This window comes from Mesoplodon bidens (genome assembly GCF_964165515.1).
Source record: "Mesoplodon bidens genome assembly, contig: HAP1_SCAFFOLD_39, whole genome shotgun sequence".
NCBI lineage: Eukaryota > Metazoa > Chordata > Mammalia > Artiodactyla > Ziphiidae > Mesoplodon > Mesoplodon bidens.
Genome location: NW_027671923.1, coordinates 2,831,710 through 3,408,425, shown reverse-complemented (window position 1 = coordinate 3,408,425; position 576,716 = coordinate 2,831,710).

Here is a 576,716-nt window from a genome sequence, read left to right as displayed (position 1 = left end):
TGTTTTATTTTTAAAAATTTTGAAATTTAATTTTATATATTTTTTTATACAGCAGGTTATTCTTAGTTATCTATTTCATGCATATACATGTATACAGGTCAATCCCAATCTCCCAACTCATCCCACCAACACCACCCCATGGCTTCCCACACTTGGTGTCCATACGTTTGTTCTCTACCTCTGTCTCTATTTCTGCCCTGCAATCTACTTCATTTGTACCATTTTTCTAGGTTCCACATATATGCATTAATATAGAATATTTGTTTTTCTCTTTCTGACTTACTTCCCTCTGTATGACAGTCTCTAGATCCATCGACTTCTCTACAAATGACCCAGTTTCATTCCCTTTTATGGCTCAGTAATATTCCATTTTATATATGTACCACATCTTTATCCATTCGTCTGTCCGTGGGCATTTACGTTGCTTCCATTACCTGGCTATTGTAAATAGTGCTGCAATGAACATTGTGGTGAATGTTTCTTTGTGATTTATGGTTTTCTCTGGGTATATGCCCAGAAGTGGGATTGCTGGATCCTATGGTAATTTTCTTTTTAGTTTTTTAAAGGAACCTCCATACTGTTCTCCATAAGGACTGTATCAATTTACATGCCCACCAATAGCGGAAGAGGGTTCCGTTTGTCCACACCCTCCCCAGAATTTGTTGTTTGTAGATTTTCTGATGATCCCGATTCTAACAGGAGTGAGGTCATACCTCATTGTAGTTTTGATTTGCATTTCTCTAATAATTAGTGATGTTGAGCAGCTTTTCATGTGCGTCTTGGCCATCTCTGTGTCTTCTTGGAAGAAACGTCTATTTAGATCTTCTGCCCATTTTTGTATTGGGTTGTTTGTTTTATTAATATTAAGCTGCATGAGCTGTTTATATATATTGGAGATTAAACCTTTGTCCATTGATTCTTTTGCGAACGTTTTCGCCCATTCTGAGGGTTGCCTTTTTCCATTCCCGTTTTTTTAACCAAGAAAGAAAGAAAGCAAAAGAAGCAGAACACTAATGTGCGTAAAATATGCCTCTTGAAACTGTCATTTTGAAATATGGACGTCTTTTGAATTTTTTGGTCGATATATGACCCCAGGATTTGTTTTCAGGGCAGGTGTCATTTACAGGCCTGTCATGATTTTGAATATCCACTGACCATTAGCGCTGGGATGAAATCTGCTGTTGTGTGAAACGGCCACAAGGTGCAAGCAGTTCTCCCTTACCAAATCTGGTTACTAGGGCAGCAGAGCCTCAATGGAATTCATGTTCTAGATTGGAATTTAGAACGGAATGGGCCAGGAGAAACCCCTTCAAGTTTGTCTCACTAATTCTTGTTCGTGTTTTGAATTTATTTTTTTTTATTTTTTTATTACAGCAAGTTTGATTACAACGTTTGGCTTGTTTTTGGTGTGCAAGATGTGTTTCTTTTACACATATACATATGTCTGTTCCTCCTGGGATCCTTTTCCCATGTACGTTATGACAGAATGTTGAGTAGTCTTCTCTTGGTATTCCGTAGGTCTTTGGTGATTATATATTTCACCTGTGTTTGTATCTGTCTTTTAACCCCAATATCGTAATGAATCCAATCCTCACACCTTTCCATTGGTGAACCATAAGTTTGTTTAATGAATCTGTGATTGCCCTTCTCCATGGAAATATCTGCCCTGGTATCAATTTTTAGGTAACACCTATAAGTGATATCATACGATATGTGTCTTTCAGTTTCTGACTTACTACACGTCACGTGATTACCTCTAGACTCATCTACGGTGCTGCAAATGGCATTGTGTCCTTTTTTTCCTTGGGTAATATTCTGTCTTAGCGAGGTCCATTTTCTGCAATGTGATTCCCTGAGGGCTGAGTATTAGCTGACTTGGGCAGACTGACCCTGCCGGCAAGCCCTCCCCAGGTTTGCCTGGGATGAGGTCAATATAAACAGCACTCCAGGCAGCAATAGCCCCTGCAGCTGTGCCTGACTCCATATTCTCTGCCCCGTCAGCAGTCTCGGGGCTGTGCTGGTGGGAGGGTGTGAGGGTCCACGGCTTTGTGGGTGGCCCGGTGTGAGTGGGGCTCTGCTGGACTTTCTGCAGGAGTTGCCAGGCTGCCACCTGTAAAGAAGAGGATATGTCACCCATAACTTCCACTGGAAATTCTCTCCGGGCTGAGGTGAGGAAGGAAAAAAAGGAGTGGGGGCCGGGAAAGGAGGGGTATCTCAGGCAGGGCAATGGAAAGCTTCCAGAAGAGCGCCCGGGGCCAGGACCATCCTGGCTGGCCTGCAGGCACCAAGTTGGCCAGCGTGCTGTCGCTGGTGTGGCTCCATGGCCCTTCCTCTAGGCTTTCAAGCCCTTGTACATATTCAGGTGTTTTACCTGGGAAGGATGTGAACAGTTCAGCAGCAGCTGGCCTGGGGCTCAGCTCACCTTTATTCAGAGATGCCTCGGCATGGTCTCCCATCTTTGCAATGAGGACGCTCCTTGCGTGGGGGTTCGGTGCTAGCTGGATGGGAGATGGTTCCACACCTCTGACCAATTTCAGAAATGTTTACCGCTGGAGCAAGTGCCCTGATAGGGTTTTCCTCTGTATAACTGGTGGGTTCAGGTTTTTTTTCGTTTATGGTTCAAGTTAGAGTTTATTCCTCTTTTAAGTATTTATAGATATAAGCATGGAAATAATTCATTCCTATAAATACATGTGTGGGAAGAGAAGAACTTTTTTCTGTTTTATTTTTAAATTTTATCTTTTAAAATTTAGAAATTTAATTTTATTTATTTTTTATACAGCAGGTTATTATCAGTTATGTATTTTATGCCTATACATGTATACAGGGCAATCCAAATCTCCCAACTCATCCCACTACCACCACCCCATGGCTTCCCACACTTGGTGTCCATACGTTTGTTCTCTACCTCTGTGTCTCTATTTCTTCCCTGCAAACCAGTTCATCTGTACCATCTTTTAGGTTCCACATATATGCGTTAATATACAATATTTGTTTTCCTCTTTCTGACTTACTTCATTCTATATGACAGTCTCTAGATCCATCGATATCTCTACAAATGACCCAGTTTCATTCCTTTTTATGGCCGAGTAATATTCCATTTTATATATGTACCCCATCTTTATCCATTCATCTGTCTGTGGGCATTTAGGTTGCTTCCATTACCTGTCTATTGTAAATAGTGCTGCAATGAACATTGTGGTGAATGTGCCTTTTTGATTTATGGTTTTCTCTGGGTATATGCCCAGAAGTGGGATTGCTGGATCAGATGGTAATTCTATTTCTAGTTTTTTAAAGGAAACTCCATACTGTTCTCCATAGTGACTGTATCAATTTACATTCCCACCAATAGCGGAAGAGGGCTCCTTTTTTCCAGACACTCCCCAGAATTTGTTGTTTGTAGATTTTCTGATGATGCCGATTCTAACAGGTGTGAGGTGATACCTCATTGTAGTTTTGATTTGCATTTCTCTAATAATTAGTGCTCTTGAGCAGCTTTTCATGTGCGTCTTGGCCATCTCTGTGTCTTCTTTGAAGGAACGTCTCTTTAGAACTTCTGCCCATTTTTGTATTGGGTTGTTTGTTTTTTTAATATTAAGCTGCATGAGCTGTTTATATATATTGGAGATTAAACCTTTGTCCATTGATTCGTTTGCAACGATTTTCGCCCAGTCTGAGGGATGCCTTTTTCCATTCCCGTCTTTTTAACCAAAGAAGAAAGAAAGACAAAGAAGCAGAACACTAATGTGCATAAAATATGCCTTTGGAAACGGTCGTTTTGAAATATGGACGTCCTTTGAATTTTTTGGTCGATATGTGACCCCAGGATTTGTTTTCAGGGCAGGTGTCATTTACAGGCCTGCAATGATTTTGAATATCAACTGTCCATTAGCACTGGGATTAAAGCTGCTGTTGTGTGAAACGGCCACAAGGTGGCAGCAGTTCTCCCTTACCAAATCTGGTTACTAGGGCAGCAGAGCCTCAATGGAAGTCGTGTTCTAGATTGGAATTTAGAATGGAATGTGCCAGGAGAAAGCCCCTCAAGTTTGTCTCCCTAATTCTTGTTCGTATTTTTAATTTAAATTTTTATTTTTTATTACAGCAAGTTTGATTAAAATGTTTGGCTTACTGTAGGTGTCGAAGATGTGGTGCTTTTACACATATACAGATGTCTGTTCTTCCTGGGATCCTTTTCCCAGGGACGTTATGACAGAATGTTGAGTAGTCTTCTCTTGGTATTCTGTAGGTCTTTGGTGATTATATATGTCACCTGTGTTTGTATATGTCTGTTAACCCCGATATCGTAATGAAACCAATCCTCACACCTTTCCATTGGTGAACCATAAGTGTGGTTAATGAATCTGTGATTGCCCTTCTCCGTGGAAATATCTGCCCTGGTATCCATTTTAAGGTAACACCTATAGGTGATATGATATGATATGTGTCTTTCACTTTCTGACTTACTACAAGTCACGTGATTACCTCTAGACTCATCTACGGTGCTGCAAATGGCATTGTGTCCTTATTTTCCTTGGCTTCTATTCTGCCTTAGCGAGGTCCATTTTCAACAATGTGATTCCCTGAGGGTTGTGGATTAGCTGACCTGGGCAGCCTTACCCTGCCGGCCGGCCCTCCCCAGGTGTGCCTGGTTGAGGTCAATATAAACAGCGCTCCAGGCAGCAATAGCACCTGAAGCTGTGCCTGACTCCATATTCTCTGCCCCGTCAGCAGTCTCGGGGCTGAGTTTGTGGGAGGGAATGAGGGGCCACAGCTTTGTTGGTGGCCCGGTGTGAGTGGGGCACTGCTGGCCTTTCTGCAGGAGTTGCCAGGCTGCCACCTGTAAAGAAGAGGATGTGTCACCCATACCTTCCGCTGGAATTTCTCTCCGGACAGAGGTGAGGAAGGAAAAAAGCAGTGGGGGCCGGGACAGGAGGGGTATCACAGGCAGGACAATGGAAAGCTTCCGGAAGAGTACCCGGGGCCAGGACCACCCTGGCTGGCCTGCAGGCACCAAGTTGGCCTGCGTGCTGTCGCTAGTGTGGCTCCTCGGCCCTTCCTCTAGGCTTTCAAGCCCTTGTACATATTCAGGTGTTTTACCTGGGAAGGCTGGGAACAGTTCAGCAGCAGCTGGCCTGGGGCTCAGCTCACCTTTATTCAGAGATGCCTCGGCACGGTCTCCCAGCTTTGCAATGAGGACACTCCTTGCGTGGGGGGTGGGTGCTAGCTGGATGGGAGATGATTCCACACCTCTGACCAATTTCAGAATTGTTTACCGCTGGAGCAAGTGCCCTGATAGGGTTTTCCTCTGTATAACTGGTGGGTTCAGGTTTTTTTCGTTTATGGTTCAAGTTAGATTTTATTCCTCTTTTATGTATTTATAGATATAAGCATGGAAATAATTCATTCCTATAAATATATGTGTGTGAAGGGAAGAACTTTTTTCTGTTTTATTTTTAAATTTTATTTTTTAAAATTTTGAAATTTAATTTTATTTACTTTTTTATACAGCAGGTTATTATCAGTTATGTATTTTATGCATATACATGTATACAGGTCCATCCCAATCTCCCAACTCATCCCACCACCACCACCCCATGGCTTCCCACACTTGGTGTCCATACGTTTGTTCTCTACCTCTGTGTCTCTATTTCTTCCCTGCAAACCAGTTCATCTGTACCATCTTTTAGGTTCCACATATATGCATTAATATACAATATTTGTTTTCTTCTTTCTGACTTACTTCATTCTATATGACAGTCTCTAGATCCATCGATGTCTCTACAAATGACCCAGTTTCATTCCTTTTTATGGCCGAGTAATATTCCATTTTATATATGTACCCCATCTTTATCCATTCATCTGTCTGTGAGCATTTAGGTTGCTTCCATTACCTGGCTATTTTAAATAGTGCTGTAATGAACATTGTGGTGAATGTGCCTTTTTGATTTATGGTTTTCTCTGGGTATATGCCCAGAAGTGGGATTGCTGGATCGGATGGTAATTCTATTTCTAGTTTTTTAAAGGAAACTCCATACTGTTCTCCATAGTGACGGTATCAATTTACATTCCCACCAGTAGTGGAAGAGGGCTCCTTTTTCCACACCCTCCCCAGAATTTGTTGTTTGTAGATTTTCTGATGATGACGATCCTAACAGGTGTGAGGTGATACCTCATTGTAGTTTTGATTTGCATTTCTCTAATAATTAGTGCTCTTGAGCAGCTTTTCATGTGCGTCTTGGCCATCTCTGTGTCTTCTTTGAAGAAACGTCTCTTTAGAACTTCTGCCCATTTTTGTATTGGGTTGTTTGTTTTTTTAATATTAAGCTGCATGAGCTGTTTATATATATCGGAGATTAAACCTTTGTCCATTGATTCGTTTGCAACGATTTTCGCCCAGTCTGAGGGATGCCTTTTTCCATTCCCGTCTTTTTAACCAAAGAAGAAAGAAAGACAAAGAAGCAGAACACTAATGTGCATAAAATATGCCTTTTGAAACGGTCGTTTTGAAATATGGACGTCCTTTGAATTTTTTGGTCGATATGTGACCCCAGGATTTGTTTTCAGGGCAGGTGTCATTTACAGGCCTGCAATGATTTTGAATATCAACTGACCATTAGCGCTGGGATTAAAGCTGCTGTTGTGTGAAACGGCCACAAGGTGGCAGCAGTTCTCCCTTACCAAATCTGGTTACTAGGGCAGCAGAGCCTCAATGGAAGTCGTGTTCTAGATTGGAATTTAGAATGGAATGTGCCAGGAGAAAGCCCCTCATGTTTGTCTCCCTACTTCTTGTTCTTATTTTTAATTTAAATTTTTATTTTTTATTACAGCAAGTTTGATTACAATGTTTGGCTTATTGTAGGTGTCGAAGATGTGGTTCTTTTACACATATACAGATGTCTGTTCTTCCTGGGATCCTTTTCCCAGGGACGTTATGACAGAATGTTGAGTAGTCTTCTCTTGGTATTCCGTAGGTCTTTGGTAATTATATATGTCACCTGTGTTTGTACATGTATGTTAACCCCGATATCGTAAAGAAACCAATCCTCACACCTTTCCATTGGTGAACCATAAGTGTGTTTAATGAATCTGTGATTGCCCTTCTCCGTGGAAATATCTGCCCTGGTATCCATTTTTAGGTAACACCTATAAGTGATATGATATGATATGTGTCTTTCACTTTCTGAGTAACTACAAGTCACGTGATTTCCTCTAGACTCATCTACGGTGCTGCAAATGGCATTGTGTCCTTATTTCCGTGGCTTCTATTCTGCCTTAGCGAGGTCCATTTTCAACAATGTGATTCCCTGAGGGTTGTGGATTAGCTGACCTGGGCAGCCTTACCCTGCCGGCCGGCCCTCCCCAGGTGTGCCTGGTTGAGGTCAATATAAACAGCGCTCCAGGCAGCAATAGCCCCTGAAGCTGTGCCTGACTCCATATTCTCTGCCCCGTCAGCAGTCTCGGGGCTGAGCTGGTGGGAGGGAATGAGGGGCCACAGCTGTGTTGTTGGCCCGGTGTGAGTGGGGCACTGCTGGCCTTTCTGCAGGAGTTGCCAGGCTGCCACCTGTAAAGAAGAGGATGTGTCACCCATACCTTCCGCTGGAATTACTCTCCGGACAGAGTTGAGGAAGGAAAAAAGCAGTGGGGGCCGGGACAGGAGGGGTATCACAGGCAGGACAATGGAAAGCTTCCGGAAGAGTACCCGGGGCCAGGACCACCCTGGCTGTCCTGCAGGCACCAAGTTGGCCTGCGTGCTGTCGCTAGTGTGGCTCCACGGCCCTTCCTCTAGGCTTTCAAGCCCTTGTACATATTCAGGTGTTTTACCTGGGAAGGGTGGGAACAGATCAGCAGCAGCTGGCCTGGGGCTCAGCTCACCTTTATTCAGAGATTTCTCGGCACGGTCTCCCAGCTTTGCAATGAGGACGCTCCTTGCGTGTGGGGTGGGTGCTAGCTGGATGGGAGATGATTCCACACCTCTGACCAATTTCAGAATTGTTTACCGCTGGAGCAAGTGCCCTGATAGGGTTTTCCTCTGTATAACTGGTGGGTTCAGGTTTTTTTTCGTTTATGGTTCAAGTTAGATTTTATTCCTCTTTTATGTATTTATAGATATAAGCATGGAAATAATTCATTCCTATAAATACATGTGTGTGAAGGGAAGAACATTTTTCTGTTTTATTTTTAAATTTTATTTTTTAAAATTTTGAAATTTAATTTTATTTACTTTTTTATACAGCAGGTTATTATCAGTTATGTATTTTATGCATATACATGTATACAGGTCAATCCCAATCTCCCAACTCATCCCACCACCACCACCCCATGGCTTCCCACACTTGGTGTCCATACGTTTGTTCTCTACCTCTGTGTCTCTATATCTTCCCTGCAAACCAGTTCATCTGTACCATCTTTTAGGTTCCACATATATGCATTAATATACAATATTTGGTTTCCTCTTTCTGACTTACTTCATTCTGTATGACAGTCTCTAGATCCATCGATGTCTCTACAAATGACCCAGTTTCATTCCTTTTTATGGCCGAGTAATATTCCATTTTATATATGTACCCCATCTTTATCCATTCATCTGTCTGTGGGCATTTAGGTTGCTTCCATTACCTGGCTATTTTAAATAGTGCTGCAATGAATATTGTGGTGAATGTGCCTTTTTGATTTAGGGTTTTCTCTTGGTATATGCCCAGAAGTGGGATTGCTGGATTGGATGGTAATTCTATTTCTAGTTTTTTAAAGGAAACTCCATACTGTTCTCCATAGTGACTGTATCAATTTACATTCCCACCAATAGTGGAAGAGGGCTCCTTTTGTCCACACCCTCCCCAGAATTTGTTGTTTGTAGATTTTCTGATGATGCCGATCCTAACTGGTGTGAGGTGATACCTCATTGTAGTTTTGATTTGCATTTCTGTAATAATTAGTGCTCTTGAGCAGCTTTTCATGTGTGTCTTGGCCGTCTCTGTGTCTTCTTTGAAGAAACGTCTCTTTAGAACTTCTGCCCAGTTTTGTATTGGGTTGTTTGTTTTTTTAATATTAAGCTGCATGAGCTGTTTATATATATTGGAGATTAAACCTTTGTCCATTGATTCGTTTGCAACGATTTTCGCCCAGTCTGAGGGATGCCTTTTTCCATTCCCGTCTTTTTAACCAAAGAAGAAAGAAAGACAAAGAAGCAGAACACTAATGTGCATAAAATATGCCTTTTGAAACGGTCGTTTTGAAATATGGACGTCCTTTGAATTTTTTGGTCGATATGTGACCCCAGGATTTGTTTTCAGGGCAGGTGTCATTTACAGGCCTGCAATGATTTTGAATATCAACTGACCATTAGCGCTGGGATTAAAGCTGCTGTTGTGTGAAACGGCCACAAGGCGGCAGCAGTTCTCCCTTACCAAATCTGGTTACTAGGGCAGCAGAGCCTCAATGGAAGTCGTGTTCTAGATTGGAATTTAGAATGGAATGTGCCAGGAGAAAGCCCCTCAAGTTTGTCTCCCTACTTCTTGTTCGTATTTTTAATTTAAATTTTTATTTTTTATTACAGCAAGTTTGATTACAATGTTTGGCTTATTGTAGGTGTCGAAGATGTGGTTCTTTTACACATATACAGATGTCTGTTCTTCCTGGGATCCTTTTCCCAGGGACGTTATGACAGAATGTTGAGTAGTCTTCTCTTGGTATTCCGTAGGCCTTTGGTGATTATATATGTCACCTGTGTTTGTATATGTCTGTTAACCCCGATATCGTAATGAAACCAATCCTCACACCTTTCCATTGGTGAACCATAAGTGTGTTTAATGAATCTGTGATTGCCCTTCTCCGTGGAAATATCTGCCCTGGTATCCATTTTTAGGTAACACCTATAAGTGATATGATATGATATGTGTCTTTCACTTTCTGAGTAACTACAAGTCACGTGATTACCTCTAGACTCATCTACGGTGCTGCAAATGGCATTGTGTCCTTATTTCCTTGGCTTCTATTCTGCCTTAGCGAGGTCCATTTTCAACAATGTGATTCCCTGAGGGTTGTGGATTAGCTGACCTGGGCAGCCTTACCCTGCCGGCCGGCCCTCCCCAGGTGTGCCTGGTTGTGGTCAATATAAACAGCGCTCCAGGCAGCAATAGCCCCTGAAGCTGTGCCTGACTCCATATTCTCTGCCCCGTCAGCAGTCTCGGGGCTGAGCTGGTGGGAGGGAATGAGGGGCCACAGCTTTGTTGGTGGCCCGGTGTGAGTGGGGCACTGCTGGCCTTTCTGCAGGAGTTGCCAGGCTGCCACCTGTAAAGAAGAGGATGTGTCACCCATACCTTCCGCTGGAATTTCTCTCAGGACAGAGGTGAGGAAGGTAAAAATCAGTGGGGGCTGGGACAGGAGGGGTATCACAGGCAGGACAATGGAAAGCTTCCGGAAGAGTACCCGGGGCCAGGACCACCCTGGCTGGCCTGCAGGCACCAAGTTGGCCTGCGTGCTGTCGCTAGTGTGGCTCCACGGCCCTTCCTCTAGGCTTTCAAGCCCTTGTACATATTCAGGTGTTTTACCTGGGAAGGGTGGGAACAGTTCAGCAGCAGCTGGCCAGGGGTTCAGCTCACCTTTATTCAGAGATGCCTCGGCACGGTCTCCCAGCTTTGCAATGAGGACGCTCCTTGCGTCGGGGGTGGGTGCTAGCTGGATGGGAGATGATTCCACACCTCTGACCAATTTCAGAATTGTTTACCGCTGGAGCAAGTGCCCTGATAGGGTTTTCCTCTGTATAACTGGTGGGTTCAGGTTTTTTTTCGTTTATGGTTCAAGTTAGATTTTATTCCTCTTTTATGTATTTATAGATATAAGCATGGAAATAATTCATTCCTATAAATATATGAGTGTGAAGGGAAGAACTTTTTTCTGTTTTATTTTTAAATTTTATTTTTTAAAATTTTGAAATTTAATTTTATTTAATTTTTTATACAGCAGGTTATTATCAGTTATGTATTTTATGCATATACATGTATACAGGTCCATCCCAATCTCCCAACTCATCCCACCACCACCACCCCATGGCTTCCCACACTTGGTGTCCATACGTTTGTTCTCTACCTCTGTGTCTCTATTTCTTCCCTGCAAACCAGTTCATCTGTACCATCTTTTAGGTTCCACATATATGCATTAATATACAATATTTGATTTACTCTTTCTGACTTACTTCATTCTATATGACAGTCTCTTGATCCATCGATGTCTCTACAAATGACCCAGTTTCATTCCTTTTTATGGCCGAGTAATATTCCATTTTATATATGTACCCCATCTTTATCCATTCATCTGTCTGTGGGCATTTAGGTTGCTTCCATTACCTGGCTATTTTAAATAGTGCTGCAATGAACATTGTGGTGAATGTGCCTTTTTGATTTAGGGTTTTCTCTGGGTATATGCCCAGAAGTGGGATTGCTGGATCAGATGGTAATTCTATTTCTAGTTTTTTAAAGGAAACTCCATAGTGTTCTCCATAGTGACGGTATCAATTTACATTCCCACCGATAGTGGAAGAGGGCTCCTTTTGTCCACACCCTCCCCAGAATTTGTTGTTTGTAGATTTTCTGATGATGCCGATCCTAACAGGTGTGAGGTGATACCTCATTGTAGTTTTGATTTGCATTTCTCTAATAATTAGTGCTCTTGAGCAGCTTTTCATGTGCGTCTTGGCCATCTCTGTGTCTTCTTTGAAGAAACGTCTCTTTAGAACTTCTGCCCATTTTTGTATTGGGTTGTTTGTTTTTTTAATATTAAGCTGCATGAGCTGTTTATATATATCGGAGATTAAACCTTTGTCCATTGATTCGTTTGCAACGATTTTCGCCCAGTCTGAGGGATGCCTTTTTCCATTCCCGTCTTTTTAACCAAAGAAGAAAGAAAGACAAAGAAGCAGAACACTAATGTGCATAAAATATGCCTTTTGAAACGGTCGTTTTGAAATATGGACGTCCTTTGAATTTTTTGGTCGATATGTGACCCCAGGATTTGTTTTCAGGGCAGGTGTCATTTACAGGCCTGCAATGATTTTGAATATCAACTGACCATTAGCGCTGGGATTAAAGCTGCTGTTGTGTGAAACGGCCACAAGGTGGCAGCAGTTCTCCCTTACCAAATCTGGTTACTAGGGCAGCAGAGCCTCAATGGAAGTCGTGTTCTAGATTGGAATTTAGAATGGAATGTGCCAGGAGAAAGCCCCTCATGTTTGTCTCCCTACTTCTTGTTCTTATTTTTAATTTAAATTTTTATTTTTTATTACAGCAAGTTTGATTACAATGTTTGGCTTATTGTAGGTGTCGAAGATGTGGTTCTTTTACACATATACAGATGTCTGTTCTTCCTGGGATCCTTTTCCCAGGGACGTTATGACAGAATGTTGAGTAGTCTTCTCTTGGTATTCCGTAGGTCTTTGGTGATTATATATGTCACCTGTGTTTGTATATGTCTGTTAACCCCGATATCGTAAAGAAACCAATCCTCACACCTTTCCATTGGTGAACCATAAGTTTGTTTAATGAATCTGTGATTGCCCTTCTCCGTGGAAATATCTGCCCTGGTATCCATTTTTAGGTAACACCTATAAGTGATATGATATGATATGTGTCTTTCACTTTCTGACTTACTACAATCACGTGATTTCCTCTAGACTCATCTACGGTGCTGCAAATGGCATTGTGTCCTTATTTTCCTTGGCTTGTATTCTGCCTTAGCGAGGTCCATTTTCAACAATGTGATTCCCTGAGGGTTGTGGATTAGCTGACCTGGGAAGCCTTACCCTGCCGGCCGGCCCTCCCCAGGTGTGCCTGGTTGAGGTCAATATAAACAGCGCTCCAGGCATCAATAGCCCCTGAAGCTGTGCCTGACTCCATATTCTCTGCCCCGTCAGCAGTCTCGGGGCTGAGCTGGTGGGAGGGAATGAGGGGCCACAGCTGTGTTGTTGGGCCGGTGTGAGTGGGGCACTGCTGGCCTTTCTGCAGGAGTTGCCAGGCTGCCACCTGTAAAGAAGAGGATGTGTCACCCATACCTTCCGCTGGAATGACTCTCCGGACAGAGGTGAGGAAGGAAAAAAGCAGTGGGGGCCGGGACAGGAGGGGTATCACAGGCAGGACAATGGAAAGCTTCCGGAAGAGTACCCGGGGCCAGGACCACCCTGGCTGGCCTGCAGGCACCAAGTTGGCCTGCGTGCTGTCGCTAGTGTGGCTCCACGGCCCTTCCTCTAGGCTTTCAAGCCCTTGTACATATTCAGGTGTTTTACCTGGGAAGGGTGGGAACAGATCAGCAGCAGCTGGCCTGGGGCTCAGCTCACCTTTATTCAGAGATTTCTCGGCACGGTCTCCCAGCTTTGCAATGAGGACGCTCCTTGCGTGTGGGGTGGGTGCTACCTGGATGGGAGATGATTCCACACCTCTGACCAATTTCAGAATTGTTTACCGCTGGAGCAAGTGCCCTGATAGGGTTTTCCTCTGTATAACTGGTGGGTTCAGGTTTTTTTTCGTTTATGGTTCAAGTTAGATTTTATTCCTCTTTTATGTATTTATATATATAAGCATGGAAATAATTCATTCCTATAAATACATGTGTGTGAAGGGAAGAACATTTTTCTGTTTTATTTTTAAATTTTATTTTTTAAAATTTTGAAATTTAATTTTATTTACTTTTTTATACAGCAGGTTATTATCAGTTATGTATTTTATGCATATACATGTATACAGGTCAATCCCAATCTCCCAACTCATCCCACCACCACCACCCCATGGCTTCCCACACTTGGTGTCCATACGTTTGTTCTCTACCTCTGTGTCTCTATATCTTCCCTGCAAACCAGTTCATCTGTACCATCTTTTAGGTTCCACATATATGCATTAATATACAATATTTGTTTTCCTCTTTCTGACTTACTTCATTCTGTATGACAGTCTCTAGATCCATCGATGTCTCTACAAATGACCCAGTTTCATTCCTTTTTATGGCCGAGTAATATTCCATTTTATATATGTACCCCATCTTTATCCATTCATCTGTCTGTGGGCATTTAGGTTGCTTCCATTACCTGGCTATTTTAAATAGTGCTGCAATGAACATTGTGGTGAATGTGCCTTTTTGATTTAGGGTTTTCTCTGGGTATATGCCCAGAAGTGGGATTGCTGGATTGGATGGTAATTCTATTTCTAGTTTTTTAAAGGAAACTCCATACTGTTCTCCATAGTGACTGTATCAATTTACATTCCCACCAATAGTGGAAGAGGGCTCCTTTTGTCCACACCCTCCCCAGAATTTGTTGTTTGTAGATTTTCTGATGATGGCGATCCTAACAGGTGTGAGGTGATACCTCATTGTAGTTTTGATTTGCATTTCTGTAATAATTAGTGCTCTTGAGCAGCTTTTCATGTGTGTCTTGGCCGTCTCTGTGTCTTCTTTGAAGAAACGTCTCTTTAGAACTTCTGCCCATTTTTGTATTGGGTTGTTTGTTTTTTTAATATTAAGCTGCATGAGCTGTTTATATATATTGGAGATTAAACCTTTGTCCATTGATTCGTTTGCAACGATTTTCGCCCAGTCTGAGGGATGCCTTTTTCCATTCCCGTCTTTTTAACCAAAGAAGAAAGAAAGACAAAGTAGCAGAACACTAATGTGCATAAAATATGCCTTTTGAAACGGTCGTTTTGAAATATGGACGTCCTTTGAATTTTTTGGTCGATATGTGACCCCAGGATTTGTTTTCAGGGCAGGTGTCATTTACAGGACTGCAATGATTTTGTATATCAACTGACCATTAGCGCTGGGATTAAAGCTGCTGTTGTGTGAAACGGCCACAAGGTGGCAGCAGTTCTCCCTTATTAAATCTGGTTACTAGGGCAGCAGAGACTCAATGGAAGTCATGTTCTAGATTGGAATTTAGAATGGGATGTGCCATGAGAAAGCCCCTCAAGTTTGTCTCCCTACTTCTTGATCGTATTTTTAATTTAAATTTTTATTTTTTATTACAGCAAGTTTGATTAGAATGTTTGGTTTATTGTAGGTGTCGAAGATGTGGTTCTTTTACACATATACAGATGTCTGTTCTTCCTGGGATCCTTTTCCCAGGGACGTTATGACAGAATGTTGAGTAGTCTTCTCTAGGTATTCCGTAGGCCTTTGGTGATTATATATGTCACCTGTGTTTGTATATGTCTGTTAACCGCGATATCGTAATGAAACCAATCCTCACACCTTTCCATTGGTGAACCATAAGTGTGTTTAATGAAACTGTGATTGCCCTTCTCCATGGAAATATCTGCCCTGGTATCCGTTTTTAGGTAACACCTATAAGTGATATGATATGATATGTGTCTTTCACTTTCTGACTTACTACAAGTCACGTGATTACCTCTAGACTCATCTACGGTGCTGCAAATGGCATTGTGTCCTTATTTTCCTTGGCTTCTATTCTGCCTTAGCGAGGTCCATTTTCAACAATGTGATTCCCTGAGGGTTGTGGATTAGCTGACCTGGGCTGCCTTACCCTGCCGGCCGGCCCTCCCCAGGTGTGCCTGGTTGAGGTCAATATAAACAGCGCTCCAGGCAGCAATAGCCCCTGAAGCTGTGCCTGACTCCATATTCTCTGCCCCGTCAGCCGTCTCGGGGCTGAGCTGTTGGGAGGGAATGAGGGGCCACAGCTTTGTTGGTGGCCCGGTGTGAGTGGGGCACTGCTGGCCTTTCTGCAGGAGTTGCCAGGCTGCCACCTGTAAAGAAGAGGATGTGTCACCCATACCTTCCGCTGGAATTTCTCTCCGGACAGAGGTGAGGAAGGAAAAAAGCAGTGGGGGCCGGGACAGGAGGGGTATCACAGGCAGGACAATGGAAAGCTTCCGGAAGAGTACCCGGGGCCAGGACCACCCTGGCTGGCCTGCAGGCACCAAGTTGGCCTGCGTGCTGTCGCTAGTGTGGCTCCACGGCCCTTCCTCTAGGCTTTCAAGCCCTTGTACATATTCAGGTGTTTTACCTGGGAAGGGTGGGAACAGTTCAGCAGCAGCTGGCCTGGGGCTCAGCTCACCTTTATTCAGAGATGCCTCGGCATGGTCTCCCAGCTTTGCAATGAGGATGCTCAATGCGTGGGGGGTGGGTGCTAGCTGGATGGGAGATGATTCCACACCTCTGACCAATTTCAGAATTGTTTACCGCTGGAGCAAGTGCCCTGATAGGGTTTTCCTCTGTATAACTGGTGGGTTCAGGTTTTTTTTCGTTTATGGTTCAAGTTAGATTTTATTCCTCTTTTATGTATTTATAGATATAAGCATGGAAATAATTCATTCCTATAAATACATGTGTGTGAAGGGAAGAACTTTTTTCTGTTTTATTTTTAAATTTTATTTTTTAAAATTTTGAAATTTAATTTTATTTACTTTTTTATACAGCAGGTTATTATCAGTTATGTATTTTATGCATATACATGTATACAGGTCCATCACAATCTCCCAACTCATCCCACCACCACCACCCCATGGCTTCCCACACTTGGTGTCCATACGTTTGTTCTCTACCTCTGTGTCTCTATTTCTTCCCTGCAAACCAGTTCATCTGTACCATCTTTTAGGTTCCACATATATGCATTAATATACAATATTTGTTTTCCTCTTTCTGAGTTACTTCATTCTATATGACAGTCTCTAGATCCATCGATGTCTCTACAAATGACCCAGTTTCATTCCTTTTTATGGCCGAGTAATATTCCATTTTATTTATGTACCCCCTCTTTATCCATTCATCTGTCTGTGGGCATTTAAGTTGCTTACATTACCTGGCTATTTTAAATAGTGCTGCAGTGAACATTGTGGTGAATGTGCCTTTTTGATTTATGGTTTTCTCTGGGTATATGCCCAGAAGTGGGATTGCTGGATCAGATGGTAATACTATTTCTAGTTTTTTAAGGGAAACTCCATAGTGTTCTCCATAGTGACTGTATCAATTTACATTCCCACCAATAGTGGAAGAGGGCTCCTTTGGTCCACACCCTCCCCAGAATTTGTTGTTTGTAGATTTTCAGATGATGCCGATTCTAACAGGTGTGAGGTGATACCTCATTGTAGTTTTGATTTGAATTTCTCTAATAATTAGTGCTGTTGAGCAGCTTTTCATGTGCGTCTTGGCCATCTCTGTGTCTTCTTTGAAGAAACGTCTGTTTAGAACTTCTGCCCATTTTTGTATTGGGTTGTTTGTTTTTTTAATATTAAGCTACATGAGCTGTTTATATATATTGGAGATTAAACCTTTGTCCATTGATACTTTTGCGAACGTTTTCGCCCATTCTGAGGGTTGGCTTTTTCCATTCCCGTCTTTTTAACCAAAAAAGAAAGAAAGACAAAGAAGCAGAACACTAATGTGCATAAAATATGCCTTTTGAAACGGTCGTTTTGAAATATGGACGTCCTTTGAATTTTTTGGTCGATATGTGACCCCAGGATTTGTTTTCAGGGCAGGTGTCATTTACAGGCCTGCAATGATTTTGAATATCAACTGACCATTAGCGCTGGGATTAAAGCTGCTGTTGTGTGAAACGGCCACAAGGCGGCAGCAGTTCTCCCTTACCAAATCTGGTTACTAGGGCAGCAGAGCCTCAATGGAAGTCGTGTTCTAGATTGGAATTTAGAATGGAATGTGCCAGGAGAAAGCCCCTCAAGTTTGTCTCCCTACTTCTTGTTCGTATTTTTAATTTAAATTTTTATTTTTTATTACAGCAAGTTTGATTACAATGTTTGGCTTATTGTAGGTGTCGAAGATGTGGTTCTTTTACACATATACAGATGTCTGTTCTTCCTGGGATCCTTTTCCCAGGGACGTTATGACAGAATGTTGAGTAGTCTTCTCTTGGTATTCCGTAGGCCTTTGGTGATTATATATGTCACCTGTGTTTGTATATGTCTGTTAACCCCGATATCGTAATGAAACCAATCCTCACACCTTTCCATTGGTGAACCATAAGTGTGTTTAATGAATCTGTGATTGCCCTTCTCCGTGGAAATATCTGCCCTGGTATCCATTTTTAGGTAACACCTATAAGTGATATGATATGATATGTGTCTTTCACTTTCTGAGTAACTACAAGTCACGTGATTACCTCTAGACTCATCTACGGTGCTGCAAATGGCATTGTGTCCTTATTTCCTTGGCTTCTATTCTGCCTTAGCGAGGTCCATTTTCAACAATGTGATTCCCTGAGGGTTGTGGATTAGCTGACCTGGGAAGCCTTACCCTGCCGGAAGGCCCTCCCCAGGTGTGCCTGGTTGTGGTCAATATAAACAGCGCTCCAGGCAGCAATAGCCCCTGAAGCTGTGCCTGACTCCATATTCTCTGCCCCGTCAGCAGTCTCGGGGCTGAGCTCGTGGGAGGGAATGAGGGGCCACAGCTTTGTTGGTGGCCCGGTGTGAGTGGGGCACTGCTGGCCTTTCTGCAGGAGTTGCCAGGCTGCCACCTGTAAAGAAGAGGATGTGTCACCCATACCTTCCGCTGGAATTTCTCTCAGGACAGAGGTGAGGAAGGTAAAAAGCAGTGGGGGCTGGGACAGGAGGGGTATCACAGGCAGGACAATGGAAAGCTTCCGGAAGAGTACCCGGGGCCAGGACCACCCTGGCTGGCCTGCAGGCACCAAGTTGGCCTGCGTACTGTCGCTAGTGTGGCTCCACGGCCCTTCCTCTAGGCTTCCAAGCCCTTGTACATATTCAGGTGTTTTACCTGGGAAGGGTGGGAACAGTTCAGCAGCAGCTGGCCTGGGGTTCAGCTCACCTTTATTCAGAAATGCGTCGGCACGGTCTCCCAGCTTTGCAATGAGGACGCTCCTTGCGTGGGGGGTGGGTGCTAGCTGGATGGGAGATGATTCCACACCTCTGACCAATTTCAGAATTGTTTACCGCTGGAGCAAGTGCCCTGATAGGGTTTTCCTCTGTATAACTGGTGGGTTCAGGTTTTTTTTCGTTTATGGTTCAAGTTAGATTTTATTCCTCTTTTATGTATTTATAGATATAAGCATGGAAATAATTCATTCCTATAAATACATGTGTGTGAAGGGAAGAACATTTTTCTGTTTTATTTTTAAATTTTATTTTTTAAAATTTTGAAATTTAATTTTATTTACTTTTTTATACAGCAGGTTATTATCAGTTATGTATTTTATGCATATACATGTATACAGGTCAATCCCAATCTCCCAACTCATCCCACCACCACCACCCCATGGCTTCCCACACTTGGTGTCCATACGTTTGTTCTCTACCTCTGTGTCTCTATATCTTCCCTGCAAACCAGTTCATCTGTACCATCTTTTAGGTTCCACATATATGCATTAATATACAATATTTGTTTTCCTCTTTCTGACTTACTTCATTCTGTATGACAGTCTCTAGATCCATCGATGTCTCTACAAATGACCCAGTTTCATTCCTTTTTATGGCCGAGTAATATTCCATTTTATATATGTACCCCATCTTTATCCATTCATCTGTCTGTGGGCATTTAGGTTGCTTCCATTACCTGGCTATTTTAAATAGTGCTGCAATGAACATTGTGGTGAATGTGCCTTTTTGATTTAGGGTTTTCTCTGGGTATATGCCCAGAAGTGGGATTGCTGGATTGGATGGTAATTCTATTTCTAGTTTTTTAAAGGAAACTCCATACTGTTCTCCATAGTGACTGTATCAATTTACATTCCCACCAATAGTGGAAGAGGGCTCCTTTTGTCCACACCCTCCCCAGAATTTGTTGTTTGTAGATTTTCTGATGATGGCGATCCTAACAGGTGTGAGGTGATACCTCATTGTAGTTTTGATTTGCATTTCTGTAATAATTAGTGCTCTTGAGCAGCTTTTCATGTGTGTCTTGGCCGTCTCTGTGTCTTCTTTGAAGAAACGTCTCTTTAGAACTTCTGCCCATTTTTGTATTGGGTTGTTTGTTTTTTTAATATTAAGCTGCATGAGCTGTTTATATATATTGGAGATTAAACCTTTGTCCATTGATTCGTTTGCAACGATTTTCGCCCAGTCTGAGGGATGCCTTTTTCCATTCCCGTCTTTTTAACCAAAGAAGAAAGAAAGACAAAGTAGCAGAACACTAATGTGCATAAAATATGCCTTTTGAAACGGTCGTTTTGAAATATGGACGTCCTTTGAATTTTTTGGTCGATATGTGACCCCAGGATTTGTTTTCAGGGCAGGTGTCATTTACAGGACTGCAATGATTTTGTATATCAACTGACCATTAGCGCTGGGATTAAAGCTGCTGTTGTGTGAAACGGCCACAAGGTGGCAGCAGTTCTCCCTTATTAAATCTGGTTACTAGGGCAGCAGAGACTCAATGGAAGTCATGTTCTAGATTGGAATTTAGAATGGGATGTGCCATGAGAAAGCCCCTCAAGTTTGTCTCCCTACTTCTTGATCGTATTTTTAATTTAAATTTTTATTTTTTATTACAGCAAGTTTGATTACAATGTTTGGTTTATTGTAGGTGTCGAAGATGTGGTTCTTTTACACATATACAGATGTCTGTTCTTCCTGGGATCCTTTTCCCAGGGACGTTATGACAGAATGTTGAGTAGTCTTCTCTAGGTATTCCGTAGGCCTTTGGTGATTATATATGTCACCTGTGTTTGTATATGTCTGTTAACCGCGATATCGTAATGAAACCAATCCTCACACCTTTCCATTGGTGAACCATAAGTGTGTTTAATGAAACTGTGATTGCCCTTCTCCATGGAAATATCTGCCCTGGTATCCGTTTTTAGGTAACACCTATAAGTGATATGATATGATATGTGTCTTTCACTTTCTGACTTACTACAAGTCACGTGATTACCTCTAGACTCATCTACGGTGCTGCAAATGGCATTGTGTCCTTATTTTCCTTGGCTTCTATTCTGCCTTAGCGAGGTCCATTTTCAACAATGTGATTCCCTGAGGGTTGTGGATTAGCTGACCTGGGCTGCCTTACCCTGCCGGCCGGCCCTCCCCAGGTGTGCCTGGTTGAGGTCAATATAAACAGCGCTCCAGGCAGCAATAGCCCCTGAAGCTGTGCCTGACTCCATATTCTCTGCCCCGTCAGCCGTCTCGGGGCTGAGCTGTTGGGAGGGAATGAGGGGCCACAGCTTTGTTGGTGGCCCGGTGTGAGTGGGGCACTGCTGGCCTTTCTGCAGGAGTTGCCAGGCTGCCACCTGTAAAGAAGAGGATGTGTCACCCATACCTTCCGCTGGAATTTCTCTCCGGACAGAGGTGAGGAAGGAAAAAAGCAGTGGGGGCCGGGACAGGAGGGGTATCACAGGCAGGACAATGGAAAGCTTCCGGAAGAGTACCCGGGGCCAGGACCACCCTGGCTGGCCTGCAGGCACCAAGTTGGCCTGCGTGCTGTCGCTAGTGTGGCTCCACGGCCCTTCCTCTAGGCTTTCAAGCCCTTGTACATATTCAGGTGTTTTACCTGGGAAGGGTGGGAACAGTTCAGCAGCAGCTGGCCTGGGGCTCAGCTCACCTTTATTCAGAGATGCCTCGGCATGGTCTCCCAGCTTTGCAATGAGGATGCTCAATGCGTGGGGGGTGGGTGCTAGCTGGATGGGAGATGATTCCACACCTCTGACCAATTTCAGAATTGTTTACCGCTGGAGCAAGTGCCCTGATAGGGTTTTCCTCTGTATAACTGGTGGGTTCAGGTTTTTTTTCGTTTATGGTTCAAGTTAGATTTTATTCCTCTTTTATGTATTTATAGATATAAGCATGGAAATAATTCATTCCTATAAATACATGTGTGTGAAGGGAAGAACTTTTTTCTGTTTTATTTTTAAATTTTATTTTTTAAAATTTTGAAATTTAATTTTATTTACTTTTTTATACAGCAGGTTATTATCAGTTATGTATTTTATGCATATACATGTATACAGGTCCATCACAATCTCCCAACTCATCCCACCACCACCACCCCATGGCTTCCCACACTTGGTGTCCATACGTTTGTTCTCTACCTCTGTGTCTCTATTTCTTCCCTGCAAACCAGTTCATCTGTACCATCTTTTAGGTTCCACATATATGCATTAATATACAATATTTGTTTTCCTCTTTCTGAGTTACTTCATTCTATATGACAGTCTCTAGATCCATCGATGTCTCTACAAATGACCCAGTTTCATTCCTTTTTATGGCCGAGTAATATTCCATTTTATTTATGTACCCCCTCTTTATCCATTCATCTGTCTGTGGGCATTTAAGTTGCTTACATTACCTGGCTATTTTAAATAGTGCTGCAGTGAACATTGTGGTGAATGTGCCTTTTTGATTTATGGTTTTCTCTGGGTATATGCCCAGAAGTGGGATTGCTGGATCAGATGGTAATACTATTTCTAGTTTTTTAAGGGAAACTCCATAGTGTTCTCCATAGTGACTGTATCAATTTACATTCCCACCAATAGTGGAAGAGGGCTCCTTTGGTCCACACCCTCCCCAGAATTTGTTGTTTGTAGATTTTCAGATGATGCCGATTCTAACAGGTGTGAGGTGATACCTCATTGTAGTTTTGATTTGAATTTCTCTAATAATTAGTGCTGTTGAGCAGCTTTTCATGTGCGTCTTGGCCATCTCTGTGTCTTCTTTGAAGAAACGTCTGTTTAGAACTTCTGCCCATTTTTGTATTGGGTTGTTTGTTTTTTTAATATTAAGCTACATGAGCTGTTTATATATATTGGAGATTAAACCTTTGTCCATTGATACTTTTGCGAACGTTTTCGCCCATTCTGAGGGTTGGCTTTTTCCATTCCCGTCTTTTTAACCAAAAAAGAAAGAAAGACAAAGAAGCAGAACACTAATGTGCATAAAATATGCCTTTTGAAACGGTCGTTTTGAAATATGGACGTCCTTTGAATTTTTTGGTCGATATGTGACCCCAGGATTTGTTTTCAGGGCAGGTGTCATTTACAGGCCTGCAATGATTTTGAATATCAACTGACCATTAGCGCTGGGATTAAAGCTGCTGTTGTGTGAAACGGCCACAAGGCGGCAGCAGTTCTCCCTTACCAAATCTGGTTACTAGGGCAGCAGAGCCTCAATGGAAGTCGTGTTCTAGATTGGAATTTAGAATGGAATGTGCCAGGAGAAAGCCCCTCAAGTTTGTCTCCCTACTTCTTGTTCGTATTTTTAATTTAAATTTTTATTTTTTATTACAGCAAGTTTGATTACAATGTTTGGCTTATTGTAGGTGTCGAAGATGTGGTTCTTTTACACATATACAGATGTCTGTTCTTCCTGGGATCCTTTTCCCAGGGACGTTATGACAGAATGTTGAGTAGTCTTCTCTTGGTATTCCGTAGGCCTTTGGTGATTATATATGTCACCTGTGTTTGTATATGTCTGTTAACCCCGATATCGTAATGAAACCAATCCTCACACCTTTCCATTGGTGAACCATAAGTGTGTTTAATGAATCTGTGATTGCCCTTCTCCGTGGAAATATCTGCCCTGGTATCCATTTTTAGGTAACACCTATAAGTGATATGATATGATATGTGTCTTTCACTTTCTGAGTAACTACAAGTCACGTGATTACCTCTAGACTCATCTACGGTGCTGCAAATGGCATTGTGTCCTTATTTCCTTGGCTTCTATTCTGCCTTAGCGAGGTCCATTTTCAACAATGTGATTCCCTGAGGGTTGTGGATTAGCTGACCTGGGAAGCCTTACCCTGCCGGAAGGCCCTCCCCAGGTGTGCCTGGTTGTGGTCAATATAAACAGCGCTCCAGGCAGCAATAGCCCCTGAAGCTGTGCCTGACTCCATATTCTCTGCCCCGTCAGCAGTCTCGGGGCTGAGCTCGTGGGAGGGAATGAGGGGCCACAGCTTTGTTGGTGGCCCGGTGTGAGTGGGGCACTGCTGGCCTTTCTGCAGGAGTTGCCAGGCTGCCACCTGTAAAGAAGAGGATGTGTCACCCATACCTTCCGCTGGAATTTCTCTCAGGACAGAGGTGAGGAAGGTAAAAAGCAGTGGGGGCTGGGACAGGAGGGGTATCACAGGCAGGACAATGGAAAGCTTCCGGAAGAGTACCCGGGGCCAGGACCACCCTGGCTGGCCTGCAGGCACCAAGTTGGCCTGCGTACTGTCGCTAGTGTGGCTCCACGGCCCTTCCTCTAGGCTTTCAAGCCCTTGTACATATTCAGGTGTTTTACCTGGGAAGGGTGGGAACAGTTCAGCAGCAGCTGGCCTGGGGTTCAGCTCACCTTTATTCAGAGATGCGTCGGCACGGTCTCCCAGCTTTGCAATGAGGACGCTCCTTGCGTGGGGGGTGGGTGCTAGCTGGATGGGAGATGATTCCACACCTCTGACCAATTTCAGAATTGTTTACCGCTGGAGCAAGTGCCCTGATAGGGTTTTCCTCTGTATAATTGGTGGGTTCAGGTTTTTTTTCGTTTATGGTTCAAGTTAGATTTTATTCCTCTTTTATGTATTTATAGATATAAGCATGGAAATAATTCATTCCTATAAATATATGTGTGTGAAGGGAAGAACTTTTTTCTGTTTTATTTTTAAATTTTATTTTTTAAAATTTTGAAATTTAATTTTATTTACTTTTTTATACAGCAGGTTATTATCAGTTATGTATTTTATGCATATACATGTATACAGGTCCATCCCAATCTCCCAACTCATCCCACCACCACCACCCCATGGCTTCCCACACTTGGTGTCCATACGTTTGTTCTCTACCTCTGTGTCTCTATTTCTTCCCTGCAAACCAGTTCATCTGTACCATCTTTTAGGTTCCACATATATGCATTAATATACAATATTTGATTTACTCTTTCTGACTTACTTCATTCTATATGACAGTCTCTTGATCCATCGATGTCTCTACAAATGACCCAGTTTCATTCCTTTTTATGGCCGAGTAATATTCCATTTTATATATGTACCCCATCTTTATCCATTCATCTGTCTGTGGGCATTTAGGTTGCTTCCATTACCTGGCTATTTTAAATAGTGCTGCAATGAACATTGTGGTGAATGTGCCTTTTTGATTTAGGGTTTTCTCTGGGTATATGCCCAGAAGTGGGATTGCTGGATTGGATGGTAATTCTATTTCTAGTTTTTTAAAGGAAACTCCATACTGTTCTCCATAGTGACTGTATCAATTTACATTCCCACCAATAGTGGAAGAGGGCTCCTTTTGTCCACACCCTCCCCAGAATTTGTTGTTTGTAGATTTTCTGATGATGGCGATCCTAACAGGTGTGAGGTGATACCTCATTGTAGTTTTGATTTGCATTTCTGTAATAATTAGTGCTCTTGAGCAGCTTTTCATGTGTGTCTTGGCCATCTCTGTGTCTTCTTTGAAGAAACGTCTCGTTAGAACTTCTGCCCAGTTTTGTATTGGGTTGTTTGTTTTTTTAATATTAAGCTGCATGAGCTGTTTATATATATTGGAGATTAAACCTTTGTCCATTGATTCGTTTGCAACGATTTTCGCCCAGTCTGAGGGATGCCTTTTTCCATTCCCGTCTTTTTAACCAAAGAAGAAAGAAAGACAAAGAAGCAGAACACTAATGTGCATAAAATATGCCTTTTGAAACGGTCGTTTTGAAATATGGACGTCCTTTGAATTTTTTGGTCGATATGTGACCCCAGGATTTGTTTTCAGGGCAGGTGTCATTTACAGGCCTGCAATGATTTTGAATATCAACTGACCATTAGCGCTGGGATTAAAGCTGCTGTTGTGTGAAACGGCCACAAGGCGGCAGCAGTTCTCCCTTACCAAATCTGGTTACTAGGGCAGCAGAGCCTCAATGGAAGTCGTGTTCTAGATTGGAATTTAGAATGGAATGTGCCAGGAGAAAGCCCCTCAAGTTTGTCTCCCTACTTCTTGTTCGTATTTTTAATTTAAATTTTTATTTTTTATTACAGCAAGTTTGATTACAATGTTTGGCTTATTGTAGGTGTCGAAGATGTGGTTCTTTTACACATATACAGATGTCTGTTCTTCCTGGGATCCTTTTCCCAGGGACGTTATGACAGAATGTTGAGTAGTCTTCTCTTGGTATTCCGTAGGCCTTTGGTGATTATATATGTCACCTGTGTTTGTATATGTCTGTTAACCCCGATATCGTAATGAAACCAATCCTCACACCTTTCCATTGGTGAACCATAAGTGTGTTTAATGAATCTGTGATTGCCCTTCTCCGTGGAAATATCTGCCCTGGTATCCATTTTTAGGTAACACCTATAAGTGATATGATATGATATGTGTCTTTCACTTTCTGAGTAACTACAAGTCACGTGATTACCTCTAGACTCATCTACGGTGCTGCAAATGGCATTGTGTCCTTATTTCCTTGGCTTCTATTCTGCCTTAGCGAGGTCCATTTTCAACAATGTGATTCCCTGAGGGTTGTGGATTAGCTGACCTGGGCAGCCTTACCCTGCCGGCCGGCCCTCCCCAGGTGTGCCTGGTTGTGGTCAATATAAACAGCGCTCCAGGCAGCAATAGCCCCTGAAGCTGTGCCTGACTCCATATTCTCTGCCCCGTCAGCAGTCTCGGGGCTTAGCTGGTGGGAGGGAATGAGGGGCCACAGCTTTGTTGGTGGCCCGGTGTGAGTGGGGCACTGCTGGCCTTTCTGCAGGAGTTGCCAGGCTGCCACCTGTAAAGAAGAGGATGTGTCACCCATACCTTCCGCTGGAATTTCTCTCAGGACAGAGGTGAGGAAGGTAAAAATCAGTGGGGGCTGGGACAGGAGGGGTATCACAGGCAGGACAATGGAAAGCTTCCGGAAGAGTACCCGGGGCCAGGACCACCCTGGCTGGCCTGCAGGCACCAAGTTGGCCTGCGTGCTGTCGCTAGTGTGGCTCCACGGCCCTTCCTCTAGGCTTTCAAGCCCTTGTACATATTCAGGTGTTTTACCTGGGAAGGGTGGGAACAGTTCAGCAGCAGCTGGCCAGGGGTTCAGCTCACCTTTATTCAGAGATGCCTCGGCACGGTCTCCCAGCTTTGCAATGAGGACGCTCCTTGCGTGGGGGGTGGGTGCTAGCTGGATGGGAGATGATTCCACACCTCTGACCAATTTCAGAATTGTTTACCGCTGGAGCAAGTGCCCTGATAGGGTTTTCCTCTGTATAACTGGTGGGTTCAGGTTTTTTTTCGTTTATGGTTCAAGTTAGATTTTATTCCTCTTTTATGTATTTATAGATATAAGCATGGAAATAATTCATTCCTATAAATATATGTGTGTGAAGGGAAGAACTTTTTTCTGTTTTATTTTTAAATTTTATTTTTTAAAATTTTGAAATTTAATTTTATTTAATTTTTTATACAGCAGGTTATTATCAGTTATGTATTTTATGCATATACATGTATACAGGTCCATCCCAATCTCCCAACTCATCCCACCACCACCACCCCATGGCTTCCCACACTTGGTGTCCATACGTTTGTTCTCTACCTCTGTGTCTCTATTTCTTCCCTGCAAACCAGTTCATCTGTACCATCTTTTAGGTTCCACATATATGCATTAATATACAATATTTGATTTACTCTTTCTGACTTACTTCATTCTATATGACAGTCTCTTGATCCATCGATGTCTCTACAAATGACCCAGTTTCATTCCTTTTTATGGCCGAGTAATATTCCATTTTATATATGTACCCCATCTTTATCCATTCATCTGTCTGTGGGCATTTAGGTTGCTTCCATTACCTGGCTATTTTAAATAGTGCTGCAATGAACATTGTGGTGAATGTGCCTTTTTGATTTATGGTTTTCTCTGGGTATATGCCCAGAAGTGGGATTGCTGGATCAGATGGTAATTCTATTTCTAGTTTTTTAAAGGAAACTCCATACTGTTCTCCACAGTGACGGTATCAATTTACATTCCCACCGATAGTGGAAGAGGGCTCCTTTTGTCCACACCCTCCCCAGAATTTGTTGTTTGTAGATTTTCTGATGATGCCGATCCTAACAGGTGTGAGGTGATACCTCATTGTAGTTTTGATTTGCATTTCTCTAATAATTAGTGCTGTTGAGCAGCTTTTCATGTGCGTCTTGGCCATCTCTGTGTCTTCTTTGAAGAAACGTCTCTTTAGAACTTCTGCCCATTTTTGTATTGGGTTGTTTGTTTTTTTAATATTAAGCTGCATGAGCTGTTTATATATATCGGAGATTAAACCTTTGTCCATTGATTCGTTTGCAACGATTTTCGCCCAGTCTGAGGGATGCCTTTTTCCATTCCCGTCTTTTTAACCAAAGAAGAAAGAAAGACAAAGAAGCAGAACACTAGTGTGCATAAAATATGCCTTTTGAAACGGTCGTTTTGAAATATGGACGTCCTTTGAATTTTTTGGTCGATATGTGACCCCAGGATTTGTTTTCAGGGCAGGTGTCATTTACAGGCCTGCAATGATTTTGAATATCAACTGACCATTAGCGCTGGGATTAAAGCTGCTGTTGTGTGAAACGGCCACAAGGTGGCAGCAGTTCTCCCTTACCAAATCTGGTTACTAGGGCAGCAGAGCCTCAATGGAAGTCGTGTTCTATATTGGAATTTAGAATGGAATGTGCCAGGAGAAAGCCCCTCATGTTTGTCTCCCTACTTCTTGTTCTTATTTTTAATTTAAATTTTTATTTTTTATTACAGCAAGTTTGATTAGAATGTTTGGCTTATTGTAGGTGTCGAAGATGTGGTTCTTTTACACATATACAGATGTCTGTTCTTCCTGGGATCCTTTTCCCAGGGACGTTATGACAGAATGTTGAGTAGTCTTCTCTTGGTATTCCGTAGGCCTTTGGTGATTATATATGTCACCTGTGTTTGTATATGTCTGTTAACCGCGATATCGTAATGAAACCAATCCTCACACCTTTCCATTGGTGAACCATAAGTGTGTTTAATGAAACTGTGATTGCCCTTCTCCATGGAAATATCTGCCCTGGTATCCGTTTTTAGGTAACACCTATAAGTGATATGATATGATATGTGTCTTTCACTTTCTGACTTACTACAAGTCACGTGATTACCTCTAGACTCATCTACGGTGCTGCAAAAGCCATTGTGTCCTTATTTTCCTTGGCTTCTATTCTGCCTTAGCGAGGTCCATTTTCAACAATGTGATTCCCTGAGGGTTGTGGATTAGCTGACCTGGGCAGCCTTACCCTGCCGGCCGGCCCTCCCCAGGTGTGCCTGGTTGAGGTCAATATAAACAGCGCTCCAGGCAGCAATAGCCCCTGAAGCTGTGCCTGACTCCATATTCTCTGCCCCGTCAGCAGTCTCGGGGCTGAGCTGGTGGGAGGGAATGAGGGGCCACAGCTTTGTTGGTGGCCCGGTGTGAGTGGGGCACTGCTGGCCTTTCTGCAGGAGTTGCCAGGCTGCCACCTGTAAAGAAGAGGATGTGTCACCCATACCTTCCGCTGGAATTTCTCTCCGGACAGAGGTGAGGAAGGAAAAAAGCAGTGGGGGCCGGGACAGGAGGGGTATCACAGGCAGGACAATGGAAAGCTTCCGGAAGAGTACCCGGGGCCAGGACCACCCTGGCTGGCCTGCAGGCACCAAGTTGGCCTGCGTGCTGTCGCTAGTGTGGCTCCACGGCCCTTCCTCTAGGCTTTCAAGCCCTTGTACATATTCAGGTGTTTTACCTGGGAAGGGTGGGAACAGTTCAGCAGCAGCTGGCCTGGGGCTCAGCTCACCTTTATTCAGAGATGCCTCGGCATGGTCTCCCAGCTTTGCAATGAGGATGCTCAATGCGTGGGGGGTGGGTGCTAGCTGGATGGGAGATGATTCCACACCTCTGACCAATTTCAGAATTGTTTACCGCTGGAGCAAGTGCCCTGATAGGGTTTTCCTCTGTATAACTGGTGGGTTCAGGTTTTTTTTCGTTTATGGTTCAAGTTAGATTTTATTCCTCTTTTATGTATTTATAGATATAAGCATGGAAATAATTCATTCCTATAAATACATGTGTGTGAAGGGAAGAACTTTTTTCTGTTTTATTTTTAAATTTTATTTTTTAAAATTTTGAAATTTAATTTTATTTACTTTTTTATACAGCAGGTTATTATCAGTTATGTATTTTATGCATATACATGTATACAGGTCCATCACAATCTCCCAACTCATCCCACCACCACCACCCCATGGCTTCCCACACTTGGTGTCCATACGTTTGTTCTCTACCTCTGTGTCTCTATTTCTTCCCTGCAAACCAGTTCATCTGTACCATCTTTTAGGTTCCACATATATGCATTAATATACAATATTTGTTTTCCTCTTTCTGAGTTACTTCATTCTATATGACAGTCTCTAGATCCATCGATGTCTCTACAAATGACCCAGTTTCATTCCTTTTTATGGCCGAGTAATATTCCATTTTATTTATGTACCCCCTCTTTATCCATTCATCTGTCTGTGGGCATTTAAGTTGCTTACATTACCTGGCTATTTTAAATAGTGCTGCAGTGAACATTGTGGTGAATGTGCCTTTTTGATTTATGGTTTTCTCTGGGTATATGCCCAGAAGTGGGATTGCTGGATCAGATGGTAATACTATTTCTAGTTTTTTAAGGGAAACTCCATAGTGTTCTCCATAGTGACTGTATCAATTTACATTCCCACCAATAGTGGAAGAGGGCTCCTTTGGTCCACACCCTCCCCAGAATTTGTTGTTTGTAGATTTTCAGATGATGCCGATTCTAACAGGTGTGAGGTGATACCTCATTGTAGTTTTGATTTGAATTTCTCTAATAATTAGTGCTGTTGAGCAGCTTTTCATGTGCGTCTTGGCCATCTCTGTGTCTTCTTTGAAGAAACGTCTGTTTAGAACTTCTGCCCATTTTTGTATTGGGTTGTTTGTTTTTTTAATATTAAGCTACATGAGCTGTTTATATATATTGGAGATTAAACCTTTGTCCATTGATACTTTTGCGAACGTTTTCGCCCATTCTGAGGGTTGGCTTTTTCCATTCCCGTCTTTTTAACCAAAAAAGAAAGAAAGACAAAGAAGCAGAACACTAATGTGCATAAAATATGCCTTTTGAAACGGTCGTTTTGAAATATGGACGTCCTTTGAATTTTTTGGTCGATATGTGACCCCAGGATTTGTTTTCAGGGCAGGTGTCATTTACAGGCCTGCAATGATTTTGAATATCAACTGACCATTAGCGCTGGGATTAAAGCTGCTGTTGTGTGAAACGGCCACAAGGCGGCAGCAGTTCTCCCTTACCAAATCTGGTTACTAGGGCAGCAGAGCCTCAATGGAAGTCGTGTTCTAGATTGGAATTTAGAATGGAATGTGCCAGGAGAAAGCCCCTCAAGTTTGTCTCCCTACTTCTTGTTCGTATTTTTAATTTAAATTTTTATTTTTTATTACAGCAAGTTTGATTACAATGTTTGGCTTATTGTAGGTGTCGAAGATGTGGTTCTTTTACACATATACAGATGTCTGTTCTTCCTGGGATCCTTTTCCCAGGGACGTTATGACAGAATGTTGAGTAGTCTTCTCTTGGTATTCCGTAGGCCTTTGGTGATTATATATGTCACCTGTGTTTGTATATGTCTGTTAACCCCGATATCGTAATGAAACCAATCCTCACACCTTTCCATTGGTGAACCATAAGTGTGTTTAATGAATCTGTGATTGCCCTTCTCCGTGGAAATATCTGCCCTGGTATCCATTTTTAGGTAACACCTATAAGTGATATGATATGATATGTGTCTTTCACTTTCTGAGTAACTACAAGTCACGTGATTACCTCTAGACTCATCTACGGTGCTGCAAATGGCATTGTGTCCTTATTTCCTTGGCTTCTATTCTGCCTTAGCGAGGTCCATTTTCAACAATGTGATTCCCTGAGGGTTGTGGATTAGCTGACCTGGGAAGCCTTACCCTGCCGGAAGGCCCTCCCCAGGTGTGCCTGGTTGTGGTCAATATAAACAGCGCTCCAGGCAGCAATAGCCCCTGAAGCTGTGCCTGACTCCATATTCTCTGCCCCGTCAGCAGTCTCGGGGCTGAGCTCGTGGGAGGGAATGAGGGGCCACAGCTTTGTTGGTGGCCCGGTGTGAGTGGGGCACTGCTGGCCTTTCTGCAGGAGTTGCCAGGCTGCCACCTGTAAAGAAGAGGATGTGTCACCCATACCTTCCGCTGGAATTTCTCTCAGGACAGAGGTGAGGAAGGTAAAAAGCAGTGGGGGCTGGGACAGGAGGGGTATCACAGGCAGGACAATGGAAAGCTTCCGGAAGAGTACCCGGGGCCAGGACCACCCTGGCTGGCCTGCAGGCACCAAGTTGGCCTGCGTGCTGTCGCTAGTGTGGCTCCACGGCCCTTCCTCTAGGCTTTCAAGCCCTTGTACATATTCAGGTGTTTTACCTGGGAAGGGTGGGAACAGTTCAGCAGCAGCTGGCCTGGGGTTCAGCTCACCTTTATTCAGAGATGCGTCGGCACGGTCTCCCAGCTTTGCAATGAGGACGCTCCTTGCGTGGGGGGTGGGTGCTAGCTGGATGGGAGATGATTCCACACCTCTGACCAATTTCAGAATTGTTTACCGCTGGAGCAAGTGCCCTGATAGGGTTTTCCTCTGTATAACTGGTGGGTTCAGGTTTTTTTTCGTTTATGGTTCAAGTTAGATTTTATTCCTCTTTTATGTATTTATAGATATAAGCATGGAAATAATTCATTCCTATAAATATATGTGTGTGAAGGGAAGAACTTTTTTCTGTTTTATTTTTAAATTTTATTTTTTAAAATTTTGAAATTTAATTTTATTTACTTTTTTATACAGCAGGTTATTATCAGTTATGTATTTTATGCATATACATGTATACAGGTCCATCCCAATCTCCCAACTCATCCCACCACCACCACCCCATGGCTTCCCACACTTGGTGTCCATACGTTTGTTCTCTACCTCTGTGTCTCTATTTCTTCCCTGCAAACCAGTTCATCTGTACCATCTTTTAGGTTCCACATATATGCATTAATATACAATATTTGATTTACTCTTTCTGACTTACTTCATTCTATATGACAGTCTCTTGATCCATCGATGTCTCTACAAATGACCCAGTTTCATTCCTTTTTATGGCCGAGTAATATTCCATTTTATATATGTACCCCATCTTTATCCATTCATCTGTCTGTGGGCATTTAGGTTGCTTCCATTACCTGGCTATTTTAAATAGTGCTGCAATGAACATTGTGGTGAATGTGCCTTTTTGATTTAGGGTTTTCTCTGGGTATATGCCCAGAAGTGGGATTGCTGGATTGGATGGTAATTCTATTTCTAGTTTTTTAAAGGAAACTCCATACTGTTCTCCATAGTGACTGTATCAATTTACATTCCCACCAATAGTGGAAGAGGGCTCCTTTTGTCCACACCCTCCCCAGAATTTGTTGTTTGTAGATTTTCTGATGATGGCGATCCTAACAGGTGTGAGGTGATACCTCATTGTAGTTTTGATTTGCATTTCTGTAATAATTAGTGCTCTTGAGCAGCTTTTCATGTGTGTCTTGGCCATCTCTGTGTCTTCTTTGAAGAAACGTCTTGTTAGAACTTCTGCCCAGTTTTGTATTGGGTTGTTTGTTTTTTTAATATTAAGCTGCATGAGCTGTTTATATATATTGGAGATTAAACCTTTGTCCATTGATTCGTTTGCAACGATTTTCGCCCAGTCTGAGGGATGCCTTTTTCCATTCCCGTCTTTTTAACCAAAGAAGAAAGAAAGACAAAGAAGCAGAACACTAATGTGCATAAAATATGCCTTTTGAAACGGTCGTTTTGAAATATGGACGTCCTTTGAATTTTTTGGTCGATATGTGACCCCAGGATTTGTTTTCAGGGCAGGTGTCATTTACAGGCCTGCAATGATTTTGAATATCAACTGACCATTAGCGCTGGGATTAAAGCTGCTGTTGTGTGAAACGGCCACAAGGCGGCAGCAGTTCTCCCTTACCAAATCTGGTTACTAGGGCAGCAGAGCCTCAATGGAAGTCGTGTTCTAGATTGGAATTTAGAATGGAATGTGCCAGGAGCAAGCCCCTCAAGTTTGTCTCCCTACTTCTTGTTCGTATTTTTAATTTAAATTTTTATTTTTTATTACAGCAAGTTTGATTACAATGTTTGGCTTATTGTAGGTGTCGAAGATGTGGTTCTTTTACACATATACAGATGTCTGTTCTTCCTGGGATCCTTTTCCCAGGGACGTTATGACAGAATGTTGAGTAGTCTTCTCTTGGTATTCCGTAGGCCTTTGGTGATTATATATGTCACCTGTGTTTGTATATGTCTGTTAACCCCGATATCGTAATGAAACCAATCCTCACACCTTTCCATTGGTGAACCATAAGTTTGTTTAATGAATCTGTGATTGCCCTTCTCCGTGGAAATATCTGCCCTGGTATCCATTTTTAGGTAACACCTATAAGTGATATGATATGATATGTGTCTTTCACTTTCTGAGTAACTACAAGTCACGTGATTACCTCTAGACTCATCTACGGTGCTGCAAATGGCATTGTGTCCTTATTTCCTTGGCTTCTATTCTGCCTTAGCGAGGTCCATTTTCAACAATGTGATTCCCTGAGGGTTGTGGATTAGCTGACCTGGGCAGCCTTACCCTGCCGGCCGGCCCTCCCCAGGTGTGCCTGGTTGTGGTCAATATAAACAGCGCTCCAGGCAGCAATAGCCCCTGAAGCTGTGCCTGACTCCATATTCTCTGCCCCGTCAGCAGTCTCGGGGCTGAGCTGGTGGGAGGGAATGAGGGGCCACAGCTTTGTTGGTGGCCCGGTGTGAGTGGGGCACTGCTGGCCTTTCTGCAGGAGTTGCCAGGCTGCCACCTGTAAAGAAGAGGATGTGTCACCCATACCTTCCGCTGGAATTTCTCTCAGGACAGAGGTGAGGAAGGTAAAAATCAGTGGGGGCTGGGACAGGAGGGGTATCACAGGCAGGACAATGGAAAGCTTCCGGAAGAGTACCCGGGGCCAGGACCACCCTGGCTGGCCTGCAGGCACCAAGTTGGCCTGCGTGCTGTCGCTAGTGTGGCTCCACGGCCCTTCCTCTAGGCTTTCAAGCCCTTGTACATATTCAGGTGTTTTACCTGGGAAGGGTGGGAACAGTTCAGCAGCAGCTGGCCAGGGGTTCAGCTCACCTTTATTCAGAGATGCCTCGGCACGGTCTCCCAGCTTTGCAATGAGGACGCTCCTTGCGTGGGGGGTGGGTGCTAGCTGGATGGGAGATGATTCCACACCTCTGACCAATTTCAGAATTGTTTACCGCTGGAGCAAGTGCCCTGATAGGGTTTTCCTCTGTATAACTGGTGGGTTCAGGTTTTTTTTCGTTTATGGTTCAAGTTAGATTTTATTCCTCTTTTATGTATTTATAGATATAAGCATGGAAATAATTCATTCCTATAAATATATGTGTGTGAAGGGAAGAACTTTTTTCTGTTTTATTTTTAAATTTTATTTTTTAAAATTTTGAAATTTAATTTTATTTACTTTTTTATACAGCAGGTTATTATCAGTTATGTATTTTATGCATATACATGTATACAGGTCCATCCCAATCTCCCAACTCATCCCACCACCACCACCCCATGGCTTCCCACACTTGGTGTCCATACGTTTGTTCTCTACCTCTGTGTCTCTATTTCTTCCCTGCAAACCAGTTCATCTGTACCATCTTTTAGGTTCCACATATATGCATTAATATACAATATTTGATTTACTCTTTCTGACTTACTTCATTCTATATGACAGTCTCTTGATCCATCGATGTCTCTACAAATGACCCAGTTTCATTCCTTTTTATGGCCGAGTAATATTCCATTTTATATATGTACCCCATCTTTATCCATTCATCTGTCTGTGGGCATTTAGGTTGCTTCCATTACCTGGCTATTTTAAATAGTGCTGCAATGAACATTGTGGTGAATGTGCCTTTTTGATTTATGGTTTTCTCTGGGTATATGCCCAGAAGTGGGATTGCTGGATCAGATGGTAATTCTATTTCTAGTTTTTTAAAGGAAACTCCATACTGTTCTCCATAGTGACGGTATCAATTTACATTCCCACCGATAGTGGAAGAGGGCTCCTTTTGTCCACACCCTCCCCAGAATTTGTTGTTTGTAGATTTTCTGATGATGCCGATCCTAACAGGTGTGAGGTGATACCTCATTGTAGTTTTGATTTGCATTTCTCTAATAATTAGTGCTCTTGAGCAGCTTTTCATGTGCGTCTTGGCCATCTCTGTGTCTTCTTTGAAGAAACGTCTCTTTAGAACTTCTGCCCATTTTTGTATTGGGTTGTTTGTTTTTTTAATATTAAGCTGCATGAGCTGTTTATATATATCGGAGATTAAACCTTTGTCCATTGATACGTTTGCAACGATTTTCGCCCAGTCTTAGGGATGCCTTTTTCCATTCCCGTCTTTTTAACCAAAGAAGAAAGAAAGACAAAGAAGCAGAACACTAATGTGCATAAAATATGCCTTTTGAAACGGTCGTTTTGAAATATGGACGTCCTTTGAATTTTTTGGTCGATATGTGACCCCAGGATTTGTTTTCAGGGCAGGTGTCATTTACAGGCCTGCAATGATTTTGAATATCAACTGACCATTAGCGCTGGGATTAAAGCTGCTGTTGTGTGAAACGGCCACAAGGCGGCAGCAGTTCTCCCTTACCAAATCTGGTTACTAGGGCAGCAGAGCCTCAATGGAAGTCGTGTTCTATATTGGAATTTAGAATGGAATGTGCCAGGAGAAAGCCCCTCATGTTTGTCTCCCTACTTCTTGTTCTTATTTTTAATTTAAATTTTTATTTTTTATTACAGCAAGTTTGATTAGAATGTTTGGCTTATTGTAGGTGTCGAAGATGTGGTTCTTTTACACATATACAGATGTCTGTTCTTCCTGGGATCCTTTTCCCAGGGACGTTATGACAGAATGTTGAGTAGTCTTCTCTTGGTATTCCGTAGGCCTTTGGTGATTATATATGTCACCTGTGTTTGTATATGTCTGTTAACCGCGATATCGTAATGAAACCAATCCTCACACCTTTCCATTGGTGAACCATAAGTGTGTTTAATGAAACTGTGATTGCCCTTCTCCATGGAAATATCTGCCCTGGTATCCGTTTTTAGGTAACACCTATAAGTGATATGATATGATATGTGTCTTTCACTTTCTGACTTACTACAAGTCACGTGATTACCTCTAGACTCATCTACGGTGCTGCAAATGCCATTGTGTCCTTATTTTCCTTGGCTTCTATTCTGCCTTAGCGAGGTCCATTTTCAACAATGTGATTCCCTGAGGGTTGTGGATTAGCTGACCTGGGCAGCCTTACCCTGCCGGCCGGCCCTCCCCAGGTGTGCCTGGTTGAGGTCAATATAAACAGCGCTCCAGGCAGCAATAGCCCCTGAAGCTGTGCCTGACTCCATATTCTCTGCCCCGTCAGCATCTCGGGGCTGAGCTGGTGGGAGGGAATGAGGGGCCACAGCTTTGTTGGTGGCCCGGTGTGAGTGGGGCACTGCTGGCCTTTCTGCAGGAGTTGCCAGGCTGCCACCTGTAAAGAAGAGGATGTGTCACCCATACCTTCCGCTGGAATTTCTCTCCGGACAGAGGTGAGGAAGGAAAAAAGCAGTGGGGGCCGGGACAGGAGGGGTATCACAGGCAGGACAATGGAAAGCTTCCGGAAGAGTACCCGGGGCCAGGACCACCCTGGCTGGCCTGCAGGCACCAAGTTGGCCTGCGTGCTGTCGCTAGTGTGGCTCCACGGCCCTTCCTCTAGGCTTTCAAGCCCTTGTACATATTCAGGTGTTTTACCTGGGAAGGGTGGGAACAGTTCAGCAGCAGCTGGCCTGGGGCTCAGCTCACCTTTATTCAGAGATGCCTCGGCATGGTCTCCCAGCTTTGCAATGAGGATGCTCAATGCGTGGGGGGTGGGTGCTAGCTGGATGGGAGATGATTCCACACCTCTGACCAATTTCAGAATTGTTTACCGCTGGAGCAAGTGCCCTGATAGGGTTTTCCTCTGTATAACTGGTGGGTTCAGGTTTTTTTTCGTTTATGGTTCAAGTTAGATTTTATTCCTCTTTTATGTATTTATAGATATAAGCATGGAAATAATTCATTCTTATAAATACATGTGTGTGAAGGGAAGAACTTTTTTCTGTTTTATTTTTAAATTTTATTTTTAAAATTTTGAAATTTAATTTTATTTACTTTTTTATACAGCAGGTTATTATCAGTTATGTATTTTATGCATATACATGTATACAGGTCCATCCCAATCTCCCAAATCATCCCACCACCACCACCCCATGGCTTCCCACACTTGGTGTCCATACGTTTGTTCTCTACCTCTGTGTCTCTATTTCTTCCCTGCAAACCAGTTCATCTGTACCATCTTTTAGGTTCCACATATATGCATTAATATACAATATTTGTTTTCCTCTTTCTGAGTTACTTCATTCTATATGACAGTCTCTAGATCCATCGATGTCTCTACAAATGACCCAGTTTCATTCCTTTTTATGGCCGAGTAATATTCCATTTTATTTATGTACCCCCTCTTTATCCATTCATCTGTCTGTGGGCATTTAAGTTGCTTACATTACCTGGCTATTTTAAATAGTGCTGCAGTGAACATTGTGGTGAATGTGCCTTTTTGATTTATGGTTTTCTCTGGGTATATGCCCAGAAGTGGGATTGCTGGATCAGATGGTAATACTATTTCTAGTTTTTTAAGGGAAACTCCATAGTGTTCTCCATAGTGACTGTATCAATTTACATTCCCACCAATAGTGGAAGAGGGCTCCTTTGGTCCACACCCTCCCCAGAATTTGTTGTTTGTAGATTTTCAGATGATGCCGATTCTAACAGGTGTGAGGTGATACCTCATTGTAGTTTTGATTTGAATTTCTCTAATAATTAGTGCTGTTGAGCAGCTTTTCATGTGCGTCTTGGCCATCTCTGTGTCTTCTTTGAAGAAACGTCTGTTTAGAACTTCTGCCCATTTTTGTATTGGGTTGTTTGTTTTTTTAATATTAAGCTACATGAGCTGTTTATATATATTGGAGATTAAACCTTTGTCCATTGATACTTTTGCGAACGTTTTCGCCCATTCTGAGGGTTGGCTTTTTCCATTCCCGTCTTTTTAACCAAAAGAGAAAGAAAGACAAAGAAGCAGAATACTAATGTGCATAAAATATGCCTTTTGAAACGGTCGTTTTGAAATATGGACGTCCTTTGAATTTTTTGGTCGATATGTGACCCCAGGATTTGTTTTCAGGGCAGGTGTCATTTACAGGCCTGCAATGTTTTTGAATATCAACTGACCATTAGCGCTGGGATTAAAGCTGCTGTTGTGTGAAACGGCCACAAGGCGGCAGCAGTTCTCCCTTACCAAATCTGGTTACTAGGGCAGCAGAGCCTCAATGGAAGTCGTGTTCTAGATTGGAATTTAGAATGGAATGTGCCAGGAGAAAGCCCCTCAAGTTTGTCTCCCTACTTCTTGTTCGTATTTTTGATTTAAATTTTTATTTTTTATTACAGCAAGTTTGATTACAATGTTTGGCTTATTGTAGGTGTCGAAGATGTGGTTCTTTTACACATATACAAATGTCTGTTCTTCCTGGGATCCTTTTCCCAGGGACGTTATGACAGAATGTTGAGTAGTCTTCTCTTGGTATTCCGTAGGCCTTTGGTGATTATATATGTCACCTGTGTTTGTATATGTCTGTTAACCCCGATATCGTAATGAAACCAATCCTCACACTTTTCCATTGGTGAACCATAAGTTTGTTTAATGAATCTGTGATTGCCCTTCTCCGTGGAAATATCTGCCCTGGTATCCATTTTTAGGTAACACCTATAAGTGATATGATATGATATGTGTCTTTCACTTTCTGAGTAACTACAAGTCACGTGATTACCTCTAGACTCATCTACGGTGCTGCAAATTGCATTGTGTCCTTTTTTCCTTGGCTTCTATTCTGCCTTAGCGAGGTCCATTTTCAACAATGTGATTCCCTGAGGGTTGTGGATTAGCTGACCTGGGAAGCCTTACCCTGCCGGCCGGCCCTCCCCAGGTGTGCCTGGTTGTGGTCAATATAAACAGCGCTCCAGGCAGCAATAGCCCCTGAAGCTGTGCCTGACTCCATATTCTCTGCCCCGTCAGCAGTCTCGGGGCTGAGCTGGTGGGAGGGAATGAGGGGCCACAGCTTTGTTGGTGGCCCGGTGTGAGTGGGGCACTGCTGGCCTTTCTGCAGGAGTTGCCAGGCTGCCACCTGTAAAGAAGAGGATGTGTCACCCATACCTTCCGCTGGAATTTCTCTCAGGACAGAGGTGAGGAAGGTAAAAAGCAGTGGGGGCTGGGACAGGAGGGGTATCACAGGCAGGACAATGGAAAGCTTCCGGAAGAGTACCCGGGGCCAGGACCACCCTGGCTGGCCTGCAGGCACCAAGTTGGCCTGCGTGCTGTCGCTAGTGTGGCTCCACGGCCCTTCCTCTAGGCTTTCAAGCCATTGTACATATTCAGGTGTTTTACCTGGGAAGGGTGGGAACAGTTCAGCAGCAGCTGGCCTGGGGTTCAGCTCACCTTTATTCAGAGATGCGTCGGCACGGTCTCCCAGCTTTGCAATGAGGACGCTCCTTGCGTGGGGGGTGGGTGCTAGCTGGATGGGAGATGATTCCACACCTCTGACCAATTTCAGAATTGTTTACCGCTGGAGCAAGTGCCCTGATAGGGTTTTCCTCTGTATAACTGGTGGGTTCAGGTTTTTTTTCGTTTATGGTTCAAGTTAGATTTTATTCCTCTTTTATGTATTTATAGATATAAGCATGGAAATAATTCATTCCTATAAATATATGTGTGTGAAGGGAAGAACTTTTTTCTGTTTTATTTTTAAATTTTATTTTTTAAAATTTTGAAATTTAATTTTATTTACTTTTTTATACAGCAGGTTATTATCAGTTATGTATTTTATGCATATACATGTATACAGGTCCATCCCAATCTCCCAACTCATCCCACCACCACCACCCCATGGCTTCCCACACTTGGTGTCCATACGTTTGTTCTCTACCTCTGTGTCTCTATTTCTTCCCTGCAAACCAGTTCATCTGTACCATCTTTTAGGTTCCACATATATGCATTAATATACAATATTTGATTTACTCTTTCTGACTTACTTCATTCTATATGACAGTCTCTTGATCCATCGATGTCTCTACAAATGACCCAGTTTCATTCCTTTTTATGGCCGAGTAATATTCCATTTTATATATGTACCCCATCTTTATCCATTCATCTGTCTGTGGGCATTTAGGTTGCTTCCATTACCTGGCTATTTTAAATAGTGCTGCAATGAACATTGTGGTGAATGTGCCTTTTTGATTTAGGGTTTTCTCTGGGTATATGCCCAGAAGTGGGATTGCTGGATTGGATGGTAATTCTATTTCTAGTTTTTTAAAGGAAACTCCATACTGTTCTCCATAGTGACTGTATCAATTTACATTCCCACCAATAGTGGAAGAGGGCTCCTTTTGTCCACACCCTCCCCAGAATTTGTTGTTTGTAGATTTTCTGATGATGGCGATCCTAACAGGTGTGAGGTGATACCTCATTGTAGTTTTGATTTGCATTTCTCTAATAATTAGTGCTGTTGAGCAGCTTTTCATGTGCGTCTTGGCCATCTCTGTGTCTTCTTTGAAGAAACGTCTCTTTAGAACTTCTGCCCATTTTTGTATTGGGTTGTTTGTTTTTTTAATATTAAGCTACATGAGCTGTTTATATATATTGGAGATTAAACCTTTGTCCATTGATACTTTTGCGAACGTTTTCGCCCATTCTGAGGGTTGGCTTTTTCCATTCCCGTCTTTTTAACCAAAAAAGAAAGAAAGACAAAGAAGCAGAACACTAATGTGCATAAAATATGCCTTTTGAAAAGGTCGTTTTGAAATATGGACGTCCTTTGAATTTTTTGGTCGATATGTGACCCCAGGATTTGTTTTCAGGGCAGGTGTCATTTACAGGCCTGCAATGATTTTGAATATCAACTGACCATTAGCGCTGGGATTAAAGCTGCTGTTGTGTGAAACGGCCACAAGGCGGCAGCAGTTCTCCCTTACCAAATCTGGTTACTAAGGCAGCAGAGCCTCAATGGAAGTCGTGTTCTAGATTGGAATTTAGAATGGAATGTGCCAGGAGAAAGCCCCTCAAGTTTGTCTCCCTACTTCTTGTTCGTATTTTTAATTTAAATTTTTATTTTTTATTACAGCAAGTTTGATTACAATGTTTGGCTTATTGTAGGTGTCGAAGATGTGGTTCTTTTACACATATACAGATGTCTGTTCTTCCTGGGATCCTTTTCCCAGGGACGTTATGACAGAATGTTGAGTAGTCTTCTCTTGGTATTCCGTAGGCCTTTGGTGATTATATATGTCACCTGTGTTTGTATATGTCTGTTAACCCCGATATCGTAATGAAACCAATCCTCACACCTTTCCATTGGTGAACCATAAGTTTGTTTAATGAATCTGTGATTGCCCTTCTCCGTGGAAATATCTGCCCTGGTATCCATTTTTAGGTAACACCTATAAGTGATATGATATGATATGTGTCTTTCACTTTCTGAGTAACTACAAGTCACGTGATTACCTCTAGACTCATCTACGGTGCTGCAAATGGCATTGTGTCCTTATTTCCTTGGCTTCTATTCTGCCTTAGCGAGGTCCATTTTCAACAATGTGATTCCCTGAGGGTTGTGGATTAGCTGACCTGGGCAGCTTTACCCTGCCGGCCGGCCCTCCCCAGGTGTGCCTGGTTGTGGTCAATATAAACAGCGCTCCAGGCAGCAATAGCCCCTGAAGCTGTGCCTGACTCCATATTCTCTGCCCCGTCAGCAGTCTCGGGGCTGAGCTGGTGGGAGGGAATGAGGGGCCACAGCTTTGTTGGTGGCCCGGTGTGAGTGGGGCACTGCTGGCCTTTCTGCAGGAGTTGCCAGGCTGCCACCTGTAAAGAAGAGGATGTGTCACCCATACCTTCCGCTGGAATTTCTCTCAGGACAGAGGTGAGGAAGGTAAAAAGCAGTGGGGGCTGGGACAGGAGGGGTATCACAGGCAGGACAATGGAAAGCTTCCGGAAGAGTACCCGGGGCCAGGACCACCCTGGCTGGGCTGCAGGCACCAAGTTGGCCTGCGTGCTGTCGCTAGTGTGGCTCCACGGCCCTTCCTCTAGGCTTTCAAGCCCTTGTACATATTCAGGTGTTTTACCTGGGAAGGGTGGGAACAGTTCAGCAGCAGCTGGCCTGGGGTTCAGCTCACCTTTATTCAGAGATGCCTCGGCACGGTCTCCCAGCTTTGCAATGAGGACGCTCCTTGCGTGGGGGGTGGGTGATAGCTGGATGGGAGATGATTCCACACCTCTGACCAATTTCAGAATTGTTTACCGCTGGAGCAAGTGCCCTGATAGGGTTTTCCTCTGTATAACTGGTGGGTTCAGGTTTTTTTTCGTTTATGGTTCAAGTTAGATTTTATTCCTCTTTTATGTATTTATAGATATAAGCATGGAAATAATTCATTCCTATAAATACATGTGTGTGAAGGGAAGAACTTTTTTCTGTTTTATTTTTAAATTTTATTTTTTAAAATTTTGAAATTTAATTTTATTTACTTTTTTATACAGCAGGTTATTATCAGTTATGTATTTTATGCATATACATGTATACAGGTCCATCCCAATCTCCCAACTCATCCCACCACCACCACCCCATGGCTTCCCACACTTGGTGTCCATACGTTTGTTCTCTACCTCTGTGTCTCTATTTCTTCCCTGCAAACCAGTTCATCTGTACCATCTTTTAGGTTCCACATATATGCATTAATATACAATATTTGATTTACTCTTTCTGACTTACTTCATTCTATATGACAGTCTCTTGATCCATCGATGTCTCTACAAATGACCCAGTTTCATTCCTTTTTATGGCCGAGTAATATTCCATTTTATATATGTACCCCATCTTTATCCATTCATCTGTCTCTGGGCATTTAGGTTGCTTCCATTACCTGGCTATTTTAAATAGTGCTGCAATGAACATTGTGGTGAATGTGCCTTTTTGATTTATGGTTTTCTCTGGGTATATGCCCAGAAGTGGGATTGCTGGATCAGATGGTAATTCTATTTCTAGTTTTTTAAAGGAAACTCCATAGTGTTCTCTATAGTGACGGTATCAATTTACATTCCCACCGATAGTGGAAGAGGGCTCCTTTTGTCCACACCCTCCCCAGAATTTGTTGTTTGTAGATTTTCTGATGATGCCGATCCTAACAGGTGTGAGGTGATACCTCATTGTAGTTTTGATTTGCATTTCTCTAATAATTAGTGCTCTTGAGCAGCTTTTCATGTGCGTCTTGGCCATCTCTGTGTCTTCTTTGAAGAAACGTCTCTTTAGAACTTCTGCCCATTTTTGTATTGGGTTGTTTGTTTTTTTAATATTAAGCTGCATGAGCTGTTTATATATATCGGAGATTAAACCTTTGTCCATTGATTCGTTTGCAACGATTTTCGCCCAGTCTGAGGGATGCCTTTTTCCATTCCCGTCTTTTTAACCAAAGAAGAAAGAAAGACAAAGAAGCAGAACACTAATGTGCATAAAATATGCCTTTTGAAACGGTCGTTTTGAAATATGGACGTCCTTTGAATTTTTTGGTCGATATGTGACCCCAGGATTTGTTTTCAGGGCAGGTGTCATTTACAGGCCTGCAATGATTTTGAATATCAACTGACCATTAGCGCTGGGATTAAAGCTGCTGTTGTGTGAAACGGCCACAAGGTGGCAGCAGTTCTCCCTTACCAAATCTGGTTACTAGGGCAGTAGAGCCTCAATGGAAGTCGTGTTCTAGATTGGAATTTAGAATGGAATGTGCCAGGAGAAAGCCCCTCATGTTTGTCTCCCTACTTCTTGTTCTTATTTTTAATTTAAATTTTTATTTTTTATTACAGCAAGTTTGATTAGAATGTTTGGTTTATTGTAGGTGTCGAAGATGTGGTTCTTTTACACATATACAGATGTCTGTTCTTCCTGGGATCCTTTTCCCAGGGACGTTATGACAGAATGTTGAGTAGTCTTCTCTAGGTATTCCGTAGGCCTTTGGTGATTATATATGTCACCTGTGTTTGTATATGTCTGTTAACCGCGATATCGTAATGAAACCAATCCTCACACCTTTCCATTGGTGAACCATAAGTGTGTTTAATGAAACTGTGATTGCCCTTCTCCATGGAAATATCTGCCCTGGTATCCGTTTTTAGGTAACACCTATAAGTGATATGATATGATATGTGTCTTTCACTTTCTGACTTACTACAAGTCACGTGATTACCTCTAGACTCATCTACGGTGCTGCAAATGGCATTGTGTCCTTATTTTCCTTGGCTTCTATTCTGCCTTAGCGAGGTCCATTTTCAACAATGTGATTCCCTGAGGGTTGTGGATTAGCTGACCTGGGCTGCCTTACCCTGCCGGCCGGCCCTCCCCAGGTGTGCCTGGTTGAGGTCAATATAAACAGCGCTCCAGGCAGCAATAGCCCCTGAAGCTGTGCCTGACTCCATATTCTCTGCCCCGTCAGCCGTCTCGGGGCTGAGCTGTTGGGAGGGAATGAGGGGCCACAGCTTTGTTGGTGGCCCGGTGTGAGTGGGGCACTGCTGGCCTTTCTGCAGGAGTTGCCAGGCTGCCACCTGTAAAGAAGAGGATGTGTCACCCATACCTTCCGCTGGAATTTCTCTCCGGACAGAGGTGAGGAAGGAAAAAAGCAGTGGGGGCCGGGACAGGAGGGGTATCACAGGCAGGACAATGGAAAGCTTCCGGAAGAGTACCCGGGGCCAGGACCACCCTGGCTGGCCTGCAGGCACCAAGTTGGCCTGCGTGCTGTCGCTAGTGTGGCTCCACGGCCCTTCCTCTAGGCTTTCAAGCCCTTGTACATATTCAGGTGTTTTACCTGGGAAGGGTGGGAACAGTTCAGCAGCAGCTGGCCTGGGGCTCAGCTCACCTTTATTCAGAGATGCCTCGGCATGGTCTCCCAGCTTTGCAATGAGGATGCTCAATGCGTGGGGGGTGGGTGCTAGCTGGATGGGAGATGATTCCACACCTCTGACCAATTTCAGAATTGTTTACCGCTGGAGCAAGTGCCCTGATAGGGTTTTCCTCTGTATAACTGGTGGGTTCAGGTTTTTTTTCGTTTATGGTTCAAGTTAGATTTTATTCCTCTTTTATGTATTTATAGATATAAGCATGGAAATAATTCATTCCTATAAATACATGTGTGTGAAGGGAAGAACTTTTTTCTGTTTTATTTTTAAATTTTATTTTTTAAAATTTTGAAATTTAATTTTATTTACTTTTTTATACAGCAGGTTATTATCAGTTATGTATTTTATGCATATACATGTATACAGGTCCATCACAATCTCCCAACTCATCCCACCACCACCACCCCATGGCTTCCCACACTTGGTGTCCATACGTTTGTTCTCTACCTCTGTGTCTCTATTTCTTCCCTGCAAACCAGTTCATCTGTACCATCTTTTAGGTTCCACATATATGCATTAATATACAATATTTGTTTTCCTCTTTCTGAGTTACTTCATTCTATATGACAGTCTCTAGATCCATCGATGTCTCTACAAATGACCCAGTTTCATTCCTTTTTATGGCCGAGTAATATTCCATTTTATTTATGTACCCCCTCTTTATCCATTCATCTGTCTGTGGGCATTTAAGTTGCTTACATTACCTGGCTATTTTAAATAGTGCTGCAGTGAACATTGTGGTGAATGTGCCTTTTTGATTTATGGTTTTCTCTGGGTATATGCCCAGAAGTGGGATTGCTGGATCAGATGGTAATACTATTTCTAGTTTTTTAAGGGAAACTCCATAGTGTTCTCCATAGTGACTGTATCAATTTACATTCCCACCAATAGTGGAAGAGGGCTCCTTTGGTCCACACCCTCCCCAGAATTTGTTGTTTGTAGATTTTCAGATGATGCCGATTCTAACAGGTGTGAGGTGATACCTCATTGTAGTTTTGATTTGAATTTCTCTAATAATTAGTGCTGTTGAGCAGCTTTTCATGTGCGTCTTGGCCATCTCTGTGTCTTCTTTGAAGAAACGTCTGTTTAGAACTTCTGCCCATTTTTGTATTGGGTTGTTTGTTTTTTTAATATTAAGCTACATGAGCTGTTTATATATATTGGAGATTAAACCTTTGTCCATTGATACTTTTGCGAACGTTTTCGCCCATTCTGAGGGTTGGCTTTTTCCATTCCCGTCTTTTTAACCAAAAAAGAAAGAAAGACAAAGAAGCAGAACACTAATGTGCATAAAATATGCCTTTTGAAACGGTCGTTTTGAAATATGGACGTCCTTTGAATTTTTTGGTCGATATGTGACCCCAGGATTTGTTTTCAGGGCAGGTGTCATTTACAGGCCTGCAATGATTTTGAATATCAACTGACCATTAGCGCTGGGATTAAAGCTGCTGTTGTGTGAAACGGCCACAAGGCGGCAGCAGTTCTCCCTTACCAAATCTGGTTACTAGGGCGGCAGAGCCTCAATGGAAGTCGTGTTCTAGATTGGAATTTAGAATGGAATGTGCCAGGAGAAAGCCCCTCAAGTTTGTCTCCCTACTTCTTGTTCGTATTTTTAATTTAAATTTTTATTTTTTATTACAGCAAGTTTGATTACAATGTTTGGCTTATTGTAGGTGTCGAAGATGTGGTTCTTTTACACATATACAGATGTCTGTTCTTCCTGGGATCCTTTTCCCAGGGACGTTATGACAGAATGTTGAGTAGTCTTCTCTTGGTATTCCGTAGGCCTTTGGTGATTATATATGTCACCTGTGTTTGTATATGTCTGTTAACCCCGATATCGTAATGAAACCAATCCTCACACCTTTCCATTGGTGAACCATAAGTGTGTTTAATGAATCTGTGATTGCCCTTCTCCGTGGAAATATCTGCCCTGGTATCCATTTTTAGGTAACACCTATAAGTGATATGATATGATATGTGTCTTTCACTTTCTGAGTAACTACAAGTCACGTGATTACCTCTAGACTCATCTACGGTGCTGCAAATGGCATTGTGTCCTTATTTCCTTGGCTTCTATTCTGCCTTAGCGAGGTCCATTTTCAACAATGTGATTCCCTGAGGGTTGTGGATTAGCTGACCTGGGAAGCCTTACCCTGCCGGAAGGCCCTCCCCAGGTGTGCCTGGTTGTGGTCAATATAAACAGCGCTCCAGGCAGCAATAGCCCCTGAAGCTGTGCCTGACTCCATATTCTCTGCCCCGTCAGCAGTCTCGGGGCTGAGCTCGTGGGAGGGAATGAGGGGCCACAGCTTTGTTGGTGGCCCGGTGTGAGTGGGGCACTGCTGGCCTTTCTGCAGGAGTTGCCAGGCTGCCACCTGTAAAGAAGAGGATGTGTCACCCATACCTTCCGCTGGAATTTCTCTCAGGACAGAGGTGAGGAAGGTAAAAAGCAGTGGGGGCTGGGACAGGAGGGGTATCACAGGCAGGACAATGGAAAGCTTCCGGAAGAGTACCCGGGGCCAGGACCACCCTGGCTGGCCTGCAGGCACCAAGTTGGCCTGCGTGCTGTCGCTAGTGTGGCTCCACGGCCCTTCCTCTAGGCTTTCAAGCCCTTGTACATATTCAGGTGTTTTACCTGGGAAGGGTGGGAACAGTTCAGCAGCAGCTGGCCTGGGGTTCAGCTCACCTTTATTCAGAGATGCGTCGGCACGGTCTCCCAGCTTTGCAATGAGGACGCTCCTTGCGTGGGGGGTGGGTGCTAGCTGGATGGGAGATGATTCCACACCTCTGACCAATTTCAGAATTGTTTACCGCTGGAGCAAGTGCCCTGATAGGGTTTTCCTCTGTATAACTGGTGGGTTCAGGTTTTTTTTCGTTTATGGTTCAAGTTAGATTTTATTCCTCTTTTATGTATTTATAGATATAAGCATGGAAATAATTCATTCCTATAAATATATGAGTGTGAAGGGAAGAACTTTTTTCTGTTTTATTTTTAAATTTTATTTTTTAAAATTTTGAAATTTAATTTTATTTAATTTTTTATACAGCAGGTTATTATCAGTTATGTATTTTATGCATATACATGTATACAGGTCCATCCCAATCTCCCAACTCATCCCACCACCACCACCCCATGGCTTCCCACACTTGGTGTCCATACGTTTGTTCTCTACCTCTGTGTCTCTATTTCTTCCCTGCAAACCAGTTCATCTGTACCATCTTTTAGGTTCCACATATATGCATTAATATACAATATTTGATTTACTCTTTCTGACTTACTTCATTCTATATGACAGTCTCTTGATCCATCGATGTCTCTACAAATGACCCAGTTTCATTCCTTTTTATGGCCGAGTAATATTCCATTTTATATATGTACCCCATCTTTATCCATTCATCTGTCTGTGGGCATTTAGGTTGCTTCCATTACCTGGCTATTTTAAATAGTGCTGCAATGAACATTGTGGTGAATGTGCCTTTTTGATTTAGGGTTTTCTCTGGGTATATGCCCAGAAGTGGGATTGCTGGATTGGATGGTAATTCTATTTCTAGTTTTTTAAAGGAAACTCCATACTGTTCTCCATAGTGACTGTATCAATTTACATTCCCACCAATAGTGGAAGAGGGCTCCTTTTGTCCACACCCTCCCCAGAATTTGTTGTTTGTAGATTTTCTGATGATGCCGATCCTAACAGGTGTGAGGTGATACCTCATTGTAGTTTTGATTTGCATTTCTGTAATAATTAGTGCTCTTGAGCAGCTTTTCATGTGTGTCTTGGCCATCTCTGTGTCTTCTTTGAAGAAACGTCTCGTTAGAACTTCTGCCCAGTTTTGTATTGGGTTGTTTGTTTTTTTAATATTAAGCTGCATGAGCTGTTTATATATATTGGAGATTAAACCTTTGTCCATTGATTCGTTTGCAACGATTTTCGCCCAGTCTGAGGGATGCCTTTTTCCATTCCCGTCTTTTTAACCAAAGAAGAAAGAAAGACAAAGAAGCAGAACACTAATGTGCATAAAATATGCCTTTTGAAACGGTCGTTTTGAAATATGGACGTCCTTTGAATTTTTTGGTCGATATGTGACCCCAGGATTTGTTTTCAGGGCAGGTGTCATTTACAGGCCTGCAATGATTTTGAATATCAACTGACCATTAGCGCTGGGATTAAAGCTGCTGTTGTGTGAAACGGCCACAAGGCGGCAGCAGTTCTCCCTTACCAAATCTGGTTACTAGGGCAGCAGAGCCTCAATGGAAGTCGTGTTCTAGATTGGAATTTAGAATGGAATGTGCCAGGAGAAAGCCCCTCAAGTTTGTCTCCCTACTTCTTGTTCGTATTTTTAATTTAAATTTTTATTTTTTATTACAGCAAGTTTGATTACAATGTTTGGCTTATTGTAGGTGTCGAAGATGTGGTTCTTTTACACATATACAGATGTCTGTTCTTCCTGGGATCCTTTTCCCAGGGACGTTATGACAGAATGTTGAGTAGTCTTCTCTTGGTATTCCGTAGGCCTTTGGTGATTATATATGTCACCTGTGTTTGTATATGTCTGTTAACCCCGATATCGTAATGAAACCAATCCTCACACCTTTCCATTGGTGAACCATAAGTGTGTTTAATGAATCTGTGATTGCCCTTCTCCGTGGAAATATCTGCCCTGGTATCCATTTTTAGGTAACACCTATAAGTGATATGATATGATATGTGTCTTTCACTTTCTGAGTAACTACAAGTCACGTGATTACCTCTAGACTCATCTACGGTGCTGCAAATGGCATTGTGTCCTTATTTCCTTGGCTTCTATTCTGCCTTAGCGAGGTCCATTTTCAACAATGTGATTCCCTGAGGGTTGTGGATTAGCTGACCTGGGCAGCCTTACCCTGCCGGCCGGCCCTCCCCAGGTGTGCCTGGTTGTGGTCAATATAAACAGCGCTCCAGGCAGCAATAGCCCCTGAAGCTGTGCCTGACTCCATATTCTCTGCCCCGTCAGCAGTCTCGGGGCTGAGCTGGTGGGAGGGAATGAGGGGCCACAGCTTTGTTGGTGGCCCGGTGTGAGTGGGGCACTGCTGGCCTTTCTGCAGGAGTTGCCAGGCTGCCACCTGTAAAGAAGAGGATGTGTCACCCATACCTTCCGCTGGAATTTCTCTCAGGACAGAGGTGAGGAAGGTAAAAATCAGTGGGGGCTGGGACAGGAGGGGTATCACAGGCAGGACAATGGAAAGCTTCCGGAAGAGTACCCGGGGCCAGGACCACCCTGGCTGGCCTGCAGGCACCAAGTTGGCCTGCGTGCTGTCGCTAGTGTGGCTCCACGGCCCTTCCTCTAGGCTTTCAAGCCCTTGTACATATTCAGGTGTTTTACCTGGGAAGGGTGGGAACAGTTCAGCAGCAGCTGGCCAGGGGTTCAGCTCACCTTTATTCAGAGATGCCTCGGCACGGTCTCCCAGCTTTGCAATGAGGACGCTCCTTGCGTGGGGGGTGGGTGCTAGCTGGATGGGAGATGATTCCACACCTCTGACCAATTTCAGAATTGTTTACCGCTGGAGCAAGTGCCCTGATAGGGTTTTCCTCTGTATAACTGGTGGGTTCAGGTTTTTTTTCGTTTATGGTTCAAGTTAGATTTTATTCCTCTTTTATGTATTTATAGATATAAGCATGGAAATAATTCATTCCTATAAATATATGTGTGTGAAGGGAAGAACTTTTTTCTGTTTTATTTTTAAATTTTATTTTTTAAAATTTTGAAATTTAATTTTATTTACTTTTTTATACAGCAGGTTATTATCAGTTATGTATTTTATGCATATACATGTATACAGGTCCATCCCAATCTCCCAACTCATCCCACCACCACCACCCCATGGCTTCCCACACTTGGTGTCCATACGTTTGTTCTCTACCTCTGTGTCTCTATTTCTTCCCTGCAAACCAGTTCATCTGTACCATCTTTTAGGTTCCACATATATGCATTAATATACAATATTTGATTTACTCTTTCTGACTTACTTCATTCTATATGACAGTCTCTTGATCCATCGATGTCTCTACAAATGACCCAGTTTCATTCCTTTTTATGGCCGAGTAATATTCCATTTTATATATGTACCCCATCTTTATCCATTCATCTGTCTGTGGGCATTTAGGTTGCTTCCATTACCTGGCTATTTTAAATAGTGCTGCAATGAACATTGTGGTGAATGTGCCTTTTTGATTTATGGTTTTCTCTGGGTATATGCCCAGAAGTGGGATTGCTGGATCAGATGGTAATTCTATTTCTAGTTTTTTAAAGGAAACTCCATACTGTTCTCCATAGTGACGGTATCAATTTACATTCCCACCGATAGTGGAAGAGGGCTCCTTTTGTCCACACCCTCCCCAGAATTTGTTGTTTGTAGATTTTCTGATGATGCCGATCCTAACAGGTGTGAGGTGATACCTCATTGTAGTTTTGATTTGCATTTCTCTAATAATTAGTGCTCTTGAGCAGCTTTTCATGTGCGTCTTGGCCATCTCTGTGTCTTCTTTGAAGAAACGTCTCTTTAGAACTTCTGCCCATTTTTGTATTGGGTTGTTTGTTTTTTTAATATTAAGCTGCATGAGCTGTTTATATATATCGGAGATTAAACCTTTGTCCATTGATTCGTTTGCAACGATTTTCGCCCAGTCTGAGGGATGCCTTTTTCCATTCCCGTCTTTTTAACCAAAGAAGAAAGAAAGACAAAGAAGCAGAACACTAGTGTGCATAAAATATGCCTTTTGAAACGGTCGTTTTGAAATATGGACGTCCTTTGAATTTTTTGGTCGATATGTGACCCCAGGATTTGTTTTCAGGGCAGGTGTCATTTACAGGCCTGCAATGATTTTGAATATCAACTGACCATTAGCGCTGGGATTAAAGCTGCTGTTGTGTGAAACGGCCACAAGGTGGCAGCAGTTCTCCCTTACCAAATCTGGTTACTAGGGCAGCAGAGCCTCAATGGAAGTCGTGTTCTATATTGGAATTTAGAATGGAATGTGCCAGGAGAAAGCCCCTCATGTTTGTCTCCCTACTTCTTGTTCTTATTTTAATTTAAATTTTTATTTTTTATTACAGCAAGTTTGATTAGAATGTTTGGCTTATTGTAGGTGTCGAAGATGTGGTTCTTTTACACATATACAGATGTCTGTTCTTCCTGGGATCCTTTTCCCAGGGACGTTATGACAGAATGTTGAGTAGTCTTCTCTTGGTATTCCGTAGGCCTTTGGTGATTATATATGTCACCTGTGTTTGTATATGTCTGTTAACCGCGATATCGTAATGAAACCAATCCTCACACCTTTCCATTGGTGAACCATAAGTGTGTTTAATGAAACTGTGATTGCCCTTCTCCATGGAAATATCTGCCCTGGTATCCGTTTTTAGGTAACACCTATAAGTGATATGATATGATATGTGTCTTTCACTTTCTGACTTACTACAAGTCACGTGATTACCTCTAGACTCATCTACGGTGCTGCAAAAGCCATTGTGTCCTTATTTTCCTTGGCTTCTATTCTGCCTTAGCGAGGTCCATTTTCAACAATGTGATTCCCTGAGGGTTGTGGATTAGCTGACCTGGGCAGCCTTACCCTGCCGGCCGGCCCTCCCCAGGTGTGCCTGGTTGAGGTCAATATAAACAGCGCTCCAGGCAGCAATAGCCCCTGAAGCTGTGCCTGACTCCATATTCTCTGCCCCGTCAGCAGTCTCGGGGCTGAGCTGGTGGGAGGGAATGAGGGGCCACAGCTTTGTTGGTGGCCCGGTGTGAGTGGGGCACTGCTGGCCTTTCTGCAGGAGTTGCCAGGCTGCCACCTGTAAAGAAGAGGATGTGTCACCCATACCTTCCGCTGGAATTTCTCTCCGGACAGAGGTGAGGAAGGAAAAAAGCAGTGGGGGCCGGGACAGGAGGGGTATCACAGGCAGGACAATGGAAAGCTTCCGGAAGAGTACCCGGGGCCAGGACCACCCTGGCTGGCCTGCAGGCACCAAGTTGGCCTGCGTGCTGTCGCTAGTGTGGCTCCACGGCCCTTCCTCTAGGCTTTCAAGCCCTTGTACATATTCAGGTGTTTTACCTGGGAAGGGTGGGAACAGTTCAGCAGCAGCTGGCCTGGGGCTCAGCTCACCTTTATTCAGAGATGCCTCGGCATGGTCTCCCAGCTTTGCAATGAGGATGCTCAATGCGTGGGGGGTGGGTGCTAGCTGGATGGGAGATGATTCCACACCTCTGACCAATTTCAGAATTGTTTACCGCTGGAGCAAGTGCCCTGATAGGGTTTTCCTCTGTATAACTGGTGGGTTCAGGTTTTTTTTCGTTTATGGTTCAAGTTAGATTTTATTCCTCTTTTATGTATTTATAGATATAAGCATGGAAATAATTCATTCCTATAAATACATGTGTGTGAAGGGAAGAACTTTTTTCTGTTTTATTTTTAAATTTTATTTTTTAAAATTTTGAAATTTAATTTTATTTACTTTTTTATACAGCAGGTTATTATCAGTTATGTATTTTATGCATATACATGTATACAGGTCCATCACAATCTCCCAACTCATCCCACCACCACCACCCCATGGCTTCCCACACTTGGTGTCCATACGTTTGTTCTCTACCTCTGTGTCTCTATTGCTTCCCTGCAAACCAGTTCATCTGTACCATCTTTTAGGTTCCACATATATGCATTAATATACAATATTTGTTTTCCTCTTTCTGAGTTACTTCATTCTATATGACAGTCTCTAGATCCATCGATGTCTCTACAAATGACCCAGTTTCATTCCTTTTTATGGCCGAGTAATATTCCATTTTATTTATGTACCCCCTCTTTATCCATTCATCTGTCTGTGGGCATTTAAGTTGCTTACATTACCTGGCTATTTTAAATAGTGCTGCAGTGAACATTGTGGTGAATGTGCCTTTTTGATTTATGGTTTTCTCTGGGTATATGCCCAGAAGTGGGATTGCTGGATCAGATGGTAATACTATTTCTAGTTTTTTAAGGGAAACTCCATAGTGTTCTCCATAGTGACTGTATCAATTTACATTCCCACCAATAGTGGAAGAGGGCTCCTTTGGTCCACACCCTCCCCAGAATTTGTTGTTTGTAGATTTTCAGATGATGCCGATTCTAACAGGTGTGAGGTGATACCTCATTGTAGTTTTGATTTGAATTTCTCTAATAATTAGTGCTGTTGAGCAGCTTTTCATGTGCGTCTTGGCCATCTCTGTGTCTTCTTTGAAGAAACGTCTGTTTAGAACTTCTGCCCATTTTTGTATTGGGTTGTTTGTTTTTTTAATATTAAGCTACATGAGCTGTTTATATATATTGGAGATTAAACCTTTGTCCATTGATACTTTTGCGAACGTTTTCGCCCATTCTGAGGGTTGGCTTTTTCCATTCCCGTTTTTTAACCAAAAGAGAAAGAAAGACAAAGAAGCAGAACACTAATGTGCATAAAATATGCCTTTTGAAACGGTCGTTTTGAAATATGGACGTCCTTTGAATTTTTTGGTCGATATGTGACCCCAGGATTTGTTTTCAGGGCAGGTGTCATTTACAGGCCTGCAATGATTTTGAATATCAACTGACCATTAGCGCTGGGATTAAAGCTGCTGTTGTGTGAAACGGCCACAAGGCGGCAGCAGTTCTCCCTTACCAAATCTGGTTACTAGGGCAGCAGAGCCTCAATGGAAGTCGTGTTCTAGATTGGAATTTAGAATGGAATGTGCCAGGAGAAAGCCCCTCAAGTTTGTCTCCCTACTTCTTGTTCGTATTTTTAATTTAAATTTTTATTTTTTATTACAGCAAGTTTGATTACAATGTTTGGCTTATTGTAGGTGTCGAAGATGTGGTTCTTTTACACATATACAGATGTCTGTTCTTCCTGGGATCCTTTTCCCAGGGACGTTATGACAGAATGTTGAGTAGTCTTCTCTTGGTATTCCGTAGGCCTTTGGTGATTATATATGTCACCTGTGTTTGTATATGTCTGTTAACCCCGATATCGTAATGAAACCAATCCTCACACCTTTCCATTGGTGAACCATAAGTGTGTTTAATGAATCTGTGATTGCCCTTCTCCGTGGAAATATCTGCCCTGGTATCCATTTTTAGGTAACACCTATAAGTGATATGATATGATATGTGTCTTTCACTTTCTGAGTAACTACAAGTCACGTGATTACCTCTAGACTCATCTACGGTGCTGCAAATGGCATTGTGTCCTTATTTCCTTGGCTTCTATTCTGCCTTAGCGAGGTCCATTTTCAACAATGTGATTCCCTGAGGGTTGTGGATTAGCTGACCTGGGAAGCCTTACCCTGCCGGAAGGCCCTCCCCAGGTGTGCCTGGTTGTGGTCAATATAAACAGCGCTCCAGGCAGCAATAGCCCCTGAAGCTGTGCCTGACTCCATATTCTCTGCCCCGTCAGCAGTCTCGGGGCTGAGCTCGTGGGAGGGAATGAGGGGCCACAGCTTTGTTGGTGGCCCGGTGTGAGTGGGGCACTGCTGGCCTTTCTGCAGGAGTTGCCAGGCTGCCACCTGTAAAGAAGAGGATGTGTCACCCATACCTTCCGCTGGAATTTCTCTCAGGACAGAGGTGAGGAAGGTAAAAAGCAGTGGGGGCTGGGACAGGAGGGGTATCACAGGCAGGACAATGGAAAGCTTCCGGAAGAGTACCCGGGGCCAGGACCACCCTGGCTGGCCTGCAGGCACCAAGTTGGCCTGCGTGCTGTCGCTAGTGTGGCTCCACGGCCCTTCCTCTAGGCTTTCAAGCCCTTGTACATATTCAGGTGTTTTACCTGGGAAGGGTGGGAACAGTTCAGCAGCAGCTGGCCTGGGGTTCAGCTCACCTTTATTCAGAGATGCGTCGGCACGGTCTCCCAGCTTTGCAATGAGGACGCTCCTTGCGTGGGGGGTGGGTGCTAGCTGGATGGGAGATGATTCCACACCTCTGACCAATTTCAGAATTGTTTACCGCTGGAGCAAGTGCCCTGATAGGGTTTTCCTCTGTATAACTGGTGGGTTCAGGTTTTTTTTCGTTTATGGTTCAAGTTAGATTTTATTCCTCTTTTATGTATTTATAGATATAAGCATGGAAATAATTCATTCCTATAAATATATGTGTGTGAAGGGAAGAACTTTTTTCTGTTTTATTTTTAAATTTTATTTTTTAAAATTTTGAAATTTAATTTTATTTACTTTTTTATACAGCAGGTTATTATCAGTTATGTATTTTATGCATATACATGTATACAGGTCCATCCCAATCTCCCAACTCATCCCACCACCACCACCCCATGGCTTCCCACACTTGGTGTCCATACGTTTGTTCTCTACCTCTGTGTCTCTATTTCTTCCCTGCAAACCAGTTCATCTGTACCATCTTTTAGGTTCCACATATATGCATTAATATACAATATTTGATTTACTCTTTCTGACTTACTTCATTCTATATGACAGTCTCTTGATCCATCGATGTCTCTACAAATGACCCAGTTTCATTCCTTTTTATGGCCGAGTAATATTCCATTTTATATATGTACCCCATCTTTATCCATTCATCTGTCTGTGGGCATTTAGGTTGCTTCCATTACCTGGCTATTTTAAATAGTGCTGCAATGAACATTGTGGTGAATGTGCCTTTTTGATTTAGGGTTTTCTCTGGGTATATGCCCAGAAGTGGGATTGCTGGATTGGATGGTAATTCTATTTCTAGTTTTTTAAAGGAAACTCCATACTGTTCTCCATAGTGACTGTATCAATTTACATTCCCACCAATAGTGGAAGAGGGCTCCTTTTGTCCACACCCTCCCCAGAATTTGTTGTTTGTAGATTTTCTGATGATGGCGATCCTAACAGGTGTGAGGTGATACCTCATTGTAGTTTTGATTTGCATTTCTGTAATAATTAGTGCTCTTGAGCAGCTTTTCATGTGTGTCTTGGCCATCTCTGTGTCTTCTTTGAAGAAACGTCTTGTTAGAACTTCTGCCCAGTTTTGTATTGGGTTGTTTGTTTTTTTAATATTAAGCTGCATGAGCTGTTTATATATATTGGAGATTAAACCTTTGTCCATTGATTCGTTTGCAACGATTTTCGCCCAGTCTGAGGGATGCCTTTTTCCATTCCCGTCTTTTTAACCAAAGAAGAAAGAAAGACAAAGAAGCAGAACACTAATGTGCATAAAATATGCCTTTTGAAACGGTCGTTTTGAAATATGGACGTCCTTTGAATTTTTTGGTCGATATGTGACCCCAGGATTTGTTTTCAGGGCAGGTGTCATTTACAGGCCTGCAATGATTTTGAATATCAACTGACCATTAGCGCTGGGATTAAAGCTGCTGTTGTGTGAAACGGCCACAAGGCGGCAGCAGTTCTCCCTTACCAAATCTGGTTACTAGGGCAGCAGAGCCTCAATGGAAGTCGTGTTCTAGATTGGAATTTAGAATGGAATGTGCCAGGAGCAAGCCCCTCAAGTTTGTCTCCCTACTTCTTGTTCGTATTTTTAATTTAAATTTTTATTTTTTATTACAGCAAGTTTGATTACAATGTTTGGCTTATTGTAGGTGTCGAAGATGTGGTTCTTTTACACATATACAGATGTCTGTTCTTCCTGGGATCCTTTTCCCAGGGACGTTATGACAGAATGTTGAGTAGTCTTCTCTTGGTATTCCGTAGGCCTTTGGTGATTATATATGTCACCTGTGTTTGTATATGTCTGTTAACCCCGATATCGTAATGAAACCAATCCTCACACCTTTCCATTGGTGAACCATAAGTTTGTTTAATGAATCTGTGATTGCCCTTCTCCGTGGAAATATCTGCCCTGGTATCCATTTTTAGGTAACACCTATAAGTGATATGATATGATATGTGTCTTTCACTTTCTGAGTAACTACAAGTCACGTGATTACCTCTAGACTCATCTACGGTGCTGCAAATGGCATTGTGTCCTTATTTCCTTGGCTTCTATTCTGCCTTAGCGAGGTCCATTTTCAACAATGTGATTCCCTGAGGGTTGTGGATTAGCTGACCTGGGCAGCCTTACCCTGCCGGCCGGCCCTCCCCAGGTGTGCCTGGTTGTGGTCAATATAAACAGCGCTCCAGGCAGCAATAGCCCCTGAAGCTGTGCCTGACTCCATATTCTCTGCCCCGTCAGCAGTCTCGGGGCTGAGCTGGTGGGAGGGAATGAGGGGCCACAGCTTTGTTGGTGGCCCGGTGTGAGTGGGGCACTGCTGGCCTTTCTGCAGGAGTTGCCAGGCTGCCACCTGTAAAGAAGAGGATGTGTCACCCATACCTTCCGCTGGAATTTCTCTCAGGACAGAGGTGAGGAAGGTAAAAATCAGTGGGGGCTGGGACAGGAGGGGTATCACAGGCAGGACAATGGAAAGCTTCCGGAAGAGTACCCGGGGCCAGGACCACCCTGGCTGGCCTGCAGGCACCAAGTTGGCCTGCGTGCTGTCGCTAGTGTGGCTCCACGGCCCTTCCTCTAGGCTTTCAAGCCCTTGTACATATTCAGGTGTTTTACCTGGGAAGGGTGGGAACAGTTCAGCAGCAGCTGGCCAGGGGTTCAGCTCACCTTTATTCAGAGATGCCTCGGCACGGTCTCCCAGCTTTGCAATGAGGACGCTCCTTGCGTGGGGGGTGGGTGCTAGCTGGATGGGAGATGATTCCACACCTCTGACCAATTTCAGAATTGTTTACCGCTGGAGCAAGTGCCCTGATAGGGTTTTCCTCTGTATAACTGGTGGGTTCAGGTTTTTTTTCGTTTATGGTTCAAGTTAGATTTTATTCCTCTTTTATGTATTTATAGATATAAGCATGGAAATAATTCATTCCTATAAATATATGTGTGTGAAGGGAAGAACTTTTTTCTGTTTTATTTTTAAATTTTATTTTTTAAAATTTTGAAATTTAATTTTATTTACTTTTTTATACAGCAGGTTATTATCAGTTATGTATTTTATGCATATACATGTATACAGGTCCATCCCAATCTCCCAACTCATCCCACCACCACCACCCCATGGCTTCCCACACTTGGTGTCCATACGTTTGTTCTCTACCTCTGTGTCTCTATTTCTTCCCTGCAAACCAGTTCATCTGTACCATCTTTTAGGTTCCACATATATGCATTAATATACAATATTTGATTTACTCTTTCTGACTTACTTCATTCTATATGACAGTCTCTTGATCCATCGATGTCTCTACAAATGACCCAGTTTCATTCCTTTTTATGGCCGAGTAATATTCCATTTTATATATGTACCCCATCTTTATCCATTCATCTGTCTGTGGGCATTTAGGTTGCTTCCATTACCTGGCTATTTTAAATAGTGCTGCAATGAACATTGTGGTGAATGTGCCTTTTTGATTTATGGTTTTCTCTGGGTATATGCCCAGAAGTGGGATTGCTGGATCAGATGGTAATTCTATTTCTAGTTTTTTAAAGGAAACTCCATACTGTTCTCCATAGTGACGGTATCAATTTACATTCCCACCGATAGTGGAAGAGGGCTCCTTTTGTCCACACCCTCCCCAGAATTTGTTGTTTGTAGATTTTCTGATGATGCCGATCCTAACAGGTGTGAGGTGATACCTCATTGTAGTTTTGATTTGCATTTCTCTAATAATTAGTGCTCTTGAGCAGCTTTTCATGTGCGTCTTGGCCATCTCTGTGTCTTCTTTGAAGAAACGTCTCTTTAGAACTTCTGCCCATTTTTGTATTGGGTTGTTTGTTTTTTTAATATTAAGCTGCATGAGCTGTTTATATATATCGGAGATTAAACCTTTGTCCATTGATACGTTTGCAACGATTTTCGCCCAGTCTTAGGGATGCCTTTTTCCATTCCCGTCTTTTTAACCAAAGAAGAAAGAAAGACAAAGAAGCAGAACACTAATGTGCATAAAATATGCCTTTTGAAACGGTCGTTTTGAAATATGGACGTCCTTTGAATTTTTTGGTCGATATGTGACCCCAGGATTTGTTTTCAGGGCAGGTGTCATTTACAGGCCTGCAATGATTTTGAATATCAACTGACCATTAGCGCTGGGATTAAAGCTGCTGTTGTGTGAAACGGCCACAAGGCGGCAGCAGTTCTCCCTTACCAAATCTGGTTACTAGGGCAGCAGAGCCTCAATGGAAGTCGTGTTCTATATTGGAATTTAGAATGGAATGTGCCAGGAGAAAGCCCCTCATGTTTGTCTCCCTACTTCTTGTTCTTATTTTTAATTTAAATTTTTATTTTTTATTACAGCAAGTTTGATTAGAATGTTTGGCTTATTGTAGGTGTCGAAGATGTGGTTCTTTTACACATATACAGATGTCTGTTCTTCCTGGGATCCTTTTCCCAGGGACGTTATGACAGAATGTTGAGTAGTCTTCTCTTGGTATTCCGTAGGCCTTTGGTGATTATATATGTCACCTGTGTTTGTATATGTCTGTTAACCGCGATATCGTAATGAAACCAATCCTCACACCTTTCCATTGGTGAACCATAAGTGTGTTTAATGAAACTGTGATTGCCCTTCTCCATGGAAATATCTGCCCTGGTATCCGTTTTTAGGTAACACCTATAAGTGATATGATATGATATGTGTCTTTCACTTTCTGACTTACTACAAGTCACGTGATTACCTCTAGACTCATCTACGGTGCTGCAAAAGCCATTGTGTCCTTATTTTCCTTGGCTTCTATTCTGCCTTAGCGAGGTCCATTTTCAACAATGTGATTCCCTGAGGGTTGTGGATTAGCTGACCTGGGCAGCCTTACCCTGCCGGCCGGCCCTCCCCAGGTGTGCCTGGTTGAGGTCAATATAAACAGCGCTCCAGGCAGCAATAGCCCCTGAAGCTGTGCCTGACTCCATATTCTCTGCCCCGTCAGCAGTCTCGGGGCTGAGCTGGTGGGAGGGAATGAGGGGCCACAGCTTTGTTGGTGGCCCGGTGTGAGTGGGGCACTGCTGGCCTTTCTGCAGGAGTTGCCAGGCTGCCACCTGTAAAGAAGAGGATGTGTCACCCATACCTTCCGCTGGAATTTCTCTCCGGACAGAGGTGAGGAAGGAAAAAAGCAGTGGGGGCCGGGACAGGAGGGGTATCACAGGCAGGACAATGGAAAGCTTCCGGAAGAGTACCCGGGGCCAGGACCACCCTGGCTGGCCTGCAGGCACCAAGTTGGCCTGCGTGCTGTCGCTAGTGTGGCTCCACGGCCCTTCCTCTAGGCTTTCAAGCCCTTGTACATATTCAGGTGTTTTACCTGGGAAGGGTGGGAACAGTTCAGCAGCAGCTGGCCTGGGGCTCAGCTCACCTTTATTCAGAGATGCCTCGGCATGGTCTCCCAGCTTTGCAATGAGGATGCTCAATGCGTGGGGGGTGGGTGCTAGCTGGATGGGAGATGATTCCACACCTCTGACCAATTTCAGAATTGTTTACCGCTGGAGCAAGTGCCCTGATAGGGTTTTCCTCTGTATAACTGGTGGGTTCAGGTTTTTTTTCGTTTATGGTTCAAGTTAGATTTTATTCCTCTTTTATGTATTTATAGATATAAGCATGGAAATAATTCATTCTTATAAATACATGTGTGTGAAGGGAAGAACTTTTTTCTGTTTTATTTTTAAATTTTATTTTTAAAATTTTGAAATTTAATTTTATTTACTTTTTTATACAGCAGGTTATTATCAGTTATGTATTTTATGCATATACATGTATACAGGTCCATCCCAATCTCCCAAATCATCCCACCACCACCACCCCATGGCTTCCCACACTTGGTGTCCATACGTTTGTTCTCTACCTCTGTGTCTCTATTTCTTCCCTGCAAACCAGTTCATCTGTACCATCCTTTAGGTTCCACATATATGCATTAATATACAATATTTGTTTTCCTCTTTCTGAGTTACTTCATTCTATATGACAGTCTCTAGATCCATCGATGTCTCTACAAATGACCCAGTTTCATTCCTTTTTATGGCCGAGTAATATTCCATTTTATTTATGTACCCCCTCTTTATCCATTCATCTGTCTGTGGGCATTTAAGTTGCTTACATTACCTGGCTATTTTAAATAGTGCTGCAGTGAACATTGTGGTGAATGTGCCTTTTTGATTTATGGTTTTCTCTGGGTATATGCCCAGAAGTGGGATTGCTGGATCAGATGGTAATACTATTTCTAGTTTTTTAAGGGAAACTCCATAGTGTTCTCCATAGTGACTGTATCAATTTACATTCCCACCAATAGTGGAAGAGGGCTCCTTTGGTCCACACCCTCCCCAGAATTTGTTGTTTGTAGATTTTCAGATGATGCCGATTCTAACAGGTGTGAGGTGATACCTCATTGTAGTTTTGATTTGAATTTCTCTAATAATTAGTGCTGTTGAGCAGCTTTTCATGTGCGTCTTGGCCATCTCTGTGTCTTCTTTGAAGAAACGTCTGTTTAGAACTTCTGCCCATTTTTGTATTGGGTTGTTTGTTTTTTTAATATTAAGCTACATGAGCTGTTTATATATATTGGAGATTAAACCTTTGTCCATTGATACTTTTGCGAACGTTTTCGCCCATTCTGAGGGTTGGCTTTTTCCATTCCCGTCTTTTTAACCAAAAGAGAAAGAAAGACAAAGAAGCAGAATACTAATGTGCATAAAATATGCCTTTTGAAACGGTCGTTTTGAAATATGGACGTCCTTTGAATTTTTTGGTCGATATGTGACCCCAGGATTTGTTTTCAGGGCAGGTGTCATTTACAGGCCTGCAATGTTTTTGAATATCAACTGACCATTAGCGCTGGGATTAAAGCTGCTGTTGTGTGAAACGGCCACAAGGCGGCAGCAGTTCTCCCTTACCAAATCTGGTTACTAGGGCAGCAGAGCCTCAATGGAAGTCGTGTTCTAGATTGGAATTTAGAATGGAATGTGCCAGGAGAAAGCCCCTCAAGTTTGTCTCCCTACTTCTTGTTCGTATTTTTAATTTAAATTTTTATTTTTTATTACAGCAAGTTTGATTACAATGTTTGGCTTATTGTAGGTGTCGAAGATGTGGTTCTTTTACACATATACAAATGTCTGTTCTTCCTGGGATCCTTTTCCCAGGGACGTTATGACAGAATGTTGAGTAGTCTTCTCTTGGTATTCCGTAGGCCTTTGGTGATTATATATGTCACCTGTGTTTGTATATGTCTGTTAATCCCGATATCGTAATGAAACCAATCCTCACACTTTTCCATTGGTGAACCATAAGTTTGTTTAATGAATCTGTGATTGCCCTTCTCCGTGGAAATATCTGCCCTGGTATCCATTTTTAGGTAACACCTATAAGTGATATGATATGATATGTGTCTTTCACTTTCTGAGTAACTACAAGTCACGTGATTACCTCTAGACTCATCTACGGTGCTGCAAATTGCATTGTGTCCTTTTTTCCTTGGCTTCTATTCTGCCTTAGCGAGGTCCATTTTCAACAATGTGATTCCCTGAGGGTTGTGGATTAGCTGACCTGGGAAGCCTTACCCTGCCGGCCGGCCCTCCCCAGGTGTGCCTGGTTGTGGTCAATATAAACAGCGCTCCAGGCAGCAATAGCCCCTGAAGCTGTGCCTGACTCCATATTCTCTGCCCCGTCAGCAGTCTCGGGGCTGAGCTGGTGGGAGGGAATGAGGGGCCACAGCTTTGTTGGTGGCCCGGTGTGAGTGGGGCACTGCTGGCCTTTCTGCAGGAGTTGCCAGGCTGCCACCTGTAAAGAAGAGGATGTGTCACCCATACCTTCCGCTGGAATTTCTCTCAGGACAGAGGTGAGGAAGGTAAAAAGCAGTGGGGGCTGGGACAGGAGGGGTATCACAGGCAGGACAATGGAAAGCTTCCGGAAGAGTACCCGGGGCCAGGACCACCCTGGCTGGCCTGCAGGCACCAAGTTGGCCTGCGTGCTGTCGCTAGTGTGGCTCCACGGCCCTTCCTCTAGGCTTTCAAGCCATTGTACATATTCAGGTGTTTTACCTGGGAAGGGTGGGAACAGTTCAGCAGCAGCTGGCCTGGGGTTCAGCTCACCTTTATTCAGAGATGCGTCGGCACGGTCTCCCAGCTTTGCAATGAGGACGCTCCTTGCGTGGGGGGTGGGTGCTAGCTGGATGGGAGATGATTCCACACCTCTGACCAATTTCAGAATTGTTTACCGCTGGAGCAAGTGCCCTGATAGGGTTTTCCTCTGTATAACTGGTGGGTTCAGGTTTTTTTTCGTTTATGGTTCAAGTTAGATTTTATTCCTCTTTTATGTATTTATAGATATAAGCATGGAAATAATTCATTCCTATAAATATATGTGTGTGAAGGGAAGAACTTTTTTCTGTTTTATTTTTAAATTTTATTTTTTAAAATTTTGAAATTTAATTTTATTTACTTTTTTATACAGCAGGTTATTATCAGTTATGTATTTTATGCATATACATGTATACAGGTCCATCCCAATCTCCCAACTCATCCCACCACCACCACCCCATGGCTTCCCACACTTGGTGTCCATACGTTTGTTCTCTACCTCTGTGTCTCTATTTCTTCCCTGCAAACCAGTTCATCTGTACCATCTTTTAGGTTCCACATATATGCATTAATATACAATATTTGATTTACTCTTTCTGACTTACTTCATTCTATATGACAGTCTCTTGATCCATCGATGTCTCTACAAATGACCCAGTTTCATTCCTTTTTATGGCCGAGTAATATTCCATTTTATATATGTACCCCATCTTTATCCATTCATCTGTCTGTGGGCATTTAGGTTGCTTCCATTACCTGGCTATTTTAAATAGTGCTGCAATGAACATTGTGGTGAATGTGCCTTTTTGATTTAGGGTTTTCTCTGGGTATATGCCCAGAAGTGGGATTGCTGGATTGGATGGTAATTCTATTTCTAGTTTTTTAAAGGAAACTCCATACTGTTCTCCATAGTGACTGTATCAATTTACATTCCCACCAGTAGTGGAAGAGGGCTCCTTTTGTCCACACCCTCCCCAGAATTTGTTGTTTGTAGATTTTCTGATGATGGCGATCCTAACAGGTGTGAGGTGATACCTCATTGTAGTTTTGATTTGCATTTCTCTAATAATTAGTGCTGTTGAGCAGCTTTTCATGTGCGTCTTGGCCATCTCTGTGTCTTCTTTGAAGAAACGTCTCTTTAGAACTTCTGCCCATTTTTGTATTGGGTTGTTTGTTTTTTTAATATTAAGCTACATGAGCTGTTTATATATATTGGAGATTAAACCTTTGTCCATTGATACTTTTGCGAACGTTTTCGCCCATTCTGAGGGTTGGCTTTTTCCATTCCCGTCTTTTTAACCAAAAAAGAAAGAAAGACAAAGAAGCAGAACACTAATGTGCATAAAATATGCCTTTTGAAAAGGTCGTTTTGAAATATGGACGTCCTTTGAATTTTTTGGTCGATATGTGACCCCAGGATTTGTTTTCAGGGCAGGTGTCATTTACAGGCCTGCAATGATTTTGAATATCAACTGACCATTAGCGCTGGGATTAAAGCTGCTGTTGTGTGAAACGGCCACAAGGCGGCAGCAGTTCTCCCTTACCAAATCTGGTTACTAAGGCAGCAGAGCCTCAATGGAAGTCGTGTTCTAGATTGGAATTTAGAATGGAATGTGCCAGGAGAAAGCCCCTCAAGTTTGTCTCCCTACTTCTTGTTCGTATTTTTAATTTAAATTTTTATTTTTTATTACAGCAAGTTTGATTACAATGTTTGGCTTATTGTAGGTGTCGAAGATGTGGTTCTTTTACACATATACAGATGTCTGTTCTTCCTGGGATCCTTTTCCCAGGGACGTTATGACAGAATGTTGAGTAGTCTTCTCTTGGTATTCCGTAGGCCTTTGGTGATTATATATGTCACCTGTGTTTGTATATGTCTGTTAACCCCGATATCGTAATGAAACCAATCCTCACACCTTTCCATTGGTGAACCATAAGTTTGTTTAATGAATCTGTGATTGCCCTTCTCCGTGGAAATATCTGCCCTGGTATCCATTTTTAGGTAACACCTATAAGTGATATGATATGATATGTGTCTTTCACTTTCTGAGTAACTACAAGTCACGTGATTACCTCTAGACTCATCTACGGTGCTGCAAATGGCATTGTGTCCTTATTTCCTTGGCTTCTATTCTGCCTTAGCGAGGTCCATTTTCAACAATGTGATTCCCTGAGGGTTGTGGATTAGCTGACCTGGGCAGCTTTACCCTGCCGGCCGGCCCTCCCCAGGTGTGCCTGGTTGTGGTCAATATAAACAGCGCTCCAGGCAGCAATAGCCCCTGAAGCTGTGCCTGACTCCATATTCTCTGCCCCGTCAGCAGTCTCGGGGCTGAGCTGGTGGGAGGGAATGAGGGGCCACAGCTTTGTTGGTGGCCCGGTGTGAGTGGGGCACTGCTGGCCTTTCTGCAGGAGTTGCCAGGCTGCCACCTGTAAAGAAGAGGATGTGTCACCCATACCTTCCGCTGGAATTTCTCTCAGGACAGAGGTGAGGAAGGTAAAAAGCAGTGGGGGCTGGGACAGGAGGGGTATCACAGGCAGGACAATGGAAAGCTTCCGGAAGAGTACCCGGGGCCAGGACCACCCTGGCTGGGCTGCAGGCACCAAGTTGGCCTGCGTGCTGTCGCTAGTGTGGCTCCACGGCCCTTCCTCTAGGCTTTCAAGCCCTTGTACATATTCAGGTGTTTTACCTGGGAAGGGTGGGAACAGTTCAGCAGCAGCTGGCCTGGGGTTCAGCTCACCTTTATTCAGAGATGCCTCGGCACGGTCTCCCAGCTTTGCAATGAGGACGCTCTTTGCGTGGGGCGTGGGTGCTAGCTGGATGGGAGATGATTCCACACCTCTGACCAATTTCAGAATTGTTTACCGCTGGAGCAAGTGCCCTGATAGGGTTTTCCTCTGTATAACTGGTGGGTTCAGGTTTTTTTTCGTTTATGGTTCAAGTTAGATTTTATTCCTCTTTTATGTATTTATAGATATAAGCATGGAAATAATTCATTCCTATAAATACATGTGTGTGAAGGGAAGAACTTTTTTCTGTTTTATTTTTAAATTTTATTTTTTAAAATTTTGAAATTTAATTTTATTTACTTTTTTATACAGCAGGTTATTATCAGTTATGTATTTTATGCATATACATGTATACAGGTCCATCCCAATCTCCCAACTCATCCCACCACCACCACCCCATGGCTTCCCACACTTGGTGTCCATACGTTTGTTCTCTACCTCTGTGTCTCTATTTCTTCCCTGCAAACCAGTTCATCTGTACCATCTTTTAGGTTCCACATATATGCATTAATATACAATATTTGATTTCCTCTTTCTGACTTACTTCATTCTATATGACAGTCTCTTGATCCATCGATGTCTCTACAAATGACCCAGTTTCATTCCTTTTTATGGCCGAGTAATATTCCATTTTATATATGTACCACATCTTTATCCATTCATCTGTCTCTGGGCATTTAGGTTGCTTCCATTACCTGGCTATTTTAAATAGTGCTGCAATGAACATTGTGGTGAATGTGCCTTTTTGATTTATGGTTTTCTCTGGGTATATGCCCAGAAGTGGGATTGCTGGATCAGATGGTAATTCTATTTCTAGTTTTTTAAAGGAAACTCCATAGTGTTCTCTATAGTGACGGTATCAATTTACATTCCCACCGATAGTGGAAGAGGGCTCCTTTTGTCCACACCCTCCCCAGAATTTGTTGTTTGTAGATTTTCTGATGATGCCGATCCTAACAGGTGTGAGGTGATACCTCATTGTAGTTTTGATTTGCATTTCTGTAATAATTAGTGCTCTTGAGCAGCTTTTCATGTGCGTCTTGGCCATCTCTGTGTCTTCTTTGAAGAAACGTCTCTTTAGAACTTCTGCCCATTTTTGTATTGGGTTGTTTGTTTTTTTAATATTAAGCTGCATGAGCTGTTTATATATATCGGAGATTAAACCTTTGTCCATTGATTCGTTTGCAACGATTTTCGCCCAGTCTGAGGGATGCCTTTTTCCATTCCCGTCTTTTTAACCAAAGAAGAAAGAAAGACAAAGAAGCAGAACACTAATGTGCATAAAATATGCCTTTTGAAACGGTCGTTTTGAAATATGGACGTCCTTTGAATTTTTTGGTCGATATGTGACCCCAGGATTTGTTTTCAGGGCAGGTGTCATTTACAGGCCTGCAATGATTTTGAATATCAACTGACCATTAGCGCTGGGATTAAAGCTGCTGTTGTGTGAAACGGCCACAAGGTGGCAGCAGTTCTCCCTTACCAAATCTGGTTACTAGGGCAGTAGAGCCTCAATGGAAGTCGTGTTCTAGATTGGAATTTAGAATGGAATGTGCCAGGAGAAAGCCCCTCATGTTTGTCTCCCTACTTCTTGTTCTTATTTTTAATTTAAATTTTTATTTTTTATTACAGCAAGTTTGATTACAATGTTTGGCTTATTGTAGGTGTCGAAGATGTGGTTCTTTTACACATATACAGATGTCTGTTCTTCCTGGGATCCTTTTCCCAGGGACGTTATGACAGAATGTTGAGTAGTCTTCTCTTGGTATTCCGTAGGTCTTTGGTGATTATATATGTCACCTGTGTTTGTATATGTCTGTTAACCCCGATATCGTAAAGAAACCAATCCTCACACCTTTCCATTGGTGAACCATAAGTTTGTTTAATGAATCTGTGATTGCCCTTCTCCGTGGAAAAATCTGCCCTGGTATCCATTTTTAGGTAACACCTATAAGTGATATGATATGATATGTGTCTTTCACTTTCTGACTTACTACAATCACGTGATTTCCTCTAGACTCATCTACGGGGCTGCAAATGGCATTGTGTCCTTATTTTCCTTGGCTTGTATTCTGCCTTAGCGAGGTCCATTTTCAACAATGTGATTCCCTGAGGGTTGTGGATTAGCTGACCTGGGAAGCCTTACCCTGCCGGCCGGCCCTCCCCAGGTGTGCCTGGTTGAGGTCAATATAAACAGCGCTCCAGGCAGCAATAGCCCCTGAAGCTGTGCCTGACTCCATATTCTCTGCCCCGTCAGCAGTGTTGGGGCTGAGCTGGTGGGAGGGAATGAGGGGCCACAGCTTTGTTGGTGGCCCGGTGTGAGTGGGGCACTGCTGGCCTTTCTGCAGGAGTTGCCAGGCTGCCACCTGTAAAGAAGAGGATGTGTCACCCATACCTTCCGCTGGAATGACTCTCCGGACAGAGGTGAGGAAGGAAAAAAGCAGTGGGGGCCGGGACAGGAGGGGTATCACAGGCAGGACAATGGAAAGCTTCCGGAAGAGTACCCGGGGCCAGGACCACCCTGGCTGGCCTGCAGGCACCAAGTTGGCCTGCGTGCTGTTGCTAGTGTGGCTCCACGGCCCTTCCTCTAGGCTTTCAAGCCCTTGTACATATTCAGGTGTTTTACCTGGGAAGGGTGGGAACAGATCAGCAGCAGCTGGCCTGGGGCTCAGCTCACCTTTATTCAGAGATTTCTCGGCACGGTCTCCCAGCTTTGCAATGAGGACGCCCCTTGCGTGTGGGGTGGGTGCTACCTGGATGGGAGATGATTCCACACATCTGACCAATTTCAGAATTGTTTACCGCTGGAGCAAGTGCCCTGATAGGGTTTTCCTCTGTATAACTGGTGGGTTCAGGTTTTTTTTCGTTTATGGTTCAACTTAGATTTTATTCCTCTTTTATGTATTTATAGATATAAGCATGGAAATAATTCATTCCTATAAATACATGTGTGTGAAGGGAAGAACATTTTTCTGTTTTATTTTTAAATTTTATTTTTTAAAATTTTGAAATTTAATTTTATTTACTTTTTTATACAGCAGGTTATTATCAGTTATGTAGTTTATGCATATACATGTATACAGGTCAATCCCAATCTCCCAACTCATCCCACCACCACCACCCCATGGCTTCCCAATCTTGGTGTCCATACGTTTGTTCTCTACCTCTGTGTCTCTATATCTTCCCTGCAAACCAGTTCATCTGTACCATCTTTTAGGTTCCACATATATGCATTAATATACAATATTTGTTTTCCTCTTTCTGACTTACTTCATTCTGTATGACAGTCTCTAGATCCATCGATGTCTCTACAAATGACCCAGTTTCATTCCTTTTTATGGCCGAGTAATATTCCATTTTATATATGTACCCCATCTTTATCCATTCATCTGTCTGTGGGCATTTAGGTTGCTTCCATTACCTGGCTATTTTAAATAGTGCTGCAATGAACATTGTGGTGAATGTGCCTTTTTGATTTAGGGTTTTCTCTGGGTATATGCCCAGAAGTGGGATTGCTGGATTGGATGGTAATTCTATTTCTAGTTTTTTAAAGGAAACTCCATACTGTTCTCCATAGTGACTGTATCAATTTACATTCCCACCAATAGTGGAAGAGGGCTCCTTTTGTCCACACCCTCCCCAGAATTTGTTGTTTGTAGATTTTCTGATGATGGCGATCCTAACAGGTGTGAGGTGATACCTCATTGTAGTTTTGATTTGCATTTCTGTAATAATTAGTGCTCTTGAGCAGCTTTTCATGTGTGTCTTGGCCGTCTCGCTGTCTTCTTTGAAGAAACGTCTCTTTAGAACTTCTGCCCATTTTTGTATTGGGTTGTTTGTTTTTTTAATATTAAGCTGCATGAGCTGTTTATATATATTGGAGATTAAACCTTTGTCCATTGATTCGTTTGCAACGATTTTCGCCCAGTCTGAGGGATGCATTTTTCCATTCCCGTCTTTTTAACCAAAGAAGAAAGAAAGACAAAGTAGCAGAACACTAATGTGCATAAAATATGCCTTTTGAAACGGTCGTTTTGAAATATGGACGTCCTTTGAATTTTTTGGTCGATATGTGACCCCAGGATTTGTTTTCAGGGCAGGTGTCATTTACAGGACTGCAATGATTTTGCATATCAACTGACCATTAGCGCTGGGATTAAAGCTGCTGTTGTGTGAAACGGCCACAAGGTGGCAGCAGTTCTCCCTTATTAAATCTGGTTACTAGGGCAGCAGAGACTCAATGGAAGTCATGTTCTAGATTGGAATTTAGAATGGGATGTGCCATGAGAAAGCCCCTCAAGTTTGTCTCCCTACTTCTTGTTCGTATTTTTAATTTAAATTTTTATTTTTTATTACAGCAAGTTTGATTACAATGTTTGGTTTATTGTAGGTGTCGAAGATGTGGTTCTTTTACACATATACAGATGTCTGTTCTTCCTGGGATCCTTTTCCCAGGGACGTTATGACAGAATGTTGAGTAGTCTTCTCTTGGTATTCCGTAGGTCTTTGGTGATTATATATGTCACCTGTGTTTGTATATGTCTGTTAACCGCGATATCGTAATGAAACCAATCCTCACACCTTTCCATTGGTGAACCATAAGTGTGTTTAATGAAACTGTGATTGCCCTTCTCCATGGAAATATCTGCCCTGGTATCCGTTTTTAGGTAACACCTATAAGTGATATGATATGATATGTGTCTTTCACTCTCTGACTTACTACAAGTCACGTGATTACCTCTAGACTCATCTACGGTGCTGCAAATGGCATTGTGTCCTTATTTTCCTTGGCTTCTATTCTGCCTTAGCGAGGTCCATTTTCAACAATGTGATTCCCTGAGGGTTGTGGATTAGCTGACCTGGGCAGCCTTACCCTGCCGGCCGGCCCTCCCCAGGTGTGCCTGGTTGAGGTCAATATAAACAGCGCTCCAGGCAGCAATAGCCCCTGAAGCTGTGCCTGACTCCATATTCTCTGCCCCGTCAGCAGTCTCGGGGCTGAGCTGTTGGGAGGGAATGAGGGGCCACAGCTTTGTTGGTGGCCCGGTGTGAGTGGGGCACTGCTGGCCTTTCTGCAGGAGTTGCCAGGCTGCCACCTGTAAAGAAGAGGATGTGTCACCCATACCTTCCGCTGGAATTTCTCTCCGGACAGAGGTGAGGAAGGAAAAAAGCAGTGGGGGCCGGGACAGGAGGGGTATCACAGGCAGGACAATGGAAAGCTTCCGGAAGAGTACCCGGGGCCAGGACCACCCTGGCTGGCCTGCAGGCACCAAGTTGGCCTGCGTGCTGTCGCTAGTGTGGCTCCACGGCCCTTCCTCTAGGCTTTCAAGCCCTTGTACATATTCAGGTGTTTTACCTGGGAAGGGTGGGAACAGTTCAGCAGCAGCTGGCCTGGGGCTCAGCTCACCTTTATTCAGAGATGCCTCGGCATGGTCTCCCAGCTTTGCAATGAGGATGCTCAATGCGTGGGGGGTGGGTGCTAGCTGGATGTGAGATGATTCCACACCTCTGACCAATTTCAGAATTGTTTACCGCTGGAGCAAGTGCCCTGATAGGGTTTTCCTCTGTATAACTGGTGGGTTCAGGTTTTTTTTCGTTTATGGTTCAAGTTAGATTTTATTCCTCTTTTATGTATTTATAGATATAAGCATGGAAATAATTCATTCCTATAAATACATGTGTGTAAAGGGAAGAACTTTTTTCTGTTTTATTTTTAAATTTTATTTTTTAAAATTTTGAAATTTAATTTTATTTACTTTTTTATACAGCAGGTTATTATCAGTTATGTATTTTATGCATATACATGTATACAGGTCAATCCCAATCTCCCAACTCATCCCACCACCACCACCCCATGGCTTCCCACACTTGGTGTCCATACGTTTGTTCTCTACCTCTGTGTCTCTATTTCTTCCCTGCAAACCAGTTCATCTGTAGCATCTTTTAGGTTCCACATATATGCATTAATATACAATATTTGTTTTCCTCTTCCTGAGTTACTTCATTCTATATGACAGTCTCTAGATCCATCGATGTCTCTACAAATGACCCAGTTTCATTCCTTTTTATGGCCGAGTAATATTCCATTTTATTTATGTACCCCCTCTTTATCCATTCATCTGTCTGTGGGCATTTAAGTTGCTTACATTACCTGGCTATTTTAAATAGTGCTGCAGTGAACATTGTGGTGAATGTGCCTTTTTGATTTATGGTTTTCTCTGGGTATATGCCCAGAAGTGGGATTGCTGGATCAGATGGTAATACTATTTCTAGTTTTTTAAGGGAAACTCCATAGTGTTCTCCATAGTGACTGTATCAATTTACATTCCCACCAATAGTGGAAGAGGGCTCCTTTGGTCCACACCCTCCCCAGAATTTGTTGTTTGTAGATTTTCAGATGATGCCGATTCTAACAGGTGTGAGGTGATACCTCATTGTAGTTTTGATTTGAATTTCTCTAATAATTAGTGCTGTTGAGCAGCTTTTCATGTGCGTCTTGGCCATCTCTGTGTCTTCTTTGAAGAAACGTCTCTTTAGAACTTCTGCCCATTTTTGTATTGGGTTGTTTGTTTTTTTAATATTAAGCTACATGAGCTGTTTATATATATTGGAGATTAAACCTTTGTCCATTGATACTTTTGCGATCGTTTTCGCCCATTCTGAGGGTTGGCTTTTTCCATTCCCGTCTTTTTAACCAAAAAAGAAAGAAAGACAAAGAAGCAGAACACTAATGTGCATAAAATATGCCTTTTGAAACGGTCGTTTTGAAATATGGACGTCCTTTGAATTTTTTGGTCGATATGTGACCCCAGGATTTGTTTTCAGGGCAGGTGTCATTTACAGGCCTGCAATAATTTTGAATATCAACTGACCATTAGCGCTGGGATTAAAGCTGCTGTTGTGTGAAACGGCCACAAGGCGGCAGCAGTTCTCCCTTACCAAATCTGGTTACTAGGGCAGCAGAGCCTCAATGGAAGTCGTGTTCTAGATTGGAATTTAGAATGGAATGTGCCAGGAGAAAGCCCCTCAAGTTTGTCTCCCTACTTCTTGTTCGTATTTTTAATTTAAATTTTTATTTTTTATTACAGCAAGTTTGATTACAATGTTTGGCTTATTGTAGGTGTCGAAGATGTGGTTCTTTTACACATATACAGATGTCTGTTCTTCCTGGGATCCTTTTCCCAGGGACGTTATGACAGAATGTTGAGTAGTCTTCTCTTGGTATTCCGTAGGCCTTTGGTGATTATATATGTCACCTGTGTTTGTATATGTCTGTTAACCCCGATATCGTAATGAAACCAATCCTCACACCTTTCCATTGGTGAACCATAAGTTTGTTTAATGAATCTGTGATTGCCCTTCTCCGTGGAAATATCTGCCCTGGTATCCATTTTTAGGTAACACCTATAAGTGATATGATATGATATGTGTCTTTCACTTTCTGAGTAACTACAAGTCACGTGATTACCTCTAGACTCATCTACGGTGCTGCAAATGGCATTGTGTCCTTATTTCCTTGGCTTCTATTCTGCCTTAGCGAGGTCCATTTTCAACAATGTGATTCCCTGAGGGTTGTGGATTAGCTGACCTGGGAAGCCTTACCCTGCTGGCCGTCCCTCCCCAGGTGTGCCTGGTTGTGGTCAATATAAACAGCGCTCCAGGCAGCAATAGCCCCTGAAGCTGTGCCTGACTCCATATTCTCTGCCCCGTCAGCAGTCTCGGGGCTGAGCTGGTGGGAGGGAATGAGGGGCCACAGCTTTGTTGGTGGCCCGGTGTGAGTGGGGCACTGCTGGCCTTTCTGAAGGAGTTGCCAGGCTGCCACATGTAAAGAAGAGGATGTGTCACCCATACCTTCCGCTGGAATTTCTCTCAGGACAGAGGTGAGGAAGGTAAAAAGCAGTGGGGGCTGGGACAGGAGGGGTATCACAGGCAGGACAATGGAAAGCTTCCGGAAGAGTACCCGGGGCCAGGACCACCCTGGCTGGCCTGCAGGCACCAAGTTGGCCTGCGTGCTGTCGCTAGTGTGGCTCCACGGCCCTTCCTCTAGGCTTTCAAGCCCTTGTACATATTCAGGTGTTTTACCTGGGAAGGGTGGGAACAGTTCAGCAGCAGCTGGCCTGGGGTTCAGGTCACCTTTATTCAGAGATGCCTCGGCACGGTCTCCCAGCTTTGCAATGAGGACGCTCCTTGCATGGGGGGTGGGTGCCAGCTGGATGGGAGATGATTCCACACCTCTGACCAATTTCAGAATTGTTTACCGCTGGAGCAAGTGCCCTGATAGGGTTTTCCTCTGTATAACTGGTGGGTTCAGGTTTTTTTTCGTTTATGGTTCAAGTTAGATTTTATTCCTCTTTTATGTATTTATAGATATAAGCATGGAAATAATTCATTCCTATAAATACATGTGTGTGAAGGGAAGAACTTTTTTCTGTTTTATTTTTAAATTTTATTTTTTAAAATTTTGAAATTTAATTTTATTTACTTTTTTATACAGCAGGTTATTATCAGTTATGTATTTTATGCATATACATGTATACAGGTCCATCCCAATCTCCCAACTCATCCCACCACCACCACCCCATGGCTTCCCACACTTGGTGTCCATACGTTTGTTCTCTACCTCTGTGTCTCTATTTCTTCCCTGCAAACCAGTTCATCTGTACCATCTTTTAGGTTCCACATATATGCATTAATATACAATATTTGATTTCCTCTTTCTGACTTACTTCATTCTATATGACAGTCTCTTGATCCATCGATGTCTCTACAAATGACCCAGTTTCATTCCTTTTTATGGCCGAGTAATATTCCATTTTATATATGTACCACATCTTTATCCATTCATCTGTCTCTGGGCATTTAGGTTGCTTCCATTACCTGGCTATTTTAAATAGTGCTGCAATGAACATTGTGGTGAATGTGCCTTTTTGATTTATGGTTTTCTCTGGGTATATGCCCAGAAGTGGGATTGCTGGATCAGATGGTAATTCTATTTCTAGTTTTTTAAAGGAAACTCCATAGTGTTCTCCATAGTGACGGTATCAATTTACATTCCCACCGATAGTGGAAGAGGGCTCCTTTTGTCCACACCCTCCCCAGAATTTGTTGTTTGTAGATTTTCTGATGATGCCGATCCTAACAGGTGTGAGGTGATACCTCATTGTAGTTTTGATTTGCATTTCTCTAATAATTAGTGCTCTTGAGCAGCTTTTCATGTGCGTCTTGGCGATCTCTGTGTCTTCTTTGAAGAAACGTCTCTTTAGAACTTCTGCCCATTTTTGTATTGGGTTGTTTGTTTTTTTAATATTAAGCTGCATGAGCTGTTTATATATATCGGAGATTAAACCTTTGTCCATTGATTCGTTTGCAACGATTTTCGCCCAGTCTGAGGGATGCCTTTTTCCATTCCCGTCTTTTTAACCAAAGAAGAAAGAAAGACAAAGAAGCAGAACACTAATGTGCATAAAATATGCCTTTTGAAACGGTCGTTTTGAAATATGGACGTCCTTTGAATTTTTTGGTCGATATGTGACCCCAGGATTTGTTTTCAGGGCAGGTGTCATTTACAGGCCTGCAATGATTTTGAATATCAACTGACCATTAGCGCTGGGATTAAAGCTGCTGTTGTGTGAAACGGCCACAAGGTGGCAGCAGTTCTCCCTTACCAAATCTGGTTACTAGGGCAGTAGAGCCTCAATGGAAGTCGTGTTCTAGATTGGAATTTAGAATGGAATGTGCCAGGAGAAAGCCCCTCATGTTTGTCTCCCTACTTCTTGTTCTTATTTTTAATTTAAATTTTTATTTTTTATTACAGCAAGTTTGATTACAATGTTTGGCTTATTGTAGGTGTCGAAGATGTGGTTCTTTTACACATATACAGATGTCTGTTCTTCCTGGGATCCTTTTCCCAGGGACGTTATGACAGAATGTTGAGTAGTCTTCTCTTGGTATTCCGTAGGTCTTTGGTGATTATATATGTCACCTGTGTTTGTATATGTCTGTTAACCCCGATATCGTAAAGAAACCAATCCTCACACCTTTCCATTGGTGAACCATAAGTTTGTTTAATGAATCTGTGATTGCCCTTCTCCGTGGAAAAATCTGCCCTGGTATCCATTTTTAGGTAACACCTATAAGTGATATGATATGATATGTGTCTTTCACTTTCTGACTTACTACAATCACGTGATTTCCTCTAGACTCATCTACGGGGCTGCAAATGGCATTGTGTCCTTATTTTCCTTGGCTTGTATTCTGCCTTAGCGAGGTCCATTTTCAACAATGTGATTCCCTGAGGGTTGTGGATTAGCTGACCTGGGAAGCCTTACCCTGCCGGCCGGCCCTCCCCAGGTGTGCCTGGTTGAGGTCAATATAAACAGCGCTCCAGGCAGCAATAGCCCCTGAAGCTGTGCCTGACTCCATATTCTCTGCCCCGTCAGCAGTGTTGGGGCTGAGCTGGTGGGAGGGAATGAGGGGCCACAGCTTTGTTGGTGGCCCGGTGTGAGTGGGGCACTGCTGGCCTTTCTGCAGGAGTTGCCAGGCTGCCACCTGTAAAGAAGAGGATGTGTCACCCATACCTTCCGCTGGAATGACTCTCCGGACAGAGGTGAGGAAGGAAAAAAGCAGTGGGAGCCGGGACAGGAGGGGTATCACAGGCAGGACAATGGAAAGCTTCCGGAAGAGTACCCGGGGCCAGGACCACCCTGGCTGGCCTGCAGGCACCAAGTTGGCCTGCGGGCTGTTGCTAGTGTGGCTCCACGGCCCTTCCTCTAGGCTTTCAAGCCCTTGTACATATTCAGGTGTTTTACCTGGGAAGGGTGGGAACAGATCAGCAGCAGCTGGCCTGGGGCTCAGCTCACCTTTATTCAGAGATTTCTCGGCACGGTCTCCCAGCTTTGCAATGAGGACGCCCCTTGCGTGTGGGGTGGGTGCTACCTGGATGGGAGATGATTCCACACCTCTGACCAATTTCAGAATTGTTTACCGCTGGAGCAAGTGCCCTGATAGGGTTTTCCTCTGTATAACTGGTGGGTTCAGGTTTTTTTTCGTTTATGGTTCAAGTTAGATTTTATTCCTCTTTTATGTATTTATAGATATAAGCATGGAAATAATTCATTCCTATAAATACATGTGTGTGAAGGGAAGAACTTTTTTCTGTTTTATTTTTAAATTTTATTTTTTAAAATTTTGAAATTTAATTTTATTTACTTTTTTATACAGCAGGTTATTATCAGTTATGTATTTTATGCATATACATGTATACAGGTCAATCCCAATCTCCCAACTCATCCCACCACCACCACCCCATGGCTTCCCACACTTGGTGTCCATACGTTTGTTCTCTACCTCTGTGTCTCTATTTCTTCCCTGCAAACCAGTTCATCTGTACCATCTTTTAGGTTCCACATATATGCATTAATATACAATATTTGTTTTCCTCTTTCTGAGTTACTTCATTCTATATGACAGTCTCTAGATCCATCGATGTCTCTACAAATGACCCAGTTTCATTCCTTTTTATGGCCGAGTAATATTCCATTTTATTTATGTACCCCCTCTTTATCCATTCATCTGTCTGTGGGCATTTAAGTTGCTTACATTACCTGGCTATTTTAAATAGTGCTGCAGTGAACATTGTGGTGAATATGCCTTTTTGATTTATGGTTTTCTCTGGGTATATGCCCAGAAGTGGGATTGCTGGATCAGATGTTAATTCTATTTCTAGTTTTTTAAAGGAAACTCCATACTGTTCTCCATAGTGACTGTATCAATTTACATTCCCACCAATAGTGGAAGAGGGCTCCTTTTGTCCACACCCTCCCCAGAATTTGTTGTTTGTAGATTTTCAGATGATGCCGATTCTAACAGGTGTGAGGTGATACCTCATTGTAGTTTTGATTTGAATTTCTCTAATAATTAGTGCTGTTGAGCAGCTTTTCATGTGCGTCTTGGCCATCTCTGTGTCTTCTTTGAAGAAACGTCTCTTTAGAACTTCTGCCCATTTTTGTATTGGGTTGTTTGTTTTTTTAATATTAAGCTACATGAGCTGTTTATATATATTGGAGATTAAACCTTTGTCCATTGATACTTTTGCGAACGTTTTCGCCCATTCTGAGGGTTTGCTTTTTCCATTCCCGTCTTTTTAACCAAAAAAGAAAGAAAGACAAAGAAGCAGAACACTAATGTGCATAAAATATGCCTTTTGAAACGGTCGTTTTGAAATATGGACGTCCTTTGAATTTTTTGGTCGATATGTGACCCCAGGATTTGTTTTCAGGGCAGGTGTCATTTACAGGCCTGCAATGATTTTGAATATCAACTGACCATTAGCGCTGGGATTAAAGCTGCTGTTGTGTGAAACGGCCACAAGGTGGCAGCAGTTCTCCCTTACCAAATCTGGTTACTAGGGCAGCAGAGCCTCAATGGAAGTCGTGTTCTAGATTGGAATTTAGAATGGAATGTGCCAGGAGAAAGCCCGTCAAGTTTGTCTCCCTACTTCTTGTTCTTATTTTTAATTTAAATTTTTATTTTTTATTACAGCAAGTTTGATTACAATGTTTGGCTTATTGTAGGTGTCGAAGATGTGGTTCTTTTACACATATACAGATGTCTGTTCTTCCTGGGATCCTTTTCCCAGGGACGTTATGACAGAATGTTGAGTAGTCTTCTCTTGGTATTCCGTAGGTCTTTGGTGATTATATATGTCACCTGTGTTTGTATATGTCTGTTAACCGCGATATCGTAATGAAACCAATCCTCACACCTTTCCATTGGTGAACCATAAGTGTGTTTAATGAAACTGTGATTGCCCTTCTCCATGGAAATATCTGCCCTGGTATCCGTTTTTAGGTAACACCTATAAGTGATATGATATGATATGTGTCTTTCACTTTCTGACTTACTACAAGTCACGTGATTACCTCTAGACTCATCTACGGTGCTGCAAATGGCATTGTGTCCTTATTTTCCTTGGCTTCTATTCTGCCTTAGCGAGGTCCATTTTCAACAATGTGATTCCCTGAGGGTTGTGGATTAGCTGACCTGGGCAGCCTTACCCTGCCGGCCGGCCCTCCCCAGGTGTGCCTGGTTGAGGTCAATATAAACAGCGCTCCAGGCAGCAATAGCCCCTGAAGCTGTGCCTGACTCCATATTCTCTGCCCCGTCAGCAGTCTCGGTGCTGAGCTGGTGGGAGGGAATGAGGGGCCACAGCTTTGTTGGTGGCCCGGTGTGAGTGGGGCACTGCTGGCCTTTCTGCAGGAGTTGCCAGGCTGCCACCTGTAAAGAAGAGGATGTGTCACACATACCTTCCGCTGGAATTTCTCTCCGGACAGAGGTGAGGAAGGAAAAAAGCAGTGGGGACCGGGACAGGAGGGGTATCACAGGCAGGACAATGGAAAGCTTCCGGAAGAGTACCCGGGGCCAGGACCACCCTGGCTGGCCTGCAGGCACCAAGTTGGCCTGCGTGCTGTCGCTAGTGTGGCTCCACGGCCCTTCCTCTAGGCTTTCAAGCCCTTGTACATATTCAGGTGTTTTACCTGGGAAGGGTGGGAACAGTTCAGCAGCAGCTGGCCTGGGGCTCAGCTCACCTTTATTCAGAGATGCCTCGGCATGGTCTCCCAGCTTTGCAATGAGGATGCTCAATGCGTGGGGGGTGGGTGCTAGCTGGATGGGAGATGATTCCACACCTCTGACCAATTTCAGAATTGTTTACCGCTGGAGCAAGTGCCCTGATAGGGTTTTCCTCTGTATAACTGGTGGGTTCAGGTTTTTTTTCGTTTATGGTTCAAGTTAGATTTTATTCCTCTTTTATGTATTTATAGATATAAGCATGGAAATAATTCATTCCTATAAATACATGTGTGTGAAGGGAAGAACTTTTTTCTGTTTTATTTTTAAATTTTATTTTTTAAAATTTTGAAATTTAATTTTATTTACTTTTTTATACAGCAGGTTATTATCAGTTATGTATTTTATGCATATGCATGTATACAGGTCAATCCCAATCTCCCAACTCATCCCACCACAACCAACCCATGGCATCCCACACTTGGTGTCCATACGTTTGTTCTCTACCTCTGTGTCTCTATTTCTTCCCTGCAAACCAGTTCATCTGTACCATCTTTTAGGTTCCACATATAAGCATTAATATACAATATTTGATTTCCTCTTTCTGACTTACTTCATTCTATATGACAGTCTCTTGATCCATCGATGTCTCTACAAATGACCCAGTTTCATTCCTTTTTATGGCCGAGTAATATTCCATTTTATATATGTACCACATCTTTATCCATTCATCTGTCTGTGGGCATTTAGGTTGCTTCCATTACCTGGCTATTTTAAATAGTGCTGCAATGAACATTGTGGTGAATGTGCCTTTTTGATTTATGGTTTTCTCTGGGTATATGCCCAGAAGTGGGATTGCTGGATCAGATGGTAATTCTATTTCTAGTTTTTTAAAGGAAACTCCATAGTGTTCTCCATAGTGACTGTATCAATTTACATTCCCACCGATAGTGGAAGAGGGCTCCTTTTGTCCACACCCTCCCCAGAATTTGTTGTTTGTAGATTTTCTGATGATGCCGATCCTAACAGGTGTGAGGTGATACCTCATTGTAGTTTTGATTTGCATTTCTCTAATAATTAGTGCTCTTGAGCAGCTTTTCATGTGCGTCTTGGCCATCTCTGTGTCTTCTTTGAAGAAACGTCTCTTTAGAACTTCTGCCCATTTTTGTATTGGGTTGTTTGTTTTTTTAATATTAAGCTGCATGAGCTGTTTATATATATCGGAGATTAAACCTTTGTCCATTGATTCGTTTGCAACGATTTTCGCCCAGTCTGAGGGATGCCCTTTTCCATTCCCGTCTTTTTAACCAAAGAAGAAAGAAAGACAAAGAAGCAGAACACTAATGTGCATAAAATATGCCTTTTGAAACGGTCGTTTTGAAATATGGACGTCCTTTGAATTTTTTGGTCGATATGTGACCCCAGGATTTGTTTTCAGGGCAGGTGTCATTTACAGGCCAGCAATGATTTTGAATATCAACTGACCATTAGCGCTGGGATTAAAGCTGCTGTTGTGTGAAACGGCCACAAGGTGGCAGCAGTTCTCCCTTACCAAATCTGGTTACTAGGGCAGCAGAGCCTCAATGGAAGTCGTGTTCTAGATTGGAATTTAGAATGGAATGTGCCAGGAGAAAGCCCCTCATGTTTGTCTCCCTACTTCTTGTTCTTATTTTTAATTTAAATTTTTATTTTTTATTACAGCAAGTTTGATTACAATGTTTGGCTTATTGTAGGTGTCGAAGATGTGGTTCTTTTACACATATACAGATGTCTGTTCTTCCTGGGATCCTTTTCCCAGGGACGTTATGACAGAATGTTGAGTAGTCTTCTCTTGGTATTCCGTAGGTCTTTGGTAATTATATATGTCACCTGTGTTTGTACATGTCTGTTAACCCCGATATCGTAAAGAAACCAATCCTCACACCTTTCCATTGGTGAACCATAAGTTTGTTTAATGAATCTGTGATTGCCCTTCTCCGTGGAAATATCTGCCCTGGTATCCATTTTTAGGTAACACTTATAAGTGATATGATATGATATGTGTCTTTCACTTTCTGACTTACTACAATCACGTGATTTCCTCTAGACTCATCTACGGTGCTGCAAATGGCATTGTGTCCTTATTTTCCTTGGCTTGTATTCTGCCTTAGCGAGGTCCATTTTCAACAATGTGATTCCCTGAGGGCTGTGGATTAGCTGACCTGGGCAGCCTTACCCTGCCGGCCGGCCCTCCCCAGGTGTGCCTGGTTGAGGTCAATATAAACAGCGCTCCAGGCAGCAATAGCCCCTGAAGCTGTGCCTGACTCCATATTCTCTGCCCCGTCAGCAGTCTCGGGGCTGAGCTGGTGGGAGGGAATGAGGGGCCACAGCTTTGTTGGTGGCCCGGTGTGAGTGGGGCACTGCTGGCCTTTCTGCAGGAGTTGCCAGGCTGCCACCTGTAAAGAAGAGGATGTGTCACCCATACCTTCCGCTGGAATTTCTCTCCGGACAGAGGTGAGGAAGGAAAAAAGCAGTGGGGGCCGGGACAGGAGGGGTATCACAGGCAGGACAATGGAAAGCTTCCGGAAGAGTACCCGGGGCCAGGACCACCCTGGCTGGCCTGCAGGCACCAAGTTGGCCTGCGTGCTGTCGCTAGTGTGGCTCCACGGCCCTTCCTCTAGGCTTTCAAGCCCTTGTACATATTCAGGTGTTTTACCTGGGAAGGGTGGGAACAGATCAGCAGCAGCTTCCCTGGGGCTCAGCTCACCTTTATTCAGAGATTTCTCGGCACGGTCTCCCAGCTTTGCAATGAGGACGCTCCTTGCGTGTGGGGTGGGTGCTATCTGGATGGGAGATGATTCCACACCTCTGACCAATTTCAGAATTGTTTACCGCTGGAGCAAGTGCCCTGATAGGGTTTTCCTCTGTATAACTGGTGGGTTCAGGTTTTTTTTCGTTTATGGTTCAACTTAGATTTTATTCCTCTTTTATGTATTTATAGATATAAGCATGGAAATAATTCATTCCTATAAATACATGTGTGTGAACGGAAGAACATTTTTCTGTTTTATTTTTAAATTTTATTTTTTAAAATTTTGAAATTTAATTTTATTTACTTTTTTATACAGCAGGTTATTATCAGTTATGTATTTTATGCATATACATGTATACAGGTCAATCCCAATCTCCCAACTCATCCCACCACCACCACCCCATGGCTTCCCACACTTGGTGTCCATACGTTTGTTCTCTACCTCTGTGTCTCTATATCTTCCCTGCAAACCAGTTCATCTGTACCATCTTTTAGGTTCCACATATATGCATTAATATACAATATTTGTTTTCCTCTTTCTGACTTACTTCATTCTGTATGACAGTCTCTAGATCCATCGATGTCTCTACAAATGACCCAGTTTCATTCCTTTTTATGGCCGAGTAATATTCCATTTTATATATGTACCCCATCTTTATCCATTCATCTGTCTGTGGGCATTTAGGTTGCTTCCATTACCTGGCTATTTTAAATAGTGCTGCAATGAACATTGTGGTGAATGTGCCTTTTTGATTTATGGTTTTCTCTGGGTATATGCCCAGAAGTGGGATTGCTGGATCAGATGGTAATTCTATTTCTAGTTTTTTAAAGGAAACTCCATAGTGTTCTCCATAGTGACGGTATCAATTTACATTCCCACCGATAGTGGAAGAGGGCTCCTTTTGTCCAAACCCTCCCCAGAATTTGTTGTTTGTAGATTTTCTGATGATGCCGATCCTAACAGGTGTGAGGTGATACCTCATTGTAGTTTTGATTTGCATTTCTCTAATAATTAGTGCTCTTGAGCAGCTTTTCATGTGCGTCTTGGCCATCTCTGTGTCTTCTTTGGAGAAACGTCTCTTTAGAACTTCTGCCCATTTTTGTATTGGGTTGTTTGTTTTTTTAATATTAAGCTGCATGAGCTGTTTATATATATCGGAGATTAAACCTTTGTCCATTGATTCGTTTGCAACGATTTTCGCCCAGTCTGAGGGATGCCCTTTTCCATTCCCGTCTTTTTAACCAAAGAAGAAAGAAAGACAAAGAAGCAGAACACTAATGTGCATAAAATATGCCTTTTGAAACGGTCGTTTTGAAATATGGACGTCCTTTGAATTTTTTGGTCGATATGTGACCCCAGGATTTGTTTTCAGGGCAGGTGTCATTTACAGGCCTGCAATGATTTTGAATATCAACTGACCATTAGCGCTGGGATTAAAGCTGCTGTTGTGTGAAACGGCCACAAGGTGGCAGCAGTTCTCCCTTACCAAATCTGGTTACTAGGGCAGCAGAGCCTCAATGGAAGTCGTGTTCTAGATTGGAATTTAGAATGGAATGTGCCAGGAGAAAGCCCCTCATGTTTGTCTCCCTACTTCTTGTTCTTATTTTTAATTTAAATTTTTATTTTTTATTACAGCAAGTTTGATTACAATGTTTGGCTTATTGTAGGTGTCGAAGATGTGGTTCTTTTACACATATACAGATGTCTGTTCTTCCTGGGATCCTTTTCCCAGGGACGTTATGACAGAATGTTGAGTAGTCTTCTCTTGGTATTCCGTAGGTCTTTGGTAATTATATATGTCACCTGTGTTTGTACATGTCTGTTAACCCCGATATCGTAAAGAAACCAATCCTCACACCTTTCCATTGGTGAACCATAAGTTTGTTTAATGAATCTGTGATTGCCCTTCTCCGTGGAAATATCTGCCCTGGTATCCATTTTTAGGTAACACCTATAAGTGATATGATATGATATGTGTCTTTCACTTTCTGACTTACTACAATCACGTGATTTCCTCTAGACTCATCTACGGTGCTGCAAATGGCATTGTGTCCTTATTTTCCTTGGCTTGTATTCTGCCTTAGCGAGGTCCATTTTCAACAATGTGATTCCCTGAGGGTTGTGGATTAGCTGACCTGGGCAGCCTTACCCTGCCGGCCGGCCCTCCCCAGGTGTGCCTGGTTGAGGTCAATATAAACAGCGCTCCAGGCAGCAATAGCCCCTGAAGCTGTGCCTGACTCCATATTCTCTGCCCCGTCAGCAGTCTCGGGGCTGAGCTGGTGGGAGGGAATGAGGGGCCACAGCTTTGTTGGTGGCCCGGTGTGAGTGGGGCACTGCTGGCCTTTCTGCAGGAGTTGCCAGGCTGCCACCTGTAAAGAAGAGGATGTGTCACCCATACCTTCCGCTGGAATTTCTCTCCGGACAGAGGTGAGGAAGGAAAAAAGCAGTGGGGGCCGGGACAGGAGGGGTATCACAGGCAGGACAATGGAAAGCTTCCGGAAGAGTACCCGGGGCCAGGACCACCCTGGCTGGCCTGCAGGCACCAAGTTGGCCTGCGTGCTGTCGCTAGTGTGGCTCCACGGCCCTTCCTCTAGGCTTTCAAGCCCTTGTACATATTCAGGTGTTTTACCTGGGAAGGGTGGGAACAGATCAGCAGCAGCTTCCCTGGGGCTCAGCTCACCTTTATTCAGAGATTTCTCGGCACGGTCTCCCAGCTTTGCAATGAGGACGCTCCTTGCGTGTGGGGTGGGTGCTACCTGGATGGTAGATGATTCCACACCTCTGACCAATTTCAGAATTGTTTACCGCTGGAGCAAGTGCCCTGATAGGGTTTTCCTCTGTATAACTGGTGGGTTCAGGTTTTTTTTCATTTATGGTTCAACTTGATTTTATTCCTCTTTTATGTATTTATAGATATAAGCATGGAAATAATTCATTCCTATAAATACATGTGTGTGAACGGAAGAACATTTTTCTGTTTTATTTTTAAATTTTATTTTTTAAAATTTTGAAATTTAATTTTATTTACTTTTTTATACAGCAGGTTATTATCAGTTATGTATTTTATGCATATACATGTATACAGGTCAATCCCAATCTCCCAACTCATCCCACCACCACCACCCCATGGCTTCCCACACTTGGTGTCCATACGTTTGTTCTCTACCTCTGTGTCTCTATATCTTCCCTGCAAACCAGTTCATCTGTACCATCTTTTAGGTTCCACATATATGCATTAATATACAATATTTGTTTTCCTCTTTCTGACTTACTTCATTCTGTATGACAGTCTCTAGATCCATCGATGTCTCTACAAATGACCCAGTTTCATTCCTTTTTATGGCCGAGTAATATTCCATTTTATATATGTACCCCATCTTTATCCATTCATCTGTCTGTGGGCATTTAGGTTGCTTCCATTACCTGGCTATTTTAAATAGTGCTGCAATGAACATTGTGGTGAATGTGCCTTTTTGATTTATGGTTTTCTCTGGGTATATGCCCAGAAGTGGGATTGCTGGATCAGATGTTAATTCTATTTCTAGTTTTTTAAAGGAAACTCCATACTGTTCTCCATAGTGACTGTATCAATTTACATTCCCACCAATAGTGGAAGAGGGCTCCTTTTGTCCACACCCTCCCCAGAATTTGTTGTTTGTAGATTTTCTGATGATGGCGATCCTAACAGGTGTGAGGTGATACCTCATTGTAGTTTTGATTTGCATTTCTGTAATAATTAGTGCTCTTGAGCAGCTTTTCATGTGTGTCTTGGCCATCTCTGTGTCTTCTTTGAAGAAACGTCTCTTTAGAACTTCTGCCCATTTTTGTATTGGGTTGTTTGTTTTTTTAATATTAAGCTGCATGAGCTGTTTATATATATTGGAGATTAAACCTTTGTCCATTGATTCGTTTGTAATGATTTTCGCCCAGTCTGAGGGATGCCTTTTTCCATTCCCGTCTTTTTAACCAAAGAAGAAAGAAAGACAAAGTAGCAGAACACTAATGTGCATAAAATATGCCTTTTGAAACGGTCGTTTTGAAATATGGACGTCCTTTGAATTTTTTGGTCGATATGTGACCCCAGGATTTGTTTTCAGGGCAGGTGTCATTTACAGGACTGCAATGATTTTGTATATCAACTGACCATTAGCGCTGGGATGAAAGCTGCTGTTGTGTGAAAGGGCCACAAGGTGGCAGCAGTTCTCCCTTATTAAATCTGGTTACTAGGGCAGCAGAGACTCAATGGAAGTCATGTTCTAGATTGGAATTTAGAATGGGATGTGCCATGAGAAAGCCCCTCAAGTTTGTCTCCCTACTTCTTGTTCGTATTTTTAATTTAAATTTTTATTTTTTATTACAGCAAGTTTGATTACAATGTTTGGTTTATTGTAGGTGTCGAAGATGTGGTTCTTTTACACATATACAGATGTCTGTTCTTCCTGGGATCCTTTTCCCAGGGACGTTATGACAGAATGTTGAGTAGTCTTCTCTTGGTATTCCGTAGGTCTTTGGTGATTATATATGTCACCTGTGTTTGTATATGTCTGTTAACCGCGATATCGTAATGAAACCAATCCTCACACCTTTCCATTGGTGAACCATAAGTGTGTTTAATGAAACTGTGATTGCCCTTCTCCATGGAAATATCTGCCCTGGTATCCGTTTTTAGGTAACACCTATAAGTGATATGATATGATATGTGTCTTTCACTCTCTGACTTACTACAAGTCACGTGATTACCTCTAGACTCATCTACGGTGCTGCAAATGGCATTGTGTCCTTATTTTCCATGGCTTGTATTCTGCCTTAGCGAGGTCCATTTTCAACAATGTGATTCCCTGAGGGTTGTGGATTAGCTGACCTGGGCAGCCTTACCCTGCCGGCCGGCCCTCCCCAAGTGTGCCTGGTTGAGGTCAATATAAACAGCGCTCCAGGCAGCAATAGCCCCTGAAGCTGTGCCTGACTCCATATTCTCTGGCCCGTCAGCAGTCTCGGGGCTGAGCTGTTGGGAGGGAATGAGGGGCCACAGCTTTGTTGGTGGCCCGGTGTGAGTGGGGCACTGCTGGCCTTTCTGCAGGAGTTGCCAGGCTGCCACCTGTAAAGAAGAGGATGTGTCACCCATACCTTCCGCTGGAATGACTCTCCGGACAGAGGTGAGGAAGGAAAAAAGAAGTGGGGGCCGGGACAGGAGGGGTATCACAGGCAGGACAATGGAAAGCTTCCGGAAGAGTACCCGGGGCCAGGACCACCCTGGCTGGCCTGCAGGCACCAAGTTGGCCTGCGTGCTGTCGCTAGTGTGGCTCCACGGCCCTTCCTCTAGGCTTTCAAGCCCTTGTACATATTCAGGTGTTTTACCTGGGAAGGGTGGGAACAGTTCAGCAGCAGCTGGCCTGGGGCTCAGCTCACCTTTATTCAGAGATGCCTCGGCATGGTCTCCCAGCTTTGCAATGAGGATGCTCAATGCGTGGGGGGTGGGTGCTAGCTGGATGGGAGATGATTCCACACCTCTGACCAATTTCAGAATTGTTTACCGCTGGAGCAAGTGCCCTGATAGGGTTTTCCTCTGTATAACTGGTGGGTTCAGGTTTTTTTTCGTTTATGGTTCAAGTTAGATTTTATTCCTCTTTTATGTATTTATAGATATAAGCATGGAAATAATTCATTCCTATAAATACATGTGTGTGAAGGGAAGAACTTTTTTCTGTTTTATTTTTAAATTTTATTTTTTAAAATTTTGAAATTTAATTTTATTTACTTTTTTATACAGCAGGTTATTATCAGTTATGTATTTTATGCATATACATGTATACAGGTCCATCCCAATCTCCCAACTCATCCCACCACCACCACCCCATGGCTTCCCACACTTGGTGTCCATATGTTTGTTCTGTACCTCTGTGTCTCTATTTCTTCCCTGCAAACCCGTTCATCTGTACCATCTTTTAGGTTCCACATATATGCATTAATATACAATATTTGATTTCCTCTTTCTGACTTACTTCATTCTATATGACAGTCTCTTGATCCATCGATGTCTCTACAAATGACCCAGTTTCATTCCTTTTTATGGCCGAGTAATATTCCATTTTATATATGTACCACATCTTTATCCATTCATCTGTCTCTGGGCATTTAGGTTGCTTCCATTACCTGGCTATTTTAAATAGTGCTGCAATGAACATTGTGGTGAATGTGCCTTTTTGATTTATGGTTTTCTCTGGGTATATGCCCAGAAGTGGGATTGCTGGATCAGATGGTAATTCTATTTCTAGTTTTTTAAAGGAAACTCCATAGTGTTCTCCATAGTGACGGTATCAATTTACATTCCCACCGATAGTGGAAGAGGGCTCCTTTTGTCCACACCCTCCCCAGAATTTGTTGTTTGTAGATTTTCTGATGATGCCGATCCTAACAGGTGTGAGATGATACCTCATTGTAGTTTTGATTTGCATTTCTCTAATAATTAGTGCTCTTGAGCAGCTTTTCATGTGCGTCTTGGCCATCTCTGTGTCTTCTTTGAAGAAACGTCTCTTTAGAACTTCTGCCCATTTTTGTATTGGGTTGTTTGTTTTTTTAATATTAAGCTGCATGAGCTGTTTATATATATCGGAGATTAAACCTTTGTCCATTGATTCGTTTGCAACGATTTTCGCCCAGTCTGAGGGATGTCTTTTTCCATTCCCGTCTTTTTAACCAAAGAAGAAAGAAAGACAAAGAAGCAGAACACTAATGTGCATAAAATATGCCTTTTGAAACGGTCGTTTTGAAATATGGACGTCCTTTGAATTTTTTGGTCGATATGTGACCCCAGGATTTGTTTTCAGGGCAGGTGTCATTTACAGGCCTGCAATGATTTTGAATATCAACTGACCATTAGCGCTGGGATTAAAGCTGCTGTTGTGTGAAACGGCCACAAGGTGGCAGCAGTTCTCCCTTACCAAATCTGGTTACTAGGTCAGCAGAGCCTCAATGGAAGTCGTGTTCTAGATTGGAATTTAGAATGGAATGTGCCAGGAGAAAGCCCCTCAAGTTTGTCTCCCTACTTCTTGTTCTTATTTTTAATTTAAATTTTTATTTTTTATTACAGCAAGTTTGATTACAATGTTTGGCTTATTGTAGGTGTCGAAGATGTGGTTCTTTTACACATATACAGATGTCTGTTCTTCCTGGGATCCTTTTCCCAGGGACGTTATGACAGAATGTTGAGTAGTCTTCTCTTGGTATTCCGTAGGTCTTCGGTGATTATATATGTCACCTGTGTTTGTATATGTCTGTTAACCCCGATATCGTAAAGAAAGCAATCCTCACACCATTCCATTGGTGAACCATAAGTTTGTTTAATGAATCTGTGATTGCCCTTCTCCGTGGAAATATCTGCCCTGGTATCCATTTTTAGGTAACTCCTATAAGTGATATGATATGATATGTGTCTTTCACTTTCTGACTTACAACAATCACGTGATTTCCTCTAGACTCATCTACGGTGCGGCAAATGGCATTGTGTCCTTATTTTCCTTGGCTTGTATTCTGCCTTAGCGAGGTCCATTTTCAACTATGTGATTCCCTGAGGGTTGTGGATTAGCTGACCTGGGAAGCCTTACCCTGCCGGCCGGCCCTCCCCAGGTGTGCCTGGTTGAGGTCAATATAAACAGCGCTCCAGGCAGCAATAGCCCCTGAAGCTGTGCCTGACTCCATATTCTCTGCCCCGTCAGCAGTCTCGGTGCTGAGCTGGTGGGAGGGAATGAGGGGCCACAGCTTTGTTGGTGGCCCGGTGTGAGTGGGGCACTGCTGGCCTTTCTGCAGGAGTTGCCAGGCTGCCACCTGTAAAGAAGAGGATGTGTCACCCATACCTTCCGCTGGAATTTCTCTCCGGACAGAGGTGACGAAGGAAAAAAGCAGTGGGGGCCGGGACAGGAGGGGTATCACAGGCAGGACAATGGAAAGCTTCCGGAAGAGTACCCGGGGCCAGGACCACCCTGGCTGGCCTGCAGGCACCAAGTTGGCCTGCGTGCTGTCGCTAGTGTGGCTCCACGGCCCTTCCTCTAGGCTTTCAAGCCCTTGTACATATTCAGGTGTTTTACCTGGGATGGGTGGGAACAGTTCAGCAGCAGCTGGCCTGGGGCTCAGCTCACCTTTATTCAGAGATTTCTCGGCACGGTCTCCCAGCTTTGCAATGAGGACGCTCCTTGCGTGTGGGGTGGGTGCTACCTGGATGGGAGATGATTCCACACCTCTGACCAATTTCAGAATTGTTTACCGCTGGAGCAAGTGCCCTGATAGGGTTTTCCTCTGTATAACTGGTGGGTTCAGGTTTTTTTTCGTTTATGGTTCAACTTAGATTTTATTCCTCTTTTATGTATTTATAGATATAAGCATGGAAATAATTCATTCCTATAAATACATGTGTGTGAAGGGAAGAACATTTTTCTGTTTTATTTTTAAATTTTATTTTTTAAAATTTTGAAATTTAATTTTATTTACTTTTTTATACAGCAGGTTATTATCAGTTATGTATTTTATGCATATACATGTATACAGGTCAATCCCAATCTCCCAACTCATCCCACCACCACCACCCCATGGCTTCCCACACTTGGTGTCCATACGTTTGTTCTCTACCTCTGTGTCTCTATATCTTCCCTGCAAACCAGTTCATCTGTACCATCTTTTAGGTTCCACATATATGCATTAATATACAATATTTGTTTTCCTCTTTCTGACTTACTTCATTCTGTATGACAGTCTCTAGATCCATCGATGTCTCTACAAATGACCCAGTTTCATTCCTTTTTATGGCCGAGTAATATTCCATTTTATATATGTACCCCATCTTTATCCATTCATCTGTCTGTGGGCATTTAGGTTGCTTCCATTACCTGGCTATTTTAAATAGTGCTGCAATGAACATTGTGGTGAATGTGCCTTTTTGATTTAGGGTTTTCTCTGGGTATATGCCCAGAAGTGGGATTGCTGGATTGGATGGTAATTCTATTTCTAGTTTTTTAAAGGAAACTCCATACTGTTCTCCATAGTGACTGTATCAATTTACATTCCCACCAATAGTGGAAGAGGGCTCCTTTTGTCCACACCCTCCCCAGAATTTGTTGTTTGTAGATTTTCTGATGATGGCGATCCTAACAGGTGTGAGGTGATACCTCATTGTAGTTTTGATTTGCATTTCTGTAATAATTAGTGCTCTTGAGCAGCTTTTCATGTGTGTCTTTGCCGTCTCTGTGTCTTCTTTGAAGAAACGTCTCTTTAGAACTTCTGCCCATTTTTGTATTGGGTTGTTTGTTTTTTTAATATTAAGCTGCATGAGCTGTTTATATATATTGGAGATTAAACCTTTGTCCATTGATTCGTTTGCAACGATTTTCGCCCAGTCTGAGGGATGCCTTTTTCCATTCCCGTCTTTTTAACCAAAGAAGAAAGAAAGACAAAGTAGCAGAACACTAATGTGCATAAAATATGCCTTTTGAAACGGTCGTTTTGAAATATGGACGTCCTTTGAATTTTTTGGTCGATATGTGACCCCAGGATTTGTTTTCAGGGCAGGTGTCATTTACAGGACTGCAATGATTTTGTATATCAACTGACCATTAGCGCTGGGATTAAAGCTGCTGTTGTGTGAAACGGCCACAAGGTGGCAGCAGTCCTCCCTTACCAAATCTGGTTACTAGGGAAGCAGAGCCTCAATGGAAGTCGTGTTATAGATTGGAATTTAGAATGGAATGTGCCAGGAGAAAGCCCCTCAAGTTTGTCTCCCTACTTCTTGTTCGTATTTTTAATTTAAATTTTTATTTTTTATTACAGCAAGTTTGATTACAATGTTTGGCTTATTGTAGGTGTCGAAGATGTGGTTCTTTTACACATATACAGATGTCTGTTCTTCCTGGGATCCTTTTCCCAGGGACGTTATGACAGAATGTTGAGTCGTCTTCTCAAGGTATTCCGTAGGTCTTTGGTGATTATATATGTCACCTGTGATTGTATATGTCTCTTAACCCCGATATCGTAATGAAACCAATCCTCACACCTTTCTATTGGTGAACCATAAGTGTGTTTAATGAATCTGTGATTGCCCTGCTCCGTGGAAATATCTGCCCTGGTATCCATTTTTAGATAACACCTCTAAGTGATATGATATGATATGTGTCTTTCACTTTCTGACTTACTACAAGTCACGTGATTACCTCTAGACTCATCTACGGTGCTGCAAATGGCATTGTGTTCTTATTTACCTTGGCTTCTATTCTGCCTTAGCGAGGTCCATTTTCAACAATGTGATTCCCTGAGGGTTGTGGATTAGCTGACTTGGCAGCTTTACCCTGCCGGCCGGCCCTCCCCAGGTGTGCCTGGTTGAGCTCAATATAAACAGCGCTCCAGGCAGCAATAGCCCCTGAAGCGGTGCCTGACTCCATATTCTCTGCCCCGTCAGCAGTCTCGGGGCTGAGCTGGTGGGAGGGAACGAGGGGCCACAGCTTTGTTGGTGGCCCGGTGTGAGTGGGGCACTGCTGGCCTTTCTGCAGGAGTTGCCAGGCTGCCACCTGTAAAGAAGAGGATGTGTCACCCATACCTTCCGCTGAAATTTCTCTCAGGACAGAGGTGAGGAAGGTAAAAAGCAGTGGGGGCCGGGACAGGAGGGTTATCACAGGCAGGACAATGGAAAGCTTCCGGAAGAGTACCCGGGCCAGGACCACCCTGGCTGGCCTGCAGGCACCAAGTTGGCCTGCGTGCTGTCACTAGTGTGGCTCCACGGCCCTTCCTCTTGGCTTTCAAGCCCTTGTACATATTCAGGTGTTCTACCTGGGAAGGGTGGGAACAGTTCAGCAGCAGCTGGCCTGGGGTTCAGCTCACCTTTATTCAGAGATGCCTCGGCACGGTCTCCCAGCTTTGCAATGAGGACGCTCCTTGCGTGGGGGCTGGGTGCTAGCTGGATGGGAGATGATTCCACACCTCTGACCAATTTCAGAATTGTTTACCGCTGGAGCAAGTTCCGTGATAGGGTTTTCCTCTGTATAACTGGTGGGTTCAGGTTTTTTTTCGTTTATGGTTCAAGTTAGATTTTATTCCTCTTTTATGTATTTATAGATATAAGCATGGAAATAATTCATTCCTATAAATACATGTGTGTGAAGGGAAGAACTTTTTTCTGTTTTATTTTTAAATTTTATTTTTTAAAATTTTGAAATTTAATTTTATTTACTTTTTTATACAGCAGGTTATTATCAGTTATGTATTTTATGCATATACATGTATACAGGTCAATCCCAATCTCCCAACTCAGCCCACCAACACCACCCCATAGCTTCCCACTCTTGGTGTCCATACGTTTGTTCTCTACCTCTGTGTCTCTATTTCTTCCCTGCAAACCAGTTCATCTGTACCATCTTTTAGGTTCCACATATATGCATTAATATACAATATTTGTTTTCCTCTTTCTGAGTTACTTCATTCTATATGACAGTCTCTAGATCCATCGATGTCTCTACAAATGACCCAGTTTCATTCCTTTTTATGGCCGAGTAATATTCCATTTTATATATGTACCCCATCTTTATCCATTCATCTGTCTGTTTGCATTTAGGTTGCTTCCATTACCTGTCTATTTTAAATAGTGCTGCAATGAACATTGTGGTGAATGTGCCTTTTTGATTTATGGTTTTCTCTGGGTATTTGCCCAGAAGTGGGATTGCTGGATCAGATGGTAATTCTATTTCTAGTTTTTTAAAGGAAACCCCATACTGTTCTCCATAGTGACTGTATCAATTTACATTCCCACAAATAGTAGAAGAGGGCTCATTTTGTCCACACACTCCCCAGAATTTGTTGTTTGTAGATTTTCTGATGATGCCGATTCTAACAGGTGTGAGGTGATACCTCATTGTAGTTTTGATTTGCATTTCTCTAATAATTAGTGCTCTTGAGCAGCTTTTCTTGTGCGTCTTGGCCATCTCTGTGTCTTCTTTGAAGAAACATCTCTTTAGAACTTCTGCCCATTTTTGTATTGGGTTGTTTGTTTTTTTAATATTAAGCTGCATGAGCTGTTTATATATATTGGAGATTAAACTTTGTCCATTGATTGGTTTGCAACGATTTTCGCCCAGTCTGAGGGATGCCTTTTTCCATTCCCGTCTTTTTAACCAAAAAAGAAAGAAAGACAAAGAAGCAGAACACTAATGTGCATAAAATATGCCTTTTGAAACGGTCGTTTTGAAATATGGACGTCCCTTGAATTTTTTGGTCCATACGTGCCCCCAGGATTTGTTTTCATGGCAGGTGTCATTTACAGGCCTGCAATGATTTTGAATATCAACTGACCATTAGCGCTGGGATTAAAGCTGCTGTTGTGTGAAACGGCCACAAGGTGGCAGCAGTTCTCCCTTACCAAATATGGTTACTAGGGCAGCAGAGCCTCAATGGAAGTCGTGTTTAGATTGGAATTTAGAATGGAATGTGCCAGGAGAAAGCCCCTCAAGTTTGTCTCCCTACTTCTTGTTCGTATTTTTAATTTATATTTTTATTTTTTATTACAGCAAGTTTGATTACAATGTTTGGCTTATTGTAGGTGTCGAAGATGTAGTTCTTTTACAAATATACAGATGTCTGTTCTTCCTGGGATCCTTTTCCCAGGGACGTTATGACAGAATGCTGAGTAGTCTTCTCTTGGTATTCCGTAGGTCTTTGGTGATTATATATGTCACCTGTGTTTGTATATGTCTGCTAACCGCGATATCGTAATGAAACCAATCCTCACACCTTTCCATTGGTGATCCATAAGTTTGTTTAATGAAACTGTGATTGCCCTTCTCCGTGGAAATATCTGCCCTGGTATCCATTTTTAGGTAAACCTATAAGTGATATGATATGATATGTGTCTTTCACTTTTTGACTTACTACAAGTCACGTGATTACCTCTAGACTCATCTACGGTGCTGCAAATGGCATTGTGTCCTTATTTTCCTTGGCTTCTATTCTGCCTTAGCGAGGTCCATTTTCAACAATGTGATTCCCTGAGGGTTGTGGATTAGCTGACCTGGGCAGCCTTACCCTGCCGGCCGGCCCTCCACAGGTGTGCCTGGTTGAGGTCAATATAAACAGCACTCCAGGCAGCAATAGCCCCTGAAGCTGTGCCTGACTCCATATTCTCTGCCCCGTCAGCAGTCTCGGGGCTGAGCTGGTGGGAGGGAATGAGGGGCCACAGCTTTGTTAGTGGCCCGGTGTGAGTGGGGCACTGCTGGCATTTCTGCAGGAGTTGCCAGGCTGCCACCTGTAAAGAAGAGGATGTGTCACCCATACCTTCCGCTGGAATTTCTCTCCGGACAGAGGTGAGGAAGGAAAAAAGCAGTGGGCCCGGGACAGGAGGGGTATCACAGGCAGGACAATGGAAAGCTTCCGGAAGAGTACGCGGGTACAGGACCACCCTGGCTGGCCTGCAGGCACCAAGTTGGCCTGCGTGCTGTCGCTAGTGTGGCTCCACGGCCCTTCCTCTAGGCTTTCAAGCCCTTGTACATATTCAGGTGTTTTACCTGGGAAGGGTGGGAACAGTTCAGCAGCAGCTGGCCTGGGGCTCAGCTCACCTTTATTCAGAGATGCCTCGGCACGGTCTCCCAGCTTTGCAATGAGGACACTCCTTGCGTTGGGGGTGGGAGCTAGCTGGATGGGAGATGCTTCCACACCTCTGACCAATTTCAGAATTGTTTACCGCTGGAGCAAGTGCCCTGATAGTGTTTTCCTCTGTATAACTGGTGGGTTCAGGTTTTTTTTCGTTTATGGTTCAACTTAGATTTTATTCCTCTTTTATGTATTTATAGATATAAGCATGGAAATAATTCATTCCTATAAATACATGTGTGTGAAGGGAAGAACTTTTTTCTGTTTTATTTTTAAATTTTATTTTTTAAAATATGGAATTTAATTTTATTTACTTTTTATACAGCAGGTTATTATCAGTTATGAATTTTATGCATATACATGTATACAGGTCAATCCCAATCTCCCAACTCATCCCACCACCACCACCCCATGGCTTCCCCCACTTGGTGTCCATACGTTTGTTCTCTACCTCTGTGTCTCTATTTCTTCCCTGCAAACCAGTTCATCTGTACCATCTTTTAGGTTCCACATATATGCATTAATATACAATATTTGTTTTCCTCTTTCTGACATACTTCATTCTGTATGACAGTCTCTAGATCCATCGATGTCTCTACAAATGACCCAGTTTCATTCCTTTTTATGGCCGAGTAATATTCCATTTTATATATGTACCCCATCTTTATCCATTCATCTGTCTGTGGGCATTTAGGTTGCTTCCATTACCTGGCTATTTTAAATAGTGCTGCAAAGAACATTGTGGTGAATGTGCCTTTTTGATTTATGGTTTTCTCTGGGTATATGCCCAGAAGTGGGATTGCTGGATCAGATGTTAATTCTATTTCTAGTTTTTTAAAGGAAACTCCATAGTGTTCTCCATAGTGACTGTATCAATTTACATTCCCACCAATAGTGGAAGAGGGCTCCTTTTGTCCACACCCTCCCCAGAATATGTTGTTTGTAGATTTTCTGATGATGCCGATCGTAACAGGTGTGAGGTGATACCTCATTGTAGTTTTGGTTTGCATTTCTCTAATAATTAGTGCTCTTGAGCAGCTTTTCACGTGCGTCTTGGCCATCTCTGTGTCTTCTTTGAAGAAACGTCTCTTTAGAACTTCTGCCCATTTTTGTATTGGGTTGTTTGTTTTTTTAATATTAAGCTGAATGAGCTGTTTATATATATTGGAGATTAAACCTTTGTCCATTGATTCGTTTGCAACGATTTTCGCCCAGTCTGAGGGATGCCTTTTTCCATTCCCGTCTTTTTAACCAAAAAAGAAAGAAAGACAAAGAAGCAGAACACTAATGTGCATAAAATATGCCTTTTGAAACGGTCGTTTTGAAATATGTACGTCCTTTGAATTTTTTGGTCGATATGTGACCCCAGGATTTGTTTTCACGGCAGGTGTCATTTACAGGCCTGCAATGATTTTGAATATCAACTGACCATTAGCGCTGGGATTAAACTGCTGTTGTGTGAAACGGCCACAAGGTGGCAGCAGTTCTCCCTTACCAAATCTGGTTACTAGGGCAGCAGAGCCTCAATGGAAGTCGTGTTCTAGATTGGAATTTAGAATGGAATGTGCCAGGAGAAAGCCCCTCAAGTTTGTCTCCCTACTTCTTGTTCGTATTTTTAATTTAAATTTTTATTTTCTATTACAGCAAGTTTGATTACAATGTTTGGCTTATTGTAGGTATCGAAGATGTGGTTCTTTTACACATATACAGATGTCTGTTCTTCCTGGGATCCTTTTCCCAGGGACGTTATGACAGAATGTTGAGTAGTCTTCTCTTGGTATTCCGTAGGTCTTTGGTGATTATATATGTCACCTGTGATTGTATATGTCTATTAACCCCGATATCGTAATGAAACCAATCCTCACACCTTTCCATTGGTGAACCATAAGTTTGTTTATTGAATCTGTGATTGCCCTTCTCCGTGGAAATATGTGCCCTGGTATCCATTTTTAGGTAACACCTATAAGTGATATGATATGTGTCTTTCACTTTCTGACTTACTACAAGTCACGTGGTTATCTCTAGACTCATCTACGGTGCTGCAAATGGCATTGTGTCCTTATTTTCCTTGGCTTCTATTCTGCCTTAGCGAGGTCCATTTTCAACAATGTGATTCCCTGAGGGTTCTGGATTAGCTGACCTGGGCAGCCTTACCCTGCCGGCCGGCCCTCCCCAGGTGTGCCTGGTTGAGGTCAATATAAACAGCGCTCCAGGCAGCAATAGCCCCTGAAGCTGTGCCTGACTCCATATTCTCTGCCCCGTCAGCAGTCTCGGGGCTGAGCTGGTGGGAGGGAATGAGGGGCCACAGCTTTGTTGGTGGCCCGGTGTGAGTGGGGAACTGCTGGCCTTCCTGCAGGAGTTGCCACGCTGCCACCTGTAAAGAAGAGGATGTGTCACCCATACCTTCTGCTGGAATTTCTCTCCGGACAGAGGTGAGGAAGGAAAAAAGCAGTGGGGGCCGGGACAGGAGGGGTATCTCTGGCAGGACAATGGAAAGCTTCTGGAATAGCGCACGGGGCCAGGACCACACTGGCTGGCCTGCAGGCACCAAGTTGGCCTGCGTGCTGTCGCTAGTGTGGCTCCACGGCCCTTCCTCTAGGCTTTCAAGCCCTTGTACATATTCAGGTGTTTTACCTGGGAAGGGTGGGAACAGTTCAGCAGCAGCTGGCCTGGGGCTCAGCTCACCTTTATTAAGAGATGCCTCGGCACGTTCTCCCAGCTTTGCAATGAGGACGCTCCTTGCGTGGGGGGTGGGTGCTAGCTGGATGGGAGACGATTCCACACCTCTGACCAATTTCAGAATTGTTTACCGCTGGAGCAAGTGCCCTGATAGGGTTTTCCTCTGTATAAATGGTGGGTTCAGGTTTTTTTTCGTTTATGGTTCAACTTAGATTTTATTCCTCTTTTATGTATTTACAGATATAATCATGGAAATAATTCATTCCTATAAATACATGTGTGTGAAGGGAAGAACTTTTTTCTGTTTTATTTTTAAATTTTATTTTTTAAAATTTTGAAATTTAATTTTATTTACTTTTTTATACAGCAGGTTATTATCAGTTATGTATTTTATGCATATACATGTATACAGGTCAATCCCAATCTCCCAACTCATCCCACCACCACCACCCCATGGCTTCCCCCACTTGGTGTCCATACGTTTGTTCTCTACCTCTGTGTCTCTATTTCTTCCCTGCAAACCAGTTCATCTGTAGCATCTTTTAGGTTCCACATATATGCATTAATATACAATATTTGTTTTCCTCTTTCTGACTTACTTCATTCTGTATGACAGTCTCTAGATCCATCGATGTCTCTACAAATGACCCAGTTTCATTCCTTTTTATGGCCGAGTAATATTCCATTTTATATATGTACCCCATCTTTATCCATTCATCTGTCTGTGGGCATTTAGGTTGCTTCCATTACCTGGCTATTTTAAATAGTGCTGCAATGAACATTGTGGTGAATGTGCCTTTTTGATTTATGTTTTCTCTGGGTATATGCCCAGAAGTGGGATTGCTGGATCGGATGGTAATTCTATTTCTAGTTTTTTAAAGGAAACTCCATACTGTTATCCATAGTGACGGTATCAATTTACATTCCCACCCATAGTGGAAGAGGGCTCCTTTTGTCCACACCCTCCCCAGAATTTGTTGTTTGTAGATTTTCTGATGATGCCGATCCTAACAGGTGTGAGGTGATACCTCATTGTAGTTTTGATTTGCATTTCTCTAATAATTAGTGCTCTTGAGCAGCTTTTCATGTGCGTCTTGGCCATCTCTGTGTCTTCTTTGAAGAAACGTCTCTTTAGAACTTCTGCCCATTTTTGTATTGGGTTGTTTGTTTTTTTAATATTAAGCTGCATGAGCTGTTTATATATATTGGAGATTAAACCTTTGTCCATTGATTCGTTTGCAACGATTTTCGCCCAGTCTGAGGGATGCCTTTTTCCACTCCCGTCTTTTTAACCAAAAAAGAAAGAAAGACAAAGAAGCAGAACACTAATGTGCATAAAATATGCCTTTTGAAACGGTCGTTTTGAAATATGGACGTCCTTTGAATTTTTTGGTCGATATGTGACCCCAGGATTTGTTTTCAGGGCAGGTGTCATTTACAGGCCTGCAATGATTTTGAAAATCAACTGACCATTAGCGCTGGGATTAAAGCTGCTGTTGTGTGAAACGGCCACAAGGTGACAGCAGTTCTCCCTTACCGAATCTGGTTACCAGGGCAGCAGAGCCTCAATGGAAGTCGTGTTCTAGATTGGAATTTAGAATGGAATGTGCCAGGAGAAAGCCCCTCAAGTTTGTCTCCCTACTTCTTGTTCGTATTTTTAATTTAAATTTTTATTTTTTATTACAGCAAGTTTGATTACAATGTTTGGCTTATTGTAGGTGTCGAAGATGTGGTTCTTTTACACATATACAGATGTCTGTTCTTCCTGGGATCCTTTTCCCAGGGACGTTATGACAGAATGTTGAGTAGTCTTCTCATGGTATTCCGTAGGTCTTTGGTGATTATATATGTCACCTGTGTTTGTATATGTCTGTTAACCCCGATATCGTAATGAAACCAATCCTCACACCTTTCCATTGGTGAACCATAAGTTTGTTCACTGAATCTGTGATTGCTCTTCTCCGTGGAAATATCTGCCCTGGTATCCATTTTTAGATAACACCTATAAGTGATATGATATGATATGTGTCTTTCACTTTCTGACTTACTACAAGTCACGTGATTACATCTAGACTCATCTACGGTGCTGCAAATGGCATTGTGTTCTTATTTTCCTTGGCTTCTATTCTGCCTCAGTGAGGTCCATTTTCAACAATGTGATTCCCTGTGGGTTGTGGATTAGCTGACCTGGGCAGCCTTACCCTGCCGGCCGGCCCTCCCCAGGTGTGCCTGGTTGAGGTCAATATAAACAGCGCTCCAGGCAGCAATAGCCCCTGAAGCTGTGCCTGACTCCATATTCTCTGCCCCGTCAGCAGTCTCGGGGCTGAGCTGGTGGGAGGGAATGAGGGGCCACAGCTTTGTTGGCGGTCCGGTGTGAGTGGGGCACTGCTGGCCTTTCTGCAGGAGTTGCCAGGCTGCCACCTGTAAAGAAGAGGATGTGACACCCATACATTCCGCTGGAATTTCTCTCCGGACAGAGGTGAGGAAGGAAGAAAGCAGTGGGGGCCGGGACAGGAGGGGTATCACAGGCAGGACAATGGAAAGCTTCCGGAAGAGTACCCGGGGCCAGGACCACCCTGCCTGGCCTGCAGGCACCAAGTTGGCCTGCGTGCTGTTGCTAGTGTGGCTCCACGGCCCTTCCGCTAGGCTTTCAAGCCCTTGTACTTATTCAGGTGTTTTACCTGGGAAGGGTGGGAACAGTTCAGCAGCAGCTGGCCTGGGGCTCAGCTCACCTTTATTCAGAGATGCCTCGGAACGGTCTCCCAGCTTTGTAATGAGGACGCACCTTGCGTGAGGGGTGGGTGCTAGCTGGATGGGAGATGATTCCACACCTCTGACCAATTTCAGAATTGTTTACCGCTGGAGCAAGTACCCTGATAGGGTTTTCCTCTGTATAACTGGTGGGTTCAGGTTTTTTTTTCGTTTATGGTTCAAGTTAGAGTTTATTCCTCTTTTATGTAGTTATAGATATAAGCATGGAAATAATTCATTCCTATAAATACATGTGTGTGAAGGGAAGAACATTTTTCTGCTTTATTTTTAAATTTTATTTTATAAAATTTTGAAATTTAATTTTATTTAATTTTTTATACAGCAGGTTATTATTATTTATATATTTTATGCATATACATGTATACAGGTCTATCCCAATCTCCCAACTCATCCCACCACCACCACCCCATGCCTTCCCACACTTGGTGTCCATACGTTTGTTCTCCACCTCTGTGTCTTTATTTCTTCCCTGCAAACCAGTTCATCTGTACCAAATTTTAGGTTCCACATATATGCATTAATATACAATATTTGTTTTCCTCTATCTCACTTACTTCATTCTGTATGACAGTCTCTAGATCCATCGATGTCTCTACAAATGACCCAGTTTCATTCCTTTTTATGGCCGAGTAATATTCCATTTTATATACGTACCCCATCTTTATTCATTCATCTGTCTGTGGGCATTTACGTTGCTTCCATTACCTGGCTATTTTAAATAGTGCTGCAATGAACATTGTGGTGAATGTGCCTTTTTGATTTATGGTTTTCTCTGGGTATATGCCCAGAAGTGGGATTGCTGGATCAGATGGTAATTCTATTTCTAGTTTTTTAAAGGAAACTCCATAGTGTTCTCCATAGTGACTGTATCAATTTACATTCCCACCAATAGTGGAAGAGGGCTCCTTTTGTCCACACCCTCCACAGAATATGTTGTTTGTAGATTTTCTGATGATGCCGATCCTAACAGGTGTGAGGTGATACCTCATTGTAGTTTTGATTTGCATTTCTCTAATAATTAGTGCTCTTGAGCAGCTTTTCATGTGCGTCTGGGCCATCTCTGTGTCTTCTTTGAAGAAACGTCTCTTTAGAACTTCTGCCCATTTTTGTATTGGGTTGTTTGTTTTTTTAATATTAAGGTGCATGAGCTGTTTATATATATTGGAGATTAAACCTTTGTCCATTGATTCGTTTGCAACGATTTTCGCCCAGTCTGAGGGATGCCTTTTTCCATTCCCGTCTTTTTAACCAAAAAAGAAAGAAAGACAAAGAAGCAGAACACTAATGTGCATAAAATATGCCTTTTGAAACGGTCGTTTTGAAATATGGACGTCCTTTGAATTTTTTGGTCGATATGTGACCCCAGGATTTGTTTTCAGGGCAGGTGTCATTTACAGGCCTGCAATGATTTTGAATATCAACTGACCATTAGCGCTGGGATTAAAGCTGCTGTTGTGTGAAGCGGCCACAAGGTGTCAGCAGTTCTCCCTTACCGAATCTGGTTACCAGGGCAGCAGAGCCTCAATGGAAGTCGTGTTCTAGATTGGAATTTAGAATGGAATGTGCCAGGAGAAAGCCCCTCAAGTTTGTCTCCCTACTTCTTGTTCGTATTTTTAATTTAAATTTTTATTTTTTATTACAGCAAGTTTGATTACAATGTTTGGCTTATTGTAGGTGTCGAAGATGTGGTTCTTTTACACATATACAGATGTCTGTTCTTCCTGGGATCCTTTTCCCAGGGACGTTATGACAGAATGTTGAGTAGTCTTCTCATGGTATTCCGTAGGTCTTTGGTGATTATATATGTCACCTGTGTTTGTATATGTCTGTTAACCCCGATATCGTAATGAAACCAATCCTCACACCTTTCCATTGGTGAACCATAAGTGTGTTCAATGAATCTGTGATTGCTCTTCTCCGTGGAAATATCTGCCCTGGTATCCATTTTTAGATAACACCTATAAGTGATATGATATGATATGTGTCTTTCACTTTCTGACTTACTACAAGTCACGTGATTACATCTAGACTCATCTACGGTGCTGCAAATGGCAATGTGTTCTTATTTTCCTTGGCTTCTATTCTGCCTTAGCGAGGTCCATTTTCAACAATGTGATTCCCTGAGGGTTGTGGATTAGCTGACCTGGGCAGCCTTACCCTGCCGGCCGGCCCTCCCCAGGTGTGCCGGGTTGAGGTCAATATAAACAGCGCTCCAGGCAGCAATAGCCCCTGAAGCTGTGCCTGACTCCATATTCTCTGCCCCGTCAGCAGTCTCGGGGCTGAGCTTGTGGGAGGGAATGAGGGGCCACAGCTTTGCTGGCGGCCCGGTGTGAGTGGGGCACAGCTGGCCTTTCTGCAGGAGTTGCCAGGCTGCCACCTGTAAAGAAGAGGATGTGTCACCCATACCTTCTGCTGGAATTTCTCTCCGGACAGAGGTGAGGAAGGAAAACAGCAGTGGGGGCCGGGACAGGAGGGGTATCACAGGCAGGACAATGGAAAGCTTCCGGAAGAGTACCCGGGGCCAGGACCACCCTGGCTGGCCTGCAGGCACCAAGTTGGCCTGCGTGCTGTCGCTAGTGTGGCTCCACGGCCCTTCCTCTAGGCTTTCAAGCCCTTGTACATATTCAGGTGTTTTACCTGGGAAGGGTGGGAACAGTTCAGCAGCAGCTGGCCTGGGGCTCAGCTCACCTTTATTCAGAGATGCCTCGGCACGGTCTCCCAGCTTTGCAATGAGGACGCTCCTTGCGTTGGGGGTGGGTGCTAGCTGGATGGGAGATGATTCCACACCTCTGACCAATTTCAGAATTGTTTACCGCTGGAGAAAGTGCCCTGATAGGGTTTTCCTCTGTATAACTGGTGGGTTCAGGTTTTTTTTCGTTTATGGTTCAAGTTAGATTTTCTTCCTCTTTTATGTATTTATAGATATAAGCATGGAAATAATTCATTCCTATAAATACATGTGTGTGAAGGGAAGAACTTTTTTCTGTTTTATTTTTAAATTTTATTTTTTAAAATTTTGAAATTTAATTTTATTTACTTTTTTATACAGCAGGTTATTATCAGCTATGTATTTTATGCATATAAATGTATACAGGTCAATCCCAATCTCCCAAGTCATCCCACCACCACCACCCCATGGCTTCCCACACTTGGTGTCCATACGTTTGTTCTCTACCTCTGTGTCTCTATATCTTCCCTGCAAACCAGTTCATCTGTACCATCTTTTAGGTTCCACATATATGCATTAATATACAATATTTGTTTTCCTCTTTCTGACTTACTTCATTCTGTATGACAGTCTCTAGATCCATCGATGTCTCTACAAATGACCCAGTTTCATTCCTTTTTATGGCCGAGTAATATTCCATTTTATATATGTACCCCATCTTTATCCATTCATCTGTCTGTGGGCATTTAGGTTGCTTCCATTACCTGGCTATTTTAAATAGTGCTGCAATGAACATTGTGGTGAATGTGCCTTTTTGATTTATGGTTTTCTGTTGGTATATGCCCAGAAGTGGGATTGCTGGATCAGATGGTAATTCTATTTCTAGTTTTTTAAAGGAAACTCCATAGTGTTCTCCATAGTGACGGTATCAATTTACATTCCCACCAATAGTGGAAGAGGGCTCCTTTTGTCCACACCCTCCCCAGAATTTGTTGTTTGTAGATTTTCTGATGATGCCGATCCTAACAGGTGTGAGGTGATACCTCATTGTAGTTTTGATTTGCATTTCTCTAATAATTAGTGCTCTTGAGCAGCTTTTCATGTGCATCTTGGCCATCTCTGTGTCTTCTTTGAAGAAACGTCTCTTTAGAACTTCTGCCCATTTTTGTATTGGGTTGTTTGTTTTTTTAATATTAAGCTGCATGAGCTGTTTATATATATTGGAGATTAAACCTTTGTCCATTGATTCGTTTGCAACGATTTTCGCCCAGTCTGAGGGATGCCTTTTTCCACTCCCGTCTTTTTAACCAAAAAAGAAAGAAAGACAAAGAAGCAGAACACTAATGTGCATAAAATATGCCTTTTGAAACGGTCGTTTTGAAATATGGACGTCCTTTGAATTTTTTGGTCGATATGTGACCCCAGGATTTGTTTTCAGGGCAGGTGTCATTTACAGGCCTGCAATGATTTTGAAAATCAACTGACCATTAGCGCTGGGATTAAAGCTGCTGTTGTGTGAAACGGCCACAAGGTGGCAGCAGTTCTCCCTTACCGAATCTGGTTACCAGGGCAGCAGAGCCTCAATGGAAGTCGTGTTCTAGATTGGAATTTAGAATGGAATGTGCCAGGAGAAAGCCCCTCAAGTTTGTCTCCCTACTTCTTGTTCGTATTTTTAATTTAAATTTTTATTTTTTATTACAGCAAGTTTGATTACAATGTTTGGCTTATTGTAGGTGTCGAAGATGTGGTTCTTTTACACATATACAGATGTCTGTTCTTCCTGGGATCCTTTTCCCAGGGACGTTATGACAGAATGTTGAGTAGTCTTCTCTTGGTATTCCGTAGGTGTTTGGTGATTATATATGTCACCTGTGTTTGTATATGTCTGTTAACCCCGATATGGTAATGAAACCAATCCTCACACCTTTCCATTGGTGAACCATAAGTGTGTTTAATGAATCTGTGATTGCCCTTCTCCGTGGAAATATCTGACCTGGTATCCATTTTTAGGTAACACCTATAAGTGATATGATATGATATGTGTCTTTCACTTTCTGACTTACTACAAGTCACGTGATTACCTCTAGTCTCATGTACGGTGCTGCAAATGGCATTGTGTCCTTATTTTCCTTGGCTTCTATTCTGCCTTAGCGAGGTCCATTTTCAACAATATGATTCCCTGAGGGTTGTGGATTAGCTGACCTGGGCAACCTTACCCTGCCGGCCGGCCCACCCCAGGTGTGCCTGGTTGAGGTCAATATAAACAGCGCTCCAGGCAGCAATAGCCCCTGAAGCTGTGCCTGACTCCATATTCTCTGCCCCGTCAGCAGTCTCGGGGCTGAGCTGGTGGGAGGGAATGAGGGGCCAAAGCTTTGTTGGTGGCCCGTTCTGAGTGGGGCACTGCTGGCCTTTCTGCAGGAGTTGCCAGGCTGCCACCTGTAAAGAAGAGGATGTGTCAACCATACCTTCCGCTGGAATTTCTCTCTGGACAGAGCTGAGGAAGGAAAAAAGCAGTGGGGGCCGGGACAGGAGGGGTATCACAGGCAGGATAATGGAAAGCTTCCGGAAGAGTACCGGGGGCCAGGAACACCCTGGCTGGCATGCAGGCACCAAGTTGGCCTGCGTGCTGTCGCTAGTGTGGCTCCACGGCCCTTCCTCTAGGCTTTCAAGCCCTTGTACATATTCAGGTGTTTTACCTGGGAAGGGTGGGAACAGTTCAGCAGCAGCTGGCCTGGGGCTCAGCTCAACTTTATTCAGAGATGCCTCGGCACAGTCTCCCAGCTTTGCAATGAGGACGCTCCATGCGTGGGGGTGGGTGCTAGCTGGATGGGAGATCATTCCACACCTCTGACCAATTTCAGAATTGTTTACCGCTGGAGCAAGTGCCCTGATAGGGTTTTCCTCTGTATAACTGGTGGGTTCATGTTTTTTTTCGTTTATGGTTCAAGTTAGATTTTATTCCTCTTTTATGTATTTATAGATATAAGCATGGAAATAATTCATTCCTATAAATACATGTGTGTGAAGGGAAGAACTTTTTTCTGTTTTATTTTTAAATTTTATTTTTTAAAATATGGAATTTAATTTTATTTACTTTTTTATACAGCAGGTTATTATCAGTTATGTATTTTGTGCATATACATGTATACAGGTCAATCCCAATCTCCCAACTCATCCCACCACCACCGCCCCATGGCTTCCCACACTTGGTGTCCACACGTTTGTTCTCTACCTCTGTGTCTCCATTTCTTCCCTGCAAACCAGTTCATCTGTACCATCTTTTAGGTTCCACATATATGCATTAATATACAATATTTGATTTTTTCTTTCTGACTTACTTCATTCTATATGACAGTCTCTAGATCCATCGATGTCTCTACAAATGACCCAGCTTCATTCCTTTTTATGGCCGAGTAATATTCCATTTTATATATGTACCCCATCTTTATCCATTCATCTGTCTGTGGGCATTTACGTTGCTTCCATTACCTGGCTATTTTAAATAGTGCTGCAATGAACATTGTGGTGAATGTGCCTTTTTGATTTATGGTATTCTCTGGGTATATGCCCAGAAGTGGGATTGCTGGATCAGATGTTAATTCTATTTCTAGTTTTTTAAAGGAAACTCCATAGTGTTCTCCATAGTGACTGTATCAATTTACATTCCCACCAATAGTGGAAGAGGGCTCCTTTTGTCCACACCCTCCCCAGAATTTGTTGTTTGTAGATTTTCTGATGATGCCGATCCTAACAGGTGTGAGGTGATACCTCATTGTAGTTTTGATTTGCATTTCTCTAATAATTAGTGCTCTTGAGCAGCTTTTCATGTGCGTCTTGGCCATCTCTGTGTCTTCTTTGAAGAAACGTCTCTTTAGAACTTCTGCCCATTTTTGTATTGGGTTGTTTGTTTTTTTAATATTAAGGTGCATGAGCTGTTTATATATATTGGAGATTAAACCTTTGTCCATTGATTCGTTTGCATCGATTTTTGCCCAGTCTGAGGGATGCCTTATTCCATTCCCGTCTTTTTAACCAAAAAAGAAAGAAAGACAAAGGAGCAGAACACTAATGTGCATAAAATATGCCTTTTGAAACGGTCGTTTTGAAATATGGACGTCCTTTGAATTTTTTGGTCGATATGTGACCCCAGGAGTTGTTTTCAGGGCAGGTGTCATTTACAGGCCTGCAATGATTTTGAATATCAACTGACCATTAGCGCTGGGATTAAAGCTGCTGTTGTGTGAAACGGCCACAAGGTGGCAGCAGTTCTCCCTTACCAAATTTGGTTATTAGGGCAGCAGAGCCTCAATGGAAGTCGTGTTCTAGATTGGAATTTAGAATAGAATGTGCCAGGAGAAAGCCCCTCAAGTTTGTCTCCCTACTTCTTGTTCGTATTTTTAATTTAAATTTTTATTTTTTATTACAGCAAGTTTGATTACAATGTTTGGCTTATTGTAGGTGTCGAAGATGTGGTTCTTTTACACATATACAGATGTCTGTTCTTCCTGGGATCCTTTTCCCAGGGACGTTATGACAGAATGTTGAGTAGTCTTCTCTTGGTATTCCGTAGGTCTTTGGTGATTATATATGTCACCTGTGTTTGTATATGTCTGTTAACCCAGATATCGTAAAGAAACCAATCCTCACACCTTTCCATTGGTGAACCATAAGTTTGTTTAATGAATCTGTGATTGCCCTTCTCCGTGGAAATATCTGCCCTGGTATCCATTTTTAGGTAACACCTATAAGTGATATGATATGATATGTGTCTTTCACTTTCTGACTTACTACAAGTCACGTGATTACCTCTAGACTCATCTACGGTGCTGCAAACGGCATTGTGTCCTTATTTTCCTTGGCTTCTATTCTGCGTTAGCGAGGTCCATTTTCAACAATGTGATTCCCTGAGGGTTCTGGATTAGCTGACCTGGGCAGCCTTACCCTGCCGGCCGGCCCTCCCCAGGTGTGCCTGGTTGAGGTCAATATAAACAGCGTTCCAGGCAGAAATAGCCCCTGAAGATGTGCCTGACTCCATATTCTCTGCCCCGTCAGCAGTCTCGGGGCTGAGCTGGTGCGAGGGAATGAGGGGCCACAGCTTTGTTGGTGGCCCGGTGTGAGTGGGGCACTGCTGGCCTTTCTGCAGGAGTTGCCAGGCTGCCACCTGTAAAGAAGAGGATGTGTCACCCATACCTTCCGCTGGAATTTCTCTCCGGACAGAGGTGAGGAAGGAAAAAAGCAGTGGGGGCCGGGACAGGAGGGGTATCTCAGGCAGGACAATGGAAAGCTTCCGGAATAGCGCACGGGGCCAGGACCACCCTGGCTGGCCTGCAGGCACCAAGTTGGCCTGTGTGCTGTCGCTAGTGTGGCTCCATGGCCCTTCCTCTAGGCTTTCAAGCCCTTGTACATATTCAGGTGTTTTACCTGGGAAGGGTGGGAACAGTTCAGCAGCAGCTGGCCTGGGGCTCAGCTCACCTTTATTCAGAGATGCCTCGGCACGGTCTCCCAGCTTTGCAATGAGGATGCTCAATGCGTGGGGGGTGGGTGCTACCTGGATGGGAGATGATTCCACACCTCTGACCAATTTCAGAATTGTTTACCGCTGGAGAAAGTGCCCTGATAGGGTTTTCCTCTGTATAACTGGTGGGTTCAGGTTTTTTTTCGTTTATGGTTCAAGTTAGATTTTATTCCTCTTTTATGTATTTATAGATATAAGCATGGAAATAATTCATTCCTATAAATACATGTGTGTGAAGGGAAGAACTTTTTTCTGTTTTATTTTTAAATTTTATTTTTTAAAATTTTGAAATTTAATTTTATTTACTTTTTTATACAGCAGGTTATTATCAGTTATGTATTTTATGCATATACATGTATACAGGTCAATCCCAATCTCCCAACTCATCCCACCACCACCACCCCATGGCTTCCCACACTTGGTGTCCATACGTTTGTTCTCTACCTCTGTGTCTCTATTTCTTCCCTGCAAACCAGTTCATCTGTACCATCTTTTAGGTTCCACATATATGCATTAATATACAATATTTGATTTCCTCTTTCTGACTTACTTCATTCTATATGACAGTCTCTAGATCCATCGATGTCTCTACAAATGACCCAGTTTCATTCCTTTTTATGGCCGAGTAATATTCCATTTTATATATGTATCCCATCTTTATCCATTCATCTGTCTGTGGGCATTTAGGTTGCTTCCATTACCTGGCTATTTTAAATAGTGCTGCAATGAACATTGTGGTGAATGTGCCTTTTTGATTTATGGTTTTCTCTGGGTATATGCCCAGAAGTGGGATTGCTGGATCAGATGGTAATTCTATTTCTAGGTTTTTAAAGGAAACTCCATAGTGTTCTCCATAGTGACTGTATCAATTTACATTCCCACCAATAGTGGAAGAGGGCTCCTTTTGTCCACACCCTCCCCAGAATTTGTTGTTTGTAGATTTTCTGATGATGCCGATCCTAACAGGTGTGAGGTGATACCTCATTGTAGTTTTGATTTGCATTTCTCTAATAATTAGTGCTCTTGAGCAGCTTTTCATGTGCGTCTTGGCCATCTCTGTGTCTTCTTTGAAGAAACGTCTCTTTAGAACTTCTGCCCATTTTTGTATTGGGTTGTTTGTTTTTTTAATATTAAGCTGCATGAGCTGTTTATATATATTGGAGATTAAACCTTTGTCCATTGATTCGTTTGCAACGATTTTCGCCCAGTCTGAGGGATGCCTTTTTCCACTCCCGTCTTTTTAACCAAAAAAGAAAGAAAGACAAAGAAGCAGAACACTAATGAGCATAAAATATGCCTTTTGAAACCGTCGTTTTGAAATATGGATGTCCTTTGAATTTTTTGGTCGATATGTGACCCCAGGATTTGTTTTCAGGGCAGGTGTCATTTACGGGCCTGCAATGATTTTGAATATCAACTGACCATTAGCGCTGGGATTAAAGCTGCTGTTGTGTGAAACGGCCACAAGGTGGCAGCAGTTCTCCCTTACCAAATCTGGTTACTAGGGCAGCAGAGCCTCAATGGAAGTCGTGTTCTAGATTGGAATTTTGAATGGAATGTGCCAGGAGAAAGCCCCTCAAGTTTGTCTCCCTACTTCTTGTTCGTATTTTTAATTTAAATTTTTATTTTTTATTACAGCAAGTTTGATTACAATGTTTGGCTTATTGTAGGTGTCGAAGATGTGGTTCTTTTACACATATACAGATGTCTGTTCTTCCTGGGATCCTTTTCCCAGGGACGTTATGACAGAATGTTGAGTAGTCTTCTCTTGGTATTCCATAGGTCTTTGGTGATTATATATGTCACCTGTGTTTGTATATGTCTGTTAACCCAGATATCGTAAAGAAACCAATCCTCACACCTTTCCATTGGTGAACCATAAGTTTGTTTAGTGAATCTGTGATTGCCCTTCTCCGTGGAAATATCTGCCCTGGTATCCTTTTTTTGGTAACACCTATAAGTGATATGATATGATATGTGTCTTTCACTTTCTGACTTACTACAAGTCACGTGATTTCCTCTAGACTCATCTACGGTGCTGCAAATGGCATTGTGTCCTTATTTTCCTTGGCTTCTATTCTGCCTTAGCGAGGTCCATTTTCAACAAAGTGATTCCCTGAGGGTTGTGGATTAGCTGACCTGGGCAGCCTTACCCTGCCGGCCGGCCCTCCCCAGGTGTGCCTGGTTGAGGTCAATATAAACAGCGCTCCAGGCAGCAATAGCCCCTGAAGCTGTGCCTGACTCCATATTCTCTGCCCCGTCAGCAGTCTCGGGGCTGAGCTGGTGGGAGGGAATGAGGGGCCACAGCTTTGTTGGTGGCCCGGTGTGAGTGGGGCACTGCTGGCCTTTCTGCAGGAGTTGCCAGGCTGCAACCTGTAAAGAAGAGGATGTGTCACCCATACCTTCCGCTGGAATTTCTCTCCGGACAGAGGTGAGGAAGGAAAAAAGCAGTGGGGGCCGGGACAGGAGGGGTATCACAGGCAGGACAATGGAAAGCTTCCGGAAGAGTACCCGGGGCCAGGACCACCCTGGCTGGCCTGCAGGCACCAAGTTGGCCTGCGTGCTGTCGCTAGTGTGGCTCCACGGCCCTTCCTCTAGGCTTTCAAGCCCTTGTACATATTCAGGTGTTTTACCTGGGAAGGGTGGGAACAGTTCAGCAGCAGCTGGCCTGGGGCTCAGCTCACCTTTATTCAGAGATGCCTCGGCACGGTCTCCAAGCTTTGCAATGAGGATGCTCAATGCGTGGGGGGTGGGTGCTACCTGGATGGGAGATGATTCCACACCTCTGACCAATTTCAGATTTGTTTACCGCTGGAGAAAGTGCCCTGATAGGTTTTTCCTCTGTATAACTGGTGGGTTCAGGTTTTTTTTCGTTTATGGTTGAAGTTAGATTTTATTCCTCTTTTATGTATTTATAGATATAAGCATGGAAATAATTCATTCCTATAAATACATGTGTGTGAAGGGAAGAACTTTTTTCTCTTTTATTTTTAAATTTTATTTTTTAAAATTTTGAAATTTAATTTTATTTACTTTTTTATACAGCAGGTTATTATCAGTTATGTATTTTATGCATATACATGTATACAGGTCAATCCCAATCTCCCAACTCATCCCACCACCACCACCCCATGGCTTCCCACACTTGGTGTCCATACGTTTGTTCTCCACCTCTGTGTCTTTATTTCTTCCCTGCAAACCAGTTCATCTGTACCAAATTTTAGGTTCCACATATATGCATTAATATACAATATTTGTTTTCCTCTTTCTCACTTACTTCATTCTGTATGACAGTCTCTAGATCCATCGATGTCTCTACAAATGACCCAGTTTCATTTCTTTTTATGGCTGAGTAATATTCCATTTTATATACGTACCCCATCTTTATTCATTCATCTGTCTGTGGGCATTTAGGTTGCTTCCATTACCTGGCTATTTTAAATAGTGCTGCAATGAACATTGTGGTGAATGTGCCTTTTTGATTTATGGTTTTCTCTGGGTATATGCCCAGAAGTGGGATTGCTGGATCAGATGTTAATTCTATTTCTAGTTTTTTAAAGGAAACTCCATAGTGTTCTCCATAGTGACTGTATCAATTTACATTTCCACCAATAGGGGAAGAGGGCTCCTTTAGTCCACACCCTCCACAGAATATGTTGTTTGTAGATTTTCTGATGATGCCGATCCTAACAGGTGTGAGGTGATACCTCATTGTAGTTTTGATTTGCATTTCTCTAATAATTAGTGCTCTTGAGCAGCTTTTCATGTGCATCTTGGCCATCTCTGTGTCTTCTTTGAAGAAACGTCTCTTTAGAACTTCTGCCCATTTTTGTATTGGGTTGTTTGTTTTTTTAATATTAAGCTGCATGAGCTGTTTATATATATTGGGGATTAAACCTTTGTCCATTGATTCGTTTGCAACGATTTTCGCCCAGTCTGAGGGATGCCTTTTTCCATTCCCGTCTTTTTAACCAAAAAAGAAAGAAAGACAAAGAAGCAGAACACTAATGTGCATAAAATATGCCTTTTGAAACGGTCGTTTTGAAATATGGACGTCCTTTGAATTTTTTGGTCGATATGTGACCCCAGGATTTGTTTTCAGGGCAGGTGTCATTTACAGGCCTGCAAAGATTTTGAATATCAACTGACCATTAGCGCTGGGATTAAAGCTGCTGTTGTGTGAAACGGCCACAAGGTGGCAGCAGTTCTCCCTTACCAAATCTGGTTACTAGGGCAGCAGAGCCTCAATGGAAGTCGTGTTCTAGATTGGAATTTAGAATGGAATGTGCCAGGAGAAAGCCCCTCAAGTTTGTCTCCCTACTTCTTGTTCGTATTTTTAATTTAAATTTTTATTTTCTATTACAGCAAGTTTGATTACAATGTTTGGCTTATTGTAGGTGTCGAAGATGTGGTTCTTTTACACATATACAGATGTCTGTTCTTCCTGGGATCCTTTTCCCAGGGACGTTATGACAGAATGTTGAGTAGTCTTCTCTTTGTATTCCGTAGGTCTTTGGTGATTATATATGTCACCTGTGTTTGTATATGTCTGTTAACCCCGATATCGTAATGAAACCAATCCTCACACCTTTCCATTGGTGAACCATAAGTGAGATTAATGAATCTGTGATTGCCCTTCTCCGTGGAAATATCTGCCCTGGTATCCATTTTTAGATAACACCTATAAGTGATATGATATGATATGTGTCTTTCACTTTCTGACTTACTACAAGTCACGTGATTACCTCTAGACTCATCTACGGTGCTGCAAATGGCATTGTGTTCTTATTTTCCTTGGCTTCTATTCTGCCTTAGCGAGGTCCGTTTTCAACAATGTGATTCCCTGAGGGTTGTGGATTAGCTGACCTGGGCAGCCTTACCCTGCCGGCCGGCCCTCCCCAGGTGTGCCTGGTTGAGGTCAATATAAACAGCGCTCCAGGCAGCAATAGCCCCTGAAGCTGTGCCTGACTCCATATTCTCTGCCCCGTCAGCAGTCTCGGGGCTGAGCTGGTGGGAGGGAATGAGGGGCCACAGCTTTGTTGTTGGCCCGGTGTGAGTGGGGCACTGCTGGCATTTCTGCAGGAGTTGCCAGGCTGCCACCACCTGTAAAGAAGAGGATGTGTCACCCATACCTTCCGCTGGAATTTCTCTCCGGACAGAGGTGAGGAAGGAAAAAAGCAGTGGGGGCCGGGACAGAAGGGTTATCTCAGGCAGGACAATGGAAAGCTTCCGGAAGAGTACCCGGGGCCAGGACCACCCTGGCTGTCCTGCAGGCACCAAGTTGGCCTGCGTGCTGTCGCTAGTGTGGCTCCACGGCCCTTCGTCTAGGCTTTCAAGCCCTTGTACATATTCAGGTGTTTTACCTGGGAAGGGTGGGAACAGTTCAGCAGCAGCTGGCTTGGGGCTCAGCTCACCTTTATTCAGAGATGCCTCGGCACGGTCTCCCAGCTTTGCAATGAGGACGCTCCTTGCGTGGGGTTGGGTGCTTGCTGGATGGGAGATGATTCCACACCTCTGACCAATTTCAGAATTGTTTACCCCTGGAGCAAGTGCCCTGATAGGGTTTTCCTCTGTATAACTGGTGGGTTCAGGTTTTTTTTCGTTTATGGTTCAAGTTAGATTTTATTCCTCTTTTATGTATTTATAGATATAAGCATGGAAATAATTCATTCCTATAAATACATGTGTGTGAAGGGAAGAACTTTTTTCTGTTTTATTTTTAAATTTTATTTTTTAAAATTTTGAAATTTAATTTTATTTACTTTTTTATACAGCAGGTTATTATCAGTTATGTATTTTATGCATATACATGTATACAGGTCAATCCCAATCTCCCAACACATCCCACCACCACCACCCCATGGCTTCCCACACTTGGTGTCCATACGTTTGTTCTCTACTTCTGCGTCTCTATTTCTTCCCTGCAAACCAGTTCATCTGTACCATCTTTTAGGTTCCACATATAAGCATTAATATACAATATTTGATTTCCTCTTTCTGACTTACTTCAGTCTATATGACAGTCTCTAGATCCATCGATGTCTCTACAAATGACCCAGTTTCATTCCTTTTTATGGCCGAGTAATATTCCATTTTATATATGTACCCCATCTTTATCCATTCATCTGTCTGTGGGCATTTAGGTTGCTTCCATTACCTGGCTATTTTAAATAGTGCTGCAATGAACATTGTGGTGAATGTGCCTTTTTGATTTATGGTTTTCTCTGGGTATATGCCCAGAAGTGGGATTGCTGGATCGGATGGTAATTCTATTTCTAGTTTTTTAAAGGAAACTCCATACTGTTCTCCATAGTGACGGTATCAATTTACATTCCCACCAATAGTGGAAGAGGGCTCCTTTTGTCCACACCCTCCCCAGAATTTGTTGTTTGTAGATTTTCTGATGATGCCGATCCTAACAGGTGTGAGGTGATACCTCATTGTAGTTTTGATTTGCATTTCTCTAATAATTAGTGCTCTTGAGCAGCTTTTCATGTGCGTCTTGGCCATCTCTGTGTCTTCTTTGAAGAAACGTCTCTTTAGAACTTCAGCCCATTTTTGTATTGGGTTGTTTGTTTTTTTAATATTAAGCTGCATGAGCTGTTTATATATATTGGAGATTAAACCTTTGTCCATTGATTCGTTTGCAACGATTTTCGCCGAGTGTGAGGGATGCCTTTTTCCATTCCCGTCTTTTTAACCAAAGCAGAAAGAAAGACAAAGAAGCAGAACACTAATGTGCATAAAATATGCCTTTTGAAACGGTCGTTTTGAAATATGGACGTCATTTGAATTTTTTGGTCGATATGTGACCCCAGGATTTGTTTTCAGGGCAGGTGTCATTTACAGGCCTGCAATGATTTTGAATATCCACTGACCATTAGCGCTGGGATTAAAGCTGCTGTTGTGTGAAACGGCCACAAGGTGGCAGCAGTTCTCCCTTACGAAATTTGGTTATTAGGGCAGCAGAGCCTCAATGGAAGTCGTGTTCTAGATTGGAATTTAGAATGGAATGTGCCAGGAGAAAGCCCCTCAAGTTTGTCTCCCTACTTCTTGTTCGTATTTTTAATTTAAATTTTTATTTTTTATTACAGCAAGTTTGATTACAATGTTTGGCTTATTGTAGGTGTCGAAGATGTGGTTCTTTTACACATATAGAGATGTCTGTTCTTCCTGGGATCCTTTTCCCAGGGACGTTATGACAGAATGTTGAGTAGTCTTCTCTTGGTATTCCATAGGTCTTTGGTGATTATATATGTCACCTGTGTTTGTATATGTCTGTTAACCCAGATATCGTAAAGAAACCAATCCTCACACCTTTCCATTGGTGAACCATAAGTTTGTTTAATGAATCTGTGATTGCCCTTCTCCGTGGAAATATCTGCCCTGGTATCCATTTTTAGGTAACACCTATAAGTGATATGATATGATATGTGTCTTTCACTTTCTGACTTACTACAAGTCACGTGATTACCTCTAGACTCATCTACGGTGCTGCAAACGGCATTGTGTCCTTATTTTCCTTGGCTTCTATTCTGCCTTAGCGAGGTCCATTTTCAAAAATGTGATTCCGTGAGGGTTGTGGATTAGCTGACCTGGGCAGCCTTACCCTGCCGGCCGGCCCTCCCCAGGTGTGCGTGGTTGAGCTCAATATAAACAGCGCTCCAGGCAGCAATAGCCCCTGAAGCTGTGCCTGACTCCATATTCTCTGCCCCGTCAGCAGTCTCGGGGCTGAGCTGGTGGGAGGGAATGAGGGGCCACAGCTTTGTTGGCGGCCATGTGTGAGTGGGGCACTGCTGGCCTTTCTGCATGAGTTGCCAGGCAGCCACCTGTAAAGAAGAGGATGTGTCACCCATACCTTCCGCTGGAATTTCTCTCCGGACAGAGGTGAGGAAGGAAAAAAGCAGTGGGGGCCGGGACAGGAGGGGTATCACAGGCAGGACAATGGAAAGCTTCCGGAAGAGTACCCAGGGCCAGGACCACCCTGGCTGGCCTGCAGGCACCAAGTTGGCCTGCGTGCTGTCGCTAGTGTGGCTCCACGGCCCTTCCTCTAGGCTTTCAAGCCCTTGTACATATTCAGGTGTTTTACCTGGGAAGGGTGGGAACAGTTCAGCAGCAGCTGGCTTGGGGCTCAGGTCACCTTTATTCAGAGATGCCTCGGCACGGTCTCCCAGCTTTGCAATGAGGACGCTCCTTGCGTTGGGGGTGGGTGCTAGCTGGATGGGAGATGATTCCACACCTCTGACCAATTTCAGAATTGTTTACCGCTGGAGCAAGTGCCCTGATAGGGTCTTCCTCTGTATAACTGGTGGGTTCAGGTTTTTTTTCGTTTATGGTTCAAGTTAGATTTTATTCCTCTTTTATGTATTTATAGATATAAGCATGGAAATAATTCATTCCTATAAATACATGTGTGTGAAGGGAAGAACTTTTTTCTCTTTTATTTTTAAATTTTATTTTTTAAAATTTTGAAATTTAATTTTATTTACTTTTTTATACAGCAGGTTATTATCAGTTATGTATTTTATGCATATACATGTATACAGGTCTATCCCAATCTCGCAACTCATCCCACCACCACCACCCCATGGCTTCCCCCACTTGGTGTCCATACGTTTGTTATCTACCTCTGTCTCTATTTCTGCCCTTCAAACTAGTTCATTTGTACCATTTTTCTAGGTTCCACATATATGCATTAATATACAATATTTTTTTTCTCTTTCTGACTTACTTCACTCTGTATGACAGTCTCTAGATCCATCGACTTCTCTACAAAGGACCCAGTTTCATTCCTTTTTATGGCTCAGTAATATTCCATTTTATATATGTACCACATCTTTATCCATTCGTCTGTCTGTGGGCATTTAGGTTGCTTCCATTACCTGGCTATTGTAAATAGTGCTGCAATGAACATTGTGGTGAATGTGTCTTTGTGATTTATGGTTTTCTCTGGGTATATGCCCAGAAGTGGGATTGCTGGATCCTATGGTAATTCTCTTTTTAGTTTTTTAAAGGAACCTCCATACTGTTCTCCATAGTGACTGTATCAATTTACATGCCCACCAATAGCGGAAGAGGGTTCCTTTTGTCCACACCGTCCCCAGAATTTGTTGTTTGTAGATTTTCTGATGATCCCGATTCTAACAGGAGTGAGGTCATACCTCATTGTAGTTTTGATTTGCATTTCTCTAATAATTAGTGATGTTGAGCAGCTTTTCATGTGCGTCTTGGCCATCTCTGTGTCTTCTTGGAAGAAACGTCTATTTAGATCTTCTGCCCATTTTTGTATTGGGTTGTTTGTTTTATTAATATTAAGCTGCATGAGCTGTTTATATATATTGGAGATTAAACCTTTGTCCATTGATTCTTTTGCGAACGTGTTCGCCCATTCTGAGGGTTGCCTTTTTCCATTCCCGTTTCTTTAACCAAGAAAGAAAGAAAGCAAAAGAAGCAGAACACTAATGTGCGTAAAATATGCCTCTTGAAACTGTCATTTTGAAATATGGACGTCTTTTGAATTTTTTGGTCGATATATGACCCCAGGATTTGTTTTCAGGGCAGGTGTCATTTCCAGGCCTCTAATGATTTTGAATATCCACTGACCATTAGCGCTGGGATGAAAGCTGCTGTTGTGTGAAACGGCCACAAGGTGGCAGCAGTTCTCCCTTACCAAATCTGGTTACTAGGGCAGCAGAGCCTCAATGGAATTCACGTTCTAGATTGGAATTTAGAACGGAATGGGCCAGGAGAAAGCCCCTCAAGTTTGTCTCACTACTTCTTGTTTGTGTTTTGAATTTAATTTTTTTATTTTTTATAACAGCAAGTTTGATTACAACGTTTGGGTTGTTTTTGGTGTGCAAGATGTGTTTCTTTTAAACATATACATATGTCTGTTCTTCCTGGGATCCTTTTCCCATGTACGTTATGACAGAATGTTGAGTAGTCTTCTCTTGGTGTTCCATAAGTCTTTGGTGATTATATATTTCACCTGTGTTTGTATCTGTCTGTTAACCCCAATATCGTAATGAATCCAATCCTCACACCTTTCCATTGGTGAACCATAAGTTTGTTTAATGAATCTGTGATTGCCCTTCTCCACGGAAATATCTGCCCTGGTATTAATTTTTAGGTAACACCTATAAGTGATATCATACGATATGTGTCTTTCACTTTCTGACTTACTACAAGTCACGTGATTACCTCTAGACTCATCTACGGTGCTGCAAAAGGCATTGTGTCCTTTTTTTCCTTGGCTAATATTCTGTCTTAGCGAGGTCCATTTTCTGCAATGTGATTCCCTGCGGGCTGAGGATTAGCTGACCTGGGCAGCCTGACCCTGCCGGCAAGCCCTCCCCAGGTGTGCCTGGGTTGAGGTCAATATAAACAGCACTCCAGGCAGCAATAGCCCCTGCAGCTGTGCCTGACTCCATATTCTCTGCCCCGTCAGCGGTCTTGGGGCTGTGCTGGTGGGAGGGTGTGAGGGTCCACGGCTTTGTGGGTGGCACAGTGTGAGTGGGGCTCTGCTGGACTTTCTGCAGGAGTTGCCAGGCTGCCACCTGTAAAGAAGAGGATGTGTCACCCATAACTTCCACTGGAATTTCTCTCCGGGCTGAGGTGAGGAAGGAAAAAAAGGTGTGGGGCCCGGGACAGGAGGGGTATCTCAGGCAGGGAAATGGAAAGGTTCCAGAAGAGCGCCCGGGGCCAGGACCATCCTGGCTGGCCTGCATGCACCAGGTTGGCCAGCGTGCTGTCGCTGGTGTGGCTCCACGGCCCTTCCTCTAGGTTTTGAGGCCCTTGTACATATTCAGGTGTTTTACCTGGGAAGGGAGGGAAAATTTCAACAGCAGCTGGCCTGGGGCTCAGCTCACGTTTACTCACAGAGGTCTCGGCACGGTCCCCCAGGTTTGCGATGAGGACGCTCCTTGCATGGGGGGGCGGGGCTGCTGGCTGTATGAGAGATGATTCCCCACCTCTGACCAATTTCAGAATTGTTTACCGCTGGAGCAAGTGCCTTTGTAGGGTTATCCTCTGTATAACTGTTAGGTTCCGTTTATTTTTTTTTTTTGGTTCGAGATAGATTTTATTCCTCTTTTATGTATTTATTGATATAAGCATGGAAATAATTCATTCATATAAATACATCTGTGTGAATGGAAGAACTTTTTTCTGTTTTATTTTTAAATTTTATTTTTAAAAATTTTGAAATTTAATTTTATTTATTTTTTTATACAGCAGGTTATTCTTAGTTATCTATTTCATGCATATACATGTATACAGGTCAATCCCAAGCTCCCAACTCATCCCACGACCACCACCCCATGGCTTCCCCCACTTGGTGTCCATACGTTTGTTCTCTACCTCTGTCTCTCTTTCTGCCCTGCAAACTAGTTCATTTGTACCATTTTTCTAGGTTCCACATATATGCATTAATATACAATATTTGTTTTTCTCTTTCTGACTTACTTCCCTCTGTATGACAGTCTCTAGATCCATCGACTTCTCTACAAATGACCCAGTTTCATTCCTTTTTATGGCTCAGTAATATTCCATTTTATATATGTACCACATCTTTATCCATTCGTCTGTCTGTGGGCATTTAGGTTGCTTCCATTACCTGGCTATTGTAAATAGTGCTGCAATGAACATTGTGGTGAATGTGTCTTTGTGATGTATGGTTTTCTCTGGGTATATGCCCAGAAGTGGGATTGCTGGATCCTATGGTAATTCTCTTTTTAGTTTTTTAAAGGAACCTCCATACTGTTCTCCATAGTGACTGTATCAATTTACATGCCCACCAATAGCGGAAGAGGGTTCCCTTTGTCCACACCCTCCCCAGAATTTGTTGTTTGTAGATTTTCTGATGATCCCGATTCTAACAGGAGTGAGGTCATACCTCATTGTAGTTTTGATTTGCATTTCTCTAATAATTAGTGATGTTGAGCAGCTTTTCATGTGCGTCTTGGCCATCTCTGTGTCTTCTTGGAAGAAACGTCTATTTAGATCTTCTGCCCATTTTTGTATTGGGTTGTTTGTTTTATTAATATTAAGCTGCATGAGCTGTTTATATATATTGGAGATTAAACCTTTGTCCATTGATTCTTTTGCGAACGTGTTCGCCCATTCTGAGGGTTGCCTTTTTCCATTCCAATTTTTTTAACCAAGAAAGAAAGAAAGTAAAGAAGCAGAACACTAATGTGCGTAAAATATGCCTCTTGAAACTGTCATTTTGAAATATGGACGTCTTTTGAATTTTTTGGTCGATATATGACCCCAGGATTTGTTTTCAGGGCAGGTGTCATTTACAGCCCTCTAATGATTTTGAATATCCACTGACCATTAGCGCTGGGATTAAATCTTCTGTTGTGTGAAACGGCCACAAGGTGGCAGCAGTTCTCCCTTACCAAATCTGGTTACTATGGCAGCAGAGCCTCAATGGAATTCACGTCCTAGTTTGGAATTTAGAACGGAATGTGCCAGGAGAAAGCCCCTCAAGTTTGTCTCACTACTTCTTGTTTGTGTTTTGAATTTAATTTTTTTATTTTTTATTACAGCAAGTTTGATTACAACATATGGCTTGTTTTTGGTGTGCAAGATGTGTTTCTTTTACACTTATACATATGTCTGTTCTTCCTGGGATCCTTTTCCCATGTACGTTATGACAGAATGTTGAGTTGTCTTCTCTTGGTATTCCGTAGGTCTTTGGTGATTATATATTTCACCTGTGTTTGTATCTGTCCGTTAACCCCAATATCGTAATGAATCCAATCCTCACACCTTTCCATTGGTGAACCATAAGTTTGTTTAATGAATCTGTGATTGCCCTTCTCCACGGAAATATCTGCCCTGGTATCAATTTTTAGGTAACACCTGTAAGTGATATCATACGATATGTGTCTTTCACTTTCTGACTTACTACAAGTCACGTGATTACCTCTAGACTCATCTACGGTGCAGCAAATGGCATTGTGTCCTTTTATTCCTTGGCTAATATTCTGTCTTAGCGAGGTCCATTTTCTGCAATGTGATTCCCTGAGAGCTGAGGATTAGCTGACCTGGGCAGCCTGACCCTGCTGGCAAGCCCTCCCCAGGTGTGCCTGGGTTGAGGTCAATATAAACAGCACTCCAGGCAGCAATAGCCCCAGCAGCTGTGCCTGACTCCATATTCTCTGCCCCGTCAGCAGTCTCGGGGCTGTGCTGGTGGGAGGGTGTGAGGGTCCACAGCTTTGTGGGTGGCCCGGTGTGAGTGGGGCTCTGCTGGACTTTCTGCAGGAGTTGCCAGGCTGCCACCTGTAAAGAAGAGGATGTGTCACCCATAACTTCCACTGGAATTTCTCTCCGGGCTGAGGTGAGGAAGGAAAAAAAGGAGTGGGGGCCGGGACAGGAGGGGTATCTCAGGCAGGGAAATGGAAAGCTTCCAGAAGAGCGCCCGGGGCCAGGACCATCCTGGCTGGCCTTCAGGCTCCAAGTTGGCCAGCGTGCTGTCGCTGGTGTGGCTCCATGGCCCTTCCTCTAGGTTTTCAAGCACTTGTACATATTCAGGTATTTTACCTGGGAAGGGAGGGAAAATTTCAACAGCAGCTGGCCTGGGGCTCAGCTCACGTTTACTCACAGAGGCCTCGGCACTGTCCCCCAGCTTTTCGATGAGGACGCTCCTTGCGTGGGGGGGCGGGGCTGCTGGCTGTATGAGAGATGATTCCCCACCTCTGACCAATTTCAGAATTGTTTACCGCTGGAGCAGGTGCCTTGGTAGGGATTTATTCTGTATAACTGTTAGGTTCCGGTTTTTTTTTTTTTTGGTTCGAGTTAGATTTTATTCCTCTTTTATGTATTTATTGATATAAGCATGGAAATAATTCATTCATATAAATACATCTGTGTGAATGGAAGAACTTTTTCCTGTTTTATTTTTAAATTTTATTTTTAAAAATTTTGAAATTTAATTTTATTTTTTTATACAGCAGGTTATTCTTAGTTATCTATTTCATGCATATACATGTATACAGGTCAATCCCAAGCTCCCAACTCATCCCACCACCACCACCCCATGGCTTCCCCCACTTGGTGTCCATACGTTTGTTCTCTACCTCTGTCTCTATTTCTGCCCTGCAAACTAGTTGATTTGTACAATTTTTCTAGGTTCCACATATATGCATTAATATACAATATTTGTTTTTCTCTTTCTGACTTACTTCCCTCTGTATGACAGTCTCTAGATCCATCGACTTCCCTACAAATGAGCCAGTTTCATTCCTTTTTATGGCTCAGTAATATTCCATTTTATATATGTACCACATCTTTATCCATTCGTCTGTCTGTGGGCATTTAGGTTGCTTCCATTACCTGGCTATTGTAAATAGTGCTGCAATGAACATTGTGGTGAATGTGTCGTTGTGATGTATGGTTTTCTCTGGGTATATGCCCAGAAGTGGGATTGCTGGATCCTATGGTAATTCTCTTTTTAGTTTTTTAAAGGAACCTCCATACTCTTCTCCATAGTGACTGTATCAATTTACATGCCCACCAATAGCGGAAGAGGGTTCCTTTTGTCCACACCGTCCCCAGAATTTGTTGTTTGTAGATTTTCTGATGATCCCGATTCTAACAGGAGTGAGGTCATACCTCATTGTAGTTTTGATTTGCATTTCTCTAATAATTAGTGATGTTGAGCAGCTTTTCATGTGCGTCTTGGCCATCTCTGTGTCTTCTTGGAAGAAACGTCTATTTAGATCTTCTGCCCATTTTTGTATTGGGTTGTTTGTTTTATTAATATTAAGCTGCATGAGCTGTTTATATATATTGGAGATTAAACCTTTGTCCATTGATTCTTTTGCGAATGTGTTCGCCCATTCTGAGGGTTGCCTTTTTCCATTCCCGTTTTTTTAACCAAGAAAGAAAGAAAGCAAAAGAAGCAGAACACTAATGTGCGTAAAATATGCCTCTTGAAACTGTCATTTTGAAATATGGACGTCTTTTGAATTTTTTGGTCGATATATGACCCCAGGATTTGTTTTCAGGGCAGGTGTCATTTACAGGCCTGTCATGATTTTGAATATCCACTGACCATTAGCGCTGGGATGAAAGCTGCTGTTGTGTGAAACGGCCACAAGGTGGCAGCAGTTCTCCCTTACCAAATCTGGTTACTAGGGCAGCAGAGCTTCAATGGAATACAAGTTCTAGATTGGAATTTAGAACGGAATGGGCCAGGAGAAAGCCCCTCAAGTTTGTCTCACTACTTCTTGTTCGTGTTTTGAATTTAATTTTTTTATTTTTTATTACAGCAAGTTTGATTACAACGTTTGGCTTGTTTTTGGTGTGCAAGATGTGTTTCTTTTACACATATACATATGTCTGTTCTTCCTGGGATCCTTTTCCCATGTACGTTATGACAGAATGTTGAGTAGTCTTCTCTTGGTGTTCCATAAGTCTTTGGTGATTATATATTTCACCTGTGTTTCTATCTGTCTGTTAACCCCAATATCGTAATGAATCCAATCCTCACACCTTTCCATTGGTGAACCATAAGTTTGTTAAATGAATCTGTGATTGCCCTTCTCCACGGAAATATCTGCCCTGGTATCAATTTTTAGGTAACACCTATAAGTGATATCATACGATATGTGTCTTTCACTTTCTGACTTACAACAAGTCACGTGATTACCTCTAGACTCATCTACGGTGCTGCAAATGGCATTGTGTCCTTTTTTTCCTTGGCTAATATTCTGTCTTAGCGAGGTCCATTTTCTGCAATGTGATTCCCTGAGGGCTGAGGATTAGCTGACCTGGGCAGCCTGACCCTGCTGGCAAGCCCTCCCCAGGTGTGCCTGGGTTGAAGTCAATATAAACAGCACTCCAGGCAGCAATAGCCCCAGCAGCTGTGCCTGACTCCATATTCTCTGCCCCGTCAGCAGTCTCGGGGCTGTTCTGGTGGGAGGGTGTGAGGGTCCACGGCTTTGTGGGTGGCCCGATGTGAGTGGGGCTCTGCTGGACTTTCTGCAGGAGTTGCCAGGCTGCCACATGTAAAGAAGAGGATGTGTCACCCATAACTTCCACTGGAATTTCTCTCCGGGCTGAGGTGAGGAAGGAAAAAAAGGAGTGGGGGCCGGGACAGGAGGGGTATCTCAGGCAGGGAAATGGAAAGCTTCCAGAAGAGCGCCCGGGGCTAGGACCATCCTGGCTGGCCTTCAGGCACCAAGTTGGCCAGCGTGCTGTTGCTGTTGTGGCTCCATGGCCCTTCCTCTAGGTTTTCAAGCCCTTGTACATATTCAGGTGTTTTACTTGGGAAGGGAGGGAAAATTTCAACAGCAGCTGGCCTGGGGCTCAGCTCACGTTTACTCACAGAGGCCTCGGCACGGTCCCCCAGCTTTGTGATGAGGACGCTCCTTGCGTGGGGGGCGGGGCTGCTGGCTGTATGAGAGATGATTCCCCACCTCTGACCAATTTCAGAATTGTTTACCGCTGGAGCAAGTGCCTTGGTAGGGTTTTCCTCTGCATAACTGTTAGGTTCCGTTTTTTTTTTTTTTGGTTTGAGTTAGATTTTATTCCTCTTTTATGTGTATATTGATATAAGCATGGAAATAATTCATTCATATAAATACATCTGTGTGAATGGAAGAACTTTTTTCTGTTTTATTTTTAAATTTTATTTTTAAAAATTTTGAAATTTAATTTTATTTATTTTTTTATACAGCAGGTTATTCTTAGTTATCTATTTCATGCATATACATGTATACAGGTCAATCCCAAGCTCCCAACTCATCCCACCACCACCACCCCATGGCTTCCCCCACTTGGTGTCCATACGTTTGTTCTCTACCTCTGTCTCTATTTCTGCCCTGCAAACTAGTTGATTTGTACAATTTTTCTAGGTTCCACATATATGCATTAATATACAATATTTGTTTTTCTCTTTCTGACTTACTTCCCTCTGTATGACAGTCTCTAGATGCATCGACTTCTCTACAAATGACCTAATTTCATTCCTTTTTATGGCTCAGTAATATTCCATTTTATATATGTACCACATCTTTATCCATTCGTCTGTCTGTGGGCATTTAGGTTGCTTCCATTACCTGGCTATTGTAAATAGTGCTGCAATGAACATTGTGGTGAAGGTGTCTTTGTGATTTATGGTTTTCTATGGGTATATGCCCAGAAGTGGGATTGATGGATCCTATGGTAATTCTCTTTTTAGTTTTTTAAAGGAACCTCCATACTGTTCTCCATAGTGACTGTATCAATTTACATGCCCACCAATAGCGGAAGAGGGTTCCTTTTGTCCACACCGTCCCCAGAATTTGTTGTTTGTAGATTTTCTGATGATCCCGATTCTAACAGGAGTGAGGTCATACCTCATTGTAGTTTTGATTTGCATTTCTCTAATAATTAGTGATGTTGAGCAGCTTTTCATGTGCGTCTTGGCCATCTCTGTGTCTTCTTGGAAGAAACGTCTATTTAGATCTTCTGCCCATTTTTGTATTGGGTTGTTTGTTTTATTAATATTAAGCTGCATGAGCTGTTTATATATATTGGAGATTAAACCTTTGTCCATTGATTCTTTTGCGAACGTGTTCGCCCATTCTGAGGGTTGCCTTTTTCCATTCCCGTTTTTTTAACCAAGAAAGAAAGAAAGCAAAAGAAGCAGAACACTAATGTGCGTAAAATATGCCTCTTGAAACTGTCATTTTGAAATATGGACGTCTTTTGAATTTTTTGGTCGATATATGACCCCAGGATTTGTTTTCAGGGCAGGTGTCATTTACAGGCCTGTCATGATTTTGAACATCCACTGACCATTAGCGCTGGGATGAAAGCTGCTGTTGTGTGAAACGGCCACAAGGTGGCAGCAGTTCTCCCTTACCAAATCTGGTTACTATGGCAGCAGAGCCTCAATGGAATACAAGTTGTAGATTGGAATTTAGAACGGAATGGGCCAGGAGAAAGCCCCTCAAGTTTGTCTCACTACTTCTTGTTCGTGTTTTGAATTTAATTTTTTTATTTTTTATTACAGCAAGTTTCATTACAACGTTTGGCTTGTTTTTGGTGTGCAAGATGTGTTTCTTTTACACATATACATATGTCTGTTCTTCCTGGGATCCTTTTCCCATGTACGTTATGACAGAATGTTGAGTAGTCTTCTCTTGGTGTTCCATAAGTCTTTGGTGATTATATATTTCACCTGTGTTTGTATCTGTCTGTTAACCCCAATATCGTAATGAATCCAATCCTCACACCTTTCCATTGGTGAACCATAAGTTTGTTAAATGAATCTGTGATTGCCCTTCTCCACGGAAATATCTGCCCTGGTATCAATTTTTAGGTAACACCTATAAGTGATATCATACGATATGTGTCTTTCAGTTTCTGACTTACAACAAGTCACGTGATTACCTCTAGACTCATCTACGGTGCTGCAAATGGCATTGTGTCCTTTTTTTCCTTGGCTAATATTCTGTCTTAGCGAGGTCCATTTTCTGCAATGTGATTCCCTGAGGGCTGAGGATTAGCTGACCTGGGCAGCCTGACCCTGCTGGCAAGCCCTCCCCAGGTGTGCCTGGGTTGAGGTCAATATAAACAGCACTCCAGGCAGCAATAGCCCCAGCAGCTGTGCCTGACTCCATATTCTCTGCCCCGTCAGCAGTCTCGGGGCTGTTCTGGTGGGAGGGTGTGAGGGTCCACGGCTTTGTGGGTGGCCCGGTGTGAGTGGGGCTCTGCTGGACTTTCTGCAGGAGTTGCCAGGCTGCCACCTGTAAAGAAGAGGATGTGTCACCCATAACTTCCACTGGAATTTCTCTCCGGGCTGAGGTGAGGAAGGAAAAAAAGGATTGGGGGCCGGGACAGGAGGGGTATCTCAGGCAGGGAAATGGAAAGCTTCCAGAAGAGCGCCCGGGGCTAGGACCATCCTGGCTGGCCTTCAGGCACCAAGTTGGCCAGCGTGCTATTGCTGGTGTGGCTCCATGGCCCTTCCTCTAGGTTTTCAAGCACTTGTACATATTCAGGTGTTTTACCTGGGAAGGGAGGGAAAATTTCAACAGCAGCTGTCCTGGGGCTCAGCTCACGTTTACTCACAGAGGCCTCGGCACGGTCCCCCAGCTTTGTGATGAGGACGCTCCTTGCGTGGGGGGCGGGGCTGCTGGCTGTATGAGAGATGATTCCCCACCTCTGACCAATTTCAGAATTGTTTACCGCTGGAGCAAGTGCCTTGGTAGGGTTTTCCTCTGCATAACTGTTAGGTTCCGTTTTTTTTTTTTTTGGTTCGAGTTAGATTTTATTCCTCTTTTATGTATATGTTGATATAAGCATGGAAATAATTAATTCATATAAATACATCTGTGTGAATGGAAGAACTTTTTTCTGTTTTATTTTTAAATTTTATTTTTAAAAATTTTGAAATTTAATTTTATTTATTTTTTTATACAGCAGGTTATTCTTTGTTATCTATTTCATGCATATACATGTATACAGGTCAATCCCAATCTCCCAACTCATCCCACCACCACCACCCCATGGCTTCCCCCACTTGGTGTCCATACGTTTGTTCTCTACCTCTGTCTCTATTTCTGCCCTGCAAACTAGTTCATTTGTACCATTTTTCTAGGTTCCACATATATGCATTAATATACAATATTTGTTTTTCTCTTTCTGACTTACTTCCCTCTGTATGACAGTCTCTAGATGCATCAACTTCTCTACAAATGACCTAGTTTCATTCCTTTTTATGGCTCAGTAATATTCCATTTTATATATGTACCACATCTTTATCCATTCGTCTGTCTGTGGGCATTTAGGTTGCTTCCATTACCTGGCTATTGTAAATAGTGCTGCAATGAACATTGTGGTGAATGTGTCTTTGTGATGTATGGTTTTCTCTGGGTATATGCCCAGAAGTGGGATTGATGGATCCCATGGTAATTCTCTTTTTAGTTTTTTAAAGGAACCTCCATACTGTTCTCCATAGTGACTGTATCAATTTACATGCCCACCAATAGCGGAAGAGGGTTCCTTTTGTCCACACCGTCCCCAGAATTTGTTGTTTGTAGATTTTCTGATGATCCCGATTCTAACAGGAGTGAGGTCATACCTCATTGTAGTTTTGATTTGCATTTCTCTAATAATTAGTGATGTTGAGCAGCTTTTCATGTGCGTCTTGGCCATCTCTGTGTCTTCTTGGAAGAAACGTCTATTTAGATCTTCTGCCCATTTTTGTATTGGGTTGTTTGTTTTATTAATATTAAGCTGTATGAGCTGTTTATATATATTGGAGATTAAACCTTTGTTCATTGATTCTTTTGTGACCGCTTTCTCCCATTCTGAGGGTTGCCTTTTCCCATTCCAATTTTTTTAACCAAGAAAGAAAGAAAGCAAAAGAAGCTGAACACTAATGTGCGTAAAATATGCCTCATGAAACTGTCATTTTGAAATATGGACGTCTTTTGAATTTTTTGGTCGATATATGACCCCAGGATTTGTTTTCAGGGCAGGTGTCATTTCCAGGCCTCTAATGATTTTGAATATCCACTGACCATTAGCGCTGGGATTAAAGCTGCTGTTGTGTGAAACGGCCACAAGGTGGCAGCAGTTCTCCCTTACCAAATCTGGTTACTAGGGCAGCAGAGCCTCAATGGAATTCACGTTCTAGATTGGAATTTAGAACGGAATGGGCCAGGAGAAAGCCCCTCAAGTTTGTCTCACTACTTCTTGTTTGTGTTTTGAATTTAATTTTTTTATTTTTTATTACAGCAAGTTTGATTACAACGTATGGCTTGTTTTTGGTGTGCAAGATGTGTTTCTTTTACACATATACATATGTCTGTTCTTCCTGGGATCCTTTTCCCATGTACGTTATGACAGAATGTTGAGTTGTCTTCTCTTGGTATTCCGTAGGTCTTTGTTGATTATATGTTTCACCTCTGTTTGTATCTGTCTGTTAACCCCAATATCGTAATGAATCCAATCCTCACACCTTTCCATTGGTGAACCATGTTTGTTTAATGAATATGTGATTGCCCTTCTCCATGGAAATATCTGCCCTGGTATCAATTTTTAGGTAACACCTATAAGTGATATCATACGATATGTGTCTTTCAGTTTCTGACTTACTACAAGTCACGTGATTACCTCTAGACTCATCTACGGTGCAGCAAATGGCATTGTGTCCTTTTATGCCTTGGCTAATATTCTGTCTTAGCGAGGTCCATTTTCTGCAATGTGATTCCCTGAGGGCTGAGGATTAGCTGACCTGGGCAGCCTGACCCTGCTGGCAAGCCCTCCCCAGGTGTGCCTGGGTTGAGGTCCATATAAACAGCACTCCAGGCAGCAATAGCCCCAGCAGCTGTGCCTGACTCCATATTCTCTGCCCCGTCAACAGTCTCGGGGCTGTGCTGGTGGGAGAGTGTGAGGTTCCACGGCTTTGTGGGTGGCCCGGTGTGAGTGGGGCTCTGCTGGACTTTCTGCAGGAGTTGCCAGGCTGCCACCTGTAAAGAAGAGGATGTGTCACCCATAACTTCCACTGGAATTTCTCTCCGGGCTGAGGTGAGGAAGGAAAAAAAGGAGTGCGGGCCGGGACAGGAGGGGTGTCTCAGGCAGGGAAATGGAAAGGTTCCAGAAGAGCGCCCGGGGCCAGGACCATCCTGGCTGGCCTGCAGGCACCAAGTTGGCCAGCTTGCTGTTGCTGGTGTGGCTCCATAGCACTTCCTCTAGGTTTTCAAGCACTTGTACATATTCAGGTGTTTTACCTGGCAAGGTAGGGAAAATTTCAACAGCAGCTGGCCTGGGGCTCAGCTCACATTTACTCACAGAGGCCTCGGCATGGTCCCCCAGCTTTGCGATGAGGAGGCTCCTTGCGTGGGGGGGCGGGGCTGCTGGCTGTATGAGAGATGATTCCCCACCTCTGACCAATTTCAGAATTGCTTACCGCTGGAGCAAGTGTCTTGGTAGGGTTTTACTCTGTATAACTGTTAGGTTCCGGTTTTTTTTTTTTAGTTCGAGTTAGATTTTATTCCTCTTTTATGTATTTATTGATATAAGCATGGAAATAATTCATTCATATAAATACATCTGTGTGAATGGAAGAACTTTTTTCTGTTTTATTTTTAAATTTTATTTTTAAAAATTTTGAAATTTAATTTTATTTATTTTTTTATACAGCAGGTTATTCTTAGTTATCTATTTCATGCATATACATGTATACAGGTCAATCCCAATCTCCCAACTCATCCCACCACCACCAACCCATGGCTTCCCCCACTTGGTGTCCATACGTTTGTTCTCTACCTCTGTCTCTATTTCTGCCCTGCAAACTAGTTCATTTGTACCATTTTTCTAGGTTCCACATATATGCATTAATATACAATATATGTTTTTCTCTTTCTGACTTACTTCCCTGTGTATGACAGTCTCTAGATCCATCGACTTCTCTACAAATGACCCAGTTTCATTCCTTTTTATGGCTCAGTATTATTCCATTTTATATACGTACCACATCTTTATCCATTCGTCTGTCTGTGGGCATTTAGGTTGCTTCCATTACCTGGCTATTGTAAATAGTGCTGCAATGAACATTGTGGTGAATGTGTCTTTGTGATGTATGGTTTTCTCTGTGTATATGCCCAGAAGTGGGATTGCTGGATCCTATGGTAATTCTCTTTTTAGTTTTTTAAAGGAACCTCCATACTGTTCTCCATAGTGACTGTATCAATTTACATGCCCACCAATAGCGGAAGAGGGTTCCTTTTGTCCACACCGTCCCCAGAATTTGTTGTTTGTAGATTTTCTGATGATCCCGATTCTAACAGGAGTGAGGTCATACCTCATTGAAGTTTTGATTTGCATTTCTCTAATAATTAGTGATGTTGAGCAGCTTTTCATGTGCCTCTTGGCCATCTCTGTGTCTTCTTGGAAGAAACGTCTATGTAGATCTTCTGCCCATTTTTGTATTGGGTTGTTTGTTTTATTAATATTAAGCTGCATGAGCTGTTTATATATATTGGAGATTAACCTTTGTCCATTGATTCTTTTGTGACCGTTTTCGCCCATTCTGAGGGTTGCCTTTTTCCATTCCAATTTTTTTAACCAAGAAAGAAAGAAAGCAAAAGAAGCAGAGCACTAATGTGCGTAAAATATGCCTCTTGAAACTGTCATTTTGAAATATGGACGTCTTTTGAATTTTTTGGTCGATATATGACCCCAGGATTTGTTTTCAGGGCAGGTGTCATTTCCAGGCCTCTAATGATTTTGAATATCCACTGACCATTAGCGCTGGGATTAAAGCTGCTGTTGTGTGAAACGGCCACAAGGTGGCAGCAGTTCTCCCTTACCAAATCTGGTTACTAGGGCAGCAGAGCCTAATGGAATTCACGTCCTAGATTGGAATATAGAACGGAATGGGCCAGGAGAAAGCCCCTCAAGTTTGTCTCACTACTTCTTGTTTGTGTTTTGAATTTAATTTTTTTATTTTTTATTACAGCAAGTTTGATTACAACGTTTGGCTTGTTTTTGGTGTGCAAGATGTGTTTCTTTTACACATATACATATGTCTGTTCTTCCTGGGATCCTTTTCCCATGTACGTTATCACAGAATGTTGAGTAGTCTTCTCTTGGTATTCCGTAGGTCTTTGGTGATTATATATTTCACCTCTGTTTGTAACTGTCTGTTAACCCCAATATCGTCATGAATCCAATCCTCACACCTTTCCATTGGTGAACCATGTTTGTTTAATGAATCTGTGATTGCACTTCTCCATGGAAATATCTGCCCTGGTATCAATTTTTAGGTAACACCTATAAGTGATATCATACGATATGCGTCTTTCAGTTTCTGACTTACTACAAGTCACGTGATTACCTCTAGACTCATCTACGGTGCAGCAAATGGCATTGTGTCCTTTTATTCCTTGGCTAATATTCTGTTTTAGCGAGGTCCATTTTCTGCAATGTGATTCCCTGAGGGCTGAGGATTAGCTGACCTGGGCAGCCTGACCCTGCTGGCAAGCCCTCCCCAGGTGTGCCTGGGTTGAGGTCAACATAAACAGCACTCCAGGCAGCAATAGCCCCAGCAGCTGTGCCTGACTCCATATTCTCTGCCCCGTCAGCATTCTCGGGGCTGTGCTGGTGGGAGGGTGTGAGGGTCCACGGCTTTGTGGGTGGCCCGGTGTGAGTGGGGCTCTGCTGGACTTTCTGCAGGAGTTGCCAGGCTGCCCCCTGTAAAGATGAGGATGTGTCACCCATAACTTCCACCGGAATTTCTCTCCGGGCTGTGGTGAGGAAGGAAAAAAAGGAGTGCGGGCCGGGACAGGAGGGGTATCTCAGGCAGGGAAATGGAAAGCTTCCAGAAGAGCACCCGGGGCCAGGACCATCCTGGCTGGCCTGCAGGCACCAAGTTGGCCAGGGTGCTGTCGCTGGTGTGGCTCCATGGCCCTTCCTCTAGGTTTTCAAGCCCTTGTACATATTCAGGTGTTTTACCTGGGAAGGGAGGGAAAATTTCAACAGCAGCTGGCCTGGGGCTCAGCTCACGTTTACTCACAGAGGCCTCGGCACTGGCCCCCAGCTTTGCGATGAGGACGCTCCTTGCGTGGGGGGCGGGGCTCCTGGCTGTATGAGAGATGATTCCCCACCTCTGACCAATTTCAGAATTGTTTACCGCTGGAGCAAGTGTCTTGGTAGTGTTTTACTCTGTATAACTGTTAGGTTCCGTTTTTTTTTTTTTTAGTTCGAGTTAGATTTTATTCCTCTTTTATGCATTTATTGATATAAGCATGGAAATAATTAATTCATATAAATACATCTGTGTGAATGGAAGAACTTTTTTCTGTTTTATTTTTAAATTTTATTTTTAAAAATTTTGAAATTTAATTTTATTTATTTTTTTATACAGCAGGTTATTCTTAGTTATCTATTTCATGCATATACATGTATACAGGTCAATCCCAATCTCCCAACTCATCCCACCACCACCACCCCATGGCTTCCCCCACTTGGTGTCCATACGTTTGTTATCTACCTCTGTCTCTATTTCTGCCCTGCAAACTAGTTCATTTGTACCATTTTTCTAGGTTCCACATATATGCATTAATATACAATATTTGTTTTTCTCTTTCTGACGGACTTCCCTCTGTATGACAGTCTCTAGATCCATCGAGTTCTCTACAAATGACCCAGTTTCATTCCTTTTTATGGCTCAGTAATATTCCATTTAATATATGTACCACATCTTTATCCATTCGTCTGTCTGTGGGCATTTATGTTGCTTCCATTACCTGGCTATTGTAGATAGTGCTGCAATGAACATTGTGGTGAATGTGTCTTTGTGATGTATGGTTTTCTCTGGGTATATGCCCAGAAGTTGGATTGCTGGATCCTATGGTAATTCTCTTTTTAGTTTTTTAAAGGAACCTCCGTACTGTTCTCCATAGTGACTGTATCAATTTACATGCCCACCAATAGCGGAAGAGGGTTCCTTTTGTCCACACCCTCCCCAGAATTTGTTGTTTGTAGATTTTCTGATGATCCCGATTCTAACATGGGTGAGGTCATACCTCATTGTAGTTTTGATTTGCATTTCTCTAATAATTAGTGATGTTGAGCAGCTTTTCATGTGTGTCTTGGCCATCTCTGTGTCTTCTTGGAAGAAACGTCTATTTAGATCTTCTGCCCATTTTTGTATTGGGTTGTTTGTTTTATTAATATTAAGCTGCATGAGCTGTTTATATATATTGGAGATTAAACCTTTGTCCATTGATTCTTTTGTGAACGTTTTCGCCCATTCTGAGGGTAGCCTTTTTCCATTCCCGTTTTTTTAACCAAGAAAGAAAGAAAGCAAAAGAAGCAGAACACTAATGTGCGTAAAATATGCCTTTTGAAACTGTCATTTTGAAATATGGACGTCTTTTGAATTTTTTGGTCGATATATGACCCCAGTATTTGTTTTCAGGGCAGGTGTCATTTCCAGGCCTCTAATGATTTTGAATATCCACTGACCATTAGCGCTGGGATTAAAGCTGCTGTTGTGTGAAACGGCCACAAGGTGGCAGCAGTTTTCCCTTACCAAATCTAGTTACTAGGGCAGCAGAGCCTCAATGGAATTCACGTTCTAGATTGGAATTTAGAACGGAATGGGCCAGGAGAAAGCCCCTCAAGTTTGTCTCACTACTTCTTGTTCGTGTTTTGAATTTAATTTTTTTATTTTTTATTACAGCAAGTTTGATTACAACGTTTGGCTTGTTTTTGGTGTGCAAGATGTGTTTCTTTTACACATATACATATGTCTGTTCTTCCTGGGATCCTTTTCCCATGTACGTTATGACAGAATGTTGAGTAGTCTTCTCTTGGTATTCCGTAGGTCTTTGGTGATTATATATTTCACCTGTGTTTGTATATGTCTGTTAACCCCAATATCGTAATGAATCCAATCCTCACACCTTTCCATTGGTGAACCATAAGTTTGTTTAATGAATCTGTGATTGCCCTTCTCCATGGAAATATCTGCCCTGGTATCAATGTGTAGGTAACACCTATAAGTGATATCATACGATATGTGTCTTTCACTTTTTGACTTACTACAAGTCACGTGATTACCTCTAGACACATCTACGGTGCTGCAAATAGCATTGTGTCCTTTTTTTCCTTGGCTAATATTCTGTCTTAGCGAGGTCCATTTTCTGCAATGTGATTCCCTGAGGGCTGAGGATTAGCTGACCTGGGCAGCCTGACCCTGCCGGCAAGCCCTCCCCAGGTGTGCCTGGGTTGAGGTCAATATAAACAGCACTGCAGGCAGCAATAGCCCATGCAGCTGTGCCTGACTCCATATTCTCTGCCCCGTCAGCAGTCTCGGGGCTGTGCTGGTGGGAGGGTGTGAGGGTCCATGGCTTTGTGGGAGGCCCGGTGTGAGTGGGGCTCTGCTTGACTTTCTGCAGGAGTTGCCAGGCTGCCACCTGTAAAGAAGAGGATGTGTCACCCATAACTTCCACTGGAATTTCTCTCCGGGCTGAGGTGAGGAAGGAAAAAAAGGAGTGGGGCTGGGAAAGGAGGGGTATCTCAGGCAGGGAAATGGAAAGCTTCCAGAAGAGCGCCCGGGTCCAGGACCATCCTGGCTGGCCTGCAGGCACCAAGTTGGCCAGCGTGCTGTCTCAGGTGTGGCTCCACGTCCCTTCCTCTAGGTTTTCAAGCCCTTGTACATATTCAGGTGTTTTCCCTGGGAAGGGAGGGAAAATTTCAACAGCAGCTGGGCTGGGGCTCAGCTCACGTTTACTCACAGAGGCCTCGGCAGGGTCCCCCAGCTTTGTGATGAGGACGCTCCTTGCGTGGGGGGGCGGGGCTGCTGGCTGTATGAGAGATGATTCCCCACCTCTGACCAATTTCAGAATTGTTTACCGCTGGAGCAAGTGCCTTGGTAGGGTTTTTCTCTGTATAACTGTTAGGTTCCGTTTTTTTTTTTTTTTGGTTTGAGTTAGATTTTATTCCTCTTTTATGTATTTATTGATATAAGCATGGAAATAATTCATTCATATAAATACATCTGTGTGAATGGAAGAACTTTTTTCTGTTTTATTTTTAAATTTTATTTTTAAAAATTTTGAAATTTAATTTTATTTATTTTTTTATACAGCATGTTATTCTTAGTTATATATTTCATGCATATACATGTATACAGGTCAATCCCAATCTCCCAACTCATCCCACCACCACCAACCCATGGCTTCCCCCACTTGGTGTCCATACGTTTGTTCTCTACCTCTGTCTCTATTTCTGCCCTGCAAACTAGTTCATTTGTACCATTTTTCTAGGTTCCACATATATGCATTAATATACAATATTTGTTTTTCTCTTTCTGACTTACTTCCCTCTGTATGACAGTCTCTAGATCCATCGACTTCTCTACAAATGACCCAGTTTCATTACTTTTTATGGCTCAGTAATATTCCATTTCATATATGTACCACATCTTTTTCCATTTGTCTGTCTGTGGACATTTAGGTTGCTTCCATTACCTGGCTATTGTAAATAGTGCTGCAATGAATATTGTGGTGAATGTGTCTTTGTGATTTATGGTTTTCTATGGGTATATGCCCAGAAGTGGGATTGCTGGATCCTATGGTAATTCTCTTTTTAGTTTTTTAAAGGAACCTCCATACTGTTCTCCATAGTGACTGTATCAATTTACATGCCCACCAATAGCAGAAGAGGGTTCCTTTTGTCCACACCGTCCCCAGAATTTGTTGTTTGTAGATTTTCTGATGATCCCGATTCTAACAGGAGTGAGGTCATACCTCATTGTAGTTTTGATTTGCATTTCTCTAATAATTAGTGATGTTGAGCAGCATTTCATGTGCGTCTTGGCCATCTCTGTGTCTTCTTTGAAGAAACGTCTATTTAGATCTTCTGCCCATTTTTGTATTGGGTTGTTTGTTTTATTAATATTAAGCTGCATGAGCTGTTTATATATATTGGAGATTAAACCTTTGTCCATTGATTCTTTTGTGACCGTTTTCGCCCATTCTGAGGGTTGCCTTTTACCATTCCAATTTTTTTAACCAAGAAAGAAAGAAAGCAAAAGAAGCAGAGCACTAATGTGCGTAAAATATGCCTCTTGAAACTGTCATTTTGAAATATGGACGTCTTTTGAATTTTTTGGTCGATATATGACCCCAGGATTTGTTTTCAGGGCAGGTGTCATTTCCAGGCCTCTAATGATTTTGAATATCCACTGACCATTAGCGCTGGGATTAAAGCTGCTGTTGTGTGAAACGGCCACAAGGTGGCAGCAGTTCTCCCTTACCAAATCTGGTTACTAGGACAGCAGAGCCTAATGGAATTCACGTCCTAGATTGGAATTTAGAACGGAATGGGCAAGGAGAAAGACCCTCAAGTTTGTCTCACTACTTCTTGTTTGTGTTTTGAATTTAATTTTTTTATTTTTTATTACAGCAAGTTTGATTACAACGTTTGGCTTGTTTTTGGTGTGCAAGATGTGTTTCTTTTACACATATACATATGTCTGTTCTTCCTGGGATCCTTTTCCCATGTACGTTATGACAGAATGTTGAGTAGTCTTCTCTTGGTATTCCGTAGGTCTTTGGTGATTATATATTTCACCTCTGTTTGTATCCGTCTCTTAACCCCAATATCGTAATGAATCCAAACCTCACACCTTTCCATTGGTGAACCATAAGTTTGTTTAATGAATCTGTGATTGCCCTTCTCCATGGAAATATCTGCCCTGGTATCAATTTTTAGGTAACACCTATAAGTGATATCATACGATATGTGTCTTTCAGTTTCTGACTTACTACACGTCACGTGATTACCTCTAGACTCATCTACGGTGCAGCAAATGGCATTGTGTCCTTTTATTCCTTGGCTAATATTCTGTCTTAGCGAGGTCCATTTTCTGCAATGTGATTCCCTGAGGGCTGAGGATTAGCTGACCTTGGCAGCCTGACCCTGCCGGCAAGCCCTCCCCAGGTGTGCCTGGGTTGAGGTCAATATAAACAGCACTCCAGGCAGCAATAGCCCCTGCAGCTGTGCCTGACTCCATATTCTCTGCCCCGTCAGCAGTCTCGGGGCTGTGCTGGTGGGAGGGTGTGAGTGTCCACGGCTTTGTGGGTGGCCCGGTGTGAGTGGGGCTCTGCTTGACTTTCTGCAGGAGTTGCCATGCTGCCACCTGTAAAGAAGAGGATGTGTCACCCATAACTTCCATTGGAATTTCTCTCCGGGCTGAGGTGAGGAAGGAAAAAAAGGAGTGGGGGCTGGGAAAGGAGGGGTATCTCAGGCAGGGAAATGGAAAGCTTCCAGAAGAGCGCCCGGGGCCAGGACCATCCTGGCTGGCCTGCAGGCACCAAGTTGGCCAGCGTGCTGTCTCAGGTGTGGCTCCACGTCCCTTCCTCTAGGTTTTCAAGCCCTTGTACATATTCAGTTGTTTTACCTGGGAAGGGAGGGAAAATTTCAACAGCAGCTGGGCTGGGGCTCAGCTCACGTTTACTCACAGAGGCCTCGGCACGGTCCCCCAGCATTGCGATGAGGACGCTCCTTGCATGGCGGGTCGGGGCTGCTGGCTGTATGAGAGATGATTCCCCACCTCTGACCAATTTCAGAATTGTTTACCGCTGGAGCAAGTGCCTTGGTAGGGTTTTCCTCTTTTTAACTGTAAGGTTCAGTTTTTTTTTTTTTTTTGGTGCGAGTTAGATTTTATTCCTCTTTTATGTATTTATTGATATAAGCATGGAAATAATTCATTCATATAAATACATCTGTGTGTAGGGAAGAACTTTTTTCTGTTTTATTTTTAAATTTTATTTTTAAAAATTTTGTAATTTAATTTTATTTATTTTTTTATACAGCAGGTTATTTTTAGTTATCTATTTCATGCATATACATGTATACAGGTCAATCCCAATCTCCGAACTCATCCCACCACCACCACCCCATGGCTTCCCCCACTTGGTGTCCATACGTTTGTTCTCTACCTCTTTCTCTATTTCTGCCCTGCAAACTAGTTCATTTGTACCATTTTTCTAGTTTCCACATATATGCATTAATATACAATATTTGTTTTTCTCTTTCTGACTTACTTCCCTCTGTATGACAGTCTCTAGATCCATCGACTTCTCTACAAATGACCCAGTTTCATTCCTTTTTATGGCTCAGTAATATTCCATTTTATATATGTACCACATCTTTATCCATTCGTCTGTCTGTGGGCATTTAGGTTGCTTCCATTACCTGGCTACTGTAAATAGTGCTGCAATGAACATTGTGGTGAATGTGTCTTTGTGATTTATGGTTTTCTCTGAGAATATGCCCAGAAGTGGGATTGCTGGATCCTATGGTAATTCTCTTTTAGTTTTTTAAAGGAACCTCCATACTGTTCTCCATAGTGACTGTATCAATTTACATGCCCACCAATAGCGGAAGAGGGTTCCTTTTGTCCACACCGTCCCCAGATTTTGTTGTTTGTAGATTTTCTGATGATCCCGATTCTAACAGGAGTGAGGTCATACCTCATTGTAGTTTTGATTTGCATTTCCCTAATAATTAGTGATGATGAGCAGCTTTTCATGTGCGTCTTGTCCATCTCTGTGTCTTCTTTTAAGAAACGTCTATTTAGATCTTCTGCCCATTTTTGTATTGGGTTGTTTGTTTTATTAACATTAAGCTGCATGAGCTGTTTATATATATTGGAGATTAAACCTTTGTCCATTGATTCTTTTGCGAACGTATTCGCCCATTCTGAGGGTTGCCTTTTTCCATTCCCTTTTTTTTAACCAAGAAAGAAAGAAAGCAAAAGAAACAGAACACTAATGTGCGTAAAATATGCCTCTTGAAACTGTCATTTTGAAATATGGACGTCTTTTGAATTTTTTGGTCGATATATGACCCCAGGATTTGTTTTCAGGGCAGGTGTCCTTTACAGTCCTCTAATGATTTTGAATATCCACTGACCATTAGCGCTGGGATAAAAGCTGCTGTTGTGTGAAACGGCCACAAGGTGGCAGCAGTTCTCCCTTACCAAATCTGGTTACTAGGGCAGCAGAGCCTCAATGGAATTCACGTTCTAGATTGGAATTTAGAACGGAATGGGCCAGGAGAAAGCCCCTCAAGTTTGTCTCACTACTTCTTGTTCGTGTTTTGAATTTAATTTTTTTATTTTTTATTACAGCAAGTTTGATTACAACGTTTGGCTTGTTTTTGGTGTGCAAGATGTGTTTCTTTTACACATATACATATGTCTGTTCTTCCTGGGATCCTTTTCCCATGTACGTTATGACAGAATGTTGAGTAGTCTTCTCTTGGTATTCCGTAGGTCTTTGGTGATTATATATTTCACCTGTGTTTGTATCTGTCTGTTAACCCCAATATCGTAATGAATCCAATCCTCACACCTTTCCATTGGTGAACCATAAGTTTGTTTAATGAAACTGTGATTGCCCTTCTCCATGGAAATATCTGCCCTGGTATCAATTTTTCGGTAACACCTATAAGTGATATCATACAATATGTGTCTTTCAGTTTCTGACTTACTACAAGTCACGTGATTACCTCTAGACTCATCTACGCTGCTGCAAATGGCATTGTGTCCTTTTTTTCCTTGGCTAATATTCTGTCTTAGCGAGGTCCGTTTTCTGGAATGTGATTCCCTGAGGGCTGAGGATGAGCTGACCTGGGCAGCCTGACCCTGCCGGCAAGCCCTCCCGAGGTGTCCCTGGGTTGAGGTCAATATAAACAGCACTCCAGGCAGCAATAGCCCCTGCAGCTGTGCCTGACTCCATATTCTCTGCCCCGTCAGCAGTCTCGGAGCTGTGCTGGTGGGAAGGTGTGAGGGTCCACGGGTTTGTGGGTGGCCCTTGTGAGTGGGGGTCTGCTGGACTTTCTGCAGGTGTTGCCAGGCTGCCACCTGTAAAGAAGAGGATGTGTCACCCATAACTTCCACTGGAATTTCTCTCCGGGCTGAGGTGAGGAAGGAAAAAAAGGAGTGGGGGCCGGGACAGGAGGGGTATCTCAGGCAGGGAAATGGAAAGCTTCCAGAAGTGCGCCCGGGGCCAGGACCATCCTGCTGGCCTGCAGGCACCAAGTTGGCCAGCGTGCTGTCGCTGGTGTGGCTCCATGGCCCTTCCTCTAGGTTTTCAAGCACTTGTACATATTCAGGTGTTTTACCTGGGAAGGGAGGGAAAATTTCAACAGCAGCCGGCCTGGGGCTCAGCTCACGTTTACTCACAGAGGCCTCGGCACGGTCCCCCAGCTTTGCGATGAGGAGGCTCCTTGCGTGGGGGGGGCGGGGCTACTGGCTGTATGAGAGATGATTCCCCACCTCTGACCAATTTCAGAATTGTTTACCGCTGGAGCAAGTGCCTTGGTAGGGTTTTCCTCTGTATAACTGTTAGGTTCCGGGTTTTTTTTTTTTCGTTCGAGTTAGATTTTATTCCTCTTTTATGTATTTATGGATATAAGCATGGAAAAAATTCATTCATATAAATACATCTGTGTGAATGGAAGAACTTTTTTCTGTTTTATTTTTAAATTTTATTTTTAAAAATTTTGAAATTTAATTTTATTTATTTTTTTATACAGCAGGTTATTCTTAGTTATCTATTTCATGCATATACATGTATACAGGTCAATCCCAATCTCCCAACTAATCCCACCACCACCACCCCATGGCTTCCCCCACTTGGTGTCCATACGTTTGTTCTCTACCTCTTTCTCTATTTCTGCCCTGCAAACTAGTTCATTTGTACCATTTTTCTAGGTTCCACATATATGCATTAATATACAATATTAGTTTTTCTCTTTCTGACTGACTTCCCTCTGTATGACAGTCTCTAGATCCATCGACTTCTCTACAAATGACCCAGTTTCATTCCTTTTTATGGCTCAGTAATATTCCATTTTATATATGTACCACATCTTTATCCATTCGTCTGTCTGTGGGCATTTAGGTTGCTTCCATTACCTGGTATTGTAAATAGTGCTGCAATGAACATTGTGGTGAATGTGTCTTTGTGATTTATGGTTTTCTCTGGGTATATGCCCTGAAGTGGGGTTGCTGGATCCTATGGTAATTCTCTTTTTAGTTTTTTAAAGGAACCTCCATACTCTTCTCCATAGTGACTGTATCAATTTACATGCCCACCAATAGCGGAAGAGGGTTCCTTTTGTCCACGCCGTCCCCAGAATTTGTTGTTTGTAGATTTTCTGATGATCCCAATTCTAACAGGAGTGAGGTCATACCTCATTGTAGTTTTGATTTGCATTTCTCTAATAATTAGTGATATTGAGCAGCTTTTCATGTGCGTCTTGGCCATCTCTGTGTCTTCTTGGAAGAAACGTCTATTTAGATCTTCTGCCCATTTTTGTATTGGGTTTTTTGTTTTATTAATATTAAGCTGCATGAGCTGTTTATATATATTGGAGATTAAACCTTAGTCCATTGATTCTTTTGCGAACGTTTTCGCCCATTCTGAGGGTTGCCTTTTTCCATTCCCGTTTTTTTAACCAAGAAAGAAAGAAAGCAAAAGAAGCAGAACACTAATGTGCGTAAAATATGCCTCTTGAAACTGTCATTTTGAAATATGGACGTCTTTTGAATTTTTTGGTCGATATATGACCCCAGGATTTGTTTTCAGGGCAGGTGTCCTTTACAGTCCTCTAATGATTTTGAATATCCACTGACCTTTAGCGCTGGGATAAAAGCTGCTGTTGTGTGAAACGGCCACAAGGTGGCAGCAGTTCTCCCTTACGAAATCTGGTTACTAGGGCAGCAGAGCCTCAATGGAATTCACGTTCTAGATTGGAATTTAGAACGGAATGGGCCAGGAGAAAGCCCCTCAAGTTTGTCTCACTACTTCTTGTTCGTGTTTTGAATTTAATTTTTTTATTTTTTATTACAGAAAGTTTGATTACAACGTTTGGCTTGTTTTTGGTGTGCAAGATGTGTTTCTTTTACACATATACATATGTCTGTTCTTCCTGGGATCCTTTTCCCATGTACGTTATGACAGAATGTTGAGTAGTCTTCTCTTGGTATTCCGTAGGTCTTTGGTGATTATATATTTCACCTGTGTTTGTATCTGTCTGTTAACCCCAATATCGTAATGAATCCAATCCTCACACCTTTCCATTGGTGAACCATAAGTTTGTTTAATGAAACTGTGATTGCCCTTCTCCATGGAAATATCTGCCCTGGTATCAATTTTTAGGTAACACCTAGAAGTGATATCATACGATATGTGTCTTTCACTTTCTGACTTACTACAAGTCACGTGATTACCTCTAGACTCATCTACTTTGCTGCAAATGGCATTGTGTACTTTTTTTCCTTGGCTAATATTCTGTCTTAGCGAGGTCCGTTTTCTGCAATGTGATTCCCTGAGGGCTGAGGATTAGCTGACCTGGGCAGCCTTACCCTGCCGGCAAGCCCTCCCCAGGTGTGCCTGGGTTGAGGTCAATATAAACAGCACTCCAGGCAGCAATAGCCCCTGCAGCTGTGCCTGACTCCATATTCTCTGCCCCGTCAGCAGTCTCGGGGCTGTGCTGGTGGGAGGGTGTGAGGGTCCACGGCTTTGTGGGTGGCCCGGTGTGTGTGGGTCTCTGCTGGACTTTCTGCAGTAGTTGCCAGGCTGCCACCTGTAAAGAAGAGGATGTGTCACCCATAACTTCCACTGGAATTTCTCTCCGGGCTGAGGTGAGGAAGGAAAAAAAGGAGTGGGGGGCGGGACAGGAGGGGTATCTCAGGCAGGGAAATGGAAAGCTTCCAGAAGTGCGCCCGGGGCCAGGACCATCCTGGCTTGCCTGCAGGCACCAAGTTGGCCACCGTGCTGTCGCTGGTGTGGCTCCATGGCCCTTCCTCTAGGTTTTCAAGCACTTGTACATATTCAGGTGTTTTACCTGGGAAGGGAGGGAAAATTTCAACAGCAGCTGGCCTTTGGCTCAGCTCACGTTTACTCACAGAGGCCTCGGCACGGTCCCCCAGCTTTGCGATGAGGACGCTCCTTGCGTGGGGTGGCGGGGCTGCTGGTTGTATGAGAGATGATTCCCCACCTCTGACCAATTTCAGAATTGTTTACCGCTGGAGCAAGTGCCTTGGTAGGGTTTTCTTCTGTATAACTGTTAGGTTCCGGTTTTTTTTTTGTTTGGTTCGAGTTAGATTCTATTCCTCTTTTATGTATTTATTGATATAAGCATGGAAATAATTCATTCATATAAATACATCTGTGTGAATGGAAGAACTTTTTCTGTTATAATTTTAAATTTTATTTTTAAAAATTTTGAATTTTAATTATATTTATTTTTTATACAGCAGGTTATTCTTAGTTATCTATTTCATGCATATACATGTATACAGGTCAATCCCAATCTCCCAACTCATCCCACCACCACCACCCCATGGCTTCCCCCACTTGGTGTCCATACGTTTGTTCTCTACCTCTGTCTCTATTTCTGCCCTGCAAACTAGTTCATTTGTACCATTTTTCTAGGTTCCACATATATGCATTAATATACAGTATTTGTTTTTCTCTTTCTGACTTACTTCCCTCTGTATGACAGTCTCTAGATCCATCGACTTCTCTACAAATGACCCAGTTTCATTCCTTTTTATGGCTCAGTAATATTCCATTTTATATATGTACCACATCTTTATCCATTCGTCTGTCTGTGGGCATTTAGGTTGCTTCCATTACCTGGCTACTGTAAATAGTGCTGCAATGAACATTGTGGTGAATGTGTCTTTGTGATTTATGCTTTTCTCTGGGTATATGCCCAGAAGTGGGATTGCTGGATCCTATGGTAATTCTCTTTTTAGTTTTTTAAAGGAACCTCCATACTGTTCTCCATAGTGACTGTATCAATTTACATGCCCACCATTAGCGGAAGAGGGTTCCTTTGGTCCACACCGTCCCCAAAATTTGTTGTTTGTAGATTTTCTGATGATCCCGATTCTAACAGGAGTGAGGTCATACCTCATTGTAGTTTTGATTTGCATTTCTCTAATAATTAGTGATGTTGAGCAGCTTTTCATGTGCGTCTTGGCCATCTCTGTGTCTTCTTGGAAGAAACGTCTATTTAGATCTTCTGCCCATTTTTGTATTGGGTTGTTTGTTTTATTAACATTAAGCTGCATGAGCTGTTTATATATATTGGAGATTAAGCCTTTGTCCATTGATTCTTTTGCGAACGTTTTCGCCCATTCTGAGGGTTGCCTTTTTCCATTCCCATTTTTTAACCAAGAAAGTAAGAAAGCAAAAGAAGCAGAACACTAATGGGCGTAAAATATGCCTCTTGAAACTGTCATTTTGAAATATGGACGTCTTTTCAATTTTTTGGTCGATATATGACCCCAGGATTTGTTTTCAGGGCAGGTGTCCTTTACAGTCCTCTAATGATTTTGAATATCCACTGACCATTAGCGCTTGGATGAAAGCTGCTGTTGTGTGAAACGGCCACAAGGTGGCAGCAGTTCTCCCTTACCAAATCTGGTTACTAGGGCAGCAGAGCCTCAATGGAATTCACGTTCTAGATTGGAATTTAGAACGGAATGGGCCAGGAGAAAGCCCCTCAAGTTTGTCTCACTACTTCTTGTGTGTTTTGAATTTAATTTTTTTATTTTTTATTACAGCAAGTTTGATTACAACGTTTGGCTTGTTTTTGGTGTGCAAGATGTGTTTCTTTTACACATATACATATGTCTGTTCTTCCTGGGATCCTTTTCCCATGTACGTTATGACAGAATGTTGAGTAGTCTTCTCTTGGTATTCCGTAGGTCTTTGGTGATTATATATTTCACCTGTGTTTGTATCTGTCTGTTAACCCCAATATCGTAATGAATCCAATCCTCACACCTTTCCATTGGTGAACCATAAGTTTGTTTAATGAAACTGTGATTGCCCTTCTCCATGGAAATATCTGCCCTGGTATCAATTTTTCGGTAACACCTATAAGTGATATCATACGATATGTGTCTTTCACTTTCTGACTTACTACAAGTCACGTGATTACCTCTAGACTCATCTACGCTGCTGCAAATGGCATTGTGTCCTTTTTTTCCTTGGCTAATATTCTGTCTTAGCGAGGTCCGTTTTCTGGAATGTGATTCCCTGAGGGCTGAGGATTAGCTGACCAGGGCAGCCTGACCCTGCCGGCAAGCCCTCCCCAGGTGTGCCTGTGTTGAAGTCAATATAAACAGCACTCCAGGCAGCAATAGCCCCTGCAGCTGTGCCTGACTCCATATTCTCGGCCCCGTCGCAGTCTCAGAGCTGTGCTGGTGGGAAGGTGTGAGGGTCCACGGCTTTGTGGGTGGCCCGGTGTGAGTGGGGATCGGCTGGACTTTCTGCAGGTGTTGCCAGGCTGCCACCTGTAAAGAAGAGGATGTGTCACCCATAACTTCCACTGGAATTTCTCTCCGGGCTGAGGTGAGGAAGGAAAAAAAGGAGTGGGGGCCGGGACAGGATGGGTATCTCGGGCAGGGAAATGGAAAGCTTCCAGAAGTGCGCTCGGGGCCAGGACCATCCTGGCTGACCTGCAGGCACCAAGTTGGCCAGCGTGCTGTCGCTGGTGTGGCTCCATGGCCCTTCCTCTAGGTTTTTAAGCACTTGTACATATTCAGGTGTTTTACCTGGGAAGGGAGGGAAAATTTCAACAGCAGCTGGCCTGGGGCTCAGCTCACGTTTACTCACAGAGGCCTCGGCACGGTCCCCCAGCTTTGCGATGAGGACGCTCCTTGCGTGGGGGGGGCGGGGCTACTGGCTGTATGAGAGATGATTCCCCACCTCTGACCAATTTCAGAATTGTTTACCGCTGGAGCAACTGCCTTGGTAGGGTTTTCCTCTGTATAACTGTTAGGTTCCGGTTTTTTTTTTTGGTTCGAGTTAGATTTTATTCCTCTTTTATGTATTTATGGATATAAGCATGGAAAAAATTCATTCATATAAATACATCTGTGTGAATGGAAGAAGTTTTTTCTGTTTTATTTTTAAATTTTATTTTTAAAAATTTTGGAATTTAATTTTATTTATTTTTTTATACAGCAGGTTATTCTTAGTTATCTATTTCATGCATACACATGTATACAGGTCAATCCCAATCTCCCAACTCATCCCACCACCACCACCCCATGGCTTCCCCCACTTGGTGTCCATCCGTTTGTTCTCTACCTCTGTCTCTCTTTCTGCCCTGCAAACTAGTTCATTTGTACCATTTTTCTAGGTTCCACATATATGCATTAATATACAATATTTGTTTTTCTCTTTCTGACATACTTCCCTCTGTATGACAGTCTCTAGATCCATCGACTTCTCTACAAATGACCCAGTTTCATTCCTTTTTATGGCTCAGTAATATTCCATTTTATATATGTACCACATCTTTATCCATTCGTCTGTCTGAGGGCATTTAGTTTGCTTCCATTACCTGGCTATTGTAAATAGTGATGCAATGAACATTGTGGTGAATGTGTCTTTGTGATTTATGGTTTTCTCTGGGTATATGCCCAGAAGTGGGATTGCTGGATCCTATGGTAATTCTCTTTTTAGTTTTTTAAAGGAACCTCCATACAGTTCTCCATAGTGACTGTATCAATTTACATGCCCACCAATAGCGGAAGAGGGTTCCTTTTGTCCACGTCGTCCCCAGAATTTGTTGTTTGTAGATTTTCTGATGATCCCAATTCTAACAGGAGTGAGGTCATACCTCATTGTAGTTTTGATTTGCATTTCTCTAATAATTAGTGATGTTGAGCAGCTTTTCATGTGCGTCTTGGCCATCTCTGTGTCTTCTTGGAAGAAACGTCTATTTAGATCTTCTCCCCATTTTTGTATTGGGTTGTTTGTTTTATTAACATTAAGCTGCATGAGCTGTTTATATATATTGGAGATTAAGCCTTTGTCCATTGATTCTTTTGCGAACGTTTTCGCCCATTCTGAGGGTTGCCTTTTTCCATTCCCATTTTTTTAACCAAGAAAGAAAGAAAGCAAAAGAAGCAGAACACTAATGTGCGTAAAATATGCCTCTTGAAACTGTCATTTTGAAATATGGACGTCGTTTGAATTTTTTGGTCGATATATGACCCCAGGATTTGTTTTCAGGGCAGTTGTCCTTTACAGGCCTGTCATGATTTTGAATATCCACTGACCATTAGCGCTGGGATTAAAGCTGCTGTTGTGTGAAACGGCCACAAGGTGGCAGGAGTTCTCCCTTACCAAATCTGGTTACTAGGGCAGCAGAGCCTCAATGGAATTCACGTTCTAGATTGGAATTTAGAACGGAATGGGCCAGGAGAAAGCCCCTCAAGTTTGTCTCACTACTTCTTGTTCGTGTTTTGAATTTAATTTTTTTATTTTTTATTACAGCAAGTTTGATTACAACGTTTGGCTTGTTTTTGGTGTGCAAGATGTGTTTCTTTTACACATATACATATGTCTGTTCTTCCTGGGATCCTTTTCCCATGTACGTTATGACAGAATGTTGAGTAGTCTTCTCTTGGTATTCCGTAGGTCTTTGGTGATTATATATTTCACCTGTGTTTGTATCTGTCTGTTAACCCCAATATCGTAATGAATCCAATCCTCACACCTTTCCATTGGTGAACCATAAGTCTGTTTAATGAATCTGTGATTGCCCTTCTCCATGGAAATATCTGCCCTGGTATCAATTTTTAGGTAACACCTAGAAGTGATATCATACGATATGTGTCTTTCACTTTCTGACTTACTACAAGTCACGTGATTACCTCTAGACTCATCTACGCTGCTGCAAATGGCATTGTGTCCTTTTTTTCCTTGGCTAATATTCTGTCTTAGCGAGGTCCGTTTTCTGCAATGTGATTCCCTGAGGGCTGAGGATTAGCTGACCTGGGCAGCCTGACCCTGACGGCAAGCCCTCCCCAGGTGTGCGTTTTTTGAGGTCAATATAAACAGCACTCCAGGCAGAAATAGCCCCTGCAGCTGTGCCTGACTCCATATTCTCTGCCCCGTCAGCAGTCTCGGGGCTGTGCTGGTGGGAGGGTGTGAGGGTCCACGGCTTTGTGCGTGGCCCGGTGTGAGTGGGGCTCTGCTGGACTTTCTGCAGGAGTTGCCAGGCTGCCACCTGTAAAGAAGAGGATGTGTCACCCATAACTTCCACTGGAATTTCTCTCCGGGCTGAGGTGAGGAAGGAAAAAAAGGAGTGGGGGCCGGGACAGGAGGGGTATCTCAGGCAGGGAAATGGAAAGCTTCCAGAAGTGCGCCCGGGGCCAGGACCATCCTGGCTGGCCTGCAGGCACCAAGATGGCCACCGTGCTGTCGCTGGTGTGGCTCCATGGCCCTTCCTCTAGGTTTTCAAGCACTTGTACATATTCAGGTGTTTTACCTGGGAAGGGAGGGAAAATTTCAACAGCAGCTGGCCTTTGGCTCAGCTCACGTTTACTCACAGAGTCCTCGGCACGGTCCCCCAGCTTTGCGATGAGGACGCTCCTTGCGTGGGGGGGCGGGGCTGCTGGTTGTATGAGAGATGATTCCCCACCTCTGACCAATTTCAGAATTGTTTACCGCTAGAGCAAGTGCCTTGGTATGGTTTTCCTCTGTATAACTGTTAGGTTCCGGTTTTTTTTTGTTTGGTTCGAGTTAGATTTTATTCCTCTTTTATGTATTTATTGATATAAGCATGGAAATAATTCATTCATATAAATACATCTGTGTGAATGGAAGAACTTTTTTCTGTTTTAATTTTAAATTTTATTTTTAAAAATTTTGAAATTTAATTATATTTATTTTTTTATACAGCAGGTTATTCTTAGTTATCTATTTCATGCATATACATGTATACAGGTCAATCCCAATCTCCCAACTCATCCCACCACCACCACCCCATGGCTTCCCCCACTTGGTGTCCATACGTTTGTTCTCTACCTCTGTCTCTATTTCTGCCCTGCAAACTAGTTCATTTGTACCATTTTTCTAGGTTCCACATATATGCATTAATATACAATATTTGTTTTTCTCTTTCTGACTTACTTCCCTCTGTATGACAGTCTCTAGATCCATCGACTTCTCTACAAATGACCCAGTTTCATTCCTTTTTATGGCTCAGTAATATTCCATTTTATATATGTACCACATCTTTATCCATTCGTCTGTCTGTGGGCATTTAGGTTGCTTCCATTACCTGGCTACTGTAAATAGTGCTGCAATGAACATTGTGGTGAATGTGTCTTTGTGATTTATGCTTTTCTCTCTGTATATGCCCAGAAGTGGGATTGCTGGATCCTATGGTAATTCTCTTTTTAGTTTTTTAAAGGAACCTCCATACTGTTCTCCATAGTGACTGTATCAATTTACATGCCCACCATTAGCAGAAGAGGGTTCCTTTGGTCCACACCGTCCCCAAAATTTGTTGTTTGTAGATTTTCTGATGATCCCGATTCTAACAGGAGTGAGGTCATACCTCATTGTAGTTTTGATTTGCATTTCTCTAATAATTAGTGATGTTGAGCAGCTTTTCATGTGCGTCTTGGCCATCTCTGTGTCTTCTTGGAAGAAACGTCTATTTAGATCTTCTGCCCATTTTTGTATTGGGTTGTTTGTTTTATTAACTTTAAGCTGCATGAGCTGTTTATATATATTGGAGATTAAGCCTTTGTCCATTGATTCTTTTGCGAACGTTTTCGCCCATTCTTAATGTTGCCTTTTTCCATTCCCATTTTTTAACCAAGAAAGAAAGAAAGCAAAAGAAGCAGAACACTAATGTGCGTAAAATATGCCTCTTGAAACTGTCATTTTGAAATATGGACGTCTTTTCAATTTTTTGGTCGATATATGACCCCAGGATTTGTTTTCAGGGCAGGTGTCCTTTACAGTCCTCTAATGATTTTGAATATCCACTGACCATTAGCGCTGGGATGAAAGCTGCTGTTGTGTGAAACGGCCACAAGGTGGCAGCAGTTCTCCCTTACCAAATCTGGTTACTAGGGCAGCAGAGCCTCAATGGAATTCACATTCTAGATTGGAATTTAGAACGGAATGGGCCAGGAGAAAGCCCCTCAAGTTTGTCTCACTATTTCTTGTTCGTGTTTTGAATTTAATTTTTTTAATTTTTTATTACAGCAAGTTTGATTACAACGTTTGGCTTGTTTTTGGTGTGCAAGATGTGTTTCTTTTACACATATACATATGTCTGTTCTTCCTGGGATCCTTTTCCCATGTACGTTATGACAGAATGTTGAGTAGTCTTCTCTTGGTATTCCGTAGGTCTTTGGTGATTATATATTTCACCTGTGTTTGTATCTGTCTGTTAACCCCAATATCGTAATGAATCCAATCCTCACACCTTTCCATTGGTGAACCATAAGTTTGTTTAATGAATCTGTGATTGCCCTTCTCCATGGAAATATCTGCCCTGGTATCAATTTTTCGGTAACACCTATAAGTGATATCATACGATATGTGTCTTTCACTTTCTGACTTACTACAAGTCACGTGATTACCTCTAGACTCATCTACGGTGCTGCAAATGGCGTTGTGTCCTTTTTTCCTTGGCTAATATTCTGTCTTAGCGAGGTCCGTTTTCTGCAATGTGATTCCCTGAGGGCTGAGTATTAGCTGACCTGGGCAGCCTGACCCTGCCGCCAAGCCCTCCCCAGGTGTGCCTGGGTTGAGGTCAATATAAACAGCACTCCAGGCAGCAATAGCCCCTGCAGCTGTGCCTGACTCCATATTCTCTGCCCGGTCAGCAGTCTCGGGGCTGTGCTGGTGGGAGGGTGTGAGGGTCCACGGCTTTGTGGGTGGCCCTGTGTGAGTGGGGCTCTGCTGGACTTTCTGCAAGAGTTGCCAGGCTGCCACATGTAAAGAAGAGGATGTGTCACCCATAACTTCCACTGGAATTTCTCTCCGGGCTGAGGTGAGGAAGGAAAAAAAGGAGTGGGGGCCGGGACAGGAGGGATATCTTAGGCAGGGAAATGGAAAGCTTCCAGAAGTGCGCCCGGGTGCAGGACCATCCTGGCTGGCCTGCAGGCACCAAGTTGGCCAGCGTGCTGTCGCTGGTGTGGCTCCACGGCCCTTCCTCTAGGTTTTCAAGCACTTGTACATATTCAGGTGTTTTACCTGGGAAGGGAGGGAAAATTTCAAGAGCAGCTGGCCTGGGGCTCAGCTCACGTTTACTCATAGAGGCCTCGGCACGGTCCTCCAGCTTTGCGATGAGGACGCTCCTTGTGTGGCACGGGGCTACTGGCTGTATGAGAGATGATTCCCCACCTCTGACCAATTTCAGAATTGTTTACCGCTGGAGCAAGTGCCTTGGTAGGGTTTGCCTCTGTATAACTGTTAGGTTCCGTTTTTTTTTTTTTTTGGTTCGAGTTAGATTTTATTCCTCTTTTATGTATATATTGATATAAGCATGGAAATAATTCATTCATATAAATACATCTGTGTGAAGGGAAGAACTTTTTTCTGTTTTATATTTAAATATTATTTTTAAAAATTTTGAAATTTAATTTTATTTATTTTTTTATACAGCAGGTTATTTTTAGTTATCTATTTCATGCATATACATGTATACAGGTCAATCCCAATCTCCCAACTCATCCCACCACCACCACCCCATGGCTTCCCCCACTTGGTGTCCATACGTTTGTTCTCTACCTCTGTCTCTATTTCTGCCCTGCAAACTAGTTCATTTGTACCATTTTTCTAGGTTCCACATATATGCATTAATATACAATATTTGTTTTTCTCTTTCTGACTTACTTCACTCTGTATGACAGTCTCTAGATACATCGACTTCTCTACAAATGACCCAGTTTCATTCCTTTTTATGGCTCAGTAATATTCCATTTTATATATGTACCACAACTTTATCCATTCGTCTGTCTGTGGGCATTTAGGTTGCTTCCATTACCTGGCTACTGTAAATAGTGCTGCAATGAACATTGTGGTGAATGTGTCTTTGTGATTTATGGTTTTCTCTGAGTATATGCCCAGAAGTGGGATTGCTGGATCTTATGGTAATTCTCTTTTTAGTTTTTTAAAGGAACCTCCATACTGTTCTCCATAGTGACTGTATCAATTTACATGCCCAACAATAGCGGAAGAGGGTTCCTTTTGTCCTCACCGTCCCCAGAATTTGTTGTTTGTAGATTTTCTGATGATCCCGATTCTAACAGGAGTGAGGTCATACCTCATTGTAATTTTGATTTGCATTTCTCTAATAATTAGTGATGTTGAGCAGCTTTTCATGTGCGTCTTGGCGATCTCTGTGTCTTCTTTTAAGAAACGTCTATTTAGATCTTCTGCCCATTTTTGTATTGGGTTGTATGTTTTATTAACATTAAGCTGCATGAGCTGTTTATATATATTGGAGATTAAGCCTTTGTCCATTGATTCTTTTGCGAACGTATTCGCCCATTCTGAGGGGTGCCTTTTTCCATTCCCGATTTTTTAACCAAGAAAGAAAGAAAGCAAAAGAAGCAGAACACTAATGTGCGTAAAATATGCCTCTTGAAACTGTCATTTTGAAATATGGACGTCTTTTGAATTTTTTGGTCGATATATGGCCCCAGGATTTGTTTTCAGGGCAGGTGTCATATACAGGCCTGTCATGATTTTGAATATCCACTGACCATTAGCGCTGGGATTAAAGCTGCTGTTGTGTGAAACGGCCACAAGGTGGCAGCAGTTCTCCCTTACCAAATCTGGTTACTAGGGCAGCAGAGCCTCAATGGAATTCACATTCTAGATTGGAATTTAGAACGGAATGGGCCAGGAGAAAGCCCCTCAAGTTTGTCTCACTACTTCTTGTTTGTGTTTTGAATTTAATTTTTTTTATTTTTTATTACAGCAAGTTTGATTACAACGTTTGGCTTGTTTTTGGTGTGCAAGATGTGTTTCTTTTACACATATACATATGTCTGTTCTTCCTGGGATCCTTTTTCCATGTACGTTATGACAGAATGTTGAGTAGTCTTCTCTTGCTATTCCGTAGGTCTTTGGTGATTATATATTTCACCTGTGTTTGTATCTGTCTGTTAACCCCAATATCGTAATGAATCCAATCCTCACACCTTTCCATTGGTGAACCATAAGTTTGTTTAATGAAACTGTGATTGCCCTTCTCCATGGAAATATCTGCCCTGGTATCAATTTTTAGGTAACACCTAGAAGTGATATCATACGATATGTGTCTTTCACTTTCTGACTTACTACAAGTCACGTGATTACCTGTAGACTCATCTACGGTGCTGCAAATGGCATTGTGTACTTTTTTTCCTTGGCGAATATTCTGTCTTAGCGAGGTCCATTTTCTGCAATGTGATTCCCTGAGGGCTGAGTTTTAGCTGACCTGGGCAGCCTGACCCTGCCGGCAAGCCCTCCCCAGGTGTGCCTGGGTTGAGGTCAATATAAACAGCACTCCAGGCAGCAATAGCCCCTGCAGCTGTGCCTGACTCCATATTCTCTGCCCCGTCAGCAGTCTCGGAGCTGTGCTTGTGGGAGGGTGTGAGGGTCCACGGCTTTGTGGGTGGCCCGGTGTGAGTGGGGCTCTGCTGGACTTTCTGCAGGAGTTGCCAGGCTGCCACCTGTAAAGAAGAGGATGTGTCACCCATAACTTCCAGTGGAATTTCTCTCCGGGCTGAGGTGAGGAAGGAAAAAAACGAGTGGGGGCCGTGACAGGAGGGGTATCTCAGGCAGGGAAATGGAAAGCTTCCAGAAGTGCGCCCGGGGCCAGGACCATCCTGGCTGGCCTGCAGGCACCAAGTTGGCCAGCGTGCTGTCGCTGGTGTGGCTCCATGGCCCTTCCTCTAGGTTTTCAAGAACTTGTACATATTGAGGTGTTTTACCTGGGAAGGGAGGGAAAATTTAAACAGCAGCTGGCCTGGGGCTCAGCTCACGTTTACTCACAGATGCCTCGGCACGGTCCCCCAGCTTTGTGATGAGGACGCTCCTTGCGTGGGGGGGGCGGGGCTGCTGGCTCTATGAGAGATGATTCCCCACCTCTGACCAATTTCAGAATTGTTTACCGCTGGAGCAAGTGCCTTGGTAGTGTTTTCCTCTGTATAACTGTTAGGTTCCGGTTTTCTTTTTTTTTGGTTCGAGTTAGATTTTATTCCTCTTTTATGTATTTATTGATATAAGCATGGAAATAATTCATTCATATAAATACATCTGTGTGAATGAAAGAACTTTTTTCTGTTTTATTTTTAAATTTTATTTTTAAAAATTTTGAAATTTAATTTTATTTATTTTTTTATACAGCAGGTTATTCTTAGTTACCTATTTCATGCATATACATGTATACAGGTCAATCCCAATCTCCCAACTCATCCCACCACCACCACCCCATGGCTTCCCCCACTTGGTGTCCATACGTTTGTTCTCTACCTCTTTCTCTATTTCTGCCCTGCGAACTAGTTCATTTGTACCAGTTTTCTAGGTTCCACATATATGCATTAATATACAATATTTGTTTTTCTCTTTCTGACTTACTTCCCTCTGTATGACAGTCTCTAGATCCATCGACTTCTCTACAAATGACCCAGTTTCATCCTTTTTATGGCTCAGTAATATTCCATTTTATATATGAACCACATCTTTATCCATTCGTCTGTCTGTGGGCATTTAGGTTGCTTCCATTACCTGGCTATTGTAAATGGTGCTGCAATGAACATTGTGGTGAATGTGTCTTTGTGATTTATGGTTTTCTCTGTGTATATGTCCAGAAGTGGGATTGCTGGATCCTATGGTAATTCTCTTTTTAGTTTTTTAAAGGAACCTCCATACTGTTCTCCATAGTGACTGTATCAATTTACATGCCCACCAATAGCGGAAGAGGGATCCTTTTGTCCACGCCGTCCCCAGAATTTGTTGTTTGTAGATTTTCTGATGATCCCGATTCTAACAGGAGTGAGGTCATACCTCATTGTAGTTTTGATTTGCATTTCTCTAATAATTAGTGATGTTGAGCAACTTTTCATGTGCGTCTTGGCCATCTCTGTGTCTTCTTGGAAGAAACGTCTATTTAGATCTTCTGCCCATTTTTGTATTGGGTTGTTTATTTTATTAATATTAAGCTGCTTGAGCTGTTTATATATATTGGAGATTAAACCTTTGTCCATTGATTCTTTTGCGAACGTTTTCGCCCATTCTGAGGGTTGCCTATTTCCATTCCCGTTTTTTTAACCAAGAAAGAAAGAAAGCAAAAGAAGCAGAACACTAATGTGCGTAAAATATGCCTCTTGAAACTGTCATTTTAAAATATGGACGTCTTTTGAATTTTTTGGTCGATATATGACCACAGGATTTGTTTTCAGGGCAGGTGTCATTTACAGGCCTCTAATGATTTTGAATATCCACTGACCATTAGCGCTGGGATAAAAGCTGCTGTTGTGTGAAACGGCCACAAGGTGGCAGCAGTTCTCCCTTACCAAATCTGGTTACTAGGGCAGCAGAGCCTCAATGGAATTCACGTTCTAGACTGGAATTTAGAACGGAATGGGCCAGGAGAAAGCCCCTCAAGTTTGTCTCACTACTTCTTGTTTGTGTTTTGATTTTAATTTTTTCATTTTTTATTACAGCAAGTTGATTACAACGTTTGGCTTGTTTTTGGTGTGCAAGATGTGTTTCTTTTACACATATACATATGTCTGTTCTTCCTGGGATCCTTTTCCCATGTACGTTATGACAGAATGTTGAGTAGTCTTCTCTTGGTATTCCTTAGGTCTTTGGTGATTATATATTTCACCTGTGTTTGTATCTGTCTGTTAACCCGAATATCGTAATGAATCCAATCCTCACACCTTTCCATTGGTGAACCATAAGTTTGTTTAATGAAACTGTGATTGCCCTTCTCCATGGAAATATCTGCCCTGGTATCAATTTTTCGGTAACACCTATAAGTGATATCATACGATATGCGTCTTTCACTTTCTGACTTACTACAAGTCACGTGATTACCTCTAGACTCATCTACGCTGCTGCAAATGGCATTGTGTCCTTTTTCTCCTTGGCTAATATTCTGTCTTAGCGAGGTCCGTTTTCTGGAATGTGATTCCCTGAGGGCTGAGGATTAGCTGACCAGGGCAGCCTGACCCTGCCGGCAAGCCCTCCCCAGGTGTGCATGTGTTGAGGTCAATATAAACAGCACTCCAGGCAGCAATAGCCCCTGCAGCTGTGCCTGACTCCATATTCTCTGCCCCGTCAGCAGTCTCGGAGCTGTTCTGGTGGGAAGGTGTGAGGGTCCACGGCTTTGTGGGTGGCCCGGTGTGAGTGGGGATCGGCTGGACTTTCTGCAGGTGTTGCCAGGCTGCCACCTGTAAAGAAGAGGATGTGTCACCCATAACTTCCACTGGAATTTCTCTCCGGGCTGAGGTGAGGAAGGAAAAAAAGGAGTGGGGGCCGGGACAGGAGGGGTATCTCGGGCAGGGAAATGGAAAGCTTCCAGAAGTGCGCCCGGGGCCAGGACCATCCTGGCTGACCTGCAGGCACCAAGTTGGCCAGCGTGCTGTCGCTGGTGTGGCCCCATGGCCCTTCCTCTAGGTTTTTAAGCACTTGTACATATTCAGGTGTTTTACCTGGGAAGGGAGGGAAAATTTCAACAGCAGCTGGCCTGGGGCTCAGCTCACGTTTACTCACAGAGGCCTCGGCACGGTCCCCCAGCTTTGCAATGAGGACGCTCCTTGCGTGGGGGGGGCGGGGCTACTGGCTGTATGAGAGATGATTCCCCACCTCTGACCAATTTCAGAATTGTTTACCGCTGGAGCAAGTGCCTTGGTAGGGTTTTCCTCTGTATAACTGTTAGGTTCCGGTTTTTTTTTTTGGTTCGAGTTAGATTTTATTCCTCTTTTATGTATTTATGGATATAAGCATGGAAAAAATTCATTCATATAAATACATCTGTGTGAATGGAAGAAGTTTTTTCTGTTTTATTTTTAAATTTTATTTTTTAAAATTTTGGAATTTAATTTTATTTATTTTTTTATACAGCAGGTTATTCTTAGTTATCTATTTCATGCATACACATGTATACAGGTCAATTCCAATCTCCCAACTCATCCCACCACCACCACCCCATGGCTTCCCCCACTTGGTGTCCATACGTTTGTTCTCTACCTCTGTCTCTCTTTCTGCCCTGCAAACTAGTTCATTTGTACCATTTTTCTAGGTTCCACATATATGCATTAATATACAATATTTGTTTTTCTCTTTCTGACATACTTCCCTCTGTATGACAGTCTCTAGATCCATCGACTTCTCTACAAATGACCCAGTTTCATTCCTTTTTATGACTCAGTAATATTCCATTTTATATATGTACCACATCTTTATCCATTCGTCTGTCTGAGGGCATTTAGTTTGCTTCCATTACCTGGCTATTGTAAATAGTGATGCAATGAACATTGTGGTGAATGTGTCTTTGTGATTTATGGTTTTCTCTGGGTATATGCCCAGAAGTGGGTTTGCTGGATCCTATGGTAATTCTCTTTTTAGTTTTTTAAAGGAACCTCCATACAGTTCTCCATAGTGACAGTATCAATTTACATGCCCACCAATAGCGGAAGAGGGTTCCTTTTGTCCACGCCGTCCGCAGAATTTGTTGTTTGTAGATTTTGTGGTGATCCCAATTCTAACAGGAGTGAGGTCATACCTCATTGTAGTTTTGATTTGCATTTCTCTAATAATTAGTGATGTTGAGCAGCTTTTCATGTGCGTCTTGGCCATCTCTGTGTCTTCTTGGAAGAAACGTCTATTTAGATCTTCTCCACATTTTTGTATTGGGTTGTTTGTTTTATTAACATTAAGCTGCATGAGCTGTTTATATATATTGGAGATTAAGCCTTTGTCCATTGATTCTTTTGCGAACGTTTTCGCCCATTCTGAGGGTTGCCTTTTTTCCATTCCCATTTTTTTAACCAAGAAAGAAAGAAAGCAAAAGAAGCAGAACACTAATGTGCGTAAAATATGCCTCTTGAAACTGTCATTTTGAAATATGGACGTCGTTTGAATTTTTTGGTCGATATATGACCCCAGGATTTGTTTTCAGGGCAGGTGTCCTTTACAGGCCTGTCATGATTTTGAATATCCACTGTCCATTAGCGCTGGGATTAAAGCTGCTGTTGTGTGAAACGGCCACAACGTGGCAGCAGTTCTCCCTTACCAAATCTGGTTACTAGGGCAGCAGAGCCTCAATGGAATTCACGTTCTAGATTGGAATTTAGAACGGAATGGGCCAGGAGAAAGCCCCTCAAGTTTGTCTCACTACTTCTTGTTCGTGTTTTGAATTTAATTTTTTTAATTTTTTATTACAGCAAGTTTGATTACAACGTTTGGCTTGTTTTTGGTGTGCAAGATGTGTTTCTTTTACACATATACATATGTCTGTTCTTCCTGGGATCCTTTTCCCATGTACGTTATGACAGAATGTTGAGTAGTCTTCTCTTGGTATTCCGTAGGTCTTTGGTGATTATATATTTCACCTGTGTTTGTATCTGTCTGTTAACCCCAATATCGTAATGAATCCAATCCTCACACCTTTCCATTGGTGAACCATAAGTTTGTTTAATGAATCTGTGATTGCCCTTCTCCATGGAAATATCTGCCCTGGTATCAATTTTTCGGTAACACCTAGAAGTGATATCATACGATATGTGTCTTTCACTTTCTGACTTACTACAAGTCACGTGATTACCTCTAGACTCATCTACGGTGCTGCAAATGGCGTTGTGTCCTTTTTTCCTTGGCTAATATTCTGTCTTAGCGAGGTCCGTTTTCTGCAATGTGATTCCCTGAGGGCTGAGTATTAGCTGACCTGGGCAGCCTGACCCTGCCGCCAAGCCCTCCCCAGGTGTGCCTGGGTTGAGGTCAATATAAACAGCACTCCAGGCAGCAATAGCCCCTGCAGCTGTGCCTGACTCCATATTCTCTGCCCGGTCAGCAGTCTCGGGGCTGTGCTGGTGGGAGGGTGTGAGGGTCCACGGCTTTGTGGGTGGCCCGGTGTGAGTGGGGCTCTGCTGGACTTTCTGCAAGAGTTGCCAGGCTGCCACATGTAAAGAAGAGGATGTGTCACCCATAACTTCCACTGGAATTTCTCTCCGGGCTGAGGTGAGGAAGGAAAAAAAGGAGTGGGGGCCGGGACAGGAGGGATATCTTAGGCAGGGTAATGGAAAGCTTCCAGAAGTGCGCCCGGGTGCAGGACCATCCTGGCTGGCCTGCAGGCACCAAGTTGGCCAGCGTGCTGTCGCTGGTGTGGCTCCACGGCCCTTCCTCTAGGTTTTCAAGCACTTGTACATATTCAGGTGTTTTACCTGGGAAGGGAGGGAAAATTTCAAGAGCAGCTGGCCTGGGGCTCAGCTCACGTTTACTCACAGAGGCCTCGGCACGGTCCTCCAGCTTTGCGATGAGGACGCTCCTTGTGTGGCACGGGGCTACTGGCTGTATGAGAGATGATTCCCCACCTCTGACCAATTTCAGAATTGTTTACCGCTGGAGCAAGTGCCTTGGTAGGGTTTGCCTCTGTATAACTGTTAGGTTCCGTTTTTTTTTTTTTTTGGTTCGAGTTAGATTTTATTCCTCTTTTATGTATATATTGATATAAGCATGGAAATAATTCATTCATATAAATACATCTGTGTGAAGGGAAGAACTTTTTTCTGTTTTATTTTTAAATATTATTTTTAAAAATTTTGAAATTTAATTTTATTTATTTTTTTATACAGCAGGTTATTCTTAGTTACCTATTTCATGCATATACATGTATACAGGTCAATCCCAATCTCCCAACTCATCCCACCACCACCACCCCATGGCTTCCCCCGCTTGGTGTCCATACGTTTGTTCTCTACCTCTTTCTCTATTTCTGCCCTGCGAACTAGTTCATTTGTACCAGTTTTCTAGGTTCCACATATATGCATTAATATACAATATTTGTTTTTCTCTTTCTGACTTACTTCCCTCTGTATGACAGTCTCTAGATCCATCGACTTCTCTACAAATGACCCAGTTTCATCCTTTTTATGGCTCAGTAATATTCCATTTTATATATGAACCACATCTTTATCCATTCGTCTGTCTGTGGGCATTTAGGTTGCTTCCATTACCTGGCTATTGTAAATGGTGCTGCAATGAACATTGTGGTGAATGTGTCTTTGTGATTTATGGTTTTCTCTGTGTATATGTCCAGAAGTGGGATTGCTGGATCCTATGGTAATTCTCTTTTTAGTTTTTTAAAGGAACCTCCATACTGTTCTCCATAGTGACTGTATCAATTTACATGCCCACCAATAGCGGAAGAGGGATCCTTTTGTCCACGCCGTCCCCAGAATTTGTTGTTTGTAGATTTTCTGATGATCCCGATTCTAACAGGAGTGAGGTCATACCTCATTGTAGTTTTGATTTGCATTTCTCTAATAATTAGTGATGTTGAGCAACTTTTCATGTGCGTCTTGGCCATCTCTGTGTCTTCTTGGAAGAAACGTCTATTTAGATCTTCTGCCCATTTTTGTATTGGGTTGTTTATTTTATTAATATTAAGCTGCTTGAGCTGTTTATATATATTGGAGATTAAACCTTTGTCCATTGATTCTTTTGCGAACGTTTTCGCCCATTCTGAGGGTTGCCTATTTCCATTCCCGTTTTTTTAACCAAGAAAGAAAGAAAGCAAAAGAAGCAGAACACTAATGTGCGTAAAATATGCCTCTTGAAACTGTCATTTTGAAATATGGACGTCTTTTGAATTTTTTGGTCGATATATGACCACAGGATTTGTTTTCAGGGCAGGTGTCATTTACAGGCCTCTAATGATTTTGAATATCCACTGACCATTAGCGCTGGGATAAAAGCTGCTGTTGTGTGAAACGGCCACAAGGTGGCAGCAGTTCTCCCTTACCAAATCTGGTTACTAGGGCAGCAGAGCCTCAATGGAATTCACGTTCTAGACTGGAATTTAGAACGGAATGGGCCAGGAGAAAGCCCCTCAAGTTTGTCTCACTACTTCTTGTTTGTGTTTTGATTTTAATTTTTTCATTTTTTATTACAGCAAGTTGATTACAACGTTTGGCTTGTTTTTGGTGTGCAAGATGTGTTTCTTTTACACATATACATATGTCTGTTCTTCCTGGGATCCTTTTCCCATGTACGTTATGACAGAATGTTGAGTAGTCTTCTCTTGGTATTCCGTAGGTCTTTGGTGATTATATATTTCACCTGTGTTTGTATCTGTCTGTTAACCCGAATATCGTAATGAATCCAATCCTCACACCTTTCCATTGGTGAACCATAAGTTTGTTTAATGAAACTGTGATTGCCCTTCTCCATGGAAATATCTGCCCTGGTATCAATTTTTCGGTAACACCTATAAGTGATATCATACGATATGCGTCTTTCACTTTCTGACTTACTACAAGTCACGTGATTACCTCTAGACTCATCTACGCTGCTGCAAATGGCATTGTGTCCTTTTTTTCCTTGGCTAATATTCTGTCTTAGCGAGGTCCGTTTTCTGGAATGTGATTCCCTGAGGGCTGAGGATTAGCTGACCAGGGCAGCCTGACCCTGCCGGCAAGCCCTCCCCAGGTGTGCATGTGTTGAGGTCAATATAAACAGCACTCCAGGCAGCAATAGCCCCTGCAGCTGTGCCTGACTCCATATTCTCTGCCCCGTCAGCAGTCTCGGAGCTGTTCTGGTGGGAAGGTGTGAGGGTCCACGGCTTTGTGGGTGGCCCGGTGTGAGTGGGGATCGGCTGGACTTTCTGCAGGTGTTGCCAGGCTGCCACCTGTAAAGAAGAGGATGTGTCACCCATAACTTCCACTGGAATTTCTCTCCGGGCTGAGGTGAGGAAGGAAAAAAAGGAGTGGGGGCCGGGACAGGAGGGGTATCTCGGGCAGGGAAATGGAAAGCTTCCAGAAGTGCGCCCGGGGCCAGGACCATCCTGGCTGACCTGCAGGCACCAAGTTGGCCAGCGTGCTGTCGCTGGTGTGGCCCCATGGCCCTTCCTCTAGGTTTTTAAGCACTTGTACATATTCAGGTGTTTTACCTGGGAAGGGAGGGAAAATTTCAACAGCAGCTGGCCTGGGGCTCAGCTCACGTTTACTCACAGAGGCCTCGGCACGGTCCCCCAGCTTTGCAATGAGGACGCTCCTTGCGTGGGGGGGGCGGGGCTACTGGCTGTATGAGAGATGATTCCCCACCTCTGACCAATTTCAGAATTGTTTACCGCTGGAGCAAGTGCCTTGGTAGGGTTTTCCTCTGTATAACTGTTAGGTTCCGGTTTTTTTTTTTGGTTCGAGTTAGATTTTATTCCTCTTTTATGTATTTATGGATATAAGCATGGAAAAAATTCATTCATATAAATACATCTGTGTGAATGGAAGAAGTTTTTTCTGTTTTATTTTTAAATTTTATTTTTTAAAATTTTGGAATTTAATTTTATTTATTTTTTTATACAGCAGGTTATTCTTAGTTATCTATTTCATGCATACACATGTATACAGGTCAATCCCAATCTCCCAACTCATCCCACCACCACCACCCCATGGCTTCCCCCACTTGGTGTCCATACGTTTGTTCTCTACCTCTGTCTCTCTTTCTGCCCTGCAAACTAGTTCATTTGTACCATTTTTCTAGGTTCCACATATATGCATTAATATACAATATTTGTTTTTCTCTTTCTGACATACTTCCCTCTGTATGACAGTCTCTAGATCCATCGACTTCTCTACAAATGACCCAGTTTCATTCCTTTTTATGACTCAGTAATATTCCATTTTATATATGTACCACATCTTTATCCATTCGTCTGTCTGAGGGCATTTAGTTTGCTTCCATTACCTGGCTATTGTAAATAGTGATGCAATGAACATTGTGGTGAATGTGTCTTTGTGATTTATGGTTTTCTCTGGGTATATGCCCAGAAGTGGGTTTGCTGGATCCTATGGTAATTCTCTTTTTAGTTTTTTAAAGGAACCTCCATACAGTTCTCCATAGTGACTGTATCAATTTACATGCCCACCAATAGCGGAAGAGGGTTCCTTTTGTCCACGCCGTCCGCAGAATTTGTTGTTTGTAGATTTTCTGATGATCCCAATTCTAACAGGAGTGAGGTCATACCTCATTGTAGTTTTGATTTGCATTTCTCTAATAATTAGTGATGTTGAGCAGCTTTTCATGTGCGTCTTGGCCATCTCTGTGTCTTCTTGGAAGAAACGTCTATTTAGATCTTCTCCACATTTTTGTATTGGGTTGTTTGTTTTATTAACATTAAGCTGCATGAGCTGTTTATATATATTGGAGATTAAGCCTTTGTCCATTGATTCTTTTGCGAACGTTTTCGCCCATTCTGAGGGTTGCATTTTTTCCATTCCCATTTTTTTAACCAAGAAAGAAAGAAAGCAAAAGAAGCAGAACACTAATGTGCGTAAAATATGCCTCTTGAAACTGTCATTTTGAAATATGGACGTCGTTTGAATTTTTTGGTCGATATATGACCCCAGGATTTGTTTTCAGGGCAGGTGTCCTTTACAGGCCTGTCATGATTTTGAATATCCACTGTCCATTAGCGCTGGGATTAAAGCTGCTGTTGTGTGAAACGGCCACAACGTGGCAGCAGTTCTCCCTTACCAAATCTGGTTACTAGGGCAGCAGAGCCTCAATGGAATTCACGTTCTAGATTGGAATTTAGAACGGAATGGGCCAGGAGAAAGCCCCTCAAGTTTGTCTCACTACTTCTTGTTCGTGTTTTGAATTTAATTTTTTTAATTTTTTATTACAGCAAGTTTGATTACAACGTTTGGCTTGTTTTTGGTGTGCAAGATGTGTTTCTTTTACACATATACATATGTCTGTTCTTCCTGGGATCCTTTTCCCATGTACGTTATGACAGAATGTTGAGTAGTCTTCTCTTGGTATTCCGTAGGTCTTTGGTGATTATATATTTCACCTGTGTTTGTATCTGTCTGTTAACCCCAATATCGTAATGAATCCAATCCTCACACCTTTCCATTGGTGAACCATAAGTTTGTTTAATGAATCTGTGATTGCCCTTCTCCATGGAAATATCTGCCCTGGTATCAATTTTTAGGTAACACCTAGAAGTGATATCATACGATATGTGTCTTTCACTTTCTGACTTACTACAAGTCACGTGATTACCTCTAGACTCATCTACGGTGCTGCAAATGGCGTTGTGTCCTTTTTTCCTTGGCTAATATTCTGTCTTAGCGAGGTCCGTTTTCTGCAATGTGATTCCCTGAGGGCTGAGTATTAGCTGACCTGGGCAGCCTGACCCTGCCGCCAAGCCCTCCCCAGGTGTGCCTGGGTTGAGGTCAATATAAACAGCACTCCAGGCAGCAATAGCCCCTGCAGCTGTGCCTGACTCCATATTCTCTGCCCGGTCAGCAGTCTCGGGGCTGTGCTGGTGGGAGGGTGTGAGGGTCCACGGCTTTGTGGGTGGCCCTGTGTGAGTGGGGCTCTGCTGGACTTTCTGCAAGAGTTGCCAGGCTGCCACATGTAAAGAAGAGGATGTGTCACCCATAACTTAAACTGGAATTTCTCTCCGGGCTGAGGTGAGGAAGGAAAAAATGGAGTGGGGGCCGGGACAGGAGGGATATCTTAGGCAGGGAAATGGAAAGCTTCCAGAAGTGCGCCCGGGTGCAGGACCATCCTGGCTGGCCTGCAGGCACCAAGTTGGCCAGCGTGCTGTCGCTGGTGTGGCTCCACGGCCCTTCCTCTAGGTTTTCAAGCACTTGTACATATTCAGGTGTTTTACCTGGGAAGGGAGGGAAAATTTCAAGAGCAGCTGGCCTGGGGCTCAGCTCACGTTTACTCACAGAGGCCTCGGCACGGTCCTCCAGCTTTGCGATGAGGACGCTCCTTGTGTGGCACGGGGCTACTGGCTGTATGAGAGATGATTCCCCACCTCTGACCAATTTCAGAATTGTTTACCGCTGGAGCAAGTGCCTTGGTAGGGTTTGCCTCTGTATAACTGTTAGGTTCCGTTTTTTTTTTTTTTTGGTTCGAGTTAGATTTTATTCCTCTTTTATGTATATATTGATATAAGCATGGAAATAATTCATTCATATAAATACATCTGTGTGAAGGGAAGAACTTTTTTCTGTTTTATTTTTAAATATTATTTTTAAAAATTTTGAAATTTAATTTTATTTATTTTTTTATACAGCAGGTTATTTTTAGTTATCTATTTCATGCATATACATGTATACAGGTCAATCCCAATCTCCCAACTCATCCCACCACCACCACCCCATGGCTTCCCCCACTTGGTGTCCATACGTTTGTTCTCTACCTCTGTATCTATTTCTGCCCTGCAAACTAGTTCATTTGTACCATTTTTCTAGGTTCCACATATATGCATTAATATACAATATTTGTTTTTCTCTTTCTGACTTACTTCACTCTGTATGACAGTCTCTAGATACATCGACTTCTCTACAAATGACCCAGTTTCGTTCCTTTTTATGGCTCAGTAATATTCCATTTTATATATGTACCACAACTTTATCCATTCGTCTGTCTGTGGGCATTTAGGTTGCTTCCATTACCTGGCTACTGTAAATAGTGCTGCAATGAACATTGTGGTGAATGTGTCTTTGTGATTTATGGTTTTCTCTGAGTATATGCCCAGAAGTGGGATTGCTGGATCCTATGGTAATTCTCTTTTTAGTTTTTTAAAGGAACCTCCATACTGTTCTCCATAGTGACTGTATCAATTTACATGCCCAACAATAGCGGAAGAGGGTTCCTTTTGTCCTCACCGTCCCCAGAATTTGTTGTTTGTAGATTTTCTGATGATCCCGATTCTAACAGGAGTGAGGTCATACCTCATTGTAATTTTGATTTGCATTTCTCTAATAATTAGTGATGTTGAGCAGCTTTTCATGTGCGTCTTGGCGATCTCTGTGTCTTCTTTTAAGAAACGTCTATTTAGATCTTCTGCCCATTTTTGTATTGGGTTGTATGTTTTATTAACATTAAGCTGCATGAGCTGTTTATATATATTGGAGATTAAGCCTTTGTCCATTGATTCTTTTGCGAACGTATTCGCCCATTCTGAGGGGTGCCTTTTTCCATTCCCGATTTTTTAACCAAGAAAGAAAGAAAGCAAAAGAAGCAGAACACTAATGTGCGTAAAATATGCCTCTTGAAACTGTCATTTTGAAATATGGACGTCTTTTGAATTTTTTGGTCGATATATGGCCCCAGGATTTGTTTTCAGGACAGGTGTCATATACAGGCCTGTCATGATTTTGAATATCCACTGACCATTAGCGCTGGGATTAAAGCTGCTGTTGTGTGAAACGGCCACAAGGTGGCAGCAGTTCTCCCTTACCAAATCTGGTTACTAGGGCAGCAGAGCCTCAATGGAATTCACGTTCTAGATTGGAATTTAGAACGGAATGGGCCAGGAGAAAGCCCCTCAAGTTTGTCTCACTACTTCTTGTTTGTGTTTTGAATTTAATTTTTTTTATTTTTTATTACAGCAAGTTTGATTACAACGTTTGGCTTGTTTTTGGTGTGCAAGATGTGTTTCTTTTACACATATACATATGTCTGTTCTTCCTGGGATCCTTTTTCCATGTACGTTATGACAGAATGTTGAGTAGTCTTCTCTTGCTATTCCGTAGGTCTTTGGTGATTATATATTTCACCTGTGTTTGTATCTGTCTGTTAACCCCAATATCGTAATGAATCCAATCCTCACACCTTTCCATTGGTGAACCATAAGTTTGTTTAATGAAACTTTGATTTCCCTTCTCCATGGAAATATCTGCCCTGGTATCAATTTTTAGGTAACACCTAGAAGTGATATCATACGATATGTGTCTTTCACTTTCTGACTTACTACAAGTCACGTGATTACCTGTAGACTCATCTACGGTGCTGCAAATGGCATTGTGTACTTTTTTTCCTTGGCGAATATTCTGTCTTAGCGAGTTCCATTTTCTGCAATGTGATTCCCTGAGGGCTGAGTTTTAGCTGACCTGGGCAGCCTGACCCTGCCGGCAAGCCCTCCCCAGGTGTGCCTGGGTTGAGGTCAATATAAACAGCACTCCAGGCAGCAATAGCCCCTGCAGCTGTGCCTGACTCCATATTCTCTGCCCCGTCAGCAGTCTCGGAGCTGTGCTTGTGGGAGGGTGTGAGGGTCCACGGCTTTGTGGGTGGCCCGGTGTGAGTGGGGCTCTGCTGGACTTTCTGCAGGAGTTGCCAGGCTGCCACCTGTAAAGAAGAGGATGTGTCACCCATAACTTCCAGTGGAATTTCTCTCCGGGCTGAGGTGAGGAAGGAAAAAAACGAGTGGGGGCCGTGACAGGAGGGGTATCTCAGGCAGGGAAATGGAAAGCTTCCAGAAGTGCGCCCGGGGCCAGGACCATCCTGGCTGGCCTGCAGGCACCAAGTTGGCCAGCGTGCTGTCGCTGGTGTGGCTCCATGGCCCTTCCTCTAGGTTTTCAAGCACTTGTACATATTCAGGTGTTTTACCTGGGAAGGGAGGGAAAATTTAAACAGCAGCTGGCCTGGGGCTCAGCTCACGTTTACTCACAGATGCCTCGGCACGGTCCCCCAGCTTTGTGATGAGGACGCTCCTTGCGTGGGGGGGGCGGGGCTCCTGGCTGTATGAGAGATGATTCCCCACCTCTGACCAATTTCAGAATTGTTTACCGCTGGAGCAAGTGCCTTGGTAGTGTTTTCCTCTGTATAACTGTTAGGTTCCGGTTTTCTTTTTTTTTGGTTCGAGTTAGATTTTATTCCTCTTTTATGTATTTATTGATATAAGCATGGAAATAATTCATTCATATAAATACATCTGTGTGAATGAAAGAACTTTTTTCTGTTTTATTTTTAAATTTTATTTTTAAAAATTTTGAAATTTAATTTTATTTATTTTTTTATACAGCTGGTTATTCTTAGTTACCTATTTCATGCATATACATGTATACAGGTCAATCCCAATCTCCCAACTCATCCCACCACCACCACCCCATGGCTTCCCCCACTTGGTGTCCATACGTTTGTTCTCTACCTCTTTCTCTATTTCTGCCCTGCAAACTAGTTCATATGTACCAGTTTTCTAGGTTCCACATATATGCATTAATATACAATATTTGTTTTTCTCTTTCTGACTTACTTCCCTCTGTATGACAGTCTCTAGATCCATCGACTTCTCTACAAATGACCCAGTTTCATCCTTTTTATGGCTCAGTAATATTCCATTTTATATATGAACCACATCTTTATCCATTCGTCTGTCTGTGGGCATTTAGGTTGCTTCCATTACCTGGCTATTGTAAATGGTGCTGCAATGAACATTGTGGTGAATGTGTCTTTGTGATTTATGGTTTTCTCTGTGTATATGTCCAGAAGTGGGATTGCTGGATCCTATGGTAATTCTCTTTTTAGTTTTTTAAAGGAACCTCCATACTGTTCTCCATAGTGACTGTATCAATTTACATGCCCACCAATAGCGGAAGAGGGTTCCTTTTGTCCACACTGTCCCCAGATTTTGTTGTTTGTAGATTTTCTGATGATCCTGATTCTAACAGGAGTGAGGTCATACCTCATTGTAGTTTTGATTTGCATTTCTCTAATAATTAGTGATGTTGAGCAGCTTTTCATGTGCGTCTTGGCCATCTCTGTGTCTTCTTGGAAGAAACGTCTATTTAGATCTTCTGCCCATTTTTGTATTGGGTTGTTTATTTTATTAATATTAAGCTGCTTGAGCTGTTTATATATATTGGAGATTAAACCTTTGTCCATTGATTCTTTTGCGAACGTTTTCGCCCATTCTGAGGGTTGCCTATTTCCATTCCCGTTTTTTTAACCAAGAAAGAAAGAAAGCAAAAGAAGCAGAACACTAATGTGCGTAAAATATGCCTCTTGAAACTGTCATTTTGAAATATGGACGTCTTTTGAATTTTTTGGTCGATATATGACCACAGGATTTGTTTTCAGGGCAGGTGTCATTTACAGGCCTCCAATGATTTTGAATATCCACTGACCATTAGCGCTGGGATAAAAGCTGCTGTTGTGTGAAACGGCCACAAGGTGGCAGCAGTTCTCCCTTACCAAATCTGGTTACTAGGGCAGCAGAGCCTCAATGGAATTCACGTTCTAGACTGGAATTTAGAACGGAATGGGCCAGGAGAAAGCCCCTCAAGTTTGTCTCACTACTTCTTGTTTGTGTTTTGATTTTAATTTTTTCATTTTTTATTACAGCAAGTTGATTACAACGTTTGGCTTGTTTTTGGTGTGCAAGATGTGTTTCTTTTACACATATACATATGTCTGTTCTTCCTGGGATCCTTTTCCCATGTACGTTATGACAGAATGTTGAGTAGTCTTCTCTTGGTATTCCGTAGGTCTTTGGTGATTATATATTTCACCTGTGTTTGTATCTGTCTGTTAACCCCAATATCGTAATGAATCCAATCCTCACACCTTTCCATTGGTGAACCATAAGTTTGTTTAATGAATCTGTGATTGCCCTTCTCCATGGAAATAATTGCCCTGGTATCAATTTTTAGGTAACACCTAGAAGTGATATCATACGATATGTGTCTTTCACTTTCTGACTTACTACAAGTCACGTGATTACCTCTAGACTCATCTACGCTGCTGCAAATGGCATTGTGTCCTTTTTTTCCTTGGCTAATATTCTGTCTTAGCGCGGTCCGTTTTCTGCAATGTGATTCCCTGAGGGCTGAGGATTAGCTGACCTGGGCAGCGTGACCTTGCCGGCAAGCCCTCCGCAGGTGTGCCTGGGTTGAGGTCAATATAAACAGCACTCCAGGCAGCAATAGCCCCTGAAGCTGTGCCTGACTCCATATTCTCTGCCCCGTCAGCAGTCTCGGGGCTGTGCTGGTGGGAGGGTGTGAGGGTCCACGGCTTTGTGGGTGGCCCGGTGTGAGTGGGGCTCTGCTGGACTTTCTGCAGGAGTTGCCAGGCTGCCACCTGTAAAGAAGAGGATGTGTCACCCATAACTTCCACTGGAATTTCTCTCCGGGCTGAGGTGAGGAAGGAAAAAAAGGAGTGGGGGCCGGGACAGGAGGGATATCTCAGGCAGGGAAATGGAAAGCTTCCAGAAGTGCGCCCAGGGCCAGGACCATCCTGGCTGGCCTGCAGGCACCAAGATGGCCACCGTGCTGTCGCTGGTGTGGCTCCATGGCCCTTCCTCTAGGTTTTCAAGCACTTGTACATATTCAGGTGTTTTACCTGGGAAGGGAGGGAAAATTTCAACAGCAGCTGGCCTGGGGCTCAGCTCACGTTTACTCACAGGGGCCTCGGCACGGTCCCCCAGCTTTGCGATGAGGGTGCTCCTTGTGTGGGGGTCGGGGCTGCTGGCTGTATGAGAGATGATTCCCCACCTCTGACCAATTTCAGAATTGTTTACCGTTTGAGCAAGGGCCTCGGTAGGGTTTTCCTCTGTATAACTGTAAGGTTCAGTTTTTTTTTTTGTTGTTGTTCGAGTTAGATTTTATTCCACTTTTATGTATTTATTGATATAAGCATGGAAATAATTCATTCATATAAATACATCTGTGTGTAGGGAAGAACTTTTTTCTGTTTTATTTTTAAATTTTATTTTTAAAAATTTTGAAATTTAATTTTATTTATTTTTTTATACAGCAGGTTATTTTTAGTTATCTATTTCATGCATATACATGTATACAGGTCAATCCCAATCTCCCAACTCATCCCACCACCACCACCCCATGGCTTCCCCCACTTGGTGTCCATACGTTTGTTCTCTACCTCTTTCTCTATTTCTGCCCTGCAAACTAGTTCATTTGTACCATTTTTCTAGTTTCCACATATATGCATTAATATACAATATTTGTTTTTCTCTTTCTGACTTACTTCCCTCTGTATGACAGTCTCTAGATCCATCGACTTCTCTACAAATGACCCAGTTTCATTCCTTTTTATGGCTCAGTAATATTCCATTTTATATATGTACCACATCTTTATCCATTCGTCTGTCTGTGGGCATTTAGGTTGCTTCCATTACCTGGCTACTGTAAATAGTGCTGCAATGAACATTGTGGTGAATGTGTCTTTGTGATTTATGGTTTTCTCTGAGTATATGCCCAGAAGTGGGATTGCTGGATCCTATGGTAATTCTCTTTTTAGTTTTTTAAAGGAACCTCCATACTGTTCTCATAGTGACTGTATCAATTTACATGCCCACCAATAGCGGAAGAGGGTTCCTTTTGTCCACACTGTCCCCAGATTTTGTTGTTTGTAGATTTTCTGATGATCCTGATTCTAACAGGAGTGAGGTCATACCTCATTGTAGTTTTGATTTGCATTTCCCTAATAATTAGTGATGATGAGCAGCTTTTCATGTGCGTCTTGGCCATCTCTGTGTCTTCTTTTAAGAAACGTCTATTTAGATCTTCTGCCCATTTTTGTATTGGGTTGTTTGTTTTATTAACATTAAGCTGCATGAGCTGTTTATATATATTGGAGATTAAGCCTTTGTCGATTGATTCTTTTGCGAACGTATTCGCCCATTCTGAGGGTTGCCTTTTTCCATTCCCGTTTTTTTAACCAAGAAAGAAAGAAAGCAAAAGAAACAGAACACTAATGTGCGTAAAATATGCCTCTTGAAACTGTCATTTTGAAATATGGACGTCTTTTGAATTTTTTGGTCGATATATGACCCCAGGATTTGTTTTCAGGGCAGGTGTCCTTTACAGTCCTCTAATGATTTTGAATATCCACTGACCATTAGCGCTGGGATAAAAGCTGCTGTTGTGTGAAACGGCCACAAGGTGGCAGCAGTTCTCCCTTACCAAATCTGGTTACTAGGGCAGCAGAGCCTCAATGGAATTCACGTTCTAGATTGGAATTTAGAACGGAATGGGCCAGGAGAAAGCCCCTCAAGTTTGTCTCACTACTTCTTGTTCGTGTTTTGAATTTCATTTTTTTATTTTTTATTACAGCAAGTTTGATTACAACGTTTGGCTTGTTTTTGGTGTGCAAGATGTGTTTCTTTTACACATATACATATGTCTGTTCTTCCTGGGATCCTTTTCCCATGTACGTTATGACAGAATGTTGAGTAGTCTTCTCTTGGTATTCCGTAGGTCTTTGGTGATTATATATTTCACCTGTGTTTGTATCTGTCTGTTAACCCGAATATCGTAATGAATCCAATCCTCACACCTTTCCATTGGTGAACCATAAGTTTGTTTAATGAAACTGTGATTGCCCTTCTCCATGGAAATATCTGCCCTGGTATCAATTTTTCGGTAACACCTATAAGTGATATCATACGATATGTGTCTTTCACTTTCTGACTTACTACAAGTCACGTGATTACCTCTAGACTCATCTACGCTGCTGCAAATGGCATTGTGTCCTTTTTTTCCTTGGCTAATATTCTGTCTTAGCGAGGTCCGTTTTCTGCAATGTGATTCCCTGAGGGCTGAGGATTAGCTGACCAGGGCAGCCTGACCCTGCCGGCAAGCCCTCCCGAGGTGTCCCTGGGTTGAGGTCAATATAAACAGCACTCCAGGCAGCAATAGCCCCTGCAGCTGTGCCTGACTCCATATTCTCTGCCCCGTCAGCAGTCTCGGAGCTGTGCTGGTGGGAAGGTGTGAGGGTCCACGGCTTTGTGGGTGGCCCGGTGTGAGTGGGGGTCTGCTGGACTTTCTGCAGGTGTTGCCAGGCTGCCACCTGTAAAGAAGAGGATGTGTCACCCATAACTTCCACTGGAATTTCTCTCCGGGCTGAGGTGAGGAAGGAAAAAAAGGAGTGGGGGCCGGGACAGGAGGGGTATCTCAGGCAGGGAAATGGAAAGCTTCCAGAAGTGCGCCCGGGGCCAGGACCATCCTGGCTGGCCTGCAGGCACCAAGTTGGCCAGCGTGCTGTTGCTGGTGTGGCTCCATGGCCCTTCCTCTAGGTTTTCAAGCACTTGTACATATTTAGGTGTTTTACCTGGGAAGGGAGGGAAAATTTCAACAGCAGCCGGCCTGGGGCTCAGCTCACGTTTACTCACAGAGGCCTCGGCACGGTCCCCCAGCTTTGCGATGAGGAGGCTCCTTGCGTGGGGGGGGCGGGGCTACTGGCTGTATGAGAGATGATTCCCCACCTCTGACCAATTTCAGAATTGTTTACCGCTGGAGCAAGTGCCTTGGTAGGGTTTTCCTCTGTATAACTGTTAGGTTCCGGTTTTTTTTTTTTTCGTTCGAGTTAGATTTTATTCCTCTTTTATGTATTTATGGATATAAGCATGGAAAAAATTCATTCATAAAAATACATCTGTGTGAATGGAAGAACTTTTTTCTGTTTTATTTTTAAATTTTATTTTTAAAAATTTTGAAATTTAATTTTATTTATTTTTTTATACAGCAGGTTATTCTTAGTTATCTATTTCATGCATATACATGTATACAGGTCAATCCCAATCTCCCAACTCATCCCACCACCACCACCCCATGGCTTCCCCCACTTGGTGTCCATACGTTTGTTCTCTACCTCTTTCTCTATTTCTGCCCTGCAAACTAGTTCATTTGTACCATTTTTCTAGGTTCCACATATATGCATTAATATACAATATTAGTTTTTCTCTTTCTGACTGACTTCCCTCTGTATGAAAGTCTCTAGATCCATCGACTTCTCTACAAATGACCCAGTTTCATTCCTTTTTATGGCTCAGTAATATTCCATTTTATATGAGTACCACATCTTTATCCATTCGTCTGTCTGTGGGCATTTAGGTTGCTTCCATTACCTGGTATTGTAAATAGTGCTGCAATGAACATTGTGGTGAATGTGTCTTTGTGATTTATGGTTTTCTCTGGGTATATGCCCAGAAGTGGGATTGCTGGATCCTATGGTAATTCTCTTTTTAGTTTTTTAAAGGAACCTCCATACTGTTCTCCATAGGGACTGTATCAATTTACATGCCCACCAATAGCGGAAGAGGGTTCCTTGTGTCCACACCGTCCCCAGAATTTGTTCTTTGTAGATTTTCTGATGATCCCGATTCTAACAGGAGTGAGGTCATACCTCATTGTAGTTTTGATTTGCATTTCTCTAATAATTAGTGCTGTTGAGCAGCTTTTCATGTGCGTCTTGGCCATCTCTGTGTCTTCTTGGAAGAAACGTCTCTTTAGAACTTCTGCCCATTTTTGTATTGGGTTGTTTCTTTTATTAATATTAAGCTGCATGAGCTGTTTATATATATTGGAGATTAAACCTTTGTCCATTGATTCTTTTGCGAATGTTTTCGCCCATTCTGAGGGTTGCCTTTTTCCATTCCCGTTTTTTTAACCAAGAAAGAAAGAAAGCAAAAGAAGCAGAACACTAATGTGCGTAAAATATGCCTCTTGAAACTGTCATTTTGAAATATGGACGTCTTTTGAATTTTTTGGTCGATATATGACCCCAGGATTTGTTTTCAGGGCAGGTGTCATTTACAGGCCTGTCATGATTTTGAATATCCACTGACCATTAGCGCTGGGATTAAAGCTGCTGTTGTGTGAAACGGCCACAAGGTGGCAGCAGTTCACCCTTACCAAATCTGGTTACTAGGGCAGCAGAGCCTCAATGGAATTCACGTTCTAGATTGGAATTTAGAACGGAATGGGCCAGGAGAAAGCCCCTCAAGTTTGTCTCACTACTTCTTGTTCGTGTTTTGAATTGAATTTTTTTAATTTTTTATTACAGCAAGTTTGATTACAACGTTTGGCTTGTTTTTGGTGTGCAAGATGTGTTTCTTTTACACATATACATATGTCTGTTCTTCCTGGGATCCTTTTCCCATGTACGTTATGACAGAATGTTGAGTAGTCTTCTCTTGGTATTCCGTAGGTCTTTGGTGATTATATATTTCACCTGTGTTTGTATCTGTCTGTTAACCCCAATATCGTAATGAATCCAATCCTCACAACTTTCCATTGGTGAACCATATGTTGGTTTAATGAATCTGTGATTGCCCTTCTCCATGGAAATATCTGCCCTGGTATCAATTTTTAGGTAACACCTATAAGTGATACCATACGATATATGTCTTTCACTTTCTGACTTACTGTACAAGTCACGTGATTACCTCTAGACTCATCTACGGTGCTGCGAATGGCATTGTGTCCTTTTTTTCCTTGGCTAATATTCTGCCTTAGCGAGGTCCATTTTCTGCAATGTGATTCCCTGAGGGCTGAGGATTAGCTGACCTGGGCAGCCTGACCCTGCCGGCAAGCCCTCCCCAGGTGTGCCTGGGTTGAGGTCAATATAAACAGCACTCCAGGCAGCAATAGCCCCTGCAGCTGTGCCTGACTCCATATTCTCTGCCCCGTCAGCAGTCTCGGGGCTGTGCTGGTGGGAGGGTGTGAGGGTCCACGGCTTTGTGGTTGGCCCAGTGTGAGTGGGGCTCTGCTGGACTTTCTGCAGGAGTTGCCAGGCTGCCTCCTGTAAAGAAGAGGATGTGTCACCCATAACTTCCACTGGAATTTCTCTCCGGGCTGAGGTGAGGAAGGAAAAAAAGGAGTGGGGGCCGGGAAAGGAGGGGTATCTCAGGCAGGGAAATGGAAAGCTTCCAGAAGAGCGCCCGGGGCCAGGACGATCCTGGGTGGCCTGCTCGCACCAAGTTGGCCAGCGTGCTGTCGCTGGTGTGGCTCCACGTCCCTTCCTCTAGGTTTTCAAGCCCTTGTACATATTCAGGTGTTTTACCTGAGAAGGGAGGGAAAATTTCAACAGCAGCTGGCCTGGTGCTCAGCTCACGTTTACTCACAGAGGCCTCGGCACGGTCCCCCAGCTTTGCGATGAGGACGCTCCTGCGTGGGTGGGCGGGGCTGCTGGCTGTATGAGAGATGATTCCCCACCTCTGACCAATTTCAGAATTGTTTACAGCTGGAGCAAGTGCCTTGGTAGGGTTTGCCTCTGTATAACTGTTAGGTTCCGGTTTTTTTTTTTGGTTCGAGTTAGATTTTATTCCTCTTTTATGTATTTATTGATATAAGCATGGAAATAATTCATTCATATAAATACATATGTGTGAATGGAAGAACTTTTTTCTGTTTTATTTTTAAATTTTATTTTTAAAAATTTTGAAATTTAATTTTATTTATTTTTTATACAGCAGGTTATTATTAGTTATCTATTTCATGCATATACATGTATACAGGTCAATCCCAATCTCGCAACTCATCCCACCACCACCACCCCATGGCTTCCCCCACTTGGTGTCCATACGTTTGTTCTCTACCTCTGTCTGTATTTCTGCCCTGCAAACTAGTTCATTTGTACCATTTTTCTAGGTTCCACATATATGCATTAATATACAATATTTGTTTTTCTCTTTCTGACTTACTTCCCTCTGTATGACAGTCTCTAGATCCATCGAATTCTCTACAAATGACCCAGTTTCATTCCTTTTTATGGCTCAGTAATATTCAATTTTATATATGTACCACATCTTTAACCATTCGTCTGTCTGTGGGCATTTAGGTTGCTTCCATCACCTGGCTATTGTAAATAGTGCTGCAATGAACATTGTGGTGAATGTGTCTTTGTGATTTATGGTTTTCCCTGGGTATATGCCCAGAAGTGGGATTGCTGGATCCTATGGTAATTCTCTTTTCAGTTTTTTAAAGGAACCTCCATACTGTTCTCCATAGGGACTGTATCAATTTACATGCCCACCAATAGCGGAAGAGGGTTCCTTGTGTCCACACCTTCCCCAGAATTTGTTGTTTGTAGATTTTCTGACGATCCCGATTCTAAGAGGAGTGACGTCATACATCATTGTAGTTTTGATTTGCATTTCTCTAATAATTAGTGATGTTGAGCAGCTTTTCATGTGCGTCTTGGCCATCTCTGTGTCTTCTTGGAAGAAAAGTCTATTTAGATCTTCTGCCCATTTTTGTATTGGGTTGTTTGTTTTATTAATATTAAGCTGCATGAGCTGTTTATATATATTGGAGATTAAACCTTTGTCCATTGATTCTTTTGCGAACGTTTTCGCCCATTCTGAGGGTTGCCTTTTTCCATTCCCGTTTTTTTAACCAAGAAAGAAAGAAAGCAAAAGAAGCAGAACACTAATGTGCGTAAAATATGCCTCTTGAAACTGTCATTTTGAAATATGGACGTCTTTTGAATTTTTTGGTCGATATATGACCCCAGGATTTGTTTTCAGGGCAGGTGTCATTTACAGGCCTGTCATGATTTTGAATATTCACTGACCATTAGCGCTGGGATTAAAGCTGCTGTTGTGTGAAACGGCCACAAGGTGGCAGCAGTTCTCCCTTACCAAATCTGGTTACTAGGGCAGCAGAGCCTCAATGGAATTCACGTTCTAGATTGGAATTTAGAACGGAATGGGCCAGGAGAAAGCCCCTCAAGTTTGTCTCACTACTTCTTGTTCGTGTTTTGAATTGAATTTTTTTAATTTTTTATTACAGCAAGTTTGATTACAACGTTTGGCTTGTTTTTGGTGTGCAAGATGTGTTTCTTTTACACATATACATATGTCTGTTCTTCCTGGGATCCTTTTCCCATGTACGTTATGACAGAATGTTGAGTAGTCTTCTCTTGGTATTCCGTAGGTCTTTGGTGATTATATATTTCACCTGTGTTTGTATCTGTCTGTTAACCCCAATATCGTAATGAATCCAATCCTCACACCTTTCCATTGGTGAACCATAAGTTTGTTTAATGAATCTGTGATTGCCCTTCTCCATGGAAATATCTGCCCTGGTATCAATTTTTAGGTAACACCTATAAGTGATACCATACGATATGTGTCTTTCACTTTCTGACTTACTACAAGTCACGTGATTACCTCTAGACTCATCTACGGTGCTGCAAATGGCATTGTGTCCTTTTTTTCCTTGGCTAATATTCTGCCTTAGCGAGGTCCATTTTCTGCAATGTGATTCCCTGAGGGCTGAGGATTAGCTGTCCTGGGCAGCCTGACGCTGCCGGCAAGCCCTCCCCAGGTGTGCCTGGGTTGAGGTCAATATAAACAGCACTCCAGGCAGCAATAGCCCCTGCAGCTGTGCCTGACTCCATATTCTCTGCCCCGTCAGCAGTCTCGGGGCTGTGCTGGTGGGAGGGTGTGAGGGTCCACGGCTTTGTGGGTGGCCCGGTGTGAGTGGGGCTCTGCTGGACTTTCTGCAGGAGTTGCCAGGCTGCCACATGTACAGAAGGGGATGTGTCACCCATAACTTCCACTGGAATTTCTCTCCGGGCTGAGGTGAGGAAGGAAAAAAAGGAGTGGGGGCCGGGACAGGAGGGATATCTCAGGCAGGGAAATGGAAATCTTCCAGAAGAGCGCCCGGGGCCAGGACCATCCTGGCTGGCCTGCAGGCACCAAGTTGGCCAGCGTGCTGTCGCTGGTGTGGCTCCATGGCCCTTCCTCTAGGTTTTCAAGCCCTTGTACATATTCAGGTGTTTTACCTGGGAAGCGAGGGAAAATTTCTACAGCAGCTGGCCTGGGGCTCAGCTCACGTTTACTCACAGAGGCCTCGGCACGGTCCCCCAGCTTTGCGATGAGGACGCTCCTTCATGGGGTGGCGGGGCTGCTGGCTGAATGAGAGATGATTCCCCACCTCTGACCAAATTCAGAATTGTTTACCGCTTGAGCAAGTGCCTTGGTACTGTTTTCCTCTGTATATCTGTTAGGTTCTGGTTTTTTTTTTTTGGTTCGAGTTAGGTTTTATTCCTCTTTTATGTATTTATTGATATAAGCATGGAAATAATTCATTCATATAAATACATCTGTGTGAATGGAAGAACTTTTTTCTGTTTTATTTTTAAATTTTATTATTTAAAATTTTGAAATTTAATTTTATTTATTTTTTTATACAGCAGGTTATTCTTAGTTATCTATTTCATGCATATACATGTATACAGGTCAATCCCAATCTCCCAACTCATCCCACCACCACCACCCCATGGCTTCCCCCATTTGGTGTCCATACGTTTGTTCTCTACCTCTGTCTCTATTTCTGCCCTGCAAACTAGTTCATTTGTACCATTTTTCTAGGTTCCACATATATGCATTAATATTCAATATTTGTTTTTCTCTTTCTGACTTACTTCCCTCTGTATGACAGTCTCTAGATCCATCGACTTCTCTACAAATGAGCCAGTTTCATTCCTTTTTATGGCTCAGTAATATTCCATTTTATATATGTACCACATCTTTATCCATTCGTCTGTCTGTGGGCATTTAGGTTGCTTCCATTACCTGGCTATTGTAAATAGTGCTGCAATGAACATTGTGGTGAATGTGTCTTTGTGATGTATGGTTTTCTCTGGGTATATGCCCAGAAGTGGGATTGCTGGATCCTATGGTAATTCTGTTTTTAGTTTTTTAAAGGAACCTCCATACTGTTCTCCATAGGGACTGTATCAATTTACATGCCCACCAATAGCGGAAGAGGGTTCCTTTTGTCCACACCGTCACCAGAATTTGTTGTTTGTAGATTTTCTGATGATCCCGATTCTAACAGGAGTGAGGTCATACCTCATTGTAGTTTTGATTTGCATTTCTCTAATAATTAGTGATGTTGAGCAGCTTTTCATGTGCGTCTTGGCCATCTCTGTGTCTTCTTGGAAGAAACGTCTCTTTAGAACTTCTGCCCATTTTTGTATTGGGTTGTTTGTTTTATTAATATTAAGCTGCATGAGCTGTTTATATATATTGGAGATTAAACCTTTGTCCATTGAATCTTTTGCGAATGTTTTCGCCCATTCTGAGGGTTGCCTTTTTCCATTCCCGTTTTTTTAACCAAGAAAGAAAGAAAGCAAAAGAGGCAGAACACTAATGTGCGTAAAATATGCCTCTTGAAACTGTCATTTTGAAATATGGATGTCTTTTGAATTTTTTGGTCGATATATGACCCCAGGATTTGTTTACAGGGCAGGTGTCATTTTCAGGCCTCTAATGATTTTGAATATCCACTGACCATTAGCGCTGGGATTAAAGCTGCTGTTGTGTGAAACGGCCACAAGGTGGCAGCAGTTCTCCCTTACCAAATCTGGTTACTAGGGCAGCAGAGCCTCAATGGAATTCACGTTCTAGATTGGAATTTAGAACGGAATGGGCCAGGAGAAAGCCGTTATGTTTGCCTCACTACTTCTTGTTTGTGTTTTGAATTTAATTTTTTTATTTTTTATTATAGCAAGTTTGATTTCAACGTTTGGCTTGTTTTTGGTGTGCAAGATGTGTTTCTTTTACACATATACATATGTCTGTTCTTCCTGGGATCCTTTTCCCATGTACGTTATAACAGAATGTTGAGTAGTCTTCTCTTGGTATTCCGTAGGTCTTTGGTGATTATATATTTCACCTGTGTTTGTATCTGTCTGTTAACCCCAATATCGTAATGAATCCAATCCTCACACCTTTCCATTGGTGAACCATAAGTTTGTTTAATGAATCTGTGATTGCCCTTCTCCATGGAAATATCTGCCCTGGTATCAATTTTTAGGTAACACCTATAAGTGATACCGTACGATATGTGTCTTTCACTTTCTGACTTACTACAAGTCACGTGATTACCTCTAGACTCATCTACGGTGCTGCAAATGGCATTGTGTCCTTTTTTTCCTTGGCTAATATGCTGCCTTAGCGAGGTCCATTTTCTGCAATGTGATTCCCTGAGGTCTGAGGATTAGCTGACCTGGGCAGCCTGAGCCTGCCGGCAAGCCCTCCCCCAGGTGTGCCTGCGTTGAGGTCAATATAAACAGCACTCCAGGCAGCAATAGCCCCTGCAGCTGTGCCTGACTCCATATTCTCTGCCCCGTCAGCAGTCTCGGGGCTGTGCTGGTGGGAGGGTGTGAGGGTCCACGGCTTTGTGGGTGGCCCGATGTGAGTGGGGCTCTGCTGAACTTTCTGCAGGAGTTGCCAGGCTGCCACCTGTAAAGAAGACGATGTGTCACCCATAACTTCCACTGGAATTTCTCTCCGGGCTGAGGTGAGGAAGGAAAAAAAGGAGTGGGGGCCGGGACAGGAGGGATATCTCAGGCAGGGAAATGGAAAGCTTCCAGAAGAGCGCCCGGGGCCAGGACCATCCTGGCTGGCCTGCAGGCACCAAGTTGGCCAGCGTGCTGTCGCTGGTGTCGCTCCATGTCCCTACCTCTAGGTTTTCAAGCCCTTGTACATATTCAGGTGTTTTACCTGGGAAGGGAGGGAAAATTTCAACAGCAGCTGGCCTGGGGCTCAGCTCACGTTTACTCACAGAGGCCTCGGCACGGTCGCCCAGCTTTGCGATGAGGACGCTCCTTGCGTAGGTGGCGGGGCTACTGGCTGTATGAGCGATGATTCCCCACCTCAGACAAATTTCAGAATTGTTTACCGCTGGAGCAAGTGCCTTGGTAGTGTTTTCCTCTGTATAACTGTTAGGATCCGTTTTTTTTTTTTTTGGTTCGTGTTAGATTTTATTACTCTTTTATGTATATATTGATATAAGCATGGAAATAATTCATTCATATAAATACATATGTGTGAATGGAAGAACTTTTTTCTGTTTTATTTTTAAATTTTGTTTTTAAAAATTTTGAAATTTAATTTTATTTATTTTTTATACAGCAGGTTATTATTAGTTATCTATTTCATGCATATACATGTATACAGGTCAATCCCAATCTCGCAACTCATCCCACCACCACCACGCCATGGCTTCCGCCACTTGGTGTCCATACGTTTGTTCTCTACCTCTGTCTGTATTTCTGCCCTGCAAACTAGTTCATTTGTACCATTTTTCTAGGTTCCACATATATGCATTAATATACAATATTTGTTTTTCTCTTTCTGACTTACTTCCCTCTGTATGACAGTCTCTAGATCCATCGAATTCTCTACAAATGACCCAGTTTCATTCCTTTTTATGGCTCAGTAATATTCAATTTTATATATGTACCACATCTTTAACCATTCGTCTGTCTGTGGGCATTTAGGTTGCTTCCATCACCTGGCTATTGTAAATAGTGCTGCAATGAACATTGTGGTGAATGTGTCTTTGTGATTTATGGTTTATCCTGGGTATATGCCCAGAAGTGGGATTGCTGGATCCTATGGTAATTCTCTTTTCAGTTTTTTAAAGGAACCTCCATACTGTTCTCCATAGGGACTGTATCAATTTACATGCCCACCAATAGCGGAAGAGGGTTCCTTGTGTCCACACCTTCCCCAGAATTTGTTGTTTGTAGATTTTCTGACGATCCCGATTCTAAGAGGAGTGACGTCATACATCATTGTAGTTTTGATTTGCATTTCTCTAATAATTAGTGATGTTGAGCAGCTTTTCATGTGCGTCTTGGCCATCTCTGTGTCTTCTTGGAAGAAACGTCTATTTAGATCTTCTGCCCATTTTTGTATTGGGTTGTTTGTTTTATTAATATTAAGCTCCATGAGCTGTTTATATATATTGGAGATTATACCTTTGTCCATTGATTCTTTTGCGAACGTTTTCGCCCATTCTGAGGGTTGCCTTTTTCCATTCCCGTTTTTTTAACCAAGAAAGAAAGAAAGCAAAAGAAGCAGAACACTAATGTGCGTAAAATATGCCTCTTGAAACTGTCATTTTGAAATATGGACGTCTTTTGAATTTTTTGGTCGATATATGACCCCAGGATTTGTTTTCAGGGCAGGTGTCATTTACAGGCCTGTCATGACCATTAGCGCTGGGATTAAAGCTGCTGTTGTGTGAAACGGCCACAAGGTGGCAGCAGTTCTCCCTTACCAAATCTGGTTACTAGGGCAGCAGAGCCTCAATGGAATTCACGTTCTAGATTGGAATTTAGAACGGAATGGGCCAGGAGAAAGCCCCTCAAGTTTGTCTCACTACTTCTTGTTCGTGTTTTGAATTGAATTTTTTTAATTTTTTATTACAGCAAGTTTGATTACAACGTTTGGCTTGTTTTTGGTGTGCAAGATGTGTTTCTTTTACACATATACATATGTCTGTTCTTCCTGGGATCCTTTTCCCATGTACGTTATGACAGAATGTTGAGTAGTCTTCTCTTGGTATTCCGTAGGTCTTTGGTGATTATATATTTCACCTGTGTTTGTATCTGTCTGTTAACCCCAATATCGTAATGAATCCAATCCTCACACCTTTCCATTGGTGAACCATAAGTTTGTTTAATGAATCTGTGATTGCCCTTCTCCATGGAAATATCTGCCCTGGTATCAATTTTTAGGTAACACCTATAAGTGATACCATACGATATGTGTCTTTCACTTTCTGACTTACTACAAGTCACGTGATTACCTCTAGACTCATCTACGGTGCTGCAAATGGCATTGTGTCCTTTTTTTCCTTGGCTAATATTCTGCCTTAGCGAGGTCCATTTTCTGCAATGTGATTCCCTGAGGGCTGAGGATTAGCTGTCCTGGGCAGCCTGACCCTGCCGGCAAGCCCTCCCCAGGTGTGCCTGGGTTGAGGTCAATATAAACAGCACTCCAGGCAGCAATAGCCCCTGCAGCTGTGCCTGACTCCATATTCTCTGCCCCGTCAGCAGTCTCGGGGCTGTGCTGGTGGGAGGGTGTGAGGGTCCACGGCTTTGTGGGTGGCCCGGTGTGAGTGGGGCTCTGCTGGACTTTCTGCAGGAGTTGCCAGGCTGCCACATGTACAGAAGGGGATGTGTCACCCATAACTTCCACTGGAATTTCTCTCCGGGCTGAGGTGAGGAAGGAAAAAAAGGAGTGGGGGCCGGGACAGGAGGGATATCTCAGGCAGGGAAATGGAAATCTTCCAGAAGAGCGCCCGGGGACAGGACCATCCTGGCTGGCCTGCAGGCACCAAGTTGGCCAGCGTGCTGTCGCTGGTGTGGCTCCATGGCCCTTCCTCTAGGTTTTCAAGCCCTTGTACATATTCAGGTGTTTTACCTGGGAAGCGAGGGAAAATTTCTACAGCAGCTGGCCTGGGGCTCAGCTCACGTTTACTCACAGAGGCCTCGGCACGGTCCCCCAGCTTTGCGATGAGGACGCTCCTTCATGGGGTGGCGGGGCTGCTGGCTGAATGAGAGATGATTCCCCACCTCTGACCAAATTCAGAATTGTTTACCGCTTGAGCAAGTGCCTTGGTACTGTTTTCCTCTGTATAACTGTTAGGTTCTGGTTTTTTTTTTTTTGGTTCGAGTTAGGTTTTATTCCTCTTTTATGTATTTATTGATATAAGCATGGAAATAATTCATTCATATAAATACATCTGTGTGAATGGAAGAACTTTTTTCTGTTTTATTTTTAAATTTTATTATTTAAAATTTTGAAATTTAATTTTATTTATTTTTTTATACAGCAGGTTATTCTTAGTTATCTATTTCATGCATATACATGTATACAGGTCAATCCCAATCTCCCAACTCATCCCACCACCACCACCCCATGGCTTCCCCCACTTGGTGTCCATACGTTTGTTCTCTACCTCTGTCTCTATTTCTGCCCTGCAAACTAGTTCATTTGTACCATTTTTCTAGGTTCCACATATATGCAGTAATATACAATATTTGTTTTTCTCTTTCTGACTTACTTCCCTCTGTATGACAGTCTCTAGATCCATCGACTTCTCTACAAATGACCCAGTTTCATTCCTTTTTATGGCTCAGTAATATTCCATTTTATATATGTACCACATCTTTATCCATTCGTCTGTCTGTGGGCATTTAGGTTGCTTCCATTACCTGGCTATTGTAAATAGTGCTGCAATGAACATTGTGGTGAATGTGTCTTTGTGATGTATGGTTTTCTCTGGGTATATGCCCAGAAGTGGGATTGCTGGATCCTATGGTAATTCTCTTTTTAGTTTTTTAAAGGAACCTCCATACTGTTCTCCATAGGGACTGTATCAATTTACATGCCCACCAATAGCGGAAGAGGGTTCCTTGTGTCCACACCGTCCCCAGAATTTGTTCTTTGCAGATTTTCTGATGATCCCGATTCTAACAGGAGTGAGGTCATACCTCATTGTAGTTTGATTTGCATTTCTCTAATAATTAGTGATGTTGAGCAGCTTTTCATGTGCGTCTTGGCCATCTCTGTGTCTTCTTGGAAGAAACGTCTCTTTAGAACTTCTGCCCATTTTTGTATTGGGTTGTTTGTTTTATTAATATTAAGCTGCATGAGCTGTTTATATATATTGGAGATTAAACCTTTGTCCATTGATTCTTTTGCGAATGTTTTCGCCCATTCTGAGGGTTGCCTTTTTCCATTCCCGTTTTTTTAACCAAGAAAGAAAGAAAGCAAAAGAAGCAGAACACTAATGTGCGTAAAATATGCCTCTTGAAACTGTCATTTTGAAATATGGACGTCTTTTGAATTTTTTGGTCGATATATGACACCAGGATTTGTTTTCAGGGCAGGTGTCATTTACAGGCCTGTCATGATTTTGAATATCCACTGACCATTAGCGCTGGGATTAAAGCTGCTGTTGTTTGAAACGGCCACAAGGTGGCAGCAGTTCTCCCTTACCAAATCTGGTTACTAGGGCAGCAGAGCCTCAATGGAATTCACGTTCTAGATTGGAATTTAGAATGGAATGGGCCAGGAGAAAGCCCCTCAAGTTTGTTTCACTACTTCTTGTTCGTGTTTTGAATTTAATTTTTTTAATTTTTTATTTCAGCAAGTTTGATTACAACGTTTGGCTTGTTTTTGGTGTGCAAGATGTGTTTCTTTTACACATATACATATGTCTGTTCTTCCTGGGATCCTTTTCCCATGTACGTTATGACAGAATGTTGAGTAGTCTTCTCTTGGTATTCCGTAGGTCTTTGGTGATTATATATTTCACCTGTGTTTGTATCTGTCTGTTAACCCCAATATCGTAATGAATCCAATCCTCACACCTTTCCATTGGTGAACCATAAGTGTGTTTAATGAATCTGTGATTGCCCTTCTCCATGGAAATATCTGCCCTGGTATCAATTTTTAGGTAACACCTATAAGTGATACCATACGATATGTGTCTTTCACTTTCTGACTTACTACAAGTCACGTGATTACCTCTAGACTCATCTACGGTGCTGCAAATGGCATTGTGTCCTTTTTTTCCTTGGCTAATATTCTGCCTTAGCGAGGTCCATTTTCTGCAATGTGATTCCCTGAGGGCTGAGGATTAGCTGACCTGGGCAGCCTGACCCTGCCGGCAAGCCCTCCCCAGGTGTGCCTGGGTTGAGGTCAATATAAACAGCACTCCAGGCAGCAATAGCCCCTGCAGCTGTGCCTGACTCCATATTCTCTGCCCCGTCAGCATTCTCGGGGCTGTGCTGGTGGGTGGGTGTGAGGGTCCACGGCTTTGTGGTTGGCCCAGTGTGAGTGGGGCACTGCTGGACTTTCTGCAGAAATTGCCAGGCTGCCTCCTGTAAAGAAGAGGATGTGTCACCCATAACTTCCACTGGAATTTCTCTCCGGGCTGAGGTGAGGAAGGAAATAAAGGAGTGGGGGCCGGGAAAGGAGGGGTATCTCAGGAAGGGAAATGGAAAGCTTCCAGAAGAGCGCCCGGGGCCAGGACGATCCGGGCTGGCCTGCTCGCACCAAGTTGGCCAGCGTGCTGTCGCTGGTGTGGCTCCACGTCCCTTCCTCTAGGTTTTCAAGCCCTTGTACATATTCAGGTGTTTTACCTGGGAATGGAGGGAAAATTTCAACAGCAGCTGGCCTGGTGCTCAGCTCACGTTTACTCACAGAGGCCTCGGCACGGTCCCCCAGCTTTGCGATGAGGACGCTCCTGCGTGGGTGGGCGGGGCTGCTGGATGTATGAGAGATGATTCCCCACCTCTGACAAATTTCAGAATTGTTTACAGCTGGAGCAAGTGCCTTGGTAGGGTTTACCTCTGTATAACTGTGAGGTTCCGGTTTTTTTTTTTTTTGGTTCGAGTTAGATTTTATTCCCCTTTTATGTATTTATTGATATAAGCATGGAAATAATTCATTCATATAAATACATCTTTGTGAATGGAAGAAATTTTTTCTGTTTTATTTTTAAATTTTATTTTTAAAAATTTTGAAATTTATTTTTATTTATTTTTTTATACAGCAGGTTATTCTTAGTTATCTATTTCATGCATATCCATGTATACAGGTCAATCCCAGTCTCCCAACTCATCCCACGACCACCACCCCATGGCTTCCCCCATTTGGTGTCCATACGTTTGTTCTCTACCTCTGTCTCTATTTCTGTCCTGCAAACTAGTTCATTTGTGCCATTTTTCTAGGTTCCACATATATGCATTAATATACAATATTTGTTTTTCTCTTTCTGACTTACTTCCCTCTGTATGACAGTCTCTAGATCCATCGACTTCTCTACAAATGACCCAGTTTCATTCCCTTTTATGGCTCAGTAATATTCCATTTTATATATGTACCACATCTTTATCCATTCGTCTGTCTGTGGCATTTAGGTTGCTTCCATTACCTGGCTATTGTAAATAGTGCTGCAATGAACATTGTGGTGAATGTGTCTTTGTGATTTATGGTTTTCTCTGGGTATATGCCCAGAAGTGGGATTACTGGATCCTATGGTAATTCTCTCTTTAGTTTTTTAAAGGAACCTCCATACTGTTCTCCATAGGGACTGTATCAATTTACATGCCCACCAATAGCGGAAGAGGGTTCCTTTTGTCCACACTGTCACCAGAATTTGTTGTTTGTAGATTTTCTGATGATCCCGATTCTAACAGGAGTGAGGTCATACCTCATTGTAGTTTTGATTTGCATTTCTCTAATAATTAGTGATGTTGAGCAGCTTTTCATGTGCGTCTTGGCCATCTCTGTGTCTTCTTGGAAGAAACGTCTCTTTAGAACTTCTGCCCATTTTTGTATTGGGTTGTTTGTTTTATTAATATTAAGCTGCATGAGCTGTTTATATATATTGGAGATTAAACCTTTGTCCATTGATTCTTTTGCGAATGTTTTCGCCCATTCTGAGGGTTGCCTTTTTCCATTCCCGTTTTTTTAATCAAGAAAGAAAGAAATCAAAAGAGGCAGAACACTAATGTGCATAAAATATGCCTCTTGAAACTGTCATTTTGAAATATGGACGTCTTTTGAATTTTTTGGTCGATATATGACCCCAGGATTTGTTTACAGGGCAGGTGTCATTTTCAGGCCTCTAATGATTTTGAATATCCACTGACCATTAGCGCTGGGATTAAAGCTGCTGTTGTGTGAAACGGCCACAAGATGGCAGCAGTTCTCCCTTACCAAATCTGGTTACTAGGGCAGCAGAGCCTCAATGGAATTCACGTTCTAGATTGGAATTTAGAACGGAATGGGCCAGGAGAAAGCCGTTATGTTTGCCTCACTACTTCTTGTTTGTGTTTTGAATTTAATTTTTTTATTTTTTATTATAGCAAGTTTGATTTCAACGTTTGGCTTGTTTTTGGTGTGCAAGATGTGTTTCTTTTACACATATACATATGTCTGTACTTCCTGGGATCCTTTTCCCATGTACGTTATGACAGAATGTTGAGTAGTCTTCTCTTGGTATTCCGTAGGTCTTTGGTGATTATATATTTCACCTGTGTTTGTATCTGTCTGTTAACCCCAATATCGTAATGAATCCAATCCTCACACCTTTCCATTGGTGAACCATATGTGTGTTTAATGAATCTGTGATTGCCCTTCTCCATGGAAATATCTGCCCTGGTATCCATTTTTAGGTAACACCTATAAGTGATATGATATGATATGTGTCTTTCAATTTCTGACTTACTACAAGTCACGTGATTACCTCTAGACTCATCTACTGTGCTGCAAATGGCATTGTGTCCTTATTTTCCTTGGCTTCTATTCTGCCTTAGCGAGCTCCATTTTCAACAATGTGATTCCCTGAGGGTTGTGGATTAGCTGAACTGGGCAGCCTTACACTGCCAGCCAGCCCTCCCCAGGTGTGCCTGGTTGAGCTCAATATAAACAGCGCTCCAGGCAGCAATACCCCTGAAGCTGTGCCTGACTCCATATTCTCTGCCCTGTCAGCAGTCTCGGGGCTGAGCTGGTGGGAGGGAATGAGGGGCCACAGTTTTCTTGGTGGCCCCGTGTGAGTGGGGCACTGCTGGCCTTTCTGCAGGAGTTGCCAGGCTGCCACCTCTAAAGAAGAGGATGTGTCACCCATACCTTCCGCTGGAATTTCTCTCCGGACAGAGGTGAGGAAGGAAAAAAGCAGTGGGGGCCGGGACAGGAAGGGTATCACAGGCAGGACAATGGAAAGCTTCCGGAAGAGTACCCGGGTTCAGGACCACCCTGGCTGGCCTGCAGGCACCAAGTTGGCCTGCGTGCTGTCGGTAGTGTGGCTCCACGGCCCTTCCTCTAGGCTTTCAAGCCCTTGTACATATTCAGGTGTTTTACCTGGGAAGGGTGGGAACAGTTCAGCAGCAGCTGGCCTGGGGCTCAGCTCACCTTTATTCAGAGATGCCTCGGCACGGTCACCCAGGTTTGCAATGAGGACGCTCCTTGCATGGGGGGTGGGTGCTAGCTGGATGGGAGATGATTCCACACCTCTGACCAATTTCAGAATTGTTTACCGCTGGAGCAAGTGCCGTGATAGGGTTTTCCTCTGTATAACTGGTGGGTTCAGGTTTTTTTTCGTTTATGGTTCAAGTTAGATTTTATTCCTCTTTTATGTATTTATAGATATAAGCATGGAAATAATTCATTCCTATAAATACATGTGTGTGAAGGGAAGAACTTTTTTCTGTTTTATTTTTAAATTTTACTTTTAAAATTTTGAAATTTAATTTTATTTACTTTTTTATACAGCAGGTTATTATCAGTTATGTATTTTATGCATATACATGTATACAGGTCAATCCCAATCTCCCAATTCATCCCACCACCACCACCCCATGGCTTCCCACACTTGGTGTCCATACGTTTGTTCTCTACCTCTGTGTCTCTATTTCTTCCCTGCAAACCAGTTCATCTGTACCATCTTTTAGGTTCCACATATATGCATTAATATACAATATTTGTTTTCCTCTTTCTGACTTACTTCATTCTATATGACAGTCCCTAGATCCATCGATGTCTCTACAAATGACCCAGTTTCATTCCTTTTTATGGCCGAGTAATATTCCATTTTATATATGTACCCCATCTTTATCCATTCATCTGTCTGTGGGCATTTAGGTTGCTTCCATTACCTGGCTCTTTTAAATAGTGCTGCAATGAACATTGTGGTGAATGTGCCTTTTTGATTTATGGTTTTCTCTGGGTATATGCCCAGAAGTGGGATTGCTGGATCAGATGATAATTCTATTTCTAGTTTTTTAAAGGAAACTCCATAGTGTTCTCCATAGTGACTGTATCAATTTACATTCCCACCAATAGTGGAAGAGGGCTCCTTTTGTCCACACCCTCCCCAGAATTTGTTGTTTGTAGATTTTCTGATGATGCTGATCCTAACAGGTGTGAGGGGATAGCTCATTGTAGTTTTGATTTGCATTTCTCTAATAATTAGTGCTCTTGAGAAGCTTTTCATGTGCGTCTTGGCCATCTCTGTGTCTTCTTTGAAGAAACGTCTCTTTAGAACTTCTGCCCATTTTTGTATTGGGTTGTTTGTTTTTTTAATATTAAGCTGCATGAGCTGTTTATATATATTGGAGATTAAACCTTTGTCCATTGATTCGTTTGCAACGATTTTCGCCCAGTCTGAGGGATGCCTTTTTCCATTCCCGTCTTTTTAACCAAAAAAGAAAGAAAGAGAAAGAAGCAGAACACTAATGTACATAAAATATGCCTTTTGAAACGGTCGTTTTGAAATATGGATGTCCTTTGAATTTTTTGGTCGATATGTGACCCCAGGATTTGTTTTCAGGGCAGGTGTCATTTACAGGCCTGCAATGATTTTGAATATCAACTGACCATTAGCGCTGGGATTAAAGCTGCTGTTGTGTGAAACGGCCACAAGGTGGCAGCAGTTCTCCCTTACCAAATCTGGTTACTAGGGCAGCAGAGCCTCAATGGAAGTCGTGTTCTAGATTGGAATTTAGAATGGAATGTGCCAGGAGAAAGACCCTCAAGTTTGTCTCCCTACTTCTTGTTCATATTTTTAATTTAAATTTTTATTTTTTATTACAGCAAGTTTGATTACAATGTTTGGCTTATTGTAGGTGTCGAAGATGTGGTTCTTTTACACATATACAGATGTCTGTTCTTCCTGGGATCCTTTTCCCAGGGACGTTATGACAGAATGTTGAGTAGTCTTCTCTTGGTATTCCGTAGGTCTTTGGTGATTATATATGTCACCTGTGTTTGTATATGTCTGTTAACACCGATATCGTAATGAAACCAATCCTCACACCTTTCCATTGGTGAACCATAAGTGTGTTTAATGAATCTGTGATTTACCTTCTCCGTGGAAATATCTGCCCTGGTATCCATTTTTAGGTAACACCTATAAGTGATATGATATGATATGTGTCTTTCACTTTCTGACTTACTACAAGTCATGTGATTACCTCTAGACTCATCTACGGTGCTGCAAATGGCATTGTGTCCTTATTTTCCTTGGCTTCTATTCTGCCTTAGCGAGGTCCATTTTCAACAATGTGATTCCCTGAGGGTTGTGGATTAGCTGACCTGGGCAGCCTTACCCTGCCGGGCGGCCCTCCCCAGGTGTGCCTGGTTGAGGTCAATATAAACAGCGCTCCAGGCAGCAATAGCCCCTGAAGCTGTGCCTGACTCCATATTCTCTGCCCCGGCAGCAGTCTCGGGGCTGAGCTGGTGGGAGGGAATGAGGGGCCACAGCTTTGTTGGTGGCCCTGTGTGAGTGGGGCACCTCTGGCCTTTCTGCAGGAGTTGCCAGGCTGCCACCTGTAAAGAAGAGGATGTGTCACACATACCTTCCGCTGGAATTTCTCTCCGGACAGAGGTGAGGAAGGAAAAAAGCAGTGGGGGCCGGGACAGGAGGGGTATCACAGGCAGGACAATGGAAAGCTTCCGGAAGAGTACCCGGGGCCAGGACCACCCTGGCTGGCCTGCAGGCACCAAGTTGGCCGGCGTGCTGTCGCTAGTGTGGCTCCACGGCCCTTCCTCTAGGCTTTCAAGCCCTTGTACATATTCAGGTGTTTTACCTGGGAAGGGTGGGAACAGTTCAGCAGCAGCTGGCCTGGGGTTCAGCTCACCTTTATTCAGAGATGCCTCGGCACGGTCTCCCAGCTTTGCAATGAGGACGCTCCTTGCGTGGGGTGTGGGTGCTAGCTGGATGGGAGATGATTCCACACCTCTGACCAATTTCAGAATTGTTTACCGCTGGAGCAAGTGCCCTGATAGGGTTTTCCTCTGTATAACTGGTGGGTTCAGGTGTTTTTTCGTTTAAGGTTCAAGTTAGATTTTATTCCTCTTTTATGTATTTATAGATATAAGCATGGAAATAATTCATTCCTATAAATACATGTGTGTGAAGGGAAGCACTTTTTCTGTTTTATTTTTAAATTTTATTTTTTAAAATTTTGAAATTTAATTTTATTTACTTTTTTATACAGCAGGTTATTATCAGTTATGTATTTTATGCATATACATGTATACAGGTCAATCCCAGTCTCCCAACTCATCCCACCACCACCACCCCATGGCTTCCCACACTTGGTGTCCATACGTTTGTTCTCTACCTCTGTGTCTCTATTTCTTCCCTGCAAACCAGTTCATCTGTACCATCTTTTAGGTTCCACATATATGCATTAATATACAATATTTGTTTTCCTCTTTCTGACTTACTTCATTCTATATGACAGTCTCTAGATCCATCGATGTCTCTACAAATGACCCAGTTTCATTCTTTTTTATGGCCGAGTAATATTCCATTTTATATATGTACCCCAATTTTATCCATTCATCTGTCTGTGGGCATTTAGGTTGCTTCCATTACCTGGCTCTTTTAAATAGTGCTGCAATGAACATTGTGGTGAATGTGCCTTTTTGATTTATGGTTTTCTCTGGGTATATGCCCAGAAGTGGGATTGCTGGATAGGATGGTAATTCTATTTCTAGTTTTTTAAAGGAAACTCCATACTGTTCTCCATAGTGACGGTATCAATTTACATTCCCACCTATAGTGGAAGAGGGCTCCTTTTGTCCACACCCTCCCCAGAATTTGTTGTTTGTAGATTTTCTGATGATGGCGATCCTAACAGGTGTGAGGTGATACCTCATTGTAGTTTTGATTTGCATTTCTCTAATAATTAGTGCTCTTGAGCAGCTTTTCATGTGCGTCTTGGCCATCTCTGTGTCTTCTTGGAAGAAACGTCTCTTTAGAACTTCTGCCCATTTTTGTATTGGGTTGTTTGTTTTTTTAAAATTAAGCTGCATGAGCTGTTTATATATATTGGAGATTAAACCTTTGTCCATTGATTCGTTTGCAACGACTTTCGCCCAGTCTGAGGGATGCCTTTTTCCATTCCCGTCTTTTTAACCAAAAAAGAAAGAAAGACAAAGAAGCAGAACACTAATGTGCATAAAATATGCCTTTGAAGCGGTCGTTTTGAAATATGGACGTCCTTTGAATTTTTTGGTCGATACGTGACCCCAGGATTTGTTTTCAGGGCAGGTGTCATTTACAGGCCTGCAATGATTTTGAATATCAACTGACCATTAGCGCTGGGATTAAAGCTGCTGTTGTGTGAAACGGCCTCAAGGTGGCAGCAGTTCTCCCTTACCAAATCTGGTTACTAGGGCAGCAGAGCCTCAATGGAAGTTGTGTTCTAGATTGGAATTTAGAATGGAATGTGCCAGGAGAAAGCCCCTCAAGTTTGTCTCCCTACTTCTTGTTCGTATTTTTAATTTAAATTTTTATTTTTTATTACAGCAAGTTTGATTACAATGTTTGGCTTATTGTAGGTGTCGAAGATGTGGTTCTTTTATGCATATACAGATGTCTGTTCTTCCTGGGATCCTTTTCCCAGGGACGTTATGACAGAATGTTGAGTAGTCTTCTTTTGGTATTCCGTAGGTCTTTGGTGATTATATATGTCACCTGTGTTTGTATATGTCTGTTAACCCCGATATCGTAATGAAACCAATCCTCACACCTTTCCATTGGTGAACCATAAGTGTGTTTAATGAATCTGTGATTGCCCTTCTCCGTGGAAATATCTGCCCTGGTATCCATTTTTAGGTAACACCTATAAGTGATATGATATGATATGTGTCTTTCACTTTCTGACTTACTACAAGTCATGTGATTACCTCTAGACTCATCTACGGTGCTGCAAATGGCATTGTGTCCTTATTTTCCTTGGCTTCTATTCTGCCTTAGCGAGGTCCATTTTCAACAATGTGATTCCCTGAGGGTTGTGGATTAGCTGAACTGGGCAGCCTTACCCTGCCTGCCAGCCCTCCCCAGGTGTGCCTGGTTGAGGTCAATATAAACAGCGCTCCAGGCAGCAATACCCCTGAAGCTGTGCCTGACTCCATATTCTCTGCCCCGTCAGCAGTCTCGGGGCTGAGCTGGTGGGAGGGAATGAGGGGCCACAGTTTTCTTGGTGGCCCCGTGTGAGTGGGGCACTGCTGGCCTTTCTGCAGGAGTTGCCAGGCTGCCACCTGTAAAGAAGAGGATGTGTCACCCATACCTTCCGCTGGAATTTCTCTCCGGACAGAGGTGAGGAAGGAAAAAAGCAGTGGGGGCCGGGACAGGAGGGGTATCACAGGCAGGACAATGGAAAGCTTCCGGAAGAGTACCCGTGGTCAGGACCACCCTGGCTGGCCTGCAGGCACCAAGTTGGCCTGCGTGCTGTCGGTAGTGTCGCTCCACGGCCCTTCCTCTAGGCTTTCAAGCCCTTGTACATATTCAGGTGTTTTACCTGGGAAGGGTGGGAACAGTTCAGCAGCAGCTGGCCTGGGGCTCAGCTCACCTTTATTCAGAGATGCCTCGGCACGGTCACCCAGGTTTGCAATGAGGACGCTCCTTGCGTGGGGGGTGGGTGCTAGCTGGATGGGAGATGATTCCACACCTCTGACCAATTTCAGAATTGTTTACCGCTGGAGCAAGTGCCGTGATAGGGTTTTCCTCTGTATAACTGGTGGGTTCAGGCTTTTTTTCGTTTATGGTTCAAGTTAGATTTTATTCCTCTTTTATGTATTTATAGATATAAGCATGGAAATAATTCATTCCTATAAATACATGTGTGTGAAGGGAAGAACTTTTTTCTGTTTTATTTTTAAATTTTACTTTTAAAATTTTGAAATTTAAGTTTATTTACTTTTTTATACAGCAGGTTATTATCAGTTATGTATTTTATGCATATACATGTATACAGGTCAATCCCAATCTCCCAAATCATCCCACCACCACCACCCCATGGCTTCCCACACTTGGTGTCCATACGTTTGTTCTCTACCTCTGTGTCTCTATTTCTTCCCTGCAAACCAGTTCATCTGTACCATCTTTTAGGTTCCACATATATGCATTAATATACAATATTTGTTTTCCTCTTTCTGACTTACTTCATTCTATATGACAGTCTCTAGATCCATCGATGTCTCTACAAATGACCCAGTTTCATTCCTTTTTATGGCCGAGTAATATTCCATTTTATATATGTACCCCATCTTTATCCATTCATCTGTCTGTGGGCATTTAGGTTGCTTCCATTACCTGGCTCTTTTAAATAGTGCTGCAATGAACATTGTGGTGAATGTGCCTTTTTGATTTATGGTTTTCTCTGAGTATATGCCCAGAAGTGGGATTGCTGGATCAGATGGTAATTCTATTTCTAGTTTTTTAAAGGAAACTCCATAGTGTTCTCCATAGTGACTGTATCAATTTACATTCCCACCAATAGTGGAAGAGGGCTCCTTTTGTCCACACCCTCCCCAGAATTTGTTGTTTGTAGATTTTCTGATGATGCCGATCCTAACAGGTGTGAGGGGATAGCTCATTGTAGTTTTGATTTGCATTTCTCTAATAATTAGTGCTCTTGAGCAGCTTTTCATGTGCGTCTTGGCGATCTCTGTGTCTTCTTTGAAGAAACGTCTCTTTAGAACTTCTGCCCATTTTTGTATTGGGTTGTTTGTTTTTTTAATATTAAGCTGCATGAGCTGTTTATATATATTGGAGATTAAACCTTTGTCCATTGATTCGTTTGCAACGATTTTCGCCCAGTCTGAGGGATGCCTTTTTCCATTCCCGTGTTTTTAACCATAAAAGAAAGAAAGACAAAGAAGCAGAACACTAATGTACATAAAATATGCCTTTTGAAACGGTCGTTTTGAAATATGGATGTCCTTTGAATTTTTTGGTCGATATGTGACCCCAGGATTTGTTTTCAGGGCAGGTGTCATTTACAGGCCTGCAATGATTTTGAATATCAACTGACCATTAGCGCTGGGATTAAAGCTGCTGTTGTGTGAAACGGCCACAAGGTGGCAGCAGTTCTCCCTTACCAAATCTGGTTACTAGGGCAGCAGAGCCTCAATGGAAGTCGTGTTCTAGATTGGAATTTAGAATGGAATGTGCCAGGAGAAAGACCCTCAAGTTTGTCTCCCTACTTCTTGTTCATATTTTTAATTTAAATTTTTATTTTTTATTACAGCAAGTTTGATTACAATGTTTGGCTTATTGTAGGTGTCGAAGATGTGGTTCTTTTACACATATACAGATGTCTGTTCTTCCTGGGATCCTTTTCCCAGGGACGTTATGACAGAATGTTGAGTATTCTTCTCTTGGTATTCCGTAGGTCTTTGGTGATTATATATGTCACCTGTGTTTGTATATGTCTGTTAACACCGATATCGTAATGAAACCAATCCTCACAACTTTCCATTGGTGAACCATAAGTGTGTTTAATGAATCTGTGATTTACCTTCTCCGTGGAAATATCTGCCCTGGTATCCATTTTTAGGTAACACCTATAAGTGATATGATATGATATGTGTCTTTCCCTTTCTGACTTACTACAAGTCACGTGATTACCTCTAGACTCATCTACGGTGCTGCAAATGGCATTGTGTCCTTATTTTCCTTGGCTTCTATTCTACCTTAGCGAGGTCCATTTTCAACAATGTGATTCCCTGAGGGCTGTGGATTAGCTGACCTGGGCAGCCTTACACTGCCGGCCGGCCCTCCCCAGGTGTGCCTGGTTGAGGTCAATATAAACAGCGCTCCAGGCAGCAATAGCCCCTGAAGCTGTGCCTGACTCCATATTCTCTGCCCCGTCAGGAGTCTCGGGGCTGAGCTGGTGGGAGGGAATGAGGGGCCACAGCTTTGTTCGCAGCCCGGTGTGAGTGGGGCTCTGCTGGCCTTTCTGCAGTAGTTGCCAGGCTGCCACCTGTAAAGAAGAGGATGTGTCACCAAAACCTTCCGCTGGAATTTCTCTCCGGACAGAGGTGAGGAAGGAAAAAAGCAGTGGGGGCCGGGACAGGAGGGGTATCACAGGCAGGACAATGGAAAGCTTCCGGAAGAGTACCCGGGGCCAGGACCACCCTGGCTGGCCTGCAGGCACCAAGTTGGCCTGCGTGCTGTCGCTAGTGTGGCTCCACGGCCCTTCCTCTAGGCTTTCAAGCCCTTGTACATATTCAGGTGTTTTACCTGGGAAGGGTGGGAACAGTTCAGCAGCAGCTGGCCTGGGGCTCAGCTCACCTTTATTCAGAGATGCCTCGGCATGGTCTCCCAGCTTTGCAATGAGGACGCTCCTTGCGTGGGGGGTGGGTGCTAGCAGGATGGGAGATGATTCCACACCTCTGACCAATTTCAGAATTGTTTACCGCTGGAGCAAGTGCCCGGATAGGGTTTACCTCTATATAACTGGTGGGTTCAGGTTTTTTTTCGTTTATGGTTCTAGTTAGATTTTATTCCTCTTTTATGTATTTATTGATATAAGCATGGAAATAATTCATTCCTATAAATACATGTGTGTGAAGGGAAGAACATTTTTCTGTTTTATTTTTAAATTTTATTTTTTAAATTTTTAAATTTAATTTTATTTACTTTTTTATACAGCAGGTTATTATCAGTTATGTATTTTATGCATATACATGTATACAGGTCAATCCCAGTCTCCCAACTCATCCCACCACCACCACCCCATGGCTTCCCACACTTGGTGTCCATACGATTGTTCTCTACCTCTGTGTCTCTATTTCTTCCCTGCAAACCAGTTCATCTGTACCATCTTTTAGTTTCCACATATATGCATTAATATACAATATTTGTTTTCCTCTTTCTGACTTACTTCATTCTATATGACAGTCTCTAGATCCATCGATGTCTCTACAAATGACCCAGTTTCATTCTTTTTTATGGCCGAGTAATATTCCATTTTATATATGTACCCCAATTTTATCCATTCATCTGTCTGTGGGCATTTAGGTTGCTTCCATTACCTGGCTCTTTTAAATAGTGCTGCAATGAACATTGTGGTGAATGTGCCTTTTTGATTTATGGTTTTCTCTGGGTATATGCCCAGAAGTGGGATTGCTGGATAGGATGGTAATTCTATTTCTAGTTTTTTAAAGGAAACTCCATACTGTTCTCCATAGTGACGGTATCAATTTACATTCCCACCTATAGTGGAAGAGGGCTCCTTTTGTCCACACCCTCCCCAGAATTTGTTGTTTGTAGATTTTCTGATGATGGCGATCCTAACAGGTGTGAGGTGATACCTCATTGTAGTTTTGATTTGCATTTCTCTAATAATTAGTGCTCTTGAGCAGCTTTTCATGTGCGTCTTGGCCATCTCTGTGTCTTCTTGGAAGAAACGTCTCTTTAGAACTTCTGCCCATTTTTGTATTGGGTTGTTTGTTTTTTTAAAATTAAGCTGCCTGAGCTGTTTATATATATTGGAGATTAAACCTTTGTCCATTGATTCGTTTGCAACGATTTTCGCCCAGTCTGAGGGATGCCTTTTTCCATTCCCGTCTTTTTAACCAAAAAAGAAAGAAAGACAAAGAAGCAGAACACTAATGTGCATAAAATATGCCTTTGAAGCGGTCGTTTTGAAATATGGACGTCCTTTGAATTTTTTGGTCGATACGTGACCCCAGGATTTGTTTTCAGGGCAGGTGTCATTTACAGGCCTGCAATGATTTTGAATATCAACTGACCATTAGCTCTGGGATTAAATCTGCTGTTGTGTGAAACGGCCTCAAGGTGGCAGCAGTTCTCCCTTACCAAATCTGGTTACTAGGGCAGCAGAGCCTCAATGGAAGTTGTGTTCTAGATTGGAATTTAGAATGGAATGTGCCAGGAGAAAGCCCCTCAAGTTTGTCTCCCTACTTCTTGTTCGTATTTTTAATTTAAATTTTTATTTTTTATTACAGCAAGTTTGATTACAATGTTTGGCTTATTGTAGGTGTCGAAGATGTGGTTCTTTTATGCATATACAGATGTCTGTTCTTCCTGGGATCCTTTTCCCAGGGACGTTATGACAGAATGTTGAGTAGTCTTCTTTTGGTATTCCGTAGGTCTTTGGTGATTATATATGTCACCTGTGTTTGTATATGTCTGTTAACCCCGATATCGTAATGAAACCAATCCTCACACCTTTCCATTGGTGAACCATAAGTGTGTTTAATGAATCTGTGATTGCCCTTCTCCGTGGAAATATCTGTACTGGTATCCGTTTTTAGGTAACACCTATAAGTGATATGATATGATATGTGTCTTTCACTTTCTGACTTACTACAAGTCATGTGATTACCTCTAGACTCATCTACGGTGCTGCAAATGGCATTGTGTCCTTATTTTCCTTGGCTTCTATTCTGCCTTAGCGAGGTCCATTTTCAACAATGTGATTCCCTGAGGGTTGTGGATTAGCTGACCTGGGCAGCCTTACCCTGCCGGCCGGCCCTCCCCAGGTGTGCCTGGTTGAGGTCAATATAAACAGCGCTCCAGGCAGCAATAGCCCCTGAAGCTGTGCCTGACTCCATATTCTCTGCCCCGGCAGCAGTCTCGGGGCTGCGCTGGTGGGAGGGAATGAGGGGCCACAGCTTTGTTGGTGGCCCGGTGTGAGTGGGGCACCTCTGGCCTTACTGCAGGAGTTGCCAGGCTGCCAACTGTAAAGAAGAGGATGTGTCACCCATACCTTCCGCTGGAATTTCTCTCCGGACAGAGGTGAGGAAGGAAAAAAGCAGTGGGGGCCGGGACAGGAGGGGTATCACAGGCAGGACAATGGAAAGCTTCCGGAAGAGTACCCGGGGCCAGGACCACCCTGGCTGGCCTGCAGGCACCAAGTTGGCCTGCGTGCTGTCGCTAGTGTGGCTCCACGGCCCTTCCTCTAGGCTTTCAAGCCCTTGTACATATTCAGGTGTTTTACCTGGGAAGGGTGGGAACAGTTCAGCAGCAGCTGGCCTGGGGCTCAGCTCACCTTTATTCAGAGATGCCTCGGCTCGGTCTCCCAGCTTTGCAATGAGGACGCTCCTTGCGTGGGGTGTGGGTGCTAGCTGGATGGGAGATGACTCCACACCTCTGACCAATTTCAGAATTGTTTACCGCTGGAGCAAGTGCCCTGATAGGGTTTTCCTCTGTATAACTGGTGGGTTCAGGTATTTTTTCGTTTATGGTTCAAGTTAGATTTTATTCCTCTTTTATGTATTTATAGATATAAGCATGGAAATAATTCATTCCTATAAATACATGTGTGTGAAGGGAAGCACTTTTTTGTTTTATTTTTAAATTTTATTTTTTAAAATTTTGAAATTTAATTTTATTTACTTTTTTATACAGCAGGTTATTATCAGTTATGTATTTTATGCATATACATGTATACAGGTCAATCCCAGTCTCCCAACTCATCCCACCACCACCACCCCATGGCTTCCCACACTTGGTGTCCATACGTTTGTTCTGTACCTCTGTGTCTCTATTTCTTCCCTGCAAACCAGTTCATCTGTACCATCTTTTAGGTTCCACATATATGCATTAATATACAATATTTGTTTTCCTCTTTCTGACTTACTTCATTCTATATGACAGTCTCTAGATACATCGATGTCTCTACAAATGACCCAGTTTCATTCTTTTTTATGGCCGAGTAATATTCCATTTTATATATGTACCCCAATTTTATCCATTCATCTGTCTGTGGGCATTTAGGTTGCTTCCATTACCTGGCTCTTTTAAATAGTGCTGCAATGAACATTGTGGTGAATGTGCCTTTTTGATTTATGGTTTTCTCTGGGTATATGCCCAGAAGTGGGATTGCTGGATAGGATGGTAATTCTATTTCTAGTTTTTTAAAGGAAACTCCATACTGTTCTCCATAGTGACGGTATCAATTTACATTCCCACCTATAGTGGAAGAGGGCTCCTTTTGTCCACACCCTCCCCAGAATTTGTTGTTTGTAGATTTTCTGATGATGGCGATCCTAACAGGTGTGAGGTGATACCTCATCGTAGTTTTGATTTGCATTTCTCTAATAATTAGTGCTCTTGAGCAGCTTTTCATGTGCGTCTTGGCCATCTCTGTGTCTTCTTGGAAGAAACGTCTCTTTAGAACTTCTGCCCATTTTTGTATTGGGTTGTTTGTTTTTTTAAAATTAAGCTGCATGAGCTGTTTATATATATTGGAGATTAAACCTTTGTCCATTGATTCGTTTGCAACGACTTTCGCCCAGTCTGAGGGATGCCTTTTTCCATTCCCGTCTTTTTAACCAAAAAAGAAAGAAAGACAAAGAAGCAGAACACTAATGTGCATAAAATATGCCCTTGAAGCGGTCGTTTTGAAATATGGACGTCCTTTGAATTTTTTGGTCGATACGTGACCCCAGGATTTGTTTTCAGGGCAGGTGTCATTTACAGGCCTGCAATGATTTTGAATATCAACTGACCATTAGCGCTGGGATTAAATCTGCTGTTGTGTGAAACGGCCTCAAGGTGGCAGCAGTTCTCCCTTACCAAATCTGGTTACTAGGGCAGCAGAGCCTCAATGGAAGCTGTGTTCTAGATTGGAATTTAGAATGGAATGTGCCAGGAGAAAGCCCCTCAAGTTTGTCTCCCTACTTCTTTTTCGTATTTTTAATTTAAATTTTTATTTTTTATTACAGCAAGTTTGATTACAATGTTTGGCTTATTGTAGGTGTCGAAGATGTGGTTCTTTTATGCATATACAGATGTCTGTTCTTCCTGGGATCCTTTTCCCAGGGACGTTATGACAGAATGTTGAGTAGTCTTCTCTTGGTATTCCGTAGGTCTTTGGTGATTATATATGTCACCTGCGTTTGTATATGTCTGTTAACCCCGATATCGTAATGAAACCAATCCTCACACCTTTCCATTGGTGAACCATAAGTGTGTTTAATGAATCTGTGATTGCCCTTCTCCGTGGAAATATCTGCCCTGGTATCCATTTTTAGGTAACACCTATAAGTGATATGATATGATATGTGTCTTTCACTTTCTGACTTACTACAAGTCATGTGATTACCTCTAGACTCATCTACGGTGCTGCAAATGGCATTGTGTCCTTATTTCCTTGGCTTCTATTCTGCCTTAGCGAGGTCCATTTTCAACAATGTGATTCCCTGAGGGTTGTGGATTAGCTGACCTGGGCAGCCTTACCCTGCCGGCCGGCCCTCCCCAGGTGTGCCTGGTTGAGGTCAATATAAACAGCGCTCCAGGCAGCAATAGCCCCTGAAGCTGTGCCTGACTCCATATTCTCTGCCCCGGCAGCAGTCTCGGGGCTGCGCTGGTGGGAGGGAATGAGGGGCCACAGCTTTGTTGGTGGCCCGGTGTGAGTGGGGCACCTCTGGCCTTTCTGCAGGAGTTGCCAGGCTGCCACCTGTAAAGAAGAGGATGTGTCACCCATACCTTCCGCTGGAATTTCTCTCCGGACAGAGGTGAGGAAGGAAAAAAGCAGTGGGGGCCGGGACAGGAGGGGTATCACAGGCAGGACAATGGAAAGCTTCCAGAAGAGTACCCGGGGCCAGGACCACCCTGGCTGGCCTGCAGGCACCAAGTTGGCCTGCGTGCTGTCGCTAGTGTGGCTCCACGGCCCTTCCTCTAGGCTTTCAAGCCCTTGTACATATTCAGGTGTTTTACCTGGGAAGGGTGGGAACAGTTCAGCAGCAGCTGGCCTGGGGCTCAGCTCACCTTTATTCAGAGATGCCTCGGCACGGTCTCCCAGCTTTGCAATGAGGACGCTCCTTGCGTGGGGTGTGGGTGCTAGCTGGATGGGAGATGATTCCACACCTCTGACCAATTTCAGAATTGTTTACCGCTGGAGCAAGTGCCCTGATAGGGTTTTCCTCTGTATAACTCGTGGGTTCAGGTTATTTTTCGTTTAAGGTTCAAGTTAGATTTTATTCCTCTTTTATGTATTTATAGATATAAGCATGGAAATAATTCATTCCTATAAATACATGTGTGTGAAGGGAAGCACTTTTTTCTGTTTTATTTTTAAATTTTATTTTTTAAAATTTTGAAATTTAATTTTATTTACTTTTTTATACAGCAGGTTATTATCAGTTATGTATTTTATGCATATACATGTATACAGGTCAATCCCAATCTCCCAACTCATCCCACCACCACCACTCCATAGCTTCCCAAACTTGGTGTCCATACGTTTGTTCTCTACCTCTGTGTCTCTATTTCTTCCCTGCAAACCAGTTCATCTGTACCATCTTTTAGGTTCCACATATATGCATTAATATACATTATTTGTTTTCCTCTTTCACACTTACTTCATTCTGTATGACAGTCTCTAGATCCATCGATGTCTCTACAAATGACCCAGTTTCATTCCTTTTTATGGCCGAGTAATATTCCATTTTATATATGTACCCCATCTTTATCCATTCATCTGTCTGTGGGCATTTAGGTTGCTTCCATTACCTGGCTATTTTAAATAGTGCTGCAATGAACATTGTGGTGAATGTGCCTTTTTGATTTATTGTTTTCTCTGGGTATATGCCCAGAAGTGGGATTGCTGGATCAGATGTTAATTCTATTTCTAGTTTTTTAAAGGAAACTCCATAGTGTTCTCCATAGTGACGGTATCAATTTACATTCCCACCAATAGTGGAAGAGGGCTCCTTTTGTCCACACCCTCCCCAGAATTTGTTGTTTGTAGATTTTCTGATGATGCCGATTCTAACAGGTGTGAGGGGATACCTCATTGTAGTTTTGATTTGCATTTCTCAAATAATTAGTGCTCTTGAGCAGCTTTTCATGTGCGTCTTGGCCATCTCTGTGTCTTCTTGGAAGAAACGTCTCTTTAGAACTTCTGCCCATTTTTGTATTGGGTTGTTTGTTTTTTAAAAATTAAGCTGCATGAGCTGTTTATATATATTGGAGATTAAACCTTTGTCCATTGATTCGTTTGCAACGATTTTCGCCCAGTCTGAGGGATGCCGTTTTCCACTCCCGGCTTTTTAACCAAAAAAGAAATTAAGACAAAGAAGCAGAACACTAATGTGCATAAAATATGCCTTTCGAAACGGTCGTTTTGAAATATGGACGTCCTTTGAATTTTTTGGTCGATATGTGACCCCATAATTTGTTTTCAGGGCAGGTGTCATTTACAGGCCTGCAATGATTTTGAATATCAACTGACCATTAGCGCTGGGATTAAATCTGCTGTTGTGTGAAACGGCCTCAAGGTGGCAGCAGTTCTCCATTACCAAATCTGTTTACTAGGGCAGCAGAGCCTCAATGGAAGTCGTGTTCTAGATTGGAATTTAGAATGGAATGTGCCAGGAGAAAGCCCCTCAAGTTTGTCTCCCTACTTCTTGTTCGTATTTTTAATTTTAATTTTTATTTTTTATTACAGCAAGTTTGATTACAATGTTTGGCTTATTGTAGGTGTCGAAGATGTGGTTCTTTTACGCATATACAGATGTCTGTTCTTCCTGGGATCCTTTTCCCAGGGACGTTATGACAGAATGTTGAGTAGTCTTCTCTTGGTATTCCGTAGGTCTTTGGTGATTATATATGTCACCTGTGTTTGTATATGTCTGTTAACCCCGATATCGTAATGAAACCAATCCTCACACCTTTCCATTGGTGAACCATAAGTGTGTTTAATGAATCTGTGATTGCCCTTCTCTGTGGAAATATCTGCCCTGGTATCCATTTTTAGGTAACACCTATAAGTGATATGATATGATATGTGTCTTTCACTTTCTGACTTACTACAAGTCACGTCATTACCTCTAGACTCATCTACGGTGCTGCAAATGGCATTGTGTCCTTATTTTCCTTGGCTTCTATTCTGCCTTAGCGAGGTCCATTTTCAACAATGTGATTCCCTGAGGGTTGTGGATTAGCTGACCTGGGCAGCCTTACCCTGCCGGCCGGCCCTCCCCAGGTGTGCCTGGTTGAGGTCAATATAAACAGCGCTCCAGGCAGCAATAGCCCCTGAAGCTGTGCCTGACTCCATATTCTCTGCCCCGTCAGCAGTCTCGGGGCTGAGCTGGTGGGAGGGAATGAGGGGCCACAGCTTTGTTGGTGGCCCGGTGTGAGTGGGGCACTGCTGGCCTTTCTGCAGGAGTTGACAGGCTGCCACCTGTAAAGAAGAGGATGTGTCACCCATACCTTCCGCTGGAATTTCTCTCCGGACAGAGGTGAGGAAGGAAAAAAGCAGTGGGGGCCGGGACAGGAGGGGTATCACACCAGGACAATGGAAAGCTTCCGGAAGAGTACCCGGGGCCAGGACCACCCTGGCTGGCCTGCAGGCACCAAGTTGGCCTGCGTGCTGTCGCTAGTGTGGCTCCACGGCCCTTCCTCTAGGCTTTCAAGCCCTTGTACATATTCAGGTGTTTTACCTGGGAAGGGTGGGAACAGTTCAGCAGCAGCTGGCCTGGGGCTCAGCTCACCTTTATTCAGAGATGCCTCGGCACGGTCTCCCAGCTTTGCAGTGAGGACGCTCCTTGCGTGGGGGGTGGGTGCTAGCTGTATGGGAGATGATTCCACACCTCTGACCAATTTCAGAATTGTTTACTGCTGGAGCAAGTGCCCTGATAGGGTTTTCCTCTGTATAACTGGTGGGTTCAGGTTTTTTTTCGTTTATGGTTCAAGTTAGATTTTATTCCTCTTTTATGTATTTATAGATATAAGCATGGAAATAATTCATTCCTATAAATACATGTGTGTGAAGGGAAGCACTTTTTTCTGTTTTATTTTTAAATTTTATTTTTTAAAATTTTGAAATTTAATTTTATTTACTTTTTTATACAGCAGGTTATTATCAGTTATGTATTTTATGCATATATATGTATACAGGTCAATCCCAATCTCCCAACTCATCCCACCACCACCACCCCATGGCTTCCCAAACTTGGTGTCCATACGTTTGTTCTCTACCTCTGTGTCTCTATTTCTTCCCTGCAAACCAGTTCATCTGTACCATCTTTTAGGTTCCACATATATGCATTAATATACAATATTTGTTTTCCTCTTTCTGAGTTACTTCATTCTATATGACAGTCTCTAGATCCAGCGATGTCTCTAAAAATGACCCAGTTTCATTCCTTTTTATGGCCGAGTAATATTCCATTTTATATATGTACCCCATCATTATCCATTCATCTGTCTGTGGGCATTTAGATTGCTTCCATTACCTGGCTATTTTAAATAGTGCTGCAATGAACATTGTGGTGAATGTGCCTTTTTGATTTATGGTTTTCTCTGGGTATATGCCCAGAAGTGGGATTGCTGGATCAGATGTTAATTCTATTTCTAGTTTTTTAAAGGAAACTCCATAGTGTTCTCCATAGTGACGGTATCAATTTACATTCCCACCAATAGTGGATGAGCGCTCCTTTTGTCCACACCCTCCCCAGAATTTGTTGTTTGTAGATTTTCTGATGATGCCGATTCTAACAGGTGTGAGGTGATACCTCATTGTACTTTTGATTTGCATTTCTCAAATAATTAGTGCTCTTGAGCAGCTTTTCATGTGCGTCTTGGCCATCTCTGTGTCTTCTTGGAAGAAACGTCTCTTTAGAACTTCTGCCCATTTTTGTATTGGGTTGTTTGTTTTTTTAAAATTAAGCTGCATGAGCTGTTTATATATATTGGAGATTAAACCTTTGTCCATTGATTCGTTTGCAACGATTTTCGCCCAGTCTGAGGGATGCCGTTTTCCACTCCCGGCTTTTTAACCAAAAAAGAAAGAAAGACAAAGAAGCAGAACACTAATGTGCATAAAATATGCCTTTTGAAACGGTCGTTTTGAAATATGGACGTCCTTTGAATTTTTTGGTCGATATGTGACCCCAGGATTTGTTTTCAGGGCAGGTGTCATTTACAGGCCTGCAATGATTTTGAATATCAACTGACCATTAGCGCTGGGATTAAATCTGCTGTTGTGTGAAACGGCCTCAAGGTGGCAGCAGTTCTCCCTTACCAAATCTGGTTACTAGGGCAGCAGAGCCTCAATGGAAGTCGTGTTCTAGATTGGAATTTAGAATGGAATGTGCCAGGAGAAAGCCCCTCAAGTTTGTCTCCCTACTTCTTGTTCGTATTTTTAATTTAAATTTTTATTTTTTATTACAGCAAGTTTGATTACAATGTTTGGCTTATTGTAGGTGTCGAAGATGTGGTTCTTTTACGCATATACAGATGTCTGTTCTTCCTGGGATCCTTTTCCCAGGGACGTTATGACAGAATGTTGAGTGGTCTTCTCTTGGTATTCCGTAGGTCTTTGGTGATTATATATGTCACCTGTGTTTGTATATGTCTGTTAACCCCGATATCGTAATGAAACCAATCCTCACACCTTTCCATTGGTGAACCATAAGTGTGTTTAATGAATCTGTGATTGCCCTTCTCCGTTGAAATATCTGCCCTGGTATCCATTTTTAGGTAACACCTATAAGTGATATGATATGATATGTGTCTTTCACTTTCTGACTTACTTCAAGTCACGTGATTACCTCTAGACTCATCTACGGTGCTGCAAATGGCATTGTGTCCTTATTTTCCTTGGCTTCTATTCTGCCTTAGCGAGGTCCATTTTCAACAATGTGATTCCCTGAGGGTTGTGGATTAGCTGACCTGGGCAGCCTTACCCTGCCGGCCGGCCCTCCCCAGGTGTGCCTGGTTGAGGTCAATATAAACAGCGCTCCAGGCAGCAATAGCCCCTGAAGCTGTGCCTGACTCCATATTCTCTGCCCCGTCAGCAGTCTCGGGGCTGAGCTGGTGGGAGGGAATGAGGGGCCACAGCTTTGTTGGTGGCCCGGTGTGAGTGGGGCACTGCTGGCCTTTCTGGAGGAGTTGCCAGGCTGCCACGTGTAAAGAAGAGGATGTGTCACCCATACCTTCCGCTGGAATTTCTCTCCGGACAGAGGTGAGGAAGGAAAAAAGCAGTGGGGGCCGGGACAGGAGGGGTATCACAGGCAGGACAATGGAAAGCTTCCGGAAGAGTACCCGGGGCCAGGACCACCCTGGCTGGCCTGCAGGCACCAAGTTGGCCTGCGTGCTGTCGCTAGTGTGGCTCCACGGCCCTTCCTCTAGGCTTTCAAGCCCTTGTACATATTCAGGTGTTTTACCTGGGAAGGGTGGGAACAGTTCAGCAGCAGCTGGCCTGGGGCTCAGCTCACCTTTATTCAGAGATGCCTCGGCACGGTCTCCCAGCTTTGCAGTGAGGACGCTCCTTGCGTGGGAGGTGGGTGCTAGCTGGATGGGAGATGATTCCACACCTCTGACCAATTTCAGAATTGTTTACCGCTGGAGCAAGTGCCCTGATAGGGTTTTCCTCTGTATAACTGGTGGGTTCAGGTTTTTTTTCGTTTATGGTTCAAGTTAGATTTTATTCCTCTTTTATGTATTTATAGATATAAGCATGGAAATAATTCATTCCTATAAATACATGTGTGTGAAGGGAAGAACTTTTTTCTGCTTTATTTTTAAATTTTATTTTTTAAAATTTTGAAATTTAATTTTATTTACTTTTTTATACAGCAGGTTATTATCAGTTATGTATTTTATGCATATACATGTATACAGGTCAATCCCAATCTCCCAACTCATCCCACCACCACCACCCCATGGCTTCCCAAACTTGGTGTCCATACGTTTGTTCTCTACCTCTGTGTCTCTATTTCTTCCCTGCAAACCAGTTCATCTGTACCATCTTTTAGGTTCCACATATATGCATTAATATACAATATTTGTTTTCCTCTTTCTGAGTTACTTCATTCTATATGACAGTCTCTAGATCCAGCGATGTCTCTAAAAATGACCCAGTTTCATTCCTTTTTATGGCCGAGTAATATTCCATTTTATATATGTACCCCATCTTTATCCATTCATCTGTCTATGGGCATTTAGGTTGCTTCCATTACCTGGCTATTTTAAATAGTGCTGCAATGAACATTGTGGTGAATGTGCCTTTTTGATTTATTGTTTTCTCTGGGTATATGCCCAGAAGTGGGATTGCTGGATCAGATGTTAATTCTATTTCTAGTTTTTTAAAGGAAACTCCATAGTGTTCTCCATAGTGACGGTATCAATTTACATTCCCACCAATAGTGGAAGAGGGCTCCTTTTGTCCACACCCTCCCCAGAATTTGTTGTTTGTAGATTTTCTGATGATGCCGATTCTAACAGGTGTGAGGTGATACCTCATTGTAGTTTTGATTTGCATTTCTCAAATAATTAGTGCTCTTGAGCAGCTTTTCATGTGCGTCTTGGCCATCTCTGTGTCTTCTTGGAAGAAACGTCTCTTTAGAACTTCTGCCCATTTTTGTATTGGGTTGTTTGTTTTTTAAAAATTAAGCTGCATGAGCTGTTTATATATATTGGAGATTAAACCTTTGTCCATTGATTCGTTTGCAACGATTTTCGCCCAGTCTGAGGGATGCCGTTTTCCACTCCCGGCTTTTTAACCAAAAAAGAAATTAAGACAAAGAAGCAGAACACTAATGTGCATAAAATATGCCTTTCGAAACGGTCGTTTTGAAATATGGACGTCCTTTGAATTTTTTGGTCGATATGTGAACCCAGGATTTGTTTTCAGGGCAGGTGTCATTTACAGGCCTGCAATGATTTTGAATATCAACTGACCATTAGCGCTGGGATTAAATCTGCTGTTGTGTGAAACGGCCTCAAGGAGGCAGCTGTTCTCCCTTACCAAATCTGGTTACTAGGGCAGCAGAGCCTCAATGGAAGTCGTGTTCTAGATTGGAATTTAGAATGGAATGTGCCAGGAGAAAGCCCCTCAAGTTTGTCTCCCTACTTCATGTTCGTATTTTCAATTTAAATTTTTATTTTTTATTACAGCAAGTTTGATTACAATGTTTGGCTTATTGTAGGTGTCGAAGATGTGGTTCTTTTACGCATATACAGATGTCTGTTCTTCCTGGGATCCTTTTCCCAGGGACGTTATGACAGAATGTTGAGTAGTCTTCTCTTGGTATTCCGTAGGTCTTTGGTGATTATATATGTCACCTGTGTTTGTATATGTCTGTTAACCCCGATATCGTAATGAAACCAATCCTCACACCTTTCCATTGGTGAACCATAAGTGTGTTTAATGAATCTGTGATTGCCCGTCTCCGTGGAAATATCTGCCCTGGTATCTATTTTTAGGTAACACCCATAAGTGATATGATATGATATGTGTCTTTCACTTTCTGACTTACTACAAGTCACGTGATTACCTCTAGACTCATCTACGGTGCTGCAAATGGCATTGTGTCCTTATTTTCCTTGGCTTCTATTCTGCCTTAGCGAGGTCCATTTTCAACAATGTGATTCCCTGAGGGTTGTGGATTAGCTGACCTGGGCAGCCTTACCCTGCCGGCCGGCCCTCCCCAGGTGTGCCTGGTTGAGGTCAATATAAACAGCGCTCCAGGCAGCAATAGCCCCTGAAGCTGTGCCTGACTCCATATTTTCTGCCCCGTCAGCAGTCTCGGGGCTGAGCTGGTGGGAGGGAATGAGGGGCCACAGTTTTGTTGGTGGCCCGGTGTGAGTGGGGCACTGCTGGCCTTTCTGCAGGAGTTGCCAGGCTGCCACCTGTAAAGAAGAGGATGTGTCACCCATACCTTCCGCTTGAATATCTCTCCAGACAGAGGTGAGGAAGGAAAAAAGCAATGGGGGCCGTGACAGGAGGGGTATCACAGGCAGGACAATGGAAAGCTTCCAGAAGAGTACCCGGGGCCAGGACCACCCTGGCTGGCCTGCAGGCACCATGTTGGCCTGCGTGCTGTCGCTAGTGTGGCTCCACGTACCTTCCTCTAGGCTTTCAAGCCCTTGTACATATTCAGGTGTTTTACCTGGGAAGGGTGGGAACAGTTCAGCAGCAGCTGGCCTGGGGCTCAGCTCACCTTTATTCAGAGAAGCCTCGGCAGGGTCTCCCAGCTTTGCAGTGAGGACGCTCCTTGCGTGGGGGGTGGGTGCTAGCTGGATGGGAGATGATTCCACACCTCTGACCAATTTCAGAATTGTTTACCGGTGGAGCAAGTGCCCTGATAGGGTTTTCCTCTGTATAACTGGTGGGTTCAGGTTTTTTTTCGTTTATGGTTCAAGTTAGATTTTATTCCTCTTTTATGTACTTATAGATATCAGCATGGAAATAATTCATTCCTATAAATACATGTGTGTGAAGGGAAGACCTTTTTTCTGTTTTATTTTTAAATTTTATTTTTTAAAATTTTGAAATTTAATTTTATTTACTTTTTTATACAGCAGGTTATTATCAGTTATGTATTTTATGCATATATATGTATACAGGTCAATCCCAATCTCCCAACTCATCCCACCACCACCACCCCATGGCTTCCCAAACTTCGTGTCCATACGTTTGTTCTCTACCTCTGTGTCTCTATTTCTTCCCTGCAAACCAGTTCATCTGTACCATCTTTTAGGTTCCACATATATGCATTAATATACAATATTTGTTTTCCTCTTTCTGAGTTACTTCATTCTGTATGACAGTCTCTAGATCCATCGATGTCTCTACAAATGACCCAGTTTCATTCCTTTTTATGGCCGAGTAATATTCCATTTTATATATGTACCCCATCATTATCCATTCATCTGTTTGTGGGCATTTAGATTGCTTCCATTACCTGGCTATTTTAAATAGTGCTGCAATGAACATTGTGGTGAATGTGCCTTTTTGATTTATGGTTTTCTCTGGGTATATGCCCAGAAGTGGGATTGCTGGATCAGATGTTAATTCTATTTCTAGTTTTTTAAAGGAAACTCCATAGTGTTCTCCATAGTGACGGTATCAATTTACATTCCCTCCAATAGTGGATGAGGGCTCCTTTTGTCCACACCCTCCCCAGAATTTGTTGTTTGTAGATTTTCTGATGATGCCGATTCTAACAGGTGTGAGGTGATACCTCATTGTACTTTTGATTTGCATTTCTCAAATAATTAGTGCTCTTGAGCAGCTTTTCATGTGCGTCTTGGCCATCTCTGTGTCTTCTTGGAAGAAACGTCTCTTTAGAATTTCTGCCCATTTTTGTATTGGGTTGTTTGTTTTTTAAAAATTAAGCTGCATGAGCTGTTTATACATATTGGAGATTAAACCTTTGTCCATTGATTCGTTTGCAACGATTTTCGCCCAGTCTGAGGGATGCCGTATTCCACTCCCGGCTTTTTAACCAGAAAAGAAAGAAAGACAAAGAAGCAGAACACTAATGTGCATAAAATATGCCTTTTGAAACGGTCGTTTTGAAATATGGACGTCCTTTGAATTTTTTGGTCGATATGTGACCCCAGGATTTGTTTTCAGGGCAGGTGTCATTTACAGGCCTGCAATGATTTTGAATATCAACTGACCATTAGCGCTGGGATTAAATCTGCTGTTGTGTGAAACGGCCTCAAGGTGGCAGCAGTTCTCCCTTACCAAATCTGGTTACTAGGGCAGCAGAGCCTCAATGGAAGTCGTGTTCTAGATTGGAATTTAGAATGGAATGTGCCAGGAGAAAGCCCCTCAAGTTTGTCTCCCTACTTCTTGTTCGTATTTTTAATTTAAATTTTTATTTTTTATTACAGCAAGTTTGATTACAATGTTTGGCTTATTGTAGGTGTCGAAGATGTGGTTCTTTTACGCATATACAGATGTCTGTTCTTCCTGGGATCCTTTTCCCAGGGACGTTATGACAGAATGTTGAGTGGTCTTCTCTTGGTATTCCGTAGGTCTTTGGTGATTATATATGTCACCTGTGTTTGTATATGTCTGTTAACCCCGATATCGTAATGAAACCAATCCTCACACCTTTCCATTGGTGAACCATAAGTGTGTTTAATGAATCTGTGATTGCCCTTCTCCGTTGAAATATCTGCCCTGGTATCCATTTTTAGGTAACACCTATAAGTGATATGATATGATATGTGTCTTTCACTTTCTGACTTACTACAAGTCACGTGATTACCTCTAGACACATCTACGGTGCTGCAAATGGCATTGTGTCCTTATTTTCCTTGGCTTCTATTCTGCCTTAGCTAGGTCCATTTTCAACAATGTGATTCCCTGAGGGTTGTGGATTAGCTGACCTGGGCAGCCTTACCCTGCCGGCCGGCCCTCCCCAGGTGTGCCTGGTTGAGGTCAATATAAACAGCGCTCCAGGCAGCAATAGCCCCTGAAGCTGTGCCTGACTCCATATTCTCTGCCCCGTCAGCAGTCTCGGGGCTGAGCTGGTGGGAGGGAATGAGGGGCCACAGCTTTGTTGGTGGCCCGGTGTGAGTGGGGCACTGCTGGCCTTTCTGCATGAGTTGACAGGCTGCCACCTGTAAAGAAGAGGATGTGTCACCCATACCTTCCGCTGGAATTTCTCTCCGGACAGAGGTGAGGAAGGAAAAAAGCAGTGGGGGCCGGGACAGGAGGGGTATCACAGGCAGGACAATGGAAAGCTTCCGGAAGAGTACCCGGGGCCAGGACCACCCTGGCTGGCCTGCAGGCACCAAGTTGGCCTGCGTGCTGTCGCTAGTGTGGCTCCACGGCCCTTCCTCTAGGCTTTCAAGCCCTTGTACATATTCAGGTGTTTTACCTGGGAAGGGTGGGAACAGTTCAGCAGCAGCTGGCCTGGGGCTCAGCTCACCTTTATTCAGAGATGCCTCGGCACGGTCTCCCAGCTTTGCAGTGAGGACGCTCCTTGCGTGGGGGGTGGGTGCTAGCTGGATGGGAGATGATTCCACACCTCTGACCAATTTCAGAATTGTTTACCGCTGGAGCAAGTGCCCTGATAGGGTTTTCCTCTGTATAACTGGTGGGTTCAGGTTTTTTTTCGTTTATGGTTCAAGTTAGATTTTATTCCTCTTTTATGTATTTATAGATATAAGCATGGAAATAATTCATTCCTATAAATACATGTGTGTGAAGGGAAGAACTTTTTTCTGTTTTATTTTTAAATTTTATATTTTAAAATTTTGAAATTTAATTTTATTTACTTTTTTATACAGCAGGTTATTATCAGTTATGTATTTTATGCATATACATGTATACAGGTCAATCCCAATCTCCCAACTCATCCCACCACCACCACCCCATGGCTTCCCAAACTTGGTGTCCATACGTTTGTTCTCTACCTCTGTGTCTCTATTTCTTCCCTGCAAACCAGTTCATCTGTACCATCTTTTAGGTTCCACATATATGCATTAATATACAATATTTGTTTTCCTCTTTCTGAGTTACTTCATTCTGTATGACAGTCTCTAGATCCATCGATGTCTCTACAAATGACCCAGTTTCATTCCTTTTTATGGCCGAGTAATATTCCATTTTATATATGTACCCCATCTTTATCCATTCATCTGTCTGTGGGCATTTAGGTTGCTTCCATTACCTGGCTATTTTAAATAGTGCTGCAATGAACATTGTGGTGAATGTGCCTTTTTGATTTATTGTTTTCTCTGGGTATATGCCCAGAAGTGGGATTGCTGGATCAGATGTTAATTCTATTTCTAGATTTTTAAAGGAAACTCCATAGTGTTCTCCATAGTGACGGTATCAATTTACATTCCCAACAATAGTGGAAGAGGGCTCCTTTTGTCCACACCCTCCCCAGAATTTGTTGTTTGTAGATTTCCTGATGATGCCGATTCTAACAGGTGTGAGGTGATACCTCATTGTAGTTTTGATTTGCATTTCTCAAATAATTAGTGCTCTTGAGCAGCTTTTCATGTGCATCTTGGCCATCTCTGTGTCTTCTTGGAAGAAACGTCTCTTTAGAACTTCTGCCCATTTTTGTATTGGGTTGTTTGTTTTTTTAAAATTAAGCTGCATGACCTGTTTTTATATATTGGAGATTAAACATTTGTCCATTGATTCGTTTGCAACAATTTTCGCCCAGTCTGAGGGATGCCGTTTTCCACTCCCGGATTTTTAACCAAAAAAGAAAGAAAGACAAAGAAGCAGAACACTAATGTGCATAAAATATGCCTTTTGAAACGGTCGTTTTGAAATATGGACGTCCTTTGAATTTTTTGGTCGATATGTGACCCCAGGATTTGTTTTCAGGGCAGGTGTCATTTACAGGCCTGCAATGATTTTGAATATCAACTGACCATTAGCGCTGGGATTAAAGCTGCTGTTGTGTGAAACGGCCACAAGGTGGCAGCAGTTCTCCCTTACCAAATCTGGTTACTAGGGCAGAAGAGCCTCAATGGTAGTGGTGTTCTAGATTGGAATTTAGAATGGAATGTGCCAGGAGAAAGACCCTCATGTTTGTCTCCCTACTTCTTGTTCGTATTTTTAATTTAAATTTTTATTTTTTATTACAGCAAGTTTGATTACAATGTTTGGCTTATTGTAGGTGTCGAAGATGTGGTTCTTTTACACATATACAGATGTCTGTTCTTCCTGGGATCCTTTTCCCAGGGACGTTATGACAGAATGTTGAGTAGTCTTCCCCCGGTATTCCGTAGGTCTTTGGTGATTATATATGTCACCTGTGTTTGTATATGTCTGTTAACCCCGATATCGTAATGAAACCAATCCTCACACCTTTCCACTGGTGAACCATAAGTGTGTTTCATGAATCTGTGATTGCCCTTCTTCGTGGAAATATCTGCCCTGGTATCCATTTTTAGGTAACACCTATAATTGATATGATATGATATGTGTCTTTCACTTTTTGACTTACTACAAGTCACGTGATTACGTCTAGACTCATCTACAGTGCTGCAAATGGCATTGTGTCCTTATTTTCCTTGGCTTCTATTCTGCCTTAGCGAGGTCCATTTTCAACAATGTGATTCCCTGAGGGTTGTGGATTAGCTGACCTGGGCAGCCTTACCCTGCCGGCCGGCCCTCCCCAGGTGTGCCTGGTTGAGGTCAATATAAACAGCGCTCCAGGCAGCAATAGCCCCTGAAGCTGTGCCTGACTCCATATTCTCTGCCCCGTCAGCAGTCTCGGGGCTGAGCTGGTGGGAGGGAATGAGGGGCCACAGCTTTGTTGGTGGCCCGGTGTGAGTGGGGCACTGCTGGCCTTTCTGCAGGAGTTGACAGGCTGCCACCTGTAAAGAAGAGGATGTGTCACCCATACCTTCCGCTGGAATTTCTCTCCGGACAGAGGTGAGGAAGGAAAAAAGCAGTGGGGGCCGGGACAGGAGGGGTATCACAGGCAGGACAATGGAAAGCTTCCGGAAGAGTACCCGGGGCCAGGACCACCCTGGCTGGCCTGCAGGCACCAAGTTGGCCTGCGTGCTGTCGCTAGTGTGGCTCCACGGCCCTTCCTCTAGGCTTTCAAGCCCTTGTACATATTCAGGTGTTTTACCTGGGAAGGGTGGGAACAGTTCAGCAGCAGCTGGCCTGGGGCTCAGCTCACCTTTATTCAGAGATGCCTCGGCACGGTCTCCCAGCTTTGCAGTGAGGACGCTCCTTGCGTGGGGGGTGGGTGCTAGCTGGATGGGAGATGATTCCACACCTCTGACCAATTTCAGAATTGTTTACTGCTGGAGCAAGTGCCCTGATAGGGTTTTCCTCTGTATAACTGGTGGGTTCAGGTTTTTTTTCGTTTATGGTTCAAGTTAGATTTTATTCCTCTTTTATGTATTTATAGATATAAGCATGGAAATAATTCATTCCTATAAATACATGTGTGTGAAGGGAAGAACTTTTTTCTGTTTTATTTTTAAATTTTATTTTTTAAAATTTTGAAATTTAATTTTATTTACTTTTTTATACAGCAGGTTATTATCAGTTATGTATTTTATGCATATACATGTATACAGGTCAATCCCAATCTCCCAACTCATCCCACCACCACCACCCCATGGCTTCCCAAACTTGGTGTCCATACGTTTGTTCTCTACCTCTGTTTCTCTATTTCTTCCCTGCAAACCAGTTCATCTGTACCATCTTTTAGGTTCCACATATATGCATTAATATACAATATTTGTTTTCCTCTTTCTGAGTTACTTCATTCTATATGACAGTCTCTAGATCCAGCGATGTCTCTAAAAATGACCCAGTTTCATTCCTTTTTATGGCCGAGTAATATTCCATTTTATATATGTACCCCATCATTATCCATTCATCTGTCTGTGGGCATTTAGATTGCTTCCATTACCTGGCTATTTTAAATAGTGCTGCAATGAACATTGTGGTGAATGTGCCTTTTTGATTTATGGTTTTCTCTGGGTATATGCCCAGAAGTGGGATTGCTGGATCAGATGTTAATTCGATTTCTAGTTTTTAAAGGAAACTCCATAGTGTTCTCCATAGTGACGGTATCAATTTACATTCCCACCAATAGTGGATGAGGGCTCCTTTTGTCCACACCCTCCCCAGAATTTGTTGTTTGTAGATTTTCTGATGATGCCGATTCTAACAGGTGTGAGGTGATACCTCATTGTACTTTTGATTTGCATTTCTCAAATAATTAGTGCTCTTGAGCAGCTTTTCATGTGCGTCTTGGCCATCTCTGTGTCTTCTTGGAAGAAACGTCTCTTTAGAACTTCTGCCCATTTTTGTATTGGGTTGTTTGTTTTTTTTTAATTAAGCTGCATGAGCTGTTTATATATATTGGAGATTAAACCTTTGTCCATTGATTCGTTTGCAACGATTTTCGCCCAGTCTGAGGGATGCCGTTTTCCACTCCCGGCTTTTTAACCAGAAAAGAAAGAAAGACAAAGAAGCAGAACACTAATGTGCATAAAATATGCCTTTTGAAACGGTCGTTTTGAAATATGGACGTCCTTTGAATTTTTTGGTCGATATGTGACCCCAGGATTTGTTTTCAGGGCAGGTGTCATTTACAGGCCTGCAATGATTTTGAATATCAACTGACCATTAGCGCTGGGATTAAATCTGCTGTTGTGTGAAACGGCCTCAAGGTGGCAGCAGTTCTCCCTTACCAAATCTGGTTACTAGGGCAGCAGAGCCTCAATGGAAGTCGTGTTCTAGATTGGAATTTAGAATGGAATGTGCCAGGAGAAAGCCCCTCAAGTTTGTCTCCCTACTTCTTGTTCGTATTTTTAATTTAAATTTTTATTTTTTATTACAGCAAGTTTGATTACAATGTTTGGCTTATTGTAGGTGTCGAAGATGTGGTTCTTTTACGCATATACAGATGTCTGTTCTTCCTGGGATCCTTTTCCCAGGGACGTTATGACAGAATGTTGAGTGGTCTTCTCTTGGTATTCCGTAGGTCTTTGGTGATTATATATGTCACCTGTGTTTGTATATGTCTATTAACCCCGATATCGTAATGAAACCAATCCTCACACCTTTCCATTGGTGAACCATAAGTGTGTTTAATGAATCTGTGATTGCCCTTCTCCGTTGAAATATCTGCCCTGGTATCCATTTTTAGGTAACACCTATAAGTGATATGATATGATATGTGTCTTTCACTTTCTGACTTACTACAAGTCACGTGATTACCTCTAGACTCATCTACGGTGCTGCAAATGGCATTGTGTCCTTATTTTCCTTGGCTTCTATTCTGCCTTAGCGAGGTCCATTTTCAACAATGTGATTCCCTGAGGGTTGTGGATTAGCTGACCTGGGCAGCCTTACCCTGCCGGCCGGCCCTCCCCAGGTGTGCCTGGTTGAGGTCAATACAAACAGCGCTCCAGGCAGCAATAGCCCCTGAAGCTGTGCCTGACTCCATATTCTCTGCCCCGTCAGCAGTCTCGGGGCTGAGCTGGTGGGAGGGAATGAGGGGCCACAGCTTTGTTGGTGGCCCGGTGTGAGTGGGGCACTGCTGGCCTTTCTGCAGGAGTTGCCAGGCTGCCACCTGTAAAGAAGAGGATGTGTCACCCATACCTTCCGCTGGAATTTCTCTCCGGACAGAGGTGAGGAAGGAAAAAAGCAGTGGGGGCCGGGACAGGAGGGGTATCACAGGCAGGACAATGGAAAGCTTCCGGAAGAGTACCCGGGGCCAGGACCACCCTAGCTGGCCTGCAGGCACAAAGTTGGCCTGCGTGCTGTCGCTAGTGTGGCTCCACGGCCCTTCCTCTAGGCTTTCAAGCCCTTGTACATATTCAGGTGTTTTACCTGGGAAGGGTGGGAACAGTTCAGCAGCAGCTGGCCTGGGGCTCAGCTCACCTTTATTCAGAGATGCCTCGGCACGGTCTCCCAGCTTTGCAGTGAGGACGCTCCTTGCGTGGGGTGTGGGTGCTAGCTGGATGGGAGATGATTCCACACCTCTGACCAATTTCAGAATTGTTTACTGCTGGAGCAAGTGCCCTGATAGGGTTTTCCTCTGTATAACTGGTGGGTTCAGGTTTTTTTTCGTTTATGGTTCAAGTTAGATTTTATTCCTCTTTTATGTATTTATAGATATAAGCATGGAAATAATTCGTTCCTATAAATACATGTGTGTGAAGGGAAGAACTTTTTTCTGTTTTATTTTTAAATTTTATTTTTTAAAATTTTGAAATTTAATTTTATTTACTTTTTTATACAGCAGGTTATTATCAGTTATGTATTTTATGCCTATACATGTATACATGTCTATCCCAATCTCCCAACTCATCCCACCACCACCACCCCATGGCTTCCCACACTTGGTGTCCATATATTTGTTCTCTACCTCTGTGTCTCTATTTCTTCCCTGCAAACCAGTTCATCTGTACCATCTTTTAGGTTCCACATATATGCATTAATATACAATATTTGTTTTCCTCTTTCTGAGTTACTTCATTCTATATGACAGTCTCTAGATCCAGCGATGTCTCTAAAAATGACCCAGTTTCATTCCTTTTTATGGCCGAGTAATATTCCATTTTATATATGTACCCCATCATTATCCATTCATCTGTCTGTGGGCATTTAGATTGCTTCCATTACCTGGCTATTTTAAATAGTGCTGCAATGAACATTGTGGTGAATGTGCCTTTTTGATTTATGGTTTTCTCTGGGTATATGCCCAGAAGTGGGATTGCTGGATCAGATGTTAATTCTATTTCTAGTTTTTTAAAGGAAACTCCATAGTGTTCTCCATAGTGACGGTATCAATTTACATTCCCACCAATAGTGGATGAGGGCTCCTTTTGTCCACACCCTCCCCAGAATTTGTTGTTTGTAGATTTTCTGATGATGCCGATCCTAACAGGTGTGAGGTGATACCTCATTGTAGTTTTGATTTGCATTTCTCTAATAATTAGTGCTCTTGAGCAGCTTTTCATGTGCGTCTTGGCCATCTCTGTGTCTTCTTTGAAGAAACGTCTCTTTAGAACTTCTGCCCATTTTTGTATTGGGTTGTTTGTTTTTGTAATATTAAGCTGCATGAGCTGTTTATATATATTGGAGATTAAACCTTTGTCCATTGATTCGTTTGCAACGATTTTCGCCCAGTCTGAGGGATGCCTTTTTCCATTCCCGTCTTTTTAACCAAAGAAGAAAGAAAGACAAAGAAGCAGAACACTAATGTGCATAAATTATACCTTTGAAACGGTCGTTTTGAAATATGGACGTCCTTTGAATTTTTTGGTCGATATGTGACCCCAGGATTTGTTTTCAGGGTAGGTGTGATTTACAGGCCTGCAATGATTTTGAATATCAACTGACCATTAGCGCTGGGAGTAAAGCTGCTGTTGTGTGAAACGGCCTCAAGGTGGCAGCAGTTCTCCTTACCAAATCTGGTTACTAGGGCAGCAGAGCCTCAATGGAAGTCGTGTTCTAGATTGGAATTTAGAATGGAATCTGCCAGGAGAAAGCCCCTCAAGTTTGTCTCCCTACTTCTTGTTCGTATTTTTAATTTAAATTTTTATTTTTTATTACAGCAAGTTTGATTACAATGTTTGGCTTATTGTAGGTGTCGAAGATGTGGTTCTTTTACACATATACAGATGTCTGTTCTTCCTGGGATCCTTTTCCCAGGGACGTTATGACAGAATGTTGAGTAGTCTTCTCTTCGTATTCCGTAGGTCTTTGGTGATTATATATGTCACCTGTGTTTGTATATGTCTGTTAACCCCGATATCGTAATGAAACCAATTCTCACACCTTTCCATTGGTGAACCATAAGTGTGTTTAATGAATCTGTGATTGCCCTTCTCCGTGGAAATATCTGCCCTGGTATCCATTTTTAGGTAACACCTATAAGTGATATGATATGATATGTGTCTTTCCCTTTCTGACTTACTACAAGTCACGTGATTACCTCTAGACTCATCTACGGTGCTGCAAATGGCATTGTGTCCTTATTTTCCTTGGCTTGTATTCTGCCTTAGCGAGGTCCATTTTCAACAATGTGATTCCCTGAGGGTTGTGGATTAGCTGACCTGGGCAGCCTTACCCTGCCGGCCGGCCCTCCCCAGGTGTGCCTGGTTGAGGTCAATACAAACAGCGCTCCAGGCAGCAATAGCCCCTGAAGCTGTGCCTGACTCCATATTCTCTGCCCCGTCAGCAGTCTCGGGGCTGAGCTGGTGGGAGGGAATGAGGGGCCACAGCTTTGTTGGTGGCCCGGTGTGAGTGGGGCACTGCTGGCCTTTCTGCAGGAGTTGCCTGGCTGCCACCTGTAAAGAAGAGGATGTGTCACCCATACCTTCCGCTGGAATTTCTCTCCGGACAGAGGTGAGGAAGGAAAAAAGCAGTGGGGGCCGGGACAGCAGGGGTATCACAGGCAGGACAATGGAAAGCTTCCGGAAGAGCGCCCTGGGCCAGGACCACCCTGGCTGGCCTGCAGGCACCAAGTTGGCCTGCGTGCTGTCGCTGGTGTGACTCCACGGCCCTTCCTCTAGTCTTTCAAGCCCTTGTACATATTCAGGTGTTTTACCTGGGAAGGGTGGGAACAGTTCAGCAGCAGCTGGCCTGGGGCTCAGCTCACCTTTATTCAGAGATGCCTCGGCACGGTCCCCCAGCTTTGCAATGAGGACGCTCCTTGTGTGGGGGGTGGGTTGCTGGCTGTATGGGAGATGATTCCACACCTCTGACCAATTTCAGAATTGTTTACCGCTGGAGCAAGTGCCCTGATAGGGTTTTCCTCTGTATAACTGGTGGGTTCAGGTTTTTTTTCGTTTATGGTTCAAGTTAGATTTTATTCCTCTTTTATGTATTTATAGATATAAGCATGGAAATAATTCATTCCTATAAATACATGTGTGTGAAGGGAAGAACTTTTTTCTGTTTTATTTTTAAATTTTATTTTTTAAAATTTTGTAATTTAATTTTATTTACTTTTTTATACAGCAGGTTATTATCAGTTATGTATTTTATGCATATACATGTATACAGGTCAATCCCAATCTCCCAACTCATCCCACCACCACCACCCCATGGCTTCCCACACTTGGTGTCCATACGTTTGTTCTCTACCTCTGTGTCTCTATTTCTTCCCTGCAAACCAGTTCATCTGTACCATCTTTTAGGTTCCACATATATGCATTAATATCCAATATTTGTTTTCCTCTTTCTGACTTACTTCATTCTATATGACAGTCTCTAGATCCATCGATGTCTCTACAAATGACCCAGTTTCATTCCTTTTTATGGCCGAGTAATATTCCATTTTATATATGTACCCCATCTTTATCCATTCATCTGTCTGTGGGCATTTAGGTTGCTTCCATTACCTGGCTATTTTAAATAGTGCTGCAATGAACATTGTGGTGAAAGTGCCTTTTTGATTTATGATTTTCTCTGGGTATATGCCCAGAAGTGGGATTGCTGGATTAGATGGTAATTCTATTTCTAGTTTTTTAAAGGAAACTCCATAGTGTTCTCCATAGTGACGGTATCAATTTACATTCCCACCAATAGTGGAAGAGGGCTCCTTTTGTCCACACCCTCCCCAGAATTTGTTTTTTGTAGATTTTCTGATGATGCCGATCCTAACAGGTATGAGGTGATACCTCATTGTAGTTTTGATTTGCATTTCTCTAATAATTACTGCTCTTGAGCAGCTTTTCATGTGCGTCTTGGCCATCTCTGTGTCTTCTTTGAAGAAACGTCTCTTTAGAACTTCTGCCCATTTTTGTATTGGGTTGTTTGTTTTTTTAATATTAAGCTGCATGAGCTGTTTATATATATTGGAGATTAAACCTTTGTCCATTGATTCGTTTGCAACGATTTTCGCCCAGTCTGAGGGATGCCTTTTTCCATTCCCGTCTTTTTAACCAAAGAAGAAAGAAAGACAAAGAAGCAGAACACTAATGTGCATAAAATATGCCTTTTGAAACGGTCGTTTTGAAATATGGACGTCCTTTGAATTTTTTGGTCGATACGTGACCCCAGGATTTGTTTTCAGGGCAGGTGTCATTTACAGGCCTGCAATGATTTTGAATATCAACTGACCATTAGCGCTGGGATTAAAGCTGCTGTTGTGTGAAACGGCCACAAGGTGGCAGCAGTTCTCCCTTACCAAATCTGGTTACTAGGGCAGCAGAGCCTCAATGGAAGTCGTGTTCTACATTGGAATTTAGAATGGAATGTGCCAGGAGAAAGCCCCTCAAGTTTGTGTCCCTACTTCTTGTTCGTATTTTTAATTTAAATTTTTATTTTTTATTACAGCAAGTTTGATTACAATGTTTGGCTTATTGTAGGTGTCGAAGATGTGGTTCTTTTACACATATACAGATGTCTGTTCTTCCTGGGATCCTTTTCCCAGGGACGTTATGACAGAATGTTGAGTAGTCTTCTCTTCGTATTCCGTAGGTCTTTGGTGATTATATATGTCACCTGTGTTTGTATATGTCTGTTAACCCCGATATCGTAATGAAACGAATCCTTACACCTTTCCATTGGTGAACCATAAGTTTGTTTAATGAATCTGTGATTGCCCTTCTCCGTGGAAATATCTGCCCTGGTATCCATTTTTAGGTAACACCTATAAGTGATATGATATGATATGTGTCTTTCACTTTCTGACTTACTACAAGTCACGTGATTACCTCTAGACTCATCTACGGTGCTGCAAATGGCATTGTGTCCTTATTTTCCTTGGCTTCTATTCTGCCTTAGCGAGGTCCATTTTCAACAATGTGATTCCCTGAGGGTTGTGGATTAGCTGACCTGGGCAGCCTTACCCTGCCGGCCGGCCTTCCCCAGGTGTGCCTGGTTGAGGTCAATATAAAGAGCGCTCCAGGCAGCAATAGCCCCTGAAGCTGTGCCTGACTCCATATTCTCTGCCCCGTCAGCAGTCTCGGGGCTGAGCTGGTGGGAGGGAATGAGGGGCCACAGCTTTGTTGGTGGCCCGGTGTTAGTGGGGCACTGCTAGCCTTTCTGCAGGAGTTGCCAGGCTGCCAACTGTAAAGAAGAGGATGTGTCACCCATACCTTCCGCTGGAATTTCTCTCCGGACAGAGGTGAGGAAGGAAAAAAGCAGTGGGGGCCGGGACAGGAGGGGTATCACAGGCAGGACAATGGAAAGATTCCGGAAGAGTACCCGGGGCCAGGACCACCCTGGCTGGCCTGCAGGCACCAAGTTGGCCTGCGTGCTGTCGCTAGTGTGGCTCCACGGCCCTTCCTCTAGGCTTTCAAGCCCTTGTACATATTCAGGTGTTTTACCTGGGAAGGGTGGGAACAGTTCAGCAGCAGCTCGCCTGGGGCTCAGCTCACCTTTATTCAGAGATGCCTCGGCACGGTCTCCCAGCTTTGCAATGAGGACGCTCCTTGCGTGGGGGTGGGTGCTAGCTGGATGGGAGATGATTCCACACCTCTGACCAACTTCAGAATTGTTTACTGCTGAAGCAAGTGCCCTGATAGGGTTTTCCTCTGTATAACTGGTGGGTTCAGGTTTTTTTTCGTTTATGGTTCAAGTTAGATTTTATTCCTCTTTTATGTATTTATAGATATAAGCATGGAAATAATTCATTCCTATAAATACATGTGTGTGAAGGGAAGAACTTTTTTCTCTTTTATTTTAAAATTTTATTTTTTAAAATTTTGAAATTTAATTATATTTACTTTTTTGTACAGCAGGTTATTATCAGTTATGTATTTTATGCATATACATGTATACAGGTCAATCCCAATCTCCCAACTCATCCCACAACCACCACCCCATGGCTTCCCACACTTTGTGTCCATGCGTTTGTTCTCTACCTCTGTGTCTCTATTTCTTCCCTGCAAACCAGTTCATCTGTACCATCTTTTAGGTTCCACATATATGCATTAATATACAATATTTGATTTCCTCTTTCTGACTTACTTCATTCTATATGACAGTCTCTAGATCCATCGATGTCTCTACAAATGACCCAGTTTCATTCCTTTTTATGGCCGAGTAATATTCCATTTTATATATGTACCCCATCTTTATCCATTCATCTGTCTGTGGGCATTTAGGTTGCTTCCATTACCTGACTATTTAAATAGTGCTGCAATGAACATTGTGGTGAATGTGCCTTTTTGATTTATGGTTTTCTCTGGGTATATGCCCAGAAATGGGATTGCTGGATCAGATGGTAATTCTATTTCTAGTTTTTTAAAGGAAACTCCATAGTGTTCTCCATAGTGACTGTATCAATTTACATTCCCACCGATAGTGGAAGAGGGCTCCTTTTGTCCACACCCTCCCCAGAATTTGTTGTTTGTAGATTTTCTGATGATGCCGATCCTAACAGGTGTGAGGTGATACCTCATTGTAGTTTTGATTTGCATTTCTCTAATAATTAGTGCTCTTGAGCAGCTTTTCATGTGCGTCTTGGCCATCTCTGTGTCTTCTTTGAAGAAACGTCTCTTTAGAACTTCTGCCCATTTTTGTATTGGGTTGTTTGTTTTTTTAATATTAAGCTGCATGAGCTGTTTATATATATTGGAGATTAAACCTTTGTCCATTGATTCGTTTGCAACGATTTTCGCCCAGTCTGAGGGATGCCTTTTCCCATTCCCGTCTTTTTAACCAAAGAAGAAAGAAAGACAAAGAAGCTGAACACTAATGTGCATAAAATATGCCTTTTGAAACCGTCGTTTTGAAATATGGACGTCCTTTGAATTTTTTGGTCGATACGTGACCCCAGGATTGTTTTCAGGGCAGGTGTCATTTACAGGCCTGCAATGATTTTGAATATCAACTGACCATTAGCGCTGGGATTAAAGCTGCTGTTGTGTGAAACGGCCACAAGGTGGCAGCAGTTCTCCCTTACCAAATCTGGTTACTAGGGCAGCAGAGCCTCAATGGAAGTCGTGTTCTAGATTGGAATTTAGAATGGAATGTGCCAGGAGAAAGCCCCTCAAGTTTGTGTCCCTACTTCTTGTTCGTATTTTTAATTTAAATTTTTATTTTTTATTACAGCAAGTTGGATTACAATGATTGGTTATTGTAGGTGTCGAAGATGTGGTTCTTTTACACATATACAGATGTCTGTTCTTCCTGGGATCCTTTTCCCAGGGACGTTATGACAGAATGTTGAGTAGTCTTCTCTTGGTATTCCGTAGGTCTTTGGTGATTATATATGTCACCTGTGTTTGTATATGTCTGTTAACCCCGATATCGTAATGAAACGAATCCTTACACCTTTCCATTGGTGAACCATAAGTTTGTTTAATGAATCTGTGATTGCCCTTCTCCGTGGAAATATCTGCCCTGGTATCCATTTTTAGGTAACACCTATAAGTGATATGATATGATATGTGTCTTTCCCTTCCTGACTTACTACAAGTCACGTGATTACCTCTAGACTCATCTACGGTGCTGCAAATGGCATTGTGTCCTTATTTTCCTTGGCTTCTATTCTGCCTTAGCGAGGTCCATTTTCAACAATGTGATTCCCTGAGGGTTGTGGATTAGCTGACCTGGGCAGCCTTACCCTGCCGGCCGGCCTTCCCCAGGTGTGCCTGGTTGAGGTCAATATAAAGAGCGCTCCAGGCAGCAATAGCCCCTGAAGCTGTGCCTGACTCCATATTCTCTGCCCCGTCAGCAGTCTCGGGGCTGAGCTGGTGGGAGGGAATGAGGGGCCACAGCTTTGTTGGTGGCCCGGTGTTAGTGGGGCACTGCTAGCCTTTCTGCAGGAGTTGCCAGGCTGCCAACTGTAAAGAAGAGGATGTGTCACCCATACCTTCCGCTGGAATTTCTCTCCGGACAGAGGTGAGGAAGGAAAAAAGCAGTGGGGCCCGGGACAGGAGGGGTATCACAGGCAGGACAATGGAAAGATTCCGGAAGAGTACCCGGGGCCAGGACCACCCTGGCTGGCCTGCAGGCACCAAGTTGGCCTGCGTGCTGTCGCTAGTGTGGCTCCACGGCCCTTCCTCTAGGCTTTCAAGCCCTTGTACATATTCAGGTGTTTTACCTGGGAAGGGTGGGAACAGTTCAGCAGCAGCTCGCCTGGGGCTCAGCTCACCTTTATTCAGAGATGCCTCGGCACGGTCTCCCAGCTTTGCAATGAGGACGCTCCTTGCGTGGGGGTGGGTGCTAGCTGGATGGGAGATGATTCCACACCTCTGACCAAATTCAGAATTGTTTACTGCTGAAGCAAGTGCCCTGATAGGGTTTTCCTCTGTATAACTGGTGGGTTCAGGTTTTTTTTCGTTTATGGTTCAAGTTAGATTTTATTCCTCTTTTATGTATTTATAGATATAAGCATGGAAATAATTCATTCCTATAAATACATGTGTGTGAAGGGAAGAACTTTTTTCTCTTTTATTTTAAAATTTTATTTTTTAAAATTTTGAAATTTAATTATATTTACTTTTTTGTACAGCAGGTTATTATCAGTTATGTATTTTATGCATATACATGTATACAGGTCAATCCCAATCTCCCAACTCATCCCACAACCACCACCCCATGGCTTCCCACACTTTGTGTCCATGCGTTTGTTCTCTACCTCTGTGTCTCTATTTCTTCCCTGCAAACCAGTTCATCTGTACCATCTTTTAGGTTCCACATATATGCATTAATATACAATATTTGATTTCCTCTTTCTGACTTACTTCATTCTATATGACAGTCTCTAGATCCATCGATGTCTCTACAAATGACCCAGTTTCATTCCTTTTTATGGCCGAGTAATATTCCATTTTATATATGTACCCCATCTTTATCCATTCATCTGTCTGTGGGCATTTAGGTTGCTTCCATTACCTGACTATTTAAATAGTGCTGCAATGAACATTGTGGTGAATGTGCCTTTTTGATTTATGGTTTTCTCTGGGTATATGCCCAGAAATGGGATTGCTGGATCAGATGGTAATTCTATTTCTAGTTTTTTAAAGGAAACTCCATAGTGTTCTCCATAGTGACTGTATCAATTTACATTCCCACCGATAGTGGAAGAGGGCTCCTTTTGTCCACACCCTCCCCAGAATTTGTTGTTTGTAGATTTTCTGATGATGCCGATCCTAACAGGTGTGAGGTGATACCTCATTGTAGTTTTGATTTGCATTTCTCTAATAATTAGTGCTCTTGAGCAGCTTTTCATGTGCGTCTTGGCCATCTCTGTGTCTTCTTTGAAGAAACGTCTCTTTAGAACTTCTGCCCATTTTTGTATTGGGTTGTTTGTTTTTTTAATATTAAGCTGCATGAGCTGTTTATATATATTGGAGATTAAACCTTTGTCCATTGATTCGTTTGCAACGATTTTCGCCCAGTCTGAGGGATGCCTTTTCCCATTCCCGTCTTTTTAACCAAAGAAGAAAGAAAGACAAAGAAGCTGAACACTAATGTGCATAAAATATGCCTTTTGAAACCGTCGTTTTGAAATATGGACGTCCTTTGAATTTTTTGGTCGATACGTGACCCCAGGATTGTTTTCAGGGCAGGTGTCATTTACAGGCCTGCAATGATTTTGAATATCAACTGACCATTAGCGCTGGGATTAAAGCTGCTGTTGTGTGAAACGGCCACAAGGTGGCAGCAGTTCTCCCTTACCAAATCTGGTTACTAGGGCAGCAGAGCCTCAATGGAAGTCGTGTTCTAGATTGGAATTTAGAATGGAATGTGCCAGGAGAAAGCCCCTCAAGTTTGTGTCCCTACTTCTTGTTCGTATTTTTAATTTAAATTTTTATTTTTTATTACAGCAAGTTGGATTACAATGATTGGTTATTGTAGGTGTCGAAGATGTGGTTCTTTTACACATATACAGATGTCTGTTCTTCCTGGGATCCTTTTCCCAGGGACGTTATGACAGAATGTTGAGTAGTCTTCTCTTGGTATTCCGTAGGTCTTTGGTGATTATATATGTCACCTGTGTTTGTATATGTCTGTTAACCCCGATATCGTAATGAAACGAATCCTTACACCTTTCCATTGGTGAACCATAAGTTTGTTTAATGAATCTGTGATTGCCCTTCTCCGTGGAAATATCTGCCCTGGTATCCATTTTTAGGTAACACCTATAAGTGATATGATATGATATGTGTCTTTCCCTTCCTGACTTACTACAAGTCACGTGATTACCTCTAGACTCATCTACGGTGCTGCAAATTGCATTGTGTCCTTATTTTCCTTGGCTTCTATTCTGCCTTAGCGAGGTCCATTTTCAACAATGTGATTCCCTGAGGGTTGTGGATTAGCTGACCTGGGCAGCCTTACCCTGCCGGCCGGCCCTCCCCAGGTGTGCCTGGTTGAGATCAATATAAACAGCTCTCCAGGCAGCAATAGCCCCTGAAGCTGTGCCTGACTCCATATTCTCTGCCCCGTCAGCAGTCTCGGGGCTGAGCTGGTGGGAGGGAATGAGGGGCCACAGCTTTGTTGGTGGCCCGGTGTGAGTGGGGCACTGCTGGCCTTTCTGCAGGAGTTGCCAGGCTGCCACCTGTAAAGAAGAGGATGTGTCACCCATACCTTCCGCTGGAATTTCTCTCCGGACAGAGGTGAGGAAGGAAAAAAGCAGTGGGGGCCGGGACAGGAGGGGTATCACAGGCAGGACAATGGAAAGCTTCCGGAAGAGTACCCGGGGCCAGGACCACCCTGGCTGGCCTGCAGGCACCAAGTTGGCCTGCGTGCTGTCGCTAGTGTGGCTCCACGGCCCTTCCTCTAGGCTTTCAAGCACTTGTACATATTCAGGTGTTTTACCTGGGAAGGGTGGGAACAGTTCAGCAGCAGCTGGCCTTGGGCTCAGCTCACCTTTATTCAGAGATGCCTCGGCACGGTCTCCCAGCTTTGCAATGAGGACGCTTCTTGCGTGGGGGGTGGGTGGTAGCTGGATGGGAGATGATTCCACACCTCTGACCAATTTCAGAATTGTTTACCGCTGGAGCAAGTGCCCTGATAGGGGTTTCCTCTGTATAACTGGTGGGTTCAGGTTTTTTTTCGTTTATGGTTCAACTTAGATTTTATTCCTCTTTTATGTATTTATAGATATAAGCATGGAAATAATTCATTCCTATAAATACATGTGTGTGAAGGGAAGAACTTTTTTCTGTTTTATTTTTAAATTTTATTTTTCAAAATTTTGAAGTTTAATTTTATTTACTTTTTTATACAGCAGGTTATTATCAGTTATGTATTTTATGCATATACATGTATACAGGTCAATCCCAGTCTCCCAACTCATCCCACCACCACCACCCCATGGCTTCCCACACTTGGTGTCCATACGTTTGTTCTCTACGTCTGTGTCTCTATTTCTTCCCTGCAAACCAGTTCATCTGAACCATCTTTTAGGTTCCACATATATGCATTAATATACAATATTTGATTTCCTCTTTCTGACTTACTTCATTCTATATGACAGTCTCTAGATCCATCGATGTCTCTACAAATGACCCAGTTTCATTTTTTTTAATGGCCGAGTAATATTCCATTTTATATATGTACCCCATCTTTATCCATTCATCTGTCTGTGGGCATTTAGGATGCTTCCCTTACCTGGCTATTTTAAATAGTGCCGCAATGAACATTGTGGTGAATGTGCCTTTTTGATTTATGGTTTTCTCTGGGTATATGCCCAGAAGTGGGATTGCTGGATCAGATGGTAATTCTATTTCTAGTTTTTTAAAGGAAACTCCATAGTGTTCTCCATAGTGACAGTATCAATTTACATTCCCACCAATAGTGGAAGAGGGCTCCTTTTGTCCACACCCTCCCCAGAATTTGTTGTTTGTAGATTTTCTGATGATGCCGATACTAACAGGTGTGAGGTGATACCTCATTGTAGTTTTGATTTGCATTTCTCTAATAATTAGTGCTCTTGAGCAGCTTTTCATGTGCGTCTTGGCCATCTCTGTGTCTTCTTTGAAGAAACGTCTCTTTAGAACTTCTGCCCATTTTTGTATTGCGTTGTTTGTTTTTTTAATATTAAGCTGCATGAGCTGTTTATATATATTGGAGCTTAAACCTTTGTCCATTGATTCGTTTGCAACGATTTTCACCCAGTCTGAGGGATGCCTTTTTCCATTCCCGTCTTTTTTTTTTTTTTTTTTTTTTTTTTGCGGTAGGCGGGCCTCTCACTGTTGTGGCCTCTCCCCTTGCAGAGCACAGGCTCCGGATGCGCAGGCTCAGCAGCCATGGCTCACGGGCCCAGCCGCTCTGCGGCATGTGGGATCTTCCCAGACCGGGGCACGAACCCGTGTCCCCTGCATCGGCAGGCGGACTCTCAACCACTGCGCCACCAGGGAAGCCCCATTCCCGTCTTTTTAACCAAAGAAGAAAGAAAGACAAAGAAGCAGAACACTAATGTGCATAAAATATGCCTTTTGAAACCGTCGTTTTGAAATATGGACGTCTTTTGAATTTTTTGGTCGATATGTGACCCCAGGATTTGTTTTCAGGGCAGGTGTCATTTACAGGCCTGCAATGATTTTGAATATCAACTGACCATTAGCGCTGGGATTAAAGCTGCTGTTGGGTGAAACGGCCACAAGGTGGCAGCAGTTCTGCCTTACCAAATCTGGTTACTAGGGCAGCAGTGCCTCAATGGAAGTCGTGTTCTAGATTGGAGTTTCGAATGGAATGTGCCAGGAGAAAGCCCCTCAAGTTTGTCTCCCTACTTCTTGTTCGTATTTTTAATTTAAATTTATATTTTTTATTACAGCAAGTTTGATTACAATGTTTGGCTTATTGTAGGTGTCGAAGATGTGGTTCTTTTACACATATACAGATGTCTGTTCTTCCTGGGATCCTTTTCCCAGGGACGTTATGACAGAATGTTGAGTAGTCTTCTCTTGGTATTCCGTAGGTCTTTGGTGATTATATATGTCACCTGTGTTTGTATATGTCTGTTAACCCCGATATCGTAATGAAACCAATCCTCACACCTTTCCATTGGTGAACCATAATTTTGTTTAATGAATCTGTGATTGCCCTTCTCCGTGGAAATATCTGCCCTGGTATCCATTTTTAGGTAACACCTATAAGTGATATGATATGATATGTGTCTTTCACTTTCTGACTTACTACAAGTCACGTGATTACCTCTAGACTCATCTACGGTGCTGCAAATGGCATTGTGTCCTTATTTTCCTTGGCTTCTATTCTGCCTTAGCGAGGTCCATTTTCAACAATGTGATTCCCTGAGGGTTGTGGATTAGCTGACCTGGGCAGCCTTATCCTGCCGGCCGGCCCTCCCCAGGTGTGCCTGGTTGAGGTCAATATAAACAGCGCTCCAGGCAGCAATAGCCCCTGAAGCTGTGCCTGACTCCATATTCTCTGCCCCGTCAGCAGTCTCGGGGCTGAGCTGGTCGGAGGGAATGAGGGGCCACAGCTTTGTTGGTGGCCCGGTGTGAGTGGGGCACTGCTGGCCTTTCTGCAGGAGTTGCCATGCTGCCAACTGTAAAGAAGAGGATGTGTCACCCATACCTTCCGCTGGAATTTCTCTCCGGACAGAGGTGAGGAAGGAAAAAAGCAGTGGGGGCCGGGACAGGAGGGGTATCACAGGCAGGACAATGGAAAGCTTCCGGAAGAGTACCCAGGGCCAGGACCACCCTGGCTGGCCTGCAGGCGCCAAGTTGGCCTGCATGCTGTCGCTAGTGTGGCTCCAAGGCCCTTCCGCTAGGCTTTCAAGCCCTTGTACATATTCAGGTGTTTTACCTGGGAAGGGTGGGAACAGTTCAGCAGCAGCTGGCCTGGGGCTCAGCTCACCTTTATTCAGAGATGCCTCGGCACGGTCTCCCAGCTTTGCAATGAGGACGCTCCTTGCGTGGGGGTGGGTGCTAGCTGGATGGGAGATGATTCCACACCTCTGACCAACTTCAGAATTGTTTACTGCTGGAGCCAGTGCCCTGATAGGGTTTTCCTCTGTATAACTGGTGGGTTCAGATTTTTTTTCGTTTATGGTTCAAGTTAGATTTTATTCCTCTTTTATGTATTTATAGATATAAGCATGGAAATAATTTATTCCTATAAATACATGTGTGTGAAGGGAAGAACTTTTTTCTGTTTTATTTTAAAATTTTATTTTTTAAAATTTTGAAATTTAATTTTATTTAATTTTGTATACAGCAGGTTATTATCAGTTATGTATTTTATGCATATACATGAATACAGGTCAATCCCAATCTCCCAACTCATCCCACCACTACCACCCCATGGCTTCCCACACTTGGTGTCCATGCGTTTGTTCTCTACCTCTGTGTCTCTATTTCTTCCCTGCAAACCAGTTCATCTGTACCATCTTTTAGGTTCCACATATATGCATTAATATACAATATTTGATTTCCTCTTTCTGACTTACTTCATTCTATATGACAGTCTCTAGATCCATCGATGTCTCTACAAATGACCCAGTTTCATTCCTTTTTATGGCCGAGTAATATTCCATTTTATATATGTACCCCATCTTTATCCATTCATCTGTCTGTGGGCATTTAGGTTGCTTCCATTACCTGACTATTTTAAATAGTGCTGCAATGAACATTGTGGTGAATGTGCCTTTTTGATTTATGGTTTTCTCTGGGTATATGCCCAGAATTGGGATTGATGGATCAGATGGTTATTCTATTTCTAGTTTTTTAAAGGAAACTCCATAGTGTTCTCCATAGTGACGGTATCAATTTACATTCCCACCAATAGTGGAAGAGGGCTCCTTTGGTCCACACCCTCCCCAGAATTTGTTGTTTGTAGATTTTCTGATGATGCCGATCCTAACAGGTGTGAGGTGATACCTCATTGTAGTTTTGATTTGCATTTCTCTAATAATTAGTGCTCTTGAGCAGCTTTTCATGTGCGTCTTGGCCATCTCTGTGTCTTCTTTGAAGAAACGTCTCTTTAGAACTTCTGCCCATTTTTGTATTGGGTTGTTTGTTTTTTTAATATTAAGCTGCATGAGCTGTTTATATATATTGGAGATTAAACCTTTGTCCATTGATTCGTTTGCAACGATTTTCGCCCAGTCTGAGGGATGCCTTTTTCCATTCCCGTCTTTTTAACCAAAGAAGAAAGAAAGACAAAGAAGCAGAACACTAATGTGCATAAAATATGCCTTTTGAAACGGTCGTTTTGAAATATGGACGTCCTTTGAATTTTTTGGTCGATATGTGACCCCAGGATTTGTTTTCAGGGCAGGTGTCATTTACAGGCCTGCAATGATTTTGAATATCAACTGACCATTAGCGCTGGGATTAAAGCTGCTGTTGTGTGAAACGGCCACAAGGTGGCAGCAGTTCTCCCTTACCAAATCTGGTTACTAGGGCAGCAGAGCCTCAATGGAAGTCGTGTTCTAGATTGGAATTTAGAATGGAATGTGCCAGGAGAAAGCCCCTCAAGTTTGTCTCCCTACTTCTTGTTCGTATTTTTAATTTAAATTTTTATTTTTTATTACAGCAAGTTTGATTACAATGTTTGGCTTATTGTAGGTGTCGAAGATGTGGTTCTTTTACACATATACAGATGTCTGTTCTTCCTGGGATCCTTTTCCCAGGGACGTTATGACAGAATGTTGAGTAGTCTTCTCTTGGTATTCCGTAGGTCTTTGGTGATTATATATGTCACCTGTGTTTGTATATGTCTGTTAACCCCGATATCGTAATGAAACCAATTCTCACACCTTTCCATTGGTGAACCATAAGTTTGTTTAATGAATCTGTGATTGCTCTTCTCCGTGGAAATATCTGCCCTGGTATCCATTTTTAGGTAACACCTATAAGTGATATGATATGATATGTGTCTTTCACTTTCTGACTTACTCCAAGTCACGTGATTACCTCTAGACTCATCTACGGTGCTGCATATGGCATTGTGTCCTTATTTTCCTTGGCTTCTTTTCTGCCTTAGCGAGGTCGATTTTCAACAATGTGATTCCCTGAGGGTTGTGGATTAGCTGACCTGGGCAGCCTTACCCTGCCGGCCGGCCCTCCCCAGGTGTGCCTGGTTGAGGTCAATATAAACAGCGCTCCAGGCAGCAATAGCCCCTGAAGCTGTGCCTGACTCCATATTCTCTGCCCCGTCAGCAGTCTCGGGGCTGAGCTGGTGGGAGGGAATGAGGGGCCACAGCTTTGTTGGTGGCCCGGTGTGAGTGGGGCACTGCTGGCCTTTCTGCAGGAGTTGCCAGGCTGCCACCTGTAAAGAAGAGGATGTGTCACCCATACCTTCCGCTGGAATTTCTCTCCGGACAGAGGTGAGGAAGGAAAAAAGCAGTGGGGGCCGGGACAGGAGGGGTATCTCAGGCAGGACAATGGAAAGCTTCCGGAAGAGCGCACGGGGCCAGGACCACCCTGGCTGTCCTGCAGTCACCAACTTGGCCTGCGTGCTTTCCCTGGTGTGGCTCCATGGCCCTTCCTCTAGGATTTCAAACCCTTGTACATATTCAGGTGTTATACCTGGGAATGGTGGGAACAGTTCAGCAGCAGCTGGCCTGGGGCTCAGCTCACCTTTATTCAGAGATGCCTCGGCAGGGTCTCCCAGCTTTGCAGTGAGGACGCTTCTTGTGTGCGGGGTGTGTTCCTGGCTGGATGGGAGATGATTCCCCACCTCTGACCAATTTCAGAATTGTTTACTGCTGGAGCAAGTGCCCTCATAGGGTTTTCCTCTGTATAACTGGTGGGTTCAGGTTTTTTTTCGTTTATGGTTCAAGTTAGATTTTATTCCTCTTTTATGTATTTATAGATATAAGCATGGAAATAATTCATTCCTATAAATACATGTGTGTGAAGGGAAGAACTTTTTTCTGTTTTATTTTTAAATTTTATTTTTTAAAATTTTGAAATTTAATTTTATTTACTTTTTTATACAGCAGGTTATTATCAGTTATGTATTTTATGCATATACATGTATACAGGTCAATCCCAATCTCCCAACTCATCCCAAAACCACCACCCCATGGCTTCCCACACTTGGTGTCCATACGTTTGTTCTCTACCTCTGTGTCTCTATTTCTTGCCTGCAAACCAGTTCATCTGTACCATCTTTTAGGTTCCACATATATGCATTAATATCCAATATTTGTTTTCCTCTTTCTGACTTACTTCATTCTATATGACAGTCTCTAGATCCATCGATGTCTCTACAAATGACCCAGTTTCATTGCTTTTTATGGCCGAGTAATATTCCATTTTATATATGTACCCCATCTTTATCCATTCATCTGTCTGTGGGCATTTAGGTTGCTTCCATTACCTGGCTATTTTAAATAGTGCTGCAATGAACATTGTGGTGAATGTGCCTTTTTGATTTATGGTTTTCTCTGGGTATATGCCCAGAAGTGGGATTGCTGGATCAGATGGTAATTCTATTTCTAGTTTTTTAAAGGAAAGTCCATACTGTTCTCCATAGTGACGGTATCAATTTACATTCCCACCAATAGTGGAAGAGGGCTCCTTTTGTCCACACCCTCCCCAGAATTTGTTGTTTGTAGATTTTCTGATGATGCCGATCCTAACAGGTGTGAGGTGATACCTCATTGTAGTTTTGATTTGCATTTCTCTAATAATTAGTGCTCTTGAGCAGCTTTTCATGTGCGTCTTGGCCGTCTCTGTGTTTTCTTTGAAGAAACGTCTCTTTAGAACTTCTGCCCCTTTTTGTATTGGGTTGTTTGTTTTTTTAATATTAAGCTGCATGAGCTGTTTATATATATTGGAGATTAAACCTTTGTCCATTGATTCGTTTGCAACGATTTTCGCCCAGTCTGAGGGATGCCTTTTTCCATTCCCGTCTTTTTAACCAAAGAAGAAAGAAAGACAAAGAAGCAGAACACTAATGTGCATAAAATATGCCTTTTGAAACCGTCGTTTTGAAATATGGACGTCCTTTGAAATTTTTGGTCGATACGTGACCCCAGGATTTGTTTTCAGGGCAGGTGTCATTTACAGGCCTGCAATGATTTTGAATATCAACTGACATTAGCGCTGGGATTAAAGCTGCTGTTGTGTGAAACGGCCACAAGGTGGCAGCAGTTCTCCCTTACCAAATATGGTTACTAGGGCAGCAGAGCCTCAATGGAAGTCGTGTTCTAGATTGGAATTTAAAATGGAATGTGCCAGGAGAAAGCCCCTCAAGTTTGTGTCCCTGCTTCTTGTTCGTATTTTTAATTTAAATTTTTATTTTTTATTACAGCAAGTTTGATTACAATGTTTGGCTTATTGTAGGTGTCGAAGATGTGGTTCTTTTACACATATACAGATGTCTGTTCTTCCTGGGATCCTTTTCCCAGGGACGTTATGACAGAATGTTGAGTAGTCTTCTCTTGGTATTCCGTAGGCCTTTCGTGATTATATATGTCACCTGTGTTTGTATAAGTCTGTAAACCCCGATATCGTAATGAAACCAATCCTCACACCTTTCCATTGGTGAACCATAAGTTTGTTTAATGAATCTGTGATTGCCCTTCTCCGTGGAAATATCTGCCCTGGTATCCATTTTTAGGTAACACCTATAAGTGATATGATATGATATGTGTCTTTCACTTTCTGACTTACTACATGTCACGTGATTACCTCTAGACTCATCTACGGTGCTGCAAATGGCATTGTGTTCTTATTTTCCTTTGGCTTCTATTCTGCCTTAGCGAGGTCCATTTTCAACAATGTGATTCCCTGAGGGTTGTGGATTAGCTGACCTGGGCAGCCTTACCCTGCCGGCCGGCCCTCCCCAGGTGTGCCTGGCTGAGGTCAATATAAACAGCGCTCCAGGCAGCAATAGCCCCTGAAGCTGTGCCTGACTCCATATTCTCTGCCCCGTCAGCAGTCTCGGGGCTGAGCTGGTGGGAGGGAATGAGGGGCCACAGCTTTGTTGGTGGCCCGGTGTGAGTGGGGCACTTCTGGCCTTTCTGCAGGAGTTGCCAGGCTGCCACCTGTAAAGAAGAGGATGTGTCACCCATACCTTCCGCTGGAATTTCTCTCCGGACAGAGGTGAGGAAGGAAAAAAGCAGTGGGGGCCGGGACAAGAGGGGTATCTCAGGCAGGAAAATGGAAAGTTTCCGGTATAGCGCACGGGGTAGGACCACCCTGGCTGGCCTGCAGGCACCAAGTTGGCCTGCGTGCTGTCGCTAGTGTTACACCACGGCCCTTCCTCTAGGCTTTCAAGCCCTTGTACATATTCAGGTGTTTTACCTGGGAAGGGTGGGAACAGTTCAGCAGCAGCTGGCCTGGGGCTCAGCTCACCTTTATTCAGAGATGCCTCGGCACGGTCTCCCAGCTTTGCAATGAGGACGCTCCTTGCGTGGGGGGTGGGTGCTAGCTGGATGGGAGATGATTCCACACCTCTGACCAATTTCAGAATTGTTTACCGCTGGAGCAAGTGCCCTGATAGGGTTTTCCTCTGTATAACTGGTGGGTTCAGTATTTTTTCGTTTATGGTTCAAGTTAGATTTTATTCCTCTTTTATGTATTTATAGATATAAGCATGGAAATAATTCATTCCTATAAATACATGTGTGTGAAGGGAAGAACTTTTTTCTGTTTTATTTTTAAATTTTATTTTTTAAAATTTTGAAATTTAATTTTATTTACTTTTTTATACAGCAGGTTATTATCAGTTATGTATTTTATGCATATACATGTATACAGGTCAATCCCAATCTCCCAACTCATCCCACCACCACCACCCCATGGCTTCCCACACTTGGTGTCCATACGTTTGTTCTCTACCTCTGTGTCTCTATTTCTTGCCTGCAAACCAGTTCATCTGTACCATCTTTTAGGTTCCACATATATGCATTAATATACAATATTTGTTTTCCTCTTTCTGACTTACTTCATTCTATATGACAGTCTCTAGATCCATCGATGTCTCTACAAATGACCCAGTTTCATTGCTTTTTATGGCCGAGTAATATTCCATTTTATATATGTACCCCATCTTTATCCATTCATCTGTCTGTGGGCATTTAGGTTGCTTCCATTACCTGGCTATTTTAAATAGTGCTGCAATGAACATTGTGGTGAATGTGCCTTTTTGATTTAGGGTTTTTTCTGGGTATATGCCCAGAAGTGGGATTGCTGGATCAGATGGTAATTCTATTTCTAGTTTTTTAAAGGAAACTCCATACTGTTCTCCATAGTGACGGTATCAATTTACATTCCCACCAATAGTGGAAGAGGGCTCCTTTGGTCCACACCCTCCCCAGAATTTGTTGTTTGTAGATTTTCTGATGATGCCGATCCTAACAGGTGTGAGGTGATACCTCATTGTAGTTTTGATTTGCATTTCTCTAATAATTAGTGCTCTTGAGCAACTTTTCATGTGCATCTTGGCCATCTCTGTGTCTTCTTTGAAGAAACGTCTCTTTAGAACTTCTGCCCATTTTTGTATTGGGTTTTTTGATTTTTAATATTAAGCTGCATGAGCTGTTTATATATATTGGAGATTAAACCTTTGTCCATTGATTCGTTTGCAACGATTTTCGCCCAGTCTGAGGGATGCCTTTTTCCATTCCCGTCTTTTTAACCAAAAAAGAAATAAAGACAAAGAAGCAGAACACTAATGTGCATAAAATATGCCTTTTGAAACGGTCGTTTTGAAATATGGACGTCCTTTGAATTTTTTGGTCGATATGTGACCCCAGGATTTGTTTTCAGGGCAGGTGTCATTTACAGGCCTGCAATGATTTTGAATATCAACTGACCATTAGCGCTGGGATTAAAGCTGCTGTTGTGTGAAACGGCCACAAGGTGGCAGCAGTTCTCCCTTACCAAATCTGGTTACTAGGGCAGCAGAGCCTCAATGGAAGTCGTGTTCTAGATTGGAATTTAGAATGGAATGTGCCAGGAGAAAGCCCCTCAAGTTTGTCTCCCTACTTCTTGTTCGTATTTTTAATTTAAATTTTTATTTTTTATTACAGCAAGTTTGATTACAATGTTTGGCTTATTGTAGGTGTCGAAGATGTGGTTCTTTTACACATATACAGATGTCTGTTTTTCCTGGGATCCTTTTCCCAGGGACGTTATGACAGAATGTTGAGTAGTCTTCTCTTGGTATTCCATAGGTCTTTGGTGATTATATATGTCACCTGTGTTTGTATATGTCTGTTAACCCCGATATCGTAATGAAACCAATCCTCACACCTTTCCATTGGTGAACCATAAGTTTGTTTAATGAATCTGTGATTGCCCTTCTCCGTGGACATATCTGCCCTGGTATCCATTTTTAGGTAACACCTATAAGTGATATGATATGATATGTGTCTTTCACTTTCTGACTTACTACAAGTCACGTGATTACCTCTAGACTCATCTACGGTGCTGCAAATGGCATTGTGTCCTTATTTTCCTTGGCTTCTATTCTGCCTTAGCGAGGTCCATTTTCAACAATGTGATTCCCTGAGGGTTGTGGATTAGCTGACCTGGGCAGCCTTACCCTGCCGGCCGGCCCTCCCCAGGTGTGCCTGGTTGAGGTCAATATAAACAGCGCTCCAGGCAGCAATAGCCCCTGAAGCTGTGCCTGACTCCATATTCTCTGCCCCGTCAGCAGTCTCGGGGCTGAGCTGGTGGGAGGGAATGAGGGGCCACAGCTTTGTTGGTGGCCCGGTGTGAGTGGGGCACTGCTGGCCTTTCTGCAGGAGTTGCCAGGCTGCCACCTGTAAAGAAGAGGATGTGTCACCCATACCTTCCGCTGGAATTTCTCTCCGGACAGAGGTGAGGAAGGAAAAAAGCAGTGGGGGCCGGGACAGGAGGGGTATCTCAGGCAGGACAATGGAAAGCTTCCGGAAGAGCGCACGGGGCCAGGACCACCCTGGCTGGCCTGCAGTCACCAACTTGGCCTGCGTGCTTTCGCTGGTGTGGCTCCATCGCCCTTCCTCTAGGATTTCAAACCCTTGTACATATTCAGGTGTTTTACCTGGGAAGGGTGGGAACAGTTCAGCAGCAGCTGGCCTGAGGCTCAGCTCACCTTTATTCAGAGACGCCTCAGCACTGTCTCCCAGCTTTGCAATGAGGACGCTTCTTGTGTGCGGGGTGGGTTCCTGGCTGGATGGGAGATGATTCCCCACCTCTGACCAACTTCAGAATTGTTTACCGCTGGAGCAAGTGCCCTGATAGGGTTTTCCTCTGTATAACTGGTGGGTTCAGGTTTTTTTTCGTTTATGGTTCAAGTTAGATTTTATTCCTCTTTTATGTATTTATAGATATCAGCATGGAAATAATTCATTCCTATAAATACATGTGTGTGAAGGGAAGAACTTTTTTCTGTTTTATTTTTAAATTTTATTTTTTAAAATTTTGAAATTTAATTTTATTTACTTTTTTATACAGCAGGTTATTATCAGTTATGTATTTTATGCATATACATGTATACAGGTCAATCCCAATCTCCCAACTCATCCCACCACCACCACCCCATGGCTTCCCACACTTGGTGTCCATACGTTTGTTCTCTACCTCTGTGTCTCTATTTCTTGCCTGCAAACCAGTTCATCTGTACCATCTTTTAGGTTCCACATATATGCATTAATATACAATATTTGTTTTCCTCTTTCTGACTTACTTCACTCTATATGACAGTCTCTATATCCATCGATGTCTCTACAAATGACCCAGTTTCATTCCTTTTTATGGCCGAGTAATATTCCATTTTATATATGTACCCCATCTTTATCCATTCATCTGTCTGTGGGCATTTAGGTTGCTTCCATTACCTGACTATTTTAAGTAGTGCTGCAATGAACATTGTGGTGAATGTGCCTTTTTGATTTATGGTTTTCTCTGGGTATATGCCCAGAAGTGGGATTGCTGGATCAGATGGTAATTCTATTTCTAGTTTTTTAAAGGAGACTCCATAGTGTTCTCCATAGTGACGGTATCAATTTACATTCCCACCAATAGTGGAAGAGGGCTCCTTTTGTCCACACCCTCCCCAGAATTTGTTGTTTGTAGATTTTCTGATGATGCCGATCCTAACAGGTGTGAGGTGATACCTCATTGTAGTTTTGATTTGCATTTCTCTAATAATTAGTGCTCTTGAGCAGCTTTTCATGTGCTTCTTGGCCATCTCTGTGTCTTCTTTGAAGAAACGTCTCTTTAGAACCTCTGCCCCTTTTTGTATTGGGTTGTTTGTTTTTTTTAATATTAAGCTGCATGAGCTGTTTATATATATTGGAGATTAAACCTTTGTCCATTGATTCGTCTGCAACGATTTTCGCCCAGTCTGAGGGATGCCTTTTTCCATTCCCGTCTTTTTAAGCAAGAAGAAAGAAAGACAAAGAAGCAGAACACTAATGTGCATAAAATATGCCTTTTGAAACGGTCGTTTTGAAATATGGACGTCCTTTGAATTTTTTGGTCGATACGTGTCCCCAGGATTTGTTTTCAGGGCAGGTGTCATTTACAGGCCTGCAATGATTTTGAATATCAACTGACCATTAGCGCTGGGATTAAAGCTGCTGTTGTGTGAAACGGCCACAAGGTGGCAGCAGTTCTCCCTTACCAAATCTGGTTACTAGGGCAGCAGAGCCTCAATGGAAGTCGTGTTCTAGATTGGAATTTAGAATGGAATGTGCCAGGAGAAAGCCCCTCAAGTTTGTGTCCCTACTTCTTGTTCGCATTTTTAATTTAAATTTTTATTTTTTATTACAGCAAGTTTGATTACAATGTTTGGCTTATTGTAGGTGTCGAAGATGTGGTTCTTTTACACATATACAGATGTCTGTTCTTCCTGGGATCCTTTTCCCAGGGACGTTATGACAGAATGTTGAGTAGTCTTCTCTTGGTATTCCGTAGGTCTTTGGTGATTATATATGTCACCTGTGTTTGTATATGTCTGTTAACCCCGATATCGTAATGAAACCAATCCTCACACCTTTCCATTGGTGAACCATAAGTTTGTTTAATGAATCTGTGATTGCCCTTCTCCGTGGAAATATCTGCCCTGGTATCCATTTTTAGGTAACACCTATAAGTGATATGATATGATATGTGTCTTGCACTTTCTGACTTACTACAAGTCACGTGATTACCTCTAGACTCATCTACGGTGCTGCAAATGGCATTGTGTCCTTATTTTCCTTGGCTTGTATTCTGCCTTAGCGAGGTCCATTTTCAACAATGTGATTCCCTGAGGGTTGTGGATTAGCTGACCTGGGCAGCCTTACCCTGCCGGCCGGCCCTCCCCAGGTGTGCCTGGTTGAGGTCAATATAAACAGCGCTCCAGGCAGCAATAGCCCCTGAAGCTGTGCCTGACTCCATATTCTCTGCCCCGTCATCAGTCTCGGGGCTCAGCTGGTGGGAGGGAATGAGGGGCCACAGCTTTGTTGGTGGCCCGGTGTGAGTGGGGCACTGCTGGCCTTTCTGCAGGAGTTGCCAGGCTGCCACCTGTAAAGAAGAGGATGTGTCACCCATACCTTCCGCTGGAATTTCTCTCCGGACACAGGTGAGGAAGGAAAAAAGCAGTGGGGGCCAGGACAGGAGGGGTATCTCAGGCAGGAAAATGGAAAGTTTCCGGTATAGCGCACGGGGCAAGACCACCCTGGCTGGCCTGCAGGCACCAAGTTGGCCTGCGTGCTGTCGCTGGTGTGGCTCCACGGCCCTTCCTCTAGGCTTTCAAGCCCTTGTACATATTCAGGTGTTATACCTGGGAAGGGTGGGAACAGTTCAGCAGCAGCTGGTCTGGGTCTCAGCTCACCTTTATTCAGAGATGCCTCGGCACGGTCTCCCAGCTTTGCAATGAGGACGCTTCTTGCGTGTGGGGTGGGTTCCTGGCTGGATGGGAGATGATTCCCCACCTCTGACCAACTTCAGAATTGTTTACCGCTGGAGCAAGTGCCCTGATAGGGTTTTCCTCTGTATAACTGGTGGGTTCAGGTTTTTTTTCGTTTATGGTTCAAGTTAGATTTTATTCCTCTTTTATGTATTTATAGATATCAGCATGGAAATAATTCATTCCTATAAATACATGTGTGTGAAGGGAAGAACTTTTTTCTGTTTTATTTTTAAATTTTATTTTTTAAAATTTTGAAATTTAATTTTATTTACTTTTTTATACAGCAGGTTATTATCAGTTATGTATTTTATGCATATACATGTATACAGGTCAATCCCAATCTCCCAACTCATCCCACCACCACCACCCCATGTCTTCCCACACTTGGTGTCCATACGTTTGTTCTCTACCTCTGTGTCTCTATTTCTTCCCTGCAAACCAGTTCATCTGTACCATCTTTTTGGTTCCACATATATGCATTAATATACAATATTTGTTTACCTCTTTCTGACTTACTTCATTCTATATGACAGTCTCTAGATCCATCGATGTCTCTACAAATGACCCAGTTTCATTCCTTTTTATGGCCGAGTAATATTCCATTTTATATATGTACCCCATCTTTATCCATTCATCTGTCTGTGGGCATTTAGGTTGCTTCCATTACCTGACTATTTTAAGTAGTGCTGCAATGAACATTGTGGTGAATGTGCCTTTTTGATTTATGGTTTTCTCTGGGTATATGCCCAGAAGTGGGATTGCTGGATCAGATGGTAATTCTATTTCTAGTTTTTTAAAGGAAACTCCATAGTGTTTTCCATAGTGACGGTATCAATTTACATTCCCACCAATAGTGGAAGAGGGCTCCTTTTGTCCACACCCTCCCCAGAATTTGTTGTTTGTAGATTTTCTGATGATGCCGATCCTAACAGGTGTGAGGTGATACCTCATTGTAGTTTTGATTTGCATTTCTCTAATCATTAGTGCTCTTGAGCAGCTTTTCATGTGCTTCTTGGCCATCTCTGTGTCTTCTTTGAAGAAACGGCTCTTTAGAACCTCTGCCCCTTTTTGTATTGGGCTGTTTGTTTTTTTTAATATTAAGCTGCATGAGCTGTTTATATATATTGGAGATTAAACCTTTGTCCATTGATTCGTCTGCAACGATTTTCGCCCAGTCTGAGGGATGCCTTTTTCCATTCCCGTCTTTTTAACCAAAGAAGAAAGAAAGACAAAGAAGCAGAACACTAATGTGCATAAAATATGCTTTTTGAAACGGTCGTTTTGAAATATTGACGTCCTTTGAATTTTTTGGTCGATACGTGACCCCAGGATTTGTTTTCAGGGCAGGTGTCATTTACAGGCCTGCAATGATTTTGAATATCAACTGACCATTAGCGCTGGCATTAAAGCTGCTGTTGTGTGAAACGGCCACAAGGTGGCAGCAGTTCTCCCTTACCAAATCTGGTTACTAGGGCAGCAGAGCCTCAATGGAAGTCGTGTTCTAGATTGGAATTTAAAATGGAATGTGCCAGGAGAAAGCCCCTCAAGTTTGTGTCCCTACTTCTTGTTCGTATTTTTAATTTAAATTTTTATTTTTTATTACAGCAAGTTTGATTACAATGTTTGGCTTATTGTAGGTGTCGAAGATGTGGTTCTTTTACACATATACAGATGTCTGTTCTTCCTGGGATCCTTTTCCCAGGGACGTTATGACAGAATGTTGAGTAGTCTTCTCTTGGTATTCCGTAGGTCTTTGGTGATTATATATGTCACCTGTGTTTGTATATGTCTGTTAACCCCGATATCGTAATGAAACCAAACCTCACACCTTTCCATTGGTGAACCATAAGTTTGTTTAATGAATCTGTGATTGCCCTTCTCCGTGGAAATATCTGCCCTGGTATCCATTTTTAGGTAACACCTATAAGTGATATGATATGATATGTGTCTTTCACTTTCTGACTTACTACAAGTCACGTGATTACCTCTAGACTCATCTATGGTGCTGCAAATGGCATTGTGTCCTTATTTTCCTTGGCTTCTATTCTGCCTTAGTGAGGTCCATTTTCAACAATGTGATTCCCTGAGGGTTGTGGATTAGTTGACCTGGGCAGCCTTACCCTGCCGGCCGGCCCTCCCCAGGTGTGCCTGGTTGAGGTCAATATAAACAGCGCTCCAGGCAGCAATAGCCCCTGAAGCTGTGCCTGACTCCATATTCTCTGCCCCGTCAGCAGTCTCGGGGCTGAGCTGGTGGGAGGGAATGAGGGGCCACAGCTTTGTTGGTGGCCCGGTGTGAGTGGGGCACTGCTGGCCTTTCTGAAGGAGTTGCCAGGCTGCCACCTGTAAACAAGAGGATGTGTCACCCATACCTTCCGCTGGAATTTCTCTCCGGACAGAGGTGAGGAAGGAAAAAAGCAGTGGGGGCCGGGACAGGAGGGGTATCACAGGCAGGACAATGGAAAGCTTCCGGAAGAGTACCCGGGGCCAGGACCACCCTGGCTGGCCTGCAGGCACCAAGTTGGCCTGCGTGCTGTCGCTAGTGTGGCACCACGGCCCTTCCTCTAGGCTTTCAAGCCCTTGTACATATTCAGGTGTTTTACCTGGGAAGGGTGGGAACAGTTCAGCAGCAGCTGGCCTGGGGCTCAGCTCACCTTTATTCAGAGATGCCTCGGCACGGTCTCCCAGCTTTGCAATGAGGACGCTCCTTGCGTGGGGGGTGGGTGCTAGCTGGATGGGAGATGATTCCACACCTCTGACCAATTTCAGAATTGTTTACCGCTGGAGCAAGTGCCCTGATAGGGATTTCCTCTGTATAACTGGTGGGTTCAGGTTTTTTTTCGTTTATGGTTCAAGTTAGATTTTATTCCTCTTTTATGTATTTATAGATATCAGCATGGAAATAATTCATTCCTATAAATACATGTGTGTGAAGGGAAGAACTTTTTTCTGTTTTATTTTTAAATTTTATTTTTTAAAATTTTGAAATTTAATTTTATTTACTTTTTTATACAGCAGGTTATTATCAGTTATGTATTTTATGCATATACTTGTATACAGGTCAATCCCAATCTCCCAACTCATCCCACCACCACCACCCCATGGCTTCCCACACTTGGTGTCCATACGTTTGTTCTCTACCTCTGTGTCTCTATTTCTTGCCTGCAAACCAGTTCATCTGTACCATCATTTAGGTTCCCCATATATGCATTAATATACAATATTTGTTTTCCTCTTTCTGACTTACTTCATTCTATATGACAGTCTCTAGATCCTTCGATGTCTCTACAAATGACCCAGTTTCATTGCTTTTTATGGCCGAGTAATATTCCATTTTATATATGTACGCCATCTTTATCCATTCATCTGTCTGTGGGCATTTAGGTTGCTTCCATTACCTGGCTATTTTAAATAGTGCTGCAATGAACATTGTGGTGAATGTGCCTTTTTGATTTATGGTTTTCTCTGGGTATATGCCCAGAAGTGGGATTGCTGGATCGGATAGTAATTCTATTTCTAGTTTTTTAAAGGAAACTCCATACTCTTCTCCATAGTGACGGTATCAATTTACATTCCACCGATAGTGGAAGAGGGCTCCTTTTGTCCACACCCTCTCCAGAGTTTGTTGTTTGTAGATTTTCTGATGATGCCGATCCTAACAGGTGTGAGGTGATACCTCATTGTAGTTTTGATTTGCATTTCTCTAATAATTAGTGCTGTTGAGCAGCTTTTCATGTGCGTCTTGGCCATCTCTGTGTCTTCTTTGAAGAAATGTCTCTTTAGAACTTCTGCCCATTTTTGTATTGGGTTGTTTGTTTTTTTAATATTAAGCTGCATGAGCTGTTTATATATATTGGAGATTAAACCTTTGTCCATTGATTCGTTTGCAACGATTTTCGCCCAGTCTGAGGGATGCCTTTTTCCACTCCCGTCTTTTTAACCAAAAAAGAAAGAAAGACAAAGAAGCAGAACACTAATGTGCATAAAATATGCCTTTTGAAACGGTCGTTTTGAAATATGGACGTCCTTTGAATTTTTTGGTCGATATGTGACCCCAGGATTTGTTTTCAGGGCAGGTGTCATTTACAGGCCTGCAATGATTTTGAATATCAACTGACCATTAGCGCTGGGATTAAAGCTGCTGTTGTATGAAACGGGCACAAGGTGGCAGCACTTCTCCCTTACCAAATCTGGTTACTAGGGCAGCAGAGCCTCAATGGAAATCGTGTTCTAGATTGGAATTTAGAATGGAATGTGCCAGGAGAAAGCCCCTCAAGTTTGTCTCCCTACTTCTTGTTCGTATTTTTAATTTAAATTTTTATTTTTTATTACAGCAAGTTGGATTACAATGTTTGGCTTATTGTAGGTGTCGAAGATGTGGTTCTTTTACACATATAGAGATGTCTGTTCTTCCTGGGATCCTTTTCCCTGGTACGTTATGACAGAATGTTGAGTAGTCTTCTCTTGGTATTCCGTAGGTCTTTGGTGATTATATATGTCACATTTGTTTGTATATGACTGTTAACCCCGATATCATAATGAAACCAATCCACACACTTTTCCACTGGTGAACCATAAGTTTGTTTAATGAATCTGTGATTGCCCTTCTCCGTGGAAATATCTGCCCTAGTATCCATTTTTAGGTAACACCTATAAGTGATATGATATGATATGTGTCTTTCACTTTCTGACTTACTACAAGTCACGTGATTACCTCTAGACTCATCTACGGTGCTGCAAATGGCATTGTGTCCTTATTTTCCTTGGCTTCTATTCTGCCTCAGCGAGGTCCATTTTCAACAATGTGATTCCCTGAGGGTTGTGGATTAGCTGACCTGGGCAGCCTTACACTGCCGGCCGGCCCTCCACAGGTGTGCCTGGTTGAGGTCAATATAAACAGCGCTCCAGGCAGCAATAGCCCCTGACGCTGGGGGTGACTCCATATTCTCTGCCCCGTCATCAGTCTCGGGGCTGAGCTGGTGGGAGGGAATGAGGGGCCACAGCTTTGTTGGTGGCCCGGTGTGAGTGGGGCACTGCTGGCCTTTCTGCAGGAGTTGCCAGGCTGCCACCTGTAAAGAAGAGGATGTGTCACCCATACCTTCCGCTGGAATTTCTCTCCGGACAGAGGTGAGGAAGGAAAAAAGCAGTGGGGGCCGGGACAGGAGGGGTATCACAGGCAGGACAATGGAAAGCTTCCGGAAGAGTACCCGGGGCCAGGACCACCCTGGCTGGCCTGCAGGCACCAAGTTGGCCTGCGTGCTGTCGCTAGTGTGGCTCCACGGCCCTTCCTCTAGGCTTTCAAGCCCTTGTACATATTCAGGTGTTTTACCTGGGAAGGGTGGGAACAGTTCAGCAGCAGCTGGCCTGTGGCTCAGCTCACCTTTATTCAGAGATGCCTCGGCATGGTCTCCCAGCTTTGCACTGAGGATGCTCAATGCGTGGGGGGTGGGTGCTAGCTGGATGGGAGATGATTCCACACATCTGACCAATTTCAGAATTGTTTACCGCTGGAGCAAGTGCCCTGATAGGGTTTTCCTCTGTATATGGTGGGTTCAGGTTTTTTTTCGTTTATGGTTCAAGTTAGATTTTATTCCTCTTTTATGTATTTATAGATATAAGCATGGAAATAATTCATTCCTACAAATACATGTGTGTGAAGGGAAGCACTTTTTTCTGTTTTATTTTAAATTTTATTTTTTAAAATTTTGAAATTTAATTTTATTTACTTTTTTATACAGCAGGTTATTATCAGTTATGTATTTTATGCATATACATGTATACAGTTCAATCCCAATCTCCCAACTCATCCCAACACCACCACCCCATGGCTTCCCACACTTGGTGTCCATACGTTTGTTCTCTACCTCTGTGTCTCTATTTCTTCCCTGCAAACCAGTTCATCTGTACCATCCTTTAGGTTCCCCATATATGCATTAATATACAATATTTGTTTTCCTCTTTCTGACTTACTTCATTCTATATGACAGTCTCTAGATCCATCGATGTCTCTACAAATGACCCAGTTTCATTCCTTTTTATGGCCGAGTAATATTCCATTTTATATATGTACGCCATCTTTATCCATTCATCTGTCTGTGGGCATTTAGGTTGCTTCCATTACCTGGCTATTTTAAATAGTGCTGCAATGAATATTGTGGTGAATGTGCCTTTTTGATTTATGGTTTTCTCTGGGTATATGCCCAGAAGTGGGATTGCTGGATCATATGGTAATTCTATTTCTAGTTTTTTAAAGGAAACTCCATAGTGTTCTCCATAGTGACTGTATCAATTTACATTCCCACCAATAGTGGAAGAGGGCTCCTTTTGTCCCCACCCTCCCCAGAATTTGTTGTTTGTAGATTTTCTGATGATGCCGATCCTAACAGGTGTGAGGTGATACCTCATTGAAGTTTTGATTTGCATTTCTCTAATAATTAGTGCTCTTGAGCAGCTTTTCATGTGCGTCTTGGCCATCTCTGTGTCTTCTTTGAAGAAACGTCTCTTTAGAACTTCTGCCCATTTTTGTATTGGGTTGTTTGTTTTTGTAATATTAAGCTGCATGAGCTGTTTATATATATTGGAGATTAAACCTTTGTCCATTGATTCGTTTGCAACGATTTTCGCTCAGTCTGAGGGATGCCTTTTTCCACTCCCGCCTTTTTAACAGAAGATGAAAGAAAGACAAAGAAGCAGAACACTAATGTGCATAAAATATGCCTTTTGAAACGGTCGTTTTGAAATATGGACGTCCTTTGAATTTTTTGGTCGATATGTGAACCCAGGATTTGTTTTCAGGGCAGGTGTCATTTACAGGCCTGCAATGATTTTTAATATCAACTGACCTTTAGAGCTGGGATTAAAGCTGCTGTTGTGTGAAACGGCCACAAGATGGCAGCAGTTCTCTCTTACCAAATCTGGTTACTAGGGCAGCAGAGCCTCAATGGAAGTCGTGTTCTAGATTGGAATTTAGAATGGAATGTGCCAGGAGAAAGCCCCTCAAGTTTGTCTCCCTACTTCTTTTTCGTATTTTTAATTAAAATTTTTATTTTCTATTAAAGCAAGTTTGATTACAATGTTTGGCTTATTGTAGGTGTCGAAGATGTGGTTCTTTTACACATATACAGATGTCTGTTCTTCTGGGATCCTTTTCCCAGGTACGTTATGACAGAATGTTGAGTAGTCTTCTCTTGGTATTCCGTAGGTCTTTGGTAATTATATATGTCACCTGTGTTTGTATATGTCTGTTAACCCCGATATCGTAATGAAACCAATCCTCACACATTTCCATTGGTGAACCATAAGTGTGTTTAATGAATCTGTGATTGCCCTTCTCCGTGGAAATATCTGCCCTGGTATCCATTTTTAGGTAACACCTATAAGTGATATGATATGATATGTGTCTTTCACTTTCTGACTTACTCCAAGTCACGTGATTACCTCTAGACTCATCTACGGTGCTGCAAATGGCATTGTGTCCTTATTTGCCTTGGCTTCTATTCTGCCTTAGCGAGGTCCATTTTCAACAATGTGATTCCCTGAGGGTTGTGGATTAGCTGACCTTGGCAGCCTTACACTGCCGGCCGGCCCTCCCCAGGTGTGCCTGGTTGAGGTCAATATAAACAGCGCTCCAGGCAGCAATAGCCCCTGAAGCTGTGCCTGACTCCATATTCTCTGCCCCGTCAGCAGTCTCGGGGCTGAGCTGGTGGGAGGGAATGAGGGGCCACAGCTTTGTTGGTGGCCCGGTGTGAGTGGGGCACTGCTGGCCTTTCTGCATGAGTTGCCAGGCTGCCATCTGTAAAGAAGAGGATGTGTCACCCATACCTTCCGCTGGAATTTCTCTCCGGACAGAGGTGAGGAAGGAAAAAAGCAGTGGGGGCCGGGACAGGAGGGGTATCACAGGCAGGACAATGGAAAGCTTCCGGAAGAGTACCCGGGGCCAGGACCAACCTGGCTGGCCTGCAGGCACCAAGTTGGCCTGCGTGCTGTCGCTAGTGTGGCTCCACAGCCCTTCCTCTAGGCTTTCAAGCCCTTGTACATATTCAGGTGTTTTACCTGGGAAGGGTGGGAACAGTTCAGCAGCAGCTGGCCTGGGGCTCAGCTCACCTTTATTCAGAGATGCCTAGGCACGGTCTCCCAGCTTTGCAATGAGGACGCTCCTTGCGTGGGGGGTGGGTGCTAGCTGGATGGGAGATGATTCCACACCTCTGACCAATTTCAGAATTGTTTACCGCTGGAGCAAGTGCCCTGATAGGGTTTTCCTCTGTATAACTGGTGGGTTCATGTTTTTTTTCGTTTATGGTTCAAGTTAGATTTTATTCCTCTTTTATGTATTTATAGATATAAGCATGGAAATAATTCATTCCTATAAATACATGTGCGGGAAGGGAAGAAATTTTTTCTCTTTTATTTTTAAATTTTATCTTTTAAAATTTTGAAATTTAATTTTATTTACTATTTTATACAGCAGGTTATTATCAGTTATGTATTTTATGCCTATACATGTATACAGGTCAATCCCAATCTCCCAACTCATCCCACCACCACCACCCCATGGCTTCCCAAACCTGGTGTCCATACGTTTGTTCTCTACCTCTGTGTCTCTATTTCTTCCCTGCAAACCAGTTCATCTGTACCATCTTTTAGGTTCCACATATATGCATTAATATACAATATTTGTTTTCCTCTTTCTGACTTACTTCATTCTATATGACAGTCTCTAGATCCATCGATGTCTCTACAAATGACCCAGTTTCATTCCTTTTTATGGCCGAGTAATATTCCATTTTATATATGTACCCCAATTTAATCCATTCATCTGTCTGTGGGCATTTAGGTTGCTTCCATTACCTGGCTGTTTTAAATAGTGCTGCAATGAACATTGTGGTGAATGTGCCTTTTTGATTTATGGTTTTCTCAGGGTATATGCCCAGAAGTGGGATTGCTGGATCGGATGGTAATTCTATTTCTAGGTTTTTAAAGGAAACTCCATACTGTTCTCCATAGTGACGGTATCAATTTACATTCCCACCAATAGTGGAAGAGGGCTCCTTTTGTCCACACCCTCCCCAGAATTTGTTGTTTGTAGATTTTCTGATGATGGCGATCCTAACAGGTGTGAGGTGATACCTCATTGTAGTTTTGATTTGCATTTCTCTAATAATTAGTGCTCTTGAGCAGCTTTTCATGTGCGTCTTGGCCATCTCTGTGTCTTCTTTGAAGAAACGTCTCTTTAGAACTTCTGCCCATTTTTGTATTCGATTGTTTGTTTTTTTAAAATTAAGCTGCATGAGCTGTTTATATATATTGGAGATTAAACCTTTGTCCATTGATTCGTTTGCAACGATTTTCGCCCAGTCTGAGGGATGCCTTTTTCCATTCCCGTCTTTTTAACCAAAAAAGAAAGAAAGACAAAGAAGCACAACACTAACGTGCATAAAATATGCCTTTTGAAACGGTCGTTTTGAAATATGGACGTCCTTTGAATTTTTTGGTCGATATGTGACCCCAGGATTTGTTTTCAGGGCAGGTGTCATTTACAGGCCTGCACTGATTTTGAATATCAACTGACCATTAGCGCTGGGATTAAAGCTGCTGTTGTGTGAAACGGCCACAAGGTGGCAGCAGTTCTCCCTTACCAAATCTGGTTACTAGGGCAGCAGAGCCTCAATGGAAGTCGTGTTCTAGATTGGAATTTAGAATGGAATGTGCCAGGAGAAAGCCCCTCAAGTTTGTCTCCCTACTTCTTGTTCGTATTTTTAATTTAAATTTTTATTTTTTATTACAGCAAGTTTGATTACAATGTTTGGCTTATTGTAGGTGTCGAAGATGTGGTTCTTTTACACATATACAGATGTCTGTTCTTCCTGGGATCCTTTTCCCAGGGACGTTATGACAGAATGTTGAGTAGTCTTCTCCTGGTATTCCGTAGGTCTTTGGTGATTATATATGTCACCTGTGTTTGTATATGTCTGTTAACCCCGATATCGTAATGAAACCAATCCTCACACCTTTCCATTGGTGAACCATAAGTGTGTTTAATGAATCTGTGATTGCCCTTCTCCGTGGAAATATCTGCCCTGGTATCCATTTTTAGGTAACACCTATAAGTGATATGATATGATATGTGTCTTTCACTTTCTGACTTACTACAAGTCACGTGATTACCTCTAGACTCATCTACGGTGCTGCAAATGGCATTGTGTCCTTATTTTCCTTGGCTTCTATTCTGCCTTAGCGAGGTCGATTTTCAACAATGTGATTCCCTGAGGGTTGTGGATTAGCTGACCTGGGCAGCCTTACCCTGCCGGCCGGCCCTCCCCAGGTGTGCCTGGTTGAGGTCAATATAAACAGCGCTCCAGGCAGCAATAGCCCCTGAAGCTGTGCCTGACTCCATATTCTCTGCCCCGTCAGCAGTCTCGGGGCTGAGCTGGTGGGAGGGAATGAGGGGCCACAGCTTTGTTGGTGGCCCGGTGTGAGTGGGGCACTGCTGGCCTTTCTGCAGGAGTTGCCAGGCTGCCACATGTAAACAAGAGGATGTGTCACCCATACCTTCTGCTGGAATTTCTCTCCGGACAGAGGTGAGGAAGGAAAAAAGCAGTGGGGGCCGGGACAGGAGGGGTATCACAGGCAGGACAATGGAAAGCTTCCGGAAGAGTACCCGGGGCCAGGACCACCCTGGCTGGCCTGCAGGCACCAAGTTGGCCTGCGTGCTGTCGCTAGTGTGGCTCCACGGCCCTTCCTCTAGGCTTTCAAGCCCTTGTACATATTCAGGTGTTTTACCTGGGAAGGGTGGGAACAGTTCAGCAGCAGCTGGCCTGGGGCTCAGCTCACCTTTATTCAGAGATGCCTCGGCACGGTCTCCAAACTTTGCAATGAGGACGCTCCTTGAGTGGGGGGTGGGTGCTAGCTGGATGGGAGATGATCCACACCTCTGACCAATTTCAGAATTGTTTACCGCTGGAGCAAGTGCCCTGATAGGGTTTTCCTCTGTATAACTGGTGGGTTCAGGTTTTTTTTCGTTTATGGTTCAAGTTAGATTTTATTCCTCTTTTATGTATTTATAGATATAAGCATGGAAATAATTCATTCCTATAAATACGTGTGTGAAGGGAAGAACTTTTTTCTGTTTTATTTTTAAATTATTTTTTAAAATTTTGAAATTTAATTTTATTTACTTTTTTATACAGCAGGTTATTATCAGTTATGTATTTTATGCCTATACATGTATACAGGTCAATCCAAATCTCCCAACTCATCCCACCACCACCACCCCATGGCTTCCCACACTTGGTGTCCATACGTTTGTTCTCTACCTCTGTGTCTCTATTTCTTGCCTGCAAACCAGTTCATCTGTACCATCTTTTAGGTTCCACATATATGCATTAATATACAATATTTGATTTCCTCTTTCTGACTTACTTCATTCTATATGACAGTCTCTAGATCCATCGATGTCTCTACAAATGACCCAGTTTCATTCCTTTTTATGGCCGAGTAATATTCCATTTTATATATGTACCCCATCTTTATCCATTCATCTGTCTGTGGGCATTTAGGTTGCTTCCATTACCTGTCTATTGTAAATAGGGCTGCAATGAACATTGTGGTGAATGTGCCTTTTTGATTTATGGTTTTCTCTGGGTATATGCCCAGAAGTGGGATTGCTGGATCAGATGGTAATTCTATTTCTAGTTTTTTAAAGGAAACTCCATAGTGTTCTCCATAGTGACTGTATCAATTTACATTCCCACCAATAGTGGAAGAGGGCTCCTTTTGTCCAGACACTCCCCAGAATTTGTTCTTTGTAGATTTTCTGATGATGCCGATTCTAACAGGTGTGAGGTGATACCTCATTGTAGTTTTGATTTGCATTTCTCTAATAATTAGTGCTCTTGAGCAGCTTTTCATGTGCATCTTGGCCATCTCTGTGTCTTCTTTGAAGAAACGTCTCTTTAGAACTTCTGCCCATTTTTGTATTGGGTTTTTTGTTTTTTTAATATTAAGCTGCATGAGCTGTTTATATATATTGGAGATTAAACCTTTGTCCATTGATTCGTTTGCAACGATTTTCGCCCAGTGTGAGGGATGCCTTTTTCCATTCCCGTCTTTTTAACCAAAAAAGAAAGAAAGACAAAGAAGCAGAACACTAATGTGCATAAAATATGCCTTTTGAAATGGTCGTTTTGAAATATGGACGTCCTTTGAATTTTTTGGTCGATATGTGACCCCAGGATTTGTTTTCAGGGCAGGTGTCATTTACAGGCCTGCAATGATTTTGAATATCAACTGACCATTAGCGCTGGGATTAAAGCTGCTGTTGTGTGAAACGGCCACAAGGTGGCAGCAGTTCTCCCTTACCAAATCTGGTTACTAGGGCAGCAGAGCCTCAATGGAAATCATGTTCTAGATTGGAATTTAGAATGGAATGTGCCAGGATAAAGGCCCTCAAGTTTGTCTCCCTACTTCTTGTTCGTATTTTTAATTAAATTTTTATTTTTTATTACAGCAAGTTTGATTACAATGTTTGGCTTATTGTAGGTGTCGAAGATGTGGTTCTTTTACACATATACAGATGTCTGTTCTTCCTGGGATCCCTTTCCAAGGGACGTTATGACAGAATGTTGAGTAGTCTTCTCTTGGTATTCCGTAGGTCTTTGGTGATTATATATGTCACCTGTGTTTGTATATGTCAGTTAACCCCGATATCGTAATGAAACCAATCCTCACACCTTTCCATTGGTGAACCATAAGTTTGTTTAATGAATCTGTGATTGCCCTTCTCCGTGGAAATATCTGCCCTGGTATCCATTTTTAGGTAACACCTATAAGTGATATGATATGATATGTGTCTTTCACTTTCTGACTTACTCCAAGTCACGTGATTACCTCTAGACTCATCTACGGTGCTGCAAATGGCATTGTGTCCTTATTTTCCTTGGCTTCTATTCTGCCTTAGCGAGGTCCATTTTCAACAATGTGATTCCCTGAGGGTTGTGGATTAGCTGACCTGGGCAGCCTTACCCTGCCGGGTGGCCCTCCCCAGGTGTGCCTGGTTGAGGTCAATATAAACAGCGCTCCAGGCAGCAATAGCCCCTGAAGCTGTGCCTGACTCCATATTCTCTGCCCCGTCAGCAGTCTCGGGGCTGAGCTGGTGGGAGGGAATGAGGGGCCGCAGCTTTGTTGGTGGCCCGGTGTGAGTGGGGCACTGCTGGCCTTTCTGCAGGAGTTCCCATGCTGCCACATTTAAAGAACAGGCTGTGTCACCCATACCTTCCCCTGGAATTTCTCTCCGGACAGAGGTGAGGAAGGAAAAAAGCAGTGGGGGCCGGGACAGGAGGGGTATCTCAGGCAGGACAATGGAAAGATTCCAGAATATCGCACGGGGCCAGGACCACCCTGGCTGGCCTGCAGTCACCAACTTGGCCTGCGTGCTTTCGCTGGTGTGGCTCCATGGCCCTTCCTCTAGGATTTCAAGCCCTTGTACATATTCAGGTGTTTTACCTGGGAAGGGTGGGAACTGTTCAGCAGCAGCTGGCCTGGGGCTCAGCTCACCTTTATTCAGAGATGCCTAGGCACGGTCTCCCAGCTTTGCAATGAGGACGCTCCTTGCGTGGGGGGTGGGTGCTAGCTGGATGGGAGATGATTCCACACCTCTGACCAATTTCAGAATTGTTTACCGCTGGAGCAAGTGCCCTGATAGGGTTTTCCTCTGTATAACTGGTGGGTTCAGTATTTTTTCGTTTATGGTTCAAGTTAGATTTTATTCCTCTTTTATGTATTTATAGATATAAGCATGGAAATAATTCATTCCTATAAATACATGTGTGTGAAGGGAAGAACTTTTTTCTGTTTTATTTTTAAATTTTATTTTTTAAAATTTTGAAATTTAATTTTATTTACTTTTTTATACAGCAGGTTATTATCAGTTATGTATTTTATGCATATACATGTATACAGGTCAATCCCAATCTCCCAACTCATCCCACCACCACCACCCCATGGCTTCCCACACTTGGTGTCCATACGTTTGTTCTCTACCTCTGTGTCTCTATTTCTTGCCTGCAAACCAGTTCATCTGTACCATCTTTTAGGTTCCACATATATGCATTAATATACAATATTTGTTTTCCTCTTTCTGACTTACTTCATTCTATATGACAGTCTCTAGATCCATCGATGTCTCTACAAATGACCCAGTTTCATTGCTTTTTATGGCCGAGTAATATTCCATTTTATATATGTACCCCATCTTTATCCATTCATCTGTCTGTGGGCATTTAGGTTGCTTCCATTACCTGGCTATTTTAAATAGTGCTGCAATGAACATTGTGGTGAATGTGCCTTTTTGATTTAGGGTTTTCTCTGGGTATATGCCCAGAAGTGGGATTGCTGGATCAGATGGTAATTCTATTTCTAGTTTTTTAAAGGAAACTCCATACTGTTCTCCATAGTGACGGTATCAATTTACATTCCCACCAATAGTGGAAGAGGGCTCCTTTGGTCCACACCCTCCCCAGAATTTGTTGTTTGTAGATTTTCTGATGATGCCGATCCTAACAGGTGTGAGGTGATACCTCATTGTAGTTTTGATTTGCATTTCTCTAATAATTAGTGCTCTTGAGCAACTTTTCATGTGCATCTTGGCCATCTCTGTGTCTTCTTTGAAGAAACGTCTCTTTAGAACTTCTGCCCATTTTTGTATTGGGTTTTTTGATTTTTAATATTAAGCTGCATGAGCTGTTTATATATATTGGAGATTAAACCTTTGTCCATTGATTCGTTTGCAACGATTTTCGCCCAGTCTGAGGGATGCCTTTTTCCATTCCCGTCTTTTTAACCAAAAAAGAAAGAAAGACAAAGAAGCAGAACACTAATGTGCATAAAATATGCCTTTTGAAATGGTCGTTTTGAAATATGGACGTCCTTTGAATTTTTTGGTCGATATGTGACCCCAGGATTTGTTTTCAGGGCAGGTGTCATTTACAGGCCTGCAATGATTTTGAATATCAACTGACCATTAGCGCTGGGATTAAAGCTGCTGTTGTGTGAAACGGCCACAAGGTGGCAGCAGTTCTCCCTTACCAAATCTGGTTACTAGGGCAGCAGAGCCTCAATGGAAATCATGTTCTAGATTGGAATTTAGAATGGAATGTGCCAGGATAAAGGCCCTCAAGTTTGTCTCCCTACTTCTTGTTCGTATTTTTAATTAAATTTTTATTTTTTATTACAGCAAGTTTGATTACAATGTTTGGCTTATTGTAGGTGTCGAAGATGTGGTTCTTTTACACATATACAGATGTCTGTTCTTCCTGGGATCCCTTTCCAAGGGACGTTATGACAGAATGTTGAGTAGTCTTCTCTTGGTATTCCGTAGGTCTTTGGTGATTATATATGTCACCTGTGTTTGTATATGTCAGTTAACCCCGATATCGTAATGAAACCAATCCTCACACCTTTCCATTGGTGAACCATAAGTTTGTTTAATGAATCTGTGATTGCCCTTCTCCGTGGAAATATCTGCCCTGGTATCCATTTTTAGGTAACACCTATAAGTGATATGATATGATATGTGTCTTTCACTTTCTGACTTACTCCAAGTCACGTGATTACCTCTAGACTCATCTACGGTGCTGCAAATGGCATTGTGTCCTTATTTTCCTTGGCTTCTATTCTGCCTTAGCGAGGTCCATTTTCAACAATGTGATTCCCTGAGGGTTGTGGATTAGCTGACCTGGGCAGCCTTACCCTGCCGGGTGGCCCTCCCCAGGTGTGCCTGGTTGAGGTCAATATAAACAGCGCTCCAGGCAGCAATAGCCCCTGAAGCTGTGCCTGACTCCATATTCTCTGCCCCGTCAGCAGTCTCGGGGCTGAGCTGGTGGGAGGGAATGAGGGGCCGCAGCTTTGTTGGTGGCCCGGTGTGAGTGGGGCACTGCTGGCCTTTCTGCAGGAGTTCCCATGCTGCCACATTTAAAGAACAGGCTGTGTCACCCATACCTTCCCCTGGAATTTCTCTCCGGACAGAGGTGAGGAAGGAAAAAAGCAGTGGGGGCCGGGACAGGAGGGGTATCTCAGGCAGGACAATGGAAAGATTCCAGAATATCGCACGGGGCCAGGACCACCCTGGCTGGCCTGCAGTCACCAACTTGGCCTGCGTGCTTTCGCTGGTGTGGCTCCATGGCCCTTCCTCTAGGATTTCAAGCCCTTGTACATATTCAGGTGTTTTACCTGGGAAGGGTGGGAACTGTTCAGCAGCAGCTGGCCTGGGGCTCAGCTCACCTTTATTCAGAGATGCCTAGGCACGGTCTCCCAGCTTTGCAATGAGGACGCTCCTTGCGTGGGGGGTGGGTGCTAGCTGGATGGGAGATGATTCCACACCTCTGACCAATTTCAGAATTGTTTACCGCTGGAGCAAGTGCCCTGATAGGGTTTTCCTCTGTATAACTGGTGGGTTCAGTATTTTTTCGTTTATGGTTCAAGTTAGATTTTATTCCTCTTTTATGTATTTATAGATATAAGCATGGAAATAATTCATTCCTATAAATACATGTGTGTGAAGGGAAGAACTTTTTTCTGTTTTATTTTTAAATTTTATTTTTTAAAATTTTGAAATTTAATTTTATTTACTTTTTTATACAGCAGGTTATTATCAGTTATGTATTTTATGCATATACATGTATACAGGTCAATCCCAATCTCCCAACTCATCCCACCACCACCACCCCATGGCTTCCCACACTTGGTGTCCATACGTTTGTTCTCTACCTCTGTGTCTCTATTTCTTGCCTGCAAACCAGTTCATCTGTACCATCTTTTAGGTTCCACATATATGCATTAATATACAATATTTGTTTTCCTCTTTCTGACTTACTTCATTCTATATGACAGTCTCTAGATCCATCGATGTCTCTACAAATGACCCAGTTTCATTGCTTTTTATGGCCGAGTAATATTCCATTTTATATATGTACCCCATCTTTATCCATTCATCTGTCTGTGGGCATTTAGGTTGCTTCCATTACCTGGCTATTTTAAATAGTGCTGCAATGAACATTGTGGTGAATGTGCCTTTTTGATTTAGGGTTTTCTCTGGGTATATGCCCAGAAGTGGGATTGCTGGATCAGATGGTAATTCTATTTCTAGTTTTTTAAAGGAAACTCCATACTGTTCTCCATAGTGACGGTATCAATTTACATTCCCACCAATAGTGGAAGAGGGCTCCTTTGGTCCACACCCTCCCCAGAATTTGTTGTTTGTAGATTTTCTGATGATGCCGATCCTAACAGGTGTGAGGTGATACCTCATTGTAGTTTTGATTTGCATTTCTCTAATAATTAGTGCTCTTGAGCAACTTTTCATGTGCATCTTGGCCATCTCTGTGTCTTCTTTGAAGAAACGTCTCTTTAGAACTTCTGCCCATTTTTGTATTGGGTTTTTTGATTTTTAATATTAAGCTGCATGAGCTGTTTATATATATTGGAGATTAAACCTTTGTCCATTGATTCGTTTGCAACGATTTTCGCCCAGTCTGAGGGATGCCTTTTTCCATTCCCGTCTTTTTAACCAAAAAAGAAATAAAGACAAAGAAGCAGAACACTAATGTGCATAAAATATGCCTTTTGAAACGGTCGTTTTGAAATATGGACGTCCTTTGAATTTTTTGGTCGATATGTGACCCCAGGATTTGTTTTCAGGGCAGGTGTCATTTACAGGCCTGCAATGATTTTGAATATCAACTGACCATTAGCGCTGGGATTAAAGCTGCTGTTGTGTGAAACGGCCACAAGGTGGCAGCAGTTCTCCCTTACCAAATCTGGTTACTAGGGCAGCAGAGCCTCAATGGAAGTCGTGTTCTAGATTGGAATTTAGAATGGAATGTGCCAGGAGAAAGCCCCTCAAGTTTGTCTCCCTACTTCTTGTTCGTATTTTTAATTTAAATTTTTATTTTTTATTACAGCAAGTTTGATTACAATGTTTGGCTTATTGTAGGTGTCGAAGATGTGGTTCTTTTACACATATACAGATGTCTGTTTTTCCTGGGATCCTTTTCCCAGGGACGTTATGACAGAATGTTGAGTAGTCTTCTCTTGGTATTCCATAGGTCTTTGGTGATTATATATGTCACCTGTGTTTGTATATGTCTGTTAACCCCGATATCGTAATGAAACCAATCCTCACACCTTTCCATTGGTGAACCATAAGTTTGTTTAATGAATCTGTGATTGCCCTTCTCCGTGGACATATCTGCCCTGGTATCCATTTTTAGGTAACACCTATAAGTGATATGATATGATATGTGTCTTTCACTTTCTGACTTACTACAAGTCACGTGATTACCTCTAGACTCATCTACGGTGCTGCAAATGGCATTGTGTCCTTATTTTCCTTGGCTTCTATTCTGCCTTAGCGAGGTCCATTTTCAACAATGTGATTCCCTGAGGGTTGTGGATTAGCTGACCTGGGCAGCCTTACCCTGCCGGCCGGCCCTCCCCAGGTGTGCCTGGTTGAGGTCAATATAAACAGCGCTCCAGGCAGCAATAGCCCCTGAAGCTGTGCCTGACTCCATATTCTCTGCCCCGTCAGCAGTCTCGGGGCTGAGCTGGTGGGAGGGAATGAGGGGCCACAGCTTTGTTGGTGGCCCGGTGTGAGTGGGGCACTGCTGGCCTTTCTGCAGGAGTTGCCAGGCTGCCACCTGTAAAGAAGAGGATGTGTCACCCATACCTTCCGCTGGAATTTCTCTCCGGACAGAGGTGAGGAAGGAAAAAAGCAGTGGGGGCCGGGACAGGAGGGGTATCTCAGGCAGGACAATGGAAAGCTTCCGGAAGAGCGCACGGGGCCAGGACCACCCTGGCTGGCCTGCAGTCACCAACTTGGCCTGCGTGCTTTCGCTGGTGTGGCTCCATCGCCCTTCCTCTAGGATTTCAAACCCTTGTACATATTCAGGTGTTTTACCTGGGAAGGGTGGGAACAGTTCAGCAGCAGCTGGCCTGAGGCTCAGCTCACCTTTATTCAGAGACGCCTCAGCACTGTCTCCCAGCTTTGCAATGAGGACGCTTCTTGTGTGCGGGGTGGGTTCCTGGCTGGATGGGAGATGATTCCCCACCTCTGACCAACTTCAGAATTGTTTACCGCTGGAGCAAGTGCCCTGATAGGGTTTTCCTCTGTATAACTGGTGGGTTCAGGTTTTTTTTCGTTTATGGTTCAAGTTAGATTTTATTCCTCTTTTATGTATTTATAGATATCAGCATGGAAATAATTCATTCCTATAAATACATGTGTGTGAAGGGAAGAACTTTTTTCTGTTTTATTTTTAAATTTTATTTTTTAAAATTTTGAAATTTAATTTTATTTACTTTTTTATACAGCAGGTTATTATCAGTTATGTATTTTATGCATATACATGTATACAGGTCAATCCCAATCTCCCAACTCATCCCACCACCACCACCCCATGGCTTCCCACACTTGGTGTCCATACGTTTGTTCTCTACCTCTGTGTCTCTATTTCTTGCCTGCAAACCAGTTCATCTGTACCATCTTTTAGGTTCCACATATATGCATTAATATACAATATTTGTTTTCCTCTTTCTGACTTACTTCACTCTATATGACAGTCTCTATATCCATCGATGTCTCTACAAATGACCCAGTTTCATTCCTTTTTATGGCCGAGTAATATTCCATTTTATATATGTACCCCATCTTTATCCATTCATCTGTCTGTGGGCATTTAGGTTGCTTCCATTACCTGACTATTTTAAGTAGTGCTGCAATGAACATTGTTGTGAATGTGCCTTTTTGATTTATGGTTTTCTCTGGGTATATGCCCAGAAGTGGGATTGCTGGATCAGATGGTAATTCTATTTCTAGTTTTTTAAAGGAGACTCCATAGTGTTCTCCATAGTGACGGTATCAATTTACATTCCCACCAATAGTGGAAGAGGGCTCCTTTTGTCCACACCCTCCCCAGAATTTGTTGTTTGTAGATTTTCTGATGATGCCGATCCTAACAGGTGTGAGGTGATACCTCATTGTAGTTTTGATTTGCATTTCTCTAATAATTAGTGCTCTTGAGCAGCTTTTCATGTGCTTCTTGGCCATCTCTGTGTCTTCTTTGAAGAAACGTCTCTTTAGAACCTCTGCCCCTTTTTGTATTGGGTTGTTTGTTTTTTTTAATATTAAGCTGCATGAGCTGTTTATATATATTGGAGATTAAACCTTTGTCCATTGATTCGTCTGCAACGATTTTCGCCCAGTCTGAGGGATGCCTTTTTCCATTCCCGTCTTTTTAAGCAAGAAGAAAGAAAGACAAAGAAGCAGAACACTAATGTGCATAAAATATGCCTTTTGAAACGGTCGTTTTGAAATATGGACGTCCTTTGAATTTTTTGGTCGATACGTGTCCCCAGGATTTGTTTTCAGGGCAGGTGTCATTTACAGGCCTGCAATGATTTTGAATATCAACTGACCATTAGCGCTGGGATTAAAGCTGCTGTTGTGTGAAACGGCCACAAGGTGGCAGCAGTTCTCCCTTACCAAATCTGGTTACTAGGGCAGCAGAGCCTCAATGGAAGTCGTGTTCTAGATTGGAATTTAGAATGGAATGTGCCAGGAGAAAGCCCCTCAAGTTTGTGTCCCTACTTCTTGTTCGCATTTTTAATTTAAATTTTTATTTTTTATTACAGCAAGTTTGATTACAATGTTTGGCTTATTGTAGGTGTCGAAGATGTGGTTCTTTTACACATATACAGATGTCTGTTCTTCCTGGGATCCTTTTCCCAGGGACGTTATGACAGAATGTTGAGTAGTCTTCTCTTGGTATTCCGTAGGTCTTTGGTGATTATATATGTCACCTGTGTTTGTATATGTCTGTTAACCCCGATATCGTAATGAAACCAATCCTCACACCTTTCCATTGGTGAACCATAAGTTTGTTTAATGAATCTGTGATTGCCCTTCTCCGTGGAAATATCTGCCCTGGTATCCATTTTTAGGTAACACCTATAAGTGATATGATATGATATGTGTCTTGCACTTTCTGACTTACTACAAGTCACGTGATTACCTCTAGACTCATCTACGGTGCTGCAAATGGCATTGTGTCCTTATTTTCCTTGGCTTCTATTCTGCCTTAGCGAGGTCCATTTTCAACAATGTGATTCCCTGAGGGTTGTGGATTAGCTGACCTGGGCAGCCTTACCCTGCCGGCCGGCCCTCCCCAGGTGTGCCTGGTTGAGGTCAATATAAACAGCGCTCCAGGCAGCAATAGCCCCTGAAGCTGTGCCTGACTCCATATTCTCTGCCCCGTCATCAGTCTCGGGGCTCAGCTGGTGGGAGGGAATGAGGGGCCACAGCTTTGTTGGTGGCCCGGTGTGAGTGGGGCACTGCTGGCCTTTCTGCAGGAGTTGCCAGGCTGCCACCTGTAAAGAAGAGGATGTGTCACCCATACCTTCCGCTGGAATTTCTCTCCGGACACAGGTGAGGAAGGAAAAAAGCAGTGGGGGCCAGGACAGGAGGGGTATCTCAGGCAGGAAAATGGAAAGTTTCCGGTATAGCGCACGGGGCAAGACCACCCTGGCTGGCCTGCAGGCACCAAGTTGGCCTGCGTGCTGTCGCTGGTGTGGCTCCACGGCCCTTCCTCTAGGCTTTCAAGCCCTTGTACATATTCAGGTGTTATACCTGGGAAGGGTGGGAACAGTTCAGCAGCAGCTGGTCTGGGTCTCAGCTCACCTTTATTCAGAGATGCCTCGGCACGGTCTCCCAGCTTTGCAATGAGGACGCTTCTTGCGTGTGGGGTGGGTTCCTGGCTGGATGGGAGATGATTCCCCACCTCTGACCAACTTCAGAATTGTTTACCGCTGGAGCAAGTGCCCTGATAGGGTTTTCCTCTGTATAACTGGTGGGTTCAGGTTTTTTTTCGTTTATGGTTCAAGTTAGATTTTATTCCTCTTTTATGTATTTATAGATATCAGCATGGAAATAATTCATTCCTATAAATACATGTGTGTGAAGGGAAGAACTTTTTTCTGTTTTATTTTTAAATTTTATTTTTTAAAATTTTGAAATTTAATTTTATTTACTTTTTTATACAGCAGGTTATTATCAGTTATGTATTTTATGCATATACATGTATACAGGTCAATCCCAATCTCCCAACTCATCCCACCACCACCACCCCATGTCTTCCCACACTTGGTGTCCATACGTTTGTTCTCTACCTCTGTGTCTCTATTTCTTCCCTGCAAACCAGTTCATCTGTACCATCTTTTTGGTTCCACATATATGCATTAATATACAATATTTGTTTACCTCTTTCTGACTTACTTCATTCTATATGACAGTCTCTAGATCCATCGATGTCTCTACAAATGACCCAGTTTCATTCCTTTTTATGGCCGAGTAATATTCCATTTTATATATGTACCCCATCTTTATCCATTCATCTGTCTGTGGGCATTTAGGTTGCTTCCATTACCTGACTATTTTAAGTAGTGCTGCAATGAACATTGTGGTGAATGTGCCTTTTTGATTTATGGTTTTCTCTGGGTATATGCCCAGAAGTGGGATTGCTGGATCAGATGGTAATTCTGTTTCTAGTTTTTTAAAGGAAACTCCATAGTGTTTTCCATAGTGACGGTATCAATTTACATTCCCACCAATAGTGGAAGAGGGCTCCTTTTGTCCACACCCTCCCCAGAATTTGTTGTTTGTAGATTTTCTGATGATGCCGATCCTAACAGGTGTGAGGTGATACCTCATTGTAGTTTTGATTTGCATTTCTCTAATCATTAGTGCTCTTGAGCAGCTTTTCATGTGCTTCTTGGCCATCTCTGTGTCTTCTTTGAAGAAACGGCTCTTTAGAACCTCTGCCCCTTTTTGTATTGGGCTGTTTGTTTTTTTTAATATTAAGCTGCATGAGCTGTTTATATATATTGGAGATTAAACCTTTGTCCATTGATTCGTCTGCAACGATTTTCGCCCAGTCTGAGGGATGCCTTTTTCCATTCCCGTCTTTTTAACCAAAGAAGAAAGAAAGACAAAGAAGCAGAACACTAATGTGCATAAAATATGCTTTTTGAAACGGTCGTTTTGAAATATGGACGTCCTTTGAATTTTTTGGTCGATACGTGACCCCAGGATTTGTTTTCAGGGCAGGTGTCATTTACAGGCCTGCAATGATTTTGAATATCAACTGACCATTAGCGCTGGCATTAAAGCTGCTGTTGTGTGAAACGGCCACAAGGTGGCAGCAGTTCTCCCTTACCAAATCTGGTTACTAGGGCAGCAGAGCCTCAATGGAAGTCGTGTTCTAGATTGGAATTTAAAATGGAATGTGCCAGGAGAAAGCCCCTCAAGTTTGTGTCCCTACTTCTTGTTCGTATTTTTAATTTAAATTTTTATTTTTTATTACAGCAAGTTTGATTACAATGTTTGGCTTATTGTAGGTGTCGAAGATGTGGTTCTTTTACACATATACAGATGTCTGTTCTTCCTGGGATCCTTTTCCCAGGGACGTTATGACAGAATGTTGAGTAGTCTTCTCTTGGTATTCCGTAGGTCTTTGGTGATTATATATGTCACCTGTGTTTGTATATGTCTGTTAACCCCGATATCGTAATGAAACCAAACCTCACACCTTTCCATTGGTGAACCATAAGTTTGTTTAATGAATCTGTGATTGCCCTTCTCCGTGGAAATATCTGCCCTGGTATCCATTTTTAGGTAACACCTATAAGTGATATGATATGATATGTGTCTTTCACTTTCTGACTTACTACAAGTCACGTGATTACCTCTAGACTCATCTATGGTGCTGCAAATGGCATTGTGTCCTTATTTTCCTTGGCTTCTATTCTGCCTTAGTGAGGTCCATTTTCAACAATGTGATTCCCTGAGGGTTGTGGATTAGTTGACCTGGGCAGCCTTACCCTGCCGGCCGGCCCTCCCCAGGTGTGCCTGGTTGAGGTCAATATAAACAGCGCTCCAGGCAGCAATAGCCCCTGAAGCTGTGCCTGACTCCATATTCTCTGCCCCGTCAGCAGTCTCGGGGCTGAGCTGGTGGGAGGGAATGAGGGGCCACAGCTTTGTTGGTGGCCCGGTGTGAGTGGGGCACTGCTGGCCTTTCTGAAGGAGTTGCCAGGCTGCCACCTGTAAACAAGAGGATGTGTCACCCATACCTTCCGCTGGAATTTCTCTCCGGACAGAGGTGAGGAAGGAAAAAAGCAGTGGGGGCCGGGACAGGAGGGGTATCACAGGCAGGACAATGGAAAGCTTCCGGAAGAGTACCCGGGGCCAGGACCACCCTGGCTGGCCTGCAGGCACCAAGTTGGCCTGCGTGCTGTCGCTAGTGTGGCACCACGGCCCTTCCTCTAGGCTTTCAAGCCCTTGTACATATTCAGGTGTTTTACCTGGGAAGGGTGGGAACAGTTCAGCAGCAGCTGGCCTGGGGCTCAGCTCACCTTTATTCAGAGATGCCTCGGCACGGTCTCCCAGCTTTGCAATGAGGACGCTCCTTGCGTGGGGGGTGGGTGCTAGCTGGATGGGAGATGATTCCACACCTCTGACCAATTTCAGAATTGTTTACCGCTGGAGCAAGTGCCCTGATAGGGATTTCCTCTGTATAACTGGTGGGTTCAGGTTTTTTTTCGTTTATGGTTCAAGTTAGATTTTATTCCTCTTTTATGTATTTATAGATATCAGCATGGAAATAATTCATTCCTATAAATACATGTGTGTGAAGGGAAGAACTTTTTTCTGTTTTATTTTTAAATTTTATTTTTTAAAATTTTGAAATTTAATTTTATTTACTTTTTTATACAGCAGGTTATTATCAGTTATGTATTTTATGCATATACTTGTATACAGGTCAATCCCAATCTCCCAACTCATCCCACCACCACCACCCCATGGCTTCCCACACTTGGTGTCCATACGTTTGTTCTCTACCTCTGTGTCTCTATTTCTTGCCTGCAAACCAGTTCATCTGTACCATCATTTAGGTTCCCCATATATGCATTAATATACAATATTTGTTTTCCTCTTTCTGACTTACTTCATTCTATATGACAGTCTCTAGATCCATCGATGTCTCTACAAATGACCCAGTTTCATTGCTTTTTATGGCCGAGTAATATTCCATTTTATATATGTACGCCATCTTTATCCATTCATCTGTCTGTGGGCATTTAGGTTGCTTCCATTACCTGGCTATTTTAAATAGTGCTGCAATGAACATTGTGGTGAATGTGCCTTTTTGATTTATGGTTTTCTCTGGGTATATGCCCAGAAGTGGGATTGCTGGATCGGATAGTAATTCTATTTCTAGTTTTTTAAAGGAAACTCCATACTCTTCTCCATAGTGACGGTATCAATTTACATTCCACCGATAGTGGAAGAGGGCTCCTTTTGTCCACACCCTCTCCAGAGTTTGTTGTTTGTAGATTTTCTGATGATGCCGATCCTAACAGGTGTGAGGTGATACCTCATTGTAGTTTTGATTTGCATTTCTCTAATAATTAGTGCTGTTGAGCAGCTTTTCATGTGCGTCTTGGCCATCTCTGTGTCTTCTTTGAAGAAACGTCTCTTTAGAACTTCTGCCCATTTTTGTATTGGGTTGTTTGTTTTTTTAATATTAAGCTGCATGAGCTGTTTATATATATTGGAGATTAAACCTTTGTCCATTGATTCGTTTGCAACGATTTTCGCCCAGTCTGAGGGATGCCTTTTTCCACTCCCGTCTTTTTAACCAAAAAAGAAAGAAAGACAAAGAAGCAGAACACTAATGTGCATAAAATATGCCTTTTGAAACGGTCGTTTTGAAATATGGACGTCCTTTGAATTTTTTGGTCGATATGTGACCCCAGGATTTGTTTTCAGGGCAGGTGTCATTTACAGGCCTGCAATGATTTTGAATATCAACTGACCATTAGCGCTGGGATTAAAGCTGCTGTTGTATGAAACGGGCACAAGGTGGCAGCACTTCTCCCTTACCAAATCTGGTTACTAGGGCAGCAGAGCCTCAATGGAAATCGTGTTCTAGATTGGAATTTAGAATGGAATGTGCCAGGAGAAAGCCCCTCAAGTTTGTCTCCCTACTTCTTGTTCGTATTTTTAATTTAAATTTTTATTTTTTATTACAGCAAGTTGGATTACAATGTTTGGCTTATTGTAGGTGTCGAAGATGTGGTTCTTTTACACATATAGAGATGTCTGTTCTTCCTGGGATCCTTTTCCCTGGTACGTTATGCAGAATGTTGAGTAGTCTTCTCTTGGTATTCCGTAGGTCTTTGGTGATTATATATGTCACATTTGTTTGTATATGACTGTTAACCCCGATATCATAATGAAACCAATCCACACACTTTTCCACTGGTGAACCATAAGTTTGTTTAATGAATCTGTGATTGCCCTTCTCCGTGGAAATATCTGCCCTAGTATCCATTTTTAGGTAACACCTATAAGTGATATGATATGATATGTGTCTTTCACTTTCTGACTTACTACAAGTCACGTGATTACCTCTAGACTCATCTACGGTGCTGCAAATGGCATTGTGTCCTTATTTTCCTTGGCTTCTATTCTGCCTCAGCGAGGTCCATTTTCAACAATGTGATTCCCTGAGGGTTGTGGATTAGCTGACCTGGGCAGCCTTACACTGCCGGCCGGCCCTCCACAGGTGTGCCTGGTTGAGGTCAATATAAACAGCGCTCCAGGCAGCAATAGCCCCTGACGCTGGGGGTGACTCCATATTCTCTGCCCCGTCATCAGTCTCGGGGCTGAGCTGGTGGGAGGGAATGAGGGGCCACAGCTTTGTTGGTGGCCCGGTGTGAGTGGGGCACTGCTGGCCTTTCTGCAGGAGTTGCCAGGCTGCCACCTGTAAAGAAGAGGATGTGTCACCCATACCTTCCGCTGGAATTTCTCTCCGGACAGAGGTGAGGAAGGAAAAAAGCAGTGGGGGCCGGGACAGGAGGGGTATCACAGGCAGGACAATGGAAAGCTTCCGGAAGAGTACCCGGGGCCAGGACCACCCTGGCTGGCCTGCAGGCACCAAGTTGGCCTGCGTGCTGTCGCTAGTGTGGCTCCACGGCCCTTCCTCTAGGCTTTCAAGCCCTTGTACATATTCAGGTGTTTTACCTGGGAAGGGTGGGAACAGTTCAGCAGCAGCTGGCCTGTGGCTCAGCTCACCTTTATTCAGAGATGCCTCGGCATGGTCTCCCAGCTTTGCACTGAGGATGCTCAATGCGTGGGGGGTGGGTGCTAGCTGGATGGGAGATGATTCCACACATCTGACCAATTTCAGAATTGTTTACCGCTGGAGCAAGTGCCCTGATAGGGTTTTCCTCTGTATATGGTGGGTTCAGGTTTTTTTTCGTTTATGGTTCAAGTTAGATTTTATTCCTCTTTTATGTATTTATAGATATAAGCATGGAAATAATTCATTCCTACAAATACATGTGTGTGAAGGGAAGCACTTTTTTCTGTTTTATTTTAAATTTTATTTTTTAAAATTTTGAAATTTAATTTTATTTACTTTTTTATACAGCAGGTTATTATCAGTTATGTATTTTATGCATATACATGTATACAGTTCAATCCCAATCTCCCAACTCATCCCAACACCACCAACCCATGGCTTCCCACACTTGGTGTCCATACGTTTGTTCTCTACCTCTGTGTCTCTATTTCTTCCCTGCAAACCAGTTCATCTGTACCATCCTTTAGGTTCCCCATATATGCATTAATATACAATATTTGTTTTCCTCTTTCTGACTTACTTCATTCTATATGACAGTCTCTAGATCCATCGATGTCTCTACAAATGACCCAGTTTCATTCCTTTTTATGGCCGAGTAATATTCCATTTTATATATGTACGCCATCTTTATCCATTCATCTGTCTGTGGGCATTTAGGTTGCTTCCATTACCTGGCTATTTTAAATAGTGCTGCAATGAATATTGTGGTGAATGTGCCTTTTTGATTTATGGTTTTCTCTGGGTATATGCCCAGAAGTGGGATTGCTGGATCATATGGTAATTCTATTTCTAGTTTTTTAAAGGAAACTCCATAGTGTTCTCCATAGTGACTGTATCAATTTACATTCCCACCAATAGTGGAAGAGGGCTCCTTTTGTCCCCACCCTCCCCAGAATTTGTTGTTTGTAGATTTTCTGATGATGCCGATCCTAACAGGTGTGAGGTGATACCTCATTGAAGTTTTGATTTGCATTTCTCTAATAATTAGTGCTCTTGAGCAGCTTTTCATGTGCGTCTTGGCCATCTCTGTGTCTTCTTTGAAGAAACGTCTCTTTAGAACTTCTGCCCTTTTTTGTATTGGGTTGTTTGTTATTTTAAAAATAAGCTGCATGAGCGGTTTATATATATTGGAGATTAAACCTTTGTCCATTGATTCGTTTGCAACAATTTTCGCCCAGTCTGAGGGATGCCTCTTTCCACTCCCGTCTTTTTAACCAAAAAAGAAAGAAAGACAAAGAAGCAGAACACTAATGTGCATAAAATATGCCTTTTGAAACGGTCGTTTTGAAATATGGACGTCCTTTGAATTTTTTGGTCGATACGTGACCCCAGGATTTGTTTTCAGGGCAGGTGTCATTTACAGGCCTGCAATGATTTTGAATATCAACTGACCATTAGCGCTGGGATTAAAGATGCTGTTGTGTGAAACGGTCACAAGGTGGCAGCAGTTCTCCCTTACCAAATCTGGTTACTAGGGAAGCAGAGCCTCAATGGAAGTCGTGTTCTAGATTGGAATTTAGAATGGAATGTGCCAGGAGAAAGCCCCTCAAGTTTGTCTCCTTACTTCTTGTTCGTATTTTTAATTTAAATTTTTATTTTTTATTACAGCAAGTCTGATTACAATGTTTGGCTTATTGTAGGTGTCGAAGATGTGGTTCTTTTACACATATAGAGATGTCTGTTCTTCATGGGATCCTTTTCCCAGGGACGTTATGACAGAATGTTGAGTAGTCTTCTCTTGGTATTCCCTAGGTCTTTGGGGATTATATATGTCACCTGTGTTTGTATATGTCTGTTAACCCCGATACCGTAATGAAACCAATCCTCACACCTTTCCATTGGTGAACCATAAGTGTGTTTAATGAATCTGTGATTGCCCTTCTCCGTGGAAATATCTGCCCTGGTATCCATTTTTAGGTAACACCTATAAGTGATATGATATGATATGTGTCTTTCCCTTTCTGACTTACTACAAGTCACGTGATTACGTCTAGACTCATCTACGGTGCTGCAAATGGCATTGTGTCCTTATTTGCCTTGGCTTCTATTCTGCCTTAGCGAGGTCCGTTTTCAACAATGTGATTCCCTGAGGGTTGTGGATTAGCTGACCTGGGCAGCCTTACCCTGCCGGCCGGCCCTCCCCAGGTGTGCCTGGTTGAGGTCAATATAAACAGCGCTCCAGGCAGCAATAGCCCCTGAAGCTGTGCCTGACTCCATATTCTCTGCCCCGTCAGGAGTCTCGGGGCTGAGCTGGTGGGAGGGAATGAGGGGCCACAGCTTTGTTGGTGGCCCGGTGTGAGTGGGGCACTGCTGGCCATTCTGCAGGAGTTGCCAGGCTGCCACCTGTAAAGAAGAGGATGTGTCACCCATACCTTCCGCTGGAATTTCTCTCCGGACATAGGTGAGGAAGGAAAAAAGCAGTGGGGGCCGGGACAGGAGGGGTATCACAGGCAGGACAATGGAAAGCTTCCGGAAGAGTACCCGGGGCCAGGACCACCCTGGCTGGCCTGCGGGCACCAAGTTGGCCTGCGTGCTGTCGCTAGTGTGGCTCCACGGCCCTTCCTCTAGGCTTTCAAGCCCTTGTACATATTCAGGTGTTTTACCTGGGAAGGGTGGGAACAGTTCAGCAGCAGCTGGCCTGGGGCTCAGCTCACCTTTATTCAGAGATGCCTTGGCACGGTCTCCCAGCTTTGCAATGAGGACGCTCCTTGCGTGGGGGGTGGGTGCTAGCTGGATGGGAGATGATTCCACACCTCTGACCAATTTCAGAATTGTTTACCGCTGGAGCAAGTGCCCTGATAGGGTTTTCCTCTGTATAACTGGTGGGTTCAGGTATTTTTTCGTTTATGGTTCAAGTTAGATTTTATTCCTCTTTTATGTATTTATAGATATAAGAATTGAAATAATTCATTCCTATAAATACATGTGTGTGAAGGGAAGCACTTTTTTCTGTTTTATTTTTAAATTTTATTTTTTAAAATTTTGAAATTTAATTTTATTTACATTTTTATACAGCAGGTTATTATCAGTTATGTATTTTATGCATATACATGTATACAGGTCAATCCCAATCTCCCAACTCATCCCACCACCACCACCCCATGGCTTCCCACACTTGGTGTCCATACGTTTGTTCTCTAGCTCTGCGTCTCTATTTCTTCCCTGCAAACCAGTTCATCTGTACCATCTTTTAGGTTCCACATATATGCATTAATATACAATATTTGTTTTCCTCTTTCTGACTTACTTCATTCTATATGACAGTCTCTAGACCCATCGATGTCTCTACAAATAACCCAGTTTCATTCCTTTTTATGGCCGAGTAATATTCCATTTTATATATGTACCCCATCTTTATCCATTCATCTGTCTGTGGGCATTTAGGTTGCTTCCATTACCTGGCTATTTTAAATAGTGCTGCAATGAACATTGTGGTGAATGTGCCTTTTTGAATTATGGTTTTCTCTGGGTATATGCCCAGAAGTGGGATTGCTGGATCAGTTGGTAATTCTATTTCTAGTTTTTTAAAGGAAACTCCATACTGTTCTCCATAGTGACGGTATCAATTTACATTCCCACCGATAGTGGAAGAAGGCTCCTTTTGTCCACACCCTCCCCAGAGTTTGTTGTTTGTAGATTTTCTGATGATGCCGATCCTAACAGGTGTGAGGTGATACCTCATTGTAGTTTTGATTTGCATTTCTCTAATAATTAGTGCTGTTGAGCAGCTTTTCATATGCATCTTGGCCATCTCTGTGTCTTCTTTGAAGAAACGTCTCTTTAGAACTTCTGCCCATTTTTGTATTGGGTTGTTTGCTTTTTTAATATTAAGCTGCATGAGCTGTTTATATATATTGGAGATTAAACCTTTGTCCATTGATTCGTTTGCAACGATTTTCGCCCAGTCTGAGGGATGCCTTTTTCCACTCCCGTCTTTTTAACCAAAAAACAAAGAAAGACAAAGAAGCAGAACACTAATGTGTTTAAAATATGCCTTTTGAAACGGCCGTTTTGAAATATGGACATCCTTTGAATTTTTTGGTCGATACGTGACCCCAGGATTTGTTTTCAGGGCAGGTGTCATTTACAGGCCTGCAATGATTTTGAATATCAACTGCCAATTAGCGCTGGGATTAAAGCTGCTGTTGTGTGAAACGGCCACAAGGTGGCAGCAGTTCTCCCTTACCAAATCTGGTTACTAGGGCAGCAGAGCCTCAATGGAAGTCATGTTCTAGATTGGAATTTAGAATGGAATGTGCCAGGAGAAAGTCCCTCAAGTTTGTCTCCCTACTTCTTGTTCGTATTTTTAATTTAAATTTTTATTTTTTATTATAGAAAGTTGGATTACTATGTTTGGCTTATTGTAGGTGTCGAAGATGTGGTTCTTTTACACATATACAGATGTCTGTTCTTCCTGGGATCCTTTTCCCAGGGACGTTATGACAGAATGTGAGTAGTCTTCTCTTGGTATTCCGTAGGTCTTTGGTGATTATATATGTCACCTGTGTTTGTATATGTCTGTTAACCCCGATATCGTAATGAAACCAATCCTCACACCTTTCCATTGGTGAACCATAAGTGTGTTTAATGAATCTGTGATTGCCCTTCTCCGTGGAAGTATCTGCCCTGGTATCCATTTTTAGGTAACACCTATAAGTGATATGATATGTATGTGTCTTTCACTTTCTGACTTACTAGTAGTCACGTGATTACCTCTAGACTCATCTACGGTGCTGCAAATGGCATTGTGTTCTTATTTTCCATGGCTTCTATTCTGCCTTAGCGAGGTCCATTTTCAACAATGTGATTCCCTGAGGGTTGTGGATTAGCTGACCTGGGCAGCCTTACCCTGCCGGCCGGCCCTCCCCAGGTGTGCCTGGTTGAGGTCAATATAAACAGCGCTCCAGGCAGCAATAGCCCCTGAAGCTGTGCCTGACTCCATATTCTCTGTCCCGTCAGCAGTCTCGGGGCTGAGCTGGTGGGAGGGAATGAGGGGCCACAGCTTTTTTGGTGGCCTGGTGTGAGTGGGGCACTGCTGGCCTTTCTGCAGGAGTTGCCAGGCTGCCACCTGTAAAGAAGAGGATGTGTCACCCATACCTTCAGCTGGAATTTCTCTCCGGACAGATGTGAGGAAAGAAAAAAGCAGTGGGGGCCGGGACAAGAGGGGTATCACAGGCAGGACAATGGAAAGCTTCCGGAAGAGTACACGGGGTCAGGACCACCCTGGCTGGCCTGCAGGCACCAAGTTGGCCTGCGTGCTGTCGCTAGTGTGGCTCCACGGCCCTTCCTCTAGGCTTTCAAGCCCTTGTACATATTCAGGTGTTTTACCTGGGAAGGGTGGGAACAGTTCAGCAGCAGCTGGCCTGTGGCTCAGCTCACCTTTATTCAGAGATGCCTCGGCATGGTCTCCCAGCTTTGCACTGAGGATGCTCAATGCGTGGGGGGTGGGTGCTAGCTGGATGGGAGATGATTCCACACATCTGACCAATTTCAGAATTGTTTACCGCTGGAGCAAGTGCCCTGATAGGGTTTTCCTCTGTATATGGTGGGTTCAGGTTTTTTTTCGTTTATGGTTCAAGTTAGATTTTATTCCTCTTTTATGTATTTATAGATATAAGCATGGAAATAATTCATTCCTACAAATACATGTGTGTGAAGGGAAGCACTTTTTTCTGTTTTATTTTAAATTTTATTTTTTAAAATTTTGAAATTTAATTTTATTTACTTTTTTATACAGCAGGTTATTATCAGTTATGTATTTTATGCATATACATGTATACAGTTCAATCCCAATCTCCCAACTCATCCCAACACCACCAACCCATGGCTTCCCACACTTGGTGTCCATACGTTTGTTCTCTACCTCTGTGTCTCTATTTCTTCCCTGCAAACCAGTTCATCTGTACCATCCTTTAGGTTCCCCATATATGCATTAATATACAATATTTGTTTTCCTCTTTCTGACTTACTTCATTCTATATGACAGTCTCTAGATCCATCGATGTCTCTACAAATGACCCAGTTTCATTCCTTTTTATGGCCGAGTAATATTCCATTTTATATATGTACGCCATCTTTATCCATTCATCTGTCTGTGGGCATTTAGGTTGCTTCCATTACCTGGCTATTTTAAATAGTGCTGCAATGAATATTGTGGTGAATGTGCCTTTTTGATTTATGGTTTTCTCTGGGTATATGCCCAGAAGTGGGATTGCTGGATCATATGGTAATTCTATTTCTAGTTTTTTAAAGGAAACTCCATAGTGTTCTCCATAGTGACTGTATCAATTTACATTCCCACCAATAGTGGAAGAGGGCTCCTTTTGTCCCCACCCTCCCCAGAATTTGTTGTTTGTAGATTTTCTGATGATGCCGATCCTAACAGGTGTGAGGTGATACCTCATTGAAGTTTTGATTTGCATTTCTCTAATAATTAGTGCTCTTGAGCAGCTTTTCATGTGCGTCTTGGCCATCTCTGTGTCTTCTTTGAAGAAACGTCTCTTTAGAACTTCTGCCCTTTTTTGTATTGGGTTGTTTGTTATTTTAAAAATAAGCTGCATGAGCGGTTTATATATATTGGAGATTAAACCTTTGTCCATTGATTCGTTTGCAACAATTTTCGCCCAGTCTGAGGGATGCCTCTTTCCACTCCCGTCTTTTTAACCAAAAAAGAAAGAAAGACAAAGAAGCAGAACACTAATGTGCATAAAATATGCCTTTTGAAACGGTCGTTTTGAAATATGGACGTCCTTTGAATTTTTTGGTCGATACGTGACCCCAGGATTTGTTTTCAGGGCAGGTGTCATTTACAGGCCTGCAATGATTTTGAATATCAACTGACCATTAGCGCTGGGATTAAAGATGCTGTTGTGTGAAACGGTCACAAGGTGGCAGCAGTTCTCCCTTACCAAATCTGGTTACTAGGGAAGCAGAGCCTCAATGGAAGTCGTGTTCTAGATTGGAATTTAGAATGGAATGTGCCAGGAGAAAGCCCCTCAAGTTTGTCTCCTTACTTCTTGTTCGTATTTTTAATTTAAATTTTTATTTTTTATTACAGCAAGTCTGATTACAATGTTTGGCTTATTGTAGGTGTCGAAGATGTGGTTCTTTTACACATATAGAGATGTCTGTTCTTCATGGGATCCTTTTCCCAGGGACGTTATGACAGAATGTTGAGTAGTCTTCTCTTGGTATTCCCTAGGTCTTTGGGGATTATATATGTCACCTGTGTTTGTATATGTCTGTTAACCCCGATACCGTAATGAAACCAATCCTCACACCTTTCCATTGGTGAACCATAAGTGTGTTTAATGAATCTGTGATTGCCCTTCTCCGTGGAAATATCTGCCCTGGTATCCATTTTTAGGTAACACCTATAAGTGATATGATATGATATGTGTCTTTCCCTTTCTGACTTACTACAAGTCACGTGATTACGTCTAGACTCATCTACGGTGCTGCAAATGGCATTGTGTCCTTATTTGCCTTGGCTTCTATTCTGCCTTAGCGAGGTCCGTTTTCAACAATGTGATTCCCTGAGGGTTGTGGATTAGCTGACCTGGGCAGCCTTACCCTGCCGGCCGGCCCTCCCCAGGTGTGCCTGGTTGAGGTCAATATAAACAGCGCTCCAGGCAGCAATAGCCCCTGAAGCTGTGCCTGACTCCATATTCTCTGCCCCGTCAGGAGTCTCGGGGCTGAGCTGGTGGGAGGGAATGAGGGGCCACAGCTTTGTTGGTGGCCCGGTGTGAGTGGGGCACTGCTGGCCATTCTGCAGGAGTTGCCAGGCTGCCACCTGTAAAGAAGAGGATGTGTCACCCATACCTTCCGCTGGAATTTCTCTCCGGACATAGGTGAGGAAGGAAAAAAGCAGTGGGGGCCGGGACAGGAGGGGTATCACAGGCAGGACAATGGAAAGCTTCCGGAAGAGTACCCGGGGCCAGGACCACCCTGGCTGGCCTGCGGGCACCAAGTTGGCCTGCGTGCTGTCGCTAGTGTGGCTCCACGGCCCTTCCTCTAGGCTTTCAAGCCCTTGTACATATTCAGGTGTTTTACCTGGGAAGGGTGGGAACAGTTCAGCAGCAGCTGGCCTGGGGCTCAGCTCACCTTTATTCAGAGATGCCTTGGCACGGTCTCCCAGCTTTGCAATGAGGACGCTCCTTGCGTGGGGGGTGGGTGCTAGCTGGATGGGAGATGATTCCACACCTCTGACCAATTTCAGAATTGTTTACCGCTGGAGCAAGTGCCCTGATAGGGTTTTCCTCTGTATAACTGGTGGGTTCAGGTATTTTTTCGTTTATGGTTCAAGTTAGATTTTATTCCTCTTTTATGTATTTATAGATATAAGAATTGAAATAATTCATTCCTATAAATACATGTGTGTGAAGGGAAGCACTTTTTTCTGTTTTATTTTTAAATTTTATTTTTTAAAATTTTGAAATTTAATTTTATTTACATTTTTATACAGCAGGTTATTATCAGTTATGTATTTTATGCATATACATGTATACAGGTCAATCCCAATCTCCCAACTCATCCCACCACCACCACCCCATGGCTTCCCACACTTGGTGTCCATACGTTTGTTCTCTAGCTCTGCGTCTCTATTTCTTCCCTGCAAACCAGTTCATCTGTACCATCTTTTAGGTTCCACATATATGCATTAATATACAATATTTGTTTTCCTCTTTCTGACTTACTTCATTCTATATGACAGTCTCTAGACCCATCGATGTCTCTACAAATAACCCAGTTTCATTCCTTTTTATGGCCGAGTAATATTCCATTTTATATATGTACCCCATCTTTATCCATTCATCTGTCTGTGGGCATTTAGGTTGCTTCCATTACCTGGCTATTTTAAATAGTGCTGCAATGAACATTGTGGTGAATGTGCCTTTTTGAATTATGGTTTTCTCTGGGTATATGCCCAGAAGTGGGATTGCAGGATCAGATGGTAATTCTATTTCTAGTTTTTTAAAGGAAACTCCATACTGTTCTCCATAGTGACGGTATCAATTTACATTCCCACCGATAGTGGAAGAAGGCTCCTTTTGTCCACACCCTCCCCAGAATTTGTTGTTTGTAGATTTTCTGATGATGGCGATCCTAACAGGTGTGAGGTGATACCTCATTGTAGTTTTGATTTGCATTTCTCTAATAATTAGTGCTGTTGAGCAGCTTTTCATGTGCGTCTTGGCCATCTCTGTGTCTTCTTTGAAGAAACGTCTCTTTAGAACTTCTGCCCATTCTTGTATTGGGTTGTTTGTTTTTTTAATATTAAGCTGCATGAGCTGTTTATATATATTGGAGATTAAACCTTTGTCCATTGATTCGTTTGCAACGATTTTCGCCCAGTCTGAGGGATGCCTTTTTCCACTCCCGTCTTTTTAACCAAAAAAGAAAGAAAGACAAAGAAGCAGAACACTAATGTGCATAAAATATGCCTTTTGAAACGGTCGTTTTGAAATATGGACGTCCTTTGAATTTTTTGGTCGATATGTGACCCCAGGATTTGTTTTCAGGGCAGGTGTCATTTACAGGCCTGCAATGATTTTGAATATCAACTGACCATTAGCGCTGGGATTAAAGCTGCTGTTGTGTGAAACGGCCACAAGGTGGCAGCAGTTCTCCCTTACCAAATCTGGTTACTAGGGCAGCAGAGCCTCAATGGAAGTCGTGTTCTAGATTGGAATTTAGAATGGAATGTGCCAGGAGAAAGCCCCTCAAGTTTGTCTCCCTACTTCTTGTTCGTATTTTTAATTTAAATTTTTATTTTTTATTACAGCAAGTTTGATTACAATGTTTGGCTTATTGTAGGTGTCGAAGATGTGGTTCTTTTACACATATACAGATGTCTGTTCTTCGTGGGATCCTTTTCCCAGATACGTTATGACAGAATGTTGAGTAGTCTTCTCTTGGTATTCCGTAGGTCTTTGGTGATTATATATGTCACCTGTGTTTGTATATGTCTGTTAACCCCGATATCGTAATGAAATCAATCCTCACACCTTTCCATTGGTGAACCAAAAGTTTGTTTAATGAATCTGTGATTGCCCTTCTCCGTGGAAATATCTGCCCTGGTATCCATTTTTAGGTAACACCTAAAAGTGATATGATATGATATGTGTCTTTCACTTTCTAACTTACTACAAGTCACGTGATTACCTCTAGACTCATCTACGGTGCTGCAAATGGCATTGTGTCCTTATTTTCCTTGGCTTCTATCCTGCCTTAGCGAGGTCGATTTTCAACAATGTGATTCCCTGAGGGCTGTGGATTAGCTGACCTGGGCAGCCTTACCCTGCCGGCCGGCCCTCCCCAGGTGTGCCTGGTTGAGGTCAATATAAACAGTGCTCTAGGCAGCAATAGCCCCTGAAGCTGTGCCTGACTCCATATTCTCTGCCCCGTCAGCAGTCTCGGGGCTGAGCTGGTGGGAGGGAATGAGGGGCCACAGCTTTCTTGGTGGCCCAGTGTGAGTGGGGCACTGCTGGCCTTTCTGCAGGAGTTGCCAGGCTGCCACCTGTAAAGAAGAGGATGTGTCACCCATACCTTCCGCTGGAATTTCTCTCCGGACAGAGGTGAGGAAGGAAAAAAGCAGTGGGGGTCGGGACAGGAAGGGTATCACAGGCAGGACAACGGAAAGCTTCCGGAAGAGTACCCGGGGCCAGGACCACCCTGGCTGGCCTGCATGCACCAAGTTGGCCTGCGTGCTGTCGCTAGTGTGGCTCCACGGCCCTTCCTCTAGGCTTTCAAGCCCTTGTACCTATTCAGGTGTTTTACCTGGGAAGGGTGGGAACAGTTCAGCAGCAGCTGGCCTGGGGCTCAGCTCACCTTTATTCAGAGATGCCACGGCACGGTCTCCCAGCTTTGCAATGAGGACGCTCCTTGCGTGGGGGGTGGGTGCTAGCTGGATGGGAGATGATTCCACACCTCTGACCAATTTCAGAATTGTTTACCGCTGGAGCAAGTGCCCTGATAGGGTTTTCCTCTGTATAACTGGTGGGTTCAGGTATTTTTTCGTTTATGGTTCAAGTTAGATTTTATTCCTCTTTTATGTATTTATAGATATAAGCATGGAAATAATTCATTCCTATAAATACATGTGTGTGAAGGGAAGAACTTTTTTCTGTTTTATTTTAAAATTTTAATTTTTAAAATTTTGAAATTTAATTTATTTACTTTTTTATACAGCAGGTTATTATCAGTTATGTATTTTATGCATATACATGTATACAGGTCAATCCCAATCTCCCAACTCATCCCACCACCACCACCCCATGGCTTCCCACACTTGGTGTCCATACGTTTGTTCTCTACCTCTGTGTCTCTATTTCTTCCCTGCAAACCAGTTCATCTGTACCATCTTTTAGGTTCCACATATATGCATTAATATACAATATTTGATTTCCTCTTTCTGACTTACTTCATTCTATATGACAGTCTCTAGATCCATCGATGTCTCTACAAATGACCCAGTTTCATTCCTTTTTATGGCCGAGTAATATTCCTTTTTATATATGTACCCCATCTTTATCCATTCATCTGTCTGTGGGCATTTAGGTTGCTTCCATTACCTGGCTATTTTAAATAGTGCTGCAATGAACATTGTGGTGAATGTGCCTTTTTGATTTATGGTTTTCTCTGGGTATATGCCCAGAAGTGGGATTGCTGGATCGGATGGTAATTCTATTTCTAGTTTTTTAAAGGAAACTCCATACTGTTCTCCATAGTGACGGTATCAATTTACATTCCCACCAATAGTGGAAGAGGGCTCCTTTGTTCCACACCCTCCCAGAATTTGTTGTTTGTAGATTTTCTGATGATGCCGATCATAACAGGTGTGAGGTGATACCTCATTGTAGTTTGATTTGCATTTCTCTAATAATTAGTACTCTTGAGCAGCTTTTCATGTGCATCTTGGCCATCTCTGTGTCTTCTTTGAAGAAACGTCTCTTTAGAACTTCTGCCCATTTTTGTATTGGGTTGTTTTTTTTTAATATTAAGCTGCATGAGCTGTTTATATATATTGGAGATTAAACCTTTGTCCATTGATTCGTTTGCAACGATATTCGCCCAGTCTGAGGGATGCCTTTTTCCATTCCCGTCTTTTTAACCAAAAAAGAAAGAAAGACAAAGAAGCAGAACACTAATGTGCATAAAATATGCCTTTTGAAACGGTCGTTTTGAAATATGGACGTCCTTTGAATTTTTTGGTCGATACGTGACCCCAGGATTTGTTTTCAGGGCAGGTGTCATTTACAGGCCTGCAATGATTTTGAATATCAACTGACCATTAGCGCTGGGATTAAAGCTGCTGTTGTGTGAAACGGCCACAAGGTGGCAGCAGTTCTCCCTTACCAAATCTGGTTACTAGGGCAGCAGAGCCTCAATGGAAGTCGTGTTCTAGATTGGAATTTAGAATGGAATGTTCCAGGAGAAAGCCCCTCAAGTTTGTCTCCCTACTTCTTGTTCGTATTTTTAATTTAAATTTTTATTTTTTATTACAGCAAGTTTGATTACAATGTTTGGCTTATTGTAGGTGTCGAAGATGTGGTTCTTTTACACATATACAGATGTCTGTTCTTCCTGGGATCCTTTTCCCAGGGACGTTATGACAGAATGTTGAGTAGTCTTCTCTTGGTATTCCGTAGGTCTTTGGTGATTATATATGTCACCTGTGTTTGTATATGTCTGTTAACCCCGATATCGTAATGAAACCAATCCTCACACCTTTCCAATGGTGAACCATAAGTGTGTTTAATGAATCTGTGATTGCCCTTCTCCGTGGAAATATCTGCCCTGGTATCCATTTTTATGTAACACCTATAAGTGATATGATATGATATGTGTCTTTCACTTTCTGACTTACTACAAGTCACGTGATTACCTCTAGACTCATCTACGGTGCTGCAAATGGCATTGTGTCCTTATTTTCCTTGGCTTCTATTCTGCCTTAGCGAGGTCCATTTTCAACAATGTGATTCCCTGAGGGTTGTGGATTAGCTGACCTGGGCAGCCTTACCCTGCCGGCCGGCCCTCCCCAGGTGTGCCTGGTTGAGGTCAATACAAACAGCGCTCCAGGCAGCAATAGCCCCTGAAGCTGTGCCTGACTCCATATTCTCTGCCCCGTCAGCAGTCTCGGGGCTGAGCTGGTGGGAGGGAATGAGGGGCCACAGCTTTGTTGGTGGCCCGGTGTGAGTTGGGCACTGCTGGCCTTTCTGCAGGAGTTGCCAGGCTGCCACCTGTAAAGAAGAGGATGTGTCACCCATACCTTCCGCTGGAATTTCTCTCCGGACAGAGGTGAGGAAGGAAAAAAGCAGTGGGGGCCGGGACAGGAGGGATATCACAGGCAGGACAATGGAAAGCTTCCGGAAGAGTACCCGGGGCCAGGACCACCCTGGCTAGCCTGCAGGCACCAAGTTGGCCTGCGTGCTGTCGCTAGTGTGGCTCCACGGCCCTTCCACTAGGCATTCAAGACCTTGTACATATTCAGGTGTTTTACCTGGGAAGGGTGGGAACAGTTCAGCAGCAGCTGGCCTGGGGCTCAGCTCACCTTTATTCAGAGATGCCTCGGAATGGTCTCCCAGCTTTGCAATGAGGACGCTCCTTGCGTGGGGGGTGGGTGCTAGCTGGATGGGAGATGATTCCACACCTCTGACCAATTTCAGAATTGTTTACCGCTGGAGCAAGTGCCCTGATAGGGTTTTCCTCTGTATAACTGGTGGGTTCAGGTTTTTTTTGTGTATGGTTCAAGTTAGATTTTATTCCTCTTTTATGTATTTATAGATATAAGCATGGAAATAATTCATTCCTATAAATACATGTGTGTGAAGGGAAGCACTTTTTTCTGTTTTATTTTTAAATTTTATTTTTAAAATTTTGAAATTTAATTTTATTTACTTTTTTATACAGCAGGTTATTATCAGTTATGTACTTTATGCATATACATGTATACAGGTCAATCCCAATCTCCCAACTCATCCCACCACCACCACCCCATGGCTTCCCACACTTGGTGTCCATACGTTTGTTCTCTACCTCTGTGTCTCTATTGCTTCCCTGCAAACCAGTTCATCTGTACCATCTTTTAGGTTCCACATATATGCATTAAGATACAATATTTGTTTTCGTCTTTCTGAGTTACTTCATTTTGTATGACAGTCTCTAGATCCATCGATGTCTCTACAAATGACCCAGTTTCATTCCTTTTTATGGCCGAGTAATATTCCATTTTATGTATGTACCCCATCTTTATCCATTCATCTCTCTGTGGGCATTTAGGTTGCTTCCATTACCTGTCTATTGTAAATAGTGCTGCAATGAACATTGTGGTGAATGTGCCTTTTTGATTTATGGTTTTCTCTGGGTATATGCCCAGAAGTGGGATTGCTGGATCGGATGGTAATTCTATTTCTAGTTTTTTAAAGGAAACTCCATACTCTTCTCCATAGTGACGGTATCAATTTACATTCCCACCAATAGTGGAAGAGGGCTCCTTTTGTCCACACCCTCCCCAGAATTTGTTGTTTGAAGATTTTCTGATGATGCCGATCCTAACAGGTGTGAGGTGATACCTCATTGTAGTTTTGATTTGCATTTCTCTAATAATTAGTGCTCTTGAGCAGCTTTTCATGTGCGTCTTGGCCATCTCTGTGTCTTCTTTGAAGAAACGTCTCTTTAGAACTTCTGCCCATTTTTGTATTGGGTTGTTTGTTTTTGTAATATTAAGCTGCATGAGCTGTTTATATATATTGGAGATTAAACCTTTGTCCATTGATTCGTTTGCAACGATTTTCGCTCAGTTTGAGGGATGCCTTTTTCCACTCCCGCCTTTTTAACAGAAGATGAAAGAAAGACAAAGAAGCAGAACACTAATGTGCATAAAATATGCCTTTTGAAACGGTCGTTTTGAAATATGGACGTCCTTTGAATTTTTTGGTCGATATGTGAACCCAGGATTTGTTTTCAGGGCAGGTGTCATTTACAGGCCTGCAATGATTTTTAATATCAACTGACCTTTAGAGCTGGGATTAAAGCTGCTGTTGTGTGAAACGGCCACAAGATGGCAGCAGTTCTCTCTTACCAAATCTGGTTACTAGGGCAGCAGAGCCTCAATGGAAGTCGTGTTCTAGATTGGAATTTAGAATGGAATGTGCCAGGAGAAAGCCCCTCAAGTTTGTCTCCCTACTTCTTTTTCGTATTTTTAATTAAAATTTTTATTTTCTATTAAAGCAAGTTTGATTACAATGTTTGGCTTATTGTAGGTGTCGAAGATGTGGTTCTTTTACACATATACAGATGTCTGTTCTTCTGGGATCCTTTTCCCAGGTACGTTATGACAGAATGTTGAGTAGTCTTCTCTTGGTATTCCGTAGGTCTTTGGTAATTATATATGTCACCTGTGTTTGTATATGTCTGTTAACCCCGATATCGTAATGAAACCAATCCTCACACATTTCCATTGGTGAACCATAAGTGTGTTTAATGAATCTGTGATTGCCCTTCTCCGTGGAAATATCTGCCCTGGTATCCATTTTTAGGTAACACCTATAAGTGATATGATATGATATGTGTCTTTCACTTTCTGACTTACTCCAAGTCACGTGATTACCTCTAGACTCATCTACGGTGCTGCAAATGGCATTGTGTCCTTATTTGCCTTGGCTTCTATTCTGCCTTAGCGAGGTCCATTTTCAACAATGTGATTCCCTGAGGGTTGTGGATTAGCTGACCTTGGCAGCCTTACACTGCCGGCCGGCCCTCCCCAGGTGTGCCTGGTTGAGGTCAATATAAACAGCGCTCCAGGCAGCAATAGCCCCTGAAGCTGTGCCTGACTCCATATTCTCTGCCCCGTCAGCAGTCTCGGGGCTGAGCTGGTGGGAGGGAATGAGGGGCCACAGCTTTGTTGGTGGCCCGGTGTGAGTGGGGCACTGCTGGACTTTCTGCATGAGTTGCCAGGCTGCCATCTGTAAAGAAGAGGATGTGTCACCCATACCTTCCGCTGGAATTTCTCTCCGGACAGAGGTGAGGAAGGAAAAAAGCAGTGGGGGCCGGGACAGGAGGGGTATCACAGGCAGGACAATGGAAAGCTTCCGGAAGAGTACCCGGGGCCAGGACCAACCTGGCTGGCCTGCAGGCACCAAGTTGGCCTGCGTGCTGTCGCTAGTGTGGCTCCACAGCCCTTCCTCTAGGCTTTCAAGCCCTTGTACATATTCAGGTGTTTTACCTGGGAAGGGTGGGAACAGTTCAGCAGCAGCTGGCCTGGGGCTCAGCTCACCTTTATTCAGAGATGCCTAGGCACGGTCTCCCAGCTTTGCAATGAGGACGCTCCTTGCGTGGGGGGTGGGTGCTAGCTGGATGGGAGATGATTCCACACCTCTGACCAATTTCAGAATTGTTTACCGCTGGAGCAAGTGCCCTGATAGGGTTTTCCTCTGTATAACTGGTGGGTTCATGTTTTTTTTCGTTTATGGTTCAAGTTAGATTTTATTCCTCTTTTATGTATTTATAGATATAAGCATGGAAATAATTCATTCCTATAAATACATGTGCGGGAAGGGAAGAAATTTTTTCTCTTTTATTTTTAAATTTTATCTTTTAAAATTTTGAAATTTAATTTTATTTACTATTTTATACAGCAGGTTATTATCAGTTATGTATTTTATGCCTATACATGTATACAGGTCAATCCCAATCTCCCAACTCATCCCACCACCACCACCCCATGGCTTCCCAAACCTGGTGTCCATACGTTTGTTCTCTACCTCTGTGTCTCTATTTCTTCCCTGCAAACCAGTTCATCTGTACCATCTTTTAGGTTCCACATATATGCATTAATATACAATATTTGTTTTCCTCTTTCTGACTTACTTCATTCTATATGACAGTCTCTAGATCCATCGATGTCTCTACAAATGACCCAGTTTCATTCCTTTTTATGGCCGAGTAATATTCCATTTTATATATGTACCCCAATTTAATCCATTCATCTGTCTGTGGGCATTTAGGTTGCTTCCATTACCTGGCTGTTTTAAATAGTGCTGCAATGAACATTGTGGTGAATGTGCCTTTTTGATTTATGGTTTTCTCAGGGTATATGCCCAGAAGTGGGATTGCTGGATCGGATGGTAATTCTATTTCTAGGTTTTTAAAGGAAACTCCATACTGTTCTCCATAGTGACGGTATCAATTTACATTCCCACCAATAGTGGAAGAGGGCTCCTTTTGTCCACACCCTCCCCAGAATTTGTTGTTTGTAGATTTTCTGATGATGGCGATCCTAACAGGTGTGAGGTGATACCTCATTGTAGTTTTGATTTGCATTTCTCTAATAATTAGTGCTCTTGAGCAGCTTTTCATGTGCGTCTTGGCCATCTCTGTGTCTTCTTTGAAGAAACGTCTCTTTAGAACTTCTGCCCATTTTTGTATTCGATTGTTTGTTTTTTTAAAATTAAGCTGCATGAGCTGTTTATATATATTGGAGATTAAACCTTTGTCCATTGATTCGTTTGCAACGATTTTCGCCCAGTCTGAGGGATGCCTTTTTCCATTCCCGTCTTTTTAACCAAAAAAGAAAGAAAGACAAAGAAGCACAACACTAACGTGCATAAAATATGCCTTTTGAAACGGTCGTTTTGAAATATGGACGTCCTTTGAATTTTTTGGTCGATATGTGACCCCAGGATTTGTTTTCAGGGCAGGTGTCATTTACAGGCCTGCACTGATTTTGAATATCAACTGACCATTAGCGCTGGGATTAAAGCTGCTGTTGTGTGAAACGGCCACAAGGTGGCAGCAGTTCTCCCTTACCAAATCTGGTTACTAGGGCAGCAGAGCCTCAATGGAAGTCGTGTTCTAGATTGGAATTTAGAATGGAATGTGCCAGGAGAAAGCCCCTCAAGTTTGTCTCCCTACTTCTTGTTCGTATTTTTAATTTAAATTTTTATTTTTTATTACAGCAAGTTTGATTACAATGTTTGGCTTATTGTAGGTGTCGAAGATGTGGTTCTTTTACACATATACAGATGTCTGTTCTTCCTGGGATCCTTTTCCCAGGGACGTTATGACAGAATGTTGAGTAGTCTTCTCCTGGTATTCCGTAGGTCTTTGGTGATTATATATGTCACCTGTGTTTGTATATGTCTGTTAACCCCGATATCGTAATGAAACCAATCCTCACACCTTTCCATTGGTGAACCATAAGTGTGTTTAATGAATCTGTGATTGCCCTTCTCCGTGGAAATATCTGCCCTGGTATCCATTTTTAGGTAACACCTATAAGTGATATGATATGATATGTGTCTTTCACTTTCTGACTTACTACAAGTCACGTGATTACCTCTAGACTCATCTACGGTGCTGCAAATGGCATTGTGTCCTTATTTTCCTTGGCTTCTATTCTGCCTTAGCGAGGTCGATTTTCAACAATGTGATTCCCTGAGGGTTGTGGATTAGCTGACCTGGGCAGCCTTACCCTGCCGGCCGGCCCTCCCCAGGTGTGCCTGGTTGAGGTCAATATAAACAGCGCTCCAGGCAGCAATAGCCCCTGAAGCTGTGCCTGACTCCATATTCTCTGCCCCGTCAGCAGTCTCGGGGCTGAGCTGGTGGGAGGGAATGAGGGGCCACAGCTTTGTTGGTGGCCCGGTGTGAGTGGGGCACTGCTGGCCTTTCTGCAGGAGTTGCCAGGCTGCCACATGTAAACAAGAGGATGTGTCACCCATACCTTCTGCTGGAATTTCTCTCCGGACAGAGGTGAGGAAGGAAAAAAGCAGTGGGGGCCGGGACAGGAGGGGTATCACAGGCAGGACAATGGAAAGCTTCCGGAAGAGTACCCGGGGCCAGGACCACCCTGGCTGGCCTGCAGGCACCAAGTTGGCCTGCGTGCTGTCGCTAGTGTGGCTCCACGGCCCTTCCTCTAGGCTTTCAAGCCCTTGTACATATTCAGGTGTTTTACCTGGGAAGGGTGGGAACAGTTCAGCAGCAGCTGGCCTGGGGCTCAGCTCACCTTTATTCAGAGATGCCTCGGCACGGTCTCCAAACTTTGCAATGAGGACGCTCCTTGAGTGGGGGGTGGGTGCTAGCTGGATGGGAGATGATCCACACCTCTGACCAATTTCAGAATTGTTTACCGCTGGAGCAAGTGCCCTGATAGGGTTTTCCTCTGTATAACTGGTGGGTTCAGGTTTTTTTTCGTTTATGGTTCAAGTTAGATTTTATTCCTCTTTTATGTATTTATAGATATAAGCATGGAAATAATTCATTCCTATAAATACGTGTGTGAAGGGAAGAACTTTTTTCTGTTTTATTTTTAAATTATTTTTTAAAATTTTGAAATTTAATTTTATTTACTTTTTTATACAGCAGGTTATTATCAGTTATGTATTTTATGCCTATACATGTATACAGGTCAATCCAAATCTCCCAACTCATCCCACCACCACCACCCCATGGCTTCCCACACTTGGTGTCCATACGTTTGTTCTCTACCTCTGTGTCTCTATTTCTTGCCTGCAAACCAGTTCATCTGTACCATCTTTTAGGTTCCACATATATGCATTAATATACAATATTTGATTTCCTCTTTCTGACTTACTTCATTCTATATGACAGTCTCTAGATCCATCGATGTCTCTACAAATGACCCAGTTTCATTCCTTTTTATGGCCGAGTAATATTCCATTTTATATATGTACCCCATCTTTATCCATTCATCTGTCTGTGGGCATTTAGGTTGCTTCCATTACCTGTCTATTGTAAATAGGGCTGCAATGAACATTGTGGTGAATGTGCCTTTTTGATTTATGGTTTTCTCTGGGTATATGCCCAGAAGTGGGATTGCTGGATCAGATGGTAATTCTATTTCTAGTTTTTTAAAGGAAACTCCATACTGTTCTCCATAGTGACTGTATCAATTTACATTCCCACCAATAGTGGAAGAGGGCTCCTTTTGTCCAGACACTCCCCAGAATTTGTTCTTTGTAGATTTTCTGATGATGCCGATTCTAACAGGTGTGAGGTGATACCTCATTGTAGTTTTGATTTGCATTTCTCTAATAATTAGTGCTCTTGAGCAGCTTTTCATGTGCATCTTGGCCATCTCTGTGTCTTCTTTGAAGAAACGTCTCTTTAGAACTTCTGCCCATTTTTGTATTGGGTTTTTTGTTTTTTTAATATTAAGCTGCATGAGCTGTTTATATATATTGGAGATTAAACCTTTGTCCATTGATTCGTTTGCAACGATTTTCGCCCAGTGTGAGGGATGCCTTTTTCCATTCCCGTCTTTTTAACCAAAAAAGAAAGAAAGACAAAGAAGCAGAACACTAATGTGCATAAAATATGCCTTTTGAAATGGTCGTTTTGAAATATGGACGTCCTTTGAATTTTTTGGTCGATATGTGACCCCAGGATTTGTTTTCAGGGCAGGTGTCATTTACAGGCCTGCAATGATTTTGAATATCAACTGACCATTAGCGCTGGGATTAAAGCTGCTGTTGTGTGAAACGGCCACAAGGTGGCAGCAGTTCTCCCTTACCAAATCTGGTTACTAGGGCAGCAGAGCCTCAATGGAAATCATGTTCTAGATTGGAATTTAGAATGGAATGTGCCAGGATAAAGGCCCTCAAGTTTGTCTCCCTACTTCTTGTTCGTATTTTTAATTAAATTTTTATTTTTTATTACAGCAAGTTTGATTACAATGTTTGGCTTATTGTAGGTGTCGAAGATGTGGTTCTTTTACACATATACAGATGTCTGTTCTTCCTGGGATCCCTTTCCAAGGGACGTTATGACAGAATGTTGAGTAGTCTTCTCTTGGTATTCCGTAGGTCTTTGGTGATTATATATGTCACCTGTGTTTGTATATGTCAGTTAACCCCGATATCGTAATGAAACCAATCCTCACACCTTTCCATTGGTGAACCATAAGTTTGTTTAATGAATCTGTGATTGCCCTTCTCCGTGGAAATATCTGCCCTGGTATCCATTTTTAGGTAACACCTATAAGTGATATGATATGATATGTGTCTTTCACTTTCTGACTTACTCCAAGTCACGTGATTACCTCTAGACTCATCTACGGTGCTGCAAATGGCATTGTGTCCTTATTTTCCTTGGCTTCTATTCTGCCTTAGCGAGGTCCATTTTCAACAATGTGATTCCCTGAGGGTTGTGGATTAGCTGACCTGGGCAGCCTTACCCTGCCGGGTGGCCCTCCCCAGGTGTGCCTGGTTGAGGTCAATATAAACAGCGCTCCAGGCAGCAATAGCCCCTGAAGCTGTGCCTGACTCCATATTCTCTGCCCCGTCAGCAGTCTCGGGGCTGAGCTGGTGGGAGGGAATGAGGGGCCGCAGCTTTGTTGGTGGCCCGGTGTGAGTGGGGCACTGCTGGCCTTTCTGCAGGAGTTCCCATGCTGCCACATTTAAAGAACAGGCTGTGTCACCCATACCTTCCCCTGGAATTTCTCTCCGGACAGAGGTGAGGAAGGAAAAAAGCAGTGGGGGCCGGGACAGGAGGGGTATCTCAGGCAGGACAATGGAAAGATTCCAGAATATCGCACGGGGCCAGGACCACCCTGGCTGGCCTGCAGTCACCAACTTGGCCTGCGTGCTTTCGCTGGTGTGGCTCCATGGCCCTTCCTCTAGGATTTCAAGCCCTTGTACATATTCAGGTGTTTTACCTGGGAAGGGTGGGAACTGTTCAGCAGCAGCTGGCCTGGGGCTCAGCTCACCTTTATTCAGAGATGCCTCGGCACGGTCTCCCAGCTTTGCAATGAGGACGCTCCTTGCGTGGGGGGTGGGTGCTAGCTGGATGGGAGATGATTCCACACCTCTGACCAATTTCAGAATTGTTTACCGCTGGAGCAAGTGCCCTGATAGGGTTTTCCTCTGTATAACTGGTGGGTTCAGGTTTTTTTTGTGTATGGTTCAAGTTAGATTTTATTCCTCTTTTATGTATTTATAGATATAAGCATGGAAATAATTCATTCCTATAAATACATGTGTGTGAAGGGAAGAACTTTTTTCTGTTTTATTTTTAAATTTTATTTTTAAAATTTTGAAATTTAATTTTATTTACTTTTTTATACAGCATGTTATTATCAGTTATGTATTTTATGCCTATACATGTATACAGGTCAATCCAAATCTCCCAACTCATCCCACCACCACCACCCCATGGCTTCCCACACTTGGTGTCCATACGTTTGTTCTCTACCTCTGTGTCTCTATTGCTTCCCTGCAAACCAGTTCATCTGTACCATCTTTTAGGTTCCACATATATGCATTAATATACAATATTTGTTTTCCTCTTTCTGACTTACTTCATTCTGTATGACAGTCTCTAGATCCATCGATGTCTCTACAAATGACCCAGTTTCATTCCTTTTTATGGCCGAGTAATATTCCATTTTATATATGTACCCCATCTTTATCCATTCATCTCTCTGTGGGCATTTAGGTTGCTTCCATTACCTGGCTCTTTTAAATAGTGCTGCAATGAACATTGTGGTGAATGTGCCTTTTTGATTTATTGTTTTCTCTGGGTATATGCCCAGAAGTGGGATTGCTGGATCAGATGGTAATTCTATTTCTAGTTTTTTAAAGGAAACTCCATACTGTTCTCCATAGTGACGGTATCAATTTACATTCCCACCAATAGTGGAAGAGGGCTCCTTTTGTCCACACCCTCCCCAGAATTTGTTGTTTGTAGATTTTCTGATGATGGCGATCCTAACAGGTGTGAGGTGATACCTCATTGTAGTTTTGATTTGCATTTCTCTAATAATTAGTGCTCTTGAGCAGCTTTTCATGTGCGTCTTGGCCATCTCTGTTTTTTCTTTGAAGAAACGTCTCTTTAGAACTTCTGCCCATTTTTGTATTGGGTTGTTTGTTTTTTTAAAATTAAGCTGCATGAGCTGTTTATATATATTGGAGATTAAACCTTTGTCCATTGATTCGTTTGCAACGATTTTCGCCAGGTCTGAGGGATGCCTTTTTCCATTCCCGTCTTTTTAACCAAAAAAGAAAGAAAGACAAAGAAGCACAACACTAACGTGCATAAAATATGCCTTTTGAAACGGTCGTTTTGAAATATGGACGTCCTTTGAATTTTTTGGTCGATATGTGACCCCAGGATTTGTTTTCAGGGCAGGTGTCATTTACAGGCCTGCACTGATTTTGAATATCAACTGACCATTAGCGCTGGGATTAAAGCTGCTGTTGTGTGAAACGGCCACAAGGTGGCAGCAGTTCTCCCTTACCAAATCTGGTTACTAGGGCAGCAGAGCCTCAATGGAAGTCGTGTTCTAGATTGGAATTTAGAATGGAATGTGCCAGGAGAAAGCCCCTCAAGTTTGTCTCCCTACTTCTTGTTCGTATTTTTAATTTAAATTTTTATTTTTTATTACAGCAAGTTTGATTACAATGTTTGGCTTATTGTAGGTGTCGAAGATGTGGTTCTTTTACACATATACAGATGTCTGTTCTTCCTGGGATCCTTTTCCCAGGGACGTTATGACAGAATGTTGAGTAGTCTTCTCTTGGTATTCCGTAGGTCTTTGGTGATTATATATGTCACCTGTGTTTGTATATGTCTGTTAACCCTGATATCGTAATGAAACCAATCCTCACACCTTTCCATTGGTGAACCATAAGTGTGTTTAATGAATCTGTGATTGCCCTTCTCCGTGGAAATATCTGCCCTGGTATCCATTTTTAGGTAACACCTATAAGTGATATGATATGATATGTGTCTTTCACTTTCTGACTTACTACAAGTCACGTGATTACCTCTAGACTCATCTACGGTGCTGCAAATGGCATTGTGTCCTTATTTTCCTTGGCTTCTATTCTGCCTTAGCGAGGTCCATTTTCAACAATGTGATTCCCTGAGGGTTGTGGATTAGCTGACCTGGGCAGCCTTACCCTGCCGGCCGGCCCTCCCCAGGTGTGCCTGGTTGAGGTCAATATAAACAGCCCTCCAGGTAGCAATAGCCCCTGAAGCTGTGCCTGACTCCATATTCTCTGCCCCGTCAGCAGTCTCGGGGCTGAGCTGGTGGGAGGGAATGAGGGGTCACAGCTTTTTTGGTGGCCCGGTGTGAATGGGGCACTGCTGGCCATTCTGCAGGAGTTGCCATGCTGCCACCTGTAAAGAAGAGGCTGTGTCACCCATACCTTCCGCTGGAATTTCTCTCCGGACAGAGGTGAGGAAGGAAAAAACCAGTGGGGGCCGGGACAGGAGGGGTATCACAGGCAGGACAATGGAAAGCTTCCGGAAGAGTACCGGGGGGCAGGACCACCCTGGCTGGCCTGCAGGCACCAAGTTGGCCTGCGTGCTGTCGCTAGTGTGGATCCACGGCCCTTCCTCTAGGCTTTCAAGCCCTTGTACATATTCAGGTGTTTTACCTGGGAAGGGTGGGAACAGTTCAGCAGCAGCTGGCCTGGGGCTCAGCTCACCTTTATTCAGAGATGCCTCGGCACGGTCTCCCAGCTTTGCAATGAGGACGCTCCTTGCGTGGGGGGTGGGTGCTAGCTGGATGGGAGATGATTCCACACCTCTGACCAATTTCAGAATTGTTTACCGCTGGAGCAAGTGCCCTGATAGGGTTTTCCTCTGTATAACTGGTGGGTTCAGGTTTTTTTTCGTTTATGGTTCAAGTTAGATTTTATTCCTCTTTTATGTATTTATAGATATACGCATGGAAATAATTCATTCCTATAAATACATGTGTGTGAAGGGAAGAACTTTTTTCTGTTTTATTTTTAAATTTTATTTTTTAAAATTTTGAAATTTAATTTTATTTACTTTTTTATACAGCAGGTTATTATCAGTTATGTATTTTATGCCTATACATGTATACATGTCAATCCCAATCTCCCAACTCATCCCACCACCACCACCCCATGGCTTCCCACACTTGGTGTCCATATATTTGTTCTCTACCTCTCTGTCTCTATTTCTTCCCTGCAAACCAGTTCATCTGTACCATCTTTTAGGTTCCACATATATGCATTAAGATACAATATTTGTTTTCCTCTTTCTGACTTACTTCATTCTATCTGACAGTCTCTAGATCCATTGATGTCTCTACAAATGACCCAGTTCCATTCCTTTTTATGGCCGATTAATATTCCATTTTATATATGTACCCCATCTTTATCCATTCATCTGTCTGTGGGCATTTAGGTTGCTTCCATTACCTGTCTATTGTAAATAGTGCTGCAATGAACATTGTGGTGAATGTGCCTTTTTGATTTATGGTTTTCTCTGGGTATATGCCCAGAAGTGGGATTGCTGGATCAGATGTTAATTCTATTTCTAGTTTTTTAAAGGAAACTCCATACTGTTCTCAATAGTGACTGTATCAATTTACATTCCCACCAATAGTGGAAGAGGGCTCCTTTTGTCCAGACACTCCCCAGAATTTGTTCTTTGTAGATTTTCTGATGATGCCGATTCTAACAGGTGTGAGGTGATACCTCATTGTAGTTTTGATTTGCATTTCTCTAATAATTAGTGCTCTTGAGCAGCTTTTCATGTGCATCTTGGCCATCTCTGTGTCTTCTTTGAAGAAACGTCTCTTTAGAACTTCTGCCCATTTTTGTATTGGGTTTTTTGTTTTTTTAATATTAAGCTGCATGAGCTGTTTATATATATTGGAGATTAAACCTTTGTCCATTGATTCGTTTGCAACGATTTTCGCCCAGTGTGAGGGATGCCTTTTTCCATTCCCGTCTTTTTAACCAAAAAAGAAAGAAAGACAAAGAAGCAGAACACTAATGTGCATAAAATATGCCTTTTGAAATGGTCGTTTTGAAATATGTACGTCCTTTGAATTTTTTGGTCGATATGTGACCCCAGGATTTGTTTTCAGGGCAGGTGTCATTTACAGGCCTGCAAGGATTTTGAATATCAACTGACCATTAGCGCTGGGATTAAAGCTGCTGTTGTGTGAAACGGCCACAAGGTGGCAGCAGTTCTCCCTTACCAAATCTGGTTACTAGGGCAGCAGAGCCTCAATGGAAGTCATGTTCTAGATTGGAATTTACAATGGAATGTGCCAGGATAAAGCCCCTCAAGTTTGTCTCCCTACTTCTTGTTCGTATTTTTAATTTAAATTTTTATTTTTTATTATAGCAAGTTGGATTACAATGTTTGGCTTATTGTAGGTGTCGAAGATGTGGTTCTTTTACACATATACAGATGTCTGTTCTTCCTGGGATCCCTTTCCCAGGGACGTTATGACAGAATGTTGAGTAGTCTTCTCTTGGTATTCCGTAGGTCTTTGGTGATTATATATGTCACCTGTGTTTGTATATGTCTGTTAACCCCGATATCGTAATGAAACCAATCCTCACACCTTTCCATTGGTGAACCATAAGTTTGTTTAATGAATCTGTGATTGCCCTTCTCCGTGGAAATATCTGCCCTGGTATCCATTTTTAGGTAACACCTATAAGTGATATGATATGATATGTGTCTTTCACTTTCTGACTTACTACAAGTCACGTGATTACCTCTAGACTCATCTACGGTGCTGCAAATGTCATTGTGTCCTTATTTTCCTTGGCTTCTATTCTGCCTTAGCGAGGTCCATTTTCAACAATGTGATTCCCTGAGGGTTGTGGATTAGCTGACCTGGGCAGCCTTACCCTGCCGGGCGGCCCTCCCCAGGTGTGCCTGGTTGAGGTCAATATAAACAGCGCTCCAGGCTGCAATAGCCCCTGAAGCTGTGCCTGACTCCATATTCTCTGCCCCGTCAGCAGTCTCGGGGCTAAGCTGGTGGGAGGGAATGAGGGGCCGCAGCTTTGTTGGTGGCCCGGTGTGAGTGGGGCACTGCTGGCCTTTCTGCAGGAGTTGCCATGCTGCCACATGTAAAGAACAGGCTGTGTTACCCATACCTTCCCCTGGAATTTCTCTCCGGACAGAGGTGAGGAAGGAAAAAAGCAGTGGGCGCCGGGACAGGAGGGGTATCTCAGGCAGGACAATGGAAAGATTCCGGAATATCGCACGGGGCCAGGACCACCCTGGCTGGCCTGCAGGCACCAAGTTGGCCTGCGTGCTGTCGCTAGTGTGGCTCCACGGCCCTTCCTCTAGGCTTTCAAGCCCTTGTACATATTCAGGTGTTTTACCTGGGAAGGGTGGGAACAGTTCAGCAGCAGCTGGCCTGGGGCTCAGCTCACCTTTATTCAGAGATGCCTCGGCAAGGTCTCCCAGCTTTGCAATGAGGACGCTCCTTGAGTGGGGGGTGGGTGCTAGCTGGATGGGAGATGATCCACACCTCTGACCAATTTCAGAATTGTTTACCGCTGGAGCAAGTGCCCTGATAGGGTTTTCCTCTGTATAACTGGTGGGTTCAGGTTTTTTTTCGTTTATGGTTCAAGTTAGATTTTATTCCTCTTTTATGTATTTATAGATATAAGCATGGAAATAATTCATTCCTATAAATACGTGTGTGAAGGGAAGAACTTTTTTCTGTTTTATTTTTAAATTATTTTTTAAAATTTTGAAATTTAATTTTATTTACTTTTTTATACAGCAGGTTATTATCAGTTATGTATTTTATGCCTATACATGTATACAGGTCAATCCAAATCTCCCAACTCATCCCACCACCACCACCCCATGGCTTCCCACACTTGGTGTCCATACGTTTGTTCTCCACCTCTGTGTCTCTATTGCTTCCCTGCAAACCAGTTCATCTGTACCATCTTTTAGGTTCCACATATATGCATTAATATACAATATTTGTTTTCCTCTTTCTGACTTACTTCATTCTGTATGACAGTCTCTAGATCCATCGATGTCTCTACAAATGACCCAGTTTCATTCCTTTTTATGGCCGAGTAATATTCCATTTTATATATGTACCCCATCTTTATCCATTCATCTCTCTGTGGGCATTTAGGTTGCTTCCATTACCTGGCTCTTTTAAATAGTGCTGCAATGAACATTGTGGTGAATGTGCCTTTTTGATTTATTGTTTTCTCTGGGTATATGCCCAGAAGTGGGATTGCTGGATCAGATGGTAATTCTATTTCTAGTTTTTTAAAGGAAACTCCATACTGTTCTCCATAGTGACGGTATCAATTTACATTCCCACCAATAGTGGAAGAGGGCTCCTTTTGTCCACACCCTCCCCAGAATTTGTTGTTTGTAGATTTTCTGATGATGGCGATCCTAACAGGTGTGAGGTGATACCTCATTGTAGTTTTGATTTGCATTTCTCTAATAATTAGTGCTCTTGAGCAGCTTTTCATGTGCGTCTTGGCCATCTCTGTTTTTTCTTTGAAGAAACGTCTCTTTAGAACTTCTGCCCATTTTTGTATTGGGTTGTTTGTTTTTTTAAAATTAAGCTGCATGAGCTGTTTATATATATTGGAGATTAAACCTTTGTCCATTGATTCGTTTGCAACGATTTTCGCCAGGTCTGAGGGATGCCTTTTTCCATTCCCGTCTTTTTAACCAAAAAAGAAAGAAAGACAAAGAAGCACAACACTAACGTGCATAAAATATGCCTTTTGAAATGGTCGTTTTGAAATATGGACGTCCTTTGAATTTTTTGGTCGATATGTGACCCCAGGATTTGTTTTCAGGGCAGGTGTCATTTACAGGCCTGCACTGATTTTGAACATCAACTGACCATTAGCGCTGGGATTAAAGCTGCTGTTGTGTGAAACGGCCACAAGGTGGCAGCAGTTCTCCCTTACCAAATCTGGTTACTAGGGCAGCAGAGCCTCAATGGAAGTCGTGTTCTAGATTGGAATTTAGAATGGAATGTGCCAGGAGAAAGCCCCTCAAGTTTGTCTCCCTACTTCTTGTTCGTATTTTTAATTTAAATTTTTATTTTTTATTACAGCAAGTTTGATTACAATGTTTGGCTTATTGTAGGTGTCGAAGATGTGGTTCTTTTACACATATACAGATGTCTGTTCTTCCTGGGATCCTTTTCCCAGGGACGTTATGACAGAATGTTGAGTAGTCTTCTCTTGGTATTCCGTAGGTCTTTGGTGATTATATATGTCACCTGTGTTTGTATATGTCTGTTAACCCTGATATCGTAATGAAACCAATCCTCACACCTTTCCATTGGTGAACCATAAGTGTGTTTAATGAATCTGTGATTGCCCTTCTCCGTGGAAATATCTGCCCTGGTATCCATTTTTAGGTAACACCTATAAGTGATATGATATGATATGTGTCTTTCACTTTCTGACTTACTACAAGTCACGTGATTACCTCTAGACTCATCTACGGTGCTGCAAATGGCATTGTGTCCTTATTTTCCTTGGCTTCTATTCTGCCTTAGCGAGGTCCATTTTCAACAATGTGATTCCCTGAGGGTTGTGGATTAGCTGACCTGGGCAGCCTTACCCTGCCGGCCGGCCCTCCCCAGGTGTGCCTGGTTGAGGTCAATATAAACAGCCCTCCAGGTAGCAATAGCCCCTGAAGCTGTGCCTGACTCCATATTCTCTGCCCCGTCAGCAGTCTCGGGGCTGAGCTGGTGGGAGGGAATGAGGGGTCACAGCTTTTTTGGTGGCCCGGTGTGAATGGGGCACTGCTGGCCATTCTGCAGGAGTTGCCATGCTGCCACCTGTAAAGAAGAGGCTGTGTCACCCATACCTTCCGCTGGAATTTCTCTCCGGACAGAGGTGAGGAAGGAAAAAACCAGTGGGGGCCGGGACAGGAGGGGTATCACAGGCAGGACAATGGAAAGCTTCCGGAAGAGTACCGGGGGGCAGGACCACCCTGGCTGGCCTGCAGGCACCAAGTTGGCCTGCGTGCTGTCGCTAGTGTGGATCCACGGCCCTTCCTCTAGGCTTTCAAGCCCTTGTACATATTCAGGTGTTTTACCTGGGAAGGGTGGGAACAGTTCAGCAGCAGCTGGCCTGGGGCTCAGCTCACCTTTATTCAGAGATGCCTCGGCACGGTCTCCCAGCTTTGCAATGAGGACGCTCCTTGCGTGGGGGGTGGGTGCTAGCTGGATGGGAGATGATTCCACACCTCTGACCAATTTCAGAATTGTTTACCGCTGGAGCAAGTGCCCTGATAGGGTTTTCCTCTGTATAACTGGTGGGTTCAGGTTTTTTTTCGTTTATGGTTCAAGTTAGATTTTATTCCTCTTTTATGTATTTATAGATATACGCATGGAAATAATTCATTCCTATAAATACATGTGTGTGAAGGGAAGAACTTTTTTCTGTTTTATTTTTAAATTTTATTTTTTAAAATTTTGAAATTTAATTTTATTTACTTTTTTATACAGCAGGTTATTATCAGTTATGTATTTTATGCCTATACATGTATACATGTCAATCCCAATCTCCCAACTCATCCCACCACCACCACCCCATGGCTTCCCACACTTGGTGTCCATATATTTGTTCTCTACCTCTCTGTCTCTATTTCTTCCCTGCAAACCAGTTCATCTGTACCATCTTTTAGGTTCCACATATATGCATTAATATACAATATTTGTTTTCCTCTTTCTGACTTACTTCATTCTATCTGACTGTCTCTAGATCCATTGATGTCTCTACAAATGACCCAGTTCCATTCCTTTTTATGGCCGATTAATATTCCATTTTATATATGTACCCCATCTTTATCCATTCATCTGTCTGTGGGCATTTAGGTTGCTTCCATTACCTGTCTATTGTAAATAGTGCTGCAATGAACATTGTGGTGAATGTGCCTTTTTGATTTATGGTTTTCTCTGGGTATATGCCCAGAAGTGGGATTGCTGGATCAGATGTTAATTCTATTTCTAGTTTTTTAAAGGAAACTCCATACTGTTCTCAATAGTGACTGTATCAATTTACATTCCCACCAATAGTGGAAGAGGGCTCCTTTAGTCCAGACACTCCCCAGAATTTGTTCTTTGTAGATTTTCTGATGATGCCGATTCTAACAGGTGTGAGGTGATACCTCATTGTAGTTTTGATTTGCATTTCTCTAATAATTAGTGCTCTTGAGCAGCTTTTCATGTGCATCTTGGCCATCTCTGTGTCTTCTTTGAAGAAACGTCTCTTTAGAACTTCTGCCCATTTTTGTATTGGGTTTTTTGTTTTTTTAATATTAAGCTGCATGAGCTGTTTATATATATTGGAGATTAAACCTTTGTCCATTGATTCGTTTGCAACGATTTTCGCCCAGTCTGAGGGATGCCTTTTTCCATTCCCGTCTTTTTAACCAAAAAAGAAAGAAAGACAAAGAAGCAGAACACTAATGTGCATAAAATATGCCTTTTGAAATGGTCGTTTTGAAATATGGACGTCCTTTGAATTTTTTGGTCGATATGTGACCCCAGGATTTGTTTTCAGGGCAGGTGTCATTTACAGGCCTGCAAGGATTTTGAATATCAACTGACCATTAGCGCTGGGATTAAAGCTGCTGTTGTGTGAAACGGCCACAAGGTGGCAGCAGTTCTCCCTTACCAAATCTGGTTACTAGGGCAGCAGAGCCTCAATGGAAGTCATGTTCTAGATTGGAATTTACAATGGAATGTGCCAGGATAAAGCCCCTCAAGTTTGTCTCCCTACTTCTTGTTCGTATTTTTAATTTAAATTTTTATTTTTTATTATAGCAAGTTGGATTACAATGTTTGGCTTACTGTAGGTGTCGAAGATGTGGTTCTTTTACACATATACAGATGTCTGTTCTTCCTGGGATCCCTTTCCCAGGGACGTTATGACAGAATGTTGAGTAGTCTTCTCTTGGTATTCCGTAGGTCTTTGGTGATTATATATGTCACCTGTGTTTGTATATGTCTGTTAACCCCGATATCGTAATGAAACCAATCCTCACACCTTTCCATTGGTGAACCATAAGTTTGTTTAATGAATCTGTGATTGCCCTTCTCCGTGGAAATATCTGCCCTGGTATCCATTTTTAGGTAACACCTATAAGTGATATGATATGATATGTGTCTTTCACTTTCTGACTTACTACAAGTCACGTGATTACCTCTAGACTCATCTACGGTGCTGCAAATGGCATTGTGTCCTTATTTTCCTTGGCTTCTATTCTGCCTTAGCGAGGTCCATTTTCAACAATGTGATTCCCTGAGGGTTGTGGATTAGCTGACCTGGGCAGCCTTACCCTGCCGGGCGGCCCTCCCCAGGTGTGCCTGGTTGAGGTCAATATAAACAGCGCTCCAGGCTGCAATAGCCCCTGAAGCTGTGCCTGACTCCATATTCTCTGCCCCGTCAGCAGTCTCGGGGCTAAGCTGGTGGGAGGGAATGAGGGGCCGCAGCTTTGTTGGTGGCCCGGTGTGAGTGGGGCACTGCTGGCCTTTCTGCAGGAGTTGCCATGTTGCCACATGTAAAGAACAGGCTGTGTTACCCATACCTTCCCCTGGAATTTCTCTCCGGACAGAGGTGAGGAAGGAAAAAAGCAGTGGGGGCCGGGACAGGAGGGGTATCTCAGGCAGGACAATGGAAAGATTCCGGAATATCGCACGGGGCCAGGACCACCCTGGCTGGCCTGCTGGCACCAAGTTGGCCTGCGTGCTGTCGCTAGTGTGGCTCCACGGCCCTTCCTCTAGGCTTTCAAGCCCTTGTACATATTCAGGTGTTTTACCTGGGAAGGGTGGGAACAGTTCAGCAGCAGCTGGCCTGGGGCTCAGCTCACCTTTATTCAGAGATGCCTCGGCACGGTCTCCCAGCTTTGCAATGAGGACGCTCCTTGAGTGGGGGGTGGGTGCTAGCTGGATGGGAGATGATCCACAACTCTGACCAATTTCAGAATTGTTTACCGCTGGAGCAAGTGCCCTGATAGGGTTTTCCTCTGTATAACTGGTGGGTTCAGGTTTTTTTTCGTTTATGGTTCAAGTTAGATTTTATTCCTCTTTTATGTATTTATAGATATAAGCATGGAAATAATTCATTCCTATAAATACGTGTGTGAAGGGAAGAACTTTTTTCTGTTTTATTTTTAAATTATTTTTTAAAATTTTGAAATTTAATTTTATTTACTTTTTTATACAGCAGGTTATTATCAGTTATGTATTTTATGCCTATACATGTATACAGGTCAATCCAAATCTCCCAACTCATCCCACCACCACCACCCCATGGCTTCCCACACTTGGTGTCCATACGTTTGTTCTCTACCTCTGTGTCTCTATTTCTTGCCTGCAAACCAGTTCATCTGTACCATCTTTTAGGTTCCACATATATGCATTAATATACAATATTTGATTTCCTCTTTCTGACTTACTTCATTCTATATGACAGTCTCTAGATCCATCGATGTCTCTACAAATGACCCAGTTTCATTCCTTTTTATGGCCGAGTAATATTCCATTTTATATATGTACCCCATCTTTATCCATTCATCTGTCTGTGGGCATTTAGGTTGCTTCCATTACCTGTCTATTGTAAATAGTGCTGCAATGAACATTGTGGTGAATGTGCCTTTTTGATTTATGGTTTTCTCTGGGTATATGCCCAGAAGTGGGATTGCTGGATCAGATGGTAATTCTATTTCTAGTTTTTTAAAGGAAACTCCATACTGTTCTCCATAGTGACTGTATCAATTTACATTCCCACCAATAGTGGAAGAGGGCTCCTTTTGTCCAGACACTCCCCAGAATTTGTTCTTTGTAGATTTTCTGATGATGCCGATTCTAACAGGTGTGAGGTGATACCTCATTGTAGTTTTGATTTGCATTTCTCTAATAATTAGTGCTCTTGAGCAGCTTTTCATGTGCATCTTGGCCATCTCTGTGTCTTCTTTGAAGAAACGTCTCTTTAGAACTTCTGCCCATTTTTGTATTGGGTTTTTTGTTTTTTTAATATTAAGCTGCATGAGCTGTTTATATATATTGGAGATTAAACCTTTGTCCATTGATTCGTTTGCAACGATTTTCGCCCAGTGTGAGGGATGCCTTTTTCCATTCCCGTCTTTTTAACCAAAAAAGAAAGAAAGACAAAGAAGCAGAACACTAATGTGCATAAAATATGCCTTTTGAAATGGTCGTTTTGAAATATGGACGTCCTTTGAATTTTTTGGTCGATATGTGACCCCAGGATTTGTTTTCAGGGCAGGTGTCATGTACAGGCCTGCAATGATTTTGAATATCAACTGACCATTAGCGCTGGGATTAAAGCTGCTGTTGTGTGAAACGGCCACAAGGTGGCAGCAGTTCTCCCTTACCAAATCTGGTTACTAGGGCAGCAGAGCCTCAATGGAAGTCATGTTCTAGATTGGAATTTAGAATGGAATGTGCCAGGATAAAGGCCCTCAAGTTTGTCTCCCTACTTCTTGTTCGTATTTTTAATTTAAATTTTTATTTTTTATTACAGCAAGTTTGATTACAATGTTTGGCTTATTGTAGGTGTCGAAGATGTGGTTCTTTTACACATATACAGATGTCTGTTCTTCCTGGGATCCCTTTCCAAGGGACGTTATGACAGAATGTTGAGTAGTCTTCTCTTGGTATTCCGTAGGTCTTTGGTGATTATATATGTCACCTGTGTTTGTATATGTCAGTTAACCCCGATATCGTAATGAAACCAATCCTCACACCTTTCCATTGGTGAACCATAAGTTTGTTTAATGAATCTGTGATTGCCCTTCTCCGTGGAAATATCTGCCCTGGTATCCATTTTTAGGTAACACCTATAAGTGATATGATATGATATGTGTCTTTCACTTTCTGACTTACTACAAGTCACGTGATTACCTCTAGACTCATCTACGGTGCTGCAAATGGCATTGTGTCCTTATTTTCCTTGGCTTCTATTCTGCCTTAGCGAGGTCCATTTTCAACAATGTGATTCCCTGAGGGTTGTGGATTAGCTGACCTGGGCAGCCTTACCCTGCCGGGTGGCCCTCCCCAAGTGTGCCTGGTTGAGGTCAATATAAACAGCGCTCCAGGCAGCAATAGCCCCTGAAGCTGTGCCTGACTCCATATTCTCTGCCCCGTCAGCAGTCTCGGGGCTGAGCTGGTGGGAGGGAATGAGGGGCCGCAGCTTTGTTGGTGGCCCGGTGTGAGTGGGGCACTGCTGGCCTTTCTGCAGGAGTTCCCATGCTGCCACATTTAAAGAACAGGCTGTGTCACCCATACCTTCCCCTGGAATTTCTCTCCGGACAGAGGTGAGGAAGGAAAAAAGCAGTGGGGGCCGGGACAGGAGGGGTATCTCAGGCAGGACAATGGAAAGATTCCAGAATATCGCACGGGGCCAGGACCACACTGGCTGGCCTGCAGTCACCAACTTGGCCTGCGTGCTTTCGCTGGTGTGGCTCCATGGCCCTTCCTCTAGTATTTCAAGCCCTTGTACATATTCAGGTGTTTTACCTGGGAAGGGTGGGAACTGTTCAGCAGCAGCTGGCCTGGGGCTCAGCTCACCTTTATTCAGAGATGCCTCGGCACGGTCTCCCAGCTTTGCAATGAGGACGCTCCTTGCGTGGGGGGTGGGTGCTAGCTGGATGGGAGATGATTCCACACCTCTGACCAATTTCAGAATTGTTTACCGCTGGAGCAAGTGCCCTGATAGGGTTTTCCTCTGTATAACTGGTGGGTTCAGGTTTTTTTTGTGTATGGTTCAAGTTAGATTTTATTCCTCTTTTATGTATTTATAGATATAAGCATGGAAATAATTCATTCCTATAAATACATGTGTGTGAAGGGAAGAAATTTTTTCTGTTTTATTTTTAAATTTTATTTTTAAATTTTTGAAATTTAATTTTATTTACTTTTTTATACAGCATGTTATTATCAGTTATGTATTTTATGCCTATACATGTATACAGGTCAATCCCAATCTCCCAACTCATCCCACCACCACCACCCCATGGCTTCCCACACTTGGTGTCCATACGTTTGTTCTCTACCTCTGTGTCTCTATTGCTTCCATGCAAACAAGTTCATCTGTACCATCTTTTAGGTTCCACATATATGCATTAATATACAATATTTGTTTTCCTCTTTCTGACTTACTTCATTCTGTATGACAGTCTCTAGATCCATCGATGTCTCTACAAATGACCCAGTTTCATTCCTTTTTATGGCCGAGTAATATTCCATTTTATATATGTACCCCAATTTTATCCATTCATCTCTCTGTGGGCATTTAGGTTGCTTCCATTACCTGGCTCTTTTAAATAGTGCTGCAATGAACATTGTGGTGAATGTGCCTTTTTGATTTATGGTTTTCTCTGGGTATATGCCCAGAAGTGGGATTGCTGGATCAGATGGTAATTCTATTTCTAGTTTTTTAAAGGAAACTCCATACTGTTCTCCATAGTGACGGTATCAATTTACATTCCCACCAATAGTGGAAGAGGGCTCCTTTTGTCCACACCCTCCCCAGAATTTGTTGTTTGTAGATTTTCTGATGATGCCGATCCTAACAGGTGTGAGGTGATACCTCATTGTAGTTTTGATTTGCATTTCTCTAATAATTAGTGCTCTTGAGCAGCTTTTCATGTGCGTCTTGGCCATCTCTGTTTTTTCTTTGAAGAAACGTCTCTTTAGAACTTCTGCCCATTTTTGTATTGGGTTGTTTGTTTTTTTAAAATTAAGCTGCATGAGCTGTTTATATATATTGGAGATTAAACCTTTGTCCATTGATTCGTTTGCAACGATTTTCGCCAGGTCTGAGGGATGCCTTTTTCCATTCCCGTCTTTTTAACCAAAAAAGAAAGAAAGACAAAGAAGCACAACACTAACGTGCATAAAATATGCCTTTTGAAACGGTCGTTTTGAAATATGGACGTCCTTTGAATTTTTTGGTCGATATGTGACCCCAGGATTTGTTTTCAGGGCAGGTGTCATTTACAGGCCTGCACTGATTTTGAATATCAACTGACCATTAGCGCTGGGATTAAAGCTGCTGTTGTGTGAAACGGCCACAAGGTGGCAGCAGTTCTCCCTTACCAAATCTGGTTACTAGGGCAGCAGAGCCTCAATGGAAGTCGTGTTCTAGATTGGAATTTAGAATGGAATGTGCCAGGAGAAAGCCCCTCAAGTTTGTCTCCCTACTTCTTGTTCGTATTTTTAATTTAAATTTTTATTTTTTATTACAGCAAGTTTGATTACAATGTTTGGCTTATTGTAGGTGTCGAAGATGTGGTTCTTTTACACATATACAGATGTCTGTTCTTCCTGGGATCCTTTTACCAGGGACGTTATGACAGAATATTGAGTAGTCTTCTCTTGGTATTCCGTAGGTCTTTGGTGATTATATATGTCACCTGTGTTTGTATATGTCTGTTAACCCCGATATCGTAATGAAACCAATCCTCACACCTTTCCATTGGTGAACCATAAGTGTGTTTAATGAATCTGTGATTGCCCTTCTCCGTGGAAATATCTGCCCTGGTATCCATTTTTAGGTAACACCTATAAGTGATACGATATGATATGTGTCTTTCACTTTCTGACTTACTACAAGTCACGTGATTACCTCTAGACTCATCTACGGTGCTGCAAATGGCATTGTGTCCTTATTTTCCTTGGCTTCTATTCTGCCTTAGCGAGGTCCATTTTCAACAATGTGATTCCCTGAGGGTTGTGGATTAGCTGACCTGGGCAGCCTTACCCTGCCGGCCGGCCCTCCCCAGGTGTGCCTGGTTGAGGTCAATATAAACAGCCCTCCAGGTAGCAATAGCCCCTGAAGCTGTGCCTGACTCCATATTCTCTGCCCCGTCAGCAGTCTCGGGGCTGAGCTGGTGGGAGGGAATGAGGGGTCACAGCTTTGTTGGTGGCCCGGTGTGAATGGGGCACTGCTGGCCATTCTGCAGGAGTTGCCATGCTGCCACCTGTAAAGAAGAGGCTGTGTCACCCATACCTTCCGCTGGAATTTCTCTCCGGACAGAGGTGAGGAAGGAAAAAACCAGTGGGTGCCGGGACAGGAGGGGTATCACAGGCAGGACAATGGAAAGCTTCCGGAAGAGTACCGGGGGCCAGGACCACCCTGGCTGGCCTGCAGGCACCAAGTTGGCCTGCGTGCTGTCGCTAGTGTGGATCCACGGCCCTTCCTCTAGGCTTTCAAGCCCTTGTACATATTCAGGTGTTTTACCTGGGAAGGGTGGGAACAGTTCAGCAGCAGCTGGCCTGGGGCTCAGCTCACCTTTATTCAGAGATGCCTCGGCACGGTCTCCCAGCTTTGCAATGAGGACGCTCCTTGCGTGGGGGGTGGGTGCTAGCTGGATGGGAGATGATTCCACACCTCTGACCAATTTCAGAATTGTTTACCGCTGGAGCAAGTGCCCTGATAGGGTTTTCCTCTGTATAACTGGTGGGTTCAGGTTTTTTTTCGTTTATGGTTCAAGTTAGATTTTATTCCTCTTTTATGTATTTATAGATATACGCATGGAAATAATTCATTCCTATAAATACATGTGTGTGAAGGGAAGAACTTTTTTCTGTTTTATTTTTAAATTTTATTTTTTAAAATTTTGAAATTTAATTTTATTTACTTTTTTATACAGCAGGTTATTATCAGTTATGTATTTTATGCCTATACATGTATACATGTCAATCCCAATCTCCCAACTCATCCCACCACCACCACCCCATGGCTTCCCACACTTGGTGTCCATATATTTGTTCTCTACCTCTCTGTCTCTATTTCTTCCCTGCAAACCAGTTCATCTGTACCATCTTTTAGGTTCCACATATATGCATTAATATACAATATTTGTTTTCCTCTTTCTGACTTACTTCATTCTATCTGACAGTCTCTAGATCCATTGATGTCTCTACAAATGACCCAGTTCCATTCCTTTTTATGGCCGATTAATATTCCATTTTATATATGTACCCCATCTTTATCCATTCATCTGTCTGTGGGCATTTAGGTTGCTTCCATTACCTGTCTATTGTAAATAGTGCTGCAATGAACATTGTGGTGAATGTGACTTTTTGATTTATGGTTTTCTCTGGGTATATGCCCAGAAGTGGGATTGCTGGATCAGATGTTAATTCTATTTCTAGTTTTTTAAAGGAAACTCCATACTGTTCTCAATAGTGACTGTATCAATTTACATTCCCACCAATAGTGGAAGAGGGCTCCTTTTGTCCAGACACTCCCCAGAATTTGTTCTTTGTAGATTTTCTGATGATGCCGATTCTAACAGGTGTGAGGTGATACCTCATTGTAGTTTTGATTTGCATTTCTCTAATAATTAGTGCTCTTGAGCAGCTTTTCATGTGCATCTTGGCCATCTCTGTGTCTTCTTTGAAGAAACGTCTCTTTAGAACTTCTGCCCATTTTTGTATTGGGTTTTTTGTTTTTTTAATATTAAGCTGCATGAGCTGTTTATATATATTGGAGATTAAACCTTTGTCCATTGATTCGTTTGCAACGATTTTCGCCCAGTGTGAGGGATGCCTTTTTCCATTCCCGTCTTTTTAACCAAAAAAGAAAGAAAGACAAAGAAGCAGAACACTAATGTGCATAAAATATGCCTTTTGAAACGGTTATTTTGAAATATGGACGTCCTTTGAATTTTTTGGTCGATATGTGACCCCAGGATTTGTTTTCAGGGCAGGTGTCATTTACAGGCCTGCAAGGATTTTGAATATCAACTGACCATTAGCGCTGGGATTAAAGCTGCTGTTGTGTGAAACGGCCACAAGGTGGCAACAGTTCTCCCTTACCAAATCTGGTTACTAGGGCAGCAGAGCCTCAATGGAAGTCATGTTCTAGATTGGAATTTAGAATGGAATGTGCCAGGATAAAGCCCCTCAAGTTTGTCTCCCTACTTCTTGTTCGTAATTTTAATTTAAATTTTTATTTTTTATTACAGCAAGTTTGATTACAATGTTTGGCTTATTGTAGGTGTCGAAGATGTGGTTCTTTTACACATATACAGATGTCTGTTCTTCCTGGGATCCCTTTCCCAGGGACGTTATGACAGAATGTTGAGTAGTCTTCTCTTGGTATTCCGTAGGTCTTTGGTGATTATATATGTCACCTGTGTTTGTATATGTCTGTTAACCCCGATATCGTAATGAAACCAATCCTCACACCTTTCCATTGGTGAACCATAAGTTTGTTTAATGAATCTGTGATTGCCCTTCTCCGTGGAAATATCTGCCCTGGTATCCATTTTTAGGTAACACCTATAAGTGATATGATATGATATGTGTCTTTCACTTTCTGACTTACTACAAGTCACGTGATTACCTCTAGACTCATCTACGGTGCTGCAAATGGCATTGTGTCCTTATTTTCCTTGGCTTCTATTCTGCCTTAGCGAGGTCCATTTTCAACAATGTGATTCCCTGAGGGTTGTGTATTAGCTGACCTGGGCAGCCTTACCCTGCCGGGCGGCCCTCCCCAGGTGTGCCTGGTTGAGGTCAATATAAACAGCCCTCCAGGCAGCAATAGCCCCTGAAGCTGTGCCTGACTCCATATTCTCTGCCCCGTCAGCAGTCTCGGGGCTAAGCTGGTGGGAGGGAATGAGGGGCCGCAGCTTTGTTGGTGGCCCGGTGTGAGTGGGGCACTGCTGGCCTTTCTGCAGGAGTTGCCATGCTGCCACATGTAAAGAACAGGCTGTGTCACCCATACCTTCCCCTGGAATTTCTCTCCGGACAGAGGTGAGGAAGGCAAAAAGCAGTGGGGGCCGGGACAGGAGGGGTATCTCAGGCAGGACAATGGAAAGATTCCGGAATATCGCACGGGGCCAGGACCACCCTGGCTGGCCTGCAGTCACCAACTTGGCCTGCGTGCTTTCGCTGGTGTGGCTCCATGGCCCTTCCTCTAGTATTTCAAGCCCTTGTACATATTCAGGTGTTTTACCTGGGAAGGGTGGGAACAGTTCAGCAGCAGCTGGCCTGGGGCTCAGCTCACCTTTATTCAGAGATGCCTCGGCACGGTCTCCCAGCTTTGCAATGAGGACGCTCCTTGCGTGGGGGGTGGGTGCTAGCTGGATGGGAGATGATTCCACACCTCTGACCAATTTCAGAATTGTTTACCGCTGGAGCAAGTGCCCTGATAGGGTTTTCCTCTGTATAACTGGTGGGTTCAGGTTTTTTTTCGTTTATGGTTCAAGTTAGATTTTATTCCTCTTTTATGTATTTATAGATATAAGCATGGAAATAATTCATTCCTATAAATACGTGTGTGAAGGGAAGAACTTTTTTCTGTTTTATTTTTAAATTTTATTTTTTAAAATTTTGAAATTTAATTTTATTTACTTTTTTATACAGCAGGTTATTATCAGTTATGTATTTTATGCATATACATGTATACAGTTCAATCCCAATCTCCCAACTCATCCCACCACCACCACCCCATGGCTTCCCACACTTGGTGTCCATACATTTGTTCTCTACCTCTGCGTCTCAATTTCTTCCCTGCAAACCAGTTCATCTGTACCATTTTTTAGGTTCCACATATATGCATTAATATACAATATTTGTTTTCGTCTTTCTGAGTTACTTCATTCTGTATGACAGTCTCTAGATCCATCGATGTCTCTACAAATGACCCAGTTTCATTCCTTTTTATGGCCGAGTAATATTCCATTTTATATATGTACCCCATCTTTATCCATTCATCTGTCTGTGGACATTTAGGTTGCTTCCATTACCTGGCTATTTTAAATAGTGCTGCAACGAACATTGTGGTGATTGTGCCTTTTTGATTTATGGTTTTCTCTGGGTATATGCCCAGAAGTGGGATGCTGGATCGGATGGTAATTCTATTTCTAGTTTTTTAAAGGAAACTCCATACTGTTCTCCATAGTGACGGTATCAATTTACATTCCCACCAATAGTGGAAGAGGGCTCCTTTTGTCCACACCCTCCCCAGAATTTGTTGTTTGTAGATTTTCTGATGATGGCGATCCTAACAGGTGTGAGGTGATACCTCATTGTAGTTTTGATTTGCATTTCTCTAATAATTAGTGCTCTTGAGCAGCTTTTCATGTGCGTCTTGGCCATCTCTGTGTCTTCTTTGAAGAAACGTCTCTTTAGAACTTCTGCCCATTTTTGTATTGGGTTGTTTGTTTTTGTAATATTAAGATGCATGAGCTGTTTATATATATTGGAGATTAAACCTTTGTCCATTGATTGGTTTGCAACGATTTTCGCCCAGTCTGAGGGATGCCTTTTTCCATTCCCGTCTTTTTAACCAAAAAAGAAAGAAAGACAAAGAAGCAGAACACTAATGTGCATAAAATATCCCTTTTGAAACGGTCGTTTTGAAATATGGACGTCCTTTGAATTTTTTGGTCGATATGTGACCCCAGGATTTGTTTTCAGGGCAGGTGTCATTTACAGGCCTGCAATGATTTTGAATATCAACTGACCATTAACGCTGGGATTAAAGCTGCTGTTGTGTGAAACGGCCACAAGGTGGCAGCAGTTCTCCCTTACCAAATCTGGTTACTAGGGCAGCAGAGCCTCAATGGAAGTCGTGTTCTAGATTGGAATTTAGAATGGAATGTGCCAGGAGAAAGCCCCTCAAGTTTGTCTCCATACTTCTTGTTCGTATTTTTACTTTAAATTTTTATTTTTTATTACAGCAAGTTTGATTACAATGTTTGGCTTATTGTAGTTGGCGAAGATGTGGTTCTTTTACGCATATACAGATGTCTGTTCTTCCTGGGATCATTTTCCCAGGGACGTTATGACAGAATGTTGAGTAGTCTTCTCTTGGTATTCCGTAGGTCTTTGGTGATTATATATGTCACCTGTGTTTGTATATGTCTGTTAACCCCGATATCGTAATGAAACCAATCCTCACACCTTTCCATTGGTGAACCATAAGTGTGTTTAATGAATCTGTGATTGCCCTTCTCCGTGGAAATATCTGCCCTGGTATCCATTTTTAGGTAACACCTATAAGTGATATGATATGATATGTGTCTTTCACTTTCTGACTTACTACAAGTCACGTGATTACCTCTAGACTCATCTACGGTGCTGCAAATGGCATTGTGTCCTTATTTTCCTTGGCTTCTATTCTGCCTTAGCGAGGTCCATTTTCAACAATGTGATTCCCTGAGGGTTGTGGATTAGCTGACCTGGGCAGCCTTACACTGCCGGCCGGCCCTCCCCAGGTGTGCCTGGTTGAGGTCAATATAAACAGCGCTCCAGGCAGCAATAGCCCATGAAGCTGTGCCTGACTCCATATTCTCTGCCCCGTCAGCAGTCTCGGGGCTGAGCTGGTGGGAGGGAATGAGGGGCCACAGCTTTGTTGGTGGCCCGGTGTGAGTGGGGCACTGCTGGCCTTTCTGCAGGAGTTGCCAGGCTGCCATCTGTAAAGAAGAGGATGTGTCACCCATACCTTCCGCTGGAATTTCTCTCCGGACAGAGGTGAGGAAGGAAAAAAGCAGTGGGGGCCGGGACCGGAGGGGTATCACAGGCAGGACAATGGAAAGCTTCCGGAAGAGTACCCGGGGACAGGACCAACCTGGCTGGCCTGCAGGCACCAAGTTGGCCTGCGTGCTGTCGCTAGTGTGGCTCCACAGCCCTTCCTCTAGGCTTTCAAGCCCTTGTACATATTCAGGTGTTTTACCTGGGAAGGGTGGGAACAGTTCAGCAGCAGCTGGCCTGGGGCTCAGCTCACCTTTATTCAGAGATGCCTCGGCACGGTCTCCCAGCTTTGCAATGAGGACGCTCCTTGCGTGGGGGGTGGGTGCTAGCTGGATGGGAGATGATTCCACACCTCTGACCAATTTCAGAATTGTTTACCGCTGGAGCAAGTGCCCTGATAGGGTTTTCCTCTGTATAACTGGTGGGTTCATGTTTTTTTTCGTTTATGTTTCAAGTTAGATTTTATTCCTCTTTTATGTATTTATAGATATAAGCATGGAAATAATTCATTCCTATAAATACATGTGTGGGAAGGGAAGAAATTTTTTCTCTTTTATTTTTAAATTTTATCTTTTAAAATTTTGAAATTTAATTTTATTTACTTTTTTATATAGCAGGTTATTATCAGTTATGTATTTTATGCCTATACATGTATACAGGTCAATCCAAATCTCCCAACTCATCCCACCACCACCACCCCATGGCTTCCCAAACCTGGTGTCCATACGTTTGTTCTCTACCTCTGTGTCTCTATTTCTTCCCTGCAAACCAGTTCATCTGTACCATCTTTTAGGTTCCACATATATGCATTAATATACAATATTTGTTTTCCTCTTTCTGACTTACTTCATTCTATATGACAGTCTCTAGATCCATCGATGTCTCTACAAATGACCCAGTTTCATTCCTTTTTATGGCCGAGTAATATTCCATTTTATATATGTACCCCAATTTTATCCATTCATCTGTCTGTGGGCATTTAGGTTGCTTCCATTACCTGGCTGTTTTAAATAGTGCTGCAATGAACATTGTGGTGAATGTGCCTTTTTGATTTATGGTTTTCTCAGGGTATATGCCCAGAAGTGGGATTGCTGGATCGGATGGTAATTCTATTTCTAGTTTTTTAAAGGAAACTCCATACTGTTCTCCATAGTGACGGTATCAATTTACATTCCCACCAATAGTGGAAGAGGGCTCCTTTTGTCCACACCCTCCCCAGAATTTGTTGTTTGTAGATTTTCTGATGATGGCGATCCTAACAGGTGTGAGGTGATACCTCATTGTAGTTTTGATTTGCATTTCTCTAATAATTAGTGCTCTTGAGCAGCTTTTCATGTGCGTCTTGGCCATCTCTGTGTCTTCTTTGAAGAAACGTCTCTTTAGAACTTCTGCCCATTTTTGTATTGGGTTGTTTGTTTTTTTTAAATTAAGCTGCATGAGCTGTTTATATATATTGGAGATTAAAACTTTGTCCATTGATTCGTTTGCAACGACTTTCGCCCAGTCTGAGGGATGCCTTTTTCCATTCCTGTCTTTTTAACCAAAAAAGAAAGAAAGACAAAGAAGCAGAACACTAATGTGCATAAAATATGCCTTTTGAAACGGTTATTTTGAAATATGGACATCCTTTGAATTTTTTGGTCGATATGTGACCCCAGGATTTGTTTTCAGGGCAGGTGTCATTTACAGGCCTGCAATGATTTTGAATATCAACTGACCATTAGCGCTGGGATTAAAGCTGCTGTTGTGTGAAACGGCCACAAGGTGGCAGCAGTTCTCCCTTACCAAATCTGGTTACTAGGGCAGCCGAGCCTCAATGGAAGTCGTGTTCTAGATTGGAATTTAGAATGGAATGTGCCAGGAGAAAGCCCCTCAAGTTTGTCTCCCTACTTCTTGTTCGTATTTTTAATTTAAATTTTTATTTTTTATTACAGCAAGTTTGATTACAATGTTTGGCTTATTGTAGGTGTCGAAGATGTGGTTCTTTTACACATATACAGATGCCTGTTCTTCCTGGGATCCTTTTCCCAGGGACGTTATGACAGAATGTTGAGTAGTCTTCTCTTGGTATTCCGTAGGTCTTTGGTGATTATATATGTCACCTGTGTTTGTATATGTCTGTTAACCCCGATATCGTAATGAAACCAATCCTCACACCTTTCCATTGGTGAACCATAAGTGTGTTTAATGAATCTGTGATTGCCCTTCTCCGTGGAAATATCTGCCCTGGTATCCATTTTTAGGTAACACCTATAAGTGATATGATATGATATGTGTCTTTCACTTTCTGACTTACTACAAGTCACGTGATTACCTCTAGACTCATCTACGGTGCTGCAAATGGCATTGTGTCCTTATTTTCCTTGGCTTCTATTCTACCTTAGCGTGGTCGATTTTCAACAATGTGATTCCCTGAGGGTTGTGGATTAGCTGACCTGGGCAGCCTTACACTGCCGGCCGGCCCTCCCCAGGTGTGCCTGGTTGAGGTCAATATAAACAGCGCTCCAGGCAGCAATAGCCCATGAAGCTGTGCCTGACTCCATATTTTCTGCCCCGTCAGCAGTCTCGGGGCTGAGCTGGTGGGAGGGAATGAGGGGCCACAGCTTTGTTGGTGGCCCGGTGTGTGTGGGGCACTGCTGGCCTTTCTGCAGGAGTTGCCAGGCTGCCACCTGTAAAGAAGAGGATGTGTCACCCATACCTTCCGCTGGAATTTCTCTCCGGACAGAGGTGAGGAAGGAAAAAAGCAGTGGGGGCCGGGACAGGAGGGGTATCACAGGCAGGACAATGGAAAGCTTCCGGAAGAGTACCCGGGGCCAGGACCACCCTGGCTGGCCTGCAGGCACCAAGTTGGCCTGCGTGCTGTCACTAGTGTGGCTCCACGGCCCTTCCTCTAGGCTTTCAAGCCCTTGTACATATTCAGGTGTTTTACCTGGGAAGGGTGGGAACAGTTCAGCAGCAGCTGGCCTGGGGCTCAGCTCACCTTTATTCAGAGATGCCTCGGCACGGTCTCCCAGCTTTGCAATGAGGACGCTCCTTGAGTGGGGGGTGGGTGCTAGCTGGATGGGAGATGATCCACACCTCTGACCAATTTCAGAATTGTTTACCGCTGGAGCAAGTGCCCTGATAGGGTTTTCCTCTGTATAACTGGTGGGTTCAGGTTTTTTTTCGTTTATGGTTCAAGTTAGATTTTATTCCTCTTTTATGTATTTATAGATATAAGCATGGAAATAATTCATTCCTATAAATACGTGTGTGAAGGGAAGAACTTTTTTCTGTTTTATTTTTAAATTATTTTTTAAAATTTTGAAATTTAATTTTATTTACTTTTTTATACAGCAGGTTATTATCACTTATGTATTTTATGCATATACATGTATACAGGTCAATCCCAATCTCCCAACTCATCCCACCACCACCACCCCATGGCTTCCCACACTTGGTGTCCATGCGTTTGTTCTCTACCTCTGTGTCTCTATTTCTTGCCTGCAAACCAGATCATCTGTACCATCTTTTAGGTTCCACATATATGCATTAATATACAATATTTGTTTTCCTCTTTGTGACTTACTTCATTCTATATGACAGTCTCTAGATCCATCGATGTCTCTACTAATGACCCAGTTTCATTCCTTTTTATGGCCGAGTAATATTCCATTTTATATATGTACCCCATCTTTATCCATTCATCTGTCTGTGGGCATTTAGGTTGCTTCCATTACCTGGCTCTTTTAAATAGTGCTGCCATGAACATTGTGGTGAATGTGCCTTTTTGATTTATGGTTTTCTCTGGGTATATGCCCAGAAGTGGGATTGCTGGATCGGATGGTAATTCTATTTCTAGTTTTTTAAAGGAAACTCCATACTGTTCTCCATAGTGACGGTATCAATTTACATTCCCACCAATAGTGGAAGAGGGCTCCTTTTGTCCACACCCTCCCCAGAATTTGTTGTTTGTAGATTTTCTGATGATGGCGATCCTAACAGGTGTGAGGTGATACCTCATTGTAGTTTTGATTTGCATTTCTCTAATAATTAGTGCTCTTGAGCAGCTTTTCATGTGCGTCTTGGCCATCTCTGTGTCTTCTTTGAAGAAACGTCTCTTTAGAACTTCTGCCCATTTTTGTATTGGGTTGTTTGTTTTTTTAAAATTAAGCTGCATGAGCTGTTTATATATATTGGAGATTAAACCTTTGTCCATTGATTCGTTTGCAACGATTTTCGCCCAGTCTGAGGGATGCCTTTTTCCACTCCCGTCTTTTTAACCAAAAAAGAAAGAAAGACAAAGAAGCAGAACACTAATGTGCATAAAATATGCCTTTTGAAACGGTCGTTTTGAAATATGGACGTCCTTTGAATTTTTTGGTCGATACGTGACCCCAGGATTTGTTTTCAGGGCAGGTGTCATTTACAGGCCTGCAATGATTTTGAATATCAACTGACCATTAGCGCTGGGATTAAAGCTGCTGTTGTGTGAAACGGCCACAAGGTGGCAGCAGTTCTTCCTTACCAAATCTGGTTACTAGGGCAGCAGAGCCTCAATGGAAGTCGTGTTCTAGTTTGGAATTTAGAATGGAATGTGCCAGGAGAAAGCCCCTCAAGTTTGTCTCCCTACTTCTTGTTCGTATTTTTAATTTAAATTTTTATTTTTTATTACAGCAAGTTTGATTACAATGTTTGGCTTATTGTAGGTGTCGAAGATGTGGTTCTTTTACACATATACAGATGTCTGTTCTTCCTGGGATCCTTTTCCCAGGGACGTTATGACAGAATGTTGAGTAGTCTTCTCTTGGTATTCCGTAGGTCTTTGGTGATTATATATGTCACCTGTGTTTGTATATGTCTGTTAACCCCGATATCGTAATGAAACCAATCCTCAAAACTTTCCATTGGTGAACCATAAGTGTGTTTAATGAATCTGTGATTGCCCTTCTCCGTGGAAATATCTGCCCTGGTATCCATTTTTAGGTAACACCTATAAGTGATATGATATGATATGTGTCTTTCACTTTCTGACTTACTACAAGTCACGTGATTATCTCTAGACTCATCTACGGTGCTGCAAATGGCATTGTGTCCTTATTTTCCTTGGCTTCTATTCTGCCTTAGAGTGGTCGATTTTCAACAATGTGATTCCCTGAGGGTTGTGGATTAGCTGACCTGGGCAGCCTTACCCTGCCGGGCGGCCCTCCCCAGGTGTGCCTGGTTGAGGTCAATATAAACAGCGCTCCAGGCAGCAATAGCCCATGAAGCTGTGCCTGACTCCATATTCTCTGCCCCGTCAGCAGTCTCCGGGCTGAGCTGGTGGGAGGGAATGAGGGGCCACAGCTTTGTTGGTGGCCCGGTGTGTGTGGGGCACTGCTGGCCTTTCTGCAGGAGTTGCCAGGCTGCCACCTGTAAAGAAGAGGATGTGTCACCCATACCTTCCGCTGGAATTTCTCTCCGGACAGAGGTGAGGAAGGAAAAAAGCAGTGGGGGCCGGGACAGGAGGGGTATCACAGGCAGGACAATGGAAAGCTTCCGGAAGAGTACCCGGGGCCAGGACCACCCTGGCTGGCCTGCAGGCACCAAGTTGGCCTGCGTGCTGTCGCTAGTGTGGCTCCACGGCCCTACCTCTAGGCTTTCAAGCCCTTGTACATATTCAGGTGTTTTACCTGGGAAGGGTGGGAACAGTTCAGCAGCAGCTGGCCTGGGGCTCAGCTCACCTTTATTCAGAGATGCCTCGGCACGGTCTCCCAGCTTTGCAATGAGGACGCTCCTTGCGTGGGGGGTGGGTGCTAGCTGGATGGGAGATGATTCCACACCTCTGACCAATTTCAGAATTGTTTACCCCTGGAGCAAGTGCCCTGATAGGGTTTTCCTCTGTATAACTGGTGGGTTCAGGTATTTTTTCGTTTATGGTTCAAGTTAGATTTTATTCCTCTTTTATGTGTTTATAGATATAAGCATGGAAATAATTCATTCCTATAAATACATGTGTGTGAAGGGAAGAACTTTTTTCTGTTTTATTTTTAAATTTTATTTTTTTTTAATTTTGAAATTTAATTTTATTTACTTTTTTATACAGCAGGTTATTATCAGTTATGTATTTTATGCATATACATGTATACAGGTCAATCCCAATCTCCCAACTCATCCCACCACCACCACCCCATGGCTTCCCACACTTGGTGTCCATACGTTTGTTCTCTACCTCTGTGTCTCTATTTATCCCCTGCAAACCAGTTCATCTGTACCATCTTTTAGGTTCCACATATATGCATTAATATACAATATTTGTTTTCCTCTTTCTGACTTACTTCATTCTATATGACAGTCTCTAGATCCATCGATGTCTCTACGAAGGACCCAGCTTCATTCCTTTTTATGGCCGAGTAATATTCCATTTTATATATGTACGCCATCTTTATCCATTCATCTGTCTGTGGGCATTTAGGTTGCTTCCATTACCTGGCTTTTTTAAATAGTGCTGCAATGAACATTGTCGTGAATGTGCCTTTCTGATTTATGGTTTTCTCTGGGTATATGCCCAGAAGTGGGATTGCTGGATCAGATGGTAATTCTATTTCTAGGTTTCTAAAGGAAACTCCATAGTGTTCTCCATAGTGACTGTATCAATTTACATTCCCACCAATAGTGGAAGAGGGCTCCTTTTGTCCACACCCTCCCCAGAATTTGTTGTTTGTAGATTTTCTGATGATGCCGATCCTAACAGGTGTGAGGTGATACCTCATTGTAGTTTTGATTTGCATTTCTCTAATAATTAGTGCTGTTGAGCAGCTTTTCATGTGCGTCTTGGCCATCTCTGTGTCCTCTTTGAAGAAACGTCTCTTTAGAACTTCTGCCCATTTTTGTATTGGGTTGTTTGTTTTTATAATATTAAGCTGCATGAGCTTTTTATATATATTGGAGATTAAACCTTTGTCTATTGATTCGTTTGCAACGATTTTCGCCCAGTCTGAGGGATGCCTTTTTCCACTCCCGTCTTTTTAACCAAAAAAGAAAGAAAGACAAAGAAGCAGAACACTAATGTGCATAAAATATGCCTTTTGAAACGGTCGTTTTGAAATATGGACGTCCTTTGAATTTTTTGGTCGATACGTGACCCCAGGATTTGTTTTCAGGGCAGGTGTCATATACAAGCCTGCAATGATTTTGAATATCAACTGACCATTAGCGCTGGGATTAAAGCTGCTGTTGTGTGAAATGGCCACAAGGTGGCAGCAGTTCTCTCTTACCAAATCTGGTTACTAGGGCCGCAGAGCCTCAATGGAAGTCGTGTTGTAGATTGGAATTTAGAATGGAATGTGCCAGGAGAACGCCCCTCAAGTTTGTCTCCCTACTTCTTGTTCGTATTTTTAATTTAAATTTTTATTTTTTATTACAGCAAGTTTGATTACAATGTTTGGCTTACTGTAGGTGTCGAAGATGTGGTTCTTTTACACATATACAGATGTCTGTTCTTCCTGGGATCCTTTTCCCAGGGACGTTATGACAGAATGTTGAGTAGTCTTCTCTTGGTATTCCGTAGGTCTTTGGTGATTATATATGTCACCTGTGTTTGTATATGTCTGTTAACCCCGATATCGTAATGAAACCAATCCTCACACCTTTCCATTGGTGAACCATAAGTGTGTTTAATGAATCTGTGATTGCCCTTCTCCGTGGAAGTATCTGCCCTGGTATCCTTTTTTAATTAACACCTATAAATGATACGATATGATATGTGTCTTTCAATTTCTGACTTACTACAAATCACGTGATTACCTCTAGACTCATCTACGGTGCTGCAAATGGCATTGTGTCCTTATTTTCCTTGGCTTCTATTCTGCCTTAGCGAGGTCCATTTTCAACAATGTGATTCCCTGAGGGTTGTGGATTAGCTGACCTGGGCAGCCTTACCCTGCCGGCCGGCCCTCCCCAGGTGTGCCTGGTTGAGGTCAATATAAACAGCGCTCCAGGCAGCAATAGCCCCTGAAGCTGTGCCTGACTCCATATTCGCTGCCCCGTCAGCAGTCTCGGGGCTGAGCTGGTGGGAGGGAATGAGGGGCCACAGCTTTGTTGGTGGCCCGGTGTGAGTGGTGCACTGCTGGCCTTTCTGCAGGAGTTGCCAGGCTGCCACCTGTAAAAAAGAGGATGTGTCACACATACCTTCCGCTGGAATTTCTCTCCGGACAGAGGTGAGGAAGGAAAAAAGCAGTGGGGGCCGGGACCGGAGGGGTTTCACAGGCAGGACAATGGAAAGCTTCCGGAAGAGTACCCGGGGCCAGGACCACCCTGGCTGGCCTGCAGGCACCAAGTTGGCCTGCGTGCTGTCGCTAGTGGGGCTCCACGGCCCTTCCTCTAGGCTTTCAAGCCCTTGTACATATTCAGGTGTTTTACCTGGGAAGGGTGGGAACAGTTCAGCAGCAGCTGGCCTGGGGCTCATCTCACCTTTATTCAGAGATGCCTCGGCACGGTCTCCCAGCTTTGCAATGAGGACGCTCCTTGCGTGGGGGGTGGGTGCTAGCTGGATGGGAGATGATTCCACACCTCTGACCAATTTCAGAATTGTTTACCGCTGGAGCAAGTGCCCAGATAGGGTTTTCCTCCTTATAACTGGTGGGTTCAGGTATTTTTTTGTTTATGGTTCAAGTTAGATTTTATTCCTCTTTTATGTATTTATAGATATAAGCATGGAAATAATTCATTCCTATAAATACATGTTTGTGAAGGGAAGAACTTTTTTCTGTTTTATTTTTAAATTTTATTTTTTAAAACTTTGAAATTTAATTTTATTTACTTTTTTATACAGCAGGTTATTATCAGTTATGTATTTTATGCATATACATGTATACAGGTCAATCCCAATCTCCCAACTCATCCCACCACCACCACCCCATGGCTTCCCACACTTGGTGTCCATACGTTTGTTCTCTACCTCTGTGTCTCTATTTCTTCCCTGCAAACCAGTTCATCTGTACCATCTTTTAGGTTCCACATATAAGCATTAATATACAATATTTGTTTTCCTCTTTCTGACTTACTTCATTCTATATGACTGTCTCTAGATCCATCGATGTCTCTACAAATGACCCAGTTTCATTCCTTTTTATGGCCGAGTAATATTCCATTTTATATATGTACCCCATCTTTATCCATTCATCTGTCTGTGGGCATTTAGGTTGCTTCCATTACCTGGCTATTTTAAATAGTGCTGCAATGAACATTGTGGTGAATGTGCCTTTTTGATTTATGGTTTTCTCTGGGTGTATGCCCGGAAGTGGGATTGCTGGATCGGATGGTAATTCTATTTCTAGTTTTTTAAAGGAAACTCCATACTCTTCTCCATAGTGACGGTATCAATTTACATTCCCTCCAATAGTGGAAGAGGGCTCCTTTTGTCCACACCCTCCCCAGAATTTTTTGTTTGTAGATTTTCTGATGATGCCGATCCTAACAGGTGTGAGGTGATACCTCATTGTAGTTTTGATTTGCATTTCTCTAATAATTAGTGCTGTTGAGCAGCTTTTCATGTGCGTCTTGGCCATCTCTGTGTCCTCTTTGAAGAAACGTCTCTTTAGAACTTCTGCCCATTTTTGTATTGGGTTGTTTGTTTTTATAATATTAAGCTGCATGAGCTTTTTATATATATTGGAGATTAAACCTTTGCCATTGATTCGTTTGCAACGATTTTCGCCCAGTCTGAGGGATGCCTTTTTCCACTCCCGTCTTTTTAACCAAAAAAGAAAGAAAGACAAAGAAGCAGAACACTAATGTGCATAAAATATGCCTTTTGAAACGGTCGTTTTGAAATATGGACGTCCTTTGAATTTTTTGGTCGATACGTGACCCCAGGATTTGTTTTCAGGGCAGGTGTCATATACAAGCCTGCAATGATTTTGAATATCAACTGACCATTAGCGCTGGGATTAAAGCTGCTGTTGTGTGAAATGGCCACAAGGTGGCAGCAGTTTTCCCTTACCAAATCTGGTTACTAGGGCAGCAGAGCCTCAATGGAAGTCGTGTTGTAGATTGGAATTTAGAATGGAATGTGCCAGGAGAAAGCCCCTCAAGTTTGTCTCCCTACTTCTTGTTCGTATTTTTAATTTAAATTTTTATTTTTTATTACAGCAAGTTTGATTACAATGTTTGGCTTATTGTAGGTGTCGAAGATGTGGTTCTTTTACACATATACAGATGTCTGTTCTTCCTGGGATCCTTTTCCCAGGGACGTTATGACAGAATGTTGAGTAGTCTTCTCTTGGTATTCCGTAGGTCTTTGGTGATTATATATGTCACCTGTGTTTGTATATGTCTGTTAACCCCGATATCGTAATGAAACCAATCCTCACACCTTTCCATTGGTGAACCATAAGTGTGTTTAATGAATCTGTGATTGCCCTTCTCCGTGGAAATATCTGCCCTGGTATCCATTTTTAGGTAACACCTATAAGTGATATGATATGATATGTGTCTTTCACTTTCTGACTTACTACAAGTCACGTGATTACCTCTAGACTCATCTACGGTGCTGCAAATGGCATTGTGTCCTTATTTTCCTTGGCTTCTATTCTGCCTTAGCGAGGTCGATTTTCAACAATGTGATTCCCTGAGGGTTGTGGATTAGCTGACCTGGGCAGCCTTACCCTGCCGGCCGGCCCTCCCCAGGTGTGCCTGGTTGAGGTCAATATAAACAGCGCTCCAGGCAGCAATAGCCCCTGAAGCTGTGCCTGACTCCATATTCGCTGCCCCGTCAGCAGTCTCGGGGCTGAGCTGGTTGGAGGGAATGAGGGGCCACAGCTTTGTTGGTGGCCCGGTGTGAGTGGGGCACTGCTGGCCTTTCTGCAGGAGTTGCCAGGCTGCCACCTGTAAAGAAGAGGATGTGTCACCCATACCTTCCGCTGGAATTTCTCTCCGGACAGAGGTGAGGAAGGAAAAAAGCAGTGGGGGCCGGGACAGGAGGGGTATCACAGGCAGGACAATGGAAAGCTTCCGGAAGAGTACCCGGGGCCAGGACCACCCTGGCTGGCCTTCAGGCACCAAGTTGGCCTGCGTGCTGTCGCTAGGGTGGCTCCACGTCCCTTCCTCTAGGCTTTCAAGCCCTTGTACATATTCAGTTGTTTTACCTGGGAAGGGTGGGAACAGTTCAGCAGCAGCTGGCCTGGGGCTCAGCTCACCTTTATTCAGAGATGCCTCGGCACGGTCTCCCAGCTTTGCAATGAGGATGCTCAATGCGTAGGGGGTGGGTGCTAGCTGGATGGGAGATGATTCCACACCTCTGACCAATTTCAGAATTGTTTACCGCTGGAGCAAGTGCCCTGATAGGGTTTTCCTCTGTATAACTGGTGGGTTCAGGTTTTTTTTCGTTTATGGTTCAAGTTAGATTTTATTCCTCTTTTATGTATTTATAGATATAAGCATGGAAATAATTCATTCCTACAAATACATGTGTGTGAAGGGAAGCACTTTTTTCTGTTTTATTTTTAAATTTTATTTTTTAAAATTTTGAAATTTAATTTTATTTAATTTTTTATACAGAAGGTTATTATCAGTTATGTATTTTATGCATATACATGTATACAGGTCAATCCCAATCTCCCAACTCATCCCACCACCACCACACCATGGCTTCCCACACTTGGTGTCCATACGTTTGTTCTCTACCTCTGTGTCTCTATTTCTTCCCTGCAAACCAGTTCATCTGTACCATCTTTTAGGTTCCACATATATGCATTAATATACAATATTTGTTTTCCTCTTTCTGACTTACTTCATTCTGTATGACAGTCTCTAGATCCATCGATGTCTCTACAAATGACCCAGTTTCATTGCTTTTTATGGCCGAGTAATATTCCATTTTATATATGTAGGCCATCTTTATCCATTCCTCTGTCTGTGGGCATTTAGGTTGCTTCCATTACCTGGCTATTTTAAATAGTTCTGCAATGAACATTGTGGTGAATGTGCCTTTCTGATTTATGGTTTTCTCTGGGTATATGCCCAGAAGTGGGATTGCTGGATTGGATGGTAATTCTATTTCTAGTTTTTTAAAGGAAAGAGCATAGTGTTCTCCATAGTGACTGTATCAATTTACATTCCCACCAATAGTGGAAGAGGGCACCTTTTGTCCACACCCTCCCCAGAATTTGTTGTTTGTAGATTTTCTGATGATGCCGATTCTAACAGGTCTGAGGTGATACCTCATTGCAGTTTTGATTTGCATTTCTCTAATAATTAGTGCTCTTGAGCAGCTTTTCATGTGCGTCTTGGCCATCTCTGTGTCTTCTTTGAAGAAACGTCTCTTTAGAACTTCTGCCCATTTTTGTATTGGGTTGTTTGTTTTTTTTAAAATTAAGCTGCATGAGCTGTTTATATATATTGGAGATGAAACCTTTTTCCATTGATTCATTTGCAACGATTTTCGCCCAGTCTGAGGGATGCCTATTTCCACTCCCATCTTTTTAACCAAAAGGAAAGAAAGACAAAGAAGCAGAACACTAATGTGCATAAAATATGCCTTTTGAAACGGTCGTTTTGAAATATGGACGTCCTTTGAATTTTTTGGTCGATATGTGACCCCAGGATTTGTTTTCAGGGCAGGTGTCATTTACAGGCCTGCAATGATTTTGAATATCAACTGACCATTAGCGCTGGGATTAAAGCTGCTGTTGTGTGAAAAGGCCACAAGGTGGCAGCAGTTCTCCCTTACCAAATCTGGTTACTAGGGCAGCCGAGCCTCAATGGAAGTCGTGTTCTAGATTGGAATTTAGAATGGAATGTGCCAGGGGAAAGCCCCTCAAGTTTGTCTCCCTACTTCTTGTTCGTATTTTTAATTTAAATTTTTATTTTTTATTACAGCAAGTTTGATTACAATGTTTGGCTTATTGTAGGTGTCGAAGATGTGGTTCTTTTACACATATACAGATGTCTGTTCTTCCTGGGATCCTTTTCCCAGGTACGTTATGGCAGAATGTTGAGTAGTCTTCTCTTGGTATTCCGTAGGTCTTTGGTGATTATATATGTCACCTGTGTTTGTATATGTCTGTTAACCCCGATATCGTAATGAAACCAATCCTCACACCTTTCCATTGCTGAACCATAAGTTTGTTTAATGAATCTGTGATTGCCCTTCTCCGTGGAAATATCTGCCCTGGTATCCATTTTTAGGTAACACCTATAAGTGATATGATATGATATGTGTCTTTCACTTTCTGACTTACTACAAGTCACGTGATTACCTCTAGACTCATCTACGGTGCTGCAAATGGCATTGTGTCCTTATTTTCCTTGGCTTCTATTCTGCCTTAGCGAGGTCGATTTTCAACAATGTGATTCCCTGAGGGTTGTGGATTAGCTGACCTGGGCAGCCTTACCCTGCCGGCCGGCCCTCCCCAGGTGTGCCTGGTTGAGGTCAATATAAACAGCGCTCCAGGCAGCAATAGCCCCTGAAGCTGTGCCTGACTCCATATTCTCTGCCCCGTCAGCAGTCTCGGGGCTGAGCTGGAGGGAGGGAATGAGGGGCCACAGCTTTGTTGGTGGCCCGGTGTGAGTGGGGCACTGCTGGCCTTTCTGCAGGAGTTGCCAGGCTGCCACCTGTAAAGAAGAGGATGTGTCACACATACCTTCCGCTGGAATTTCTCTCCGGACAGAGGTGAGGAAGGAAAAAAGCAGTGGGGGCCGGGACAGGAGGGGTATCACAGGCAGGACAATGGAAAGCTTCCGGAAGAGTACCCGGGGCCAGGACCACCCTGGCTGGCCTGCAGGCACCAAGTTGGCCTGCGTGCTCTCGCTAGTGTGGCTCCACGGCCCTTCCTCAAGGCTTTCAAGCCCTTGTACATATTCAGGTGTTTTACCTGGGAAGGGTGGGAACAGTTCAGCAGCAGCTGGCCTGGGGCTCAGCTCACCTTTATTCAGAGATGCCTCGGCACGGTCTCCCAGCTTTGCAATGAGGACGCTCCTTGCGTGGGGTGTGGGTGCTAGCTGGATGGGAGATGATTCCACACCTCTGACCAATTTCAGAATTGTTTACCGCTGGAGCAAGTGCCCTGATAGGGTTTTCCTCTGTATAACTGGTGTGTTCAGGGATTTTTTCGTTTATGGTTCAAGTTAGATATTATTCCTCTTTTATGTATTTATAGATATAAGCATGGAAATAATTCATTCCTATAAATAGATGTGTGTGAAGGGAAGAACTTTTTTCTGTTTTATTTTTAAATTTTATTTTTTAAAATATTGAAATTTAATTTTATTTACTTTTTTATACAGCAGGTTATTATCATTTATGTATTTTATGCATATACATGTATACAGGTCAATCCCAATCTCCCAACTCATCCCACCACCACCACCCCATGGCTTCCCACACTTGGTGTCCATACGTTTCTTCTCTACCTCTGTGTCTCTATTTCTTGCCTGCAAACCAGTTCATCTGTACCATCTTTTAGGTTCCACATATATGCATTAATATACAATATTTGTTTTCCTCTTTCTGACTTACTTCATTCTATATGACAGTCTCTAGAACCATCGATGTCTCTACAAATGACCCAGTTTCATTCCTTTTTATGGCCGAGTAATATTCCATTTATATATGTACCCCATCTTTATCCATTCATCTGTCTGTGGGCATTTAGGTTGCTTCCATTACCTGGCTATTTTAAATAGTGCTGCAATGAACATTGTGGTGAATGTGCCTTTTTGATTTATGGTTTTCTCTGGGTGTATGCCCGGAAGTGGGATTGCTGGATCGGATGGTAATTCTATTTCTAGTTTTTTAAAGGAAACTCCATACTCTTCTCCATAGTGACGGTATCAATTTACATTCCCTCCAATAGTGGAAGAGGGCTCCTTTTGTCCACACCCTCCCCAGAATTTGTTGTTTGTAGATTTTCTGATGATGCCGATCCTAACAGGTGTGAGGTGATACCTCATTGTAGTTTTGATTTGCATTTCTCTAATAATTAGTGCTGTTGAGCAGCTTTTCATGTGCGTCTTGGCCATCTCTGTGTCCTCTTTGAAGAAACGTCTCTTTAGAACTTCTGCCCATTTTTGTATTGGGTTGTTTGTTTTTATAATATTAAGCTGCATGAGCTTTTTATATATATTGGAGATTAAACCTTTGTCCATTGATTCGTTTGCAACGATTTTCGCCCAGTCTGAGGGATGCCTTTTTCCACTCCCGTCTTTTTAACCAAAAAAGAAAGAAAGACAAAGAAGCAGAACACTAATGTGCATAAAATATGCCTTTTGAAACGGTCGTTTTGAAATATGGACGTCCTTTGAATTTTTTGGTCGATACGTGACCCCAGGATTTGTTTTCAGGGCAGGTGTCATATACAAGCCTGCAATGATTTTGAATATCAACTGACCATTAGCGCTGGGATTAAAACTGCTGTTGTGTGAAATGGCCACAAGGTGGCAGCAGTTCTCTCTTACCAAATCTGGTTACTAGGGCAGCAGAGCCTCAATGGAAGTCGTGTTGTAGATTGGAATTTAGAATGGAATGTGCCAGGAGAAAGCCCCTCAAGTTTGTCTCCCTACTTCTTGTTCGTATTTTTAATTTAAATTTTTATTTTTTATTACAGCAAGTTTGATTACAATGTTTGGCTTATTGTAGGTGTCGAAGATGTGGTTCTTTTACACATATACAGATGTCTGTTCTTCCTGGGATCCTTTTCCCAGGGACGTTATGACAGAATGTTGAGTAGTCTTCTCTTGGTATTCCGTAGGTCTTTGGTGATTATATATGTCACCTGTGTTTGTATATGTCTGTTAACCCCGATATCGTAATGAAACCAATCCTCACACCTTTCCATTGGTGAACCATAAGTGTGTTTAATGAATCTGTGATTGCCCTTCTCCGTGGAAATATCTGCCCTGGTATCCATTTTTAGGTAACACCTATAAGTGATATGATATGATATGTGTCTTTCACTTTCTGACTTACTACAAGTCACGTGATTACCTCTAGACTCATCTACGGTGCTGCAAATGGCATTGTGTCCTTATTTTCCTTGGCTTCTATTCTGCCTTAGCGAGGTCGATTTTCAACAATGTGATTCCCTGAGGGTTGTGGATTAGCTGATCTGGGCAGCCTTACCCTGCCGGGCGGCCCTCCCCAGGTGTGCCTGGTTGAGGTCAATATAAACAGCGCTCCAGGCAGCAATAGCCCCTGAAGCTGTGCCTGACTCCATATTCGCTGCCCCGTCAGCAGTCTCGGGGCTGAGCTGGTTGGAGGGAATGAGGGGCCACAGCTTTGTTGGTGGCCCGGTGTGAGTGGGGCACTGCTGGCCTTTCTGCAGGAGTTGCCAGGCTGCCACCTGTAAAGAAGAGGATGTGTCACCCATACCTTCCGCTGGAATTTCTCTCCGGACAGAGGTGAGGAAGGAAAAAAGCAGTGGGGGCCGGGACAGGAGGGGTATCACAGGCAGGACAATGGAAAGCTTCCGGAAGAGTACCCGGGGCCAGGACCACCCTGGCTGGCCTGCAGGCACCAAGTTGGCCTGCGTGCTGTCGCTAGGGTGGCTCCACGTCCCTTCCTCTAGGCTTTCAAGCCCTTGTACATATTCAGTTGTTTTACCTGGGAAGGGTGGGAACAGTTCAGCAGCAGCTGGCCTGGGGCTCAGCTCACCTTTATTCAGAGATGCCTCGGCACGGTCTCCCAGCTTTGCAATGAGGACGCTCCTTGCATGGGGGGTGGGTGCTAGCTGGATGGGAGATGATTCCACACCTCTGACCAATTTCAGAATTGTTTGCCGCTGGAGCAAGTGCCCTGATAGGGTTTTCCTCTGTATAACTGGTGTGTTCAGGGATTTTTTCGTTTATGGTTCAAGTTAGATTTTATTCCTCTTTTATGTATTTATAGATATAAGCATGGAAATAATTCATTCCTATAAATACATGTGTGTGAAGGGAAGAACTTTTTTCTGTTTTATTTTTAAATTTTATTTTTTAAAATATTGGAATTTAATTTTATTTACTTTTTTATACAGCAGGTTATTATCAGTTATGTATTTTATGCATATACATGTATACAGGTCAATCCCAATCTCCCAACTCATCCCACCACCACCACCCCATGGCTTCCCACACTTGGTGTCCATACGTTTCTTCTCTACCTCTGTGTCTCTATTTCTTGCCTGCAAACCAGTTCATCTGTACCATCTTTTAGGTTCCACATATATGCATTAATATACAATATTTGTTTTCCTCTTTCTGACTTACTTCATTCTATATGACAGTCTCTAGAACCATCGATGTCTCTACAAATGACCCAGTTTCATTCCTTTTTATGGCCGAGTAATATTCCATTTATATATGTACCCCATCTTTATCCATTCATCTGTCTGTGGGCATTTAGGTTGCTTCCATTACCTGGCTATTTTAAATAGTGCTGCAATGAACATTGTGGTGAATGTGCCTTTTTGATTTATGGTTTTCTCTGGGTATATGCCCAGAAGTGGGATTGCTGGATCGGATGGTAATTCTATTTCTAGTTTTTTAAAGGAAACTCCATACTGTTCTCCATAGTGACGGTATCAATTTACATTCCCACCAATAGTGGAAGAGGGCTCCTTTTGTCCACACCCTCCCCAGAATGTGTTGTTTGTAGATTTTCTGATGATGGCGATCCTAACAGGTGTGAGGTGATACCTCATTGTAGTTTTGATTTGCATTTCTCTAATAATTAGTGCTGTTGAGCAGCTTTTCATGTGCGTCTTGGCCATCTCTGTGTCTTCTTTGAAGAAACGTCTCTTTAGAACTTCTGCCCATTTTTGTATTGGGTTGTTTGTTTTTTTAATATTAAGCTGCATGAGCTGTTTATATATATTGGAGATTAAACCTTTGTCCATTGATTCGTTTGCAACGATTTTCGCCCAGTCTGAGGGATGCCTTTTTCCACTCCCGTCTTTTTAACCTAAAAAGAAAGAAAGACAAAGAAGCAGAACACTAATGTGCATAAAATATGCCTTTTGAAACGGTCGTTTTGAAATATGGATGTCCTTTGAATTTTTTGGTCGATATGTGACCCCAGGATTTGTTTTCAGGGCAGGTGTCATTTACAGGCCTGCAATGATTTTGAATATCAACTGACCATTAGCGCTGGGATTAAAGCTGCTGTTGTGTGAAACGGCCACAAGGTGGCAGCAGTTCTCCCTTACCAAATCTGGTTACTAGGGCAGCAGAGCCTCAATGGAAGTCGTGTTCTAGTTTGGAATTTAGAATGGAATGTGCCAGGAGAAAGCCCCTCAAGTTTGTCTCCCTACTTCTTGTTCGTATTTTTAATTTAAATTTTTATTTTTTATTACAGCAAGTTTGATTACAATGTTTGGCTTATTGTAGGTGTCGAAGATGTGGTTCTTTTACACATATACAGATGTCTGTTCTTCCTGGGATCCTTTTCCTAGGGACGTTATGACAGAATGTTGAGTAGTCTTCTCTTGGTATTCCGTAGGTCTTTGCTGATTATATATGTCACCTGTGTTTGTATATGTCTGTTAACCCCGATATCGTAATGAAACCAATCCTCACACCTTTCCATTGGTGAACCATAAGTGTGTTTAATGAATCTGTGATTGCCCTTCTCCGTGGAAATATCTGCCCTGGTATCCATTTTTAGGTAACTCCTATAAGTGATATGATATGATATGTGTCTTTCACTTTCTGACTTACTACAAGTCACGTGATTACCTCTAGCCTCATCTATGGTGCTGCAAATGGCATTGTGTCCTTATTTTCCTTGGCTTCTATTCGGCCTTAGCGAGGTCCATTTTCAACAATGTGATTCCATGAGGGTTGTGGATTAGCTGACCTGGGCAGCCTTACCCTGCCGGCCGGCCCTCCCCAGGTGTGCCTGGTTGAGGTCAATATAAACAGCGCTCCAGGCAGCAATAGCCCCTGAAGCTGTGCCTGACTCCATATTCTCTGCCCCGTCAGCAGTCTCGGGGCTGAGCTGGTGGGAGGGAATGAGGGGCCACAGCTTTGTTGGTGGCCCGGTGTGAGTGGGGCACTGCTGGCCTTTCTGCAGGAGTTGCCAGGCTGCCACCCGTAAAGAAGAGGATGTGTCACCCATACCTTCCGCTGGAATTTCTCTCCGGACAGAGGTGAGGAAGGAAAAAAGCAGTGGGGGCCGGGACAGGAGGGGTATCACAGGCAGGACAATGGAAAGCTTCCGGAAGAGTACCTGGGGACAGGACCACCCTGGCTGGCCTGCAGGCACCAAGTTGGCCTGCGTGCTGTCGCTAGTGTGGCTCCACGGCCCTACCTCTAGGCTTTCAAGCCCTTGTACATATTCAGGTGTTTTACCTGGGAAGGGTGGGAACAGTTCAGCAGCAGCTGGCCTGGGGCTCAGCTCACCTTTATTCAGAGATGCCTCGGCACGGTCTCCCAGCTTTGCAATGAGGACGCTCCTTGCGTGGGTGGTGGGTGCTAGCTGGATGGGAGATGATTCCACACCTCTGACCAATTTCAGAATTGTTTACCGCTGGAGCAAGTGCCCAGATAGGGTTTTCCTCCTTATAACTGGTGGGTTCAGGTATTTTTTTGTTTATGGTTCAAGTTAGATTTTATTCCTCTTTTATGTATTTATAGATATAAGCATGGAAATAATTCATTCCTATAAATACATGTGTGTGAAGGGAAGAACTTTTTTCTGTTTTATTTTTAAATTTTATTTTTTAAAACTTTGAAATTTAATTTTATTTACTTTTTTATACAGCAGGTTATTATCAGTTATGTATTTTATGCATATACATGTATACAGGTCAATCCCAATCTCCCAACTCATCCCACCACCACCACCCCATGGCTTCCCACACTTGGTGTCCATACGTTTGTTCTCTACCTCTGTGTCTCTATTTCTTCCCTGCAAACCAGTTCATCTGTACCATCTTTTAGGTTCCACATATATGCATTAATATACAATATTTGTTTTCCTCTTTCTGACTTACTTCATTTTATATGACTGTCGCTAGATCCATCGATGTCTCTACAAATGACCCAGTTTCATTCCTTTTTATGGCCGAGTAATATTCCATTTTATATATGTACCCCATCTTTATCCATTCATCTGTCTGTGGGCATTTAGGTTGCTTCCATTACCTGGCTATTTTAAATAGTGCTGCAATGAACATTGTGGTGAATGTGCCTTTTTGATTTATGGTTTTCTCTGGGTGTATGCCCAGAAGTGGGATTGCTGGATCGGATGGTAATTCTATTTCTAGATTTTAAAGGAAACTCCATACTCTTCTCCATAGTGACGGTATCAATTTACATTCCCTCGAATAGTGGAAGAGGGCTCCTTTTGTCCACACCCTCCCCAGAATTTGTTGTTTGTAGATTTTCTGATGATGGCGATCCTAACAGGTGTGAGGTGATACCTCATTGTAGTTTTGATTTGCATTTCTCTAATAATTAGTGCTCTTGAGCAGCTTTTCACGTGCGTCTTGGCCATCTCTGTGTCTTCTTTGAAGAATCGTCTCTTTAGAACTTCTGCCCATTTTTGTATTGGGTTGTTTGTTTTTTTAATATTAAGCTGCATGAGCTGTTTATATATATTGGAGATTAAACCTTTGTCCATTGATTCGTTTGCAACGATTTTCGCCCAGTCTGAGGGATGCCTTTTTCCACTCCCGTGTTTTTAACCAAAAAAGAAAGAAAGACAAAGAAGCAGAACACTAATGTGCATAAAATATGCCTTTTGAAACGGTCGTTTTGAAATATGGACGTCCTTTGAATTTTTTGGTCGATACGTGACCCCAGGATTTGTTTTCAGGGCAGGTGTCATTTACAGGCCTGCAATGATTTTGAATATCAACTGACCATTAGCGCTGGGATTAAAGCTGCTGTTGTGTGAAACGGCCACAAGGTGGCAGCAGTTCTCCCTTACCAAATCTGGTTACTAGGGCAGCAGAGCCTCAATGGAAGTCGTGTTCTAGATTGGAATTTAGAATGGAATGTGCCAGGAGAAAGCCCCTCAAGTTTGTCTCCCTACTTCTTGTTCGTATTTTTAATTTAAATTTTTATTTTTTATTACAGCAAGTTTGATTACAATGTTTGGCTTATTGTAGGTGTCGAAGATGTGGTTCTTTTACACATATACAGATGTCTGTTCTTCCTGGGATCCTTTTCCTAGGGACGTTATGACAGAATGTTGAGTAGTCTTCTCTTGGTATTCCGTAGGTCTTTGGTGATTATATATGTCACCTGTGTTTGTATATGTCTGTTAACCCCGATATCGTAATGAAACCAATCCTCACACCTTTCCATTGGTGAACCATAAGTGTGTTTAATGAATCTGTGATTGCCCTTCTCCGTGGAAATATCTGCCCTGGTATCCATTTTTAGGTAACACCTAAAAGTGATATGATATGATATGTGTCTTTCACTTTCTGACTTACTACAAGTCACGTGATTACCTCTAGACTCATCTACGGTGCTGCAAATGGCATTGTGTCCTTATTTTCCTTGGCTTCTATTCGGCCTTAGCGAGGTCCATTTTCAACAATGTGATTCCATGAGGGTTGTGGATTAGCTGACCTGGGCAGCCTTACCCTGCCGGCCGGCCCTCCCCAGGTGTGCCTGGTTGAGGTCAATATAAACAGCGCTCCAGGCAGCAATAGCCCCTGAAGCTGTGCCTGACTCCATATTCTCTGCCCCGTCAGCAGTCTCGGGGCTGAGCTGGTGGGAGGGAATGAGGGGCCACAGCTTTGTTGGTGGCCCGGTGTGAGTGGGGCACTGCTGGCCTTTCTGCAGGAGTTGCCAGGCTGCCACCCGTAAAGAAGAGGTTGTGTCACCCATACCTTCCGCTGGAATTTCTCTCCGGACAGAGGTGAGGAAGGAAAAAAGCAGTGGGGGCCGGGACAGGAGGGGTATCACAGGCAGGACAATGGAAAGCTTCCGGAAGAGTACCTGGGGACAGGACCACCCTGGCTGGCCTGCAGGCACCAAGTTGGCCTGCGTGCTGTCGCTAGTGTGGCTCCACGGCCCTACCTCTAGGCTTTCAAGCCCTTGTACATATTCAGGTGTTTTACCTGGGAAGGGTGGGAACAGTTCAGCAGCAGCTGGCCTGGGGCTCAGCTCACCTTTATTCAGAGATGCCTCGGCACGGTCTCCCAGCTTTGCAATGAGGACGCTCCTTGCGTGGGTGGTGGGTGCTAGCTGGATGGGAGATGATTCCACACCTCTGACCAATTTCAGAATTGTTTACCGCTGGAGCAAGTGCCCAGATAGGGTTTTCCTCCTTATAACTGGTGGGTTCAGGTATTTTTTTGTTTATGGTTCAAGTTAGATTTTATTCCTCTTTTATGTATTTATAGATATAAGCATGGAAATAATTCATTCCTATAAATACATGTGTGTGAAGGGAAGAACTTTTTTCTGTTTTATTTTTAAATTTTATTTTTTAAAACTTTGAAATTTAATTTTATTTACTTTTTTATACAGCAGGTTATTATCAGTTATGTATTTTATGCATATACATGTATACAGGTCAATCCCAATCTCCCAACTCATCCCACCACCACCACCCCATGGCTTCCCACACTTGGTGTCCATACGTTTGTTCTCTACCTCTGTGTCTCTATTTCTTCCCTGCAAACCAGTTCATCTGTACCATCTTTTAGGTTCCACATATATGCATTAATATACAATATTTGTTTTCCTCTTTCTGACTTACTTCATTTTATATGACTGTCGCTAGATCCATCGATGTCTCTACAAATGACCCAGTTTCATTCCTTTTTATGGCCGAGTCATATTCCATTTTATATATGTACCCCATCTTTATCCATTCATCTGTCTGTGGGCATTTAGGTTGCTTCCATTACCTGGCTATTTTAAATAGTGCTGCAATGAACATTGTGGTGAATGTGCCTTTTTGATTTATGGTTTTCTCTGGGTGTATGCCCAGAAGTGGGATTGCTGGATCGGATGGTAATTCTATTTCTAGATTTTAAAGGAAACTCCATACTCTTCTCCATAGTGACGGTATCAATTTACATTCCCTCGAATAGTGGAAGAGGGCTCCTTTTGTCCACACCCTCCCCAGAATTTGTTGTTTGTAGATTTTCTGATGATGGCGATCCTAACAGGTGTGAGGTGATACCTCATTGTAGTTTTGATTTGCATTTCTCTAATAATTAGTGCTCTTGAGCAGCTTTTCATGTGCGTCTTGGCCATCTCTGTGTCTTCTTTGAAGAATCGTCTCTTTAGAACTTCTGCCCATTTTTGTATTGGGTTGTTTGTTTTTTTAAAATTAAGCTGCATGAGCTGTTTATATATATTGGAGATTAAACCTTTGTCCATTGATTCGTTTGCAACGATTTTCGCCCAGTCTGAGGGATGCCTTTTTCCACTCCCGTGTTTTTAACCAAAATAGAAAGAAAGACAAAGAAGCAGAACACTAATGTGCATAAAATATGCCTTTTGAAACGGTCGTTTTGAAATATGGACGTCCTTTGAATTTTTTGGTCGATACGTGACCCCAGGATTTGTTTTCAGGGCAGGTGTCATTTACAGGCCTGCAATGATTTTGAATATCAACTGACCATTAGCGCTGGGATTAAAGCTGCTGTTGTGTGAAACGGCCACAAGGTGGCAGCAGTTCTCCCTTACCAAATCTGGTTACTAGGGCAGCAGAGCCTCAATGGAAGTCGTGTTCTAGATTGGAATTTAGAATGGAATGTGCCAGGAGAAAGCCCCTCAAGTTTGTCTCCCTACTTCTTGTTCGTATTTTTAATTTAAATTTTTATTTTTTATTACAGCAAGTTTGATTACAATGTTTGGCTTATTGTAGGTGTCGAAGATGTGGTTCTTTTACACATATACAGATGTCTGTTCTTCCTGGGATCCTTTTCCTAGGGACGTTATGACAGAATGTTGAGTAGTCTTCTCTTGGTATTCCGTAGGTCTTTGGTGATTATATATGTCACCTGTGTTTGTATATGTCTGTTAACCCCGATATCGTAATGAAACCAATCCTCACACCTTTCCATTGGTGAACCATAAGTGTGTTTAATGAATCTGTGATTGCCCTTCTCCGTGGAAATATCTGCCCTGGTATCCATTTTTAGGTAACACCTAAAAGTGATATGATATGATATGTGTCTTTCACTTTCTGACTTACTACAAGTCACGTGATTACCTCTAGACTCATCTACGGTGCTGCAAATGGCATTGTGTCCTTATTTTCCTTGGCTTCTATTCTGCCTTAGCGAGGTCGATTTTCAACAATGTGATTCCCTGAGGGTTGTGGATTAGCTGACCTGGGCAGCCTTACCCTGCCGGCCGGCCCTCCCCAGGTGTGCCTGGTTGAGGCCAATATAAACAGCGCTCCAGGCAGCAATAGCCCCTGAAGCTGTGCCTGACTCCATATTCTCTGCCCCGTCAGCAGTCTCGGGGCTGAGCTGGAGGGAGGGAATGAGGGGCCACAGCTTTGTTGGTGGCCCGGTGTGAGTGGGGCACTGCTGGCCTTTCTGCAGGAGTTGCCAGGCTGCCACCTGTAAAGAAGAGGTTGTGTCACCCATACCTTCCGCTGGAATTTCTCTCCGGACAGAGGTGAGGAAGGAAGAAAGCAGTGGGGGCCGGGACAGGAGGGGTATCACAGGCAGGACAATGGAAAGCTTCCGGAAGAGTACCCGGGGCCAGGACCACCCTGGCTGGCCTGCAGGCACCAAGTTGGCCTGCGTGCTGTCGCTAGTGTGGCTCCACGGCCCTTCCTCTAGGCTTTCAAGCCCTTGTACATATTCAGGTGTTTTACCTGGGAAGGGTGGGAACAGTTCAGCAGCACCTGGCTTGGGTCTCAGCTCACCTTTATTCAGAGATGCCTCGGCACGGTCTCCCAGGTTTGCAATGAGGACGCTCCTTGCGTGGGGTGTGGGTGCTAGCTGGATGGGAGATGATTCCACACCTCTGACCAATTTCAGAATTGTTTACCGCTGGAGCAAGTGCCCTGATAGGGTTTTCCTCTGTAAAACTGGTGGGTTCAGGTATTTTTTCGTTTATGGTTCAAGTTAGATTTTATTCCTCTTTTATGTATTTATAGATATAAGCATGGAAATAATTCATTCCTATAAATACATGTGTGTGAAGGGAAGAACATTTTTCAGTTTTATTTTTAAATTTTATTTTTTAAAATTTTGAAATTTAATTTTATTTACTTTTTTATACAGCAGGTTATTATCAGTTATGTATTTTATGCATATACATGTATACAGGTCAATCCCAATCTCCCAACTCATCCCACCACCACCACCCCATGGCTTCCCACACTTGGTGTCCATACGTTTCTTCTCTACCTCTGTGTCTCTATTTCTTGCCTGCAAACCAGTTCATCTGTACCATCTTTTAGGTTCCACATATATGCATTAATATACAATATTTGTTTTCCTCTTTCTGACTTACTTCATTCTATATGACAGTCTCTAGAACCATCGATGTCTCTACAAATGACCCAGTTTCATTCCTTTTTATGGCCGAGTAATATTCAAATTATATATGTACCCCATCTTTATCCATTCATCTGTCTGTGGGCATTTAGGTTGCTTCCATTACCTGGCTATTTTAAATAGTGCTGCAATGAACATTGTGGTGAATGTGCCTTTTTGATTTATGGTTTTCTCTGGGTATATGCCCAGAAGTGGGATTACTGGATCGGATGGTAATTCTATTTCTAGTTTTTTAAAGGAAACTCCATAGTGTTCTCCATAGTGACTGTATCAATTTACATTCCCACCAATAGTGGAAGAGGGCTCCATTTGTCCACACCCTCCCCAGAATTTGTTGTTTGTAGATTTTCTGATGATGCCGATCCTAAGAGGTGTGAGGTGATACCGCATTGTAGTTTTGATTTGCATTTCTCTAATAATTAGTGCTGTTGAGCAGCTTTTCATGTGCGTCTTGGCCATCTCTGTGTCCTCTTTGAAGAAACGTCTCTTTAGAACTTCTGCCCATTTTTGTATTGGGTTGTTTGTTTTTTTAATATTAAGCTGCATGAGCTGTTTATATATATTGGAGATTAAACCTTTGTCCATTGATTCGTTTGCAACGATTTTCGCCCAGTCTGAGTGATGCCTTTTTCCACTCCCGTCTTTTTAACCAAAAAAGAAAGAAAGACAAAGAAGCAGAACACTAATGTGCATAAAATATGCCTTTTGAAATGGTCGTTTTGAAATATGGACGTCCTTTGAATTTTTTGCTCGATATGTGACCCCAGGATTTGTTTTCAGGGCAGGTGTCATATAAAAGCCTGCAATGATTTTGAATATCAACTGACCATTAGCGCTGGGATTAAAGCTGCTGTTGTATGAAACGGCCACAAGGTGGCAGCAGTTCTCCCTTACCAAATCTGGTTACTAGGGCAGCAGAGCCTCAATGGAAGTCGTGTTCTAGATTGGAATTTAGAATGGAATGTGCCAGGAGAAAGCCCCTCAAGTTTGTCTCCCTACTTCTTGTTCGTATTTTTAATTTAAATTTTTATTTTTTATTACAGCAAGTTTGATTACAATGTTTGGCTTATTGTAGGTGTCGAAGATGTGGTTCTTTTACACATATACAGATGTCTGTTCTTCCTTGGGATCCTTTTCCCAGGGACGTTATGACAGAATGTTGAGTAGTCTTCTCTTGGTATTCCGTAGGTCTTTGGTGATTATATATGTCACCTGTGTTTGTATATGTCTGTTAACCCCGATATCGTAATGAAACCAATCCTCACACCTTTCCATTGGTGAACCATAAGTTTGTTTAATGAATCTATGATTGCCCTTCTCCGTGGAAATATCTGCCCTGGTATCCATTTTTAGGTAACACCTATAAGTGATATGATATGATATGTGTCTTTCACTTTCTGACTTACTACAAGTCACGTGATTACCTCTAGACTCATCTACGGTGCTGCAAATGGCATTGTGTCCTTATTTTCCTTGGCTTCTATTCTGCCTTAGCGAGGTCGATTTTCAACAATGTGATTCCCTGAGGGTTGTGGATTAGCTGACCTGGGCAGCCTTACCCTGCGGGCCGGCCCTCCCAAGGTGTGCCTGGTTGAGGTCAATATAAACAGCGCTCCAGGCAGCAATAGCCCCTGAAGCTGTGCCTGACTCCATATTCTCTGCCCCGTCAGCAGTCTCGGGGCTGAGCTGGTTGGAGGGAATGAGGGGCCACAGCTTTGTTGGTGGCCCGGTGTGAGTGGGGCACTGCTGGCCTTTCTGCAGGTGTTGCCAGGTTGCCACCTGTAAAGAAGAGGATGTGTCACCCATACCTTCCGCTGGAATTTCTCTCCGGACAGAGGTGAGGAAGGAAAAAAGCAGTGGGGGCCGGGACAGGAGGGGTATCACAGGCAGGACAATGGAAAGCTTCGGGAAGAGTACCCGGGGCCAGGACCACCCTGGCTGGCCTGCAGGCACCAAGTTGGCCTGCGTGCTGTCGCTAGGGTGGCTCCACGGCCCTTCCTCTAGGCTTTCAAGCCCTTGTACATATTCAGGTGTTTTACCTGGGAAGGGTGGGAACAGTTCAGCAGCAGCTGGCCTGGGGCTCAGCTCACCTTTATTCAGAGATGCCTCGGCACGGTCTCCCATCTTTGCAATGAGGACGCTCCTTGCGTGGGGGGTGGGTGCTAGCTGGATGGGAGATGATTCCACACCTCTGACCAATTTCAGAATTTTTCACCGCTGGAGCAAGGGCCCTGATAGGGTTTTCCTCTGTATAACTGGTGGGTTCAGGTTTTTTTTCGTTTATGGTTCAAGTTAGATTTTATTCCTCTTTTATGTATTTATAGATATAAGCATGGAAATAATTCATTCCTATAAATACATGTGTGTGAAGGGAAGAACTTTTTTCTGTTTTATTTTTAAATTTTATTTTTTAAAATTTTGAAATTTAATTTTATTTACTTTTTTATACAGCAGGTTATTATCACTTATGTATTTTATGCCTATACATGTATACAGGTCAATCCCAATCTCCCAACTCATCCCAAAACCACCACCCCATGGCTTCCCACACTTGGTGTCCATACGTTTGTTCTCTACCTCTGTGTCTCTATTTCTTCCCTGCAAACCAGTTCATCTGTACCATCTTTTAGGTTCCACATATATGCATTAATATACAATATTTGTTTTCCTCTTTCTGACTTACTTCATTCTATATGACAGTCCCTAGATCCATCGATGTCTCTACAAATGACCCAGTTTCATTCCTTTTTATGGCCGAGTAATATTCCATTTTATATATGTACCCCATCTTTATCCATTCATCTGTCTGTGGGCATTTAGGTTGCTTCCATTACCTGGCTATTTTAAATAGTGCTGCAATGAACATTGTGGTGAATGTGCCTTTTTGATTTATGGTTTTCTCTGGGTATATGCCCAGAAGTGGGATTGCTGGATCAGATGGTAATTCTATTTCTAGTTTTTTAAAGGCAACTCCATAGTGTTCTCCATAGTGACTGTATAAATTTACATTCCCACCAATAGTGGAAGAGGGCTCCTTTTGTCCACACCCTCCCCAGAATTTGTTGTTTGTAGATTTTCTGATGATGGCGATCCTAACAGGTGTGAGGTGATACCTCATTGTAGTTTTGATTTGCATTTCTCTAATAATTAGTGCTCTTGAGCAGCTTTTCATGTGCGTCTTGGCCATCTCTGTGTCTTCTTTGAAGAAACGTCTCTTTAGAACTTCTGCCCATTTTTGTATTGGGTTGTTTGTTTTTTTAAAATTAAGCTGCATGAGCTGTTTATATATATTGGAGATTAAACCTTTGTCCATTGATTCGTTTGCAACGATTTTCGCCCAGTCTGAGGGATGCCTTTTTCCACTCCCGTCTTTTTAACCAAAAAAGAAAGAAAGACAAAGAAGCAGAACACTAATGTGCATAAAATATGCCTTTTGAAACGGTCGTTTTGAAATATGGACGTCCTTTGAATTTTTTGGTCGATACGTGACCCCAGGATTTGTTTTCAAGGCAGGTGTCATTTACAGGCCTGCAATGATTTTGAATATCAACTGACCATTAGCGCCGGGATTAAAGTTGCTGTTGTGTGAAACGGCCACAAGGTGGCAGCAGTTCTCCCTTACCAAATCTGGTTACTAGGGCAGCAGAGCCTCAATGGAAGTCGTGTTCTAGATTGGAATTTAGAATGGAATGTGCCAGGAGAAAGCCCCTCAAGTTTGTCTCCCTACCTCTTGTTCGTATTTTTAATTTAAATTTTTATTTTTTATTACAGCAAGTTTGATTACAATGTTTGGCTTATTGTAGGTGTCGAAGATGTGGTTCTTTTACACATATACAGATGTCTGTTCTTCCTGGGATCCTTTTCCCAGGGACGTTATGACAGAATGTTGAGTAGTCTTCTCTTGGTATTCCGTAGGTCTTTGGTGATTATATATGTCACCTGTGTTTGTATATGTCTGTTAACCCCGATATCGTAATGAAACCAATCCTCACACCTTTCCACTGTTGAACCATAAGTGTGTTTAATGAATCTGTGATTTCCGTTCTCCGTGGAAATATCTGCCCTGGTATCCATTTTTAGGTAACACCTATAAGTGATATGATATGATATGTGTCTTTCACTTTCTGACTTACTACAAGTCACGTGATTACCTCTAGACTCATTCTACGATGCAGCAAATGGCATTGTGTCCTTATTTTCCTTGGCTTCTATTCTGCCTTAGCGAGGTCCATTTTCAACAATGTGATTCCCTGAGGGTTGTGGATTAGCTGACCTGGGCAGCCTTACCCTGCCGGCCGGCCCTCCCCAGGTGTGCCTGGTTGAGGTCAATATAAACAGCGCTCCAGGCAGCAATAGCCCCTGAAGCTGTGCCTGACTCCATATTCTCTGCCCCGTCAGCAGTCTCGGGGCTGAGCTGGTGGGAGGGAATGAGCGGCCACAGCTTTGTTGGTGGCCCGGTGTGAGGGGGGCACTGCTGGCCTTTCTGCAGGAGTTGCCAGGCTGCCACCTGTAAAGAAGAGGATGTGTCACCCATACCTTCCGCTGGAATTTCTCTCTGGACAGAGGAGAGGAAGGAAAAAAGCAGTGGGGTCCGGGACAGGAGGGGTATCACAGGCAGGACAATGGAAAGCTTCCGGAAGAGTACCCGGGGCCAGGACCACCCTGGCTGGCCTGCAGGCACCAAGTTGGCCTGCGTGCTGTCGCTAGTGTGGCTCCACGGCCCTTCCTCTAGGCTTTCAAGCCCTTGTACATATTCAGGTGTTTTACCTGGGAAGGGTGGGAACAGTTCAGCAGCAGCTGGCCTGGGGCTCAGCTCACCTTTATTCAGAGATGCCTCGGCACGGTCTCCCAGCTTTGCAATGAGGACGCTCCTTGCGTGGGGGGTGGGTGCTAGCCGGATGGGAGATGATTCCACACCTCTGACCAATTTCAGAATTGTTTACTGCTGGAGCAAGTGCCCTGATAGGGGTTTCCTCTGTATAACTTGTGGGTTCAGGGTTTGTTTCGTTTATGGTTCAAGTTAGATTTTATTCCTCTTTTATGTATTTATAGATATAAGCATGGAAATAATTCATTCCTATAAATACATGTGTGTGAAGGGAAGAACTTTTTTCTGTTTTATTTTTAAATTTTACTTTTTAAAATATGGAATTTAATTTTATTTACTTTTTTATACAGCAGGTTATTATCAGTTATATATTTTATGCATATACATGTATACAGGTCAATCCCAATCTCCCAACTCATCCCACCACGACCACCCCATGGCTTCCCACACTTGGTGTCCATACGATTGTTCTCTACCTCTGTGTCTCTATTTCTTCCCTGCAAACCAGTTCATCTGTACCATCTTTTAGGTTCCACATATATGCATTAATATACAATATTTGATTTCCTCTTTCTGACTTACTTCATTCTATATGACAGTCTCTAGATCCATCGATGTCTCTACAAATGACCCAGTTTCATTCCTTTTTATGGCCGAGTAATATTCCATTTTATATATGTACCCCATCTTTATCCATTCATCTGTCTGTGGGCATTTAGGTTGCTTCCATTACCTGGCTATTTTAAATAGTGCTGCAATGAACATTGAGGTGAATGTGCCTTTTTGATTTATGGTTTTCTCTGGGTATATGCCCAGAAGTGGGATTGCTGGATCAGATGGTAATTCTATTTCTAGTTTTTTAAAGGAAACTCCATAGTGTTCTCCATAGTGACTGTATCAATTTACATTCCCACCAATAGTGGAAGAGGGCTCCTTTTGTCCACACCCTCCCCAGAAATTGTTGTTTGTAGATTTTCTGATGATACCGATCCTAACAGGTGTGAGGTGATACCTCATTGTAGTTTTGATTGGCATTTCTCTAATAATTAGTGCTCTTGAGCAGCTTTTCATGTGCGTCTTGGCCATCTCTGTGTCTTCTTTGAAGAAACGTCTCTTTAGAACTTTTGCCCATTTTTGTATTGGGTTGTTTGTTTTTTTAAAATTAAGCTGCATGAGCTGTTTATATATATTGGAGATTAAACCTTTGTCCATTGATTCGTTTGCAACGATTTTCGCCCAGTCTGAGGGATGCCTTTTTCCATTCCCGTCTTTTTAACCAAAAAAGAAAGAAAGACAAAGAAGCAGAACACTAATGTGCATAAAATATGCCTTTTGAAACGGTCGTTTTGAAATATGGACGTCCTTTGAATTTTTTGGTCGATATGTGACCCCAGGATTTGTTTTCAGGGCAGGTGTCATTTACAGGCCTGCAATGATTTTGAATATCAACTGACCATTAGCGCTGGGATTAAAGCTGCTGTTGTGTGAAACGGCCACAAGGTGGCAGCAGTTCTCCCTTACCAAATCTGGTTACTAGGGCAGCAGAGCCTCAATGGAAGTCGTGTTCTAGATTGGAATTTAGAATGGAATGTGCCAGGAGAAAGCCCCTCAAGTTTGTCTCCCTACCTCTTGTTCGTATTTTTAATTTAAATTTTTATTTTTTATTACAGCAAGTTTGATTACAATGTTTGGCTTATTGTAGGTGTCGAAGATGTGGTTCTTTTACACATATACAGATGTCTGTTCTTCCTGGGATCCTTTTCCCAGGGACGTTATGACAGAATGTTGAGTAGTCTTCTCTTGGTATTCCGTAGGTCTTTGGTGATTATATATGTCACCTGTGTTTGAATATGTCTGTTAACCCCGATATCGTAATGAAACCAATCCTCACACCTTTCCATTCGTGAACCATAAGTTGTTTAATGAATCTGTGATTGCCCTTCTCCGTGGAAATATCTGCCCTGGTATCCATTTTTAGGTAACACCTATAACTGATATGATATGATATGTGTCTTTCACTTTCTGACTTCCTACAAGTCACGTGATTACCTCTAGACTCATCTACGGTGCTGCAAATGGCATTGTGTCCTTATTTTCCTTGGCTTCTATTCTGCCTTAGCGACGTCCATTTTCAACAATGTGATTCCCTGAGGGTTGTGGATTAGCTGACCTGGGCAGCCTTACCCTGCCGGCCGGCCCTCCCCAGGTGTGCCTGGTTGAGGTCAATATAAACAGCGCTCCAGGTAGCAATAGCCCCTGAAGCTGTGCCTGACTCCATATTCTCTGCCCCGTCAGCAGTCTCGGGGCTGAGCTTGTGGGAGGGAATGAGGGGCCACAGCTTTGTTGGTGGCCCGGTGTGAGTATGGCACTGCTGGCCTTTCTGCAGGAGTTGCCAGGCTGCCACCTGTAAAGAAGAGGATGTGTCACCCATACCTTCCGCTGGAATTTCTCTCCGGACAGAGGTGAGGAAGGAAAAAAGCAGTGGGGGCCGGGACAGGAGGGGTATCACAGGCAGGACAATGGAAAGCTTCCGGAAGTGTACCCGGGGCCAGGACCACCCTGGCTGGCCTGCAGGCACCAAGTTGGCCTGCGTGCTGTCGCTAGTGTGGCTCCACGGCCCTTCCTCTAGGCTTTCAAGCCCTTGTACATATTCAGGTGTTTTACCTGGGAAGGGTGGGAACAGTTCAGCAGCAGCTGGCCTGGGGCTCAGCTCACCTTTATTCAGAGATGCCTCGGCACGGTCTCGCAGCTTTGCAATGAGGACGCTCCTTGCGTGGGGGGTGGGTGCTAGCTGGATGGGAGATGATTCCACACCTCTGACCAATTTCAGAATTGTTTACCGCTGGAGCAAGTGCCCTGATAGGGTTTTCCTCTGTATAACTGGTGGGTTCAGGTTTTTTTTCGTTTATGGTTCAAGTTAGATTTTATTCCTCTTTTATGTATTTATAGATATAAGCATGGAAATAATTCACTCCTATAAATACATGTGTGTGAAGGGAAGAACTTTTTTCTTTTCTATTTTTAAATTTTATTTTTTAAAATATGGAATTTAATTTTATTTACATTTTTATACAGCAGGTTGTTATCAGTTATGTATTTTGTGCCTATACATGTATACAGGTCAATCCCAATCTCCCAACTCATCCCACCAACACCACCCCATGGCTTCCCACACTTGGTGTCCATACGTTTGTTCTCTACCTCTGTGTCTCTATTTCTTCCCTGCAAACCAGTTCATCTGTACCATCTTTTAGGTTCCACATATATGCATTAATATACAATATTTGATTTCCTCTTTCTGACTTACTTCATTCTATATGACAGTCTCTAGATCCATCGATGTCTCTACAAATGACCCAGTTTCATTCCTTTTTATGGCCGAGTGATATTCCATTTTATATATGTACCCCATCTTTATCCATTCATCTGTCTGTGGGCATTTAGGTTGCTTCCATTACCTGGCTATTTTAAATAGTGCTGCAATGAACATTGTGGTGAATGTGCCTTTTTGATTTATGGTTTTCTCTGGGTATATGCCCAGAAGTGGGATTGCTGGATCGGATGGTAATTCTATTTCTAGTTTTTTAAAGGAAACTCCATAGTGTTCTCCATAGTGACGGTATCAATTTACATTCCCACCAATAGTGGAAGAGGGCTCCTTTTGTCCACACCCTCCCCAGAATTTGTTGTTTGTAGATTTTCTGATGATGGCGATCCTAACAGGTGTGAGGTGATACCTCATTGTAGTTTTGATTTGCATTTCTCTAATAATTAGTGCTCTTGAGCAGCTTTTCATGTGCGTCTTGGCCATCTCTGAGTCTTCTTTGAAGAAACGTCTCTTTAGAACTTCTGCCCATTTTTGTATTGGGTTGTTTGTTTTTTTAAAATTAAGCTGCATGAGCTGTTTATATATATTGGAGATTAAACCTTTGTCCATTGATTCGTTTGCAACGACTTTCGCCAGGTCTGAGGGATGCCTTTTTCCATTCCCGTCTTTTTAACCAAAAAAGAAAGAAAGACAAAGAAGCAGAACACTAATGTGCATAAAATATGCCTTTTGAAACGGTCGTTTTGAAATATGGACGTCCTTTGAATTTTTTGGTCGATATGTGACCCCAGGATTTGTTTTCAGGGCAGGTGTCATTTACAGGCCTGCAATGATTTTGAATATCAACTGACCATTAGCGCTGGGATTAAAGCTGCTGTTGTGTGAAACGGCCAAAAGTTGGCAGCAGTTCTCCCTTACCAAATCTGTTTACTAGGGCAGCAGAGCCTCAATGGAAGTCGTGTTCTAGATTGGAATTTAGAATGGAATGTGCCAGGAGAAAGCCCCTCAAGTTTGTCTCCCTACTTCTTGTTCGTATTTTTAATTTAAATTTTTATTTTTTATTACAGCAAGTTTGATTACAATGTTTGGCTTATTGTAGGTGTCGAAGATGTGGTTCTTTTACACATATACAGATGTCTGTTCTTCCTTGGGATCCTTTTCCCAGGGACGTTATGACAGAATGTTGAGTAGTCTTCTCTTGGTATTCCGTAGGTCTTTGGTGATTATATATGTCACCTGTGTTTGTATATGTCTGTTAACCCCGATATCGTAATGAAACCAATCCTCACACCTTTCCATTGGTGAACCATAAGTGTGTTTAATGAATCTGTGATTGCCCTTCTCCGTGGAAATATCTGCCCTGGTATCCATTTTTAGGTAACACCTATAAGTGATATGATATGATATGTGTCTTTCACTTTCTGACTAACTACAAGTCACGTGATTACCTCTAGACTCATCTACGGTGCTGCAAATGGCCTTGTGTCCTTATTTTCCTTGGCTTCTATTCTGCCTTAGCGAGGGCCATTTTCAACAATGTGATTCCCTGAGGGTTGTGGATTAGCTGACCTGGGCAGCCTTACCCTGCCGGCCGGACCTCCCCAGGTGTGCCTGGTTGAGGTCAATATAAACAGCGCTCCAGGCAGCAATAGCCCCTGAAGCTGTGCCTGACTCCATATTCTCTGCCCCGTCAGCAGTCTCGGGGCTGAGCTGGTGGGAGGGAATGAGGGGCCACAGCTTTGTTGGTGGCCCTGTGTGAGTGGGGCACTGCTGGCCTTTCTGCAGGAGTTGCCAGGCTGCCACCTGTAAAGAAGAGGATGTGTCACCCATACCTTCCGCTAGAATTTCTCTCCGGACAGAGGTGAGGAAGGAAAAAAGCAGTGGGGGCCGGGACAGGAGGGGTATCACAGGCAGGACAATGGAAAGCTTCCGGAAGACTACCCGGGGCCAGGACCACCCTGGCTGGCCTGCAGGCACCAAGTTGGCCTGCGTGCTGTCGCTAGTGTGGCTCCACGGCCCTTCCTCTAGGCTTTCAAGCCCTTGTACATATTCAGGTGTTTTACGTGGGAAGGGTGGGAACAGTTCAGCAGCAGCTGGCCTGGGGCTCAGCTCACCTTTATTCAGAGATGCCTCGGCACGGTCTCCCAGCTTTGCAATGAGGACGCTCAATGCGTGGGGGGTGGGTGCTAGCTGGATGGGAGATGATTCCACACCTCTGACCAATTTCAGAATTGTTTACCGCTGGAGCAAGTGCCCTGATAGGGTTTTCCTCTGTATAACTGGTGGGTTCAGGTTTTTTTTCGTTTATGGTTCAAGTTAGATTTTATTCCTCTTTTATGTATTTATAGATATAAGCATGGAAATAATTCATTCCTATAAATACGTGTGTGAAGGGAAGAACTTTTTTCTGTTTTATTTTTAAATTTTATTTTTTTAAATTTTGAAATTTTATTTTATTTACTTTTTTATACAGCAGGTTATTATCATTTATGTATTTTATGCCTATACATGTATACAGGTCAATCCCAATCTCCCAACTCATCCCACCACCACCACCCCATGGCTTCCCACACTTGGTGTCCATACGTTTGTTCTCTACCTCTGTGTCTCTATTTCTTCCCTGCAAACCAGTTCATCTGTACCATCTTTTAGGTTCCACATATATGCATTAATATACAATATTTGATTTCCTCTTTCTGACTTACTTCATTCTATATGACAGTCTCTAGATCCATCGATGTCTCTACAAATGACCCAGTTTCATTCCTTTTTATGGCCGAGTAATATTCCATTTTATATATGTACCCCATCTTTATCCATTCATCTGTCTGTGGGCATTTAGGTTGCTTCCATTACCTGGCTATTTTAAATAGTGCTGCAATGAACATTGTGGTGAATGTGCCTTTTTGATTTATGGTTTTCTCTGGGTATATGCCCAGAAGTGGGATTGCTGGATCGGATGGTAATTCTATTTCTAGATTTTTAAAGGAAACTCCATACTCTTCTCCATAGTGACGGTATCAATTTACATTCCCACCAATAGTGGAAGAGGGCTCCTTTTGTCCACACCCTCCCCAGAATTTGTTGTTTGTAGATTTTCTGATGATGCCGATCCTAACAGGTGTGAGGTGATACCTCATTGTAGTTTTGATTTGCATTTCTCTAATAATTAGTGCTCTTGAGCAGCTTTTCATGTGCGTCTTGGCCATCTCTGTGTCTTCTTTGAAGAAACGTCTCTTTAGAACTTCTGCCCATTTTTGTATTGGGTTGTTTGTTTTTTTAAAATTAAGCTGCATGAGCTGTTTATATATATTTGAGATTAAACCTTTGTCCATTGATTCGTTTGCAACGATTTTCGCCCAGTCTGAGGGATGCCTTTTTCCATTCCCGTCTTTTTAACCAAAAAAGAAAGAAAGACAAAGAAGCAGAACACTAATGTGCATAAAATATGCCTTTTGAAACGGTCGTTTTGAAATATGGACGTCCTTTGAATTTTTTGGTCGATATGTGACCCCAGGATTTGTTTTCAGGGCAGGTGTCATTTACAGGCCTGCAATGATTTTGAATATCAACTGACCATTAGCGCTGGGATTAAAGCTGCTGTTGTGTGAAACGGCCACAAGGTGGCAGCAGTTCTCCCTTACCAAATCTGGTTACTAGGGCAGCAGAGCCTCAAAGGAAGTCGTGTTCTAGATTGGAATTTAGAATGGAATGTGCCAGGAGAAAGCCCCTCAAGTTTGTCTCCCTACTTCTTGTTCGTATTTTTAATTTAAATTTTTATTTTTTATTACAGCAAGTTTGATTACAATGTTTGGCTTATTGTAGGTGTCGAAGATGTGGTTCTTTTACACATATACAGATGTCTGTTCTTCCTGGGATCCTTTTCCCAGGGACGTTATGACAGAATGTTGAGTAGTCTTCTCTTGGTATTCCGTAGGACTTTGGTGATTATATATGTCACCTGTGTTTGTATATGTCTGTTAACCCCGATATCGTAATGAAACCAATCCTCACACCTTTCCGTTGGTGAACCATAAGTGTGTTTAGTGAATCTGTGATTGCCCTTCTCCGTGGAAATATCTGCCCTGGTATCCATTTTTAGGTAACACCTATAAGTGATATGATATGATATGTGTCTTTCACTTTCTGACTTACTCCAAGTCACGTGATTACCTCTAGACTTATCTACGGTGCTGCAAATGGCATTGTGTCCTTATTTTCCTTGGCTTCTATTCTGCCTTAGCGAGGTCCATTTTCAACAATGTGATTCCCTGAGGGTTGTGGATTAGCTGACCTGGGCAGCCTTACACTGCCGGCTGGCCCTCCCCAGGTGTGCCTGGTTGAGGTCAATATAAACAGCGCTCCAGGCAGCAATAGCCCCTGAAGCTGTGCCTGACTCCATATTCTCTGCCCCGTCAGCAGTCTCGGGGCTGAGCTGGTGGGAGGGAATGAGGGGCCACAGCTTTGTTGGTGGCCCGGTGTGAGTGGGGCACTGCTGGCCTTTCTGCAGGAGTTGCCAGGCTGCCACCTGTAAAGAAGAGGATGTGTCACCCATACCTTCCGCTGGAATTTCTCTCCGGACAGAGGTGAGGAAGGAAAAAAGCAGTGGGGGCCGGGACAGGAGGGGTATCACAGGCAGGACAATGGAAAGCTTCCGGAAGAGTGCCCGGGGCCAGGACCACCCTGGCTGACCTGCAGGCACCAAGTTGGCCTGCGTGTTGTCACTAGTGTGGCTCCACGGCCCTTCCTCTAGGCTTTGAAGCCCTTGTACATATTCAGGTGTTTTATCTGGGAAGGATGGGAACAGTTCAGCAGCAGCTGGCCTGGGGCTCAGCTCACCTTTATTCAGAGATGCCTCGGCACGGTCTCCCAGCTTTGCAATGAGGACGCTCCTTGCGTGGGGTTGGGTGCTAGCTGGATGGGAGATGGTTCCACACCTCTGACCAATTTCAGAAATGTTTACCGCTGGAGCAAGTGCCCTGATAGGGTTTTCCTCTGTATAACTGGTGGGTTCAGGTTTTTTTTCGTTTATGGTTCAAGTTAGATTTTATTCCTCTTTTATGTATTTATAGATATAAGCATGGAAATAATTCATTCTTATAAATACGTGTGTGAAGGGAAGAACTTTTTTCTGTTTTATTTTTAAATTTTATTTTTTAAAATTTTGAAATTTAATTTTATTTACTTTTTTATACAGCAGGTTATTATCAGTTATGTATTTTATGCATATACATGTATACAGGTCAATCCCAATCTCCCAAATCATCCCACCACCACCACCCCATGGCTTCCCACACTTGGTGTCCATACGTTTGTTCTCTACCTCTTTGTCTCTATTTCTTCCCTGCAAACCAGTTCATCTGTACCATCTTTTAGGTTCCACATATATGCATTAATATACAATATTTGATTTCCTCTTTCTGACTTACTTCATTCTATATGACAGTCTCTAGATCCATCGATGTCTCTACAAATGACCCAGTTTCATTCCTTTTTATGGCCGAGTAATATTCCATTTTATATATGTACCCCATCTTTATCCATTCATCTGTCTGTGGGCATTTAGGTTGCTTCCATTACCTGGCTATTTTAAATAGTGCTGCAATGAACATTGTGGTGAATGTGCCTTTTTGATTTATGGTTTTCTCTGCGTATATGCCCAGCAGTGGTATTGCTGGATCAGATGTTAATTCTATTTCTAGTTTTTTAAAGGAAACTCCATAGTGTTCTCCATAGTGACGGTATCAATTTACATTCCCACCAATAGTGGAAGAGGGCTCCTTTTGTCCAAACCCTCCCCAGAATTTGTTGTTTGTAGATTTTCTGATGATGGCGATCCTAACAGGTGTGAGGTGATACCTCATTGTAGTTTTGATTTGCATTTCTCTAATAATTAGTGCTCTTGAGCAGCTTTTCATGTGAGTCTTGGCCATCTCTGAGTCTTCTTTGAAGAAACGTCTCTTTAGAACTTCTGCCCATTTTTGTATTGGGTTGTTTGTTTTTTTAAAATTAAGCTGCATGAGCTGTTTATATATATTGGAGATTAAACCTTTGTCCATTGATTCGTTTGCAACGATTTTCGCCCAGTCTGAGGGATGCCTTTTTCCATTCCCGTCTTTTTAACCAAAAAAGAAAGAAAGACAAAGAAGCAGAACACTAATGTGCATAAAATATGCCTTTTGAAACGGTCGTTTTGAAATATGGACGTCCTTTGAATTTTTTGGTCGATATGTGACCCCAGGATTTGTTTTCAGGGCAGGTGTCATTTACAGGCCTGCAATGATTTTGAATATCAACTGACCATTAGCGCTGGGATTAAAGCTGCTGTTGTGTGAAACGGCCAAAAGTTGGCAGCAGTTCTCCCTTACCAAATCTGTTTACTAGGGCAGCAGAGCCTCAATGGAAGTCGTGTTCTAGATTGGAATTTAGAATGGAATGTGCCAGGAGAAAGCCCCTCAAGTTTGTCTCCCTACTTCTTGTTCGTATTTTTAATTTAAATTTTTATTTTTTATTACAGCAAGTTTGATTACAATGTTTGGCTTATTGTAGGTGTCGAAGATGTGGTTCTTTTACACATATACAGATGTCTGTTCTTCCTTGGGATCCTTTTCCCAGGGACGTTATGACAGAATGTTGAGTAGTCTTCTCTTGGTATTCCGTAGGTCTTTGGTGATTATATATGTCACCTGTGTTTGTATATGTCTGTTAACCCCGATATCGTAATGAAACCAATCCTCACACCTTTCCATTGGTGAACCATAAGTGTGTTTAATGAATCTGTGATTGCCCTTCTCCGTGGAAATATCTGCCCTGGTATCCATTTTTAGGTAACACCTATAAGTGATATGATATGATATGTGTCTTTCACTTTCTGACTAACTACAAGTCACGTGATTACCTCTAGACTCATCTACGGTGCTGCAAATGGCCTTGTGTCCTTATTTTCCTTGGCTTCTATTCTGCCTTAGCGAGGGCCATTTTCAACAATGTGATTCCCTGAGGGTTGTGGATTAGCTGACCTGGGCAGCCTTACCCTGCCGGCCGGACCTCCCCAGGTGTGCCTGGTTGAGGTCAATATAAACAGCGCTCCAGGCAGCAATAGCCCCTGAAGCTGTGCCTGACTCCATATTCTCTGCCCCGTCAGCAGTCTCGGGGCTGAGCTGGTGGGAGGGAATGAGGGGCCACAGCTTTGTTGGTGGCCCTGTGTGAGTGGGGCACTGCTGGCCTTTCTGCAGGAGTTGCCAGGCTGCCACCTGTAAAGAAGAGGATGTGTCACCCATACCTTCCGCTAGAATTTCTCTCCGGACAGAGGTGAGGAAGGAAAAAAGCAGTGGGGGCCGGGACAGGAGGGGTATCACAGGCAGGACAATGGAAAGCTTCCGGAAGACTACCCGGGGCCAGGACCACCCTGGCTGGCCTGCAGGCACCAAGTTGGCCTGCGTGCTGTCGCTAGTGTGGCTCCACGGCCCTTCCTCTAGGCTTTCAAGCCCTTGTACATATTCAGGTGTTTTACGTGGGAAGGGTGGGAACAGTTCAGCAGCAGCTGGCCTGGGGCTCAGCTCACCTTTATTCAGAGATGCCTCGGCACGGTCTCCCAGCTTTGCAATGAGGACGCTCAATGCGTGGGGGGTGGGTGCTAGCTGGATGGGAGATGATTCCACACCTCTGACCAATTTCAGAATTGTTTACCGCTGGAGCAAGTGCCCTGATAGGGTTTTCCTCTGTATAACTGGTGGGTTCAGGTTTTTTTTCGTTTATGGTTCAAGTTAGATTTTATTCCTCTTTTATGTATTTATAGATATAAGCATGGAAATAATTCATTCCTATAAATACGTGTGTGAAGGGAAGAACTTTTTTCTGTTTTATTTTTAAATTTTATTTTTTTAAATTTTGAAATTTTATTTTATTTACTTTTTTATACAGCAGGTTATTATCATTTATGTATTTTATGCCTATACATGTATACAGGTCAATCCCAATCTCCCAACTCATCCCACCACCACCACCCCATGGCTTCCCACACTTGGTGTCCATACGTTTGTTCTCTACCTCTGTGTCTCTATTTCTTCCCTGCAAACCAGTTCATCTGTACCATCTTTTAGGTTCCACATATATGCATTAATATACAATATTTGATTTCCTCTTTCTGACTTACTTCATTCTATATGACAGTCTCTAGATCCATCGATGTCTCTACAAATGACCCAGTTTCATTCCTTTTTATGGCCGAGTAATATTCCATTTTATATATGTACCCCATCTTTATCCATTCATCTGTCTGTGGGCATTTAGGTTGCTTCCATTACCTGGCTATTTTAAATAGTGCTGCAATGAACATTGTGGTGAATGTGCCTTTTTGATTTATGGTTTTCTCTGGGTATATGCCCAGAAGTGGGATTGCTGGATCGGATGGTAATTCTATTTCTAGATTTTTAAAGGAAACTCCATACTCTTCTCCATAGTGACGGTATCAATTTACATTCCCACCAATAGTGGAAGAGGGCTCCTTTTGTCCACACCCTCCCCAGAATTTGTTGTTTGTAGATTTTCTGATGATGCCGATCCTAACAGGTGTGAGGTGATACCTCATTGTAGTTTTGATTTGCATTTCTCTAATAATTAGTGCTCTTGAGCAGCTTTTCATGTGCGTCTTGGCCATCTCTGTGTCTTCTTTGAAGAAACGTCTCTTTAGAACTTCTGCCCATTTTTGTATTGGGTTGTTTGTTTTTTTAAAATTAAGCTGCATGAGCTGTTTATATATATTTGAGATTAAACCTTTGTCCATTGATTCGTTTGCAACGATTTTCGCCCAGTCTGAGGGATGCCTTTTTCCATTCCCGTCTTTTTAACCAAAAAAGAAAGAAAGACAAAGAAGCAGAACACTAATGTGCATAAAATATGCCTTTTGAAACGGTCGTTTTGAAATATGGACGTCCTTTGAATTTTTTGGTCGATATGTGACCCCAGGATTTGTTTTCAGGGCAGGTGTCATTTACAGGCCTGCAATGATTTTGAATATCAACTGACCATTAGCGCTGGGATTAAAGCTGCTGTTGTGTGAAACGGCCACAAGGTGGCAGCAGTTCTCCCTTACCAAATCTGGTTACTAGGGCAGCAGAGCCTCAAAGGAAGTCGTGTTCTAGATTGGAATTTAGAATGGAATGTGCCAGGAGAAAGCCCCTCAAGTTTGTCTCCCTACTTCTTGTTCGTATTTTTAATTTAAATTTTTATTTTTTATTACAGCAAGTTTGATTACAATGTTTGGCTTATTGTAGGTGTCGAAGATGTGGTTCTTTTACACATATACAGATGTCTGTTCTTCCTGGGATCCTTTTCCCAGGGACGTTATGACAGAATGTTGAGTAGTCTTCTCTTGGTATTCCGTAGGACTTTGGTGATTATATATGTCACCTGTGTTTGTATATGTCTGTTAACCCCGATATCGTAATGAAACCAATCCTCACACCTTTCCGTTGGTGAACCATAAGTGTGTTTAGTGAATCTGTGATTGCCCTTCTCCGTGGAAATATCTGCCCTGGTATCCATTTTTAGGTAACACCTATAAGTGATATGATATGATATGTGTCTTTCACTTTCTGACTTACTCCAAGTCACGTGATTACCTCTAGACTTATCTACGGTGCTGCAAATGGCATTGTGTCCTTATTTTCCTTGGCTTCTATTCTGCCTTAGCGAGGTCCATTTTCAACAATGTGATTCCCTGAGGGTTGTGGATTAGCTGACCTGGGCAGCCTTACACTGCCGGCTGGCCCTCCCCAGGTGTGCCTGGTTGAGGTCAATATAAACAGCGCTCCAGGCAGCAATAGCCCCTGAAGCTGTGCCTGACTCCATATTCTCTGCCCCGTCAGCAGTCTCGGGGCTGAGCTGGTGGGAGGGAATGAGGGGCCACAGCTTTGTTGGTGGCCCGGTGTGAGTGGGGCACTGCTGGCCTTTCTGCAGGAGTTGCCAGGCTGCCACCTGTAAAGAAGAGGATGTGTCACCCATACCTTCCGCTGGAATTTCTCTCCGGACAGAGGTGAGGAAGGAAAAAAGCAGTGGGGGCCGGGACAGGAGGGGTATCACAGGCAGGACAATGGAAAGCTTCCGGAAGAGTGCCCGGGGCCAGGACCACCCTGGCTGACCTGCAGGCACCAAGTTGGCCTGCGTGTTGTCACTAGTGTGGCTCCACGGCCCTTCCTCTAGGCTTTGAAGCCCTTGTACATATTCAGGTGTTTTATCTGGGAAGGATGGGAACAGTTCAGCAGCAGCTGGCCTGGGGCTCAGCTCACCTTTATTCAGAGATGCCTCGGCACGGTCTCCCAGCTTTGCAATGAGGACGCTCCTTGCGTGGGGTTGGGTGCTAGCTGGATGGGAGATGGTTCCACACCTCTGACCAATTTCAGAAATGTTTACCGCTGGAGCAAGTGCCCTGATAGGGTTTTCCTCTGTATAACTGGTGGGTTCAGGTTTTTTTTCGTTTATGGTTCAAGTTAGATTTTATTCCTCTTTTATGTATTTATAGATATAAGCATGGAAATAATTCATTCTTATAAATACGTGTGTGAAGGGAAGAACTTTTTTCTGTTTTATTTTTAAATTTTATTTTTTAAAATTTTGAAATTTAATTTTATTTACTTTTTTATACAGCAGGTTATTATCAGTTATGTATTTTATGCATATACATGTATACAGGTCAATCCCAATCTCCCAAATCATCCCACCACCACCACCCCATGGCTTCCCACACTTGGTGTCCATACGTTTGTTCTCTACCTCTTTGTCTCTATTTCTTCCCTGCAAACCAGTTCATCTGTACCATCTTTTAGGTTCCACATATATGCATTAATATACAATATTTGATTTCCTCTTTCTGACTTACTTCATTCTATATGACAGTCTCTAGATCCATCGATGTCTCTACAAATGACCCAGTTTCATTCCTTTTTATGGCCGAGTAATATTCCATTTTATATATGTACCCCATCTTTATCCATTCATCTGTCTGTGGGCATTTAGGTTGCTTCCATTACCTGGCTATTTTAAATAGTGCTGCAATGAACATTGTGGTGAATGTGCCTTTTTGATTTATGGTTTTCTCTGCGTATATGCCCAGCAGTGGTATTGCTGGATCAGATGTTAATTCTATTTCTAGTTTTTTAAAGGAAACTCCATAGTGTTCTCCATAGTGACGGTATCAATTTACATTCCCACCAATAGTGGAAGAGGGCTCCTTTTGTCCAAACCCTCCCCAGAATTTGTTGTTTGTAGATTTTCTGATGATGGCGATCCTAACAGGTGTGAGGTGATACCTCATTGTAGTTTTGATTTGCATTTCTCTAATAATTAGTGCTCTTGAGCAGCTTTTCATGTGAGTCTTGGCCATCTCTGAGTCTTCTTTGAAGAAACGTCTCTTTAGAACTTCTGCCCATTTTTGTATTGGGTTGTTTGTTTTTTTAAAATTAAGCTGCATGAGCTGTTTATATATATTGGAGATTAAACCTTTGTCCATTGATTCGTTTGCAACGATTTTCGCCCAGTCTGAGGGATGCCTTTTTCCATTCCCGTCTTTTTAACCAAAAAAGAAAGAAAGACAAAGAAGCAGAACACTAATGTGCATAAAATATGCCTTTTGAAACGGTCGTTTTGAAATATGGACGTCCTTTGAATTTTTTGGTCGATATGTGACCCCAGGATTTGTTTTCAGGGCAGGTGTCATTTACAGGCCTGCAATGATTTTGAATATCAACTGACCATTAGCGCTGGGATTAAAGCTGCTGTTGTGTGAAACGGCCAAAAGTTGGCAGCAGTTCTCCCTTACCAAATCTGTTTACTAGGGCAGCAGAGCCTCAATGGAAGTCGTGTTCTAGATTGGAATTTAGAATGGAATGTGCCAGGAGAAAGCCCCTCAAGTTTGTCTCCCTACTTCTTGTTCGTATTTTTAATTTAAATTTTTATTTTTTATTACAGCAAGTTTGATTACAATGTTTGGCTTATTGTAGGTGTCGAAGATGTGGTTCTTTTACACATATACAGATGTCTGTTCTTCCTTGGGATCCTTTTCCCAGGGACGTTATGACAGAATGTTGAGTAGTCTTCTCTTGGTATTCCGTAGGTCTTTGGTGATTATATATGTCACCTGTGTTTGTATATGTCTGTTAACCCCGATATCGTAATGAAACCAATCCTCACACCTTTCCATTGGTGAACCATAAGTGTGTTTAATGAATCTGTGATTGCCCTTCTCCGTGGAAATATCTGCCCTGGTATCCATTTTTAGGTAACACCTATAAGTGATATGATATGATATGTGTCTTTCACTTTCTGACTAACTACAAGTCACGTGATTACCTCTAGACTCATCTACGGTGCTGCAAATGGCCTTGTGTCCTTATTTTCCTTGGCTTCTATTCTGCCTTAGCGAGGGCCATTTTCAACAATGTGATTCCCTGAGGGTTGTGGATTAGCTGACCTGGGCAGCCTTACCCTGCCGGCCGGACCTCCCCAGGTGTGCCTGGTTGAGGTCAATATAAACAGCGCTCCAGGCAGCAATAGCCCCTGAAGCTGTGCCTGACTCCATATTCTCTGCCCCGTCAGCAGTCTCGGGGCTGAGCTGGTGGGAGGGAATGAGGGGCCACAGCTTTGTTGGTGGCCCTGTGTGAGTGGGGCACTGCTGGCCTTTCTGCAGGAGTTGCCAGGCTGCCACCTGTAAAGAAGAGGATGTGTCACCCATACCTTCCGCTAGAATTTCTCTCCGGACAGAGGTGAGGAAGGAAAAAAGCAGTGGGGGCCGGGACAGGAGGGGTATCACAGGCAGGACAATGGAAAGCTTCCGGAAGACTACCCGGGGCCAGGACCACCCTGGCTGGCCTGCAGGCACCAAGTTGGCCTGCGTGCTGTCGCTAGTGTGGCTCCACGGCCCTTCCTCTAGGCTTTCAAGCCCTTGTACATATTCAGGTGTTTTACGTGGGAAGGGTGGGAACAGTTCAGCAGCAGCTGGCCTGGGGCTCAGCTCACCTTTATTCAGAGATGCCTCGGCACGGTCTCCCAGCTTTGCAATGAGGACGCTCAATGCGTGGGGGGTGGGTGCTAGCTGGATGGGAGATGATTCCACACCTCTGACCAATTTCAGAATTGTTTACCGCTGGAGCAAGTGCCCTGATAGGGTTTTCCTCTGTATAACTGGTGGGTTCAGGTTTTTTTTCGTTTATGGTTCAAGTTAGATTTTATTCCTCTTTTATGTATTTATAGATATAAGCATGGAAATAATTCATTCCTATAAATACGTGTGTGAAGGGAAGAACTTTTTTCTGTTTTATTTTTAAATTTTATTTTTTTAAATTTTGAAATTTTATTTTATTTACTTTTTTATACAGCAGGTTATTATCATTTATGTATTTTATGCCTATACATGTATACAGGTCAATCCCAATCTCCCAACTCATCCCACCACCACCACCCCATGGCTTCCCACACTTGGTGTCCATACGTTTGTTCTCTACCTCTGTGTCTCTATTTCTTCCCTGCAAACCAGTTCATCTGTACCATCTTTTAGGTTCCACATATATGCATTAATATACAATATTTGATTTCCTCTTTCTGACTTACTTCATTCTATATGACAGTCTCTAGATCCATCGATGTCTCTACAAATGACCCAGTTTCATTCCTTTTTATGGCCGAGTAATATTCCATTTTATATATGTACCCCATCTTTATCCATTCATCTGTCTGTGGGCATTTAGGTTGCTTCCATTACCTGGCTATTTTAAATAGTGCTGCAATGAACATTGTGGTGAATGTGCCTTTTTGATTTATGGTTTTCTCTGGGTATATGCCCAGAAGTGGGATTGCTGGATCGGATGGTAATTCTATTTCTAGATTTTTAAAGGAAACTCCATACTCTTCTCCATAGTGACGGTATCAATTTACATTCCCACCAATAGTGGAAGAGGGCTCCTTTTGTCCACACCCTCCCCAGAATTTGTTGTTTGTAGATTTTCTGATGATGCCGATCCTAACAGGTGTGAGGTGATACCTCATTGTAGTTTTGATTTGCATTTCTCTAATAATTAGTGCTCTTGAGCAGCTTTTCATGTGCGTCTTGGCCATCTCTGTGTCTTCTTTGAAGAAACGTCTCTTTAGAACTTCTGCCCATTTTTGTATTGGGTTGTTTGTTTTTTTAAAATTAAGCTGCATGAGCTGTTTATATATATTTGAGATTAAACCTTTGTCCATTGATTCGTTTGCAACGATTTTCGCCCAGTCTGAGGGATGCCTTTTTCCATTCCCGTCTTTTTAACCAAAAAAGAAAGAAAGACAAAGAAGCAGAACACTAATGTGCATAAAATATGCCTTTTGAAACGGTCGTTTTGAAATATGGACGTCCTTTGAATTTTTTGGTCGATATGTGACCCCAGGATTTGTTTTCAGGGCAGGTGTCATTTACAGGCCTGCAATGATTTTGAATATCAACTGACCATTAGCGCTGGGATTAAAGCTGCTGTTGTGTGAAACGGCCACAAGGTGGCAGCAGTTCTCCCTTACCAAATCTGGTTACTAGGGCAGCAGAGCCTCAAAGGAAGTCGTGTTCTAGATTGGAATTTAGAATGGAATGTGCCAGGAGAAAGCCCCTCAAGTTTGTCTCCCTACTTCTTGTTCGTATTTTTAATTTAAATTTTTATTTTTTATTACAGCAAGTTTGATTACAATGTTTGGCTTATTGTAGGTGTCGAAGATGTGGTTCTTTTACACATATACAGATGTCTGTTCTTCCTGGGATCCTTTTCCCAGGGACGTTATGACAGAATGTTGAGTAGTCTTCTCTTGGTATTCCGTAGGACTTTGGTGATTATATATGTCACCTGTGTTTGTATATGTCTGTTAACCCCGATATCGTAATGAAACCAATCCTCACACCTTTCCGTTGGTGAACCATAAGTGTGTTTAGTGAATCTGTGATTGCCCTTCTCCGTGGAAATATCTGCCCTGGTATCCATTTTTAGGTAACACCTATAAGTGATATGATATGATATGTGTCTTTCACTTTCTGACTTACTCCAAGTCACGTGATTACCTCTAGACTTATCTACGGTGCTGCAAATGGCATTGTGTCCTTATTTTCCTTGGCTTCTATTCTGCCTTAGCGAGGTCCATTTTCAACAATGTGATTCCCTGAGGGTTGTGGATTAGCTGACCTGGGCAGCCTTACACTGCCGGCTGGCCCTCCCCAGGTGTGCCTGGTTGAGGTCAATATAAACAGCGCTCCAGGCAGCAATAGCCCCTGAAGCTGTGCCTGACTCCATATTCTCTGCCCCGTCAGCAGTCTCGGGGCTGAGCTGGTGGGAGGGAATGAGGGGCCACAGCTTTGTTGGTGGCCCGGTGTGAGTGGGGCACTGCTGGCCTTTCTGCAGGAGTTGCCAGGCTGCCACCTGTAAAGAAGAGGATGTGTCACCCATACCTTCCGCTGGAATTTCTCTCCGGACAGAGGTGAGGAAGGAAAAAAGCAGTGGGGGCCGGGACAGGAGGGGTATCACAGGCAGGACAATGGAAAGCTTCCGGAAGAGTGCCCGGGGCCAGGACCACCCTGGCTGACCTGCAGGCACCAAGTTGGCCTGCGTGTTGTCACTAGTGTGGCTCCACGGCCCTTCCTCTAGGCTTTGAAGCCCTTGTACATATTCAGGTGTTTTATCTGGGAAGGATGGGAACAGTTCAGCAGCAGCTGGCCTGGGGCTCAGCTCACCTTTATTCAGAGATGCCTCGGCACGGTCTCCCAGCTTTGCAATGAGGACGCTCCTTGCGTGGGGTTGGGTGCTAGCTGGATGGGAGATGGTTCCACACCTCTGACCAATTTCAGAAATGTTTACCGCTGGAGCAAGTGCCCTGATAGGGTTTTCCTCTGTATAACTGGTGGGTTCAGGTTTTTTTTCGTTTATGGTTCAAGTTAGATTTTATTCCTCTTTTATGTATTTATAGATATAAGCATGGAAATAATTCATTCTTATAAATACGTGTGTGAAGGGAAGAACTTTTTTCTGTTTTATTTTTAAATTTTATTTTTTAAAATTTTGAAATTTAATTTTATTTACTTTTTTATACAGCAGGTTATTATCAGTTATGTATTTTATGCATATACATGTATACAGGTCAATCCCAATCTCCCAAATCATCCCACCACCACCACCCCATGGCTTCCCACACTTGGTGTCCATACGTTTGTTCTCTACCTCTTTGTCTCTATTTCTTCCCTGCAAACCAGTTCATCTGTACCATCTTTTAGGTTCCACATATATGCATTAATATACAATATTTGATTTCCTCTTTCTGACTTACTTCATTCTATATGACAGTCTCTAGATCCATCGATGTCTCTACAAATGACCCAGTTTCATTCCTTTTTATGGCCGAGTAATATTCCATTTTATATATGTACCCCATCTTTATCCATTCATCTGTCTGTGGGCATTTAGGTTGCTTCCATTACCTGGCTATTTTAAATAGTGCTGCAATGAACATTGTGGTGAATGTGCCTTTTTGATTTATGGTTTTCTCTGCGTATATGCCCAGCAGTGGTATTGCTGGATCAGATGTTAATTCTATTTCTAGTTTTTTAAAGGAAACTCCATAGTGTTCTCCATAGTGACGGTATCAATTTACATTCCCACCAATAGTGGAAGAGGGCTCCTTTTGTCCAAACCCTCCCCAGAATTTGTTGTTTGTAGATTTTCTGATGATGGCGATCCTAACAGGTGTGAGGTGATACCTCATTGTAGTTTTGATTTGCATTTCTCTAATAATTAGTGCTCTTGAGCAGCTTTTCATGTGAGTCTTGGCCATCTCTGAGTCTTCTTTGAAGAAACGTCTCTTTAGAACTTCTGCCCATTTTTGTATTGGGTTGTTTGTTTTTTTAAAATTAAGCTGCATGAGCTGTTTATATATATTGGAGATTAAACCTTTGTCCATTGATTCGTTTGCAACGATTTTCGCCCAGTCTGAGGGATGCCTTTTTCCATTCCCGTCTTTTTAACCAAAAAAGAAAGAAAGACAAAGAAGCAGAACACTAAGGTGCATAAAATATGCCTTTTGAAACGGTCGTTTTGAAATATGGACGTCCTTTGAATTTTTTGGTCGATATGTGACCCCAGTATTTGTTTTCAGGGCAGGTGTCATTTACAGGCCTGCAAGGATTTTGAATATCAACTGACCATTAGCGCTGGGATTAAAGCTGCTGTTGTGTGAAACGGCCAAAAGTTGGCAGCAGTTCTCCCTTACCAAATCTGTTTACTAGGGCAGCAGAGCCTCAATGGAAGTCGTGTTCTAGATTGGAATTTAGAATGGAATGTGCCAGGAGAAAGCCCCTCAAGTTTGTCTCCCTACTTCTTGTTCGTATTTTTAATTTAAATTTTTATTTTTTATTACAGCAAGTTTGATTACAATGTTTGGCTTATTGTAGGTGTCGAAGATGTGGTTCTTTTACACATATACAGATGTCTGTTCTTCCTGGGATCCTTTTCCCAGGGACGTTATGACAGAATGTTGAGTAGTCTTCTCTTGGTATTCCGTAGGTCTTTGGTGATTATATATGTCACCTGTGTTTGTATATGTCTGTTAACCCCGATATCGTAATGAAACCAATCCTCACACCTTTCCATTGGTGAACCATAAGTGTGTTTAATTAATCTGTGATTGCCCTTCTCCGTGGAAATATCTGCCCTGGTATCCATTTTTAGGTAACACCTATAAGTGATATGATATGATATGTGTCTTTCACTTTCTGACTAACTACAAGTCACGTGATTACCTCTAGACTCATCTACGGTGCTGCAAATGGCCTTGTGTCCTTATTTTCCTTGGCTTCTATTCTGCCTTAGCGAGGGCCATTTTCAACAATGTGATTCCCTGAGGGTTGTGGATTAGCTGACCTGGGCAGCCTTACACTGCCGGCCGGACCTCCCCAGGTGTGCCTGGTTGAGGTCAATATAAACAGCGCTCCAGGCAGCAATAGCCCCTGAAGCTGTGCCTGACTCCATATTCTCTGCCCCGTCAGCAGTCTCGGGGCTGAGCTGGTGGGAGGGAATGAGGGGCCACAGCTTTGTTGGTGGCCCTGTGTGAGTGGGGCACTGCTGGCCTTTCTGCAGGAGTTGCCAGGCTGCCACCTGTAAAGAAGAGGATGTGTCACCCATACCTTCCGCTGGAATTTCTCTCCGGACAGAGGTGAGGAAGGAAAAAAGCAGTGGGGGCCGGGACAGGAGGGGTATCACAGGCAGGACAATGGAAAGCTTCCGGAAGACTACCTGGGGCCAGGACCACCCTGGCTGGCCTGCAGGCACCAAGTTGGCCTGCGTGCTGTCGCTAGTGTGGCTCAACGGCCCTTCCTCTAGGCTTTCAAGCCCTTGTACATATTCAGGTGTTTTACCTGGGAAGGGTGGGAACAGTTCAGCAGCAGCTGGCCTGGGGCTCAGCTCACCTTTATTCAGAGATGCCTCGGCACGGTCTCCCAGCTTTGCAATGAGGACGCTCAATGCGTGGGGGGTGGGTGCTAGCTGGATGGGAGATGATTCCACACCTCTGACCAATTTCAGAATTGTTTACCGCTGGAGCAAGTGCCCTGATAGGGTTTTCCTCTGTATAACTGGTGGGTTCAGGTTTTTTTTCGTTTATGGTTCAAGTTAGATTTTATTCCTCTTTTATGTATTTATAGATATAAGCATGGAAATAATTCATTCCTATAAATACGTGTGTGAAGGGAAGAACTTTTTTCTGTTTTATTTTTAAATTTTATTTTTTTAAATTTTGAAATTTTATTTTATTTACTTTTTTATACAGCAGGTTATTATCAGTTATGTATTTTATGCCTATACATGTATACAGGTCAATCCCAATCTCCCAACTCATCCCACCACCACCACCCCATGGCTTCCCACACTTGGTGTCCATACGTTTGTTCTCTACCTCTGTGTCTCTATTTCTTCCCTGCAAACCAGTTCATCTGTACCATCTTTTAGGTTCCACATATATGCATTAATATACAATATTTGATTTCCTCTTTCTGACTTACTTCATTCTATATGACAGTCTCTAGATCCATCGATGTCTCTACAAATGACCCAGTTTCATTCCTTTTTATGGCCGAGTAATATTCCATTTTATATATGTACCCCATCTTTATCCATTCATCTGTCTGTGGGCATTTAGGTTGCTTCCATTACCTGGCTATTTTAAATAGTGCTGCAATGAATATTGTGGTGAATGTGCCTTTTTGATTTATGGTTTTCTCTGGGTATATGCCCAGCAGTGGGATTGCTGGATCAGATGGTAATTCTATTTCTAGTTTTTTAAAGGAAACTCCATAGTGTTCTCCATAGTGACTGTATCAATTTACATTCCCACCAATAGTGGAAGAGGGCTCCTTTTGTCCACACCCTCCCCAGAATTTGTTGTTTGTAGATTTTCTGATGATGGCGATCCTAACAGGTGTGAGGTGATACCTCATTGTAGTTTTGATTTGCATTTCTCTAATAATTAGTGCTCTTGAGCAGCTTTTCATGTGCGTCTTGGCCATCTCTGTGTCTTCTTTGAAGAAACGTCTCTTTAGAACTTCTGCCCATTTTTGTATTGGGTTGTTTGTTTTTTTAAAATTAAGCTGCATGAGCTGTTTATATATATTGGAGATTAAACCTTTGTCCATTGATTCGTTTGCAACGATTTTCGCCCAGTCTGAGGGATGCCTTTTTCCATTCCCGTCTTTTTAACCAAAAAAGAAAGAAAGACAAAGAAGCAGAACACTAATGTGCATAAAATATGCCTTTTGAAACGGTCGTTTTGAAATATGGACGTCCTTTGAATTTTTTGGTCGATATGTGACCCCAGGATTTGTTTTCAGGGCAGGTGTCATTTACAGGCCTGCAATGATTTTGAATATCAACTGACCATTAGCGCTGGGATTAAAGCTGCTGTTGTGTGAAACGGCCACAAGGTGGCAGCAGTTCTCCCTTACCAAATCTGGTTACTAGGGCAGCAGAGCCTCAATGGAAGTCCTGTTCTAGATTGGAATTTAGAATGGAATGTGCCAGGAGAAAGCCCCTCAAGTTTGTCTCCCTACTTCTTGTTCGTATTTTTAATTTAAATTTTTATTTTCTATTACAGCAAGTTTGATTACAATGTTTGGCATATTGTAGGTGTCGAAGATGTGGTTCTTTTACACATATACAGATGTCTGTTCTTCCTGGGATCCTTTTCCCAGGGACGTTATGACAGAATGTTGAGTAGTCTTCTCTTGGTATTCCGTAGGTCTTTGGTGATTATATATGTCACCTGTGTTTGTATATGTCTGTTAACCCCGATATCGTAATGAAACCAATCCTCACACCTTTCCTTTGGTGAACCATAAGTGTGTTTAATGCATCTGTGATTGCCCTTCTCCGTGGAAATATCTGCCCTGGTATCCATTTTTAGGTAACACCTATAAGTGATATGATATGATATGTGTCTTTCACTTTCTGACTAACTACAAGTCACGTGATTACCTCTAGGCTCATCTATGGTGCTGCAAATGGCATTGTGTCCTTATTTTCCTTGGCTTCTATTCTGCCTTAGCGAGGTCGATTTTCAACAATGTGATTCCCTGAGGGTTGTGGATTAGCTGACCTGGGCAGCCTTACCCTGCCGGCCGGCCCTCCCCAGGTGTGCCTGGTTGAGGTCAATATAAACAGCGCTCCAGGCAGCAATAGCCCCTGAAGCTGTGCCTGACTCCATATTCTCTGCCCCGTCAGCAGTCTCGGGGCTGAGCTGGTGGGAGGGAATGAGGGGCCACAGCTTTGTTGGTGGCCCGGTGTGAGTGGGGCACTGCTGGCCTTTCTGCAGGAGTTGCCAGGCTGCCACCTGTAAAGAAGAGGATGTGTCACCCATACCTTCCGCTGGAATTTCTCTCCGGACAGAGGTGAGGAAGGAAAAAAGCAGTGGGGGCCGGGACAGGAGGGGTATCACAGGCAGGACAATGGAAAGCTTCCGGAAGAGTACCCGGGGCCAGGACCACCCTGGCTGGCCTGCAGGCACCAAGTTGGCCTGCGTGCTGTCGCTAGTGTGGCTCCACGGCCCTTCCTCTAGGCTTTCAAGCCCTTGTACATATTCAGGTGTTTTACCTGGGAAGGGTGGGAACAGTTCAGCAGCAGCTGGCCTGGGGCTCAGCTCACCTTTATTCAGAGATGCCTCGGCACGGTCTCCCAGCTTTGCAATGAGGACGCTCAATGCGTGGGGGGTGGGTGCTAGCTGGATGGGAGATGATTCCACACCTCTGACCAATTTCAGAATTGTTTACCGCTGGAGCAAGTGCCCTGATAGGGTTTTCCTCTGTATAACTGGTGGGTTCAGGTATTTTTTCGTTTATGGTTCAAGTTAGATTTTATTCCTCTTTTATGTATTTATAGATATAAGAATGGAAATAATTCATTCCTATAAATACGTGTGTGAAGGGAAGAACATTTTTCTGTTTTATTTTTAAATTTTATTTTTTAAAATTTTGAAATTTAATTTTATTTACTTTTTTATACAGCAGGTTATTATCAGTTATGTATTTTATGCCTATACATGTATACAGGTCAATCCCAATCTCCCAACTCATCCCACCACCACCACCCCATGGCTTCCCACACTTGGTGTCCATACGTTTGTTCTCTACCTCTGTGTCTCTATTTCTTCCCTGCAAACCAGTTCATCTGTACCATCTTTTAGGTTCCACATATATGCATTAATATACAATATTTGATTTCCTCTTTCTGACTTACTTCATTCTATATGACAGTCTCTAGATCCATCGATGTCTCTACAAATGACCCAGTTTCATTCCTTTTTATGGCCGAGTAATATTCCATTTTATATATGTACCCCATCTTTATCCATTCATCTGTCTGTGGGCATTTAGGTTGCTTCCATTACCTGGCTATTTTAAATAGTGCTGCAATGAACATTGTGGTGAATGTGCCTTTTTGATTTATGGATTTCTCTGGGTATATGCCCAGAAGTGGGATTGCTGGATCGGATGGTAATTCTATTTCTAGCTTTTTTAAAGGAACCTCCATACTGTTCTCCATAGTGACGGTATCAATTTACATTCCCACCAATAGTGGAAGAGGGCTCCTTTTGTCCACGCCCTCCCCAGAATTTGTTGTTTGTAGATTTTCTGATGATGGCGATCCTAACAGGTGTGAGGTGATACCTCATTGTAGTTTTGATTTGCATTTCTCTAATAATTAGTGCTCTTGAGCAGCTTTTCATGTGCGTCTTGGCCATCTCTGTGTCTTCTTTGAAGAAACGTCTCTTTAGAACTTCTGCCCATTTTTGTATTGGGTTGTTTGTTTTTTTAAAATTAAGCTGCATGAGCTGTTTATATATATTGGAGATTAAACCTTTGTCCATTGATTCGTTTGCAACGATTTTCGCCCAGTCTGAGGGATGCCTTTTTCCATTCCCGTCTTTTTAACCAAAAAAGAAAGAAAGACAAAGAAGCAGAACACTAATGTGCATAAAATATGCCTTTTGAAACGGTCGTTTTGAAATATGGACGTCCTTTGAAATTTTTGGTCGATATGTGACCCCAGGATTTGTTTTCAGGGCAGGTGTCATTTACAGGCCTGCAATGATTTTGAATATCAACTGACCATTAGCGCTGGGATTAAAGCTGATGTTGTGTGAAACGGCCACAAGGTGGCAGCAGTTCTCCCTTACCAAATCTGGTTACTAGGGCAGCAGAGCCTCAATGGAAGTCGTGTTCTAGATTGGAATTTAGAATGGAATGTGCCAGGAGAAAGCCCCTCAAGTTTTTCTCCCTACTTCTTGTTCATATTTTTAATTTAAATTTTTATTTTTTATTACAGCAAGTTTGATTACAATGTTTGGCTTATTGTAGGTGTCGGAGATGTGGTTCTTTTACGCATATAGAGATGTCTGTTCTTCCTGGGATCCTTTTCCCAGGGACGTTATGACAGAATGTTGAGTAGTCTTCTCTTGGTATTCCGTAGGTCTTTGGTGATTATATATGTCACCTGTGTTTGTATATGTCTGTTAACCCCGATATCGTAATGAAACCAATCCTCACACCTTTCCTTTGGTGAACCATAAGTGTGTTTAATGAATCTGTGATTGCCCTTCTCCGTGGAAATATCTGCCCTGGTATCCATTTTTAGGTAACACCTATAAGTGATATGATATGATATGTGTCTTTCACTTTCTGACTAACTACAAGTCACGTGATTACCTCTAGGCTCATCTACGGTGCTGCAAATGGCATTGTGTCCTTATTTTCCTTGGCTTCTATTCTGCCTTAGCGAGGTCGATTTTCAACAATGTGATTCCCTGAGGGTTGTGGATTAGCTGACCTGGGCAGCCTTACCCTGCCGGCCGGCCCTCCCCAGGTGTGCCTGGTTGAGGTCAATATAAACAGCGCTCCAGGCAGCAATAGCCCCTGAAGCTGTGCCTGACTCCATATTCTCTGCCCCGTCAGCAGTCTCGTGGCTGAGCTGGTGGGAGGGAATGAGGGGCCACAGCTTTGTTGGTGGCCCCGTGTGAGTGGGGCACTGCTGGCCTTTCTGCAGGAGTTGCCAGGCTGCCACCTGTAAAGAAGAGGATGTGTCACCCATACCTTCCGCTGGAATATCTCTCCGGACAGAGGTGAGGAAGGAAAAAAGCAGTGGGGGCCGGGACAGGAGGGGTATCACAGGCAGGACAATGGAAAGCTTCCGGAAGAGTACCCGGGGACAGGACCACCCTGGCTGGCCTGCAGGCACCAAGTTGGCCTGCGTGCTGTCGCTAGTGTGGCTCCACGGCCCTTCCTCTAGGCTTTCAAGCCCTTGTACATATTCAGGTGTTTTACCTGGGAAGGATGGGAACAGTTCAGCAGCAGCTGGCCTGGGGCTCAGCTCACCTTTATTCAGAGATGCCTCGGCACGGTCTCCCAGCTTTCCAATGAGGACGCTCAATGCGTGGGGGGTGGGTGCTAGCTGGATGGGAGATGATTCCACACCTCTGACCAATTTCAGAATTGTTTACCGCTGGAGCAAGTGCCCTGATAGGGTTTTCCTCTGTATAACTGGTGGGTTCAGGTATTTTTTCGTTTATGGTTCAAGTTAGATTTTATTCCTCTTTTATGTATTTATAGATATAAGCATGGAAATAATTCATTCCTATAAATACATGTGTGTGAAGGGAAGAACTTTTTTCTGTTTTATTTTTAAATTTTATTTTTAAAATTTTGAAATTTTATTTTATTTACTTTTTTATACAGCAGGTTATTATCAGTTATGTATTTTATGCCTATACATGTATACAGGTCAATCCCAATCTCCCAACTCATCCCACCACCACCACCCCATGGCTTCCCACACTTGGTGTCCATACGTTTGTTCTCTACCTCTGTGTCTCTATTTCTTCCCTGCAAACCAGTTCATCTGTACCATCTTTTAGGTTCCACAAATATGCATTAATATACAATATTTGATTTCCTCTTTCTGACTTACTTCATTCTATATGACAGTCTCTAGATCCATCGATGTCTCTACAAATGACCCAGTTTCATTCCTTTTTATGGCCGAGTAATATTCCATTTTATATATGTACCCCAATTTTATCCATTCATCTGTCTGTGGGCATTTAGGTTGCTTCCATTACCTGGCTATTTTAAATAGTGCTGCAATGAACATTGTGGTGAATGTGCCTTTTTGATTTATGGTTTTCTCTGGGTATATGCCCAGAAGTGGGATTGCTGGATCGGATGGTAATTCTATTTCTAGTTTTTTAAAGGAACCTCCATACTGTTCTCCATAGTGACGGTATCAATTTACATTCCCACCAATAGTGGAAGAGGGCTCCTTTTGTCCACACCCTCCCCAGAATTTGTTGTTTGTAGATTTTCTGATGATGGCGATCCTAACAGGTGTGAGGTGATACCTCATTGTAGTTTTGATTTGCATTTCTCTAATAATTAGTGCTCTTGAGCAGCTTTTCATGTGCGTCTTGGCCATCTCTGTGTCTTCTTTGAAGAAACGTCTCTTTAGAACTTCTGCCCATTTTTGTATTGGGTTGTTTGTTTTTTTAAAATTAAGCTGCATGAGCTGTTTATATATATTGGAGATTAAACCTTTGTCCATTGATTCGTTTGCAACGACTTTCGCCAGGTCTGAGGGATGCCTTTTTCCATTCCCGTCTTTTTAACCAAAAAAGAAAGAAAGACAAAGAAGCAGAACACTAATGTGCATAAAATATGCCTTTTGAAACGGTCGTTTTGAAATATGGACGTCCTTTGAATTTTTTGGTCGATATGTGACCCCAGGATTTGTTTTCAGGGCAGGTGTCATTTACAGGCCTGCAATGATTTTGAATATCAACTGACCATTAGCGCTGGGATTAAAGCTGCTGTTGTGTGAAACGGCCAAAAGTTGGCAGCAGTTCTCCCTTACCAAATCTGTTTACTAGGGCAGCAGAGCCTCAATGGAAGTCGTGTTCTAGATTGGAATTTAGAATGGAATGTGCCAGGAGAAAGCCCCTCAAGTTTGTCTCCCTACTTCTTGTTCGTATTTTTAATTTAAATTTTTATTTTTTATTACAGCAAGTTTGATTACAATGTTTGGCTTATTGTAGGTGTCGAAGATGTGGTTCTTTTACACATATACAGATGCCTGTTCTTCCTGGGATCCTTTTCCCAGGGACGTTATGACAGAATGTTGAGTAGTCTTCTCTTGGTATTCCGTAGGTCTTTGGTGATTATATATGTCACCTGTGTTTGTATATGTCTGTTAACCCCGATATCGTAATGAAACCAATCCTCACACCTTTCCATTGGTGAACCATAAGTGTGTTTAATGAATCTGTGATTGCCCTTCTCCGTGGAAATATCTGCCCTGGTATCCATTTTTATGTAACACCTATAAGTGATATGATATGATATGTGTCTTTAACTTTCTGACTAACTACAAGTCACGTGATTACCTCTAGACTCATCTACGGTGCTGCAAATGGCCTTGTGTCCTTATTTTCCTTGGCTTCTATTCTGCCTTAGCGAGGGCCATTTTCAACAATGTGATTCCCTGAGGGTTGTGGATTAGCTGACCTGGGCAGCCTTACCCTGCCGGCCGGACCTCCCCAGGTGTGCCTGGTTGAGGTCAATATAAACAGCGCTCCAGGCAGCAATAGCCCCTGAAGCTGTGCCTGACTCCATATTCTCTGCCCCGTCAGCAGTCTCGGGGCTGAGCTGGTGGGAGGGAATGAGGGGCCACAGCTTTGTTGGTGGCCCTGTGTGAGTGGGGCACTGCTGGCCTTTCTGCAGGAGTTGCCAGGCTGCCACCTGTAAAGAAGAGGATGTGTCACCCATACCTTCCGCTGGAATTTCTCTCCGGACAGAGGTGAGGAAGGAAAAAAGCAGTGGGGGCCGGGACAGGAGGGGTATCACAGGCAGGACAATGGAAAGCTTCCGGAAGACTACCCGGGGCCAGGACCACCCTGGCTGGCCTGCAGGCACCAAGTTGGCCTGCGTGCTGTCGCTAGTGTGGCTCCACGGCCCTTCCTCTAGGCTTTCAAGCCCTTGTACATATTCAGGTGTTTTACCTGGGAAGGGTGGGAACAGTTCAGCAGCAGCTGGCCTGGGGCTCAGCTCACCTTTATTCAGAGATGCCTCGGCACGGTCTCCCAGCTTTGCAATGAGGACGCTCAATGCGTGGGGGGTGGATGCTAGCTGGATGGGAGATGATTCCACACCTCTGACCAATTTCAGAATTGTTTACCGCTGGAGCAAGTGCCCTGATAGGGTTTTCCTCTGTATAACTGGTGGGTTCAGGTTTTTTTTCGTTTATGGTTCAAGTTAGATTTTATTCCTCTTTTATGTATTTATAGATATAAGCATGGAAATAATTCATTCCTATAAATACGTGTGTGAAGGGAAGAACTTTTTTCTGTTTTATTTTTAAATTTTATTTTTTTAAATTTTGAAATTTTATTTTATTTACTTTTTTATACAGCAGGTTATTATCAGTTATGTATTTTATGCCTATACATGTATACAGGTCAATCCCAATCTCCCAACTCATCCCACCACCACCACCCCATGGCTTCCCACACTTGGTGTCCATACGTTTGTTCTCTACCTCTGTGTCTCTATTTCTTCCCTGCAAACCAGTTCATCTGTACCATCTTTTAGGTTCCACATATATGCATTAATATACAATATTTGATTTCCTCTTTCTGACTTACTTCATTCTATATGACAGTCTCTAGATCCATCGATGTCTCTACAAATGACCCAGTTTCATTCCTTTTTATGGCCGAGTAATATTCCATTTTATATATGTACCCCATCTTTATCCATTCATCTGTCTGTGGGCATTTAGGTTGCTTCCATTACCTGGCTATTTTAAATAGTGCTGCAATGAATATTGTGGTGAATGTGCCTTTTTGATTTATGGTTTTCTCTGGGTATATGCCCAGCAGTGGGATTGCTGGATCAGAAAGTAATTCTATTTCTAGTTTTTTAAAGGAAACTCCATAGTGTTCTCCATAGTGACTGTATCAATTTACATTCCCACCAATAGTGGAAGAGGGCTCCTTTTGTCCACACCCTCCCCAGAATTTGTTGTTTGTAGATTTTATGATGATGGCGATCCTAACAGGTGTGAGGTGATACCTCATTGTAGTTTTGATTTGCATTTCTCTAATAATTAGTGCTCTTGAGCAGCTTTTCATGTGCGTCTTGGCCATCTCTGTGTCTTCTTTGAAGAAACGTCTCTTTAGAACTTCTGCCCATTTTTGTATTGGGTTGTTTGTTTTTTTAAAATTAAGCTGCATGAGCTGTTTATATATATTGGAGATTAAACCTCTGTCCATTGATTCGTTTGCAACGATTTTCGCCCAGTCTGAGGGATGCCTTTTTCCATTCCCGTCTTTTTAACCAGAAAAGAAAGAAAGACAAAGAAGCAGAACACTAATGTGCATAAAATATGCCTTTTGAAACGGTCGTTTTGAAATATGGACGTCCTTTGAATTTTTTGGTCGATATGTGACCCCAGGATTTGTTTTCAGGGCAGGTGTCATTTACAGGCCTGCAATGATTTTGAATATCAACTGACCATTAGCGCTGGGATTAAAGCTGCTGTTGTGTGAAACGGCCACAAGGTGGCAGCAGTTCTCCCTTACCAAATCTGGTTACTAGGGCAGCAGAGCCTCAATGGAAGTCCTGTTCTAGATTGGAATTTAGAATGGAATGTGCCAGGAGAAAGCCCCTCAAGTTTGTCTCCCTACTTCTTGTTCGTATTTTTAATTTAAATTTTTATTTTCTATTACAGCAAGTTTGATTACAATGTTTGGCATATTGTAGGTGTCGAAGATGTGGTTCTTTTACACATATACAGATGTCTGTTCTTCCTGGGATCCTTTTCCCAGGGACGTTATGACAGAATGTTGAGTAGTCTTCTCTTGGTATTCCGTAGGTCTTTGGTGATTATATATGTCACCTGTGTTTGTATATGTCTGTTAACCCCGATATCGTAATGAAACCAATCCTCACACCTTTCCTTTGGTGAACCATAAGTGTGTTTAATGCATCTGTGATTGCCCTTCTCCGTGGAAATATCTGCCCTGGTATCCATTTTTAGGTAACACCTATAAGTGATATGATATGATATGTGTCTTTCACTTTCTGACTAACTACAAGTCACGTGATTACCTCTAGGCTCATCTATGGTGCTGCAAATGGCATTGTGTCCTTATTTTCCTTGGCTTCTATTCTGCCTTAGCGAGGTCGATTTTCAACAATGTGATTCCCTGAGGGTTGTGGATTAGCTGACCTGGGCAGCCTTACCCTGCCGGCCGGCCCTCCCCAGGTGTGCCTGGTTGAGGTCAATATAAACAGCGCTCCAGGCAGCAATAGCCCCTGAAGCTGTGCCTGACTCCATATTCTCTGCCCCGTCAGCAGTCTCGGGGCTGAGCTGGTGGGAGGGAATGAGGGGCCACAGCTTTGTTGGTGGCCCGGTGTGAGTGGGGCACTGCTGGCCTTTCTGCAGGAGTTGCCAGGCTGCCACCTGTAAAGAAGAGGATGTGTCACCCATACCTTCCGCTGGAATTTCTCTCCGGACAGAGGTGAGGAAGGAAAAAAGCAGTGGGGGCCGGGACAGTAGGGGTATCACAGGCAGGACAATGGAAAGCTTCCGGAAGAGTACCCGGGGCCAGGACCACCCTGGCTGGCCTGCAGGCACCAAGTTGGCCTGCGTGCTGTCGCTAGTGTGGCTCCACGGCCCTTCCTCTAGGCTTTCAAGCCCTTGTACATATTCAGGTGTTTTACCTGGGAAGGGTGGGAACAGTTCAGCAGCAGCTGGCCTGGGGCTCAGCTCACCTTTATTCAGAGATGCCTCGGCACGGTCTCCCAGCTTTCCAATGAGGACGCTCAATGCGTGGGGGGTGGGTGCTAGCTGGATGGGAGATGATTCCACACCTCTGACCAATTTCAGAATTGTTTACCGCTGGAGCACGTGCCCTGATATGGTTTTCCTCTGTATAACTGGTGGGTTCAGGTATTTTTTCGTTTATGGTTCAAGTTAGATTTTATTCCTCTTTTATGTATTTATAGATATAAGCATGGAAATAATTCAATCCTATAAATACGTGTGTGAAGGGAAGAACATTTTTCTGTTTTATTTTTAAATTTTATTTTTTTAAATTTTGAAATTTTATTTTATTTACTTTTTTATACAGCAGGTTATTATCAGTTATGTATTTTATGCCTATACATGTATACAGGTCAATCCCAATCTCCCAACTCATCCCACCACCACCACCCCATGGCTTCCCACACTTGGTGTCCATACGTTTGTTCTCTACCTCTGTGTCTCTATTTCTTCCCTGCAAACCAGTTCATCTGTACCATCTTTTAGGTTCCACATATATGCATTAATATACAATATTTGATTTCCTCTTTCTGACTTACTTCATTCTATATGACAGTCTCTAGATCCATCGATGTCTCTACAAATGACCCAGTTTCATTCCTTTTTATGGCCGAGTAATATTCCATTTTATATATGTACCCCATCTTTATCCATTCATCTGTCTGTGGGCATTTAGGTTGCTTCCATTACCTGGCTATTTTAAATAGTGCTGCAATGAACATTGTGGTGAATGTGCCTTTTTGATTTATGGTTTTCTCTGGGTATATGCCCAGAAGTGGGATTGCTGGATCGGATGGTAATTCTATTTCTAGCTTTTTAAAGGAACCTCCATACTGTTCTCCATAGTGACGGTATCAATTTACATTCCCACCAATAGTGGAAGAGGGCTCCTTTTGTCCACACCCTCCCCAGAATTTGTTGTTTGTAGATTTTCTGATGATGGCGATCCTAACAGGTGTGAGGTGATACCTCATTGTAGTTTTGATTTGCATTTCTCTAATAATTAGTGCTCTTGAGCAGCTTTTCATGTGCGTCTTGGCCATCTCTGTGTCTTCTTTGAAGAAACGTCTCTTTAGAACTTCTGCCCATTTTTGTATTGGGTTGTTTGTTTTTTTAAAATTAAGCTGCATGAGCTGTTTATATATATTGGAGATTAAACCTTTGTCCATTGATTCGTTTGCAACGATTTTCGCCCAGTCTGAGGGATGCCTTTTTCCATTCCCGTCTTTTTAACCAAAAAAGAAAGAAAGACAAAGAAGCAGAACACTAATGTGCATAAAATATGCCTTTTGAAACGGTCGTTTTGAAATATGGACGTCCTTTGAATTTTTTGGTCGATATGTGACCCCAGGATTTGTTTTCAGGGCAGGTGTCATTTACAGGCCTGCAATGATTTTGAATATCAACTGACCATTAGCGCTGGGATTAAAGCTGCTGTTGTGTGAAACGGCCACAAGGTGGCAGCAGTTCTCCCTTACCAAATCTGGTTACTAGGGCAGAAGAGCCTCAATGGAAGTCGTGTTCTAGATTGGAATTTAGAATGGAATGTGCCAGGAGAAAGCCCCTCAAGTTTGTCTCCCTACTTCTTGTTCGTATTTTTAATTTTTATTTTTATTTTTTATTACAGCAAGTTTGATTACAATGTTTGGCTTATTGTAGGTGTCGGAGATGTGGTTCTTTTACGCATATAGAGATGTCTGTTCTTCCTGGGATCCTTTTCCCAGGGACGTTATGACAGAATGTTGAGTAGTCTTCTCTTGGTATTCCGTAGGTCTTTGGTGATTATATATGTCACCTGTGTTTGTATATGTCTGTTAACCCCGATATCGTAATGAAACCAACCCTCACACCTTTTCGTTGGTGAACCATAAGTGTGTTTAATGAATCTGTGATTGCCCTTCTCCGTGGAAATATCTGCCCTGGTATCCATTTTTAGGTAACACCTATAAGTGATATGATATGATATGTGTCTTTCACTTTCTGACTTACTACAAGTCACGTGATTACCTCTAGACTCATCTACGGTGCTGCAAATGGCATTGTGTCCTTATTTTCCTTGGCTTCTATTCTGCCTTAGCGAGGTCGATTTTCAACAATGTGATTCCCTGAGGGTTGTGGATTAGCTGACCTGGGCAGCCTTACCCTGCCGGCCGGCCCTCCCCAGGTGTGCCTGGTTGAGGTCAATATAAACAGCGCTCCAGGCAGCAATAGCCCCTGAAGCTGTGCCTGACTCCATATTCTCTGCCCCGTCAGCAGTCTCGGGGCTGAGCTGGTGGGAGGGAATGAGGGGCCACAGCTTTGTTGGTGGCCCGGTGTGAGTGGGGCACTGCTGGCCTTTCTGCAGGAGTTGCCAGGCTGCCACCTGTAAAGAAGAGGATGTGTCACCCATACCTTCCGCTGGAATTTCTCTCCGGACAGAGGTGAGGAAGGAAAAAAGCAGTGGGGGCCGGGACAGGAGGGGTATCACAGGCAGGACAATGGAAAGCTTCCGGAAGAGTACCCGGGGCCAGGACCACCCTGGCTGGCCTGCAGGCACCAAGTTGGCCTGCGTGCTGTCGCTAGTGTGGCTCCACGGCCCTTCCTCTAGGCTTTCAAGCCCTTGTACATATTCAGGTGTTTTTCCTGGGAAGGGTGGGAACAGTTCAGCAGCAGCTGGCCTGGGGCTCAGCTCACCTTTATTCAGAGATGCCTCGGCACGGTCTCCCAGCTTTGCAATGAGGACGCTCCTTGCGTGGGGGGTGGGTGCTAGCTGGATGGGAGATGATTCCACACCTCTGACCAATTTCAGAATTGTTTACCGCTGGAGCAAGTGCCCTGATAGGGTTTTCCTCTGTATAACTGGTGGGTTCAGGTTTTTTTTCGTTTATGGTTCAAGTTAGATTTTATTCCTCTTTTATGTATTTATAGATATAAGCATGGAAATAATTCATTCCTATAAATACGTGTGTGAAGGGAAGAACTTTTTTCTGTTTTATTTTTAAATTTTATTTTTTTAAATTTTGAAATTTAATTTTATTTACTTTTTTATACAGCTGGTTATTATCAGTTATGTATTTTATGCATATACATGTATACAGGTCAATCCCAATCTCCCAACTCATCCCACCACCACCACCCCATGGCTTCCCACACTTGGTGTCCATACGTTTGTTCTCTACCTCTGTGTCTCTATTTCTTCCCTGCAAACCAGTTCATCTGTACCATCTTTTAGGTTCCACATATATGCATTAATATACAATATTTGATTTCCTCTTTCTGACTTACTTCATTCTATATGACAGTCTCTAGATCCATCGATGTCTCTACAAATGACCCAGTTTCATTCCTTTTTATGGCCGAGTAATATTCCATTTTATATATGTACCCCATCTTTATCCATTCATCTGTCTGTGGGCATTTAGGTTGCTTCCATTACCTGGCTATTTTAAATAGTGCTGCAATGAACATTGTGGTGAATGTGCCTTTTTGATTTATGGTTTTCTCTGGGTATATGCCCAGAATTGGGATTGCTGGATCGGATGGTAATTCTATTTCTAGCTTTTTTAAAGGAACCTCCATACTGTTCTCCATAGTGACGGTATCAATTTACATTCCCACCAATAGTGGAAGAGGGCTCCTTTTGTCCACACCCTCCCCAGAATTTGTTGTTTGTAGATTTTCTGATGATGGCGATCCTAACAGGTGTGAGGTGATACCTCATTGTAGTTTTGATTTGCATTTCTCTAATAATTAGTGCTCTTGAGCAGCTTTTCATGTGCGTCTTGGCCATCTCTGTGTCTTCTTTGAAGAAACGTCTCTTTAGAACTTCTGCCCATTTTTGTATTGGGTTGTTTGTTTTTTTAAAATTAAGCTGCATGAGCTGTTTATATATATTGGAGATTAAACCTTTGTCCATTGATTCGTTTGCAACGATTTTCGCCCAGTCTGAGGGATGCCTTTTTCCATTCCCGTCTTTTTAACCAAAAAAGAAAGAAAGACAAAGAAGCAGAACACTAATGTGCATAAAATATGCCTTTTGAAACGGTCGTTTTGAAATATGGACGTCCTTTGAATTTTTTGGTCGATATGTGACCCCAGGATTTGTTTTCAGGGCAGGTGTCATTTACAGGCCTGCAATGATTTTGAATATCAACTGACCATTAGCGCTGGGATTAAAGCTGCTGTTGTGTGAAACGGCCACAAGGTGGCAGCAGTTCTCCCTTACCAAATCTGGTTACTAGGGCAGCAGAGCCTCAATGGAAGTCGTGTTCTAGATTGGAATTTAGAATGGAATGTGCCAGGAGAAAGCCCCTCAAGTTTGTCTCCCTACTTCTTGTTCGTATTTTTAATTTTTATTTTTATTTTTTATTACAGCAAGTTTGATTACAATGTTTGGCTTATTGTAGGTGTCGGAGATGTGGTTCTTTTACGCATATAGAGATGTCTGTTCTTCCTGGGATCCTTTTCCCAGGGACGTTATGACAGAATGTTGAGTAGTCTTCTCTTGGTATTCCGTAGGTCTTTGGTGATTATATATGTCACCTGTGTTTGTATATGTCTGTTAACCCCGATATCGTAATGAAACCAATCCTCACACCTTTCCTTTGGTGAACCATAAGTGTGTTTAATGAATCTGTGATTGCCCTTCTCCGTGGAAATATCTGCCCTGGTATCCATTTTTAGGTAACACCTATAAGTGATATGATATGATATGTGTCTTTCACTTTCTGACTTACTACAAGTCACGTGATTACCTCTAGACTCATCTACGGTGCTGCAAATGGCATTGTGTCCTTATTTTCCTTGGCTTCTATTCTGCCTTAGCGAGGTCGATTTTCAACAATGTGATTCCCTGAGGGTTGTGGATTAGCTGACCTGGGCAGCCTTACCCTGCCGGCCGGCCCTCCCCAGGTGTGCCTGGTTGAGGTCAATATAAACAGCGCTCCAGGCAGCAATAGCCCCTGAAGCTGTGCCTGACTCCATATTCTCTGCCCCGTCAGCAGTCTCGGGGCTGAGCTGGTGGGAGGGAATGAGGGGCCACAGCTTTGTTGGTGGCCCGGTGTGAGTGGGGCACTGCTGGCCTTTCTGCAGGAGTTGCCAGGCTGCCACCTGTAAAGAAGAGGATGTGTCACCCATACCTTCCGCTGGAATTTCTCTCCGGACAGAGGTGAGGAAGGAAAAAAGCAGTGGGGGCCGGGACAGGAGGGGTATCACAGGCAGGACAATGGAAAGCTTCCGGAAGAGTACCCGGGGCCAGGACCACCCTGGCTGGCCTGCAGGCACCAAGTTGGCCTGCGTGCTGTCGCTAGTGTGGCTCCACGGCCCTTCCTCTAGGCTTTCAAGCCCTTGTACATATTCAGGTGTTTTACCTGGGAAGGGTGGGAACAGTTCAGCAGCAGCTGGCCTGGGGCTCAGCTCACCTTTATTCAGAGATGCCTCGGCACGGTCTCCCAGCTTTGCAATGAGGACGCTCCTTGCGTGGGGGGTGGGTGCTAGCTGGATGGGAGATGATTCCACACCTCTGACCAATTTCAGAATTGTTTACCGCTGGAGCAAGTGCCCTGATAGGGTTTTCCTCTGTATAACTGGTGGGTTCAGGTTTTTTTTCGTTTATGGTTCAAGTTAGATTTTATTCCTCTTTTATGTATTTATAGATATAAGCATGGAAATAATTCATTCCTATAAATACGTGTGTGAAGGGAAGAACTTTTTTCTGTTTTATTTTTAAATTTTATTTTTTAAAATATGGAATTTAATTTTATTTACTTTTTTATACAGCAGGTTATTATCAGTTATGTATTTTATGCCTATACATGTATACAGGTCAATCCCAATCTCCCAACTCATCCCACCACCACCACCCCATGGCTTCCCACACTTGGTGTCCATACGTTTGTTCTCTACCTCTGTGTCTCTATTTCTTCCCTGCAAACCAGTTCATCTGTACCATCTTTTAGGTTCCACATATATGCATTAATATACAATATTTGATTTCCTCTTTCTGACTTACTTCATTCTATATGACAGTCTCTAGATCCATCGATGTCTCTACAAATGACCCAGTTTCATTCCTTTTTATGGCCGAGTAATATTCCATTTTATATATGTACCCCATCTTTATCCATTCATCTGTCTGTGGGCATTTAGGTTGCTTCCATTACCTGGCTATTTTAAATAGTGCTGCAATGAACATTGTGGTGAATGTGCCTTTTTGATTTATGGTTTTCTCTGGGTATATGCCCAGAAGTGGGATTGCTGGATCAGATGGTAATTCTATTTCTAGTTTTTTAAAGGAAACTCCATAGTGTTCTCCATAGTGACTGTATCAATTTACATTCCCACCAATAGTGGAAGAGGGCTCCTTTTGTCCACACCCTCCCCAGAATTTGTTGTTTGTAGATTTTCTGATGATGGTGATCCTATCAGGTGTGAGGTGATACCTCATTGTAGTTTTGATTTGCATTTCTCTAATAATTAGTGCTCTTGAGCAGCTTTTCATGTGCGTCTTGGCCATCTCTGTGTCTTCTTTGAAGAAACGTCTCTTTAGAACTTCTGCCCATTTTTGTATTGGGTTGTTTGTTTTTTTAAAATTAAGCTGCATGAGCTGTTTATATATATTGGAGATTAAACCTTTGTCCATTGATTCGTTTGCAACGATTTTCGCCCAGTCTGAGGGATGCCTTTTTCCATTCCCGTCTTTTTAACCAAAAAAGAAAGAAAGACAAAGAAGCAGAACACTAATGTGCATAAAATATGCCTTTTGAAACGGTCGTTTTGAAATATGGACGTCCTTTGAATTTTTTGGTCGATATGTGACCCCAGGATTTGTTTTCAGGGCAGGTGTCATTTACAGGCCTGCAATGATTTTGAATATCAACTGACCATTAGCGCTGGGATTAAAGCTGCTGTTGTGTGAAACGGCCACAAGGTGGCAGCAGTTCTCCCTTACCAAATCTGGTTACTAGGGCAGCAGAGCCTCAATGGAAGTCGTGTTCTAGATTGGAATTTAGAATGGAATGTGCCAGGAGAAAGCCCCTCAAGTTTGTCTCCCTACTTCTTGTTCGTATTTTTAATTTTTATTTTTATTTTTTATTACAGCAAGTTTGATTACAATGTTTGGCTTATTGTAGGTGTCGGAGATGTGGTTCTTTTACGCATATAGAGATGTCTGTTCTTCCTGGGATCCTTTTCCCAGGGACGTTATGACAGAATGTTGAGTAGTCTTCTCTTGGTATTCCGTAGGTCTTTGGTGATTATATATGTCACCTGTGTTTGTATATGTCTGTTAACCCCGATATCGTAATGAAACCAATCCTCACACCTTTCCTTTAGTGAACCATAAGTGTGTTTAATGAATCTGTGATTGCCCTTCTCCGTGGAAATATCTGCCCTGGTATCCATTTTTAGGTAACACCTATAAGTGATATGATATGATATGTGTCTTTCACTTTCTGACTTACTACAAGTCACGTGATTACCTCTAGACTCATCTACGGTGCTGCAAATGGCATTGTGTCCTTATTTTCCTTGGCTTCTATTCTGCCTTAGCGAGGTCGATTTTCAACAATGTGATTCCCTGAGGGTTGTGGATTAGCTGACCTGGGCAGCCTTACCCTGCCGGCCGGCCCTCCCCAGGTGTGCCTGGTTGAGGTCAATATAAACAGCGCTCCAGGCAGCAATAGCCCCTGAAGCTGTGCCTGACTCCATATTCTGTGCCCCGTCAGCAGTCTCGGGGCTGAGCTGGTGGGAGGGAATGAGGGGCCACAGCTTTGTTGGTGGCCCGGTGTGAGTGGGGCACTGCTGGCCTTTCTGCAGGAGTTGCCAGGCTGCCACCTGTAAAGAAGAGGATGTGTCACCCATACCTTCCGCTGGAATTTCTCTCCGGACAGAGGTGAGGAAGGAAAAAAGCAGTGGGGGCCGGGACAGGAGGGGTATCACAGGCAGGACAATGGAAAGCTTCCGGAAGAGTACCCGGGGCCAGGACCACCCTGGCTGGCCTGCAGGCACCAAGTTGGCCTGCGTGCTGTCGCTAGTGTGGCTCCACGGCCCTTCCTCTAGGCTTTCAAGCCCTTGTACATATTCAGGTGTTTTACCTGGGAAGGGTGGGAACAGTTCAGCAGCAGCTGGCCTGGGGCTCAGCTCACCTTTATTCAGAGATGCCTCGGCACGGTCTCCCAGCTTTGCAATGAGGACGCTCCTTGCGTGGGGGGTGGGTGCTAGCTGGATGGGAGATGATTCCACACCTCTGACCAATTTCAGAATTGTTTACCGCTGGAGCAAGTGCCCTGATAGGGTTTTCCTCTGTATAACTGGTGGGTTCAGGTTTTTTTTCGTTTATGGTTCAAGTTAGATTTTATTCCTCTTTTATGTATTTATAGATATAAGCATGGAAATAATTCATTCCTATAAATACGTGTGTGAAGGGAAGAACTTTTTTCTGTTTTATTTTTAAATTTTGTTTTTTAAAATTTTGAAATTTAATTTTATTTACTTTTTTATACAGCAGGTTATTATCAGTTATGTATTTTATGCATATACATGTATACAGGTCAATCCCAATCTCCCAACTCATCCCACCACCACCACCCCATGGCTTCCCACACTTGGTGTCCATACGTTTGTTCTCTACCTCTGTGTCTCTATTTCTTCCCTGCAAACCAGTTCATCTGTACCATCTTTTAGGTTCCACAAATATGCATTAATATACAATATTTGATTTCCTCTTTCTGACTTACTTCATTCTATATGACAGTCTCTAGATCCATCGATGTCTCTACAAATGACCCAGTTTCATTCCTTTTTATGGCCGAGTGATATTCCATTTTATATATGTACCCCATCTTTATCCATTCATCTGTCTGTGGGCATTTAGGTTGCTTCCATTACCTGGCTATTTTAAATAGTGCTGCAATGAACATTGTGGTGAATGTGCCTTTTTGATTTATGGTTTTCTCTGGGTATATGCCCAGAAGTGGGATTGCTGGATCGGATGGTAATTCTATTTCTAGTTTTTTAAAGGAAACTCCATAGTGTTCTCCATAGTGACTGTATCAATTTACATTCCCACCAATAGTGGAAGAGGGCTCCTTTTGTCCACACCCTCCCCAGAATTTGTTGTTTGTAGATTTTCTGATGATGGTGATCCTATCAGGTGTGAGGTGATACCTCATTGTTGTTTTGATTTGCATTTCTCTAATAATTAGTGCTCTTGAGCAGCTTTTCATGTGCGTCTTTGCCATCTCTGTGTCTTCTTTGAAGAAACGTCTCTTTAGAACTTCTGCCCATTTTTGCATTGGGTTGTTTGTTTTTTTAAAATTAAGCTGCATGAGCTGTTTATATATATTGGAGATTAAACCTTTGTCCATTGATTCGTTTGCAACGATTTTCGCCCAGTCTGAGGGATGCCTTTTTCCATTTTCGTCTTTTTAACCAAAAAAGAAAGAAAGACAAAGAAGCAGAACACTAATGTGCATAAAATATGCCTTTTGAAACGGTCGTTTTGAAATATGGACGTCCTTTGAATTTTTTGGTCGATATGTGACCCCAGGATTTGTTTTCAGGGCAGGTGTCATTTACAGGCCTGCAATGATTTTGAATATCAACTGACCATTAGCGCTGGGATTAAAGCTACTGTTGTGTGAAACGGCCACAAGGTGGCAGCAGTTCTCCCTTACCAAATCTGGTTACTAGGGCAGAAGAGCCTCAATGGAAGTCGTGTTCTAGATTGGAATTTAGAATGGAATGTGCCAGGAGAAAGCCCCTCAAGTTTGTCTCCCTACTTCTTGTTCGTATTTTTAATTTAAATTTTTATTTTTTATTACAGCAAGTTTGATTACAATGTTTGGCTTATTGTAGGTGTCGAAGATGTGGTTCTTTTACACATATACAGATGTCTGTTCTTCCTGGGATCCTTTTCCCAGGGACGTTATGACAGAATGTTGAGTAGTCTTCTCTTGGTATTCCGTAGGTCTTTGGTGATTATATATGTCACCTGTGTTTGTATATGTCTGTTAACCCCGATATCGTAATGAAACCAATCCTCACACCTTTCCTTTGGTGAACCATAAGTGTGTTTAATGAATCTGTGATTGCCCTTCTCCGTGGAAATATCTGCCCTGGTATCCATTTTTAGGTAACACCTATAAGTGATATGATATGATATGTGTCTTTCACTTTCTGACTTACTACAAGTCACGTGATTACCTCTAGACTCCTCTACGGTGCTGCAAATGGCATTGTGTCCTTATTTTCCTTGGCTTCTATTCTGCCTTAGCGAGGTCGATTTTCAACAATGTGATTCCCTGAGGGTTGTGGATTAGCTGACCTGGGCAGCCTTACCCTGCCGGCCGGCCCTCCCCAGGTGTGCCTGGTTGAGGTCAATATAAACAGCGCTCCAGGCAGCAATAGCCCCTGAAGCTGTGCCTGACTCCGTATTCTCTGCCCCGTCAGCAGTCTCGGGGCTGAGCTGGTGGGAGGGAATGAGGGGCCACAGCTTTGTTGGTGGCCCGGTGTGAGTGGGGCACTGCTGGCCTTTCTGCAGGAGTTGCCAGGCTGCCACCTGTAAAGAAGAGGATGTGTCACCCATACCTTCCGCTGGAATTTCTCTCCGGACAGAGGTGAGGAAGGAAAAAAGCAGTGGGGGCCGGGACAGGAGGGGTATCACAGGCAGGACAATGGAAAGCTTCCGGAAGAGTACCCGGGGCCAGGACCACCCTGGCTGGCCTGCAGGCACCAAGTTGGCCTGCGTGCTGTCGCTAGTGTGGCTCCACGGCCCTTCCTCTAGGCTTTCAAGCCCTTGTACATATTCAGGTGTTTTACCTGGGAAGGGTGGGAACAGTTCAGCAGCAGCTGGCCTGGGGCTCAGCTCACCTTTATTCAGAGATGCCTCGGCACGGTCTCCCAGCTTTGCAATGAGGACGCTCCTTGCGTGGGGGGTGGGTGCTAGCTGGATGGGAGATGATTCCACACCTCTGACCAATTTCAGAATTGTTTACCGCTGGAGCAAGTGCCCTGATAGGGTTTTCCTCTGTATAACTGGTGGGTTCAGGTTTTTTTTCGTTTATGGTTCAAGTTAGATTTTATTCCTCTTTTATGTATTTATAGATATAAGCATGGAAATAATTCATTCCTATAAATACGTGTGTGAAGGGAAGAACTTTTTTCTGTTTTATTTTTAAATTTTATTTTTTTTAATTTTGAAATTTAATTTTATTTACTTTTTTATACAGCAGGTTATTATCAGTTATGTATTTTATGCCTATACATGTATACAGGTCAATCCCAATCTCCCAACTCATCCCACCACCACCACCCCATGGCTTCCCACACTTGGTGTCCATACGTTTGTTCTCTACCTCTGTGTCTCTATTTCTTCCCTGCAAACCAGTTCATCTGTACCATCTTTTAGGTTCCACATATATGCATTAATATACAATATTTGATTTCCTCTTTCTGACTTACTTCATTCTATATGACAGTCTCTAGATCCATCGATGTCTCTACAAATGACCCAGTTTCATTCCTTTTTATGGCCGAGTAATATTCCATTTTATATATGTACCCCATCTTTATCCATTCATCTGTCTGTGGGCATTTAGGTTGCTTCCATTACCTGGCTATTTTAAATAGTGCTGCAATGAACATTGTGGTGAATGTGCCTTTTTGATTTATGGTTTTCTCTGGGTATATGCCCAGAAGTGGGATTGCTGGATCGGATGGTAATTCTATTTCTAGTTTTTTTAAAGGAACCTCCATACTGTTCTCCATAGTGACGGTATCAATTTACATTCCCACCAATAGTGGAAGAGGGCTCCTTTTGTCCACACCCTCCCCAGAATTTGTTGTTTGTAGATTTTCTGATGATGGTGATCCTATCAGGTGTGAGGTGATACCTCATTGTAGTTTTGATTTGCATTTCTCTAATAATTAGTGCTCTTGAGCAGCTTTTCATGTGCGTCTTTGCCATCTCTGTGTCTTCTTTGAAGAAACGTCTCTTTAGAACTTCTGCCCATTTTTGCATTGGGTTGTTTGTTTTTTTAAAATTAAGCTGCATGAGCTGTTTATATATATTGGAGATTAAACCTTTGTCCATTGATTCGTTTGCAACGATTTTCGCCCAGTCTGAGGGATGCCTTTTTCCATTCCCGTCTTTTTAACCAAAAAAGAAAGAAAGACAAAGAAGCAGAACACTAATGTGCATAAAATATGCCTTTTGAAACGGTCGTTTTGAAATATGGACGTCCTTTGAATTTTTTGGTCGATATGTGACCCCAGGATTTGTTTTCAGGGCAGGTGTCATTTACAGGCCTGCAATGATTTTGAATATCAACTGACCATTAGCGCTGGGATTAAAGCTGCTGTTGTGTGAAACGGCCACAAGGTGGCAGCAGTTCTCCCTTACTAAATCTGGTTACAAGGGCAGCAGAGCCTCAATGGAAGTCGTGTTCTAGATTGGAATTTAGAATGGAATGTGCCAGGAGAAAGCCCCTCAAGTTTGTCTCCCTACTTCTTGTTCGTATTTTTAATTTAAATTTTTATTTTTTATTACAGCAAGTTTGATTACAATGTTTGGCTTATTGTAGTTGTCGAAGATGTGGTTCTTTTACACATATACAGATGTCTGTTCTTCCTGGGATCCTTTTCCCAGGGACGTTATGACAGAATGTTGAGTAGTCTTCTCTTGGTATTCCGTAGGTCTTTGGTGATTATATATGTCACCTGTGTTTGTATATGTCTGTTAACCCCGATATCGTAATGAAACCAATCCTCACACCTTTCCTTTGGTGAACCATAAGTGTGTTTAATGAATCTGTGATTGCCCTTCTCCGTGGAAATATCTGCCCTGGTATCCATTTTTAGGTAACACCTATAAGTGATATGATATGATATGTGTCTTTCCCTTTCTGACTTACTACAAGTCACGTGATTACCTCTAGGCTCCTCTACGGTGCTGCAAATGGCATTGTGTCCTTATTTTCCTTGGCTTCTATTCTGCCTTAGCGAGGTCGATTTTCAACAATGTGATTCCCTGAGGGTTGTGGATTAGCTGACCTGGGCAGCCTTACCCTGCCGGCCGGCCCTCCCCAGGTGTGCCTGGTTGAGGTCAATATAAACAGCGCTCCAGGCAGCAATAGCCCCTGAAGCTGTGCCTGACTCCGTATTCTCTGCCCCGTCAGCAGTCTCGGGGCTGAGCTGGTGGGAGGGAATGAGGGGCCACAGCTTTGTTGGTGGCCCGGTGTGAGTGGGGCACTGCTGGCCTTTCTGCAGGAGTTGCCAGGCTGCCACCTGTAAAGAAGAGGATGTGTCACCCATACCTTCCGCTGGAATTTCTCTCCGGACAGAGATGAGGAAGGAAAAAAGCAGTGGGGGCCGGGACAGGAGGGGTATCACAGGCAGGACAATGGAAAGCTTCCGGAAGACTACCCGGGGACAGGACCACCCTGGCTGGCCTGCAGGCACCAAGTTGGCCTGCGTGCTGTCGCTAGTGTGGCTCCACGGCCCTTCCTCTAGGCTTTCAAGCCCTTGTACATATTCAGGTGTTTTACCTGGGAAGGGTGGGAACAGTTCAGCAGCAGCTGGCCTGGGGCTCAGCTCACCTTTATTCAGAGATGCCTCGGCACGGTCTCCCAGCTTTGCAATGAGGACGCTCCTTGCGTGGGGGGTGGGTGCTAGCTGGATGGGAGATGATTCCACACCTCTGACCAATTTCAGAATTGTTTACCGCTGGAGCAAGTGCCCTGATAGGGTTTTCCTCTGTATAACTGGTGGGTTCAGGTTTTTTTTCGTTTATGGTTCAAGTTAGATTTTATTCCTCTTTTATGTATTTATAGATATAAGCATGGAAATAATTCATTCCTATAAATACGTGTGTGAAGGGAAGAACTTTTTTCTGTTTTATTTTTAAATTTTATTTTTTTAAATTTTGAAATTTAATTTTATTTACTTTTTTATACAGCAGGTTATTATCAGTTATGTATTTTATGCCTATACATGTATACAGGTCAATCCCAATCTCCCAACTCATCCCACCACCACCACCCCATGGCTTCCCACACTTGGTGTCCATACGTTTGTTCTCTACCTCTGTGTCTCTATTTCTTCCCTGCAAACCAGTTCATCTGTACCATCTTTTAGGTTCCACATATATGCATTAATATACAATATTTGATTTCCTCTTTCTGACTTACTTCATTCTATATGACAGTCTCTAGATCCATCGATGTCTCTACAAATGACCCAGTTTCATTCCTTTTTATGGCCGAGTAATATTCCATTTTATATATGTACCCCATCTTTATCCATTCATCTGTCTGTGGGCATTTAGGTTGCTTCCATTACCTGGCTATTTTAAATAGTGCTGCAATGAACATTGTGGTGAATGTGCCTTTTTGATTTATGGTTTTCTCTGGGTATATGCCCAGAAGTGGGATTGCTGGATCGGATGGTAATTCTATTTCTAGTTTTTTTAAAGGAACCTCCATACTGTTCTCCATAGTGACGGTATCAATTTACATTCCCACCAATAGTGGAAGAGGGCTCCTTTTGTCCACACCCTCCCCAGAATTTGTTGTTTGTAGATTTTCTGATGATGGCGATCCTAACAGGTGTGAGGTGATACCTCATTGTAGTTTTGATTTGCATTTCTCTAATAATTAGTGCTCTTGAGCAGCTTTTCATGTGCGTCTTGGCCATCTCTGTGTCTTCTTTGAAGAAACGTCTCTTTAGAACTTCTGCCCATTTTTGTATTGGGTTGTTTGTTTTTTTAATATTAAGCCGCATGAGCTGTTTATATATATTGGAGATTAAACCTTTGTCCATTGATTCGTTTTGCAATGATTTTCGCCCAGTCTGAGGGATGCATTTTTCCACTCCCGTCTTTTTAACAAAAGAAGAAAGAAAGACAAAGTAGCAGAACACTAATGTGCATAAAATATGCCTTTTGAAACGGTCGTTTTGAAATATGGACGTCCTTTGAATTTTTTGGTCGATATGTGACCCCAGGATTTGTTTTCAGGGCAGGTGTCATTTACAGGCCTGCAATGATTTTGAATATCAACTGACCATTAGCGCTGGGATTAAAGCTGCTGTTGTGTGAAACGGCCACAAGGTGGCAGCAGTTCTCCCTTACCAAATCTGGTTACTAGGGCAGCAGAGCCTCAATGGAAGTCGTGTTCTAGATTGGAATTTAGAATGGAATGTGCCAGGAGAAAGCCCCTCAAGTTTGTCTCCCTACTTCTTGTTCGTATTTTTAATTTTTATTTTTATTTTTTATTACAGCAAGTTTGATTACAATGTTTGGCTTATTGTAGGTGTCGGAGATGTGGTTCTTTTACGCATATAGAGATGTCTGTTCTTCCTGGGATCCTTTTCCCAGGGACGTTATGACAGAATGTTGAGTAGTCTTCTCTTGGTATTCCGTAGGTCTTTGGTGATTATATATGTCACCTGTGTTTGTATATGTCTGTTAACCCCGATATCGTAATGAAACCAATCCTCACACCTTTCCTTTGGTGAACCATAAGTGTGTTTAATGAATCTGTGATTGCCCTTCTCCGTGGAAATATCTGCCCTGGTATCCATTTTTAGGTAACACCTATAAGTGATATGATATGATATGTGTCTTTCACTTTCTGACTTACTACAAGTCACGTGATTACCTCTAGACTCATCTACGGTGCTGCAAATGGCATTGTGTCCTTATTTTCCTTGGCTTCTATTCTGCCTTAGCGAGGTCGATTTTCAACAATGTGATTCCCTGAGGGTTGTGGATTAGCTGACCTGGGCAGCCTTACCCTGCCGGCCGGCCCTCCCCAGGTGTGCCTGGTTGAGGTCAATACAAACAGCGCTCCAGGCAGCAATAGCCCCTGAAGCTGTGCCTGACTCCGTATTCTCTGCCCCGTCAGCAGTCTCGGGGCTGAGCTGGTGGGAGGGAATGAGGGGCCACAGCTTTGTTGGTGGCCCGGTGTGAGTGGGGCACTGCTGGCCTTTCTGCAGGAGTTGCCAGGCTGCCACCTGTAAAGAAGAGGATGTGTCACCCATACCTTCCGCTGGAATTTCTCTCCGGACAGAGGTGAGGAAGGAAAAAAGCAGTGGGGGCCGGGACAGGAGGGGTATCACAGGCAGGACAATGGAAAGCTTCCGGAAGAGTACCCGGGGCCAGGACCACCCTGGCTGGCCTGCAGGCACCAAGTTGGCCTGCGTGCTGTCGCTAGTGTGGCTCCACGGCCCTTCCTCTAGGCTTTCAAGCCCTTGTACATATTCAGGTGTTTTACCTGGGAAGGGTGGGAACAGTTCAGCAGCAGCTGGCCTGGGGCTCAGCTCACCTTTATTCAGAGATGCCTCGGCACGGTCTCCCAGCTTTGCAATGAGGACGCTCCTTGCGTGGGGGGTGGGTGCTAGCTGGATGGGAGATGATTCCACACCTCTGACCAATTTCAGAATTGTTTACCGCTGGAGCAAGTGCCCTGATAGGGTTTTCCTCTGTATAACTGGTGGGTTCAGGTTTTTTTGCGTTTATGGTTCAAGTTAGATTTTATTCCTCTTTTATGTATTTATAGATATAAGCATGGAAATAATTCATTCCTATAAATACGTGTGTGAAGGGAAGAACTTTTTTCTGTTTTATTTTTAAATTTTATTTTTTTTAATTTTGAAATTTAATTTTATTTACTTTTTTATACAGCAGGTTATTATCAGTTATGTATTTTATGCCTATACATGTATACAGGTCAATCCCAATCTCCCAACTCATCCCACCACCACCACCCCATGGCTTCCCACACTTGGTGTCCATACGTTTGTTCTCTACCTCTGTGTCTCTATTTCTTCCCTGCAAACCAGTTCATCTGTACCATCTTTTAGGTTCCACATATATGCATTAATATACAATATTTGATTTCCTCTTTCTGACTTACTTCATTCTATATGACAGTCTCTAGATCCATCGATGTCTCTACAAATGACCCAGTTTCATTCCTTTTTATGGCCGAGTAATATTCCATTTTATATATGTACCCCATCTTTATCCATTCATCTGTCTGTGGGCATTTAGGTTGCTTCCATTACCTGGCTATTTTAAATAGTGCTGCAATGAACATTGTGGTGAATGTGCCTTTTTGATTTATGGTTTTCTCTGGGTATATGCCCAGAAGTGGGATTGCTGGATCGGATGGTAATTCTATTTCTAGTTTTTTAAAGGAACCTCCATACTGTTCTCCATAGTGACGGTATCAATTTACATTCCCACCAATAGTGGAAGAGGGCTCCTTTTGTCCACACCCTCCCCAGAATTTGTTGTTTGTAGATTTTCTGATGATGGCGATCCTAACAGGTGTGAGGTGATACCTCATTGTAGTTTTGATTTGCATTTCTCTAATAATTAGTGCTCTTGAGCAGCTTTTCATGTGCGTCTTGGCCATCTCTGTGTCTTCTTTGAAGAAACGTCTCTTTAGAACTTCTGCCCATTTTTGTATTGGGTTGTTTGTTTTTTTAAAATTAAGCTGCATGAGCTGTTTATATATATTGGAGATTAAACCTTTGTCCATTGATTCATTTGCAACGATTTTCGCCCAGTCTGAGGGATGCCTTTTCCATTCCCGTCTTTTTAACCAAAAAAGAAAGAAAGACAAAGAAGCAGAACACTAATGTGCATAAAATATGGCGTTTGAAACGGTCGTTTTGAAATATGGACGTCCTTTGAATTTTTTGGTCAATATGTGACCCCAGGATTTGTTTTCAGGGCAGGTGTCATTTACAGGCCTGCAATGATTTTGAATATCAACTGACCATTAGCGCTGGGATTAAAGCTGCTGTTGTGTGAAACGGCCACAAGGTGGCAGCAGTTCTCCCTTACCAAATCTGGTTACTAGGGCAGCAGAGCCTCAATGGAAGTCGTGTTCTAGATTGGAATTTAGAATGGAATGTGCCAGGAGAAAGCCCCTCAAGTTTGTCTCCCTACTTCTTGTTCGTATTTTTAATTTAAATTTTTATTTTTTATTACAGCAAGTTTGATTACAATGTTTGGCTTATTGTAGGTGTCGAAGATGTGGTTCTTTTACACATATACAGATGTCTGTTCTTCCTGGGATCCTTTTCCCAGGGACGTTATGACAGAATGTTGAGTAGTCTTCTCTTGGTATTCCGTAGGTCTTTGGTGATTATATATGTCACCTGTGTTTGTATATGTCTGTTAACCCCGATATCGTAATGAAACCAATCCTCACACCTTTCCTTTGGTGAACCATAAGTGTGTTTAATGAATCTGTGATTGCCCTTCTCCGTGGAAATATCTGCCCTGGTATCCATTTTTAGGTAACACCTATAAGTGATATGATATGATATGTGTCTTTCACTTTCTGACTAACTACAAGTCACGTGATTACCTCTAGGCTCATCTACGGTGCTGCAAATGGCATTGTGTCCTTATTTTCCTTGGCTTCTATTCTGCCTTAGCGAGGTCGATTTTCAACAATGTGATTCCCTGAGGGTTGTGGATTAGCTGACCTGGGCAGCCTTACCCTGCCGGCCGGCCCTCCCCAGGTGTGCCTGGTTGAGGTCAATACAAACAGCGCTCCAGGCAGCAATAGCCCCTGAAGCTGTGCCTGACTCCATATTCTCTGCCCCGTCAGCAGTCTCGGGGCTGAGCTGGTGGGAGGGAATGAGGGGCCACAGCTTTGTTGGTGGCCCGGTGTGAGTGGGGCACTGCTGGCCTTTCTGCAGGAGTTGCCAGGCTGCCACCTGTAAAGAAGAGGATGTGTCACCCATACCTTCTGCTGGAATTTCTCTCCGGACAGAGGTGAGGAAGGAAAAAAGCTGTGGGGGCCGGGACAGGAGGGGTATCACAGGCAGGACAATGGAAAGCTTCCGGAAGAGTACCCGGGGCCAGGACCACCCTGGCTGGCCTGCAGGCACCAAGTTGGCCTGCGTGCTGTCGCTAGTGTGGCTCCACGGCCCTTCCTCTAGGCTTTCAAGCCCTTGTACATATTCAGGTGTTTTACCTGGGAAGGGTGGGAACAGTTCAGCAGCAGCTGGCCTGGGGCTCAGCTCACCTTTATTCAGAGATGCCTCGGCACGGTCTCCCAGCTTTGCAATGAGGACGCTCCTTGCGTGGGGGGTGGGTGCTAGATGGATGGGAGATGATTCCACACCTCTGACCAATTTCAGAATTGTTTACCGCTGGAGCAAGTGCCCTGATAGGGTTTTCCTCTGTATAACTGGTGGGTTCAGGTATTTTTTCGTTTATGGTTCAAGTTAGATTTTATTCCTCTTTTATGTATTTATAGATATAAGCATGGAAATAATTCATTCCTATAAATACATGTGTGTGAAGGGAAGAACTTTTTTCTGTTTTATTTTTAAATTTTATTTTTAAAATTTTGAAATTTTATTTTATTTACTTTTTTATACAGCAGGTTATTATCAGTTATGTATTTTATGCCTATACATGTATACAGGTCAATCCCAATCTCCCAACTCATCCCACCACCACCACCCCATGGCTTCCCACACTTGGTGTCCATACGTTTGTTCTCTACCTCTGTGTCTCTATTTCTTCCCTGCAAACCAGTTCATCTGTACCATCTTTTAGGTTCCACAAATATGCATTAATATACAATATTTGATTTCCTCTTTCTGACTTACTTCATTCTATATGACAGTCTCTAGATCCATCGATGTCTCTACAAATGACCCAGTTTCATTCCTTTTTATGGCCGAGTAATATTCCATTTTATATATGTACCCCAATTTTATCCATTCATCTGTCTGTGGGCATTTAGGTTGCTTCCATTACCTGGCTATTTTAAATAGTGCTGCAATGAACATTGTGGTGAATGTGCCTTTTTGATTTATGGTTTTCTCTGGGTATATGCCCAGAAGTGGGATTGCTGGATCGGATGGTAATTCTATTTCTAGTTTTTTAAAGGAACCTCCATACTGTTCTCCATAGTGACGGTATCAATTTACATTCCCACCAATAGTGGAAGAGGGCTCCTTTTGTCCACGCCCTCCCCAGAATTTGTTGTTTGTAGATTTTCTGATGATGGCGATCCTAACAGGTGTGAGGTGATACCTCATTGTAGTTTTGATTTGCATTTCTCTAATAATTAGTGCTCTTGAGCAGCTTTTCATGTGCGTCTTGGCCATCTCTGTGTCTTCTTTGAAGAAACGTCTCTTTAGAACTTCTGCCCATTTTTGTATTGGGTTGTTTGTTTTTTTAAAATTAAGCTGCATGAGCTGTTTATATATATTGGAGATTAAACCTTTGTCCATTGATTCGTTTGCAACGATTTTCGCCCAGTCTGAGGGATGCCTTTTTCCATTCCCGTCTTTTTAACCAAAAAAGAAAGAAAGACAAAGAAGCAGAACACTAATGTGCATAAAATATGCCTTTTGTAATGGTCGTTTTGAAATATGGACGTCCTTTGAATTTTTTGGTCGATATGTGACCCCAGGATTTGTTTTCAGGGCAGGTGTCATTTACAGGCCTGCAATGATTTTGAATATCAACTGACCATTAGCGCTGGGATTAAAGCTGCTGTTGTGTGAAACGGCCACAAGGTGGCAGCAGTTCTCCCTTACCAAATCTGGTTACTAGGGCAGCAGAGCCTCAATGGAAGTCGTGTTCTAGATTGGAATTTAGAATGGAATGTGCCAGGAGAAAGCCCCTCAAGTTTGTCTCCCTACTTCTTGTTCGTATTTTTAATTTTAATTTTTATTTTTTATTACAGCAAGTTTGATTACAATGTTTGGCTTATTGTAGGTGTCGGAGATGTGGTTCTTTTACGCATATAGAGATGTCTGTTCTTCCTGGGATCCTTTTCCCAGGGACGTTATGACAGAATGTTGAGTAGTCTTCTCTTGGTATTCCGTAGGTCTTTGGTGATTATATATGTCACCTGTGTTTGTATATGTCTGTTAACCCCGATATCGTAATGAAACCAATCCTCACACCTTTCCGTTGGTGAACCATAAGTGTGTTTAATGAATCTGTGATTGCCCTTCTCCGTGGAAATATCTGCCCTGGTATCCATTTTTAGGTAACACCTATAAGTGATATGATATGATATGTGTCTTTCACTTTCTGACTTACTACAAGTCACGTGATTACCTCTAGACTCATCTACGGTGCTGCAAATGGCATTGTGTCCTTATTTTCCTTGGCTTCTATTCTGCCTTAGCGAGGTCGATTTTCAACAATGTGATTCCCTGAGGGTTGTGGATTAGCTGACCTGGGCAGCCTTACCCTGCCGGCCGGCCCTCCCCAGGTGTGCCTGGTTGAGGTCAATATAAACAGCGCTCCAGGCAGCAATAGCCCCTGAAGCTGTGCCTGACTCCATATTCTCTGCCCCGTCAGCAGTCTCGGGGCTGAGCTGGTGGGAGGGAATGAGGGGCCACAGCTTTGTTGGTGGCCCGGTGTGAGTGGGGCACTGCTGGCCTTTCTGCAGGAGTTGCCAGGCTGCCACCTGTAAAGAAGAGGATGTGTCACCCATACCTTCCGCTGGAATTTCTCTCCGGACAGAGGTGAGGAAGGAAAAAAGCAGTGGGGGCCGGGACAGGAGGGGTATCACAGGCAGGACAATGGAAAGCTTCCGGAAGAGTACCCGGGGCCAGGACCACCCTGGCTGGCCTGCAGGCACCAAGTTGGCCTGCGTGCTGTCGCTAGTGTGGCTCCACGGCCCTTCCTCTAGGCTTTCAAGCCCTTGTACATATTCAGGTGTTTTACCTGGGAAGGGTGGGAACAGTTCAGCAGCAGCTGGCCTGGGGCTCAGCTCACCTTTATTCAGAGATGCCTCGGCACGGTCTCCCAGCTTTGCAATGAGGACGCTCCTTGCGTGGGGGGTGGGTGCTAGCTGGATGGGAGATGATTCCACACCTCTGACCAATTTCAGAATTGTTTACCGCTGGAGCAAGTGCCCTGATAGGGTTTTCCTCTGTATAACTGGTGGGTTCAGGTTTTTTTTCGTTTATGGTTCAAGTTAGATTTTATTCCTCTTTTATGTATTTATAGATATAAGCATGGAAATAATTCATTCCTATAAATACGTGTGTGAAGGGAAGAACTTTTTTCTGTTTTATTTTTAAATTTTATTTTTTTTAATTTTGAAATTTAATTTTATTTACTTTTTTATACAGCAGGTTATTATCAGTTATGTATTTTATGCCTATACATGTATACAGGTCAATCCCAATCTCCCAACTCATCCCACCACCACCACCCCATGGCTTCCCACACTTGGTGTCCATACGTTTGTTCTCTACCTCTGTGTCTCTATTTCTTCCCTGCAAACCAGTTCATCTGTACCATCTTTTAGGTTCCACATATATACATTAATATACAATATTTGATTTCCTCTTTCTGACTTACTTCATTCTATATGACAGTCTCTAGATCCATCGATGTCTCTACAAATGACCCAGTTTCATTCCTTTTTATGGCCGAGTAATATTCCATTTTATATATGTACCCCATCTTTATCCATTCATCTGTCTGTGGGCATTTAGGTTGCTTCCATTACCTGGCTATTTTAAATAGTGCTGCAATGAACATTGTGGTGAATGTGCCTTTTTGATTTATGGTTTTCTCTGGGTATATGCCCAGAAGTGGGATTGCTGGATCGGATGGTAATTCTATTTCTAGTTTTTTAAAGGAAACTCCATAGTGTTCTCCATAGTGACTGTATCAATTTACATTCCCACCAATAGTGGAAGAGGGCTCCTTTTGTCCACACCCTCCCCAGAATTTGTTGTTTGTAGATTTTCTGATGATGGTGATCCTATCAGGTGTGAGGTGATACCTCATTGTAGTTTTGATTTGCATTTCTCTAATAATTAGTGCTCTTGAGCAGCTTTTCATGTGCGTCTTTGCCATCTCTGTGTCTTCTTTGAAGAAACGTCTCTTTAGAACTTCTGCCCATTTTTGCATTGGGTTGTTTGTTTTTTTAAAATTAAGCTGCATGAGCTGTTTATATATATTGGAGATTAAACCTTTGTCCATTGATTCGTTTGCAACGATTTTCGCCCAGTCTGAGGGATGCCTTTTTCCATTCCCGTCTTTTTAACCAAAAAAGAAAGAAAGACAAAGAAGCAGAACACTAATGTGCATAAAATATGCCTTTTGAAACGGTCGTTTTGAAATATGGACGTCCTTTGAATTTTTTGGTCGATATGTGACCCCAGGATTTGTTTTCAGGGCAGGTGTCATTTACAGGCCTGCAATGATTTTGAATATCAACTGACCATTAGCGCTGGGATTAAAGCTGCTGTTGTGTGAAACGGCCACAAGGTGGCAGCAGTTCTCCCTTACTAAATCTGGTTACTAGGGCAGCAGAGCCTCAATGGAAGTCGTGTTCTAGATTGGAATTTAGAATGGAATGTGCCAGGAGAAAGCCCCTCAAGTTTGTCTCCCTACTTCTTGTTCGTATTTTTAATTTAAATTTTTATTTTTTATTACAGCAAGTTTGATTACAATGTTTGGCTTATTGTAGGTGTCGAAGATGTGGTTCTTTTACACATATACAGATGTCTGTTCTTCCTGGGATCCTTTTCCCAGGGACGTTATGACAGAATGTTGAGTAGTCTTCTCTTGGTATTCCGTAGGTCTTTGGTGATTATATATGTCACCTGTGTTTGTATATGTCTGTTAACCCCGATATCGTAATGAAACCAATCCTCACACCTTTCCTTTGGTGAACCATAAGTGTGTTTAATGAATCTGTGATTGCCCTTCTCCGTGGAAATATCTGCCCTGGTATCCATTTTTAGGTAACACCTATAAGTGATATGATATGATATGTGTCTTTCCCTTTCTGACTTACTACAAGTCACGTGATTACCTCTAGACTCCTCTACGGTGCTGCAAATGGCATTGTGTCCTTATTTTCCTTGGCTTCTATTCTGCCTTAGCGAGGTCGATTTTCAACAATGTGATTCCCTGAGGGTTGTGGATTAGCTGACCTGGGCAGCCTTACCCTGCCGGCCGGCCCTCCCCAGGTGTGCCTGGTTGAGGTCAATATAAACAGCGCTCCAGGCAGCAATAGCCCCTGAAGCTGTGCCTGACTCCGTATTCTCTGCCCCGTCAGCAGTCTCGGGGCTGAGCTGGTGGGAGGGAATGAGGGGCCACAGCTTTGTTGGTGGCCCGGTGTGAGTGGGGCACTGCTGGCCTTTCTGCAGGAGTTGCCAGGCTGCCACCTGTAAAGAAGAGGATGTGTCACCCATACCTTCCGCTGGAATTTCTCTCCGGACAGAGATGAGGAAGGAAAAAAGCAGTGGGGGCCGGGACAGGAGGGGTATCACAGGCAGGACAATGGAAAGCTTCCGGAAGACTACCCGGGGACAGGACCACCCTGGCTGGCCTGCAGGCACCAAGTTGGCCTGCGTGCTGTCGCTAGTGTGGCTCCACGGCCCTTCCTCTAGGCTTTCAAGCCCTTGTACATATTCAGGTGTTTTACCTGGGAAGGGTGGGAACAGTTCAGCAGCAGCTGGCCTGGGGCTCAGCTCACCTTTATTCAGAGATGCCTCGGCACGGTCTCCCAGCTTTGCAATGAGGACGCTCCTTGCGTGGGGGGTGGGTGCTAGCTGGATGGGAGATGATTCCACACCTCTGACCAATTTCAGAATTGTTTACCGCTGGAGCAAGTGCCCTGATAGGGTTTTCCTCTGTATAACTGGTGGGTTCAGGTTTTTTTTCGTTTATGGTTCAAGTTAGATTTTATTCCTCTTTTATGTATTTATAGATATAAGCATGGAAATAATTCATTCCTATAAATACGTGTGTGAAGGGAAGAACTTTTTTCTGTTTTATTTTTAAATTTTATTTTTTTTAATTTTGAAATTTAATTTTATTTACTTTTTTATACAGCAGGTTATTATCAGTTATGTATTTTATGCCTATACATGTATACAGGTCAATCCCAATCTCCCAACTCATCCCACCACCACCACCCCATGGCTTCCCACACTTGGTGTCCATACGTTTGTTCTCTACCTCTGTGTCTCTATTTCTTCCCTGCAAACCAGTTCATCTGTACCATCTTTTAGGTTCCACATATATGCATTAATATACAATATTTGATTTCCTCTTTCTGACTTACTTCATTCTATATGACAGTCTCTAGATCCATCGATGTCTCTACAAATGACCCAGTTTCATTCCTTTTTATGGCCGAGTAATATTCCATTTTATATATGTACCCCATCTTTATCCATTCATCTGTCTGTGGGCATTTAGGTTGCTTCCATTACCTGGCTATTTTAAATAGTGCTGCAATGAACATTGTGGTGAATGTGCCTTTTTGATTTATGGTTTTCTCTGGGTATATGCCCAGAAGTGGGATTGCTGGATCGGATGGTAATTCTATTTCTAGTTTTTTTAAAGGAACCTCCATACTGTTCTCCATAGTGACGGTATCAATTTACATTCCCACCAATAGTGGAAGAGGGCTCCTTTTGTCCACACCCTCCCCAGAATTTGTTGTTTGTAGATTTTCTGATGATGGCGATCCTAACAGGTGTGAGGTGATACCTCATTGTAGTTTTGATTTGCATTTCTCTAATAATTAGTGCTCTTGAGCAGCTTTTCATGTGCGTCTTGGCCATCTCTGTGTCTTCTTTGAAGAAACGTCTCTTAGGAACTTCTGCCCATTTTTGTATTGGGTTGTTTATTTTTTTAATATTAAGCCGCATGAGCTGTTTATATATATTGGAGATTAAACCTTTGTCCATTGATTCGTTTTGCAATGATTTTCGCCCAGTCTGAGGGATGCATTTTTCCACTCCCGTCTTTTTAACAAAAGAAGAAAGAAAGACAAAGTAGCAGAACACTAATGTGCATAAAATATGCCTTTTGAAACGGTCGTTTTGAAATATGGACGTCCTTTGAATTTTTTGGTCGATATGTGACCCCAGGATTTGTTTTCAGGGCAGGTGTCATTTACAGGCCTGCAATGATTTTGAATATCAACTGACCATTAGCGCTGGGATTAAAGCTGCTGTTGTGTGAAACGGCCACAAGGTGGCAGCAGTTCTCCCTTACCAAATCTGGTTACTAGGGCAGCAGAGCCTCAATGGAAGTCGTGTTCTAGATTGGAATTTAGAATGGAATGTGCCAGGAGAAAGCCCCTCAAGTTTGTCTCCCTACTTCTTGTTCGTATTTTTAATTTTTATTTTTATTTTTTATTACAGCAAGTTTGATTACAATGTTTGGCTTATTGTAGGTGTCGGAGATGTGGTTCTTTTACGCATATAGAGATGTCTGTTCTTCCTGGGATCCTTTTCCCAGGGACGTTATGACAGAATGTTGAGTAGTCTTCTCTTGGTATTCCGTAGGTCTTTGGTGATTATATATGTCACCTGTGTTTGTATATGTCTGTTAACCCCGATATCGTAATGAAACCAATCCTCACACCTTTCCTTTGGTGAACCATAAGTGTGTTTAATGAATCTGTGATTGCCCTTCTCCGTGGAAATATCTGCCCTGGTATCCATTTTTAGGTAACACCTATAAGTGATATGATATGATATGTGTCTTTCACTTTCTGACTTACTACAAGTCACGTGATTACCTCTAGACTCATCTACGGTGCTGCAAATGGCATTGTGTCCTTATTTTCCTTGGCTTCTATTCTGCCTTAGCGAGGTCGATTTTCAACAATGTGATTCCCTGAGGGTTGTGGATTAGCTGACCTGGGCAGCCTTACCCTGCTGGCCGGCCCTCCCCAGGTGTGCCTGGTTGAGGTCAATATAAACAGCGCTCCAGGCAGCAATAGCCCCTGAAGCTGTGCCTGACTCCGTATTCTCTGCCCCGTCAGCAGTCTCGGGGCTGAGCTGGTGGGAGGGAATGAGGAGCCACAGCTTTGTTGGTGGCCCGGTGTGAGTGGGGCACTGCTGGCCTTTCTGCAGGAGTTGCCAGGCTGCCACCTGTAAAGAAGAGGATGTGTCACCCATACCTTCCGCTGGAATTTCTCTCCGGACAGAGGTGAGGAAGGAAAAAAGCAGTGGGGGCCGGGACAGGAGGGGTATCACAGGCAGGACAATGGAAAGCTTCCGGAAGAGTACCCGGGGCCAGGACCACCCTGGCTGGCCTGCAGGCACCAAGTTGGCCTGCGTGCTGTCGCTAGTGTGGCTCCACGGCCCTTCCTCTAGGCTTTCAAGCCCTTGTACATATTCAGGTGTTTTACCTGGGAAGGGTGGGAACAGTTCAGCAGCAGCTGGCCTGGGGCTCAGCTCACCTTTATTCAGAGATGCCTCGGCATGGTCTCCCAGCTTTGCAATGAGGACGCTCCTTGCGTGGGGGGTGGGTGCTAGCTGGATGGGAGATGATTCCACACCTCTGACCAATTTCAGAATTGTTTACCGCTGGAGCAAGTGCCCTGATAGGGTTTTCCTCTGTATAACTGGTGGGTTCAGGTTTTTTTTGTTTATGGTTCAAGTTAGATTTTATTCCTCTTTTATGTATTTATAGATATAAGCATGGAAATAATTCATTCCTATAAATACGTGTGTGAAGGGAAGAACTTTTTTCTTTTTTATTTTTAAATTTTATTTTTTTAAATTTTGAAATTTTATTTTATTTACTTTTTTATACAGCAGGTTATTATCAGTTATGTATTTTATGCCTATACATGTATACAGGTCAATCCCAATCTCCCAACTCATCCCACCACCACCACCCCATGGCTTCCCACACTTGGTGTCCATACGTTTGTTCTCTACCTCTGTGTCTCTATTTCTTCCCTGCAAACCAGTTCATCTGTACCATCTTTTAGGTTCCACATATATGCATTAATATACAATATTTGATTTCCTCTTTCTGACTTACTTCATTCTATATGACAGTCTCTAGATCCATCGATGTCTCTACAAATGACCCAGTTTCATTCCTTTTTATGGCCGAGTAATATTCCATTTTATATATGTACCCCATCTTTATCCATTCATCTGTCTGTGGGCATTTAGGTTGCTTCCATTACCTGGCTATTTTAAATAGTGCTGCAATGAACATTGTGGTGAATGTGCCTTTTTGATTTATGGTTTTCTCTGGGTATATGCCCAGAAGTGGGATTGCTGGATCGGATGGTAATTCTATTTCTAGTTTTTTTAAAGGAACCTCCATACTGTTCTCCATAGTGACGGTATCAATTTACATTCCCACCAATAGTGGAAGAGGGCTCCTTTTGTCCACACCCTCCCCAGAATTTGTTGTTTGTAGATTTTCTGATGATGGCGATCCTAACAGGTGTGAGGTGATACCTCATTGTAGTTTTGATTTGCATTTCTCTAATAATTAGTGCTCTTGAGCAGCTTTTCATGTGCGTCTTGGCCATCTCTGTGTCTTCTTTGAAGAAACGTCTCTTTAGAACTTCTGCCCATTTTTGCATTGGGTTGTTTGTTTTTTTAAAATTAAGCTGCATGAGCTGTTTATATATATTGGAGATTAAACCTTTGTCCATTGATTCGTTTGCAACGATTTTCGCCCAGTCTGAGGGATGCCTTTTTCCATTCCCGTCTTTTTAACCAAAAAAGAAAGAAAGACAAAGAAGCAGAACACTAATGTGCATAAAATATGCCTTTTGAAACGGTCGTTTTGAAATATGGACGTCCTTTGAATTTTTTGGTCGATATGTGACCCCAGGATTTGTTTTCAGGGCAGGTGTCATTTACAGGCCTGCAATGATTTTGAATATCAACTGACCATTAGCGCTGGGATTAAAGCTGCTGTTGTGTGAAACGGCCACAAGGTGGCAGCAGTTCTCCCTTACCAAATCTGGTTACTAGGGCAGCAGAGCCTCAATGGAAGTCGTGTTCTAGATTGGAATTTAGAATGGAATGTGCCAGGAGAAAGCCCCTCAAGTTTGTCTCCCTACTTCTTGTTCGTATTTTTAATTTTTATTTTTATTTTTTATTACAGCAAGTTTGATTACAATGTTTGGCTTATTGTAGGTGTCGGAGATGTGGTTCTTTTACGCATATAGAGATGTCTGTTCTTCCTGGGATCCTTTTCCCAGGGACGTTATGACAGAATGTTGAGTAGTCTTCTCTTGGTATTCCGTAGGTCTTTGGTGATTATATATGTCACCTGTGTTTGTATATGTCTGTTAACCCCGATATCGTAATGAAACCAATCCTCACACCTTTCCTTTGGTGAACCATAAGTGTGTTTAATGAATCTGTGATTGCCCTTCTCCGTGGAAATATCTGCCCTGGTATCCATTTTTAGGTAACACCTATAAGTGATATGATATGATATGTGTCTTTCACTTTCTGACTTACTACAAGTCACGTGATTACCTCTAGCCTCATCTATGGTGCTGCAAATGGCATTGTGTCCTTATTTTCCTTGGCTTCTATTCTGCCTTAGCGAGGTCGATTTTCAACAATGTGATTCCCTGAGGGTTGTGGATTAGCTGACCTGGGCAGCCTTACCCTGCCGGCCGGCCCTCCCCAGGTGTGCCTGGTTGAGGTCAATATAAACAGTGCTCCAGGCAGCAATAGCCCCTGAAGCTGTGCCTGACTCCATATTCTCTGCCCCGTCAGCAGTCTCGGGGCTGAGCTGGTGGGAGGGAATGAGGGGCCACAGCTTTGTTGGTGGCCCGGTGTGAGTGGGGCACTGCTGGCCTTTCTGCAGGAGTTGCCAGGCTGCCACCTGTAAAGAAGAGGATGTGTCACCCATACCTTCCGCTGGAATTTCTCTCCGGACAGAGGTGAGGAAGGAAAAAAGCAGTGGGGGCCGGGACAGGAGGGGTATCACAGGCAGGACAATGGAAAGCTTCCGGAAGAGTACCCGGGGCCAGGACCACACTGGCTGGCCTGCAGGCACCAAGTTGGCCTGCGTGCTGTCGCTAGTGTGGCTCCACGGCCCTTCCTCTAGGCTTTCAAGCCCTTGTACATATTCAGGTGTTTTACCTGGGAAGGGTGGGAACAGTTCAGCAGCAGCTGGCCTGGGGCTCAGCTCACCTTTATTCAGAGATGCCTCGGCACGGTCTCCCAGCTTTGCAATGAGGACGCTCCTTGCGTGGGGGGTGGGTGCTAGCTGGATGGGAGATGATTCCACACCTCTGACCAATTTCAGAATTGTTTACCGCTGGAGCAAGTGCCCTGATAGGGTTTTCCTCTGTATAACTGGTGGGTTCAGGTTTTTTTTCGTTTATGGTTCAAGTTAGATTTTATTCCTCTTTTATGTATTTATAGATATAAGCATGGAAATAATTCATTCCTATAAATACGTGTGTGAAGGGAAGAACATTTTTCTGTTTTATTTTTAAATTTTATTTTTTTAAATTTTGAAATTTAATTTTATTTACTTTTTTATACAGCAGGTTATTATCAGTTATGTATTTTATGCCTATACATGTATACAGGTCAATCCCAATCTCCCAACTCATCCCACCACCACCACCCCATGGCTTCCCACACTTGGTGTCCATACGTTTGTTCTCTACCTCTGTGTCTCTATTTCTTCCCTGCAAACCAGTTCATCTGTACCATCTTTTAGGTTCCACATATATGCATTAATATACAATATTTGATTTCCTCTTTCTGACTTACTTCATTCTATATGACAGTCTCTAGATCCATCGATGTCTCTACAAATGACCCAGTTTCATTCCTTTTTATGGCCGAGTAATATTCCATTTTATATATGTACCCCATCTTTATCCATTCATCTGTCTGTGGGCATTTAGGTTGCTTCCATTACCTGGCTATTTTAAATAGTGCTGCAATGAACATTGTGGTGAATGTGCCTTTTTGATTTATGGATTTCTCTGGGTATATGCCCAGAAGTGGGATTGCTGGATCGGATGGTAATTCTATTTCTAGCTTTTTTAAAGGAACCTCCATACTGTTCTCCATAGTGACGGTATCAATTTACATTCCCACCAATAGTGGAAGAGGGCTCCTTTTGTCCACACCCTCCCCAGAATTTGTTGTTTGTAGATTTTCTGATGATGGCGATCCTAACAGGTGTGAGGTGATACCTCATTGTAGTTTTGATTTGCATTTCTCTAATAATTAGTGCTCTTGAGCAGCTTTTCATGTGCGTCTTGGCCATCTCTGTGTCTTCTTTGAAGAAACGTCTCTTTAGAACTTCTGCCCATTTTTGTATTGGGTTGTTTGTTTTTTTAAAATTAAGCTGCATGAGCTGTTTATATATATTGGAGATTAAACCTTTGTCCATTGATTCGTTTGCAACGATTTTCGCCCAGTCTGAGGGATGCCTTTTTCCATTCCCGTCTTTTTAACCAAAAAAGAAAGAAAGACAAAGAAGCAGAACACTAATGTGCATAAAATATGCCTTTTGAAACGGTCGTTTTGAAATATGGACGTCCTTTGAAATTTTTGGTCGATATGTGACCCCAGGATTTGTTTTCAGGGCAGGTGTCATTTACAGGCCTGCAATGATTTTGAATATCAACTGACCATTAGCGCTGGGATTAAAGCTGCTGTTGTGTGAAACGGCCACAAGGTGGCAGCAGTTCTCCCTTACCAAATCTGGTTACTAGGGCAGCAGAGCCTCAATGGAAGTCGTGTTCTAGATTGGAATTTAGAATGGAATGTGCCAGGAGAAAGCCCCTCAAGTTTGTCTCCCTACTTCTTGTTCATATTTTTAATTTAAATTTTTATTTTTTATTACAGCAAGTTTGATTACAATGTTTGGCTTATTGTAGGTGTCGGAGATGTGGTTCTTTTACGCATATAGAGATGTCTGTTCTTCCTGGGATCCTTTTCCCAGGGACGTTATGACAGAATGTTGAGTAGTCTTCTCTTGGTATTCCGTAGGTCTTTGGTGATTATATATGTCACCTGTGTTTGTATATGTCTGTTAACCCCGATATCGTAATGAAACCAATCCTCACACCTTTCCTTTGGTGAACCATAAGTGTGTTTAATGAATCTGTGATTGCCCTTCTCCGTGGAAATATCTGCCCTGGTATCCATTTTTAGGTAACACCTATAAGTGATATGATATGATATGTGTCTTTCACTTTCTGACTAACTACAAGTCACGTGATTACCTCTAGGCTCATCTACGGTGCTGCAAATGGCATTGTGTCCTTATTTTCCTTGGCTTCTATTCTGCCTTAGCGAGGTCGATTTTCAACAATGTGATTCCCTGAGGGTTGTGGATTAGCTGACCTGGGCAGCCTTACCCTGCCGGCCGGCCCTCCCCAGGTGTGCCTGGTTGAGGTCAATATAAACAGCGCTCCAGGCAGCAATAGCCCCTGAAGCTGTGCCTGACTCCATATTCTCTGCCCCGTCAGCAGTCTCGTGGCTGAGCTGGTGGGAGGGAATGAGGGGCCACAGCTTTGTTGGTGGTCCGGTGTGAGTGGGGCACTGCTGGCCTTTCTGCAGGAGTTGCCAGGCTGCCACCTGTAAAGAAGAGGATGTGTCACCCATACCTTCCGCTGGAATTTCTCTCCGGACAGAGGTGAGGAAGGAAAAAAGCAGTGGGGGCCGGGACAGGAGGGGTATCACAGGCAGGACAATGGAAAGCTTCCGGAAGAGTACCCGGGGCCAGGACCACCCTGGCTGGCCTGCAGGCACCAAGTTGGCCTGCGTGCTGTCGCTAGTGTGGCTCCACGGCCCTTCCTCTAGGCTTTCAAGCCCTTGTACATATTCAGGTGTTTTACCTGGGAAGGATGGGAACAGTTCAGCAGCAGCTGGCCTGGGGCTCAGCTCACCTTTATTCAGAGATGCCTCGGCACGGTCTCCCAGCTTTCCAATGAGGACGCTCAATGCGTGGGGGGTGGGTGCTAGCTGGATGGGAGATGATTCCACACCTCTGACCAATTTCAGAATTGTTTACCGCTGGAGCAAGTGCCCTGATAGGGTTTTCCTCTGTATAACTGGTGGGTTCAGGTATTTTTTCGTTTATGGTTCAAGTTAGATTTTATTCCTCTTTTATGTATTTATAGATATAAGCATGGAAATAATTCATTCCTATAAATACATGTGTGTGAAGGGAAGAACTTTTTTCTGTTTTATTTTTAAATTTTATTTTTAAAATTTTGAAATTTTATTTTATTTACTTTTTTATACAGCAGGTTATTATCAGTTATGTATTTTATGCCTATACATGTATACAGGTCAATCCCAATCTCCCAACTCATCCCACCACCACCACCCCATGGCTTCCCACACTTGGTGTCCATACGTTTGTTCTCTACCTCTGTGTCTCTATTTCTTCCCTGCAAACCAGTTCATCTGTACCATCTTTTAGGTTCCACAAATATGCATTAATATACAATATTTGATTTCCTCTTTCTGACTTACTTCATTCTATATGACAGTCTCTAGATCCATCGATGTCTCTACAAATGACCCAGTTTCATTCCTTTTTATGGCCGAGTAATATTCCATTTTATATATGTACCCCAATTTTATCCATTCATCTGTCTGTGGGCATTTAGGTTGCTTCCATTACCTGGCTATTTTAAATAGTGCTGCAATGAACATTGTGGTGAATGTGCCTTTTTGATTTATGGTTTTCTCTGGGTATATGCCCAGAAGTGGGATTGCTGGATCGGATGGTAATTCTATTTCTAGTTTTTTAAAGGAACCTCCATACTGTTCTCCATAGTGACGGTATCAATTTACATTCCCACCAATAGTGGAAGAGGGCTCCTTTTGTCCACACCCTCCCCAGAATTTGTTGTTTGTAGATTTTCTGATGATGGCGATCCTAACAGGTGTGAGGTGATACCTCATTGTAGTTTTGATTTGCATTTCTCTAATAATTAGTGCTCTTGAGCAGCTTTTCATGTGCGTCTTGGCCATCTCTGTGTCTTCTTTGAAGAAACGTCTCTTTAGAACTTCTGCCCATTTTTGTATTGGGTTGTTTGTTTTTTTAAAATTAAGCTGCATGAGCTGTTTATATATATTGGAGATTAAACCTTTGTCCATTGATTCGTTTGCAACGACTTTCGCCAGGTCTGAGGGATGCCTTTTTCCATTCCCGTCTTTTTAACCAAAAAAGAAAGAAAGACAAAGAAGCAGAACACTAATGTGCATAAAATATGCCTTTTGAAACGGTCGTTTTGAAATATGGACGTCCTTTGAATTTTTTGGTCGATATGTGACCCCAGGATTTGTTTTCAGGGCAGGTGTCATTTACAGGCCTGCAATGATTTTGAATATCAACTGACCATTAGCGCTGGGATTAAAGCTGCTGTTGTGTGAAACGGCCAAAAGTTGGCAGTAGTTCTCCCTTACCAAATCTGTTTACTAGGGCAGCAGAGCCTCAATGGAAGTCGTGTTCTAGATTGGAATTTAGAATGGAATGTGCCAGGAGAAAGCCCCTCAAGTTTGTCTCCCTACTTCTTGTTCGTATTTTTAATTTAAATTTTTATTTTTTATTACAGCAAGTTTGATTACAATGTTTGGCTTATTGTAGGTGTCGAAGATGTGGTTCTTTTACACATATACAGATGCCTGTTCTTCCTGGGATCCTTTTCCCAGGGACGTTATGACAGAATGTTGAGTAGTCTTCTCTTGGTATTCCGTAGGTCTTTGGTGATTATATATGTCACCTGTGTTTGTATATGTCTGTTAACCCCGATATCGTAATGAAACCAATCCTCACACCTTTCCATTGGTGAACCATAAGTGTGTTTAATGAATCTGTGATTGCCCTTCTCCGTGGAAATATCTGCCCTGGTATCCATTTTTATGTAACACCTATAAGTGATATGATATGATATGTGTCTTTCACTTTCTGACTAACTACAAGTCACGTGATTACCTCTAGACTCATCTACGGTGCTGCAAATGGCCTTGTGTCCTTATTTTCCTTGGCTTCTATTCTGCCTTAGCGAGGGCCATTTTCAACAATGTGATTCCCTGAGGGTTGTGGATTAGCTGACCTGGGCAGCCTTACCCTGCCGGCCGGACCTCCCCAGGTGTGCCTGGTTGAGGTCAATATAAACAGCGCTCCAGGCAGCAATAGCCCCTGAAGCTGTGCCTGACTCCATATTCTCTGCCCCGTCAGCAGTCTCGGGGCTGAGCTGGTGGGAGGGAATGAGGGGCCACAGCTTTGTTGGTGGCCCTGTGTGAGTGGGGCACTGCTGGCCTTTCTGCAGGAGTTGCCAGGCTGCCACCTGTAAAGAAGAGGATGTGTCACCCATACCTTCCGCTGGAATTTCTCTCCGGACAGAGGTGAGGAAGGAAAAAAGCAGTGGGGGCCGGGACAGGAGGGGTATCACAGGCAGGACAATGGAAAGCTTCCGGAAGACTACCCGGGGCCAGGACCACCCTGGCTGGCCTGCAGGCACCAAGTTGGCCTGCGTGCTGTCGCTAGTGTGGCTCCACGGCCCTTCCTCTAGGCTTTCAAGCCCTTGTACATATTCAGGTGTTTTACCTGGGAAGGGTGGGAACAGTTCAGCAGCAGCTGGCCTGGGGCTCAGCTCACCTTTATTCAGAGATGCCTCGGCACGGTCTCCCAGCTTTGCAATGAGGACGCTCAATGCGTGGGGGGTGGGTGCTAGCTGGATGGGAGATGATTCCACACCTCTGACCAATTTCAGAATTGTTTACCGCTGGAGCAAGTGCCCTGATAGGGTTTTCCTCTGTATAACTGGTGGGTTCAGGTTTTTTTTCGTTTATGGTTCAAGTTAGATTTTATTCCTCTTTTATGTATTTATAGATATAAGCATGGAAATAATTCATTCCTATAAATACGTGTGTGAAGGGAAGAACTTTTTTCTGTTTTATTTTTAAATTTTATTTTTTTAAATTTTGAAATTTTATTTTATTTACTTTTTTATACAGCAGGTTATTATCAGTTATGTATTTTATGCCTATACATGTATACAGGTCAATCCCAATCTCCCAACTCATCCCACCACCACCACCCCATGGCTTCCCACACTTGGTGTCCATACGTTTGTTCTCTACCTCTGTGTCTCTATTTCTTCCCTGCAAACCAGTTCATCTGTACCATCTTTTAGGTTCCACATATATGCATTAATATACAATATTTGATTTCCTCTTTCTGACTTACTTCATTCTATATGACAGTCTCTAGATCCATCGATGTCTCTACAAATGACCCAGTTTCATTCCTTTTTATGGCCGAGTAATATTCCATTTTATATATGTACCCCATCTTTATCCATTCATCTGTCTGTGGGCATTTAGGTTGCTTCCATTACCTGGCTATTTTAAATAGTGCTGCAATGAATATTGTGGTGAATGTGCCTTTTTGATTTATGGTTTTCTCTGGGTATATGCCCAGCAGTGGGATTGCTGGATCAGAAAGTAATTCTATTTCTAGTTTTTTAAAGGAAACTCCATAGTGTTCTCCATAGTGACTGTATCAATTTACATTCCCACCAATAGTGGAAGAGGGCTCCTTTTGTCCACACCCTCCCCAGAATTTGTTGTTTGTAGATTTTCTGATGATGGCGATCCTAACAGGTGTGAGGTGATACCTCATTGTAGTTTTGATTTGCATTTCTCTAATAATTAGTGCTCTTGAGCAGCTTTTCATGTGCGTCTTGGCCATCTCTGTGTCTTCTTTGAAGAAACGTCTCTTTAGAACTTCTGCCCATTTTTGTATTGGGTTGTTTGTTTTTTTAAAATTAAGCTGCATGAGCTGTTTATATATATTGGAGATTAAACCTTTGTCCATTGATTCGTTTGCAACGATTTTCGCCCAGTCTGAGGGATGCCTTTTTCCATTCCCGTCTTTTTAACCAAAAAAGAAAGAAAGACAAAGAAGCAGAACACTAATGTGCATAAAATATGCCTTTTGAAACGGTCGTTTTGAAATATGGACGTCCTTTGAATTTTTTGGTCGATATGTGACCCCAGGATTTGTTTTCAGGGCAGGTGTCATTTACAGGCCTGCAATGATTTTGAATATCAACTGACCATTAGCGCTGGGATTAAAGCTGCTGTTGTGTGAAACGGCCACAAGGTGGCAGCAGTTCTCCCTTACCAAATCTGGTTACTAGGGCAGCAGAGCCTCAATGGAAGTCCTGTTCTAGATTGGAATTTAGAATGGAATGTGCCAGGAGAAAGCCCCTCAAGTTTGTCTCCCTACTTCTTGTTCGTATTTTTAATTTAAATTTTTATTTTCTATTACAGCAAGTTTGATTACAATGTTTGGCATATTGTAGGTGTCGAAGATGTGGTTCTTTTACACATATACAGATGTCTGTTCTTCCTGGGATCCTTTTCCCAGGGAGGTTATGACAGAATGTTGAGTAGTCTTCTCTTGGTATTCCGTAGGTCTTTGGTGATTATATATGTCACCTGTGTTTGTATATGTCTGTTAACCCCGATATCGTAATGAAACCAATCCTCACACCTTTCCTTTGGTGAACCATAAGTGTGTTTAATGCATCTGTGATTGCCCTTCTCCGTGGAAATATCTGCCCTGGTATCCATTTTTAGGTAACACCTATAAGTGATATGATATGATATGTGTCTTTCACTTTCTGACTAACTACAAGTCACGTGATTACCTCTAGGCTCATCTATGGTGCTGCAAATGGCATTGTGTCCTTATTTTCCTTGGCTTCTATTCTGCCTTAGCGAGGTCGATTTTCAACAATGTGATTCCCTGAGGGTTGTGGATTAGCTGACCTGGGCAGCCTTACCCTGCCGGCCGGCCCTCCCCAGGTGTGCCTGGTTGAGGTCAATATAAACAGCGCTCCAGGCAGCAATAGCCCCTGAAGCTGTGCCTGACTCCATATTCTCTGCCCCGTCAGCAGTCTCGGGGCTGAGCTGGTGGGAGGGAATGAGGGGCCACAGCTTTGTTGGTGGCCCGGTGTGAGTGGGGCACTGCTGGCCTTTCTGCAGGAGTTGCCAGGCTGCCACCTGTAAAGAAGAGGATGTGTCACCCATACCTTCCGCTGGAATTTCTCTCCGGACAGAGGTGAGGAAGGAAAAAAGCAGTGGGGGCCGGGACAGGAGGGGTATCACAGGCAGGACAATGGAAAGCTTCCGGAAGAGTACCCGGGGCCAGGACCACCCTGGCTGGCCTGCAGGCACCAAGTTGGCCTGCGTGCTGTCGCTAGTGTGGCTCCACGGCCCTTCCTCTAGGCTTTCAAGCCCTTGTACATATTCAGGTGTTTTACCTGGGAAGGGTGGGAACAGTTCAGCAGCAGCTGGCCTGGGGCTCAGCTCACCTTTATTCAGAGATGCCTCGGCACGGTCTCCCAGCTTTGCAATGAGGACGCTCCTTGCGTGGGGGGTGGGTGCTAGCTGGATGGGAGATGATTCCACACCTCTGACCAATTTCAGAATTGTTTACCGCTGGAGCAAGTGCCCTGATAGGGTTTTCCTCTGTATAACTGGTGGGTTCAGGTATTTTTTCGTTTATGGTTCAAGTTAGATTTTATTCCTCTTTTATGTATTTATAGATATAAGCATGGAAATAATTCAATCCTATAAATACGTGTGTGAAGGGAAGAACATTTTTCTGTTTTATTTTTAAATTTTATTTTTTTAAATTTTGAAATTTAATTTTATTTACTTTTTTATACAGCAGGTTATTATCAGTTATGTATTTTATGCCTATACATGTATACAGGTCAATCCCAATCTCCCAACTCATCCCACCACCACCACCCCATGGCTTCCCACACTTGGTGTCCATACGTTTGTTCTCTACCTCTGTGTCTCTATTTCTTCCCTGCAAACCAGTTCATCTGTACCATCTTTTAGGTTCCACATATATGCATTAATATACAATATTTGATTTCCTCTTTCTGACTTACTTCATTCTATATGACAGTCTCTAGATCCATCGATGTCTCTACAAATGACCCAGTTTCATTCCTTTTTATGGCCGAGTAATATTCCATTTTATATATGTACCCCATCTTTATCCATTCATCTGTCTGTGGGCATTTAGGTTGCTTCCATTACCTGGCTATTTTAAATAGTGCTGCAATGAACATTGTGGTGAATGTGCCTTTTTGATTTATGGTTTTCTCTGGGTATATGCCCAGAAGTGGGATTGCTGGATCGGATGGTAATTCTATTTCTAGCTTTTTTAAAGGAACCTCCATACTGTTCTCCATAGTGACGGTATCAATTTACATTCCCACCAATAGTGGAAGAGGGCTCCTTTTGTCCACACCCTCCCCAGAATTTGTTGTTTGTAGATTTTCTGATGATGGCGATCCTAACAGGTGTGAGGTGATACCTCATTGTAGTTTTGATTTGCATTTCTCTAATAATTAGTGCTCTTGAGCAGCTTTTCATGTGCGTCTTGGCCATCTCTGTGTCTTCTTTGAAGAAACGTCTCTTTAGAACTTCTGCCCATTTTTGTATTGGGTTGTTTGTTTTTTTAAAATTAAGCTGCATGAGCTGTTTATATATATTGGAGATTAAACCTCTGTCCATTGATTCGTTTGCAACGATTTTCGCCCAGTCTGAGGGATGCCTTTTTCCATTCCCGTCTTTTTAACCAAAAAAGAAAGAAAGACAAAGAAGCAGAACACTAATGTGCATAAAATATGCCTTTTGAAACGGTCGTTTTGAAATATGGACGTCCTTTGAATTTTTTGGTCGATATGTGACCCCAGGATTTGTTTTCAGGGCAGGTGTCATTTACAGGCCTGCAATGATTTTGAATATCAACTGACCATTAGCGCTGGGATTAAAGCTGCTGTTGTGTGAAACGGCCACAAGGTGGCAGCAGTTCTCCCTTACCAAATCTGTTTACTAGGGCAGCAGAGCCTCAATGGAAGTCGTGTTCTAGATTGGAATTTAGAATGGAATGTGCCAGGAGAAAGCCCCTCAAGTTTGTCTCCCTACTTCTTGTTCATATTTTTAATTTAAATTTTTATTTTTTATTACAGCAAGTTTGATTACAATGTTTGGCTTATTGTAGGTGTCGGAGATGTGGTTCTTTTACGCATATAGAGATGTCTGTTCTTCCTGGGATCCTTTTCCCAGGGACGTTATGACAGAATGTTGAGTAGTCTTCTCTTGGTATTCCGTAGGTCTTTGGTGATTATATATGTCACCTGTGTTTGTATATGTCTGTTAACCCCGATATCGTAATGAAACCAATCCTCACACCTTTCCTTTGGTGAACCATAAGTGTGTTTAATGAATCTGTGATTGCCCTTCTCCGTGGAAATATCTGCCCTGGTATCCATTTTTAGGTAACACCTATAAGTGATATGATATGATATGTGTCTTTCACTTTCTGACTAACTACAAGTCACGTGATTACCTCTAGGCTCATCTACGGTGCTGCAAATGGCATTGTGTCCTTATTTTCCTTGGCTTCTATTCTGCCTTAGCGAGGTCGATTTTCAACAATGTGATTCCCTGAGGGTTGTGGATTAGCTGACCTGGGCAGCCTTACCCTGCCGGCCGGCCCTCCCCAGGTGTGCCTGGTTGAGGTCAATATAAACAGCGCTCCAGGCAGCAATAGCCCCTGAAGCTGTGCCTGACTCCATATTCTCTGCCCCGTCAGCAGTCTCGTGGCTGAGCTGGTGGGAGGGAATGAGGGGCCACAGCTTTGTTGGTGGCCCGGTGTGAGTGGGGCACTGCTGGCCTTTCTGCAGGAGTTGCCAGGCTGCCACCTGTAAAGAAGAGGATGTGTCACCCATACCTTCCGCTGGAATTTCTCTCCGGACAGAGGTGAGGAAGGAAAAAAGCAGTGGGGGCCGGGACAGGAGGGGTATCACAGGCAGGACAATGGAAAGCTTCCGGAAGAGTACCCGGGGCCAGGACCACCCTGGCTGGCCTGCAGGCACCAAGTTGGCCTGCGTGCTGTCGCTAGTGTGGCTCCACGGCCCTTCCTCTAGGCTTTCAAGCCCTTGTACATATTCAGGTGTTTTACCTGGGAAGGATGGGAACAGTTCAGCAGCAGCTGGCCTGGGGCTCAGCTCACCTTTATTCAGAGATGCCTCGGCACGGTCTCCCAGCTTTCCAATGAGGACGCTCAATGCGTGGGGGTGGGTGCTAGCTGGATGGGAGATGATTCCACACCTCTGACCAATTTCAGAATTGTTTACCGCTGGAGCAAGTGCCCTGATAGGGTTTTCCTCTGTATAACTGGTGGGTTCAGGTATTTTTTCGTTTATGGTTCAAGTTAGATTTTATTCCTCTTTTATGTATTTATAGATATAAGCATGGAAATAATTCATTCCTATAAATACATGTGTGTGAAGGGAAGAACTTTTTTCTGTTTTATTTTTAAATTTAATTTTTAAAATTTTGAAATTTTATTTTATTTACTTTTTTATACAGCAGGTTATTATCAGTTATGTATTTTATGCCTATACATGTATACAGGTCAATCCCAATCTCCCAACTCATCCCACCACCACCACCCCATGGCTTCCCACACTTGGTGTCCATACGTTTGTTCTCTACCTCTGTGTCTCTATTTCTTCCCTGCAAACCAGTTCATCTGTACCATCTTTTAGGTTCCACAAATATGCATTAATATACAATATTTGATTTCCTCTTTCTGACTTACTTCATTCTATATGACAGTCTCTAGATCCATCGATGTCTCTACAAATGACCCAGTTTCATTCCTTTTTATGGCCGAGTAATATTCCATTTTATATATGTACCCCATCTTTATCCATTCATCTGTCTGTGGGCATTTAGGTTGCTTCCATTACCTGGCTATTTTAAATAGTGCTGCAATGAACATTGTGGTGAATGTGCCTTTTTGATTTATGGTTTTCTCTGGGTATATGCCCAGAAGTGGGATTGCTGGATCGGATGGTAATTCTATTTCTAGTTTTTTAAAGGAACCTCCATACTGTTCTCCATAGTGACGGTATCAATTTACATTCCCACCAATAGTGGAAGAGGGCTCCTTTTGTCCACACCCTCCCCAGAATTTGTTGTTTGTAGATTTTCTGATGATGGCGATCCTAACAGGTGTGAGGTGATACCTCATTGTAGTTTTGATTTGCATTTCTCTAATAATTAGTGCTCTTGAGCAGCTTTTCATGTGCGTCTTGGCCATCTCTGTGTCTTCTTTGAAGAAACGTCTCTTTAGAACTTCTGCCCATTTTTGTATTGGGTTGTTTGTTTTTTTAAAATTAAGCTGCATGAGCTGTTTATATATATTGGAGATTAAACCTTTGTCCATTGATTCGTTTGCAACGATTTTCGCCCAGTCTGAGGGATGCGTTTTTCCATTCCCGTCTTTTTAACCAAAAAAGAAAGAAAGACAAGGAAGCAGAACACTAATGTGCATAAAATATGCCTTTTGAAACGGTCGTTTTGAAATATGGACGTCCTTTGAATTTTTTGGTCGATATGTGACCCCAGGATTTGTTTTCAGGGCAGGTGTCATTTACAGGCCTGCAATGATTTTGAATATCAACTGACCATTAGCGCTGGGATTAAAGCTGCTGTTGTGTGAAACGGCCACAAGGTGGCAGCAGTTCTCCCTTACCAAATCTGGTTACTAGGGCAGCAGAGCCTCAATGGAAGTCGTGTTCTAGATTGGAATTTAGAATGGAATGTGCCAGGAGAAAGCCCCTCAAGTTTGTCTCCCTACTTCTTGTTCGTATTTTTAATTTTTATTTTTATTTTTTATTACAGCAAGTTTGATTACAATGTTTGGCTTATTGTAGGTGTCGGAGATGTGGTTCTTTTACGCATATAGAGATGTCTGTTCTTCCTGGGATCCTTTTCCCAGGGACGTTATGACAGAATGTTGAGTAGTCTTCTCTTGGTATTCCGTAGGTCTTTGGTGATTATATATGTCACCTGTGTTTGTATATGTCTGTTAACCCCGATATCGTAATGAAACCAATCCTCACACCTTTCCACTGGTGAACCATAAGTGTGTTTAATGAATCTGTGATTGCCCTTCTCCGTGGAAATATCTGCCCTGGTATCCATTTTTAGGTAACACCTATAAGTGATATGATATGATATGTGTCTTTCACTTTCTGACTTACTACAAGTCACGTGATTACCTCTAGACTCATCTACGGTGCTGCAAATGGCATTGTGTCCTTATTTTCCTTGGCTTCTATTCTGCCTTAGCGAGGTCGATTTTCAACAATGTGATTCCCTGAGGGTTGTGGATTAGCTGACCTGGGCAGCCTTACATTGCCGGCCGGCCCTCCCCAGGTGTGCCTGGTTGAGGTCAATATAAACAGCGCTCCAGGCAGCAATAGCCCCTGAAGCTGTGCCTGACTCCATATTCTCTGCCCCGTCAACAGTCTCGGGGCTGAGCTGGTGGGAGGGAATGAGGGGCCACAGCTTTGTTGGTGGCCCGGTGTGAGTGGGGCACTGCTGGCCTTTCTGCAGGAGTTGCCAGGCTGCCACCTGTAAAGAAGAGGATGTGTCACCCATACCTTCCGCTGGAATTTCTCTCCGGACAGAGGTGAGGAAGGAAAAAAGCAGTGGGGGCCGGGACAGGAGGGGTATCACAGGCAGGACAATGGAAAGCTTCCGGAAGAGTACCCGGGGCCAGGACCACCCTGGCTGGCCTGCAGGCACCAAGTTGGCCTGCGTGCTGTCGCTAGTGTGGCTCCACGGCCCTTCCTCTAGGCTTTCAAGCCCTTGTACATATTCAGGTGTTTTACCTGGGAAGGGTGGGAACAGTTCAGCAGCAGCTGGCCTGGGGCTCAGCTCACCTTTATTCAGAGATGCCTCGGCACGGTCTCCCAGCTTTGCAATGAGGACGCTCCTTGCGTGGGGGGTGGGTGCTAGCTGGATGGGAGATGATTCCACACCTCTGACCAATTTCAGAATTGTTTACCGCTGGAGCAAGTGCCCTGATAGGGTTTTCCTCTGTATAACTGGTGGGTTCAGGTTTTTTTTCGTTTATGGTTCAAGTTAGATTTTATTCCTCTTTTATGTATTTATAGATATAAGCATGGAAATAATTCATTCCTATAAATACGTGTGTGAAGGGAAGAACTTTTTTCTGTTTTATTTTTAAATTTTATTTTTTTAAATTTTGAAATTTAATTTTATTTACTTTTTTATACAGCTGGTTATTATCAGTTATGTATTTTATGCCTATACATGTATACAGGTCAATCCCAATCTCCCAACTCATCCCACCACCACCACCCCATGGCTTCCCACACTTGGTGTCCATACGTTTGTTCTCTACCTCTGTGTCTCTATTTCTTCCCTGCAAACCAGTTCATCTGTACCATCTTTTAGGTTCCACATATATGCATTAATATACAATATTTGATTTCCTCTTTCTGACTTACTTCATTCTATATGACAGTCTCTAGATCCATCGATGTCTCTACAAATGACCCAGTTTCATTCCTTTTTATGGCCGAGTAATATTCCATTTTATATATGTACCCCATCTTTATCCATTCATCTGTCTGTGGGCATTTAGGTTGCTTCCATTACCTGGCTATTTTAAATAGTGCTGCAATGAACATTGTGGTGAATGTGCCTTTTTGATTTATGGTTTTCTCTGGGTATATGCTTAGAAGTGGGATTGCTGGATTGGATGGTAATTCTATTTCTAGCTTTTTTAAAGGAACCTCCATACTGTTCTCCATAGTGACGGTATCAATTTACATTCCCACCAATAGTGGAAGAGGGCTCCTTTTGTCCACACCCTCCCCAGAATTTGTTGTTTGTAGATTTTCTGATGATGGCGATCCTAACAGGTGTGAGGTGATACCTCATTGTAGTTTTGATTTGCATTTCTCTAATAATTAGTGCTCTTGAGCAGCTTTTCATGTGCGTCTTGGCCATCTCTGTGTCTTCTTTGAAGAAACGTCTCTTTAGAACTTCTGCCCATTTTTGTATTGGGTTGTTTGTTTTTTTAAAATTAAGCTGCATGAGCTGTTTATATATATTGGAGATTAAACCTTTGTCCATTGATTCGTTTGCAACGATTTTCGCCCAGTCTGAGGGATGCCTTTTTCCATTCCCGTCTTTTTAACCAAAAAAGAAAGAAAGACAAAGAAGCAGAACACTAATGTGCATAAAATATGCCTTTTGAAACGGTCGTTTTGAAATATGGACGTCCTTTGAATTTTTTGGTCGATATGTGACCCCAGGATTTGTTTTCAGGGCAGGTGTCATTTACAGGCCTGCAATGATTTTGAATATCAACTGACCATTAGCGCTGGGATTAAAGCTGCTGTTGTGTGAAACGGCCACAAGGTGGCAGCAGTTCTCCCTTACCAAATCTGGTTACTAGGGCAGCAGAGCCTCAATGGAAGTCGTGTTCTAGATTGGAATTTAGAATGGAATGTGCCAGGAGAAAGCCCCTCAAGTTTGTCTCCCTACTTCTTGTTCGTATTTTTAATTTTAATTTTTATTTTTTATTACAGCAAGTTTGATTACAATGTTTGGCTTATTGTAGGTGTCGGAGATGTGGTTCTTTTACGCATATAGAGATGTCTGTTCTTCCTGGGATCCTTTTCCCAGGGACGTTATGACAGAATGTTGAGTAGTCTTCTCTTGGTATTCCGTAGGTCTTTGGTGATTATATATGTCACCTGTGTTTGTATATGTCTGTTAACCCCGATATCGTAATGAAACCAATCCTCACACCTTTCCTTTGGTGAACCATAAGTGTGTTTAATGAATCTGTGATTGCCCTTCTCCGTGGAAATATCTGCCCTGGTATCCATTTTTAGGTAACACCTATAAGTGATATGATATGATATGTGTCTTTCACTTTCTGACTTACTACAAGTCACGTGATTACCTCTAGACTCATCTACGGTGCTGCAAATGGCATTGTGTCCTTATTTTCCTTGGCTTCTATTCTGCCTTAGCGAGGTCGATTTTCAACAATGTGATTCCCTGAGGGTTGTGGATTAGCTGACCTGGGCAGCCTTACCCTGCCGGCCGGCCCTCCCCAGGTGTGCCTGGTTGAGGTCAATATAAACAGCGCTCCAGCAGCAATAGCCCCTGAAGCTGTGCCTGACTCCATATTCTCTGCCCCGTCAGCAGTCTCGGGGCTGAGCTGGTGGGAGGGAATGAGGGGCCACAGCTTTGTTGGTGGCCCGGTGTGAGTGGGGCACTGCTGGCCTTTCTGCAGGAGTTGCCAGGCTGCCACCTGTAAAGAAGAGGATGTGTCACCCATACCTTCCGCTGGAATTTCTCTCTGGACAGAGGTGAGGAAGGAAAAAAGCAGTGGGGGCCGGGACAGGAGGGGTATCACAGGCAGGACAATGGAAAGCTTCCGGAAGAGTACCCGGGGCCAGGACCACCCTGGCTGGCCTGCAGGCACCAAGTTGGCCTGCGTGCTGTCGCTAGTGTGGCTCCACAGCCCTTCCTCTAGGCTTTCAAGCCCTTGTACATATTCAGGTGTTTTACCTGGGAAGGGTGGGAACAGTTCAGCAGCAGCTGGCCTGGGGCTCAGCTCACCTTTATTCAGAGATGCCTCGGCACGGTCTCCCAGCTTTGCAATGAGGACGCTCCTTGCGTGGGGGGTGGGTGCTAGCTGGATGGGAGATGATTCCACACCTCTGACCAATTTCAGAATTGTTTACCGCTGGAGCAAGTGCCCTGATAGGGTTTTCCTCTGTATAACTGGTGGGTTCAGGTTTTTTTTCGTTTATGGTTCAAGTTAGATTTTATTCCTCTTTTATGTATTTATAGATATAAGCATGGAAATAATTCATTCCTATAAATACGTGTGTGAAGGGAAGAACTTTTTTCTGTTTTATTTTTAAATTTTATTTTTTAAAATATGGAATTTAATTTTATTTACTTTTTTATACAGCAGGTTATTATCAGTTATGTATTTTATGCCTATACATGTATACAGGTCAATCCCAATCTCCCAACTCATCCCACCACCACCACCCCATGGCTTCCCACACTTGGTGTCCATACGTTTGTTCTCTACCTCTGTGTCTCTATTTCTTCCCTGCAAACCAGTTCATCTGTACCATCTTTTAGGTTCCACATATATGCATTAATATACAATATTTGATTTCCTCTTTCTGACTTACTTCATTCTATATGACAGTCTCTAGATCCATCGATGTCTCTACAAATGACCCAGTTTCATTCCTTTTTATGGCCGAGTAATATTCCATTTTATATATGTACCCCATCTTTATCCATTCATCTGTCTGTGGGCATTTAGGTTGCTTCCATTACCTGGCTATTTTAAATAGTGCTGCAATGAACATTGTGGTGAATGTGCCTTTTTGATTTATGGTTTTCTCTGGGTATATGCCCAGAAGAGGGATTGCTGGATCAGATGGTAATTCTATTTCTAGTTTTTTAAAGGAACCTCCATACTGTTCTCCATAGTGACGGTATCAATTTACATTCCCACCAATAGTGGAAGAGGGCTCCTTTTGTCCACACCCTCCCCAGAATTTGTTGTTTGTAGATTTTCTGATGATGGTGATCCTATCAGGTGTGAGGTGATACCTCATTGTAGTTTTGATTTGCATTTCTCTAATAATTAGTGCTCTTGAGCAGATTTTCATGTGCGTCTTGGCCATCTCTGTGTCTTCTTTGAAGAAACGTCTCTTTAGAACTTCTGCCCATTTTTGTATTGGGTTGTTTGTTTTTTTAAAATTAAGCTGCATGAGCTGTTTATATATATTGGAGATTAAACCTTTGTCCATTGATTCGTTTGCAACGATTTTCGCCCAGTCTGAGGGATGCCTTTTTCCATTCCCGTCTTTTTAACCAAAAAAGAAAGAAAGACAAAGAAGCAGAACACTAATGTGCATAAAATATGCCTTTTGAAACGGTCGTTTTGAAATATGGACGCCCTTTGAATTTTTTGGTCGATATGTGACCCCAGGATTTGTTTTCAGGGCAGGTGTCATTTACAGGCCTGCAATGATTTTGAATATCAACTGACCATTAGCGCTGGGATTAAAGCTGCTGTTGTGTGAAACGGCCACAAGGTGGCAGCAGTTCTCCCTTACCAAATCTGGTTACTAGGGCAGCAGAGCCTCAATGGAAGTCGTGTTCTAGATTGGAATTTAGAATGGAATGTGCCAGGAGAAAGCCCCTCAAGTTTGTCTCCCTACTTCTTGTTCGTATTTTTAATTATTTTTATTTTTTATTACAGCAAGTTTGATTACAATGTTTGGCTTATTGTAGGTGTCGGAGATGTGGTTCTTTTACGCATATAGAGATGTCTGTTCTTCCTGGGATCCTTTTCCCAGGGACGTTATGACAGAATGTTGAGTAGTCTTCTCTTGGTATTCCGTAGGTCTTTGGTGATTATATATGTCACCTGTGTTTGTATATGTCTGTTAACCCCGATATCGTAATGAAACCAATCCTCACACCTTTCCCTTAGTGAACCATAAGTGTGTTTAATGAATCTGTGATTGCCCTTCTCCGTGGAAATATCTGCCCTGGTATCCATTTTTAGGTAACACCTATAAGTGATATGATATGATATGTGTCTTTCACTTTCTGACTTACTACAAGTCACGTGATTACCTCTAGACTCATCTACGGTGCTGCAAATGGCATTGTGTCCTTATTTTCCTTGGCTTCTATTCTGCCTTAGCGAGGTCGATTTTCAACAATGTGATTCCCTGAGGGTTGTGGATTAGCTGACCTGGGCAGCCTTACCCTGCCGGCCGGCCCTCCCCAGGTGTGCCTGGTTGAGGTCAATATAAACAGCGCTCCAGGCAGCAATAGCCCCTGAAGCTGTGCCTGACTCCATATTCTCTGCCCCGTCAGCAGTCTCGGGGCTGAGCTGGTGGGAGGGAATGAGGGGCCACAGCTTTGTTGGTGGCCCGGTGTGAGTGGGGCACTGCTGGCCTTTCTGCAGGAGTTGCCAGGCTGCCACCTGTAAAGAAGAGGATGTGTCACCCATACCTTCCGCTGGAATTTCTCTCCGGACAGAGGTGAGGAAGGAAAAAAGCAGTGGGGGCCGGGACAGGAGGGGTATCACAGGCAGGACAATGGAAAGCTTCCGGAAGAGTACCCGGGGCCAGGACCACCCTGGCTGGCCTGCAGGCACCAAGTTGGCCTGCGTGCTGTCGCTAGTGTGGCTCCACGGCCCTTCCTCTAGGCTTTCAAGCCCTTGTACATATTCAGGTGTTTTACCTGGGAAGGGTGGGAACAGTTCAGCAGCAGCTGGCCTGGGGCTCAGCTCACCTTTATTCAGAGATGCCTCGGCACGGTCTCCCAGCTTTGCAATGAGGACGCTCCTTGCGTGGGGGGTGGGTGCTAGCTGGATGGGAGATGATTCCACACCTCTGACCAATTTCAGAATTGTTTACCGCTGGAGCAAGTGCCCTGATAGGGTTTTCCTCTGTATAACTGGTGGGTTCAGGTTTTTTTTCGTTTATGGTTCAAGTTAGATTTTATTCCTCTTTTATGTATTTATAGATATAAGCATGGAAATAATTCATTCCTATAAATACGTGTGTGAAGGGAAGAACTTTTTTCTGTTTTATTTTTAAATTTTGTTTTTTAAAATTTTGAAATTTAATTTTATTTACTTTTTTATACAGCAGGTTATTATCAGTTATGTATTTTATGCATATACATGTATACAGGTCAATCCCAATCTCCCAACTCATCCCACCACCACCACCCCATGGCTTCCCACACTTGGTGTCCATACGTTTGTTCTCTACCTCTGTGTCTCTATTTCTTCCCTGCAAACCAGTTCATCTGTACCATCTTTTAGGTTCCACATATATGCATTAATATACAATATTTGATTTCCTCTTTCTGACTTACTTCATTCTATATGACAGTCTCTAGATCCATCGATGTCTCTACAAATGACCCAGTTTCATTCCTTTTTATGGCCGAGTAATATTCCATTTTATATATGTACCCCATCTTTATCCATTCATCTGTCTGTGGGCATTTAGGTTGCTTCCATTACCTGGCTATTTTAAATAGTGCTGCAATGAACATTGTGGTGAATGTGCCTTTTTGATTTATGGTTTTCTCTGGGTATATGCCCAGAAGTGGGATTGCTGGATCGGATGGTAATTCTATTTCTAGTTTTTTAAAGGAAACTCCATAGTGTTCTCCATAGTGACTGTATCAATTTACATTCCCACCAATAGTGGAAGAGGGCTCCTTTTGTCCACACCCTCCCCAGAATTTGTTGTTTGTAGATTTTCTGATGATGGTGATCCTATCAGGTGTGAGGTGATACCTCATTGTAGTTTTGTTTTGCATTTCTCTAATAATTAGTGCTCTTGAGCAGCTTTTCATGTGCGTCTTTGCCATCTCTGTGTCTTCTTTGAAGAAACGTCTCTTTAGAACTTCTGCCCATTTTTGCATTGGGTTGTTTGTTTTTTTAAAATTAAGCTGCATGAGCTGTTTATATATATTGGAGATTAAACCTTTGTCCATTGATTCGTTTGCAACGATTTTCGCCCAGTCTGAGGGATGCCTTTTTCCATTCCCGTCTTTTTAACCAAAAAAGAAAGAAAGACAAAGAAGCAGAACACTAATGTGCATAAAATATGCCTTTTGAAACGGTCGTTTTGAAATATGGACGTCCTTTGAATTTTTTGGTCGATATGTGACCCCAGGATTTGTTTTCAGGGCAGGTGTCATTTACAGGCCTGCAATGATTTTGAATATCAACTGACCATTAGCGCTGGGATTAAAGCTGCTGTTGTGTGAAACGGCCACAAGGTGGCAGCAGTTCTCCCTTACCAAATCTGGTTACTAGGGCAGCAGAGCCTCAATGGAAGTCGTGTTCTAGATTGGAATTTAGAATGGAATGTGCCAGGAGAAAGCCCCTCAAGTTTGTCTCCCTACTTCTTGTTCGTATTTTTAATTTAAATTTTTATTTTTTATTACAGCAAGTTTGATTACAATGTTTGGCTTATTGTAGGTGTCGAAGATGTGGTTCTTTTACACATATACAGATGTCTGTTCTTCCTGGGATCCTTTTCCCAGGGACGTTATGACAGAATGTTGAGTAGTCTTCTCTTGGTATTCCGTAGGTCTTTGGTGATTATATATGTCACCTGTGTTTGTATATGTCTGTTAACCCCGATATCGTAATGAAACCAATCCTCACACCTTTCCTTTGGTGAACCATAAGTGTGTTTAATGAATCTGTGATTGCCCTTCTCCGTGGAAATATCTGCCCTGGTATCCATTTTTAGGTAACACCTATAAGTGATATGATATGATATGTGTCTTTCACTTTCTGACTTACTACAAGTCACGTGATTACCTCTAGACTCCTCTACGGTGCTGCAAATGGCATTGTGTCCTTATTTTCCTTGGCTTCTATTCTGCCTTAGCGAGGTCGATTTTCAACAATGTGATTCCCTGAGGGTTGTGGATTAGCTGACCTGGGCAGCCTTACCCTGCCGGCCGGCCCTCCCCAGGTGTGCCTGGTTGAGGTCAATATAAACAGCGCTCCAGGCAGCAATAGCCCCTGAAGCTGTGCCTGACTCCGTATTCTCTGCCCCGTCAGCAGTCTCGGGGCTGAGCTGGTGGGAGGGAATGAGGGGCCACAGCTTTGTTGGTGGCCCGGTGTGAGTGGGGCACTGCTGGCCTTTCTGCAGGAGTTGCCAGGCTGCCACCTGTAAAGAAGAGGATGTGTCACCCATACCTTCCGCTGGAATTTCTCTCCGGACAGAGGTGAGGAAGGAAAAAAGCAGTGGGGGCCGGGACAGGAGGGGTATCACAGGCAGGACAATGGAAAGCTTCCGGAAGAGTACCCGGGGCCAGGACCACCCTGGCTGGCCTGCAGGCACCAAGTTGGCCTGCGTGCTGTCGCTAGTGTGGCTCCACGGCCCTTCCTCTAGGCTTTCAAGCCCTTGTACATATTCAGGTGTTTTACCTGGGAAGGGTGGGAACAGTTCAGCAGCAGCTGGCCTGGGGCTCAGCTCACCTTTATTCAGAGATGCCTCGGCACGGTCTCCCAGCTTTGCAATGAGGACGCTCCTTGCGTGGGGGGTGGGTGCTAGCTGGATGGGAGATGATTCCACACCTCTGACCAATTTCAGAATTGTTTACCGCTGGAGCAAGTGCCCTGATAGGGTTTTCCTCTGTATAACTGGTGGGTTCAGGTTTTTTTTCGTTTATGGTTCAAGTTAGATTTTATTCCTCTTTTATGTATTTATAGATATAAGCATGGAAATAATTCATTCCTATAAATACGTGTGTGAAGGGAAGAACTTTTTTCTGTTTTATTTTTAAATTTTATTTTTTTAAATTTTGAAATTTAATTTTATTTACTTTTTTATACAGCAGGTTATTATCAGTTATGTATTTTATGCCTATACATGTATACAGGTCAATCCCAATCTCCCAACTCATCCCACCACCACCACCCCATGGCTTCCCACACTTGGTGTCCATACGTTTGTTCTCTACCTCTGTGTCTCTATTTCTTCCCTGCAAACCAGTTCATCTGTACCATCTTTTAGGTTCCACATATATGCATTAATATACAATATTTGATTTCCTCTTTCTGACTTACTTCATTCTATATGACAGTCTCTAGATCCATCGATGTCTCTACAAATGACCCAGTTTCATTCCTTTTTATGGCCGAGTAATATTCCATTTTATATATGTACCCCATCTTTATCCATTCATCTGTCTGTGGGCATTTAGGTTGCTTCCATTACCTGGCTATTTTAAATAGTGCTGCAATGAACATTGTGGTGAATGTGCCTTTTTGATTTATGGTTTTCTCTGGGTATATGCCCAGAAGTGGGATTGCTGGATCGGATGGTAATTCTATTTCTAGCTTTTTTAAAGGAACCTCCATACTGTTCTCCATAGTGACGGTATCAATTTACATTCCCACCAATAGTGGAAGAGGGCTCCTTTTGTCCACACCCTCCCCAGAATTTGTTGTTTGTAGATTTTCTGATGATGGCGATCCTAACAGGTGTGAGGTGATACCTCATTGTAGTTTTGATTTGCATTTCTCTAATAATTAGTGCTCTTGAGCAGCTTTTCATGTGCGTCTTGGCCATCTCTGTGTCTTCTTTGAAGAAACGTCTCTTTAGAACTTCTGCCCATTTTTGTATTGGGTTGTTTGTTTTTTTAAAATTAAGCTGCATGAGCTGTTTATATATATTGGAGATTAAACCTTTGTCCATTGATTCGTTTGCAACGATTTTCGCCCAGTCTGAGGGATGCCTTTTTCCATTCCCGTCTTTTTAACCAAAAAAGAAAGAAAGACAAAGAAGCAGAACACTAATGTGCATAAAATATGCCTTTTGAAACGGTCGTTTTGAAATATGGACGTCCTTTGAATTTTTTGGTCGATATGTGACCCCAGGATTTGTTTTCAGGGCAGGTGTCATTTACAGGCCTGCAATGATTTTGAATATCAACTGACCATTAGCGCTGGGATTAAAGCTGCTGTTGTGTGAAACGGCCACAAGGTGGCAGCAGTTCTCCCTTACCAAATCTGGTTACTAGGGCAGCAGAGCCTCAATGGAAGTCGTGTTCTAGATTGGAATTTAGAATGGAATGTGCCAGGAGAAAGCCCCTCAAGTTTGTCTCCCTACTTCTTGTTCGTATTTTTAATTTTTATTTTTATTTTTTATTACAGCAAGTTTGATTACAATGTTTGGCTTATTGTAGGTGTCGGAGATGTGGTTCTTTTACACATATACAGATGTCTGTTCTTCCTGGGATCCTTTTCCCAGGGACGTTATGACAGAATGTTGAGTAGTCTTCTCTTGGTATTCCGTAGGTCTTTGGTGATTATATATGTCACCTGTGTTTGTATATGTCTGTTAACCCCGATATCGTAATGAAACCAATCCTCACACCTTTCCTTTGGTGAACCATAAGTGTGTTTAATGAATCTGTGATTGCCCTTCTCCGTGGAAATATCTGCCCTGGTATCCATTTTTAGGTAACACCTATAAGTGATATGATATGATATGTGTCTTTCACTTTCTGACTTACTACAAGTCACGTGATTACCTCTAGACTCCTCTACGGTGCTGCAAATGGCATTGTGTCCTTATTTTCCTTGGCTTCTATTCTGCCTTAGCGAGGTCGATTTTCAACAATGTGATTCCCTGAGGGTTGTGGATTAGCTGACCTGGGCAGCCTTACCCTGCCGGCCGGCCCTCCCCAGGTGTGCCTGGTTGAGGTCAATATAAACAGCGCTCCAGGCAGCAATAGCCCCTGAAGCTGTGCCTGACTCCGTATTCTCTGCCCCGTCAGCAGTCTCGGGGCTGAGCTGGTGGGAGGGAATGAGGGGCCACAGCTTTGTTGGTGGCCCGGTGTGAGTGGGGCACTGCTGGCCTTTCTGCAGGAGTTGCCAGGCTGCCACCTGTAAAGAAGAGGATGTGTCACCCATACCTTCCGCTGGAATTTCTCTCCGGACAGAGGTGAGGAAGGAAAAAAGCAGTGGGGGCCGGGACAGGAGGGGTATCACAGGCAGGACAATGGAAAGCTTCCGGAAGAGTACCCGGGGCCAGGACCACCCTGGCTGGCCTGCAGGCACCAAGTTGGCCTGCGTGCTGTCGCTAGTGTGGCTCCACGGCCCTTCCTCTAGGCTTTCAAGCCCTTGTACATATTCAGGTGTTTTACCTGGGAAGGGTGGGAACAGTTCAGCAGCAGCTGGCCTGGGGCTCAGCTCACCTTTATTCAGAGATGCCTCGGCACGGTCTCCCAGCTTTGCAATGAGGACGCTCCTTGCGTGGGGGGTGGGTGCTAGCTGGATGGGAGATGATTCCACACCTCTGACCAATTTCAGAATTGTTTACCGCTGGAGCAAGTGCCCTGATAGGGTTTTCCTCTGTATAACTGGTGGGTTCAGGTTTTTTTTCGTTTATGGTTCAAGTTAGATTTTATTCCTCTTTTATGTATTTATAGATATAAGCATGGAAATAATTCATTCCTATAAATACGTGTGTGAAGGGAAGAACTTTTTTCTGTTTTATTTTTAAATTTTATTTTTTTTAATTTTGAAATTTAATTTTATTTACTTTTTTATACAGCAGGTTATTATCAGTTATGTATTTTATGCCTATACATGTATACAGGTCAATCCAAATCTCCCAACTCATCCCACCACCACCACCCCATGGCTTCCCACACTTGGTGTCCATACGTTTGTTCTCTACCTCTGTGTCTCTATTTCTTCCCTGCAAACCAGTTCATCTGTACCATCTTTTAGGTTCCACATATATGCATTAATATACAATATTTGATTTCCTCTTTCTGACTTACTTCATTCTATATGACAGTCTCTAGATCCATCGATGTCTCTACAAATGACCCAGTTTCATTCCTTTTTATGGCCGAGTAATATTCCATTTTATATATGTACCCCATCTTTATCCATTCATCTGTCTGTGGGCATTTAGGTTGCTTCCATTACCTGGCTATTTTAAATAGTGCTGCAATGAACATTGTGGTGAATGTGCCTTTTTGATTTATGGTTTTCTCTGGGTATATGCCCAGAAGTGGGATTGCTGGATCGGATGGTAATTCTATTTCTAGTTTTTTAAAGGAACCTCCATACTGTTCTCCATAGTGACGGTATCAATTTACATTCCCACCAATAGTGGAAGAGGGCTCCTTTTGTCCACACCCTCCCCAGAATTTGTTGTTTGTAGATTTTCTGATGATGGCGATCCTAACAGGTGTGAGGTGATACCTCATTGTAGTTTTGATTTGCATTTCTCTAATAATTAGTGCTCTTGAGCAGCTTTTCATGTGCGTCTTGGCCATCTCTGTGTCTTCTTTGAAGAAACGTCTCTTTAGAACTTCTGCCCATTTTTGTATTGGGTTGTTTGTTTTTTTAAAATTAAGCTGCATGAGCTGTTTATATATATTGGAGATTAAACCTTTGTCCATTGATTCATTTGCAACGATTTTCGCCCAGTCTGAGGGATGCCTTTTTCCATTCCCGTCTTTTTAACCAAAAAAGAAAGAAAGACAAAGAAGCAGAACACTAATGTGCATAAAATATGCCTTTTGAAACGGTCGTTTTGAAATATGGAGGTCCTTTGAATTTTTTGGTCGATATGTGACCCCAGGATTTGTTTTCAGGGCAGGTGTCATTTACAGGCCTGCAATGATTTTGAATATCAACTGACCATTAGCGCTGGGATTAAAGCTGCTGTTGTGTGAAACGGCCACAAGCTGGCAGCAGTTCTCCCTTACCAAATCTGGTTACTAGTGCAGCAGAGCCTCAATGGAAGTCCTGTTCTAGATTGGAATTTAGAATGGAATGTGCCAGGAGAAAGCCCCTCAAGTTTGTCTCCCTACTTCTTGTTCGTATTTTTAATTTTTATTTTTATTTTTTATTACAGCAAGTTTGATTACAATGTTTGGCTTATTGTAGGTGTCAGAGATGTGGTTCTTTTACGCATATAGAGATGTCTGTTCTTCCTGGGATCCTTTTCCCAGGGACGTTATGACAGAATGTTGAGTAGTCTTCTCTTGGTATTCCGTAGGTCTTTGGTGATTATATATGTCACCTGTGTTTGTATATGTCTGTTAACCCCGATATCGTAATGAAACCAATCCTCACACCTTTCCTTTGGTGAACCATAAGTGTGTTTAATGAATCTGTGATTGCCCTTCTCCGTGGAAATATCTGCCCTGGTATCCATTTTTAGGTAACACCTATAAGTGATATGATATGATATGTGTCTTTCACTTTCTGACTTACTACAAGTCACGTGATTACCTCTAGACTCCTCTACGGTGCTGCAAATGGCATTGTGTCCTTATTTTCCTTGGCTTCTATTCTGCCTTAGCGAGGTCGATTTTCAACAATGTGATTCCCTGAGGGTTGTGGATTAGCTGACCTGGGCAGCCTTACCCTGCCGGCCGGCCCTCCCCAGGTGTGCCTGGTTGAGGTCAATATAAACAGCGCTCCAGGCAGCAATAGCCCCTGAAGCTGTGCCTGACTCCGTATTCTCTGCCCCGTCAGCAGTCTCGGGGCTGAGCTGGTGGGAGGGAATGAGGGGCCACAGCTTTGTTGGTGGCCCGGTGTGAGTGGGGCACTGCTGGCCTTTCTGCAGGAGTTGCCAGGCTGCCACCTGTAAAGAAGAGGATGTGTCACCCATACCTTCCGCTGGAATTTCTCTCCGGACAGAGGTGAGGAAGGAAAAAAGCAGTGGGGGCCGGGACAGGAGGGGTATCACAGGCAGGACAATGGAAAGCTTCCGGAAGAGTACCCGGGGCCAGGACCACCCTGGCTGGCCTGCAGGCACCAAGTTGGCCTGCGTGCTGTCGCTAGTGTGGCTCCACGGCCCTTCCTCTAGGCTTTCAAGCCCTTGTACATATTCAGGTGTTTTACCTGGGAAGGGTGGGAACAGTTCAGCAGCAGCTGGCCTGGGGCTCAGCTCACCTTTATTCAGAGATGCCTCGGCACGGTCTCCCAGCTTTGCAATGAGGACGCTCCTTGCGTGGGGGGTGGGTGCTAGCTGGATGGGAGATGATTCCACACCTCTGACCAATTTGAGAATTGTTTACCGCTGGAGCAAGTGCCCTGATAGGGTTTTCCTCTGTATAACTGGTGGGTTCAGGTTTTTTTTCGTTTATGGTTCAAGTTAGATTTTATTCCTCTTTTATGTATTTATAGATATAAGCATGGAAATAATTCATTCCTATAAATACGTGTGTGAAGGGAAGAACTTTTTTCTGTTTTATTTTTAAATTTTATTTTTTTAAATTTTGAAATTTAATTTTATTTACTTTTTTATACAGCAGGTTATTATCAGTTATGTATTTTATGCCTATACATGTATACAGGTCAATCCCAATCTCCCAACTCATCCCACCACCACCACCCCATGGCTTCCCACACTTGGTGTCCATACGTTTGTTCTCTACCTCTGTGTCTCTATTTCTTCCCTGCAAACCAGTTCATCTGTACCATCTTTTAGGTTCCACATATATGCATTAATATACAATATTTGATTTCCTCTTTCTGACTTACTTCATTCTATATGACAGTCTCTAGATCCATCGATGTCTCTACAAATGACCCAGTTTCATTCCTTTTTATGGCCGAGTAATATTCCATTTTATATATGTACCCCATCTTTATCCATTCATCTGTCTGTGGGCATTTAGGTTGCTTCCATTACCTGGCTATTTTAAATAGTGCTGCAATGAACATTGTGGTGAATGTGCCTTTTTGATTTATGGTTTTCTCTGGGTATATGCCCAGAAGTGGGATTGCTGGATCGGATGGTAATTCTATTTCTAGTTTTTTAAAGGAACCTCCATACTGTTCTCCATAGTGACGGTATCAATTTACATTCCCACCAATAGTGGAAGAGGGCTCCTTTTGTCCACACCCTCCCCAGAATTTGTTGTTTGTAGATTTTCTGATGATGGCGATCCTAACAGGTGTGAGGTGATACCTCATTGTAGTTTTGATTTGCATTTCTCTAATAATTAGTGCTCTTGAGCAGCTTTTCATGTGCGTCTTGGCCATCTCTGTGTCTTCTTTGAAGAAACGTCTCTTTAGAACTTCTGCCCATTTTTGTATTGGGTTGTTTGTTTTTTTAAAATTAAGCTGCATGAGCTGTTTATATATATTGGAGATTAAACCTTTGTCCATTGATTCATTTGCAACGATTTTCGCCCAGTCTGAGGGATGCCTTTTTCCATTCCCGTCTTTTTAACCAAAAAAGAAAGAAAGACAAAGAAGCAGAACACTAATGTGCATAAAATATGCCTTTTGAAACGGTCGTTTTGAAATATGGACGTCCTTTGAATTTTTTGGTCAATATGTGACCCCAGGATTTGTTTTCAGGGCAGGTGTCATTTACAGGCCTGCAATGATTTTGAATATCAACTGACCATTAGCGCTGGGATTAAAGCTGCTGTTGTGTGAAACGGCCACAAGGTGGCAGCAGTTCTCCCTTACCAAATCTGGTTACTAGGGCAGCAGAGCCTCAATGGAAGTCGTGTTCTAGATTGGAATTTAGAATGGAATGTGCCAGGAGAAAGCCCCTCAAGTTTGTCTCCCTACTTCTTGTTCGTATTTTTAATTTAAATTTTTATTTTTTATTACAGCAAGTTTGATTACAATGTTTGGCTTATTGTAGGTGTCGAAGATGTGGTTCTTTTACACATATACAGATGTCTGTTCTTCCTGGGATCCTTTTCCCAGGGACGTTATGACAGAATGTTGAGTAGTCTTCTCTTGGTATTCCGTAGGTCTTTGGTGATTATATATGTCACCTGTGTTTGTATATGTCTGTTAACCCCGATATCGTAATGAAACCAATCCTCACACCTTTCCTTTGGTGAACCATAAGTGTGTTTAATGAATCTGTGATTGCCCTTCTCCGTGGAAATATCTGCCCTGGTATCCATTTTTAGGTAACACCTATAAGTGATATGATATGATATGTGTCTTTCACTTTCTGACTAACTACAAGTCACGTGATTACCTCTAGGCTCATCTACGGTGCTGCAAATGGCATTGTGTCCTTATTTTCCTTGGCTTCTATTCTGCCTTAGCGAGGTCGATTTTCAACAATGTGATTCCCTGAGGGTTGTGGATTAGCTGACCTGGGCAGCCTTACCCTGCCGGCCGGCCCTCCCCAGGTGTGCCTGGTTGAGGTCAATACAAACAGCGCTCCAGGCAGCAATAGCCCCTGAAGCTGTGCCTGACTCCGTATTCTCTGCCCCGTCAGCAGTCTCGGGGCTGAGCTGGTGGGAGGGAATGAGGGGCCACAGCTTTGTTGGTGGCCCGGTGTGAGTGGGGCACTGCTGGCCTTTCTGCAGGAGTTGCCAGGCTGCCACCTGTAAAGAAGAGGATGTGTCACCCATACCTTCCGCTGGAATTTCTCTCCGGACAGAGGTGAGGAAGGAAAAAAGCTGTGGGGGCCGGGACAGGAGGGGTATCACAGGCAGGACAATGGAAAGCTTCCGGAAGAGTACCCGGGGCCAGGACCACCCTGGCTGGCCTGCAGGCACCAAGTTGGCCTGCGTGCTGTCGCTAGTGTGGCTCCACGGCCCTTCCTCTAGTCTTTCAAGCCCTTGTACATATTCAGGTGTTTTACCTGGGAAGGGTGGGAACAGTTCAGCAGCAGCTGGCCTGGGGCTCAGCTCACCTTTATTCAGAGATGCCTCGGCACGGTCTCCCAGCTTTGCAATGAGGACGCTCCTTGCGTGGGGGGTGGGTGCTAGCTGGATGGGAGATGATTCCACACCTCTGACCAATTTCAGAATTGTTTACCGCTGGAGCAAGTGCCCTGATAGGGTTTTCCTCTGTATAACTGGTGGGTTCAGGTATTTTTTCGTTTATGGTTCAAGTTAGATTTTATTCCTCTTTTATGTATTTATAGATATAAGCATGGAAATAATTCTTTCCTATAAATACATGTGTGTGAAGGGAAGAACTTTTTTCTGTTTTATTTTTAAATTTTATTTTTAAAATTTTGAAATTTTATTTTATTTACTTTTTTATACAGCAGGTTATTATCAGTTATGTATTTTATGCCTATACATGTATACAGGTCAATCCCAATCTCCCAACTCATCCCACCACCACCACCCCATGGCTTCCCACACTTGGTGTCCATACGTTTGTTCTCTACCTCTGTGTCTCTATTTCTTCCCTGCAAACCAGTTCATCTGTACCATCTTTTAGGTTCCACAAATATGCATTAATATACAATATTTGATTTCCTCTTTCTGACTTACTTCATTCTATATGACAGTCTCTAGATCCATCGATGTCTCTACAAATGACCCAGTTTCATTCCTTTTTATGGCCGAGTAATATTCCATTTTATATATGTACCCCAATTTTATCCATTCATCTGTCTGTGGGCATTTAGGTTGCTTCCATTACCTGGCTATTTTAAATAGTGCTGCAATGAACATTGTGGTGAATGTGCCTTTTTGATTTATGGTTTTCTCTGGGTATATGCCCAGAAGTGGGATTGCTGGATCGGATGGTAATTCTATTTCTAGTTTTTTAAAGGAACCTCCATACTGTTCTCCATAGTGACGGTATCAATTTACATTCCCACCAATAGTGGAAGAGGGCTCCTTTTGTCCACGCCCTCCCCAGAATTTGTTGTTTGTAGATTTTCTGATGATGGCGATCCTAACAGGTGTGAGGTGATACCTCATTGTAGTTTTGATTTGCATTTCTCTAATAATTAGTGCTCTTGAGCAGCTTTTCATGTGCGTCTTGGCCATCTCTGTGTCTTCTTTGAAGAAACGTCTCTTTAGAACTTCTGCCCATTTTTGTATTGGGTTGTTTGTTTTTTTAAAATTAAGCTGCATGAGCTGTTTATATATATTGGAGATTAAACCTTTGTCCATTGATTCGTTTGCAACGATTTTCGCCCAGTCTGAGGGATGCCTTTTTCCATTCCCGTCTTTTTAACCAAAAAAGAAAGAAAGACAAAGAAGCAGAACACTAATGTGCATAAAATATGCCTTTTGTAACGGTCGTTTTGAAATATGGACGTCCTTTGAATTTTTTGGTCGATATGTAACCCCAGGATTTGTTTTCAGGGCAGGTGTCATTTACAGGCCTGCAATGATTTTGAATATCAACTGACCATTAGCGCTGGGATTAAAGCTGCTGTTGTGTGAAACGGCCACAAGGTGGCAGCAGTTCTCCCTTACCAAATCTGGTTACTAGGGCAGCAGAGCCTCAATGGAAGTCGTGTTCTAGATTGGAATTTAGAATGGAATGTGCCAGGAGAAAGCCCCTCAAGTTTGTCTCCCTACTTCTTGTTCGTATTTTTAATTTTTATTTTTATTTTTTATTACAGCAAGTTTGATTACAATGTTTGGCTTATTGTAGGTGTCGAAGATGTGGTTCTTTTACACATATACAGATGTCTGTTCTTCCTGGGATCCTTTTCCCAGGGACGTTATGACAGAATGTTGAGTAGTCTTCTCTTGGTATTCCGTAGGTCTTTGGTGATTATATATGTCACCTGTGTTTGTATATGTCTGTTAACCCCGATATCGTAATGAAACCAATCCTCACACCTTTCCTTTGGTGAACCATAAGTGTGTTTAATGAATCTGTGATTGCCCTTCTCCGTGGAAATATCTGCCCTGGTATCCATTTTTAGGTAACACCTATAAGTGATATGATATGATATGTGTCTTTCCCTTTCTGACTTACTACAAGTCACGTGATTACCTCTAGACTCCTCTACGGTGCTGCAAATGGCATTGTGTCCTTATTTTCCTTGGCTTCTATTCTGCCTTAGCGAGGTCGATTTTCAACAATGTGATTCCCTGAGGGTTGTGGATTAGCTGACCTGGGCAGCCTTACCCTGCCGGCCGGCCCTCCCCAGGTGTGCCTGGTTGAGGTCAATATAAACAGCGCTCCAGGCAGCAATAGCCCCTGAAGCTGTGCCTGACTCCGTATTCTCTGCCCCGTCAGCAGTCTCGGGGCTGAGCTGGTGGGAGGGAATGAGGGGCCACAGCTTTGTTGGTGGCCCGGTGTGAGTGGGGCACTGCTGGCCTTTCTGCAGTAGTTGCCAGGCTGCCACCTGTAAAGAAGAGGATGTGTCACCCATACCTTCCGCTGGAATTTCTCTCCGGACAGAGATGAGGAAGGAAAAAAGCAGTGGGGGCCGGGACAGGAGGGGTATCACAGGCAGGACAATGGAAAGCTTCCGGAAGACTACCCGGGGACAGGACCACCCTGGCTGGCCTGCAGGCACCAAGTTGGCCTGCGTGCTGTCGCTAGTGTGGCTCCACGGCCCTTCCTCTAGGCTTTCAAGCCCTTGTACATATTCAGGTGTTTTACCTGGGAAGGGTGGGAACAGTTCAGCAGCAGCTGGCCTGGGGCTCAGCTCACCTTTATTCAGAGATGCCTCGGCACGGTCTCCCAGCTTTGCAATGAGGACGCTCCTTGCGTGGGGGGTGGGTGCTAGCTGGATGGGAGATGATTCCACACCTCTGACCAATTTCAGAATTGTTTACCGCTGGAGCAAGTGCCCTGATAGGGTTTTCCTCTGTATAACTGGTGGGTTCAGGTTTTTTTTCGTTTATGGTTCAAGTTAGATTTTATTCCTCTTTTATGTATTTATAGATATAAGCATGGAAATAATTCATTCCTATAAATACGTGTGTGAAGGGAAGAACTTTTTTCTGTTTTATTTTTAAATTTTATTTTTTTAAATTTTGAAATTTAATTTTATTTACTTTTTTATACAGCAGGTTATTATCAGTTATGTATTTTATGCCTATACATGTATACAGGTCAATCCCAATCTCCCAACTCATCCCACCACCACCACCCCATGGCTTCCCACACTTGGTGTCCATACGTTTGTTCTCTACCTCTGTGTCTCTATTTCTTCCCTGCAAACCAGTTCATCTGTACCATCTTTTAGGTTCCACATATATGCATTAATATACAATATTTGATTTCCTCTTTCTGACTTACTTCATTCTATATGACAGTCTCTAGATCCATCGATGTCTCTACAAATGACCCAGTTTCATTCCTTTTTATGGCCGAGTAATATTCCATTTTATATATGTACCCCATCTTTATCCATTCATCTGTCTGTGGGCATTTAGGTTGCTTCCATTACCTGGCTATTTTAAATAGTGCTGCAATGAACATTGTGGTGAATGTGCCTTTTTGATTTATGGTTTTCTCTGGGTATATGCCCAGAAGTGGGATTGCTGGATCGGATGGTAATTCTATTTCTAGTTTTTTTAAAGGAACCTCCATACTGTTCTCCATAGTGACGGTATCAATTTACATTCCCACCAATAGTGGAAGAGGGCTCCTTTTGTCCACACCCTCCCCAGAATTTGTTGTTTGTAGATTTTCTGATGATGGCGATCCTAACAGGTGTGAGGTGATACCTCATTGTAGTTTTGATTTGCATTTCTCTAATAATTAGTGCTCTTGAGCAGCTTTTCATGTGCGTCTTGGCCATCTCTGTGTCTTCTTTGAAGAAACGTCTCTTTAGAACTTCTGCCCATTTTTGTATTGGGTTGTTTGTTTTTTTAATATTAAGCCGCATGAGCTGTTTATATATATTGGAGATTAAACCTTTGTCCATTGATTCGTTTTGCAATGATTTTCGCCCAGTCTGAGGGATGCATTTTTCCACTCCCGTCTTTTTAACAAAAGAAGAAAGAAAGACAAAGTAGCAGAACACTAATGTGCATAAAATATGCCTTTTGAAACGGTCGTTTTGAAATATGGACGTCCTTTGAATTTTTTGGTCGATATGTGACCCCAGGATTTGTTTTCAGGGCAGGTGTCATTTACAGGCCTGCAATGATTTTGAATATCAACTGACCATTAGCGCTGGGATTAAAGCTGCTGTTGTGTGAAACGGCCACAAGGTGGCAGCAGTTCTCCCTTACCAAATCTGGTTACTAGGGCAGCAGAGCCTCAATGGAAGTCGTGTTCTAGATTGGAATTTAGAATGGAATGTGCCAGGAGAAAGCCCCTCAAGTTTGTCTCCCTACTTCTTGTTCGTATTTTTAATTTTTATTTTTATTTTTTATTACAGCAAGTTTGATTACAATGTTTGGCTTATTGTAGGTGTCGGAGATGTGGTTCTTTTACGCATATAGAGATGTCTGTTCTTCCTGGGATCCTTTTCCCAGGGACGTTATGACAGAATGTTGAGTAGTCTTCTCTTGGTATTCCGTAGGTCTTTGGTGATTATATATGTCACCTGTGTTTGTATATGTCTGTTAACCCCGATATCGTAATGAAACCAATCCTCACACCTTTCCTTTGGTGAACCATAAGTGTGTTTAATGAATCTGTGATTGCCCTTCTCCGTGGAAATATCTGCCCTGGTATCCATTTTTAGGTAACACCTATAAGTGATATGATATGATATGTGTCTTTCACTTTCTGACTTACTACAAGTCACGTGATTACCTCTAGACTCATCTACGGTGCTGCAAATGGCATTGTGTCCTTATTTTCCTTGGCTTCTGTTCTGCCTTAGCGAGGTCCATTTTCAACAATGTGATTCCCTGAGGGTTGTGGATTAGCTGACCTGGGCAGCCTTACCCTGCCGGCCGGCCCTCCCCAGGTGTGCCTGGTTGAGGTCAATATAAACAGCGCTCCAGGCAGCAATAGCCCCTGAAGCTGTGCCTGACTCCGTATTCTCTGCCCCGTCAGCAGTCTCGGGGCTGAGCTGGTGGGAGGGAATGAGGGGCCACAGCTTTGTTGGTGGCCCGGTGTGAGTGGGGCACTGCTGGCCTTTCTGCAGGAGTTGCCAGGCTGCCACCTGTAAAGAAGAGGATGTGTCACCCATACCTTCCGCTGGAATTTCTCTCCGGACAGAGGTGAGGAAGGAAAAAAGCAGTGGGGGCCGGGACAGGAGGGGTATCACAGGCAGGACAATGGAAAGCTTCCGGAAGAGTACCCGGGGCCAGGACCACCCTGGCTGGCCTGCAGGCACCAAGTTGGCCTGCGTGCTGTCGCTAGTGTGGCTCCACGGCCCTTCCTCTAGGCTTTCAAGCCCTTGTACATATTCAGGTGTTTTACCTGGGAAGGGTGGGAACAGTTCAGCAGCAGCTGGCCTGGGGCTCAGCTCACCTTTATTCAGAGATGCCTCGGCACGGTCTCCCAGCTTTGCAATGAGGACGCTCCTTGCGTGGGGGGTGGGTGCTAGCTGGATGGGAGATGATTCCACACCTCTGACCAATTTCAGAATTGTTTACCGCTGGAGCAAGTGCCCTGATAGGGTTTTCCTCTGTATAACTGGTGGGTTCAGGTTTTTTTTCGTTTATGGTTCAAGTTAGATTTTATTCCTCTTTTATGTATTTATAGATATAAGCATGGAAATAATTCATTCCTATAAATACGTGTGAGAAGGGAAGAACTTTTTTCTGTTTTATTTTTAAATTTTATTTTTTTAAATTTTGAAATTTAATTTTATTTACTTTTTTATACAGCAGGTTATTATCAGTTATGTATTTTATGCCTATACATGTATACAGGTCAATCCCAATCTCCCAACTCATCCCACCACCACCACCCCATGGCTTCCCACACTTGGTGTCCATACGTTTGTTCTCTACCTCTGTGTCTCTATTTCTTCCCTGCAAACCAGTTCATCTGTACCATCTTTTAGGTTCCACATATATGCATTAATATACAATATTTGATTTCCTCTTTCTGACTTACTTCATTCTATATGACAGTCTCTAGATCCATCGATGTCTCTACAAATGACCCAGTTTCATTCCTTTTTATGGCCGAGTAATATTCCATTTTATATATGTACCCCATCTTTATCCATTCATCTGTCTGTGGGCATTTAGGTTGCTTCCATTACCTGGCTATTTTAAATAGTGCTGCAATGAACATTGTGGTGAATGTGCCTTTTTGATTTATGGTTTTCTCTGGGTATATGCCCAGAAGTGGGATTGCTGGATCGGATGGTAATTCTATTTCTAGTTTTTTTAAAGGAACCTCCATACTGTTCTCCATAGTGACGGTATCAATTTACATTCCCACCAATAGTGGAAGAGGGCTCCTTTTGTCCACACCCTCCCCAGAATTTGTTGTTTGTAGATTTTCTGATGATGGCGATCCTAACAGGTGTGAGGTGATACCTCATTGTAGTTTTGATTTGCATTTCTCTAATAATTAGTGCTCTTGAGCAGCTTTTCATGTGCGTCTTGGCCATCTCTGTGTCTTCTTTGAAGAAACGTCTCTTTAGAACTTCTGCCCATTTTTGCATTGGGTTGTTTGTTTTTTTAAAATTAAGCTGCATGAGCTGTTTATATATATTGGAGATTAAACCTTTGTCCATTGATTCGTTTGCAACGATTTTCGCCCAGTCTGAGGGATGCCTTTTTCCATTCCCGTCTTTTTAACCAAAAAAGAAAGAAAGACAAAGAAGCAGAACACTAATGTGCATAAAATATGCCTTTTGAAACGGTCGTTTTGAAATATGGACGTCCTTTGAATTTTTTGGTCGATATGTGACCCCAGGATTTGTTTTCAGGGCAGGTGTCATTTACAGGCCTGCAATGATTTTGAATATCAACTGACCATTAGCGCTGGGATTAAAGCTGCTGTTGTGTGAAACGGCCACAAGGTGGCAGCAGTTCTCCCTTACCAAATCTGGTTACTAGGGCAGCAGAGCCTCAATGGAAGTCGTGTTCTAGATTGGAATTTAGAATGGAATGTGCCAGGAGAAAGCCCCTCAAGTTTGTCTCCCTACTTCTTGTTCGTATTTTTAATTTTTATTTTTATTTTTTATTACAGCAAGTTTGATTACAATGTTTGGCTTATTGTAGGTGTCGGAGATGTGGTTCTTTTACACATATACAGATGTCTGTTCTTCCTGGGATCCTTTTCCCAGGGACGTTATGACAGAATGTTGAGTAGTCTTCTCTTGGTATTCCGTAGGTCTTTGGTGATTATATATGTCACCTGTGTTTGTATATGTCTGTTAACGCCGATATCGTAATGAAACCAATCCTCACACCTTTCCTTTGGTGAACCATAAGTGTGTTTAATGAATCTGTGATTGCCCTTCTCCGTGGAAATATCTGCCCTGGTATCCATTTTTAGGTAACACCTATAAGTGATATGATATGATATGTGTCTTTCACTTTCTGACTTACTACAAGTCACGTGATTACCTCTAGACTCATCTACGGTGCTGCAAATGGCATTGTGTCCTTATTTTCCTTGGCTTCTATTCTGCCTTAGCGAGGTCGATTTTCAACAATGTGATTCCCTGAGGGTTGTGGATTAGCTGACCTGGGCAGCCTTACCCTGCCGGCCGGCCCTCCCCAGGTGTGCCTGGTTGAGGTCAATATAAACAGCGCTCCAGGCAGCAATAGCCCCTGAAGCTGTGCCTGACTCCGTATTCTCTGCCCCATCAGCAGTCTCGGGGCTGAGCTGGTGGGAGGGAATGAGGGGCCACAGCTTTGTTGGTGGCCCGGTGTGAGTGGGGCACTGCTGGCCTTTCTGCAGGAGTTGCCAGGCTGCCACCTGTAAAGAAGAGGATGTGTCACCCATACCTTCCGCTGGAATTTCTCTCCGGACAGAGGTGAGGAAGGAAAAAAGCAGTGGGGGCCGGGACAGGAGGGGTATCACAGGCAGGACAATGGAAAGCTTCCGGAAGAGTACCCGGGGCCAGGACCACCCTGGCTGGCCTGCAGGCACCAAGTTGGCCTGCGTGCTGTCGCTAGTGTGGCTCCACGGCCCTTCCTCTAGGCTTTCAAGCCCTTGTACATATTCAGGTGTTTTACCTGGGAAGGGTGGGAACAGTTCAGCAGCAGCTGGCCTGGGGCTCAGCTCACCTTTATTCAGAGATGCCTCGGCACGGTCTCCCAGCTTTGCAATGAGGACGCTCCTTGCGTGGGGGGTGGGTGCTAGCTGGATGGGAGATGATTCCACACCTCTGACCAATTTGAGAATTGTTTACCGCTGGAGCAAGTGCCCTGATAGGGTTTTCCTCTGTATAACTGGTGGGTTCAGGTTTTTTTTCGTTTATGGTTCAAGTTAGATTTTATTCCTCTTTTATGTATTTATAGATATAAGCATGGAAATAATTCATTCCTATAAATACGTGTGTGAAGGGAAGAACTTTTTTCTGTTTTATTTTTAAATTTTATTTTTTAAAATTTTGAAATTTAATTTTATTTACTTTTTTATACAGCAGGTTATTATCAGTTATGTATTTTATGCCTATACATGTATACAGGTCAATCCAAATCTCCCAACTCATCCCACCACCACCACCCCATGGCTTCCCACACTTGGTGTCCATACGTTTGTTCTCTACCTCTGTGTCTCTATTTCTTCCCTGCAAACCAGTTCATCTGTACCATCTTTTAGGTTCCACATATATGCATTAATATACAATATTTGATTTCCTCTTTCTGACTTACTTCATTCTATATGACAGTCTCTAGATCCATCGATGTCTCTACAAATGACCCAGTTTCATTCCTTTTTATGGCCGAGTAATATTCCATTTTATATATGTACCCCATCTTTATCCATTCATCTGTCTGTGGGCATTTAGGTTGCTTCCATTACCTGGCTATTTTAAATAGTGCTGCAATGAACATTGTGGTGAATGTGCCTTTTTGATTTATGGTTTTCTCTGGGTATATGCCCAGAAGTGGGATTGCTGGATCGGATGGTAATTCTATTTCTAGTTTTTTAAAGGAACCTCCATACTGTTCTCCATAGTGACGGTATCAATTTACATTCCCACCAATAGTGGAAGAGGGCTCCTTTTGTCCACACCCTCCCCAGAATTTGTTGTTTGTAGATTTTCTGATGATGGCGATCCTAACAGGTGTGAGGTGATACCTCATTGTAGTTTTGATTTGCATTTCTCTAATAATTAGTGCTCTTGAGCAGCTTTTCATGTGCGTCTTGGCCATCTCTGTGTCTTCTTTGAAGAAACGTCTCTTTAGAACTTCTGCCCATTTTTGTATTGGGTTGTTTGTTTTTTTAAAATTAAGCTGCATGAGCTGTTTATATATATTGGAGATTAAACCTTTGTCCATTGATTCATTTGCAACGATTTTCGCCCAGTCTGAGGGATGCCTTTTTCCATTCCCGTCTTTTTAACCAAAAAAGAAAGAAAGACAAAGAAGCAGAACACTAATGTGCATAAAATATGCCTTTTGAAACGGTCCTTTTGAAATATGGACGTCCTTTGAATTTTTTGGTCGATATGTGACCCCAGGATTTGTTTTCAGGGCAGGTGTCATTTACAGGCCTGCAATGATTTTGAATATCAACTGACCATTAGCGCTGGGATTAAAGCTGCTGTTGTGTGAAACGGCCACAAGGTGGCAGCAGTTCTCCCTTACCAAATCTGGTTACTAGGGCAGCAGAGCCTCAATGGAAGTCGTGTTCTAGATTGGAATTTAGAATGGAATGTGCCAGGAGAAAGCCCCTCAAGTTTGTCTCCCTACTTCTTGTTCGTATTTTTAATTTTTATTTTTATTTTTTATTACAGCAAGTTTGATTACAATGTTTGGCTTATTGTAGGTGTCGGAGATGTGGTTCTTTTACGCATATAGAGATGTCTGTTCTTCCTGGGATCCTTTTCCCAGGGACGTTATGACAGAATGTTGAGTAGTCTTCTCTTGGTATTCCGTAGGTCTTTGGTGATTATATATGTCACCTGTGTTTGTATATGTCTGTTAACCCCGATATCGTAATGAAACCAATCCTCACACCTTTCCTTTGGTGAACCATAAGTGTGTTTAATGAATCTGTGATTGCCCTTCTCCGTGGAAATATCTGCCCTGGTATCCATTTTTAGGTAACACCTATAAGTGATATGATATGATATGTGTCTTTCACTTTCTGACTAACTACAAGTCACGTGATTACCTCTAGGCTCATCTACGGTGCTGCAAATGGCATTGTGTCCTTATTTTCCTTGGCTTCTATTCTGCCTTAGCGAGGTCGATTTTCAACAATGTGATTCCCTGAGGGTTGTGGATTAGCTGACCTGGGCAGCCTTACCCTGCCGGCCGGCCCTCCCCAGGTGTGCCTGGTTGAGGTCAATATAAACAGCGCTCCAGGCAGCAATAGCCCCTGAAGCTGTGCCTGACTCCATATTCTCTGCCCCGTCAGCAGTCTCGGGGCTGAGCTGGTGGGAGGGAATGAGGGGCCACAGCTTTGTTGGTGGCCCGGTGTGAGTGGGGCACTGCTGGCCTTTCTGCAGGAGTTGCCAGGCTGCCACCTGTAAAGAAGAGGATGTGTCACCCATACCTTCCGCTGGAATTTCTCTCCGGACAGAGGTGAGGAAGGAAAAAAGCAGTGGGGGCCGGGACAGGAGGGGTATCACAGGCAGGACAATGGAAAGCTTCCGGAAGAGTACCCGGGGCCAGGACCACCCTGGCTGGCCTGCAGGCACCAAGTTGGCCTGCGTGCTGTCGCTAGTGTGGCGCCACGGCCCTTCCTCTAGGCTTTCAAGCCCTTGTACATATTCAGGTGTTTTACCTGGGAAGGGTGGGAACAGTTCAGCAGCAGCTGGCCTGGGGCTCAGCTCACCTTTATTCAGAGATGCCTCGGCACGGTCTCCCAGCTTTGCAATGAGGACGCTCCTTGCGTGGGGGGTGGGTGCTAGCTGGATGGGAGATGATTCCACACCTCTGACCAATTTCAGAATTGTTTACCGCTGGAGCAAGTGCCCTGATAGGGTTTTCCTCTGTATAAGTGGTGGGTTCAGGTTTTTTTTCGTTTATGGTTCAAGTTAGATTTTATTCCTCTTTTATGTATTTATAGATATAAGCATGGAAATAATTCATTCCTATAAATACGTGTGTGAAGGGAAGAACTTTTTTCTGTTTTATTTTTAAATTTTATTTTTTTAAATTTTGAAATTTAATTTTATTTACTTTTTTATACAGCAGGTTATTATCAGTTATGTATTTTATGCCTATACATGTATACAGGTCAATCCCAATCTCCCAACTCATCCCACCACCACCACCCCATGGCTTCCCACACTTGGTGTCCATACGTTTGTTCTCTACCTCTGTGTCTCTATTTCTTCCCTGCAAACCAGTTCATCTGTACCATCTTTTAGGTTCCACATATATGCATTAATATACAATATTTGATTTCCTCTTTCTGACTTACTTCATTCTATATGACAGTCTCTAGATCCATCGATGTCTCTACAAATGACCCAGTTTCATTCCTTTTTATGGCCGAGTGATATTCCATTTTATATATGTACCCCATCTTTATCCATTCATCTGTCTGTGGGCATTTAGGTTGCTTCCATTACCTGGCTATTTTAAATAGTGCTGCAATGAACATTGTGGTGAATGTGCCTTTTTGATTTATGGTTTTCTCTGGGTATATGCCCAGAAGTGGGATTGCTGGATCGGATGGTAATTCTATTTCTAGTTTTTTAAAGGAAACTCCATAGTGTTCTCCATAGTGACTGTATCAATTTACATTCCCACCAATAGTGGAAGAGGGCTCCTTTTGTCCACACCCTCCCCAGAATTTGTTGTTTGTAGATTTTCTGATGATGGTGATCCTATCAGGTGTGAGGTGATACCTCATTGTAGTTTTGATTTGCATTTCTCTAATAATTAGTGCTCTTGAGCAGCTTTTCATGTGCGTCTTTGCCATCTCTGTGTCTTCTTTGAAGAAACGTCTCTTTAGAACTTCTGCCCATTTTTGCATTGGGTTGTTTGTTTTTTTAAAATTAAGCTGCATGAGCTGTTTATATATATTGGAGATTAAACCTTTGTCCATTGATTCGTTTGCAACGATTTTCGCCCAGTCTGAGGGATGCCTTTTTCCATTCCCGTCTTTTTAACCAAAAAAGAAAGAAAGACAAAGAAGCAGAACACTAATGTGCATAAAATATGCCTTTTGAAACGGTCGTTTTGAAATATGGACGTCCTTTGAATTTTTTGGTCAATATGTGACCCCAGGATTTGTTTTCAGGGCAGGTGGCATTTACAGGCCTGCAATGATTTTGAATATCAACTGACCATTAGCGCTGGGATTAAAGCTGCTGTTGTGTGAAACGGCCACAAGGTGGCAGCAGTTCTCCCTTACCAAATCTGGTTACTAGGGCAGCAGAGCCTCAATGGAAGTCGTGTTCTAGATTGGAATTTAGAATGGAATGTGCCAGGAGAAAGCCCCTCAAGTTTGTCTCCCTACTTCTTGTTCGTATTTTTAATTTTTATTTTTATTTTTTATTACAGCAAGTTTGATTACAATGTTTGGCTTATTGTAGGTGTCGGAGATGTGGTTCTTTTACGCATATAGAGATGTCTGTTCTTCCTGGGATCCTTTTCCCAGGGACGTTATGACAGAATGTTGAGTAGTCTTCTCTTGGTATTCCGTAGGTCTTTGGTGATTATATATGTCACCTGTGTTTGTATATGTCTGTTAACCCCGATATCGTAATGAAACCAATCCTCACACCTTTCCTTTGGTGAACCATAAGTGTGTTTAATGAATCTGTGATTGCCCTTCTCCGTGGAAATATCTGCCCTGGTATCCATTTTTAGGTAACACCTATAAGTGATATGATATGATATGTGTCTTTCACTTTCTGACTAACTACAAGTCACGTGATTACCTCTAGGCTCATCTACGGTGCTGCAAATGGCATTGTGTCCTTATTTTCCTTGGCTTCTATTCTGCCTTAGCGAGGTCGATTTTCAACAATGTGATTCCCTGAGGGTTGTGGATTAGCTGACCTGGGCAGCCTTACCCTGCCGGCCGGCCCTCCCCAGGTGTGCCTGGTTGAGGTCAATATAAACAGCGCTCCAGGCAGCAATAGCCCCTGAAGCTGTGCCTGACTCCATATTCTCTGCCCCGTCAGCAGTCTCGGGGCTGAGCTGGTGGGAGGGAATGAGGGGCCACAGCTTTGTTGGTGGCCCGGTGTGAGTGGGGCACTGCTGGCCTTTCTGCAGGAGTTGCCAGGCTGCCACCTGTAAAGAAGAGGATGTGTCACCCATACCTTCCGCTGGAATTTCTCTCCGGACAGAGGTGAGGAAGGAAAAAAGCAGTGGGGGCCGGGACAGGAGGGGTATCACAGGCAGGACAATGGAAAGCTTCCGGAAGAGTACCCGGGGCCAGGACCACCCTGGCTGGCCTGCAGGCACCAAGTTGGCCTGCGTGCTGTCGCTAGTGTGGCGCCACGGCCCTTCCTCTAGGCTTTCAAGCCCTTGTACATATTCAGGTGTTTTACCTGGGAAGGGTGGGAACAGTTCAGCAGCAGCTGGCCTGGGGCTCAGCTCACCTTTATTCAGAGATGCCTCGGCACGGTCTCCCAGCTTTGCAATGAGGACGCTCCTTGCGTGGGGGGTGGGTGCTAGCTGGATGGGAGATGATTCCACACCTCTGACCAATTTCAGAATTGTTTACCGCTGGAGCAAGTGCCCTGATAGGGTTTTCCTCTGTATAAGTGGTGGGTTCAGGTTTTTTTTCGTTTATGGTTCAAGTTAGATTTTATTCCTCTTTTATGTATTTATAGATATAAGCATGGAAATAATTCATTCCTATAAATACGTGTGTGAAGGGAAGAACTTTTTTCTGTTTTATTTTTAAATTTTATTTTTTTAAATTTTGAAATTTAATTTTATTTACTTTTTTATACAGCAGGTTATTATCAGTTATGTATTTTATGCCTATACATGTATACAGGTCAATCCCAATCTCCCAACTCATCCCACCACCACCACCCCATGGCTTCCCACACTTGGTGTCCATACGTTTGTTCTCTACCTCTGTGTCTCTATTTCTTCCCTGCAAACCAGTTCATCTGTACCATCTTTTAGGTTCCACATATATGCATTAATATACAATATTTGATTTCCTCTTTCTGACTTACTTCATTCTATATGACAGTCTCTAGATCCATCGATGTCTCTACAAATGACCCAGTTTCATTCCTTTTTATGGCCGAGTGATATTCCATTTTATATATGTACCCCATCTTTATCCATTCATCTGTCTGTGGGCATTTAGGTTGCTTCCATTACCTGGCTATTTTAAATAGTGCTGCAATGAACATTGTGGTGAATGTGCCTTTTTGATTTATGGTTTTCTCTGGGTATATGCCCAGAAGTGGGATTGCTGGATCGGATGGTAATTCTATTTCTAGTTTTTTAAAGGAAACTCCATAGTGTTCTCCATAGTGACTGTATCAATTTACATTCCCACCAATAGTGGAAGAGGGCTCCTTTTGTCCACACCCTCCCCAGAATTTGTTGTTTGTAGATTTTCTGATGATGGTGATCCTATCAGGTGTGAGGTGATACCTCATTGTAGTTTTGATTTGCATTTCTCTAATAATTAGTGCTCTTGAGCAGCTTTTCATGTGCGTCTTTGCCATCTCTGTGTCTTCTTTGAAGAAACGTCTCTTTAGAACTTCTGCCCATTTTTGCATTGGGTTGTTTGTTTTTTTAAAATTAAGCTGCATGAGCTGTTTATATATATTGGAGATTAAACCTTTGTCCATTGATTCGTTTGCAACGATTTTCGCCCAGTCTGAGGGATGCCTTTTTCCATTCCCGTCTTTTTAACCAAAAAAGAAAGAAAGACAAAGAAGCAGAACACTAATGTGCATAAAATATGCCTTTTGAAACGGTCGTTTTGAAATATGGACGTCCTTTGAATTTTTTGGTCGATATGTGACCCCAGGATTTGTTTTCAGGGCAGGTGGCATTTACAGGCCTGCAATGATTTTGAATATCAACTGACCATTAGCGCTGGGATTAAAGCTGCTGTTGTGTGAAACGGCCACAAGGTGGCAGCAGTTCTCCCTTACCAAATCTGGTTACTAGGGCAGCAGAGCCTCAATGGAAGTCGTGTTCTAGATTGGAATTTAGAATGGAATGTGCCAGGAGAAAGCCCCTCAAGTTTGTCTCCCTACTTCTTGTTCGTATTTTTAATTTTTATTTTTATTTTTTATTACAGCAAGTTTGATTACAATGTTTGGCTTATTGTAGGTGTCGGAGATGTGGTTCTTTTACGCATATAGAGATGTCTGTTCTTCCTGGGATCCTTTTCCCAGGGACGTTATGACAGAATGTTGAGTAGTCTTCTCTTGGTATTCCGTAGGTCTTTGGTGATTATATATGTCACCTGTGTTTGTATATGTCTGTTAACCCCGATATCGTAATGAAACCAATCCTCACACCTTTCCTTTGGTGAACCATAAGTGTGTTTAATGAATCTGTGATTGCCCTTCTCCGTGGAAATATCTGCCCTGGTATCCATTTTTAGGTAACACCTATAAGTGATATGATATGATATGTGTCTTTCACTTTCTGACTAACTACAAGTCACGTGATTACCTCTAGGCTCATCTACGGTGCTGCAAATGGCATTGTGTCCTTATTTTCCTTGGCTTCTATTCTGCCTTAGCGAGGTCGATTTTCAACAATGTGATTCCCTGAGGGTTGTGGATTAGCTGACCTGGGCAGCCTTACCCTGCCGGCCGGCCCTCCCCAGGTGTGCCTGGTTGAGGTCAATATAAACAGCGCTCCAGGCAGCAATAGCCCCTGAAGCTGTGCCTGACTCCATATTCTCTGCCCCGTCAGCAGTCTCGGGGCTGAGCTGGTGGGAGGGAATGAGGGGCCACAGCTTTGTTGGTGGCCCGGTGTGAGTGGGGCACTGCTGGCCTTTCTGCAGGAGTTGCCAGGCTGCCACCTGTAAAGAAGAGGATGTGTCACCCATACCTTCCGCTGGAATTTCTCTCCGGACAGAGGTGAGGAAGGAAAAAAGCAGTGGGGGCCGGGACAGGAGGGGTATCACAGGCAGGACAATGGAAAGCTTCTGGAAGAGTACCCGGGGCCAGGACCACCCTGGCTGGCCTGCAGGCACCAAGTTGGCCTGCGTGCTGTCGCTAGTGTGGCGCCACGGCCCTTCCTCTAGGCTTTCAAGCCCTTGTACATATTCAGGTGTTTTACCTGGGAAGGGTGGGAACAGTTCAGCAGCAGCTGGCCTGGGGCTCAGCTCACCTTTATTCAGAGATGCCTCGGCACGGTCTCCCAGCTTTGCAATGAGGACGCTCCTTGCGTGGGGGGTGGGTGCTAGCTGGATGGGAGATGATTCCACACCTCTGACCAATTTCAGAATTGTTTACCGCTGGAGCAAGTGCCCTGATAGGGTTTTCCTCTGTATAACTGGTGGGTTCAGGTTTTTTTTCGTTTATGGTTCAAGTTAGATTTTATTCCTCTTTTATGTATTTATAGATATAAGCATGGAAATAATTCATTCCTATAAATACGTGTGTGAAGGGAAGAACTTTTTTCTGTTTTATTTTTAAATTTTATTTTTTTAAATTTTGAAATTTAATTTTATTTACTTTTTTATACAGCAGGTTATTATCAGTTATGTATTTTATGCCTATACATGTATACAGGTCAATCCCAATCTCCCAACTCATCCCACCACCACCACCCCATGGCTTCCCACACTTGGTGTCCATACGTTTGTTCTCTACCTCTGTGTCTCTATTTCTTCCCTGCAAACCAGTTCATCTGTACCATCTTTTAGGTTCCACATATATGCATTAATATACAATATTTGATTTCCTCTTTCTGACTTACTTCATTCTATATGACAGTCTCTAGATCCATCGATGTCTCTACAAATGACCCAGTTTCATTCCTTTTTATGGCCGAGTGATATTCCATTTTATATATGTACCCCATCTTTATCCATTCATCTGTCTGTGGGCATTTAGGTTGCTTCCATTACCTGGCTATTTTAAATAGTGCTGCAATGAACATTGTGGTGAATGTGCCTTTTTGATTTATGGTTTTCTCTGGGTATATGCCCAGAAGTGGGATTGCTGGATCGGATGGTAATTCTATTTCTAGTTTTTTAAAGGAAACTCCATAGTGTTCTCCATAGTGACTGTATCAATTTACATTCCCACCAATAGTGGAAGAGGGCTCCTTTTGTCCACACCCTCCCCAGAATTTGTTGTTTGTAGATTTTCTGATGATGGCGATCCTAACAGGTGTGAGGTGATACCTCATTGTAGTTTTGATTTGCATTTCTCTAATAATTAGTGCTCTTGAGCAGCTTTTCATGTGCGTCTTGGCCATCTCTGTGTCTTCTTTGAAGAAACGTCTCTTTAGAACTTCTGCCCATTTTTGCATTGGGTTGTTTGTTTTTTTAAAATTAAGCTGCATGAGCTGTTTATATATATTGGAGATTAAACCTTTGTCCATTGATTCGTTTGCAACGATTTTCGCCCAGTCTGAGGGATGCCTTTTTCCATTCCCGTCTTTTTAACCAAAAAAGAAAGAAAGACAAAGAAGCAGAACACTAATGTGCATAAAATATGCCTTTTGAAACGGTCGTTTTGAAATATGGACGTCCTTTGAATTTTTTGGTCGATATGTGACCCCAGGATTTGTTTTCAGGGCAGGTGTCATTTACAGGCCTGCAATGATTTTGAATATCAACTGACCATTAGCGCTGGGATTAAAGCTGCTGTTGTGTGAAACGGCCACAAGGTGGCAGCAGTTCTCCCTTACCAAATCTGGTTACTAGGGCAGCAGAGCCTCAATGGAAGTCGTGTTCTAGATTGGAATTTAGAATGGAATGTGCCAGGAGAAAGCCCCTCAAGTTTGTCTCCCTACTTCTTGTTCGTATTTTTAATTTAAATTTTTATTTTTTATTACAGCAAGTTTGATTACAATGTTTGGCTTATTGTAGGTGTCGAAGATGTGGTTCTTTTACACATATACAGATGTCTGTTCTTCCTGGGATCCTTTTCCCAGGGACGTTATGACAGAATGTTGAGTAGTCTTCTCTTGGTATTCCGTAGGTCTTTGGTGATTATATATGTCACCTGTGTTTGTATATGTCTGTTAACGCCGATATCGTAATGAAACCAATCCTCACACCTTTCCTTTGGTGAACCATAAGTGTGTTTAATGAATCTGTGATTGCCCTTCTCCGTGGAAATATCTGCCCTGGTATCCATTTTTAGGTAACACCTATAAGTGATATGATATGATATGTGTCTTTCACTTTCTGACTTACTACAAGTCACATGATTACCTCTAGACTCATCTACGGTGCTGCAAATGGCATTGTGTCCTTATTTTCCTTGGCTTCTATTCTGCCTTAGCGAGGTCGATTTTCAACAATGTGATTCCCTGAGGGTTGTGGATTAGCTGACCTGGGCAGCCTTACCCTGCCGGCCGGCCCTCCACAGGTGTGCCTGGTTGAGGTCAATATAAACAGCGCTCCAGGCAGCAATAGCCCCTGAAGCTGTGCCTGACTCCGTATTCTCTGCCCCGTCAGCTGTCTCGGGGCTGAGCTGGTGGGAGGGAATGAGGGGCCACAGCTTTGTTGGTGGCCCGGTGTGAGTGGGGCACTGCTGGCCTTTCTGCAGGAGTTGCCAGGCTGCCACCTGTAAAGAAGAGGATGTGTCACCCATACCTTCCGCTGGAATTTCTCTCCGGACAGAGGTGAGGAAGGAAAAAAGCAGTGGGGGCCGGGACAGGAGGGGTATCACAGGCAGGACAATGGAAAGCTTCCGGAAGAGTACCCGGGGCCAGGACCACCCTGGCTGGCCTGCAGGCACCAAGTTGGCCTGCGTGCTGTCGCTAGTGTGGCTCCACGGCCCTTCCTCTAGGCTTTCAAGCCCTTGTACATATTCAGGTGTTTTACCTGGGAAGGGTGGGAACAGTTCAGCAGCAGCTGGCCTGGGGCTCAGCTCACCTTTATTCAGAGATGCCTCGGCACGGTCTCCCAGCTTTGCAATGAGGACGCTCCTTGCGTGGGGGGTGGGTGCTAGCTGGATGGGAGATGATTCCACACCTCTGACCAATTTCAGAATTGTTTACCGCTGGAGCAAGTGCCCTGATAGGGTTTTCCTCTGTATAACTGGTGGGTTCAGGTTTTTTTTCGTTTATGGTTCAAGTTAGATTTTATTACTCTTTTATGTATTTATAGATATAAGCATGGAAATAATTCATTCCTATAAATACGTGTGTGAAGGGAAGAACTTTTTTCTGTTTTATTTTTAAATTTTATTTTTTTAAATTTTGAAATTTAATTTTATTTACTTTTTTATACAGCAGGTTATTATCAGTTATGTATTTTATGCCTATACATGTATACAGGTCAATCCCAATCTCCCAACTCATCCCACCACCACCACCCCATGGCTTCCCACACTTGGTGTCCATACGTTTGTTCTCTACCTCTGTGTCTCTATTTCTTCCCTGCAAACCAGTTCATCTGTACCATCTTTTAGGTTCCACATATATGCATTAATATACAATATTTGATTTCCTCTTTCTGACTTACTTCATTCTATATGACAGTCTCTAGATCCATCGATGTCTCTACAAATGACCCAGTTTCATTCCTTTTTATGGCCGAGTAATATTCCATTTTATATATGTACCCCATCTTTATCCATTCATCTGTCTGTGGGCATTTAGGTTGCTTCCATTACCTGGCTATTTTAAATAGTGCTGCAATGAACATTGTGGTGAATGTGCCTTTTTGATTTATGGTTTTCTCTGGGTATATGCCCAGAAGTGGGATTGCTGGATCGGATGGTAATTCTATTTCTAGTTTTTTAAAGGAACCTCCATACTGTTCTCCATAGTGACGGTATCAATTTACATTCCCACCAATAGTGGAAGAGGGCTCCTTTTGTCCACACCCTCCCCAGAATTTGTTGTTTGTAGATTTTCTGATGATGGCGATCCTAACAGGTGTGAGGTGATACCTCATTGTAGTTTTGATTTGCATTTCTCTAATAATTAGTGCTCTTGAGCAGCTTTTCATGTGCGTCTTGGCCATCTCTGTGTCTTCTTTGAAGAAACGTCTCTTTAGAACTTCTGCCCATTTTTGTATTGGGTTGTTTGTTTTTTTAAAATTAAGCTGCATGAGCTGTTTATATATATTGGAGATTAAACCTTTGTCCATTGATTCATTTGCAACGATTTTCGCCCAGTCTGAGGGATGCCTTTTTCCATTCCCGTCTTTTTAACCAAAAAAGAAAGAAAGACAAAGAAGCAGAACACTAATGTGCATAAAATATGCCTTTTGAAACGGTCGTTTTGAAATATGGACGTCCTTTGAATTTTTTGGTCGATATGTGACCCCAGGATTTGTTTTCAGGGCAGGTGTCATTTACAGGCCTGCAATGATTTTGAATATCAACTGACCATTAGCGCTGGGATTAAAGCTGCTGTTGTGTGAAACGGCCACAAGGTGGCAGCAGTTCTCCCTTACCAAATCTGGTTACTAGGGCAGCAGAGCCTCAATGGAAGTCGTGTTCTAGATTGGAATTTAGAATGGAATGTGCCAGGAGAAAGCCCCTCAAGTTTGTCTCCCTACTTCTTGTTCGTATTTTTAATTTTTATTTTTATTTTTTATTACAGCAAGTTTGATTACAATGTTTGGCTTATTGTAGGTGTCGGAGATGTGGTTCTTTTACGCATATAGAGATGTCTGTTCTTCCTGGGATCCTTTTCCCAGGGACGTTATGACAGAATGTTGAGTAGTCTTCTCTTGGTATTCCGTAGGTCTTTGGTGATTATATATGTCACCTGTGTTTGTATATGTCTGTTAACGCCGATATCGTAATGAAACCAATCCTCACACCTTTCCTTTGGTGAACCATAAGTGTGTTTAATGAATCTGTGATTGCCCTTCTCCGTGGAAATATCTGCCCTGGTATCCATTTTTAGGTAACACCTATAAGTGATATGATATGATATGTGTCTTTCACTTTCTGACTTACTACAAGTCACATGATTACCTCTAGACTCATCTACGGTGCTGCAAATGGCATTGTGTCCTTATTTTCCTTGGCTTCTATTCTGCCTTAGCGAGGTCGATTTTCAACAATGTGATTCCCTGAGGGTTGTGGATTAGCTGACCTGGGCAGCCTTACCCTGCCGGCCGGCCCTCCACAGGTGTGCCTGGTTGAGGTCAATATAAACAGCGCTCCAGGCAGCAATAGCCCCTGAAGCTGTGCCTGACTCCGTATTCTCTGCCCCGTCAGCTGTCTCGGGGCTGAGCTGGTGGGAGGGAATGAGGGGCCACAGCTTTGTTGGTGGCCCGGTGTGAGTGGGGCACTGCTGGCCTTTCTGCAGGAGTTGCCAGGCTGCCACCTGTAAAGAAGAGGATGTGTCACCCATACCTTCCGCTGGAATTTCTCTCCGGACAGAGGTGAGGAAGGAAAAAAGCAGTGGGGGCCGGGACAGGAGGGGTATCACAGGCAGGACAATGGAAAGCTTCCGGAAGAGTACCCGGGGCCAGGACCACCCTGGCTGGCCTGCAGGCACCAAGTTGGCCTGCGTGCTGTCGCTAGTGTGGCTCCACGGCCCTTCCTCTAGGCTTTCAAGCCCTTGTACATATTCAGGTGTTTTACCTGGGAAGGGTGGGAACAGTTCAGCAGCAGCTGGCCTGGGGCTCAGCTCACCTTTATTCAGAGATGCCTCGGCACGGTCTCCCAGCTTTGCAATGAGGACGCTCCTTGCGTGGGGGGTGGGTGCTAGCTGGATGGGAGATGATTCCACACCTCTGACCAATTTCAGAATTGTTTACCGCTGGAGCAAGTGCCCTGATAGGGTTTTCCTCTGTATAACTGGTGGGTTCAGGTTTTTTTTCGTTTATGATTCAAGTTAGATTTTATTACTCTTTTATGTATTTATAGATATAAGCATGGAAATAATTCATTCCTATAAATACGTGTGTGAAGGGAAGAACTTTTTTCTGTTTTATTTTTAAATTTTATTTTTTTAAATTTTGAAATTTAATTTTATTTACTTTTTTATACAGCAGGTTATTATCAGTTATGTATTTTATGCCTATACATGTATACAGGTCAATCCCAATCTCCCAACTCATCCCACCACCACCACCCCATGGCTTCCCACACTTGGTGTCCATACGTTTGTTCTCTACCTCTGTGTCTCTATTTCTTCCCTGCAAACCAGTTCATCTGTACCATCTTTTAGGTTCCACATATATGCATTAATATACAATATTTGATTTCCTCTTTCTGACTTACTTCATTCTATATGACAGTCTCTAGATCCATCGATGTCTCTACAAATGACCCAGTTTCATTCCTTTTTATGGCCGAGTAATATTCCATTTTATATATGTACCCCATCTTTATCCATTCATCTGTCTGTGGGCATTTAGGTTGCTTCCATTACCTGGCTATTTTAAATAGTGCTGCAATGAACATTGTGGTGAATGTGCCTTTTTGATTTATGGTTTTCTCTGGGTATATGCCCAGAAGTGGGATTGCTGGATCGGATGGTAATTCTATTTCTAGTTTTTTAAAGGAACCTCCATACTGTTCTCCATAGTGACGGTATCAATTTACATTCCCACCAATAGTGGAAGAGGGCTCCTTTTGTCCACACCCTCCCCAGAATTTGTTGTTTGTAGATTTTCTGATGATGGCGATCCTAACAGGTGTGAGGTGATACCTCATTGTAGTTTTGATTTGCATTTCTCTAATAATTAGTGCTCTTGAGCAGCTTTTCATGTGCGTCTTGGCCATCTCTGTGTCTTCTTTGAAGAAACGTCTCTTTAGAACTTCTGCCCATTTTTGTATTGGGTTGTTTGTTTTTTTAAAATTAAGCTGCATGAGCTGTTTATATATATTGGAGATTAAACCTTTGTCCATTGATTCATTTGCAACGATTTTCGCCCAGTCTGAGGGATGCCTTTTTCCATTCCCGTCTTTTTAACCAAAAAAGAAAGAAAGACAAAGAAGCAGAACACTAATGTGCATAAAATATGCCTTTTGAAACGGTCGTTTTGAAATATGGACGTCCTTTGAATTTTTTGGTCGATATGTGACCCCAGGATTTGTTTTCAGGGCAGGTGTCATTTACAGGCCTGCAATGATTTTGAAGATCAACTGACCATTAGCGCTGGGATTAAAGCTGCTGTTGTGTGAAACGGCCACAAGGTGGCAGCAGTTCTCCCTTACCAAATCTGGTTACTAGGGCAGCAGAGCCTCAATGGAAGTCGTGTTCTAGATTGGAATTTAGAATGGAATGTGCCAGGAGAAAGCCCCTCAAGTTTGTCTCCCTACTTCTTGTTCGTATTTTTAATTTTTATTTTTATTTTTTATTACAGCAAGTTTGATTACAATGTTTGGCTTATTGTAGGTGTCGGAGATGTGGTTCTTTTACGCATATAGAGATGTCTGTTCTTCCTGGGATCCTTTTCCCAGGGACGTTATGACAGAATGTTGAGTAGTCTTCTCTTGGTATTCCGTAGGTCTTTGGTGATTATATATGTCACCTGTGTTTGTATATGTCTGTTAACCCCGATATCGTAATGAAACCAATCCTCACACCTTTCCTTTGGTGAACCATAAGTGTGTTTAATGAATCTGTGATTGCCCTTCTCCGTGGAAATATCTGCCCTGGTATCCATTTTTAGGTAACACCTATAAGTGATATGATATGATATGTGTCTTTCACTTTCTGACTAACTACAAGTCACGTGATTACCTCTAGGCTCATCTACGGTGCTGCAAATGGCATTGTGTCCTTATTTTCCTTGGCTTCTATTCTGCCTTAGCGAGGTCGATTTTCAACAATGTGATTCCCTGAGGGTTGTGGATTAGCTGACCTGGGCAGCCTTACCCTGCCGGCCGGCCCTCCCCAGGTGTGCCTGGTTGAGGTCAATATAAACAGCGCTCCAGGCAGCAATAGCCCCTGAAGCTGTGCCTGACTCCATATTCTCTGCCCCGTCAGCAGTCTCGGGGCTGAGCTGGTGGGAGGGAATGAGGGGCCACAGCTTTGTTGGTGGCCCGGTGTGAGTGGGGCACTGCTGGCCTTTCTGCAGGAGTTGCCAGGCTGCCACCTGTAAAGAAGAGGATGTGTCACCCATACCTTCCGCTGGAATTTCTCTCCGGACAGAGGTGAGGAAGGAAAAAAGCAGTGGGGGCCTGGACAGGAGGGGTATCACAGGCAGGACAATGGAAAGCTTCCGGAAGAGTACCCGGGGCCAGGACCACCCTGGCTGGCCTGCAGGCACCAAGTTGGCCTGCGTGCTGTCGCTAGTGTGGTTCCACGGCCCTTCCTCTAGTCTTTCAAGCCCTTGTACATATTCAGGTGTTTTACCTGGGAAGGGTGGGAACAGTTCAGCAGCAGCTGGCCTGGGGCTCAGCTCACCTTTATTCAGAGATGCCTCGGCACGGTCTCCCAGCTTTGCAATGAGGACGCTCAATGCGTGGGGGGTGGGTGCTAGCTGGATGGGAGATGATTCCACACCTCTGACCAATTTCAGAATTGTTTACCGCTGGAGCAAGTGCCCTGATAGGGTTTTCCTCTGTATAACTGGTGGGTTCAGGTATTTTTTCGTTTATGGTTCAAGTTAGATTTTATTCCTCTTTTATGTATTTATAGATATAAGCATGGAAATAATTCATTCCTATAAATACGTGTGTGAAGGGAAGAACTTTTTTCTGTTTTATTTTTAAATTTTATTTTTTTTAATTTTGAAATTTAATTTTATTTACTTTTTTATACAGCAGGTTATTATCAGTTATGTATTTTATGCCTATACATGTATACAGGTCAATCCCAATCTCCCAACTCATCCCACCACCACCACCCCATGGCTTCCCACACTTGGTGTCCATACGTTTGTTCTCTACCTCTGTGTCTCTATTTCTTCCCTGCAAACCAGTTCATCTGTACCATCTTTTAGGTTCCACATATATGCATTAATATACAATATTTGATTTCCTCTTTCTGACTTACTTCATTCTATATGACAGTCTCTAGATCCATCGATGTCTCTACAAATGACCCAGTTTCATTCCTTTTTATGGCCGAGTAATATTCCATTTTATATATGTACCCCATCTTTATCCATTCATCTGTCTGTGGGCATTTAGGTTGCTTCCATTACCTGGCTATTTTAAATAGTGCTGCAATGAACATTGTGGTGAATGTGCCTTTTTGATTTATGGTTTTCTCTGGGTATATGCCCAGAAGTGGGATTGCTGGATCGGATGGTAATTCTATTTCTAGCTTTTTTAAAGGAACCTCCATACTGTTCTCCATAGTGACGGTATCAATTTACATTCCCACCAATAGTGGAAGAGGGCTCCTTTTCTCCACACCCTCCCCTGAATTTGTTGTTTGTAGATTTTCTGATGATGGCGATCCTAACAGGTGTGAGGTGATACCTCATTGTAGTTTTGATTTGCATTTCTCTAATAATTAGTGCTCTTGAGCAGCTTTTCATGTGCGTCTTGGCCATCTCTGTGTCTTCTTTGAAGAAACGTCTCTTTAGAACTTCTGCCCATTTTTGCATTGGGTTGTTTGTTTTTTTAAAATTAAGCTGCATGAGCTGTTTATATTTATTGGAGATTAAACCTTTGTCCATTGATTCGTTTGCAACGATTTTCGCCCAGTCTGAGGGATGCCTTTTTCCATTCCCGTCTTTTTAACCAAAAAAGAAAGAAAGACAAAGAAGCAGAACACTAATGTGCATAAAATATGCCTTTTGAAACGGTCGTTTTGAAATATGGACGTCCTTTGAATTTTTTGGTCGATATGTGACCCCAGGATTTGTTTTCAGGGCAGGTGTCATTTACAGGCCTGCAATGATTTTGAATATCAACTGACCATTAGCGCTGGGATTAAAGCTGCTGTTGTGTGAAACGGCCACAAGGTGGCAGCAGTTCTCCCTTACCAAATCTGGTTACTAGGGCAGCAGAGCCTCAATGGAAGTCGTGTTCTAGATTGGAATTTAGAATGGAATGTGCCAGGAGAAAGCCCCTCAAGTTTGTCTCCCTACTTCTTGTTCATATTTTTAATTTAAATTTTTATTTTTTATTACAGCAAGTTTGATTACAATGTTTGGCTTATTGTAGGTGTCGGAGATGTGGTTCTTTTACACATATACAGATGTCTGTTCTTCCTGGGATCCTTTTCCCAGGGACGTTATGACAGAATGTTGAGTAGTCTTCTCTTGGTATTCCGTAGGTCTTTGGTGATTATATATGTCACCTGTGTTTGTATATGTCTGTTAACCCCGATATCGTAATGAAACCAATCCTCACACCTTTCCTTTGGTGAACCATAAGTGTGTTTAATGAATCTGTGATTGCCCTTCTCCGTGGAAATATCTGCCCTGGTATCCATTTTTAGGTAACACCTATAAGTGATATGATATGATATGTGTCTTTCACTTTCTGACTAACTACAAGTCACGTGATTACCTCTAGTCTCATCTACGGTGCTGCAAATGGCATTGTGTCCTTATTTTCCTTGGCTTCTATTCTGCCTTAGCGAGGTCGATTTTCAACAATGTGATTCCCTGAGGGTTGTGGATTAGCTGACCTGGGCAGCCTTACCCTGCCGGCCGGCCCTCCCCAGGTGTGCCTGGTTGAGGTCAATATAAACAGCGCTCCAAGCAGCAATAGCCCCTGAAGCTGTGCCTGACTCCATATTCTCTGCCCCGTCAGCAGTCTCGGGGCTTACCTGGTGGGAGGGAATGAGGGGCCACAGCTTTGTTGGTGGCCCGGTGTGAGTGGGGCACTGCTGGCCTTTCTGCAGGAGTTGCCAGGCTGCCACCTGTAAAGAAGAGGATGTGTCACCCATACCTTCCGCTGGAATTTCTCTCCGGACAGAGGTGAGGAAGGAAAAAAGCAGTGGGGGCCGGGACAGGAGGGGTATCACAGGCAGGACAATGGAAAGCTTCCGGAAGAGTACCCGGGGCCAGGACCACCCTGGCTGGCCTGCAGGCACCAAGTTGGCCTGCGTGCTGTCGCTAGTGTGGCGCCACGGCCCTTCCTCTAGGCTTTCAAGCCCTTGTACATATTCAGGTGTTTTACCTGGGAAGGGTGGGAACAGTTCAGCAGCAGCTGGCCTGGGGCTCAGCTCACCTTTATTCAGAGATGCCTCGGCACGGTCTCCCAGCTTTGCAATGAGGACGCTCAATGCGTGGGTGGTGGGTGCTAGCTGGATGGGAGATGATTCCACACCTCTGACCAATTTTAGAATTGTTTACCGCTGGAGCAAGTGCCCTGATAGGGTTTTCCTCTGTATAACTGGTGGGTTCAGGTATTTTTTCGTTTATGGTTCAAGTTAGATTTTATTCCTCTTTTATGTATTTATAGATATAAGCATGGAAATAATTCATTCCTATAAATACATGTGTGTGAAGGGAAGAACTTTTTTCTGTTTTATTTTTAAATTTTATTTTTAAAATTTTGAAATTTTATTTTATTTACTTTTTTATACAGCAGGTTATTATCAGTTATGTATTTTATGCCTATACATGTATACAGGTCAATCCCAATCTCCCAACTCATCCCACCACCACCACCCCATGGCTTCCCACACTTGGTGTCCATACGTTTGTTCTCTACCTCTGTGTCTCTATTTCTTCCCTGCAAACCAGTTCATCTGTACCATCTTTTAGGTTCCACAAATATGCATTAATATACAATATTTGATTTCCTCTTTCTGACTTACTTCATTCTATATGACAGTCTCTAGATCCATCGATGTCTCTACAAATGACCCAGTTTCATTCCTTTTTATGGCCGAGTAATATTCCATTTTATATATGTACCCCAATTTTATCCATTCATCTGTCTGTGGGCATTTAGGTTGCTTCCATTACCTGGCTATTTTAAATAGTGCTGCAATGAACATTGTGGTGAATGTGCCTTTTTGATTTATGGTTTTCTCTGGGTATATGCCCAGAAGTGGGATTGCTGGATCGGATGGTAATTCTATTTCTAGTTTTTTAAAGGAACCTCCATACTGTTCTCCATAGTGACGGTATCAATTTACATTCCCACCAATAGTGGAAGAGGGCTCCTTTTGTCCACACCCTCCCCAGAATTTGTTGTTTGTAGATTTTCTGATGATGGCGATCCTAACAGGTGTGAGGTGATACCTCATTGTAGTTTTGATTTGCATTTCTCTAATAATTAGTGCTCTTGAGCAGCTTTTCATGTGCGTCTTGGCCATCTCTGTGTCTTCTTTGAAGAAACGTCTCTTTAGAACTTCTGCCCATGTTTGTATTGGGTTGTTTGTTTTTTTAAAATTAAGCTGCATGAGCTGTTTATATATATTGGAGATTAAACCTTTGTCCATTGATTCGTTTGCAACGATTTTCGCCCAGTCTGAGGGATGCCTTTTTCCATTCCCGTCTTTTTAACCAAAAAAGAAAGAAAGACAAAGAAGCAGAACACTAATGTGCATAAAATATGCCTTTTGAAACGGTCCTTTTGAAATATGGACGTCCTTTGAATTTTTTGGTCGATATGTGACCCCAGGATTTGTTTTCAGGGCAGGTGTCATTTACAGGCCTGCAATGATTTTGAATATCAACTGACCATTAGCGCTGGGATTAAAGCTGCTGTTGTGTGAAACGGCCACAAGGTGGCAGCAGTTCTCCCTTACCAAATCTGGTTACTAGGGCAGCAGAGCCTCAATGGAAGTCGTGTTCTAGATTGGAATTTAGAATGGAATGTGCCAGGAGAAAGCCCCTCAAGTTTGTCTCCCTACTTCTTGTTCGTATTTTTAAGTTTTATTTTTATTTTTTATTACAGCAAGTTTGATTACAATGTTTGGCTTATTGTAGGTGTCGGAGATGTGGTTCTTTTACGCATATAGAGATGTCTGTTCTTCCTGGGATCCTTTTCCCAGGGACGTTATGACAGAATGTTGAGTAGTCTTCTCTTGGTATTCCGTAGGTCTTTGGTGATTATATATGTCACCTGTGTTTGTATATGTCTGTTAACCCCGATATCGTAATGAAACCAATCCTCACACCTTTCCTTTGGTGAACCATAAGTGTGTTTAATGAATCTGTGATTGCCCTTCTCCGTGGAAATATCTGCCCTGGTATCCATTTTTAGGTAACACCTATAAGTGATATGATATGATATGTGTCTTTCACTTTCTGACTTACTACAAGTCACGTGATTACCTCTAGGCTCATCTACGGTGCTGCAAATGGCATTGTGTCCTTATTTTCCTTGGCTTCTATTCTGCCTTAGCGAGGTCGATTTTCAACAATGTGATTCCCTGAGGGTTGTGGATTAGCTGACCTGGGCAGCCTTACCCTGCCGGCCGGCCCTCCCCAGGTGTGCCTGGTTGAGGTCAATATAAACAGCGCTCCAGGCAGCAATAGCCCCTGAAGCTGTGCCTGACTCCATATTCTCTGCCCCGTCAGCAGTCTCGGGGCTGAGCTGGTGGGAGGGAATGAGGGGCCACAGCTTTGTTGGTGGCCCGGTGTGAGTGGGGCACTGCTGGCCTTTCTGCAGGAGTTGCCAGGCTGCCACCTGTAAAGAAGAGGATGTGTCACCCATACCTTCCGCTGGAATTTCTCTCCGGACAGAGGTGAGGAAGGAAAAAAGCAGTGGGGGCCGGGACAGGAGGGGTATCACAGGCAGGACAATGGAAAGCTTCCGGAAGAGTACCCGGGGCCAGGACCACCCTGGCTGGCCTGCAGGCACCAAGTTGGCCTGCGTGCTGTCGCTAGTGTGGCTCCACGGCCCTTCCTCTAGGCTTTCAAGCCCTTGTACATATTCAGGTGTTTTACCTGGGAAGGGTGGGAACAGTTCAGCAGCAGCTGGCCTGGGGCTCAGCTCACCTTTATTCAGAGATGCCTCGGCACGGTCTCCCAGCTTTGCAATGAGGACGCTCCTTGCGTGGGGGGTGGGTGATAGCTGGATGGGAGATGATTCCACACCTCTGACCAATTTCAGAATTGTTTACCGCTGGAGCAAGTGCCCTGATAGGGTTTTCCTCTGTATAACTGGTGGGTTCAGGTTTTTTTTCGTTTATGGTTCAAGTTAGATTTTATTCCTCTTTTATGTATTTATAGATATAAGCATGGAAATAATTTATTCCTATAAATACGTGTGTGAAGGGAAGAACTTTTTTCTGTTTTATTTTTAAATTTTATTTTTTAAAATTTTGAAATTTAATTTTATTTACTTTTTTATACAGCAGGTTATTATCAGTTATGTATTTTATGCATATACATGTATACAGGTCAATCCCAATCTCCCAACTCATCCCACCACCACCACCCCATGGCTTCCCACACTTGGTGTCCATACGTTTGTTCTCTACCTCTGTGTCTCTATTTCTTCCCTGCAAACCAGTTCATCTGTACCATCTTTTAGGTTCCACATATATGCATTAATATACAATATTTGATTTCCTCTTTCTGACTTACTTCATTCTATATGACAGTCTCTAGATCCATCGATGTCTCTACAAATGACCCAGTTTCATTCCTTTTTATGGCCGAGTAATATTCCATTTTATATATGTACCCCATCTTTATCCATTCATCTGTCTGTGGGCATTTAGGTTGCTTCCATTACCTGGCTATTTTAAATAGTGCTGCAATGAACATTGTGGTGAATGTGCCTTTTTGATTTATGGTTTTCTCTGGGTATATGCCCCGCAGTGGGATTGCTGGATCAGATGGTAATTCTATTTCTAGTTTTTTAAAGGAAACTCAATAGTGTTCTCCATAGTGACGGTATCAATTTACATTCCCACCAGTAGTGGAAGAGTGCTCCTTTTGTCCAAACCCTCCCCAGAATTTGTTGTTTGTAGATTTTCTGATGATGGCGATCCTAACAGGTGTGAGGTGATACCTCATTGTAGTTTTGATTTGCATTTCTCTAATAATTAGTGCTCTTGAGCAGCTTTTCATGTGCGTCTTGGCCATCTCTGAGTCTTCTTTGAAGAAACGTCTCTTTAGAACTTCTGCCCATTTTCGTATTGGGTTGTTTGTTTTTTTAAAATTAAGCTGCATGAGCTGTTTATATATATTGGAGATTAAACCTTTGTCCATTGATTCGTTTGCAACGATTTTCGCCCAGTCTGAGGGATGCCTTTTTCCATTCCCGTCTTTTTAACCAAAAAAGAAAGAAAGACAAAGAAGCAGAACACTAAGGTGCATAAAATATGCCTTTTGAAACGGTCGTTTTGAAATATGGACGTCCTTTGAATTTTTTGGTCGATATGTGACCCCAGGATTTGTTTTCAGGGCAGGTGTCATTTACAGGCCTGCAATGATTTTGAATATCAACTGACCATTAGCGCTGGGATTAAAGCTGCCATTGTGTGAAACGGCCACAAGGTGGCAGCAGTTCTCCCTTACCAAATCTGGTTACTAGGGCAGCAGAGCCTCAATGGAAGTCGTGTTCTAGATTGGAATTTAGAATGGAATGTGCCAGGAGAAAGCCCCTCAAGTTTGTCTCCCTACTTCTTGTTCGTATTTTTAATTTAAATTTTTATTTTTTATTACAGCAAGTTTGATTACAATGTTTGGCTTATTGTAGGTGTCGAAGATGTGGTTCTTTTACACATATACAGATGTCTGTTCTTCCTGGGATCCTTTTCCCAGGGACGTTATGACAGAATGTTGAGTAGTCTTCTCTTGGTATTCCGTAGGTCTTTGGTGATTATATATGTCACCTGTGTTTGTATATGTCTGTTAACCCCGATATCGTAATGAAACCAATCCTCACACCTTTCCTTTGGTGAACCATAAGTTTGTTTAATGAATCTGTGATTGCCCTTCTCCGTGGAAATATCTGCCCTGGTATCCATTTTTAGGTAACACCTATAAGTGATATGATATGATATGTGTCTTTCACTTTCTGACTTACTACAAGTCACGTGATTACCTCTAGACTCATCTACGGTGCTGCAAATGGCATTGTGTCCTTATTTTCCTTGGCTTCTATTCTGCCTTAGCGAGGTCGATTTTCAACAATGTGATTCCCTGAGGGTTGTGGATTAGCTGACCTGGGCAGCCTTACCCTGCCGGCCGGCCCTCCCCAGGTGTGCCTGGTTGAGGTCAATATAAACAGGGCTCCAGGCAGCAATAGCCCCTGAAGCTGTGCCTGACTCCATATTCTCTGCCCCGTCAGCAGTCTCGGGGCTGAGCTGGTGGGAGGGAATGAGGGGCCACAGCTTTGTTGGTGGCCCGGTGTGAGTGGGGCACTGCTGGCCTTTCTGCAGGAGTTGCCAGGCTGCCACCTGTAAAGAAGAGGATGTGTCACCCATACCTTCCGCTGGAATTTCTCTCCGGACAGAGGTGAGGAAGGAAAAAAGCAGTGGGGGCCGGGACAGGAGGGGTATCACAGGCAGGACAATGGAAAGCTTCCGGAAGAGTACCCGGGGCCAGGACCACCCTGGCTGGCCTGCAGGCACCAAGTTGGCCTGCGTGCTGTCGCTAGTGTGGCTCCACGGCCCTTCCTCTAGGCTTTCAAGCCCTTGTACATATTCAGGTGTTTTACCTGGGAAGGGTGGGAACAGTTCAGCAGCAGCTGGCCTGGGGCTCAGCTCACCTTTATTCAGAGATGCCTCGGCACGGTCTCCCAGCTTTGCAATGAGGACGCTCCTTGCGTGGGGGGTGGATGCTAGCTGGATGGGAGATGATTCCACACCTCTGACCAATTTCAGAATTGTTTACCGCTGGAGCAAGTGCCCTGATAGGGTTTTCCTCTGTATAACTGGTGGGTTCAGGTTTTTTTACGTTTATGGTTCAAGTTAGATTTTATTCCTCTTTTATGTATTTATAGATATAAGCATGGAAATAATTCATTCCTATAAATACGTGTGTGAAGGGAAGAACTTTTTTCTGTTTTATTTTTAAATTTTATTTTTTAAAATTTTGAAATTTAATTTTATTTACTTTTTTATACAGCAGGTTATTATCAGTTATGTATTTTATGCCTATACATGTATACAGGTCAATCCCAATCTCCCAACTCATCCCACCACCACCACCCCATGGCTTCCCACACTTGGTGTCCATACGTTTGTTCTCTACCTCTGTGTCTCTATTTCTTCCCTGCAAACCAGTTCATCTGTACCATCTTTTAGGTTCCACATATATGCATTAATATACAATATTTGATTTCCAATTTCTGACTTACTTCATTCTATATGACAGTCTCTAGATCCATCGATGTCTCTACAAATGACCCAGTTTCATTCCTTTTTATGGCCGAGTAATATTCCATTTTATATATGTACCCCATCTTTATCCATTCATCTGTCTGTGGGCATTTAGGTTGCTTCCATTACCTGGCTATTTTAAATAGTGCTGCAATGAACATTGTGGTGAATGAGCCTTTTTGATTTATGGTTTTCTGTGGGTATATGCCCAGAAGTGGGATTGCTGGATCGGATGGTAATTCTATTTCTAGTTTTTTTAAAGGAACCTCCATACTGTTCTCCATAGTGACGGTATCAATTTACATTCCCACCAATAGTGGAAGAGGGCTCCTTTTGTCCACACCCTCCCCAGAATTTGTTGTTTGTAGATTTTCTGATGATGGCGATCCTAACAGGTGTGAGGTGATACCTCATTGTAGTTTTGATTTGCATTTCTCTAATAATTAGTGCTCTTGAGCAGCTTTTCATGTGCGTCTTGGCCATCTCTGTGTCTTCTTTGAAGAAACGTCTCTTTAGAACTTCTGCCCATTTTTGTATTGGGTTGTTTGTTTTTTTAAAATTAAGCTGCATGAGCTGTTTATATATATTGGAGATTAAACCTTTGTCCATTGATTCGTTTGCAACGATTTTCGCCCAGTCTGAGGGATGCCTTTTTCCATTCCCGTCTTTTTAACCAAAAAAGAAAGAAAGACAAAGAAGCAGAACACTAATGTGCATAAAATATGCCTTTTGAAACGGTCCTTTTGAAATATGGACGTCCTTTGAATTTTTTGGTCGATATGTGACCCCAGGATTTGTTTTCAGGGCAGGTGTCATTTACAGGCCTGCAATGATTTTGAATATCAACTGACCATTAGCGCTGGGATTAAAGCTGCTGTTGTGTGAAACGGCCACAAGGTGGCAGCAGTTCTCCCTTACCAAATCTGGTTACTAGGGCAGCAGAGCCTCAATGGAAGTCGTGTTCTAGACTGGAATTTAGAATGGAATGTGCCAGGAGAAAGCCCCTCAAGTTTGTCTCCCTACTTCTTGTTCATATTTTTAATTTAAATTTTTATTTTTTATTACAGCAAGTTTGATTACAATGTTTGGCTTATTGTAGGTGTCGGAGATGTGGTTCTTTTACGCATATAGAGATGTCTGTTCTTCCTGGGATCCTTTTCCCAGGGACGTTATGACAGAATGTTGAGTAGTCTTCTCTTGGTATTCCGTAGGTCTTTGGTGATTATATATGTCACCTGTGTTTGTATATGTCTGTTAACCCCGATATCGTAATGAAACCAATCCTCACACCTTTCCTTTGGTGAACCATAAGTGTGTTTAATGAATCTGTGATTGCCCTTCTCCGTGGAAATATCTGCCCTGGTATCCATTTTTAGGTAACACCTATAAGTGATATGATATGATATGTGTCTTTCACTTTCTGACTAACTACAAGTCACGTGATTACCTCTAGGCTCATCTACGGTGCTGCAAATGGCATTGTGTCCTTATTTTCCTTGGCTTCTATTCTGCCTTAGCGAGGTCGATTTTCAACAATGTGATTCCCTGAGGGTTGTGGATTAGCTGACCTGGGCAGCCTTACCCTGCCGGCCGGCCCTCCCCAGGTGTGCCTGGTTGAGGTCAATATAAACAGCGCTCCAGGCAGCAATAGCCCCTGAAGCTGTGCCTGACTCCATATTCTCTGCCCCGTCAGCAGTCTCGGGGCTGAGCTGGTGGGAGGGAATGAGGGGCCACAGCTTTGTTGGTGGCCCGGTGTGAGTGGGGCACTGCTGGCCTTTCTGCAGGAGTTGCCAGGCTGCCACCTGTAAAGAAGAGGATGTGTCACCCATACCTTCCGCTGGAATTTCTCTCCGGACAGAGGTGAGGAAGGAAAAAAGCAGTGGGGGCCGGGACAGGAGGGGTATCACAGGCAGGACAATGGAAAGCTTCCGGAAGAGTACCCGGGGCCAGGACCACCCTGGCTGGCCTGCAGGCACCAAGTTGGCCTGCGTGCTGTCGCTAGTGTGGCTCCACGGCCCTTCCTCTAGGCTTTCAAGACCTTGTACATATTCAGGTGTTTTACCTGGGAAGGGTGGGAACAGTTCAGCAGCAGCTGGCCTGGGGCTCAGCTCACCTTTATTCAGAGATGCCTCGGCACGGTCTCCCAGCTTTTCAATGAGGACGCTCCTTGCGTGGGGGGTGGGTGCTAGCTGGATGGGAGATGATTCCACACCTCTGACCAATTTCAGAATTGTTTACCGCTGGAGCAAGTGCCCTGATAGGGTTTTCCTCTGTATAACTGGTGGGTTCAGGTTTTTTTTCGTTTATGGTTCAAGTTAGATTTTATTCCTCTTTTATGTATTTATAGATATAAGCATGGAAATAATTCATTCCTATAAATACGTGTGTGAAGGGAAGAACTTCTTTCTGTTTTATTTTTAAATTTTATTTTTTAAAATTTTGAAATTTAATTTTATTTACTTTTTTATACAGCAGGTTATTATCAGTTATGTATTTTATGCCTATACATGTATACAGGTCAATCCCAATGTCCCAACTCATCCCACCACCACCACCCCATGGCTTCCCACACTTGGTGTCCATACGTTTGTTCTCTACCTCTGTGTCTCTATTTCTTCCCTGCAAACCAGTTCATCTGTACCATCTTTTAGGTTCCACATATATGCATTAATATACAATATTTGATTTCCTCTTTCTGACTTACTTCATTCTGTATGACAGTCTCTAGATCCATCGATGTCTCTACAAATGACCCAGTTTCATTCCTTTTTATGGCCGAGTAATATTCCATTTTATATATGTACCCCATCTTTATCCATTCATCTGTCTGTGGGCATTTAGGTTGCTTCCATTACCTGGCTATTTTAAATAGTGCTGCAATGAACATTGTGGTGAATGTGCCTTTTTGATTTATGGTTTTCTCTGGGTATATGCCCAGCAGTGGGATTGCTGGATCAGATGGTAATTCTATTTCTAGTTTTTTAAAGGAAACTCCATAGTGTTCTCCATAGTGACGGTATCAATTTACATTCCCACCAGTAGTGGAAGAGGGCTCCTTTTGTCCAAACCCTCCCCAGAATTTGTTGTTTGTAGATTTTCTGATGATGGCGATCCTAACAGGTGTGAGGTGATACCTCATTGTAGTTTTGATTTGCATTTCTCTAATAATTAGTGCTCTTGAGCAGCTTTTCATGTGCGTCTTGGCCATCTCTGAGTCTTCTTTGAAGAAACGTCTCTTTAGAACTTCTGCCCATTTTTGTATTGGGTTGTTTGTTTTTTTAAAATTAAGCTGCATGAGCTGTTTATATATATTGGAGATTAAACCTTTGTCCATTGATTCGTTTGCAACGATTTTCGCCCAGTCTGAGGGATGCCTTTTTCCATTCCCGTCTTTTTAACCAAAAAAGAAAGAAAGACAAAGAAGCAGAACACTAAGGTGCATAAAATATGCCTTTTGAAACGGTCGTTTTGAAATATGGACGTCCTTTGAATTTTTTGGTCGATATGTGACTCCAGGATTTGTTTTCAGGGCAGGTGTCATTTACAGGCCTGCAATGATTTTGAATATCAACTGACCATTAGCGCTGGGATTAAAGCTGCCGTTGTGTGAAACGGCCACAAGGTGGCAGCAGTTCTCCCTTACCAAATCTGGTTACTAGGGCAGCAGAGCCTCAATGGAAGTCGTGTTCTAGATTGGAATTTAGAATGGAATGTGCCAGGAGAAAGCCCCTCAAGTTTGTCTCCCTACTTCTTGTTCGTATTTTTAATTTAAATTTTTATTTTTTATTACAGCAAGTTTGATTACAATGTTTGGCTTATTGTAGGTGTCGAAGATGTGGTTCTTTTACACATATACAGATGTCTGTTCTTCCTGGGATCCTTTTCCCAGGGACGTTATGACAGAATGTTGAGTAGTCTTCTCTTGGTATTCCGTAGGTCTTTGGTGATTATATATGTCACCTGTGTTTGTATATGACTGTTAACCCCGATATCGTAATGAAACCAATCCTCACACCTTTCCTTTGGTGAACCATAAGTTTGTTTAATGAATCTGTGATTGCCCTTCTCCGTGGAAATATCTGCCCTGGTATCCATTTTTAGGTAACACCTATAAGTGATATGATATGATATGTGTCTTTCACTTTCTGACTTACTACAAGTCACGTGATTACCTCTAGACTCCTCTACGGTGCTGCAAATGGCATTGTGTCCTTATTTTCCTTGGCTTCTATTCTGCCTTAGCGAGGTCGATTTTCAACAATGTGATTCCCTGAGGGTTGTGGATTAGCTGACCTGGGCAGCCTTACCCTGCCGGCCGGCCCTCCCCAGGTGTGCCTGGTTGAGGTCAATATAAACAGCGCTCCAGGCAGCAATAGCCCCTGAAGCTGTGCCTGACTCCGTATTCTCTGCCCCGTCAGCAGTCTCGGGGCTGAGCTGGTGGGAGGGAATGAGGGGCCACAGCTTTGTTCGTGGCCCAGTGTGAGTGGGGCACTGCTGGCCTTTCTGCAGGAGTTGCCAGGCTGCCACCTGTAAAGAAGAGGATGTGTCACCCATACCTTCCGCTGGAATTTCTCTCCGGACAGAGGTGAGGAAGGAAAAAAGCAGTGGGGGCCGGGACAGGAGGGGTATCACAGGCAGGACAATGGAAAGCTTCCGGAAGAGTACCCGGGGCCAGGACCACCCTGGCTGGCCTGCAGGCACCAAGTTGGCCTGCGTGCTGTCACTAGTGTGGCTCCACGGCCCTTCCTCTAGGCTTTCAAGCCCTTGTACATATTCAGGTGTTTTACCTGGGAAGTATGGGAACAGTTCAGCAGCAGCTGGCCTGGGGCTCAGCTCACCTTTATTCAGAGATGCCTCGGCACGGTCTCCCAGCTTTGCAATGAGGACGCTCCTTGCGTGGGGGGTGGGTGCTAGCTGGATGGGAGATGATTCCACACCTCTGACCAATTTCAGAATTGTTTACCGCTGGAGCAAGTGCCCTGATAGGGTTTTCCTCTGTATAACTGGTGGGTTCAGGTTTTTTTTCGTTTATGGTTCAAGTTAGATTTTATTCCTCTTTTATGTATTTATAGATATAAGCATGGAAATAATTCATTCCTATAAATACGTGTGTGAAGGGAAGAACTTTTTTCTGTTTTATTTTTAAATTTTATTTTTTTAAATTTTGAAATTTAATTTTATTTACTTTTTTATACAGCAGGTTATTATCAGTTATGTATTTTATGCCTATACATGTATACAGGTCAATCCCAATCTCCCAACTCATCCCACCACCACCACCCCATGGCTTCCCACACTTGGTGTCCATACGTTTGTTCTCTACCTCTGTGTCTCTATTTCTTCCCTGCAAACCAGTTCATCTGTACCATCTTTTAGGTTCCACATATATGCATTAATATACAATATTTGATTTCCAATTTCTGACTTACTTCATTCTATATGACAGTCTCTAGATCCATCGATGTCTCTACAAATGACCCAGTTTCATTCCTTTTTATGGCCGAGTAATATTCCATTTTATATATGTACCCCATCTTTATCCATTCATCTGTCTGTGGGCATTTAGGTTGCTTCCATTACCTGGCTATTTTAAATAGTGCTGCAATGAACATTGTGGTGAATGTGCCTTTTTGATTTATGGTTTTCTCTGGGTATATGCCCAGAAGTGGGATTGCTGGATCGGATGGTAATTCTATTTCTAGTTTTTTTAAAGGAACCTCCATACTGTTCTCCATAGTGACGGTATCAATTTACATTCCCACCAATAGTGGAAGAGGGCTCCTTTTGTCCACACCCTCCCCAGAATTTGTTGTTTGTAGATTTTCTGATGATGGCGATCCTAACAGGTGTGAGGTGATACCTCATTGTAGTTTTGATTTGCATTTCTCTAATAATTAGTGCTCTTGAGCAGCTTTTCATGTGCGTCTTGGCCATCTCTGTGTCTTCTTTGAAGAAACGTCTCTTTAGAACTTCTGCCCATTTTTGTATTCTGTTGTTTGTTTTTTTAAAATTAAGCTGCATGAGCTGTTTATATATATTGGAGATTAAACCTTTGTCCATTGATTCGTTTGCAACGATTTTCGCCCAGTCTGAGGGATGCCTTTTTCCATTCCCGTCTTTTTAACCAAAAAAGAAAGAAAGACAAAGAAGCAGAACACTAATGTGCATAAAATATGCCTTTTGAAACGGTCGTTTTGAAATATGGACGTCCTTTGAATTTTTTGGTCGATATGTGACCCCAGGATTTGTTTTCAGGGCAGGTGTCATTTACAGGCCTGCAATGATTTTGAATATCAACTGACCATTAGCGCTGGGATTAAAGCTGCTGTTGTGTGAAACGGCCACAAGGTGGCAGCAGTTCTCCCTTACCAAATCTGGTTACTAGGGCAGCAGAGCCTCAATGGAAGTCGTGTTCTAGACTGGAATTTAGAATGGAATGTGCCAGGAGAAAGCCCCTCAAGTTTGTCTCCCTACTTCTTGTTCATATTTTTAATTTAAATTTTTATTTTTTATTACAGCAAGTTTGATTACAATGTTTGGCTTATTGTAGGTGTCGAAGATGTGGTTCTTTTACACATATACAGATGTCTGTTCTTCCTGGGATCCTTTTCCCAGGGACGTTATGACAGAATGTTGAGTAGTCTTCTCTTGGTATTCCGTAGGTCTTTGGTGATTATATATGTCACCTGTGTTTGTATATGTCTGTTAACCCCGATATCGTAATGAAACCAATCCTCACACCTTTCCTTTGGTGAACCATAAGTTTGTTTAATGAATCTGTGATTGCCCTTCTCCGTGGAAATATCTGCCCTGGTATCCATTTTTAGGTAACACCTATAAGTGATATGATATGATATGTGTCTTTCACTTTCTGACTTACTACAAGTCACGTGATTACCTCTAGACTCCTCTACGGTGCTGCAAATGGCATTGTGTCCTTATTTTCCTTGGCTTCTATTCTGCCTTAGCGAGGTCGATTTTCAACAATGTGATTCCCTGAGGGTTGTGGATTAGCTGACCTGGGCAGCCTTACCCTGCCGGCCGGCCCTCCCCAGGTGTGCCTGGTTGAGGTCAATATAAACAGGGCTCCAGGCAGCAATAGCCCCTGAAGCTGTGCCTGACTCCATATTCTCTGCCCCGTCAGCAGTCTCGGGGCTGAGCTGGTGGGAGGGAATGAGGGGCCACAGCTTTGTTGGTGGCCCGGTGTGAGTGGGGCACTGCTGGCCTTTCTGCAGGAGTTGCCAGGCTGCCACCTGTAAAGAAGAGGATGTGTCACCCATACCTTCCGCTGGAATTTCTCTCCGGACAGAGGTGAGGAAGGAAAAAAGCAGTGGGGGCCGGGACAGGAGGGGTATCACAGGCAGGACAATGGAAAGCTTCCGGAAGAGTACCCGGGGCCAGGACCACCCTGGCTGGCCTGCAGGCACCAAGTTGGCCTGCGTGCTGTCGCTAGTGTGGCTCCACGGCCCTTCCTCTAGGCTTTCAAGCCCTTGTACATATTCAGGTGTTTTACCTGGGAAGGGTGGGAACAGTTCAGCAGCAGCTGGCCTGGGGCTCAGCTCACCTTTATTCAGAGATGCCTCGGCACGGTCTCCCAGCTTTGCAATGAGGACGCTCCTTGCGTGGGGGGTGGATGCTAGCTGGATGGGAGATGATTCCACACCTCTGACCAATTTCAGAATTGTTTACCGCTGGAGCAAGTGCCCTGATAGGGTTTTCCTCTGTATAACTGGTGGGTTCAGGTTTTTTTACGTTTATGGTTCAAGTTAGATTTTATTCCTCTTTTATGTATTTATAGATATAAGCATGGAAATAATTCATTCCTATAAATACGTGTGTGAAGGGAAGAACTTTTTTCTGTTTTATTTTTAAATTTTATTTTTTTAAATTTTGAAATTTAATTTTATTTACTTTTTTATACAGCAGGTTATTATCAGTTATGTATTTTATGCCTATACATGTATACAGGTCAATCCCAATCTCCCAACTCATCCCACCACCACCACCCCATGGCTTCCCACACTTGGTGTCCATACGTTTGTTCTCTACCTCTGTGTCTCTATTTCTTCCCTGCAAACCAGTTCATCTGTACCATCTTTTAGGTTCCACATATATGCATTAATATACAATATTTGATTTCCAATTTCTGACTTACTTCATTCTATATGACAGTCTCTAGATCCATCGATGTCTCTACAAATGACCCAGTTTCATTCCTTTTTATGGCCGAGTAATATTCCATTTTATATATGTACCCCATCTTTATCCATTCATCTGTCTGTGGGCATTTAGGTTGCTTCCATTACCTGGCTATTTTAAATAGTGCTGCAATGAACATTGTGGTGAATGAGCCTTTTTGATTTATGGTTTTCTGTGGGTATATGCCCAGAAGTGGGATTGCTGGATCGGATGGTAATTCTATTTCTAGTTTTTTTAAAGGAACCTCCATACTGTTCTCCATAGTGACGGTATCAATTTACATTCCCACCAATAGTGGAAGAGGGCTCCTTTTGTCCACACCCTCCCCAGAATTTGTTGTTTGTAGATTTTCTGATGATGGCGATCCTAACAGGTGTGAGGTGATACCTCATTGTAGTTTTGATTTGCATTTCTCTAATAATTAGTGCTCTTGAGCAGCTTTTCATGTGCGTCTTGGCCATCTCTGTGTCTTCTTTGAAGAAACGTCTCTTTAGAACTTCTGCCCATTTTTGTATTGGGTTGTTTGTTTTTTTAAAATTAAGCTGCATGAGCTGTTTATATATATTGGAGATTAAACCTTTGTCCATTGATTCGTTTGCAACGATTTTCGCCCAGTCTGAGGGATGCCTTTTTCCATTCCCGTCTTTTTAACCAAAAAAGAAAGAAAGACAAAGAAGCAGAACACTAATGTGCATAAAATATGCCTTTTGAAACGGTCCTTTTGAAATATGGACGTCCTTTGAATTTTTTGGTCGATATGTGACCCCAGGATTTGTTTTCAGGGCAGGTGTCATTTACAGGCCTGCAATGATTTTGAATATCAACTGACCATTAGCGCTGGGATTAAAGCTGCTGTTGTGTGAAACGGCCACAAGGTGGCAGCAGTTCTCCCTTACCAAATCTGGTTACTAGGGCAGCAGAGCCTCAATGGAAGTCGTGTTCTAGACTGGAATTTAGAATGGAATGTGCCAGGAGAAAGCCCCTCAAGTTTGTCTCCCTACTTCTTGTTCATATTTTTAATTTAAATTTTTATTTTTTATTACAGCAAGTTTGATTACAATGTTTGGCTTATTGTAGGTGTCGGAGATGTGGTTCTTTTACGCATATAGAGATGTCTGTTCTTCCTGGGATCCTTTTCCCAGGGACGTTATGACAGAATGTTGAGTAGTCTTCTCTTGGTATTCCGTAGGTCTTTGGTGATTATATATGTCACCTGTGTTTGTATATGTCTGTTAACCCCGATATCGTAATGAAACCAATCCTCACACCTTTCCTTTGGTGAACCATAAGTGTGTTTAATGAATCTGTGATTGCCCTTCTCCGTGGAAATATCTGCCCTGGTATCCATTTTTAGGTAACACCTATAAGTGATATGATATGATATGTGTCTTTCACTTTCTGACTAACTACAAGTCACGTGATTACCTCTAGGCTCATCTACGGTTCTGCAAATGGCATTGTGTCCTTATTTTCCTTGGCTTCTATTCTGCCTTAGCGAGGTCGATTTTCAACAATGTGATTCCCTGAGGGTTGTGGATTAGCTGACCTGGGCAGCCTTACCCTGCCGGCCGGCCCTCCCCAGGTGTGCCTGGTTGAGGTCAATATAAACAGCGCTCCAGGCAGCAATAGCCCCTGAAGCTGTGCCTGACTCCATATTCTCTGCCCCGTCAGCAGTCTCGGGGCTGAGCTGGTGGGAGGGAATGAGGGGCCACAGCTTTGTTGGTGGCCCGGTGTGAGTGGGGCACTGCTGGCCTTTCTGCAGGAGTTGCCAGGCTGCCACCTGTAAAGAAGAGGATGTGTCACCCATACCTTCCGCTGGAATTTCTCTCCGGACAGAGGTGAGGAAGGAAAAAAGCAGTGGGGGCCGGGACAGGAGGGGTATCACAGGCAGGACAATGGAAAGCTTCCGGAAGAGTACCCGGGGCCAGGACCACCCTGGCTGGCCTGCAGGCACCAAGTTGGCCTGCGTGCTGTCGCTAGTGTGGCTCCACGGCCCTTCCTCTAGGCTTTCAAGACCTTGTACATATTCAGGTGTTTTACCTGGGAAGGGTGGGAACAGTTCAGCAGCAGCTGGCCTGGGGCTCAGCTCACCTTTATTCAGAGATGCCTCGGCACGGTCTCCCAGCTTTTCAATGAGGACGCTCCTTGCGTGGGGGGTGGGTGCTAGCTGGATGGGAGATGATTCCACACCTCTGACCAATTTCAGAATTGTTTACCGCTGGAGCAAGTGCCCTGATAGGGTTTTCCTCTGTATAACTGGTGGGTTCAGGTTTTTTTTCGTTTATGGTTCAAGTTAGATTTTATTCCTCTTTTATGTATTTATAGATATAAGCATGGAAATAATTCATTCCTATAAATACGTGTGTGAAGGGAAGAACTTCTTTCTGTTTTATTTTTAAATTTTATTTTTTAAAATTTTGAAATTTAATTTTATTTACTTTTTTATACAGCAGGTTATTATCAGTTATGTATTTTATGCCTATACATGTATACAGGTCAATCCCAATCTCCCAACTCATCCCACCACCACCACCCCATGGCTTCCCACACTTGGTGTCCATACGTTTGTTCTCTACCTCTGTGTCTCTATTTCTTCCCTGCAAACCAGTTCATCTGTACCATCTTTTAGGTTCCACATATATGCATTAATATACAATATTTGATTTCCTCTTTCTGACTTACTTCATTCTGTATGACAGTCTCTAGATCCATCGATGTCTCTACAAATGACCCAGTTTCATTCCTTTTTATGGCCGAGTAATATTCCATTTTATATATGTACCCCATCTTTATCCATTCATCTGTCTGTGGGCATTTAGGTTGCTTCCATTACCTGGCTATTTTAAATAGTGCTGCAATGAACATTGTGGTGAATGTGCCTTTTTGATTTATGGTTTTCTCTGGGTATATGCCCAGCAGTGGGATTGCTGGATCAGATGGTAATTCTATTTCTAGTTTTTTAAAGGAAACTCCATAGTGTTCTCCATAGTGACGGTATCAATTTACATTCCCACCAGTAGTGGAAGAGGGCTCCTTTTGTCCAAACCCTCCCCAGAATTTGTTGTTTGTAGATTTTCTGATGATGGCGATCCTAACAGGTGTGAGGTGATACCTCATTGTAGTTTTGATTTGCATTTCTCTAATAATTAGTGCTCTTGAGCAGCTTTTCATGTGCGTCTTGGCCATCTCTGAGTCTTCTTTGAAGAAACGTCTCTTTAGAACTTCTGCCCATTTTTGTATTGGGTTGTTTGTTTTTTTAAAATTAAGCTGCATGAGCTGTTTATATATATTGGAGATTAAACCTTTGTCCATTGATTCGTTTGCAACGATTTTCGCCCAGTCTGAGGGATGCCTTTTTCCATTCCCGTCTTTTTAACCAAAAAAGAAAGAAAGACAAAGAAGCAGAACACTAAGGTGCATAAAATATGCCTTTTGAAACGGTCGTTTTGAAATATGGACGTCCTTTGAATTTTTTGGTCGATATGTGACTCCAGGATTTGTTTTCAGGGCAGGTGTCATTTACAGGCCTGCAATGATTTTGAATATCAACTGACCATTAGCGCTGGGATTAAAGCTGCCGTTGTGTGAAACGGCCACAAGGTGGCAGCAGTTCTCCCTTACCAAATCTGGTTACTAGGGCAGCAGAGCCTCAATGGAAGTCGTGTTCTAGATTGGAATTTAGAATGGAATGTGCCAGGAGAAAGCCCCTCAAGTTTGTCTCCCTACTTCTTGTTCGTATTTTTAATTTAAATTTTTATTTTTTATTACAGCAAGTTTGATTACAATGTTTGGCTTATTGTAGGTGTCGAAGATGTGGTTCTTTTACACATATACAGATGTCTGTTCTTCCTGGGATCCTTTTCCCAGGGACGTTATGACAGAATGTTGAGTAGTCTTCTCTTGGTATTCCGTAGGTCTTTGGTGATTATATATGTCACCTGTGTTTGTATATGACTGTTAACCCCGATATCGTAATGAAACCAATCCTCACACCTTTCCTTTGGTGAACCATAAGTTTGTTTAATGAATCTGTGATTGCCCTTCTCCGTGGAAATATCTGCCCTGGTATCCATTTTTAGGTAACACCTATAAGTGATATGATATGATATGTGTCTTTCACTTTCTGACTTACTACAAGTCACGTGATTACCTCTAGACTCCTCTACGGTGCTGCAAATGGCATTGTGTCCTTATTTTCCTTGGCTTCTATTCTGCCTTAGCGAGGTCGATTTTCAACAATGTGATTCCCTGAGGGTTGTGGATTAGCTGACCTGGGCAGCCTTACCCTGCCGGCCGGCCCTCCCCAGGTGTGCCTGGTTGAGGTCAATATAAACAGCGCTCCAGGCAGCAATAGCCCCTGAAGCTGTGCCTGACTCCGTATTCTCTGCCCCGTCAGCAGTCTCGGGGCTGAGCTGGTGGGAGGGAATGAGGGGCCACAGCTTTGTTCGTGGCCCAGTGTGAGTGGGACACTGCTGGCCTTTCTGCAGGAGTTGCCAGGCTGCCACCTGTAAAGAAGAGGATGTGTCACCCATACCTTCCGCTGGAATTTCTCTCCGGACAGAGGTGAGGAAGGAAAAAAGCAGTGGGGGCCGGGACAGGAGGGGTATCACAGGCAGGACAATGGAAAGCTTCCGGAAGAGTACCCGGGGCCAGGACCACCCTGGCTGGCCTGCAGGCACCAAGTTGGCCTGCGTGCTGTCGCTAGTGTGGCTCCACGGCCCTTCCTCTAGGCTTTCAAGCCCTTGTACATATTCAGGTGTTTTACCTGGGAAGTATGGGAACAGTTCAGCAGCAGCTGGCCTGGGGCTCAGCTCACCTTTATTCAGAGATGCCTCGGCACGGTCTCCCAGCTTTGCAATGAGGACGCTCCTTGCGTGGGGGGTGGGTGCTAGCTGGATGGGAGATGATTCCACACCTCTGACCAATTTCAGAATTGTTTACCGCTGGAGCAAGTGCCCTGATAGGGTTTTCCTCTGTATAACTGGTGGGTTCAGGTTTTTTTTCGTTTATGGTTCAAGTTAGATTTTATTCCTCTTTTATGTATTTATAGATATAAGCATGGAAATAATTCATTCCTATAAATACGTGTGTGAAGGGAAGAACTTTTTTCTGTTTTATTTTTAAATTTTATTTTTTTAAATTTTGAAATTTAATTTTATTTACTTTTTTATACAGCAGGTTATTATCAGTTATGTATTTTATGCCTATACATGTATACAGGTCAATCCCAATCTCCCAACTCATCCCACCACCACCACCCCATGGCTTCCCACACTTGGTGTCCATACGTTTGTTCTCTACCTCTGTGTCTCTATTTCTTCCCTGCAAACCAGTTCATCTGTACCATCTTTTAGGTTCCACATATATGCATTAATATACAATATTTGATTTCCAATTTCTGACTTACTTCATTCTATATGACAGTCTCTAGATCCATCGATGTCTCTACAAATGACCCAGTTTCATTCCTTTTTATGGCCGAGTAATATTCCATTTTATATATGTACCCCATCTTTATCCATTCATCTGTCTGTGGGCATTTAGGTTGCTTCCATTACCTGGCTATTTTAAATAGTGCTGCAATGAACATTGTGGTGAATGTGCCTTTTTGATTTATGGTTTTCTCTGGGTATATGCCCAGAAGTGGGATTGCTGGATCGGATGGTAATTCTATTTCTAGTTTTTTTAAAGGAACCTCCATACTGTTCTCCATAGTGACGGTATCAATTTACATTCCCACCAATAGTGGAAGAGGGCTCCTTTTGTCCACACCCTCCCCAGAATTTGTTGTTTGTAGATTTTCTGATGATGGCGATCCTAACAGGTGTGAGGTGATACCTCATTGTAGTTTTGATTTGCATTTCTCTAATAATTAGTGCTCTTGAGCAGCTTTTCATGTGCGTCTTGGCCATCTCTGTGTCTTCTTTGAAGAAACGTCTCTTTAGAACTTCTGCCCATTTTTGTATTCTGTTGTTTGTTTTTTTAAAATTAAGCTGCATGAGCTGTTTATATATATTGGAGATTAAACCTTTGTCCATTGATTCGTTTGCAACGATTTTCGCCCAGTCTGAGGGATGCCTTTTTCCATTCCCGTCTTTTTAACCAAAAAAGAAAGAAAGACAAAGAAGCAGAACACTAATGTGCATAAAATATGCCTTTTGAAACGGTCGTTTTGAAATATGGACGTCCTTTGAATTTTTTGGTCGATATGTGACCCCAGGATTTGTTTTCAGGGCAGGTGTCATTTACAGGCCTGCAATGATTTTGAATATCAACTGACCATTAGCGCTGGGATTAAAGCTGCTGTTGTGTGAAACGGCCACAAGGTGGCAGCAGTTCTCCCTTACCAAATCTGGTTACTAGGGCAGCAGAGCCTCAATGGAAGTCGTGTTCTAGACTGGAATTTAGAATGGAATGTGCCAGGAGAAAGCCCCTCAAGTTTGTCTCCCTACTTCTTGTTCATATTTTTAATTTAAATTTTTATTTTTTATTACAGCAAGTTTGATTACAATGTTTGGCTTATTGTAGGTGTCGGAGATGTGGTTCTTTTACGCATATAGAGTTGTCTGTTCTTCCTGGGATCCTTTTCCCAGGGACGTTATGACAGAATGTTGAGTAGTCTTCTCTTGGTATTCCGTAGGTCTTTGGTGATTATATATGTCACCTGTGTTTGTATATGTCTGTTAACCCCGATATCGTAATGAAACCAATCCTCACACCTTTCCTTTGGTGAACCATAAGTGTGTTTAATGAATCTGTGATTGCCCTTCTCCGTGGAAATATCTGCCCTGGTATCCATTTTTAGGTAACACCTATAAGTGATATGATATGATATGTGTCTTTCACTTTCTGACTTACTACAAGTCACGTGATTACCTCTAGGCTCATCTACGGTGCTGCAAATGGCATTGTGTCCTTATTTTCCTTGGCTTCTATTCTGCCTTAGCGAGGTCGATTTTCAACAATGTGATTCCCTGAGGGTTGTGGATTAGCTGACCTGGGCAGCCTTACCCTGCCTGCCCTCCCCAGGTGTGCCTGGTTGAGGTCAATATAAACAGCGCTCCAGGCAGCAATAGCCCCTGAAGCTGTGCCTGACTCCATATTCTCTGCCCCGTCAGCAGTCTCGGGGCTGAGCTGGTGGGAGGGAATGAGGGGCCACAGCTTTGTTGGTGGCCCGGTGTGAGTGGGGCACTGCTGGCCTTTCTGCAGGAGTTGCCAGGCTGCCACCTGTAAAGAAGAGGATGTGTCACCCATACCTTCCGCTGGAATTTCTCTCCGGACAGAGGTGAGGAAGGAAAAAAGCAGTGGGGGCCGGGACAGGAGGGGTATCACAGGCAGGACAATGGAAAGCTTCCGGAAGAGTACCCGGGGCCAGGACCACCCTGGCTGGCCTGCAGGCACCAAGTTGGCCTGCGTGCTGTCGCTAGTGTGGCTCCACGGCCCTTCCTCTAGGCTTTCAAGCCCTTGTACATATTCAGGTGTTTTACCTGGGAAGGGTGGGAACAGTTCAGCAGCAGCTGGCCTGGGGCTCAGCTCACCTTTATTCAGAGATGCCTCGGCACGGTCTCCCAGCTTTGCAATGAGGACGCTCCTTACGTGGGGGGTGGGTGATAGCTGGATGGGAGATGATTCCACACCTCTGACCAATTTCAGAATTGTTTACCGCTGGAGCAAGTGCCCTGATAGGGTTTTCCTCTGTATAACTGGTGGGTTCAGGTATTTTTTCGTTTATGGTTCAAGTTAGATTTTATTCCTCTTTTATGTATTTATAGATATAAGCATGGAAATAATTCATTCCTATAAATACATGTGTGTGAAGGGAAGAACTTTTTTCTGTTTTATTTTTAAATTTTATTTTTTAAAATATGGAATTTAATTTTATTTACTTTTTTATACAGCAGGTTATTATCAGTTATGTATTTTATGCCTATACATGTATACAGGTCAATCCCAATCTCCCAACTCATCCCACCACCACCACCCCATGGCTTCCCACACTTGGTGTCCATACGTTTGTTCTCTACCTCTGTGTCTCTATTTCTTCCCTGCAAACCAGTTCATCAGTACCATCTTTTAGGTTCCACATATATGCATTAATATACAATATTTGATTTCCTCTTTCTGACTTACTTCATTCTGTATGACAGTCTCTAGATCCATCGATGTCTCTACAAATGACCCAGTTTCATTCCTTTTTATGGCCGAGTAATATTCCATTTTATATATGTACCCCATCTTTATCCATTCATCTATCTGTGGGCATTTAGGTTGCTTCCATTACCTGGCTATTTTAAATAGTGCTGCAATGAACATTGTGGTGAATGTGCCTTTTTGATTTATGGTTTTCTCTGGGTATATGCCCAGAAGTAGGATTGCTGGATCAGATGGTAATTCTATTTCTAGTTTTTTTAAAGGAAACTCCATACTGTACTCCATAGTGACGGTATCAATTTACATTCCCACCAATAGTGGAAGAGGGCTCCTTTTGTCCACACCCTCCCCAGAATTTGTTGTTTGTAGATTTTCTGATGATGGCGATCCTACCAGGTGTGAGGTGATACCTCATTGTAGTTTTGATTTGCATTTCTCTAATAATTAGTGCTCTTGAGCAGCTTTTCATGTGCGTCTTGGCCATCTCTGTGTCTTCTTTGAAGAAACGTCTCTTTAGAACTTCTGCCCATTTTTGTATTGGGTTGTTTGTTTTTTTAAAATTAAGCTGCATGAGCTGTTTATATATATTGGAGATTAAACCTTTGTCCATTGATTCGTTTGCAACGATTTTCGCCCAGTCTGAGGGATGCCTTTTTCCATTCCCTTCTTTTTAACCAAAAAAGAAAAAAAGACAAAGAAGCAGAACACTAAGGTGCATAAAATATGCCTTTTGAAACGGTCGTTTTGAAATATGGACGTCCTTTGAATTTTTTGGTCGATATGTGACCCCAGGATTTGTTTTCAGGGCAGGTGTCATTTACAGGCCTGCAATGATTTTGAATATCAACTGACCATTAGCGCTGGGATTAAAGCTGCTGTTGTGTGAAACGGCCACAAGGTGGCAGCAGTTCTCCCTTACCAAATCTGGTTACTAGGGCAGCAGAGCCTCAATGGAAGTCATGTTCTAGATTGGAATTTAGAATGGAATGTGCCAGGAGAAAGCCCCTCAAGTTTGTCTCCCTACTTCTTGTTCGTATTTTTAATTTAAATTTTTATTTTTTATTACAGCAAGTTTGATTACAATGTTTGGCTTATTGTAGGTGTCGAAGATGTGGTTCTTTTACACATATACAGATGTCTGTTCTTCCTGGGATCCTTTTCCCAGGGACGTTATGACAGAATGTTGAGTAGTCTTCTCTTGGTATTCCGTAGGTCTTTGGTGATTATATATGTCACCTGTGTTTGTATATGTCTGTTAACCCCGATATCGTAATGAAACCAATCCTCACACCTTTCCATTGGTGAACCATAAGTTTGTTTAATGAATCTGTGATTGCCCTTCTCCGTGGAAATATCTGCCCTGGTATCCATTTTTAGGTAACACCTATAAGTGATATGATATGATATGTGTCTTTCACTTTCTGACTTACTACAAGTCACGTGATTACCTCTAGACTCATCTACGGTGCTGCAAATGGCATTGTGTCCTTATTTTCCTTGGCTTCTATTCTGCCTTAGCGAGGTCCATTTTCAACAATGTGATTCCCTGGGGGTTGTGGATTAGCTGACCTGGGCAGCCTTATCCTGCCGGCCGGCCCTCCCCAGTTGTGCCTGGTTGAGGTCAATATAAACAGCGCTCCAGGCAGCAATAGCCCCTGAAGCTGTGCCTGACTCCATATTCTCTGCCCCGTCAGCAGTCTCGGGGCTGAGCTGGTGGGAGGGAATGAGGGGCCACAGCTTTGTTGGTGGCCCGGTGTGAGTGGGGCACTGCTGGCCTTTCTGCAGGAGTTGCCAGGCTGCCACCTGTAAAGAAGAGGATGTGTCACCCATACCTTCCGCTGGAATTTCTCTCCGGACAGAGGTGAGGAAGGAAAAAAGCAGTGGGGGCCGGGACAGGAGGGGTATCACAGGCAGGACAATGGAAAGCTTCCGGAAGAGTACCCGGGGCCAGGACCACCCTGGCTGGCCTGCAGGCACCAAGTTGGCCTGCGTGCTGTCGCTAGTGTGGCTCCACGGCCCTTCCTCTAGGCTTTCAAGCCCTTGTACATATTCAGGTGTTTTACCTGGGAAGGGTGGGAACAGTTCAGCAGCAGCTGGCCTGGGGCTCAGCTCACCTTTATTCAGAGATGCCTCGGCACGGTCTCCCAGCTTTGCAATGAGGACGCTCCTTACGTGGGGGGTGGGTGCTAGCTGGATGGGAGATGATTCCACACCTCTGACCAATTTCAGAATTGTTTACCGCTGGAGCAAGTGCCCTGATAGGGTTTTCCTCTGTATAACTGGTGGGTTCAGGTTTTTTTTCGTTTATGGTTCAAGTTAGATTTTATTCCTCTTTTATGTATTTATAGATATAAGCATGGAAATAATTCATTCCTATAAATACATGTGTGTGAAGGGAAGAACTTTTTTCTGTTTTATTTTTAAATTTTATTTTTTAAAATATGGAATTTAATTTTATTTACTTTTTTATACAGCAGGTTATTATCAGTTATGTATTTTATGCCTATACATGTATACAGGTCAATCCCAATCTCCCAACTCATCCCACCACCACCAACCCATGGCTTCCCACACTTGGTGTCCATACGTTTGTTCTCTACCTCTGTGTCTCTATTTCTTCCCTGCAAACGAGTTCATCTGTACCATCTTTTAGGTTCCACATATATGCATTAATATACAATATTTGTTTTCCTCTTTCTGACTTACTTCATTCTATATGACAGTCTCTAGATCCATCGATGTCTCTACAAATGACCCCGTTTCATTCCTTTTTATGGCCGAGTAATATTCCATTTTATATATGTACCCCATCTTTATCCATTCATCTGTCTGTGGGCCTTTAGGTTGCTTCCATTACCTGGCTCTTTTAAATAGTGCTGCAATGAACATTGTGGTGAATGTGCCTTTTTAATTAAGGTTTTCTCTGGGTATATGCCCAGAAGTGGGATTGCTGGATCAGATGGTAATTCAATTTCTAGTTTTTTAAAGGAAACTCCATAGTGTTCTCCATAGTGACAGTATCAATTTACATTCCCACCAATAGTGGAAGAGGGCTCCTTTTGTCCACACCATCCCCAGAATTTGTTGTTTGTAGATTTTCTGATGATGGCGATCCTAACAGGTGTGAGGTGATACCTCATTGTAGTTTTGATTTGCATTTCTCTAATAATTAGTGCTCTTGAGCAGCTTTTCATGTGCGTCTTGGCCATCTCTGTGTCTTCTTTGAAGAAACGTCTCTTTAGAACTTCTGCCCATTTTTGTATTGGGTTGTTTGTTTGTTTAATATTAAGCTGCATGAGCTGTTTATATATATTGGAGATTAAACCTTTGTCCATTGATTCGTTTGCAACGATTTTCGCCCAGTCTGAGGGATGCCTTTTTCCGTTCCCGTCTTTTTAACCAAAGAAGAAAGAAAGACAAAGAAGCAGAACACTTATGTGCATAAAATATGCCTTCTGAAACGGTCGTTTTGAAATATGGACGTCCTTTGAATTTTTTGGTTGATATGTGACCCCAGGATTTGTTTTCAGGGCAGGTGTCATTTACAGGTCTGCAATGATTTTGAATATCAACTGACCATTAGCGCTGGGATTAAAGCTGTTGTTGTGTGAAACGGCCACAAGGTGGCAGCAGTTCTCCCTTACCAAATCTGGTTACTAGGGCAGCAGAGCCTCAATGGAAGTCGTGTTCTAGATTGGAATTTAGAATGGAATGTGCCAGGAGAAAGCCCCTCAAGTTTGTCTCCCTACTTCTTGTTCGTATTTTTAATTTAAATTTTTATTTTTTATTACAGCAAGTTTGATTACAATGTTTGGCTTATTGTAGGTGTCGAAGATGTGGTTCTTTTACACATATACAGATGTCTGTTCTTCCTGGGATCCTTTTCCCAGGGACATTATGACAGAATGTTGAGTAGTCTTCACTTGGTATTCCGTAGGTCTTTGGTGATTATATATGTCACCTGTGTTTGTATATGTCTGTTAACCCCGATATCGTAATGAAACCAATCCTCACACCTTTCCATTGGTGAACCATAAGTGTGTTTAATGAATCTGTGATGGCCCTTCTCCGTGGAAATATCTGCCCTGGTATCCATTTTTAGGTAACACCTATAAGTGATATGATATGATATGATATGTGTCTTTCACTTTCTGACTTACTACAAGTCACGTGATTACCTCTAGACTCATCTACGGTGCTGCAAATGGCATTGTGTCCTTATTTTCCTTGGCTTCTATTCTGCCTTAGCGAGGTCCATTTTCAACAATGTGATTCCCTGAGGGTTGTGGATTAGCTGACCTGGGCAGCCTTACCCTGCCGGCCGGCCCTCCCCAGGTGTGCCTGGTTGAGGTCAATATAAACAGCGCTCCAGGCAGCAATAGTCCCTGAAGCTGTGCCTGACTCCATATTCTCTGCCCCGTCAGCAGTCTCGGGGCTGAGCTGGTGGGAGGGAATGAGGGGCCACAGCTTTGTTGGTGGCCCGGTGTGAGTGGGGCACTGCTGGCCTTTCTGCAGGAATTGCCAGGCTGCCACCTGTAAAGAAGAGGATGTGTCACCCATACCTTCCGCTGGAATTTCTCTCCGGAGAGAGGTGAGGAAGGAAAAAAGCAGTGGGGGCCGGGACAGGAGGGGTATCTCAGGCAGGACAATGGAAAGCTTCCGGAAGAGTACCCGGGGACAGGACCACCCTGGCTGGCCTGCAGGCACCAAGTTGGCCTGCGTGCTGTCGCTGGTGTGGCTCCTTTGCCCTTCCTCTAGGATTTCAAACCCTTGTACATATTCAGGTGTTTTATCTGGGAAGGGTGGGAACAGTTCATCAGCAGCTGGCCTGGGGCTCAGCTCACCTTTATTCAGAGATGCCTCGGCACGGTCTCCCAGCTTTGCAATGAGGACACTCCTTGCGTGGGGGGTGGGTGCTAGCTGGATGGGAGATGATTCCACACCTCTGAACAATTTCAGAATTGTTTACCGCTGGAGCAAGTGCCCTGATAGGGTTTTCCTCTGTATAACTGGTGGGTTCAGGTTTTTTTTCGTTTATGGTTCAAGTTAGATTTTATTCCTCTTTTATGTATTTGTAGATATAAGCATGGAAATAATTCATTCCTATAAATACATGTGTGTGAAGGGAAGAACTTTTTTCTGTTTTATTTTTAAATTTTATTTTTCAAAATTTTGAAATTTAATTTTATTTACTTTTTTATACAGCAGGTTATTATCAGTTATGTATTTTATGCATATACATGTATACAGGTCAATCCCAATCTCCCAACTCATCCCACCACCACCACCCCATGGCTTCCCACACTTGGTGTCCATACGTTTGTTCTCTACCTCTGTGTCTCTATTTCTTCCCTGCAAACCAGTTCATCTGTAGCATCTTTTAGGTTCCACATATATGCATTAATATACAATATTTGTTTTCCTCTTTCTGACTTACTTCATTCTATATGACAATCTCTAGATCCATGGATGTCTCTACAAATGACCCAGTTTCCTTCCTTTTTATGGACGAGTAATATTCCATTTTATATATGTACCCCATCTTTATCCATTCATCTGTCTGTGGGTATTTAGGTTGCTTCCATTACCTGGCTATTTTAAATAGGGCTGCAATGAACATTGTGGTGAATGTGCCTTTTTGATTTATGGTTTTCTCTGGGTATATGCCCAGAAGTGGGATTGCTGGATCGGATGGTAATTCTATTTCTAGTTTTCTAAAGGAAACTCCATACTGTTCTCCATAGTGACGGTATCAATTTACATTCCCACCAATAGTGGAAGAGGGCTCCTTTTGTCCACACCCTCCCCAGAATTTGTTGTTTGTAGATTTTCTGATGATGCCGATTCTAACAGGTGTGAGGTCATACCTCATTGTAGTTTTGATTTGCATTTCTCTAATAATTAGTGCTCTTGAGCAGCTTTTCATGTGCATCTTGGCCATCTCTGTGTCTTCTTTGAAGAAACGTCTCTTTAGAACTTCTGCCCATTTTTGTATTGGGTTGTTTGTTTTTTTAAAATTAAGCTGCATGAGCTGTTTATATATACTGGAGATTAAACCTTTGTCCATTGATTCGTTTGCAACGATTTTCGCCCATTCTGAGGGATGCCTTTTTCCATTCCCGTCTTTTTAACCAAAAAAGAAAGAAAAAGAAGCAGAACACTAATGTGCATAAAATATGCCTTTTGAAACGGTCGTTTTGAAATATGGACGTCCTTTGAATTTTTTGGTCGATATGTGACCCCAGGATTTGTTTTCAGGGCAGGTGTCATTTACAGGCCTGCAATGATTTTGAATATCAACTGACCATTAGCGCTGGGATTAAAGCTGCTGTTGTGTGAAACGGCCACAAGGTGGCAGCAGTTCTCCCTTACCAAATCTGGTTACCAGGGCAGCAGAGCCTCAATGGAAGTCATGTACTAGATTGGAATTTAGAATGGAATGTGACAGGAGAAAGCCCCTCATGTTTGTCTCCCTACTTCTTGTTTGTATTTTTAATTTAAATTTTTATTTTTTATTACAGCAAGTTTGATTACAATGTTTGGCTTATTGTAGGTGTCGAAGATGTGGTTCTTTTACACATATACAGATGTCTGTTCTGCCTGGGATCCTTTCCCCAGGGACGTTATGACAGAATGTTGAGTAGTCTTCTCTTGGTATTCCATAGGTCTTTGGTGATTATATATGTCACCTGTGTTTGTATATGTCTGTTAACCCCGATATCCTAATGAAACCAATCCTCACACCTTTCCATTGGTGAACCATAAGTTTGTTTAATGAATCTGTGATTGCCCTTCTCCGTGGAAATATCTGCCCTGGTATCCATTTTTAGGTAACACCTATAAGTGATATGATATGATATGTGTCTTTCACTTTCTGACTTACTACAAGTCACGTGATTACCTCTAGACTCATCTACGGTGCTGCAAATGGCATTGTGTCTTTATTTTCCTTGGCTTCTATTCTGCCTTAGCGAGGTCGATTTTCAACAATGTGATTCCCTGAGGGTTGTGGATTAGCTGACCTGGGCAGCCTTACCCTGCCGGCCGGCCCTCCCCAGGTGTGCCTGGTTGAGGTCAATATAAACAGCGCTCCAGGCAGCAATAGCCCCTGAAGCTGTGCCTGACTCCATATTCTCTGCCCCGTCAGCAGTCTCGGGGCTGAGCTGGTGGGAGGGAATGAGGGGCCACAGCTTTGTTGGTGGCCCGGTGTGAGTGGGGCACTGCTGGCCTTTCTGCAGGAGTTGCCAGGCTGCCACCTGTAAAGAAGAGGATGTGTCACCCATAACTTCCGCTGGAATTCCTCTCCGGACAGAGGTGAGGAAGGAAAAAAGCAGTGGGGGCCGGGACAGGAGGGGTATCACAGGCAGGACAATGGAAATCTTCCGGAAGAGTACCCGGTGCCAGGACAACCCTGGCTGGCCTGCAGGCACCAAGTTGGCCTGCGTGCTGTCGCTAGTGTGGCTCCACGGCCCTTCCTCTACGCTTTCAAGCCCTTGTACATATTCAGGTGTTTTACCTGGGAAGGGTGGGAACAGTTCAGCAGCAGCTGGCCTGGGGCTCAGCTCACCTTTACTCAGAGATGCCTCGGCACGGTCTCCCAGCTTTGCAATGAGGACGCTCCTTGCGTGGGGGGTGGGTGCTAGCTGGATGGGAGTTGATTCCACACCTCTGACCAATTTCAGAATTGTTTACCACTGGAGCACGTGCCCTGATAGGGTTTTCCTCTGTATAACTGGTGGGTTCAGGTTTTTTTTCGTTTATGGTTCAAGTTAGATTTTATTCCTCTTTTATGTATTTATAGATATAAGCATGGAAATAATTCATTCCTATAAATACATGTGTGTGAAGGGAAGCACTTTTTTCTGTTTTATTTTTAAATTTTATTTTTTAAAATTTTGAAATTTAATTTTATTGACTCTTTTATACAGCAGGTTATTATCAGTTATGTATTTTATGCATATACATGTATACAGGTCAATCCCAATCTCCCAACTCATCCCACCACCACCACCCCATGGCTTCCAACACTTGGTGTCCATACGTTTGTTCTCTACCTCTGTGTCTCTATTTCTTCCCTGCAAACCAGTTCATCTGTACCATCTTTTAGGTTCCACATATATGCATTAATATACAATATTTGTTTTCCTCTTTCTGACTTACTTCATTCTATATGACAGTCTCTAGATCCATCGATGTCTCTACAAATGACCCAGATTCATTCCTTTTATTGGCCGAGTAATATTCCATTTTATATATGTACCCCATCTTTATCCATTCATCTGTCTGTGGGCATTTAGGTTGCTTCCATTACCTGGCTATTTTAAATAGTGCTGCAATGAACATTGTGGTGAATGTGCCTTTTTGATTTATGGTTTTCTCTGGGTATATGCCCAGAAGTGGGATTGCTGGATCAGATGGTAATTCTATTTCTAGTTTTTTAAAGGAAACTCCATAGTGTTCTCCATAGTGACGGTATCAATTTACATTCCCACCAATAGTGGAAGAGGGCTCCTTTTGTCCACACCCTCCCCAGAATTTGTTGTTTGTAGATTTTCTGATGATGCCGATTCTAACAGGTGTGAGGTGATACCTCATTGTAGTTTTGATTTGCATTTCTCAAATCATTAGTGCCCTTGAGCAGCTTTTCATGTGCGTCTTGGCCATCTCTGTGTCTTCTTTGAAGAAACGTCTCTTTAGAACTTCTGCCCATTTTTGTATTGGGTTGTTTGTTTTTTTAAAATGAAGCTGCATGAGCTGTTTATATATATTGGAGATTAAACCTTTGTCCTTTGCTTCGTTTGCAACGATTTTCGCCCAGTCTGACGGATGCCTTTTTCCACTCCCGTTTTTTAACCAAAAAAGAAATAAAGACAAAGTAGCAGAACACTAATGTGCATAAAATATGCCTTTTGAAATGGTCGTTTTGAAATATGGACGTCCTTTGAATTTTTTTGTCGATATGTGACCCCAGGATTTGTTTTCAGGGCAGGTGTCTTTTACAGGCCTGCAATGATTTTCAATATCAACTGACCATTAGCGCTGGGATTAAAGCTGCTGTTGTGTGAAACGGCCACAAGGTGGCAGCAGTTCTCCCTTACCAAATCTGGTTACTAGGGCAGCAGAGCCTCAATGGAAGTCGTGTTCTAGATTGGAATTTAGAATGGAATGTGCCAGGAGAAAGCCCCTCAAGTTTGTCTCCCTATTTCTTGTTCGTATTTTTAATTTAAATTTTTATTTTTTATTACAGCAAGTTTGATTACAATGTTTGGCTTATTGTAGGTGTCGAAGATGTGGTTCTTTTACACATATACAGATGTCTGTTCTTCCTGGGATCCTTTTCCCAGGGACGTTATGACAGAATGTTGAGTAGTCTTCTCTTGGTATTCCGTAGGTCTTTGGTGATTATATATGTCACCTGTGTTTGTATATGTCTGTTAACCCCGATATCGTAATGAAACCAATCCTCACACCTTTCCATTGTTGAACCATAAGTTTGTTTAATGAATCTGTGATTGCCCTTCTCCGTGGAAATATCTGCCCTGGTATCCATTTTTAGGTAACACCTATAAGTGATATGATATGATATGTGTCTTCCACTTTCTGACTTACTACATGTCACGTGATTACCTCTAGACTCATCTACGGTGCTGCAAATGGCATTGTGTCCTTATTTTCTTGGCTTCTATTCTACCTTAGCTAGGTCCATTTTCAACAATGTGATTCCCTAAGGGTTGTGGATTAGCTGACCTGGGCAACCTTACCCTGCCGGCCGGCCCTCCCCAGGTGTGCCTGGTTGAGGTCAATATAAACAGCGCTCCAGGCAGCAATAGCCCCTGAAGCTGTGCCTGTCTCCATATTCTCTGCCCCGTCAGCAGTATTGGGGATGAGCTGGTGGGAGGGAATGAGGGGCCACAGCTTTGTTGGTGGCCCGGTGTGAGTGGGGCACTGCTGGCCTTTCTGCAGGAGTTGCCAGGCTGCCATCTGTAAAGAAGAGGATGTGTCACCCATACCTTCCGCTGGAATTTCTCTCCGGACAGAGGTGAGGAAGGAAAAAAGCCGGGGGGGGCCGGGACAGGAGGGGTATCACAGGCACGACAATGGAAAGCTTCCAGAAGAGTACCCGGGGCCAGGACCACCCTGGCTGGCCTGCAGGCACCAAGTTGGCCTGCGTGCTGTCGCTAGTGTGGCTCCACGGCCCTTCCTCTACGCTTTCAAGCCCTTGTACATATTCAGGTGTTTTACCTGGGAAGGGTGGGAACAGTTCAGCAGCAGCTGGCCTGGGGCTCAGCTCACCTTTATTCAGAGATGCCTCGGCACGGTCTCCCAGCTTTGTAATGAGGACGCTCCTTGCGTGCGGGGTGGGTGCTAGCTGGATGGGAGATGTTTCCACACCTCTGACCAATTTCAGAATTGTTTACCGCTGGAGCAAGTGCCCTGATAGGGTTTTCCTCTGTATAACTGGTGGGTTCAGTCTTTTTTTCGTTGATGGTTCAAGTTAGATTTTATTCCTCTTTTATGTATTTATAGATATAAGCATGGAAATAATTCATTCCTATAAATACATGTGTGTGAAGGGATGCACTTTTTTCTGTTTTATTTTTAAAGTTTATTTTTTTAAATTTTGAAATTTAATTTTATTGACTTTTTTATACAGCAGGTTATTATCAGTTATGTATTTTATGCATATACATGTATACAGGTCAATCCCAATCTCCCAACTCATCCCACCACCACCACCCCATGGCTTCCAACTCTTGGTGTCCATACGTTTGTTCTCTACCTCTGTGTCTCTATTTCTTCCCTGCAAACCAGTTCATCTGTACCATCTTTTAGGTTCCACATATATGCATTAATATACAATATTTGATTTCCTCTTTCTGACTTACTTCATTCTATATGACAGTCTCTAGATCCATCGATGTCTCTACAAATGACCCAGTTTCATTCCTTTTTATGGCCGAGTAATATTCCATTTTATATATGTACCCCATCTTTATCCATTCATCTGTCTGTGGGCATTTAGGTTGCTTCCATTACCTGGCTATTTTAAATAGTGCTGCCATGAACATTGTGGTGAATGTGCCTTTTTGATTTATGGTTTTCTCTGGGTATATGCCCAGAAGTGGGATTGCTGGATCAGATGGTAATTCTATTTCTAGTTTTTTAAAGGAAACTCCATAGTGTTCTCCATAGTGACGGTATCAATTTACATTCCCACCAATAGTGGAAGAGGGCTCCTTTTGTCCACACCCTCCCCAGAATTTGTTGTTTGTAGATTTTCTGATGATGCCGATTCTAACAGGTGTGAGGTGATACCTCATTGTAGTTTTGATTTGCATTTCTCAAATCATTAGTGCTCTTGAGCAGCTTTTCATGTGCGTCTTGGCCATCTCTGTGTCTTCTTTGAAGAAACGTCTCTTTAGAACTTCTGCCCATTTTTGTATTGGGTTGTTTGTTTTTTTAAAATTAAGCTGCATGAGCTGTTTATATATATTGGAGATTAAACCTTTGTCCTTTGATTCGTTTGCAACGATTTTCGCCCAGTCTGACGGATGCCTTTTTCCACTCCCGTCTTTTTAACCAAAAAAGAAAGAAAGACAAAGAAGCACAACACTAATGTGCATAAAATATGCCTTTTGAAACGGTCGTTTTGAAATATGGACGTCCTTTGAATTTTTTGGTCGATATGTGACCCCAGGATTTGTTTTCACGGCAGGTGTCATTTACAGGCCTGCAATGATTTTCAATATCAACTGACCATTAGCGCTGGGATTAAAGCTGCTGTTGTGTGAAACGGCCACAAGGTGGCAGCAGATCTCCCTTACCAAATCTGGTTATTAGGGCAGCAGAACCTCAATGGAAGTCGTGTTCTAGATTGGAATTTAGTATGGAATGTGCCAGGAGAAAGCCCCTCAAGTTTGTCTCCCTACTTCTTGTTCGTATTTTTAATTTAAATTGTTATTTTTTATTACAGCAAGTTTGATTACAATGTTTGGCTTATTGTAGGTGTCGAAGATGTGGTTCTTTTACACATATACAGATGTCTGTTCTTCCTGGGATCCTTTTCCCAGGGACGTTATGACAGAATGTTGAGTAGTCTTCTCTTGGTATTCCGGAGGTCTTTGGTGATTATATATGTCACCTGTGTTTGTATATGTCTGTTAACCCCGATATCGTAATGAAACCAATCCTCACACCTTTCCATTTGTGAACCATAAGTTTGTTTAATACATCTGTCATTGCCCTTCTCCGTGGAAATATCTGCCCTGGTATCCATTTTTAGGTAACACCTATAAGTGATATGATATGATATGTGTCTTTCACTTTCTGACTTACTACAAGTCACGTGATTACCTCTAGACTCATCTACTGTGCTGCAAATGGCATTGTGTCCTTATTTTCCTTGGCTTCTATTCTGCCTTAGCGAGGTCGATTTTCAACAATGTGATTCCCTGAGGGTTGTGGATTAGCTGACGTGGGCAGCCTTACCCTGCCGGCCGGCCCTCCCCAGGTGTGCCTGGTTGAGGTCAATATAAACAGCACTCCAGGCAGCCATAGCCCCTGAAGCTGTGCCTGACTCCATATTCTCTGCCCCGTCAGCAGTCTCGGGGCTGAGCTGGTGGGAGGGAATGAGGGGCCACAGCTTTGTTGGTGGCCCGGTGTGAGTGGGGCACTGCTGGCCTTTCTGCAGGAGTTGCCAGGCTGCCATCTGTAAAGAAGAGGATGTGTCACCCATACCTTCCGCTGGAATTTCTCTCCGGACAGAGGTGAGGAAGGAAAAAAGCAGTGGGTGCCGGGACAGGAGGGGTTACACAGGCAGGACAATGGAAAGCTTCTGGAAGAGTACCCGGGGCCAGGACCACCCTGGCTGGCCTGCAGGCACCAAGTTGGCCTGCGTGCTGTCGCTAGTGTGGCTCCACGGCCCGTCCTCTACGCTTTCAAGCCCTTGTACATATTCAGGTGTTTTACCTGGGAAGGGTGGGAACAGTTCAGCAGCAGCTGGCCTGGGGCTCAGCTCACCTTTATTCAGAGATGCCTCGGTACGGTCTCCCAGCTTTGCAATGAGGACGCTCCTTGCGTGGGGGGTGGGTGCTAGCTGGATGGGAGATGATTCCACACCTCTGACCAATTTCAGAATTGTTTACCGCTGGAGCAAGTGCCCTGATAGGGTTTTCCTCTGTATAACTGGTGGGTTCAGGTTTTTTTTCGTTTATGGTTCAAGTTAGATTTTATTCCTCTTTTATGTATTTATAGATATAAGCATGGAAATAATTCATTCCTATAAATACATGTGTGTGAAGGGAAGCACTTTTTTCTGTTTTATTTTTAAAGTTTATTTTTTAAAATTTTGAAATTAATTTTATTTACTTTTTTATACAGCAGTTTATTATCAGTTATGTATTTTATGCATATACATGTATACAGGTCAATCCCAATCTCCCAACTCATCCCACCACACCCACCCCATGGGTTCCCACACTTGGTGTCCATACGTTTGTCCTCTACCTCTGTGTCTCTATTTCTTCCCTGCAAACCAGTTCATCTGTACCATCTTTTAGGTTCCACATATATGCATTAATATACAATATTTGTTTTCCTCTTTCTGACTTACTTCATTCTATATGACAGTCTCTAGATCCATCGATGTCTCTACAAATGACCCAGTTTCATTCCTTTTTATGGCCGAGTAATATTCCATTTTATATATGTACCCCATCTTTATCCATTCATCTGTCTGTGGGCATTTAGGTTGCTTCCATTACCTGGCTATTTTAAATAGTGCTGCAATGAACATTGTGGTGAATGTGCCTTTTTGATTTATGGTTTTCTCTGGGTATATGCCCAGAAGTGGGATTGCTGGATCAGATAGTAATTCTATTTCTAGTTTTTTAAAGGAAACTCCATACTGTTCTCCATAGTGACGGTATCAATTTACATTCCCACCAATAGTGGAAGAGGGCTCCTTTTGTCCACACCCTCCCCAGAATTTGTTGTTTGTAGATTTTCTGATGATGCCGATTCTAACAGGTGTGAGGTGATACCTCATTGTAGTTTTGATTGCATTTCTCAAATAATTAGTGCTCTTGAGCAGCTTTTCATGTGCGTCTTGGCCATCTCTGTGTCTTCTTTGAAGAAACGTCTCTTTAGAACTTCTGCCCATTTTTGTATTGGGTTGTTTGTTTTTTTAAAGTTAAGTTGCATGAGCTGTTTATATATATTGGAGATTAAACCTTTGTCCATTGATTCGTTTGCAACGATTTTCGCTCAGTCTGAGGGATGCCTTTTTCCACTCCCGTCTTTTTAACCAAAAAAGAAAGAAAGACAAAGAAGCAGAACACTAATGTGCATAAAATATGCCTTTTGAAACGGTCGTTTTGAAATATGGACGTCCTTTGAATTTTTTGGTCGATATGTGACCCCAGGATTTGTTTTCAAGGCAGGTGTCTTTTTAGGGCCTGCAATGATTTTGAATATCAACTGACCATTAGCGCTGGGATTAAAGCTGCTGTTGTGTGAAACGGCCACAAGGTGGCAGCAGTTCTCCCTTACCAAATCTGGTTACTAGGGCAGCAGAGCCTCAATGGAAGTCGTGTTCTAGATTGGAATTTAGAATGGAATGTGCCAGGAGATAGCCCCTCAAGTTTGTCTCCCTACTTCTTGTTCGTATTTTTAATTTAAATTATTATTTTTTATTACAGCAAGTTTGATTACAATGTTTGGCTTATTGTAGGTGTCGAAGATGTGGTTCTTTTACACATATACAGATGTCTGTTCTTCCTGGGATCCTTTTCCCAGGTACGTTATGACAGAATGTTGAGTAGTCTTCTCTTGGTATTCCGGAGGTCTTTGGTGATTATATATGTCACCTGTGTTTGTATATGTCTGTTAACCCCGATATCGTAATGAAACCAATCCTCACACCTTTCCATTGGTGAATCATAAGTTTGTTTAATGAATCAGTGATTGCCCTTCTCCGTGGAAATATCTGCCCTAGTATCCATTTTTAGGTAACACCTATAAGTGATATGATATGATATGTGTCTTCCACTTTCTGACTTACTACAAGTCACGTGATTACCTCTAGACTCATCTACGGTGCTGCAAATGGCATTGTGTCCTTATTTTCTTGGCTTCTATTCTACCTTAGCGAGGTCGATTTTCAACAATGTGATTCCCTGAGGGTTGTGGATTAGCTGACCTGGGCAGCCTTACCCTGCCGGCCGGCCCTCCCCAGCTGTGCCTGGTTGAGGTCAATATAAACAGCGCTCCAGGCAGCAATAGAGCCTGAAGATGTGCGTGACTCCATATTCTCTGACCCGTCAGCAGTCTCGGGGCTGAGCTGGTGGGAGGGAATGAGGGGCCACAGCTTTGTTGGTGGCCCGGTGTGAGTGGGGCACTGCTGGCCTTTCTGCAGGAGTTGCCAGGCTGCCATCTGTAAAGAAGAGGATGTGTCACCCATACCTTCCGCTGGAATTTCTCTCCGGAGAGAGGTGAGGAAGGAAAAAAGCAGTGGGGGCCGGGACAGGAGGGGTATCACAGGCAGGACAATGGAAAGCTTCCGGAAGAGTACCCGGGGCCAGGACAACCCTGGCTGGCCTGCAGGCACCATGTTGGCCTGCGTGCTGTCGCTAGTTTGGCTCCACAGCCTTTCTTCTAGGCTTTCAAGCCCTTGTACATATTCAGGTGTTTTACCTGGGAAGGGTGGGAACAGTTCAGCAGCAGCTGGCCTGGGGCTCAGCTCACCTTTATTCAGAGATGCCTCGGCACGGTCTCCCAGCTTTGCAATGAGGACGCTCCTTGCGTGGGGGGTGGGTGCTAGCTGGATTGGAGATGATTCCACACTTCTGACCAATTTCAGCATTGTTTACCGCTGGAGCAAGTGCCCTGATAGGGTTTTCCTCTGTATAACTGGTGGGTTCAGGTTTTTTTTCGTTTATGGTTCAAGTTAGATTTTATTCCTCTTTTATGTATTTATAGATATAAGCATGGAAATAATTCATTCCTATAAATACATGTGTGTGAAGGGAAGCAATTTCTTCTGTTTTATTTTTAAATTTTATTTTTTAAAATTTTGAAATTTAATTTTATTTACTTTTTTATACAGCAGGTTATTATCAGTTATGTATTTTATGCATATACATGTATACAGGTCAATCCCAATCTCCCAACTCATCCCACCACCACCACCCCATGGCTTCCCACAGTTGGTGTCCATACGTTTGTTCTCTACCTCTGCGTCTCAATTTCTTCCCTGCAAACCAGTTCATCTGTACCATTTTTTAGGTTCCACATATATGCATTAATATACAATATTTGTTTTCCTCCTTCTGACTTACTTCATTCTGTATGACAGTCTCTAGATCCATCGATGTCTCTACAAATGACCCAGTTTCATTCCTTTTTATGGCCGAGTAATATTCCATTTTATATGTGTACCCCATCTTTATCCATTCATCTGTCTGTGGGCATTTAGGTTGCTTCCATTACCTGGCTCTTTTAAATAGGGCTGCAATGAACATTGTGGTGAATGTGCCTTTTTGATTTATGGTTTTCTCTCGGTATATGCCCAGAAGTGGGATTGTTGGATCGGATGGTAATTCTATTTCTAGTTTTTAAAAGGAAACTCCATACTGTTCTCCATAGTGACAGTATCAATTTACATTCCCACCAATAGTGGAAGAGGGCTCCTTTTGTCCACACCCTCCCCAGAATTTGTTTTTTTAGATTTTCTGATGATGCCGATCCTAACACGTGTGAGGTGACACCTCATTGTAGTTTTGATTTGCATTTCTCTAATAATTAGTGCTCCTGAGCAGCTTTTCATGTGCGTCTTGGCCATCTCTGTGTCTTCTTTGAAGAAACGTCTCTTTAGAACTTCTGCCCATTTTTGTATTGGGTTGTTTGTTTTTGTAATATTAAGCTGCATGAGCTGTTTATATATATTGGAGATTAAACCTTTGTCCATTGATTCGTTTGCAACGATTTTCGCCCAGTCTGAGGGATGCCTTTTTCCATTCCCGTCTTTTTAACCAAAAAAGAAAGAAAGATAAAGAAGCAGAACACTAATGTGCATAAAATATGCCTTTTGAAACGGTCGTTTTGAAATATGGACGTCCTTTGAATTTTTTGGTCGATATGTGACCCCAGGATTTGTTTTCAGGGCAGGTGTCATTTACAGGCCTACAATGATTTTGAATATCAACTGACCATTAGCGCTGGGATTAAAGCTGCTGTTGTGTGAAACGGCCACAAGCTGGCAGCAGTTCTCCCTTACCAAATCTGGTTACTAGGGCAGCAGAGCCTCAATGGAAGTCGTGTTCTAGATTGGAATTTAGAATGGAATGTGCCAGGAGAAAGCCCCTCAAGTTTGTCTCCCTACTTCTTGTTCGTATTTTTAATTTAAATTTTTATTTTTTATTACAGCAAGTTTGATAACAACGTTTGGCTTGTTGTAGGTGTCGAAGATGTGGTTCTTTTACGCATATACAGATGTCTGTTCTTCCTGGGATCCTTTTCCCAGGGACGTTATGACAGAATGTTGAGTAGTCTTCTCTTGGGATTCCGTAGGTCTTTGGTGATTATATATGTCACCTGTGTTTGTATATGTCTGTTAACCCCGATATCGTAATGAAACGAATCCTCACACGTTTCCATTGGTGAACCATAAGTGTGTTTAATGAATCTGTGATTGACCTTCTCCGTGGAAATATCTGCCCTGGTATCCATTTTTAGGTAACACCTATAAGTGATATGATATGTGTCTTTCACTTTCTGACTTACTACAAGTCACGTGATTACCTCTAGACTCATCTACGGTGCTGCAAATGGCATTGTGTCCTTATTTTCCTTGGCTTCTATTCTGCCTTAGCGAGGTCGATTTTCAACAATGTGATTCCCTGAGGGTTGTGGATTAGCTGACCTGGGCAGCCTTACCCTGCCGGCCGGCCCTCCCCAGGTGTGCCTGGTTGAGGTCAATATAAACAGCGCTCCAGGCAGCAATAGCCCCTGAAGCTGTGCCTGACTCCATATTCTCTGCCCCGTCAGCAGTCTCGGGACTGAGCTGGTGGGAGGGAATGAGGGGCCACAGTTTTGTTGGTGGCCCGGTGTGAGTGGGACACTGCTGGCCTTTCTGCAGGAGTTGCCAGGCTGCCACCTGTAAAGAAGAGGATGTGTCACCCATACCTTCCGCTGGAATTTCTCTGCAGACAGAGGTGAGGAAGGAAAAAAGCAATGGGGGCCGGGACAGGAGGGGTATCACAGGCAGGACAATGGAAAGCTTCCAGAAGAGTACCTGGGGCCAGGACCTCCCTGGCTGGCCTGCAGGCACCAAGTTGGCCTGCGTGCTGTCGCTAGTGTGGCTCCACGGCCCTTCCTCTAGGCTTTCAAGCCCTTGTACATATTCAGGTGTTTTACCTGGGAAGGGTGGGAACAGTTCAGAAGCAGCTGGCCTGGGGCTCAGCTCACCTTTATTCAGAGATGCCTCGGCACGGTCTCCCAGCTTTGCAAAGAGGACGCTCCTTGCGTGGGGGGTGGGTGCTAGCTGGATGGGAGATGATTCCACACCTCTGACCAATTTCAGAATTGTTTACCGCTGGAGCATGTGCCCTGATAGGGTTTTCCTCTGTATAACTGGTGGGTTCAGGTTTTTTTTCGTTTATGGTTCAAGTTAGATTTTATTCCTCTTTTATGTATTTATAGATATAAGCATGGAAATAATTCATTCCTATAAATACATGTGTGTGAAGGGAAGAACTTTTTTCTGTTTTATTTTTAAATTTTATTTTTTAAAATTTTGAAATTTAATTTTATTTACTTTTTTATACAGCAGGTTATTATCAGTTATGTATTTTATGCATATACATGTATACAGGTCAATCCCAATCTCCCAACTCATCCCACCACCACCACCCCATGGCTTCCCACACTTGGTGTCCATACGTTTGTTCTCTACCTCTGTGTCTCTATTTCTTGCCTGCAAACCTGTTCATCTGTACCATCTTTTAGGTTCCACATATATGCATTAATATACAATATTTGTTTTCCTCTTTCCGACTTACTTCATTCTGTATGACAGTCTCTAGATCCATCGATGTCTCTACAAATGACCCAGTTTCATTCCTTTTTATGGCCGAGTAATATTCCATTTTATATATGTACCCCATCTTTATCCATTCATCTGTCTGTGGGCATTTAGGTTGCTTCCTTTACCTGGCTCTTTTAAATAGTGCTGCAATGAACATTGTGGTGAATGTGCCTTTTTGATTTATGGTTTTCTCTGGGTATATGCCCAGAAGTGGGATTGCTGGATCAGATGGTAATTCTATTTCTAGTTTTTTAAAGGAAACTCCATAGTGTTCTCCATAGTGACGGTATCAATTTACATTCCCACCAATAGTGGAAGAGGGCTCCTTTTGTCCACACCCTCCCCAGAATTTGTTGTTTGTAGATTTTCTGATGATGCCGATTCTAACAGGTGTGAGGTGATACCTCATTGTAGTTTTGATTTGCATTTCTCTAATAATTAGTGCTCTTGAGCTGCTTTTCATGTGCGTCTTGGCCATCTCTGTGTCTTCTTTGAAGAAACGTCTCTTTAGAAATTCTGCCCATTTTTGTATTGGGTTGTTTGTTTTTTTAAAATTAAGCTGCATGAGCTGTTTATATATATTGGAGATTAAACCTTTGTCCTTTGATTCGTTTGCAACGATTTTCGCCCAGTCTGACGGATGCCTTTTTCCACTCCCGTCTTTTTAACCAAAAAAGAAAGAAAGACAAAGAAGCACAACACTAATGTGCATAAAAAATGCCTTTTGAAACGGTCGTTTTGAAATATGGACGTCCTTTGAATTTTTTGGTCGATATGTGACCCCAGGATTTGTTTTCAGGGCAGGTGTCATTTACAGGCCTGCAATGATTTTGAATATCAACTGACCATTAGCGCTGGGATTAAAGCTGCTGTTGTGTGAAACGGCCACAAGGTGGCAGCAGTTCTCCCTTACCAAATCTGGTTACTAGGGCAGCAGAGCCTCAAAGGAAGTCGTGTTCTAGATTGGAATTTAGAATGGAATGTGCCAGGAGAAAGCCCCTCAAGTTTGTCTCCCTACTTCTTGTTCGTATTTCTAATTTAAATTTTTATTTTTTATTACAGCAAGTTTGATTACAATGTTTGGCTTATTGTAGGTGTCGAAGATGTGGTTCTTTTACACATATACAGATGTCTGTTCTTCCTGGGATCCTTTTCCCAGGGACGTTATGACAGAATGTTGAGTAGTCTTCTCTTGGTATTCCGTAGGTCTTTGGTGATTATATATGTCACCTGTGTTTGTATATGTCTGTTAACCCCGATATCGTAAAGAAACCAATCCTCACACCTTTCCATTGGTGAACCATAAGTTTGTTTAATGAATCTGTGATTGCCCTTCTCCGTGGAAATATCTGCCCTGGTATCCATTTTTAGGTAACACCTATAAGTGATATGATATGATATGTGTCTTTCACTTTCTGACTTACTACAAGTCACGTGATTACCTCTAGACTCATCTACGGTGCTGCAAATGGCATTGTGTCCTTATTTTCCTTGGCTTCTATTCTGCCTTAGCGAGGTCGATTTTCAACAATGTGATTCCCTGAGGGTTGTGGATTAGCTGACCTGGGCAGCCTTACCCTGCCGGCCGGCCCTCCCCTGGTGTGCCTGGTTGAGGTCAATATAAAGAGCGCTCCAGGCAGCAATAGCCCCTGAAGCTGTGCCTGACTCCATATTCTCTACCCCGTCAGCAGTCTCGGGGCTGAGCTGGTGGGAGGGAATGAGGGGCCACAGCTTTGTTGGTGGCCCGGTGTGAGTGGGGCACTGCTGCCCTTTCTGCAGGAGTTGCCAGGCTGCCACCTGTAAAGAAGAGGATGTGTCACCCATACCTTCCGCTGGAATTTCTCTCCGGACAGAGGTGAGGAAGGAAAAATCAGTCGGGGCCGCGACAGGAGGGGTATCACAGGCAGGACAATGGAAAGCTTCTGGAAGAGTACCCGGGGCCAGGACCACCCTGGCTGGCCTGCAGGCACCAAGTTGGCCTGCGTGCTGTCGCTAGTGTGGCTCCACGGCCCTTCCTCTATGCTTTCAAGCCCTTGTACATATTCAGGTGTTTTACCTGGGAAGGGTGGGAACAGTTCAGCAGCAGCTGGCCTGGGGCTCAGCTCACCTTTATTCAGAGATGCCTCGGCACGGTCTCCCAGCTTTGCAATGAGGACGCTCCTTGCGTGGGGGGTGGGTGCTAGCTGGATGGGAGATGATTCCACACCTCTGACCAATTTCAGAATTGTTTACCGCTGGAGCAAGTGCCCTGATAGGGTTTTCCTCTGTATAACTGGTGGGTTCAGGTTTTTTTTCGTTTATGGTTCAAGTTAGATTTTATTCCTCTTTTATGTATTTATAGATATAAGCATGGAAATAATTCATTCCTATAAATACATGTGTGTGAAGGGAAGAACTTTTTTCTGTTTTATTTTTAAATTTTATTTTTCAAAATTTTGAAATTTAATTTTATTTACTTTTTTATACAGCAGGTTATTATCAGTTATGTATTTTATGCATATACATGTATACAGGTCAATCCCAATCTCCAAACTCATCCCACCACCACCACCCCATGGCTTCCCACACTTGGTGTCCGTACGTTTGTTCTCTACCTCTGTGTGTCTATTTCTTGCCCGCAAACCAGTTCATCTGTACCATGTTTTAGGTTCCACATATATGCATTAATATACAATATTTGTTTTCCTCCTTCTAACTTACTTCATTCTGTATGACAGTCTCTAGATCCATCGATGTCTCTACAAATGACCCATTTTCATTGCTTTTTATGGCCGAGTAATATTCCATTTTATATATGTACCCCATCTTTATCCATTCATCTGTCTGTGGGCATTTAGGTTGCTTCCATTACCTGTCTATTTTAAATAGTGCTGCAATGAATATTGTGGAGAATGTGCCTTTTTGATTTATGGTTTTCTCTGGGTATATGCCCAGAATTGGGATTGCTGGATCAGATGGTAATTCTATTTCTACTTTTTTAATGGAAACTCCATACTGTTCTCCATAGTGACGGTATCAATTTACATTCCCACCGATAGTAGAAAAGGGCTCCTTTTGTCCACAACCTCCCCAGAATTTGTTGTTTGTAGATTTTCTGATGATGGCGATCCTAACAGGTCTGAGGTGATACCTCATTGTAGTTTTGATTTGCATTTCTCTAATAATTAGTGCTCTTGAGCAGCTTTTCATGTGCGTCTTGGACATCTCTGTGTCTTCTTTGAAGAAACGTCTCTTTAGATCTTCTGCCCAATTTTGTATTGGTTTGTTTGTTTTTTTAATATTAAGCCGAATGAGCTGTTTATATATATTGGAGATTAAACCTTTGTCCATTGATTCGTTTGCAACGATTTTCGCCCAGTCTGAGGGATGCCTTTTTCCATTCCCGTCTTTTTAACCAAAAAAGAAAGAAAGACCAAGAAGCAGAACACTAATGTGCATAAAATATGCCTTTTGAAACGGTCGTTTTGAAATATGGACGTCCTTTGAATTTTTTGGTCGATATGTGACCCCAGGATTTGTTTTCAGGGCAGGTGTCATTTACAGGCCTGCAATGATTTTGAATATCAACTGACCATTAGCGCTGGGATTAAAGCTGCTGTTGTGTGAAACGGCCACAAGCTGGCAGCAGTTCTCCCTTACCAAATCTGGTTACTAGGGCAGCAGAGCCTCAATGGAAGTCGTGTTCTAGATTGGAATTTAGAATGGAATGTGCCAGGAGAAAGCCCCTCAAGTTTGTCTCCCTACTTCTTGTTCGTATTTTTAATTTAAATTTTTATTTTTTATTACAGCAAGTTTGATTACAATGTTTGGCTTATTGTAGGTGTCGAAGATGTGGTTCTTTTACACATAAACAGATGTCTGTTCTTCCTGGTATCCTTTTCCCAGGGACGTTATGACAGAATGTTGAGTAGTCTTCTCTTGGTATTCCGTAGGTCTTTGGTGATTATATATGTCACCTGTGTTTGTATATGTCTGTTAACCCCGATATCGTAATGAAACCAATCCTCACACATTTCCATTGGTGAACCATAAGTTTGTTTAATGAATCTGTGATTGCCCTTCTCCGTGGAAATATCTGCCCTGGTATCCATTTTTAGGTAACACCTATAAGTGATATGATATGATATGTGTCTTTCACTTTCTGACTTACTACAAGTCACCTGATTACCTCTAGGCTCATCTACGGTGCTGCAAATGGCATTGTGTCCTTGTTTTCCTTGGCTTCTATTCTGCCTTAGCGAGGTCCATTTTCAACAATGTGATTCCCTGAGGGTTGTGGATTAGCTGACCTGGGCAGCCTTACCCTGCCGACCGGCCCTCCCCAGGTGTGCCTGGTTGAGGTCAATATAAACAACGCTCCAGGCAGCAATAGCCCCTGAAGCTGTGCCTGACTCCATATTGTCTGCCCCGTCAGCAGTCTCGGGGCTGAGCTGGTGGGAGGGAATGAGGGGCCACAGCTTTGTTGGTGGCCCGGTGTGAGTGGGGCACTGCTGGCCTTTCTGCAGGAGTTGCCAGGCTGCCACCTGTAAAGAACAGGATGTGTCACCCATACCTTCCGCTGGAATTTCTCTCCGGACAGAGGTGAGGAAGGAAAAAAGCAGTGGGGGCCGGGACAGGAGGGGTATCACAGGCAGGACAATGGAAAGCTTCCGGAAGAGTACCTGGGGCCAGGACCACCCTGGCTGGCCTGCAGGCACCAAGTTGGCCTGCGTGCTGTCGCTAGTGTGGCTCCACGGCCCTTCCTCTAGGCTTTCAAGCCCTTGTACATATTCAGGTGTTTTACCTGGGAAGGGTGGGAAAAGTTCAGCAGCAGCTGGCCTGGGGCTCAGCTCACCTTTATTCAGAGATGCCTCGGCACGGTCTCCCAGCTTTGGAATGAGGACGCTCCTTGCGTGGGGTGTGGGTGCTAGCTGGTTGGGAGATGATTCCACAACTCTGACCAATTTCAGAATTGTTTACCGCTGGAGCAAGTGCTCTGATAGGGTTTTCCCCTGTATAACTGGTGGGTTCAGGTTTTTTTTCGTTTATGGTTCAAGTTAGATTTTATTCCTCTTTTATGTATTTATAGATATAAGCATGGAAATAATTCATTCCTATAAATACGTGTGTGAAGGGAAGAACTTTTTTCTATTTTATTTTTAAATTTTATTTTTCAAAATTTTGAAATTTAATTTTATTTACTTTTTTATACAGCAGGTTATTATCAGTTATGTATTTTATGCATATACATGTATACAGGTCAATCCCAATCTCCCAACTCATCCCACCACACCCACCCCATGGCTTCCCACTCTTGGTGTCCATACGTTTGTTCTCTACCTCTGTGTCTCTATTTCTTGCCTGCAAACCAGTTCATCTGTACCATCTTTTAGGTTCCACATATATGCATTAATATACAATATTTGTTTTCCTCTTTCTGACTTACTTCATTCTATATGACAGTCTCTAGATCCATCGATGTCTCTACAAATGACCCAGTTTTATTCCTTTTTATGGCCGAGTAATACTCCATTTTATATATGTACCCCATCTTTATCCATTCATCTGTCTGTGGGCATTTATGTTGCTTCCATTACCTGGCTATTTTAAATAGTGCTGCAATGAACATTGTGGTGAATGTGCCGTTTTGATTTATGGTTTTCTCTTGGTATATGCCCAGAAGTGGGATTGCTGGATCAGATGTTTATTCTATTTCTAGTTTTTTAAAGGAAACTCCATAGTGTTCTCCATAGTGACTGTATCAATTTACATTCCCACCAATAGTGGAACAGGGCTCCTTTTGTCCACACCCTCCCCAGAATTTGTTAATTGTAGATTTTCTGATGATGCCGATTCTAACAGGTGTGAGGTGATATCTCATTGTAGTTTTGATTTGCATTTCTCTAATAATTAGTGCTCTTGAGCAGCTTTTCATGTGCGTCTTGGCCATCTCTGTGTCTTCTTTGAAGAAACGTCTCTTTAGAACTTCTGCCCATTTTTGTATTGGGTTGTTTGTTTTTTTAATATTAAGCCGAATGAGCTCTTTATATATATTGGAGATTAAACCTTTGTCCATTGATTCGTTTGCAACGATTTTCGCCCAGTCTGAGGGATGCCTTTTTCCATTCCCGTCTTTTTAACAAAAGAAGAAAGAAAGACAAAGTAGCAGAACACTAATGTGCATAAAATATGCCTTTTGAAACGGTCGTTTTGATATATGGACGTCCTTTAATTTTTTGGTCGATATGTGACCCCAGGATTTGTTTTCAGGGCAGGTGTCATTTACAGGCCTGCAATGATTTTGAATATCAACTGACCATTAGCGCTGGGATTAAAGCTGCTGTTGTGTGAACCGGCCACAAGGTGGCAGCAGTTCTCCCTTACCAAATCTGGTTACTAGGGCAGCAGAGCCTCAATGGAAGTCGTGTTCTAGATTGGAATTTAGAATGGAATGTGCCAGGAGAAAGCCCCTCAAGTTTGTCTCCCTACTTCTTGTTCGTATTTTTAATTTAAATTTTTATTTTCTATTACAGCAAGTTTGATTACAATGTTTGGCTTATTGTAGGTGTCGAAGATGTGGTTCTTTTACACATATACAGATGTCTGTTCTTCCTGGGATCCTTTTCCCAGGTACGTTATGACAGAATGTTGAGTAGTCTTCTCTTGGTATTCCGTAGGTCTTTGGTGATTATATATGTCACCTGTGTTTGTATATGTCTGTTAACCCCGATATCGTAATGAAACCAATCCTCACACCTTTCCATTGGTAAACCATAAGTTTGTTTAATGAATCTGTGATTGCCATTCTCCGTGGAATTATCTGCCCTGGTATCCATTTTTAGGTAACACCTATAAGTGATATGATATGATATGTGTCTTTCACTTTCTGACTTACTACAAGTCACGTGTTTACCTCTAGACTCATCTATGGTGCTGCAAATGGCATTGTGTCCTTATTTTCCTTGGCTTCTATTCTGCCTTAGCGAGGTCGATTTTCAACAATGTGATTCCCTGAGGGTTGTGGATTAGCTGACCTGGGCAGCCTTACCCTGCCGGCCGGCCCTCCCCAGGTGTGCCTGGTTGAGGTCAATATAAACAGCGCTCCAGGCAGCAATAGCCCCTGAAGCTGTGCCTGACTCCATATTCTCTGCCCCGTCAGCAGTCTCGGGGCTGAGCTGGTGGGAGGGAATGAGGGGCCACAGCTTTGTTGGTGGCCCGGTGTGAGTGGGGCACTGCAGACCTTTCTGCAGGAGTTGCCAGGCTGCCACCTGTAAAGAAGAGGATGTGTCACCCATACCTTCCGCTGGAATTTCTCTCCGGACAGAGGTGAGGAAGGAAAAAAGCAGTGGGGGCCGGGACAGGAGGGGTATCACAGGCAGGACAATGGAAAGCTTCTGGAAGAGTACCCGGGGCCAGGACCACCCTGGCTGGCCTGCAGGCACCAAGTTGGCCTGCGTGCTGTCGCTAGTGTGGCTCCACGGCCCTTCCTCTAGGCTTTCAAGCCCTTGTACATATTCAGGTGTTTTACCTGGGAAGGGTGGGAACAGTTCAGCAGCAGCTGGCCTGGGGCTCAGCAAACCTTTATTCAGAGATGCCTCGGCACGGTCTCCCAGCTTTGCAATGAGGACGCTCCTTGCGTGGGGGGGGTGCTAGCTGGATGGGAGATGATTCCACACCTCTGACCAATTTCAGAATTGTTTACCGCTGGAGCAAGTGCCCTGATAGGGTTTTCCTCTGTATAACTGGTGGGTTCAGGTTTTTTTTCGTTTATGGTTCAAGTTAGATTTTATTCCTCTTTTATGTATTTATAGATATAAGCATGGAAATAATTCATTCCTATAAATACATGTGTGTGAAGGGAAGCACTTTTTTCTGTTTTATTTTTAAATTTCATTTTTTAAAATTTTGAAATTTAATTTTATTTACTTTTTTATACAGCAGGTTATTATCAGTTATGTATTTTATGCATATACATGTATACAGGTCAATCCCAATCTCCCAACTCATCCCACCACCACCACCCCATGGCTTCCCACACTTGGTGTCCATACGTTTGTTCTCTACCTCTGCGTCTCAATTTCTTCCCTGCAAACCAGTTCATCTGTACCATTTTTTAGGTTCCACATATATGCATTAATATACAATATTTGTTTTCCTCCTTCTGACTTACTTCATTCTGTATGACATTCTCTAGATCCATCGATGTCTCTACAAATGACCCAGTTTCATTCCTTTTTATGGCCGAGTAATATTCCATTTTATATATGTACCCCATCTTTATCCAGTCATCTGTCTGTGGGCATTTAGGTTGCTTCCATTACCTGGCTCTTTTAAATAGTGCTGCAATGAACATTGTGGTGAATGTGCCTTTTTGATTTATGGTTTTCTCTGGTTATATGCCCAGAAGTGGGATTGTTGGATCGGATGGTAATTCTATTTCTAGTTTTTAAAAGGAAACTCCATACTGTTCTCCATAGTGACGGTATCAATTTACATTCCCACCAATAGTGGAAGAGGGCTCCTTTTGTCCACACCCTCCCCAGAATTTGTTGTTTGAGATTTTCTGATGATGCTGATCCTAACAGGTGTGAGGTGACACCTCATTGTAGTTTTGATTTGCATTTCTCTAATAATTAGTGATGTTGAGCAGCTTTTCATGTGCGTCTTGGCCATCTCTGTGTCTTCTTTGAAGAAACGTCTCTTTAGAACTTCTGCCCATTTTTGTATTGGGTTGTTTGTTTTTTTTAAATTAAGCTGCATGAGCTGTTTATATATATTGGAGATTAAACCTTTGTCCATTGATTCGTTTGCAACGATTTTCGCCCAGTCTGAGGGATGCCTTTTTCCACTCCCGTCTTTTTAACCAAAAAAGAAAGAAAGACAAAGAAGCAGCACACTAATGTGCATAAAATATGCCTTTTGAAACGGTCGTTTTGAAATATGGACGTCCTTTGAATTTTTTGGTCGATATGTGACCCCAGGATTTGTTTTCAGGGCAGGTGTCATTTACAGGCCTGCAATGATTTTGAATATCAACTGACCATTAGCGCTGGGATTAAAGCTGCTGTTGTGTGAAACGGCCACAAGGTGGCAGCAGTTCTCCCTTACCAAATCTGGTTATTAGGGCAGCAGAGCCTCAATGGAAGTCGTGTTCTAGATTGGAATTTAGAATGGAATGTGCCAGGAGAAAGACCCTCAAGTTTGTCTCCCTACATCTTGTTCGTATTTTTAATTTAAATTTTTATTTTCTATTACAGCAACTTTGATTACAATGTTTGGCTTATTGTAGGTGTCGAAGATGTGGTTCTTTTACACATATACAGATGTCTGTTCTTCCCGGGATCCTTTTCCCAGGGACGTTATGACAGAATGTTGAGTAGTCTCTTGGTATTCCGTAGGTCTTTGGTGATTATATATGTCACCTGTGTTTGTATATGTCCGTTAACCCCGATATCGTAATGAAACCAATCCTCACACCTTTCCATTGGTGAACCATAAGTGTGTTTAATGAATCTATGATTGCCCTTCTCCGTGGAAATATCTGCCCTGGTATCCATTTTTAGGTAACACCTATAAGTGATATGTTATGATATGTGTCTTTCACTTTCTGACTTACTACAAGTCACGTGATTACCTCTAGACTCATCTACGGTGCTGCAAATGGCATTGTGTCCTTATTTTCCTTGGCTTCTATTCTGCCTTAGCGAGGTCCATTTTCAACAATGTGATTCCCTGAGGGTTGTGGATTAGCTGACCTGGGCAGCCTTATCCTGCCGGCCGGCCCTCCCCAGGTGTGCCTGGTTGAGGTCAATATAAGCAGCGCTCCAGGCAGCAATAGCCCCTGAAGCTGTGCCTGACTCCATATTCTCTGCCCCGTCAGCAGTCTCGGGGCTGAGCTGGTGGGAGGGAATGAGAGGCCACAGCTTTGTTGGTGGCCCGGTGTGAGTGGGGCACTGCTGGCCTTTCTGCAGGAGTTGCCAGGCTGCCACCTGTAAAGAAGAGGATGTGTCACCCATACCTTCCGCTGGAATTTCTCTCTGGACAGAGGTGAGGAAGGAAAAAAGCAGTGGGGGCCGGGACAGGAGGGGTATCACAGGCAGGACAATGGAAAGCTTCCGGAAGAGTACCCGGGTCCAGGACCACCCTGGCTGGCCTGCAGGCACCAAGTTGGCCTGCGTGCTGTCGCTAGTGTGGCTCCACGGCCCTTCCTCTAGGCTTTCAAGCCCTTGTACATATTAAGGTGTTTTACCTGGGAAGGGTGGGAACAGTTCAGCAGCAGCTGGCCTGGGGCTCAGCTCACCTTTATTCAGAGATGCCTCGGCACGGTCTCCCAGCTTTGCAATGAGGACGCTCCTTGTGTGGGGGGTGGGTGCTAGCTGGATGGGAGATGATTCCACACCTCTGACCAATTTCAGAATTGTTTACCGCTGGAGCAAGTGCCCTGATAGGGTTTTCCTCTGTATAACTGGTGGGTTCAGGTTTTTTTTCGTTTATGGTTCAAGTTAGATTTTATTCCTCTTTTATGTATTTATAGATATAAGCATGGAAATAATTCATTCCTATAAATACATGTGTGTGAAGGGAAGAACTTTTTTCTGTTTTATTTTTAAATTTTATTTTTTAAAATATGGAATTTAATTTTATTTACTTTTTTATACAGCAGGTTATTATCAGTTATGTATTTTATGCATATACATGTATACAGGTCAATCCCAATCTCCCAACTCATCCCACCACCACCACCCCATGGCTTCCCACACTTGGTGTCCATACGTTTGTTCTCTACCTCTGTGTCTCTATTTCTTCCCTGCAAACCAGTTCATCTGTACCATCTTTTAGGTTCCACATATATGCATTAATATACAATATTTGATTTCCTCCTTCTGACTTACTTCATTCTATATGACAGTCTCTAGATCCATCGATGTCTCTACAAATGACCCAGTTTCATTCCTTTTTATGGCCAGTAATATTCCATTTTATATATGTACCCCATCTTTATGCATTCATCTATCTGTGGGCATTTAGGTTGCTTCCATTACCTGGCTATTTTAAATAGTGCTGCAATGAACATTGTGGTGAATGTGCCTTTTTGATTTATGGTTTTCTCTGGGTATATGCCCAGAAGTGGGATTGCTGGATCAGATGGTAATTCTATTTCTACTTTTTTAAAGGAAACTCCATACTGTTCTCCATAGTGACGGTATCAATTTACATTCCCACCAATAGTGGAAGAGGGCTCCTTTTGTCCACACCATCCCCAGAATTTGTTGTTTGTAGATTTTCTGATGATGCCGATCCTAACAGGTGTGAGGTGATACCTCATTGTAGTTTTGATTTGCATTTCTCTAATAATTAGTGCTCTTGAGCAGCTTTTCATGTGTGTCTTGGCCATCTCTGTGTCTTCTTTGAAGAAACGTCTCTTTAGAACTTCTGCCCATTTTTGTATTGCGTTGTTTGGTTTTTTAATATTAAGCTGCATGAGCTGTTTATATATATTGGAGACTAAATCTTTGTCCTTTGATTCGTTTGCAACGATTTTCGCCCAGTCTGAGGGATGCCTTTTTCCATTCCCGTCTTTTTAACCAAAAAAGAAAGAAAGACAAAGAAGCAGAACACTAATGTGCATAAAATATGCCTTTTGAAACGGTCGTTTTTAAATATGGACGTCCTTTGAATTTTTTGGTCGATATGTGACCACAGGATTTGTTTTCAGGGCAGGTGTCATTTACAGGCCTGCAATGATTTTGAATATCAACTGACCATTAGCGCTGGGATTAAAGCTGCTGTTGTGTGAACCGGCCACAAGGTGGCAGCAGTTCTCCCTTACCAAATCTGGTTACTATGGCAGCAGAGCCTCAATGGAAGTCGTGTTCTAGATTGGAATTTAGAATGGAATGTGCCAGGAGAAAGCCCCTCAAGTTTGTCTCCCTACTTCTTGTTCGTATTTTTAATTTAAATTTTTATTTTCTATTACAGCAAGTTTGATTACAATGTTTGGCTTATTGTAGGTGTCGAAGATGTGGTTCTTTTACACATATACAGATGTCTGTTCTTCCAGGGATCCTTTTCCCAGGTACGTTATGACAGAATGTTGAGTAGTCTTCTCTTGGTATTCCGTAGGTCTTTGGTGATTATATATGTCACCTGTGTTTGTATATGTCTGTTAACCCCGATATCGTAATGAAACCAATCCTCACACCTTTCCATTGGTAAACCATAAGTTTGTTTAATGAATCTGTGATTGCCATTCTCCGTGGAAATATCTGCCCTGGTATCCATTTTTAGGTAACACCTATAAGTGATATGATATGATATGTGTCTTTCACTTTCTGACTTACTACAAGTCACGTGATTACCTCTAGACTCATCTACGGTGCTGCAAATGGCATTGTGTCCTTATTTTCCTTGGCTTCTATTCTGCCTTAGCGAGGTCGATTTTCAACAATGTGATTCCCTGAGGGTTGTGGATTAGCTGACCTGGGCAGCCTTACCCTGCCGGCCGGCCCTCCCCAGGTGTGCCTGTTTGAGGTCAATATAAACAGCGCTCCAGGCAGCAATAGCCCCTGAAGCTGTGCCTGACTCCATATTCTCTGCCCCGTCAGCAGTCTCGGGGCTGAGCTGGTGGGAGGGAATGAGGGGCCACAGCTTTGTTGGTGGCCCGGTGTGAGTGGGGCACTGCAGACCTTTCTGCAGGAGTTGCCAGGCTGCCACCTGTAAAGAAGAGGATGTGTCACCCATACCTTCCGCTGGAATTTCTCTCCGGACAGAGGTGAGGAAGGAAAAAAGCAGTGGGGGCCGGGACAGGAGGGGTATCACAGGCAGGACAATGGAAAGCTTCTGTAAGAGTACCCGGGACCAGGACCACCCTGGCTGGCCTGCAGGCACCAAGTTGGCCTGCGTGCTGTCGCTAGTGTGGCTCCACGGCCCTTCCTCTAGGCTTTCAAGCCCTTGTACATATTCAGGTGTTTTACCTGGGAAGGGTGGGAACAGTTCAGCAGCAGCTGGCCTGGGGCTCAGCTCACCTTTATTCAGAGATGCCTCGGCACGGTCTCCCAGCTTTGCAATGAGGACGCTCCTTGCGTGGGGGGGGGTGCTAGCTGGATGGGAGATGATTCCACACCTCTGACCAATTTCAGAATTGTTTACCGCTGGAGCAAGTGCCCTGATAGGGTTTTCCTCTGTATAACTGGTGGGTTCAGGTTTTTTTTCGTTTATGGTTCAAGTTAGATTTTATTCCTCTTTTATGTATTTATAGATATAAGCATGGAAATAATTCATTCCTATAAATACATGTGTGTGAAGGGAAGCACTTTTTTCTGTTTTATTTTTAAATTTTACTTTTAAAATTTTGAAATTTAATTTTATTTACTTTTTTATACAGCAGGTTATTATCAGTTATGTATTTTATGCATATACATGTATACAGGTCAATCCCAATCTCCCAACTCATCCCACCACCACCACCCCATGGCTTCCCACACTTGGTGTCCATACGTTTGTTCTCTACCTCTGCGTCTCAATTTCTTCCCTGCAAACCAGTTCATCTGTACCATTTTTTAGGTTCCACATATATGCATTAATATACAATATTTGTTTTCCTCCTTCGGACTTACTTCATTCTGTATGACAGTCTCTAGATCCATCGATGTCTCTACAAATGACCCAGTTTCATTCCTTTTTATGGCCGAGTAATATTCCATTTTATATATGCACCCCATCTTTATCCATTCATCTGTCTGTGGGCATTTAGGTTGCTTCCATTACCTGGCTCTTTTAAATAGTGCTGCAATGAACATTGTGGTGAATGTGCCTTTTTGATTTATGGTTTTCTCTGGTTATATGCCCAGAAGTGGGATTGTTGGATCGGATGGTAATTCTATTTCTAGTTTTTAAAAGGAAACTCCATACTGTTCTCCATAGTGACGGTATCAATTTACATTCCCACCAATAGTGGAAGAGGGCTCCTTTTGTCCACACCCTCCCCAGAATTTGTTGTTTGTAGATTTTCTGATGATGCTGATCCTAACAGGTGTGAGGTGACACCTCATTGTAGTTTTGATTTGCATTTCTCTAATAATTAGTGATGTTGAGCAGCTTTTCATGTGCGTCTTGGCCATCTCTGTGTCTTCTTTGAAGAAACGTCTCTTTAGAACTTCTGCCCTTTTTTGTATTGGGTTGTTTGTTTTTTTTTAAATTAAGCTGCATGAGCTGTTTATATATATTGGAGATTAAACCTTTGTCCATTGATTCTTTTGCAACGATTTTCGCCCAGTCTGAGGGATGCCTTTTTCCACTCCCGTCTTTTTAACCAAAAAAGAAAGAAAGACAAAGAAGCAGAACACTAATGTGCATAAAATATGCCTTTTGAAACGGTCGTTTTGAAATATGGACGTCCTTTGAATTTTTTGGTCGATATGTGACCCCAGGATTTGTTTTCAGGGCAGGTGTCATTTACAGGCCTACAATGATTTTGAATATCAACTGACCATTAGCGCTGGGATTAAAGCTGCTGTTGTGTGAAACGGCCACAAGGTGGCAGCAGTTCTCCCTTACCAAATCTGGTTACAAGGGCAGCAGAGCCTCAATGGAAGTCGTGTTCTAGATTGGAATTTAGAATGGAATGTGCCAGGAGAAAGCCCCTCAAGTTTGTCTCCCTACATCTTGTTCGTATTTTTAATTTAAATTTTTATTTTCTATTACAGCAAGTTTGATTACAATGTTTGGCTTATTGTAGGTGTCGAAGATGTGGTTCTTTTACGCATATACAGATGTCTGTTCTTCCTGGGATCCTTTTCCCAGGGACGTTATGACAGAATGTTGAGTAGTCTCTTGGTATTCCGTAGGTCTTTGGTGATTATATATGTCACCTGTGTTTGTATATGTCCGTTAACCCCTATATCGTAATGAAACCAATCCTCACACCTTTCCATTGGTGAACCATAAGTGTGTTTAATGAATCTGTGATTGCCCTTCTCCGTGGAAATATCTGCCCTGGTATCCATTTTTAGGTAACACCTATAAGTGATATGTTATGATATGTGTCTTTCACTTTCTGACTTACTACAAGTCACGTGATTACCTCTAGACTCATCTACGGTGCTGCAAATGGCATTGTGTCCTTATTTTCCTTGGCTTCTATTCTGCCTTAGCGAGGTCCATTTTCAACAATGTGATTCCCTGAGGGTTGTGGATTAGCTGACCTGGGCAGCCTTATCCTGCCGGCCGGCCCTCCCCAGGTGTGCCTGGTTGAGGTCAATATAAGCAGCGCTCCAGGCAGCAATAGCCCCTGAAGCTGTGCCTGACTCCATATTCTCTGCCCCGTCAGCAGTCTCGGGGCTGAGCTGGTGGGAGGGAATGAGGGGCCACAGCTTTGTTGGTGGCCCGGTGTGAGTGGGGCACTGCTGGCCTTTCTGCAGGAGTTGCCAGGCTGCCACCTGTAAAGAAGAGGATGTGTCACCCATACCTTCCGCTGGAATTTCTCTCTGGACAGAGGTGAGGAAGGAAAAAAGCAGTGGGGGCCGGGACAGGAGGGGTATCACAGGCAGGACAATGGAAAGCTTCCGGAAGAGTAACCGGGTCCAGGACCACCCTGGCTGGCCTGCAGGCAACAAGTTGGCCTGCGTGCTGTCGCTAGTGTGGCTCCACGGCCCTTCCTCTAGGCTTTCAAGCCCTTGTACATATTCAGGTGTTTTACCTGGGAAGGGTGGGAACAGTTCAGCAGCAGCTGGCCTGGGGCTCAGCTCACCTTTATTCAGAGATGCCTCGGCACGGTCTCCCAGCTTTGCAATGAGGACGCTCCTTGCGTGGGGGGGGGGTGCTAGCTGGATGGGAGATGATTCCACACCTCTGACCAATTTCAGAATTGTTTACCGCTGGAGCAAGTGCCCTGATAGGGTTTTCCTCTGTATAACTGGTGGGTTCAGGTTTTTTTTCGTTTATGGTTCAAGTTAGATTTTATTCCTCTTTTATGTATTTATAGATATATGCATGGCAATAATTCATTCCTATAAATACATGTGTGTGAAGGGAAGCACTTTTTTCTGTTTTATTTTTAAATTTTATTTTTTAAAATATGGAATTTAATTTTATTTACTTTTTTATACAGCAGGTTATTATCAGTTATGTATTTTATGCATATACATGTATACAGGTCAATCCCAATCTCCCAACTCATCCCACCACCACCACCCCATGGCTTCCCACACTTGGTGTCCATACGTTTGTTCTCTACCTCTGTGTCTCTATTTCTTCCCTGCAAACCAGTTCATCTGTACCATCTTTTAGGTTCCACATATATGCATTAATATACAATATTTGATTTCCTCCTTCTGACTTACTTCATTCTATATGACAGTCTCTAGATCCATCGATGTCTCTACAAATGAGCAGTTTCATTCCTTTTTATGGCCGAGTAATATTCCATTTTGTATATGTACCCCATCTTTATCCATTCATCTATCTGTGGGCATTTAGGTTGCTTCCATTACCTGGCTCTTTTAAATAGTGCTGCAATGAACATTGTGGTGAATGTGCCTTTTTGATTTATGGTTTTCTCTGGGTATATGCCCAGAAGTGGGATTGCTGGATCAGATGGTAATTCTATTTCTACTTTTTTAAATGAAACTCCATACTGTTCTCCATAGTGACGGTATCAATTTACATTCCCACCAATAGTGGAAGAGGGCTCCTTTTGTCCACACCATCCCCAGAATTTGTTGTTTGTAGATTTTCTGATGATGCCGATCCTAACAGGTGTGAGGTGATACCTCATTGTAGTTTTGATTTGCATTTCTCTAATAATTAGTGCTCTTGAGCAGCTTTTCATGTGTGTCTTGGCCATCTCTGTGTCTTCTTTGAAGAAACGTCTCTTTAGAACTTCTGCCCATTTTTGTATTGGGTTGTTTGTTTTTTTAATATTAAGCTGCATGAGCTGTTTATATATATTGGAGACTAAATCTTTGTCCTTTGATTCGTTTGCAACGATTTTCGCCCAGTCTGAGGGATGCCTTTTTCCATTCCCGTCTTTTTAACCAAAAAAGAAAGAAAGACAAAGAAGCAGAACACTAATGTGCATAAAATATGCCTTTTGAAACGGTCGTTTTTAAATATGGACGTCCTTTGAATTTTTTGGTCGATATGTGACCACAGGATTTGTTTTCAGGGCAGGTGTCATTTACAGGCCTGCAATGATTTTGAATATCAACTGACCATTAGCGCTGGGATTAAAGCTGCTGTTGTGTGAACCGGCCACAAGGTGGCAGCAGTTCTCCCTTACCAAATCTGGTTACTAGGGCAGCAGAGCCTCAATGGAAGTCGTGTTCTAGATTGGAATTTAGAATGGAATGTGCCAGGAGACAGCCCCTCAAGTTTGTCTCCCTACTTCTTGTTCGTATTTTTAATTTAAATTTTTATTTTCTATTACAGCAAGTTTGATTACAATGTTTGGCTTATTGTAGGTGTCGAAGATGTGGTTCTTTTACACATATACAGATGTCTGTTCTTCCTGGGATCCTTTTCCCAGGGAAGTTATGACAGAATGTTGAGTAGTCTTCTCTTGGTATTCCGTAGGTCTTTGGTGATTATATATGTCACCTGTGTTTGTATATGTCTGTTAACCCCGATATCGTAATGAAACCAATCCTCACACCTTTCCATTGGTAAACCATAAGTTTGTTTAATGAATCTGTGATTGCCATTCTCCGTGGAAATATCTGCCCTGGTATCCATTTTTAGGTAACACCTATAAGTGATATGATATGATATGTGTCTTTCACTTTCTGACTTCCTACAAGTCACGTGATTACCTCTAGACTCATCTACGGTGCTGCAAATGGCATTGTGTCCTTATTTTCCTTGGCTTCTATTCTGCCTTAGCGAGGTCGATTTTCAACAATGTGATTCCCTGAGGGTTGTGGATTAGCTGACCTGGGCAGCCTTACCCTGCCGGCCGGCCCTCCCCAGGTGTGCCTGGTTGAGGTCAATATAAACAGCGCTCCAGGCAGCAATAGCCCCTGAAGCTGTGCCTGACTCCATATTCTCTGCCCCGTCAGCAGTCTCGGGGCTGAGCTGGTGGGAGGGAATGAGGGGCCACAGCTTTGTTGGTGGCCCGGTGTGAGTGGGGCACTGCAGACCTTTCTGCAGGAGTTGCCAGGCTGCCACCTGTAAAGAAGAGGATGTGTCACCCATACCTTCCGCTGGAATTTCTCTCCGGACAGAGGTGAGGAAGGAAAAAAGCAGTGGGGGCCGGGACAGGAGGGGTATCACAGGCAGGACAATGGAAAGCTTCTGGAAGAGTACCCGGGGCCAGGACCACCCTGGCTGGCCTGCAGGCACCAAGTTGGCCTGCGTGCTGTCGCTAGTGTGGCTCCACGGCCCTTCCTCTAGGCTTTCAAGCCCTTGTACATATTCAGGTGTTTTACCTGGGAAGGGTGGGAACAGTTCAGCAGCAGCTGGCCTGGGGCTCAGCTCACCTTTATTCAGAGATGCCTCGGCACGGTCTCCCAGCTTTGCAATGAGGACGCTCCTTGCGTGGGGGGGGGGGTGCTAGCTGGATGGGAGATGATTCCACACCTCTGACCAATTTCAGAATTGTTTACCGCTGGAGCAAGTGCCCTGACAGGGTTTTCCTCTGTATAACTGGTGGGTTCAGGTTTTTTTTCGTTTATGGTTCAAGTTAGATTTTATTCCTCTTTTATGTATTTATAGATATAAGCATGGAAATAATTCATTCCTATAAATACATGTGTGTGAAGGGAAGCACTTTTTTCTGTTTTATTTTTAAATTTTATTTTTTAAAATTTTGAAATTTAATTTTATTTACTTTTTTATACAGCAGGTTATTATCAGTTATGTATTTTATGCATATACATGTATACAGGTCAATCCCAATCTCCCAACTCATCCCACCACCACCACCCCATGGCTTCCCACACTTGGTGTCCATACGTTTGTTCTCTACCTCTGCGTCTCAATTTCTTCCCTGCAAACCAGTTCATCTGTACCATCTTTTAGGTTCCACATATATGCATTAATATACAATATTTTTTTCCTCCTTCTGACTTACTTCATTCTGTATGACAGTCTCTAGATCCATCGATGTCTCTACAAATGACCCAGTTTCATTCCTTTTTATGGCCGAGTAATATTCCATTTTATATATGTACCCCATCTTTATCCATTCATCTGTCTGTGGGCATTTAGGTTGCTTCCATTACCTGGCTCTTTTAAATAGTGCTGCAATGAACATTGTGGTGAATGTGCCTTTTTGATTTATGGTTTTCTCTGGTTATATGCCCAGAAGTGGGATTGTTGGATCGGATGGTAATTCTATTTCTAGTTTTTAAAAGGAAACTCCATACTGTTCTCCATAGTGACGGTATCAATTTACATTCCCACCAATAGTGGAAGAGGGCTCCTTTTGTCCACACCCTCCCCAGAATTTGTTGTTTGTAGATTTTCTGATGATGCTGATCCTAACAGGTGTGAGGTGACACCTCATTGTAGTTTTGATTTGCATTTCTCTAATAATTAGTGATGTTGAGCAGCTTTTCATGTGCGTCTTGGCCATCTCTGTGTCTTCTTTGAAGAAACGTCTCTTTAGAACTTCTGCCCATTTTTGTATTGGGTTGTTTGTTTTTTTTAAATTAAGCTGCATGAGCTGTTTATATATATTGGAGATTAAACCTTTGTCCATTGATTCGTTTGCAACGATTTTCGCCCAGTCTGAGGGATGCCTTTTTCCACTCCCGTCTTTTTAACCAAAAAAGAAAGAAAGACAAAGAAGCAGAACACTAATGTGCATAAAATATGCCTTTTGAAACGGTCGTTTTGAAATATGGACGTCCTTTGAATTTTTTGGTCGATATGTGACCCCAGGATTTGTTTTCAGGGCAGGTGTCATTTACAGGCCTACAATGATTTTGAATATCAACTGACCATTAGCGCTGGGATTAAAGCTGCTGTTGTGTGAAACGGCCACAAGGTGGCAGCAGTTCTCCCTTACCAAATCTGGTTACAAGGGCAGCAGAGCCTCAATGGAAGTCGTGTTCTAGATTGGAATTTAGAATGGAATGTGCCAGGAGAAAGCCCCTCAAGTTTGTCTCCCTACATCTTGTTCGTATTTTTAATTTAAATTTTTATTTTCTATTACAGCAAGTTTGATTACAATGTTTGGCTTATTGTAGGTGTCGAAGATGTGGTTCTTTTACACATATACAGATGTCTGTTCTTCCTGGGATCCTTTTCCCAGGTACGTTATGACAGAATGTTGAGTAGTCTTCTCTTGGTATTCCGTAGGTCTTTGGTGATTATATATGTCACCTGTGTTTGTATATGTCTGTTAACCCCGATATCGTAATGAAACCAATCCTCACACCTTTCCATTGGTGAACCATAAGTTTGTTTAATGAATCTGTGATTGCCATTCTCCGTGGAAATATCTGCCGTGGTATCCATTTTTAGGTAACACCTATAAGTGATATGATATGATATGTGTCTTTCACTTTCTGACATACTACAAGTCACGTGATTACCTCTAGACTCATCTACGGTGCTGCAAATGGCATTGTGTCCTTATTTTCCTTGGCTTCTATTCTGCCTTAGCGAGGTCGATTTTCAACAATGTGATTCCCTGAGGGTTGTGGATTAGCTGACCTGGGCAGCCTTACCCTGCCGGCCGGCCCTCCCCAGGTGTGCCTGGTTGAGGTCAATATAAACAGCGCTCCAGGCAGCAATAGCCCCTGAAGCTGTGCCTGACTCCATATTCTCTGCCCCGTCAGCAGTCTCGGGGCTGAGCTGGTGGGAGGGAATGAGGGGCCACAGCTTTGTTGGTGGCCCGGTGTGAGTGGGGCACTGCAGACCTTTCTGCAGGAGTTGCCAGGCTGCCACCTGTAAAGAAGAGGATGTGTCACCCATACCTTCCGCTGGAATTTCTCTCCGGACAGAGGTGAGGAAGGAAAAAAGCAGTGGGGGCCGGGACAGGAGGGGTATCACAGGCAGGACAATGGAAAGCTTCTGGAAGAGTACCCGGGGCCAGGACCACCCTGGCTGGCCTGCAGGCACCAAGTTGGCCTGCGTGCTGTCGCTAGTGTGGCTCCACGGCCCTTCCTCTAGGCTTTCAAGCCCTTGTACATATTCAGGTGTTTTACCTGGGAAGGGTGGGAACAGTTCAGCAGCAGCTGGCCTGGGGCTCAGCTCACCTTTATTCAGAGATGCCTCAGCACGGTCTCCCAGCTTTGCAATGAGGACGCTCCTTGCGTGTGGGGGGCTGCTAGCTGGATGGGAGATGATTCCACACCTCTGACCAATTTCAGAATTGTTTACCGCTGGAGCAAGTGCCCTGATAGGGTTTTCCTCTGTATAACTGGTGGGTTCAGGTATTTTTTCGTTTATGGTTCAAGTTAGATTTTATTCCTCTTTTATGTATTTATAGATATAAGCATGGAAATAATTCATTCCTATAAATACATGTGTGTGAAGGGAAGCACTTTTTTCTGTTTTATTTTTAAATTTTATTTTTTAAAATTTTGAAATTTAATTTTATTTACTTTTTTATACAGCAGGTTATTATCAGTTATGTATTTTATGCATATACATGTATACAGGTCAATCCCAATCTCCCAACTCATCCCACCACCACCACCACATGGCTTCCCACACTTGGTGTCCATACGTTTGTTCTCTACCTCTGCGTCTCAATTTCTTCCCTGCAAACCAGTTCATCTGTACCATTTTTTAGGTTCCACATATATGCATTAATATACAATATTTGTTTTCCTCCTTCTGACTTACTTCATTCTGTATGACAGTCTCTAGATCCATCGATGTCTCTACAAATGACCCAGTTTCATTCCTTTTTATGGCCGAGTAATATTCCATTTTATATATGTACCCCATCTTTATCCATTCATCTGTCTGTGGGCATTTAGGTTGCTTCCATTACCTGGCTCTTTTAAATAGTGCTGCAATGAACATTGTGGTGAATGTGCCTTTTTGATTTATGGTTTTCTCTGGTTATATGCCCAGAAGTGGGATTGTTGGATCGGATGGTAATTCTATTTCTAGTTTTTAAAAGGAAACTCCATACTGTTCTCCATAGTGACGGTATCAATTTACATTCCCACCAATAGTGGAAGAGGGCTCCTTTTGTCCACACCCTCCCCAGAATTTGTTGTTTGTAGATTTTCTGATGATGCTGATCCTAACAGGTGTGAGGTGACACCTCATTGTAGTTTTGATTTGCATTTCTCTAATAATAGTGATGTTGAGCAGCTTTTCATGTGCGTCTTGGCCATCTCTGTGTCTTCTTTGAAGAAACGTCTCTTTAGAACTTCGGCCCATTTTTGTATTGGGTTGTTTGTTTTTGTAATATTAAGCTGCATGAGCTGTTTATATATATTGGAGATTAAACCTTTGTCCATTGATTCGTTTGCAACGATTTTCGCCCAGTCTGAAGGATGCCTTTTTCCATTCCCGTCTTTTTAACCAAAAAAGAAAGAAAGACAAAGAAGCAGAACACTAATGTGCATAAAATATGCCTTTTGAAACGGTCGTTTTTAAATATGGACGTCCTTTGAATTTTTTGGTCGATATGTGACCCCAGGATTTGTTTTCAGGGCAGGTGTCATTTACAGGCCTGCAATGATTTTGAATATCAACTGACCATTAGCGCTGGGATTAAAGCTGCTGTTGTGTGAAACGGCCACAAGGTGGCAGCAGTTCTTCCTTACCAAATCTGGTTACTAGGGCAGCAGAGCCTCAATGGAAGTCGTGTTCTAGATTGGAATTTAGAATGGAATGTGCCAGGAGAAAGACCCTCAAGTTTGTCTCCCTACATCTTGTTCGTATTTTTAATTTAAATTTTTATTTTCTATTACAGCAACTTTGATTACAATGTTTGGCTTATTGTAGGTGTCGAAGATGTGGTTCTTTTACGCATATACAGATGTCTGTTCTTCCTGGGATCCTTTTCCCAGGGAAGTTATGACAGAATGTTGAGTAGTCTCTTGGTATTCCGTAGGTCTTTGGTGATTATATATGTCACCTGTGTTTGTATATGTCCGTTAACCCCGATATCGTAATGAAACCAATCCTCACACCTTTCCATTGGTGAACCATAAGTGTGTTTAATGAATCTGTGATTGCCCTTCTCCGTGGAAATATCTGCCCTGGTATCCATTTTTAGGTAACACCTATAAGTGATATGTTATGATATGTGTCTTTCACTTTCTGACTTACTACAAGTCACGTGATTACCTCTAGACTCATCTACGGTGCTGCAAATGGCATTGTGTCCTTATTTTCCTTGGCTTCTATTCTGCCTTAGCGAGGTCCATTTTCAACAATGTGATTCCCTGAGGGTTGTGGATTAGCTGACCTGGGCAGCCTTATCCTGCCGGCCGGCCCTCCCCAGGTGTGCCTGGTTGAGGTCAATATAAACAGCGCTCCAGGCAGCAATAGCCCCTGAAGCTGTGCCTGACTCCATATTCTCTGCCCCGTCAGCAGTCTCGGGGCTGAGCTGGTGGGAGGGAATGAGGGGCCACAGCTTTGTTGGTGGCCCGGTGTGAGTGGGGCACTGCTGGCCTTTCTGCAGGAGTTGCCAGGCTGCCACCTGTAAAGAAGAGGATGGGTCACCCATACCTTCCGCTGGAATTTCTCTCTGGACAGAGGTGAGGAAGGAAAAAAGCAGTGGGGGCCGGGACAGGAGGGGTATCACAGGCAGGACAATGGAAAGCTTCCGGAAGAGTAACCGGGTCCAGGACCACCCTGGCTGGCCTGCAGGCACCAAGTTGGCCTGCGTGCTGTCGCTAGTGTGGCTCCACGGCCCTTCCTCTAGGCTTTCAAGCCCTTGTACATATTCAGGTGTTTTACCTGGGAAGGGTGGGAACAGTTCAGCAGCAGCTGGCCTGGGGCTCAGCTCACCTTTATTCAGAGATGCCTCGGCACGGTCTCCCAGCTTTGCAATGAGGACGCTCCTTGCGTGGGGGGTGGGTGCTAGCTGGATGGGAGATGATTCCACACCTCTGACCAATTTCAGAATTGTTTACCGCTGGAGCAAGTGCCCTGATAGGGTTTTCCTCTGTATAACTGGTGGGTTCAGGTATTTTTTCGTTTATGGTTCAAGTTAGATTTTATTCCTCTTTTATGTATTTATAGATATAAGCATGGAAATAATTCATTTCTGTAAATACATGTGTGTGAAGGGAAGAACTTTTTTCTGTTTTATTTTTAAATTTTATTTTTCAAAATTTTGAAATTTAATTTTATTTACTTTTTTATACAGCAGGTTATTATCAGTTATGTATTTTATGCATATACATGTATACAGGTCAATCCCAATCTCCCAACTCATCCCACCACCACCACCCCATGGCTTCCCACACTTGGTGTCCATACGTTTGTTCTCTACCTCTGTGTCTCTATTTCTTGCCTGCAAACCAGTTCATCTGTACCATCTTTTAGGTTCCACATATATGCATTAATATACAATATTTGTTTTCCTCTTTCTGACTTACTTCATTCTGTATGACAGTCTCTAGATCCATCGATGTCTCTACAAATGACCCAGTTTCTTTCCTTTTTATGGCCGAGTAATATTCCATTTTATATATGTACCCCATCTTTATCCATTCATCTGTCTGTGGGCATTTAGGTTGCTTCCATTACCTGGCTATTTTAAATAGTGCTGCAATGAACATTGTGGTGAATGTGCCTTTTTGATTTATGGTTTTCTCTGGTTATATGCCCAGAAGTGGGATTGTTGGATCGGATGGTAATTCTATTTCTAGTTTTTAAAAGGAAACTCCATACTGTTCTCCATAGTGACGGTATCAATTTACATTCCCACCAATAGTGGAAGAGGGCTCCTTTTGTCCACACCCTCCCCAGAATTTGTTGTTTGTAGATTTTCTGATGATGCTGATCCTAACAGGTGTGAGGTGACACCTCATTGTAGTTTTGATTTGCATTTCTCTAATAATTAGTGATGTTGAGCAGCTTTTCATGTGCGTCTTGGCCATCTCTGTGTCTTCTTTGAAGAAACGTCTCTTTAGAACTTCTGCCCATTTTTGTATTGGGTTGTTTGTTTTTTTTAAATTAAGCTGCATGAGCTGTTTATATATATTGGAGATTAAACCTTTGTCCATTGATTCGTTTGCAACGATTTTCGCCCAGTCTGAGGGATGCCTTTTTCCACTCCCGTCTTTTTAACCAAAAAAGAAAGAAAGACAAAGAAGCAGAACACTAATGTGCATAAAATATGCCTTTTGAAACGGTCGTTTTGAAATATGGACGTCCTTTGAATTTTTTGGTCGATATGTGACCCCAGGATTTGTTTTCAGGGCAGGTGTCATTTACAGGCCTACAATGATTTTGAATATCAACTGACCATTAGCGCTGGGATTAAAGCTGCTGTTGTGTGAAACGGCCACAAGGTGGCAGCAGTTCTCCCTTACCAAATCTGGTTACAAGGGCAGCAGAGCCTCAATGGAAGTCGTGTTCTAGATTGGAATTTAGAATGGAATGTGCCAGGAGAAAGCCCCTCAAGTTTGTCTCCCTACATCTTGTTCGTATTTTTAATTTAAATTTTTATTTTCTATTACAGCAAGTTTGATTACAATGTTTGGCTTATTGTAGGTGTCGAAGATGTGGTTCTTTTACACATATACAGATGTCTGTTCTTCCTGGGATCCTTTTCCCAGGTACGTTATGACAGAATGTTGAGTAGTCTTCTCTTGGTATTCCGTAGGTCTTTGGTGATTATATATGTCACCTGTGTTTGTATATGTCTGTTAACCCCGATATCGTAATGAAACCAATCCTCACACCTTTCCATTGGTGAACCATAAGTTTGTTTAATGAATCTGTGATTGCCATTCTCCGTGGAAATATCTGCCGTGGTATCCATTTTTAGGTAACACCTATAAGTGATATGATATGATATGTGTCTTTCACTTTCTGACATACTACAAGTCACGTGATTACCTCTAGACTCATCTACGGTGCTGCAAATGGCATTGTGTCCTTATTTTCCTTGGCTTCTATTCTGCCTTAGCGAGGTCGATTTTCAACAATGTGATTCCCTGAGGGTTGTGGATTAGCTGACCTGGGCAGCCTTACCCTGCCGGCCGGCCCTCCCCAGGTGTGCCTGGTTGAGGTCAATATAAACAGCGCTCCAGGCAGCAATAGCCCCTGAAGCTGTGCCTGACTCCATATTCTCTGCCCCGTCAGCAGTCTCGGGGCTGAGCTGGTGGGAGGGAATGAGGGGCCACAGCTTTGTTGGTGGCCCGGTGTGAGTGGGGCACTGCAGACCTTTCTGCAGGAGTTGCCAGGCTGCCACCTGTAAAGAAGAGGATGTGTCACCCATACCTTCCGCTGGAATTTCTCTCCGGACAGAGGTGAGGAAGGAAAAAAGCAGTGGGGGCCGGGACAGGAGGGGTATCACAGGCAGGACAATGGAAAGCTTCTGGAAGAGTACCCGGGGCCAGGACCACCCTGGCTGGCCTGCAGGCACCAAGTTGGCCTGCGTGCTGTCGCTAGTGTGGCTCCACGGCCCTTCCTCTAGGCTTTCAAGCCCTTGTACATATTCAGGTGTTTTACCTGGGAAGGGTGGGAACAGTTCAGCAGCAGCTGGCCTGGGGCTCAGCTCACCTTTATTCAGAGATGCCTCAGCACGGTCTCCCAGCTTTGCAATGAGGACGCTCCTTGCGTGTGGGGGGCTGCTAGCTGGATGGGAGATGATTCCACACCTCTGACCAATTTCAGAATTGTTTACCGCTGGAGCAAGTGCCCTGATAGGGTTTTCCTCTGTATAACTGGTGGGTTCAGGTATTTTTTCGTTTATGGTTCAAGTTAGATTTTATTCCTCTTTTATGTATTTATAGATATAAGCATGGAAATAATTCATTCCTATAAATACATGTGTGTGAAGGGAAGCACTTTTTTCTGTTTTATTTTTAAATTTTATTTTTTAAAATTTTGAAATTTAATTTTATTTACTTTTTTATACAGCAGGTTATTATCAGTTATGTATTTTATGCATATACATGTATACAGGTCAATCCCAATCTCCCAACTCATCCCACCACCACCACCACATGGCTTCCCACACTTGGTGTCCATACGTTTGTTCTCTACCTCTGCGTCTCAATTTCTTCCCTGCAAACCAGTTCATCTGTACCATTTTTTAGGTTCCACATATATGCATTAATATACAATATTTGTTTTCCTCCTTCTGACTTACTTCATTCTGTATGACAGTCTCTAGATCCATCGATGTCTCTACAAATGACCCAGTTTCATTCCTTTTTATGGCCGAGTAATATTCCATTTTATATATGTACCCCATCTTTATCCATTCATCTGTCTGTGGGCATTTAGGTTGCTTCCATTACCTGGCTCTTTTAAATAGTGCTGCAATGAACATTGTGGTGAATGTGCCTTTTTGATTTATGGTTTTCTCTGGTTATATGCCCAGAAGTGGGATTGTTGGATCGGATGGTAATTCTATTTCTAGTTTTTAAAAGGAAACTCCATACTGTTCTCCATAGTGACGGTATCAATTTACATTCCCACCAATAGTGGAAGAGGGCTCCTTTTGTCCACACCCTCCCCAGAATTTGTTGTTTGTAGATTTTCTGATGATGCTGATCCTAACAGGTGTGAGGTGACACCTCATTGTAGTTTTGATTTGCATTTCTCTAATAATAGTGATGTTGAGCAGCTTTTCATGTGCGTCTTGGCCATCTCTGTGTCTTCTTTGAAGAAACGTCTCTTTAGAACTTCGGCCCATTTTTGTATTGGGTTGTTTGTTTTTGTAATATTAAGCTGCATGAGCTGTTTATATATATTGGAGATTAAACCTTTGTCCATTGATTCGTTTGCAACGATTTTCGCCCAGTCTGAAGGATGCCTTTTTCCATTCCCGTCTTTTTAACCAAAAAAGAAAGAAAGACAAAGAAGCAGAACACTAATGTGCATAAAATATGCCTTTTGAAACGGTCGTTTTTAAATATGGACGTCCTTTGAATTTTTTGGTCGATATGTGACCCCAGGATTTGTTTTCAGGGCAGGTGTCATTTACAGGCCTGCAATGATTTTGAATATCAACTGACCATTAGCGCTGGGATTAAAGCTGCTGTTGTGTGAAACGGCCACAAGGTGGCAGCAGTTCTTCCTTACCAAATCTGGTTACTAGGGCAGCAGAGCCTCAATGGAAGTCGTGTTCTAGATTGGAATTTAGAATGGAATGTGCCAGGAGAAAGACCCTCAAGTTTGTCTCCCTACATCTTGTTCGTATTTTTAATTTAAATTTTTATTTTCTATTACAGCAACTTTGATTACAATGTTTGGCTTATTGTAGGTGTCGAAGATGTGGTTCTTTTACGCATATACAGATGTCTGTTCTTCCTGGGATCCTTTTCCCAGGGAAGTTATGACAGAATGTTGAGTAGTCTCTTGGTATTCCGTAGGTCTTTGGTGATTATATATGTCACCTGTGTTTGTATATGTCCGTTAACCCCGATATCGTAATGAAACCAATCCTCACACCTTTCCATTGGTGAACCATAAGTGTGTTTAATGAATCTGTGATTGCCCTTCTCCGTGGAAATATCTGCCCTGGTATCCATTTTTAGGTAACACCTATAAGTGATATGTTATGATATGTGTCTTTCACTTTCTGACTTACTACAAGTCACGTGATTACCTCTAGACTCATCTACGGTGCTGCAAATGGCATTGTGTCCTTATTTTCCTTGGCTTCTATTCTGCCTTAGCGAGGTCCATTTTCAACAATGTGATTCCCTGAGGGTTGTGGATTAGCTGACCTGGGCAGCCTTATCCTGCCGGCCGGCCCTCCCCAGGTGTGCCTGGTTGAGGTCAATATAAACAGCGCTCCAGGCAGCAATAGCCCCTGAAGCTGTGCCTGACTCCATATTCTCTGCCCCGTCAGCAGTCTCGGGGCTGAGCTGGTGGGAGGGAATGAGGGGCCACAGCTTTGTTGGTGGCCCGGTGTGAGTGGGGCACTGCTGGCCTTTCTGCAGGAGTTGCCAGGCTGCCACCTGTAAAGAAGAGGATGGGTCACCCATACCTTCCGCTGGAATTTCTCTCTGGACAGAGGTGAGGAAGGAAAAAAGCAGTGGGGGCCGGGACAGGAGGGGTATCACAGGCAGGACAATGGAAAGCTTCCGGAAGAGTAACCGGGTCCAGGACCACCCTGGCTGGCCTGCAGGCACCAAGTTGGCCTGCGTGCTGTCGCTAGTGTGGCTCCACGGCCCTTCCTCTAGGCTTTCAAGCCCTTGTACATATTCAGGTGTTTTACCTGGGAAGGGTGGGAACAGTTCAGCAGCAGCTGGCCTGGGGCTCAGCTCACCTTTATTCAGAGATGCCTCGGCACGGTCTCCCAGCTTTGCAATGAGGACGCTCCTTGCGTGGGGGGTGGGTGCTAGCTGGATGGGAGATGATTCCACACCTCTGACCAATTTCAGAATTGTTTACCGCTGGAGCAAGTGCCCTGATAGGGTTTTCCTCTGTATAACTGGTGGGTTCAGGTATTTTTTCGTTTATGGTTCAAGTTAGATTTTATTCCTCTTTTATGTATTTATAGATATAAGCATGGAAATAATTCATTTCTGTAAATACATGTGTGTGAAGGGAAGAACTTTTTTCTGTTTTATTTTTAAATTTTATTTTTCAAAATTTTGAAATTTAATTTTATTTACTTTTTTATACAGCAGGTTATTATCAGTTATGTATTTTATGCATATACATGTATACAGGTCAATCCCAATCTCCCAACTCATCCCACCACCACCACCCCATGGCTTCCCACACTTGGTGTCCATACGTTTGTTCTCTACCTCTGTGTCTCTATTTCTTGCCTGCAAACCAGTTCATCTGTACCATCTTTTAGGTTCCACATATATGCATTAATATACAATATTTGTTTTCCTCTTTCTGACTTACTTCATTCTGTATGACAGTCTCTAGATCCATCGATGTCTCTACAAATGACCCAGTTTCTTTCCTTTTTATGGCCGAGTAATATTCCATTTTATATATGTACCCCATCTTTATCCATTCATCTGTCTGTGGGCATTTAGGTTGCTTCCATTACCTGGCTATTTTAAATAGTGCTGCAATGAACATTGTGGTGAATGTGCCTTTTTGATTTATGGTTTTCTCTGGGTATATGCCCAGAAGTGGGATTGCTGGATCGGATGGTAATTCTATTTCTAGTTTTTAAAGGAGACTCCATACTGTTCTCCATAGTGACGGTATCAATTTACATTCCCACCAATAGTGGAAGAGGGCTCCTTTTGTCCACACCCTCCCCAGAATTTGTTGTTTGTAGATTTTCTGATGATGGCGATCATAACAGGTGTGAGGTGATACCTCATTGTAGTTTTGATTTGCATTTCTCTAATAATTAGTGCTCTTGAGCAGCTTTTCATGTGCGTCTTGGCCATCTCTGTGTCTTCTTTGAAGAAACGTCTCTTTAGAACTTCTGCCCATTTTTGTATTGGGTTGTTTGTTTTTTTAATATTAAGCTGCATGAGCTGTTTATATATATTGGAGATTAAACCTTTGTCCATTGATTCGTTTGCAGCGATTTTCGCCCAGTCTGAGGGATGCCTTTTTCCATTCCCGTCTTTTTAACCAAAAAAGAAAGAAAGACAAAGAAGCAGAACACTAATGTGCATAAAATATGCCTTTTGAAACGGTCGTTTTGAAATATGGACGTCCTTTGAATTTTTTGGTCGATATGTGACCCCAGGATTTGTTTTCAGGGCAGGTGTCATTTACAGGCCTGCAATGATTTTGAATATCAACTGACCTTTAGCGCTGGGATTAAAGCTGCTGTTGTGTGAACCGGCCACAAGGTGGCAGCAGTTCTCCCTTACCAAATCTGGTTACTAGGGCAGCAGAGCCTCAATGGAAGTCGTGTTCTAGATTGGAATTTAGAATGGAATGTGCCAGGAGAAAGCCCCTCAAGTTTGTCTCCCTACTTCTTGTTCGTATTTTTAATTTAAATTTTAATTTTTTATTGCAGCAAGTTTGATTACAATGTTTGGCTTATTGTAGGTGTCGAAGATGTGGTTCTTTTACACATATACAGATGTCTGTTCTTCCTGGGATCCTTTTCCCAGGGACGTTATGACAGAATGTTGAGTAGTCTTCTCTTGGTATTCCATAGGTCTTTGGTGATTATATATGTCACCTGTGTTTGTATATGTCTGTTAACCCCGATATCGTAATGAAATAAATTCACACCTTTCCACTGGTGAACCATAAGTGTGTTTAATGAATATGTGATTGCCCTTCTCCGTGGAAATATCTGCCCTGGTATCCATTTTTAGGTAACACCTATAAGTGATATGATATGATATGTGTCTTTCACTTTCTGACTTCCTACAAGTCACGTGATTACCTCTAGACTCATCTACGGTGCTGCAAATGGCATTGTGTCCTTATTTTCCTTGGCTTCTATTCTGCCTTAGCGAGGTCCATTTTCAACAATGTGATTCCCTGAGGGTTGTGGATTAGGTGACCTGGGCAGCCTTACCCTGCCGGCCGGCCCTCCCCAGGTGTGCCTGGTTGAGGTCAATATAAACAGCGCTCCAGGCAGCAATAGCCCCTGAAGCTGTGCCTGACTCCATATTCTCTGCCCCGTCAGCAGTCTCGGGGCTGAGCTGGTGGGAGGGAATGAGGGGCCACAGCTTTGTTGGTGGCCCGGTGTGAGTGGGGCACTGCTGGCCTTTCTGCAGGAGTTGCCAGGCTGCCACCTGTAAAGAAGAGGATGTGTCACCCATAGCTTCCGCTGGAATTTCTCTCCGGACAGAGGTGAGGAAGGAAAAAAGCAGTGGGGGCCGGGAAAGGAGGGGTATCACAGGCAGGACAATGGAATGCTTCCGGAAGAGTACCCGGGGCCAGGACCACCCTGGCTGGCCTGCAGGCACCAAGTTGGCCTGCGTGCTGTCGCTAGTGTGGCTCCACGGCCCTTCCTCTAGGCTTTCAAGCCCTTGTACATATTCAGGTGTTTTACCTGGGAAGGGTGGGAACAGTTCAGCAGCAGCTGGCCTGGGGCTCAGCTCACCTTTATTCAGAGATGCCTCGGCACGGTCTCGCAGCTTTGCAATGAGGACGCTCCTTGCGTGGGGGGTGGGTGCTAGCTGGATGGGAGATGATTCCACACCTCTGACCAATTTCAGAATTGTTTACCTCTGGAGCAAGTGCCCTGATAGGGTTTTCCTCTGTATAACAGGTGGGTTCAGGTATTTTTTCGTTTATGGTTCAAGTTAGATTTTATTCCTCTTTTATGTATTTATAGATATAAGCATGGAAATAATTCATTCCTGTAAATACATGTGTGTGAAGGGAAGAACTTTTTTCTGTTTTATTTTTAAATTTTATTTTTCAAAATTTTGAAATTTAATTTTATTTACTTTTTTATACAGCAGGTTATTATCAGTTATGTATTTTATGCATATACATGTATACAGCTCAATCCCAATCTCCCAACTCATCCCACCACCACCACCCCATGGCTTCCCACACTTGGTGTCCATACGTTTGTTCTCTACCTCTGTGTCTCTATTTGTTGCCTGCAAACCAGTTCATCTGTACCATCTTTTAGGTTCCACATATATGCATTAATATACAATATTTGTTTTCCTCTTTCTGACTTCCTTCATTCTGTATGACAGTCTCTAGATCCATCGATGTCTCTACAAATGACCCAGTTTCTTTCCTTTTTATGGCCGAGTAATATTCCATTTTATATATGTACCCCATCTTTATCCATTCATCTGTCTGTGGGCATTTAGGTTGCTTCCATTACCTGGCTATTTTAAATAGTGCTGCAATGAACATTGTGGTGAATGTGCCTTTTTGATTTATGGTTTTCTCTGGGTATATGCCCAGAAGTGGGATTGCTGGATCGGATGGTAATTCTATTTCTAGTTTTAAAAGGAGACTCCATACTGTTCTCCATAGGGACGGTATCAACTTACATTCCCACCAATAGTGGAAGAGGGCTCCTTTTGTCCACACCCTCCCCAGAATTTGTTGTTTGTAGATTTTCTGATGATGGCGATCCTAACAGGTGTGAGGTGATACCTCATTGTAGTTTTGATTTGCATTTCTCTAATAATTAGTGCTCTTGAGCAGCTTTTCATGTGCGTCTTGGCGATCTCTGTGTCTTCTTTGAAGAAACGTCTCTTTAGAACTTCTGCCCATTTTTGTATTGGGTTGTTTGTTTTTTTAATATTAAGCTGCATGAGCTGTTTATATATATTGGAGATTAAACCTTTGTCCATTGATTCGTTTGCAGCGATTTTCGCCCAGTCTGAGGGATGCCTTTTTCCATTCCCGTCTTTTTAACCAAAAAAGAAAGAAAGACAAAGAAGCAGAACACTAATGTGCATAAAATATGCCTTTTGAAACGGTCGTTTTGAAATATGGACGTCCTTTGAATTTTTTGGTCGATATGTGACCCCAGGATTTGTTTTCAGGGCAGGTGTCATTTACAGGCCTGCAATGAGTTTGAATATCAACTGACCATTAGCGCTGGGATTAAACCTGCTGTTGTGTGAAACGGCCACAAGGTGGCAGCAGTTCTCCCTTACCAAATCTGGTTACTAGGGCAGCAGAGCCTCAATGGAAGTCGTGTTCTAGATTGGAATTTAGAATGGAATGTGCCAGGAGAAAGACCCTCAAGTTTGTCTCCCTACTTCTTGTTCGTATTTTTAATTTAAATTTTAATTTTTTATTACAGCAAGTTTGATTACAATGTTTGGCTTATTGTAGGTGTCGAAGATGTGGTTCTTTTACACATATACAGATGTCTGTTCTTCCTGGGATCCTTTTCCCAGGGACGTTATGACAGAATGTTGAGTAGTCTTCTCTTGGTATTCCGTAGGTCTTTGGTGATTATATATGTCACCTGTGTTTGTATATGTCTGTTAACTCCGATATCATAATGAAACCAATCCTCACACCTTTCCACTGGTGAACCATAAGTGTGTTTAATGAATCTGTGATTGCCCTTCTCCGTGGAAATATCTGCCCTGGTATCCATTTTTAGGTAACACCTATAAGTGATATGATATGATATGTGTCTTTCACTTTCTGACTTCCTACAAGTCACGTGATTACCTCTAGACTCATCTACGGTGCTGCAAATGGCATTGTGTCCTTATTTTCCTTGGCTTCTATTCTGCCTTAGCGAGGTCCATTTTCAACAATGTGATTCCCTGAGGGTTGTGGATTAGCTGACCTGGGCAGCCTTATCCTGCCGGCCGGCCCTCCCCAGGTGTGCCTGGTTGAGGTCAATATAAACAGCGCTCCAGGCAGCAATAGCCCCTGAAGCTCTGCCTGACTCCATATTCTCTGCCCGGTCAGCAGTCTCGGGGCTGAGCTGGTGGGAGGGAATGAGGGGCCAAAGCTTTGTTGGTGGCCCGGTTTGAGTGGGGCACTGCTGGCCTTTCTGCAGGAGTTGCCAGGCTGCCAACTGTAAAGAAGAGGATGTGTCACCCATACCTTCCGCTGGAATTTCTCTCCGGACAGAGGTGAGGAAGGAAAAAAGCAGTGGGGGCCTGGACAGGAGGGGTATCACAGGCAGGACAATGGAATGCTTCCGGAAGAGTACCCGGGGCCAGGACCACCCTGGCTGGCCTGCAGGCACCAAGTTGGCCTGCGTGCTGTCGCTAGTGTGGCTCCACGGCCCTTTCTCTAGGCTTTCAAGCCCTTGTACATATTCAGGTGTTTAACCTGGGAAGGGAGGGAACAGTTCAGCAGCAGCTGGCCTGAGGCTCAGCTCACCTTTATTCAGAGATGCCTCGGCACGGTCTCCCAGCTTTGCAATGAGGACGCTCCTTGCGTGGGGGGTGGGTGCTAGCTGGATGGGAGATGATTCCACACCTCTGACCAATTTCAGAATTGTTTACCGCTGGAGCAAGTGCCCTGATATGGTTTTCCTCTGTATAACTGGTGGGTTCAGGTATTTTTTCGTTTATGGTTCAAGTTAGATTTAATTCCTCTTTTATGTATTTATAGATATAAGCATGGAAATAATTCATTCCTGTAAATACATGTGTGTGAAGGGAAGAACTTTTTTCTGTTTTATTTTTAAATTTTATTTTTCAAAATTTTGAAATTTAATTTAATTTACTTTTTTATACAGCAGGTTATTATCAGTTATGTATTTTATGCATATACATGTATACAGGTCAATCCCAATCTCCCAACTCATCCCACCACCACCACCCCATGGCTTCCCACACTTGGTGTCCATACGTTTGTTCTCTACCTCTGTGTCTCTATTTCTTGCCTGCAAACCAGTTCATCTGTACCATCTTTTAGGTTCCACATATATGCATTAATATACAATATTTGTTTTCCTCTTTCTGACTTACTTCATTCTGTATGACAGTCTCTAGATCCATCGATGTCTCTACAAATGACCCAGTTTCTTTCCTTTTTATGGCCGAGTAATATTCCATTTTATATATGTACGCCATCTTTATCCATTCATCTGTCTGTGGGCATTTAGGTTGCTTCCATTACCTGGCTATTTTAAATAGTGCTGCAATGAACATTGTGGTGAATGTGCCTTTTTGATTTATGGTTTTCTCTGGGTATATGCCCAGAAGTGGGATTGCTGGATCGGATGGTAATTCTATTTCTAGTTTTTTAAAGGAGACTCCATACTTTTCTCCATAGTGACGGTATCAATTTACATTCCCACCAATAGTGGAAGAGGGCTCCTTTTGTCCACACCATCCCCAGAATTTGTTTTTTTAGATTTTCTGATGATGCCGATCCTAACAGGTGTGAGGTGATACCTCATTGTAGTTTTGATTTGCATTTCTCTAATAATTAGTGCTCTTGAGCAGCTTTTCATGTGCGTCTTGGCCATCTCTGTGTCTTCTTTGAAGAAACGTCTCTTTAGAACTTCTGCCCATTTTTGTATTGGGTTGTTTGTTTTTTTAAAATTAAGCTGCATGAGCTGTTTATATATATTGGAGATTAAGCCTTTGTCCATTGATTCGTTTGCAGCGATTTTCGCGCAGTCTGAGGGATGCCTTTTTCCATTCCCGTCTTTTTAACCAAAAAAGAAAGAAAGACAAAGAAGCAGAACACTGATGTGCATAAAATATGCCTTTTGAAACGGTCGTTTTGAAATATGGACGTCCTTTGAATTTTTTGGTCGATATGTGACCCCAGGATTTGATTTCAGGGCAGGTGTCATTTACAGGCCTGCAATGAGTTTGAATATCAACTGACCATTAGCGCTGGGATTAAAGCTGCTGTTGTGTGAAACGGCCACAAGGTGGCAGCAGTTCTCCCTTACCAAATCTGGTTACTAGGGCAGCAGAGCCTCAATGGAAGTCGTGTTCTAGATTGGAATTTAGAATGGAATGTGCCAGGAGAAAGCCCCTCAAGTTTGTCTCCCTACTTCTTGTTCGTATTTTTAATTTAAATTTTTATTTTTTATTACAGCAAGTTTGATTACAATGTTTGGCTTATTGTAGGTGTCGAAGATGTGGTTCTTTTACACATATACAGATGTCTGTTCTTCCTGGGATCCTTTTCCCAGGGACGTTATGACAGAATGTTGAGTAGTCTTCTCTTGGTATTCCGTAGGTCTTTGGTGATTATATATGTCACCTGTGTTTGTATATGTCTGTTAACCCCGATATCGTAATGAAATAAATGCTCACACCTTTCCACTGGTGAACCATAAGTGTGTTTAATGAATCTGTGATTGCCCTTCTCCGTGGAAATATCTGCCCTGGTATCCATTTTTAGGTAACACCTATAAGTGATATGATATGATATGTGTCTTTCACTTTCTGACTTACTACAAGTCACGTGATTACCTCTAGACTCATCTACGGTGCTGCAAATGGCATTGTGTCCTTATTTTCCTTGGCTTCTATTCTGCCTTAGCGAGGTCCATTTTCAACAATGTGATTCCCTGAGGGTTGTGGATTAGCTGACCTGGGCAGCCTTACCCTGCCGGCCGGCCCTCCCCAGGTGTGCCTGGTTGAGGTCAATATAAACAGCGCTCCAGGCAGCAATAGCCCCTGAAGCTGTGCCTGACTCCATATTCTCTGCCCCGTCAGCAGTTTCGGGGCTGAGCTGGTGGGAGGGAATGAGGGGCCACAGCTTTGTTGGTGGCCCGGTGTGAGTGGTGCACTGCTGGCCTTTGTGCAGGAGTTGCCAGGCTGCCACCTGTAAAGAAGAGGATGTGTCACCCATACCTTCCGCTGGAATTTCTCTCCGGACAGAGGTGAGGAAGGAAAAAAGCAGTGGGGGCCGGGACAGGAGGGGTATCACAGGCAGGACAATGGAATGCTTCCGGAAGAGTACCCGGGGCCAGGAGCACCCTGGCTGGCCTGGAGGCACCAAGTTGGCCTGCGTGCTGTCGCTAGTGTGGCTCCATGGCCCTTCCTCTAGGCTTTCAAGCCCTTGTACATATTCAGGTGTTTTACCTGGGAAGGGTGGGAACAGTTCAGCAGCAGCTGGCCTAGGGCTCAGCTCACCTTTATTCAGAGATGCCTCGGCACGGTCTCCCAGCTTTGCAATGAGGACGCTCCTTGCGTGGGGTGTTGGTGCTAGCTGGATGGGAGATGATTCCACACCTCTGACCAATTTCAGAATTGTTTACCTCTGGAGCAAGTGCCCTGATAGGGTTTTCCTCTGTATAACTGGTGGGTTCAGGTATTTTTTCGTTTATGATTCAAGTTAGATTTTATTCCTCTTTTATGTATTTATAGATATAAGCATGGAAATATTTCATTCCTGTAAATACATGTGTGTGAAGGGAAGAACTTTTTTCTGTTTTATTTTTAAATTTTATTTTTCATAATTTTGAAATTTAATTTAATTTACTTTTTTATACAGCAGGTTATAATCAGTTATGTATTTTATGCATATACATGTATACAGGTCAATCCCAATCTCCCAACTCATCCCACCACCACCACCCCATGGCTTCCCGCACTTGGTGTCCATACGTTTGTTCTCTACCTCTGTGTCTCTATTTGTTGCCTGCAAACCAGTTCATCTGTACCATCTTTTAGGTTCCACATATATGCATTAATATACAATATTTGTTTTCCTCTTTCTGACTTACTTCATTCTGTATGACAGTCTCTAGATCCATCGATGTCTCTACAAATGACCCAGTTTCTTTCCTTTTTATGGCCGAGTAATATTCCATTTTATATATGTACCCCATCTTTATCCATTCATCTGTCTGTGGGCATTTAGGTTGCTTCCATTACCTGGCTATTTTAAATAGTGCTGCAATGAACATTGTGGTGAATGTGCCTTTTTGATTTATGGTTTTCTCTGGGTATATGCCTAGAAGTGGGATTGCTGGATCGGATGGTAATTCTATTTCTAGTTTTTTAAAGGAGACTCCATACTGTTCTCCATAGTGACGGTATCAATTTACATTCCCAGCAATAGTGGAAGAGGGCTCCTTTTGTCCACACCCTCCCCAGAATTTGTTGTTTGTAGATTTTCTGATGATGCCGATCCTAACAGGTGTGAGGTGATACCTCATTGTAGTTTTGATTGGCATTTCTCTAATAATTAGTGCTCTTGAGCAGCTTTTCATGTGCGTCTTGGCCATCTCTGTGTCTTCTTTGAAGAAACGTCTCTTAGAACTTCTGCCCATTTTTGTATTGGGTTGTTTGTTTTTTTAATATTAAGCTGCATGAGCTGTTTATATATATTGGAGATTAAACCTTTGTCCATTGATTCGTTTGCAACGATTTTCGCCCAGTCTGAGGGATGCCTTTTTCCATTCCCGTCTTTTTAACCAAAATAGAAAGAAAGACAAAGAAGCAGAACACTAATGTGCATAAAATATGCCTTTGGAAACGGTCGTTTTGAAATATGGACGTCCTTTGAATTTTTTGGTCGATATGTGACCCCAGGATTTGTTTTCAGAGCAGGTGTCATTTACAGGCCTGCAATGATTTTGAATATCAACTGACCATTAGCGCTGGGATTAAAGCTGCTGTTGTGTGAAACGGCCACAAGGTGGCAGCAGTTCTCCCTTACCAAATCTGGTTACTAGGGCAGCAGAGCCTCAATGGAAGTCGTGTTCTAGATTGGAATTTAGAATGGAATGTGCCAGGAGAAAGCCCCTCAAGTTTGTCTCCCTACTTCTTGTTCGTATTTTTAATTTAAATTTTTATTTTTTATTACAGCAAGTTTGATTACAATGTTTGGCTTATTGTAGGTGTCGAAGATGTGGTTCTTTTACACATATACAGATGTCTGTTCTTCCTGGGATCCTTTTCCCAGGGACGTTATGACAGAATGTTGAGTAGTCTTCTCTTGGTATTCCATAGGTCTTTAGTGATTATATATGTCACCTGTGTTTGTATATGTCTGTTAACCCCGATATCGTAATGAAATAAATCCTCACACCTTTCCACTGGTGAACCATAAGTGTGTTTAATGAATATGTGATTGCCCTTCTCCGTGGAAATATCTGCCCTGGTATCCATTTTTAGGTAACACCTATAAGTGATATGATATGATATGTGTCTTTCACTTTCTGACTTCCTACAAGTCACGTGATTACCTCTAGACTCATCTACGGTGCTGCAAATGGCATTGTGTCCTTATTTTCCTTGGCTTCTATTCTGCCTTAGCGAGGTCCATTTTCAACAATGTGATTCCCTGAGGGTTGTGGATTAGGTTACCTGGGCAGCCTTACCCTGCCGGCCGGCCCTCCCCAGGTGTGCCTGGTTGAGGTCAATATAAACAGCGCTCCAGGCAGCAATAGCCCCTGAAGCTGTGCCTGACTCCATATTCTCTGCCCCGTCAGCAGTCTCGGGGCTGAGCTGGTGGGAGGGAATGAGGGGCCACAGCTTTGTTGGTGGCCCGGTGTGAGTGGGGCACTGCTGGCCTTTCTGCAGGAGTTGCCAGGCTGCCACCTGTAAAGAAGAGGATGTGTCACCCATAGCTTCCGCTGGAATTTCTCTCCGGACAGAGGTGAGGAAGGAAAAAAGCAGTGGGGGCCGGGAAAGGAGGGGTATCACAGGCAGGACAATGGAATGCTTCCGGAAGAGTACCCGGGGCCAGGACCACCCTGGCTGGCCTGCAGGCACCAAGTTGGCCTGCGTGCTGTCGCTAGTGTGGCTCCACGGCCCTTCCTCTAGGCTTTCAAGCCCTTGTACATATTCAGGTGTTTTACCTGGGAAGGGTGGGAACAGTTCAGCAGCAGCTGGCCTGGGGCTCAGCTCACCTTTATTCAGAGATGCCTCGGCACGGTCTCGCAGCTTTGCAATGAGGACGCTCCTTGCGTGGGGTGTGGGTGCTAGCTGGATGGGAGATGATTCCACACCTCTGACCAATTTCAGAATTGTTTACCGCTGGAGCAAGTGCCCTGATAGGGTTTTCCTCTGTATAACTGGTGGGTTCAGGTATTTTTTCGTTTATGGTTCAAGTTAGATTTTATTCCTCTTTTATGTATTTATAGATATAAGCATGGAAATAATTCATTCCTGTAAATACATGTGTGTGAAGGGAAGAACTTTTTTCTGTTTTATTTTTAAATTTTAGTTTTCAAAATTTTGAAATTTAATTTTATTTACTTTTTTATACAGCAGGTTATTATCAGTTATGTATTTTATGCATATACATGTATACAGGTCAATCCCAATCTCCCAACTCATCCCACCACCACCACCCCATGGCTTCCCACACTTGGTGTCCATACGTTTGTTCTCTACCTCTGTGTCTCTATTTCTTGCCTGCAAACCAGTTCATCTGTACCATCTTTTAGGTTCCACATATATGCATTAATATACAATATTTGTTTTCCTCTTTCTGACTTACTTCATTCTGTATGACAGTCTCTAGATCCATCGATGTCTCTACAAATGACCCAGTTTCTTTCCTTTTTATGGCCGAGTAATATTCCATTTTATATATGTACCCCATCTTTATCCATTCATCTGTCTGTGGGCATTTAGGTTGCTTCCATTACCTGGCTATTTTAAATAGTGCTGCAATGAACATTGTGGTGAATGTGCCTTTTTGATTTATGGTTTTCTCTGGGTATATGCCCAGAAGTGGGATTGCTGGATCGGATGGTAATTCTATTTTTAGTTTTTAAAGGAGACTCCATACTGTTCTCCATAGTGACGGTATCAATTTACATTCCCACCAATAGTGGAAGAGGGCTCCTTTTGTCCACACCCTCCCCAGAATTTGTTGTTTGTAGATTTTCTGATGATGGCGATCCTAACAGGTGTGAGGTGATACCTCATTGTACTTTTGATTTGCATTTCTCTAATAATTAGTGCTCTTGAGCAGCTTTTCATGTGCGTCTTGGCCATCTCTGTGTCTTCTTTGAAGAAACGTCTCTTTAGAACTTCTGCCCATTTTTGTATTGGGTTGTTTGTTTTTTTAATATTAAGCTGCATGAGCTGTTTATATATATTGGAGATTAAACCTTTGTCCATTGATTCGTTTGCAGCGATTTTCGCCCAGTCTGAGGGATGCCTTTTTCCATTCCCGTCTTTTTAACCAAAAAAGAAAGAAAGACAAAGAAGCAGAACACTAAGGTGCATAAAATATGCCTTTTGAAACGGTCGTTTTGAAATATGGACGTCCTTTGAATTTTTTGGTCGATATGTGACCCCAGGATTTGATTTCAGGGCAGGTGTCATTTACAGGCCTGCAATGAGTTTGAATATCAACTGACCATTAGCGCTGGGATTAAAGCTGCTGTTGTGTGAAACGGCCACAAGGTGGCAGCAGTTCTCCCTTACCAAATCTGGTTACTAGGGCAGCAGAGCCTCAATGGAAGTCGTGTTCTAGATTGGAATTTAGAATGGAATGTGCCAGGAGAAAGCCCCTCAAGTTTGTCTCCCTACTTCTTGTTCGTATTTTTAATTTAAATTTTTATTTTTTATTACAGCAAGTTTGATTACAATGTTTGGCTTATTGTAGGTGTCGAAGATGTGGTTCTTTTACACATATACAGATGTCTGTTCTTCCTGGGATCCTTTTCCCAGGGACGTTATGACAGAATGTTGAGTAGTCTTCTCTTGGTATTCCGTAGGTCTTTGGTGATTATATATGTCACCAGTGTTTGTATATGTCTGTTAACCCCGATATCGTAATGAAATAAATCCTCACACCTTTCCACTGGTGAACCATAAGTGTGTTTAATGAATCTGTGATTGCCCTTCTCCGTGGAAATATCTGCCCTGGTATCCATTTTTAGGTAACACCTATAAGTGATATGATATGATATGTGTCTTTCACTTTCTGACTTCCTACAAGTCACGTGATTACCTCTAGACTCATCTACGGTGCTGCAAAAGGCATTGTGTCCTTATTTTCCTTGGCTTCTATTCTGCCTTAGCGAGGTCCATTTTCAACAATGTGATTCCCTGAGGGTTGTGGATTAGCTGACCTGGGCAGCCTTACCCTGCCGGCCGGCCCTCCCCAGGTGTGCCTGGTTGAGGTCAATATAAACAGCGCTCCAGGCAGCAATAGCCCCTGAAGCTCTGCCTGACTCCATATTCTCTGCCCGGTCAGCAGTCTCGGGGCTGAGCTGGTGGGAGGGAATGAGGGGCCAAAGCTTTGTTGGTGGCCCGGTTTGAGTGGGGCACTGCTGGCCTTTCTGCAGGAGTTGCCAGGCTGCCACCTGTAAAGAAGAGGATGTGTCACCCATACCTTCCGCTGGAATTGCTCTCCGGACAGAGGTGAGGAAGGAAAAAAGCAGTGGGGGCCTGGACAGGAGGGGTATCACAGGCAGGACAATGGAATGCTTCCGGAAGAGTACCCGGGGCCAGGACCACCCTGGCTGGCCTGCAGGCACCAAGTTGGCCTGCGTGCTGTCGCTAGTGTGGCTCCACGGCCCTTCCTCTAGGCTTTCAAGCCCTTGTACATATTCAGGTGTTTAACCTGGGAAGGGTGGGAACAGTTCAGCAGCAGCTGGCCTGAGGCTCAGCTCACCTTTATTCAGAGATGCCTCGGCACGGTCTCCCAGCTTTGCAATGAGGACGCTCCTTGCGTGGGGGGTGGGTGCTAGCTGGATGGGAGATGATTCCACACCTCTGACCAATTTCAGAATTGTTTACCGCTGGAGCAAGTGCCCTGATAGGGTTTTCCTCTGTATAACTGGTGGGTTCAGGTATTTTTTCGTTTATGGTTCAAGTTAGATTTAATTCCTCTTTTATGTATTTATAGATATAAGCATGGAAATAATTCATTCCTGTAAATACATGTGTGTGAAGGGAAGAACTTTTTTCTGTTTTATTTTTAAATTTTATTTTTCAAAATTTTGAAATTTAATTTAATTTACTTTTTTATACAGCAGGTTATTATCAGTTATGTATTTTATGCATATACATGTATACAGGTCAATCCCAATCTCCCAACTCATCCCACCACCACCACCCCATGGCTTCCCACACTTGGTGTCCATACGTTTGTTCTCTACCTCTGTGTCTCTATTTCTTGCCTGCAAACCAGTTCATCTGTACCATCTTTTAGGTTCCACATATATGCATTAATATACAATATTTGTTTTCCTCTTTCTGACTTACTTCATTCTGTATGACAGTCTCTAGATCCATCGATGTCTCTACAAATGACCCAGTTTCTTTCCTTTTTATGGCCGAGTAATATTCCATTTTATATATGTACGCCATCTTTATCCATTCATCTGTCTGTGGGCATTTAGGTTGCTTCCATTACCTGGCTATTTTAAATAGTGCTGCAATGAACATTGTGGTGAATGTGCCTTTTTGATTTATGGTTTTCTCTGGGTATATGCCCAGAAGTGGGATTGCTGGATCGGATGGTAATTCTATTTCTAGTTTTTTAAAGGAGACTCCATACTTTTCTCCATAGTGACGGTATCAATTTACATTCCCACCAATAGTGGAAGAGGGCTCCTTTTGTCCACACCCTCCCCAGAATTTGTTTTTTTAGATTTTCTGATGATGCCGATCCTAACAGGTGTGAGGTGATACCTCATTGTAGTTTTGATTTGCATTTCTCTAATAATTAGTGCTCTTGAGCAGCTTTTCATGTGCGTCTTGGCCATCTCTGTGTCTTCTTTGAAGAAACGTCTCTTTAGAACTTCTGCCCATTTTTGTATTGGGTTGTTTGTTTTTTTAAAATTAAGCTGCATGAGCTGTTTATATATATTGGAGATTAAGCCTTTGTCCATTGATTCGTTTGCAGCGATTTTCGCGCAGTCTGAGGGATGCCTTTTTCCATTCCCGTCTTTTTAACCAAAAAAGAAAGAAAGACAAAGAAGCAGAACACTGATGTGCATAAAATATGCCTTTTGAAACGGTCGTTTTGAAATATGGACGTCCTTTGAATTTTTTGGTCGATATGTGACCCCAGGATTTGATTTCAGGGCAGGTGTCATTTACAGGCCTGCAATGAGTTTGAATATCAACTGACCATTAGCGCTGGGATTAAAGCTGCTGTTGTGTGAAACGGCCACAAGGTGGCAGCAGTTCTCCCTTACCAAATCTGGTTACTAGGGCAGCAGAGCCTCAATGGAAGTCGTGTTCTAGATTGGAATTTAGAATGGAATGTGCCAGGAGAAAGCCCCTCAAGTTTGTCTCCCTACTTCTTGTTCGTATTTTTAATTTAAATTTTTATTTTTTATTACAGCAAGTTTGATTACAATGTTTGGCTTATTGTAGGTGTCGAAGATGTGGTTCTTTTACACATATACAGATGTCTGTTCTTCCTGGGATCCTTTTCCCAGGGACGTTATGACAGAATGTTGAGTAGTCTTCTCTTGGTATTCCGTAGGTCTTTGGTGATTATATATGTCACCTGTGTTTGTATATGTCTGTTAACCCCGATATCGTAATGAAATAAATCCTCACACCTTTCCACTGGTGAACCATAAGTGTGTTTAATGAATCTGTGATTGCCCTTCTCCGTGGAAATATCTGCCCTGGTATCCATTTTTAGGTAACACCTATAAGTGATATGATATGATATGTGTCTTTCACTTTCTGACTTACTACAAGTCACGTGATTACCTCTAGACTCATCTACGGTGCTGCAAATGGCATTGTGTCCTTATTTTCCTTGGCTTCTATTCTGCCTTAGCGAGGTCCATTTTCAACAATGTGATTCCCTGAGGGTTGTGGATTAGCTGACCTGGGCAGCCTTACCCTGCCGGCCGGCCCTCCCCAGGTGTGCCTGGTTGAGGTCAATATAAACAGCGCTCCAGGCAGCAATAGCCCCTGAAGCTGTGCCTGACTCCATATTCTCTGCCCCGTCAGCAGTTTCGGGGCTGAGCTGGTGGGAGGGAATGAGGGGCCACAGCTTTGTTGGTGGCCCGGTGTGAGTGGTGCACTGCTGGCCTTTGTGCAGGAGTTGCCAGGCTGCCACCTGTAAAGAAGAGGATGTGTCACCCATACCTTCCGCTGGAATTTCTCTCCGGACAGAGGTGAGGAAGGAAAAAAGCAGTGGGGGCCGGGACAGGAGGGGTATCACAGGCAGGACAATGGAATGCTTCCGGAAGAGTACCCGGGGCCAGGACCACCCTGGCTGGCCTGGAGGCACCAAGTTGGCCTGCGTGCTGTCGCTAGTGTGGCTCCATGGCCCTTCCTCTAGGCTTTCAAGCCCTTGTACATATTCAGGTGTTTTACCTGGGAAGGGTGGGAACAGTTCAGCAGCAGCTGGCCTGGGGCTCAGCTCACCTTTATTCAGAGATGCCTCGGCACGGTCTCCCAGCTTTGCAATGAGGACGCTCCTCGCGTGGGGGGTGGGTGCTAGCTGGATGGGAGATGATTCCACACCTCTGACCAATTTCAGAATTGTTTACCTCTGGAGCAAGTGCCCTGATAGGGTTTTCCTCTGTATAACTGGTGGGTTCAGGTATTTTTTCGTTTATGGTTCAAGTTAGATTTTATTCCTCTTTTATGTATTTATAGATATAAGCATGGAAATATTTCATTCCTGTAAATACATGTGTGTGAAGGGAAGAACTTTTTTCTGTTTTATTTTTAAATTTTATTTTTCAAAATTTTGAAATTTAATTTTATTTACTTTTTTATACAGCAGGTTATTATCAGTTATGTATTTTATGCATATACATGTATACAGGTCAATCCCAATCTCCCAACTCATCCCACCACCACCACCCCATGGCTTCCCGCACTTGGTGTCCATACGTTTGTTCTCTACCTCTGTGTCTCTATTTCTTGCCTGCAAACCAGTTCATCTGTACCATCTTTTAGGTTCCACATATATGCATTAATATACAATATTTGTTTTCCTCTTTCTGACTTACTTCATTCTGTATGACAGTCTCTAGATCCATCGATGTCTCTACAAATGACCCAGTTTCTTTCCTTTTTATGGCCGAGTAATATTCCATTTTATATATGTACCCCATCTTTATCCATTCATCTGTCTGTGGGCATTTAGGTTGCTTCCATTACCTGGCTATTTTAAATAGTGCTGCAATGAACATTGTGGTGAATGTGCCTTTTTGATTTATGGTTTTCTCTGGGTATATGCCTAGAAGTGGGATTGCTGGATCGGATGGTAATTCTATTTCTAGTTTTTTAAAGGAGACTCCATACTGTTCTCCATAGTGACGGTATCAAATTACATTCCCTCCAATAGTGGAAGAGGGCTCCTTTTGTCCACACCCTCCCCAGAATTTGTTGTTTGTAGATTTTCTGATGATGCCGATCCTAACAGGTGTGAGGTGATACCTCATTGTAGTTTTGATTGGCATTTCTCTAATAATTAGTGCTCTTGAGCAGCTTTTCATGTGCGTCTTGGCCATCTCTGTGTCTTCTTTGAAGAAACGTCTCTTAGAACTTCTGCCCATTTTTGTATTGGGTTGTTTGTTTTTTTAATATTAAGCTGCATGAGCTGTTTATATATATTGGAGATTAAACCTTTGTCCATTGATTCGTTTGCAACGATTTTCGCCCAGTCTGAGGGATGCCTTTTTCCATTCCCGTCTTTTTAACCAAAATAGAAAGAAAGACAAAGAAGCAGAACACTAATGTGCATAAAATATGCCTTTGGAAACGGTCGTTTTGAAATATGGACGTCCTTTGAATTTTTTGGTCGATATGTGACCCCAGGATTTGTTTTCAGGGCAGGTGTCATTTACAGGCCTGCAATGATTTTGAATATCAACTGACCATTAGCGCTGGGATTAAAGCTGCTGTTGTGTGAAACGGCCACAAGGTGGCAGCAGTTCTCCCTTACCAAATCTGGTTACTAGGGCAGCAGAGCCTCAATGGAAGTCGTGTTCTAGATTGGAATTTAGAATGGAATGTGCCAGGAGAAAGCCCCTCAAGTTTGTCTCCCTACTTCTTGTTCGTATTTTTAATTTAAATTTTTATTTTTTATTACAGCAAGTTTGATTACAATGTTTGGCTTATTGTAGGTGTCGAAGATGTGGTTCTTTTACACATATACAGATGTCTGTTCTTCCTGGGATCCTTTTCCCAGGGACGTTATGACAGAATGTTGAGTAGTCTTCTCTTGGTATTCCGTAGGTCTTTGGTGATTATATATGTCACCTGTGTTTGTATATGTCTGTTAACCCCGATATCGTAATGAAATAAATCCTCACACCTTTCCACTGGTGAACCATAAGTGTGTTTAATGAATCTGTGATTGCCCTTCTCCGTGGAAATATCTGCCCTGGTATCCATTTTTAGGTAACACCTATAAGTGATATGATATGATATGTGTCTTTCACTTTCTGACTTCCTACATGTCACGTGATTACCTCTAGACTCATCTACGGTGCTGCAAATGGCATTGTGTCCTTATTTTCCTTGGCTTCTATTCTGCCTTAGCGAGGTCCATTTTCAACAATGTGATTCCCTGAGGGTTGTGGATTAGCTGACCTGGGCAGCCTTACCCTGCCGGCCGGCCCTCCCCAGGTGTGCCTGGTTGAGGTCAATATAAACAGCGCTCCAGGCAGCAATAGCCCCTGAAGCTGTGCCTGACTCCATATTCTCTGCATCGTCAGCAGTTTCGGGGCTGAGCTGGTGGGAGGGAATGAGGGGCCACAGCTTTGTTGGTGGCCCGGTGTGAGTGGTGCACTGCTGGCCTTTGTGCAGGAGTTGCCAGGCTGCCACCTGTAAAGAAGAGGATGTGTCACCCATACCTTCCGCTGGAATTTCTCTCCGGACAGAGGTGAGGAAGGAAAAAAGCAGTGGGGGCCGGGACAGGAGGGGTATCACAGGCAGGACAATGGAATGCTTCCGGAAGAGTACCCGGGGCCAGGACCACCCTGGCCGGCCTGGAGGCACCAAGTTGGCCTGCGTGCTGTCGCTAGTGTGGCTCCATGGCCCTTCCTCTAGGCTTTCAAGCCCTTGTACATATTCAGGTGTTTTACCTGGGAAGGGTGGGAACAGTTCAGCAGCAGCTGGCCTGGGGCTCAGCTCACCTTTATTCAGAGATGCCTCGGCACGGTCTCCCAGCTTTGCAATGAGGACGCTCCTTGCGTGGGGGGTGGGTGCTAGCTGGATGGGAGATGATTCCACACCTCTGACCAATTTCAGAATTGTTTACCGCTGGAGCAAGTGCCCTGATAGGGTTTTCCTCTGTATAACTGGTGGGTTCAGGTATTTTTTCGTTTATGGTTCAAGTTAGATTTTATTCCTCTTTTATGTATTTATAGATATAAGCATGAAAATATTTCATTCCTGTAAATACATGTGTGTGAAGGGAAGAACTTTTTTCTGTTTTATTTTTAAATTTTATTTTTCAAAATTTTGAAATTTAATTTTATTTACTTTTTTATACAGCAGGTTATTATCAGTTATGTATTTTATGCATATACATGTATACAGGTCAATCCCAATCTCCCAACTCATCCCACCACCACCACCCCATGGCTTCCCGCACTTGGTGTCCATACGTTTGTTCTCTACCTCTGTGTTTCTATTTCTTGCCTGCAAACCAGTTCATCTGTACCATCTTTTAGGTTCCACATATATGCATTAATATACCTTATTTGTTTTCCTCTTTCTGACTTACTTCATTCTGTATGACAGTCTCTAGATCCATCGATGTTTCTACAAATGACCCAGTTTCTTTCCTTTTTATGGCCGAGTAATATTCCATTTTATATATGTACCCCATCTTTATCCATTCATCTGTCTGTGGGCATTTAGGTTGCTTCCATTACCTGGCTATTTTAAATAGTGCTGCAATGAACATTGTGGTGAATGTGCCTTTTTGATTTATGGTTTTCTCTGGGTATATGCCCAGAAGTGGGATTGCTGGATCGGATGGTAATTCTATTTCTAGTTTTTTAAAGGAGACTCCATACTGTTCTCCATAGTGACGGTATCAATTTACATTCCCACCAATAGTGGAAGAGGGCTCCTTTTGTCCACACCCTCCCCAGAATTTGTTGTTTGTAGATTTTCTGATGATGCCGATCCTAACAGGTGTGAGGTGATACCTCATTGTAGTTTTGATTGGCATTTCTCTAATAATTAGTGCTCTTGAGCAGCTTTTCATGTGCGTCTTGGCCATCTCTGTGTCTTCTTTGAAGAAACGTCTCTTTAGAACTTCTGCCCATTTTTGTATTGGGTTGTTTGTTTTTTTAATATTAAGCTGCATGAGCTGTTTATATATATTGGAGATTAAACCTTTGTCCATTGATTCGTTTGCAGCGATTTTCGCCCAGTCTGAGGGATGCCTTTTTCCATTCCCGTCTTTTTAACCAAAAAAGAAAGAAAGACAAAGAAGCAGAACACTAATGTGCATAAAATATGCCTTTTGAAACGGTCGTTTTGAAATATGGACGTCCTTTGAATTTTTTGGTCGATATGTGACCCCAGGATTTGTTTTCAGGGCAGGTGTCATTTACAGGCCTGCAATGAGTTTGAATATCAACTGACCATTAGCGCTGGGATTAAAGCTGCTGTTGTGTGAAACGGCCAGAAGGTGGCAGCAGTTCTCCCTTACCAAATCTGGTTACTAGGGCAGCAGAGTCTCAATGGAAGTCGTGTTCTAGATTGGAATTTAGAATGGAATGTGCCAGGAGAAAGCCCCTCAAGTTTGTCTCCCTACTTCTTGTTCGTATTTTTAATTTAAATTTTTATTTTTTATTACAGCAAGTTTGATTACAATGTTTGGCTTATTGTAGGTGTCGAAGATGTGGTTCTTTTACACATATACAGATGTCTGTTCTTCCTGGGATCCTTTTCCCAGGGACGTTATGACAGAATGTTGAGTAGTCTTCTCTTGGTATCCCGTAGGTCTTTGGTGATTATATATGTCACCTGTGTTTGTATATGTCTGTTAACCCCGATATCGTAATGAAACCAATCCTCACACCTTTCCATTGGTGAACCATAACTGTGTTTAATGAATCTGTGATTGCCCTTCTCCGTGGAAATATCTGCCCTGGTATCCATTTTTAGGTAACACCTGTAAGTGATATGATATGATATGTGTCTTTCCCTTTCTGACTTACTACAAGTCACGTGATTACCTCTAGACTCATCTACGGTGCTGCAAATGGCATTGTGTCCTTATTTTCCTTGGCTTCTATTCTGCCTTAGCGAGGTCCATTTTCAACAATGTGATTCCCTGAGGGTTGTGGATTAGCTGACCTGGGCAGTCTTACCCTGCCGGCCGGCCCTCCCCAGGTGTGCCTGGTTGAGGTCAATATAAACAGCGCTCCAGGCAGCAATAGCCCCTGAAGCTGTGCCTGACTCCATATTCTCTGCCCCGTCAGCAGTCTCGGGGCTGAGCTGGTGGGAGGGAATGAGGGGCCACAGCTTTGTTGGTGGCCCGGTGTGAGTGGGGCACTGCTGGCCTTTCTGCAGGAGTGGCCAGGCTGCCACCTGTAAAGAAGAGGATGTGTCACCCATACCATCCGCTGGAATTTCTCTCCGGACAGAGGTGAGGAAGGACAAAAGCAGTGGGGGCCAGGACAGGAGGGGTATCACAGTCAGGACAATGGAAAGCTTCCCGAAGAGCGCACAGTGCCAGGACCACCCTGGCTGGCCTGAAATCACCAACTTGGCCTGCGTGCTTTCGCTGGTGTGGCTCCATGTCCCTTCCTCTAGGATTTCAAGCCCTTGTACATGTTCAGGTATTTTACCTGGGAAGGGTTCGAACAGTTCAGCAGCAGCTGGCCTGGGGCTCAGCTCACATTTATTCAGAGATGCTTCGTCACGGTCTCCAAGCTTTGCAATGGGGACGCTTCTTGCGTGTGGGGTGGGTTCCTGGCTGGATGGGAGATGATTCCACACCTCTAAGCAACTTCAGAATTGTATACCGCTGAGCAAGTGCCCTGATAGTGTTTTCCTCTGTATAACTGGTGGGTTCAGGGTTTTTTTCGTTTATGGTTCAAGTTTGATTTTATTCCTCTTTTATGTATTTATAGATATAAGCATGGAAATAATTCATTCCTATAAATACATCTGTGTGAAGGGAATATATTTTTTCGGTTTTATTTTTAAATTTTATTTTTTAAAATTTTGAAATTTCATTTTATTTACTTTTTTATATAGCACGTTATTATTAGTTTTGTATTTTATGCATATATATGTATACAGGTCAATCCCAATCTCCCAACTCATCCCACCACCACCACCCCATGGCTTCCCACACTTGGTGTCCATACGTTTGTTCTCTACCTTTGCGTCTTTATTTCTTCCCTGAAAACCTGTTCATCTGTACCATTTTTCAGGTTCCACATATATGCATTAATATACAATATTTGATTTCCTCTTTCTGACTTACTTCATTCTGTATGACAGTCTCTAGATCCATCGATGTCTCTACAAATGACCCAGTTTCATTCCTTTTTATGGCCGAGTAATATTCCATTTTATATATGTACCCCATCTTTATCCATTCATCTGTCTTTGGGCATTTAGGTTGCTTCCATTACCTGGCTATTTTAAATAGTGCTGCAATGAACATTGTGGTGAATGTGCCTTTTTGATTTATGGTTTTCTCTGGGTATATGCCCAGAAGTGGGATTGCTGGATCAGATGGTAATTCTATTTCTAGTTTTTTAAAGGAAACTCCATAGTGTTCTCCATAGTGACAATATCAATTTACATTCCCACCAAGAGTGGAAGAGGGCTCCTTTTGTCCACACCCTCCCCAGAATTTGTTGTTTGTAGATTTTCTGATGATGGCGATCCTAACAGGTCTGAGGTGATACCTCATTGTAGTTTTGATTTGCATTTCTCTAATAATTAGTGCTCTTGAGCAGCTTTTCATGTGCGTCTTGGACATCTCTGTGTCTTCTTTGAAGAAACGTCTCTTAGAACTTCTGCCCATTTTTGTATTGGGTTGTTTGTTTTTTTAATATTAAGCTGCATGAGCTGTTTATATATATTGGAGATTAAACCTTTGTCCATTGATTCGTTTGCAACGATTTTCGCCCAGTCTGAGGGATGCCTTTTTCCATTCCCGTCTTTTTAACCAAAAAAGAAAGAAAGACAAAGAAGCAGAACACTAATGTGCATAAAATATGCCTTTTGAAACGGTCGTTTTGAAATATGGACGTCCTTTGAATTTTTTGGTCGATATGTGACCCCAGGATTTGTTTTCAGGGCAGGTGTCATTTACAGGCCTGCAATGATTTTGAATATCAACTGACCATTAGCGCTGGGATTAAAGCTGCTGTTGTGTGAACCGGCCACAAGGTGGCAGCAGTTCTCCCTTACCAAATCTGGTTACTAGGGCAGCAGAGCCTCAATGGAAGTCCTGTTCTAGATTGGAATTTAGAATGGAATGTGCCAGGAGAAAGCCCCTCAAGTTTGTCTCCCTACTTCTTGTTCGTATTTTTAATTTAAATTTTTATTTTTTATTACAGCAAGTTTGATTACAATGTTTGGCTTATTGTAGGTGTCGAAGATGTGGTTCTTTTACACATATACAGATGTCTGTTCTTCCTGGGATCCTTTTCCCAGGGACGTTATGACAGAATGTTGAGTAGTCTTCTCTTGGTATTCCGTAGGTCTTTGGTGATTATATATGTCACCTGTGTTTGTATATGTCTGTTAACCCCGATATCGTAATGAAACCAATCCTCACACCTTTCCACTGGTGAACCATAAGTGTGTTTAATGAATCTGTCATTGCCCTTCTCCGTGGAAATATCTGCCCTGGTATCCATTTTTAGGTAACAACTATAAGTGATATGATATGTGTCTTTCACTTTCTGACTTACTACAAGTCACGTGATTACCTCTAGACTCATCTACGGTGCTGCAAATGGCATTGTGTCCTTATTTTCCTTGGCTTCTATTCTGCCTTAGCGAGGTCGATTTTCAACAATGTGATTCCCTGAGGGTTGTGGATTAGCTGACCTGGGCAGCCTTACCCTGCCGGCCGGCCCTCCCCAGGTGTGCCTGGTTGAGGTCAATATAAACAGCGCTCCAGGCAGCAATAGCCCCTGAAGCTGTGCCTGACTCCATATTCTCTGCCCCGTCAGCGGTCTCGGGGCTGAGCTGGTGGGAGGGAATGAGGGGCCACAGCTTTGTTGGTGGCCCGGTGTGAGTGGGGCACTGCTGGCCTTTCTGCAGGAGTTGCCAGGCTGCCATCTGTAAAGAAGAGGATGTGTCACCCATACCTTCCGGTGGAATTTCTCTCCGGACAGAGGTGAGGAAAGAAAAAAGCAGTGGGGGCCGGGACAGGAGGGGTATTACAGGCAGGACAATGGAAAGCTTCCGGAAGAGTACCCGGGGCCAGGACCACCCTGGCTGGCCTGCAGGCACCAAGTTGGCCTGCGTGCTGTCGCTAGTGTGGTTCCACGGCCCTTCCTCTAGGCTTTCAAGCCCTTGTTCATATTCAGGTGTTTTACCTGGGAAGGGTGGGAACAGTTCAGCAGCAGCTGGCCTGGGGCTCAGCTCACCTTTATTCAGAGATGCCTCGGCCCGGTCTCCCAGCTTTGCAATGAGGACGCTCCTTGCGTGGGGTGTGGGTGCTAGCTGGATGGGAGATGATTCCACACCTCTGACCAATTTCAGAATTGTTTACCGCTGGAGCAAGTGCCCTGATAGGGTTTTCCTCTGTATAACTGGTGGGTTCAGGTTTTTTTTCGTTGATGGTTCAAGTTAGATTTTATTCCTCTTTTATGTATTTATAGATATAAGCATGGAAATAATTCATTCCTATAAATACATGTGTGTGAAGGGAAGCACTTTTTTCTGTTTTATTTTTAAATTTTATTTTTTAAAATTTTGAAATTTAATTTTATTGACTTTTTTATACAGCAGGTTATTATCAGTTATGTATTTTATGCATATACATGTATACAGGTCAATCCCAATCTCCCAACTCATCCCACCACCACCACCCCATGGCTTCCCACACTTGGTGTCCATACGTTTGTTCTCTACCTCTGTGTCTCTATTTCTTCCCTGCAAACCAGTTCATCTGTACCATCTTTTAGGTTCCACATATATGCATTAATATACAATATTTGTTTTCCTCTTTCTGACTTACTTCATTCTATATGACAGTCTCTAGATCCATCGATGTCTCTACAAATGACCCAGTTTCATTCCTTTTTATGGCCGAGTAATATTCCATTTTATATATGTACCCCATCTGTATCCATTCATCTGTCTGTGGGCATTTAGGTTGCTTCCATTACCTGGCTCTTTTAAATAGTGCTGCAATGAACATTGTGGTGAATGTGCCTTTTTGATTTATGGTTTTCTCTGGGTATATGCCCAGAAGTGGGATTGCTGGATCAGATGGTAATTCTATTTCTAGTTTTTTAAAGGAAACTCCATAGTGTTCTCCATAGTGACGGTATCAATTTATATTCCCACCAATAGTGGAAGAGGGCTCCTTTTGTCCACACCCTCCCCAGAATTTGTTGTTTGTAGATTTTCTGATGATGCCGATTCTAACAGGTGTGAGGTGATACCTCATTGTAGTTTTGATTTGCATTTCTCAAATCATTAGTGCTCTTGAGCTGCTTTTCATGTGCGTCTTGGCCATCTCTGTGTCTTCTTTGAAGAAACGTCTCTTTAGAAATTCTGCCCATTTTTGTATTGGGTTGTTTGTTTTTTTTAAATTAAGCTGCATGAGCTGTTTATATATATTGGAGATTAAACCTTTGTCCTTTGATTCGTTTGCAACGATTTTCGCCCAGTCTGACGGATGCCTTTTTCCACTCCCGTCTTTTTAACCAAAAAAGAAAGAAAGACAAAGAAGCAGAACACTAATGTGCATAAAATATGCCTTTTGAAACGGTCGTTTTGAAATATGGACGTCCTTTGAATTTTTTGGTCGATATGTGACCCCAGGATTTGTTTTCAGGGCAGGTGTCATTTACAGGCCTGCAATGATTTTCAATATCAACTGACCATTAGCGCTGGGATTAAAGCTGCTGTTGTGTGAAACGGCCACAAGGTGGCAGCAGTTCTCCCTTACCAAATCTGGTTACTAGGGCAGCAGAGCCTCAATGGAAGTCGTGTTCTAGATTGGAATTTAGAATGGAATGTGCCAGGAGAAAGCCCCTCAAGTTTGTCTCCCTACTTCTTGTTCGTATTTTTAATTTAAATTTTTATTTTTTATTACAGCAAGTTTGATTACAACGTTTGGCTTATTGTAGGTGTCGAAGATGTGGTTCTTTTACACATATACAGATGTCTGTTCTTCCTGGGATCCTTTTCCCAGGTACGTTATGACAGAATGTTGAGTAGTCTTCTCTTGGTATTCCGGAGGTCTTTGGTGATTATATATGTCACCTGTGTTTGTATATGTCTGTTAACCCGGATATCATAATGAAACCAATCCTCACACCTTTCCATTGGTGAACCATAAGTTTGTTTAATGCATCTGTCATTGCCCTTCTCCGTGGAAATATCTGCCCTGGTATCCATTTTTAGGTAACAACTATAAGTGATATGATATGTGTCTTTCACTTTCTGACTTACTACAAGTCACGTGATTACCTCTAGACTCATCTACGGTGCTGCAAATGGCATTGTGTCCTTATTTTCCTTGGCTTCTATTCTGCCTTAGCGAGGTCGATTTTCAACAATGTGATTCCCTGAGGGTTGTGGATTAGCTGACCTGGGCAGCCTTACCCTGCCGGCCGGCCCTCCCCAGGTGTGCCTGGTTGAGGTCAATATAAACAGCGCTCCAGGCAGCAATAGCCCCTGAAGCTGTGCCTGACTCCATATTCTCTGCCCCGTCAGCAGTCTCGGGGCTGAGCTGGTGGGAGGGAATGAGGGGCCACAGCTTTGTTGGTGGCCCGGTGTGAGTGGGGCACTGCTGGCCTTTCTGCAGGAGTTGCCAGGCTGCCATCTGTAAAGAAGAGGATGTGTCACCCATACCTTCCGGTGGAATTTCTCTCCGGACAGAGGTGAGGAAGGAAAAAAGCAGTGGGGGCCGGGAAAGGAGGGGTATTACAGGCAGGACAATGGAAAGCTTCCGGAAGAGTACCCGGGGCCAGGACCACCCTGGCTGGCCTGCAGGCACCAAGTTGGCCTGCGTGCTGTCGCTAGTGTGGTTCCACGGCCCTTCCTCTAGGCTTTCAAGCCCTTGTACATATTCAGGTGTTTTACCTGGGAAGGGTGGGAACAGTTCAGCAGCAGTTGGCCTGGGGCTCAGCTCACCTTTATTCAGAGATGCCTCGGCACGGTCTCCCAGCTTTGCAATGAGGACGCTCCTTGCATGGGGGGTGGGTGCTAGCTGGATGGGAGATGATTCCACACCTCTGACCAATTTCAGAATTGTTTACCGCTGGAGCAAGTGCCCTGATAGGGTTTTCCTCTGTATAACTGGTGGGTTCAGGTTTTTTTTCGTTGATGGTTCAAGTTAGATTTTATTCCTCTTTTATGTATTTATAGATATAAGCATGGAAATAATTCATTCCTATAAATACATGTGTGTGAAGGGAAGCACTTTTTTCTGTTTTATTTTTAAATTTTATTTTTTAATATTTTGAAATTTAATTTTATTTACTTTTTTATATAGCAGGTTATTATCAGTTATGTATTTTATGCATATACATGTATACAGGACAATCCCAAGCTCCCAACTCATCCCACCACCACCACCCCATGGCTTCCCACACTTGGTGTCCATACGTTTGTTCTCTACCTCTGTGTCTCTATTTCTTCCCTGCAAACCAGTTCATCTGTACCATATTTTAGGTTCCACATATATGCATTAATATACAATATGTGTTTTCCTCTTTCTGACTTACTTCATTCTATATGACAGTCTCTAGATCCATCGATGTCTCTACAAATGACCCAGTTTCATTCCTTTTTATGGCCGAGTAATATTCCATTTTATATATGTACCCCATCTTTATCCATTCATCTGTCTGTGGGCATTTAGGTTGCTTCCATTACCTGGCTATTTTAAATAGTGCTGCAATGAATATTGTGGTGAATGTGCCTTTTTGATTTATGGTTTTCTCTGGGTATATGCCCAGATGTGGGATTGCTGGATCAGATGGTAATTCTATTTCTAGTATTTTAAAGGAAACTCCATAGTGTTCTCCATAGTGACGGTATCAATTTACATTCCCACCAATAGTGGAAGAGGGCTCCTTTTGTCCACACCCTCCCCAGAATTTGTTGTTTGTAGATTTTCTGATGATGCCGATTCTAACAGGTGTGAGGTGATACCTCATTGTAGTTTTGATTTGCATTTCTCAAATAATTAGTGCTCTTGAGCAGCTTTTCATGTGCGTCTTGGCCATCTCTGTGTCTTCTTTGAAGAAACGTCGCTTTAGATCTTCTGCCCAATTTTGTATTGGTTTGTTTGTTTTTTTAATATTAAGCCCAATAAGCTGTTTATATATATTGGAGATTAAACCTTTGTCCATTGATTCGTTTGCAACGATTTTCGCCCAGTCTGAGGGATGCCTTTTTCCATTCCCGTCTTTTTAACCAAAAAAGAAAGAAAGACAAAGAAGCAGAACACTAATGTGCATAAAATATGCCTTTTGAAACGGTCGTTTTGAAATATGGACGTCCTTTGAATTTTTTGGTCGATATGTGACCCCAGGATTTGTTTTCAGGGCAGGTGTCATTTACAGGCCTGCAATGATTTTGAATATCAACTGACCATTAGCGCTGGGATTAAAGCTGCTGTTGTGTGAAACGGCCACAAGCTGGCAGCAGTTCTCCCTTACCAAATCTGGTTACTAGGGCAGCAGAGCGTCAATGGAAGTCGTGTTCTAGATTGGAATTTAGAATGGAATGTGCCAGGAGAAAGCCCCTCAAGTTTGTCTCCCTACTTCTTGTTCGTATTTTTAATTTAAATTTTTATTTTTTATTACAGCAAGTTTGATTACAATGTTTGGCTTATTGTAGGTGTCGAAGATGTGGATCTTTTACACATATACAGATGTCTGTTCTTCCTGGGATCCTTTTCCCAGGGACGTTATGACAGAATGTTGAGTAGTCTTCTCTTGGTATTCCGTAGGTCTTTGGTGATTATATATGTCACCTGTGTTTGTATATGTCTGTTAACCCCGATATCGTAATGAAACCAATCCTCACACCTTTCCACTGGTGAACCATAAGTGTGTTTAATGAATCTGTGATTGCCCTTCTCCGTGGAAATATCTGCCCTGGTATCCATTTTTAGGTAACACCTATAAGTGATATGATATGATATGTGTCTTTCCCTTTCTGACTTACTACAAGTCACGTGATTACCTCTAGACTCATCTACGGTGCTGCAAATGGCATTGTGTCCTTATTTTCCTTGGCTTCTATTCTGCCTTAGCGAGGTCCATTTTCAACAATGTGATTACCTGAGGGTTGTGGATTAGCTGACCTGGGCAGCCTTACCCTGCCGGCCGGCCCTCCCCAGGTGTGCCTGGTTGAGGTCAATATAAACAGCGCTCCAGGCAGCAATAGCCCCTGAAGCTGTGCCTGACTCCATATTCTCTGCCCCGTCAGCAGTCTCGGGGCTGAGCTGGTGGGAGGGAATGAGGGGCCACAGCTTTGTTGGTGGCCCGGTGTGAGTGGGGCACTGCTGGCCTTTCTGCAGGAGTTGCCAGGCTGCCACCTGTAAAGAAGAGGATGTGTCACCCATACCTTCCGCTGGAATTTCTCTCCGGACAGAGGTGAGGAAGGAAAAAAGCAGTGGGGGCCGGGACAGGAGGGGTATCACAGGCAGGACAATGGAATGCTTCCGGAAGAGTACCCGGGGACAGGACCACCCTGGCTGGCCTGGAGGCACCAAGTTGGCCTGCGTGCTGTCACTAGTGTGGCTCCACGGCCCTTCCTCTAGGCTTTCAAGACCTTGTACATATTCAGGTGTTTTACCTGGGAAGGGTGGGAACAGTTCAGCAGCAGCTGGCCTGGGGCTCAGCTCACCTTTATTCAGAGATGCCTCGGCACGGTCTCCCAGCTTTGCAATGAGGATGCTCCTTGCGTGTGGGGTGGGTGCTAGCTGGATGGGAGATGATTCCACACCTCTGACCAATTTCAGAATTGTTTACCGCTGGAGCAAGTGCCCTGATAGGGTTTTCCTCTGTATAAATGTTGGGTTCAGGTTTTTTTTCGTTTATGGTTCAAGTTAGATTTTATTCCTCTTTTATGTATTTATAGATATAAGCATGGAAATAATTCGTTCCTATAAATACATGTGTGTGAAGGGAAGAACTTTTTTCTGTTTTATTTTTAAATTTTATTTTTTTAAATTTTGAAATTTAATTTTATTTACTTTTTTATACAGCAGGTTATTATCAGTTATGTATTTTATGCCTATACATGTATACAGGTCAATCCCAATCTCCCAACTCATCCCACCACCACCACCCCATGGCTTCCCACACTTGGTGTCCATACGTTTGTTCTCTACCTCTGTGTCTCTATTTCTTCCCTGCAAACCAGTTCATCTGTACCATCTTTTAGGTTCCACATATATGCATTAATATTCAATATTTGATTTCCTCTTTCTGACTTACTTCATTCTATATGACAGTCTCTAGATCCATCGATGTCTCTACAAATGACCCAGTTTCATTCCTTTTTATGGCCGAGTAATATTCCATTTTATATATGTACCCCATCTTTATCCATTCATCTTTCTGTGGGCATTTAGGTTGCTTCCATTACCTGGCTATTTTAAATAGTGCTGCAATGAACATTGTGGTGAATGTGCCTTTTTGATTTATGGTTTTCTCTGGGTATATGCCCAGAAGTAGGATTGCTGGATCGGATGGTAATTCTATTTCTAGTTGTTTTAAAGGAAACTCCATACTGTACTCCATAGTGACGGTTTCAATTTACCTTCCCACCAATAGTGGAAGAGGGCTCCTTTTGTCCACACCCTCCCCAGAATTTGTTGTTTGTAGATTTTCTGATGATGGCGATCCTAACAGGTGTGAGGTGATACCTCATTGTAGTTTTGATTTGCATTTCTCTAATAATTAGTGCTCTTGAGCAGCTTTTCATGTGCGTCTTGGCCATCTCTGTGTCTTCTTTGAAGAAACGTCTCTTTAGAACTTCTGCCCATTTTTGTATTGGGTTGTTTGTTTTTTTAAAATTAAGCTGCATGAGCTGTTTATATATATTGGAGATTAAACCTTTGTCCATTGATTCGTTTGCAACGATTTTCGCCCAGTCTGAGGGATGCCTTTTTCCATTCCCGTCTTTTTAACCAAAAAAGAAAGAAAGACAAAGAAGCAGAACACTAAGGTGCATAAAATATGCCTTTTGAAACGGTCGTTTTGAAATATGGACGTCCTTTGAATTTTTTGGTCGATATGTGACCCCAGGATTTGTTTTCAGGGCAGGTGTCATTTACAGGCCTGCAATGATTTTGAATATCAACTGACCATTAGCGCTGGGATTAAAGCTGCTGTTGTGTGAAACGGCCACAAGGTGGCAGCAGTTCTCCCTTACCAAATCTGGTTACTAGGGCAGCAGAGCCTCAATGGAAGTCGTGTTCTAGATTGGAATTTAGAATGGAATGTGCCAGGAGAAAGCCCCTCAAGTTTGTCTCCCTACTTCTTGTTCGTATTTTTAATTTAAATTTTTATTTTTTATTACAGCAAGTTTGATTACAATGTTTGGCTTATTGTAGGTGTCGAAGATGTGGTTCTTTTACACATATACAGATGTCTGTTCTTCCTGGGATCCTTTTCCCAGGGACGTTATGACAGAATGTTGAGTAGTCTTCTCTTGGTATTCCGTAGGTCTTTGGTGATTATATATGTCACCTGTGTTTGTATATGTCTGTTAACCCCGATATCGTAATGAAACCAATCCTCACACCTTTCCTTTGGTGAACCATAAGTGTGTTTAATGAATCTGTGATTGCCCTTCTCCGTGGAAATATCTACCCTGGTATCCATTTTTAGGTAACACCTATAAGTGATATGATATGATATGTGTCTTTCACTTTCTGACTTACTACAAGTCACGTGATTACCTCTAGACTCCTCTACGGTGCTGCAAATGGCATTGTGTCCTTATTTTCCTTGGCTCCTATTCTGCCTTAGCGAGGTCCATTTTCAACAATGTGATTCCCTGAGGGTTGTGGATTAGCTGACCTGGGCAGCCTTACCCTGCCGGCCGGCCCTCCCCAGGTGTGCCTGGTTGAGGTCAATATAAACAGCGCTCCAGGCAGCAATAGCCCCTGAAGCTGTGCCTGACTCCATATTCTCTGCCCCGTCAGCAGTCTCGGGGCTGAGCTGGTGGGAGGGAATGAGGGGCCACAGCTTTGTTGGTGGCCCGGTGTGAGTGGGGCACTGCTGGCCTTTCTGCAGGAGTTGCCAGGCTGCCACCTGTAAAGAAGAGGATGTGTCACCCATACCTTCCGCTGGAATTTCTCTCCGGACAGAGGTGAGGAAGGAAAAAAGCAGTGGGGGCCGGGACAGGATGGGTATCACAGGCAGGACAATGGAAAGCTTCCGGAAGAGTACCCGGGGCCAGGACCACCCTGGCTGGCCTGCAGGCACCAAGTTGGCCTGCGTGCTGTCGCTAGTGTGGCTCCACGGCCCTTCTTCTAGGCTTTCAAGCCCTTGTACATATTCAGGTGTTTTACCTGGGAAGGGTGGGAACAGTTCAGCAGCAGCTGGCCTGGGGCTCAGCTCACCTTTATTCAGAGATGCCTCGGCACGGTCTCGCAGCTTTGCAATGAGGACGCTCCTTGCGTGGGGGGTGGGTGATAGCTGGATGGGAGATGATTCCACACCTCTGACCAATTTCAGAATTGTTTACCGCTGGAGCAAGTGCCCTGATAGGGTTTTCCTCTGTATAACTGGTGGGTTCAGGTTTTTTTTCGTTTATGGTTCAAGTTAGATTTTATTCCTCTTTTATGTATTTATAGATATAAGCATGGAAATAATTCATTCCTATAAATACATGTGTGTGAAGGGAAGAACTTTTTTCTGTTTTATTTTTAAATTTTATTTTTTAAAATATGGAATTTAATTTTATTTACTTTTTTATACAGCAGGTTATTATCAGTTATGTATTTTATGCCTATACATGTATACAGGTCAATCCCAATCTCCCAACTCATCCCACCACCACCACCCCATGGCTTCCCACACTTGGTGTCCATACGTTTGTTCTCTACCTCTGGGTCTCAATTTCTTCCTGGCAAACCAGTTCATCTGTACCATCTTTTAGGTTCCACATATATGCATTAATATACAATATTTGATTTCCTCTTTCTGACTTACTTCATTCTATATGACAGTCTCTAGATCCATCGATGTCTCTACAAATGACCCAGTTTCATTCCTTTTTATGGCCGAGTAATATTTCATTTTATATATGTACCCCAATTTTATCCATTCATCTGTCTGTGGGCATTTAGGTTGCTTCCATTACCTGGCTATTTTAAATAGTGCTGCAATGAACATTGTGGTGAATGTGCCTTTTTGATTTATGGTTTTCTCTGGGTATATGCCCAGAAGTGGGATTGCTGGATCGGATGGTAATTGTATTTCTAGTTTTTTAAAGGAAACTCCATACTGTTCTCCATAGTGACGGTATCAATTTACCTTCCCACCAATAGTGGAAGAGGGCTCCTTTTGTCCACACCCTCCCCAGAATTTGTTGTTTGTAGATTTTCTGATGATGCTGATCCTAACAGGTGTGAGGTGACACCTCATTGTAGTTTTGATTTGCATTTCTCTAATAATTAGTGATGTTGAGCAGCTTTTCATGTGCGTCTTGGCCATTTGTGTGTCTTCTTTGAAGAAACGTCTCTTTAGAAGTTCTGCCCATTTTTGTATTGGGTAGTTTGTTTTTTTAAAATTAAGCTGCATGAGCTGTTTATATATATTGGAGATTAAACCTTTGTCCATTGATTCGTTTGCAACGATTTTCGCCCAGTCTGAGGGATGCCTTTTTCCATTCCCGTCTTTTTAACCAAAAAAGAAAGAAAGACAAAGAAGCAGAACACTAATGTGCATAAAATATGCCTTTTGAAACGGTCGTTTTGAAATATGGACATCCTTTGAATTTTTTGGTCGATATGTGACCCCAGGATTTGTTTTCAGGGCAGGTGTCATTTACAGGCCTGCAATGATTTTGAATATCAACTGACCATTAGCGCTGGGATTAAAGCTGCTGTTGTGTGAAACGGCCACAAGGTGGCAGCAGTTCTCCCTTACCAAATCTGGTTACTAGGGCAGCAGAGCCTCAATGGAAGTCGTGTTCTAGATTGGAATTTAGAATGGAATGTGCCAGGAGAAAGCCCCTCAAGTTTGTCTCCCTACTTCTTGTTCGTATTTTTAATTTAAATTTTTATTTTTTATTACAGCAATTTTGATTACAATGTTTGGCTTATTGTAGGTGTCGAAGATGTGGTTCTTTTACACATATACAGATGTCTGTTCTTCCTGGGATCCTTTTCCCAGGTACGTTATGACAGAATGTTGAGTAGTCTTCTCTTGGTATTCCGGAGGTCTTTGGTGATTATATATGTCACCTGTGTTTGTATATGTCTGTTAACCCCGATATCATAATGAAACCAATCCTCACACCTTTCCATTGGTGAACCATAAGTTTGTTTAATGCATCTGTCATTGCCCTTCTCCGTGGAAATATCTGCCCTGGTATCCATTTTTAGGTAACAACTATAAGTGATATGATATGTGTCTTTCACTTTCTGACTTACTACAAGTCACGTGATTACCTCTAGACTCATCTACGGTGCTGCAAAAGGCATTGTGTCCTTATTTTCCTTGGCTTCTATTCTGCCTTAGCGAGGTCGATTTTCAACAATGTGATTCCCTGAGGGTTGTGGATTAGCTGACCTGGGCAGCCTTACCCTGCCGGCCGGCCCTCCCCAGGTGTGCCTGGTTGAGGTCAATATAAACAGCGCTCCAGGCAGCAATAGCCCCTGAAGCTGTGCCTGACTCCATATTCTCTGCCCCGTCAGCGGTCTCGGGGCTGAGCTGGTGGGAGGGAATGAGGGGCCACAGCTTTGTTGGTGGCCCGGTGTGAGTGGGGCACTGCTGGCCTTTCTGCAGGAGTTGCCAGGCTGCCATCTGTAAAGAAGAGGATGTGTCACCCATACCTTCCGCTGGAATTTCTCTCCGGACAGAGGTGAGAAAGGAAAAAAGCAGTGGGGGCCGGGACAGGAGGGGTATTACAGGCAGGACAATGGAAAGCTTCCGGAAGAGTACCCGGGGCCAGGACCACCCTGGCTGGCCTGCAGGCACCAAGTTGGCCTGCGTGCTGTCGCTAGTGTGGTTCCACGGCCCTTCCTCTAGGCTTTCAAGCCCTTGTACATATTCAGGTGTTTTACCTGGGAAGGGTGGGAACAGTTCAGCAGCAGTTGGCCTGGGGCTCAGCTCCCCTTTATTCAGAGATGCCTCGGCACGGTCTCCCAGCTTTGCAATGAGGACGCTCCTTGCGTGGGGGGTGGGTGCTAGCTGGATGGGAGATGATTCCACACCTCTGACCAATTTCAGAATTGTTTACCGCTGGAGCAAGTGCCCTGATAGGGTTTTCCTCTGTATAACTGGTGGGTTCAGGTTTTTTTTCGTTGATGGTTCAAGTTAGATTTTATTCCTCTTTTATGTATTTATAGATATAAGCATGGAAATAATTCATTCCTATAAATACATGTGTGTGAAGGGAAGCACTTTCTTCTGTTTTATTTTTAAATTTTATTTTTTAATATTTTGAAATTTAATTTTATTTACTTTTTTATATAGCAGGTTATTATCAGTTATGTATTTTATGCATATACATGTATACAGGACAATCCCAAGCTCCCAACTCATCCCACCACCACCACCCCATGGCTTCCCACACTTGGTGTCCATACGTTTGTTCTCTACCTCTGTGTCTCTATTTCTTGCCTGCAAACCAGTTCATCTGTACCATCTTTTAGGTTCCACATATGCATTAATATACAATATTTGTTTTCCTCTTTCTGACTTACTTCATTCTATATGACAGTCTCTAGATCCATCGATGTCTCTACAAATGACCCAGTTTCATTCCTTTTTATGGCCGAGTAATATTCCATTTTATATATGTACCCCATCTTTATCCATTCATCTGTCTGTGGGCATTTAGGTTGCTTCCATTACCTGGCTATTTTAAATAGTGCTGCAATGAACATTGTGGTGAATGTGCCTTTTTGATTTATGGTTTTCTCTGGGTATATGCCCAGAAGTGGGATTGCTGGATAGGATGGTAATTCTATTTCTAGTTTTTTAAAGGAGACTCCATACTGTTCTCCATAGTGACGGTATCAATTTACATTCCCACCAATAGCGGAAGAGGGCTCCTTTTGTCCACACCCTCCCCAGAATTTGTTGTTTGTAGATTTTCTGATGATCCCGATTCTAACAGGAGTGAGGTCATACCTCATTGTAGTTTTGATTTGCATTTCTCTAATAATTAGTGATGTTGAGCAGCTTTTCATGTGCGTCTTGGCCATCTCTGTGTCTTCTTGGAAGAAACGTCTATTTAGATCTTCTGCCCATTTTTGTATTGGGTTGTTTGTTTTATTAATATTAAGCTGCATGCGCTGTTTATATATAATGGAGATTAAACCTTTGTCCATTGATTCTTTTGCGAACGTGTTCGCCCATTCTGAGGGTTGCCTTTTTCCATTCCCGTTTCTTTAACCAAGAAAGAAAGAAAGCAAAAGAAGCAGAACACTAATGTGCGTAAAATATGCCTCTTGAAACTGTCATTTTGAAATATGGACGTCTTTTGAATTTTTTGGTCGATATATGACCCCAGGATTTGTTTTCAGGGCAGGTGTCATTTCCAGGCCTCTAATGATTTTGAATATCCACTGACCATTAGCGCTGGGATGAAAGCTGCTGTTGTGTGAAACGGCCACAAGGTGGCAGCAGTTCTCCCTTACCAAATCTGGTTACTAGGGCAGCAGAGCCTCAATGGAATTCACGTTCTAGATTGGAATTTAGAACGGAATGGGCCAGGAGAAAGCCCCTCAAGTTTGTCTCACTACTTCTTGTTTGTGTTTTGAAT